Source organism: Anabrus simplex, chromosome 1 (assembly GCF_040414725.1).
Source record: "Anabrus simplex isolate iqAnaSimp1 chromosome 1, ASM4041472v1, whole genome shotgun sequence".
NCBI classification, from domain to species: domain Eukaryota; kingdom Metazoa; phylum Arthropoda; class Insecta; order Orthoptera; family Tettigoniidae; genus Anabrus; species Anabrus simplex.
In genome coordinates this window covers 697,502,749-698,079,464 of record NC_090265.1, presented here as the reverse complement: position 1 = coordinate 698,079,464, position 576,716 = coordinate 697,502,749, and the positions used below count along the sequence as shown (strand labels likewise).

The window sequence follows — 576,716 nt, the reverse complement described above, 5'->3', positions numbered from 1 at the left end:
CATCTGGTTAAGCTAGAAAAACTGTTGAGCAATCTTTCAAAATTTGGGTTCCACATCAACCTAAAGAAATCACGCTTCTGCCAGTCTGAAATATTATTTTTAGGCCATATTATTGATGGAAAAGGTATAAGGCCGAACCCTATAAAAATTGAAGCTATTAGCAAATTTCCGAGGCCGATACGTGTCAAACAAGTACGGCAGTTCCTAGGCATGGCCAACCTCTTTGCGAGCCATTGTCCCAACTATACACAAACGGTAGCTCCACTTCAAGATCTATTAAAAAAAGGCAACAGGTGGAAATGGAACGAAGAGTGTGACCTCGCATTTACTAAGACCAAAGAGATGCTGTTGAATTACATTAAGCTAGGATATCCTGATTTTGGAAAACCCTTTATAATACAAACGGATGCATCTGGAATCGGAATTGGGGCTGTGTTATTCCAGGAAGACGGAGAGAAGCCGAAAAATAAAACTTACCTAGCCTTCGTTAGTCGGAAATTACGAAATCACGAAAAGCATTATTCAGTAACCGAAATAGAAATGTTATCCATAGTATTTGCATTGAAATATTGGCAGAAAATCATCTACGGATTTCCGATCATCATTAGAACAGATCATAAAGCTTTAACCTTCATGCTAAAGGCTACTATGGCATCAGAACGAGTATTTCGATGGACAATGTTTGTGCAACAATTCAACATTCAATTGGAACATTGTTCTGGGAAGAGTAATTTACTGGCCGACTGTCTGAGCCGTAATCCAAATGAGGAAGTACTGGAAATCAACCAACTTGAACTAGTTCCTGAGGATCACGAGTTCTTAAGAAAACTCAGATATATACGGCAAACTCAAAAAAGAGACAATGACTTAAGACCTATCATTGATTTCCTAGAGGGTAAAATTAAACCTAGAGATCCTGGATACCGTAGGATAAAAAGAAGAGCATCCCGATACCAGTATTCAGATAACATTCTATTTAAATTTGTGGATCCGGAAAACTCGAAATTGAGAATTGTTGTACCTTCGAAATTATTTGAACCTTTGATTTGGCATGCACATCGAATTACGGGACATGGCGGTATCGATAAAACATTGGCTACCATCCAAGAAAAATTTATATGGGACAAACAAAGATCAATAGTGAGGAACATAGTTCGAACCTGTGACACATGCCAGAGGGTAAAGCCGAGCTCACATTTATTGCAACATAATCCTATTCCAATCATACCTTCTGAGCCTAAACAGCTGTACGCAATGGATTTGTTCGGTCCCGTTCCTACATCAAAGAGAGGTAATCGGCATGTTGTCGTCACCATTGACGTATTCTCAAAATATGTGACTTTATATCCAATTCAAAAGGCCAACTCAAAATCTGTCATTAGACGAATCACCCGTAATTTAATTCCGCATATGGGCAAGCCTAAAGCACTTCTCACTGACCACGGATCGCAGTTCACATCTGCTGAATTTCGTGAAGCCATGGAACAACTGGGGATTAAACACATATTAAACTCGATCCGACATCCATCTAGTAACCCGGCAGAGAGAGTGATGCAAGAATTATCTAAATTCTGCAGGATATTTTGTGGAAATGCACACTGGCTTTGGATTGATGTTCTACCCATTATGATGGAATGTTTAAACAATACAGTACACGAAGCTACGTCACAGATTCCTGTTACTCTTCACTTCGACCGACAACCGCATCGACCTTGGGACGATATTGTCCAATGCCCCGGTAATCTGAAGCCTACGCTGGAAGAAAACATTCGGAAAGCCGCCACTTCATTGCGCGAACAAGCTGAGCGTAGACAACGCAGAGTGAAGGATAAGAAGTTTTGCCGACCCCTCAAACTCAATGAGTATGTTCTTTTGAAAAAGCCAGCTACGTCAGAAACAACCAGCAAATATTACGCCAAATTTGCACCACTTTTTATAGGTCCTTATAAAATTATAAAAGTTTATGGGAATAACGCGTACAGAATCCAGAGTCTAGATAAAAATTATGAAGGTATTCATAACGCCCAGAATTTAAAAAGTTATTATTCTTCTAAACCTGTAGATGGTCATCATATCAATCTCATAATAGAAGAAGAAACACCGCCAGATACAGATGAAGATCCAACCTACCACCATGTTTCGACCCAAGTGAATCTACAAGATGAGATTTGTGAAGAATGCCGTGAATTACAAGAGAAGGTAATGGATCAACTTCGACGGCTTGGTGCTGCACTCGAGGCAGACAACGCGAGGCTTCGTGCTGGAACAAAACCCTAAATAGAAGTGACACATGATTACCACCTAAATTTTCAGGGAACATGTTAATTGGAGATTTCCTGTAATAATGATTCCATCTTCAGATCAAATCATTATTTAACCAAGGGAGAAATATGTCCCCTTCAAAAGTGGTAATATTTTATTAGAAAGGAAATGATTTATTTCATCAGCGTGTTGGGACATTATTTTAATCTACAAGAGGGTGAGATTCTGTATTTCGTGCCAGGGCGAGCCAGTCACTTCGCGAACAGGTTTTCCCGACCTACAGAGAACACGAGGGAGCAGCCTGGAATTCCTGTTATGTGGCCTTCAGACACATGTGTGCGTACCACGTGACCCGGCGAGCAAGCAGATCTCAATCGATCAATAAATGGAAAGTCAAGTGACGTAAAACTGGAGCAGCCAATAAAAGTGACAACCTTCACTGCAATTCAACAAATCCACCAATTAGAAGTAATTAAGAGACACACCTATGTCTTACGACAGGAAATTAGTGGTAATTCCAGAGGAAAATTTGGTAGAGGGTTTTATACTTCTGAACGCTAAATTTTAGCATTACTCTGACTGCGGCAACCGAAGAGATTGGACGTCGTTTGCTTCATCGGAAGACTTTACATTGGAGAAGGCATCGAGGACTGTATAAACAGCAATTCAGACACTCGACAAATTCACTACGATTAATTTAGGGTTATTCTAAGATAAGTGTCTTCAGCCAAACTATAAAGCATCGAGAGTGAGTCCTGGGCTATTTCTAAGACTTTTTGTTAGTTTCAGCTTTCTACAAGAACTTGAAAGAAGAAAGGTCCTGAGTTCGAGTTTACTGCAAGATGGATATCCAGTTCTACGAAGAATACTGCAAGTTCCTGTACATCGTCAACGCCTCCATGAGTCACTAAACATGTAAGGCATCGGACTTGGGCGAAACTTCGTTCGACGGAAGGTGATGTGACCACGTGCTAGGTCATCAGCCACAATCCAGTTCACACCAGTCACATGAGTATTCTTTAAGAATTCAATTGCTTTCTATCTTTGTAAATAATTGTAAACGCAGCCTTACTTATTCCTTTGGATTTCTATTAGTTTTGCAGTAGTTTGATTTTTCATTCTTCTTTCATTGGTGAGAGGTAGTTAGAACCTTGGAATGAGTGTGTGTTTGCTCTATTAGTTAGAAATGTGTGTGAATCATCGAGAGAGACCTTAACTGTCCTAAGAATTTAGAAGACAGGAGAGATAAAAATTAAATGAACCCCGCGTTAATTTTGATTAGTTTTGAAATAATTTGGAAATTATTTGAAACAAATTAGGACAGTGTTCTAGTGTTTTTTCTTCGTGTAGAATTTCATTCTACGATTGTACAACATGTTTATGGGTTCGAATTTATTTAGAGTCATCCGAATAACTTCACACGACAACTTTACGAATGAGATTACGCACGGTCAGGGATAATAATAATAATAATAATAATGAGTAAAAATAATTAAAGCTAATTACGGGCTAAAATGATTTAATAAGGTCATGAGTTTAATGCTAGTTATTTTTGGAGAGTATTATCGTGTGCTCACTTTATGTAAAGTAAGCCTGGGACATGGCAAATTCTCCTGACGGAGTATCGACGAGTTATAGGTATATTTCTGCGCTATGAATTTGAATATGACTTGCAGATGGGCATTATATTTTGAGTAATAATTTATGCACCCATTAGAGTCAATTTTGGGAAGAGATGTGTCACTGGACATGATTTCTTCGAGCTTCAGTGCAGAATAATTGAGAGCCACGACATTATGATGAATAAATATAAATGCCGCAACTCATGTACCGTAAGCGCGTATCCTATTATTTTGACCTGTGTTATAATTATTCTACTCGCTAAATTAGGATGATTTCTGTTTAAAATACTCCTTGAACATCGTTGTATAGTTAATTTCTTTGTATAAGTGATAACCTTAATTCTATCACATTCTGAATTGATACCTGGGATGTGTGTGATAGTGTCATCTAGAGAATGATTTCCCTAATTCACAGTAAAATCCTAAAATTAATAATAATGGGTTAGTGTTCGTGTAAATAATGTTATAATAATGCCGTGTAACCCTGTGTGAATGTGTGATGTGAGATTTGATCCTAATCTGTGTTTTTTTTTAATATTTCATGTACGATTTTGTGAAGGTAATTTTCATTATGTGCGTCAAAGTTTTGACCGACTTGTATTATTTCGCGTGTCCGTAATTGGATCAATTTTGAATCTTTAGAAGATTTTATCGTAATTTAAGATAGATTAGGGCCTAATTTACTAACTCAAAGTGGATAAGAGAAGGCAACGTCCGTGGACTGATGTCACGAGATTTAATTGTTAGATATTGTACAGTCACTTTCTGCATAAAATTGAGCCAAAGTTAGAATGATAGATGTTCAAGTAAAATTTATTAAAAGAATTTTATTCAGTCAATAATTATATAAATGATATAATTGTGGAAAGGAAAGTCTAGGGAAGACTTGCTAATCATAAATTAATGAATTAAATAATTTTTAATAATTTAAATAAGGAGAAGAAAATAATCATTTTCTTGGAAAATAATTAAAACCCAGAGGGAAGATTTTAATTTTAATTATCATAGGAGAAGGATATCAGATATTATTTTGTTTTCAGTCAATTTTTCAGTAAGTTAATGATTTTTATATTTATTATTGCAGAAAAGAACAATCATTGAAAATTTATTTGAGCGAGATCCCTCACGAATGAAAGCACGAGGAGAAGATGTTATTCAAGAATTCAACCCAGATTTTGTTAATTTACTTGTTTTCTTTAAAAGAGTGTTAGTTTAATAAATGTGAAAACCTAATTTAGTCTCCTTTCATTTGTCGCTAGTCCTTTATCTATCCCTGCCTTTAAAAATTTTCTGCGCAGCCGATAGCGAACGGTCCACGACTGAGACCCTCGCTCTCCGGCGAGCTGAGCCCGGCATGAAGGGGGCAGTACCTACGTTAGTTTACTAATAATTCCAACACTTGGTTAGGTAAGATGAGCCACATTTAGACTTATTTTTTCTTCCTTTCGTTCTTTTCATTTAATATTTTACATTCTTTAAACTTCATTAATATTTCCTACATTTTTCTAATCTTATTTTTCTTTCTTCATATTTGTATTAGGTGATAGTTATAATTCATTCCAGCATTTTAATACAAAGAATATAAAATATTTAACTTAATTCATATATTCATGTCCCTTTTCCCTTTCATTTTCAAATGCCATTAATCTCCATGGATGCCTTCAATATTTTTTACATTGTGTTCTTTATACACAACTATGTAGAATTTCCTTTCCACTGGAATGACATATTTGTTCAACTCACATCTTAATTAGGCAATACCTTGCATATATGCTCAATTCTATATCTCATCAAGATTATGAATGATTCTAAAGTGTATCTATGCTTCACAGTGATAAGAAGAATGTCATAAGACTTCTTCTAGTCTACCACAACAACACTATGCATATATACCCATTTCCACATCTCATCAAGAGTGAATTTTGAATATTGTATCCACGTTCTTGAACACTACGAAGAATATTATAAGACTTCATCTCGTATATTACTACAGGTAAGCGAACTAATTTCTTACAACAAATTTGTTTTCAGCAAATACTGTAAACAAATTTTCATAGTGTCAAAATTCTATGTTTTGAGACCATCTTTAAAACATCCTTATTTCAAATACTTTGTTCTACACGCGATATGGCTGAAGATGACCTTTAAATAGGTTGAAACTAGTCCCATAAAATGTTTTCTTAGTAAACACTATTTAATTTCTATTCAAAAGGTGGAATAACTCACTAATTATTTTTAACTGCTTTAATCAAAGTTTAATAAGAGCCATAAAATGAAATACATTTCTCTAAATTAATTACTTCCACGTTCATAATATTAACCGCTCTTAGCAGGTTTCGCCGTAACATGTTCCGAGGCCGATAATTACCATCACTCATTTTAGACTACTGTCATGATATAGACGCCAATCCCAAAGGCATTTTAAAGCTACTGCCAACAATTATTCAGGCCGCCCGTTACATGGGAAACATACGCCCTTGCAGCTTCTCCTAACATGGGTAACAAACGCTGCTGATTAAAACTCTACTAATAGTATTCCCTGAGTACTGGGCTACTCTTCCGCAACCTCCACCATTCCGAAGTCCATCTTCTCTGCTGTAGATTCCATTGAGGTCTTCGTTCTTAACCCTGAGCTGGGACCCTTACCAGATGCTACACGCTGGCCAGTGTGCTCTGGAACTCACGTAGGCAGGGGCGCGCCTCCCTGGGCATACCTGCTACCTGCTCTTATATTAAACGTAATTAGCAAAGAACTAGAATCAAAGACAAGGATTTTTGCAGATGATATTATACTGTTCCTTGAGTTACAGAATAGTGAACGATTGCAAAGAGAAATTAAATAATTGTGAGATGGTCAACAGACAATATTATGATGGTATATAGTGTGGAAATAGGTTACAATAACCAAGAAATGCTGCAAAATCAAAGAAAATGCTGTCAAAATATTAAGAAATAAGGAAATAGCAATAATGCAAAAAAGATATATTTGTAATCGTAGTGCCATGAACAGAGTTTGTATAGTTAATAATATTTTATTTATTGCTTTTTATATTTTATGGCCCTCATTGGACTACTTTAGACAATTATGCTTACTTTCTTACTTGGTCGATCGTCTTCGACCTTGCAGTGTCGAGGTTTTCCAGAGGGTCCTCCAGCGTGTTCCGTCTCGGGCCAAATCCTTCACTTTCCTCCATTCCCCACTCGTGGCTTGCACAGCTGCCTTTACATCTTCTTCCCACATTCTTCTGGGTTTGCCGCGCGATCTAGCTCCTTGCATTCTGGCGTCCAAGGCTTGTTGAGCCATTCTCTTAACCTCCATTCTTTGGACATGTCCAAACCATCGTAGTTGGCTCTGTTCAATTTCTTCGAGAACAGGTGAGACGTCAAGACTGGTCCTGATGGTCGGATTTCTGATTCTGTCCCTTCTCGTTTTCCCTTCAATATTGCGGGGAAATCGCAAATCTGATGCCTGAATTCTACTCCAGCGTTTGCTGGTCATTGCCCAGGTTTCACAGCCATAGAGCAAAGTTGGCAGGTATATCACCTTGTACGCACGGAGTTTCGTGGATTTAGACACAGAAGGGTTGTTAAGAAAATTTCTCTTGAGTGCATTGAAGAGCCGCCCAGAGGCTTGGGATCGAGCTATAATTTCTCCATCTATTCTTCCATCTTCCTGCAATGTGGCTCCAAGGTAATTAAAATGGGTGGTTTGTTCCAATATTGTACCCTCATTCAGTGCAATCTGCTGTGAGGTAGGCTGCCGTGACTTCATCATGGTCTGAGTTTTTCTTGCATTGATTTTCATGCCCCTCTATTTCAAGCTCTTCTGCCCAGATTAACAAGTTCTTTGGTAGATTCCTTTCCAAGTCTCCCAGCAGTAATATTAGACAATTACACAATGGATTTTTCAATTTTCTCTCAGCCCAATACGTGTTTATTCTCTCGGATCTGTCAATAGAGCTGTCAATGGAGAGATGATGTGAAATGTTATTTGTAGAAGAATAACGTTGAAAGAGGTTTTAAGAGTGGGGAAATCCGTAGAATGAAGGTAAAGTTGGAAATCGAGAGGACACATTGGGATGAAGAATAAACAGGATAATGTTTGATAAATTTGCAACCTTAAAAAATCGTTGAAGAAAAGACTAAGTAAACAACTGATAGGGAATCCATCATCATTTTTATTTTTATTTATAAAGATTATTTTGCTACAAATTGTCTGTAGTACAACATATATTCCATTTTGACACATTTTCTGCTTTAAGACTAACCCAAATGTGTAACAACAATATTGAAGGTTCCCTCTGCCACTCTATTCTTTTTTGCGCGGACTACTCATTGGATCAGGCATCTGTGACAGTACCTCCACCACTTGAAGCTTCCATGTAGACTTAACGTCTGATGGCTTGCCAGACGACTGTTAGACCATAGTCGTCAGGTTCGCCACCTTTGAATTACAGTGATCCAGTACTTTAGAACAGATAAAGGTGGATGTAGCAAAATCAAACCACTCATCCTCTGCATTCTTTTGTATGAGTGTCTGTAAAATGCTTTGTCTACTTTCAGATGTAACTATCATCCCCACTTACGACATAGGTACTCTCTGTTAATGGGTTCCTGAATTCAAGACCGAGTTATCTCCTTACGCCAGTAGACGTAAGATTTACCTTTAGGTACGCAAGAAGAGTTCTTCAACATATTACCTGGAATCTAAACATGACAACTGTTCATGAATGGAAATGTCCTATACCAGCAATCACTTTAAGGAAATGTCCATAGTTTCATCTATGAACCTTGCATACATGCTATTCACCATGCTAATTAGATATAATTTCTATCAAAAACTAATGCCCTCCAGTATGCCAAAAGACACTCCTTCACCCAAAATTGAAAATATGTTATTTAAATGTCTCATTTAAATAAAGAAACTTGTTAAGTTTTGCAACAGAATAGTTTTTGTGTCTACTGTGAATGAACAGATGTTCACTCCGGTTCACTTGGTACCACAGTGTTGCTATAGCTCATTCCACGTTAATAAAACGGTATTGCTCTTATGGACCTACAAGGAATGAACACACCCCCCTCTTGGACACTCGTAATTCATCGTGATTAAGGGATATTATGCTGTACTTTGTTATGTATTATGAAAGGATGAGCCATTTTTGCCCTGAGTTATTTAAATAACTACATACCATTTGCTTTTTCACAAATACATTCGTAGGGAGGAAGCACAATTACGATAACAGCCATCGCTTCGTTTCCTTCGTTCATTCCCCCTCTACGGACACCATGACCTTGGCGTTGCTGTGGGGACTTGTGTGCTTTTGATCCCGAGGGCGGTGCCATCTCAGGGTTACTCCTGCTGGATTGGCCTCGGTGTAAGGCCAGACTATCAAGGTGTCCGCCGAGTTTCTGTGCTCTTTACTTTTCAGTACTATTTCTACCCTTCTATTCTCAACTTCTTAAATTTAATTCCTCTTCCTGTCTAGCCAACCTCTCTGCCTCGGGTAGAGTAGACGATAAGAATAGTTAGAATAGGTAGCATAGGTTAGTGTGTAGGTTTTATCCTCGCCCAATTGCGAGTTTCGGGTCGTGGCGAGGTGATGCACGGCTACTGGGAGAGTAGTTCTTAGCGGCCCACCCCAATCACAAGTTTCGGGTCATGGCGAGGTGATGCATGGCTACTGGGAGAGTAGTTCCTAGCGACCCACCTCCAGATACCGGGCGCCATCTGGAGTATATAGCCTAGCCTTCGGTACGTCAGGGCTCTGCCGAAGGTCGACTTTTTACGTCTCGGGTACTCGTGGAACTATGGATGGTTTTTGAGTTTGGTTTTGATTCTTCGAAGGCTGCAGGCCTTAAAACTGCGTCCTATAATTGTTCAGTTAGGAAACGTAAACGTTTCAATCGTTTTGACCTGTCTAGTAAGGAAGTTTACTGAAGAGCGTCTGCCACGATTTCTGGCTGCGACCAGAGTCGATGGACAGAGCTTTCTTCAAGAGAACGCGTTCCTGATAAGCAATGCTGTGGAAGGTCTTGTTGGTGAAGTAGATGAAATGAGGAAATTGCGGGATGGTAGCGTACTCATTAAGACTAGTACGCTCGTGCAGAGTAAAATGTTGTTGGAAGCCACATTTTTCGGACCAGTGCCAGTTAAGATTGAGAGCCACAAGTCCCTTAACTCCTGCAAAGGAGTTATCTTTCATAGGGACTTGATTAAGGCCTCCGATGATGACCTTATCCGGAGGCTTGCTCGCAGAGGTGTGTCCGACGTTAAACGTCTTAAGAGGCGTGTCGGTGATAACCTCTACGACACGGGGGCTTTCATCTTAACTTTCGATCTTGAAAAATTGCCCGAACGTATTAAGGTATCCATGTATACACTCACTGTTATACCATATTTTCCTTCTCCTATGAGGTGCTACAACTGTAAGGGTTTTGGCCACACCTCCCCAAGCTGCCAGGGATCAGCAATATGCGGGGCATGTGGAAAAGCGGCGCATGCCGGTGCGGAGTGCACTCCACCACCAGTGAGTGTTAACTGCACTGGGGAGCACGCCCCTCGATCCAAGGAATGCCCTACATTTAAACAGGAGGAAAAGATCCAGAAGATTAAGACACTGGAAAAACTTTCTTATCCAGAGGCACGGAAGAAGTATAAATCAATAGCTCCTCAGGAATTCTCCGTCCCCTTTGCAGAGAAAGCTGCTAGTGTACGCATAAATCCCGTAAGTTTTGTACCCTCTGTCCCACCATCAACTCTGCAAACATCAAGTACTCAGCAAGTAAAAGTCAAACCACAGGTTAAACAGACAGCAAGTACGTCATTGCCGAAGACGTCCGGGAAAAATTCTTCCCAGACACATTCGGCTGGGAAGTCCTCCCTCACAAGTGCGGTGGAAAAGACTTCCATAACAAAGGCTGGAAAATCATCTTCCAGCCATCCTTCAACTGGTCCGAAATAGGAGGAGAAAGGGAAGCCTAAATGCTCCCCTACACGTTTGGAGAAGAAACCTTCTCCAACGAGACTGGGGATCCCAAGATCTCCAAAAAAGCCTGGCAAGTCATCTGCCAGTCCTCCGAAGTGTTCGAAAACGGTGGGTAAGAGCGAGAGGCTCCGACGCCCTCTTGTTCGATCTCTTTCTGGAGAACCTAGTTCTCCCAGGAAGAAGGCCCACTGTCCCCGATCAATGAGATCACCGTCCGCGGAGTGTCCGGTCACCGCGCCTCCTCCTTCTGAGGAGACGATGGAGACTGAACCACTCATTATCGTGGATGATGACGACAATACCGAAAAGAACGGCGGAAAATGATAGGTAGTTGACAAAGAGAAGGGCAAGCAATTGTCCTAATATCGCAACGCTACCAATCCACACAATGACACTATTGCAGTGGAACTGCAGTAGTTATCACAGTCGCCTAGCTGAGTTACGTCAATTGATATCCGTCTATGCGGTCTCCATAGTTTGTCTACAGGAATCTCGTTTGAGACCTGGACACGACACGACTATGAGAAGATATCGTCTTTATTCCATAGACGGGGTAGCTGTGGATGGCGCGGCAACTGGGGCGTTTGTACCCAAGTTCGCTCCGACATCTTCAGCGAAGAAGAACATCTCCGTACTCAGCTAGATGCAGTTGCAGTTCGCAGTCCGTTGCCAGTAATGACAACGGTTTGCAACGTGTACATGTGCTATTTCTAACCTTGAAATCCATGCACTACAAGATTTGATCACACAGCTGCCTCCTCCTTTCCTCTTGCTGGTAGGCGTGAACGCCCGTAATATACTATGGGGTTCTACCAGGGGCGAATATAGAATATATTTGGGGGGGGGGCAAGATTAATGTAAGGTTAGGTTAAGTAAATTTAAGAGGTCAGACGATTTCAAACACTTTAGAAAGGAAAAAGGAAACATTGATTTGGGCTGATTCATACATACATACAGACATGCATACAGTATACCAATGGTTACAAAACGAAGTCCAAGTTTCTTGGTACACTTGCAAACTTATCGAGAACTTCTTCGTCACTAACTATAATGACTGTGTGCATAGAGAGTATAGCAAGCCGGTTAAGCCTACTTTAAGATGTGCTGTTCCTTAAGTAAGTCTTCAGTCTCCTTAGGCTAGAGGAAGTTCTTTCTACGGTTGCGACAGAAACAGGAAGAACTGCGTGTAATTTGAGAAGGGTATAAATGTTGGGGAAGAAAGTCTTGTCACATTTTTCTAGAGAACTTACAGTCGTTTTAGGAAGTTTTGAAGGATTTTCCTGACTCCACTTTTCTTTCTACAACATAAACTCACTTTGCACAATCTCTTTATGTGACAGATCTTCTTCGTAGAAACTAACAGCAGCCTCCAGTGAACCGAAATCTGTTATGATGCACAATAGTGGAAGGATGTTTTGTAAGGATGCAACTGTTTCCTTGTGAGATTCAAAGCGTTCTTTCAGTGAGTTAAAAAATCGTCCAGGTATGGCACAAACAGCTACTCGATAGTATTCTTCTTCTGTGGTGTAAGGGACGTTTCTACGCGCTGTTTGAAGGCGGCAAATTCTTGGAATCTCTTCTTTAATGTCAATTTTGACAGCGAATGACTTTACTTGATTATACAAGGCTTTAAATGAGTCATCAGCATTTGCCCTCTCCTTTGATAGAAGGTGTAAGACACTCGTGACGTTAATCACGGCCTGTTTGTTTTTTTGTTTTGAAACTGCTTGGATAAGTTATACGTGGTTTATAGCACCCAGCTCAAAACAAAAAGATTAACAAGAAATACAAATTGACTAATAGCACTCCTTACAGTGTGAGCCTTAGATGCTGAATCACTTAATTCCTCTTCTATATTGCAAAGGGAGAGAAAGATAGGCTCCAAAATGTCTTTAAATAAAATTACTGAGTCGTGCCTTTCTGCCCATCGGGTTTCACATAGTGAAATAGGTTTCTTTTTCTTTTGTTCTGGACAGCATTCAGAAATCATTGATTTCAAAATTTCGGTTCTTTTGGCTGACATATGAAAGAATCCACAGACGTCTTTTATGACACCCATACAGTTTCTGATAGAAGGTATTTTGCTCGCATCTGACAAACATAAATTTAGAGTGTGTGAAGAACAATGTGTATACAGGGCCAGCGGTAGGTCTTCTCTGATGAAAGCTTGAACTCCTCTGAATTGCCCGCTCATCGTGGCAGCACCATCGTACCCTTGGCCTCTCATTTTGTTTAGGTCAAGCCCTAATGCGCTCGAAGTAGCGACATCACAAGAAGCAGTTCTACCAACGCAGCCAACTTGTGTACATCGTCTTTCCACACTGGTCATTAATTGGTCTTTAAGAATATTATCTCCACTGTTGGCTCGGTATCCCAACAAAGATCGATAATTTCCATCATTTTGTTCCGGTTCTTCAAGGCTTATTCGTCCAGAGTCACGATGACCCCTGAAAGCTATTTGCTGCCTCCCGCAAAGTCGTACTGTTTGTATTATAGGGATTAGCCGTTTTTTATTATTCTCAATATCCTGTCTTCTTTGGGCATTTACTTGATTGATGGCACTTTCAGACATTTTCTTAACTACATTTTTTGTATTTTCAGCGATCAAAACATATTTCTTGTGATAGGATAAGTTTTCATGTTTGCTAAACATTTCCCTGGCTTTTTTTAAGAATGGTAAAAGCCTGAGTGACCAACGCCCCTGCTACTTGTTGATTTCCTTTCCCTACATTTTCGGTATGGGAAAATAACACGCAGTACTTGCAAAAACATCCAGATTTTTCCTCTGAATAAGCTAACCACGTAAATTCTTCTAGCCACTTTATTTGAAAAGATCTAGTATGATTTGAACTAGTAATGGAGGGAAATTTGTATCCAAACATTTTCTAACATTTTTTTTTTTAGTTTGTGAAAGACTGAACGGAATTGTTTTGACAATAGTTTCAAATATCATAGATATTTTTCCTTACTTGGTTAGGCCTACTATCCTCCATAACCGGAACTACATTAATTGAGCTCGAAGTAGCGACATCACAAGAAGCAGTCCTCAGCATTGTGACCGTCGCGCCCATTTGCACTTTGTCCATTCGTAACACTACCGACTTCAGGACTATCGCCAACAGGCTTATTGACACATTATTTTCTTTTTCTTTTGGCGAACACGTTTTGAATGGAAGCTTGCCTCTTCATTACGATTGTGGTTCACTTACGGCCAACTTCAGTATACTGATAAAGTACATAAACATTAACACTTCAAACAGCCCCATACTTAAGTACAACAGATGTCGAACAAACGTAAACAACAACCAATGATTGCCACACCCCTGGCGCCCGGTTGTTGTGCTGGCCTCTGGAGGCGACTGGTGTAGTTCAGTTGTCCGTGCAAGCGCAGAGAGCCGGGCGGGAGCGGGAGTTTCCGGTGTTCAGTGATCACTGCCACGAATTTCACACCACATTCACCCCACTCCCCCCACTTACCCGGAAAAGTAGGCGATGCCTTCGCGCATGATTAATTAAAATACTTCAGATTACGGTATTTATTTTTTCTTTATATTCATTATTTCTGGGGGGGGGGGGAGGGCCCCCTGGCCACTCCCTTATATACAACCCTGGGTTCCCGTCTTCTTGTACTAGAGGGAAGATGCTTGAGCGAATGATCAACCTCTTAGATCTTTGCGTGCTTAATACAGGGGAACCGCCACATTTCAACAGCGTACATGGCACATTCTCACACCTGGATGTCACTTTGTGTAGCCGTGCGCTAGTTTCCGTGCTACGGTGGCAAGTACACAACGACCTCTGTGAAAGTGACCACTTCTCGATAATTCTGTCTCTCTTGAATCAAAGACAGTCCGAAGTGCCCAAGCGCTGGTTACTTCGGCGGACAAACTGGCCAGAATTTACGAAACGCGCAGAGATGGCTGATGATATGCTGGAGTCTGTTGACGACCACGTTTCCTCCATTACTACTGGAATTTTGGCTGTTGCGGAGGAAACAATTCCTTCCTCATCCTGTGTTAGCCGCCGGAAACAGGTCCCATGGTGGACGGATGAAATTGCAGCAGCCATACGTGATGTCCGACGGGCTTTTGAGCATTTACGTCGGAATTCAACGATGGTCAAACATATCACTTTTAAGCTTCTGCGCGCGAAGGCCCGTTTTTTGATTCGAGAAAGTAAGAAAGCTACGTGGGAAAAGTATGTGTCATCCATCACGGCACATACTCCGTCATCACAAGTGTGGAAAAAACTCCGCCGTATTGTCGGAGTACAGAATGTGCCCTCAGTACCCGGAATCTCCATTAATGGAGATATAGTTACGACTCATTCAGTCATAGCCGAACACATAGCGACACATTTCGCAGATACGTCCAGCTCTAGGAGATACGACTCTGCATTTCTTCCAATTAAGCGCGAAGCAGAGGCATACCATCTCTCTTTTGCCTCTAGTGCTTAACATCCCTACAACGTGCCCTTCACGGAGTGGGAGTTGCGGAGTGCACTCGCGCTATGCAGAGGTACGGCTCCTAGACCTGACAAAATCCATAAAGCATTTGAGTGACAGATGTCTCAAGGATATCCCCACCCTATTCAACAGAATATGGAGTGAGGGATTGTTTCCATCTAAATGGCGCGAGGGAATTGTTATACCAATACCCAAGCCAGGTAAAGATCCAAAATTTCTGGATAGTTATAAGCCAATATGCCTTACGAATGGCCTCTGTAAGCTATTTGAAAGGATAGTGAACCGGCGTCTTATGTGGGCCATGGAAAAGGAGGGACTCTTGTCTAACTACCAGTGTGGTTTTCGCTCTCATCGGTCTGCCACTGACCATCTGGTCAGGCTAGAGAGCGCTATTTAAGAGGCCTTTCACCGCAAGGAACACCAAGTCGCCGTATTTTTTGACCTGGAGAAAGCTTACGACACTACCTGGCGATATGGGATTCTCTCCACACTACACCAGTGGGGATTTCGGGGAAATTTGCCTACGTTTATTGAGAACTTCATGTCCCTCCGTCCCTTTCGAGTCCGAGTAGAGAAAGCATTTTCGCAATATTTCGTTCAGGAAAATGGAGTAACTCAGGGATATGTACTGAGTGTCACGCTGTTCGCAATCGCCATCAACGGCATAGTTGACGCTGCTGGGCCCGCAGTCGTTCCATCGCTGTATGTAGACAACTTAGCTCTACATTACAGCTCCGGAAGGGTGGCGTTTGCTGAGAGACAGCTACAGCAGGCTATTGACCGAGTCGACAGATGGGCCCTGCAACATGGTTGTCGATTTTCAGCAGCGAAAACCTCAGTTGTGCACTTCTGTCGACGTCGGCCTGTGCATCCCGAACCAGAGCTCCGCTTGCGAAACAGTGTCTTACCAGTGGTTCACCTGCAGATTCCTGGGTCCCTATTTTGATAAGAGACTTACGTGGCAGCCCCACATCCGTCAGTTGAAGGTTGCCTGCATGAGGAGACTTAACAAGCTTAAGTTTCTCAGCGGCACTTCGTGGGGGCTAACCGTGCGGTACTGCTACGATTTTACACGGTTACGGTCCTCTCCCGGATTGACTATGGAAGTGCGGCGTATGGCTCAGCATCAAAATCTACGCTGAGCCTTTTAGACAGTATTCACCACAGTGGAGTAAGGCTGGCAACGGGTGCTTTCCGTACTAGCCGCATTCCCAGCCTACTTACTGAAGCGGGAGTTCCACCTTTACGAATAAGGAGGCAGCAGTTACTCCTCACGTACGCTGCCAAAATTCGTAAAATGCCGCTACATCCAAGCTATCAATGCATCTATCGTACCCAATACCACCAGCGGTGCAAAGACCGGCCGAATGCCACACGGCCGTTTGGGTTTCGAATTGATAGCTTGTGTCATGAATTGAATATTGATATCGGTGGTTGCCTTGAACGAACTCTTAGCGAGGTACCTCCGTGGTTGGTTCCGCGACCGGATATACGTCTAGATTTGCTCCGTGGACCCAAGGTGAACACGGATTACTCCGTTTATCGGAGGTATTTTCAGGACTTCGTTCACCAATATCCGGCTACGCGACATATCTGCACGGATGATTCTAAAATCGGAGATATTGTTGGTTGCTCTTCCGTCACTGGTGGTATGAGTAGGAAGATCTCGCTCCCTAAAGTATGTAGCGTGTATACTGCAGAGCTTTACGCCACCTTAGAGGCTCTGCAGTTCGCACTGCGTGACGAAAGTAGCCACTTTCTTATGTGTACCGATTCGTTAAGCTCTCTGCAGTCTATTGAAACCTGTTTCTCGCAACACCCACTGGTACAACGGATACATGACCTTCTAGCCAGGCTAAGGTATGCTGGTACCAGAATCACTTTCGCGTGGCTTCCGAACCACGTTGGGATTGCGGAAAACGAACTTGCGGATGAAACTGCAAAGGAAACTGTACTTTCTCCCCCAGTCTATGTAACTGCTAAGGATATTTGTTCTCAGCTACGTCGAACCATCTTGGCGTCCTGGGAATTGGAGTGGCTAGCTATCCGAACTCCCAACAAACTGAGAGCAATTAAGAAGACAACTACCGTGTGGCGGTCCTCTTTCCGACATTCACGGAGAGAGGCCATAGTATTGTGTAGGCTGAGGATAGGTCATTTACGATCTACGCACTCTTATCTCCTAAAGAGGGAAGACCCCCCAGTGTGTTCTTGTGGTGCCGACTTCACCGTGGCCCACATCCTCACAGAGTGCGCCGATCTCTCTGGCCTAAGACGGAGCCTCGGCCTGCAGGAAACACTCGAACGCATACTAGCCGATGACGTGACTACTGCTGATCTCGTCATCCGCTTTATGTGCTACAGTCGACTTATCAAAGGCATATAAATTACAAGTGTTCTGTTACTCAGGGAATATACGTTCCCTTTTGATTCGTTAGTAATATTTTCGGCCTAATTCTATAATTGTTTTGTGTTTTATTTTGTACTGAGTTTCCAAATTACTTTGTTGAATAAATAATTTTATTTTGTATTTTAAATTTCTTTTCCATAATTTGTTCAGAGTGGATGATTACCTCGTTGTACTTCCTCTTAAAACAAAAATCACCACCACAATGGCGGTAACAGCCATCGCTTCGTTTCCTTCCTTCATTTAATGTTGCTTTTGTACAAGCATCGTGTAGTCCCCTCACTCTTTGAAACGCCGGCAGCTTACTTCTGTAGTTAAGTCATCAGCAGTATTTGCTTGTTGCGTGTGCATTTTTAAGCTTTAAGCAGTGTGTAATTGTCTTGTACTGAGTGAGAGTTATGCGATAAACCTACTTGTCCGATTTCTTTTTTAACATTAATACTGTGATTTCGTTTGTAAATAAGTCGTGTACAGTATTTATTTGTTGGGTATCCCTTTTAGCCTCCATATCAGTGTAGAGGCCTACTTGCATTGTGTTGAGTAAGTGTTATGTGATTTCTTTGTCTTAACATTAATACAGTGATTTATTTGCGTTATGGCTGAGAACGTTACAATACGACAGCACAGTAGTACCCCATTTGCCTGGAGAAATTTATTAAATGCATTTAAATGCATCCCTCGTCCCTTGAGCCCATAAAATTTATTTGTCTACTAGCTGTAGTACCCGGCGTTGCCCGGATAGTTTCTGAATATTTACCCTTAAGATTTGCATTACCAGTTAGTTATGTGTGATGTGAATTTTTATAGAATTCCTTTTTGACTTGCAGATTGATATGTTATGGTCTATTATGTAGTTTTAAATTATTTAGATGTGTTTGATTTCAAGTTTTAGATTATTTAGTTTTCGAGTAAAACTTCGTCCTTATGGAAGCTCGAATCGACTGGGAAGTATTTGATCATGTCAAAAATTAATAAGTGATAACTATATGTATTTAGCCGTCGCACTATAGATACGATGTACACGATTTCAACTGTCAATGAGACTGTCCCCCTCCCGCCCTCCACCACTAAGAGATATAAAATCTGGATTGTCACCATTCATCTCAATGACCCAGAAAACTGTAGAGTCGACACTGTTTACGATTATTTTTATATCTCACTCCCCCTCACCCACACCCCAAAGGGGGCTGAGCAAGAATTTTAAAAAATTCGGAGTGTCAGTAATTATTTCAGCTACCACGAAAACTATGGATTCGATAAAATTCTAGATTATTTTTATACCACCCCCTAGCCCCCTGCCCATAAGGGTGCTAGGGGTGTCTTACCCTCACGCGGTTTGTCTCCTGATACTAACTGATAAGTGTACCAAGTTTGGTGAAATTGCTCCAGTGGTTTAGGAGGAGATGTGTCATTTATACACCCACACCCACACACCGACGCACACACATACATCAATTTTTTATATAGTAAGAAGAAGAAGGTAACATTTTTATACGTAGTTTTTCGATTAATTTTATATCTGACCCCCTTCGCTCCCCACTTGGACTTGCAAAAAATCCGGAGTAATACTATTCATCTCAGAGACCCTGAAATCTATGGATTGGAAACTGTTTTTAATTATTTCCATATCTCACCCCCCCTTTGCTCCCCACCTAAAAGGGGGCTGGACTTTAAAAAATTCTAGAGTATTACTTTTCAACTCAGCGACCCCGAAAACTATGAATTCGACACTAATCTCCATTATTATTGTAACTACCCTCCCCCCCTTGACCCACTCCCTTAAAGGCGCTAGGGATGGATTACCCCCACAGTGATCGTCTCCCGATAGTAAGTAATACGTGTACCAAGTTTGGTTGAAATTGCTCCAGTGGTTTAGGAGGAGATGTGTCATTTACACACACTTCCATTTCTATATATAGTAAGATTTTTATACTCGTATTTCACCCCCTTTCCATCCCCGCCCAAAGGAGTCCTATGAGTGCCTTACACAACAGTAAATTTTTTCCAGATATTAAGTCTTATTTGTACCAATTTTGGTTGGCAGCTATGCCCAATTCTATATACATAATCTCACTGCTCTAGAATCCTGGAGCTGACGTTGCCATGGTTACGGCAGTTCATTTCTTTATCCGATTCCTAGAGCAGGGGTAGTGTGGTGCCAGTATCTCCGTAACGGTTGGTTTTAGGGCCTTAAAACATGGTTTTCGGGCCCGTAGGGCTTACTGAGTTTTGTTCTTTGCGTCAAGAGGATTAAATTGAGCTTTGTCTCGTCCTTATACGACAAATTCGATATTTTGCCTATATTAGCCTATTATTTTTATATTTTTCCTAAAGACCCGTCTTTTCAAAGATTTTAAAATGATATGCATATCGAAACCTTCCCCGGGGTAAGTATACTCTAAACATGAAGTTTGGTTGAGATCTATCCAGCCGTTTCGACGTGATGGTGGAACAAACAAACAAACAAACAGACACGAACAACTTTATTTATAAGATTTTCTCCCCCATTTTGCCTTACACTTCAATGCTGAGGTATTTATGTGCCTTAATTTTCCTCTGAGTCTGTAAAAATTCCAAAATTGCCCCTGTATATCTCCCGGCCCCTTCAGTTCATAACAATAATTTGCAGCTTTGTTTCTTTCGCTTAAATACTGAATTTCACAAATGTATGTGCCGCCGTGCTGATGTTGAGCAGAGCAACCCTGTTGTCATAAGGGCAGTACTGTTTTCTTAACATGGAATGACCTATAAGAAATGCTCAAAATTTAATGTTTCAAATCCGGACCTTTGCCTGGGATTTTTGGTGCAGACAGATAAAAGGCTTGATGTTGATTATTTCCTGTATATATATACAGACAATATATTATTCAAATAGAGAGCAAGTTAGTCATGTTTACCAGTGGCAGCTTGTATACCAAGTCACCAACTAAGTACAAAAGAAATAATGAGGTCCTTTTCCCCACAAGAACAATTTCTATTAAATTAAATTTCAAGAAAATGTACGCATATGTTTTAGTGCCCGCCATTTGAATGATCGCACAAACTGACCTGTATTCTGGCGGCGCTTGTCTGAGTGTGTGAGTCGGACCTCACAGGCACCGTTTGCGAACTTAGGACACTGTACAAAATACTGTTTGGCTTGAGCCTGTACGTGGTGTTCCATGCTGAAGGAGTGCCAGTGTCTGTGTGACGCAACACTTCAAAATCATCCACCAAAGTGCAGCATGAAACAAGCACAAGTAAAAACTGCTTTACATTTCAGGTGGTGAGGGTGGTGGCGGTGGTGGTGATTTATGTTTTAAGAGGAAGTACAACTAGGCAAGAGTACTCTATGTAACACTAATCAGAGGGAAATAATGGAAGGAATCCGACACTTCGAAAAATGAAGATATCGGCTAAAGGAAGACAAGCGCCATGAAGGACGCGAAAATGAAAAACTCCCTAGCCATGGCAAATCTAATAGCGTTGAGGTCTTTAAAGTGGTGGTGGTAGTGATTATTGTTTTAAGAGGAAGTACAACTAGGCAACCATCCTCTAAATAACACTAATCAGAGAGAAAAATGGAAGGGGTCCAACACTTCGAAAAATGAAAGTATCGGCCAAAGGAAGATAAGGGCCACGAAGGATGTGAACATGAAAGACACCCTAGGCCTCCATACGTAATACCGTCGGGGTCGTAAAAGAACAAGAGATGACCAAGGGAGGTCTTATAGGATAGATGAAAGTGAGCAGACTGGCACAAGTGGAAGCAATGCCAGGACTCAGCTCAAGCCCCGGTGGTCGCCAAACCACGCTCCACAGTTCAGAGACCTTGAGGCCCCTTTTAGTCGCCTCTTACGACGGGCAGGGGATACCATGTGTGTTATTCTACCACCCACACAAAGCGTGGCTGTGGTGGTGATTATTGTTTTAAGGGGAAGTACAACAGGGCAACCATCCTCTATATAACACTAATAAGAGAGAAAAATGGAAGGGGTCCGACACTTCGAAAAATGAAGGTATCGGCTAAAGGAAGACAAGGGCCACGAAGGGTGTGAAAAAGAAAGGCTATCTACGCCTCCATACGTAATACCGTCGGGCTCACAATAGAACAAGAGTTGACCAAGGGAGGTCTTATATGATAGATGAAAGTGAGCAGCCTGGCACAAGTAAGTGGAAGCAATGCCAGGATTCAGCTGAGGGCCCCGTGGTTGCCAACCCACGCTCCAAAGTTCAGAGCCCCTGAGGCCCCTTTTAGTCGCCTCTTGCGACAGGCAGGGGATACCGTGGGTGTTATTCTACTGCTCCCATCCACAGGGGACAACTTATCTCCCGCGCTCTTTCTTTCTCAATATCCAAATGAACCAATCACTTCTTCTTTATTAATTCTGTCATTTCGAACCTGCGCTTTGAGGTCTCCCATGACTGTCACTTCCACGTCGATGGTTACTTTCTCGAGTATCTCCAAGAATTCCTCTACATTTTCCTCACTCTTACCAGTTTGGGGTGCCTAATCTTTGATGAAATCCTTCACTCCTTTTTCCGTCCTCAGTTGTATACGGTACTGATTATTCTATCTCTAACTAACGTAGTCTATTCTATCCACATTTTCGTCCAGGATTTTGTTGAAAGTTAAGAATTTTTTTGGTCCGTATTGAACTGATATTAAGTTACAATTAAATTGAAAAGATATTATGGTCCCGCCTATTCAATACCATAACACTCAGTAATGTGAGGTTACATCACAAGTCGATCAAAAATGGTACCGGTTTCGACACCAGATATGGGTTATCATCTGCCAGTCGTTCAATAGGTAAAAGATAAAAGCAATGCACAGATGAATAACAAGTAACGTAGAAGATATAAAGATATTTCAAGACGAAAGTTCGTGTGGAGCTATATAACACTTGAGTACAAAACACTAGGTTTAAAATGTCTATAGAATCTTGATGTGAAGATGAATAAATAGCTCTATGTTAAATCTTATAACCGTACGTTTGACATATTAAGATGTAAGTAGCTACTTGTCTTGTTATGAATAAAAGAATGTGCAGTATTAGAAAAATTGAGAATCACAGTTGACAAACGATGGTATATTTAAGATAAATACTTGAGTAGTTCCTGGGGTAGCGAAGAGATCAATTTGAAGGTCATATTGTTCTGCACCATGGTTGATTTTAATTCCTAGCTCGAATGCGGAAATGTAAAGACATAATGAGAGTAATAAAAGCCAATTTAGGTAAGGGAAGGATTTTAAAGGCAATGCATCGATCTCAAAGATATATAACTGATATTGCACAGCGTGATACAGTGAGGGGCTAAATTTGGAATTGTGTAAGAGAGCAAAAAGGAATAGAGAAGAAAAGGAGAGGGAGAGGAGAAGGTGGGAAAGAGGGAAAGGAGGAAAGGTGAGTGAATTCAAGGTGGGGCACGTGGGATAGGTAATAAGCTAAAAGGCGTGGGTGGATACTACGAAAGACGTGGAAAATCGAATTTGAGTTTAAAGATTTAACACTTTTAAAAATAAAGAGAAAAATATAAAATAATATTTGGATTCTCAGAAATGTGGCTTAAATTGAAATTAGGATTAAAATACTGGTCAAGATGAAAGTAAGGGGGCCTTTGTTTGTTATTTCAAGTAATTGCATGACCTGTTCTATTTTGGTAAAATTATGTTTAGAACCATGTATATTCTGTCGTACTAAAGATTATCTATTGTATTTTAAAGCGTTAACATGTTCTGAATATCTGATAGTAAAATTACGCTCTGTCTGTCCAACATACGACGAACTGCAGTTGATGCTTTTAAATCTGAAAACCCTGGATTTAGAAAAAACATTCGAATTTTCACGAAGGTAGAGTGATTTAAGATATCTACATTCCTGTTGTTGGTTCTAAAAGTTAGTTTTACGTTGTGCATTTTGTTAACAGTCACTCCTACTCTATTCTTTGCCTCACCTCCTCCACTCCAGTACCGGGTGTACCCTCTTATCATCCTCTACACTCCCTTTCCCATACACTTGAACTCACTCACTCTCATCATTGCAACATTCTTTTCTCCATAAAATAAATGAACTCCTCTGATTTTCCGTCATAATAACAATATTTTTTCACTTCTTTTTACGATTCTTCCATTTTCCTTTTCCTTTCCTTATCGTAACTCTTTTTTCTCGCTCCCCTGCGGAAGTTATATTAAGCATTCTTTGTTTTTCACCATAATTTAATTTTACGTTTCGCTAATTCCTTTCTTTTCCATTCTCAAAATTCCACCTTTCAATTCATTTCTTTATTGCTTTCAGTTTTAGTCATCTTTGTCTTGTTTCCATCTCATAATTTTATTTTTACACGATTTAATTTTATTTCCCTCTCGAATTCTTTCCGCTTTCCTTATAATCTATATTTTTTGCATGCCTTTTGCTTCCAAGTACCGACATTAGTTTACTAATAAGTCCAACACTTTGTTACGTAAGATGAGCCACATTTAGACTTATTTTTTCTTCCTTTCATTCATTTAATATTTTACATTCCTTAAACTTCATTAACACTCCCATATTTTTCTAATTTAATTTTTCCTTTTTTATATCTATATTAGGTGATAATTATAATTCATTCCACCATTTTAATACAAAGAATATAAAATATTTAACTTAATTCATATCTTCAAGTGCCTTATCACTTTCATTTTCAAATGTCATTAATCTCCACGGATACCTTCAATATTTTTCACATTGTGTTCTTTATACACAACTATATAGAATTTTCTTTCTACTGCAATAACATATTTCTTCAACTCACATCTTACTTAGGCAATACTTTGCATAGACGCTCAATTCTATATCTCATCAAGACTATGAATGATTCTAAAGTGTATCTATGCTTCACAGTGATAAGAAGAATATCATAAGACTTCTTCTACTCTACCAGAACAACACTATGCATATATGCCCATTTCCAAATATCATCAAGAGTGAATTTTGAATATTGTATCCACATTCTTGAATACTACGAAGAATATTATAAGACTTCTTCTAGTAAATTACTACAGGTAAGTGAAATAATTTCTTACAACAAATGTGTTTAAAGGAAATTCTATAAACAATTTTTCATAGTTTCAAAATTCTATGTTTTAAGACCAACTTTAAAACATCCTTATTTCAAATACTTTGTTCTACAGGCGATATGGCTGAAGATGACCTTTAAATAGGTTGAAACTAGTCCCATAAAATGTTTAGTTAGCATACACTTCTTAATTTCTATTGAAAAGGTGGAATAACTCACTCATTATTTTTATCTGTTTTAATCAAAATTCAACAGGAGCCATAAAATGAAATTCATTTCTCGAAATTAAATACTCCCACGTTCATAATATTAACCGTTCTTAGCAGGCTTTGCCATAACCTGTTCCGAGGCTGATAATTACCATCACTCATTTTAGGCTACTGTTATGATATAGTCGCCAATCCCAAAGGCATTTTAGAGCTACTGTCAGCAATTATTCAGGCCGCCCGTTACATGGGGAACATACGCCCTTGCAGCTTCTCCTAACATGGGTAACAAACGCTGCTGATTAAAACTCTACTCATAGTATTCCCGAAGTACTGGGCTACTCTTCCGCAACCTCCACCATTCCAAAGGCCATCTTCTCTGCTGTAGATTCCATTGAGGACTTCGTTCGTAACCCTGAGCTGGGACACTTACCGGATGCTACACTCTGGTCAGTGTGCTCTGGGACTCACATAGGCAGGGGCGCGACTCCCTGGGCATTGTTGCCTCCAAAGAGGTTCCATACCTGCTATCTCTTCTTATATTAAACGTTATGAGCAAACAACTAGAATCAAAGACAAGGAATTTTGCAGATGATGTTATACTGTTCCCTGAGTTACACAATAGTTAGCGATTGCAAAGAGAGCTAACAATATTGTGAGATAGACAACAGACAATATTATGATGGTATATACTGTAGTGTGAAAATAGGTTACAATGACCAAAAAAGCTCCAAGATCAAAGAATATGCAGTCAAAATATTAAAAAACAAGGAAATAGCAATAATGCAAAATAAAAATGATATATTTGTAATCGTGGTGCCACGAACAGCGTTTGTATAGTAAATAATAATTTATTTATTGTTTGTTTTATATTTTATGGCCCTCATTGGACTACTTTAGACAATTAAGCTCACTTACTTACTTAGTCGGTCGTCTTCGACCTTGCGGTGTCGAGGTTTTCCAGCAGATTCTGTCGCTGGCCAAATCCTTCACTTTCCTCGATTCCCCACTCGTGGCTTCCACAGCTGCCTTTACATCTTCCCACATTCTTCTGGGATTGCTGCGCGGTCTAGCTCGTTGCATTCTGGCGTCCAAGGCTTGTTGAGCCATTCTCTTATCCTCCATTCTTTGGACATGTCCAAACCATCGTAGTTGGCTCTGTTCAATTTCTTCGAGAACAAGTGAGACGCCAAGACTGGTTCTGATGGTCGGATTCCTGATTCTGTCCCGTCTCTTTTCCCTTCAATTTTGCGGAGAAATCGCATTTCTGATGCCTGAATTCTTCTCCATTTTTTGCTGGTCAGTGCCCAGGTTTCACAGCCATAGAGCAAGGTTGGCAGATATATCATCTTGTACACACGGAGTTTCGTGGATTTAGACACAGAAGGGTTGTTAAGAAAATATCTCTTTAGTGCATTAAAGAGCCGCCCGGAGGTTAGGGATAGAGCTATAATTTCTCCATCTATTCTGCCATCTTCCTGCAATGCGGCTCCAAGGTATTTAAAATGGGTGGTTTGTTCCAATATTGTACCGTAATTCAGTGTAATGTGCTGTGAGGTAGGCTGCCGTGACTTCATCATGGTCTGAGTTTTTCTTGCATTGATTTTCATGCCCCTCTTTTCAAGCTCTTCTTCCCAGATTAACAAGTACCTTTGTAGATTCTTTCCGAATCTCCCAGCACCAATATTAGACAATTATACAACGGATTTTTTAATTTTCTCCCAGCCCAGCCCAGTAGGTCTTTATTCTCTCGGATCTTGATTCCCTCTCCTCGTCTGAAATCACTCTCCCCATGGTTTGTTTGCTGATCTTGGTCCGTAGTCTGGTGTCTATGTTTTTGAGTGTCTTGATACTGTGGGTCTTGTTTTTTCAATACTCTACTGTGAATTGTAAGTAATAATAGTAATAATAATAATAATAATAATAATAATAACAATAACAAAAATGTGTTTGGTTCGACTAACTAAATGCCAGGTGTTTCCTCTCTCTTTCAATTACTGTGTTGATGGGGTGAAAGTACCTCAGAGGGATCGCTGTGAGTACTTTGGTATTAAGATAAGGAAAGAACTTAAATGGGCTGTAAATGATCGTTACAATTATCTCCATATGTTTATGAGAGTATTTTGGGGTTATAGCAAAGTTATAAAGGAAAGGGCATATAAGTCTCCGGTAAGAACCAACTAGAGAGTGCATCCATTGTAGGGAACTGACACCAAGATTTCTTAATACAAGAACTAGAAAAGATTTGATGGAAAGCAGCACGACCTGTTCTGGTTGATCACTAAATAACCGCAATTTTAAGAAATGTTGCAAACATGTCAACACTTCTAAGTAAGGAAAGGAGCTGCTAAACTAAGCTGTCAATGGAGAGACGGTGTGAAATGTTATTTGTAGAAGAATAAACTTGAAAGGGGTTTTAAAAGTGGGGAAATCCATAGTATGAAGGTAAAGTCGGAAATCGAGAGGATAAATTGGGATGAAGAATAAACAGGATAAGGTTTGATGAATTTCCAACTTCTTAAAAAATCGTTTAAGTAAAGACTAAGTAAACAACTGATAGAGAATCCATCACCTGGGTGACATCATTTTTATTGTTATTTAGAAAGATTATTTTGCAACATTTTGCTTTTAGTACAACATATGTTCCATTTTGACACATTTTCTGCTTTAAGACTAGCCAAATGTGTAACACCAATGTTGAAGGTTCCCTCTCCCACTCTATTCTTTTTTCCGCTGAATACTAATTGAATCAGGCATCTGTGACAGTACTTTCACCACTTGACAGATTCGATGTAGACTTAACCTATCATGGCTTGCCAGATGACTGTTTGACCACCCCTGGATTACAGTGCTCCAGTACTTTAGAACAGATAAAGCTGGATATAGCAAGTCTAACCACTCATTCTCTGCATTCTTTTGTATGAGTGTCTGTAAAATGCTTTGTCTACTTTCAGAGGTAACTATCATCCCCACTTACGACATGGATACTCTCTGTTACTGGGTTCCTGAATACAAGACCGAGTTATCTCCTTATGCCAGTCGACGTAAGATTTACCTCCAGGTTCGCAAGAAGAGTTCTTCAACATATCACCTGGAATTCTAAAGATGACAACTGTTCATGAAACGAAATATCCTATACCAGCAATCGCTTTAAGGAAATGTCCATAGTTTCATCTATGAACCTTGCATACATGCTATTCACCATGTTAATTAGATGTAATTTCTATCATAAAAACTAATGGCCTCCAGTATGCCAAAAGACACACCTTCACCCAAAATTGAAAATATGTTATTTAAATGTCTCATTTAAATAAAGAAACTTGTTAAGTGTTGCAACAGAATAGTTTGTTTTGTGTCTACCCAATGAACAGATGTGAACTCAGGTTCACTTGGTACCACAATGTTGCTATAGCTCATTCCACGTTAATAAAGCAGTATTGCTCTTGTGGACCTACAAGGAGTGAACACACCCCCTCTTGGACACCCGTAATCCATCGTGATTAAGAGATATTATGCTTTACTTTGTTATGTATTATGAAAGTCAGACAAAAAGGATGAGGAAGTTTTGCCCTGAGTTATTAAAATATCTACATAACATTTGCTTTTTCATAAATACATCCGTAGGGAGAAGCACAATGGCGGTAACAGCCATCGCTTCGTTTCCTTCCTTCATTCTATGTTGCTTTGGTACAAGCATCGTGTAGTCCCTCACTCTCTGAACCGCGGGCAGCTCACTTCTGTAGTTAAGTCATGAGCAGTGTTTATTTGTTGCGTGTGTATTTTTAGGCTTTAATCAGTGTGTAATTGTCTTGTATTGAGTGAGAGTTATGCGATAAACCTACTTGTCCGATTTCTTTTTTTAACATTAATACTGTGATTTATTTTGTAAAGAAGTCGTGTACAGTATTCATTTGTTGGGTGTCCCTTTTAGCCTTCATATCTGTGCAGAGGCCTCCTTGTATTGTGTTGAGTGAGTGTTATGTGATTAGCCTATATGTGTGGTTTCTTTCTCCTAATATTAATAAAGTGATTTATTTGCGATATGGCTGAGAGCGTTATGATACGACAGCACAGTAGCCCCGTTGCCTGGAGAAATTTATTAAATGCAATTAAATGCATCCCTCTTCCCTTGATCCCATAAAATTTATTTGTATATTTTCTCCCCCATTTTGCCTTACACTTCATTGCTGAGGTATGTTTTGTGCCTTAGTTTTCCTCTGGGTCTGTAAGAAACAAAAAATAGCCCCTGTAAATTCCCCGGGCCCTTTAGTTCTTAAAAATAAATTTCAGCTTATTTCCTTCCGCTTAAATACTGAATTTCACAAATGTATGTGATACTGTTGAGCAGAGCAGTTCTGTTGTCATAGGAGCAGTACTGTTTTCTTAACATAGAATGACCTATACGAAATGCTCAAAACTTAATATTTCAAATCTGGACCCTTGACTGGGGATTTTGGTGCAGACAGATTAAAGGCTTGATGTTGATTGTTTCCTGTATTTATAGACATTATTCAATTAGAGGGTAAGTTAGTCATATTTACCAGTGGAAGCTTGTATATCAAATCACCAACAATGTAAAAAAGAATTAATATGAGACCCTTTTCCTCACAAGAACAATTTCTATTAAATTAAATTTTAAGAAAATGTATGCATACGTTTTTCGAGGCTTCAATTTGAATGACCGCACAAACTGAGCTGTATTCTGGCGGCGCTTGTCTGAGTGTGTGAGTCACACCTCACAGGCACCGTTTGCGAACAAAGGACGCTGTACAAAATAGTTTGGCTTGAGCCTGTACGTGGTGTTCCATGCTGAAGGAGTGCCAGTGTCTGCGTGACGCAACACTTCAAAATCATCCACTAGAGTGCAGCATGAAACAAGCACAAGTAAAACCTTTTTTACATTTCAGGTGGTGGGGGTGGTGGTGGTAGTGATTATTGTTTGAAGATGAAGTACAACTAGGCAACCGTCCCCTATATAACACTAATAATAATTGTATGGCCTCAGCTACCGTGTGCAGACATTTCAATTTGACGCCATCTGGCTGTCTGCTCGTCAATTTCGACGTTCCGTTTTACTCTAAGCCCCCACTAGATGGCAGACCGAGTAAACCGAAACTCGCTTGGGCGTCTATGGCTGAGATTTTTAATGAATTTTGTCGGGTAAACACCAAATGTGTCACCAGAGATCTTTTACATGCCGACATCGTACGACATGGAGTGTCGAATGGACCTTTTTTCCGCCCTTCAAAAATCCGACTACCTCTGCCGGGTTTGAACCCGCTATCTTAGGATCCGGAGGCCAACACTCTACCGCTGATCCACAGAGGCAGCTTATATAACACTAATCAGAGGGAAACAATGGAAGGGATCCAACACTTAGAAAAATAAAGGTATCGGCCAAAGGAAGATAAGGGCCACGAAGGACATGCAAATGAAAGACACCCTAGGCCTCCATACGTAATACCGTTGGGGTCGGAAAACAACAAGAGTTGACCAAGAGGGGTCGGATAGGATAGAAGAAAGTGAGGAATCTGGCACAAGTCAGTGGAAGCAACGCCAGGACCCAGCTTAGGCCCCGTGGTCGCCAACAACGCTCCAAAGTTCAGAGCCTCTTGAGCCAGAGTACTTGAGGCCCCTTTTAGTTGCCTCTTACGGCAGGCATGGAATACCATGAGTGTTATTCTACCGCCCCCACCCACAGGGGAAGGGAGGTGTAGGTTAAAACCTCCGTACTAACGTATTGTATCTGAGGCAGGGAGGGTGGCCAGACAGGAAGAGAAATGAAATTTAAGAAGGTGAGAATAGAAGGGTAAAAATATTGATGATGAATAAAGAGCACAGACAACACTCAGGCAACTCGGGGGACACCCAAACGATATAAAGCCACATGATTTTCACCAACCGGAATCTGGATGTGCTGAGCAAGGGGCCTAAAAAATAATTGGGGTTATCCTTCTAACCATGATAATTTAATTCCCATCATAACTGAATCGGAATTAGCCATTAATAAATTACCCCTAAACATACAAGAAAAGGTCCGATATGATGTCAAACGCAAACTATCTTCTATACTTAATCAACAATATACCATTAAACCTAACACAGAATACATACCGGTAGCTAAAGTCCATAAACTAATGAAAAACGTCGAACACAATGACTTAATAGTAACGAAAGCCGACAAAGAGAACGATACCATAATCATGGACAAAAGTTACTATATCCATAAAGCACAAACGTTTTTAACATAGAACAACTTCATAACCTCTAAAAAAAATGCAACTAATAAAATACAAAGAGACTTAATACCCATAAATAAGAACGTTTCCTTTTTGTTCAATGACCTTGATAAATCCAAAATGATTATCATGAATCCGAAGCTTCCCACAGCAAAAGTGCCATCCAAGATCCATAAGACCCATTATCAATTTCAGAAATAGTTCGACCTATGAGGTATCTTGGTTCATTTACAAATTCCTCAAATCACAATATTGTTTTCAAGCCAATACATGAGTAAAGAATTCCATAGAATTTTGCAATAAAATTTTACACTTTAATTTATCCAAACACCACACTCTTCATTCATTTGATATTACTAACATGTATGCTAATGTGCCCGTTAACAACACCATACAATTGATCAAGAACAATCTTTCCAAATTCAGCAAATTAAGTGTAGGCGAAATAGGTGAATTTATTCGGATTCTGAAGTTTACAAGGAGTAACAATTTCTTCACTTTCAATAATGTCATTAACCAACAAATAGGTCTTCCCTTGGGATCACCAGCTTCAAGGATCCTTACAGATATTTACACTGATCATTTAGAACATTCTGACATCATTGGTGAGATTAACGGCATTCAAAACTGGGCACACTTTTTAGATGACACGTTTGTAATTTTAGACTCCCGTGTTACTAACAGAAACCCAGTACATGAATGCCTTAACTCCACTGACCCCCATGTAAAATTCACCAGAGAGTCGGAAAACAATAAAGCCCTCAATTACCTGGACTTAACCATTATGCGCAATTGCAACAACATTTTATCCTTTAATATATACAGGAAACCCACCCACACCATCAATACCATCCAACAAATTTCTGTGCACCCAGACATACATAAGAATTCAGCTTACAATAGCATGTTACTTACTCAAAGCATTAACTGTTCCTTTATTTCGCACGAATTAAAAAAAGAAATTAGTACTATTTACAATATTGCAGAACACAACGGTTTCAGCAGAATCATCAATAGTTATAAGAGCAGACCCAAGACTGCCCTAGAGAATGATTCCACTCCTAAAGGAAAGTTTTCCATATTCACTTTCAATAATAGCAGCATTTACCAAATTTCTAATATTTAAAAAGAAACATAGTGTTTAGAAACTCCCACACCAACTCCAAACTAATTTTGAATCCACACGCTGTTAACAATAACAATAATACCATTAATAATAAATATTTGAACTCCGGAGTTTACAAATTAGACTCTCAATCCTGTAATTGCTGATATGCAGGTCAAACAGGCTGCAATTTTGTCATAAGATACACCGAACATCGCAACGCTCTCAAATATAACAGTTTTTCACCTATGAGTGAACATCATAAAGCATCCAGCCACGAATACACATCAATAGATAAAGTTCTTAAGACCTTGTATTATGAGAAAGAAGGCTCCTTACTCAACATTCTCGAGAGCATTCGCATCGATCTAGACCAGTTTATGAACGCCTCTCTTAATTTAAATGAAATTAACGAAAAAAGGAACATTTTACTCGAAACGTGAATTCCTTATATATATATTCAGAAATTCCATAATAAAAACAAACCCCGCCTCCATCTCTCCAGCTTACCACCACTCCCCCTCCACGCTCCTACCCTCTCCCACTAGCCCAGCACCCAAATTCGCCCTCCGCTCCTCCCATTATCGCAAACACACCTTAGCAAACAATAGATTTTATCGTACGAAGGAGACAGTTAACTTTGAGAAGGCCAGGCCGGTTCGAGTGGACAACAGTAGGAGAGCATGGGGGCGTTCTAAAACATGGCGTCAGTATTTTTCTGCTGAGTCATCATCCGAAGTCAATGACGCAGGTCAAAGGTCATTGACACCGGTCACGTGATCATTATGTCACGGCAACGTAGTCTTGTTTGTAAACAAAGCCACGTGCTTTTAACAGCTGTCATCTTCACGGAGCCTAACCTTACTTTATGGACAAGAGAACGTCGCTAACCTCACTGCTGCCATCTTAACCCCGTAGAGAGCACAGAATTTAAACAGCCGACAGGATGACAGCTCCTTCCTTGTCAGGTCGTAACCACGTGCACTTGTTGAACAAGTGAACGTTGCTAACCTCACTGCTGTCATCTTGACAGGGCCTAACCTCAATGCTGCCACCTTAACGACGTGGGGGGCGGAATTTAAATATCGACGTGCTTTTAACAGCAGCTATCTTGACAGGACCTAACCACGTGCACTTCTTGAACAAGTGAACGCAGCTAACTTCACTGCTGCCATCTTGACATGGAATTTGAAAAAGTGGGCAAGGCAAGGCTAACCTCACAGACAGGACAGCTGAGGCGCGCAAGGCTGTAAGACTAAACTCAGAGAATCTTTATGCTTTTTTGAATTCGGGGAGAGGGTAGAGAGGTAGTCCTCTTTTCCCAGCTTCCCTTACCAAAAATAGGGGATGGCTGAGTGAGAGATGTGCTCTCTCTCTCTCTCTATCTCTCTCCCCCTCCCTCCCTCCCTAGGGGTCCACCGCCATAGCGATGAGTCCTGTACAAGAAATATTGGTTTTTCGTCCCACCAACAGCCCCTCTGTGGATGCGGACGGTAGAATAACATCCACGGCACACCTGCTTGTCGTAAGAGGCGACTAAAAGAGGACCCCAGGAGCTCTGAAATCTGGAGAGTGCGTTAGCGGCCACGGGGCCCTTAGCTGAGTCCTGATATTGCTTCCACTTCCTTGTGCTGGGCTCATCACTTTCATCTATCTTATCCGAACTCTCTAGGTCAAAACTTGCTCTTTGCCGACCCCGACGGTATTACGTATTGTACCTGTCCAAGGCTTCAGTACATAAATAAATTGTCGTGGCACATGAATATGATATTAGAATGGAGCACCTTTGAGAAGTGCTTCGAACTCAACCCGGCGTCGAAGTCCCATCTTCCCTACTTGAGTAACATCCTAGCTGAGCCGCAGAGCATTACGGGTCAATGGTGCCTGCGCCGGGCAAATATTATTATCTCTATAATAGGGGAGTGGTGGTGGTGATTATTGTTTTAAGAGGAAGTACAACTAGTCAACCATCCTCTATATAACACTAATCAGAAGGAAAAATTGAAGGGATCCGACACTTTGGAAAATGAAGATATCGGCCGAAGGAAGACAAGGGTCACGAAGGGCGTGAATATGAAAGAATCCCTAGGCCTCGAGTGCTCTAATACCGTCGGGGTCGGAAAAGAACAAGAGTTGGCCACGATAGATCGGATTGAATGGATGAAAGTGAGCAGCCTCGCACAAGTAAGTGGAAGCACTGCCAGGAGTCTGCTAAGGGCCCGGTGGTCGCCAACCCACGCTCCAAAATTCTGAGCCCCTGGGGCCGATAGTGGGGGAAAATGAATGAGAAGAATGATGCTATCTTTTTGTGAACACAAGTTTACTAGACTAAGGAAACACATATTAATATATGCACGGATATGCCATTTCACTTTAAGTTACAAAAACATATATTCAAATTTATCCCGAATGTTTTAAATGTTCGTAAGTCTATTCTTTCAACTGCATTTTACACTCAGTAACCTTTAAATCTCGAGAAGGCGTCCCCTCTCTGGTTATTTAATTATTAAATAAACACTTTCACACTACGCATTACATCACTGTACACAGGTATCTTTAAATATTGACAAACGACGTTAACACATTTCAAATAACCAGTTACTATATCCGAGCTGAGGTAAACAATTACGTTATATTGAGTACACTTTCGAACACGTGAAGGTCATATCACGTCATATACCTAGCAAGCTAATTTAATTATCTACGAATCTACGGTATCATACAAGGTGCTTGTTTCATCGGGATTTTACCGACAAATAAGACGACATGACTTAAACAACGTTGTCTCCTGTGAGCAACACACATAGTGACACAACATCCAATACATCCCATAACATAATATTTTTAGCACTCCTTATAAGAAAAGACAAGGAATAGATACACTTCACGTTCACAAGATGAATCACAGATGGCGCAGTCCATCTGTAGTTGGCAACAGTGAGCATTAGGCTCTCAACGTCTCCTAAGAATGAACCCAAGGTCTTCTGGCACATGGCGTATATTTTACTTAAAATTCCCTACATGGTTTAAATAATTATGAAAGGAAAATGGTGGGATTCTTCCTCTAATGAACACTGGAACATATGCGACGGCAGTAATATCTAAGTTGTGGCATGTGAACGTTGTATCGAGAAGAGAATAAGCTAGCTGTCAGCAATCTGTCCCCAATACGGTGGAACGAACTTGGCCCAGGCTCACCCTCGTCGGGGGCAAACAATCACGGATCAGCTTACAGCCGTCCTTGCTTTCACTATTTGGGGATAACCGAACACCTCGGTTCCTCTTAGTATTCATACTCTCACGGCCAATCATTTGATCTCTTTATTTCCCCGGCTACTATCCGCAGTAATATCGCACGTCGGCTCTAATCTAGCCTTAATCATCACATTTATAACGCGGTATGCCACTTCGAACTTATCAATTACACACGGGGGAAAATTCACATCTCATTTCTCAGTTCAACCTTAGTACAACAGCCTGCATAATAAGCTTCGCCTTCCCTCTCGGTACCACGAACACGTGCTTCCCTGTCACTCGGGACAAAATTATACCATTCACTCACGAGCTAAATAACACACAAATATTATCCAAATGTCATAATTTCATCCGTTGTCCAGTAGTCTTAAATTATAGGTAGGAGGACTTTCCTATCTCATATGTGAAGTGCACAAATACACAAATTGAGAATCCTTTGACAAGTCATATTAATTTATGAAACGGTGATTATTAGAGTCATTTAATGAATATTTAAAATCATTTTACTTTATAGCACTTCACATTTAACTCACTCTAAGGCCTTAAAATTACGTCATGCACTCCAAAAACCATTGTTAAAGATGGAAATAAAAATGATTATCACAAACCATGAAGAAAATGTCCCATAAAAACCCTTTAAATAAAATACTATCATCCCTCTGAAACAGCATATTAACAATCTATGTTCTGAACTATTTACATGCATAATTACTGGTTTAATATTTAAATGGTGATACTATCTTCATGCTAAGGAAATATTAAAAAGTACACAACACTTCTGCATCATGAAACAGCTCCTCAGGTGGGTACAAGCATGGATTTACACAGACATCATGATGGCTTCAGCGGCGTGGAGTGTCCGGTTCAGCTGCTGGTGAGTCGCCTGCATGGAGACTGGATTCTCGTTCGACGATCTGGAAATTCTCCGCCGTACACGATGAATATCAGGCAAATGGCTTGATGTCTCGTTCAACACGACATCCTCGGTGGTTCAATTATGCAAATGGGAAGAATTAATTTAGGGTGAATGTGTTAGTCTGTATTATATGCACTGAAGAAAACGGAAATTGCAACACCCAGAAGGAGAGGCCCTACATTGCTGCAATTGAACATGTAGGACGACTGTTTGGTTGTGATTCGATGATTACACGTTCACGTCCCTCTGACCGCAAGTATGGACAACAATCAATACAGGATATGCCCAGCACGAGCTGCAATACATTGATGAATTCGTAGAGGCATAGAGTCAATAAGGCCCTGGATCGCTTCCTGAGGAATTGGGGCCCATGCTTGCTGCACTGAACGGGTCAGTTGCTCCAGAGTTGTGGATGGCTGAGGACGGTTGTCCAGTTGTCGACCCATCATGTCCCACACATGCTCAATAGGACTGAGGTCCGGGGATCTGGCGGGTCCTCCTAAGGTTGTGATGTTGTGGAGAGCTTCTCTGGAGATGAGTGCAATGTGAAGCCGGGCATTGTCCTGCTGAAATATCCCATTAGAAATGTTCGCCATCATAGGGACAACCACTGGTTTGAGTACCCTATCAACGTACTGTCGAGCAGTCATAGTACCCTCAACAAGCACTAATTGTGATTTCACATTAAAGCCAATAGCTCTCCAGACCATAATGCTTGGTGTTGGCCCAGTGTGCCTCTCGACAATAAGATCTGGGCGGCCCCTCTCCCCGGTACGTCGGCGCACACGATTCCGGCGATCACTGCGGGCAAGACAGAAGCGCGATTCATCACTAAAGACGACCCTATGCCATTCGTCGACCCACGTCGATCTTTCTCGACACCAGGCCAGCCTTACACGTCGCTGTTGTGGGGTAAATTGAACACCTTCTGCAGGGACACGGGCTCGTAAGCCAGCTGCACACAGGCGATTACCAACTGTTTGTTGTGTAACTTGGGGTGCCACAGCTACTCGAATTTGCGCTGCTGTTGCATGGGGTTCCACCCGGGCCATCCGAATAATGCGGCGATCCACTCTCACAGTTGTCTGTCGCGCTGGGCCTCTGCCAGGTCTACGAGTGTGGGTACCTTCATTTGACCACTGCTGCCATACACGTTGTACCGTAGACGCCTGTCGGACAACACGTGCAGCGACAGTCCTTAGCGATTATCCAGCCTCACACAGCCCAATTATCCGAGCCCTCTCAAACGGCGACCGTTGTTGATAGCGTGCCCTTCTCTGTCGTCGAGGCATGTTTGACGGGGAAAACTTCACTACACAGATTGCAAGTAAACTGCGCTACACCAGAGTCCGTATACTGGAGTTGATTCCTCCGCGACCAATCACGTGGGGAGACCTGTAGCACAATCCAATGGGTCTGAAACTTTGATCGTTTACATACCTACATGGCATCGTTCCATATCTTGAAAATCTACATGGTGTTGCAATTTCCATTTTCTCAAGTGTATTTTAAATCACTTGGATTCGAACGACTCATTACTTCGAGTGTTCTAATCTAGCAATGGAATTGTCCAGTCGCCCGTTACTACTCTATTGGGTTTGCCTATCTCCTTCATTCACATCAGCTTTAGGCCCTGAAGGTACACTTGTTCATCTGGTTAACGTCACTGGATATACACTGCCGATTCTTTCAGCATTTTACGTGTTATTAACGGTAAGTTGACCTACTTTACTGCACTAGACATAGGTAAGACGAAATGTTCACTGCATTTTGGGACTACTTTGCAGACGCTGCCCATTTACGATACCAACAATAAGCCATCCTCTCTCTTCTCTGCTAGGGGCTTTACGTTGTACCGACACAGATAGGTCTTATGGCGACGATGGGATAGGAAAGGCCTAGGAATTGGAAGGAAGCGGCCGTGGCCTTAATTAAGGTACAGCCCCAGCATTTGCCTGTTACGAAAATGGGAAACCACGGAAAACCATTTTCAGGGCTGCCGATAGCGGGATTCGAACCTACTACCTCTCGGATGCAAGCTCACAGCCGCGCGCCTCTACGCGCATGGCCAACTCGCCCGGTAATAAGCCATCCATTATATTGATACACAGTTAGTAATTCCTAAACCACTCCCTCACCGTATTTGTGTGCGCACTTGGTTAGACAATATTCATAATTTATGGTAATTAACCAGCACTCGTTTCCGTCATTTACGTGGTTAACGCACAACCTCCTATCACACAGACAACTATCCACACAATTTCGTGCCGTTTTGTGAATTCTCTAGCGATAAAACTTTAGGAGCATTGTAGATGCAACTCACTTCCTTATACTGTGATCGATTTCACAGGAAACCACAAATATTCCTCATATCACCGTGCTACACTGTTCACAATTAAATTTTCAACTTTAACAAAGACCTCAGTCAACTGTTGTAACGCGCACAGATAGCAAGTGGACGTGATCACAGAGAATAAAAAGTAGAATGAGTGTCTGTCTCGGGGCTCTTTCATATATAGGCTAGCAGCCCTGGTATAAAGAGTGAGGGTAAAACACGCCACTTTGCGGAACTTTGCTCCGCTAATCCGCGGCCCTCGACATTGATTGAGGTATCAGATTAAAGCTTATGTGCTCCCATTTTCACTGATCGAATTTCATTACGATCGCATCGTGTGTTTTGTGTAATCTTGAAAGCGTCGTCTGGCATTTTTCAGTAAGCGGTGCTAATGGTGGTGGTGGTGATTATTGTTTTAAGAAGAATTACAACTAGGCAACCTTCCTCTACATAACACTAATCAGAGGGGAAAATGGAAGGGATCCGACACTTCGAAAAAAAGATATCGGCCAAAGTAAGACAAGGGCCACGAAGGGCATGAAAATGAAGGAGTCCCTAAGCCTCCAAGTTATAGACCCATATATCTATTAAATGTTACATACAAGCTTTTAGAAAGACTGATCCTCAATAGAATATCTCCTGCAATTGAACACCTTATTCCTCTTCAGCAAGCTGGTTTCCGGCATGGTCGAGACTGCGGTGTTCAGGTTCTCGCTTTGATTTCCTTCGTTGAAGCAGGATTCGAGAGGGAAATGAAAATCTATCTGTGTTCCTTGATCTCACAGCAGCTTATGACACGGTTTGGAAAGAAGACCATCTCCTGAAACTCATCAGGACTATACCATGTCTTAAAATTTTCACCGTGATTAAAAATATGCTCAGTAAAAGATTTTCCATATTCATACAGAACATGTCCATTGCAGATTCCATAAACTTAATAATGGCTTGCCACAGGGATCAGTCTTGTCTCCCATTCTCTTCAACTTATATATCCCTGATCTCCCAGAAACCATATCTCGCAAGTTAATCTATGCAGATGATATCAACCTCACCATACAAACAACAGACTTCAATGAGGCAGAAGACATTGTATCCCACAACCTTGAAAAGATGGGGGATAATTTAAAGAAATGGCACCTGAAACCTAGTCCACTAAAGACAGAGGTAGCTGCGTTCCACCTAAATAACAGGCTGGCAAACTGTCAACCTACGATCAGGTTCGGAAACCACACACTGCAGTGTAATACCAACCCAAAGTATCTTGGTGTAACTTTAGATACGTCCTTAACCTATCGACGCCATCTTGAGAAACTGGCTGCTAAGCTTAAAAGCCGTAACATCTTGCTGGTTAGACTAGCTGGAACTTCATGGGGCGAAGATGCATGCGTACTACGAACAACTGCTCTAGCAATAGTATATTCATCAGCTGAATATTGTTCCTCTGTATGGCTCAATAGCTCCCACACTAGCCTGATTGATGTCCAACTGCACCACACAATGAGAATTATATCTGGTACATTGCGCTCTACTCCTATTCAATGGTTACCATTACTGAGCAACATTCAGCCTCCTCACATCAGACGGCAAAGCCCCATTGTTAGACTGTGGACCAGGATAGCGAAGAATAGTTACCTCCCAGTACATCAGGATACAGATGAAAATGCCATAAGGAGACTCAAGTCACGGAAACCTGCTTGGAAGACAGTAACGGAATTAGTTAATTCACATTTCAAGCCTGATGAAGTATGGAAACGTGAATGGTCTCAATAACACCCTCATGGCATTGTCAGCATCGGGGATCCAACTACAAAGTTGCCTGGGTTCAATCTTCCTCGCACCACCTGGACCACATTCAACAAGATACGTTGTGGAGTAGGAAGAAGCGCTTCTGTCGTGCATCACTGGGGCTGGAAAGACTCTCCAGCTTGTGACCGTGGTGCTGAAGTGCAAACCATCCTGTATATTCTGAAGGACTGCCCTCTGCGAGCTTTTGCTGGTTCCATTAAGGACATTCACCGAGTGACCCCTAAGGCACTCTCCTGGCTGGAAAAGCTGGACATTCGTCTCTAAGAGACTGAAAGATCCCCAAATTAACCTTTTTAATGTGGAGTTTGTATACACTGACTGACAGAGGAAATGCAACACCAAGAAGGAGTGGTCAGAACTTTATGCCAATTGCAGGGTAGACTGACGTCACTGAGGTATGCTCATGATGTGAAATGCGCCGCTGTGCTGCGCACGTAGCGAACGATAGATGGGACACGGCGTTGGCGAATGGCCCACTTCGTACCGTGATTTCTCAGCCGACAGTCATTGTAGAACGTGTTGTCGTGTGCCACAGGACACGTGTATAGCTAAGAATGCCAGGCCGCCGTCAACGGAGGCATTTCCAGCAGACAGACGACTTTACGAGGGGTATGGTGATCGGGCTGAGAAGGGCAGGTTGGTCGCTTCGTCAAATCGCAGCCGATACCCATAGGGATGTGTCCACGGTGCAGCGCCTGTGGCGAAGATGGTTGGCGCAGGGACATGTGGCACGTGCGAGGGGTTCAGGCGCAGCCCGAGTGACGTCAGCACGCGAGGATCGGCGCATCCGCCGCCAAGCGGTGGCAGCCCCGCACGCCACGTCAACCGCCATTCTTCAGCATGTGCAAGACACCCTGGCTGTTCCAATATCGACCAGAACAATTTCCCGTCGATTGGTTGAAGGAGGCCTGCACTCCCGGCGTCCGCTCAGAAGACTACCATTGACTCCATAGCATAGACGTGCACGCCTGGCATGGTGCCGGGCTAGAGCGACTTGGATGAGGGAATTGTATTTATTAATGAACAAAACAGGCGTTCAGCCCCGAATACATGTTCACAATAATAATAAATAAATAACTAATAAGATTAATAATCGTAGTCCAACCTAAGCCACCCCTCTCCACCATATACAAAATAACATAAAATGAAATGAACAATAACGCCCCGGTTTTATACCAGAACCAACTCCCTCTACATCAGTTCACAACAGCCTGGTCAATGTTTACATTCTACTGCTGGTGTTACAACTTCCTGCTTGTTATCACTCACACGTACGCAACCTTCTTGCTTCAGCGTTTTCATCACCTCTATTGTTCCCTGACCTACTCCAGAATAAGCTACAACAGCAACCTTACCAGATTGCATTCAAAACCAGCCATATTCCGTCATTGCATTCCAATCCATCATACCACAGCTTTTACCAATCCGCGTTAACATTGCTTCATTTCATTTCATTCCGCCATAACACTCCATAATAAAATTTACCTCTCCATCTCCCAACAGTTTCGGCAATGAATAACAAATACCAATCACGCATATACCAACACCTCTCCAACCTCATATTTCTTCCTCCACTCCATAGAAACAAACCAAAATTTACAAAATGATAGTAAACTCACCTCTCTCCAGCTCCAAAAATTAAATACTCATACCAGACACAAATACAATAATACCACCTCCCAACTCCCACGAAATCAGCCGTAACACCAACTCCACATTATATACCCGATATAACACTTATCCAACACCACATTTACCACCACTCCTCCAACTCCAAATATCAACAATCTGCCATCCACCATCCTATACCACCACTTCTCCAACACCACATATCAACCCTATAACATATCATAACTTATATGCCACTTCTCCATCACAACATTTCAGCCTCCACAAATAAATACCATAATAATAATAATAATAATAATAATAATAATAATAATAATAATAATAATAATAAACCACTCAGATCACCAAAAAAAGGAAAAGAAGAGAAAATTATCGTATCCCCTGGGCATGTCATAAGGCTCGTTTGGACACTCCGGAAACGTGAAACCCCTAAAGTAGAGCCACCACAGCAGTCATCCTCAGAGCCTCGTGCCATGCCCTTCATTCCGTAGAATCAACACCCCAGAATCAATAGAGTAAAACTAGAAAAGAGAATCGTAGTAATAATAATAATGAAAGTAATAATAATAGTAATAATAATAATCCATGTATAAGAGTATTATTCGTAACAGTCATTTGCTGTAGCAGTCCCTTACTCAATATTCAAGCATGCTCATCAAGTGTCCTTATTTCGTTCTGCGCTTTCGTCACTTTATTGTTACTGACCTACACCTAATCAATACTGCAAACAACACAAATACCAATCACGCATATACCAACACCTCTCCAACCTCATATTTCTTCCTCCTCTCCATACAAACAAACCAAAATTTACAAAATGATAATAAACTCACCTCTCTCCAACTTCAAAATTTAAATACTCATAGCAGACACCAATACTACCACCTCCCAACTCCCACGAAATTAGCCGTAAATAAACCATCTCAATACCAAACCATACATCACCTAATCATAAATACTAAGCCTTCAATACTTCCAACACCACATTTCAGCAATAAATAAACCATCTCAATACCAAACCATACATCACCTAATCCTAAATACTAAGCCTTCAATACTTCCAACACCACATTTCATCAATACAACACCAGCTCCACATTATATACCACCTCTACTTATATCACCACTTCTCCCACACCACATTCCAACGATATAACACTTATCCAACACCACATTTACCACCACTCCTCCAACTCCAAATATCAACAATCTGCCATCCACCATCTTATACCACCACTTCTCCAACACCACATTTCAACCCTATAACATATCATAACTTATATACCACTTCTCCATCACAACATTTCAGCCTCCACACCCTTAATTACTTACTTACTCGCTATATTATTGTTTTTTGCTTCTTGTTACAATACCCTCATTACTTTTCATAGCTCTCCACATGTCTGTATAGCTTCTATTTCTCCCTCCGCTCCGACTCTGATTCTGCTCGAAGCTCTCACGGGTTAACTCTAACCTTACTTTTTTACCCTGGTCTTGCCTTACTACACCACTACACTCCGCTCTCTCAGCTTCTTGTTGCTCACTCTCCTTGCCCCCCTCACCCATTTGTTCTTCAGCCTCTCCCCTGCACTGTCCGCCCACAGCTCTTTCCTTGCCGTTGTTCATACTTCCACTTAGCACCTCGCTCTGCCTCTCTTGACACTTTTCAGTACTACTTCCGATAATTACACTTCTAACCTCGTTATCTTTCACTTGCCTATTATCTTCCACTCGATTGTCTTCCCCATTATTCACTACACTTCTCTTAGCCTCCTCATCTTGTTTCATCCTCCGTTCTAGATCCATCAGTCTATTCACCGACCATATTCTCCTCCAGTTGTTGCCTGTCACCACTAATTCCTGTCCTCTGATGACTGCATTCAACCCCTGCTGCCTAGCTCGTATCATGTGTTTTTTCAGGGTTCTTTCATTCCTCCACGTTTCAGTTCCCATGTCCCTCCTTATCCATATTTTTTCCCTTTGCACGTTACCTGCATTACGCAACACTGTGTCAGCATCAATGTAGAAAATAATTGCACTTTGATAGGCCTATTACCTCTAAATCTTCCCACTCTTGTCACATCATCAATGTCCACTTCACTGAAATTTATTTTCATTTTACCCTGAATTATGTCCACTACTTTATAAATTATACTCGTCTTATCTTCCTTCTTCCCCTCTTGCACTCCATATATAAATAAGCATTTATTTCTGCGACTTCGGGTGTTAGCAACTACGTCGGCTTTCAGTTTCGACATCTCCTCTTCCAATCTCCCTATCTCCTCTCTTAATGCTGTAACTTCTGCACCATTTCTTCTCACCTGTGAAGCTGTGTCTTCTACCTTTTCTTGAAACCACCCCTTCATTTTTTCAAACTCCCTCGTTTGTTCCTTGATCATGTTTTTGATTTGTTCGAAGGGACATGTCTCTGCTACCACCTCTTTTACGATTTTTCTGATTGTTTCCATGTCCTCCCAGCTCATATTTCCCCTGGAAGTCGGACCTGGGTTGAGTTCTACTCCCCCGATCCAAAGCAATATCAAAATCACCGCTGCAGAAAGCATAAAGTATCCTATTTTATCCAGTTCTATTCTATATCCTCTTGTCCTCACTTCTTCTTTCTTCCTTCTTCCCTCCCAACCACCTATACTCGCCCTGTACTGTTCTACACCAATCATTGCCTGTAAGCACCTCGCTGACTTCCAACACTCCGCACTTACACTACCTTCTCCCACTCCAGGGACCCTCCACTCCGTACGTCTGCACTCGCCGGTGGCTCTAGGTGGACTGGGATGAGGGAATTGCGGAACGTCGTGTTCTCCGATGAGTCACGCTTCTGTTCTGTCAGTGATAGTCACCGCAGACGAGTGTGGCGTCGGCGTGGAGAAAGGTCAAATACGGCAGTAAATGTGGAGCGCCCTACCGCTAGACAACGCGGCATCATGGTTTGGGGCGCTATTGCGTATGATTCCACGTCACCTCTAGTGCGTATTCAAGGCACGTTAAATGCCCACCGCTACGTGCAGCATGTGCTGCAGCCGGTGGCACTCCCGTACCTTCACGGGCTGCCCAATGCTCTGTTTCAGCAGGATAATGCCCGCCCACACACTGCTCACACTGCTCGCATCTCCCAACAGGCTCTACGAGGTGTACAGATGCTTCCGTGGCCAGCGTACTCTCCGGATCTCTCACCAATCGAACACGTGTGAGGTCTCATTGGACGCCGTTTGCAAACTCTGCCCCAGCCTCGTACGGACGACCAACTGTGGCAAATGGTTAACAGAGAATGGAGAACCATCCCTCAGGACACCATCCGCACTCTTATTGACTCTGTACCTCGACGTGTGTCTGCGTGCATCGCCGCTCGCGGTGGTCCTACATCCTACTGAGTCGATGCCGTGCGCATTGTGTAACCTGCATATCGGTTTGAAATAAACATCAATTATTCGTCCGTGCCGTCTCTGTTTTTTCAACAACTTTCATCCCTTTCGAACCACTCCTTCTTGGTGTTGCATTTGCTCTGTCAGTCAGTGGAGAAAACAGAGACGGCACGGACGAATAATTGATGTTTATTTCAAACCGATATGCAGGTTACACAATGCGCACGGCATCGATTCAGTAGGATTTAGGACCACCGCGAGCGGCGATGCACGCAGAAACACGTCGAGATACAGAGTCAATAAGAGTGCGGATGGTGTCCTGAGGGATGGTTCTCCATTCTCTGTCAACCATTTGCCACAGTTGGTCGTCCGTACGAGGCTGGGGCAGAGTTTGCAAACGGCGTCCAATGAGATCCCACACGTGTTCGATTGGTGAGAGATCCGGAGAGTACGCTGGCCACGGAAGCATCTGTACACCTCGTAGAGCCTGTTGGGAGATGCGAGCAGTGTGAGCAGTGTGTGGGCGGACATTATCCTGCTAAAACAGAGCATTGGGCAGCCCGTGAAGGTACGGGAGTGCCACCGGCTGCAGCACATGCTGCACGTAGCGGTGGGCATTTAACGTGCCTTGAATACGCACTAGAGGTGACGTGGAATCATACGCAATAGCGCCCCAAACCATGATGCCGCGTTGTCTAGCGGTAGGGCGCTCCACAGTTACTGCCGGATTTGACCTTTCTGCACGCCGACGCCACACTCGTCTGCGGTGACTATCACTGACAGAACAGAAGCGTGACTCATCGGAGAACACGACGTTCCGCCATTCCCTCATCCAAGTCGCTCTAGCCCGGCACCATGCCAGGCGTGCACGTCTATGCTGTGGAATCAATGGTAGTCTTCTGAGCGGACGCCGGGAGTGCAGGCCTCCTTCAACCAATCGATGGGAAATTGTTCTGGTCGATATTGGAACAGCCAGGGTGTCTTACACATGCTGAAGAATGGCGGTTGACGTGGCGTGCGGGGCTGCCACCGCTTGGCGGCGGATGCGCCGATCCTCGCGTGCTGACGTCACTCGGGCTGCGCCTGGACCCCTCGCACGTGCCACATGTCCCTGCGCCAACCATCTTCGCCACAGGCGCTGCACCGTGGACACATCCCTATGGGTATCGGCTGCGATTTGACGAAGCGACCAACCTGCCCTTCTCAGCCCGATCACCATACCCCTCGTAAAGTCGTCTGTCTGCTGGAAATGCCTCCGTTGACGGCGGCCTGGCATTCTTAGCTATACACGTGTCCTGTGGCACACGACAACACGTTCTACAATGACTGTCGGCTGAGAAATCACGGTACGAAGTGAGCCATTCGCCAACGCCGTGTCCCATTTATCGTTCGCTACGTGCGCAGCACAGCGGCGCATTTCACATCATGAGCATACCTCAGTGACGTCAGTCTACCCTGCAATTGGCATAAAGTTCTGACCACTCCTTCTTGGTGTTGCATTTGCTCTGTCAGTCAGTGTATATATATTTAAATATAGACTGTATGTATATAAATTCAATTTTTGTGTGTGTGTGTCTGTTAAGAACTTGTATACAGTCGATTATCAACTGTAGCATCATACGCTAAATAATAAATAAACCTAGACTCATTGTCACGTGAAGCGTGCATCGTCTGATCATTGTCACACAAGAGAGAGAACATTTTCAATTGCAGGCGCTTGTACTCGCTTTCTCCACTAATTACATGCAATGAGCCTTCGGTTGCGCGAGCCAGCAGAGAGTCATTCGTGTCCCGGAACGGGTGAAAAGTGCCAATTTGGACATTATTTGTCGTAGAATCCGCGTAAACCGGCATATTTCATCTTCTGGGTATCATGACACGCTCTTGGTGATGCTGTGAACGGTCACATCCCTCCCCCGCTTAAAACAAGAAAAATCACGAGCAGGGATTTTTCTTACCAATCACATGGTTTCATAAGGTTATACATGAGCATTGCGAAGGCTAGCGTTTTCCTGCCGCAATGTGTATCTTGACACGAGGACAGGCAAGTATTCTTGTGTCATGGTACTCTTCTTCTTCTGGCTCGTCCTTGCTGCCATCTGCATCAGGATGATCTCCTTCCAATTTCACACAATTTATTTCATCTATGCTTTCATCCAATTCCGGTTCATCTGCGATGTCGGCTTCCTCGTAGCTTCATCATCATCATCTTCTTCTTCTTCTTCTTCTTCTTCTTCTTCTTCTTCTTCTGCTTTAGGTGGTCCTCACTCAAATTGATCTTAGGTGGTTCTCCATCATCTGGAACGTTTAGATCTTCCGCTGGTAACTGCCCTGGCACATGATAGACTTTCAAGTTCGATGCATTGTAGATAGCTTCAGTGGTTCCATCCACACACTGCACTTTGTAAGCATTGTTTTCTAAATTTTGGATGATTCTATATGGCCCAATGTACAGTTCTGCAAATTTATGATAAAACTTTCATGGGGGATCCGATATTGCTGGACGCGTGACCAACACGAGTTCTCCCACACGTAGAGGTCGGTGAAATCGTTTACGTCGTTATCGCGTAGTCGCTTTTCTGCCTGTTTCTTCAGAGATTCCAAGGTGTCTCTTACTCTCAAGTCCGCTGGAAGTCCTGGATCCTCTTGAATGGTACGACGCCTTTCCACGGCCTTTCTCGATGTTCATGGAAATGAACCACGCTGGGGATCTGTCCGGTTGATCCATGTACTACAAAATTGATGCATTCCATGATAATCGGAATGACATTAACCCATCTCCAATGCTGTCTTCGATTATAAATCCTACAACATTTACCGATTTCCCGCATGATTCTTTCCGACGGGTTCGATTCTGGATGTCGGATCGAACTCATAAGATGTTGAATCCCCATTTGCTCCATGTCTCTACGAAAAGCGGCTGACATGAACTGTGATCCATGATCGGTCAGTAATTTATCTGGTATGCGCATCTTGGTGATGATCTTATTATTGATCTGATTAACCACAGTACAGGTTTTTGCTCTTTGCACCGGACGTAGCATGACGTAATTGGTGACCACGTCCATGTACACCAAGATGAACTGCAACTCTCTGGTCGCCTTGGGAAGCGGCCCATAGAAATCCATTGAAAATAGCTCCCACGCCTTTTCGGGAATCAGCGGCTTTGGTGGCTGTTTAAGCAGATATGAGTTAGGTTATTTTACGCTGATATGTGTCACAAGTCATGAAGAAGGTACGCGTCATCCGCCTCATTCGAGCCCATGTAAAGGTCTCCTTGAGCGCAGCCATGTGCTTGTCAACTAGTGGTAGTGGTGATTATGGTTTTAAGAGGAAGTACAACTAGGCAACCATCCGCTATATAAAACCAATCAGAGGGAAAAAGGAAGGGATCCGACACTTCGAAAAATGAAGGTATCGGCCATAGAAAGAGAAGGACCACTAAGGGCGTGAAAATGAAAGACTCCCTAGGCCTTGGGAACATAATACAGTCAGGGTCAGAAAAGAGCAAGAGTTAACCAAGGTAGGTCGGATAGGATAGATGAAAATTAGGAGCCTGGCACAAGTAAGTGGAAGCAATGCTAGGACTCAACTAAGGGCCCCGTGGTCGCCAAACCATGCTCCAAAGTTCAGAGACACTGGGGCCCCTATTAGTTGCCTCTTACGACAGGCAGGGGATATTGCGGGTGTTATTCTACCTCCCTCACCCACAGGGAATTGACCAAGGGAGGTCAAATAGGATAGATGAAAGTGAGGAGCCTGGCACAAGTAAGTGGAAGCAATGCCAGGACTCAGTTAAGGGCCCCGTGGTCACCAATCTACGCTCCGAAGTTCAGAGTCCCTGGGGCCCCTTTTAGTCGCCTCTTACGACAGACAGGAGATATCGTGGGTGTTATTCTACCACCCCACCCACAGGGGGTATTTCATGAAGATTTACCCTGAGATGATAACGAGCAACCGGAGTATTTTCGTTTGTGTCTTACCTGGACGCAGGATGGACGCATAGAAAAATATTTTCCGTCCCAGCGTGGGGCAAATATAGAAAAGCGCGTACGGAAAGAAGAAATGTTGATACTCCAATGTGGCACTCGAAGAGAAAGGCACCGCGGATTTTTTTAAAAAGAGAAATATACCATGAGACCTGAAGAGAGAGATACTGCCAGACTTAAAAATATTTGACGACAGACATGATACTTGAAGTGAAGAAACTGAGCCTGATAAAATTATTTGATAACCCAGAGTGGAGTTTGAAGAGATAGATACTATTGAAGAATTGGAATGATGGATACGAGATTCACAAGAGAACGAAGGCAAAACGTAGTCGAGGATATTATTAGTTTTCTTGAGAATAGAATGAAATATTTTTCTTTAAAAACATTTAAAAATATGATAGAAATAGACATTGATATTATATTATTTAATTAGTATGTAAGTGGATAATGACTGAACTATATGAGGATAAATATTTTCCAATAATTATCTTGAGATGAGCTAACAGCAAAGGAATATAAATGGTTTTCAAGCCGGAGTTGGTTGGTCTGGTATGGTCGTATTCATTTCTAGGAAGGCCCGTACAGCTATAATTTGAAACAGAAGGTCATATCTATGTGTTAGTATATAAGTGTTGAACTTAAGTAGAATTAAGGAATTGGAGGTTTTATAATATTTTGTTGTACGTATTACATGTGCAATTAGAATTCTCAGTGAAATTAATATAGAATAGGATAGGAAATTAGAAAAACTAGATAGAATTTTAGACGAAAACGTGGCGAACCAAGCTAGAGCTCAATCCCGAAAGGAACAGGAGGAAGAATCAAAGAGGATAGATGAGAGGTTTAGGAATAATTAGGAAGAGATAAAGAAAATAAGAGAGGAAGAGAAAGGAATGTAAGAGATTCTTCAAGAATTGAAGGAAGATCGAGGAAGACAACCAGAATGGTTCCAGGAATTTATTAGGAAACAAGAAGAAGAGAGAAAGAGATGAAAGAAGAACAAGGTGAAAAGGAGAGAAAACGAGAATAAGAGAGAAAAGGAAGAACGAGAAGAAAAGGAGAGAAAACAAGTAGAGACGAATAGAGAAAAGGAAGTAAAAGAGAAAAGACGAGCGGAAAAGAAATGAGCAGAAGAACAAAAGGAGCTGAAACGAGAAGAAAAAGATCAAGAAAAACAACAGAAATTGTTGCATGAACTGAGAGAGGAAAGAGAAAAAGAGAGATAAAAGATCGAGAGAAGTTGTTGCAAGAAATAGACAGAAAGTAAGAAGAGGAGCGGCAGGATATGGAGAGAAAACAGGAGGAATTTCAGCAGAAGCAACAGGAGCAAATAGAAGGAATGAAAGAGGAGCAGAAAAAGATGATGGAGGACGAAGATAGGAAAATTCGATCAGAAATATCGGGAATGAAGAGTTATATAGAAAATACACGAACAGAGATAACTGAAATGATGGAAAATAAGAACAAGGAAGTATATGAAGAAGTAAACAGAATAAGAGAAGACCTAACGGAGAATCGAAACGTCATCCAAACCCTAATAGGGGAGGAAATCAGGAAATTAACAAGCGACATGGAAGGATTGAAAATCTCAACAGAGATGGGAGCAGTACCAGGAGGAGTTGATTAAATTAAATGGAGGAATAGAAAACACGAACCGGATAATGGAAATAAACTTTGTTGTAGCCAGAGACCAAATAGCTGACAGGATTGGTATATTAAAAGAAGAATTGGAGCACGATAGGAATCAAACCAAGATAAAATGGGGAAAACAAAGGAAGGATTAAAGCAGCTTAGGAAGAAAATGCAAGAAATGCGAACAGGGAAACAAATGACAAGATCCGTTGTATCAAACTACAATGAGGAACACAAAGCAATTGAACTACAAATCATCTAAAGAAAAACTACATCAACATAAACCGCTGATTCAAATCGGCAGAGTAATGACCTAACGTTTGGAAGTAACCATAATGGTAGTCCAGCAATAATAAATGTAATTAAAACTTTCGACGATGGACTCAAACACTTCGATAACACTGCGACGCTATCACCTAAACAATTTCTTAGGGAAATGGAGGAGCATTTTCGTGAGAACAGGGTCCCGGAAGGTAAGGAATTACGCATAATAGAGAAGCACTTGGACTCAAACCCAAACATCTGGTACCAGGCTTTCAAATGCTGTTTCCAGGACTACGAAGTATTTAAGACTGCATTCCTCTGAATATTTTGGAATATTGAGACACAACAACAGATGAGATTGGAATTATTTGCTAGGAAATACAGCTTCGACAGGCCAAACGCGGTTTAGCGACTACTTCGCTTATCGTTTCCATCGATTCCAGGACTTGGACACAGCGCCGAGTGAACTTGAGGCCATGAAAACTGTTCAGAAAAAAATTCCACCCGAGGTGCAGAGATCGCTAGCGGCCGCAAATTTAGAAATTGCGGTGTATATGGAAAATATCTTGAGGCAGCTAGACATGACATCAGCGTACCAGCAAATAGGAATCTACGAACTGCGATCCTAGAGGAGCAGTCAACAATATAACCCCAGAGAATTTGAATAGCTACGAAAATAAGAAACCCGAGAATAAATCGTCAAATTTAGGAAAAGGAAGGGAAAGGGAGCTTGAAAAATGTAATTGCCAATGGAATGGAAACTCGAGCGGAAGATATGGCCACAATAAGAGATACGTTCCGTACCGGAGAGCAAATCTAAGATACAGAGGAAATAGGAGCAGGCAATATTATCATACCAGGCCACGATATGATCACAGACAGGGACAAAATGATTACGATCGATATTATGACAATAGAAAATAAATACAGAAATTGCAAGAAACGACGAGAAATAAAGAAAATGGGAAAATGCAATTCGACACAAAGACATAAATGGAGATATTGGAGGCGCTGAAAATTTAGAATTGCAACAATGTAAACGTAGAAGAACGGAAGACAACAGATTGAGTCCAGAAACCCCAGAATTTACTGTAAGCTCAGAGGCGTCTGAGAGAAAAGACGCCAATTGCAAATTGAGTAATAAAGAAACTTTATATAATGACAGAAAACAAAATTTACAGTTGGGTCATAGCGCAAGTTCACTACTGGGATATTCAACCGGATGAGCTGATTGAGGACCATACTACGGATTTGAGAAAACATAAATATAGTCTACCGGTGATAATAGTGACAATAGCAGGAATAAAATGCATTGCATAGTAGATTCGGAAGCAAGTATAAGCGTAATGTCACATGCCCTGTTCCAAGACGTAAAGAAGAAAATATACTTACCAACGATACCTGTATCAGGAGTCAAGATAAGAGGGATAAAACCTGACAGGAAAGTGGTGGTGGTGATTATTGTTTTAAGAGGAAGTACAACTAGGCAACCATCCTCTATATAACACTATTCCGAGAGAAAAATGGAAGGATTCAGACACTTCGAAAATGAAGATATCGGCCAAAGGAAGACAAGGACCAGGAAGGGAGTGAAAATGAAAGACTCCCTAGCCCTCGCAAACCTAATAGCGTCGGGGTCGGAAAAGAACAAGAGTTGACAAAGGGAGGCCGGGTAGGATAGATGAAAGTGAGCACCCTGGAACAAGTAAGTGGAAGCAATGTCAGGACTCAGCTGAGGGCCTCGCGGTCGTCAACCGACGCTCCAAAGTTCAGAGCTTTTGGCCCGTCTTAGTCGCCTCTTACGACAGGCAGGGAATACCGTGGATGTTATTCTACTGCCCCAACCCACAGGGGGAGGAATTAATCCAGATAATTGAGAGAATAGTCACCATAGAAGAGGAGGAAGAAGAAATCCCAGAGATCTGGAGAAGTATTTCAGAGGCAGCAATATCGTCAGCAGAGAAAAGAAAGTTGTATGAAATTTTGAAGAAACATGCGCAGGTATTCAGGAACAAACCAGGGCAAATACTCAACTTTAAATATAAGTTATTGGTTAATAACGGGATGCCTTACAGAGGGAAAATATATGATATACCTGAAAAATATTCCCAGGATGTAAAGAAAATCATAGAAATGCTAGCTGATGGATACATTAGTGATCGTAAAGCAAAGCAACGGTAGTCTGATGGTTTGTTTCAATGCCAGGAAACTAAACGAAAAGCTTATACCGGAGTATGATCAGTTACCGAGGATAATAGACATAGTAAAGGTATTTAGGAACATGCAATACTTTTCCGGTATGGATTTCACCTCATCCTTTCATCACATAGTCCTGGAAGAGAAATCAAGATTACTGACAGGCTTCATGTTTAACAACCAGACATACGCATACTGTCGATTACGATTTGGCCTGAAGAATAGCTGTGCAGTGCTAATGAGAGCCCTATACAGGAACCTAACTGCTGAAGTAAATGAATATGTAAATTGCTATGTCAATGATCTGGTATTTGGGAGCCAAACATTTGAGAATCACTGTAAAAGCTAAAGAAACTGCTAAACAACCTGTAGAAGGCTGGATTCAAGATCACTCTAGCAAAATCAAAATTCTGTCAAGCTCAAGTGTTATTCGTTGAACAAATAATAGATGATCGTGGGATAAAGCCAAACCCAGTAAAAATTAAAGCCATATGCGAATTTCCACGTACCACAAGAGTAAAACAGATCAGGCAATTTCTGGGAATTACACAATTCACTTCCGATCACTGTGAAGGATAAACGGAGATAGCTGCACCACTACAAGAACTGTTAAAAGTGAGCAATAAATGGAAATGAGAAAACTGAGCAGGTATTCATAAAAATGAAAGAGCTAATGAAAGAGAGCATCAAATTGGGATACCCAGATTATGAGAAAGAATTTATTATCCAAGCGGATGCGTCGAACATTGGTGTAGAAGCATGTTTGTACCAGGGAGAAAAAGATGACAGGCAGCGAACATATCTAGCTTTCTCAAGTAGGAAGTTACGAAAGCATGAGAGGCACAACACAACTACTGACTTGAAACTGTTAACATTGTACATGCACTGCAACACAGTGGAGAAGAATAATCTATGGATAACCCGTGACTATAAGAACTGATCATAAAGCACTCACATTCGGGTTAAAAGCAGTAATGGTAAGCGAAAATGTGACGAGAAGGATGCCTTTCACTCAACAATTCTAACTAAAGATTGAACATTGTAAAAGTAATAATAATAAACTAGCTGATGCAATGAGTCGGAATCCTTCAGGCCAGGAAGATAATATCTTGCAAATAGAATTGGACCAACTAGACGATGAACTATTCAGGAAATTGGAAAATCTGGTAGAAATACAGAGATCGGATAGTAATTAAAAATTAATCATTGATAAATTAATAGATGAAACCGAATCCTCTATAAGGCACAAATATGTGCTGGTAAATGGCCTACTAACTAAGTACATTGACAACACCAATGAAAGGAAACGAATCCTAGTACCACAAGAGATGCAACGGAACCTGACATGGCATACCCATAAGATCACGGGTCATGCAGGCATTGATAAGGTAATACGCAATATTCTGGAGAAATTCAAATGGGCAGGATTGAGAAAACTGGTTAGAAACACCACCAAAACATAAGATATATGCCAGAGAGTGAAGCAGTGGTGATAGTGATTTTCGTTTTAAGAGCAAGTACAACGACGTAATCATCCCCTCTGAACAAATTAGTGGAAAAGAAATTTAAAATATAAATCAAAATTATTTAATCAACAAAGGAATTTGGAAAAGCAGTACAAAATATAAAAATAATTATAGAATAAGGCCGAAAAATAACTAACGAATCAAAAGGGAATGTACGTTCCCTGAGTACCAGTACACTTGTAATTTATATACACTTGATATGTCCACTGACGCACATAAAGCGGATAACAAGATCAGCAGCAGTCACGTCATCGGCTCGTATGCGTTCGAGAGTTTCCTGCAGGCCGAGGCTCCATCTTAGGCCAGAGAGATCCGCGCACTCTGTGAGGATGTTGGCCACGGTGAAGTCAGCACCACAAGAACACACTGGGGGGTCTTCCCTCTTTAGGAGATAAGAGTGCGTAGATCGTAAATGACCTATCTTCAGCCTACACAATACTATGGCCTCTCTCCGTGAAGGCTGGAAAGAGGACCGCCACACGGTAGTCGTCTCCTTAACTGGTGTCAGCTTATTCGAAGTTCGTATTGCTAGCCATTCCGATTCCCAGGACGCCAAGATGGTTCACCGAATCTGAGAACAAATATCCTCACCAGGTAAATTGAGAGGTCTTGGAGGTAAACGTACAGCTTCCTTTGCAGCTTCATCCGCAAATTCGTTTCCTGCAATTCCAACGTGGCTTGGAAGCCATGCGATAGTGATTCTGGTGCCAGAATCCCTTAACCTGGCTAGAAGGTCATGTATCTGCTGTACCAGTGTGTGTTGCGAGAAACAGGATTCAATAGACTGCAGAGAGCTTAACGAATCGGTACACATAAGAAAGTGGCTTCTTTCGTCACGCAGTGCAAACTGCAGAGCGTATAAGATGCCGTAAAGCTCAGCAGTATACACGCTACATACTTTAGGGAGCGAGATCTTCGTGCTTGTATCATTAATGCCGAAAGAGCAACCAACATTATCTCCGGTTTTAGAACCATCCGTGAAGATAAGTCTCGCAGATGGATATTGGTGAACGAAGTCCTGGAAATACACTGACTGACAGAGCAAATGCAACACCAAGAAGGAGTGGTTCGAAAGGGATGAAAGTTGGGGAAAAAACAGAGACGGCATGGACGAATAATTGATATTTATTTCAAACCGATATGCAGGTTACACAATGCGCATGGCATCGACTCAGTAGGATGTAGGACCACCGCGAGCGGCGATGCACGCAGAAACACGTCGAGGTACAGAGTCAATTAGAGTGCGGATGGTGTCCTGAGGGATGGTTCTCTATTCTCTGTCAACCATTTGCCACAGTTGGTCGTTCGTACGAGGCTGGGGAAGAGTTTGCAAACGGCGTCCAATGAGATCCCACACGTGTTCGATTGGTGAGAGATCCGGAGAGTACGCTGGCCACGGAAGCATCTGTACACCTCGTAGAGCCTGTTGGGAGATGCGAGCAGTGTGTGGGCGGGCATTATCCTGCTGAAACACAGAATTGGGCAGCCCCTGATGGTACGAGAGTGCAACCGGCCGCAGCACATGCTGCACGTAGCGGTGAGCATTTAACGTGCCTTGAATACGCACTAGAGGTGACGTGGAATCATACGCAATAGCGCCCCAAACCATGATGCAGCGTTGTCTAGCGGTAGGGCGCTCCACAGTTACTGCCGGATTTGACCTTTCTCCACGCCGACGCCACACTCGTCTGCGGTGACTATCACTGACAGAACAGAAGCGTGACTCATCGGAGAACACGACGTGCCGCCATTCCCTCATCCAAGTCGCTCTAGCCCGGCACCATGCCAGGCGTGCACGTCTATGCTGTGGAGTCAATGGTAGTCTTCTGAGCGGACGCCGGGAGTGCAGGCTTCCTTCAACCAATCGACGGGAAATTGTTCTGGTCGATATTAGAACAGCCAGGGTGTCTTGCACATGCTGAAGAATGGCGGTTGACGTGGCGTGCGGGGCTGCCACCGCTTGGCGGTGGATGCGCCGATCCTCGCGTGCTGACGTCACTCGGGCTGCGCCTGGACCCCTCGCACGTGCCACATGTCCCTGCGCCAACCATCTTCGCCACAGGCGCTGCACCGTGGACACATCCCTATGGGTATCGGCTGCGATTTGACGAAGCGACCAACCTGCCCTTCTAAGCCCGATCACCATACCCCTCGTAAAGTCGTCTGTCTGCTGGAAATGCCTCCGTTGACGGTGGCATGGCATTCTTAGCTATACACGTGTCCTGTGGCACACGACAACATGTTCTACAATGACTGTCGGCTGAGAAATCACGGTACGAAGTGGGCCATTCGCCAACGCCGTGTCCCATTTATTGTTCGCTACGTGCGCAGCACAGCGGCGCATTTCACATCATGAGCATACCTCAGTGACGTCAGTCTACCCTGCAATTGGCATAAAGTTCTGACCACTCCTTCTTGGTGTTGCATTTGCTCTGTCAGTCAGTGTACTTCGGATAAATGGAGGAATCCGTGTTCACCTTAGGTCCACGGAGCAGATCTAGAAGTACATCCGATCGCGGAATCAAATTCGGAAGTAGCTCGCTAAGAGTTTGTTCAAGACAATCACCGATATCGATATTCAAATCATGACACAAGCTATCAATTCGAAACCCAACCTTCCGTGTTGCATTCGGCCGGCCTTGACACCTCTAGTGGTATTGGTTACGATAGATGCATTGATAGCTTGCATATCGGTGGTGGTGGTGGTGGTGATTATTGTTTTAAGAGGAAGTACGCAACCACCCTCTATATAACACTAATCAGAGGGAAAAGTGGAAGGGATGCGACACTTCGAAAAATGAATATATCGGTCAAAGAAAGGAAAGGGCCACGAAGGGAGTGAAAATGGAGGACTCCCTAGCACTCGCAAACCTAAGAGCGTCGGGATCGGAAAAGAACAATAGTTGACTAAGTGAGGACAGGTAGGATAGATGAATGCGAGGAGCATGGCACAAGTAAGTGGAAGCAATGCCAGGACCCAGCTGAGGACCTCGAGGTAGCCAAACCACGCTCCAAAGTTCAGAGTAGTTGTTGTTTAAGGAGAAAGTACAACTAGGCAACCATACTCTATATTACACTAATCAGAGGGAAAAAGTGGAAGAGATCCGATACTTCGAAAAATGAAGGTATCGGCCAAAGGAAAACAAGGGCCACGAAGGGCGTGGAAAAAAAGACTCCCTATCCCTCGCAAACCTAATAACGTCGGGGTCGGAAAAGGATAAGAGTTAACCAAGGGAGGTCGGACAGTATAGATAAAAGTGAGGAGCCGGGCACAAGAAAGTGGAATCAATGCCAGGAATCAGATAACGGCCCCGTGGTCGCCAACTCACGCTCCAAAGTACAGAGCACCTGGGGTCAGATTTAGTCGCCTGTAACGAAATGCAGGGGATGCCGTGGGTGTTATTTACCGCCCCCACCCTCCCAAAAGGATGCTGTAGCGACATTTCACGAATTTGGCAGCGTTCGTTAGAAGCAACTGCTGCCTCCTTATCCGTAAAGGTGGAACTCCCGCTTCGGCGAGTAGGCTTGGAATGGGGCTAGTACGGAAAGCACCCGTTGCCAGCCTTACTCCACTATGGTGAATACTATCTAAAAGGCTCAGCGTAGAATTTGATGCTGAGCAATAAGCCGCACTTCCATAGTCAATCCGGGAGAGGACCGTAGCCGTGTAAAATCGCAGCAGTACCGCACGGTCAGCCCCCACGAAGTGCCGCTGAGAAACTTAAGCATGTTAAGTCTCTTCATGTAGGCAACCTTCAACTGACGGATGTGGGGCTGCCACGTAAGTCTCTTATCAAGATAGGGACCCAGGAATCTGCAGGTGTCAACCACTGGTAAGACACTGTTTCGCAAGCGGAGCTCTGGTTCGGGATGTACAGGCCGACGTCGACAGAAGTGTACAACTGATATTTTCGCTGCTGAAAATCGAAAACCATACTGAAGGGCCCATCTCTGGACTCGGTTAACATGTTGCTGTAGTTGTCTCTCAGCAAACGCCACCCTTGCGGAGTTGTAATGTAGAGCTAAGTTGTCTACATACAGCGATGGAACGACTGCGGGCCCAGCAGCGGCAACTATGCCGTTAATGGCGATTGCGAACAGCGTGACGCTCAGTACCGATCCCTGAGGTACTCCATTTTCCTGAACGTAATATTGAGAAAATGCATTCCCTACTCGGACTCGAAGGAGACGGACTGACGTGAAGTTCTCAACAAACGTTGGCAAATTTCCCCGAAATCCCCACTGGTGTAGTGTGGAGAGATTCCCGTATCGCCAGGTAGTGTCGTAAGCTTTCTCCAGGTCAAAAATACGGCGACTAGGTGTTCCTTCCGGGGAAAGTTCCCCTGAATGACGCTCTCCAGTCTGACTAGATGATCAGCGGAAGACCGATGAGAGTGAAAACCACACTGGTAGTTAGACAAGTGACCCCCTTTTCCATGGCCAACACAAGACGCCGGTTAACCGTTCTTTCAAATAACTTACAAAGGCGATTTTAAGGCATATTGGTGTACAACCATCCAAAACATTTGGATCTTTTCCTGGCATGGGGATTGGTATCACAATTCTCTCACGCCATTGAGATGGAAACACTCCCTCACTCCATATTCTGTTGAATAGGGTGAGGATATCCTTGAGACATCAGTCACTCAAAAGTTTTAAAATGTGATTATGGATTTTTTCCGCTCCAGTAGCCGTATCTCTGCATAGCGCGAGTGCACTCCGCAACTTCCACTCCGTGAAAGGCACGTTGAAGGGATGCGAGACACTAGAGGCAAAATAGAGATGGTATGCCTCTGCTTCGCGCTTAATTGGAAGAAATGCAGTCATACCTCCTAGAGCTGGACGTATCTGCGAAATGTGACGCGATGAGGTCTGCAATGACTGAATGTATCGTAACTATATCTAATGTAATGGAGATTCCGGGTACTGAGGGCACATTCTGTACTCCGATTATACGGCGGAGGTTTGTCCACACTTGTGATGACGGATTATATGCCGTGCTGGATGACACATACTTTCCCCACGTAGCTTTCTTACTTCCCCGAATAAAAAACGGGTATGCGCGCGCAGACGCTTAAATGTGATATGATTGGCCATCGTAGGATTCCGACGATAATGCTTAAAAGCCCGTCGACGATCACGTATGGCTGCTGCAATTTCATCCGTCCACCATGGGACCTTTTTTGGTGACGAATACCAGACGAGGAAAGAATATGCTTCCTCTGCAGCAGCGAAAATTCCAATAGTAATGGAAAAAACGTGGTCGAAAACAGACTCCAGCATACCATCAGACATCACAGCGCGTTTCGTAAATTCTGGCCAATTTGCCCGCCGAAGTAACCAGCGCTTGGGTACTTCGATCTGTCTTTGAATCAAGAGAGATTCAATTATCGGGAAGTGGTCACTATCACAGAGGTCGTCGTGTACTTGCCACCGTAGCAGGGGAAACGGCGCACGGCTCCACAAAGTGACATCTGGGTGTGAAAATGTGCCATGTGCGCTGCAGGTATGTCCCTGTATTAAGCACGCTAAGATCAAACAGGTTGATCCTTCGCTCGAGCATCCTTCCCCTAGCACAGGAAGACGGAGAACCCCAGAGTATATTACGGGCTTTCACGTCTCCCAGCATGAGGAAAGGAAGAGGAAACTGAGTGATCAGATCTTGTAGTGCACGGATTTCAAGGTCGTAATCCGGTGGAATGTACACGTTGAAACCGTTGTCATTACTGGCAACGGAGTGCGAACTGCAACTGCATCTAGCTGAGGTGGTGGTGGTGGTGGTGGCCTTCATTATTGTTTTAAGAGGAAGTACATCTAGGCACCCATCCTCTATATAACACTAATCAGAGGGAAAATGGAGGGGATCCGACGCCTCGAGAAATGAAGTTATCTGCCAAAGAAAGGCAAGCACCACGAGGGGCGTGAAAATGAAAGACTCCCTAGCCCCTGGAAACCTGATAGCATCGGGGTCGGGAAAGTACAAGAGTTGAGCAAGGGAGGTCGGATAGGATAGATGAAAGCGAGGAGTCTGGCACAAGTAAGTGGAAGCAATGTCAATATTCAGCTGAGGTCCCTATGGTCACCAACCGACGCTCAAAAGTTCACATCCTCTGGGGCCCCTTTTAGTCGCCTTTTAGGACAGGCAAGGGATACCGTGGGTGTTATTCCACCACCCCCACCCACAGGGGGAGCATCAAGCTGAGTACGGAGCGGTACTTCTTCGCTGATGATGTCAGAGGAAACAGGGGTACAAAGGCCCCCAGTTGCCGCGCCATCCAAACCTACTCTCTGTTTGGAATAAAGACGATAACCTCTCATAGTCGTGTCGTGTCCAGGTCCTGTAGACAGACTATGGAGGCCGCGTAAACGGATATCAATTGACGTAAATCAGCCAGGCGACAGTGATAACTACTGCAGTTCCACTGCAATAGTGCCATTGTGGGGATAGGTAAGCCTCGAATTCAGAGCAATTTCTTGCCCTTCGTGAGTTCTTTACCTGCCAGATTCCGTCGTCTTTGTCGGAATCTATTTTGTCACGATCACCATCCACGACAATGAGTGTTTCAGTCGCTATTGCCTCCTCAGAAGAAGTCGGCGCGTTGATTGGACCCTCCGCGGACGGTTATCTTATTGCTCGGGAACAGTGGGCCTCCTTCATGGGAGAAAGTGATCGAACAAGAGGGCATCAGGGCCTCCGTTCTTGCCCACCGTTTCTGTATTTTTCGGAGGAGAGCAGGCAGATGGCTTGCCGGATTTCTTCGGGTATCCTGTGACCCCCGATGTAGTTGGAGGAGGCTTCTTGTCCAAATTTTTAAGGGAGCTCTGTGGCTTCATTTTCTCCTCCTTTGTAAGCTGTGCACTGGAAAGAGGGTTGGACATTCCAGCCCTATTTGGGGAAGTCTTCCCCCCGCCCTCATGGGGGAGGACTTCGCAGCCGAGCGTTCGTGGGAAACAGCCTTCCCAAGAAACGTCGGCAATAGCACACTTTTCGGTCCATGTCCTGTTAAACCTCCAGTTTCTTTGGCGATTATCTTTTGTTGCTGGCTTTGACTTATTGATGCGTTTTCAATACTATTGTTCTGTACAAAACTCTGTGGAGTGATTCGCATGTTTGCGGCCTTTTCAGCGAAGGAGATGGAGAACTCCGGACGAGCCATTGTCTTGAACTTCCTCCGGGCGTCTGGATAAGATAGCTTTTCCAGAGTTTTGTTCTCCTGGATCTTTTCCCCTGCTTGAATGTAAGGCACTCCTTGGAGATTGGAGCATGCACACCCGGGCAGTTCACGTACACAGGTGGTGGTGTGCAGTCAACAGCAGCATGCTCGCACTTCCCACACATTTTGCAGGTCGTCGAACCTGTACATCGCAATGAGGTGTGGTCAAACTTTTGACAGTTATAGCATCTCATTGGTGCCGTAATATATGGACGAACAGTCAGACGATACATTTCCACGCTTGTCTGTTCAGGTACGGTACGGTCAAAGGTAAGTTTGAAAGCACCCGCATCGAGTAGCTTATCACCCACACGCCTCTTCAACCTCTTCACGTCGGTTACACCCCAACGTGCTAGGTATCATCGGAAGACTTAACCAAATCCGTGTGGAATATAACTCCCTTGCGGGAGTTAAGGCTTTCGTGCTTCTCGATTTTCACCTATACCTTTCCGAATAACTTTGCTTTAAGTAGATGTCTTTTAAAGTACGGATCCATCGTGGAGTTTGCGCATCTCGTCAACTTCCCCAACATAAAATTTATTCGATGGAATTGCTGATCATGAAAGGACATTCATGTAGAAAACTCTTACCATCGACCCTGGAAGCAGCCAGGAATAGAGGAAGACGTTCGTCACTTACATAATCCACTGGAACTGGAGTATACCGCTTGTGTTCCTTGTCCATTTTCACGCCGTTTTTTGAAGGGTGCCACCCTTTGAAAAGGAAGGAGTAGAAGGAAGAGGTTCCGTTTTTTTTTGTCAAACGAGTACTCCGGAAATATGAAGTCGACCTTCGGCAGAGCCAAGGAGGTGTACCGAAGGCAAGGCTATATACACCAGAGGGCGCCCGGTATCTGGAGGGGGTCGCTAGGAACTACTCACCCTGTAAACATGCATCACCTCGCCAAAACTTGTGATTCGGGGAGGATACAACCTCCGTACTAACCTATTCTACTGGAGGCAGAGAGGGTGGCGAGACAGGAAGAGGAATGAAATTTAAGAAGGCGAGACTAGAAGGGTAGAAATAGTGATGAAGAATAAAGAGCATGGACAGCTCTTAGGCAACTCGGTGAATACGTTGTTAGTCTGGCCCTACACCGAGGCAAATCCAGCATGTGTAACCCACAGCTGGCACAGCCCTCGGGATCAACAAGCACACAAGCCCCACACCGACGTCAAGGTCATGGTGTCCCTAGAGGGGAAGAGAGTGAAGTACAATAATTATATTAATAGCCATCAAATTATTGCAGTTTTACCGTCAAAATAAAAATAAATGTACGCAATTGATGTTTTCGGTAAGTTACCTACTGCAGGAAAAGAACGGAAATACATAGTGGTCATAATATTTGTCTTCTCAAAATATTTTTCTCTATAGCCAATAGAACGGGCAAATACGGTACAAATTCTGCGATGCCTAATCCATAAAGTGTTACCTGAAATTGGAAAGCCCAGTACAATTTTAACAGACAGGGGAACGAAGTTTACATCCCACCAATTTCGAGAGCAGAGGAGAGACATATGTTCATTGAGACAGGTGGTGGTGGTGGTGGTGAATTTTTGTTTTAAGAGGGAGTACAAGGAGGTAATCTTCCTCTCTGAACATAATTATTAGTGGAAAATGCATTTAAAATCAGTTAAATACAAATTATTTATTCAATAAAAGAATTTAAAACCGCAGTACCAAATAAAACAAAAATAATTTATTTAGGCCGAAAAATTACTAACGAATCAAAAGGGAAAATGCGTTTCCTGAGTAACAGTACACATGTAATTTATATACCCCTGATTAGTCCACTTACGCACATAAAGAGGATGACGAGATCAGAAGTAGTCGCGTCATCGGCTAGTATGCGTTCGAGTGTTTCCTGCATGCCGAGGATCCGTCTTAGGCCAGAGAGATCAGTGCACTCTGGGAGGATGTGGGCCACGGGGTAGTCGGCACCACAAGAACACAGGGGGGTTCTTCCCTCTTTAGGAGATAAGAGTGCGTAGATCGTAAATGACCTATCTTCAGCCTACACAATACTATGGCCTCCCTCCGCGAAGGCCGAAAAGGGGACCGTTACACGGTGTCTTCTTAATTGCTCTCAGATTGCTGGGAGTTCGGATATCTAGTCACTCCGATTCCCAGGACGCCAAGATGGTTCAAAGTACCTGAGAACAAATATCCTTAGCAGGTACATTGACTGGTCATCCACACGTTCGTTTCCCGCAATCCCGACGTGGCTTGGAAGCCACGCTAAAGTGATTATGGTGCCAGCATCACCTAACCTGGCTAGAAGGTCATGAATCAGCTGCACCAGAGGGTGTTGCGAGGAACAGGCTTCAATAGACTGCAGAGAGCTTAACGAGTCGGTACAGTAAGGATGTGGCTTCTTTCATCACGTAGTGCATACTGCAGGGCCTCTAAGAAGGCGTAAAACTCCGCAGAGTACACGCTACATACTTTAGGAAGCGAGACCTTCGTGCTCATATCGGTGACGAAAGAGCAACCAACATTATCTCCGATTTTAGAACCATCCGTGAAGATATGCGTCGCGGCCGGATATTGGTGAACGAAGTCTTGGAAATACCTCGGATAAACGGAGGTATCCTTGTTCAGCTTGGGTCCACGGAGTTGATCTAGACGGATATTCGGCCGCGGAACCAACCACGGAGGTACCTCGCTGAAGGTTTGTTCAAGACAACCACCGATATCCATTTTCAGATCACGACACAAGCTATCAATTCGAAACCGACCTTGCCGTGTGGCTTTCGTCGGTTTTTGTACCTCTGGTGGTATTGGGTGCTAAAGATGCATTGATAGCATGGGTGTAGCTCCATTTCACGAATTTTGGCAGCGTACGTGAGCAGAAACTGCTGCCTCCTTATCCGTAAAGGTGGAACTCCCGCTTCAGCGAGTAGGCTGGGAATAGGGCTAGTACGGAAAGCTCCCGTTGCCAGCCTTACTCCAGTATGGTGAAAACTGCCCAAAAGGCTCAGTGTAGATTTTCATGCTGAGCCATAAGCCGCACTTCATTAGTCAATTCGGGAGAGGACCGTTGCCGTGCAAAATCGTAGCAGCACCGCACTGTCAATCCCCACGAAGTGCCGCTGAGAAACTTAAGGATATTAAGTCTCTTCAAGCAGGCAACTTTCAACTGACGGATGTGGGGCTGCCATGTTAGTCTCTTATCAAAATGCAGTTCCAGGAGTCTGCAGGTGTCTACCACTGGTAAGACACTGTTTCGCAAACGGAGCTCTGGTTCAGGATATACAACCCATCGTCGACAGAATTGTACAACTGAGGTTTTCGCAGCTGAAAATCGAAAACCATATTGTAGGGCCCAGGTGGTGGTGGTGATTATTTCTTTAAGAACAAGGAAAACTAGGCAATCATCCTCTATATACCAGTAATCGGAGAAAAAATGGAAGGGATCCGACACTTCAAAAAATGAAGGTATCGTCCAAAGGAAGACAAGAGCCAAGAAGGGCGTGAAAATGAAAGCTTCCCTATCCCTCCCAAACCTAATAGCGTCGGGGTCGGAAAAGAACATGAGTTGCCAAGAGAGGTCAGATAGGATAGATGAAAGTGAGTACATTGGCACAAGTAAGTGGAAGCAATGCCTAGACTCAGTTGGGCCCGCCGTGGTCGCCTACTCTCGCTCCAAAATTCAGAGACAATGAGGCCCCTTTTGTCGCTTCTTAGGACAGGCAGGGTATACCGTGTGTGTTATTCTACCGCCCCCACCTACAGGGGGAAGACTCAGCTAAGAGCCCCGTGGTCGCTATCTCACGCTTCATAGTTCAGATCCCCTGGGGTGTTGGTAAGAGGAAGTACAACTGGGCGACCATCCTCTATTTTACACTAATCAGAGAAAAAATAGAAGGGTGGTGGTGGTGGCGGTGATGATTGTTTTCAGAGTAAGTACAACAAGGCAAGCATCCTCTATATAACACTAATCATAGAGGGAAAATGGAAGCGATCCGACACTTCGAAAAATGAAGGTATCGGCCAAAGGAAGACAAGGGCCACGAAGGGCACGAAAATGAGAGACTCCCTAGGTCTCGATACCTAACAGCGTCGGGGTCTGAAAAGAAAAAGAGTTGACCAAGGTAGGTCGGATAGGATAGATGAAAGTGAGGAACCTGATACAAGTAAGTGGAAGCAATGCCAGTACTCAGCTAAGGGCCTCGTAGTCGCCAACCAACGCTCCCAAGCAGTAGGGGCGATTATTGGGGGGGGGGGGCGAGGGAGGGCAGTTGCCCCCCACTTTGTGAAGAAAATACTACATCTTATTTCACTTTAGCCAGCTGAAACTATTTGTGCAAATCCTTTTGTCTTATCAGCTGATTTTTTCCTTTTTTTTAATTTTATTAACAACATTATTAACGGAAATACGCACAAAATATCGTTCGTGCCAGATAACCGATTTGTGTAGCGCCACACCAAGTAGTGGACACTTTGCATGTGCTGTAAGGAAGGGTAGCAGGGTATATTTTTTGCGAAGGTCATGATGATTCACCCGCTTGCCACGCGTATACTTCAGTATGCAAGTCTCTTTAGTGTCAGTTCCTTAGTGTGTAGACAAATACTTAAATATGTTAATAGTATAATCGCGCTGAACTTTTATTTCATTGTGATGCATGTGTAATATTGTTTTTATGGTGAAAGTTTTATTGTACAGCACTGAATCAAAATCTCACAAAACTATTGTTACCGCACTTAAATTGGTAAAGAATAAACTGTCAAAGAAGTTGGGTGGGTAAGACACATACGTGCGCGCCACTAGATCAAAAACAAATGTACGTTAAATGTGTTTTATCTCTGAAACCATTTCAAATAGGTCATGTGTCCACATGATTATTTTGTTGCTTCAAATGATCGTTCCTGTCATATCGCTGAATATTGACCATTCCTCTTGAGGCAACTTGTAAAAGTAATTGTTGTAAAATGTACATTGAATGTGGTGTCAAATATTCCTCAGGTTAACATAACGACCTATACTGTTATTTATTAAATGTTTTATTTTCCAGGTTTTTATAGTATATTCTTGACCCTTCGTTAGTTTTGACAGACTGGAAAGCTTTAAGGCTTTATATTAAATGGGTCAAAACTGGAAAGAAAATGACTTCCACTTTAACAAATTATTTTTTGGACTATGGTATAATTTGCTGTTATATACGCTATTATTAAAATATTGAAAACTGGGGTTATTGGCAAGAAGTATCTTTCAGATATTTTTTCATGGCAAGAAGTATCTTTCAGATATTTTTTCATAGAATTTATATTTTAAAAATCAATTTACAAAATCAATCTTAAACTTAAAAATTGGGGATCTTATGTTACGAACTGGAAAATTAATTGTGTGCAAGAATGAAAAATAAGGCTTGTTTACTTGTAACTAAACCTATGAGAATAATTTTCTCACTACTGTCTATATTATGATTTGAAAACACGTAGGGTAAACCATACAGTTATTGGCCACTTAAGGATAACTTGAAGTTTGTTATCCAATAAAATTCATGAATGGCAGTAAATAATTTTTTAAACATATTTTTGGCATAGTTATTTATTTCTAATACAAGAAGGACTACGACTCTTGTGATAAAATAATGTTACAAATTTATACATTAAATTATTTATAAGTTTGTAAAATTGTATAGTTATTGGCCACTTCTGACAGTAATTGTCCACATGTGGTACAGTAATTGGCCACTCCATACTTCTACTGGTGACGTTGTATCTTGGGTTTATTGAACAATCTAGAAACTCCTATATAACAGTGTATCATACTTTTCTTGGAACACAGTCGTAAATTCTACGTTTTACTAGGTTATATAGTTCACCAACTTCATCATCATCACCATGCACACTATTGTCAGTGAAATCTTCAATTTCACTGGCTGATTTCACATTGTAGCAGAAATGGCAAAGGAACCCATCCTCGTCCTCAGCCAGGGGAATATGATTTTTGTGGTTGTTAGGTACACATTTTTCGTGAAATGAACTGCGGCAATCGTCACAACGTATTTCCTTCCCATTTTTGACTTTGCCATAGCAGATGCAACACGATACTTCATTTCCACCTTTCCCAAATAATTTCCTTTTAATTGTGCATCTGTCGTGTTCCTTGCATTCCTTTTCTCCTTTCAGTTCTGCACGTTTCCTTTTTCGTTGTTCTTTCTCTTCCTCTGCGGCAAGTTTAGCAAGGCGCTTCTTCTGAAACATGTCTTGATATTTTTTTGATGTCACAGCAAATGGCTGTCTGTCTGTCTGTCTGTGATCTTCTTTCCATTACGCTTAGGAGTTTCAGGCCAAACAAGAAATTCCTCCATATGGTCTAATCTGGCTGTTTTGATTACTGAGGTAGTCGTGCTGGTTGAACCCTTTTCCTCCTCTCCTGTGTACATTCTCTGCTGGAGATATTGCTAGTTTCTGCTCATATTTGGCTGTTCTGTGAGGCATTATTTGGGGTCACATTGCTAATGATATTTACTGCCCCGTTCCTCTCAGGAGTCCCACTAGTGGATTGGCAATCAATATCCTTCATATTGGATGAGTGGCTGTTACACTGAATCATGCCACTTACTGCGCTGCTTGATTCAGCGCCTGACATTCGCCTGAAGGTTTTCTCTTTCTTGAAATATTTCCATATTCGGAACAAAGAGTGAAAATCTTCGCTGCTTTCTTGCAGAACCGTCCCATCGCTCTTCTTAAATGTTTCAAATTTTTAGCTCCTACAATGCTGAAAAATGTGTCATAATTCATAACTACATTTGAGATATTTTCATCATTGCAGGGAAACTGTCCCTGCTCCTTCGGGACCGCTGTCGCATTAGATTTCCCCAGACATTTGGAGTAATCCACTGCATCATGATTTAAAGGACAAATACCACATACTTCAAAACCTTCCGCCAGGGTTTCAGGTTCGGCAGCAGACTCAATTACCTTCTTCAACAGAGGAGCAAATGACAATTTGTTTAGAACCTCACCTGGATGATTAGAATACCAATCATGCACTGCCTTTCGCCAGCATACTTTCAGGGGCCGAAACACAGCAACATCTGCAGGTTGTAAGATGCGGGTAGCATTTGGATACAGTGCTATTATTTCAATCTGTAAATCACGGCACAAGACACTTAATTGATAAGTAAGGTGTGATTTATGTCCGTCAACAAACAATACTACTGGCAGTTTTATACCTTCAGACACAAGAAAGGGGTGAAACACATTTGCTATATATTCAAAAAATACCTCGGAAGTCATCCACCCACTGTCGCTTCGAGCGATTCCCCATTCCTTGGGAACAGATTCTGAAATCTTTTCAGGAATTCTTTTATATGGATAAACAATCATTGGGCAACATGTTTTCCCACTGGCCGAAAAGGTGAACATAACAGTTATGTTCTCCTTAGAAGGTCCCTCCTGTACCGAATATACATTTTTTGCTCCCTTCTTCACTAACACTCGACCCGTTGAGGGACATATTGGGAAACCTGTTTCATCTCCGTTGAAGACTCTAGATGGGTCTTTCATAGCCTCTTCAAGATTTTACTCTTTAATATACTCCTTTACATCGGAAAACCACTTCCTAATATCACTTTCCGAGACATGTGAACTTGCTGCTGTTGCTGACTCACTTGTTCGCTCTGTTATTTGAGGATGACGACGCAGGAAATCCTATAAACAAGAAAGAGAACTCAATATTTTCAGAAGAATTTACAGTTACATGGATACTAATCAAAAGTTCTACGAATATATTATTACCTTCAGCCAGCCTTCACCTGGGCGGTTGTTCCTGAAAGGGTTCGGCCGTGGATTTAATGTCAAAAAATTCTGTACACTGGAAATTATGTCTTCTCTCTTTCTCGGAAAACCTTCCTTTGCCATTTCGAGAATACACCTAGAAATATTAAATTTCCTTTTCATTGTTAGGAACCATCACAATAATGCAAACTATGTATCTCTCTACTTCATGTTATACATTTTGAATCATATTAGGCTAACCTGACTAAAGTATCCTCTTCTTTCTTTGTGAGAACTGGTGATGGACCAAAAGAATCTTTGTGAGCAGGGTTTTTCAATTTAAATTTTAGACTGGTTCGCGGTAGGCCATATTTTTTCGCCACGGCTCTCAGAGATTTATCAGGATCATTGTGTATTTCCGCTATTGCTGCTTCCATAGCAGCAGGATCGTATTTTGGAAGTTTAGGCATTTTTAAAATTACCTACAATGTACCAATCAAAAATTGTTACAGTAATGGACCACACCCAAAACAGTTATTGGCCAGGTAGCCATTAACTGTATAGGTTGCTTTTATTACAAAAACCAAGGAATATTGATATTCTGATCATATAAGGAGCTTGTCTACCGCATAAAAAGTACGATTTTTATAGACTCCCAAAACACAGCTATTGGCCGGGGTGGCCAATAGCTATGTAATGCAATATTTTCAGTTACAGTTATTGGCCACCCACGTGAATGGTACACACTGCAATGATTCTTATAAATTATCACATTAACTCATTGGTTATTAACTTAACTCACCTCAGTAACCTTGCCTGGAGTGTAGGACAGTATCAAAACACTATCAGAGACATTTCAAATAAGTCCTGACGCTAAAGAAATTCACAATAAATATCACAATATTAAACACTGTGCCAGTTGAGTGCCACCATTTTGAACTCTCGCAGATAATGGAGGGAAAAAGTTCCATGCACATGGAGAATAAAGGATAGGTCTGCCATCTGGTGACAAAAATCAGACTTTAAATGCTACAACTGCCTTGTAATTGAACTTTAAATCAGTATGGGCTAATAACTGTAAGGTGGCCAATTATTATACGGTTTACCCTACAATAATTCAAAATTACTGGAAATAATCTTCTTGCTTTTTTGCCAGATGTGAAGAAGGAACTCCACCTTCCCAATGCTGACATGAGCAGAACTCCTTTAGAGTAAGTATAGATGTTCATTCCATTGACTAGAATTCAAAAAGACGACGATGAACGATGATGAACTTAAAACAATGAGAGGATCCGACCTGCAATAACTCTACCTTTCCAGAAACTAAGTTAAAAGAATGGTATATACTGACCGAGGGACTGCACAAGCCTGAATTGATGATGCTTGTTCTATCTCAAATTCGTTCCTGACACATCCCTGAATATTGAGGCACTCTGTAAAAGCAATCGGTGTAGAATGTACATTGAATGTGGGTCAAATTTTGCTTATTTTAAAGTGAAGGCATATTATGAAATGTTTTATTGTCCAGGTATTTTATAGTATTTTCTTAACCCTTTAGTAGTTTTGACAGACTGGAAAACTTTAAGATTATATGCTAAATGGTTCAAAACTGAAAAGAAAACGTCTTCCACTTTTACAAATCCAGGTCAACGGTCCCTCATAACGGGTACTTATCGCTAGTACATCGTACAGTTTGCATAGTTGCTGGGAGATCTTTAGAAGATAGGTTCAGCAGCCAATGATCCTCACGTTGTGTTACTACTCACGGGTAACGCAAACCCACATACTGTTCCTCACATACTGGTACTGATCACAGGTACCCATACTATCCCGTGGTGTTTCTCACATGGTAGGTACTATTCACATGCAACGCAGACCCATGGTGTCGCTCACATAGTGGCACTAATCACAAGCAATGCTCCTGTGTGTATCAACAGCTGCCGTGTGAAACTTGTGCACACTCAGCTCAACAACATAATGAGGATAATTTCAGGCGTAATTAGATCAACTTCTACCCACTGGCTTCATGTCTTGAGCAACATCATGCCTCCTTAATTCCGTAGAGCACAAGCACTGTTGAAAGAATACTCCAAGGTAAATGAGAACCCTGACTTGTACAACTACTCCAATATTCCTGACCTTCAGAGGAAGGTTTAGACGTCTAGACATCCGCCAGTTTAAGTTCGCTCAGAAGCTCACAGAAGACATTTTTAACCCCTATGCCCAATGGAAGGAAGAATGGATCTCAAAAAACGGGTGAACATCTCTGGCCTTTCTTCCCACTTAATTCGAGGTTTGATCTCCCAAGAAGAACTTGGACCATCCTAAATAGGATTCGATGCGGTCATGGAGTATGTGCGGCGTCCGCGTATAAATGGGGGAAAGATACAATCCCCCAAGTGTGACTGTGGTGCTTCTTTTCTAACCATCGAACACATTGTAAAGGAGTGTAGCAGAAGAGCCTACCCTGGAGATTAGTTTGATTTTCTGGAGGCCAATACAGAGGCTCTAGAATGGATAACAACTTTGGAAATTAAAGTATAATGCATTTGCTTTCCTGTTTCTGTATGTATATGCCATACGATAAATAATAAATAAATTGCTAGTACAGTAGAACCATGATATTTCTCGTGCAGCGGTACTAATCACAAGTAACATAGACTCACGGTGTTCCTCACGTTGTGGTACTACACACAGGTAATGCAGACTTGTGGTGTTTCACACATAATGGCGTCACTCATAGGCAACGCAAACCCATGGTGTTCCTCACATAGTGGTACTAATCACAGAGACCCATACTATACCGTGGTGTTTCTCACATAGTGGGTACTAATCACAGACAACGCAGACCCATGGTGTCGCTCATATAGTAGGACTAATCACAAGCAATGCTCAGACAAGAGTTGTTCCTCAAAACAGACATATAATGTCTAGAACCAGATGCCGAAGCACCCCAGTGAGAATAGCATCTTTTTATCTCCTTGTGGTGTTCTAACCGAACCTGGGAAAAGGGGAGCCTCCGTCATAGTGGCGGATACTATACACAGGTACGGTAAACCCATAGTGATCCACACATAGACTCATGGTATTTCTCGCAAAGGTAATAATCACAAGAAAAGTCAACTCATGGTGTTCCTCACTTGATAGTACTAATCACAGGTAATCTCATGGATCAAAATTCAGCACCCCTTGGTCGCCTCTTTTAGTCACATCTCACGACAGGCAGGGGATACCGTGGGTGTATTATTCGTCTGTGTCCCCCATCCACAGGGTGTAGAGTAAGTATGCATTTGTATGGTTATAAAATAGCGCATTTCCCATTTCAAAAATCATTGCTGTGATGATCTGCAGAAACATTCTTGTTTACTTTCATTGCTCTAGTTAGGAGAAGTTCCTATGCTGCATGGAGGGACTGCACGTTGCACACAAGAGGGGCCACTTTAGCCTAGTGTGTGTATCACAGAGTGTGTACTTGTCTGTAGTGCAGTCTCACCAGCCAACACATTTATGCTGTTAGTGTGTTTATTAACTTGAAGTGTTTCATAGAGGAATATGCCGTCTCCTTAATGCTTTTTGCAAGTTGATTTACGTCGCACCAACAGAGAGAAGTCTTACGGTTGTGGACTAGAGTAATATGCATCACTTGCCGGTGCTTGAAGAATTCATCTGGAGATGTTATTTCTGTAAGAACATTTTCAAAACAGTCCCGTTTAAGGCAATATTATATGTTACATGCGGGAGTAGTATGTTTAAGTCTCAAGTTTAATAAGGTGAGGTGTAGTGAGCAGGGGGTAGTGTGAGAGAGGAAAGGGTGACGTATCAAGGGAGAGGGAGGGGTGGGGACTTGACCCACCCCAAAGAAGTTAGGCTTGAGCATGTCTGCACGGGAAGAAAAAGGAGAGGGAAGGCAGTGCGCTGACAATGGACAAGAGTATGTGTGACGTACATAGCGGAAGTGTATGGCAGGCCACCTGTTGGGTCTGGTTTCAGCCAAGGTGGCATGTCACCCATAGTAGGGAAGGAACACAGTGTCAGCGAGTGTCGGTGAGATGTGATATCAGTTCTCACGTGGCGAGGCTGGTGGCTGGTGTCGACGGATTTGTGGGCGTCTGTTCCATACCAGGCCCGACGCAGCGACCAGTCTAATTTTTTTAGGTGGTAGGTAGGGGTTGGGTTTAGGGTAGTTAGTAGTGTGGTAGCGTCTTGCATGTGTGCTGGCTATTCGCGTACGTGTAGGATTATACTGAGTAGATGTAGAGGTAGTTAATGTAGTTAAGTAATTTTAAGAGAGATGTAGTAGCTATTGTTCGTTTGTTTTCTGTTTCGTTCTGCCTTTATTGCCTGTAAGCCGATGGTCTATACTAGGGTGGGCAATAAAGATATGTATGTATGTATGTATTATGTGTTACATAAGACAGGTGTGCCCTGTTTGACTGTCAAGGAAGATAAATCTTGCAGCTGTGAAGGAATGGATGATGGTTCTAGTTGTCAGCATCATCCTAATTTCATGTAAACCAAAAAATCGTACCTTTTTAAAAAATCGAATAAAGTGATATGTGATTCGCCGCAGAATATGTGTGTCTGTGATTTCTGTGGCAAGGAATTCCCATTTGCATCAAACCTGAAAATCCATATTCTCACTCATACAGGGGAAAAACTACAGGGAGTTTCAAAAAAGGACTTTACAACTTTGACAGCTCATAGTTATTTATTAATTTTACTTACAGAAATGGTTTTGGTGTCATCTTGACTGGCAATAGATCAAGTTGCCTAAACAGGTTGAATGTGACCTCCATCGGTCATGGGGCACACACCCCATCTGAAGTGGATTTCTTGCCAAACTCGCTGCATCATATCAAGCGTGACTCGGTTCAATTTTGATGCAGATTCTACGTCTGAGTTCCGGTAGAAAAGCCGGCAAGGGTGGAACAAACACTGTATCCTTGACGAATCCCCACAATAAAAAGTCAAGAGGTGTCAGGTCTGGTGATCGTGGGGGCCATGCAATTGGTGCACCTCGTCCAATCCACTTACCCGGAAAGCGTACATTCAGGAAATCCCGGACGTCGGAGAGGAAGTGTGGCGGTGCGCCATCTTGCATGAAGTGTATGCTGAGTTCTTGGTCATCAGCATCAATCTGTGGGATTTAAAAGTTTTCCAGCATATCTAAGTACACTATTCTGTTGATAGTTTTCTCACTGAAGAAAAAAGGCCCGTAAACTTTGCTCTTGCTCAATGCACAAAACACGTTCAATTTTGGGCTATCACGTTCATGTTCTAGCACTTTCACTGGATCTTCACTGCCCCAGATCCTACAGTTGTGTCTATTAACTTTACCACTTAAGTGAAAAGTTGCCTCATTGCTAAAGATAATCTTTCCAATGAAATGTTCATCTTCTTCCAACCGATGTAACATGTCCACGTAAAAGTCCTTACGATCAATCTTATCTGTCTTTCAGTTGCTGTGCCATTGTGAACTTGTATGGTTTAAGATGTAACTGTTTCCTCAACACACGCCAAATAGTCGTATGTCGAAGCCCAGCTCTCGAGAAGCACGCTGTGTCGATTTTCGAGGACTGTGCTCAAAACGTTGTCGCACTTGCTCTACGACATCGTCAGACTACGTGGACGACCTGAGGATTTCTTATGGCTTACCGAACATCCATTTTCAATAAAGCACTTATGCCACTCATAAATAGTAGGCCTACTGGGAAGATCTTTAACATACTTTGTACGAAAATTACGTTGCACAGTTGTCACCGACTTCGACTCTTCAAATCAAAACACACAGCGAGCGCGCTCGGGACAGGTGAAGGCAGCCATCTTTGCTGCAACTGCCGCTAACGCTTGGAGTGGCACGATTTTGTACTAGCGTACCACGCGAGTCAAAACTTGATCTATTTTCAGTCAGTTTGACACCAAAACGATGCCTGTAACTGAAATGAATAAATAACTATGAGCTGTCAAATTGTAAAGTCCTTTTTGAAACACTCTGTATATGCATATAGAAAATGTGACAAGGTCTTTCGTCAGGCGTCTGATGTTCGCAGGCATATGCTTACGCATTCTGAGAAGAAACCACATGTTTGCACCTCTGGTCGAATCACAAAATTCATCTGATGACACACACTGGAAATAAACGTATGGTCGAAACATCCTCGTATTCATACTTGTACGCCGAAGAATACAGAAACTACCTAAGCGTAACTCTGCAAAAAAGGTATATCTAGAGACAAATAACTTAAATGTTCTCATTTTCTGACATAATACTGATGCCCTTTAGTCCTGTGGACATGACACCACACGATTTAATTCTGGAGCCTTCTTTTTCTGCTTTGGTGTTTACCCCACAGGCATGGAATCCACTCCTTGGATCAGTTTAAGCCATATTATGCAATTATCCAAATGTAAAAAAGATTGGTGTCCAATTCAAGAGCCCAAAGCAATCTGGGGTAAAGAACGACACGAGCAGCCTGCATAGTAAAGAGGTGGAAACTGTCAGAATCTAAGTGAAATATTATAATACATTGATCAACTAAGCAAATATCTATCATTAGTTAACATTTAAAATAGCAATTTATCATGAATAATAGGTTAAAATGTTGTGATCATATAATATCTGCAGACAAAAACATGTAATGAAAAGTTGAAATGGCCTCATATTCTACACATAGAGAAATGGCACTCTACCACAGAAAAAATCTGTACAGGATAGGATTCGAACATTTAGTTCATTTTCAGAACCCAAAGAGTACCATTTTATTACCAAATCAATGGCAAGGGTGTGAAGAACTAATGCATACCCCTTCCACATTCTGTCAAATTTTGTGACACATGGATTAGAGCATTCATTTATCATTCAACTACAACATATGGCTTTGCATAATCTATTGGATTGATCATGTTGGGAGAACATACCGGGTTTCCACTATTAAACTGACTGTGCTTAGCGTGGTAAAGGACGAGCTGTAGTGATCGTAGGAGTGTGAAATTTGTAGATATGCTAACTAAAAAATGGGCACACAAATCATGCCACAAAATTATGAGTTGAAAGGCTTTTCACCGGGCGAAAATATAACCCAATAAGCAGTCAGAAAGTGCAATTATACGTAGCTTTGATATCAAAACGCTTTCCTGGTGGAACTGCATGTGTTGGTTCTTTGGTTGTTGCAGAAAAATCATTTCATTCAGCTTACCTGACTGGTGTGGTTTCACAAGATCCTTCGTTCCTCGTTCATTTTTCCTTGAGGAGATGTACCCTCGTGGGTCTATGAGGGGTAAAGTGACGTCTGCACGTTATAGGACCTCCTTGTGCAACATGTGATTCCAGCTTTGCAAGAACGCAACTGTGATCACACCGTTATTTTCATCCAAGATGGAGAAAAATTATATATTGCTCGTCACATGAAGGATTTGCTGCAAGAAACTTTCAGTAATGACCATATCATCTCTGGATATATTTCAGATGCATGACCTCAGTATCCCCCGATCTAAAATAATGTGAATTCTGGTTGTGGGGATATTTAAAGGCTTGTGTCTATCAGGGAGATATCTGGTCTCTGTCTTCAACTGATATGCTCCGGGCAACTATCGACCATGTCGTGTTACGGATGCAGCATGTTACTGGGTTCGGAGACCATATTGGACATTTTTTCGTAACCATATATACTAATAAACAATTCAGAACAAATGTTATCAAGTGTTTGATCTTTCTTGCCTTTTCTGTGAACCTACCACTGCTTGCAGCTATATTTTCGCCTGTAGGAAAACTTGGAACTAATCATTTTTGTGACAATTCATGAGCGCATTGCTTAATTAGCATACCTTTGAAATTTCACTTCCACGATCATTACAGCCCGTGCCGAATACCGTCAATTTAATTGTTAATAACATTCTCTGCCTTTGGCGCAAAGATTTGATAGCTTTTCCTGAAAGGGCGGACTCGTTTCTAATCGTCGACAAATAAGGTGACAAGAAAGGCAACAGTGACTCTAAATATTACGAAGGACTGATGGATCTCTGTGTATAGTAATGAAACAATGCTACAAATAAATGTTTCCAACCACACTGTGAATACAAGTCATTCTTTTAAGATTTCCAATTGCAGATATACAATTTATAATTAGAGACCTGTGAGACAAAATTACTGCTTAGAAAAACTTCAGATATTCAATCAGTTACTAAGCTAGTCATTTCATATATTTCACTGAAAGTCATAATTATCATTCATCATTCAGAGATGTCTGTAGCCCATTATATATTGGATGCTTATTACACCATCTGTTAATAAGTCAACACTAAATACATGAAGAAATAATAATAGAAAATAATTAGTATACATCTCTCTTTAAGATGACTGATAGGAATAACCAATCATTTTAGTTGTCAGCATTTTGCAATTTAAGCCAAAATATCAATAACAAAATTGCCCTGTGATATTTGGAATCACCCAACTCTCCATTAGAGTGGAGAAAATGAATAATCTCATCGGTCATGAATATGTAATAGCCATATGAGTAGGTTAGAAGCATAACTCACATGCTCTAACAACATAAATTTTCACAAACGGCAAAAAACGTGTTTTACATGACCCATATGAGGACATCAGTATGTGTAAGAACAATGAATACAAATCATTATGCATTTTTCAGATTATGTATGTTTATTGGGAAATTACAATTATTTACGGTTATATTATGGATCAAGTGAGTTTTGTTAATGATCTACGGAACATGTAAGTTTTGACAAGTCCCACTTTGGGTCGTGAGTGTGTTGATACTGAGCTGTTTGTATGATATTAGTTTTGCGGGAACTACCCTGACTGACAGAGCAAATGCAACACCAAGAAGGAGTGGTCAGAACTTTATGCCAATTGCAGGGTAGACTGACGTCACTGAGGTATGCTCATGATGTGAAATGCGCCGCTGTGCTGCGCACGTAGCGAACGATAAATGGGACACGGCGTTGGCGAATGGCCCACTTCGTACCGTGATTTCTCAGCCGACAGTCATTGTAGAACGTGTTGTAGTGTGCCACAGGACACGTGTATAGCTAAGAATGCCAGGCCGCCGTCAACGGAGGCATTTCCAGCAGACAGACGACTTTACGAGGGGTATGGTGATCGGGCTGAGAAGGGCAGGTTGGTCGCTTCGTCAAATCGCAGCCGATACCCATAGGGATGTGTCCACGGTGCAGCGCCTGTGGCGAAGATGGTTGGCGCAGGGACATGTGACACGTGCAAGGGGTCCAGGCGCAGCCCGAGTGACGTCAGCACGCGAGGATCGGCGCATCCGCCGCCAAGCGGTGGCAGCCCCGCACGCCACGTCAACCGCCATTCTTCAGCATGTGCAAGACACCCTGGCTGTTCCAATATCGACCAGAACAATTTCCCGTCGATTGGTTGAAGGAGGCCTGCACTCCCGGCGTCCACTCAGAAGACTACCATTGACTCCACAGCATAGACGTGCACGCCTGGCATGGTGCCGGGCGAGAGCGACTTGGATGAGTGAATGGCGGCACGTCGTGTTCTCCGATGAGTCACGCTTCTGTTCTGTCAGTGATAGTCACCGCAGACGAGTGTGGCGTCGGCGTGGAGAAAGGTCAAATCCGGCAGTAACTGTGGAGCGCCCTACCGCTAGACAACGCGGCATCATGGTTTGGGGCGCTATTGCGTATGATTCCACGTCACCTCTAGTGCGTATTCAAGGCACGTTAAATGCCCACCGCTACGTGCAGCATGTGCTGCGGCCGGTGGCACTCCCGTACCTTCAGGGGCTGCCCAATGCACTGTTTCAGCAGGATAATACCCGCCCACACACTGCTCGCATCTCCCAACAGGCTCTACGAGGTGTACAGATGCTTCCGTGGCCAGCGTACTCTCCGGATCTCTCACCAATCGAACACGTGTGGGATCTCATTGGACGCCGTTTGCAAACTCTGCCCCAGCCTCGTACGGACGACCAACTGTGGCAAATGGTTGACAGAGAATAGAGAACCATCCCTCAAGACACCATCCGCACTCTTATTGACTCTGTACGTCGACGTGTTTGTGCGTGCATCGCCGCTCGCGGTGGTCCTACATCCTACTGAGTCGATGCCGTGCGCATTGTGTAACCTGCATATCGGTTTGAAATAAACATCAATTATTCGTCCGTGCCGTCTCTGTTTTCCCCCTACTTTCATCCCTTTCGAACCACTCCTTCTTGGTGTTGCATTTGCTCTGTCAGTCAGTGTACTTAAATCGTGTTGCAACTCGATATGTAACACATTTGGTTCCCATTAAAAACCACGTTCTCTTCTACTGCGTGTAATGAAACCGTACAGTGTCATGTACAGCTCATTGACAACATATGTGTCTTTGTTCCCTATTGAAATCATTGCAAAAGTCGCGTCATTTGTAGCATGATGGGCAGAATGGACATTCCCGAGTCTCAAGCGGCGTGTGGCCGGAACGAGACCCGCGAAAGATCGCTTCGAAAACAAGGGAAAGGTGGGGCTGAAGCCAAGCCCCGTGAAAAAGCCCTCCCAACTTGTAGACAGAGTTGAAGATACGACGCGACGCAACGATAGTCTAATACGCCCAGAGGCGTGACTTAGTTTCTCAGGGTTCCACACTAACAGAAGGAACTTCCGGTTTTTATTCAAGTTCCACGGATGCTAATGTCGAATTTTGGAGCGTAAAATTATATGATATTTTGATCCAGACATCGGAAAATTATGGGAAGCACACCAATGAATAGAGCTGAATTTTCAGCGTATCCCAGACTGAAAAATGGAATACTTTATTCAAAGGGCGAAATGAGGTCACTGGATGTCCAGTTGTAATCTATTACTAACACATGTGAATGTAGAGCGTCTCCCAAGCCAAGAATTGCACTCAAAGATGGCTCCTCCCCCAAGCGGACGCAAGTTATATAATTTATGGCGGGAGCCTAATTACGTGAGAACAGCCGATCGCAGTCCGATCACACCTGGCTCAAATAAAAGAGGAAGTAGAGGGTTACAATACACACAATTTAAATGTCTAGAATTCTCGGGACGAACGGAGCTGATTGTCTTAATGAATCGTGAAAGGCCTACACCCCCAGTCTTCCGGCGCGGAGACAATATAAGCCGGACCGGCCCTCGCCGAGGATAATTCATAGAGGGAAGTTGAGAAGGGACAGTATGTTACATTGTGTTCCAGTTTTTACATTCTACCGTCCGCAATCAATTGACCGCTTACAAAGACAAAGTTATTGTGTCCGTCGCGGCCGTGAATTATGAAACTCTTGTGAATTGCAGGTAGGAAGTCGAATAATAGCCAAGGGAGCCTAAGCAAGTGTCTCAGTGCCGCTTGTTAATTAATTAGGCTGCTAGAATAATTTGTGAAGGAGTAGCGGGAGTCGGCTTAGAACAATGCCGGCCTAAATGAGTACGCGGTATTAATAAATTGGCGTTATCCAATCCGCTATTCAGAGTCAAGGTCCTCAAGTCCTATGAGCCACCCGACTCATTCTGTGAATGCGTGCCGCTTGTGATTAGAATGGTCTGCCTGCGTAAGGAAATATCTTATGTAAATTCTGTGTGTGTGTCGCGGTAAACAGAGGAACGTGTGACGAGTTCTGGAGTTGACACCCATTTTGGATTACTTTAAGATTGGAGCAGTGAAAGAGCTAACCAGGATGACGGACAGTTGCAGACCAGGATCGAAGGATAACTCACTCGTATCCAGCGTCGATGTGATGGAGCAGTAAACTCTACCATGGGTTTCTCGTGGAAGGAAAGACGGCCACCAGACAGATGAGTTGATGTCATTTTTAATCTCTTAGCACGATAAAGTATAACCGGGGTCATAGGATATGATTTTTCTTTTGTAATACATAAATGTTTTAAATAATGCATGTCCTAATATGGAAATTTTATTGTTCTTTGTCATGATAACGTAAATTCAAGGGAGCTAACTATCCGGACAACCCATTTATTTCATACTGATTAGCTTTTCGTGAGGAGTAGTTATTATTAATATGAATAATATCCTAGCAAGTATGGGAAACAAGGACAGAAGAGTATTTCAAGTTCCCCTAAGGTGGGGTTGAACAGTAGTGTTGATGAGTAAGGAATACCATGTCGAAAGGTTGTTATTTAATGTCCAATATGGCTATCGCATATCCTGGGGAGCTCACGGGTTAGTTAGACAATGCAAGCTTAGCTGATACGTACAATTAAGGCACGAAGATCAAGAGAGAAGAAGTCCCGACTGAGTTAGGTACAGAACTGTGTCATTTAGGTAAAATGTGAGGGACAATACGCAATTTCCCTTGATTATTGATTATATGGCCAGAATTTGTATGGAATGTTTTTTGTCCGTAACCAGTGTGAGATGCGGAGAAGCCGGAGGCTTTAAGGGATGGTCATAATATATATATATTTGCGATGAGCGAAGAGAAATAATAAGGGTCGAGAGAGGAATCATGAGAGCATGCCCCAAGGAATTCAGATACGCGATATGAGATGTAATGAGGGGGCCGAACGCCCAGAATAGTCTACGATGAGATAATTCGAATGTTATGTTGCCCCACACTCGGCGCTCAACGAGAGGAATGAGAGTGTAGCGAATAAGTGAATATTTCTTGGGAATTCTGCGGTAAGATGAAATAAATGGAATAAACAAATGAAGTGGGCAAGAAATTTCTGTATCCGTGAAAGGGGAACTGGCCGCTAAATTGTGAAGTCAGAAACACCGCGCAGCCATTGAACTGGACCCAGTCGCGCACAATGACTTTCCTTTTCGTTTTTCTCTCACCTAGTAGCAAAGCGGCTGACCATGTTACTGAAGTTAAAGGCTCTGGACCCTGAATTTCACACTGTGTTTTGTTTTTAATGGTTCGGCTAAGAACACTTGTGTAAGTGATAATATCACGATGATTTCGAGGGCAGTTAATAAATAATTATAGATCCCCCAATAACCGATAGTATGAGACCACGGATAGTTTAGGGATTTCCAGACATGTACCTCTCAGTCGGAAGGCGTCCAGTTCAAGCCCAGGTCAGAATTGACCGCCGTGTGCGAGCTTCCATTAAACTTGCGCCGGAGCAGAAGAAATTGATAACCATGTTTTTCTTTCAGGAATGGCCCCATTTATACATGAAGTGTGCATAATGATTGTGTTTAGTGTTTAGTGTGTATTTCTTTGAGTTCAAACAGAACCGAAGTCCAACGTTGTTCGTCTTGGTGCCAGATTAGGGAGTCCGGTGAGTCGAGCTCAGTGCTGTGTGTTCCTTTGTGTATTATGTAAATATTTTTCTAATATGTCAATTATGTAGCGTAGGGACCGGTTAATTACGTGACAAAAATAGAATGTATTATGTAAGAGGACATTTTCTCATATTGCACGGTGTGATCGACAGAAGAATACAATTAACGACAAAGGTACGAAATTAATGAGGGAAAGATAGACGATATTAGTTGCCAGACCTCAATTATACTTTTTGCTAAATGAACGCTCTCAGGCGAGTCAATTTGAAGTGTTTATTTATTTCCGTTTTCCTCCCGTATGCGGATAATTAATTGTGTACGGTTGTTTTCTTTTATGTCACCATTCAGAATAAATTAAACTTCGTAACCACATTACATGATTCTTGTCATTTCTAGCAGTGCTAAGCAGTATCCAGTAGACAGTTGAACCCAGAGATCCTACTTTCACATTATATAATGCTCGATCCTAAGTATTTTTTCCTTCTTACGAACGTAACCACCCCCAAGTGCTCCAGTTGCCGAGGCCAACACAGAAAGTAGGAGGGGAGTGGTTCGAAGCTCGTGTAGGCAATCCGGGCCGCTCTTCATTAGAGTATACTCCGTGGTTATTTACTAGGTTACGCTGAGGCATTATTATGCGTAGGTCTTCCATTTGAAGCCCGTAAGGGTACAATATTTAGTTACGTTCTGATGTTAATCTTGCCAAATACCAATTGATATTCTTTTATGGACTTTGCTTGTGTTCGTTTACAAAATATACTATGCATTTTGGAATACCATTTGCAATATCACAAAAGAAATTTCTACCATGCACATTTCTTCAATTTAATGATCAAAGAAATTTACAAATTTTCCATTCATGAGAACTAATTATTGGTCTCAATGAAAAGTAGAATAATCAGGAAAATAATACAAACTTGTTAAGCATTCCTTGAGAAGAAAGTAAGTTTCAATTACCAAAATAACATGATGATGATGATGACGATGTTTAAAGGGGCCTAACGTCTAAGGACATCGGCCTCTAATGGTACGAGATAGACACATGAGATCATGATTAAAATTTTAAAATGTAACCACTGACTAGAGTTTAAAACAAATGGTGACGAAAAATGATTATGAGATTAAAACAATCAGTGGATCTAAATCGCAATGCCTTATTTTCTAATGAAATTATAGAAAAATATAGGTGACAGTGGAATAAGGCATTGACTGAAAGTACAGAGGTATATATAATATATAATTCAAGTTAGAAGAAAAATAACACATTAAAATACGTATACACTAACTAAAACAGAGGCAATGGGATAAAAGCGCAGTTAAAGAAATACACTAAGCCAAAGGACAATATTACACACTATAAAAAAGACTACTATCCCTCGTAAGACGGATGACGAGGTCTGCTGGCTGCTCGTCATCTCGCGGGATGAGGGTGATGGTACTCGGGAGTTTTAGACTCTGGCGCAGATCAACCAGGTTAACGCACCCCGTAAGGATTTGTACCACGGTAATATGATCGCCACAAGTACACACCGGAGGGGTTTCTCCTTTTAGTAAATAGGAGTGCTTTAATACATCGTGGCCGATCCGAAGACGACACTGCTTCCCTTCGAGAAGCCCCAAGGGAAGTCTTCCACACCTCCGTTGTACCTTTTACCGCTCTCAGCTTATTTGGAAGTGGAATGACCTGCTACTCCATCTCCCAATGGACATAACCAAATAACTCAGCTGAGAGCGAATATCACTTACTGGAACATTGTAAGGCAACGGGGGCAAAGTAAGAGCCTCCATGGCAGCCTTATCTGCTAACTCGTTTCCCTTTACACCCATGTAGCTTGGAAGCCACATAAACGTGATTCGGGTGCCGGCACTGAACACCCGGCCAGCAGGTCCTGGATCCGCTGCACTCGAGGATGCCGAGGAAAACAGGTATCAATAGACTGTAGCGAGCTCAAGGTGTCGGCGCTCATCGGACAGTGGTTACCGCAGAGCTTTACAGATAGCATAGAGCTTTGCTGTATACACACTACAGGTTTCCGGGAGAGCAAAACGAAACCAATCGTTATCGGCAACGAATGCACAGCCCTCGAACCATCCGTGTAAACGACGACTGAACACGGATAACGGCCAACAACGGACAGGAAGAGCCTCCGATATATCGAAGGGTCCGTGTTTTCCTTCGGGTCAGTGTGCAGATCCAGGATTATTTCAGGTCGTCGCATTATCCACGGAGGTACTCCACTTGGTTTTTCTGAGAAGGCAGAGAACAGAAGGTACGTCAAACAATCCGTGACTGCTAGCCAAGCGTATTCCAACCGAACGTGTTGCTCGAGGTTAAGCAGCGTACAGCCGACGGTTTCCATTGTGGAATACGCAAGAATAGCTTGGGTGAAGTGACATCTGTCGTAAATTTACAGCATAGGACAGAAGCATTTGCTGGCGCCTCAGGTGAAAAGGCGGCACACCAGATTCAGCAAGCAGGCTAGCAATGGGGCTTGCACGAAAAGCTCCAGTTGCCAAACTAACACCGCTGTGGTGGATGCTTTTCAGTTTCCCAAGGACGCTTTGCCTTGCTGATCCAAAAGTTGACTGCCATAGTCTAACCGAGGGAGCACCGTGCGGTCAGCCCCCCCCCCAATTAGTACTGGTAGGAACTTCAAAATATTCAACTTCTTAGTGCATTGCACTTTTAACTGCCGCATATGTGGCTCGCACGATAATTTGCTATCGAAAAGGAGACCAAGGAATCGGTGTCAACTACGGGAAGAGCGACATTTCCTAAACAATGCTCAGATGCGAGTGAAGATTGCACTTTCGGCAAAAGTGCATAAGAGGTCTTTGCGTTTGAAAACCGCAAGCCATGTTCTGAAGTCCACTGTTCCACTCTCATAAGAGCTTGATGTAATTGTCGCTCTGCGACTGCCATATTATGAGAGCTATAAAGCAGAGCAAAATCGTCCACATATAGCGACGGTATTACTGCTGAACCAGCAGCAGCGACAAAATCCGTTTACGGCAATCGCGAACAGAGTGACACTAAGAACCGATCCCCGCGGGATTCCACTTTCTTGAACGTGGTATTGCGAATATGTCCTCCCTACTCGGATACGGAATAATTGGAGGGACAAAAAATTCGCAATAAATACCAGTAAGTCACTTTGCAATCTCCACTGATGCAGGACTGTAAGGATACCATATCGCCATGTGGTTTCAGAGGCCTTTTCTAAGTCAAAGAAGACAGCCACCAAATGCTGTTTGCGAAGAAATGCATCCTGGATAGAATTCTCCACGCGTACCAACTGGTCAGTGGTCGAGCGAGCGGCTCGAAAACCGCATTGCTACTCAGACAAAAGTCCTTGTTTCTCCAGACACCATACAAGTGGGCGATGTAGCATACTCTCAAATACTATCAGAAACAGTTAGTAAGACAAATAGGCCTGTAACTTCCTGCATACTTAGGATCTTTGTCAGTCTTGAGGACAGGAATTACTATGCCCTCTCGCCACTGAGACGGAAATTCATCCTCTAACCAGATTCGGTTGAAAACACGAAGGAGATATAATAGATTATCCTCACTAAGGTGTTTCAACATATGGTTATAGACATTGTCTGGTCCAGGAGTTGCGTCGTTGCAAAGCGCCAACGCGCTGCGGAGTTCTTACTTCGAAAATGACACGTTATAGTCCTCTGAAACTTGAGTGGCAAAACTAAGGTGATGACGTTCTGCCTCCAGCTTCAGAGCGAGGAAATCACGATGGTAATTCCCTGAGCCAGACATATCCGCGAAATGACTGGCTAGATGGTTAGCAATCGAGAGTGGTTCAGTGACGATATTGCCTGCCATAGAAATTCCCGGTACAGAAGATGATACTTGGATACCCGAAATACGTCGAAGTTTAGTCCACATGAAGGTTATGTGACGTCATAGACGACACATATCTATCCCACGAAGCTTTCTTACTTTGTCGAATAAGAACTCGCGCCTTAGCGCGGAGTTTATTATAAGTTACCCAGTTAGCCAGAGTAGGCTGCCTACGATTTAGTTATGAGTACGACGGCGTTCTTTAATAGCTATTGCAATTTCTTCGTTTTACCAAGGAACGAGTTTTCGGCGAGGAGTGCCTGAAAAGGATGGAATGGACTCCTCAGCAGCAGCAAGAATAACTTGTGCTGATTCCCGATACTGCCAGAAATTTAAGAATGGCAGGAGGGCTGTTATGTTGTTGAAATGGTACATGCAGCTCACCTCCATTGGGGGTGTGCCTGAAAAAAGCTGCATCACCTCGGGATGAGCACACGAGTTTACTTTTTTACTTTTTACTTGTGTTATGCAAGTTATTTCTCCGTCTACGGTTCGCCTGGTCACATCGTTAAAGACAACTAGTGATGTGAACTTTGGCCAATCAGCATGTTTAAGAATCCATCGAGCAGGAGCCTCGACGGATTTTTGTTTCGACAAAGTAAGAATAATGGGAAAATAGTTACTTTCACAGAGATCATCGTGTGTATTCCACCGAAACAGCGGAACCAGCGCTCGGCTGTATAGACTTGCATCTATGCGAGAGTATGTGCCGTAACGTACACTGAAATGCGTTGGTTCACCTGTGTTCAAAATACATAAATCCAGCTCTGTTACTGTTTCTAACACTCTTTCCCTGGGGCAAGGCGTCTCAGAGCCCCATATGGGGTGATGGGCGTTAAAATCACGCAATAAGAGGAAGGGGGGTGGAAGCTGATCTATAAGATCAGTGACATCATTTATGTTAAGAGGCTGGCCTGGTGGAAAATAAACATTACCCACTGTAGCTACGACAGGCAGCGGTACCCGCACCGCAACTGCTTCCAGTGGGGTTCTTAGAGGAACCTCTTCACTATAGGTATCAGAACGAACAAAAATGCCACGCAATCGGATGTCCAGTGAGCATATCGTTCTGTCGAGATTAGTCTGAAATTTCTCAGTACCTATGATGACCTGGTCTGAAGTTTGTCTCCTGAATTCAGACTCTACTCGCCACGAACTCACTAATGAGCTGGCGCAGCGCAGCAAGATGCCTATCACAACCGTTACAATACCACTCTAATAGTGACATACTATGGACTAAAAGAGAGAGTGTTAGGTAATGAGCGACAAAATGCTCTTAAACCTAAACAATATCAACATCAGCAGATGTAGATGACAGCTCAACGACCATCCCATATTTTGTCCTGGGAGCGCGCAGATTTTGGAGCAGGCGTACTTGCTGGCGCTGATTCATACACTCCAGATGGAGGGCATGATTTCCCCTTCACAGGATAAGTGCGGGAGCGCTCGGTAAGGGCGTTCCTCTTCTCCGTTTTCTTTTCATGTTTAGATGGGCTGGTAGATAATTTCCCAGCCCTGGTCGACGATACCGCCTCTGCCGGATTGGAAACGGTTTCTTTCGCCGACCTCTTGAGGGAAGGAAATGTTGTCTTCTTCCTCTGCTGAGCAGGCATAAGAGTCCCAGCCGGCACTGTCTTGTTTCTGGTCGAAGGTGGGGTGGTCTCCCCGCTTCGAGCTTTTTATTATTTGCGGCTTTGCTCGCGGGGAACCTGGGAGACTCTGAGCTATCATGCTGTAGTCTAGTGTACTGGCAAGTATATTCGTGCAATTAAACTTACGGCGCGCTTCCTGGTAGGAGAGACTATCCATGGTCTTGATATCCTGGATCTTCTTCTCACTCAGATGAATGAAAACCTACAACCTGTTTTCCAGTCATTGACCGGGTCAGGGGTGTAATGAATGAAGCAGATATAGGCTAATAGTACGATGGGGTCGCCACTCCCAAAGTGATTTATTAATGACTGATAGATGCTATGAAATGAGAATGGAGAGTGTTTCTGGAATGAAAGATGACAGGGAAAACCGGAGTACCCGGATAAAAACCTGTCCCGCCTCCGCTTTGTCCAGCACAAATCTCACTTGGAGCGACCGGGATTTGAACCACGGAATCCAGCGGTGAGAGACCGACGCGCTGCCGTCTGAGCCACGGAGGCTCTTCTCACTCAGATATGTCGGACAATTCCGATCTCTAAGAGAATATAGACCATGGCAGTTAGTGCACCTGTAGGGAGTCGTGCACTCCTCCGTGCCGTGAGTTGCTCTTCCACATGTACCACACACTGACTGATTCGAACAACGAGATACCATATGTCCGAATCTCTGGCATTGATAGCATCGCAAAGGAGGCGAGATTTACGGCCTCACATCGCAACGATAAGTTGTTACTTTGACATTGTCTGATAACACTGACAACTTGAAGGAGGAAATGAAGGCACCAGTGGCAACGTCTTTACCGTTGACTTTTCACGTAATGCACGGGACGTGTGTCATGCCACGGTTCTTCATGTCTTCCATCAACTCCTCGTCAGTGTTCAATATAAGGTCACTGTTGAAGACGACTCCGTGAACCAGATTCAAGGATTTGTGCTCCTCCACTTTGACGGGGATTTCCCCAAAGTGGTCACACTTAAGCAACTGATTGGTTTGTAGTGCTGGGCGAGTCTTCAAAAGCAGACTACCGTTGCGCATTTTCTTGAGATCCTCAAGTTCGCCGTAGGCGCCTGCAATGTGCCTACTACAAAGTATCGATTTTACCAGTTTAAAATCGTGCTCGTTGGTTCTGGTAGCAACCAGAAATAGTAAAGCTGGATCCCATTCTTTGACGCTGCACATGTCCGCAGGGGTTTGAACCCCTCAAGGAGTCAAAAGTTAAAGACTTCGGTGGGGAACCACCTTGGGCACATCGAAGACGTTTTGAAGCCATGCACGAAATCATCCTCCCCGAATGCCACCCACTCCGATCGGGGTCTATATAGCCGAACCAAGCAGCCAATGCAATACCTACCTGGTCGGAGCCGGTATTGCCCGGGGTCCGATGTTGGACGATGCTTAATACGGGATGACTGAGGCAATGAGCACTAGGACTCCCTTCCTTCAATCACCCGCAATAGCATGCTCCCCATTCTGTGTACAGAGCACAAACTATAGAGAAAGATAAACACAATTAATAATAATACGTGCTTCTGGCATTCGACTGTGTTGTCAGGCGGAGACTACTGTACGGGTACATGACGCTCCCACCCGCAAGATCCCTGGGTGGTCACAAGCGGGCTTTCGGACGTATTCGCACATGTAAGAGGCCCACCTCCGAGTAGCACGCACATCAAAAAATTCTAATCGGTCTACAACTAACCCTCAAAAAACAATAAAAAGTAAAGAGGGGCGATGGCCACATGACCCTTTTAGTCACCTCTTACGAAAGGCAGGAGATACCGTGGGTGTATTCTTCGTCTGATTCCCCCAACCACAGGGATTCAAAAAGAAAATAAGATACTAAAATAACACTGAAGATTTGAAGGAGATAAACTCCTAAAACTGAAAATAATTTTACGCTTCTTCGTTATATCACAACAATCCTCTTGCATCATGCCGCACATACACTCATGATCAGTTGGATCCAATGTATTCTCATCAATTACATGCTTATAAAATTTGAAATCTTCAAATTCTCTCCAGTCTTCACCATGATAATCTCCAAAGAGATTGAATTCTTTGGTTGAGTTCGGGATACAATAAGTACATTTACTCCAGATTTAAACACAGATCTAAACAATCCAAGGTCATTTCTGTACGTTTGCTCACCACACAAAATCATTTTATTTCCTACTACGCGCTTTGTGTAAATGCGCTTACATTTAGAAACTGAAAACGGCCATGATCCGGGATTTCGTAATGCATTTTTCACACAATTCTTGAAGTCGGCAACAGTGGAGCCTTGTCCACCAATTTCAATGTTGACTGACTAGAAATTATCTCATGCACTTGTTCAGGCTGTAGTATTACTTCCATTTTCTTCATTTTCCTTTCTATATTTCCAAACACACGGTCTAGAGTAATGCAACTCTGACCGCTGATTGGAAAGATCATTTCAATTCCATTTATATTTGGGGGAGACTTTATGGAAAGCCGAAAAATACACTTCGCAACCAAAGTAGAATTCTTATTTTGTGCAGCACGCCCCTCACATACCAAACGAATTTGTTTGTAATGGGACATGTCTAGGGAGTTTAATGTATCAAACACAAGTGAGGTTATAGTGTTTGAATCCAACAATAAGAAGTGACATTTGAACAGTTTAACTGACCTTTAACAATGGTAACATCTGGACATAAATTTGTGTGCTATAGTAGCATGACTGGTCTGGAATCTTGGGCAATGGAATATTTTTCTGACAATCAAATGAATCAACATTTCAATATCTTTGTCCTTCAGGGTCCTAAAAATGCCACATACCTACTTTAACTTGTGAACCCTTTTTTATCAGTAATTAATTGAGTTTCCCTGTTAGGGTCTCTCTCGTGTTATGACTTTTCAGCTAGGCTTAAGCATGTAGAACACACATTGGTCCTAGATGTACCAAAGTCTGTTTTATTTTGTGTTAAAGATGTACCTGAAGTAAGATAGCTTTACAAGTGTGTTTTCGGGCTTGGAAGAATAAATTTTCCATAACATTTTGCTGTTCATATTTGCAGGAAGATACCGTCGTTCTGTTCTTCGTCTACAGTAATGTGTCTCTACACACTTCAGACCGTTGATAATGAAATGAAATGTCGTATGGCTTTTAGTGCCGGGATATCCCAGAAAGGGTTCGGCTCGCCAGGTGCAGGTCTTTCTATTTGACACCCGTAGGTGACCTGCGCGTCGTGATGACGATGAAATGATGATGAAGACAACACATACACCCAGCCCCCGTGCCATTGGAATTAACCAATTAAGGTTAAAATCCCCGACCCGGCCGGGAATCGAACCCGGGACCCTCTGAACCGAAGGCCAGTACGCTGACCGTTCAGCCAACGAGTCGGACACCGTTGATAAAATTCAGGTCACAATATTTCTTGGTTTCATACTCTGCCGCCCACCTGAAGCCGCCTCTCTGGTCTTGTATAAGACCTTGCTGATGAAGCTATTTAGTAATATTATTTACTCTAAATCGTGAAACTCCCAATTCATTTATAAAGGTGGACATGCAAACCGGAACTTAATTTTTCTTTGTACTTGGTACAAAATACTTAGTTGTTCTAAAAAGTTGGGACTTTTCTTTTTTACTTTGTCTTTTCGAGGTCGACATCTTGGTGACGTTGCGAAATGTCCACATACTTCAATATGAATTGATTCTAACAATCTCTTTCTGATGTTTTTATAAAACAAATCATGAAAAGTTTTTAATATCTTTTGTAGAAAGTGAGCAGCAATTATATGCTCCTTCGCGGTGTTGACATGCTGGATACTGGGACAGCACTGAAAGTTTGTACCTACAATGATAGAACAAACGACACTGTGATGTTCGGTTTACTTTTCAAAAATGGACTTAAAATATTGAATTTATGATTCCTGTGTTAAGTTCCAACGAAAGGGTCCTATACATTCTTACGCGGAGGAACAAATCAAGCCAATAACAAGAACCAGTTTAATTTGCAAACAATGAAGAAAACAGAATATTCTAACCTCATTCGTTTGGCTTCCTGCCTTCTCCAGATTTCTGGAGGCTGTGAACGTTTTCTTGCCCTTCCTCTTTCTCTAACGGGTGAAACGTTTCCATCAATGACTTGTGACTCAAATTAGTTTTATTCGAACCACTATATTAAATGATATTCACCAAAATAACTGAACAGAACAGAAAACACATTACACTGGCATTAATATTTACTACTATACAAGAAAATGGCACCCGGTGAGCTAATCGCTGATTGGTCAAGATAAGGTACGGGATAAAACTCACAGAATCCCGCGGATCATAAGACTTGAAACTAACCATGAAGTGTAACACCTGTTTTCTCAAGAATCTTGTGCCAAATGTGAAAAACTGTTTCGTTAATTATGTTCTATGTATAAAGCTATATGAGAATATGTCATCTCAATATTCATTATTTTATAGCATGTGTATTTTTACTGTAACCTACTCATATTTGTTAAGAAGGAAATCATATTTTCCAGTGTCGACTTATTAAAATAAAAACTTTCCAGTCTGTCAGACACACAACAATTACAAATGCAAATTAAAACACTATAAGCATACCTGTAAAATCACATATTATATACAAAGAATGGCATGTTTCATTCTACAAGAACATCCTCAGATTCTATCAAATCACTTAAATTATGTGCATGTATGTACAGTATAGTTTACGTAGTGTAAACTTGTCAATGATATGGAGTTAGGTGGTAATCTGAACCATATGTGAGCAAAAACTGATTGTATGGGAAACGACCAACACCTTATAATGAAACATTTTGTACTTACCTACACTGCCGAATAAAGTCTGTTGCCACCGCTCATTATAACAGATCTGTGATTCTGGGAGAGGAGCGGTTTTGAGCTTAGCTAACAGTTCCTCAGAGAGGGGCAGATGTAGGGGAGGGGCGCGTGTAATGAAGTGGATCTTTCCTATTGGTTGAAGGAGAGCAGGTTGAAACTTTCATCCTAAAGCCAGCAACTGGGGCGATGGGGTATTAGGGGCGGAGCGCTCATTCTAGTCATCATCACTGGCGCGGCAGCCCTTTGTGGGCCTTGGCCTTCTGAAGAGGTTTTCCCCATTCTTTCCTCTTAAGTACCGAGCTCCTCCAATTCTTGATTCCAATTACTTTTACATCCTCTCTCACCCCTTCTTCCCACCTTAACTTTGGTCTGCCAACTTTTCTGATTCCTTCTGGCACTGCATTAAATATCTTCTTTATCATTCTGTCATTAGCACGCAGCACATGTCCTGCCCACTCCAACCTTCTGATCTTTATACAGTTAACAATGTTTGGTTCCTTACATAAATTATTATACAATTCATGATTGTATCTTCTTCTCCAGACACCATTTTCATCCACTGGCCCAAAACGTTTGCTCAGAATCCTTCTTTTAAATATACCGAGTTGTCTTTCATCATATTTTGAGAGTATCCAGGTCTCAGCACCATATGTTAATACAGGCTTTACTAAAACTTTATACATCAGGACTTTAGTTTTCCTGAACAGCAGCTTAGACTTCAGATGTTTTCTGATGCCATGATAGCACTTGTTAGCAGACAGTATACGTTTTTGGATTTCAGAACTAACATTGTTCTTGGAATTAACTTAAGATGTAAGGTAGGTAAAGCTATGCACAACTTCAGACTTATACGAGCCAATTTCTATGAATGTAGATTCACTAGGGTAGTCTTTCTTGGTTACGGGCATGTACTTATTTCTTCTTTCATTAATCTGTAGATTCATCTTTCTTGCTGCTTTTTCGAGGCTTGTGAAGCTTCTTTCAATGATCTTGGTGTTCTTGCAATTAAATCAATATCATTTGCATATGCCAAGATTTGAACTGATTTATATAAGATGGTTCCCCTTGTGTTGATACTCGCACCTCTAACAACTTTCTCCAAATCTATATTGAACAAAAGGCATGATAATGAATCTCCTTGCCTAACTCCGTTCTTGGTCGTTACGGCACTTGATAACATATTCTGGATCTTAATTTGATTCCTAGTATTTTCCATGGTGGCTTTCACAAGGGCGATCAATTTCTTAGGGATCTCAAACTCTTCCATTGCTACACAGAGATTACTTCTATCAATGCTGCCTTAGGCCGATCTGAAGTCAATACAGAGATGGTGTGTATCAATTCCAAATTCTTTACATTTTTCAAGTATCTGGCGAATTGTGAAGATCTGATCAATAGTAGATCTTCCTTGGCGAAATCCGCATTGATAGTCACCAACCGCATTTTCCACGTAAGCCACCAATCTGCTAAAGAGAATATTGGAAAATATATTATAAGCAATGGATAATAAGCAGATACGTCTATAGTTAGATCACATCATGATATCACCTTTCTTATGTATCGGGCAGATGATACCTACGTTCCATTCATCAGGGATAGTTTCAGCTACCCATATCTTGGCCACTAGCATGTGAAAGTGTTTAACAAATTCTTTACCAGCATTTTTCACAAGCTCTGATTGTATTAAATCCATTCCTGGGGCTTTGTTGTTCTTTAACTTCTTAATGCAAAGCTCAATTTCCTCGATAGTAGGTATCGGTACTTCTAAGTCTGATTATCTCGTATTTACAGGAGGTAAGGTTACTTGGTTGTCACCTGGACTTTAATTCAACAGTTCATCAAAATATTGGACCCATCTTTCTAGTATTGCTTCCTCACTGCCCAGTATTATGCCCTCTCTACACACACTTGTTCTAGGCTGGAAATCCTTACGACTTTTATTTAACTTCTGATAGAAAGCTCTCACATCATTCATCCCTTTCAACCGTTCCATTTCTTCTAATTCTTTCCCCTTATACTGTCTCTTTTTCTTCTTGTGCAATCTCTTTCCTTCTCTTCTGGAAGTTACATACTCTTACACGGCTTTTCGGGTGTGTTTCTCTGTTGCATTCTCTTGTATGCTTCATTTTTTAAGGTTGTTGCTCGTGCACACTCTTCATCAAACAAACTGTTGTGCCAAACTTTCTCTTCCCTTCCTAAAACTTCATTTGCAGTTTTTAATAGTGCGTCTTTAAGATTCTTCCAGATGTCATCAAAACTCTTACTATTAGGCAAATCGGTCAGGTCTTTACTAAGCAAGCTAGCATATTTGAGAGCAGTTTTGGGCTCCTTCAGCCGAGCACTTTTGAACTTTCTTGCATTGGATCCATGTACCTTTCTTGCATTAGATATTCGGCTTCTAATAGTTGCTACCACAAGTAGTGGTCAGAGTCAATATTGGCCCCCTTCTAACATACATCAAGTTAGATAAGTGTCTTGCATATATTAGGAGGTGGTCAATTTGGTTAAAAGTACTTCCATCCGGAGACTTCCACGTCATTTTATGTATGTCCTTGTGATTAAATTTGTACTTCCCACTACCATATTTCCTGAGGATGCAAAATGTATAAGCCTGATTCCATTATCATTAGAAATACCATGCAAGCTATCTTTTGCAATATAAGGTGTGTATTCGTCTTTCTTTCCTATCTTCGCATTCAAATCCCCGAAGATTATTTTACAGTCTGCTCTTGAGCACTCATTATAAATTTCATCCAATTCATCGTAAAATGAATCTTTATCTTCGTTATTCTTCTCTTCAGTTGGAGCATGTGTACAGATAAGACTGTAATTGAAGAACTTCCCTCTAATTCTAAGTCTGCAAGATCTATGAGATTTTGCCCGAAAATCCATGATAAGATGTTTAATCTGCTTATTGACAATAAAACCAGCACCAAAGATGTGGTCCTTCATGTTGCAGCTATAGAATACCATGTGATTTTTTCTTTGTATCACTCCTTCACCAATCCATCTCACTTCTTGAATAACAGTACTATCTAGTCGATACTCATCCAGCTGATCGAGCAACTTTCTTACGTTTCCAGCTTGGTAAAGAGTTAAAACATTCCACGAACCAATTCTCAAGTCCTTTACACGTTTGCGAGGTCGTCGGAAAAAGGTCGGGCCGACTATTTCTTCTTCAGATTTTGTAACGAGAGTTTTTTACAGATTGGGTTGTCAGCCCAACTCCAACCCCCAGTAATCCTGGAGGGCCAATGTTTTCTTTCGGGGTTGTCTCCTTTAGCTGGTGGGTCCCCATTTTGACGCGTCAGGAACTCGCTTTTTCGCACTTACATGACTTAGCCGTGTACACGCAGTGTACCCGTTGCCCAGGGCCACGGCGTGGACATGCATATATCGGACTTGGTAGGAATAAATAACACTTGCTGTGCTTTATTAGTATACTTCCACCAGCAAGAAGTGAACCCACAGGACCACATACTACCCCATCGACCTCCATATCCTTCTAGTAGTAATGTATTATATATTGTGAATAAATGCAGTTTAAGATGTGGGCTTAAATCACTTAAAATAAAAATCTTGAACATTGGCAAATCAATCATATCCAATAGGAAATGTTTAGAATTGAATCTCGTTCCTAAGTACATACCCATTAAAAGCTAAACCCACAACAACATCAGCTAAAATCTCAACATCCCAGTTACAGTTATTACGGATCTGAAACAAAATTAAATTTGGGTACATAAAAAAAGAAGCAATTAGCAAACAAATTCTAGATATCCATCTGAACCTTAGCAACTTCTGGAACCACACTCAATGGACGTCATACTCAACATTTTACAAGCCTATATTAAAAAAAGAAGCAATCAGGAAGCAGAAACCCATCGAAAATAAAATACGTAGCATAATCAATTTAAACATACATACATTATCATTATAGACTGTTGTGCCTTTCAGCCTTCAGTCTGCAAGCCTCTGTGAATTTATTAAACGTCCACAATCCTCGATTGGCAGCTAGTGTTGTGGCCTCATTTAGTTCTATACCTCTTATCCTCAAATCATTAGAAACCGAGTCTAACCATCGTCGTCTTGGTCTACCTCTACTTCTCTTACCCTCCATAACATAGTCCATTATTTTCCTAGGTAATCTAACCTCCTCCCTTCGCCTCACATGACCCCACTACCGAAGCCGGTTTATGCGTACAGCTTCATCCATTGAGTTCATTCCTAAATTAGCCTTTATCCCTCATTCCGAGTACCATCCTGCCATTGTTCCCACCTGTTTGTATCAGCAATCATTCTTGCTACTTTCATGTCTGTTACTTCTAACTTATGAATAAGATATCCTGAGTCCACCCAGCTTTCGCTCCCGTAAAGCAAAGTTGGTCTGAAAACAGACCGATGTAAAGATAGTTTCGTCTGGGAGCTGACTTCCTTCTTACAGAATACTGATGATCGCAACTGCGAGCTCACTGCATTAGCTTTACGACACCTTGATTCAATCTCACTTACTATATTACCATCCTGGGAGAACACACAACCTAAATACTTGAAATTATCGACCTGTTCTAGCTTTGTATCACCAATCTGACATTCAATTCTGTTGAATTTCTTACCTACTGATATCAATTTAGTCTTCGAGAGGCTAATTTTCATACCATACTCATTACACCTATTTTCAAGTTCCAAAATACTAGACTGCAGGCTTTCGGCACAATCTGCCATCAAGACCAAGTCGTCAACATAGGCCAGACTGCTTATTACATTTCCACCTAATTGAATCACTACCTGCCATTTTATACCTTTCAGCAGATGATCCATGTAAACCACGAACAGCAAAGGTGAAATATTACAGCCTTGTCTAACCCCTGTAAGTACCCTGAACCAAGAACTCATTCTACCATCAATTCTCACTGAAGCCCAATTGTCAACATAAATACCTTTGATTGATTTTAATAATCTACCTTTAATTCCATAGTACCCCAGTATGGCGAACATCTTTTCCCTCGGTACCCTGTCATATGCTTTCTCTAGATCTACGAAACATAAAACCAACTGCCTATTCCTCTCGTAGCATTTTTCAATTACCTGGCGCATACTGAAGATCTGATCCTGACAGCCTCTCTGTGGTCTGAAACCACACTAGGTTTTATCCAACTTCCTCTCAACGACTGATCGCACCCTCCCTTCCAAGATGCCAGTGAATACTTTGCCTGGTATACTAATCAATGAGATACCTCGATAGTTGTTGCAATCCTTCCTGTTCCCTTGCTTATAGATAGGTGCAATTACTGCTTTTGTCCAATCTGAAGGTACCTTACCAACACTCCATGCTAATTTTACTACTCTGTGAAGCCATTTCATCCCTGCCTTCCCACTATACTTCACCATTTCAGGTCTAATTTCATCTATTCTTGCTGCTTTATGACAATGGAGTTTCTTTACCATCCTTTCTACTTCCTCAAGCATAATTTCACCAACATCATTTTCCTCCTCCCCATGAGCTTGGCTGTTCGCACCACCACCACCAGGATGATTTCCTTTTACATTTAGAAGATGTTCAAAATATTCCCTCCACCTCTCCAGTGATTCCCTGGGATCTATTATGAGTTCACCTGAATTACTCAAAACACTGTTCATTTCCTTTTTTCCTCCCTTCCTAAGATTCTTTATTACTGTCCAGAAAGGTTTCCCTGCTGCTTGACCTAGCCTTTCCAGGTTGTTACCAAAATCTTCCCATGACTTCTTTTTGGATTCAAAAACTAGCACAGAAGTCTAGCAGGCGCGCGGCTGTGAGCTTCCATCCGGGAGATAGTAGGTTCGAATCCCACTATCGGCAGCCCTGAAGATGGTTCTCCGTGGTTTCCCATTTTCACACCAGGCAAATGCTGGGGCTGTACCTTAATTAAGGCAACAGCCGCTTCCTTCCAAGTCCTAGGTCTTTCCTATCCTATCGTCGCCATAAGACCTGTCTGTGTCGGTGCGACGTAAAGCCGCTAGCAAAAAAAAAAAAACCTATTTGATTCGCTCTGTTTCTTTCTGCCTCGGCCCTTGTTTGGAGCCATTTCTGATAAGCCTTCTTTTTACGTTTACAAGCTGCTCTCACTTCATCATTCCACCAAGATGTTCGCCTTTTCCCATCTTTACACACAGTTGTTCCTAGACATTCCCTTGCTGTTTCTACTACAGCATCCCTGTATGCCACCCATTCACTTTCTATATCCTGAACCTGCTTACTGTCTACTGTTTGAAACTTCTCACTAATCATATCCACGTACTTCTGTCTAATTTCCTCGTCCTGGGGATTTTCTACCAATATTCGTTTGCAGACAGATTTCACTTTCTCTACCCTAGGCCTAGAGATACTTAGTTCACTACAGATCAGATAGTGGTCTGTATCACCGAAAAATCCGCGGAAAACTCGTACATTCCTGACAGTTTTCCTGAATTCGAAGTCTGTTAAGATATAATCTATTATGGATCTGGTACCCCTAGCCTCCCATGTGTAGCGGTGAATAGCCTTATGCTTGAAGAATATATTCGTAACAGCTAACCCCATACTAGCACAGAAGTCTAGCAAACGCTTCCCATTCCCATTAGCTTCCATATCTTCCCCACATTTACCAATCACCCTTTCGTATCCTTCAGTTCTATTCCCAACTCTCGCATTGAAATCGTCCATTAGTACTATTCTATCCTTGCTGTTGACCCTGACCACGATGTCACTCAATGCTTCATAAAACTTGTCAACTTCATCCTCATCTGCACCTTCACATGGTGAATACACGGACACAATTCTAGTCCTAATTCCTCCAAATGACAAATCTACCCACATCATTCGCTCATTTACGTGCCTAACCGAAACTATGTTGCGTGCAATGGTATTCCTGATAAAGAGCCCTACCCCAGACACTGCCCTTCCCTTTCTAGCACCCGTCAAGTACACTTTATAATCTCCTATCTCTTCCTCGTTATCTCCCCTTATCCGAATATCACTTACTCCTAGCACATCCAGATGCATCCTCTTTGCTGACTCAGCCAGTTCTATTTGCTTTCTTCTATAAGCCCCATTAATGTTAATAGCTCCCCATCGAATTCCATTTCGTTCGCCAAGTTGTTTCCAAGGAGTCTCCCGCCTGTCAAATGGGAGTGGGACTCCGTTACTCTCATAGGTCCGAGGCTTGCTTAAAATGTTCTGAGCTCGGTAAATTCATGAAGCAGGATGCTACCCTACTTACACATAGTCCACGTGAGGATCTCTCCTCTAACGGGTTATGGACCACCGGTGAATTGTATAGTCTTAGCCCCCCGAGCACAAGGAGGGCCACGACTCAGAATATGTCCGAGATGCCCACTCCCATTCCATAGCAACTGGTATCCCGACTCTCAGGACCACTTACTAGGCCACTCAGCCGTTGCCCATGGTTCGCGAACTAGGACGTGACTACAGTAACCCACAAACATGAACCAGTTTAATTTTTTTTAATACCATCAACGACATACTCGCTAATTTTCACCCTAGATTAGTTAACAGATCTGTCACTACATTTCCAAAGAATGAAATAAACCTGCCAGGAAAGTCATAACGAAAAAAACACAAAACATCTAATCAGTGATGTTGAAATTGCTTGCCAAAAATCTCCACTCCACAAAGAGAAATAATTAAGAAAGTAGCCACCAACGAAGCCCTAAAGATAATCAAACTAGAAAATTTCTCCAAACAACCAAATTTATTGTGTCACTCAATACTCGGAATTAAAAACAATTAAGAACAAAATAAAGGACAACCTCATCGTCAAAAAAGCGGATAAAGGGAACAAGACAGTTGTAATGAAAAAAGACGTGTAGACAGAAAAAGTTACAGAATTAATCAATAACACTGGGATTCAGGAACTACAAAGCGATACTACAAATAAATTTCAAAACGCAATTTCACAAAACAAGAAAAAGGAAACATTACCATCAACAACCCCGAACTCCCCACGCTTAGAGGCCTCCCCAAAATACACAAAAGCACGTGTCCCATTAGACCTATAGTACATTTTAAAGATGTACCAAGTTACAAATTAAACAAGCATCTCAACCAGACTCTAAAAGAGAAAATCACAATTGAAGAAGATAGGTCAATCAGAAACAGCCTAGAACTAACCAAAGTACTCAATAACCTGAAAATAACAGAGAGCACACGAATGATATCCCTTGAGATCACGAACATGAACACCAATATACCAATATAAGATCCATTAGAATTATGGAAAACCTATTCAAAGAAAAACATGTCTCTACAAGAAACCAGGGAAGTTATTAGCCTTCTTAGAACAACGTTAAACCAAAATTGCTTTGCGTTCAATGACAAAATCTATTGTCAAAACAAAGGGTTAGCCATGGGCTCAACATTGTCAGGTATAACAGGAAAAGTCTTCTTAACTTCGAAAACACCTTCTTAAGAATTGCAATGGAATATTAAACTGGAGCAGGGTCTCTTTGCTACTGACTTTACGTCACACCGACGCAGATAGGTCTCATGGCAACGATGGGATAGCAAAGGCCTAGGAGTTGGAAGGAAGCGTTCATGGCCTTAATCAAGGTACAGCCCCAGCATTTGCCTGGTGGGAAAAAAGGAAACAACGGAAAATCATCTTCAGGGCTTCCGACAGTGGGATTCAAACCCACTATCTTCCGGATTCAAGTTCACAGTCGTACGCCCCTAACCGCACGGCCAACTCGCCTGGTGGAGCAGGTTTGTAGATGATGTGATCTGCGTATATGATAATGAAGTCAGTAATGCACACCAGTTATTAAACACATTCAATTATTTACTCAAGTCCATCAGGTTCACAGTGGAACCAGAAAGTGACAAGAAAATAAACTCCTTATACATCACAATCAGTAGGAATGGTGACAACTTGTCTTACAAAGTGTACAGGAAGCCACTCAGGCGTCACATATAAATGATGAGTCAAACAACCCCCACACGAACAAAATAGCAGGTCTCAACACTATGATACACAGAGCTATTTCCTTACCTATGAGTACAAACAGATTTCAATGAAGAGATACAAATAATTAAACAAATAGCGAAAGAAAACAACCACTCTCCGAGCACAGAAGATAAACTATTAAATAAACATAAGAAAAATGTCCAGAAAACAACCACTCATAACAGGGAAAAGTACATAGTTATCAACTACGACAACAAGAACACATATAAAGTAGTTAATATTTTCAAAAATCAAGGTCTAATAGTTGCTTTTAGAACGAAAAGCACACTACAGATACACATCAGCAAGTGCAACCTAAACAAAGAAAACCCTCTTGCCAAGTCAGGAGTGTATGAACTCAAATGCTAAGAACCTAACTGCAAAGCCACATACATAAGCCAAATAAAAAGTAATTTCCAAACAAGATACAAAGAATACAAAAACGCGATCAGATATACTGTAATCGGCATTCAGGCTTCGGCAAGCACATAAACGACAGTTCACACCATTTCACAGACATCAACACGGATCCAAAAATCTTACACTTCGAAAATAACAGTAAATCATTGAATATTAAGGAAGCCATCGAAATGTATATCCCGGGAAAAGATAACGAAAACAACCTGAACCAACATACCTTTTTAACAGTGGCGTATGCTGGGAGTAAGACATGGGCTACTACTAGACTTCGGTTACCACTTTGCGTTGGTTGGTTTAGTGAACGTCAAGCCTTCAGCGTTTTGAGCTGCAGCCAGTAAGCCAACGGAGAAGCCTGCTAAGCTGCTTCACAAGCTACTGCCCTGGCCTCTGCTACTGATCAGTGGAGATGGTAGCCTAAAGTTTAGTAAATGGAAGTCCGGCTTTGTTTCGTTCAGTTTTCAGAATCAACCCCCTCATACTCTTAATTCCCCTGGCTTGGGGACTGGGTGCTTATGACGTCTTCGCTATTTATTTTAACCCCATTAGGTCAACACCAAGCCTATACACGTGCCATGCCCCATTATTATTATTATTATTATTATTATTATTATTATTATTATTATTATTAGAATTTTACAACGGTCGTACCCATCGTTCTCTGGTTAATTAACTTCCTCGGGAGAACAGTGGTGGTGTCCAACCCATGAACACCGGCTCGATTCCAACCAACAAAAGAAAACACTAAACCTGAAAGATGGCATTTCATTTTAGCAGATCTACCAATAAAAATAAAACGATATTGCTCCTATCACAGCAGCACTAGAGTTTCTTCCTATAATGATGTAGAAGTAAACGGGCGTGATATAGCCGCACTCTCTTATCTTTATCATTAAGTCAGAAGTATGAGGTGAGGAAGCATGTACGATGAATAACGCATGCCTGATAGCAGTGGAGATCTGACGGACCGAAGCCTAGCACACCTATCCTCCGCTGGTCCCCACTCCTATCCGACATACAGCAGCGAGCTGCGTGAGGCGAGAGTCTGAGCTGCAATATCAGTCGACAATGCCTTGCTCACAGAAATATGTGGGACGTTCTTTCTCACTGCTTTCAAGTATTGCAAATGGAACAATGTTTCAGATGCTTATATTATAATGTGCTTTAGACTTCCATCATTATCAGTTGAAGTTTGGACTTCACTGACAGCCTTGGTAGCCCTCAGTATATGCCACTGCTTTTTTTTAAAATTCCCCCTATTCACCTCAATTAATTAACATTTGGACAACATTTACACTTATACATTAGTGCTTAATGAATCCCATAGGAGGTAATCTCTGACTTAAAGGTCTGGAATGTGGGTTAGGATATTCCTATCTCTAGTAAATGCACCTGACTTACGTACTGTCCTTGCAGGCTCAGGAAGATCTTTTATAGATTCTCGAATATCACTAAAGAAACTCATAGGAACACACCTAAAATATTGTAATAATAATAATAATCTTAAATATAAAAAATAATAAAATAAATGTTTCATGTAGTCAGAACATGAGTTAACATTAAAAATAACATCTAATAGGTATACTCAATTTCAATAACTAATTTACTAAACCCACATCATAAACTTACACTTATTCATAATGCATTATTACTAGAAGATAGTTTCACAATGCTCTGCCCCTAATACCCCATCCTTCTCTTTCTCCAGGTTACAGTTGCTAGCTTTAGGATGGAGGTATCAATCTGCTCTCCTCCAACCAATAAGAAAGATCCACATCATTACACATGCCCCCCTACCTCTGCCCCTCCCCGAGGAACTGTTAGCTAAGCTCAAAACTACTCCTCTCCCAGGATCACAGATCTGTTACAGTGACAGAAGACAATATATGTTTCATCGGCAGTGTAGAGAAGTAAAAAATATTTAATTATTTATTGAAATTAAACACAATGTGTACATATGTGTTAAAGGTTACAATTTATCATTATTTCCTTTTCTTTTGATACATCATTTGGTTTTTTTACCACTCCTTGGCAAGTGTGCTGATGCATTGTGTTTGTTCAGTACAGTTCATCAGGTGGTACCTAGGACAGGTCATTCTGCAGAGACAGCAGATATATTCTTTATTTGGGGCGTGAAATCTGGTGGTTAGGCATACTTTCCTGTGGAATCTGTGGACACCGAAGCGTGTGTATATGTGGCGTAGTTTGGCTTCTTCCATTCATTGTTCTTCATTACGTCCGCTTTGTAGAAACCTCCAGGTGTCTGCTGAGCTTTCTGTCTTCTTTCTTCAAGGACGGCAGTCGATGCGGCGGTGTCTGGTAGCCCGAATGTTCGTTTGATGTCTTCCAAAAAGAATGTTTTGTCTGCCATTATGTACGCCATTCGATTCTCTGTAAATTTTGAGATCTGTAGGATTCGTTTCAAGTACCTGGCCCTAATATTTTACATTCTTTTCATGTTTGCAACAGTTAGTTTGTGCCATATTAATTGTATCCCGTATGCAACTCCCGAGGCCACTGTAAGCATGAATAGTGCCATTGCAGTGCTAACTCACATGTTCTGCGGCTTAGTACGTGAAGTATGAAGGTTGAGCCTGTGGTCTGCAGTGTGATACCCAGGTATTTAAATGACACGATCCCAAGTTGTTAATTTCCGTTACAGAAGACGTCATGTGTTGCCAGTTTTCCTCCCCCTCTAAATTTCATAACTTTTGTCTTAGCACTGTTGATAGCGAGTTTCTTTCCGCCCATGCTCTGAGGTTACTGAATGCAGTCTGTATATGCGTGGGATCCCTCCATATCAGCGCCATGTCTGCGTACATTATTAGCTTGACCTTTTCGGTCCCCAATTCATTTATGATGTCCGATGTCATCGGGTTAAATAGCATAGGGCTCATTGGGTCTCCTTTCATCTTGTCTGCGTTACGGCGGGCGTGGTGGAGGTTCCATCTAGATTTCCACCTGTTTTGCATTAAGTATGGCCTTTATTAACTCCCCTTCATTATGTAAGTCGGGCAGTGCTTTCTCAGGTTTTTGTATGAGCATTCGTCTGTCAATGCTGTCAAATGCTTTTGTGTAGTCAATGAAAATGGTGTACAGTGGTCTGGTTGGTTGTGTTAGTGCGCTGTCTATTTCAACTATGATTTCTTCAATGGCCTGTAAGGTCAATTTGGCTTCCATGAACTTATATTGGCTTGATGGTATAGCTCTTGATATTCTTGGTCGTATATGATGTAGTATGATCTTTGAGAAGAGCTTGAAGATATTACACGACAGTGCTATCCTCCTAAATGAACTGGGGTCATCTTTGCTGCCTTTTCCTTTGTATAGCATGATAACTTTTTCCTAGGCATTGTTTTTCTTTTCATGCATTCATTGAATAGCAGGTGCAGTGGATCTACGATGTCTATCACTTTTGTTCACAACGAACAATATATATAATCATACGGTGTTAGTCGTTTCCCACACAATCATATTTTGCTCACATATGGTCCATATTATAACCTAACTCTGTACCATTGACAAGTTTCACTGTGTACTGTAAAATATTCTGTACAATATGCACATAATTTTAGTGATTTGATAGAATCTGAGGATGATCTTTAGAACGAAACATATAATGTGTAATTTTTACAGGTATGCTTATAGAGTATTAATTTGCATTTGAAACTGTTGCATGTGACAGACTGGAAATTTTTCGTTACAAACTCAAATTTGAATAGCATCTAGTGATGGACACACCTGATTTTGAAAAGTAGGATAATTCTACTAAGAACTCGATTCATCTGACATACCACTAATACTTTAACACATTTGTATAATTTCTGGAAAGAGGTTAGTTTTAAATAACAAGTCTATTACATTTTGTGCACAAAGATCTTGTACTATACTGTAGTGTAAGTTTAGATAAAAACAAGGTATTCAATTCGGAGAATCTGCATGTATTACCATATGCTTCAGTACTTCGGATTTTCGGGAAAAGCCAAGACCACATATATCACATGCATATGATTTCTCTTTCATATGTATGAGGGAGTGTCTCGTGAGGTCTGAGGAACGTGAAAAGGCTTTGGGACAAAACTGACAGGAAAATGGCTTGTCGGCAGAATGCACTACCATATGCTTACGAAGTAGTAATGGTTGAGAGAACCCTTTACCGCATGTCGTACATATAAATGACTTCTCATCGCTGTGAGATAACATGTGATACTTAAGCTGGGAAGGTTTAGCATAAGCTTTCCCACAAGTTGAGCAAACATGTGGTTTCTCTCCTGTATGAGAAAGCATATGAAATTGAAGATCAGAGGAATGGCTGTATGATTTTCCACAAGTTTTGCATTTGCACGGCTTCTCGCCAGTTTGACTAAACGTATGAACCTTCACAGAGGAATGCCTGCAAAATTTCTTGTCGCATATTGAGCAATTATATTCCCTTTCCTGAATGTGTGTTATCATGTGTGCGCGAAGACTTGCGCCCATATGGAACGACTTCCCACAAATAGTACAATCGTGAGCTTTCTTATTATTGTGCTTCACCATATGTCTTTGCAGATTATCTTTGAGAGCGAAAGTCCGTCCACATAATGTACATTCATACGGTTTCTGTGATGAATGTTGGGATAAGATGTGCTTTCTTAAAGTAGCTCTCTGTGCAAATGCTTTATCACAAGACGTGCAATCATGAGCCTTTACTTTGGTATGCACTACTACGTGGCCTTGGAGATGACTAGGATGTGTAAAGCCTTTCCCACAATATGAGCACACATAAGGCTTTTCCCCTTTGTGCGACAACATATGGGTCTTGCAACCGGTACTAGAAACGAATCTCTTCTCACAGTATTTACATTTAAAAGGTTTGATATTTGTGTGACTCCTCATATGTACTTTCAAATTCGATGCTCTGTTGAAAGCTTTCTGGCATACCGGACACTTGAAGCACTTCTCCCCGGTATGTATTAAAGCATGTTGTCGAAGATTGGATAACAGAGCAAAATCTTTTCCGCAAATAGTGCATATGTGTTGCTGTTTCCCATCAGTCAGCGGCGTGACGCAATCTGATGACGACGACCCACATTGCAACTTATGGTCCTTCAGAAGGGATGCTGTTGAAAAAAACAGACCACATGTGTCACAAGCACACGGATCCGTGATATCACAGGTGTCTTCACCCAACACACTTTCACATGTCTCGTGAATGTTAGTCAAGGTAGAAAACGCCCATCGTTGCATACTGTAGAAGATAAATCATACAGCTTTAACATGGACTAACTTGAAATACAAATGTCACTGTTTTAAGATCTCATGAAATTTTACCAGAAACATTTAAACTTAGTTGTATTACTTAAGCAACTTCCAACATATTCATAGTTCATAATTGTCACAAGTATAAGTTAACACCAAATGTTGGTTTTATTCAACACACAAACTGTAGGTTCTACAGATACAGAAACAACTAAACAATTTATTCAAGCTATATGTTCATTGTACCTTGACATAGAATCAAACATGATACTAATAAATCGAATTAACTATTATGCTCATTATATTCTCCCAGAGTTAAATTTTACACATTGTCCTGTAAGTACCGTGGGGAATTCACTACTCTGCCAGGCTGCGGAGTACGTAGTTTCAGTCCAATTTTGTCTCTCTTCTTTCGCTGCCCTTGTTAAAATGGGCATCATCACTTTCCAACATGTCTGAACTTCAAGCTGGCTTAGGAGGAGTCGTATCCTGGTTGACATTATTTTTTACATCTTCCACTTGAATTCTACCTCAGTCCTTTTAAAACAAATTCTGTTCCTTCAGAGCAAGGTGTCAATTAGGAACAGTTATCCCTCTTCCATCAGATGTTCAAACATAACAATAATTTGGGTTTGCTTTTAAAAGTTGAATCTCCTCAACTATTATTCTCGTGAATACAGGGCCACATGTCGTTAGCCATGTTGGAAGGATGACCCAATCATGTATCTAGTATGAGTAAACATAACGTTCATGAGGTGGCGTGTAGTAGCTATGCATAAATGAGACCTTATACTGTTCAAATTTCATGGAGAACAGTCCCCCATTGCACAACCGAAAGTTCTCAAGATTTTAAGGTGAGTTTTACAGCTTTCCAGATTGTCCCATTATACCTCTCAACTTGGCCATTTCCTTGAGAGTGGTATGCATAATATGTGTAGTAGCTACTCCTTGTGAACAAAGGTACTGCTTAATTGCTGCAATACAACTGCAGAACCTCAATCAGAATGGATAAATGATGATATCCCAACAGAGACAACAGGGTGGATAATTTGCTTATGACTGTCGAAGCTGAAGCATCACTGCAAGGGAATGCAAATGGAATCTTGAATACTCATTGATAATCGAGAGCAAGCATCGATTACAAGTTTTTGATGGTCCCTTGAAATCTATATTCTGATGTTTGAAAGTTGATGTTGCTTCAATGAGTCTGTCTCCTTTTTTATAGAATCGAGCTTTAATTTCTGCACACACTGGGCATGATGCCATGATAATCGAAAGATTATGGGAAATTGCAACAGCAAATGAAGTGTGCCATTTGCCTTACACCTTGATGGCAGAGCAAATGATGAATCTGATAAAAGGTAGGAATTCTAGCAGATGAACAGATTCTGGACAATGTATCTGCTGCACTATTATTTTTTCCAGGACAATATGAAATATCAAATTTGAAACACGATAATTCCACCCTCCAATATTCAATCCTCTCATTTTTCATTTTTCCATGCTTGCAGTTAAACATGAATGATAATTATTTTTCATAAGTTAACAGTAAAAATGGAAGTCTCATGATAATGCCTCCCTTTGCATAGTGATTCATCTATAGGATATGGCTCTTTTTCTACAGTGAAATGCTGACATTCACTTCCAGAGAGAGTTCTAGAGAAGAATGCCACTGGTCTTCTAGTCTGAGATTAGGTTGCAGCTATGGCAAAATCTGAAATGTCAGTCTCAAGCAAAAATGGAACTTCCTTCACAACAGCAGTCAGAACTGATTTTGCAACATCAGATTTTATCTCCTTGCATGCAGTGCACATATCAGTAGGAATAGGAAATATTCTACACTGCACTAAGGGCCATATTTTATCAGAAAATCTATACACCCATTTAACATAATGAGAGAAAATTCCTACAGCTCTCTTTACTGACTGCTGGTCCCTAGAAAAAGGTAGATCCAGTAATGGGTGAATTCGATCACGGTCAGGTTGAACTGTTTTGTTAGTAATGTTATATCCTAGGAGGTTGATGGCTTTGATAGAGAATTTACATTTACTATCACTGAGGGCAAGGCAATATTTCTTAACTGCTTCAAAAAACTTCAAGTTCTTATTGTGATCCAATCAGGTTGTACAACAGACTGTAACATCCAAATAAGCAAGTACACACAATTGAGTTTTTCATCCTTGATTATGGAATTAATCACTCTCTGAAATCAAGCCATGCTATTTGTAATAGAAAACAGGATTTGTAGAAACTGACAGCGCTGCCTACAGGCATCAAATTCAGTATAAGTTCACTCATTTTCGATAATAGGTATTTGATGATATGCATGTTTTAGCTCAATAGTGCTGCAATATTCATATTTAGCTGCTTCTGATGGTACTATACTTTCAATACTAGAAAGAGGGTTTGCATCAAGTTGTGTAAACCTCCTGATAGTTTGTGATAATCGACAACCATGCACTTCTTGTGATTAGCATTTGACATAAGAACAATCTGCACCCTCGAAGAAGACGTGGTCTTTTGAATTATACCCTCAATCAAAAGTCCAAAGATTTTAGGTTCTATAAATATGTTGCCTTCTTGAGAATGTTTAAGAGGACTTAATAGTGATAAGATGGCAATCCTGATTGAGACTAGAATATAATGAAAGGTAGTAGAGAAATTGTAGCAAATCCACAGGTCCTCCAAAAGCAACTTCGATTGAAGAATGTAGTTTGAGTATAGCATGCTCCAATATTATATTAGCACACAGGTCATCCATGATTAGATGATGCTGATGCTTGTTGTTTAAAGGGGCCTAACATCGAAGGTCATCGGCCCCTCATCCATGATTAATAGCATGTCAGAGTAAATATGATTGCCAAGAACTATAGCAGCAAAACAGCTACCTCTTACAAAAGAAATAAGAGCTGACAATGCCACTGATATCTGTGGATTTGCAGGCATTCTTTCAAATTTATTTCTGTTTACAAAGGAGCTGTCAATGAAGCTAATGGTACTTCCTGTATCAATGAGGGCCGTAATCTGTACTCCATTAACAGTAATTAGTAAGACTGATTTATTTAGAGAAGCCAGTGCAGCCCCACAGAGAGTATGACTAGAACTAACACAGATATGGTTAATACTACTTTCACATGTAGCAGCCATTACAGTATCATAAGAGCCCTTAGGCTTTTAACTTGGAAGTGTAAGTTGGCGACACTGGGGCCCTTAGCTGAGTTCTGGCATTGCTTCGACTTACTTGTACCAGGATCTTCGCTTTAATCTAAGCTTTTTGAACTCCTTTGGTCAACTCCGTTTCTTTCCCGACCCGGAGGTATTACAGCACTCGAGGCATAGGGAGTCTTTCATTTTTATGCCCTTCATAGCTCTTGTTTTTCTTTGCCCAATAACTTCATTTTTTGAAGTGTTGGGTCCCTTCCATTTTTTCCCTCCGTTTAATGTAAATTGAGGATGGTTGCCTACACGAACTTCCTCTTAAAATAAAAATCACCACCAGCACCATTTCACAAACTTTCCTTTTATACTGACATACTTCAGTGTATTGTCCTCTTATATTACAATTGTTACAAACAGCATTTAAAGCAAGACAATTACTTCTCATGTGACAGTCAAAACTGCGGAAGCTTTTGTTTGCTATTTGATTTACGTCACACTGACACAGACAGGCTTCATGGCGACGATGGGACAGGAAAGGCCTAAGAATGGGAAGGAAGCGGCTGTGGTCTTAATTAAGGTACAGCCCCAGCATCTGTCTGGTGTGAAAATGGGAAACCACAGAAAACCATCATCAGGGCTGTTAACAGTGGAATTCAAAACCACTATCTCCCGGATGCGAGCTCACAGCTGCGCGCCCCTAACTGCACAGCCAAATCGCCTGGTAAAAAACTGAAGAAGAAATATTTATCTCGTCTTTGCGTGATGGCTAACATACTATTATCAGTAAGTGACTTATCAAATTTCCTGCCTGTCCCTCGTGTATTGTCCAAAGCTGCAATGGCTGGCAATGAGTAGCTGTTTCCATATCCCTCAGATTGTCTGAAGGCCATCTCCAAGGCCCGTACTTGAGAAAAAGCTTCATCTAATTTTAATGTAATACTTTCTACAAGTCATCATCTTATTTAAGAGGATAATAATCTGGTGATAAATGCATCGCAACTGTATACATTTGTTCTCATCTGCTGATACTGCTGTAAAATTACCATCTTTTCCCAGTAGTTTTAATACTTGCAAATATTCATCTACAGATTAGTTTTGCTGTTGTGGACTTGTAGCTAGGCAGTGTCTAGAATAAATATCATTCTTCAGTTTTACAAACAGCTTCCAGGCCCGCACTAGCTGTAGTATAGCTGTCACAATCACTAATACAAAAATAAACATTTAAGAGAGATATGGTTTAATAACAGTGGAAGCTTTCTATCTTCCATTAGTTGTTCCCCAAATTAGCTGTCAAAAAATCAGTTCAAATTTTCTTCCAGTAAGTCCATACCTGTGAAGAGGATTATGATGCGGGGTCCAAATCTAATCATTCTGGATGCAAAAATTTCTCCACATTCCTTTCTTTTATACATCAGGCCTTGTTGTTGTTGTTTGAATCATCAGTCCATAGACTGGTTTGATGCAGCCCTCCATGCCACCTTATCCTGTGCTAACCTTTTCATTTCTACGTAACTATTGCATCCTACATCTGCTCTAATCTGCTTGTCATATACCTTGGTCTACCCCTACCGTTCTTACCACCTACACTTCCTTCAAAAACTAACTGAACAAGTCCTGGGTGTCTTAAGATGTGTCCTATCATTCTATCTCTCCTTCTCGTCAAATTTAGCCAAATCAATTTCCTCTCGCCAATTCGATTCAGTATCTCTTCATTCGTGATTTGATCTATCCATCTCACCTTCAGCATTCTTCTGTAACACCACATTTCAAAAGCTTCTATTCTCCTTCTTTCTGAGCTAGTTATCGTCCATGTCACACTTCCATACAATGCCACGCTCCACACGAAAGTCATCAAAAATATCTTTCTAATTCCTATATCAATGTTTGAAGTGAGCAAATTTCTTTTCTTAAGAAAGCTCTTCCTTGCTTGTGCGAGTCTGCATTTTATGTCCTCCTTACTTCTGCCATTGTTAGTTATTTTACTACCCAAGAAACAATATTCATCTACTTCCCTTAAGACTTCATTTCCTAATCTAATATTTCCTGCATCATCTGCCTTTGTTCGACTGCACTCCATTACTTTTGTTTTGGACTTCTTTTATTTTCATCTTGTACTTCTTACCCAAGACTTCATCCATACCATTCAGCAACTTCTCGAGATCTACTACAGTCTCAGATAAAATAACAATATCATTGGCAAATTTCAAGGTTTTGATTTCCTCTCCTTGGACTGTGATTCCCTTTCCAAATTTCTCCTTGATTTTCTTTACTGCCTGTTCTATGTACACATTGAAAAGGAGGGGGGACAAACAGCAGCCTTGCCTCACTCCTTCCTGGATTGCTGCTACTTTTTCAAAGCCCTTTTTTATACAGAGTGTAGATAATTCTCCGTTCTCAGTATCTGATCCCAATCATCTTCAGAATCTTAAATAGCTTGGTCCAATCAACATTATCGAATGCCTTTTCTAGATCTACGAATGCCATGTATGTGGGCTTGTCCTTCTTGATTCGATCCTCTAAGATCAGACCTAAAGCCAGGATTGCTTCACGTGTTCCTACATTTCTTCTGAAGCCTAACTGATCTTCTCCCATCTCAGCTTCAACTTGTTTTTCCATTCTTCTGTAAATAATACGTGTTAAAATTTTGCAGGCATGAGATACTAAACTAATGGTGCGGTAGTTTTCACACCTGTCAGCACCAGCTTCCTTGGGAATAGGTATAACAACATTCTGCCGAAAATCGGATGGGACTTCTCCTGTCTCATACATCTTACACACTAAATGGAATAACATTGCCATGCTGGTTTCTCCTAAGGCAGACGGTAATTCAGAGGGAATGTCATCAATTCCAGGTGCCTTATTCCTATTTAGGTCACTCACAGCTCGATCAAACTCTGACCTCAAAATTGGGTCTACCATTTCATCAGCATCAACAGCCTCTTCATGTTCCAGAACCAAATTATCTACATCTTTACCTTGATACACCTGCTGGATATGCTCCTGCCATCTTTCTGCTTTGTCTTCTTTCCCTAGAAGTGGCTTTCCATCTGACCACTTAATATTCACACACCTAGATTTCCTTTCTCCAAAGGTTTCCTTGATTTTCCTATATGCAGCATCTACCTTTCCCAGGACCATACAACCTTCGACATCCTTGCACTTCTCCTTCACCCATTCTTCCTTAGCTACCTTGCACTTTCTATCCATTTGATTCTTTAATTGCCTGTATTCTTTTCTGCCCTCTTCATTTCAAGCTTTCTTGTATTTTCGTCATTCATCAATCAGGTCTAGTATCTCCTGAGTTATTAGCTCGTAAAATGTTTTTCATTTTGCTACAACTTCATAACATATGTTGAATGAACAGTAATAACACCAAATATTGGTTTTATTTAAACATATAAACAGCTAAACAATCATGATACTAATAAACTGATTTTACTATTATGCTCATTACAATGGGCAACTAAAGTAGCAAGTCGCAGCACATGAATGGACATTAATTTTCTCATGATACTGTGATTTAGGGAAAGGATGTAAGGAAGGTAATCACATAAATGGGACTGTAAATAAAGGGTATAGACCTCTGCATATGGTTATGAGGGTAATTAGCGATTGTAGTAAGGATGCAAAGAAAAGGGCATCTAAATCTCTGGTAAGACCCCAACTAGAGTATGGTTCCAGTGTATGGGACCTTTACCAGGATTTCTTGATTCAGAACTGGAAAAAATCCAAAGAAAAGCAGCTCAATTTCTTCTGGGTGATTTCCGACAAAAGAGTAGCGTTACAGAAATGCTGCACAGTTTGGGTTGGGAACACCTGGTAAAAAGGAGAAGAGCTGCTGGAGTAAGTGGTATGTTAAAGATGTTGATTCCCATAGAGTAACTGAGATATTTGTTCCGAATGAGTAAATTTATAATATCAGTATAGTTGGTCCGTTATTGGACATTATAAATTTTCCAGCCAACTCATTCCTGGTTGCCAGTGTTTCGCCCCAGTGTGCCAAGTTGGGCTCATCACTTGCTAAATAGCACACCCACCAAGACGCATGGCTAGTGCATACCGTGGAGGCCTGTGTAGGCTACTTGGAGCCACCGGCAGTGCCAATGCACTATGAGAGACTTTGTCTCATTTTCAAAAATTGATGCCTGCCTGACCATCAGATGATAAGGATGTTGATATTAATAGGGAACCTGAAATATCTGTTCTGAATGAGTAAATTTATAATGCCAATATAGTTGGTCCATTATTGGACAGTATAATTTTCCAGCTAACTCATTCCTGGTTGCCAGTATTTTGCCCCAGTGTGCTAAGTTGGGCTCATCAGTTGCTAAATAGCACACCCACCACGATGCATGGCTAGTGCATACCATGGAGGCCAGTGTAGTCTACTTGGAGCCACCGGCAGTGCCAATGCACTATGAGAGACTTTGTCTCATTTTCAAAAATTGATGCCTGCCTGACCACCAGATGAGAAAGATGTTGATTTCCACAGGGAACCTGAAATATCTGTTCTGAATGAGTAAATTTATAATACCAATATAGTTGGTCCGTTATTGGACAGTATAAATTTTCCAGCTAACACATTCCTGGTTGCCAGCATTTCGCCCCAGTGTGCTAAGTTCGGCTCATCAGTTGCTAAATAGCACACACACCAAGACGCATGGCTAGTGCATCCCGTGGAGGCCACCGCATAGGCTACTTGGAGCCACCAGCAGTGCCAATGCGCTATGAGAGACTTTGTCTCATTTTCAAAAATTTATGCTTGCCTGGCCATCAGATGATAAAGATGTTGTTTCCCCTAGGGCACCTGAAATATTTGTTCAGAGTGAAAATGTGGGCAGGAAAAGGTTAAACCAACTATATTTAGAGGGGTGTTAAACTTATAGCTTAATTCTAGAATACACTGAAGAAGCCACTTTTTGTACTTACTCATTAGGTATACTGCAAGTATTATCCTCGTGACAAAGAGATTCTTCATCCACATCCTACAAAGAAAGAAGGGTTCAATTAATTTTCAACCACATTACTCTAACATCTGTGTTCAGCTAGCAGCAAGATGATTATCTTATTATTATTATTATTTGCTTTACGTTGCACTGACACAGATAGGTCTTATGGCGACAATGGGATAGGAAAGGCCTAGGAGTGGGAAGGAAGCAGCCGCGGCCTTAATTAAGGTACAGCCCCAGCATTTGCCTGGTGTTAAAATGGGAAACTACTGAAAACCATCTTCAGGGCTGCCGACAGTGGGGTTCGAACCCACTATCTCCCGGATGCAATCTCACAGCTGCGCGTCCCTAACCGCATGGCCAACTCGCCTAGTAACTAGATGATTCTACAAATGTGATGCTTTCTAGGAAGCCATACCCTATGGTGGAAAAATCTTTTCTGGACATTTGATATTTCGATAGTATATAATGACTGTTTTCTTGAAAACCAGTAGTCTCTACTTTGAAATTTGAGCATTTGTGATAAGTTCAAAGTTTAAACAGAATTCTTTATTATGTGAGCATAATTTATAATGAGGGACTTCTTGAAGACTTTCCAGTGTGCAGTTGCAGGTGCTGTTAAGACCAATGTAATATGATCAAAATATAAAGGTGGGTGTTAATACTACTGAAATATAGTCAAAATATAGTAACAAATGCTACAGAAATTGAAAAATGAGAATTTCCGACTAGATCACTTCCTCCTCTTCCTTTAAAATTATGCAGCATGACTTAAGGCATGGTTTCCTCATGGGTGTCGCATGTATAATTGATGACTGACAGATTAGAATATAATGGTGCAAGAAAATGGGCCTTCCCTGTACATAAGTCTATGAAAGTCTACATAGAGCTAGGTGGAGATGAAGGTATCCTCAGCAATAAGTTGGGAAGACTGTTTAGGTCTTAGCCCCCAGGATTGAAACTATGCGGGAGGGGCAGTGGAATACATCCACAGTATCCTCTGCCAGTCGTAAGAGGTGAGAAAAAGGGAGGGCTATGGCCTCTGAACTTGGCAGCAAGGTTTAGCTAGTTCTACTGCACTGTTTCTACGTACTTGTATGAGCGTTTCAACTTTCATATTCTTATCCAAGCAGTCAACTCTTGTTCTCTCCTGACCCTGATGGTATTAGGTCTGCAAGGCCTAGGGAGTATTTCATTTTCACATCCTTTGTTGCCTCACCTTCCCCTTGATGATACCTTCATTCTCCAAAGGGTCAGGGCTCTGGTTGGTGTTAAGAGAGGATGGTTGCCCTGCAGTACAACACGATAGTGTTGAGTGACATCTAACAAACGTTATGCAGCAGCTATCTGCTGCTGTGGAGTGACATGTCTGACACGCATTCTGCCACATCCGTACTGTTGTTCCATCTTGTGAGTTTCCTTTGAACTATGTCCAAGTTCTCTTCACAGCTGTCTAGACAATGCTTCATTCTTTTGTTTCATATATCTATCGATCCATATTAACAACTTTTCAGCTCATTATCGATGTGTAAAATTAACTGACTACAGTATTCGCTCATGTACTTTTCCGACAATGGCATCGGTAAACAAGAATAATTTTTCAAATTATGCTATCCAAGGCGTATTAGACGAGTGTTTTAGTGATTATGAAGATAGTAATTATAATTTTAGCTAGAATTCTGGTGACAGTAATGTTGATGCTGCCAAATTAGGCCCTGATGAAAGTGAAATAATACAGAAGAGACTGTTGTTTCTGACTATTCATGCTGGATGTGGTATAGTGGTGAGTGTAATTTTTATTAGGAAGACATGGATAATCACATAAGACAAATATTGTGTAAGATCTATGGACTCCAAGGTTTAGCTCTAAATGTTGCGCAACAAGTATAGGCTATCAAACATTTTTTCACTTGAAATCGTCCAGTTGATTGAAATGGAAACAAATCGCTACGCTGAGCAGTACATAAAGTCCTAAGTAATGGAATTTCCATTTTAATAATAATAATGTTATTTGTTTTACGTCCCACTAACTACTTTTATGGTTTTCAGAGATGCCGAGGTGCCAGAATTTTGTACCACAGAAGTTCTTTTACGTGCCAGTAAATCTACCAACACGAGGCTGTCATATTTGAGCACCTTCAAATACCACCGGACTGAGCCAGGATTGAACCTGCCAAGTTGGGGTCAGAAGGCCAGCGTCTCAACCGTCTGAGCCACTCAGCCCGGCAAATTTCCATTTTGATCTAGGGTAAGGGAACTGATTCCAGTCACTGAAAATGAGATATATATTACCTTGGCCCTCATCACGCTGATAAGAATAATGCAGAAACCAACTTTAAACTTTTCAAAAAATTGTACCATTTAATGCCCTTATGTTGATGTGTTATATCCCTAATGATACTAATAATAATAATAATAATAATAATAATAATAATTGCTTTAAGTCCCACTAACTAATTTTACGTTTTGTTTGGAGGCGCTGAGGTGCTGAAATTAAACCCCGCAGGAGTTCTTTTATGTGCCAGTGAATCTACTGACATGAGGCTGACGTATTTCAACACCTTCAAATATCACCGAACTAAGCCAGGCCTGAACCTGCCAAGTTGGGGTCAGAAGGCCAGCACCGCAATCGTCTGAGCCACTCAGCCCAGCTTGTCATATCTCTAGAAAAATTTGAATTCATGTGCAAATTTCCTCACTTCAATGACGAGACAAAACACACTAAACATGTAGGGGCCAAAAAGCTAATTGGTTGAAAATCAACAGAGATATGATATTATAAATCAGTTTGGTGCATAGGAATGTTTGCCTTCAAATGCTCATTGGAAGCTCCTCCTGCATCCATTGAAGGCTAGATTTTTAAATGCACCTTTAAGGAGGGTTAAAACATACAATCACAACCAGCCAGTAATGACTTGTTAACTGTTTCTGGTGTAGCCCAGGGCCAAGTACTCCTAGAAATGGAAGTCTCATTTATAAATTTGTTGACATTCTTCCTAGGAGTCTACATGAGCATTAGACAAGGAAGAATTTGCCAACTCCTTTATTTGGACTATGTTACTGTATAGGTGTGAAAGCTGGAGAGTACTATACAGCGTAGTAAATAAGTTACAGGATTGTCAGCAACTGCAAAATGACCTTGACTATTACACTACCTACCTTTTTTTGGATCAGTCGAAACTGGCTAAAACTGCCAGGAGCTGAATCCGAGCCTCTTAGGCTAATGAATAAAGTGTAAAAGGCATGTCCCCAAAACAGAGAGGCAATACCGAGGAGCAGAGGTCAATTCAAATGAATTAAGTTTATTAACATAAAAGCAAAGGGAAACAGTCTGAAGATTAGCATAAAAACAAATTAATGGGGATACAGGGAGTCAAATACTCACATGATGTGTAATGATACTCCAACAATAGTAAAAATCACTTGATTTAACAGTCTATTTTCTTTGTATCTGATCCAAAGTATTTCTTTCATATCTTTCTTTCATTTACTATCTCGAGGTGAAAGTAACAGCCTTCACACAATAAGAACCAACAGCTCCCCAGAACATCAAGGTTTTATAAAAGTATGGCTTCTGACAATCCCCATAGAGATTACAACCTAATAAATCAAAGACACCGGTGAATCAAGACTGGCAGAAAAGTAAACAAATATGGAATACAGGAGGGTAAGAAAGGAGTTGCTATAGTTACAGAAACATATAAATATGAGTTAAAAAGCAAGTAAAATGAGAGCAAAATCCTGAAATATACACATTAATCATCTGAGGAAACCAGAAACAATAGCAAGATAAAATAACAATGACAAAAAACAAATATTCATAAGACACTGAAAAGTAACACAGGTCCAATAACCACTCCACACCCACACACATTCAGAGACTAAACATGCAAAGCAGAGGGTATAAAAATATAATAGCAAGACACGTTACAATAAAAATCGTAACAGGATGACATGATTCAGTCAACGGCTCAAGAGCTTGACCTGAGTGCACAGATCAGAAACCTGGGTCACCGCAAAGAGGCTTGCCCCGCCCAGCCTAAACACATAACGTAAATAACTTGCATGCCGTATAACACATATTAATATTGCACATCTAGGCGAACATGAATCATAGAGTATCAGCGTTAAACCACAAAGCAGAACATAAGATTGAGCCAAAATGTCGAAGATACAGAGAATTAAAAGGTCTCCAATCAAAACAACAAGCAAACTCATCACACACACACAAAATAATTGGATCGGTGTCACCTTTCACTCTATTGCGGGAATGAGTACATACAAGCAGACATGAAAAGAAAGGAAGGACAGTGAAATAAGTCTGCAGCAAAATTATAAAGAAAAATACATTAAACAAGGGATCTCTCAGTAAACAAACTAGCATAACTATGGCAAGGCAAGAAAGGATAAGTAGAATAAATACCTCAAAATTGAAATAGCCGTATTCATGAATCTAAACATAGAGAACCATCTAAAATAACGTTTAAATCTTTTATAATACCATTTGTACGAGATGAAAGCCATCTCGCAGGTCAACGTTTCTATCTTTTCTCCAAACTTATTATTGTCAGACGACCAGAGATAACTTGAATCAAAGGTAAGCTAGAAAGAAATGCGTAGGCAATTCTCTGTTACATGAGGTGCCATCTGTCTAATCGGGGTGAACTATACGTAAAGTCTGGCATAGAGAATACTGAGCAGCCATAAAGGACTGACCCACAATATTGTAAAGAATGTGATATCTGTAAAATACAAAAGTAAGATATGAAGGTAATGAGGTGCAGCACACAATGTTGCAAGATGAACAGCAGACAATTTTGTGATGATAAAAGGATGAAAAGTAGTACAAGTCCTCTCAGTTTTAATTACAAAGTCAATGGGGTGAAAGTACCTTATGGGGATCACTCTAAGTACTTAGGCATTAATATAAGGAAAGATTTTCTTTGGAGTAATCATATTAAAGGGGCTATAAATTACACATCTCTTAACCTCTTCAGTGGCACAACAAATAAATTGTCAGGCATTGCGCGCTTGTGCATAATGTGACCGCCTGAGAAATTTGTATTTAGTTTCAGAGTTTATTTCATGATTGTCCAATATTTTCTTGGGTACTGTAATATCTATGGAAAATGTTTTGTAGCATTCTCAACAGATGGCAGGAGCGTGTTTAGCAGTATTCAAGAAATCTTTGGCCTCAGATATGCCCTATCTCCTCTATTTATATACAATCCCTGACCAGTTGATGAGGTAAACAAATGGCAAGCGTAAAACGAAACAGATGTCTCAGAATAAAATAAGGGACTACACTGCAGATGAATCTCTAAATGATATTAGTATTTCTGCTAGCAGTGATGGTGATTTGAATAACTCATTGAATGATGACCTTGTTGGTATTACTAGTGAAAATGATGAGGTATTTGTTGGAGACAATGGTAATGGTTGAAGATGTAGAGCATAAATTCGTGTGTGTGTGTGTGTGGGGGGGGGGGAATGTTAGTCTAGAAATACAGCACAATCTAATACAATTCCATTTAGTGGAAATCCTAGTATAAGTGTTGAATTATTACCAGACGTGAGTGGTGTTGACTGTTTCAAACTATTTCTAATGGATAATGGTATTAGTTTGGCAGTGATGGAAACCAATTATTCTTATGCTAAAAACTGTGTTGAAAACCTTCTAAATAAATCTCTGCAAAGAAAGGCATGGTTTTGTAAAGAAACCAACTTTTGAGAATTCATCAGTTTATTGCATTAATTTTGTTGATGGGAATAATTCAAAAGCCAGAGAAAAATATTTACAAGATAGTACTCACAAAATATCAATAAAACACCACAAGAAAGGTAAAAAAGTAAAGTCAGCTTTTAATAACCATTAAAGATTATATGAATACATTAGCATCATTTTCCCTTAATAACTGCCAGTATATCCATGATTCCTACAAACATATAATTTCCTCTGAGTAATTAGGGGTTGTAGTAAGGATGTAAAGGAGACAGACTAAGTCCCCTGTAAGATCCAAATCAGAGTACGGTTCCAGTATATGGGACTCAAACCAGGATTATTTAATAGAAGAAATGGAAAAGATCCAGAGAGAAGCAGCAATATTGTGATAGTGTTAAGAAAATGAAGCAAACCTTTGGATGGGAAGACTTGACAGTATGGAGACAAGTGCGATGTTCAGAGCTGTCAGTGGAGAGACAAATAGGCATGAATAGAGCTTTGAAAGGTAGGAAAGATCATAGCATGAAGATAAAGTTGGAATTCAAGAGAACAAACAGGGGCAAATATTCATTTTTTGTGTTATTTTTGTTGATGGAAACAATTCAAAAGCTTTTTATATCACTAATTCACAATCATCATTAACCTTTTTGATGCCAGGCTGAATGTAGTGGTTGCACTAAGAATGCCAAGACAATTTTAATGAAAATGCACATCCTAAGGAAAAATATTCTCCTACTTACATTTTTGGTGGTAAATCCATGTGTTTTTTTTCATAGCACATTGCATTGGAGTTTCATTTTCTTCATTTAAAAATATACAAATATTTTAATTCATCTTTGAAACAAAGGAATTTCAAAAATCAACCAACTTTTTGCATTTATAGTGTAATTTTATCATGGGTATGATAGCTTTATGAGAATATTCAGCTAATATCAAATAAAAAACCTATGTTTTACACAATTCTTGGTAGTACTTTTTGAGAATTACGAATTTTTACAAAATTATGCATGTGCAGGTTAAATACACAGTGACCTCTTCTTTTCATCAAACACTTGTCAGTCAATAAATTATTCTTGAATGAGTCACTTAATGTTAAAACAATGTGTATTTAAATCATTTTTCATATACATATCCATCCTTACACTCATCATCATCATCATCATTAACATCATTTCACAATATCCAACTGCAGCCGGGTAGGGACAAATATGGTTCATTTCCACCTTCTTTGGTTTTTCCACTACTCCTCCTCCCACTGTGTCCCAGTCCAGGTTTCTTTCTCTAATACTGTGTTGGATTGTGTCCTTCCATCTCAATCGTGGTCGTCCGCAGCCCCTCCTTCCTTGCATTCACATAACTTTTTTTAGCATTCTTTCATCACTCAGCTTTATGTGCCCAAACCATCTTAGTCGGCTTTTCTCTATTCTATCATTATTTTTTTCCACTCCAGTTTCTTCCCACGTTTTCTCATTCCTTATTTTGCCTCTTTTACTCCCCTACTCAAGAATTTTTGCTACCTGTTTTCGACTGTCACCCTTCTTTGTCATTGTCCAAATTTCTGCTCCGTACATTGTTATGGGTATGTAATACATCTTCTACATAGTTTTCTTTGCCTCCATTAGCACATCTTTGTCCCATAACATGTTTCTTACACTATGATAGAAACACCATCCAGCATGAATCCTCTTACCTGTTTCAACATCCAGTCAAGCATTCTCCATTAATTCATTAATTAATTCCCCAGGTATATGAACGTCTCCACTACTTCCAGGGGCTTGTCTGCAAGTCTAATCTGACGTTTCCCTTCTTTATCCCCTCTAGTCATAACAAGAGTTTTACTCTTTTCTACACTTACTTTCAATCCACATTCTTCTTCTAACGGGCGAGTTGGCCATGCGGCTGTGAGCTTGCATCCAGGAGATAGTAGGTTTGAACCCCACTGTCAGCAGCCCCGAAGTTGGTTTTCAGTGGTTTCCTATTTTCACACCAGGCAAAAGCTGGGGCTGTAACTTAATTACAGCCACAGCCACTTCCTTCCCATTCCTAGGCCTTTCCTATCCCATCATCACCATAAGACCTATCTGTGTTGGTGCGATGTAAAGCAAATAGTAAAAAAAAATAAAAATATCCATATTCTTCGATCTTGCCATTCACCACATCCAACTGTTCTTGATCATTCATTTCCTCTTCTCTTCAAATCACAATATCATCTGCAAATAACAACATGTTCATTTATCTTCCTCCATATGCTGATTTTGCTGTTCTCATGATGTCATCCATTACTATTGTAAACAGGATTGGCGATATAACACTTCCCTGTCTCAACCCACTAGTGATTTTGAACCACCCTGACCTGCCAACTTGTGTTTCAACACAACTACAACATGCCTTCTACAATGCCCTGATCATTTTTAATAATCTTCGTCTAATTACTTTCTGCACCAGACTGTTCCAAACTTTAGTCCTGGGGACACTGTCATAATTAAATATTAAATTAAATAAGTTTCATAATGAAAGATCCATATTGAACTGTTATTACAACAGAGTAGATTAATGTATTATTTGGGTCCACCTTTCCAATACAAAATATAAAGAGTTTAAATTACATAAATGATTAGGGACTAGTTTCGACCTAGTACTAGGTCATCGTCAACCTGAAGCAAAATTAAAACACAAATACCGAAGAAATTAAACAATGTAAAGACACGTAAGGTCTCACAAAAGTACATACCATGTGAGACATTGTGCAGCACTATGTTAAAAAATAACTCTCTGAGAGAGATTCATAAAAATCCAGTGCGCACTAAAAAGATATTATAGGTAGGAATTCTTGAGTTGCTGGATAAGGAGATTAAAATATGCTGGTTCCTTTAAGATGCAGGTATCCAACTGAAGAACCACTGAGCCGAAGTTAGGTCGTTAATTTACGAATAAAGTCCAGTGCACTGTAAAGCATTAAAAAAATCCAGTGCGCACTAAAAGGATGTTATAGAAAAGAATTCTTGAGTTGCTAGATAAGGGGATTAGAATATGCTGGCTCCTTTAAGATGCAGGTATCCAATTGAAGAACCACAGAGCTGAAGTCACATAATTTATTTACGATTAAAGACCAGTGCGCTGTACAGCATTAAAATGTTGATAGGGATGGAAATTTTTCAGTTGTGGGTTAAGGAATTCAACATATGCTGGCTTCTTAAATTTGCTGCTGTATATTCGAAGAACAACTGAGATGAAGTTACATCGTTTTTTAAGATATTCATAGACGTAAAAACACATGGATGCTGGAAAGGCTCTTCAGTTTTTGGAACTTGAAGGAAGGTAATTGTTGTGCGTAGAGGCTTAAGAATCCAGAGATGCGCTACATTGTGTAAAAAAAAAAAAGAGATCCATAAAAAAGTCCAGTGCGCCGTATAAAAGCAACAAGTTGTAAAAGTAATCCTTAAGTTGTTGGTCATGGAAATCGAAAAAGGTTGGTTTTCAAGCGATGCTGCTGTTCATTCAAAGATCAATTGAAATTACAGTACCGTAACATTGTCATATGCCTTTGCAATGTCAATGATTGTCATCACCATATCATTCCCATATTCCCATTGCTTTTCCATTAGTTGTCTCATAATGAAAATGGGCTCCTTACACTATTGGAAGTAAATAAACAAAGAAGATAACAAGGAAGTGACACGAAGGGGCAGAGTGCAGGACTACCACGCACAAAACATACAATGCGTCGAAAGAAAGCTTTTATAAAACTTCACTGATATCGATATCACATGTTATCAATATTTTTAGCGAGTGAAAGCTTCGATCTATCCGGTGGTATTACTTATGCTGCCATCGTGCAGCAGGAATTGATGATGATGATGATGATGATTGTTGTTTTAAGGGGCCTAACATCGAATCGGCCCCTAACAGCAGCAGGAATTGAAGATACAGGCGAGAGGAAAATGTGGCCGACAGATCAGCCCCCGACAGTTTTAGCAGCAGCTCACATGGCTGATATATTGGCCACCTGGCACTGCAGATTTGGATGTTAAGGAAAAGTCATATCTCTTTCCTGAGGTCATTTTACCTGAAATCTAAAAAATAACTATGAATGATGGATCCCTGACCACATTCAAAGCAACTTTTTGTTGCATACAAATGAATATTTTTGCCATTTTTATTGCTTTGGTCATACTTTGCTCATTTTAGTGATATAAGGTCATAGTAGGTCATACTTTGCTCATTTTAGTGATATAGGGTCATAGTAGGTCATACTTTGCTCATTTTAGTGATATAAGGTCATAGTAGGTCATATTTTGAGTATTTTTCTTTAAACTAAGGCGTCACTTTTAACAAGGTAAGTAGAAGTTACCTGCACCGAGTTTCTTATAAAGGATTTCAAACACAGTAAATGTATTTTTCTTTCTTTTCCCAAAACAGACAGGCAGCAGGTTTAAAAAACATGGTTCCAAAAAAAAAAAAAAAAGTAGGTGCTGTACGAATGTACGCTGACAGATACTAAAAAGGATGCTTATACTTTTGTCTTTTGTTCCCTTTTAGGAAAACAGAATGAGAACTGCACCTCAGGGATGATACTGAATAAATGTATAAAATTTCAATGTATCTGATGTTGCTCTGTCAGGGTGTATGATTAAATGTGTCTGCTGTATTATCGGTAATCACTTTTTGGCACATTTAATGTTAGTAATAATCTAATACTTGGGTACCTAACCCTAAAATGCTTAAGTCATATTTTACCTCTTTTGGGTCATATTTAGTTAGTTTTGGGGGCATTTTTGCTTGCATATTTCTTTAGGTTATAAATTTCCAAACCCTAATCATCATGTTTCTCATCATCGTCCAAGTTAATAACAATGTCAGTAGAAATTTCCTGCTCCTTTGTAACTAAAAGTAGTACACTCAACTCTCGATTAACCGGGATAATGTAGCGTTAAGGCTTCCCGGATAACTAAAATCATGGTTAACTCTCAAGTAGTTAAAAATAGAACAGGCGTACTGAAAGTACAGTTAAAATTATAATAAATTATATTACTGTATTGTTCTTTATTAACTTACCCAATATGTTGCAGTAAATGTAGCGCTTAGCACAATTAACAAATGGAAAAATGAACAGCACTTTTTGTTGAAACTAATAAGGCAAAGAAAAATATTCAGACTACCTAACTTTACTGGTTCTGAAAATAGTCAGTCATGGTTTTCTGCTTTTGTACTGAGGAACACTTTTTCTTTATTTTGCTTCTCAAGTTTCTCAAAACAAGTTTTTCAGCGACGAGAGCATCATCCTGGAAATATTATCCCAACCTTTTGTAATTCTGTATTACTGCAACTATAATACTGATGAAATTATAGTGATTTTGATATCATGGTTAAGCCGCAATGTGATTGATCCGATTACGGTAAATCGAGAGTTGAGTGTATGCGATACCACAAACATGGAATGTACATGCCGTCTGCTGATCAACAGGACTGTTTGGAATCTCGAACGTTTTCAGTTCCTTTCTAAAGGAACCTTTTAAATTCTTGATTCCATTAACCACAAAATTCCTATTAGCAGATGGGTTTACAGCCTTATTAAAGCCCACTAGGTTGTCATATGCAGCATTCTTGATCATGTATTGCTTATCTCATTTTGCATAGGGAAAGATTTTATATTTAACACAGTTAAAAAGTCTGGATTTTGAACAAACTCCAAATATGCATTACAAGTACTTAATCCTGAGTTAAAAGTGTACAGGTTCTTGCGTTGTCCAATTGCGAGCAAGAAAGTGTACATGTAAAGGACCCTATTCTTAGTAAGAAGAGGAAGATGAACTCTTTGCTGTAATACTGGCCATAAAGCTGAGGATTTTATTGTAGTGGCCAACTGAGATGTATAATGTATGAAAATCATCACTTCACAATTGCATATAATAAATGGCATTGAATGTTGAGGGAACAAGGTAGATTGGCAACAACGATGAGATGAAACTCAACCATAGTAATACATCTTATACAAACAAGATCTTTACAAATAACATTTTCCTTCGGACTTTACAAGTGAAATAAGATACAAATCCACACGCAATCTGTTTATAATATCCTCATCGTGGCGGAAAATGAAAGTTTTATCTGATTTATTCAATCTGGTGACTGTCATTGTTATTTTCTACTGAACTATCCCCAGCACATCATCACTATCTATCAACAGTTTATCTGCCCATAAAGAGGACAATTCTGAATCTGAATCTGCCAATGTATTGCTTTACTAATGCTATTCCACACGCACATGGTTGCTCACTAATGCAGTACTATCAGCCAGATTGCACACCCAACGCAAATGGAAGGTTAACAGGCAGGAGGAGCCAAAGACGTAGATGTTAGGCCCCTTTAAACAACAAGCATCATCATCATCAACAACAGGCAGGAGATAAAAATACATACAGGGCTAATACTTGCCGCTTTGACATCAATAATATTCTCAATACATGTTCGGAAGATGCATAAGAGTGTATCTATATAAATAAAGTTGTAGGGCATCTGCTTTCTGTAATTGTGTTAGTTTTGCCAATTTTTCAGATATTTATCCCTTTTAGGTCAACTCAAGACTACCAGTGGATTTTAGGTATCGTGCCTGTTCATCTGTCCCACTATCATGGGAAATGTGTATGTGATTTCAAAATCACTTAACAGTCTGGGGGTTTATACGAAAACCAGAACAGAATTTTTCAATTTTCTCTTATACTATTGATTTTCTATAAAATCTGTAGACTATATGTGAAACATCCCTTCATTTTAACTCTCTTGGTGCCAGGCGGTAGTGAGAGCATCCACCCTTTAAATTGCCAGAGCCGATCTGGTCGGCCGTTAACAATCCAGTCGGAAGTTGCCAGAGCCGATTACATCGGCCGGCTTAAAATTCTGTGATATACGTAATTTTGAGGCAACCTATAGTGAAGTGCATACTTTTGTTACAACCTGTAGTAAAGGGGCTACACGTCATTGTGTGCCTGGCCTTGCTTTGGCAGTTCTAAGAGGGTGTTATACCTTTCACAAGAGTCGTTTCCTGTGTTTACAAATACCGCCAACTGGTCAGTAAGAGATTGCTCCTTGCAGTGAGTGGTTTTGTGACAGGAAAATGGCATATTATTCACGTGATAATTTTTCAACAGGTATTGCTGACAATTAATTAATGCAGTACTTAGAACAGTGCGAAGTTAACGCTGATGATTTATCGGATAGCGATAGGGAATTTAGTTCAGAGAGTAGTGACGAAATTATACCGGACACGTCCGCGGAATCACCGCAGCTAAAGGAGAGACTTTTAATTGTGTCTAACAGCACTAAAGCTGCTCTGAATATGGTGGTAGATGAAACTAGTGATAACGAATATGATGATGATGATGTCTCTGGAGAACATTTTGTGGAAATTTGTCCCAATGAACCCGACAACATTCCTCAACCTCCTGTCTCCTTCAAGAAAGTTCTTGGACCTAAACATGCCCTACCGTCTGATTCTCCGCCCATATCACACTTCTATTTACTTTTCACTTACTCTCTGCTAAACTTTATAGTCACATATAGTCCTCTATCATTACCTAAATGCCGGACTCCGCGGGCGAAGTGTAGCGTGCCTGCCTCTCACCCGGAGGTCATGGGTTCGATTCCCGCCAGGTCAAGAATTTTCGCCTGGTCCTGAGGGTTGGTTCGAGGTTCACTCAATCTAAGTGACCCTAAGTGATTGCAATTGAGGAGATATCTGAGGGTACGGGACCCCAGTCTGGAAAACCAAGAATAATTACTGAGAGGATCTGTCTCGCTGACCATGATTCACCTCGTAAAGTGCAGGTACCGAACTGAGCAGCGGTCGCTTAGTAGTTCAAAGCAAATTACGGCTTTAGTGCCATACATTTCTTAATTTCGTAAATTTTGTTGTATTGTAAAATTATTTTTCTAATATATACTACAACAGAAAACGAGAAACTACTTTTTCTGAAAACAAAAAACTATAATATCAACCACTATTTTTTACTTATTTAATAATTCAGAATTATTTTAATACTGTGTTGTCCACACGTAGAAAATTTGTTGTCAGTATCTGCCAAACATCGATACATACACGCGAATTTTATCGGTGAGTAAAATTGTCTTGTTTTTATTAGTGACGTACGTTTGAATTTTATTTTTTACATTTTTATTTTTCTCGTTCAAATTAGTTATTCTATAGAATTGTATTTAGAAATGCATTATACATAATTACGTATATTCTTTTGTATCGTAAATTATTTTTTCAAAGTAGATATTGAGAGAGAAAGTGCTAAAATATTTTTCTCTTCCTAAAAAAAAAGTTTTCGACAACTATAAATCAACAATAAAACGTTTTTGACTCTTTATATCACTCCAAACCAGTTTCTTATTCTGCGTAGTCGATATGTAGAAAATTTCATGCCGGTATTTGCTATACACCGGTAGATATACGCGAATTTTAAAATGCATGTATTTCCACTGAAAACGGCCTGGCACTTTACAGTAGTAGAGTGGAGGCGGAGCTCTGGCCTCTTCCAGCTGATGGGGAGCGGCCGACTAGATCGGCTCTTGGCTCCAAGAGGGTTAAACAATTTTCGTCATGGACACAATTTCGCTTACTCTACAAATGATAGAGAAAATTAATATTTTTCTGCAGGTTTTATGCTCTCCATTGAGTGACCGACACCCATGCAGACCAAACCTACCGGTTACCATGGTAGTGTCCCTGGCAACTTGCCAGTAGGGAAGTAATGTAATGCCAATTTCATAATTATTCCTGTAAACTCATGAATGTTCGTTGGGTACAATGTGAGGGAGATGTCAAGCTGCCAATCTGCGGGATAGTTGTGAAATGCCATCGGAGATTATAATTGTCTTCAAATAGCACTAATGGCTGCTGATACAATTCAACAGTACTGTGACTGCAGTCCATTATTTCAGACTGTAAAGTGATTTATGGCATTTGCTACAATCTTGACTGGATTTCTCTTCTTCTTCTTCTTCTTCTTCTTCTTCTTCTTCTTCTTCTTCTTCTTCTTCTTCTTCTTCTTCTTCTTCTTCTTCTTTCACTCTCTGCTTTAATTTCTTGCCTCTTTAGGCTTAAGTAATAATACCATAAGACATGTTCTTATCTGTTTACCTAAGGAACCCTGTGCCTAAATTATTCCTCTGTTACCGCTTTCTTAAATCTGTAACTCAAATCATCAAAATTTAGTGAGGTACCATTTTTAAATACCTCCACTTGGTATTTAACATATTTGTCCTATCCAGCTGTCCTCAGTTATTATACCATTTTCAATTTAGGTCGAGTTTAATTGTATTATTTTCTTCCTTAATTTCTCCATATGTATGCGAGTGCTAATACAGAAACCTGGACACTCTTTGCTTTGAGGAACCATTCCAAGCTGTTCAAATGTGTAAATTTTTCGCCCCAAAAAATATATAAATATGGAGGCAATTTTAATGATGGTACAGATCTTCATTTCGAGTTAGTTGATTTTTAACGGTAAGTCATATCACAAAACGCTAGCCCAATCGTCACTCCATTTGGAGAGATCTACAACTTTGGTCCCATGACATTTTGTTGTATCTCGATCCCTTGTATGTTAGACAGAGCTGCATTTCTACATTATAATGAAATCTCTCTAACTCGACTGTGACTGCCATTAGGAAAAGGGGCCTGTCTTTATTTTTTTTTAAACTCTGGATCTCGACTGTGAATGGCAGTAGGCAAGTGAGCCTGCCATTATAGAAGAAACCCCTGAACTTGATTGTGAATGGCAGTAGGAAACATGGCCTGCCATTATAATCAAAACTACCCAATCCGTGCCTTAAATCGGAAACAACTTACTGAACCCTTGAACTTACCATTCCATCGTTGGTCGTCCACGGCTGCTACAGTAGAACAATATAGAACTCTTAAATCATGGGTCGTTGCGGGAATAAATTCGGTCACGATCTTAACCAAACGATGGGGTTCAGAAGAGAGCCTAACTACTTGAAATGAGGAGCAAATAGGTGCTTACTAACTTTTATTAAAATCGAAATGACACGACAACATTGTTATTTTAATATAAATCCTTGAGAGAAAAAAAAATTATAAATTATTTATTATTGAATGTTTCAAACGCAGTCACATTGCATAGCGTTGATTTATTTCTCACAATATCGAATAGTTGCTTCGGTGAAATTAGTACATTAGTGGACAGCGAAACTGAAAAACTGAAAAAGGAAAGACCTGAAAACCGGGCACCTATTACTCCAAACGAGAACTGAGAATTAATCCACACGATCCATGGAAAATCTGACTTTCAACAAGTAGAACGCCTGATTTCCTCTCAATTAAGGTTATCCACCAGTCGAATACCCTTTACGGATACGGAACACCTGCCGAATGGACCCTTAATCGAACCAAATTGACTATCAGTTGCTTTGGATAGGTTGCGAAATATTATGGGAAAGCATGGTGTTCACTACAAGTTAACAGCATCATTCACAATTGAAATAAAATTCCACCATGTATTTGTCATTCATGACACCCTTAAGTGATAACGTAATCCCGATGCTAAATGTGCATCACCCAAACAGCTGTTCGGAAGGAACCAACAACAACATGATCCGCGAGGATCTTACGTTACGTCCTTCTAAAGGAACAAAACTGCGAAATGCAGGAAACACTTATTCATCACGCATTTAGAAGAAATGCCAAACACTGAAGTTAATTAAAAAGTGGTAAATCACTTGAAAAGTATTATTACCAAACCAATTTTCAGGTTAGAAATGGTTATGTTACGCTTAATGAAATTACCAGTCCACATTGAAAAAATATTACAACTTTAAGGAATTCTTTCCTTAAAAAAAAAACAATGACTACCTTTACAGATCCGTCTACTTATTGTCTGTCCCAACACACTACCTATAAAATGATTACTTAATCAAATTCAACTATGAATAAAATGAAAGTACGACAAAGATTGAAAATTAAAATAATATTACCGGCTGACAAATCGAACCCGCATTCGCAACTCAAGTCTAACACTAACACACTGAGTGTCAATATGCACACTATCAAAACGAAACGGACGTCAGAACGACAAAACAATTAAGTCCGTAAAATAAAATAACATATCGAAGTCATTAAAACTCAACACGCATGGAGAATTACAGTAAAAATATTTAATCTCCATCAGGTCGATATCCAATATTTGGGCAACCCTCATTCACCGATAGCGGCCCCGTTATCTCAAGGAACACCCTTCTGCTGTTGGAGCTACGCACTAGTTGGCCTCATAATTGTCGATCTAACCCTCTTCATATTTCATATTTTACTGTAGAGGCTACCTTCGCCCAAGTCACTTCGCAAAACAAAGGAAACATCTAATCTGAGACTTGAGTATGTACAGCTGACATCCCAGACCTATCGTCGGGCTCATTTAAAAACTGTACATCCTAACACTAATCTCTATGTACACGACACCTTCCAAATTCTATCGTCGGGCGTGAACTAGGACATCTCATCATCAGTAACTCCAAGGATAACATGTGACGTCCTAAATCTATTGTCGGGCGTCAAAATGGATCAGACTACGTATCCCCTAGCATATCAGGCGAACTAACAATTTCAAACCAACTCTGACATTTCAATACACATGGGACCGCGTCTCTTACTATTAAACGAATGCAAGTCGAAAAATGCAGTAAGTCTCCATCTCGTTACAATACGTGAACTCGAAAATAAATATACGTGACGAACAGTTCTCCAACTCAAACACAACCTCAGCCTGTGCAATGAAGTTTTTAGGGAAGCAATGATAACTCCCAACACACGTCTACCATTTAGTGGATGCATTCAAAATAATAATCATCACTACCGCATTAGAAACTCTCAAATCGCCTACCGTCAATTCCAAATATTTATATCAATGACATATCCAGTGAAACGAAATTCAATACAACACCAACCATGTATTCGAAATGCTCTTTTATCCTTGAGGTCGCATTATCTTAATATTCATACGGGCTTTATGTAACTAGTCACTTGACTCTTACTACCAAGATTTTTAACCTTTTACCAGAGTCGTTTTCACTTGGGATCTTACTAGAAATCTACGATGCCTCACACAGTAGTCGTCTCAAATTTCGGATTGGTAGTGGAATACTCTACAGCCTGTCACAATACAGTCTGTTTCACAAATACTTCCTCGGCAAACATAGCCTGTCTCAAACTCATTCTCCTCGCCTTATCCCAGCGGTATCACTTAAAATCCAGGCTTCATTTCATCTTCAATATTCCTATCCCTCTCATCTCCACATATATAAATTCTTCGCTCTCAACCCATTTTTCTTATATTTCCACGACCCCTTTCATTTTTCATTCCTCTAGTAAAAACAACAACCATTATGAAATACACCTCTTTATTTGACTATTACTACGACTTTCGGACCTCGAGAATCCAAGAACACACCGCGACTTTCCGTATCACTGATATACACGATGTCCCAAAATTTTTACTTCCCATGAATAAATATAACTCTATCGAATTTCACTGAAATATTCTAAGTGCCTGTGATCCTTGTAAAATATACAGGTTAAATCCACTTTTAACATAGAGAAATTTCTTTATCCCACGGTAGACATTATTATTATTATTATTATTATTATTATTATTATTATTATTATTATTATCGACAAACATTTCTGAATTCAACTGATATTTGAAATTAAGACACTCGCTACGACTATTTTACAATTATAGCTTTCCTAAATTTTCTCGCTTTGGACAATATCTCATAGAACATTAACACCAGATTTAAACGTCGCATTTTTACAGTTTCTTGAAGTTAAATTTTCAAACTAAAATTTTCACACGCGGACCAAAATTATAACACTTTTCGCCTGATAATTACAAATATCAACCTGACAATTATCTTGAAAAGTATGTTGAGACAGAACAAAAAAATCTAACTACAACATAATACAAATATAGACAGACCTGCAAAATGGCGCCATCCTCAGTATTCTGGCTACACTGTCGCCAGATGACCTCGTGCCTTTAGCCGTACATTTGCACAAATAACATCATCATTTCCAACATATCACTCTTACAAACACTGCCTTTTTCACACGATATTAAATTACGAGACAAATCACGCACCTTCCTCGTTATAATGTGTACCACGAACCTCCCTCGTTCTGCAGTTCTGCAGTCAACTGCTACTGTCTGCTTTATCCCAGAGTTGTCTCTCTCTGTCACCCACAAACACACCAGGTGTTCAACAGATAACGAAATCAAACTACTCTGACTAGCTTCCCAATTCTCTTACCACTTTCAAGCGCACATAAGGTGATGCAGTAACATTTGCTGTGTACTTTAACAGACGCCTATACTTTCACAATTTGTCGGCAATAGTTCAGAAATTTTCTGTCACCTTCCCTTTCTAACCGACTGGGTGGACCTCAGCCACGAACATGTACTAAGTCGTTTGTAGATCAATCTGGTACAATTTTCTGCTGACGACGGGCGTAAGCTACCGCCGCTTCAAAAACCACATCGACACTGAAAAATATGCAATGGGGGGTTCCTCTTATAGTCTATAGGAGGGACGCTACACACACACTACTAAGCTTGATTGCGTAATCTGCTAATTTCGCGTCCAACAGACCGATTTTTATGAGACTTGTCCCAGACTTCCGGACAGACTTGTAATTATTTTAGATGTTAATCTCATAATTTTACCACACTCACAACAGGTGAAATAAATTATTTCTGCCCGGACGTTTCGCGTGTTTTCTTCATCCCTTGACCTTGGCACGTGGAGCTAGTTCACTGATCTGACGCTGACTTGTACTTGGGCTTAACTGCATTTATAATTTACCCTGGGGGCTCTGTCTTCATGTAGGGTTTAAGAATAATTTAGATGATTTATTTCTTTATTTACTGTATTGCCAAAATCCCTCGTTACGCAGAATTCCGTGAATTTAAAGAATTATCGGGCACTCGAAGTCCACCGAGGTGTCACGGTATTTCACGAGCCTGCCGCGGGTGAGATCCTTCCCACGCGACATCGAGGCTCTTAGGAGCGCAACATGGCTGCCCTCAAAAATAAAAGTAGCTTGTTGGTTTGAAATAAATATTGAAAAGAAAAAAAAAATTCTCATCGTGGAATTATGGGTTCAGTATAGCGTCCTCTCAATGGTGTTTCTTGGACAACGCTAAGAGAAATGCAATTAGATATAATCTTAACTCACTGCATGTACAGTAATTTATGTAGAAATCTATGTACAAGGTAGAATACCGTAGCGAAGCACGGGTACATTTGCTAGTGAATCATAAAGTGGCACTTTGATAACAACACTGGTGTGGGCAGTATTGGGAAAATGCCAATTTGATTAAGTCGACTTCCCCAGTGAATATTAAATCAAAGGGAATCGGAAAAATAATTGTTGAAGATAAATAGTTCATGTATAGTGAACTCTGAGAAAAACACAGTTATCCTTTTTCCCCCACAAATAATCAGAAATTACTTTCAAGCTATGTCCTTGGGGAGTTAAATTAAAACTTACCTTTCCTTCACCATCAAGCAATTCTTGTTTAACTTCTGGAGCAATCATGGCTGAAACATCTGGCTCCACTTTTGCAACAGCATTCAGATCAGTCCCCTAAAACATAAGATATATTACATTATCATTTTCTAGCAAATATAGATTTGAGGGAGCTTATATTTAAGAAGCTTAACATCAAAGCCATACAAAGGTTGGTAATCCCATTGCTTTGCCCTCAGAAGCACCTAAGTTCCGCGGTCACCTTAAGATGAAACAAAGATTGCAGGATGTATTAAGACAGATGTACAGGAATGATATATATTGTTTGTTCTAATGAAGAAGTGAAAAGAGAAACATATACACACAATGGTGCCAAGGATTGATACTTTTTATATTGCACCTGCTCAGCTATGTCGGTGTCATTCAATTCAGCTACGTAATATACCGAGTCTCTCATATAAACCCAGAGCGAACGCATGGTGTTTGTAATCTGCACTACGGCAGCTGTAGTAAGGGAGGCATGTGCAAACAACTTACATGTGTTTGATGTGCCAAGCCAATCTGAATCTCAGCTGTTAACATGGTGAGACAGTTATCATTGCAACAATGTATTTTCAAATGTAAAAGTTCTGATTTCATCTTAATGGTCGTGTGAACAGTCATAACTCTCGCTATTAGTGTGCAGAAAATCCTAATGGTGTTTATGAAGTCCCTCATTATGATAGGAAGATTGGTGTTTGGTGTGCTGTTAATGCAAGATGAATAAGTGGGCCTATTTTCTTCAAGATAACAGTAAATGTAGAGAGGTATCAAGATGACACTTTGATGACATTCTTTCATCAGTTAACAGAAGAAGAAAAATCGTGTGGGTGGTTTCAATAAGATTCAGCCCCTGCTCATACAACAGAAGATTCCCCACTTACAACCTCGGAAGTGTTTGCAGACAGAGTGATCAGTGCTGGTCTATATCCCCCTCGTTCTCCAGATCTACCAGGGTGTGATTTTAACTTGTGGAGCAAACTGAAAGTAAAAGTGTCAAAACAATCCTCACACATTGGAAGAACTGAAAGAAAATGTTACGAATGAAATCATAAACATTACAGTGGCAAAACTCACTCGCATCAGAATGTGGTCGGATACATTGCCCGTATAACATAGGAAGCACGACACTTCCAGCATCTTTAATAAGGTAAGATTTCATATAAGAATGTATACACGCTTAACGAAGGGTGGCCGCGTGCAACATAAGTTCAGTTGAGGCAGCTCCCATTATGCAGAGTACAAACACCGTGCGTTCGGTGTTAGTTTATATGAAACCCCATACATATGAATTTCAGCAAAATAAGGAGAAATATTCTCTTTCTTCCTAAACTCTCCAATTTTACATTTCATCATACAGCACAACCCCTATTTAATGTTTTTTCAAGGACGTGATAATTTTAACCATAAATAGGGGTTTACCTTAAACTGAGGTTTCAGTAGAAAGCTAGAAAGCACACCTTTTCCTGTATTTACATAAATAGTACTATCATACATTATTTACATAGTGACAGCACTAAAACAAGGAAATATCTACACTACACACTGTACGGTATGTGCTGAAGATTACTCTTGTTTTAAACTGCCCCTGCTGCCTAAACAAAAGACCTGTACTGCACTAAAACTAGCTCTAGCTTTGGCTCAATTTGTTATAAATAAATAAATAAATAAATAAATAAATGAATGAATAATTAAATTTAATCAAGGAATAAATGCTTGGGTAAGCCCTAACAAATTTATTCCTTTGCACTATCATCAGATAACCAACCAATGCTATATGCTCAACCCAAGTGTATAATTGCTGAAGGCACTTATATAAGGAAATGTGGTTACTAGATGATGGGTCATTATTTCAGACATGCATCTTCATTGTATACTGTTACACCTTTTAGCATTCAGTCTGCAAGCTTCTGCGAATTAATTAAGTGCTTTCATAATTCTGTATTTGTAACCAGATCTGTAGTTTCTTTTACACTGACCGGCAAAATTAATGGATCACTTGAATTTTCAAATAAAAAAGCGTGTTAAATTGTGAAACATTTGTTTTATCACTTACACTGATTATTTTCATGAAAAAAATCTCTAAATAAGGGTAGCAAAAACAGACAGATGGCATTACTTACATAATTCTGTCATGAAAATGATCAATATAAATAATGAAGAGTTAGGTGAACACCAGGGAGGCTTCAGACCTTGGAGAAGCTGCTCTGAACAAATAATAACTTTGAAGCGTCATGGCATATTACAGACGAAACAAGCCCCTTTCAATAACGTTTATAGATTTCAAGGAAGCTCACGAATCCATCCACAGACCATCATTATTAAAAATTTTAAGACATTTCGGACTTCACCCAAAGCTAATCAAGTAGATTAAACTTACTCTAACTAATACAATTTCTAAACTTAAGTTCCGAGGAGAACTTTCTGAACCATTCTTGGTAAGAACTGGTTTAGAAAGGGTGATGGATTGTCATCTCTTCTTTTTAACTATGCACTAGAGTACGTTATGAGGGAATGGTACAAGAACAACTTGAAAAAATTGGAAGCCAGAAGGATAACACATTTAAACTGTCTAGGATTTGCTGATAATCTAGCTCTTCTGGCCAATGATATTCAGGAAACAAAAGAACAAATAAAATCTATCAAAATACTGGTTTGAAAGCTTCATTTGAAAAAGAAAAACAGAAATTATACTAACTCAACTTCCGCTTGCAAACAAAATTAAGCTGAGAGACCAAGAAATAAAAAGTGCAGAAAAATTTTAATATTTAGGTGAAATAATCAAATACCTGGGGAGTGAATTAATGGAGAATGCCCGACTGGATGCTGAAATTAGTAAGAGGATTCAAGCTGGAAGCTGTTTCTATCATAGTGTAAGAAACATGTTATGGGACAAAGATGTGCTAATGGAAGCAAAGGAAACTATGTACAAGATGTATTACGTACCCATAACTACTTATGGGGCAGAAACTTGGACAATGACAAAGAAGGATGAGAATCGAATACAGGCAGCCGAAATGTTCTTGAGGAGTACGTTACAGAAGAGTAGAAGAGACAAAATAAGGAATGAGAAAATCCGGGAAGAAATTGGAGTGGAAAAAAATGAATGATAGAATTGAGAAGAGCCCACTAAGATGGTTTGGGCACATAAAGTGAATAAGCGATGAAAGAATGCCAAAAAAAAAAGTGATGGAAATGCAAATGCAAGGAAGGAAAGGCCGTGGTCGACCACAAATGAGATGGACGGACACAATCCAATGCAGTATTTTAGGAAGAAACCTGGACTGGGACACAGTGTTGGAGGAGGAGTGGTGGAAAGAATGAAGAAAGTGGACAGGAACCATATTTGCCCCTACCCGGCTACAGCTGGATAAAGGGAAATGATGATGATGACGATGATGAATCACATACAACCTGAAGAGAAACCAGCATGGCAAAATAGAATAGATAAGCTGGTTACAGCACAGTATGTTACGAAGAATACATATAATAAAAAGTGTCTCTCAGTAGCAACCCAATTGAAACACTATAAAACAGTCACCCAGCCACAAATTACATATACATGTGAAACATTATTCAAAACCACAAACACAGTTGCAACAGATAGAGTATTCTAGTTAGGAAGGAGAATAGTGAGAACCTGTTCAAAAAAAAAATTATCAAGTAAAAGGAGCCTGGATACTAGCTTCCAATGAGACAGTTTATAAAGAAATAGAACCTGTGACTAGCACAATGAAAAGAAACAAATATCACTCTTGGGGCATCTAATATGGTCACCAGAAAACAGAATCTTTAGAAAAATAATAGAAATAATAGAAACATATTGAAAGATAAACACACTAGACTACAGACAAATATCTTTTTTTTTTTTTTTTGCTAGGGGCTTTACGTCGCGCCGACACAGATAGGTCTTATGGCAACGATGGGATAGGAAAGGCCTAGGAGTTGGAAGGAAGCGGCCGTGGCCTTAATTAAGGTACAGCCCCAGCATTTGCCTGGTGTGAAAATGGGAAACCACGGAAAACCATTTTCAGGGCTGCCGATAGTGGGATTCGAACCTACTATCTCCCGGATGCAAGCTCACAGCCGCGCGCCTCTACGCGCACGGCCAACTCAGACAAATATCAACAAGCAGAGAATAGCAAGAGTGATTCCAGAAGCAGAAAGAAAATTCCATTCAGAAAGGATAAAACAGTACTGGGCTGACAAAAAGAAGAAAAATCTCCATAAACCTGACTAAGTAGTCCAATGTTGGCTAAAAATTTCAAATAATAAAACAGATGTTTCACAATTTAACATGCTATTTTTTTTAGAAAATTTAAGTGATCCATTAATTTTGCCAATTAGTGTAGTCGTATACCTCTTAAAACTTTGTCTCCCTCTATGTCTCTTAGTTGGTTAAGAAATTGTTTTCAACGTCATTAAGGAATATGTTCATTATTATTCCAGATAATGGTGAACCCATGGTTGACCCTTCCTTTTGATAGATTTTTTGTCGGTGAATGCAAAACCACTTCGGTTTAAGGTTATTCTTATAATGCTCTACTGTACATGATTTTCCATAAAAGCCGGAAAAGATACAAAACTCGCACAAAACACATTAAAATTGGTATGAAACAGCAATCGGTTTGTTTATACATTTTTGTGGATGTTTTCCAAGCAGCGCCTTACTCATTAGCACATATTTTCTAATTCCAATAGTCTGAACAGACATATTCAGCTTCATTCTTAAAAAATGTAATAGCATCACTCCAGAGGCTTGTGGCAAACATTTCCATTTTCTTACTTGAAATAGCATCACCTAACCTAGGTTTACCATGCACATGCTATGAAAACATATTACATGCGAACAGCCTTTCTGAAATTTAACAAGATGCAAAAGTACATAACCTAACCTCTGAAAATAGTTATACACACCAGTGTATTTTGAGGAGAAGTATCACTTTCTTATTTCATTTCAGTAGTATTAAAATTTCTAAGGAATTAACAACTGGTGTCACTGCACTTATTGCAAAAACATGTTCTCCCTATGTTTGTTTACACCACTCGGAGATGTGAGAACTCTGGCTTGCTCATGCATAGCAAGGAATGGATACACAAAATGATTGATCACATTCAATATAAACGCTGGAGTAGGGTATGAATACTGGTAATGGATAAAAACCATCACGCCCGAATTTGCCCGTAATATTGGATGAATCAGTAAAAAGGTTCTCACTGTAACCAAAGAATACTGTACAGATTAGTATAGGAATTTTCAAAAGGCATAATAACATTGTTATTAAAACGGGGGGTTCTCTTCTACTGTATTACAGCGGCCATGGTCGGGTGAGTATCCGAGTCCGATATCTCACTTTAGTAATACCAATGTAGTTGGTCCGTTATTGGACATCATCAAATATTCCAGCTAACTCATTCCTGGTTGCTAGCGTTTCATCCCAGTGCGCTAAATTGGGCTCATCAGTTGGTAAATAGCACACCTACCAAGATGTATGGATAGTGCATACCATGGAGGCCACTACATACGCTATTTGGAGCCACCGGCAGTGCCAATGCACTATGAGGGACAAATATTACAGATTCTCTACGGGAATCAATATCTATATCATCTATATAATGTTCAATAACTGACCAACTACATTGGTATTATAAATTTACTCATTCGGGACAAATATATCAGGTTCCCTATGGGAATCAACATCTATATCGTCCGATGGCCAGGCAGGCAATAATTTTTGGAAATAAGACAAAGTCTTTCATAGTGTATTGGCACGGTCGGTGGCTCCAAGTAGCCTATGCAGTGGCCTCCACGGTATGCACTAGCCATGCGTCTTGGTAGGTGTGCTATTTACCAACTAATGAGCCCAATTTAACACACTGGGGTAAAACACTGGCAACCAGGAATAAGTTAGCTGGAAAATTTATAATGTCCAATAACGGACCAACTACATTGGTATTATAAATTTACTCATTCGGGACAAATATTTCAGGCTCTCTATGAGAATCAGCATCTATATCACCTTACTTAAGCCATAAGTGCCTGTGCTCTAAATTTCTCTTCTGCCCTGGATCATCCTTAGCAAGCTTATGATGTCTTTTTCATAGCTTCTTAATGTCCAATAACCAAAATGAATAAAAATAAAGGTTTGAGAATTCTAACATTTCCTTAACGCTAAATGCAGGTTTTGCCCTATTGTGAATAACATTAAATCATATATAAAATTGCGTTGCTCGTATGGAATAATTTTCGGAACTTGAAAGTTCTTTCGTTAAACGCGGGTTTACACTAAATCGAGGTCACACAAAATCGAGATTGAGGTGTAATTAGAACTAAAGTAGACGGTCTTCTTTGAAACACATGATCTTCAGTACAAGCATCCATCTCAAGATGCTAAATATTAATTGTGATGGATATTAAGATATGTTCAATTTTGTAAATATTTATCTGGCACCATAAATAAGTCACCTGCTGGTACTGATATGAATCCCTCAAGACAAAACATTGAAAGCTCATTGAATGTGCAGGAATTCAACCTTTCAGCCTTGAGCATAGGAGATCAGATCTTAACCAGTTAAGAGACACACCAAGACATTTCTGTAAAATGAAATGATCTAAATTCTGAGAATGAGCTCAAATCTAGCTTCATAAATTACTTGACAGGAGTATATACAGTTAAAATACAATCACAAAGAAATACAAGGAATAACTTACATTTTCTATATTTCCATCAGATGTTTCTTCTTTGATGTTTGGGAGAATAATAGTTTCTATTTGGTCTTCAACCTCCATATTCTCATTAAATTCAACAGAAAGCATGTCCTAGGAAGAAAAAATGAAATTAGATGTGCTGATGTACACCGTTGAAGTCACAAAGAAAGAATTAACTCTTTCCATAGAAGCTTATAAAAAGTCTATTTCTCTTAATTTTCTTGACATACCCATCGAGTTATTGTAGATAAATGAGGTAATCCACGTAATCAATGCAATATAAAATTAGTGCTTCAATTTATTTTAATCATGTTCCCATCAAGTTCAAAATTTGAAGGTCATTATGGAATTAATTGCTACAATTTCTTTCCTATCAAATATGCAGCATCAGCTTTCTGATACAGGGTGCAGAATGCCTACCTTTTACCTAGAGGTACTGGGTTCAGTTCCCAGCTATTCCAGGTATTTTAGATCTGAACTGAGGACTGACTACAACAGGGTTCACTCAGCCACATGAGACCATCTGAGAGGTTAGCAGACTCGGTTAAGAAAGCCAAGCAATGCCCCTGAGGATGTCATGCTGACAACATGGCAAGATGATCATTGACTAACCAGATAGCTTGCAGAATTTTTCCAATTTGCTTTATGTCGCAACGACATGGATGATGGGATAGGAAAGGGTTAGGAGTGGGAAGGAAGCGGCCATGGCCTTAAGTAAGGTACAGCCCCATCATTTGCCCGATGTTAAAGTGAGAAACCATGGAAAACCAACGTCAGCGCTGATGGCAATGGGGTTTGAACCCACAATCTCCTGAACACAAGCTGCCAGGCACTCGCTCGGGTAGTTTACAGATAGTGGAGTGTCATATGGCCAGCGTGACGACACCTTCAACCACACTGCTTGACTTTCACAGCCAGAGTTACAGCCTCCCATATCACATAGCTTCTCAATTGGCCTCATATGGCTGAGTGAATCCTATTCCAGTATTCATTCCAGACCTAAAATCACTGGACTGGCTGTGAATTAAACCCAGGGCTTCATGGTAAAGGGCATGCTACCCGTACACAATAGCATTACTGTCTGATGCACAATAAACAATAGTTTAGACTCCACTATCAACATATATTAAGGTTTAAAGAGCTACCATACATTAAATAAAGTTTCACCTCTGGTTACAAGATACATTATCAACTACGGAATGTTATCTGTAATCTAGTCTGTATGTGTGGATATGTATAGTACTTATATCTGAGCTATACTGTAGTTTAAGTGCAATATGTTCAATTAAGACATTCAGTGTATATGAAACTATGTATTTAACATCACTGATTGTTTTCATAATCTAGTGTATTTCCCTCAAATATTTTCTAAAACTTCCTTCCATTTTTGTTTGTATTACAGTATGTGTTTTATGGTTTCTTTGTTTTGTTAAATCTGTAATTATTTAATACAATGTAATATACACCTTATGTCATTGGAGCTGAAGCTCTGTTGAAGGTATAAGTAAATAAATAAATAAATAATTGTTCTCCACACGGATAATAATGTTACAGGTTTCATGTCCCACTACATACTTCCATGGTTTTTAGAGATGCCAAGCTGACAGAATACTGTCCCACAGGAGATGTTTTAAATGCAATTATATCTACCAAAATGTGGCTGACATATCTGACCACCTTCAATTAAAATCACTGGACTGAGCTGGGATCAAACCTGCCAACTTGGTCTCAGAAAGCCAGTGCTTCTACTGTTTGAGCCACTCACCTGACCCTCTCCACAAGGGATGTTACATTTAATTTAGACTATATTGCTATCATTGAGAGAAATTAAAACATGGGAGCTTTGGTGAGAACTGGAAACTACCAAATTGTCTTTCTTGCTCTTTCCTTGTATTCCTTACTTACTCTTGGTGCTGCAGTTCTTCTACAGTGACCACCAAGTAAGAGTTTACTGCGAACTCAAGAAGGGCATGCATCGGAAAGGTAAACTTATTTCAAGAATGCTCATTTTTTGGATTATCAGTGGTTTTTAATTTCTTGTGCATGTTCTCTCCTTCGTTAGCCTGAATAACTGGGAGTTTAGTGTACTTAAAATAAATGAAGAATTACAACAGGTGCTACTCACACTAGGTGGTTCCTCAGACCACTCCGGTTCGATCTTGATATTCAATATCTTATCCATTGTTCTTTATAAACAGCTACACATGTAACACTATAAAAAAACAATTTATTAACAGAGAATGGTACTACATTTCTCACCATAAAAAAACAATTTATTAATAGAGAATGGTAGCACATTTTTCACCACATGAAGTACAGATTTTTATGTAGTTAAAAACCTTTGAGTGCTTCTACTGTTTGAGCCACTCACCTGACCCTCTCCACAAGGGATGTTACTTTTAATTTAGAATATATTGCTATCATTTGACTGGGTGGCCCACCAAAAGAACACAGAGGAAAAAAGTCATATTTATTAGTAGTGACCACCTGTTTTTCTTATATTCTGCCAGTCAATACTTTGTGAAAATTCATTTAAAATTCATCATCTCACATGTCTCACTACCTTTAACATCTTCAGGACTTAAGTCAATGTAACAAATTGTATAATATAATTTCAATTTAAACCGGAGTAATTAACTACCAATATAAACAATAAAGATACTTAACAATGTCCAAATACAAAAATAAATTCAGAAAAATATATACAGTTAAAGATAGTGAAAGACCTGACCAGCAGAATAGATGTCTCTTCATAATCCCAACCTAAAAATGGTATACAGTCTTCAATGGAAAATGTGTAATGCTGTGTAGAATTTATAATATTCATTTTTATAGGCTGATTGGTCCATATTGACAAAATACAATAATCTATGTTATATGGGTCAGTCTAATCAGTACTTATTTGCGACAACAAATAGTCACCTACATTTTATTTAGTTCATTACCATAAAACAGGTAACTTCGGCCACTTTCTTGTATATTTTTAAAATTAAAATGCGAAATATTCCCTCGAATTTTCTGAAAAATATAAGTTCTGCCATGTTTGTTCTTCATTTTTAAATATAAACATAATTATTATTATTCAGTAATGAATTATTATCAAAATAGTGGCCGGAGTTACCCCATGCTTTGGGGTAACTTTAGCCGCCATATGAATAATACAAGAAATGAAGTTTTCTTCGATGTAGTGTTACTTCAGCCACCGTGAAGGTATTTAGAAACCTGCAGAACACACATTATCATCAATCACAAACAAATTAAAATGATTTACAATGAAACAGATGTATAGTGGTCAAATTCACATTTCCCCAAAGAAGAAACTATTTAGACATGATACTGTATAGGCTTCTGGGCTTATGCCATGTCAAGAAAATAAGGTGAAATTCGTTATGTTTCACAGAGAACTGTGCTCTGCGTCATCAGAAGAATATCTCGACTGTCCACGAGAAAGGCTTCTCGAACAATGACTTTTTGAAATCTAGACTTTATAATAGAAGTGGAAATGGTACGTTCATTGTCACCAGATGGCTCCTCGGATATGGCAGAGCACTAGTGTTCGAAGCGGAAGCTAACCGAACCATCAGAATCAGTCTAAGGGGTAACATAACATGTGTATGTAACATATGACATTGACAGGTGTATGACATTGACACAGGCCTGGAATGAAACATCTGGCGGTGAGTTACGTACGAATTTGGAAAACACTAAGACGAAATAACAATAATGAAGGGACAGGGATAGGGAACTACCTACGTAAATCCTTAATGGCTGGCAACCAGGTATTACTTAATTGATATACAGTGTCCCTGTTGAAATTGTTAGCATTTCTACGTATTTCCACAGCTTCCTGTATAATCCTGGACCTGTAGCGTCTAGTGTGGGTAAGAGCTCATGCATCTTGGAACACGACATCATGACCCGATGATAGAGCATGTTCAGCTATTGCCGATTTTTCTGGCTGGTTGAGACGAATATTATGTTCGTGTTCCTTGATACAAGTACCAATAGACCGGCATGTTTAGCCAATGTATACCTTACCGCAAGTACAGGGAATTTCGTATACCCCAGGATGTAAAAGTGGGGACAATTTGTCCTTGGTTTTACTCAGACTGTGAGCAATTTTAGTGGCAGTGCCAAACACGGTTTTTATATTGTGTTTGCGGAGGACCTTGCCAGTTCAATCTGTGGTGTTGTGAATGTAAGGCAAGTAGGCAATTCCCTTCACTTCTTCCTTCTGTGAGTTTTGCTTGGTCATTTCTCTGGGATGCAGGGCTCTATGAATCTACAAACTGCTGTAACCATTGCCCCATAAAGTGACTTTGAGCATGTCCATCTCCACCTGGATATTTGATGGCTCACAAATTCGTCTCGCCATCTTGCCAAGTGTCGTGAGAATGCCTTGTTTTTGTGCTGGATGGTCGTGAGAATCTGCATGAAGATAGGGATTTGTGTAGGTAGGCTTATTGTTACAGAGTTATCCATGGAAGTCAGAGGTGAAAGAAGGTGCGGGCTGGAATGGGTTTAACTACAAGTTCGAAAGATGAATTAAAATTTCAACAAAGGTTATATTTTCAAAACTTAACAATAGTGGCATAGAATTTTCAGCGTACAACAAATAACAACCAGTTAAATCAGGTACACAATCAAGAAGTCCAAAATTAGAGAAAAATTTAACCAGTTTCCACTAGGGGAAATAACAAAGAAAATCAGGTACAATACAACTTTACAAAATTCTGGGCTATGAGCCCCAAAGTCTGAGCTCTCAGCTCACAACCACAAATTACCAAAGGGCAGAAAACCCCTTCATTACAAGGAGCTCTTGCTCCCGCTTAGTAATGTCAGGCCTCCTAGAGGCACCTTCCAAAATACCAGAAAGAGCTGACCTGCTCTCAATTTTACAAGCCTATCAAAGGCCTTAACAAACTTCACTTCTATCTGCCCTCAAGGCACACAAGGAAACAGGGGTATTTAATACCCAGCCTACAGGGCCTTTGCATGAAGAAAACAAAACCTCAGGTTAAGTTACTGGCCCAAAGTACAAAAGGACTGGAGGCGTGAACTAAAACTCCTAAATACACATTTTAAAACCTAAGTGGCTCTAGGCCGATACACAGGGGCTAATCCCAAGCTAGGGAGGTGACTCGTATGAGAAAACTTTAATACATTAAGAGAAGAAACGGTTATGAAAACGCAGTCCCCTCAATTTCAAAATGAAGGGGAGCTCGAGAGGGTAAAGCACTCTCTATCCCCGCTTTACAGTAAAAGAGATTTGTAGTTTTTACATAGACTGAAACGGAATTTTAAAGAGATGGGTTATATATTAACGGTTTCGAACCCTCCCGGAGAGTTAGACTGCTGAGCTAGCAAGAAAGAAAGATGTTAAAAAGCCATTACCTTATTGAAGAACTGCTGTCTGAAGAACGAGGCGCTTCCTGCCCCCTGCTACATATTCACACACTGAGTTAGAAGTTATACGAGTGGCCAGGAGACAAGAAAATCAGTAGTTTTTATACCCTCGTGGAAAATTCGAGACCTTTCAGGAATGAGTAGACACACCCACTCAATTTTTATTGGTAGACAAGAATTACACATGGAAATTTGAAGAAGAAAGCTATGATTGGAGGAAAATTAATTACAGAAATTACTGATTGACTAAATTCAAAGCAGGCACAAAGAAAGGATTAATGTTGCCAACCCACAAACCACAAAAGAAAATTTAGTAAAGAGAAAACATATGAATACAACATTTCTCCAAGAAGGTTCATTCCTTTACACTAGAGTGTGTTATCATAGATTTTTGGTGGAGACATCTGTTAGAGAATGTCCACACTTCTTGATCAATGAAAAAAAAAAGCAAATCAAAAACACTCAGTGACATCTTCTGATAAACCATAGAGTTAGTTCAGTGTTTAAAGTTCCGGGTTTCTCCAGTAGAGAAGTTTCAATTGGCGCAAGATTTGAACTTGTGTCGTAGAGGTGTACCGCCTGGTACACTTATGATAGACAGTATGTCCTAAGGAGCCGTCCGGTTTCTTTCTTACTAGAACATCCAAGAAAGGAAGGTATCCGTCCGACTCCATCTCCATAGTGAATTTAATTGAGGGATGTTGCCGATTTAGGTGGTTCAGAAATAGATGAAGTTTCTCAGGACCTTCTGTCCAGACCACAAATGCATCATCACCTATTATATGATGGAGGTAAGTACTGACAAGGTGGACCCATACACCACAGTTTATTAATGTTGTGTAATCATTATCCAAAGATGAATTTATGTATCTAAAAATTTTGCTAAAATATTCTAAATTCAAAATGCAGAGGAGCATGGGACACCAAAATTTCAACTGGACCAAGGTAGATGGCACTCGTAGTGCTACAAACTTATCAGCATTGACATAGATTACTACTTCTGAACATCAAGATACGGGATTGAGATAGTACCAGTTGTTTGCAAATGTGATAAGCCATTTAGAGACGGTATCACTTATGGAACATACCTATACATGGGTAGTGGACCCACATGTTCAAATGAAAATTTTTATTATTTGGTCTTCTCACCTGTTCCCTTCTGTGAAGTTTTAATTCTAGGAAAATCTATAACAGCAATAATAGCAATCTGCCTTCCTTAGAGCTGAAAATAACTGGTTCTCCCCACCCTTCACTTGTTGTCATGCTGTTCTAGGTAGGTTCATTTCACCTTCGGGCAGCATCATTCAGGTTGGAACACCTGCAAGAGAAGTGGTCTTTTGTTAAGTTTTTAATAATAATGTTATTGACTTTACATGCCACTAATTTTATGGTTTATGGAGACGATGAGGTGCCGGAATTTAGTCCCACGTAAGATTTTACAAACCAGCCTTAAATTCGTAGATTTACTGGCACATAAAAGAACTTCAGTGTGACTAAATTCCGGCACACCGGTGTCTCCGAAAACTGTAAAAGTAGTTAGTGGGACATAAAGTCAATAGCATTATTGTATACACACAACTGCCGCTTGTGAAAAAAATTGTGGGAAAGCAGGACAACACCATCCAAATAAGTAGCCCACAGCACAGTCATACCTTAATAAAATAATGATACATAAACATAATTCATATTAATGTAAATAAATATTTATGTAAGGCCTAAAAACTGGCTTCATAATGTACGGGCCGTACTGTAGCTCCAGACACATCACCCAAAAAGGTGGACAGCTAGGTCTGTCCGACTCGCACAATGCAAGCACACATCGTTGTCATGCGATACAATTTTTCTTTTTAGTTAAGAAATATTCACAAATGTTGCATTAATATAACAGGTGAAAACATTAACACTGCAATCTTCCAAAATATGGTAAATAAGGCTGCCATAATTTAGGAGAAGTACGAGGGGTGTTCAATGGGTAACACAACACCTTTTTTTCTCTGCCAATTTTGAATTTTGAAAAATTTGAATTTTATTTAGGACATCTCTGAATATTCCTACTTTGTCTGGTAGAGTCTCACTAATTTCTGATATGTGGCAGTGCTAAAACTAGCCTTGAAACTGGCATCTGTAACGGAGGTGCGTACCAAACAGAGAGCAGTTATTAAGTATCTTTTGGCGGAAAACCAGGGCATCACAGATATTCATAGGCGCTTGCAGAATGTCTGCGGAGACCTGACAGTCGACAAAAGCATGGTAATACCATAATACCATCATCAAAAGCATGGTGAGTCATTGGGCAAGGCGTGTTTCATCATCAAAACAAGGTTAAGCAAACCTGTCTGATCTCCTGCGGCAATCCATGGAGTGGAACCACACCAACTCTCCCATGAAGAAAAAACCATACCCCCAGCTGGTGAAGTCATGGCTATGGTCTTCTGGGAATCTGAAGGGGTTATTCTGTTCGTTGTTCTCCCTCGTGGTGAAACAATCAACTCTGAAGTGTATTGTGCTACTCTAAGGAAATTGAAGAAGCGACTTCAGCACATTCATAGCTACAAAAATGCAAATGAACTTCTCCTCCTCCATGACAACGCAAGTCCTCACACAAAACTGTGCACCTGACAGGAGCTCACTCTACTTCGGTGGCCTGTTTTTCCTCATCCACCCTATAGCCAGGATCTCATGCCTTTTGACTTCCATCTGGTGGGCCTAATGAAGGATGCACTCTATGGGAAGCACTACGTCTATGATGGGGAAGTTATTGATGCAGCACAACATTGGCTCAGACATCGACCAGTTGAGGAAAACCATGCAGGATACAGGCCCTCACATTAGTGACATAAGGCAATAGCAATGAGCAGAGATTATGTTGAAAAATTGTCCGGCCCCGTGGTATAGGGGCAACGCGTCTGCTTGTCACCTGGTGGTCCCGAGTTCGATTCCCGGCTGGGTCAGGGGTTTTTAATTGTAAATTATTAATATCCCTGGCCTGGGGACTGGATGTCGGTGTCGTCCTTAAATGTTCCTTTCCTCACATTCAACACTTTACACTTCTGCCATTTACATAATAGATGCAGGTTCCTCACATACGGTGCAAGTAGGGGCAAAAGATCTTCCTAGGCTGAGGCTCCAAACAAATGGTAAAAAAATAAAAGTTGAAAATTGAGGCATTGTAGCAAAAAGATTGGGGAATAACATGGTGTATTTGAATCCTCAATAAAACAAACTTGCTTTTAGAAAAAACTGTGTTGCATTATATTTTAAACTCCCTTCGTACATTTAAAATGTGATAAAAACAGTCAAAGCATAACGATTATCTTACTTATCAAAGCACCCAACATATCATATTATGCATTAATAAAATCATGGAGACAACAAACGTACAAAAAATAAAATGTATAATAATATAACGCATTACCTCCATACCTTCAAATGTCCATAAATATGGCCTGATTTTTTTTCTTGAAACTTCCAGCACTATCCTTCCAAGATTGTTTTGAGGCACTTTCTTCGGTACAAACATTTGTATGAATTTTACTGTAGTCATTTAGGAATATGTTCACCCAAGCAGTAACACACCAGCCAGCAATATATGCTAATGTTTTCCGACATTCACATACAACTTGAAAAGTTCCTGAAAATGCCTCACTGCTGAGCATTCTACAACTTTTGGGGAAGTCAATGAGAACATCATTCCAGCTTTAGAGCCAAGAGCAAAAGGAATACACATATTGAACACTTTCCTGATCCATGTTTCTAATAAGCTCAGCATATTTCTCTCTCAAAAGAATCGCGTTCTCAGGATGCTTCACATTAAAGATCATTCACCACTTCCTGATCATTTGTAACCACTCTTTCGTACCCTCTGTATTCTGGATAGTGGACACTGCAGTCATAGTTTTATCATCAAAAAGCACTACAGCTTAATCAATACTGCGCTGCACTGCTTCCAGTACCAGATGTTTAAGCACAGTTTTTGAGTCATCAGAATACAAAAAAACTATCAGAAACAAGAACTTCAAAAATTGTATGTACCTTAATTAAAAATTCAACTGAGAAACTAGATGGATACTTTAACCCTCCAAGATTTAAATGGTTTAAATAACTCACTTTAGTGAGTAAATCACAAATTAAGTCTGAAGCTGTAATTAAAGATGCCTCTGAGAGATGCTTTAAAGCTAACATAGCCAGCAAGAGATACTGTTTCTAAAGTAGAGGATTCCATCTCATTTTCCTCTTTCATTGATGACATAGTCATATTCAGCAGGCAAAAGTAATTCATTGGATAAGTCCTGGTTTGAAGCTGCATTAGTGTTTTTGATCATCTCAGAAACATTTAAAATTGTTTGCCTAAACTTCAACCTCAGTAAGTTTGTAACTTTTATATTTCTCTTAAAATTCTATTATCTGCTAAACTCAAACAACATTGTTGCAGCCACTTACCTGCCTATAATTTCAAAATCTTTGTTCCAAATCATCAGTTTGAAAAGTTCCTTACATGACATAATGCAACTTCAGATCATCAGAAGGTATTTACATAATTTGAGCATGGTCTCAGTGGAATGTAATAAAGCTGAAAGTTAACATTTTGTCACTCAAAATTATCTGGATAGCATACTTGATAGGAAAGTCCTGAGACATGCTTTACAAGATGAATTTTCTGGTCTTCATAAATTCTTCTGAAATCCTGAAATTTACACAACTGGATTGTGTTAACATCACTGATGGGTAGATGAAAGTACTGGCCTTTTTGTTTAACCAACTGATTCTTAAATTCTTCAACAGATGAACTGTATCAGAGTCACAGGGGTTAATGATAAATGGATGAATCACACTATCACTACTTAACAGTATGTAACACTTAAACTTCAGCATTGTCTGCAATAACAGCAACGACCTCACAGCCTGCTTCATGAAGTGTGTGTAGAACATTCATTACTAACTGACAGAGAAAATCAGCATCCACATTATTTACTGGCAGTAAAGCTAAAACATCTTTCTGTTTTGACAAAATAGATTTATCATAATCATAAATGCCTTAACAGTGGTTGCATTTGTCAGGTCCAATTAATTCCTTGCCACGCTGACAATTTTGTTGCCTTTGAATGTAATTTTTGGTTTAACATATATTTCATCTAACAACAGACATACAAGTTTTTAATGGACTTCCAGGGCATCACATTTTACTTTCAGATACTTCTTAAGTAATCCATTAATATTAGTACTACTGCTAGATAAAGTGAATGTTTTGAGATAAGAGGGATGTCGCAACACAATAATTTCCCAATTCCTAAGAAATTTCTAAGCTGCAGGAAAAAAGTAAAGTATCAACAGAATATCTAGTATGATTGGAAATTAAAAATTCAAGCTGTTCACTAATGAAATCCAGAACAGTTTTCATTTTGATTTCCAGACAAACATCAATACACAATTTAAGAACCTGGATATGTCTAATTCTATCCTTAATTGTAACATCTTTACTTTACAGGGTGCAAATTTAGAGAAAGAGTTACATAAAAACTCTGGGCCTAAAGTATGTGAAAACTGCCCTACCTCAATATTTATAAACTCAACAATAATTATAACTTTTAACCCTTTATCAATAATGAGAGTTCTTTCAAAGGATAGACATTCATTGAAATCTATATTCATAAAATACAATTTCTCTTTTTTTACCTTTGACTTCCAATCTAAATGATTATACTTAGATTCCTTCTTTAAAATCTTATCTAAATTCAAAATTTCTTCATTCTCAAAATTTTTCTTCTTTTCTCTGGATCTTAATGATGCACATGATTTTCTGCAGTAAGATAATTTGGTAAGTTTGGAAATACTGATTGTATGGCATCACTTGTCAGTACCAATTTCTTGTGTGGTACCATCAATTCAGTACCTAAGCAAAAGCATTTACCCATTTGCTGTTGTCCACAACATGATTTATACCAGCAACAGTTTAATTTTTCAGTGTTATAATAATGCCACAATCATTTAACAAAGGTTAGGATTTACAAACTCCATTCAGTTCTAGATTTTTAGCTGTGTTTTAATCTTACTTAGCATCAGGGAGGGTAATAAGGCAGCTCATTCTCAATATTCTGTACCCAAGAAACATCACAAATTCAGGCTCAGTTAATGACATTTTAATTACTTGTAGGTGTGTTCTGTATCACATAAAACTCACTGCTGTAAATCTGTACAACAACAAGAAACACAAAAGCAGGACTCATCATCGGCATGGGTTGCTCTGATTTCTCTTGCAATTTGGTCTTCAAGAAAATGAATAATTACGCATACTCCTGTATTCCTAGAAATTGTTAAATTTTCCCTCTGTATTTTCCAATTCCCATAAATGAATTATTTCCTCATCCAAAGGATGTGTTAGTTAGATTTGCATCCTGGCACACAACTTCTTGGCATAGTGACAATTAGCCATTTTCACACACACTTTGAATCACATCACATTGTATTTGCACAAAACAGTCCTATACGGTAAATATGCAATTAATATACTTAACTAGGAGCAATATATCCTTTGAATTGATTCAGCTCTTCACGAGGAGAAACACACCTAACCTAAATGATATTGCCTATTTCAATTACAACTATGGGAATCCTGATGAGCTGAATATGATAATTTAGAAAGAAAAAAAAAGGCATTTAAAATACTTAAAAATAAATAACTGACTGTCAACAACCCCATTCACAGAAAGCTTCCAATCACTTCACATTACAGTAACAAATGCAATTATTTGCCCTAATCGATCGACTGAATGCCTTGGCGCGCTACGTACAGTACGGCCTGTTACATTACAAAGGCAGTGCTTAAAGTTATCGAAGACATAATTTCGAGAATAATTCGGACGATAAGTCATTCTCCAACGTGAACACAAACCCAAAGTTATCGAAGACATAATTTCGAGAATAATTCGGACGATAAGTCATTCTCCAACGTGAACACAAACCCAAACGATCATTTTTAACCCAGTTTGCTCCAAAGGACGAACTGCTATAGTAAACAGTCTTGAAGTTATGAAGATGATGATCTTTTAAAGTAAGATAATCCAGTGACTGGACGTAGCGTTTGGTGAAGTCCAAAAACGAGCGAAGGAAAGAATACTGCAAGGTAGTGGCTTGGACACCCTTGGCAATCCAGTTACTGTCAAATAAAATAGAGAGTTTGAATATCGTACACTTTGACAGCAAAACTAGGACCGCCCCCTCACTCTTCCATCAAGTGTGTGATCACCAATAACCGAATTTATACTAAACGTCTGGACTGAATTGTATCGTAATTTAATATACGTTATGTGAAGATTGCCCATGCTTGGAATACATTGCACTACCGGTAACTTAATTCTTGTTAACACTGATGTCATGGTAATATTAGAGTTTTGTTGTCCCGGTGACGGAAGGGAACATCGTCTTGCAAGTACTTTGTTTGTAAAATTGAATACTGCGATTTATTCGAAATGTCGGCCGAATGTCCGACTCGTTGGCTGAATGGTCAGTGTAGCGGCCTTCGGTTCAGAGGGTCCCGGGTTCGATTCCCGGCCGGGTCGGGGATTGTAATCGCTTCTGATTAATTCTAATGGCTCGGGGACTGGGTGTATATGTCCGTCCCAGTCAATACATCCCTCCATATAGGGTTGCCGTCAGGAAGGGCATCCGGCCGTAAAATAGGGCCAATTTCACATGTGCGACGCAGTTCGTACCCGCGACCCCACAAGTGTGGGAATAAGTGGCAGGGAAAAGAAGATTCGAAATGTCGGCCGAATGTAACGATACATGAACATGGAAGTGAAGTTTAAGAAAGCGGAGATTGTTATTAGTGGAATACTGTGTAGAAGGGATACTGACTGGAGGGTGATTGGGGATTTAAATGAGACTATGCAGTGGGTATGTGGGAAACTGGGAGTGAAATTTCTAGATCCTAATGGGTGGGTAGGAGGTAGGGATCTGCGCTCAGATGGCCTTCATTTAAACCGCAGTGGTACGTATAAGTTAGGAAATTTGTTTGGAAGGGTAATAGGGAGGTACATTCAGGGAAACGGGATGGCCTAGGGAGCGGTGATAAGGGAACAGGGAACTGGAAATCAAGTAGGGATGACATAAAATTGTTAGTGTTGAACTGTAGAAGTATTGTAAGGAAAGGAATAGAATTAAGTAATTTAATAGATATATATTTACCAGATATTGTAATAGGAGTTGAATCATGGCTGAGAAATGATATAATGGATGCAGAAATTTTCTCACGGCACTGGAGTGTGCATCGTAGAGATAGGATAGGAAGGGTGGGAGGGGGAGTGTTCATTCTGGCGAAAGAAGAATTTGTAAGCTACGAAAAAGTTCAAGATGAGACACATGAAATTCTAGGTGTAAGGCTCATTTCTAAAGATAATAGGCAACTTGATATATTTGGAGTGTACAGATCGGGAAAGGGTAGCACTGACGCGGATTCGGAATTATTTGATAGGATAGTCAGCTATGTGGGAAACGACATGGAAAGAAATGTGATTGTTGCGGGAGATCTGAATTTGCCAGATGTCAATTGGGAAGGAAATGCGAACAACAGGAAGCATGACCAACAAATGGCAAACAAGTTAATATGGGAAGGACAGCTGATTCAGAAAGTGATGTAACCAACCAGAGGGAGAAATATCCTGGATGTCGTGCTGATAAAACCAGATGAGCTCTATAGGGAAACTGAAGTAATAGATGGTATTAGTGATCATGAAGCTTTTTTTGTGGTAGTTAAAAATAAATGTGATAGAAAGGAAGGTCTTAAAAGTAGTACTGTTAGGCAGTACCATATGGCTGATACGGTAAAGCAGGCATGAGGCAGTTTCTAAAAAGTTCTTAATTATGATCGGTGGAAAACGGTAAATAAAAATGTAAACAGGCTCTGGGATGGGTTTAAAGAAATTGTTGAGGAATGCCAAAACAGGTTTGTACCATTAAGGGTGGTAAGGAATGGTAAAGACCCACCTTATTATAATAGAGAAATAAAGAGACTTAAGAAGGAGGTGCAGACTGGAAAGAAATAGAGTTAGAAATGGCTGTGGATAGGAGAAATTGAAGGAACTTACTAGAAAATTGAATCTAGCAAAGAAGGCAGCTAAGGATAACATGATGGCAAGCATAATTGACAGTCATACGAATTTTAGTGAAAAATGGAAGGGTATGTATAGGTATTTTAAGGCAGAAACAGGTTCCAAGAAGGACATTCCAGGAATAATTAATGAACAAGGGGAGTGTGTTTGTGAGGATCTTCAAACGCAGAAGTATTCAGTCAGCAGTATGTAAAGATTGTTGGTTACAAGGAAAATGTCGAGACAGAGGAGGAGACTAAGGCCAAGGAAGTAATAAAATTTACATATGATAACAATGACATTTACAATAAGATACAAAAGTTGAAAACTAGAAAAGCGGCTGGAATTGATCAGATTTCTGGGGATATACTAAAGACAATGGGTTGGGATATAGTACCATATCTGAAGTACTTATTTGATTATTGTTTGGTCGGAGGAGCTATACCAGATGAATGGAGAGTTGCTATCGTAGCCCCTGTGTATAAAGGAAGGGGTGATAGACATAAAGCTGAAAATTACAGGCCAGTAAGTTTGACATGCATTGTATGTAAGCTTTGGGAAGGCATTCTTTCTGATTATATTAGACATGTTTGCGGAATTAATGACTGGTTCGATAGAAGGCAGTTCGGTTTTAGGAAAGGTTATTCCACTGAAGCTCAACTTGTAGGATTCCATCAAGATATAGCAGATATCTTGGATTCTGGAGGTCAAATGGACTGTATCGCGATTGTCCTGTCTAAAGCATTTGATAGGGTGGATCATGGGAGACTACTGGCAAAAATGGGGCCAATTGAACTAGATAAAAGAGTGACTGAATGGGTTGCTATATTTCTAGAAAATAGATCTCAGAGAATTAGCGTAGGTGAAGCTTTATCTGACCCTGTAATAATTAAGAGGGGAATTCCTCAAGGCAGTATTATCGGACCTTTATGTTTTCTTATATATATAAATGATATGAGTAAAGGAGTGGAATCGGAGGTAAGGCTCCTTGCGGATTATGTTATTCTCTATAGAGTGATAAATAAGTTACAAGATTGTGAGCAACTGCAGCGTGACCTCGAAAATGTTGTGAGATGGACAGCAGGCAATGGTATGTTGATAAACGGGGTTAAAAGTCAGGTTGTGAGTTTCACAAATAGGAAAAGTCCTCTCAGTTTTAATTACTGCGTTGATGGGGTGAAAGTTCCTTTTGGGGATCATTGTAAGTATCTAGGTGTTAATATAAGGAAAGATCTTCATTGGGGTAATCACATAAATGGGATTGTAAATAAAGGGTACAGATATCTGCACATGGTTATGAGGGTGTTTAGGGGTTGTAGTAAGGATGTAAAGGAGAGGGCATATAAGTCTCTGGTAAGACCCCAACTAGAGTATGGTTCCAGTGTATGGGACCCTCACCAGGATTACCTGATTCAAGAACTGGAAAAAATCAAAAGAAAAGCAGCTCGATTTGTTCTGGGTGATTTGCGACATAAGAGTAGCGTTACAAAAATGTTGCAATGTTTGGGTTGGGAAGAATTGAGAGAAAGAAGAAGAGCTGCTCGACTAAGTGGTATGTTCCGAGCTGTCAGCGGAGAGTTGGCGTGGAATGACATTAGTAGACGAATAAGTTTGAATGGCGTTTATAAAAATAGGAAAGATCACAATATGAAGATAAAGTTGGAATTCAAGAGGACAAACTGGGGCAAATATTCATTTATAGGAAGGGGAGTTAGGGATTGGAATAAATTACCAAGGGAGACGTTCAATAAATTTCCAATTTCTTTGAAATCATTTAGGAAAGGGCTAGGAAAGCAACAGATAGGGAATCTGCCACCTGGGCGACTGCCCTAAATGCAGATCAGTATTGATTGATTGATTGATTGATTGATTGATTGATTGATTGATTGATTGATTGATTGATTGATTGATTGATTATTTAAACTTCTACACGAACATGCTGTAAGTAAACAACAACGATGAGATGATCGCCTATCAAGGAATAGGTTTTGCTACAACTAACACTTAACTCAGCCATTTTCACTGACGTAAATTACACGACAATTTTTCGTTAAACTACCTCGTTGCATCATAAATCTCACCTGGCAAACGGCGATGAACATACCGAAACTTAATGGTGTTGTGAACTTACTGGAAATGACATTGAAAATCCTTCCCAGATGAATCGATAAAACACTCGGAGTGGCGAGCACAGTAACTATGCATGGAAACAGACATTTTTTGTGGGGGGAAGGGGGGGAAGGAAGCAGCCGTGGCATTAATTAAGATACCGTACAGCCCCAGCATTTGCCTGGTGTGAAAATGCGAAACCACGGAAAATCATCTTCAGGGCTGCCGACAGTGGGGTCAGAACCCACTCTTTCCCGGATGAAAGCTCACAGCCGCGCCCCCTAACCGCACGGCCAACTCGCCCGGTACAGACATTATTCGTTATACTCCCGTTGTAATTCACGTTTCTTTTGTTATTCGGAATGTTTTATTTCCGATATTATGGCGACTACTACAACTGGCCTACTCTTATTACCTTTATGAAGCCTATAAGTTAGTAGCTTTGCCTAATATGTGATAGGCGTTATGAGTGGATACAGTTAAATATACACTTAAGAAAATGGAAATAGCAACACCATTAAGGCATTGGTCGTTTGTGTTAATTTTCAAGGTATGGAACGATGCCCCATGTATGTATGTAAACGATCAAAGTTTCAGACCCATTGGATTGTGCTACAGGTCTCCCCACGTGATTGGTCGCGGAGGAATCAACTCCAGTATACGGACTCTGGTGTAGCGTAGTTGACTTGCAGTCTGTACAGTGAAGTGTTCCCCGTCAAACATGCCTCGACGACAGAGAAGAGCACGCTATCAACAACTGTCGCCGTTTGAGAGGGCTCGGATAATTGGGCTGTGTGAGGCTGGATTATCGCTAAGGACTGTCGCTGCCGTGTTGGCCGACAGGCATCTACGGTACAACGTGTATGGCAGCAGTGGTCAAATGAAGGTACCCACACTCGTAGACCTGGCACAGGCCCAGCGCGACAGACAACTGTGAGAGTGGATCGCCGCATTATTCGGATGGCCCGGGTGGAACTCCATGCAACAGTAGCGCAAATTCGAGCAGCTGTGGTACCCCACGTTACACAACAAACAGTTGGTAATCGCCGGCGTGCAGCTGGCTTACGAGCCCGTGTCCCTGCAGAAGGTGTTCCATTGACCCCACAGCAGCGACGAGTAAGGGTGGCCTGGTGTCGAGAAAGATCGACGTGGGTCGACGAATGGCATAGGGTCGTCTTTAGTGATGAATCGCGCTTCTGTCTTGCCCGCAGTGATCGCCGGAATCGTGTGCACCGACGTTCCGGGTAGAGGGGCCGCCGAGATCTTATTGTCGAGAGGCACACAGAGCCAACACCAAGCATAATGGTCTGGGGAGCTTTTGGCTTTAATGTGAAACGACAATTAGTGCTTGTTGAGGGTACTATGACTGCTCGACAGTACGTTGATAGGGTACTCAATCCAGTGGTTCTCCCTATAATGGCGAACATTGCTAATGGGATGTTTCAGCAGGACAATGCCCGGGTTCACACTGCACGCATCTCCAGAGAAGCTCTCCACGACATCACAACCTTAGAACGGCCCGTCAGATCCCCGGACCTCAGTCCTATTGACCATGTGTGTGACATGATGGATCGACAACTGGCCAACCGTCCTCAGCCACCCACAACTCTGGAACAACTGACCCGTGCAGTGCAGCAAGCATGGGCCACAATTCCTCAGGGCCTTATTGACTCCATGCCTCGACGAATTCATCAATGTATTACAGCTCGTGGTGGGCACATCCTGTATTGATTGTTGTCCAAACTTGCGGTCACAGGGACACGAAAGTGTAATCATCGAAGCACAACCGAACACTCGTCCTGCACGTTTAATTGCAGCAATGTACCACCACTCCTTCTGCGTGTTGTAATTTCCATTTTCTTCAGTGTAATTTCCTAATCATCATGATTTGTAGTTGTGTTATATTGTTTCAAAAGATAAACAATAAAAAATACGGTACATCGGAGCATGAGTACATTACAAGCGTTATTGTAGATTAGGGGGCCCCAATTTATAAATGGTGTAACCTACGCATTTATCGCAGGCATTTCGCATATGCACCTCCGCATGTGCATGCGTTGCTTTTCATAATGAAGTTATTTTGCCAAATGATTCGTAGTTGAGGCTCGGGTAGAGTGCAGTCGCAATGAAAATAAGGAACACAGTTTATTGACCACGCACAAACCCTGTATTTGATATACGCGATCTGTAAGTTTTATCTGTCAGAAGGAAAATGATAAACGCACTCTAATAAAAGTGGAAGATTGATGGTGCTGCCATCTAGAGGATGTGGAGTGATATCTGTACCGAGAGGTACACCTCAACGCCACACATTCAAAATAAGCGCCTTAATGAACTCCTCTATCGAACAAAAGTGGAAGCTACTACAACAGGAACTTAGAACTTTAATCAGAGACGCCACCACTGAAAAATTAAGTACGGTAATTGTTTAGCTGTAAAGTTTCCTAAACTGAGCGAATTTCTCCTTGTTTTGTTTGCCATTCATCAAAAAGTTTGGACATTCTTCCATAGATGACTCTACCAAAAAACTATGATCATGCACCCTGGTGCGAGGTGCAAGAAGTTATAATTTAAAGAAGTTTTGTATTTCTAGGTTTTTGTAACTGACTGATGTTCATTTATTTTTGGGTTGGCAATATTTCCTTTTTCTTTCCGCCAGTTTTGAATTTGGCCAATGAAAAATTTCTGTAATTAATTTTCAACCTATCACAGGCTTCTTGTTCGATTCTGAGTGTAACTTTGAGAGTAACCAATTAAATTGAGAGGGTGTGGCTGGTTTAGTCTTGAATGATCCCGAACCTTCCCCGAGGGTTTATAAACTGCGGCTTTTCTCGTTTCTTGGCCAATTGATCGTCGTCTATCTGAGTGTGTGTGTTAAGCAAGGAGGCGAGTGGCCTCTTTCGGCGGCAACCGGAACATCTATAAGGTAATGGCCACATAACTTTATTCTTTCTTGCTACCTCCGCAGTTTAATCCGAGGGAAAGGTCCGAACCTTTAGTTATGTAACCTACTTTTCTAAAATATAACTTTCTTCCGGCTAATGTAAAAACTTCATAAAATCTTTAACTGTAAACTGTAGAGAGTGAAGTATCCTCTCGAGCTCCCCTTCATCTTGGTTTGGAGTGACTACGTTTTTTAACTGTTTTTCCTTCTGTAATGTGTTAAAGTAATTTCTAGGCGAGTCACTTCAGTAGTTTGGGAATAGCCCCTGTTTCATCGGCCGAGAGCCCTATAGGTTTTAATATTTCATTGTCTGGAGCGCAGTGTACGCCTCCTTTTAGTTTGTGCTTCGGGCCGTTTACATAACCTGTTATTCTTATTTAACTTATTTAACTAGATACCCCTGTTTCAGTTTGTAAGTTGGGCATGGAATGCCACGGAGTGTTAAAATTGTGTGTAATGTTGCCTTAAGCGGGTGGTTAATATTGGATGAACGTTGGAGAGCCTGTTAGCTCTGTTTTCAAGTTTTGATTATTGTAAAGAGTGCCTCTGAAAAGCCAGGTATTGTATTTAGGGAGCAAGTGCTCTTGATTTAAGAGATTTCTGCCCCTGACTTAATGGTTCCTAATTTTTAACTTAAATGATGTAAACTGGATCCGGTATATCTGACATTGTAAAAGAGGGGCTTGAAGCCCAAAACTGTTAAAGCTCTGAATCTTGGATTTTTCTAGTCTTGTACCTGATATTCTGTTATTTGTTGCCCTGTTGCTTTTTGAAGAAATATAACCTTCAGTTGAAATTTTAAATTAAGTTTGATATTGTAGTTAGACCCATTCAAGCCCGCACCTTCTTTAACCTCTTTCTGCTCCAACGTAACAATGTTAATATCTGAAGCCTTTCTATCATGGTACAGTAATTTTCGGATGTTAATTACATCATTGCACATTTGATATGGCATTGTATGGAAGTGAAACATGGACGGTAACTAGCTCAGAAAGAAAGAATAAAATATTTTGAAATGTGGTGTTACAGAAGAATGTTGATGGTGAGATGGGCAGAATCACAAATTAAGAGATACCGTACTGAATCTAATTGGCGAGAGGAGAAAAAATTGGCGAAATTTGACCAGAAGAAGAAATAGAATGATAAGATATCTTAGTACATCCAGGGGTTGTTCAGTTAGTTTCTGAGGTAGGGGTAGACCATGGTATGAATATAACAAAACCAGGCGATTTGGCCGTGCGGTTCGGGGTGCACAGCATCCGGGAGATAGTGGGTTCGAACCCCACTGTCGGCAGCCCTGAAGATGGTTTTCCTTGGCTTCCCACGTTCTCACCAGCCAAATGCTGGAGCTGTACCTTAATTTCCATCCCACTCCTAGGCCTTTCCTATCTCATCATCACCGTAAGACTTATCTGTGTCGGTGTGACATAAAGCAAATTGTAAAAATAAGAAAAACACACGAATATAACAAAGAGAATATAGTAGATATAAGATTTATTAGTTACGTAGAAATGAAAAGATGAACACACGATATGGTGGCGTGGAGAGCTGCATTTATATACAGTCTATGGACAGATGACCCAGACATCATTTATTTTATTATAAGGGACTTCATATGACAGAAATGGATCTGATTATAATTTATAAACTGTAATTTCAGATCACAAACTATCGGAGTGGAAATAAATACCACTATTCATTTGACAGTCGTAAAACCAACAGATTACTTGTTTTCTTTTACTATGCTGATTTTCATCGAATAGGAAGAAGTTGTAAATTCCGTTTCTTTAACTGAATGTTCAGCTTAGTGGTTTTAGATTCAGAGGATAGTAAGTTCGATTCCCAACCGTGTCGGGATCTTAACTTAGATTGATTAATTTTGCTAGCTTGGGGCTGGCTGTTTGTGCTCCTCTTACCACAAGTGTTTATTTAGATACATCACACTACAAACTATCACTGACACGTGAATTCACCAGTCTAGCCTAAGCGCTCGACAAGCGAGGACCTGTTGAGTAGACGGTCCCGGTATTGAGAGAGGGGTGTGCCGGAGCGGAGTGTAAGAAAGAAACGATGAGTTTAAAGAAGATGATTGGTGTTGAACAGTACAGGGCAGTAATAAGAAGGTGGCTGGAGGGAAAGAAGAAAAAAGAAGTGAAATTATGAGTTAGTAGAATGATATTGGGAATGAAGGGAGGGATGATGCTGACATCGGCTGTGATTATAGTAACACCAGAGATCGGAAGAGTTGAATTGAACACAGGGCCGAACTCCGGCGGAAGCATGAGTTGGGAAGTCATGGAGCTAATCAGAAGAGTTGTAAAAGAGGTGCTTGAAGAGGTGTGCTTACAATTTATAAAGTGGTGGACCTAATTCCGGGGAAAATGAAAATTAATTTTCGTGAGGTATACATAGATGATATGGCGAGAATAGAGAAAGTAAAAGGAAATAGGCCGATTAAAGTGCAACTGTTTTCCACATTGATGGCCGATATAGTGATAGGAAATGCGGGTAATATACAGAGGGAAAAATATGGATCAAGAATGCTAAAATTCTTAACAAGCATATGATTCAGGCTAGACACCAACGTTTGAGTGTTTCTATCAGGGGACAGGAACTAGTAGTGACAAATGGCTGCTGGAAAAGTATTTGGACTGTGACCAAATTACTGGACCTAGAGGAAATGATGACATAGGAGGTTTTGTTTCTTGCAAGTTGCTTTACGTCGCACCGATACAAATAGGAATACTGGATGCTGGCCGCACTTAAGCGACTGCAGCTGTCGAGCTCGGTGCAGGAGGAAGATAAGGAGATGAGTATGGGGAAGAGATTTGAAGAAAGACAAGTTATACACAGCAATGTTGGAGGAAGACAGGAAGTTGAATGAAGAAAGACAGAGAGTGGAGCTTAGTGAAAGTGTGATCGTGAATAGTGAAAAGGGAAGGGCCGTGGACAAGGGGGTGAGAATAGGAAGATTGAGGGATACAGCTACCGGCACAGCAAGTGAAGAGGAAAGTCACATAAGTGAATGCAGTGAAGTAATGGATGTGCAGAGTGAAAAGGAGGTACCAGGCATGGAACTAAACTGTGTTATAGCAGAGGAAACAAGATGGGCTTAGGAAGGAACAAGAGCTTAAGGGAACTGTGGGGGATAAAAAATATGATGAAGATATTGTAACAAGAAGCAAAAACTCTAATAACTTTAGTAAGTAAATGTAGTTAATATGTTGTAGAGGAGAGATTATAGTGAATTTGATGGTGTGATTATAGTGGATATGATGACATTGTTGGTGAAGTGGGCTCTAGAGGTGTGTTTATCGTCAGAGATAGTATGAGAATGAGGTGGAGCTGATGGTTTATGGAGGTAGGTGTTTGTATTTTGAGTAAGCTGTATCTGGTATGTAAGTGATCGGTGGTTTATGGTGAAAGTAGGATGAGGTGATGATGGAATTGTTGGTGAAATCTGTTCTGGAGGTGTGCTTATGGTTAGAGAGAGAATGACAATGAGGTGGAATTGGTGGTTTGAGTTATTTGTTGTTGAAAAAGAGGTCAGTGAGAAGTAAATGAAGAAGAGTTTGGAGTGGTGATTGTGTTTATTTTAATGAGTTGGTAATGGCAAAATTTAATGTGGAGAATGGCTTGATGGAGGGAGTGTGTTTTGTAGGAGTGGTCATAGTGGATATGATGAAATTGTTGGTGCTGGAGGTGTATATTATTGAGTCAGTAAATGTATGTAGAGATTATGTTAGTGATATAACGTTATCTGTATGGAGGGAATCCGTTAAAATGTTTAAGTGTGGGGATGGGGAAGTGGTGGAATACGGAATGGCAGAATTTAAGTGCTTGATAAGTGGTGCTTGTTTATAGGAAGTGTGACTGTGTTTATTTTAATTTGTTACTGGCAAAATTTAATGACGTGAATGGCTGGGTATTTAGATGAGATTAAGCATGGTGAAATATGATGAGTTGTAACAGAGAGTAGTACACAGTATAATGATTAAATTGTAACGTGAGCAGAATGAGGTGCACATAAGCGGCAAGACTCAGGTAGCAAGAGTGGGTCAAGTAGTAGGAATGAAATGTGCAGAGGTGTGTATAACTAGACAGGGGGGACAAGAAGGTCGTTGACATTGGACATGCCCTGCAGGGACGGAAGATTACTACTGTGGTGACCCTCACCTTGGGGGCCACGTTTCCGAAGAATCCGATGAACCTCATGGCATGTCCAAGGTGAATCGAGTTTCGTTTTCTTTGATTATTATTATTATTATTATTATTATTATTATTATTATTGTTGTCATTTTGTTTTGTTTATTTACTCTTTTTTGACCGTTTATGCCCATTGCATGCCAAGGTCTATAGATCACTAATAAGGGTTGATCATGGCCATATGGCAGTGCATAGGGCGAATGATTGCCTTTTATTGTCTGTTTATTATATTTGGCTGTTTTTTTGTATGTCGTTTAGGCTATGCCAAATTTGAACCATGTATTGGGCGGAAACCTGTGAGGTTCAGTAAATAAATAAATAAATACATAAATAAATAAATAAATAAATAAATAAATAAATAAATAAATAAATAAATAAATAAATAAATAAATAAAAAATATTATGTGAATATATTCCTTTTTGGCAACAGAAATATATGCACTGTTTACATCTGAAAGAAGAAACGAATAAACAAATTCCAAACCCCATGACTTAACAGCCCTGTCTTTAAACTACTCATTGAGTGCAACGTTGGGCCTCTGTGACATCTGAATGCCCCACATGCCTACCGGTTGTATGAGTTTAGCTGCAATACGACCAACCAGTTTTATGCAGTCCCACAATGCGGCCTCTGTAAAATGCTGTCAATTGGTGGATAGGCTATCTAACGCGTCTGTGAGGCATCGCGGATGCTTCTTACTTTACGTATTCCTGTCTGAACGCCTTGCTTAACTATCTGACTGACAGCAGTTAACTGGTTCTTTTCCTTCTGGAAAATTTATGGACTCTTGACATGTTGCCCAGTCACTAATCGTGTTGTATAGCAATATAATAAACATTATAACACTTTTCACTTGTTTCAAAGAAAGGACTGAAATTCATTTATATACCGAAATATGGTAGGGGGCCTATCGAAATTAGCGAAGAAGGACAAGTATTGTCTACACAGATGAAAATATTATCTACTACTTGGGAAAATGTATGAAGTCGTGATGTATTTCTCTGTCATATAACCCATTGTAAAATATCATCCTCCTGAGGGCCATAATGCACTCACAGTACTAAGACAGGTAACCGTATACCGAGATACCATCCAAGAGAGACGTAGAAACACATCACTATCGGAAGCAGGAGCGTATAACCTTCAAAGAAACAAATGCAGTACTAATGCTTTCAAAACTAAGCGAGAGTCATCAAGAAAACGATTGATTATCTTAATGATAACAGGGGTGGAGTCAAGTATTATACAAACACTGGTTGGGAAAGGGGTGTTTATATGTGCTAACCGTGCAAAAAATAGTCTCCGTGCAGAAGAATAAATAGGACATTGAAAAAATAAATGGTTAATGTCTCCATCTTGATCTCTACATATAAAGCGCGGTAGGGTGAAATCGATATTTGTATTGTGGGGTAAGAGTATGATTAAAGCGTAAACGTATTATATTGGTAATGTGTCGTCTAGTACATGAACCTGTGTATACCAAAGCTTAATAGGTATTTGAGGTTGTTGATAATAACATTTTCCTTTATCTCTGGCAGAGTTACACCATTCCTTCTGCAAAGTATGGTTGGCTGCTTCTTTGATAAGGTTATACTATTTCGGAGGGGGGTATGGCTACTGTAAAGGGAGCTGTCTGAAGTTGGGCCGCGTGTTTCGATGCAGAATCCGCTTGTTCATTGCCTATGATTCCGGAATGTCCGGGGATCCATACTATAGTTAAAGAAACTCCAGATTGTTCAAGTTGATAAATGAGATGTTTGACATTGTACAAGTACCAATTAAAAGATGGTTTGCAAGAAGTTAGGGATTGTAACACGCTTAATGGATCGGTATATATGGTTTCTTTAGGAAAAGAATGGTTTTTAATATAAATTAATGCTTGACGGATAGCAAATGATTCGGCTGGATAAATGGAGAAAGTTTAACGTAAGTGGTAATGCTCAGTAACAAGGGTGCTGGAAACAAAAAATGCAGCTCCGACTCCCTGTTTAGTTTTGCACCTATCGGTGTAAATGTCAATTCCACAGTCCGTAAGAGGTCATTTGAGTTTTATATACCTGGGCTTAATATTTTGCGACGAATGATGTCCTCGGAAATTCGCCGCAGGGGTATGATAATGTAAGGATTATAATGAAGACTTTCGAAGGAAAAGTAATGCATAGGCAACGTAGGGGTTCTCAATAAGGAATAGCGATATATATGTAATTCCTTCTATGCAAAATATAGGGCTGGCACTTGCGCGTTCCTAGGAGGTCTTGAATTTTAATATTCATGTAAAGGTTGTAATTTTGGAATGAGTGGTGAATTCAAAAGTACAGGTTTCTTTAAGGAGGTATTTTTTCTAACAGTTGACGTCGAATAAAAAGTGGATGTTCACCGGATTCTACTAGTAATGCGTTGGTGGGTGTAGATCGGAGGGCTCCTAAGCAAATAAGTATAGCTTGGCACTGTATAGTATCAAGGTGTCGTAAAGTAGAGATGGGTGCAGTGTCAATTATGGATGCACTATAGTCCAAATATGACTTTATTGTTGCTTGATATAATGAAAGAACTGTGGTAGGATTGATCCCCAATCACGTCGTGTGACTGTTTTCAGTATTTTTATATACTCGTTAGCTTTTTGGCGTAAATTATATGTAGCCTCCAGTTGAGTTTATGGTCGATGATAATCCCTAGGTAGGTGTGATGGGCGTGGACAGGGATTTCATTCTCGCCAAACATGGTAAGGGAGCAGTCATAGTTGCGTTTTTGTGTAAAAAGCATCGCCGCACTTTTCGTAATTGAAAGTTTTAGACCATGTTGGTTGAGCCAGATTAAGACACTACTCATTACTCTACATCAGGGCCTCTCAAACGCCCAAAATCTCACGCGGGCAAACTGAGGCGCAGAGGTCCTGTGCACAGTGCTTCTGTCCCATTCGGCTCGGCTCGGACCAGCGCGTCGTCTCGGGCAACTCGGCTAAGCTCATCTCAACTCGGCTTGGATTTGGAGCGCTACGGAGCAAGTGGGGAAGAGGGAGACAGGCAGAGCGAGCGAGACAGGCGTGGGGAAAGAGAGCGACAGGACTATTGCTCCAAATCGAAGAGTGGGGGTCTGCACTCTGGGCCAACCAAGCGAAGTCGTCTTTTGCACCGTGCACCGCGCAATGCACTGGTGTATGCACCCTGAGAGGCCCTGAATTAGATAATTGGTTTTTACACGCATCTATACTAGGATGAGAAAAATATAAAACAAAATCATCCGCATAAACTAGTAGTTTGGCAGATTGTAAGATAAGCTGCTCAAGGTCGCTTATATAAAGAGCAAACAGAAGCCCTCTTATATCCCCCCGAGGGAGTCCATGTGATGACTGGCGACTGGGAATCTGATATTTGGGGAATTTAATTGTTAGCTTATGATATGTATATAATTGTTTCAAAATAAATGTGAATTTAAGAGGAAGACCTTTTAAAGCAATTTTTCCCAAAGGAGGTGGAGGGGGACGGAGTCATAAGCTCCTTGTATGTCTAAAAATATTGCAATAGTACTGTGTTTGCCATGTCTGGCTAATAGGATATCAACAATAAGAGTGTTTATTGGGTACTGTGTACTTTTTCCTTTCAAAAAGGCGTATTGGGTTTTAGGGAGCAGATTATAATGGTCTAAAGCCCAAACGAACCGTTGCAGAAGAATTTTTAAGAAGGTCTTACGGATACACGCACTAAGGCAATTCCACGATAACTGGCTGGGTTAGATGTTATTTTGTGGGGTTTTAAACGGGTAATAACAAGAATTCATTCCACGAGGGGGGGGGTGTTGGTAGTTAGTAATATAGTATTATAGAAGGTGAGAAGAACGTGTTTAGCTTGATCGGGCAATAAGCGCAGCATGTTATACGTAATATAATCCGGTCCAGGTGTAGAATTGGAGGCATTTGTTAGGGTCAATTCTAATTCTCGTATATTGATAGGTTTTAGTAATGTTGAATATTGAGGGTGTGGGGAAATTTCAGGGAAGACTGAGGGGGCGGTGTAATCGGGAGTTTAAGAAGTAAGGAAGGCGAATAGAATTGAGCTAGGGATTGGTTTTGGTACTGAATGTTGCGATGCTCGCGTGAGAGCGCGGATTGCATTACACAGGTGAATGGATGGGATATGGGTAGAAAGGGACGTGATAAACTCTCTCCAAGCTTTTCTGCGTTTAGAGTGGAAAATTTGTTTTCAATACACAATATGATGTTAAAGTTTTAAATAATTGGAAATAGTTAAATCTTTATGATATATTCTAAATAGCACTCTACGCTTTTGTATCAGCTGATGACACTCTCTGTCCCACCAATAGATACATTATGAGAGGCGAGTCGGAGAGTGTGTAACCGATTCGTAAGGATGGAACGTATTAGTGTAATCGTTCAGCATTGTAATTAAAGTTGAATACCTTAATTGTTGATCATTTAATTCGCTAAGTTGTGTAATGAGATAGGTGTTGTATGTTTGGGGACCAAAGTTACGGAATGTTGGGATGTTTCTCTCTCGTATTGGGTCACAAATGAGAGAAATAGGTTTTCCTATACCGTATATGATAATAATGGAAAAATGGTCGCTAGTAAAAGTATCGGTTAAAGTGTTTTATGTGATAATGGGAGCCATAAAGGTACGACAGAGCGTTAGATCAACCGCACTTGGAGGGGAGCCGGGAGAAGATAGCCGTGCGGGGGAACTATCGAGATCATGCTGGTGGGAGGCTGTTAGGAGGTGAGTGCACGTAGAGGTGTCTATAATACTTCCCCACAGCGTATGATGGCTGTTGAGGTCACCGAGGATAATAACATGCGACAAATTTTCAAATTGGGAATAAAACTGAGACCATTGTGGTTCGGAAAAAAATGTCTGGGGGACAATAGATGTTAATAAGGTGTAAGTTCTTGTGCGTTATTCCTATAGCAGAAGTATTGGGGATGATATAGGAGATAGATAGTATTTGATAAGGGAGGGTAAGGTGGATAAATATTGCTACACCTCCGAAACCTTGACCATCATGACGTTCAATGTGATATCCTGAGGTATGAAAATTGATGTGGGGTGAAAACCAGGTTTCTTGTATTGCGAGAATTGCCGGGGAGGTTTCTTGAATAATCAATTGCAATTCATACATTTTATGAAGGGCGTTCCTAGCGTTCCATTGTGTGGTATTGGATATATAAACCTATGATATGGGATATACGGTCTCTTAGTTGATAAATGACGGAGGATATCTGTGGTTGATCCCCCAATATTTGTAAAGGAGTAACAGTGTTTGTTGTATTGGTTTTTGTAGGAAGTCTTTGTGGCGCCTGACGGGATGCTCCGACTGGGGTAAAGGAACACGAGGGGGCATGTCGCATGCCGTGGACGTAGAAGGTTGGGGTTGGGGCGAGGTGCAGGGGTAAATGGAGTAACTACTGGTTGTGTTGGCGGTACAGTCTGCTATCGAAGGAGAGTCAGGTAACCTGCCCTATCATACCCTGGAGGAGGAGTGGGTCTGGGAATTTTAAGTGCGATTTGTGTGATCATACGCTTTCGAGGATTTTCAATAGGGAGTGGAGTGGGTTAGCGTTAAAATGGGGGAAATCGTTGTGGATGCTGTTCAGGATGGTAGGATGGTTGAGAAGTTTTAGATTTGGCCTCGGGAAATGTAATATTTTCAGTACTCATTATCTCCTTGATGAGTTGTTGATGTTTATGTTCAGGACCTTCAGAGTAGCCGGTCGAATGCGGCCCTTTACAGCGTGCACATAGACGAAAGTTTTCGGTACACTGATTGGTGGCATGTTGTAAAGAACAGATTCCACATCTATATACTTGTGCTTTACAGTTTATATCCGTGTGCCCATACCTCTGAAATTTCTTACATATTATAGGAGCAAATATAAAGGGTTCAACGTTCAAATATACCTGAAATAAGGAAACCTGCTGGGGCAGAAACAACTTTTACAGATCCTGTACGTATGTATTCGATACTATCATTTTGAACCACTTTCCTGTTAAGCCGTTGTATGGATTTTACCGGAGCAATAGATTTCAAGTTTTTAAGAATTTAAACATACTTCGAAGTCTTATCAACGCCTCGCATAATGCCAACACGAAGAACATTTGAACTAGGAATAGATGCCTTAACTTTAAGGGTAGTAAGTAGAGGATTGCGTAGAAAGGCATTTGCTTGTGCCACATAGTTAAACGTTACCTGCAACCGATTACATCCCTTTGTTGATATGGAGTTGATGTAAATGTCCCTATCAAGTAACATGCGCCCTAAAGCCATAGGGTGCATCTGACCGATATTTTTGTTACTGTCGGATTCAACAAATACAATAAATGGGCCATAATGTGAGGCCGGATAGTATTCTTGATCAACTATGTGTGGAGCTTGTTGACGATCGTTTTCTCCCTGATTAATTGGTGGATGCACTTGTTCGTTATCTCCCTCACTGACTGGTGGTTCCACTTGTTGGGAATTCTCGGAGGGAGGATTCACTATTGCGTCTTCCACCACATTCACTATTTCTTCATGACTCACAAGTAAGGGTAAAGTAACGGGCGGGTTAGTCCCTCTGCTGGAGGCCGCCATCACACACACGTAGAACGACCAAGATATATATGTTACAAAACACGCACCGGTTATCACTACGTAGAGCACACTCAACACCGTATTCGCACTAGACAACTTACTTGCAGCGTTGTTCAGTAGGAACTCGAGTTCGTTGATAACAACTTATCAACAACAGGACGGTGCCATCACGAATGCACTCTGGTGGGCATTCTACACATTGCAGATCCGTGTAAATCTAATCATTTACTCACACATCAATGGTCTGCATGTATACCGAAATGGGATAATATTGGACCACTCCTTCTGTGTGCTTAACTTCTTTTTGTCAGGCAGTGTATATTCACAACCAAAATATTTAACTCTAAGTGCGTCAGTTCCCCGACATATCTCTGAATAGATGAGCCGCTTCCGTTATTCCTTCAAAAAGTAAACAACTATCTTCGTTATGTTTCTCTCTCTGAACGTTATTTTTATACATCACCATTAGCCACCACACCACACCTCTTAGTTCTCTATTTGAAAGCTTGTCTTTTCTTATTGACATAGCTTGAATGATTTCGCAGAATTCCGATAATGTTATTTTAGTATTACATTCTGCCATAATCATCTGCTTAATATCTTTCACTCTAATCGTTACTTTATTGCTGAATTTCTTGTCTGTGTTCTCAATCTCTTTACCCCATTTGTCTCCGATTCCAATTCTGTTTAGCATCCTTTTCACTTTCATTAGCCAATAGTCATCATTTAAGTGTTTCATGGTGTTGGTATGCTAAATTCAGTATTTCCCTTCCGTCTCCCCCTTATTAATCTTAACCATTATTTTACTACTTTTCTATCTATATCACACACAGTCTTTTTAACTCTATTTGCTGTACATTATTGACGACCTATTATTATATTAAATAATTCATTACTTGTAACTTCTAATTCTCTTCTGTCTACTTCAATACCCCACATTTCTGCTCCATACAATGCTCTTGATATCATAAGCGCATTAAGAATATTTTTATGTAACTTGTTTTCAGTGTTTGACATTTTCCTTCTTAAGGACCTTGTGCTTGATAAAGCGGCCAACCCTTTCATTTTAGCTCGTCTTACTTGCTCATTACACATCCCATTCGATGTTATTATCATTTCTAAATATTATATTTTATTGACAACTTATATTTCTACACCTTCTAACCACCAGCGGCTTTCTTCATTCTTCAAATTTATTTACCAATGCTTTTAGAAAACAGCACTAATTGAAGATTTAATTCACCACTGTTGACAGACTGAAGAAACCAATTGCAATAATGTTTCCTAGCGGATGAAACTTTTGGGCTTAAACTTTGTGGGTCGGTTGCAGACACGATGACTAGTTTTAAGCCTTAGACAACATCTACCTGAACAACGTCGAAGTCCAGCACGATCTTCGATTTATAAAACAATGTTCAGACGGTGTTTAGCTAGACATCGTTTAAAGTTTCAATTTTGGTTCGAAAATTGAAATAGAAGTATCTTCCATGCAACTCTTTGCTTGTCGCAACCAATGAAATTCGTCAGGGCGTGCGCTAGTCAACTCAAATATGGCTAAATAAGCCAGGGGCTAAGCATGAGAATGACTTGCCCACGGGTAAAAATGTCGCTCTCGGTGTAACTTTATCTTACTATCAGTGCAATTGGACTAGAAAAAAGTGTGACAGAATGGGTGGCTATATTTCTAGAAAATAGAACTCAGAGAATTAGAGTAGGCGGAGCTTTATCTGACCCTGTAATAATTAAGAGGGGAATTCCTCAAGGCGGTATTATTGGACCTTTATGTTTTCTTATGTATATCAATGATATGTGTAAAGAAGTGCAATCGGAGATAAGACTGTTTGCAGATGATGTTATTCTGTACAGAGTAATAAATAAGTTACAAGATTGTGAGCGGCTGCAGGGTGACCTCGATAGTGTTGTGAGATGGACGGTGGACAATGGTATGATGATAAACGGGGTTAAAAGTCAGGTTGTGAGTTTCACAAATAGGAAAAGTCCTCTCAGTTTTAATTACTGAGTTTATGGGGTGTGTTACAGAATTATCCGTGGAAGTCAGAGGTGAAAGAAGGTGCGGGCTGGAATGGGTCTAACTACAAGTTCGAAAGATGAATTAAAATTTCAACAAACGTTGTATTTTCAAAACTTAACAATGGTGACATATAATTTAAAGCGTACAACAAATAACAACCAGTTAAATCAGGTGCAAGGCAACTTTACAAATTCTGGGCTACGAGCCCCAAAGTCTGAGCTCACAGCTCACACCCACAAATTACCAAAGGGCAGAAAACCCCTTCATTACATGGAGCTCTTGCTCCCGCTTAGTAATACCAAGCCTCCTAGAGGCACCTTCCAAAATACCAGAAAGAGCTGGCCTGCTCTCAATTTTACAAGCCTATCAAAGGCCACAACAAACTTTACTTCTAACTGCCCTCAAGGCACACAAAGAAACAGGGGTATTTAATACCCAACCTACAGGACCTTCGCATGAAGAAAACAAACATCAGGTTAAGTTACTGGCCCAAAGTACAGAAAGGACTGGAAGCGTGAGCTTACACTCCTAAATACACATTTTAAAACCTAAGTGGCTCTAGGCCGATACACAGGGGCTAATCCCGAGCTAGGGAGGTGACTCGTATGAGAAAACTTTAACACATTAAGGAAGAGAAGAAACGGTTACGAAAACGTAGTCACCTCAATTTCAAATGAAGGGGAGCTCGAGAGGGTAAAGCACTCTCTATCCCCGAATTAAATTTCAAGAAAACAGAAGTTTACCAGGAAAAGGGGTTTACATGTTTAATAGTTTACATATGATGGTTTCGAACCCTCCCCGAGAGTTAAACTGCTGAGCTAGGACGAAATAAAGATGTTAAAAGGCCATTACCTTGTTGGAGATCTGTTGCCCCCTACTACATATCCACGCACTAAGCTAGTTGTTACTGAAGTGGCCCGGAGACAAGAAAATCAGCAGTTTTTATACCCTCGTGGAAAGTTCGAGACCTTTCATGAATGATAAAAACCCGCCCTCAAACTTTTATTGGCTACAGTACACAGTTACATACAAAATTGTAGAAGAAAGCCTCAATTGGCCGAAAATTAATTACAGAAATTCCTGATTGGCTACATTAAAAACAGGCGGAAAGAAAGGATTAATATTACCAACCCACAAATGACAGAACAAAATTTAGTAAAGAGAAATCTTATGAATACCAAATTTCTCCAAGAAGGTTCATTCCTTCACACCAGAGCGCATTATCATAGTTTTTGGTCGAGACATCTGTTAGAGAATGTCCACACTTCTAGATCAATAAAAAACAAAAGCAAATCAAAAACACACAGTGACATCTTCTGATAACCAGTAGAGTTAGTTCTGTTTTTAAAGTTCAGAGCTTCTCCTGTAGAGAAATTTCAATTGGCGCAAGATTTGAACTTGCGTCGTAGAGGTGTACCGCCCGGTACAGACCCCCCCCCCAAAAGTCCTTCCAAGGGGTGACACAGAAGATATTTTTTTTTCCAAAACAAAGTCCAAGTTTGTGGCTGATTGGTTGAAGAAGAATTTAGCAGAGAAAATACAATTTTTCAGTAGTCGGAGGTCTCTTAATTTGTTGGATATTGATGGGTGGGACTAGTTTAAATCCAGTTTTAGAATTTCTTTGTTGTTGTAGAATTGCGAAACAAAACATTAATTCACGGAAGTAAAATTTTTCTAAGTCCACCAAAGGTTGATTTGAAGCAATTATTAATTGCAGAAATAAAGTGTCCATGTAACTATTGAAATACATTAGCTGCCGATTAATTTTGACGGCAAGACCTGCCGCCGCTGCTTGTGTCCAGCGGAGCCCACTCGGACCCCTCAAGTACCCTGAGATACACCTCTCCCGCTACTATGAGAGGAGTAGTAGTGGTGAAGCACGCCGCAGATACGAAGTTTGTTTACAGTCCTCGAGTAGCTTGCGGGTGGTGCGCCGCTCATCAGCCTTAGCCGGAAGGAGGGCTCCGGCTCGCCGTACACTGGTTGACCTCACTGGAGTGGAGTGGGCCCGTACCCCACCTCAGTGGCGGTACGGCGCCGCACGGCTGCGGGGGCACTGAAACAGTAAGATCTCGGCGGCAGAATTTGTGATGGACCATAATGGTTTTAGGGTACAGCCTTTGTTGTGAGGCTGAGGGGCCAGCGGCGTGGAAACTTTATTTAATTTGCCACTGGTGTGGATTAGCAGGACACGAGAGCGTGGTAAAGGCCGAATTGACAGGACAGCAGAATAACTATGGGGATGGTTTTACAAGGCAAATGAACAAACACAGAGCAGAAGGCCTTAAAAATAAAAAACCCAAAAAATATAACCTTTGGGGTTCTTACAAAATGTTAAAGATCCAATGAGCAAGTAATTTACACAGGTTTCACCTGAGACAGGTGAACCCTAAAGATTCTCTCGGTGGCTGGATTGCTCATTAACAATGTGACGGGCGTAAGAAAATCCAAGACGGTGCACGGCCCATAAAATCTGGGGGCAAGCTTGCTCGCGGGAACAAAATTCTTTACCATAACTTGGTCTCCTACTTTCAAATTGGTGGGCCTCCGTCCACGATCATATCTTTCCCTAACCTTTTCATGAGAAATTTTAAGGTTGGCCTTAGCTTTCTTCCAAAGATCTTTAATATTATCTGGTTCTATTGTCTCAGGTAGAATATCACTAAGAGACCATAGGTTAGAGAGCGGCGTGTTGGGTACAAACTTAAACATCAAAGAAGCTGGAGTGAACTTATGGGATTCATGAACCGCCGAATTCAAAGCTAAAGCTAACCAATGCAGGGATGTTCCCATCTGGAGTGATCGTCGTGATGATAGGCAATCAGAGCCGACCTCAGATTACGATTGACCAGTTCAGCCAGAGATGTTTGAGGATAGTATGCAGAAGTTGTTACATGTGAGATAGATAGATCAAAACAGAATTTACGAAAGAGATTAGAGGTAAAGACTTTAGTATTATCAGACACAATATATTGGCACGGACCAAAAGAAGCAAAGATATAATTTAAACAAGAAATGGTGGACAGAGCGGTAGCCAGCTTAGTCGGAAATAACCATGAGAATCTAGTGAAGCCATCTACACACACAAGGATGAACTTGTTGGCATTCCCCTTTGACTGGGGGAAGGGTCCTACGTAGTCGATGTAAAGACGTTCCATGGGGCGCGACGCTTGATGAGAAGACAAGAGCCCTTGCTTAGTGGACATTGTGGGTTTACTAAGCCAACAAGATTTACAAGCTTTTACTAATTCACGAATTTCGCCGTCCATACCTTCCCAGATGAACATTTCTCGGATCTTTTCTCGAGTTTTAAAGATGCCTAAATGCCCCCCTAATGGGGTCTCATGATAGTACTTGAAGATCATAGGCACAAGAACAGCTGGAACCGCAACTTCCATCTTCTTATCATGCCCCGACGGGCAACATAAAACACCATTCCTCAATACATAAGGGACGACATGTTCCCCAGAAGAAAGGGTTTCAATGATAGGGGCCGGTGTCGGATGTTCAGGCTGATATTTTTCAAGATCCCTAAACAACAGGGGAGCATCCGTTAGTACGGCATTTACGCCAGCAGGTATGAACTCGGGAAGTGAAGAACAGTCTTCCTGTTCAAGGGGCTCTACATCATTAGAAAACATACGACTTAGTCCGTCAGCCATAATATTTTCAATACCTCTAATATGCCTAACGTCAAATTGGAAGGCAGAAATTCGGATGGCCCACCGGGCTATACGACCAGTACGACGCGGCCTAGCTAAGACCCGACTTAAGACTTGGTTATACGTTTCCAAGTCGAACTTGACATGTTCCATATAGAGGCGGAACTTTTCTAGAGCAAACAAGACTGCTAAACCTTCAAGTTCATAGATGGAATACTTGGCTTCTTGAGTCGAAAGAGTCCTAGAAGCATAGGCGATGGGTCGCCTCCCTAGTTCAGTCTCTTAAAGAAGGACAGCAGCTACTGCCGACGACGACGCGTCGGTTTGTACGATGAATTTCTAAGAGAAATGCGGCATAGCAAGAACAGGGGCATGACAAAGCGCTAATTTCAGGTCTTCAAAAGCGGCTTGATGAGAAGGCCCCCACTCAAATTTGATGCCTTTCCTACGAAGAAGGTTCAAGGGGCACCGCTCTATTAGCGAAGTTAGGAATAAATTTCCTGAAGAAATTCACCATGCCTCTGAACATGGCGATACCTTTGATGTCCTTGGGAGGTTTGAAATCACGGATGGCCTATGTTATAGGATGGTCTACAGCGACACTATCGGGCGACACAATATGCCCTAGAAATGACATGGAAGGCTTAGCGAAGGCAACCTTGGACAACTTCACCGTTAACCCTGCCTTACGAAGGCGAGTCAGGACCTCTTTCATATGATCTAGATGTTCTTCAAAGGTCTCAGAAAATATGACGACATCATCAAGATAATGGTATAAATACTCAAATTTGATGTCGGAGAAGACCCTATCTAGCAGTCTCGTAAGCACGGCTGCTCCCGTGGGGAGCCCAAAAGGCACGCGGTTGTATTCGTACAGGTTCCAATCAGTGGCAAATGCTGTCAGATGTTTAGATTGTTCAGCCAGAGGAATCTGGTTATAAGCCTGATTGAGGTCTAAGATGGTGAAGAACTTAGCTTTACGAAACCATGAAAAACAAGAATGAAGGTCGGGAAGGGGCACAGATTGTAACACCACCTTCCGACTGAGAGCCCTGTAATCAATCACAGGCCTGAAGCCACCTTGGGGTTTCGGAACAAGGAAAATATGCGATGAATACGCCGACTTAGAGGGCCGAATTATACCATACTTCAACATCTATGATTTATTTCAAAGCCTTCATTTTTGGTGGAGATAGCCTATAAGGTGGAAATCGGACTGGAATCGAATCCGTAACCTCAATCTTGTATTCTATAAGGCCAGTAACACCAATAGTGTCAGAAAAAACTTCTGGAAACGACTGACACAACTTACGAATACTATCAGCCTGCTCCTCAGGTAGATGTCTAAGGTCTAACAACATCTCATCCTGGGTAGGCGAAACAGATGAACATGATACAGACCTACATGATAACAAGGAGATTTTGAAATTACTGACAAATTTGAAAGTGCACGACTTGCTCTGAATGTCGAGCACTAGACCGGTGTGCGACATGAAATCGGCTCCCAATATAATGGGGCAAGACAAGTGCTTAGCCACCAACAGTTTAACTTTCCAAGTAAATTTACAAATACGAATTTTGGCATACAGGAAACCTAAAATTTCTAATGGAGAGGAGTTTGCTGAAACGCATTGAACCAAAGATGAACAATAATCCGGAAGTTTACACACAGATTTTAATTTGGAATACCATTCGGCCGAAATAATGGAACACACACTGCCAGAATCTAAAAGAGCAATTACCGGCTCATTATTCAATTCAATTTTGAGAAATGGGACCGGAGCGGGAGTATCCGCCGCAATCCTAAGACATTCTTTGGGACCCTCGGAAGATAAATTAGAGGACTGAGTTTTCCCTGAGATTTCGGGAGGTTTACTTGGGGCTGAGCCTGAGAAAGAAGAGTTATCCGACTCAGCCGAAGCCACTAGTTACTTATGATTGTTGGTGGAAGTTGTACCCGAAGTTGAGCAGAAGGGAGTGCTATTCGAATTCGGGCAATTTTTGGCAATATGGGAGAAAGCGCCGCATTTAAAGCGGCCTTGAGATGACCTGCTCCATTCCTTGTCCCGCTAGATTTAGTTGATGGACACTTGTTTCGAAGATGGTCAGGCGATCCTTTAGCAAACTTGATTTGCTAACCCGGCGGAGCCACACAGTTTGGTCTGCCACTGCTAAGCAGAGTCCTGGAAGGGCGTGCCATTCCAGCTGATGAGTCCAAATGGCACGTCTGGACGAAACTCTACATAATGCACACGGCCTAACCACCCAAAAGCTGGTTCTATTGCTGTGATTATAAGATCATAATATATCTTACATGTGTCTCGGCCATGGCCATCCATCAACGGTTGCTAATTTCAGGTGACTGCCAGCCATCAGACATAGCCTGCACGGTTGCTAGGTAACAGTGTCTAGCCATGCATCCATACTTTACATCTCGGCTTGAATAACTGTTGAATAACTGCAGTCATTTGAAAAGGGTCGCATTATTGGCCTGCGGGAAGCTGTATGAACGTATCAACGGATTGCTGCACATGTTGGTCTCAGTGTACCGGTGGTATGCCGCTACTTTCAGCAGTGGTCTGTGGAACATTCTCTCACCCGTAGATCAGGCTCCGGACGTCCGCGTAGTACAGATGCACGTCAAGATGGACGCATTATGTGAACAACGGTGGCCAACCTGAACATACTCCAGGAACGAAATCCGGTCACAAGTTACACCTGTTGTGTAACCAAGGACCTTTGGGAACCGTCTGCTTGCGGCAGGATTACGATCATGTGTGCCTCTAGCCAGGCTACGACACCGCCAAGCACAGCTACTCTGGTGTCGTGAAGGATTTGACTGGAGAGTGGAATGGTGCTCTGTTGTCTTCAGTGACGAGAGTACGTTCTGTCTGTATGCAAGTGATGGACGTACACGCGTACGGCGTAGACCTGGTGAGTGGCCTATTCCAGAGTGCATTCGCCCACGACGCCCAGGTCCCACCTCAGGCTTCATGGTGTGGGTGCATCAGTTACAACTCTCTTTCACAGTTGGTGTTTCTGCAGAGTAACGTGACCAGTGCCCACTACATTGCACAGGTTCTTATCTCCGTGCTACTGCCATTTTTCAACAGGAAGGCAATGTGCTTTCTCAGCAGGACAATGTAGTTGCCGCGATGCAACGTGCCCTACGTGGTGTACAACAACTACCCTGGCCAGCAAGATCACTGGATCTCTCGCCATTTGACACCTATGGAACAGATGAAGCGGGATCTTACGCGTTTTTCCGAGCATGCAAGAACCATTACCGAATTGTTTCAGAATGTGCAAGATGCTTGGGACAATATATCGCAGGAAACCATTCGACACATTTATGATCGTTTGCATGCATAAATACACGCCTGCATTGCCTCCAGAAGTCGTTACACTGCGTATTGGTGCGGCTGTTTGGGAACCGTTTACTGTGACATGTGTGTTTCATATGGCCTGAATTTGTTATCATATACTCCTGCTTTGATCAACTACTGTACCTGTCACATCGCTTGTGAATAAAATGACCTTGTCCTTGAGGATGTTGCATGCTTTTCCTCCGGCAGTGTAGTTTACACTTCCGTCACACATTTTGTTACCTGACACTAATTTCCGTTACACAAATTTTTGGATGCCCCCCAGCAGTACGGCATACTTATGTCAAAGCACAGACGTTTAAAACTGCTCCGAATTCAAATCTACCCCCTTCTGCCCTACATCTTAATGGTACACTGATCCATTACACTACTCACCTTAGTGTGATCCTCGATCGAACACTGTCCTGCAGAAAATCTGGCACCATTCTTTAAAATACATGACAGCAATAAATGACGGTAAGCATGTTTGCACTCTTGGACTTTATTAAAAAATAAATCACATTACATAGATAAGTATGGTACATGTCATAGAAAGATATAACATAAAGCTATGTAGCTAATATAAATGGATATATAAAGTCATTATACACACATAACCTGTGGAAGATGTACACTGATGGCTATGGGAGATGTGACATTTATCAGTACATATTTGATACTTATTTGATTTTCTTTTTGCTACAGATGTTGTAAGGGCATCCCAAGAATGCATTTCAAAGTTTTCAAACTTCCACCCCTGAAAGTAAACATTTACACACAAGGTCAGCGTTGCCGACATCTGAGTATTCCCTCTGATTCTGAAGGTTTTTTATTGATGTCAGAGGAGAGAAAATAGGGTCGTGGGCAGGATATATGTACAGGTTTATTTCCTCGATGTTTCCTCGCAATTTTATATAGTTTGTTGTTATACTTAGGGTTAATGTTTCGAGTGTACAATAGTATTTCCTTTTTCGACTCTCCGTTTGAGACAAATTTCAAATGAGTCGAACATCCAGCGTACTAAAACTCCACGAGGAAGACTGAAAGAATAAACAAAGGCAAAAGGGTCAAAGTTAAAGTACACAGTTAAACAGATAAACAACTGAAGATAAAACGATACGTTTGGAGAAATATTGATTTAGTAAAGCCACAGGAAAGAGAGAGTAATTATTCTAAATTCGCAGACCTCCACGTCTAGCATAATAACATCAGAAGACGCGGAGTAAATAAGATAGGCTACGTTAATCATTTTTATTTTGCTAGTTGTTTTACGTCGCACCGACACAGATAGGTTTTACGGCGACGATGGGGCAGGAAAGGGCTAGGAGTGGGAAGGAAGCTAGGGGCTTTACGTCGCACCGACACAGATAGGTCTTATGGCGACGATGGGATAGGAAAGACCTAGGAGTTGGAAGGAAGCGGCCGTGGCCTTAATTAAGGTACAGCCCCAGCATTTGCCTGGTGTGAAAATGGGAAACCACGGAAAACCATCTTCAGGGCTGCCGATAGTGGGATTCGAACCTACTATCTCCCGGATGCAAGCTCACAGGGGAAGGAAGCGGCCGTGGCCTTAATTAAGGTACAGCCCCAGCATTTGCCTGGTGTGAAAATGGGAAACCACGGAAAACCATTTTCAGGGCTGCCGACAGTGGGGTTCGAACCTACTATGTCCCGAATACTGGATACTGGCCGCACTTAAGCGACTGCAGCTATCGAGCTCGGTCGTTAATCATATGGGACAAGGCTAGAAAAGTGATTTTGCTTGACGAAGACTTCCGATAGTGCCTGTTACACTGTAGCAGAACAGCTGTTTTCCAGTCAAGTTCTAAATATTCTACTTTATGGCTGAATTAAAATTTAACTCTTTTGATACCAGGCTGTAAAGTAGTTATTGCGCTAAGAATGCCAAGATAATATTAATGAAAATTCACACACTAAGGAAAAAAGATACTCCTACTTACAGTTTTGGAGGTAAATCCATGTTCTTTCTTTTCGTATCACACATATGAATAGTGAACACGTGGATGTGACTATAAATGTAATAGAGTTTCATTTTCTTCATTTAAAAGTGTACAATTATTTTTGAAAACTTACATTTCAGCCTTTGACATAATTTGTACATTTATAGTGTACTTTTATCATGGGTATGATACCTTTGTGATAATCGTCAACTAATTTTGAATATAATACTAAGGTGTTACGCAATTCCTGATATTACTTTTTGAGATTTACGAATTTTAACAAAATTATGCGCACGCAGTTTAAATACACAGTAAACTTTTCCTTACTTCCAACACTCGTCTGTTGATAAATTATTCTCTAATTAATCACTTAATGTTACAACATGGCGAATTTTTATCATCTTTCATATACTTAACCATCTTTACACTGTTGGAGGTAAATAAACAAACGTATAAACAAGCGAAATAACAAGCAAGTGACACGAAGCGGCAGAGTCCAGGGCTACCACGCAAGAAATTTACAATGTGTCGAATGAAAGCTTTTATAAACTTCATTGACATCGATATCGCATATTATCGTTATTTTCAGAGAGGAAAAACTTCAGTCTTTCCGGCGGTATTACTTATGCCGCCATCGTGCAGCAGGAATTGAAGATATAGAACAGCATTTTAGCAGCATCTCGCATGGCGGATAGATCGGCCTCCTGGCACTATGAGAGTTAACTTACTTCACTGAAGTGATTCTAAACCTCGGAAATGGAGAACTAGGCCAAATGGCACTTACGAGATTCAACAAAACAGGATTTCGGAAAAATTCTACGAGATTTACTTAGTTCTTCTTTTCATCCAAGTGGGAGAGTACAATGTTTTTCCATAGAAGCAATTTTTCCCCCAGAAAACGGACAAGTTAACATCATTAACCGATATGTTCTAAATAGTTTGATAAATAATCAATAATAAAATCCACAGTGCGCGTTGATGTTAATGAACTTAATGATGCAGGTTTGTGCAATGAACGAGATTGAATCTACGGAAGCTAGACTAAAATATCGTTCATGCAGAAATCCAGATGGATTCATCTTCAGGAAGAAAGTGTTTTGTCCACATGTGAATTCGCGTATATCATTCGGTCTTGAATGGAGACAATTTCCTGTAAATTTAGCCTGATGTGTCACACTGAATAAACCACCAGGACAAATTTTAAAGTTAGGATGAATCTCTCCACTCCGGTGTTTTGGAAGTTGTATGTAGCTTTTCTTAAGAGTCAAGAGTCATAGACATCAAAGTACAAGTCCGACCTACTACTTCACTCAATATAGTTCGTAAGGACATACTAGAATACCAGTTTCGATTCCTTTCAAATGCTGCATAAAACCTGGAAAGTGTAACTTTTATTCATAGAATATTTTGTTAGTCCATTTAGAATTTCCAATTGCTTTATAGATAGTAGTATCGACTGTCAAGGACAGGCTTACGTACTAGTGTATACCAATTGTCTCATGAGAATGGTCAATATTCAGGGATATGGCAGGAACCATCAATTGAAGAAAAAGAACTTCATATGGACGTAAGCCCTATTCCGAATGGTTTCCTAGATAGAACACATTTAATGTAAATTTGTTTTCTTGGATTAGTGGTTCGCACGTATTTATCTTACCCAGCCAACCTCTTTGACGTTTTATTCTAGCACAACTTACCTCGTTGCTTTCAACCTCTTTGCTCTGGATGTCTTTCTGCCATTAACCTTGCCCGTTGAACGTACAGTTGTCCATGGTGTGTTGCGAGTGAAGTAGTGGGAGGGGTTGAGGGTGTACCAGAGAGAAGCATCTCTTAACTTTGTACATGCACTGACTAAAATGCCATACATCTACACTAATGAAGAATATGCAGATATTGTATGATTATGGCTTCTGCGATGGTAGTGTGCCTGCTGCTGTCGAGGAATGCCGTCGGCTGTTTCTGACACGTCGAATTTCTGATCATGGAGTGTTTTCCAGAGTTTTCAGCATATTGCATGAAAAAGGTATTCTTCCAATTCTCATTTTTCTTTGGAACGTGTAGTTGATCAACTTTTTTTTTTTTTTTTTTTTTTTTTGCTAGTTGCTTTACGTCGCATCGACACAGATAGGTCTTATGGCGACGATGGGACTGGAAAAGCCTAGAAATGGGAAGGAAGCGGCCGTGGCCTTAATTAAGGTACAGCCCCAGCATTTGCCTGGTGTGAAAATGGGAAACTACGGAAAAACATCTTCAGGGCTAACGACAGTGGGATTCGAATCCATTATCTCCCGGATGCGAACTCACAACTGCGCGCTCATAACCGCACGGCCAACTCGCCCGGTGTTCCTATTTCAGAACGCCAAACAGGTTGGATGAGTAAGACACATATGTGTGGGCCAGTAGCCCCAAAACAAATTTACAGTACATTAAATGTGCTCTATCATGGGAACCATTCGGAGTAGGGCATATGTTCATATAGAGGTTCTTTTTTGCTATTTCATTTACGTCACACCGACACAGAAGGTCTTTTTTGCTATTTGTTTTACGTCGCAACGACACAGATACGTTTTATGGCGACGATGGGATAGGAAAGGCCCAGGAAGTGGAAGGAAGCGGCCGTGGCCTTAATTAAGGTACAGCCCCGGCATTTGCCTGGTGTGAAAATGGGAAACCACGGAAAACCATCTTCAGGGTTGCCGACAGTGGGGCTCGAACCCACGATCTCCCAATTACTGGATACTGGCCGCACTTAAGCGACTGCAGCTATCGAGCTCGGTACAGATAAGTATTATGGCGACCATGGGATAGGAAAGGCCTAGGAATGGGAAGGGATGCGGCTGTGGCGTTCAGTGAAGTACAGCCCCAACATTTGCCTGGTGTGAAAATGGGAAACCACGGAAAACCATTTTCAGGGCTGCCAATAGTGGGGTTCGAACCCACTATCTCCCGGATGCGAGCTCACAGCTGCGCGCTCCTAACCGCACGGCCAACTAGCCAGGTTTGTATAACGAGTTTCTTGCTTCAAACGATCGTTTCTGAATATTGATCAGGACCATTCTTCATGCGACATCCTGTATATGTACAATTTGTTTTATGCCAGATAGGTCTTGTGGCAAAGACTGGGAGTAGGAAGGAAGCGACCGTTGCCTTCATTACGGTACAGCCTGGTGTGAAAGTGGGAAACCACAGAAAACCATATTCAGGACTGCCGGCAATGACGAACAGATAACTTACACAGTGAGAAAAGGGAATTCAAAAGATCTGCCTCTTTCAGCAAGAAACCTGACGAATTGCTGTGTATCATTGTTCTTCTTTTGTCCATTGTTGTCTTAGCTGTTTTATTTTTGGCATTGAAAGATCTGAAAACATTTTTTTCAATATTGCATTTATTTCTGATATCCATTTTAACCTAAGGAAAAACTTCGAAAACAATAATACCACAGAATACAGGAAATGTTGATACTGATAACCTTGTTTTCAACATGAACGACGGGAGAAAACATTCACACAACATTCAGTTTATCAGTGTTTTGATATGACAGTTGGCAGCCCTGTACTGGCATAAATAATTCTCTGTTAGCAGCAGCTCATGTTATACAAGAAGCGTAACAGGCAGTATTTATGTAGGCCGATGACAAGTGGCAGTTGTAGACCCTGTGACTCTGTTGTAGTAATGTAAATAGGCAGTTGGTAGCACTGTTTCATTTGGAAGCACTTCAGATGGATGTTGGCGCGTCGTACCAGGGAGGCATCCACCGGATGTGATGGTCTGTTCGACGCCCTGCAGCCTTAGACCGTGGGATGTCCAGCAGGTTGCTACGAGGTACGTCGAACTTACGTCTCTGGTTCCCGTTGGCCTCCTCCTGCAGCACCACGAAGGCGTGGTTATCGAGCGCGTTACGACGTGAAGGGGACACCGACCCTGCAACAAGTAACACTCTATCAAATTCAAACTAGTATCAACAGGTTTCAGCAGTTATCCACTCTAAACTAAATTTTTGGTATGTGCGCTACAATGGCCAGGACATTGTTAGAGGTGGGGAAGTTCTGAATTAATTGTATTAACTGCATTAAAACTGTTATTTATTTAGCGTTTGGCAATATAAAGATATACAGGATGAACCGAAATTCGCGCACTCGGGCGTTGCTGCACGACTCCTCACATGCCAGCAGTAAAAAAGTGTCTCTCACAAAAGTTCGTCCTGCGAGTATATCCAGCAGAAAAAGGACGTTGAAGAGTGGCAATCTTGCAACACTGTAACCACATGTAGGGTAACTATCTCTGTCAGCACATACAAGTCGTGCAGTACAGTTGGTGCAGTGGATAGAGTGTTGGGTTAGCATGTAGAAGGTCGAGGGGTTGATCCTGGGTTGAGGCGTATGTTTTTTTCGTAAATGTAGTCCAGGTGGTATGGTATCTGGTATCTTAATCGTCAACAGCAAATAAATTCACGCCCATGACGTGGAAAGGGCGTCTTTCAAAGCTGACCAATGAAACGATTGTTCGTCCATTTCTAGGATCGTAGTATGTAAGTGCAAATACTTTCTAGAGCACCCGCTGTAATCGCTATTGACGATTAAGATGCCAGATACCATACCACCTGGACTACATTTACGAAAAAAAAACATGCGCCCTAACCCAAGATCGAACCCTCGACCTCTTGCAGGCTAACCTCAACTGCACAATACGACTAATATGTGCTGACAGAGGTAGTTACCTGACATGTGGTTACATTGTTGCCATGTTGCCACTCTTCAACGTCCTTTTTCTGCCGGATATACTCGCAGGACGAACTTTGATGATGCTTGTTGTTTTAAGGGGCCTAACATCGAAGGTCATCGACCCAGGACGAACTTTTGTGAGATACATTTTTTTTATTGCTGGGATGTGAGGAGTCGCGCTGCGACGCCCGAATGCGCGAATTTCGGTTCACCGTGTATATTAGTTAACCACATGTTGTAGTTTGGGTAATCTTTCCACAGACTGGTTTGATACAACCCTCCAAGCCACCCTATCCTGTGCTAACATTTTCATTTCTACGTAACTACTATATCCTACATCCAGTAACGGTGATTAGGGCGGCCGAGGGGGCGCAGTCGGCCCCCACTTTGTCAGAAAATATTAACACTTTTATTCCGTTTTAGCCGGTTGATACTAGGAATTACAAGAATTATTATAAAGAAAGCAATTTGTACAATCCCTGTTGTCTTATCAGCTAATTCTGTCCATTATTTCTTTAACCCTACACTACATAGTGTAGCGTTTTCGCTACATAATATTCTTCTTCTTGTAGTCCAGTAATATGCTAAAAGATGGCAAACCTAGCTATGTACATAATATCTTTCAAATATGTACTTCCAGAAATTATGCTACAGGGGGCTAAGGGCAATGATTTTCTCCATCTATGTGCTATGTTATCTTAGCCTCAGGCAGTTGGGCATTTGTCATGGGGGCTGTACATGCATGAGTAGCATTGAAATATAATTCTAGGTGATTCGCTGACGATTGAAGTTTAACAAAAATACTGCACTATCCACAATATACTTATCTCTTAGCATAATTGTCTAATAATGTTTAATTTACAATATTTGTTACTAAAAAGTCATGAAATATGGTTGTAGAGTTTTTGCTACATCATGCAGCTAAGGCATTTATTTTCAGATGCATGTTTGAAGGTTACGGGCAGCAATGACTTGAAGTACTTATTGATAGTGTTCTATTTAATGATTATTTCAATAATGCTGCAAGATTTAAGTCCTAATAATAATAATAATAATAATAATAATAATAATAATAATAATAATAATAATAATAATAATAATAATCGTATATATTGTAATTTATATTGCGTTTTCTCAACATGGATTTGTTTACCTTTATCAAATATATTCGTAATTCCTTTTGACATAAATGTCATATCTGGGGATCATCTGAAAATATGCGTTACGGAAGGTAGTTTGACAAAAGTGTAACCCTAGCAACTCTGCAGGCTGTGATGTAAAGTGTGGATGGATGGCCAGACATTGTTACCTAGCAACCGTGCAGGCTGTGATGTAAATTATGAATGGATGGCCAAGCAGTGTTACCCAGCAACCATGCAATCTCTGTTTTATGGCTGATGGTCATCTGAAATTAGCAGCCGTAAATGGATGGCCATGACCGAGCAGCACTGCGTTTGAAAAAGAATGCAGATTTTTCAAAGGCTATCACATCAGTTGAACTGCGGATATGACCTACGCATTTGAGCAAGCTATTATTTTCCAATTCCTTCAATGTAATAAATCTCTTTTAATTGTTTAAAAATAATTTTATTAGTTTTCTATGTTATTATAAGTAATAAACAATAATTCTGCTCATATACTGTACTGGGTAACATTTGTACATTAGTAGCCTTCAATGCATGATGTAGCGTTTTTGCACATTCCTGAATTTTTCCCTTTTTGCCCACCAGTATGATCAAATACATCAAAAATATGTTGTCAGTGTGATGTTACATATGTAATCTCCCTCTAGTAATATTTTCACTTCAGAGTTGTGGGTGTAAATAAATTCATGCAGTGTAGGGTTAATTATTAACAAAATTACTGGCGGAAATACGCACAAAATGTCGTTCGTCGCGGACAACCGATTTATATAGCGCCAGAGTAAGTAGAGGAGTGGTGTGCTGTGCTGTGCTGTGAGGAAGGGTAACGGGGGTATTTTCCCCCGCAAAGTTAGGGACTCTGACGTATGATTCACCCGCTTAACGCGCGCATTCGTCTGTCTGGCAGTCTCTTTAGTGTCTGTTAGTTTCTTAGTGTGTAGTGAAATATTAAATGATTTTAATTGTATAATTACGCCCTACTTCTATTTAATTGTAACACATGTACAATATTGTTCCTTTGGCGAAAGTTTTATTGTACACTATTCAATCAAAATCTGAACAAACTATTTCTTCCGCACTTAAGTTGGTAAATTATGAACCGTTACCTCTCTGTCAAAATTCGCTTAGAGAGCACCAAAATCTTACCATTTTGTAGCTGTTTTCTTTTTATGTACACCCCCTCCCCCATCTTCCGCTTTGTCCCACAAACCCTGCTGTTTGTTGTCTATACCTTCTTTTTTTTTAACGCGGCACTTTTAATTCCCAATCGCCGCAACTACCAACATCTGCTCTAATCTGTTTGTCGTATTCATACCTTGGTCTAACCCTACCGTTCATGCCACCTACACTTCCCTTAAAAACCAACTGCACAAGTCCTGAGTGTCTCAAGATGTGTCCTAACATTCTGTACCTTATTCTGATCAATGTTCGCCATATCGTTCTCCTGTCACCAGTTCGAGTCAGTATCTCTTCATTCATGATTCAATTTATCCATCTCACCTTCAACATTATTCTGTGACACCACATTCTTCTATTCTCTTTCTTTCTGAGCTAGTTATCGTCCATCTGTCACTTCCGTACTGTACCATGCTCCAGACGAAAGTCTTCAGTAACGAAATTCTAATCTCTGTTTCAATGTTCGAAGTGAACAAACTTCTTTTCTTAAGAAAGACCTTCTTTGCTTGTGCTAGTCTGCATTTTATGCCCTCCTTGCTTCTGCCATTGTTCCTTATTTTACTACCCAAGTAACAATATTCATCAACTTCCTTTAAGGCTTCATTTCCTAATCTAAAATTTCCTGCATGACCTGACTTCGACTGTACTAATTTGTTTCTTATGGATTTATTTATTTTCATCTTGTTCCCCTTCTCCAATACTGCGTGCATACCATTCAGCAATTTCTTCAGATATTCTGCAGACTCATAAATAACAATATCGTCACAAATCTCAAAGTTTTGAATTCCTCTTCTTGGATTGTGATTCCCTTTCCAAATTCTTCATTGATTTCCTTTGCTGCCTGCTAACATTGAAAAGGAGAGTGGACAAACTGCAGCCTTGTCTCACTCCTTTCTGGACTGCTGCTTCTTTCTCTAAACTCTCGATTCTTATCAGTGCAGGCTGATATTTGCACACATTGCATATAATTCTTCTTTCTCTATATTAGATCCCGATCACCTTCAGAATCTCAAATAGCTTTGTCCAGTCAACATTATAGAATGCCTTAATAGGAGAAATACACACAATCTGATCAAAAATACACGGACATTCCCATACATTAGTAAATGACAACAGATGACGCATCGTACCGTATAAAAAGTACACAAAGAGATCGGGTTGGCTTAGTGACCTTTAACGTGGGTTAATCATTGGTTAGCACAGAAGCAAGAAATCTGTAAGGAACATTTTTTACCTTACGGATGTATCCACATGGACTGTCAGTTGTAGTCTCATCCTTGACTTTGACAATATAAAATTGGCTGAGGTATGAGCGATACTAGTAATGCCATTCTTTATGCGGCCAGTCCCTGCTATGAATGGTGTGAAAATGTTGCTCATAGGATCGGTTGGTGCGAGCATTTCTGTGGGCTTGGCAGACTGATTAGAAACTTCTGGATTGGTGAGGAAACTAACGAAAAACTAGCCATTTCCCTATAGTGCGTTTTTAGTGATGTCTAAGCCATCTATGACAGCTGATGGTGGAGTTATTGAGGATCCAACCAGTCCTCGGGCTGAATACCCAACATACGTCAATAATTCTCTTGTACAATGATTCTCGGCGTGTAAGAACACCCGTGTATATATGAAGTTTGCATGGGTACAAATATCGTACAATAGAAAAGTACATCGACACTAAAATCTACGATCCCTCTACTCCATGACATGATTAAAAGTAGTTAAAAAATTTGCCAACAAATAGCACAAGAAGCTACAAACGATACCTGTGCGTAAAACGGAGATCTCCGGGGCTCGTCAACAACCGCTGGCCGCAGTACTACGGAGATCTCCGGGGTCCGTCAACAACCGCTGGCCGCAGTACTACGGAGATCTCCGGGGCTCGTCAACAACCGCTGGCCGCAGTACTACGGAGATCTCCGGGGCTCGTCAACAACCGCTGGCCGCAGTACTACGGAGATCTCCGGGGTCCGTCAACAACCGCTGGCCGCAGTACTACGGAGATCTCCGGGGCTCGTCAACAACCGCTGGCCGCAGTACTACGGAGATCTCCGGGGTCCGTCAACAACCGCTGGCCGCAGTACTACGGAGATCTCCGGGGCCCGTCAACAACCGCTGGCCGCAGTACTACGGAGATCTCCGGGGTCCGTCAACAACCGCTGGTCGCAGTACTACGGAGATCTCCGGGGTCCGTCAACAACCGCTGGTCGCAGTACTACGGAGATCTCCGGGGCTCGTCAACAACCGCTGGCCGCAGTACTACGGAGATCTCCGGGACTCGTTAACAACCGCTGGCCGCAGTACTACGGAGATCTCCGGGGTCCGTCAACAACCGCTGGCCGCAGTACTACGGAGATCTCCGGGGCTCGTCAACAACCGCTGGTCGCAGTACTACGGAGATCTCCGGGGTCCGTCAACAACCGCTCGCCGCAGTACTACGAAGATCTCCGGGGCTCGTCAACAACCGCTGGCCGCAGTACTACGGAGATCTCCAGGGTCCGTCAACAACCGCTGGTCGCAGTACTACGGAGATCTCCGGGGCTCGTTAACAACCGCTGGTCGCAGTACTACGGAGATCTGCGGGGCCGGTCGTCAATGTGTTAAGTGGCTGTCATCACTAACTGAGACTAAACACGATACCTTAGCACTGTTAACACTGTTGCATTCAGCGCCTGTGACAGGTTATGGCGAAAACACTCACGGGGTGGGCGGTTGCAGAGTGGGTCTCGGCCCACAAGTGACCACGGCTGGACTGTGGTCCGACAGCCCTGAACTCCGACCGGCCAACCGAGGAGAGGAGGGGTTCTACGTCTCTACCGTGGCTATACGCCTCTGTATTCAGGCTGGTCGCCACCATCGGCTGTCCTGAGAATAATGGTTTTCCGTGGTTTCTCATTGTCCTCCACTAAGACAAATTCTGAAACAGTTCCCAGTATAGGCCACGGCCGCCAACCCCTCACCTTCTCCGCACATCCCGTTCTCCGATACAAATCTCCTGGCCTGAGAGACGGCGTCACCATCTAGGAGGCCCGCCTCTCACCTTCAGGGGAGCAATGAAAACATTTAAGTAATAACCACGCACGGCGCCGATAGATCGGCTCTGGCGTATTTGTATTGACGGGTTATGCTCATTTGTGTGGCTGCTGGATGGCAACGTGATGGTAACTTAAAACATTACTTTTCATCTTACTCAACAGATAGATCCACTAGTCCTACGAATTTTTTTTTTATTTTCGACAAATTAATCTTTTGACCGTAAATGTTCATGTTGTGGTGGCTCGAAGTTTGTGTTTGGCTTACGAATACGATAATTTGATTTTGTGTGTGTGTGTGTGTGTGTGTTCGCTGTATTTACTGAAACATCATTTTTAAATACTTTCATCACTCCTTTTCTGTATGTGCTTGCATCACCGTTTATCTCAATGCTCGAGACAAGTTAGATATGCTCGAATTTTAACATATTTTTTACAAATTGCTTTACGTCGCACCGGCACAGATAGGTCTTATGGCGACGGTGGGTTAGGAAAGGGATAGGAGTGGAAAGGGCGCGACCGTGGCCTTTATTAAGTTACATCCCCAGCATTTATTTGCCTGGTATGAAAATGGGAATCCACCGAAAACCATCTTCAGGGCTGCCGATAGTGGAGTTGGAACCCATGATCTCCTGACTGCAAGCTCACAGCTGCGTAATCCTAACCGCACGGCCAACTCGTTCAGTTGCTCGAATATTCTAATGATTTAGACAGTAATAGTGTCTTTGTGACGAAAGTGATTCCCATTATGAAGGAAATTGTGACTGTACATCTAACGATTTCCGCACACTCATTCCAGACCACTGTACGCCAGGCTGTGAGGAAGATGACGTCGATGAAAGTGAGGTGTTCAGTGAATATCTTTGTGTGATACTTCATAAATGAATTGTAACGCTACCATCAGGATTAAATGTTGTATCTTTGAGGTTCAAAAGTTATTTACCTTCTTCTTCTCTCTAATCCCAAATTTGGTGGGTGACATGCATGTCCTAAGCGTTCCCTTTCTTTGGCCAGCAGCTTCAACTGCAATAGCTGTGCTTGTCTTTAATTTTGTCGAGAAATTGCGCTCTGGGCCTTTCTTTGGTCCTTCTACCTTCCATTTTCTCTTCAGACACGGTGGTGCACCAGTCAGAATGACGAAGCAAGTGACAAACGAAGCTGTTTCTTCTTTTGTTCACGGTTTCAACCAAGGTACGTGTCTCATTTACTCTTTTGAGAACGTTCCCGTTCGTGACTCTGATATTCTTAATAGTCGACGGCAGCGCCACATCTCAAAGGCCGTGAGTTTTTATTTATTTTCTTTAGCGTATAATGCATACAAGACAATATCAAATACATTTACACAGATGTACAATTTACAGCGTACAGAATTCAGGGGAAATAATGTGTGAAATTTCTGTCATTGAAAACCATTTTTATTTTGGAAGATCATTCTTAATTCTTTTCTTTCTTTCTTAATCCGTTTACCCTACAGGGTTGGTTTTCCCTCGGACTCAGCAAGGGGTCCCACCTCTACCACCTCAAGGGCAGTGTTCTGCAGCGCCAGACTTGGGTCGGGGGATACAACTGGTCAGGAAGCTGCCTCTGTGGATCAGCGGTAGAGTGTCGGCCTCCGGATCCCAAGATAGCGGGTTCAAACCCGGCAGAGGTGGTCGGATATTTGAAGGGCGGAAAAAAGTCCATTCGACACTTCATGTCGTACGATGTCGGCATGTAAAAGATCTCTGGTGACACATTTGGTGTTTACCCGACAAAATTCATTAAATCTCAGCCATAGACGCCCAAGAGAGTTTCGGTTTACTCGGTCTGCCACCTAGTGGGGGCCTAGAGTAAAACGGAACGTCGAAATTGACGAGCAGACAGCCAGATGGCGTCAAATTTGAAATGTCTGCACACGGTAGCTGAGGCCACGCGATTATTATTATTACTGGTCATATGACCAGTACCTCGCCGAAGCGGCCTCACCTGCCTTGTGGGGGATGAGACGATTCGAAAGGATAGACAAGAAAGATGGAAGGAAGCGGCCGTGGTCTTAACACAATGCTGTCCGCTCACGTATCAATACGTGTTTCCAAGCACGGCGCTCTGTAGCCGATCACGTATAAATACGTGTTTGTGCAAGTCTGCCTTCTGATGCCATCTAACGGTTATTGAGGAAATATTTGCAGATTATCGTTGATGTGCCTAAATGGTAGAAAAACTATGCTTCTTTTAGTACTGGTTTTGCCCGTTTTAGTGCGTCAGTTGCATTTGTTTTTGCCTTCGAATATCTTCCGTGTATCCATCAATGCTAGTAAACAAAAATGGCAGCCCCGGTAAACAAAAACACTGGACTGACTCCTGGTGATATTATACATGAATTATACGCTGATAATTTGTCATATGTTTCCCGTCATTGTGAGGAGAGTGAAGTTGAATTGTCTAATGATAATTCTAGTGCTAGTGTCATGCATTTATGTGGAAGTGATGCGTTGAATGACACGTTTATTGCACCATGTGAGCAATGACCTGATGCTTCAGATAGCAAAGATGGTCTAGATGAAAGTACTGTTGATAATATTCTCCCTATTTCTGGTAGTGAGTGGCCTAACAGGATATTATACTGTTTTTGGAGTCTTTCTCGTGGACGCCTGGCGTTAAAATTTCGCCGAGTGAACCTGAAAATATCGGTAGTGATGTCAAGTTGTTCATTTGTAATGATTTGTTGGCATATATGGTGGAGGAATCAAACAGATATCAATACCAGAATGAACCGAAATATAAAATCTCACCTAAAACTTTAAAGTGGACAGATATAACTGTGAATGAACCTGAAATTATTAAATTATGATACCCTGCAATAACTCCACGTCTCTGCCAAAACCTTCCGGCCACAGTGGCCAGTTATACGTCGGATGGGCCGGACAGCAATGTGTTAAGTTAGGTACCATCCTGGCATTTGCCTGGAGGAGAAGTGGGAAACCATGAAAAACCACTCCGAGGATGACTGAGGTAGTAATCGAACCCTCCTCAACTCAGTTGACCTCCCGAGGGTGAGCGGACCCCGTTCCAGCCCTCGTACCACTTTTCAAATTTCGTGGCAGAGCCGGGAATGGAACCCGGGCCTCGGGGGGTGGCAGCCAATCACACTAACTACTACACCACAGAGGCGGACTATTTTTGAAAATGATTTTCAAATTTTAATATCGTGCAATAATACACCCAAGAAGTTTGAACTAGCGGAGAGAAACTTTCTGAAGAATGTGGTGGGACCCCAAAGAACAGCGAAAGGTTTGTATAGAAAAAAAAGGAAACGAAGGATTATATCTCGAGATGGAAAAGATCTCAGATAATATCCGCAAGAGGAGAGCCATGCTCTTCGGACATACCTACGAAATGAACCCTGGAAGTGTTGTGTATTAAGAGAGTTATTTAACACACGAAATAAAATTATATTAAAGGAGAATTGCAGTGATACAGTATTGCGAAATGTGTGCCACTTGCACATTAAACTCGAAGTCCAGCTTCTGCTGAAGGAAAAGTCTTTCCATAGAACGGACGGTTTTTTCACATAAACAGATTACTACAACACTTGAGATATATACAATATTTACACGTTGCCAGTACACAAACTAAATGAAGACTCGCTGAGGGAGAAAAGTTGCATAGCAACTGACTTGCAAAATCGAAGTGCTCATTAAAGAGCTGAAGATTTGAGAATGTAAACTTTGGAGAGACGTCAGTGAGTCTAGAGGTGGAAACCTCACGAGATTGCTTCAGTCCACCTGTTCAGTAAGCTGCATATACAGTAGTGTCGTGCATTGTTCGAACTTGAGACGGGTAACCAAGACAGAACATCATGTGCCTAGCCGCATATGCAACCAGTATCACGCTTGAGTGGAGCCTGTAAGCTAAAATGCCCGAGTTTGCTCCAATTCGTTCGACAGGTCATGTTCGGAGCGAAGCTTGCTGACTAGGGAGGATGGCCTTGCTTGCTTTACTGACGTTGCAAGCAATGTGGTATTTTCAGATATAGGGAATCCCTTGTTTACATTCGGAGGTATAAAAGGGCGAAGGAATGGTTGAGTTACCCGTTAGTTTTGAGCTGAAGTTCACCATGCCACGTCTATCGACGGACAGCGTCATGGCTAAAATTCAAAGCAGTGAATATAAACTAATCAAGAGAGATGGGATCAGTTCTGATATTTGGAAGAAGTTCCTGCTTGTGGTCATTGCAGATAGTCAGCAGACAGGGTATGTTTCCTGTGAAATGTGCAATGCACTGTTAACATATCAATCTGGTACAACTCATTTAAAAAACACGTTTGCAAATTTAATGCTGGCTTTTCTCGCCAAGTATTGCCCGGCACTACAAAGCAAACAATAACTAACGTGTGTGATTTCATGTGTGCCAAAGATTTACGACCGTCTAACACTGTTGCCGGAGAAAGCTTTAAAGAATTAGGGCAAGAACTGATTAATATCGGTGCTAATTTTGGAAAAGTAGATATTGTTGATGTGTTACCGCATCCTTCCACCATCAGCAGAAACGTCCAAGCAAAGGTAGATGAAATACGAAGCGAAATAATGCCGCTGATTATTTCTGCCATGCACGACAAATGTTGCTCGGCTACTGTTGATATGTGGACTGACCAATACAACCAAACCCATTATCTGACGCTGACTACGCAGCATATAGACAGAGAGTGGAAGCTGATCAGTAATGTGCATTTTACTACAAAATTTCCAAATACAAAGAAAACAAGTGCAAGTATAATTGAGGAAGTTCACGAAAGAATGTCCGAGTTAAACATTCCTCAGTGTGATTATGAAGACATGTTTTTTGTAACAGATCAGGGTTCAAACATAAATAAAGCTTTCGAAGAACATAGACGTCTGCCTTGTGCTGCTCACTGCATAAATACAGCACTTTCGCACGTTTTCGATGAAACGAGATTTCTTGTGGAAGATGCCCCAGTAAGTAAGTAATATGTTTTATTTACCCTGGCAAAGTTAGGGATGTACTCCCTTTCCTACACTTAACCAGTCTTAACCTAGAACACTTAATAATAACTACTGATGACAATAATATGATAATATGGACAATAGTAACAGTAATACCATTAACAAAAGTAACCACACTTAAAAAAAAATCATATCATCTATATAATATAAATCGTACGTAAAGTGCAGAATATAATTATGAATAATGAGTACTAAGAGTATAATTATGAATAATGAGTACTAAGAATATAACTATGAATAATGAGTAATAAGAAACACAATAAACGCCGCAAAGGCAGTAGTGAGGTACCTAAAAAAAGCGGTCATGCTGCCCAGCTTCAAACGACGGTACAGCAATAAGTAATGACGAGGTGGAATAGTCTCTATACAATGTTGCAGTCAGTTTTTAAACAGTATGATCAAATTGTTGCGCTGTTGCGAAATCATAATGCCTTCCAAAAGTTAGATGGCTTCAGTTATGAGGTTGCAGAAGAGATGGTAGCTTTCCTTAAACCATTCAAAGAAGCAACCTATGATCTTGAACATGACACAGCACCAACAATTCACTTAGTACTCTTGTGGTTCCATAAACTGCGGCAGCACTGCTCAGTCAGTGAAACAGACAGTGAGGTATTTGTTAATGATTTACTTCTTCATTTTCTGTCACTTAAGTAATTTGCACATAGCCATTACATTAATATTATGTTGAGCCTTGATTTTGCTTTCAGGAAATCCGTAAAATAAAAATCAGAGCTCACAAGCTATTACGTGATAAGGTACAGGTCTCAACTGTACACAAAATAGCCACATTTCTATGGCCTCCGTTTCGCCACCTGAAAATGTTAGAAGAAGATGAAAGGAAGGACGTAATGGATGAAGTAAGGCGTATCTGTATAACATCCGATATATCAGGTTCGTAATAAAATTTGCTGTGTTTAATTACTTGAGTGATTGTATTATAACGTCCATCAAACATCTCGTTAAGTTTCGTTATTTCTAATTTTATATTTCACTCTATATATCCTTCACCTCGCACTGTCCGTGCATCGACCAGCCTACAAGAGCCTCCGAAGAAAAAGAACAAATTCAGTGAATGGATAAGCGACAGCTCAGCTGCTGGCGACGAAGTAGGGATGTACTGCAATATGAATGCTGGTGAAGATGATGACGACCTACTGCGATGGTGGAAGGAACACGAAACCAGTCTGCCTACTCTGTCAGTAATTGCCAGACGTACGTTGTGCATCCCAGCGACCAGTGCAAGTAGCGAAATAAACTTTAGTAAAGCTGGAATGCTTATAACGAGTCGTAGGAGTCAACTAGACCCAGACCAAGTCAATGACTTGTTATTAATTCACAACAATCAGAAGAATAAGTAATCAGTTTGCAATTAATTCCCAGTTAGGAGCTAGAGTTTGTGCACTAGCCATAGGAAACCTTGAACAAAGAGGACTTTTTAAACTACTTTTGAAGTTTATATTCAACTTAATGTGTTAACGTGAACAGTTGATATAAAATGTCTTTGGTATGGTTAGTAGTGAAATATATACCTTATGCATTAATAATTTGTATTTATTTTTCGTACAAAAGCAGGAAAGTATGCTAGCAGAAGGAATATACGTGGCAGCACGTGAAATTCATTAACCATTTCTCCGACAGGAGCGATATTTAATACAATATTTTCCAGTATTGCTTACCTATATATACGAAGCCGTCCGAGTTCAGTATAATTATAGCATCACAGTCTAAAAATACGAGTTTAGCTATTGACAGTTACATGCCCATGTCCACCATTGAGGGAAAAGCGAATGTTTCGATAGATAAAGGTGCGCGAGACAAACAGCAGAGTACGGCTAAACAAGAACGAGGGGGAGCGAGCACTCCACCTGTGCCTAACAAAGCACGTGAAGGAGCGAGTATGAAGGGGCAAGTTCGAACGAACATAGCTCGCCTCGCCTGTGAGAAGCGAGGTTCGGACATAGCCACACTCGCCAAATATGAACCGAGCATAGAGCGTGTTTTGCACGACACTAATATACAGATCATAATCTGCCCTTCTGAAGTAACGTGTAGCTAGCCGTTGGACGACTGGCTGCTTTCTCTTTTTTGGGGGTGATGGTGGGGGGGGGGGAACCCGCTCCCCCCGCGTGGCAATCAGCTCAATCTACATTGCCTCCGACATGCTATTAGCTTCTAGGAAGAAAGAGATAGCATGCGAGAGCTGGAAAGGTACTGCAGTAGTACCTACCTGTTTGCACGTCAGACGCGTTACCAGGCTAGATTTGTGTTGCTGAAGGGGTGTTAAGGCGTGGTATTAAGGGTCAGGGAAAAACTACATAGTCGGAAAGAGCCTACATGTAAAAGCTGACTGCTTTCTCTTCTGGCCCACTCGCTTATATAGGGTCTCGAGCGGGGACGTGGAGTGTCAGCTGGTCGCCTGGCCAGCTCTACCGGTGAAAACTAAATACAAAACGCTCTGGACGCGGGATTCGAATGTCAGCACCACAGCAAATAAAAAAATTGAGACCAGTAGAACTACGGTGCGCTGGAATCAGCAGGAGGAGGACCTGTAAGAAATGGTAATGCAAAGGACGGAAAATCAGCAACAGGGTTGCTTATAAGTCGAGGAAAAGGACACCAAAAGGTTTGAGCAAAAAGTTAGATCTCGTGCCCAAGCATCGTGGACAGAAGAAAGGAGGAGGTGTAGAGTGAAATGATCAATGACAACTGGTGGAGGATAAAAGCCCAGAAACAGATGAAGCTGAATTCGAATTAACGTGGTCGATAGTCGTCCAAAATAAAAGAAGAAAGAGCACGTCCAAGGTGCAGTGGAACCTCTATATCTCTAATCACGTCGGGAGCTAAATTTTATTTCGTGTTATCGAAATTTCGAGATATAGAGATTATCATTTCGGAACATATATAGCGCATAATTGAATCATATGCATCTACGGGCTTATACTGAATATATTATTTTAACAGTATTTAAAAATATACAAACTCTATTTTACGGCATCATTTTAATTATAATCCTTATTATAGTAACTCTCTAGGAGACAGGATACAGTAGTGAAATAAGAAACATACCTCCGTTAATACCTTTTGGAAAAATCCGTTAGTCTCTTCTGTTTGTTACTGTTAACCTTTTCTCCCTTCACGTTGAAACTTCTCATCAATACCACACAGCCGAGATTCGTAAATGGAGCTTGTAATCCTCGAATTTGGGGGTTTCTTTCGTACTTGACCGGTAATTAATTTACACCCGAGAAACAGCGAGGCATCGCCGATTTTCCGATCCCTATAAATTTTAGTTTTCCTGTTCCCGTCATAAGTTTCCAGCATCACTTTAACCCTTTGTTTACTTGTTAACTGTTCGTCATAAACCACAAATGCCGTATTGCACATTTAATGTTGCGCAATATTCGAGTTACAGTGTATTCTTTGCTTCAAGGGAGGAAATATTTGCTTCAAGAAATCGAGAAATTCGTGTAACCGAATTTCGAGTAATAGAGAAATATTTACACGTGAAGAATAGGACAAACGGCCGGGAAATTTAAGTTACTTCGAGATACTGAAAATTAGAGAAATGGAGCTTCGAGATATCGAGGTTCGACTGTATATTCATTTCTGAAATGCTCATTCATTTATTATTGCATTTTCTTTTATTTTAACGTGTATTAAACTGTTTACTCGATGAGTCAATCATATTTGGTTCCCAGAAATTATACTATTCCACTGGTGACATTATATTCAATCGTAATTCCGTTCAGTAAGAAAGTGAAGAACCTAGGTATGATCCTGACTGAAACTCTTGACTGGTCTGCACACATAAGAAATACATGTACAAAGGTGTACACGACGCTACGCCCTCTAAAACAACATAAGGACATTTTGATACAAGACGTAAAGATACATTTTCTCCAAACTTTGATACTATTGTGAAATTGTCGTCGTTGATGTGACCCGTGAATAACCTACAAAACTTCAACGAGCATTGAACTTGGCTTTTAATTTGAGTTATGATGCTCACATAACCCCCAGCTACACAGCTCTTTCCTGGCTTAAACTCGAAAGGCGACGGAAGTTTCACATTTATCGAATTTGAAGAAAAGTGTACCCAAATACGTTTCTTCAAAATATCATTTATCATCCTCATTCCATAATTCCCATCAACCACGCTTCAATGTATAATAGATCCTTCGTTATGGCTGGGTTACGACATTCGAATTCACTTACAGCTGCTGTCAGGAACTCTGAGTCAATATCAAATTTTAAAACTGCATGTAGAGGCTACCTGTTGAATACCGCTGATTATGTCGTGTGACTGGTGACGTATGACAGGTTGTGTGTAGTGTCCATGTTATTAAGTACTAATAGGTTAGAATGGAAACTTACTTAATCCAGTAACAAGTATACCCTACACTGTACAAAGGTTATGCTATGAAATTTGCATAGATTTTAGGGATACAGCCTATAGAACTCCTTGAATTTATGCTACTCTTCCTACACTGTGGTACAACGGGTTGCATGACACTTCCTACAAACCAGATTACATTCTAACCTATTACCACCTACAAATCCGAGGTATAGTGATTATAGTAGGTAGGCTACTAACATTGCTATTTTACTGTACAGTTGAAGAATTCCGTTGTTCTTATAATTAATATTAGGTCATAATTATATTTTTATTGTTATAGCGTGAATTTACATAATACTTGTAACTCATGTACTGTTTAGGGCCGTGCCTTTATTTCCATTACTTTATTATATATTGTGTTTTGTTTATGCATTGCTTACTGTATATTTTCAGTTCTTATGTAACTTTTTCATTATGACCTTTTCTCATTCTGTTTTACTTTTATGTTTCGGATTTCTTATTATCTTATTTTTAATTTCTTGAGGTTGGCTTTCATTCTTTACATGTTCTCGACATGTGTTAATTAGCTTAGTTATCTTTAATTTTATAATAGAATAGTACATTTCTTTTTATGTGTATCATCTTGTAATTTACATGGTTAAGTGTAAGAGAGGGCCACGAGCTCTAACTTTACCACTGCTAAAATCAATCAATCAATCAATCAATCAATCAATCAATCAATCAATCAATCAATCAATCAATCAATCAATCAATCAATCAATCAATCAATCAATCAATCAATCAATCAATCAATCAATCAATCAATCAATCAATCAATCAATCAATCAATCAATCAATCAATCAATCAATCAATCAATCAATCAATCAATCAATCAATCAATCAATCAATCAATCAATCAATCAATCAATCAATCAATCAATCAATCCGTGTGTCCATAGTTAAACCTCGATCTCTTGGTGAAAATTACAGCTTTGCGTCTGCTAAAGGAAGCTCTACAGGGGCACTTGAAGGGATATCTGTGTTTTATTTTGCGAACATTTCCAGGAATTATGGATATTGTAGGATAAGTTGGATGTCATTAGAAGTATTGAAGAGGTAAGAAGGTACCTCATCCTCCACTGATGAAGCTACTGATTCTGCTGAGAAATGGATCTTCATCATGACTGAAGTGTTTTTTTTTGACCAAAATGTCGAATTTCAATTTTAACCGTACAAGTCCCCCATTTTTTCCTCCTTAAAATCCCGTTAACACTTTTTACCTAAAAATTGCAAATGCTCGATTTAAAGGGTAGCAGTACGGCGTATATAAATCAATCATACGTCCATTTCTCTCACATGGTCAAACAATATTGACTTCAAGGTTCTTTCGGACTACAATTTCAATAACGCCGCTGGAATATATTTACCTTGTGGTAAGAATACGCTTTGCATAAGAGTAGACAGAAGTCTGAGGGAGTAATTTACAGTCCATAGCAGTTTTAAATCAAGTATGTTTCTCAAAACGTTCAGATGCATTTTACTACCTTAAATATATTCATTTCATTGCCATGTATAAAATGTTCCTTGCGACAAAGTCTCATCAGATTCACTTGAAATTTTCTGATAAAATAACAAATAGTTATGCATTTTATTAGCATTCGAATATTATCTTCATATTATTGTTCCTAAAGTAGCACCAAACTAGAGTTTTGCATATGATATGAAAAGTAAAGATTTGTAGAACTTTCTGAAAAACCCAGAGTTATTGTTATATATGTGATTATTTTTGACAACTCTGTCAAATTACATAAGCCAAATATAATTAAAACTAGCAAGATACCCGTGCTTCGCTACGGTATTATACTGAAATTTATAATTGAATGCTTATTGTTTTATATATAATCCGCCGAAATTCGCGATGTGACTCGTTTTCTGAGAGAATCCGCCAAAATTCGCGATCTGACTCGTTTTCTAATAGATTACGGCAGGTTTCCTGCCAGTTTTCAATCTTTCCTTCCAGCAATCGATTTCGTACTTCCCGGGCTAGGTTGGGTCCCTAAATCTTTGTCATCTTTTCCTATAAGCATTTTTAATATGGATCAAATCCTTCAGGAGATCCGGCGTGGTGTCGTCTTGGGTGCCTTGGCGATACTGAACCCGCGGCCGAACTGAATTCTTAGTCATTACCCGTCCAGGACCCGTTTCCAGCGCGGTCCGCACATTTGACGACGGTTCAGAACATTATTATTATTATTATTATTATTATTATTATTATTATTATTATTATTAGATGTTCTGAACCACACAGCAAGATGCAAGACCGCTACTTCGCGGTAAATTACACCTGCTGTCATTGTTTCCAGTCATTCGACAGGGTCAGGAATGGAATGAATAAAGCCCCATCTAGCGGCGACAATAGGAATTATGCCGGCTGCCGAAGTACTCCTCTGGGGCAATGATCGATGAATGACAAATGAAATGAAATATTGAACAGTGTTGCTGGAATGAATGATGACAGGGAAAACCGAAGTATCCGGAGAAAAACCTGTCCCGCATCCGTTTTGTCCAGCACGAATGCCACATGGAATGACCGGGATTTGAACCACGGAACCCAGCTGTGAGAGGCCGGCGCGCTGCCGCCTGAGGAACGGAGGCTCCTTATAAGTACATTATGAACAGTAAAATCAATTGTTCTCACCTCCTTTTACACCCCATCGCCGTTAAGTTTATTTACCCGCCCCCCACAAAAGTTTAAAAGAAGGCGTGTTTCTTTATGTTTAAAGGAGATTCCAAACACCAATGTTCACATCTATTACCTTCAGTTTTGAGATATAAGTATCCCCTTTCACACTCCTACCCCCCCCCCCCCAAGTGAATTTTCCGGCAAAAAATACTTGTTTCTTTAATAGTAAAGTATCTTCTAAATACCAATTATCACGACTATAACTTCTTCAGTTCTTGATTTATGTGACCTCATGAAAGGAATTCAACTCCTTTTCACTCCCTCCCCCAAAATGGTTCCCCCCCAAAACGCGTTTTTCCTTGTTTGTAAAGGAGATCCAAATACTAATTTTCACGTCTGTAACAACTTTAATTTTTATTAGATGTATGTATTCTCATACAATTAAGTCAATTAATTTTTTAATTCCTTCACCCCCGCCCCCTTCATTGGATTTTCTGAGAATACGTGTTTCTTTACTTTTAAAGCAGATTCCAAATATCAAATTTCACGTCTGTAAGATCTTCATTCTTGAGATATCAGTAGCCTAATTAAAAGAATTCTACACCATTTTCAGTCACTTTTACCCCCCCTTCCACCCAAGTGGTATTTCCGAAAACTAAAAATTCACGTCTCTTTATTTTTAATAGAGATAAAAATACCATTTTTCACTTCTGTAGCTTGTTAAGTTTTTTGGAGATATACTGTAGAAATTCTCATTTTGAAATTTCACCCCTTTTTAGTTCCCCTTAAGTGGAGTTTTCAAAAACAAATCATCTATGTTTCTTTACATTTACAGGAGATTCCAAATATCACTTTTTACGTATGTAACATTCTACGTTTCTCAGATATTCTGTAGATGTAGTCTTTCAAAAAATTCACCCCAATTTGTCACTCCCGTTCAACCGCCATTAATTGGATTTTCCAAAAACAAAAAGTACGTGTTTCTTTATTTTTAAAGGAGATCCCATATACAAATTTTCAGTTCTGTAATATCTTCAGTTTCTGAGATATATGTATCCTCATTAAAGGCATTCAACCTATTATTCACCCTTTTAAACCCATCATATTGGGATCTACAGAAAACAAAAAAATACGTTTTCCTTCATTTTAAGGGAGATTCTAAATACCAATTTTTACATCTGTAAACTTTTAAAGTTTTAAGATGTAGACACACTTATTTTAAAAATTCACCCCCCTTTTCACCCCCATTATTTGGATTTTCCCAAAACGGAAAAATACCTGCTTCTTTAGTTTTAAAGTAGATCCCAAATACCAATTTTCAGGTCTGTAATATCTCCAGGTTCTGAAATATAAGTAGCCTCATTAAAGGCATTCAACCTTTTTTTCACCCTTTTCCACCCTTCCTATTGGGATTTTCCGAAAACAAAAAAATACATGTTTCTTTATTTTTAAAGGAGATTCTAAATACCAATTTTTACATCTATAAACTTTAAAAGTTTCGAGATATAGATACACTCATTTTAAAAATTCGCCCCCTTTTCACCCCCCCATTAATTGGATTTTCCGAAACTAAAAAAATACGTGTTTCTTTATTTTTAAAGGAGATCCCAAACACCAGTTTTCAGGTCTGTAATATCTTCAGGTTCTGAAATATAAGTAGCTACATTAAAGGCATTCAACCCGTTTTTCACCCTTTTCCACCATTCCTATTGGGATTTTCCGAAAACAAAAAAATACGTGTTTCTTTATTTTTAAAGGAGATTCTAAATACCAATTTTTACATCTATAAGCTTTAAAAGTTTGAAGATATAGATACACTCATTTTAAAATTTCACCCCCTTTTCAGCCCCACCATGAATTGTATTTTCCAAAAACAAAAAATACATGTTTCTTTATTTTTAAAGGAGATCCCAAACACCAATTTTCAGGTCTGTAATATCTTCAGTTTATGAGATATAAGTATTCTCTTTAAAGGCATTCAACCCATTTTTCACCTCTTTTCACCCCTCCTATTGGGAATTTCCGAAAACAAAGAAAGACGTGCTTCTTTATTTTTAATGAACATTCTTAATACCAATTTTTACATCTGTAAAGTTTAAAAGTTTTGAGATATAGATGCACTCATTTCAAAATTTTACCCCCCTTTTCACCCTCCCATTAATTGGATTTTCCAAAAACCAAAAAATACGTGCTTCTTAATTTTTAAAAGCGAACAAAAGTTCCAATTTTCAGGTCTGTAATGTCTGCGGTTTCTGAGATATAAGTACCGGTATCCTGATTAAAAGGCATTCAACCCCTTTTTCACCCTCTTTCACCCAACCTATTGGGATTTTCTGAAAATAAAAAAATACGGGTTTCCTTATTTTTAAAGAAGATTCTAAATACCAATTTTCACATCTGTAAACTTTTAAAGTTTTGAGATATAGATACACTCATTTTATAATTTCACACCCCCTTTTTACCCCCTTAGCGACGGAATATCCAAAAATCCTCTCTTAGCGAGCACCTACATCTTAATATGAATATATCCTCAAAATTTCATTCATTTATGTCCAGTAGTTTCGGCTCGGCGATGATGAATCAGTCAGTCAGTCAGGACCAGTTACTTTATATATATATATAGATTGTGTCTCAATGGTTATTTTCCATTCAAGACATAAACAATAACAATTATTTGTTAATCACTTCGCAAAAATCAACTGATCAATTTTTCTGTGGTGCTCTATGTTATTAATGCTTGTGTTTTAAATTTGGTTTTATGATAAGTGGAAAATTGTAGATGTCCCCCATTTCAGTCATGACTGCCCTTAACTTCTCTCCGTCTATGCTTCCATGCGATGTACAACGCCTGAAAAAAAAGGAAAGCACCCAGAATGAGTGGTCCAATATTATCCAATTTCGGTATACATCTGTACCATTGATGTGTGAGTAAATGATTCGATTTACAAGGATCTGCAATGTGTAGAACGCCCACTAAAGCGCATTCTTCATGGAACCGTCCTGTTGTTGATAAGTTGTTACCAGTCAACTGCTGTGAGACGGGCAGAGAGGACTACATACAGTACGAAGCACTCGCGATGCCTCGCAGATGCGTTAGACAGCTTATTTACCAAGTGACAACATTTTATATAGGCTGCATTGTAGGACTGCATAAGGCTGGTTGGTCGTATCATGCTATTACCAGACATGTGGGTCATTCAGATGTCACAGAGGCCCGATGTTGGACTCAGTGGGTGCATGAGGGCACCCAATCACATCGTGCAGGTTCGGGTCGAGCAGTAAATACCACCTTGAGGAAAGACCGTCGTATGCTGCGCCAAGCATTGCAGGATCCCATAACTTCGGCACCAGCCATCCGTGAACATGTACTGGAGACTGTACAACATACTATGAGTTCCCGCACAGTGTCCCGACGACTCGCATCCGCAGGATTGGGGTCCTACCGCCCCATGCGTTGGTTGCCATTGACACCGGAAACCCAATGCCTGTGTTTGGAGTGGTGCATTGCCCGGGAGGCATGGACAGAGGACGACTGGCGTCGCATCATGTTCAGTGATGAGTCACGCTTCTCCATAACTTCTGATGACCATCGCGTGCGGGGTTGGTGGCGTCGAGGGCAGAGGGCAGATCCTGACCATATTGTGGACATACACACAGGCGTAATCCCTGGAATCGCGGTGAGAGGAGCCATAGGATATGCGTTCAAGTCACCACTGATAGTGTTACGGCAGACTTTGACGGCACAGCGATATGTCACAGACATTCTGCGTCCGTACGTCCTATCCGTTATGACACAGCACTCTGGGACAGTATGCCAACAAGATAATGCACGTCCACACACAGCACGTGAGTCTATGAACTGACTACAGCGTGGCCAGCAAGGTTCCTGTACCTCTCCATCATAGAACTCGTGCGGGAAGACATTGGAAGGGGGCTCCATCCCAGTACCAACTTGCGTTGTCTGAAGGGACTCAGGAGAGGATCCTAAGGCTGTTTTACACCGTTACGAACCACATAAGTGTATGCATTGAGGCCAGAGAGAGAGAGAGGGGGGGGGGAGGGTGCGACACCCTACCAACCTGATGACAACATTCCGACTGTAACTGCCAACGACCCATATCGTAATCAGTTCAGTAAAGGCACATGGTCTTGCAGCATATGTAGTTTCATTCACTTTAAACCACTCCTTCTGGGTGCTTATCGATTTTTGCCGTGCAGTGTACGAACGGTACCCTAAAATAACCGGAACAACATTGCCGTGGGCGAAGCTTGTGAGTACGCATTTCCGACGCTAGGCATGTATAGTGCATCTCATTGCCAATTCAGTGCCACCTGTGTTGTCGACCTTGCTTGTTCTGTTCATCTGCAGTGATTGTTTTCACTAGCGCTGTTTTGTTCCTGTTTCGTTTTTTAACATATTCCCCAGGTCAGAGCGTTAATGAAACCTTTTATTTGGAAGTTTTAATAAGAAGATTGCTCAAGAGTGTTCGTAAAAAGACCCAATTTGTGGCAGACAGGAGACGGATTCTTCCACCACGACAACGCACCTGCACACACAGGTATCTCTGTTAGACAGTTATTGGTTAAAAATGGCATGGTTCCGCTGCCCGTGCGACTTTTTCTTACTTCCACGTATAAAAAGGGGCATGAAAGGACACGGATTTGACAACATTGAAGTGGTCAAGAAAAAACGAGGGAGGAGGTGTCGGCTATTTCTAAAGATGACTACAAAAATATTTAGAACAGTGGAAGCACCGATGGGACTACTGTATTAGTTGTAATGGAGTTTATTTTGAAGGGGATAAGGTTGTTTTGTAAAAAAATTGAAACTGTATAACGTTTAAAAAAATTCCGTTTTTTGGATACCCCCTCATAAACTCATTACTGGAATGTAACGTATTACAATTTCATTTCACGAAGAAAATTACAGCAAAAATTACATTTCGTGAAAAATAACGATTACAAGTAAAATTACTAATTATTCGTTGGAAGTGTTCCGATTTCTTTTACTCAGTATCTTATCAACTCTGATTTTAATCATTGATATAACTTTATAAAAACATTAATGGCTATAGACCAGGTGATTAGGCAGTAATGGATTAGAATGCTAACATACTGAAGCAAGTAACAAATACATTCTAGCCCGCACAATGGTTCTGCTGTAAGCTATGCATAAACATTAGGGGTTGCAGACTATTAGAAACCCTAGGAAGAGTTATGTTACTCTCACGACATTACAGAATAAGCCGAATTAACATGCATTCGAACCGGTTAAACAGCCTGGATCTTTCTTTTTTTTCTTGCTATTTACTTTACGTCTCACCGACACAGATAGGTCTTATGGCGACGATGGGATAGAGAAGCCCGACGAGTGGGAAGAAAGCGGCCGTGGCCTTAATTAAGGTACAGCCCCAGCATTTACCTGGTGTGAAAATGGGAAACCACGGAGAACCATCTTAAGGGCTGTCGACAGTGGGATTCGAACCCACTATCTCCCGGATGCAAGCTCATAGTTGCGCGACTCTAACCGCAAGGACAACTCCAGCCTGGATCTGTGGACTATCGCAGTTATGAAGAAATTAGGCATATACCAGGTGCATGCATAAGATTTTTCCGGTTTTTTATGGTAAAGAAAACATTTAATTTTCAAAAGTCATCCCCGTACAGGCCATGGGGTGGAAGGTAAAGATTTCCACTATCCGTAACCTCAGCACTTGGTGGGGTAGAGTGGTTAGCTCTACGTCGGGTTGCCTTTGCCCCCAGGAATTAACCTGGTACTAATTTTTGTTGTAGGCTGAGTGAACCTCAGGGTCATATGCACATCCGAAAGTGGAAATCTCGTTTCTTAAATTTTACGACTTCCTGACGGGAAGCGAATCCACGTCCTGTCGGGTGAACCGAACACGCCTTTACTGCCTCGACCAGGCAGACCCTTCATTTTCAAGGGAAATTCAGTTTTTTGTTTATTCAAAATATTGGCCATCGGCTTCTACTGACTTATCTTTCAGGCAAGTTATGAATACCATGCCGGAAGAACTGCTTGCAAACCATTCATCGAACCATTTTTCAACTTCCTCGAAATTGCTGAAGGGCTGCTCTGCGAGCGCGTGGCCCATTGATGCGAAGAGGAGATAGTCAGATGGCGCCACGTCGGGGCAGTACGGCGGGTGCGGAAATATGTCCCATCCTAGCGATTTCAAGGCGTCTTTTAATGGTTTTGCTGTGTGAGACGGTGCATTGTCGTGTAACAAAATCGCTTTGCCATGTCTTCTGGCCCATTCCGGTCGTCTTTCGATCAATGCCTGATTTAAATTAATCATTTGTTGGCGATAGCGTTGTGCACTAACGGTTTAGCCTGAAATTGCTCGTCTTCGCACTTTTGTGGTCTATCAGACGCACACTGTCTTTCACATTGTAATTACCATGTTTAAATTGTCGAAACCATGTCTCACATGTTCTAATCGATGGAGCGTGTTCATCATATGTTTCTACCAGCAAACGATGACTTTCCACAACCTTTTCCTTTGATTAAATAAGAAAAGCAATGCGTGCCGCAAATGTTATTTTCCAGCACAAACGTCGACTTGATCACTGAACGATACAACACAGACGCTAGTGTTTGGCGGACACAACTTGTGTGTGTTGCTAGGTTAATGTCAATCGAACAAACTGGCGGGGATGTGTCAAATTCATACGCTGCGTACTGTTCGCTGGTGCCATCTCTTAGTGAAAGCGGAAAAGACTTATGCATACCTGGTGTATTGACTGGGGAAAGAAATTAGCTTGTCCAAAATTCAAGACGGTTGACTGATAAATTTAAAAAAAATACGTTTATCTGATTATACAACTGAAGAACTGCCATTGGTAAAGAAGTTTAAATATCTGGGTTAATACGTACAAATTAATGGAGGTCTGGAGGCTGAAATACAACACAGGGTAAATAATGGATGGATGAATTGGAAGCAATTGAGTGGAGTACTGTGTGATAAAAAGGTGAGTTGCAGGATGAAAGGAAAACTCTGCAAATCTGTGGTAAGACCTGCGATGCTTCATAGTGCAGAAACTTGGCCGATCACCAAAGCCCAAGAGAGAAAAATGGAAGTGGCAGAAATGATAATGTTCAGATGGATGAGTGGAGTTATAAGAAAGGATAGAGTAAGGAATGATTACATCAGAGGATCAGTGAAAGTGGGACCCATAGGAAAGAAGGTTCAAGAAAGTAGGCTAAGATGGTACGGACATGTGCAGAGAAGAGGGGAGGACTACGTGGGGAAAAGAATTGGAAACCTGGAAATTGAAGGGTCAAGGAAGAGAGGAAGACCAAAAATGAGATGGAAAGGCAAGGTAGAAGGGGATCTAAGAGAAAAAGTTTGGAAGAAGGAAGAAGCAATGGGGAGACATTCACGGAAGAGAAGAATCCACCAAAGCAACGCTGAGCCTACGTGATGTGGGAAAATACTGAGATAAAGAAGAACGATAAGATTAGTCTGATTATACAACTATTTGAAACAGCTAAAGACGGAATGGAGAAATTGTATGTTAGTTGTAAATTGAAGCCGGCTTGTGGCTACTGGAACAGTTGTGTGACATTCTGCTAACAGCCGGCGTCACCATGACCTAGGAATACTATACTCACTGCGAGATGGAGACGGCGAACGGGACGCTGACGTCGTGTAGACACGGCGGTTGCCATTGTCATCCACATCCGTGACCTGCATCCGGAAGTTGGGCGACGGATCCCTGTGCCAAGCGAGCTCCTTGCTGCACTGCGACACGCTGCGGGGAAAATATCTGTGTAACAGACAGTGAAAGACAACAGGGGAATGGTACTGCTAACACTTAAATATATATTAAGGAAGGAAGGGCAATGGGAAATTCAGTGCGCTAGGGCATTTTCTGCGCATTATTATCCCACCCTGTGCTATTCTGAGAATGGGTTTCTATGGTTTGCCATTTTCACTTCCAGGCAAATGCTGGGACAGTTTCCGTTCAAAGACCACAGTGGATTTATTTCACTTTCTTACTCAATTTCATTTAAAATTATCCTTTTCATCTTCTTTAGCTCCTCAATTAGGGGAGGGAAATACTGAATTTAGCATACAAACAACAAATGGAAAAAAAAGGATGATTAATGGCTAACGAAAGTGAAAAGGATGTTCGACAGAATAGGAATGGGAAGCTACTGGGGTAAAGAGATCAGTATAAAGATAAAGAATTTAGTAAGAAATTAATGGTCAGAGTGAAGGATATTGAGAAACAGACGATTATGGCAGAATGAGAAACTAAAAGGACACTGCTGGAATTTTTTAAAATCATACGAAATATAACAATAAGGAGAGAAAGGCTTCCTAACAGAGAATTGAGAGGAATTGTGTGGTGGCTTATGGGATTTTATAAAAATAAGGGCCAGAGAGAGACAGAGAGAGAGAGAGAGAGAAAAATAACGGATATCAATGTATATTCTGTGGAGAAGAAATGGAGAAGCACATGTGTTAAGTTTGTAGGAAAACCGAAGGATTGAGAGTAAAATATCTGAAAAATGGATATAAAACACAAATAGAAAGAGGGAGAGAATTTTATACAATTGCTAAAACATTAAATAAAGACTCGATTACACCTAGAATGAATAGCAATTTTTTATATTTTAAAAATTATATAAAAAAAGGAAAATAAAAGCGTCAAAACAAATACAAACGAGAGTAATGAAGGATAAGGAGGATACGAACCCTGCATATCCTGGAATAATGAAGGGTATAATTACTAGTAGGTTAACAATTAATATAAAATGTAGTAATATATAAATTGTTGTATGGTGGTGTCATTATCTTCTATTCATAATTCAGACGTCAAGTAAGGCATGTAGTTAATGATAGGATACTTGTGTCTTGTGACACAAAAGTAAGTATTAAATAACCTAAGAAAATATAGATATTGTTCTAGAATATAGCCTTGTAAACGTCTAGGACGAAATAAATTTTATTTAATGTAGTAATAATCTAATAATTATAAGAGGAAAATGTAATGCATGCTTTTTTTGCTATTTGTTTAACGTCGCACCGACACAGATAGGTCTTATGGCAACGATGGGATAAAAAAGGCCTAGGAATGGGAAGAAAGTGGCCGTGGCCTTATTTAAGGTACAGCCCCAGCATTTGCCTGGTGTGAAAATGGGAAAGCACAGAAAACAATCTTCAGGGCTGCCGACAGTGGGAATGCATGTTTCAAATGTTAATGAATTGCAATAAAAGAGTGCTCTCTTCCTAGTCTCAGATGATCCGGAACTAGGGGATGGGATTACTCTATACTATTCTACTTTCTCAATTGAGATTGGCGACACGAAGTGCATCCAGCCATAGAAATATGCCATACAAATTCCACTAACCTCATCCCCTAGCTCGTATCGGCACTAAGAGAGTAGACATACACACTGCTCATTTAATGGTCTACTGTGAGAGAAGGCATTAATTTGGCAGCAGTAACCAGTTAGGGTAATAGAGGCGGCCTGGAGTGACAACAGCGGAGGGTATGTTGTAGATACAGTCGAACCTCGATATCTCAAACCTCCATTACCCGAATTTTCACTATCTCGAAGTGACTTCAATTTCCCGGCTGATTTTCTTATTTTTCACGTGTATTTGTTTCTGTATTATTCGAAATTCGGTTACACGAATTTCTTGATTTCTCGAAGCAAACGTTTCCCCCCTTGAAGCAAAAAAATACTCTGTAACTCGAATCTTGTACAAAATTGACTGCGCAATACAGAATTTATAGTTTGTGAGGAACAGTTAACAGGGTTACAGTGATGCTGGGAGATAATATGACGGGAACCGAAAAACTAAAATTTCTAGTGACCGGAAAATCGGCGAAGCCTCGCTGTTTCTCGGGTGTGAATTGATTACCGCTCACACACGAAAGCAACCCCGGAAGTCGTGGATGACAAGCTCCATTTACGAATCTTGGCTGTGAGGTTTCTAACCTATATACAGAGTCAGCCATATATCAATGACAGTGTTTCTCACAGAAATAAACAGAAGGCTAATAGTAAACACCCCGAAGAGACCAACGATTTTTTTCCGAATGTGTTAACGGAGGTATGTTTCTTATTTCAATACTGAATGTACTGTATTCTATTTTCTAAAACGTGTCTATAATAAGGGTCATAATTAAAGCGATGCCGTAAAATACGATTTTGTAAGTATATTTTTAAATACTGTATTTAGTATAAGTCCGTAGATACATATGATTCAATTATGCGCTATATACGTTCAAAAACCGTATTCTCTATATCTCAAAATTTCGGTAACTTGAAATAAAATTTAGCTCCTGAGGTGATCCGAGAAGATCGACACCTCATCCGAATGGCATTGCAGGACAGATCTGTGTCCTCCTCGGCTCTGGCGCAACAGTAGAACAGTGTAACACATCGTTCACTATCAGGAGTGACAGTCCGTCGCCTTTCATTACGGTCTGGGTTACCGGTGCTTCATAAACTTTTCCGCCTACTTTTGACTAATGTGCGTAAACATGCTAGACTGCGATTGTGTATGGAACGACGTCACAGGGGACAGGGATGGCGGCAGATAATGTTTTTCAGACGAATCCAGATTCTGTTTGTTTGAAAATGTTGGCCGCATTTTGGTTCGCCGCAGACAGGGGGAGAGGCATCACATTGACTGCATTCGCACAAGACATACAGCGCCAACTCAACGCCTTATGATGTCAAGTGCTATTGGGTACAGCCACAAATCACAGCTGGTGCTCGTCCAGGACACTGTGACAGTTTGACCTACGTGAATGACATCCTACGACCCGTACCCATACCCTTTCTGTACAACACCCCAGACGCCATATTTCAGCAGGACAATGCGCGACCACGTGTTGCTGCACGAACACGTGCCTTCTTGTTGTCGTAGGATGTCAGACTGTTTCCCTGGCCCGCCCGATCACCGGACTTTTAGCGAATCGAAAATGTCGGGGGGTATGGTGAAACGACGGGTGCGGTGCTGTGACCCAATGCAAACCACCAAAGATGAACTGTGGAGCCAGGTGAATGCAGCATGGTTGGCTATACCCCCAGGACGCAAATCGCGCCTTTTACGCGTCGAACCGATCACGCATGGAAAAAGTCAGTGCCCAGTACCTACTAGGCAACAGGACACCTGCTGGACGTATTAGATGCTAAGAGAAAATATCTACGTACAAACGCAGCCCATCATGGCATACGCCTTAGACATTATCCATATATCTTAAAAAGTTCTCTGCCTGGTAAAAATATTCTCCTTCGAGACTAACCTATGAGCTGACAAGACAACTGTGATAAGGCGCTTGTTTTTGCAAGTTTGTCTTTCCCCTGAACTTAGGCAACACCATTTCCTCTTTACTTCTGTGTCACATAGAATAGCTCACTTGGACAAAGTTAGAGAAATGTAATGTCCTTCTACGGCACAATACCAAGCTTTACATCAAGAACTGCAGGATAAAAGAAGGTAATATAAGGATAGAGTTTTACCAAACAGACAACATAATGACGTCCGAATGGATGAATTCTGACTACAAATTGCGGCATACCATAACGCGCTCGTTATTACATGTTCGCAAAACCGTTGAAAAGGGCAGACAAAACAATATGACTACGTCAGGCATATCAGGACGAGTTATCTGACCTATTCATAAAGAATGCTGCGGAGCAACACGGGTTCTCTAGTACTACTAATAATAAACAAAAGGTTTGAGGACGTTTTTGACTCGTTATGCCGTAACGAGAGACGAAACATAGGTATCGCATATTACGCCCGAATCGAAGCAACAGAGCATATCAAGAACTCTTGGTTATCGGAGAAGGCGGCAAGTTTCTATGAAGAGGGTGTTCAAAACTTAGTTGGAAGGTATGATAAGTGTTTAAACAAACTTGGCGACTATGTTGAAAAATAGAGCAAAATATGTAGTATCTGCAAATAAATGTGATGTTTGAAAATCGTCTTTCGTTGCGTAGTTTTTTAAACGGCTCTTACTTAAAAACACGCCTCGTACTTATATTTATGGGGGTCTTTCTTTTCTCAATCCCTTGCGTCTTGTTTTGTTCAGTCTTTCCTAAATTTACATTTGCCTTTTTTTTTTTGAGTAATTTGTATTGTTGGACATCTATTTAGAATGAGGTTAGCTGTTGTCTTCTAGGAAGAGAAATTATGCAAAAGACTAAGGATTAGAGTGAACGATATTGAGAAGCAGATGTCTCTGGCAGAATGTAATATTAAAAGGTCATTATCGGAATTATTTGAAATTATCGAACAATTTTAAATATAGAAAGAAAAGCTTCCAAACACAGAAGTAAGTGGTATGGTGGCTTTTGCGATTATGTAAGAATAAGGGTTAGAAGGAGGAACATGATGAAAACCATTGTATATTTTGTGGAGAAATAATGGAAGAGGCGCATCTGTTGAGAGTTTGTATGGAGAAAGATGCAATCAGAGTAGAATATTTAGGTGGGGAATACAAAACAAAATTAGAAGGAATTTTATTCAATTGTTAAATTATTAAAGCTATATGCATGCCATGCAACATTAGTACAAGGGGTCACCATTTGTATCGCAGTCGTCTATGCGGAATGACTGTCGTTCGTTTCCTTCTCATGGATGAATTGATAGAGTGGTGCACAAGGCTGCCACCCTCTCCACTTAGGAACCAAGAAAAATACAAAATTACTTCTATCACCTTTTCTCTTGCTGTGCGGAGAGAATGCGCTGCGATTATGGATTGAAGCATATTGAAGGGAGTGTGGGAGAGATTAGTCTAGGACAACAGCAGCGCATTCTACGTGGGCTAGTAGTGAAAAGCTGAATTTACGAAGCCATTACCGTGGATTGGTTACGTGCGTCTAATGACAAAATATCCCATTGTTCTGGCTAGGCAGTGCCTCTCGGTCGAGACTGCAGTGCATTCCATGTCACACAAGTCCCCGCCGGTAACAGTTCATTGATGATTGTTTACTGTACACATGCCATTTATTTGTACTTTTATTCTCTGGGGGTTGGCAAACAGAATGCAATTCTCATCATTCCTGGAGATGACGACACAATGCATTTTACGTTATCCAATAGCAATGCTAGTAGCTACTTAAGCAATGGAGAATGCCGTACTTCAGCAGGACAATGTACTTTCCGCTAAACATTTTCGACTATTTCATGCAATCATGATGACGCTTGGGGATTATCGTGACTTCGCCATGGTAAAACAATACAATGTACAGCAAAAGCTTGTTTCAGCTGAACTGAATTCTAGAAGATTCTTTAAGTGCTAGTATTTTAAGTGTTTCACCTGGTCTTCTGTGAAGTGCGTTCTTCAAATTGGAAGAAAAGTGAGAACTTACACAAGACATGTGATTGCGATGAGTATTTAACATCAAAATCTGTACTTGTCTTGCACTGAATTTTTGCTTCATAAATTGTATCTATAATTCATGTCTTGTCTTAACTTTTATTGATTTTGACTGATGATTCTCTCTAGCAAGATCGAAACTAGTTTCATCAAATATATGTAAGTTTTTTAAGGTTACAATAAATAGTATTGAGTCTCCGTGGCTTAGGCGGCAGCATGTCGGCCTCTCAGCACTGGGTTCCGTGGTACAAATCCCGGTCACTCCAAGTGAGATTAGTGCTGGACAAATTGGAGGTGGGTCAGGTTTTTCTCCGGGTACTCCGGTTTTCCCTGTCATCTTTCATTCCAGCACCTCTCTCCAACATCATTTCATTTAATCTGTCAGTCATTAATTATTGCCCCAGAGAAGTGCGACAGGCTTCGACAGTCGGCATAATTCCAATCCTCGCCGCTAGATTGGGGCTTCATTCATTCCATCCCTGACCCGGTCACTGACTGGAAAACAGGTTGTAGGTTTTCATTCAATAAATAGTATTGAATAGGTAGAAACCTTTAGCTTTCATTTTACATTATATTGCTCTTCGATACGGGGTAATATGAAATGTGTTACCGGAATTTCTGGAATTTCATCAGCGGGGATATTAGAAAGCTCCCCATAAAAATAAAATCAGTGCAGTGGAGTTGAGCAGCAGGTAGTTATGGCTGACGTTGGAGTTGGTTTTTGTGGCTTGTGGAATACTGTGTATGTGTATACTACCGTGGAGTATTCAATATTGTGTGTACTGCCATGGAGTACTGAGTATGCAGGAGATATTTAATTACTCAACGCTTTAATATTAGCACCGTGAGCTGGATAAGGATTCCAAGAGCCGAACTTCCCTCAGTCAAGACAAGGCAATCATTCAACAATTTAGAACCGTGAAGGGAACACAGTATTCTCAAAACGACGACAGTCCTATCACGCGATCAACAACATACAGACCTTACAACCACTTGGAAGGAGACTAAACATCAACGAACAGAAAAAAAGGTGTGTTGGCTATGCTGGATTTTTGTATGTAAAATAGCATTTGCTTCATCGTGAAATATCAGCTTGAAACATACACGCCAGCTGACAAACTCATTAGACAGTGACTTTTCACAACGCATTTTATCGCCTGAATCATAATTATCGTACATTTTGTGTTAAACTGATAAATGGATTACTTCCTGATTTTACATTATTTATTTTCACTAACATCTGCTTCAGAATGTTGGAAAATCTATTTTATTCTTCTCCTGTAATATTCACTTCTTATGAATTACTACCTGTCCCTTATCAGTGCCTGATTTCTTTATTATTATAAGACTATTTTCGTTAATCTTTATTTATGTTATGTATTTGTATGCCTTTATTTATTTATCTACTAGCTGAATTACCTTGCGTTGCCCGGATTGTTTTGGGCTGTTTACCTTTAAGATTTGTTTTATCAGTTACTTATACGGAAAGTGAATTTTTATTGAATTAATTATGTAGATGTTGATTTATATTTTACAATCTATAGTGTGGTTTTAGAGTTAGTTAGATGTGTTTGATTTCATGTTTTCGATTATTTAATTTCCGAGTAAAACTTTGTACATAATAAGTGGTAACTATATGTATTTATCTGTCGCGCTATAGATAATTATGATGTACACGATTCCAACTGTCATTGAGACTGTCACCAATCATCTTTTGGACCCCAAAGGCATTGGATTCAACACTAATATCGGTCATTTTAGACTGTTTACATTTAAGCCCCTTCTAGACCCCCGAACGTATAGGCCCTACTTAAACGGTATCCAGAGCGCCACAATGCGTCTCAGAGACACATAAACAATGGATTCGACATTATTATCGATTATTTTCCATTATTTTTACATGGTATCACCTCCCTTCCCATTCTCCACCCCCAGCAGGGTTGGGGTGTTTCCTCTCCATAGTATGTTTTTTTTCTAGATGGTACGTCATATGCGTACCAAGTTTCGTTGAGGGCTATTCTGGATCATACTCACCTATAACCATAATCCGGTTATTTTTACATAAATATTTTTTACATTCATCTACACCCCTTCTCAACCTCCATACTGATTGAGATTGAAATACGACTTAACCATCCAGAGTGATACTCTTCAACTCAGAAACCTCGTAAACAATGTGTTCGACGTTAATATGCCATTTTCATTTATTTTTATATTTCACCCCCTTCCCTAGGAGGGCTAGGCGTGCTTTACCCCAACAGTACTTCCTTCAGATAGTAATTGATATGTGTACCAATTTTGTATTAGGGCTATGCTGGAAGATACACACAAACATCCATAATTTCGGTCATTTCGGACATTTTCTTTTACACCCCATCTCATCTCAATGCCGATGGACTGTACATTAATATTTGTCGTTGTCTATTATTTTTATATTTCACCCTTCTTTCTTATTTGTTTATAATTCACCCTCTCCCCTTGGGATTCTAGAACTATCTTACCCCATTGCAATTTCTTCCAGATAGTAAGTCATATGTGTACCAGGTAAGATTGAGAGGTATGCTAGAACATACACACATACGTTCTTAAACACAGTTACTTTGGACATTTTCTTTTCTTACTCCTTCTCACCCCACTATCGAATGGGACTAAACTATCTTCAACGGCATCCAGAGTGTCACAGTTCATCTCAGCGACCCCGAAAACTATCGATTAGACACAAATATCGGTCGTTTTCGGGTTATTTTTACACTTCACTCCTACTCTAGGCGAGGTGTCTTTTACCCCCAAGGTATTTTTTCCAGACAGTAAGTCATACTTGTATCAATTTTGGTTGAGACCTATGCTGGAATATGCACATTAACATCCATAATGTCGGTCATTTAGACATTTTATTTTTCACCCTTTACCACCCCCTGTGCCAAAGGGTGCTGAACATGGACATTAAACATCCGGAGTATCACTATTCCATCACTTCCATTTTTATACCTCACATCTCCTAAAAGTGCTGAGGGTGTCTTATTCTCACGCACTTACTCTCCTAATAGTAACTCATATGTGTACCAAGTTTGTCAGAAATAGCTACAGTAGTCCTGAAAACCATGGTTCGAGAGTAATATCGGTCGCTTATAGTTATATTTATATTTCACCCTCATCGCTGGGGGTTCTAGGCGTGTCTTGCCCCAACGGTATATTTCACAGGTAGTAAGTAATATTTGTACCAAATTTAGTTGACAGCTATACTGGAAATACATCCATAATCTCGATCATTTTGGTCAGTTTACTTTTTTACCCTTTTCAATTTCTATGCCAAAACGAGCTGACCTTGGACTAGGGCTCGGATTCGTATGCACTAAAAACTCCCAAAATATGCACTAAAATAAAACAAAATACTCTTACCAAATATATTATTATTTAATTTTAACTCAGTGTTAAATTGACAAACATGTTTCATTCCTAGCAAAATTATGCATGGCAGTAGGTTTTCAAGAGTTTTTCAGTGTTTTCAAGAGTCAATGACTTCTGTTGTCGGACAGAACAGGCTGAAAATAATCGTTCTACGTCGACGGACGAAACTGAACAATACTTGGACACTGGCGTTGACTGCTCGGAACATTCTTCCGGCAAAGACTTATTCCACTTATGTAGTTGATTATGGATTGCATTTTCTTCTGTCCTAGGTTTGAGTCCTACACCACACTGAGTTTCCTTTTTTAACTTTCTTTCTCAGTGTCACCATGGACACCATTTAAAGAACTGACGGTGTTTTGAATTAACTAATGGAATCCGTCTAGGAGTGCACCACGAGTTTCTAAGCCCTTAATCGCCTTCGAAATTGACGAATAATGCACATGGAAGAAACTGATATATTTTTATACAGTTTCAGATTCAAATGCCCACTTTGCTTCACGAACACACGCAGTCTGACTATCATCAATATCTTTAACTACATCTTTCACTTGGTTAAAGTTCTCCTGGTAAAACTATACTGCGGATAATCAAGTTCCCCATCTTGTGAGAACAGGCTCTGGCGGAAGAGAAACCTGACGCAGATGAGTTTTATACAACTGTACACGAGCCGGTGCTTTTAAGGAACAGTTTATTTTTTCCCACTTGAAATTCCTTTGTTGACAGATGGAAAGAGATGCAATACGATGCAATCCATGGGACAAACATGTGACAAGGATGAGATTTGGAAAAATTACTCGAAGAGACTGACCAGTTTTCAACATATACGAAGCTGCATCTGTGACTAAAAGGCGCACATTGTAACAATCACTCTCCGAATCACTAGGCCACAGAAGTCGCAGGGAATCGTTAAGAAATCATGCAACTGTAGCGTGGTTGGTTTTTTATAACACTTTGCAGGCAAGTAAATGAGGTTCGCCCGGTTCTTCCGGACATAATTTACCCAGTATGAAGATGCAATGTATCGACCATATAAATCGGTTGTTTCATCTACCGATATCAAGACACAGTTCCCTCCAATACCAGATCGTATCGAAGCAACGACAGAAGCGTGTAGTGAAAGTAAATAGTTCTTCCTAAGGGTAGATTCGTCTGGTATCCTTTGTTTGGCTCATTAATTTTCAAGAAACGAGCGTAGATATGGATTATTATATTTATACAGTGGAATGTGTTGCTGCATACAAAAGCTTTACAAATATCTGCGGAGAATGTACTAACTTTACAGCGTTGGTTAAAAGTAGCTGTTTTGTGTTCCTACTCTGCTCTTTTGATCTGAGATGTGAAGTTGTTTTCGAATGCTATTAAATTTGAAACATTTTGTCATATTTTATACTCTTGTTGCACATTGACAGTATATTAGATCACCGTCACTTGTATAATCACTATTGCTTGATGTCCGCTGTTTAATTAAAGAAAACCTAGAGCTCTTATCTTTAAGCATTTTTACAGTTTAATCTGTCAAACACTGCAATAGACGAAGAGCAAGGTAACAGATAAACACACTTGTTTAAGCAAACCTTGGTAGGGTACTGTAAGGAGAATGGAATGTCAGAAAGAAGGAAATAGCTGTTGTGAAATGGATCATTATTCATCTACCTGCTTGTATTGCGACACTGAAAGCCCTTTCCTTGATGAGGGGAAAGCTTCTCGTGTTGCCAAGGGATGTACAGTATGTAGAATTTATTAGGTCTTTCACTTCATTCAGAAATCTTAAACAATCAATCACACATACGAGAAAAAAATACCTGTACTGTATATGCACTAACGTACAAAATATGCATTTGCATAAGCGCACATTCATTTTTAAAATATCCGGGCCCTACCTTGGACTTAAAAAAAAACGGAGTGTCGGTATTAACCCCAGTGATCCCTAAAACTTTAGTTTTGACACTATTTTCAATTATTTTTATATCTCACTTGCCTCTCAACCCAAAGGGTGTTGAACTTGAACTTTAAAAATAATCCGATGTGTCATTATTCATCTCAGGGACTCCGAAAACTATGGATTGGAGAGCATTTTCTATTATTTTTAAAACTAACTCCCGCTCACCCCCACCGCAAAGGGGGCTGAATTCAGACTTATAAAAATTCCGGAGTGTCACTATTCATCTCAGGGACCCCGAAAACTATGAATTCGACATTATTTTCGATTATTTTTACATACCACTCCTCCTTCGCCCCCCGACCCAAACAGGGATGAACTTGGACTTTAAAAATATCCGGAGTGTCACTATTCATGTCAAAGACCCCGAAAACTATGGATTCGATATTATTTTCTATTATTTTAATACCTAATCCCACTGGGTGAGTTGGCCGTGCGGTTAGGGGCGCGCAGCTGTGAGCCCGCATCCGGGAGATAGTGGATTCGTATCCCACTGTCGGCAGCCCTGAAGATGGTTTTCCGTGGTTTCCCATTTTCACACTAGGCAAATGCTGGGGCTGCACCTTAATTAAGGCCACGGCCGCTTCTTTCCCATTCCTGGGCCTTTCCTGTCCCATCGTCGCCAGAAGACCTATCTGTGTCGGTACGACCTAATGCAAATAGCAATAAAAATACCTAATCCCCCATGACTTCGTATATAAAGATACATTGATTCATTCCTGAATTTAATCACCGTCAACAACAAACATAGAAGAGATAGAAATACATATTATTACGTGCCATCCCTCCGACTATTCTTCACCTTGTTTTTCGCGTGTCCTTTGAAAAGCGTAACCGGAATGTTTTCATTCCGGCTGGACACCAAAAATTCTGGAATTTCACCACCGGAGATATAAAAAAGGCTCGCTGCGAAAAGAAAATCAGTGTCGTGGACTTACACAGCAGGTAGTACCAGCTGTCAGGGGAGTTGGCTTGTGTGGCGGGTCGAGTACTGAGTGCTTTGTGTACTACCGTGGAGTGCCGAGTATAGTGTGTACTGCGTTTGTGTGTACTAATTGGGTCATCCACTATCAAACTCCATCGATAAACATTGTTTAATTCGTAACACTATTGAAAGTGACGAGTTTCGCCATCATTTCTTCTATCTTGTACAGACCAGAGGCGGATCCTTACTTCCACGCCTTGTTACAAAGCACTGATAAGAGACCAATCGGACTCTTACTTATGGAGCACATTGTGTTTCTGTCAGTAAGAATGTCAGAGCAAGGAATAATCTACCATGCATAATAACGGTGTCAAGTTGGGGACACATCCAGCAACTGTACGAACTACGGCCCTGGCACTTTTTTCTCTAAGGTAGAGGGCCTATATATAGCCCCCTTAGCAGATTCGGACTTGTAGAAATTCAGGAATATTATGAACAATACTAGAAATTGGTATATATACTACTGAGTATATTGTCCATTTACGGGCAAGTTACAATGAAATTTTTATAACGTAAGGTAGTCAGTATTCGACAGATACATAAACACTACAAAAACTAAACTACCAAAAATGTGTTCGCAATCTCGTCCCCCACCAAATTTATGAAAAGTACTAATAATTTAGTCCGCCTCTGTTGTGTAGTGGTTAGCGTGATTAGCTGCCACCCCCGGAGGTTCGGGTTCGATTCCCGGCTCTGCCACGAAATTTGAAAAGTGGTACGATGGCTGGAACGGGGTCCACTCAGCCTCGGGAGGTAAACTGAGTAGAGGTGGGTTCGATTCCCACCTCAGCCATCCTGGAAGTGGTTTTCCGTGGTTTCCCACTTCTCCTCCAGGCGAATACCGGGATGGTACCTAACTTAAGGTCACGGCCGCTTCCTTCCCTCTTCCTTGTCTATCCCTTCCAGTCTTCCCATCGCCCACCAAGGCCCCTGTTCAGCATAGCAGGTGAGGCCGCCTGGGCGAGGCGCTGGTCATCCTTCCCAGTTGTATCTCTCCACCTAGAGTCTGAAGCTCCAGGACACTGCTCTTGAGGCGGTAGAGGTGGGATCCCTCGCTGAGTCAGAGGGAAAAACCGACCGTGGATGGTAAACAGATTAAGAATGAAAAGAAGAAGAAGACAAATAATTTAATTTTTTCAATTCTAACCTGACCAAACACATTCCCTATAATGAATTACTGGAAGACCTTTTATGAAAAATGTTTCCTTTGTATTCTTTTTAACGCACTCTTTCAGCGTTGATCTGGGATGTTAACCGCTTTACTTGCACTTTTATAACCCGTTATCTTGTCCTTCACTACCTTAACAGCCTTTTTATAGCCTCCTTATCCCATTGCTTACGTTTTACCAACTTAAAATAATATTAAACATAAATAAAATGAATGGGGACGAAATTACGGACATTCCCTGATTTATTATAATGGGCGCTACAGTAAATCACGCCAACCACCTCACTGTAGCGATTACATGCCAGGAACTACACCACACGACTGAATACTATTTCATACACATATCAGTGCTCGCTCTAGCAATAACAGACTCTTAATTTGAATGCTGCACTGACTGAGCTCAGCATGAAAAATGAATCCTCCTTGTACACGGAAACTAAGCGTGGTGCACACAACCAACTCTCACAACAAGACAGTGGGATGAGGCTACGCTTGTGCGCGCCGCTAAACATTAGGTACCAAACGTGCAAACACGAAATCCATAGCTAGACGAAATTAGTTGCGGGGACGTAATTTGGCCCTCATGCCTTACAGCTCAATATGCTTGTCTTGTGCGTGTCAACTCTGTCTTTTCCGGGAAAGTGGACATTACTTTGAACGACACGTGCTATGCAGTTTCTGGCTGCCTCATATCAATAAACATCTCGAAATGCTATACCACGCTTGTTGCAATCCGACGCCAAGTAGTAGGTGAAACTGAGAACCTCAAACAAGAGGTGAACAACCGTTATACTTTTTATGATAATAAAGAAGTAAAACATGCCTCAGATCAGCGAGGAGTTTCACTAATAACACCAGGCTAGCACCAGCCATACCAAGTGTTCTCAGGAATCAATACTGTCAGTAACAGTCCACACTATCCGACTGGAATCGGCCAACAGAAGGAACTCCCGTACATACTTCGCAACCTTGTCCTGTCTGGAAGACCCCGAATAGGATAAGAACTGGAATGCGTAGAGCCAAGGCTACGCTCACAAGATGGGGTTATGCACAGGTAGTCGATTACGACTGGTGTGCAATTCAAGATCCTGAGCATCTATTCCGATACCCAAACTGCCCTGTGGAAAGCTAACTTGAAGACTTCATTACAGTCAGTGATAAAGCTACTGTGGCTGCTTCATACTGGAGCGCTTTCAACATTTGATGATGCTTGTATAGGATCATCATCATCGCTGACAAGAGTTCACTTATTTTGGATTATAAGGGGCAGTCAAATGAAAACCATTCACCCACTACAACGTGGCCATGAAATGGTTGCATTGAAAAGTAAATTACCACATTAATATATATATCCCACTGGGAGACGAGACGGTCAATTCCAGTTTTGAAGAAAGAGGGAGGTCGCTGACAGATCCACAACCGCTCCCACTGTTGCACTTCCTCGTCCGAATGAAACTGACGTCCACGAATGTCTTTCTTCCTCTGTGATTTCTCGGATAAGGCCATCAATCCGTCCTATCATATCAGGGGTAATGGCTCGATAGGCCTGTCTTGGGAGCTCATCATATTGCGGTGATATGCGTCCTTCTCTGAATCTCATATGCTACCCGTGCACACTCATCATGGACATGCAGTGTTCGCCATACTCAGTAGACATGCGACGATGGGTTTCACGTACTCCAGCACTCTGTCTCTCTCGTGGTTATCCCACGTCCGTTTAGTGATTCGATCTGTTGTGCCGCCATTCATGAACAGCATTCCCGGGGGTGTTTTCCAACAGGATCAGGCACGCCCCCCTGTCGCTGTTGTAACCCAACGTGCTCTACAGAGTGTCGACATGTTGCCTTGTCCTGCTCGATCCCTCGATCTTTCCCCAGTCGAGCACGTATGGGACATCATTGAACGACAACCACAGCGTCATCACTGTATTGATCGATCAAGTGTAACAGGCATCGAACTCCATCCCACAGTCCGGCTCCATGGCCGTCCTGACCTTAGGTCACAGGGGTCCCGGGTTCGATTTCCGCCGGAGTTGGGAATTTTAACCATAATTAGTTAATTTCGCTGGCACGAGGGCTGGGTTTATGTATCGTCTTCCTCATCATGCCATCCTCATCACGAAACGCATTTCGCCTGCGGGAGTCATATCAAAAGCTCTGCATCTGGCGAGCCGAACATGTCTTCGGACACTCCCGGCACTAAAAGCCATACGTCATTTCATTTTCCATCCCACAACTTGACATCAGGCACCTGTACGACACAATGCATGCACATTTACATGCCTGCATTCAACAGTCAGGCCATTATACCGGTTATTAATGGACCAGCATATCACATTTGCGATGGCTTTTATCGCGCTGATATAACCTGTATTCTTGTACCTTTAATCAATTAAATATGTTACCTCGACAAATATATTGCAGAGTTTCCGTATTCTACATTCCTTTTGATGGTGTTTGGATATTTCTTCCGCCAGTGATTATTAAATCCCACAATAGGTCGCCCGGGAGCGGAGGAATTTAATATATTAATGGTCAGAGATCCAGCATCACCGGCATACGTAGTAATCAAAAACTCAACAGATGGCAGTAAACGACACCAACTTACAGGTCTGGCTGCAAGGGAAATCCACGAAAGGGGTTACTTTATCTCCCTGCTAGCTTTTTACAAGCTGTGATAGGCTATTGTGTTCCGACGAGCGTGCGCCGCGAGTATTGGACTAGCTTTTTGCGATTTATATAGCTTTTTTCGATATGGTTAGTAAGAAGGGAGTCAGTGAGCAATACATTGCTTCGATTTTGGACTCTACGGATGTAGATGAAAGTGATGTTTGATCTCCCTTTGCACTATATCTGCTACGCTTCACCTCCTCATTCTACATCTTAGAACTCCTATCTAAACTTCGGCCACTCCTTAAAACGCATCTCCCTACCCAGAGAGACCCGTATCATTTCTCCTTCATCAACACGCATCTTCGATCACCCACCTTACCCATATCACACTTCACACTGTTCTCTTCACTGCTCCTGGCCCGAGAGAGGGCGTAACCCTCTAGGGAAGAAGATGTTTGATTTGAAGAGTCCGAAGACTGAAACTTAAGTAGTGAGTCTTCTGCGTGCAAGAGCGACTCAAGTTCCCTGGAGAACGAAACAGCTGACGAAAGCACTGACGTGCGTAACTTGGACCCAGCACCTTGAAGTACCATTATGATATATAACATTAATCAAGGGCTAGTTTTACGATCACATTTTGACATTGTGACCGAGCCTACGGGGCACTTTTCACTATTTTTTACACCGAAATGTTTACACATTTCGCCAGGAAACATTGATTCAGGGAAATAAATGGAAACAACGGGCAACACGTCTAATTAGAATATGTATAATCAAAGACTGGTCATCTCCAACACTATCTGATTTAAGGGATTTGAATAGTGTAAAACTTATTTGTTGAATGACTCTAACATAGCGTCGCGAATAATTTCTATAATGTCCTACGCACCTCTGCGATGGAGTACATCCAATGTTCAAGGTATGTAAATAATATTACATGCGTAAGCATGTTTATGGCTAGTGTTCGATAATTCTAGATGAGTTCTAATTTGCCATATTTTCTGTCTGCGTTCAGACATAAAACGCTTCCACCCGCGTAGGGTAAAGGCTGTGTCAAACAAGAAGCGGACTCGGTACACTGCGTTGTCACATCATCCTGGTCAAACAGAAGGCGGCCTACCGCAGTGGACCAGACTAGTTCGCAACGGACTGGCGGACAGTTGTAAATTTTCACAGAGTTCGCGCGGCCAACACTGAACAATGTCTCCAGAAGATACAGAAAAATTCATTTATCTAGTGCGTGATCATGAACATCTGTACGACAAACGGCACGTCGATTACAAAAGATGACAAGTTGTCTCATGATTCTAATGTCATCATCCCTGCACGTCGATTACAAAGATGACAAGTTGTCTCATGGTTCTAATGTCATCATCCCTAGGTCGCCCCTTTCAGTGGCCCCTTACGACAGGCAGGAGATACCGTGGGTGTATTATTCGTCTGCGTCCCCCACCCACAGGGGTTGCTGACCATTCGATTAAAACAAAAAAAATGATAACACCAGTTCGAGAAAGAAAAAAATGAGTCGGTATGCACTTGATCCGACTGCTTTCACACTGGTTCGACCTGACTTGTCCGCATTCTATTTGACTATTCCAGTCTGTGGCGGCCTGCGATCATGTCACCCGCGCGGACAGTCCGCTTCCTGTTTGACAGAGCCTTATTAAAGGTAGCACTGATATTTTGGATTAGAAGCCCTAATAATCTTATATGTATAAAGCGGAATGTCTGTCTGTTTATCCGTCCGTCCGTTCCGCATACAAATCCATCCCTTCAACCAATCTCAACCAAATTTTGTATGCTTACCCCATCTGCAAGAAATGTGAATAGCCCCTCCCCATTGCATATACTTGGGCCCTTTGGCTCATTAACATAGGCTAATATAGGCGAAATATTGATTTTGTCATACAAGGACGAGACAAAGCTCATTTTAAGCTTCATAATGCGAATAAAAAACTCAGTGAGGCCCTACGTGCCCCGAAAGGTATGTTTTATGGGCCTAAAATCAACCTTTATGGAGATACTTGCATCACACTACCCAGCTGCAGGAACTGGATGAAGAAATGAGCAGCCGTATCCATGGCAACGTCACCTCAAGAATTTCACAATAGAATGCAGGCCTGCTGTTGGAAGTAGGCACGTGTATAAATGTAGGCAAGGCCAAGGAGAGATCCTACTACACTTATGACTCTCTGAATAAAAGCACTCTAAGGGTAAGCCACCCCTAGGGGTGGAGGTGGGGAGGCGTGACATATAAAATAATCGAAAATCGTGTCGAATCCGTAGACTTCGGAGTCGCTGATATGAACACTGACATTCTGCATGTCGTTTACGTCCAAGTTCAGCCTCCATCGGTATGGGGTTGAGAAGGGGTGAAAAAGGGAAATATCCAAAATAACCCAAAAGAGTATAGATACGAATTACTTTCTCGAGGAGACACTGGAGGGGTAGGCATGCCTAGCAAACCTAGGAGAGATAATTTGAAACGACCAAAATTATCATCGAATCCACAGTTTCTGTGGTCTCTGGGATACATTGTGACACTCAGGATGCCGTTTAAGTACCAATTCAACTGCGAAGGCATGGTGAGAAGTGGTGATGAATAAAATGTGCAAACTGACCGAGATTAGTTTAATTACCGAGAAACTGAATTATCTATAATTAAAACTTGAAATTAAGCACATAACGTGCCGATGACCTAGCTGTTGGGCCCCTTTCAACAACAGGCATATCGAACACATAACAATAACTTCTAAACTACAAACGTCAACGTCACAATAACGAAATCTACAAAAAATCATTTCACACATAATTCACAGGTAATAAAATACCTAAAAGTAAACAATTAATTAAGTGCCCAGCTAGCGCCGTGTAATATGGCTATAATAATTATAAATCTAGTGTAATTAGAGAATTACCTGCGCGTGCGTGGACGAGGTCCTATGAGGTCAAAGGTAACGACCTTCTCCGGTCGTTCCCTCTCTAATACTTGGAAGGCTTTGTACACCTCTGTGTTGCCCTTGGAGGATCTACGTTTGTGCTGCAGGATGGAGTGAGGCTTGATCGCAGCCTGTATCTCTGTCTCTTTGATGCCACTCTTTCTTCTAGACGTCTGCTGTTGTGGTCGTTTGGGAACTGCCTCCGGATCCAACATGGAAGACTTGTATTCAGGTTCAGGCGGCACGTTGTCTTGAGAGGTTTCATCCCCCTCGGGAGCATCCTGTGGAAGTACACTGTCTTCTGAACCACCTGGGAGACCATTAACACCCTCATTACCACCGCTATCCCCACCACCACCACCACCACCACCACCTAAACTCGCACCTATACTGTCCTGAGGCCTCTTATGTGACGAAGCCTTCTTTTGCCTTCGCCTGGGAGAATCTCTAAATGTTTCTCCAAATACAGGGAATAATGTGACATCGTTATCCGCGTGAACTGCCATCGCGTTAATATTTGACCTAGCCGTTGGAGGAAACTCGACAAAATTAGCATTTTTCTCAGTCATTTTCTCAAAATCTCCTTCCATTTTTAAGTTTGTTTCTTGTTTTTTTAACTTCGGTCGTTCCCGCGGGAAGTTCACAAAAGAGTCCTTATATTCTGGTTTACTTTCTATATTTCCCTCTAACCTCAGATTGGTGGAAGGTCTTTGTACGTCTGGTCGTCGGATATGGGAAGATAAATCCATAAACTGGGAGCGTATTTCAGTATTTTTTTCAAATTCACCCTCAGGTTTTAAGTTACTGGCTGGTCTCTTCACAATGGGGCGTTCTCTTGGGTAATCTACACATATACTTTTGTATTCCGGAATGTATTCTACTTCGCCTTCTAAATGTAAATTGGTCAGTCTCTTCAGGAGTTCTGGCCGCTTTACTGGTCCATATTCAACGTACTTGGAGTTACTTTCAGTTCTTGTCTCGATTTCTCCTTCTAACCTGAGATTTGTTGGCCTCCTCCGTGACTCTGCTCTCTTCGGGGAAGGGAATGCCACGTATTTATCTCTCTTTTCGGTCGTGGTCGCCATCTCTCCTTCCATTCTCAAATTGGCACGTTGTCTCATGATCGGTGTCCGATTTGGGGAAACGTATCCGACGTACTTTTCCCTCTTCTCTGTCATCGTATCCATTTCGCCCTCCATCTTGAGAGTGGTGGGTCTTCGAGTCAGTTCCGCCCTCCTTGCTCCCTCATAGGCGATGAACTTTGCGCGCAGTTCGGACTGAGTGACCAGCATATCTCCTTCATACTTGAGGGTAGTTGGCTTGCGTGCCAGTGGAGGTCTCTGCTTTGCCGGAGAGAACTCCACATAGTGAGAGGACTTCTCCGTCGTTGTTTCCATGGGAACGTCTTTAGATGGACCGAGGATTGTTCGCGGCCTGCGGTTTGTGGCAGGTCGTTGCCTTGGAAACTCGACGAAGGATTCACTGTATTCCGCTTTCAAGAACACTTCTGTACCAAAATTGACTGCATCTCCTGGAGGTCGCACTCGACGCCGATGTACTCTGATGTTCTCCTTATCGTGGAAAGGGTATGAGAGAAAGCGACGTCTGTACTCTGACTTGATGAACTTGAGAGAACCCTGTTCAGGGTGCAGGTTGTCTCTGGGCCGTAGGTGACTTGGAGGACGTCGACGGCGATAGTGGATTAGTTCATCGACCGTTACACCCGGAGGGAAGCCTGTGGAGCCCGCTCTGTGCCCAGAACGACCACGTAACTCGGGCTCGGAGTTCGACTTGTACTCCAGGCGAGGAGGAGCCAAGGTGGTTGCTCTGTAACAGAAACATTGATGTTAGGTTCATCGTGATTACCTATTTTATTTATTTAGTCAAAGATTCCCCTGAGCTGAAGCTCGAGTTGGGAATAATATAAATTAGTTGCAAAACATGACAAGAATTTTAAAATAGAGATAAATATATATATATATAGATATAGATATATACATATATAGGTATAATTTTAACTAATCTATATATACCTATATAAAATAAGAGTTTTGTGTGTACATTGTTCAGAATTTAAAAAGAATTGTATTTCTGTATCGGTCGTGTCCATACTAACAAGGAAATGCACTTTATAATTTTCCCTAATTTCTGTCTGTCTGTCTACTATCTCTCTGTATGTATGTATGTACGCGCATCACGAGAACACGGATGAAGAGCATTTAATAAAAATCGGTATGTAAAGACGGAGAATAATTCGCTACAATATAGGCCATAATTAATTTAATTCACGCTGAGTGAAATGGTGGTTTAGGGGAAGGCCTAACATTTAATTCTCAAATATTTATGTTATTAGTGGTCCTATCGATAAATACTACATAACTAAAGTTACATGGTATTCAGTTTTCAATAATTTATGTCTTATACATTTTAATCACCGGCTATGATAACAGAAATATTCATGAATTTGTATTTTTCTTGCTAAGTCCATATCAGCGCCGAGTCACGAGAAAATGAGTAAAGAGATTTTAATGAAAATCAGTATGTAAAGTCGGGGAATAAGAAACTACACTCTACGCTATAAATAATTTTATAAGATGTCCTAATATCATAGAGTCGGAAGAAAACTAAATCTGAGGGCCTACAATATCGCAAGATCATAAAATTGATCAACAATAACATTACATTGATCACTGTTTGTTGTCTGCTTTGTGCCTTCTGTTGCACTAATCTCCGATAGATGGGATTACTGCCGCGTACCGAGTGTAACATCCTGCCTGAATATTGGTGGGAGTAACTCGGGAGTAGGATCTCTCTCTTCTTTAGTATGCCATTTCTTTCCTCTGGTTCGTAAATTTTCTGATACTCCTGGTACGTAACACACTGGTTCATCATAACAATCCAGTTATTAATTCCCTACTCTGAGGAACTGATTAGAATGAGCAGTGTGCATATTTAACGGAATAGTGGCAGAGGAGAGTTCGCGTCTGTCTGCAGCCTGGTCATACCAGCACTGGAACTTTGGACTGTTAGATCGGTAGCGTAGTACTTTTCGTTTAAAGAGAGGAAATGAGCGGTTTTTAAATTTGATTGAGTATTTTATATAACATTGTTTTAAATTGCTACAATCCAACTGACGTCGTAATGATCTATGTTGACTTCATTTGGGAAAACCACAAAGACAATCTTTCCGAGAATTCCATAGCAAAGCACAGGTACATCAGTTAGTACCAAAATAAGTACATGAATGTCGAACGCACACATTTTTGCAAATCATACGTACGAGATCAAAATTGTATAATCAAGTAGGGAAAGTCCTCACTGAATTATGGTCACCAGATCTGCAGGATAGGAATATAAGGAAAATTTTTCACACAAGGGATTTGAGGAAGAGGAGAAGAAACCAACACGACGTACTTGGTCGGAGGAACAGAAATCACAGCAGTCGATGAAAATGAAGAACTGTTGGGCAAGGAGGAAAGGTCAACAAATGTTGATTCCGCGTGGTCCCAAGTGACCCTTTCGCGCAGAGGGGAAAAGAAGAATACATGAAGTACTTAATTGAGACATATTAAAAATTGGATTATATGGCCTTAAATATTACAGCTTACATTTCTTACGGTACATATAAGACATCTTAACTAAAACTGCAGAAATCGCTATGAATAAATTTGTCGCAAATGTCCCTTTTTTAGTAACTTGTTAAACAGTAACATAATTTTGGCTACCTTTAAGTAATGATGGATTTCAGTGAAATGCTTATGTTGCTCCATATAATGTGATTAAGGTATTAGTTACTCTAAGAGTACATTCTTGTGGTTTTGACATAAAAATGTGTTATAGCTGGGGTGATCCAAAAATTTGTGTAACGTGGTGCGACAAAATGTGTATGAAGTGTAACCATAGCAACCGTGTAGGCAGTGAGGTAATAAGACAATGTTACCTAGCAACCGTGCAGGCTGTGTTTTATGGCTGGTGGCCATCTGAAATTAGCAGCCATTGATGGATTTATATTTATGTTCATTTAATTTTCACGAAAGGAAATGTGGTTTCTTTTCTGCGAAGAATATTTCGCATTTTAGGGGTAGTTAGGTCTACAAAATGTACAGTGGTTAAACATTTTCTAAATCTTGTAGGTCTAATGATTAATTCAGTTATTATTTACTCGCCAATTTAATGCTAACTCCAATATAAATGAATGCTTAGTGACGTATTTTTTTCTCTGGGAACCTTTTTATGTCCCTACTACAGCTGGTAAATTATTTAATATTCTTCTTGTAGGAGGAATGAGAGAACGATACAAATATTAAAGTCAATACAATATTTCAATATACAGGTACATATGGATTAACTGAACGTTTATGAAAGTTGTAATGAAGAAAAATATAACATTTTACGTTGGGAACTGTAGTATAGTTTCAGTTTTAATTTAGAAAAAGAGGTCTTAATGTTATCGCGTAAATTTACAGAGTTATTTTCAATTCAGTAAAATACATAGAAAATTTAATCAGAGAAGTGTCATTTTGAAATTTACCATACTAAGTCCGCGGTCTCATAAATTAACAGTTCAAGTTTAGAATCTTCAATAATAAAAAAATATAAACACTGTATATAAAACTCTACATTATTAGAAATGGAAAAAATAAAAGAATTATATACCGTACATTAAAAAATTCCGAATGAATTCATATTAAGTATCTTAAGGTGGTCATATAAGGTGTTTAGAAAGCCCATGAAATAATTCCAAGGCATGGAAGAAGAGGATGGGCATGCACTTCCGTTTAGTTAGTAGGAAGCTCCTGGGGAGGTAACCTGCGCAATCATATTTTCTATAATTTTATCCCTATTCCTGCGGTCTCTTACGAGATGATTCATATCACTCCAATTAAGAAAATTTAAATTTTTCCGCAAATAAAGCAGATATTTCCTGAAATACATTATTTTAAAAGTATACATGGGTCCATTTTCAAAATGTTCAACGTGCAACAATTGGCTGGTTTATTATTTTGGAACTTAGTCATGAAGGTTGGAGAAATGAAAGGAATGAATTACAGCATGAATTCTATTTCAAACACATTCTCATATTTATGTGGTATTGCATCTGAAAAATAATTCTTTCCATGCTTTAATACAAAATGTTTCTTCCAGGTGCCACCTATACTTCAAATGGATACAGCAAATCATGAATGCTGTATGAATCTATCCGTGCGTGCAAATTTTCAATGAAATCCCAGTAAAACTGTTGCGTAAGGACAATCACTTGTGGAAAAATGTTACTTTCGGGTCATTTACACTGAAAGGTCGTTATTAGTATTCATTTCTCTAGCAGAAATAATATTACTGAAGAATATCTTCAAAATAGTATAATTATAAGATCCGCCTTGTCGATAAACGTTCTGTTGATGAACCTTATTTATTCATCGTACATGTTTCTAGAACAATACATATTCTCTTCATCAACGATCATATGCATCGATTTCAATTGTCTACGCATAGTTTAAAACAGAGGTTTTATATAATTACAACAATTTTATTTTCCTTTTCTTAGCCTAATTATAAAGAACTATTTCATCACATCAATTAATTAACAATTTGTTTTGATGGCACAAGAAAATACGTTACGTTCTTGCATAATTCGAGAATATATGGACACCTATAAGGAAACATGTTCAGATCCAAACTAGCTTTACAATAGACGACCTGGAAGTCAAGATTACAGAGCCCCAATGGACTCCGCGGCGTACTGACAATATTTTGCTAGAACAACTATTGAATAGAGAGCCAACAACATCCTATGTCTAGACTGGCAACGCCGATATGGCTGTAGACTACTCCAAAAGGCCCTGCTGATATCTGATCGAAAGAAATCACAAAAAAGGAAATGTAAACCTTGGTTTGAAGGAGAATGTTATATCCATAGAAAGTCTACTCTAGATAAACTCCACAGATGGAGAACATTTAACTCCGAAAGGAATCTGGCAAAATACACCGAAGAGAGAAAGAAATATAAAATTCTACTCAGAGAGAAGCTCAAAACAAAGAACTTGAAGTTACACAAGCAGCTGGAAGCGCTCCTTACAAGATATTGAAACTTGGGTAAACCAAAGTAAGATCTCAGATACCCATGGAAGTATGGGAAGAACACTTCTCCAAGATATTCTAGAGAGCAAAAATGGCCGAAGAACACACTACCTACAATTGAGGATACAAACCCACGAATCTCCGTCGAAGAAGTATGGCACGCCTTCCAGGGGTGTAGATAACACAAAGTCTCAAGACCCGACAACCTCTCTAACGAAGTTCTGAAGCATTCACTACTGCAAACCGTCGCACTTTGGACTGCGATTTTCAATGCATGTATCAAACAAGGAAAGATACCTATGAAGTGGAGAGAAACTCTTGTCAAGGTACTATAGAAGGCAAAAGGATCTAAGGAGGAACCGAATGCCTACCGTGGAATTGCCCTCGAATGTGCATCTTTTAAATAACTCACTAAGATTTTGCTTAACCGCCTTATACCACAAGTCATGCCGTCCATGCCCGAGAACAGTATGGGTTCATAGCTGGATGGTCCACAATTCAGGCAATCAAAAGGGCACTCACAGCTGCGGTTAAAATAATCTTCGATATAAAAGAAATTAGAAACTCTCTCTAGGAACAGCTTTGTCCATCAAAACGCAACAAACACAGCAGGAGGACATCTATACGCTGCCTTTGTAGATTATGCCAAAGCATTCGACGGAGTCACAAGAACCATATAGATGAGTAAACTCTCTGAGGTCTTAGTAGAAGGAAATCCCTTTCTAGAACTAATAGGGAATATATTGAGCTTCAACATGTTAAGTGTCAGTGATTGAGGGGAACAATCTGAACTTTTTACTCAAACTACGGCGTTCTGAAAAGAAATCCCTTGAGCCCAATGCTGTTTAATCTCCTGACTCATGACGTTATCAACGATGTTGCCTCGGAAGAGATCACAATGATACAATATGCGGATGATATGATCGTATTGTCAAAACAGCAAACCAGATTTACAGGGAGGATTGAACAGGTTGTATATGTGGTCACAAAAGAGTGGATTAGAAATTAACAAATCAAATCAAAGATTATGAAATTTAGGCGTGGAGGAAACATATCAAAAACAGATCTTCTCTACTGCAGCAATGGTCGCCTGGAACTGGTAAACTCCTATAAGTATTTGGGATTAACCTTACAAGTAACAGGAAAAACCTTCAGCAATCATATAGAAGAAGGATGTACAGCTGCGGTTAAAATAATCTTCGATATAAAAAAATTAGAAACTCTCCCTACGAACAGCTTTGTCCATCTTTTAGATTGAGATAGGACCAATTTTCTGCTACGCAATCAGTAAGATATGGCTCTACCTCACGCCTGCAGACTTAAAGAGAATGGAGGCAGTTAAAGCAACATACTTGAAATGGGCTCTTACTCTCTCGAGAACAACGTTAACACGACTAGTGTACCGAACGGCTGCCACTGACTTCTAGTACAGATCAGCAGCCTAGAAAATACAGCCGCATATGAAGCTCACATCAGAGGCAGGGACAAGAAGGCTGGGCGCATGGATCAGCACTTCTACTTAACGCCTACCCTTAATTCAAGAGACTGGAAGCAGCCTAACTTTATAATGCAGCACGTTTTCACCAGGACCGCTGCCAACGGCTTCCACTACAGGATCTGTGGCCAAAGAAGATTTCACCAGTTATCGCCACGGTGCTTCTGCACTCTCTGTGATCAGTATCAGTTACTATTCTGTGCAGCAAGGATTATTTCACTGGAGTACTGTGCACAGGTAATAACTGTGTGTATTTGTTCACAGTGTGTTTAATAAATTCTTAATAATAATTCGGGAATATTTGTAGGTGGGTCATCTGTCTTGAAATCCGATTTTTTCATTATGTCCCTTACGGAGACATCTAGGGCGTGAGATCCGCAATGCAGGGAATGTAGTCTGACGAGGGTTTTTATCAGCGCAACCGGAATTCACTGCGACGGCTGGTTGATGCGTGTATCAATGATAATCGAGAGCATTTTGAACATTTCTTGTAAGACGGAGCTTGATGTGGTATGCTGGTACGTTCTTACGTTCTGTTCATGTGTTTTTCCTATGATTGGCTACAGTCAAGAAGTTCTTGGACTGGCACCTACAATTCAGGCAACACAGTACAGTCAAGACGTGTTTGGACTGGCGCCTACAGCGTACGTAACACAGTGTACAGCTGTGTTCTACAGCCAAGAAGTTCTTGGACTAGCGCCTACAGCGTAGGCAACACAATGTACAGCTATGTACTACAGTCAATAAGTTCTTGGACTGGCGTCTTCAGCGTAGGCAACGTAATATAAAGCTATGTACTGCAGTCAAGAAGTTCTTGGACTGGCGTCTTCAGCGTAGGCAACACAATGTAAAGCTATGTACTACAGTCCAGAAGTTCTTGGACTGGCGTCTACAGTGCATGCAACTCAGTGTACACCTATGCACTACAGTCACTATGCTCGTCGACTGGCGCTAACAGTTCAAGGAATGCATAGTCTTTTGATCTGCCTTTTCGGGAGTATTTCCTCGTCGTGGTGATCCGGGCGATTTTTACTTCACCATCATAAACGTTTCGGCAACATATTGGCCTAATTTTTGGCAGGAATTGAAATTTTCCTGTTGCTCAAACTACGACATTCTCAAGTTCCGCTGCTCACATTCAACTACCCTTCACAACAGGAGACCGTAGTTCTGCTCATCCTGTATGCACTCAAACGCCTCTTGCTGGGACTAGCGAAGAACTGTCACGGTAACACCCTGTGGTAGAAACTCTCCGCTGTAGTGCACTACAGCGACACGAGGCGGCCAGTCCACGATCTTATTGCCCTTCTATGTAAGTAGCGTTGTAGAAAACGAGTTCTAACATGGAAATAAAGTGTTTCAGTACTCATGTCCATAAAACATATTTCATTTTCCTACGTTTGAGGAATATGCCCTGAAATTTTGGACGTGACTTATTGTTACACTCAGTATGTATCATACAATTGAAAATAACTGCATGATGGCTAAAAACAAGTTTATGTACCAAATGTATTCTAACCGAGTTATATTTTAATTTCATGATTAGTACTAACAACAGGACGAGTAATGTGATATTTATGCAGCAGTAAATGAGGTCGTCACGCCAACTAGCCACCACCAGGTTCGATTGACGTCACTGCTAACGACGTACCGTCCACATTCACAATGTTCCTAAATGACGAAGGATTCCATCACTCAGGCACACCTAATGCGCAGGTGATCACAAAGTCAGTGTACACACAGGTCGTCAAGGCGACACCAACAGCTTTTTGGGTCTAGAAATGTCATTTTTCATAATTTTATGTTGAAAACATTCCTTAGCACTCAAACTAGGGGTCACCATACTACGTCAAAACTTAACATTAACCAAGTTCCTTAATTGTGCCGAACGTTGAAGAGATAAATGGTCTGGAAAGGTTTCAGATTGTGAGTCTTCGATAACTCAATCAAACTTAAAACAAATTCGAAAATCATTTTTGGCCTAAATGCAGTTGCGGAGGAACAGCCTAAAATCGCTTGTTTTTTATTCGTTGCCTTTTTGATTCAAATCCTAGCCAATGCAATTTATTTACATAATTATTTCTGTAATGTGTTCCTTGGTTCAATACCCTCAGTTAATTTTTAATTTTTTGAAAAATGACACCGGGCTTAAATGAAACTCTTCATTAACTCACAGTAGCGTTCGTAGTGGCGCTTAAGTGAAACTCTGCATTGACTCACATTAGCGGTCGTAGGTGTGCTTAAGTGAAACCACGGCCGACTGGATCTCTCGCTGCGCTCTTTACCGGCCTTGACAATCGGGTCCACGCTCTGTAATCGGACCAGTTTTATAGCTCGACACGTGGCGCTGGCGGCCTAATTTTTTGCTGTAGAAATGCATACACCTCTATGGAAGAGATATTGACTTTGATTGCCGATTTATCGTAATTTGCAGGTATGGAGAATGTTACATTTGTTAATACTGTTAAAATGATTATCCTTAAAGGCCACCTTCGTTGATATTTGCCAAACTAACGCCGTGAAATGAAACTGCGTAGAGATTGAGTAGTCCGATTGACGTTCCTAAACTGTGAGGAATGATAGTAATTCTTTATTTTCCATAGCACTTAGATACATAGCAGAACTTACTACAATACTTTTGTCTTCTGATGTTAATATTGAGATTAAAAGTCATTGTTCAATTGGAGTTTTAAAATTCTTCATGTACTGCTGTCTGGAAGGTGGTGTGGTGAAAAAATAAAAGTGTAATTTTTCTGCTTAAATATTCGGTGTATGGTAATATAAATATTTTGACTCAAACACGTTTAAATTTTAATTTCAATATAATATAATTTCATTAATTTCAGATTACACTTCGTTCATACCTTGCACTAGAATTTTCAATAAAAATGCAGTGAAAGACAAGTATTTTGAGTGAATACTTGGCAAACTATTCATTGCAAAGGTTACACTTAGCTTCATACGTTGGCCTTACTGTCACAACAGTAATGATTGCTACTTGTCAGTGTTTACGTGTTAAATTTCAGATTATCTTGGAAAAGTGTGTTGTGTTGCAGTCAGGTGGCAAATATGACTCCACCTAAAAATTATTCATTGAAAGAAAAATCATGGGTAATAAATACCCGAAAATAGAAACGGAAATCTAAAGATGAAAGTGCTAATTCAAAGGTGGTTCTAAGAAGCTATAATACATACATAGGTGCTTCATTCATCCTTGTGCTCGTAATGGCATTTCTGCTTTAGACATATTTCCACTTTATGCCAGTTATTCTACAGTGAAAGAGACATTTGATAATGAATTTGTAAGTAAATCTCATCAGCATCAGAATTCATCAGATTACTTCTTCATAGATTTCAACGTAGTGTTCGCAGCATTCTTTCAGCTTGTTAGCTGTAGTGGGAGGCAATAAATGATTTCTAAAAAACGCAAAAACTTAGAAGTGATTTCCTGAAATGAAGGCTACAGACAACAGAAAAAGCAGGGACGAAGTTATCGCGGGAAATTTCTTTGAGCCACTCCTTAGTTTTGTCCTGGTCTACAGGGAATTCTTGGAATGGTAGTTTTCCTTTGCTCCTTCTCCTGTTCGAAGTACAGAAAGGCTGACAGTAATACATGTTCTAATATTTACGAACACAGTTAAAGGAAACTAATCACTACAGTACACAATGAAAAATAAAGGAAGAATTCGCGCATAAATTAGAATTCCTATTTAGGACGAAATTACGGTGAGAAATCACTTTGAGCCGCTCATTATATTCGTCCTTGTTTGCAGAAAATTTCTGTTCGAAGTACAAAAAGGCGGACAACAATATCACATATTCCAAGATTTCTAAGCACAATTTTAAAAATCAAATCACCACACTACACAATAAGAATAAACTAGTGCATGACTATTAACTCTCAATAAAAAGCCAATAAACACCTCATTTCAAACACATTACTAACACTTACAACAGAAAAACTATATTTAAAAAAACTGGAAATTAGGTGATTTGTGGTATAGAGCTTCCTATCCGTAACTTAGAAATCAGCGCTCCAGCGGCATTATGGTGAAACTTTCCAATTACAGCTTTATGCTGGGCTGCATAAGCGATTGTCAAGGCCGGTATAACGACCGCAGCGGGGGATCCAGTCGTCTTTGGCGAAACCGTTACTTACGTAATTATTACAAGGCTGGGTAATACACGGCCTCGCTCGTATCTTTTTGCCGCTTGGTGCACCCTTCTTAGTCATAAAATTGCGCGGGCGAAGTAATCATTCAAATATTCACGAGCATGTCAAAACGTACTTTTATACTTTGAGAGCTTTCTTATGCTAGTGGGGGTGATTATAATTTAGTGACTGAAATTAATGACCGTATTTACGTAATGGGACCATCGGATAATCCTCAAAAATCATGGTCTACTGTAGTGTTCCTTACTGTAAATCAAAAACCTCAAGAGGATGGCTAAATGGCTTTTGGCAATTTCTCGTCATGGAAATAAACCGGAATCTCTGTGGAAACCTAGTGTGCATTCCACTGTTTACAGTAGGCATTTTAAGGACTCAGATTAGAGGAGAGTTAGGAATTACTTCTTTATTACGAGTTCGTCTGCTATCAGAGAAGAAATCTTTAAAACAGGATAATGAAAATGTTGCTTCTCTCATCATAGATGAGATAGATGAGACAGAACTTTAAATCCTACATTCTATCGTCATTAAATCTGTATTTCAAGATTTTCCCGGACACTAACAAACAATAAGATGCAGGAACAGTGAAGAAGACCAAAAATATTATTACCACTTTAAAAGAAAGAATGCATCAACACAAAAATGAAAAAAAAAACATGGACTTGAGAGTCAACTAAATAAAATTTCAGAACTAACTGAACAAGGTAATTTGAAAGCAAATTTCTTGATTGAGCAGATTAAAGCTTTTTGTAAAGGGAAGTGTAAAATCGGAGGGAATACTATAAAGGTCTGCATATTACTGTCCAACAGATCATCCATAGGCTACAGGTTCCTAAGTTCTCTTAACATTTTGCACCTAGCACATCAAAAACGTCTTTGGTACGAGTTCGTCTGATTGCAGAAAATACAGTAAATCTTTACAGCACGATAATAAAACGGTTGCTTCTCTCATCATAGATGAGAGAGCAATAAAATCAAGGCTGGTCAATGAAAGGAATTTCGATAAGCTTCTTGGAGTGACTAATGTACTGTAGAGAGAGATCCTGTCGGTGTCGAAGACAAGCCTTCTAATAAAATGCTCTGCACTCTGTTCATAGGCCTTTCCACACATTACAGGATTCCTGTGTCATATTATTTTACACACAGCAGACTTTTGAACAGAAAAGTGTTTAAGCTAAGTTAAGCTGGGCAGTGATGTGAGATTCAAATAGTGACTCTGAACTGGAGACGAATTACAAAGACTATTTTTTAGTATGACCTTTTACGTGTGTATACACTGACTATACATTTCACAAACGCTTTAAAACACCGTTGCAAATATGTACAAATCTGTGTTGACTGTGATACCGTACTGCGACGGCTGAAAACCTCAAAGTGCTGATGTAAACAAGTTTCCGAAAAGAGATGTTAACATCAAATTGACGAATCATTTGCGCTATCTGGTCTCTCCGTAAGTATCATAATTAGCTATACATTAGCGAATTTTCGCAAGCACTTGTTACAAGATCCATGCTGGACATCAGAAGACATTCAAAACTTGTGTCTAAGGAAGGTGATCCTAGCGGGAGAACTGAAAACTACATGGGGTGACCCCAGCTCTCATTGCTCATTTACCAGTCTTGTATAATAACGTATGCAATGGATGAAACAATGCATTGACTCACATTAGCGCTCGTACTAGTAAAAAAAGGCAAACTGCTAATCTAATCGACCGGACAAGGATGGTTAAGAAAAGGATTGTATTTTTTAGGAATAAATAAATAATATATTCTCATACTTTATTACAATTTATTTACCTAAAATTCGTAGCTCATATCCTTAGAACGTTTTCATCATACTGTTGCTTGCCCGAAGGGCTAGAAATGTGGGTTTTATTCTTTCTGTGAGTTTCAGACCAGGCGGACGTGATATGCATAGTTTCATAACTGCTGGTTATCCACCTGTACGGTCGATCCTCGGTTGGAATTGTTAACCGAAATGACTCCTTGTGGCAGAAAGGGCATACGTCCTCTCTCCCTTGTGGGTGGGGTGGTAGAATACATATACTATATCCCCCGCTTGTTGTAGAAGCCTAATGAGAACAGACCCGGGGGCTTTCATTATGCGAGCGTGGGTTGGTGACCAGTGGGTCCCATAGCTTAGCCTGGCATTACTTCCACTTGTGTCAGGCTCTTCCCTTTAGTCTTTCCTATTCGATCTACATTGATAAACTCTTATTATTTTCCTATACCTACGGTATTACGATTACTAATCTTGCGATGTCTTTCATTTTCACCACCCTTCCTGGCTTTTCCTTCTTTTACAATACCTTACATTTTCGTCTATGATTAGTGTTAATAAAGGATGGTTTGTCCAGTTTTACTTCCTCTTAAAACAATAACCACAATCTTCACCACCATTATCCTTCACGCCAGATCACTCTGCGCACCTCGGTTGAGTTTGCCATAAACTCTTCATTGATGCTCGCTGTATTATTAAGGATGATTTGAATTTCTACTGATCAAGAGACCCAAACTTTTGTAAAACCCGTCGAGAAGTGCCCTGTGTCAAAAATTTGTCTCGACCGTGCCTGACTTTCAGATGGCCCCAGACACATCATCAATAACTTTAGCAGATGATCGCTCTGAACATAACTCAAGTGAGATACATGACACAGTCCATGGTAACGTTACGTGTTCTCTCCGTGTGACAGGTGTTAGAGCAGACGCGCACGCGATGTGGGAATTTTCCTGAATCTCTCTCTCTCCGGTCTATCAACCTTAACCTCAATTATGGAGCACTTCGATCTATGACCTTGACACGTCTCTGAACGCTTATCGCAGCCAAGAAGATGAAGAATACCCCACACGAGACATGTAATTAGCGCTGGCTGAAGGATCGCTACAAACAAAAAGCATCTCGTTTTGTTTGGGTAACCATCGACGAAAATATAACCTCCTTCACTAGAAGAACATATTGTCAGCTCATGATATTTCTTGTTTAAGTTTTCGCCGTATCTCAAACCAGACTTAATGTTTATGTATACAGATTGTTGTATGTTGCGACGGGTTACTTTTTGTACGATTGAATTGTCACTTTGTGAAACTTGTTTGTTAAGGAGGAAGCCATATTTTCCAGGGTCGACTTAGTTAATGTAACTGTAAGGCTTTTTAGCGTGTCGAGAACACTAAATATAACACACATAACAATATAACGTATCTGTTTGTTTAATAGTGTGTAATTTTAATAGCGTATTTTACATGTATGTCTGTTTCATAGTGTGTGTTTTGTAGTAGTGTGTACTTTATACAGGTATGTTCGTTTCATAGTGTGTGTTTTAATACTGTGTGTTTTTAATACTATGTATTTTTAATAGTGTGTATTTTAATAATATGTTTTTAATACTATGCATATAGCCGAGCCGCGGGTGCAACCATATCGGATGGGTATCTGTTGAGAGACCAGGCTAACGAATGGTTCATCGAAAGGGGGGTAGCAGCCTTTCGGTAGTTGCAAGGGCGACAGTCTAGATGATTGACTGATACGGCCTCGTAATAATACTCAACATGGCTTAGCTGTGTTGATACTGCTACAGGCTGAAAGCAACGGGAAACTACAGCCGTAACTACCTCCGGAAGACATGCAGCTCTCTCTGTATGAATGATGTACTGATGATGGCTTCCTCCCGGGTAAAATATTCCGGAGGTAAACTAGTCCCCCGTTCGGATCTCCGGGTGGGGACTACACGAGAGTGGGCGATCATCAGGAAGATGGATACTGACATTCTGCGAGTCGGAGCGTGGAATGTTAGAAGTTTGAATCGTTGTGGTAGGTTGGAGAATCTGAAAAGGGAGATGGATATGCTAAAGTTAGATGTAGTTGGCATAAGTGAAGTACGTTGGCAGGAAGAACAAGATTTTTGGTCAGGCGACTACCGAATTATCAACACAAAATCAAACAGGGGAAATGCAGGAGTTGGTTTAATAATGAATAAGAAAATAGGGCAGCAGGTAAGCTACTACGACCAGCATAGTGAAAGAATTATTGTCGTCAAGATAGACACCAAACCAATGCCCACCACAATAGTGCAGGTCTATATGCCTACTAGTTCAGCGGAAGATGAAATCGAAAGAGTATATGAGGAGATAGAAGATTTAATACAATATGTAAAAGGTGACGAGAATCTAATTGTGATGGGAGACTGGAATACAGTGGTAGGCCAAGGAAGAGAAGGTAGTACAGTAGGAGAATTTGGAGTGGGACAAAGGAACGAAAGAGGAAGTCGGCTGATTGAAATCTGCACTGATCATAATTTAGTCCTTGCCAATACTTGGTTCAAACATCACAAACGGCGGCTGTATACGTGGACGAGACCTGGAGACACTGGAAGGTATCAAATAGACTTCATTATGATTAGACAGAGATTCAGAAACCAGGTGTTGGATTGCAAAACTTTCCCAGGAGCAGACGTGGACTCTGACCACAACTTGTTGGTCATGAAATGCCATCTGAAGTTGAAGAAATTGAAGAAAGGAAAGAATGCAAAAAGATGGGATCTAGACAAGTTGAAAGAAAAGAGTGTGAGGGATTGTTTCAAGAAACATGTTGCACAAGGACTAAATGAAAAGGCTGAAGGAAACACTATAGAGGAGGAGTGGAGAGTCACGAGAAATGAAGTAAGTAGGGCTGCTGAAGAAATGTTAGGAAGGAAGAAAAGATCAACTAAGAATCAGTGGATAACTCAGGAGATACTAGAACTGATTGATGAACGACGAAAATATAAGAATGCTAGAAATGAAGAGGGCAGAAAAGAATATAGGCGATTAAAGAATCAAGTGGATAGAAAGTGCAAGGTAGCTAAGGAAGAATGGCTGAAGGGGAAGTGAAAGGATGTCGAAGGCTGTATGGTCCTGGGAAGGTAGATGCTGCATACAGGGAAATCAAGGAAACCTTTGGAGAAACGAAATCTAGGTGTATGAATATTAAGAGCTCAGATGGAAAGCCACTTCTAGCGAAAAAAGACAAAGCAGAAAGATGGCAGGAGCATATCCAGCAGTTGTATCAAGGTAAAGATGTAGATAATTTGGTTCTGGAACATGAAGAGGTTGTTGATGCTGATAAAATGGGAGACCCAATTTTGAGGTCAGAGTTTGACAGAGCTGTAAGTGACCTAAATAGGAACAAGGCACCTGGAATTGATGACATTCCCTCTGAATTACTGAATGCCTTAGGAGAGACCAGCATGGCAAGGTTATTTCATTTAGTGTGTAAGATGTATGAGAGAGGAGAAGTCCCATCCGATTTTCGGCAGAATGTTGTTATACCTATTCCCAAGAAAGCCGGTGCTGACAGGTGTGAAAACTACCGTACCATTAGTTTAGTATCTCATGCCTGCAAAATTTTAACATGTATTATTTACAGAAGAATGGAGAAACAAGTTGAAGCTGAGTTGGGAGAAGATCAGTTTGGCTTCAGAAGAAACGTAGGAACACGTGAAGCAATCCTGACTTTACGTCTGATCTTAGAGGATCGAATCAAGAAGGACAAGCCCCCGTACATGGCATTCGTAGATCTAGAAAAGGCATTCGATAATGTTGATTGGACCAAGCTATTTATGATTCTGAAGATGATAGAGATCAGATACCGAGAACGAAGAATTATCTACAATCTGTATAAAAATTAGTCTGCGGTGATAAGAATCGAGGGCTTTGAAAAAGGAGCAGCAATCCAGAAAGGCGTGAGGCAAGGCTGCAGTTTGTCTCCTCTCCTTTTCAATGTTTACATAGAACAGGCAGTAAAGGAAATCAAAGAGAAATTTGGAAAGGGAATCACAGTCCAAGGAGAGGAGATCAAAATCTTGAGATTTGCCGATGATATTGTTATTTTATATGAGACTGCAGAAGATCTGGAGATGTTGCTAAATGGTATGGATGAAGTCTTGGGTAAGGAGTACAAGATGAAAATAAATAAGTCCAAAACAAAAGTAATGGAGTGCAGTCGAACGAAGGCAGGTGATGTAGGAAATATTAGATTAGGAAATGAAGTCTTAAAAGAAGTAGATGAATATTGTTCCTTGGGTAGTAAAATAACTAACGATGGCAGAAGTAAGGAGGACATAAAATGCAGACTAGCACAAGCAAGGAAGAGCTTTCTTAAGAAACGAAATTTGCTCACTTCAAACATTGATATCGGAATTAGAAAAATGTTTTTGAAGACCTTCGTGTGGAGCGTGGCATTGTAGGGAAGTGAAACATGGACGATAACTGTCTCAGAAAGAAAGAGAATAGAAGCTTTTGAAATGATGTGGTATTACAGAAGAATGCTGAAGGTGAGATGGATAGATCGAATCACGAATGAAGAGATACTGAATCGAATTGGTGAGAGGAGATCGATTTGGCTAAATTTGAGGAGAAGAAGAGATAGAATGATAGGACACATATTAAGACACCCAGGACTTGTTCAGTTGGTTTTTGAAAGAAGTGTAGGTGGTAAGAACGGTAGGGGTAGACCAAGGTATCAATATGACAAGCAGATTAGAGCAGATGCAGGATGCAACAGTAACGTAGAAATGAAAAGGTTAACACAGGATACGGTGGCATGGAGAGGTGCATCAAACCAGTCTATGGACTGATGACTCAAACAACAACAACTGTGTACTTTTTAATAATTTATATTTTTTAATGCTGTGTATACTGCGTATTTTCAATAGTGTGTGTTTTAATAATGTGTATTTCTTTAATACTGTGAATTTGTTAATTCTGTATATTTCTAATAGTGTGCATTTTTTAATGCTGTGTATTTTAAACGGTGTTCATTTTATAATACTTCGTATTTTAATAGTGTGTATTTTTATTCTGTGTATTTTTAAGAGTATGTATTTTTAATACTATGTATCTTAGTACTGTGTATTTTAATAGTATTTGGTAATACTGTGTAGTATATAATACCGCGTATTTTAATACTTTTTGTTTTTAATAGTTTTTTAATACTTTGTATGTTTTAATAATCGGTATTTTTAATTCTGTGATTTTTAATATTGTGTAAATTTTAATACTGTGTATTTTGAATAGCGTGTATATTTTAACACTGTGCATTTTTAATAGTGTGTTTATTTAACAGTGTGTATTTTGATAGTGTGTATTTTTTAACAGTGCGTAGTTTTACATGTATGTTATAGTGTTATATGGGTTATAATTAGTTCTTTCGACAGACTGAAGAACCTAAAAATTACATTACGTAAATTTTGTTCATTTTTCAAGAGAGCTAAAATTATTTATCTTAATTTTAATTATAATTTTATTATAATTGAAAGGAGAGTTTCTACGAACCCCTTGAGACTCTGGCTGAAAATGGGGGTGTGATGCGAATATATGAACCCAACAAGAGAGTTCACTTAGCCTCTGACACCTCAATTTTCCAATTCTCCAGGTTGACCAACCCAGCGGAAGGTTGGGTTTTCAACCCCAGCGGGAAAGTAGGTCAGTGTGCCAACAGGGTAGGAGGACAGTGGAAGGCAACGGGAAACTACACCTGTAATTTTCCCAAGAAAATCCCCGGGCTTTGCTCAATTCGAAAAATTCCGGAGTTTTAAGTTCTCCAGTCGGATTTCCGGGGGGAAATAGATGAAGAGAAGCCTCAAGAAATGTGCGATGCTGCAAAGAACAGTATTGTTGGAATGTAAGATTCATGTATCAAGGAAAGCTAGACATAGTCAAACGAGAGATGAAGAGACTGGATATCGATATATTGGGAATAAGAGAAGTGAGGACTGGTATTGGTGAATTTACTATAGATGACTACATGGTCTACTATTCTGGGCAGGACCACCAAAGGAAAAATGGAGTTGCCCTCATAGTTAGCAACAGGGTGCGCAACACTATAATGGGGTGAAATTTTAAAACTGATAGAATGATGACGGTACGTTTTCAAGACCAGCCTCTTAACATCACAATCATACAAATTTACGCTCCAACCACCAAAGCTGAAGAGGAAGATATTGACCAGTTCTATGAAGACTTACGAGAATCGCTACAGTTAACACCGAAGAAGAACGCCCCCTTCATTATTGGCGACTGGTATGCCAAAGTAGGAAATCAAACTCTAGATGGAGTAACTGGAAAATTTTGCCTTGACACAACAAATGAAGCTGTACATAGACTCTTAGAATTCCATCAAGACAACTCACTGGTCATTAGTGGCGCAGTGTTTTAATTGCCCAAACGACATCTATACACCTGGACTTCGCCAGATGGTCAGTGTAAGAATAAGATTGACTACATAATTTGTAGTCAGAGGTGGAGGAGCGCTGTTCAGTCATCGAATACAAGGGGCCTTGTGCTGCTTGTGGATCAGATCACGAGCTCTTAATTTCCAAATTCCGGCTCGAATTAAAAAGGATAGACAAATCTAAAACATCAAGCAGATATGACCTGAATAGCATACCTCTTGAATATACGGCAGAAGTTAGAAACAGATTTAATGGATTAGATTTAAGAGATAGAATTCGAGAAGAGCTATAGTCAGAAGTGCGCTGTGCTGTTAAGGAGACAGTGGAAAAACATATTCCTAAGAAAAAAAAGAAGGCGGCCAAATGGTTATCGTGTGAAGCACTACGAATAGCACAAATGAAATGGCGTATGGCTTTTATTACCGGGAGTGTCCGAGGACAAGTTCGGTTCACCAGATGCAGGTCTTTTTATTAGACTCCCGTAGGCGACCTGCGCGTCGTGATGAGGATGAAATGACGATGAAGACGACACACACACCGAGCCCCGTGCCAGCGAAATTAATCAATTAAGGTTAAAAATTCCGGCCCTGCCGGGAATCGAACTCGGGACCCCTGTGAGCAAAGGCCAGCACGCTAACCATTTAGCCATGGAGCCGGACAAAAATAGCAGAAGAAAGAAGGAATGCAAAAATCAAAGGGGAAAGATCGAAGGTATCTAAATTAAATGCAAACTTTCATAAACTATGTAGAAGAGATAAGAATGTCTTTTTGAATGAACAGTGCAAGGTAGTTGAGGAATATAACAGACTGGGTGAGACGAAGGATCTTTACATGAGAATTGGAGACATCAGAGAAAGATTAAGGCAAACATTGGAATTATAAAAGATAAAAATGGAAAAGACCTTTCAGAAGCAGATGAGATTAACGAAAGGTGGAGGGAATATGTAGACGATTTGCATAGGAAAGATCTCAATACCCCTGATGATGAAGTCAGTGTTGTCAGAGCCAGAACCAGATATCTTAGAAAGTGAGGGCAAGTAGGCCATAGAAAATATTGCAAACAATAAGGCAAGTGGTTATGTTGGAATCTCAGCAGAACTGTTCAAAATCAGTGCTACATTCAATATGTCAGCAAATATGAATAACCCAGCAGTGGCCAAAAGATTGGAAAACTCGGTGTTAATCCCAATTACAGAGAAGGGAAGTCCTAAAGAATGTTCAAACTACCGAACAATCGCACTTACATCGCATACTAGAAAAGTTATGCTCAAGATCCTACCAAATAGGCTTCGGCAGTATGTAGATCGAGAACTACCTAAAGAACAAGCCGGTATCCGTAAAGGCAGAGGAACTAGGGATCAAATTGCTAATATTCGCTGGATTATGGAGAAATCCAGAGAACTCCAAAAAGACCTATACCTGTGCTTTATTGACTATTGAAAAGCTTTTGTATGTGTTGACCACAATAAACTGTGGCAAGTACTCAAGACTATGGGAGTACCAGATCATCTTATTTGCCTTATGAGGAACCTCCACTCTGATCAGAAAGCTGCGGTGAGAACCCTATATGGAAGAAATGAATGTGTCAAGATTGAGAAAGGTGAACGTCAAGGCTGCATATTGTCACCTGATTTATTCAACTTATATGCAGAGTATGTGAAGAGGAATGCCAAATTAGCTGAACCAGAAACTGGAGCTAAAATTGCTGGAAGAAACATAAATAACCTTAGATATGCTGATGATATCGCCCTGATGGGAAAAATGAAGAAGAACTAAAGTATCTCCTAATGAAGGTGAAAGAAGAAAGTGCAAATGCTGGACTAAGGTAGAATGTCAAGAAAACAAAGATTATGGCAACTTAGCCTATCACCTCCTGGCATATAAACGGTGAAACAATGGGGGTTGTTCCTAGTTTCATCTGCTTAGGCTCCAAAATAACTGCTGATGGCGACTGCAGCCATGAAACTAAACGACGCTCGCTCATTCGGAGGAAGGCAATGGCCACCCTTGACAACATTTTCAAGAGTAGAGACGTAATTTTAAGAACGAAAATTCGTATAGTGAAGGCTACGTTCTTCCAAGTAGCAACGTACGGGAGTTAGACCTGGACAGTAAGAAAGACTGAAAATCGAAGAATAGGCGCATTTGAATTATGGTGTTGGAGAAAACTCCTTAGAGTTCCGTGGACTGCAAAGAGATCTAATAAGTCCATATTACAGGAAATCAACCCAGGCTGTTCATTGGAAGGTCAAATACTCAGACAAAAACTAAAGTACTTCGGTCATATTATGAGAAACAATGATTCACTGGAGAAAACCTTAATGCTGGGGAAGACTGATGGTAAAAGGAGAAGAGGGCGACAACAGATGAAGTGGATTGATGGTATCAAGGAAGCCACGGTTTTCAATTTAGAAAGACTTCGGAAAACAGTATACGAAAGAAATAAATGGCGCACTTTTGTCTATGGTGTCACGGAGAGTCGGAAGCGACTAAACGACTAACAACAAAGACTTCATTTCACGTACCCCGATATGTGAAAGGAGAGATAATTAAGAATGACGCAGCATTTCGGGTTTAAACAATATTTAATATTTATGACTTTATTGCTTACACAAATTAAATTGAATAGGTTCTTTCAGAAACGACACATATGTCTTTTTTGAGGGTATTGCCTCAATATTGCCTATTACCAAATTCGGATAATAGAATCCTAGGCCGATCTTTTTACGAAGAAAAGAAATATGCGCAATGTTTATAAGCATGAAAGAACTCTATTTGAAAAGTCCATTTGTTTCAGAAACGGCACATGTGATGGACATGTGTTTTACCTGCAGTAAGGGAAATTTTCGGCTACCATTTGCAGCAATGAGCTTATTTAAGTAAAAGAGTTGCTGTTCTCAGGTGTTGAATTAATTGGTTTTTATTTCCTTTGAATATTGAAAACATAATGTAGTTGATTTATAGCTGCGTTTATGTGAAGTGTTTCAACCAAATATTAAATTAATTATAACGAATGGAAGTGACAGTAGTGAAGAAATACAACTAGTGCCTAAAAGAATAAAAGGTGTTGTTAATGAGGATAAGTATAAGAGAGATGTTATTAGGAAAGAAAGTCTGAATAGTGATGCTTACCTATCTTACAGTGGTAAACAAGTTTCGGCAAAAATTCAAACTTTTCATAATTGCAAGTGTGTGGTTCGATGCTTTACTAACGTAACTGAAGAAGATAAAAAGGAAGTATGTGACTATTTTTATTTGCTAGAAATTAATAATGTTCAAGACACATGTTCTACAAACACTCATTGAAAATACGGAGGCTAAGAGGAGGCCCAAGTGAGGAGGTATGCCTGAATCCAGAAATTGGAGGCCCAGATCCAGAGGACGCATTGCAAGTAGAAATGCAAGTCCCCCTTAGGGGAGCATGATTTAGCTGAATAAGAACAAGGAATTGGTTTGGCATCTCAAGTACCGGTACATGCATTAAAGAGGTTTGAAAAAAGGCTTTCGTGACTTTTTTCGGTGTTACTGCAAGTCGAGTCCGTTGAATCTGTAACGTACTGTGTGCCATGCACGACATTTCGCTGCGGAAATGTTAAATAGATATTTTAATTCTTGTTGCCACAATGGTTTTGGTTTATTTTCCACAATCTGAAACAAACGACGTATTTAAAGGTTTGATGCTACATTTCGTGAGCCATATAAGGTAGTATTTCAGATTTGCTGCCCTACTAAGAATTGCCGAGCATTATATAGCTGGTTTTATGTGATAGACTCAAAGTTTGCAAAACATAATTCATTGTAAACATTCTATAGCCAAGATTTAAAAATTCTTTCACAATGGAAGTGTACGTTGAAAGGAAAAAAATGGTCTTCCGGAGTTCAGTATATTATTTTCATTGCAGCTATTACTGTGGCAGGCCACTTGTATTTATATATTTTACAAAGAGGTACTTAGGTCCTGGCAGTCTTGCCTAAGCCACGGACGAAGGAGGTCGCAGTGAGCTGTGGGTCCCGGGAGGGGAGTGGTGTTCGAGAGTGTGGAGTGTTGGAAGGTCGCCGAGAAGTGGGCCGACAATGATTGGTATAGAGCAGTACAGAGTGACGATAGGAAGATGGCAGAGGAAAATGAAGAAAGAAGAAAAGAAGCCAGGTGGGTGTAAAATGGATATGGAGAGGAAAGGAGAACTATTGTTATCGGCAGCAGTGATTATAATTTTACTATGTATTGGGGGGTCGAGTTGAACCCAGGCCCGTCATCTAGTAGAAATGAGGAAAGGGAAAATATGGACGCAATCAAAAGAGCTGTAAGAGAGGTGTTGACAGAAGTTTGTCCTTTCGGGCAAATAAAAGAGATGATTGAAGAACAAACCAGTAAGATTGAAAAAATGGAAGTATGGATAAGAGAAAAAACGGACGACATGGCTGCACAGGCGAGAAATAATACCGAGGAAGTGGTAGCATTAAGGGAAAAAGTAGGACGACTTGAAGAGGAGAATTGCAAGCTGAAAGCAGAAGTGGAAGCAAATACTTTATACAGAAGGAAGAAGTGCTTGTTTATTTATGGAGTGCCTGAGGAGTCGAGAGAAGGCAAAGTACTTACAACTTATAAAGTAGTGGATCTAATACAGGGGAAAATGAAAATAAATTTTAGTGAAGTAGATATTGACGATGTGCAGAGAGTGGGGAGAACTAGAGGCAACAGGCCTATAAAGCTACAATTGTTTTCAACGTTGATGGCGGATGTTGTGTTAACAAATGCGGGAAACGTACAGAGGGAGAAAATATGGATAAAGAGAGACGTGGGAAGTGACGCGATCAGAAACGAGAGGATACTCAGAAAACACAAGATACTGGCTGTAAAACAGGGGCTGAAGGCAACTATTAGAGGTCAAAATCTAGTGGTGTCAGACAGAAGCTGGAAGAGGATCTGGTCTGTGGATAGATTGATGGATTTAGAATTGAAGTTAAAACAAGATGAGGAAAAGGAGAGTAGTGCAATAAACTGTAGGCAAGTGAGGCGAAATACAAATAACAGTGTGCTGAGGATGGACGTAGGGATGAAGTCAAAGCAGGCCGAAGAAAAAGAGAGTAGTGCAGCGATTAGTGGAGATGATAGGCAAAATACCAGAAGTAACAGTGTACCGTGTGAAGAGAGGCAGGGAGAAGTGCCAAGTGCTAAAGTGACCAATAACAGTGTTCGGAGTGAAGAAGTGCTGGTAGAGAGGCGAAGTGAGAATATGGCTATTTGCAGTGAAGAGGGAAGTAAAGGAAGTGTATGCAGTGAAGTAAGGGAAGTGCAAGGTAAAAAGGTAACGGCAAAGTTAAACTTGGGGAGCCTCGACCAGAGTAGGGCCAGATACAGGAACAGAGATCTGACAGAAATGTGGGGTACAAGTGGATATGAGAGGGGGGTAGTTACTAGAAGTAAAAAACAGTAGTAGGTAGTTTGGTTACTGAAAGTAGAGATGAGAAGCGAGAATGGTTGGTAAGGTTTGGACATTGGTATATAGAGTACTTGTGTAGGGTAAGAAAAGTTGGCTGGGTAGTTAAATTTAGTTATTATTGATGTAGCATTTGTGTAGGGTATGAGGATTATTCAATGCTGAGAAGTAGTGATATTTTGTCTGTTTTGGTTTAGATTACATTGTAGGAGACGTAAGTGCTGAATATGTATTGTTGTAATATATAAATCTATTTGTGGCGAAATTGTGGAGACGGAGGGGTGTATGAGGTATTTATTGCTAAAATGTGGAAAGGGAGAAATGATAGTAGAGGTATGTCTTTTAATTATAGTGTATTTCAGAGAAGTAGTGCATAGGGACCTATATGTATATGTGAGAGTGGAATAGGTATTATGGGGTATTCATTGTTAAAATGTGGAGAGAGTAGAAGTATGTCTGTTAATTAGATTGTAATTAGAGAAGTAGTGCATAGCGGTCTATGTGTATGTGTGAGAGTAAGCAAATTGTGGTTTTGCGGTCCTGAAGTGGATCAAGCATGGTTAAGCAAGAATAAGTTGCGACAGGTGAGGTGTAAGGTAAACATAGGCATGGTTGGCCTGAGCACACCTAAGCAGAGTAGGTCAAGCAGAAAAACAATGGCGGTGTGGGAATGTGCTGAGTAAACAAGGACAGTTGGTGGAAGGTGTAGTCTTGCTCCGGGATCGCATATGTGATATTTTAAGTTTATTATTTACTGTAAGTAAGGCAAACGGTTCATAGAGGGAATCTACCGTTGGCCAGTTGATTATTAATATTATTATTATTATTACTTTATTATTATGATTATTGCCATTATTTTATTATTATTATTATTATTATTATTGACATCACTATTATTATTTTATATGTGGATAGGGGGTATTTTATAATTAGTTATTTATTTATTTATTCATCTAATTATTTATTTGACGTGATAGTGTAGGGTGGCTTCGGAATTGAGTATTTTTTTAGGAGGGAAGTATGGACGTGCCATGGGGAAAAAAGGATGGCTGCCGTGGTGACCTATATTTGAAGGCACGTTTCCGGAGCATCTGATGGACTCCATGGCGCGCCCAAAGGAGTGCAGGATGGCATGTGGTTTTCTCTCCCTAGTCATGTATAAAGACGGAGTGGGGGTGGGCCCATTCCAAATGAAGAAGGGGTGGGAGGGGCCCACGCAGATTAGAGTTAAGAAGATAAGATGGGAATAGAGGAATAGGAGAAGGGAGCGGCGCCAGTTAAGTGGATGGGCCGCATTGGATTGGTGAGAGGGAATCACATTGTCATCTGTGAGGATTATGGGGGTCCATAGTTAGACCCCAGGGAGAGGGCCGGCCATGTCATCGACGGGAGGGTGGCCTTTCTCTCACCAAGGGTGATGACATGGCCGGATAGTAGTAGTAGTTAGTTAGTATTATGCTCTATTGTGAACATGTATTGGGGCTAATCGCCTGTGTTGTTCATAAATAAATGCCATAATAAATGCCATACTTAGGTCCTGGAGGTAGTTCGGGCACGTCTAATTTTAGACAGAGGTGAGTGAAAAAGGTCCACTGACTTTCAGTGACTTTAGTGCCCTCAGTAGCCATGAATTTACCCGAGCCACAGTTCTCACTTTAGGCAGATGGAAAAATGTACCTTTGCTCAGTATAGCGGGGAGGAACATTTAATGGAATCAACTCCCAAAGATTCGTAACAGGACGAAGAGATAAAAACACCCAGAACTTTGCAGCTAACCCGTTTCAAGAACATTATTTGGACTCGTTCCAAGCTTTGTGTTAAATACTGCTGAGAAGATAGCCTCACCTAGCAACAGGAGAACGATTTTCAGCGAAGTTTCATTTCTGAAAGCAAAGTCATTTAAACCCTTTCCTAGAAATATTGTCTAAACGTTTCTTAAAAGAAAGACCGAAACTGTTTGAAAGTTTGATACCAAGGTCTTTTATTAGGGGTGGCCAAAAGAAAACCGAACACGCGCCATAAGACGTATTCCGCCCGAAAAGTGGCAACACTGTTTTTAAGTATCGATATTACCATCGCTGTGACGGGAGCACTGCATAGTGACAACCTATAGGTGCACGTAGTTGTTGGGTTATGTCTTTGTTGGTGCGCGGGTTGGTCTAGTGTGTTCGCCCAGCTGTAGAAATGGTGGCAAGCAAAGATGAGCAGAGATGTTTGGTTCGTTTTCTGGTGGCTGAGGCTTTTCAATTCACTGCCTCTTATATTTCGGACAGACAGACGGATGTTTAGTTTTATATAATGTAGAGATGATGTCAAATAAATGTGATCGCTGTTCGGAAATATTTAGTCCGCCACTAGCCAAGAGGGTAATCCATTATGGAATGATTTTTCTTCAGAGGGCTCATACTCAATCACTTTTCTTACACCCTCTAATGCTTTTCTTGTAATAGGTGTTCTGGTAGATATCCATCACTAAAATGATTGCTTCACGCTTTTTTCTTAGTTGAAAGATAGCTGTACTGATTAATGCATAGTTTATACCGTACATTATTTTATTTCCGCATCGGATGATTGGCTCTAGATTCAGGTACCAAATCCCATGAAAAACAAAAAAATACAGAATTAGACTCACTTGGTTTCACTTCTTCTTCTTCTTGCCATGCCGTCTTCTATGGGAGTTTGGCGATCTTCATGGCTAGTCTTTAAGCCTGCAACATGGAAAAGAGGCATCGTGTTTATCTCGAACCATTCCCTCAGGTTCTTCAGTCAGGAAATTGTTCTGCAGCCTTGTATCCCTCCTCCTAAAATCTTCCCCTACGTCACCAACTGTAGAATCCTGTACTTTTCATTCCACATCACGTGTCCAATATATTCAAGTTTTCTATTTCTAGTACTTCCATCTTTTTATTTAGTCTCAGTATTCCGCACTCTTTCAGTCTTCGAGGTACGTAACATCCACCGGTAGAGCCAAATTTCAAAGGCTTCCTGCTTTTTGCACAGTGCCTGGATCTGAGTTCACTCTTTCATTCCATACAATAATGTGGGAATTACCAGGTGTGGTGAGTGTTGTTTTCTTTCAGTGTTGCACAATTTCCAATAATTTTAAACTTTTTCTTTTCTTTTGGCCGACAATGGACCATGTTAATTCGAATTCAGCTTCATCCTTCCACTCTGCAATCTCCTTCTTAAAATATGTTAAATTCTTTGGTCGTTCGATGTATTAATGCTTCCTAATGTACCAATAAATGCTGCGTGCTTCAAATGGAAAAATAAGTTCACCACACCTGGGACATACCATTGTTTTCTTGCTGTTTCTCCGTATGCAACGGTAGCAAATTATGGTGTATTTTTTCCTTTTTGTACTTTGGCCTTGGGAATGATATTCCTTGGTGAAAAGATGACGATGCCATTTTTAATCATCGTCTTTCTTAGCTTTCGCTGGCTGATGTAATTTACAGCCTAATATCTATTCCATGGCCAAAACTGCTCACCTCCGCAGTATTTTGATGACGTTCTTCAACGCAGGGTTTGATGAGTTGAACAGCCAGTTCTCGTAAATGAAATTTTTAAAACCCCGTAAGGCAAGAATTGTGAATTTTTGGGAAAATAAGAATAAATGAAATTTAAATACATTGGGATTGCCATGGAGGTATGTAACATGCTTTTATAAATATTACAATTATTGCTAGTCTGCTTCAAAAGTTCATGACTTACAGGATTTTAAAAAGTATTGAAATTTTTTTAACATAACACAGCTCATGCTTCTTACAATAATATAGTGAATTACTATATTCATCTTGAAAATGATTCACATGTCAGTTAGTAAAAAAAAACTGCCAAAAACTTACGAAAATTGTGTTTTTATGAAAGTACACACCGTAGAAATTATTTTGAAATGAACATCCTTTTAACCAATCTCTCTGTGAGTGATATCCCACTCATACACTGTTTTCCAGAATCTTTGAATTTCCCCTTTATTCGGTACTTATCCTTCCATTTTTTTTAAATCCTCCATTTTCTATATAGTAATTGGAAGATTCTGTTTGCATGCTCTTTTTTCTGGCATCACAGTGGCACTGGGAGTACTGTTAAGAAGCCTGTGGTTGTGGCTTACAAAACCATCAATATACTGGCTAGTATTATAACAAAGTGCATACTAGAATACATAAAACTGTTATACTGTGACACCTGAAGTATTACTTTCCTGTCTAGTGGCACCCTGTTTGCATGGAATGCAATGGCCAGGACAGAGTTCTTGAACAGTGGAGGCCACCAGGATTTGCACTCATCAAGAGTTACGTTGAGAAACCCCACAAATCAATTATTTAGAGAGTTTCAAAACCAGATCGAAACTTCCCAGTGTCCTCGCATTCATTCTATTCATCATAATTACGGGATTTATACATAGAATGATGCATCTGTGTTGCAGATTTAATTTTCTCTCATGACATTACAATGACGAAATGAGTCACTCTTAAGGGGTTTTAAAAATAACCAATTCAAACAAAGTATTCGCTTATTAGGCTTTTATTTGCTCCAACCAAACCAAACCCCATGGCACTACAGCACTTGAAGGGCCTTGGCCTACCAAGCGACCGCTTCACAGCCCGAAGGCCTGCAGATTACGAGGTGTCGTGTGGTCAACAGAACGAATCCTTTCCGCCGTTATTATTGGCTTTCTAGACTGGGGACGCTATCTCACCGTCAGATTGCTCCTTAATTGTAATCACGCAGGATCTGTGGACCTCAAACCAGCCCTGAGATCCAGATAAAAATCCCTGACCTGGCCGGGAATCGAACCCGGGGTCTCCGGGTGAGAGGCAGGCACGCTACCCCTTCACCACGGGCCGGCTCTTTAATTTGCTCCAGTTTGGAGAATTCAGCAAAAATAATGTGAAACCATTCAATGCCGCAACGTTTACAAGTGTGTAAAAATATTCTTGTGGCCGTCTTTGAGTGCCCCTTTGAGTGGAATATTTCCACACCATCTTATCCACGGTGTCCACTCCAACTATTGTCTCACTGTAACACACAGACTACCAACCGGGCTGCGGGGTGGGGGAGGGTCTTCTATGCGCCCATAAACAGGTCAGTAGCTTCCACTAGAATATTGTTGTTGTTGTTGTTGTTGTTAGGGTCATCAGTCCATAGACTGATTTGGTGCAGCCCTCCTTACCACTTTATCGTGTGCTAACCTTTTTGTTTCTACTCATCTACTACATACTACATCTACTCTAATCTGTTTGTCATATTCCTGCCTTTTTCATCATCTATATGTCCCTCAAAAATCAGCTGAATAAGTCCTGGGTGTCTTAAGATGTGCCCTAACGTTATGTCCCTTCTTCTGGTCACATTTCGCCAGACGTGCTTCTCTCGTCAATTCTATTCATTAATTCTTCATTCGTGATTCGATCTACCCATCTCACCTTCGTCATTCTTCTGTAACACCACATTTCAAAAGCATCTATCCTCTTTCTTTCTCAGCTAGTTATCGTCCATAGTTCGCTTCCATACAATGCCAAGCTCCAGATAGAACTCTTCAAACACGTCTTTCTAATTCCTATAGCAATGTTCGAATTTCTTTTCTTAAGGTGGACCTTCCTTGCTTGTGCTAGTCTGCATTTTATGTCCTCCTTACTTCTGCCAATCGTTAGTTATTCTACTATCCAAGTAACAATATTCATCTATTTCGACTTCGTTTCCTAATCTAATATTTCGTGCATCATCTGACTTCGTTCGACTGCACTCCATTACCATTATTTTTGATTTATTTATTTTCATCTTATTTGTTTTCTCCAAGACTGTATTAGTAATATTCAGCAATTTTTCCAGACAGTCTGCAGACTCAGATAGAATAACGATATCGTGGGCAAATCTCGGAGTTTCAGTTTCCTCTCCTTGGGTTGTAATTCCTTTTCCGACTTCCTCTTGGATATCCCTCCTCGCCTGTTCTATGTAAACATTGAAAAGGAGAGGAGAAGAACTGCAGTTTTGCCAAGTTCTTTTCTGCTTTTTTTATCCTTCGATAGTTATAACTGCAGACTGATTTTTGTGCAGATTATAGAATTAAAACTTTAAACAAGTAATTATTAGGTAAGCGGATTCAAAAGAAATAATAGCTTTCCCTATAGTGAACGTAGAAATAAATGCCATGACTAAACCGTAAGTAATTAAAGAGGTGGGCAGAAACCGCACCAAATCTCTGTTGGTATTGCTATGGTTAATTCAGTATGAAAATCCTTAGAGTAATCGAGAATCGAACAGATATTGTACACCTGCATCAGAGGGACGCAGATACATATTCCCGAAATGAATGTGCTGTATTGCTTTACTGAAGCACTTAACGAACTCTTACCATGCTTCGTGGTAACCAACTGGCAATAAAATATGTCTAGGAAATGTGATTTTTAATGGCGTAATTAAGCTGCCGAGATCTCACCATTTTGAAGTCAGACCTCATTACGGTACCCTCTAAGTCTTAATAAGGAACAGAGAAACGAACCAGTCTTAGATTCTGCTTTGGCAAATAACGTTGAAATGACTAAGAATTAACTTGAACTTTTCGTTAAGGTTGTGATACCTATCCTAGGCAGTTTTGTTGATTTCACTTAAGAAGACAATCATTCTCCACTGAAAAGCAGATATAATATATAATACGAAACTAAATTTTGATTTAAATCATGAACAATTCGTACATTTTTCATTTAGCAGAACAAAATCCACAGCCGTAGTCCTTCAGGCAAGCAAAACAATCTTGAAAACATCCTCGAGATATGAGCTATGAATTTTAGGTAAATACAATACAGTAAAGTATGAGAATATATATTATTTATTCCTAAAAGTACAATCCTTTTCATAATCATCGTTATTCGATCGATTAGATTAACTGTTTGCCTTTTTCTACCACTACGAACGCTAATGTGAGTCAATGCAGAGTTTCACTTAAGCCCATTTGGTGCTGACATTTTTAAAAAAATTGAAAAGTGCCTGAGGGTATTGAACGAAGCATCACATTACAGTAACAATTATGTAAATAAGTTAATTTGGCTAGGATTTGAATCAAACAGAAAACGAGTAATGAGACAAGCGGTTTTAGGCTGCATTTTCGGAACTACATTTAAGTCGGAAGCGATTTTCGAAATTTGTATTTTTTAGTTTGATAGATCCATCCAGTACTCATAATTTCAAAATATTCAGATCCCTTCAGCCGTTGGGCAAAATTGAGGACATTGCTAAATATTACGTTGTTTTGTAGTGGCCGAGGCGGTAAAGGCGTGCTCGGTTCGCCCGGAAGGACGTGGGTTCGAATCCCCGTCAGGAAGTCGTAAAATTTAAGAAACGAGATTTCAACTTCCGGAGGTGCATATAGCCCTGAGGTTCACTCAGCCTACACCAAAAATGAGTACCAGGTTAATTCATGGGGGCAAAGGCGGCCGGGCGTAGAGCTAATCACTCTACCCCATCACGTGCCGAGGTTAACAATGGTGGAAGCCTTTACCTTCCACTCCTCCAAGGGCCTTCATGGCCTGTACGGAGGTGACTTTGCTTTCTTTTTGTAGTGGATCCCTACTTTGCCTGCTAAGAATTGTTTTCAACATTAAGAATATATCGTCGCTGTGAGAGCAATACCTTGTATTCCACAATGCTCTTCCTATCAGTGATTTTCCCTTAAGATTGGTCACGCCTCCCAGCCACATATGGATATGCAGTCCATCAGAAGACTGTTCGTTGTGTTCATTTTCCTGTGCTAATGTAGAAAGGAAAATTAACCTTACAGTAACGTAATGTAGCAACATATCGTCTTTGTCGGGACAAAACCTCCTATGTGATAATATTTTGGAGATATACTGACCCGCAGCACACACATTACGAAGAGCGAGAATGCCTTGACAATGTTCACTCAAAATTGCGCCTTAGATGACAGAACTTACCGGCCAAACTTCTATGCTAAAATATTTCACATAGGAGGTTTTGTCCCGGCAGCGACGATATATTTTTATGTAGTACTTACGCACTCCTACAGTATGATGCATTAAAGGTTCATTTTCCTTGGTATATTAGCACAGGAAAATGAACACAACGTACCTTGTTCTGATGGATTGCATATCGATGCCTGGCTGGGAGGCCTGACCAGTCTTAAAGGGGATAATAGGCAGGAAGAACATTGTGGTATGTGAGGCATTGCTCGCGCATTGACGATATGTAAAATTGTCCACTGCATTGAATCATGGATATTTTTTTGGCATAGAAGACAACAGAACTACAACAGATTTTTTGGTTCCCCTCTTAGTGGCCTTCTACAACATGCAGGTGTACATATATTATATCGTCGTTGCCGAGGCTAAACCTTCTATGTGAAATAATTTAGCTTAGAACTTTGGACGGTAAGGTTCTGTCATCTAAGGTGCAATATTGTGTGAATGTTGTCAGGGCATTCTCGCTCTTCATGATGTATGTGCTGCGGGTCAGTATATCTCCAAAATATTATCACATAGGAGGTTTTGTCCAGGCAACGACGATATCTTTTCACTCCACCGATAGGGGAGATAAAAGAGTTGCGATAAATCGAAAAAAATATTTAGCAACATGATCTACCTCCAGCAATATCGCAGCTGATCCAGCACACAATATTCTCATGACATGTCACACCTACCAAGATCTCCATCCAACAAAATGGTCGCAGATTTGACTCACAATTTTATGGCCATAAATATTTGCAAGATACATATTATGAGAATAATTTATTCTGTTGCCTTCGGTGACGTTACGGTGTGTAAGGGGCTCTGCTGTGAGCGAGAGGAAACGCCAGTCAAGTACAGTGGAAATTCATTTAAAACACAGCGCCATTTGTACCTACTGTGTATAGAAGGCAGTGTTCTGGCATACGGTAATAGCGTGATGAAGAAGATGACGAAGACTTTGTACAGACAGATCACGAACACTAGTTGCCTGGCTACCGCACTGTTGGTTCTGTGACCACGCAACATTGTCAACAATAAACTGTTGGTGCTAATTAAGGTAGACGCCAGCCCAAAAGCTTACCCATGTTAAAATTACATATCTTAGAATTCTCTGTTATGTTACTCCATTATGACACGATAATGTTTAGTGTTGGGGAAAGTGAAAATCAAACGTAACTGGCAAAATTACAGTTATTAGTGAACTTCTCTATAGGTTAAGGGCAGATATCAGTACATAGGCAGTGCTTCACCACAACTCTAATAATTCAGGAAGTTTGAACTATAGCGGTTTTTGACTTCATGGGAATGAACTCTATCCTTATCCAGTGATGTTGCGTTATTTTGAACATGTTTAGAAAAATTTTGTGTGTACTTCGGTCTCATAATATTTTGATATTTTTAAAAATATAGGCTGAGAAAGCAAAAGAAGATATGACAATGAGATTTTTATTTTGTTTCAGAACATATACAAGTTAAATTTCATATATGGAATTTTCTATAGGTTTTTCTGTACATCAGTTATGATTTTTCATACATTTACATTACTAAATTCTCTTATTTATGTGTAGTTAAAAATAATGAAAACGAAAAAATGTTTTAAAATACTGGGATTTGCTCACATGGAAGTGAAGTATGATTATAGCTGAGTTAGTGTGATAAATTTCAGATAAAGATACAACATAATTTTGGAGCAAAGTGCACCAATAATTCAATTTTTCAATTTTTGTGAAATTACGAATAAAGTTTTTAAGTGTTTCACTTGGCATTTAGAAGCCTCCATATGAAAAATGACGATAATTAGCATCTAAATTATGACCTAAAAAGAAGTTCAATATCAATTAGCCTAAATACAGTATTTATCGAACTATTATTTACATTCTTACTATGAATTAGACTAAATAATTCCCGCGACAGCTTTGACCTACAAGCATTAGGAGTAGAATAATGTTCATATTCTTCGTTACCATCACCTCTGCGGGAACATATTCTTGTTTTCTGGATGGTGTATTATGTATTCTTGATCACTTTGCCTTCCTAAACACTGTCGGAGATCTACACATTGTTATACATCTTAACAAAACTCAGTATAAGAAATAAATTCACTGTAAAACTCAATACACTAGAGCAGTTTTCAAATTCATCAATTGAAACATAGTAAACACAAGTATCTGCCTTCTATATATACAGTACTGTCATCTGCATGTACAATGAGGAAGGGTAAACACTATTTTAAAACATTTCATGCAAAATTATAATGAATCAAGTGGAATGTGATTTATGGAGCACTAGTGTATGCCATTACCGTACAAAAGGTGTGTGTCTCTCTCCACTGCTAACCCATATTTATTTGTTTCAATGCACTTTCCACTAAGATATAATTACGAAATTTTTAATTGTATTATTTGGGAAATGCAGCTTCCAATAAATTGGATTGTTATGATTTTTTAACTGATATCGCCCCTTAACGACCGGCACCTCAAATGGCTGTCTAGAAGCGAGTGGGATGGGAAGTGGAGGAAGCAGAGTGGCCAGTTTTTTTCTTCAGTGAAGTGTTTATTTGTTTCGAGAAAACTAACACAGTATGTAAAAAGAAGACAAGATATCGCAACACCGCGCGTCATCCCACGCGGAGTTGACAAGATCCTGTCATCCAGCATTCTCAGGGTTTCGTTGGAGCTCTCACTAGTGCGGCTTGAGTCATGGAATACGTAGTAGAGTCATTACGTTCGTGGATTGGCCGCCTAGTGTCACTGTGGTGCACTAGAGGGGACAATTCGCTCCACAGGGTGTTGTAGTGTCAGTTCTTCGCTTGTCCCAGCAAGAGACAGTTGCGTGCATACCATATAATCAGAACTACGGTCTTTGTTTTGAAGGGTAGTTGAATGTCAGCGGCGGAACTTGAGAATATCGTAGTTTGAGCAACGGGGAAAAAAAAACTTAGGCAAATCCGTTAGCGAAACGTTTGTGATGATGAAGTTGAAATCGAACCGATCACCATGACGGGAAAAAAGTCGCGAAAAAGTAGGTAAAAAAAAACTCTGCGGTCCTTGAAATCTTAGCGCCAGTCCACGAACATATTGGCGCAATACAGAGGTGTATACTGTGCTGCCTACACTGTAGGCGCCAACCCAAGAACTTAGACTCTGCTGTAGTACATGGGTGTATGCCGTGTTGCCTTCACTCTAGGCGCCAGTTCAGGAACTTATTGACTGTAACTTACTGAAGCTGTAATTGGCATGGTGCAAGGCAAGGGACATCGAAGCGACATCGCATGTTAGTCACCCGTTAGAGAACCATAGTAATACCTGACAAGCATTTAAAAGTTACAGTTGCAAATAACAATTTGAAGAAGTAGTCAGTAAAATTACAATTGCAATTACTTCACAGTCTTCGGGAAATTACCGATAGTTTTTCATATGAAGGTGAAACTTCTGAAATATTTTATTTCATGTCGTATTTTTTAGCTTCCAAACAAACTTTGCATTTCAAACTCATATTCCCATTATGTTGAGGACCAACTAACACTAAATATCTACTCAAATCGGGGAGAGGAAATTCATTAACCCTTTCGTCGTGAGATACTTATTCTGGTTCTATTATCGACCATGTGCGAATCACGAAGTTGTGGTACATACTTATCTAAATCTCATACACAAAAATATACGAGTAATCTATAACGTATTCTTAGATTTGTAGCCTTTTTGTGACGCCTTGCAAGTGTTGGGGTCATTAGTCGATAGACTTGTTCGATGCAGTCTTCATTCCACCCTGTCCTATGCTAACCTGTTCATTTGTACATAACTACTACATCCCACATCCGATCTGTTGTTCATATTTCTACCTTGGTCCACCCCTTTCCTTTTTACCGCCTACACCTCGCTCAAAACATAGCTGAACAAGTCCTCACATTTTCCGAAGTGACAAATTACAGCCTGCTACATTTGTTCACAGAAGGCACGACAGAGGGGAGAAAGCTTATCCTGGGCGGGGAACCACGGACAGCAGTTCGATACCCATTATATGGCAACTCTGATATGTGGAGCATAAAATAAGAAGACCTATCCCCTTCCACTCTCCCCGGCACTTACTTCTCGTTCGCCAGGAGTTAAAGTTATTAGAGGTTTTTGTGGTCTACAGAGGCTGAAGGCAGAGTTGTCATCAATCATTGCTTTACTGGAAATCCATCATGTCGCTTTCAAGTTTGACGTTAATTGAAATCTCTAGAGAAGAAACCTTGGGATGGAATTTGAGGGAGATTGTTACCACACCAAGAGCCATCAATCTTGGTCATTTGTGAATAAAATAGTAGTTTTCCGTCTCACACAGTAAACCTGTAAAACACACCGATAACTGTTATTGTTTTAGTAGAGATGCTTACCGACAAGCTACAATATAATTATACTTATTAGTCCGACTCCATGGATAGATGGCTAGCACGCTAGATATTGGGGTCTTGGTTCGATTCCTGGACCGGTCGGCGTTTTCAACTTTCATTGGTAAATCCCTAAGGCTCGGGAGTTGGGTCTTTGTGCCTTTTTCAGCATTAGAATTCACTTTAGCTATGGCCCATTCCTCACAGACGCGCAACTTGTCTATACGGCGTCGACGTTTCGGAGGGCGTAACCATGGCAACCATTGTGCGTCATCTGTGCATACTTGGACAGGATAAATATCCTTGCTTATATGCTTCCTCGTCTAGCAGAGGAACTTGGTTAATATTTAAAAAATTATATTATTGCCTCTAGCCTCCGTGGCTCAAGTGGCAGTGCATCTTCCTCTCACTGCTGGATTACGTGCTTTAAATATTGGTCACTCCATGTGAGATTTGTGCTGGACAATTGGGACGTGTTTATCTCGGGTACTTCGGTTTTCCCCGTCAGCTTTCATTCTACAACACTCTCCAATATAACTTCATTTCATCTGTCAGTCATTAATAGTTGTCCCAGAGGAGTGCGACAGGCTTCGGAACAATTCCTGTCCTCGCTGCTAGATGGGGGATTCATTTATTCCATTCCTGATCCAATCGAACGACTGGAAACAGGCTGTGGATTTTCTTTCTTGCCTTGTTTTACTACATTTTCTGCAAGGACGTAGCCTCACGACTTAGTAAATTGTAGATATTATTTTAGTAACTACATCTACTCTGAAACTCAAAGAGCAACAAGTTTAAGGTGACTAGGAGACCCATGGCTGCTCCTTAGCATTCGTTATAAATAGGTCAGCTAATGTGTCTTGACATGGAATTGCTCCATGTGCTGCCCAGGTACCTTTTAAGTCTACTTCTAGGATTTGTATTACCTGTCACTCATTTGTGAAGTGAATTTTCGTAGATTTATTTATTGTGGCGTCGATTGATATTTTTCGAACTATTTTGTAGCTTTGAAGTTATTTTTGTGTAATCTTAATACGTAGACTTTCACGACCACTAAATGACATTATGATAATTATTTGGGGATCGTCCAGGATCGTCTTCAGAGCAACAACAAAGCAAAATGGCTACGGTCTCTCCATAGTAAACAGACTCAAGATAGAGAGACCCTGTTAGAAATGTAGTTCATTCCAGGGCCTCCAGAGTCACGGAGAAAGATGTTGACGAGTTAACTATGGAGGGTAGCCATGATCTACTCAGTATATAGCCGTCACCTCTGTTAAATAATTATAATAATTATTATTATAATGTTATTTGTGTGTGTTTAATTTAAAGTTTTCATTTTATATTATTTTGGTTCGCGTAGAACTTCGTCCTTGTGGCAGCCCAGATTGTCTGGGAAGTAGCTGATCCTTTCAAATAAATAATACAAATTATTTATATCTGTATGTATTTACCGGTCGCTCTATAGATATGATGTTCAGGATTTCAACTCTCTTATCCCTTATAGATCTAAAACAAAACTAACATTTTGCAGTAACTTTGTGATTTATTGTTGTTACACCATGTAAATGACATAATATCTCGTTTTGATGATTACTTTACACAATTTTATAGAAAATATGCCCTCACAATTATGAGTATGCTGGAAAATATACCCACACTTGTGAGGGTGCATCAATATCTTCTTTTCCATATATGGATAGTAACTAACGGGTATGAAATTTAGTGAAGCGTTTAGAGTCACTATTCAAACACAAATAGACATTGCACTTCTGGCATCTCACTAATGATCGACTTGAACAACCCTTGAGCCGGCAGCACAGTGGGGATTTCAACTTGTCAACTGCAGGCCAGTAGTTGTACCCATCCAATCATTTACCGATACTGGGCATTGCTGCTGGTCAATTAACTATAGGTGATGGTGAGTATTTTGGATCAGATTTACTCATGGATTTAACAAATTTATGTTCTTTAGCTGTATAGATTATTAATGCGATCATTTTAGATCATAATTCAACAACATACCTGAAAAAATATCGTCTATATTTCAAACAAAACGAAATCTGCTGTGATGCGGCGCAAAATAATAGACAAGTGCTCTCCGCTATTATCAAAACCCGTGCTACCACTCTCGGAAATTTATCCAGGAGTTCACTGCTCCTTGAATCGTAAGATGCTCACAATCATGCGAAATCGTCGCCAACATTAAAATACTACATCTCTGGTACTAGCATGCGTTTGAATCCTCATAAACGTGAGTGCCAGGTCTATAAGGGATAGGGACTGTCACCAATCAGCCTAGCGAACGCGAAAACTATGGATTCATCACTGATATAGGTCTTTTCCGATTATATTTACATGTCATTCCCTAGCCATCTGCACCCCTAGCTATGCCAGGGGTTCCTTACCTCACAGTATCTTTCTCCAGATAGTTTTAAGTCATATGTGTGCGAAGTTTGGTTGAAATTGCATTTTGTGTATTGTTGCCTGTCATTTCTAATCGTTTGACTTCGCCGGCATCTTCACAATATTGCTCCTTAACTGCGTGCAACCCGCGAAGTACAGAATGAATTGCGGGCTAGCTTAGCTCTCGCCTGCAATTATTGGAGTGATCACTTAGTGACTTGATTTTAGGATTACTCAAAGTTGACTGAAAATAGCTGACTTTTAACATATAGAATAGATTTAAATATTGTTAAAGTGAAGGACGTGAGTGCCGAGGAGCCAGTGGAAGGTGACGATGCGGGCGTAGCTGCCAGCGAGCAAAACACTGTTGCCCGCTAATTGTTGAGTCTCGCTATAAGGAAGCCCCATGCAAAAAGATCAATAACTGAAAAAACAGTAGTTGAATAAAAAAAGTGGAAGGACAAAACTGTTAATATAATGATGAGTGTAAGATGTGGTTAGGGCAGTAAAAACGAACATAGATGAGGAGTCACAAGAGTTAAGTAAGTTAAGTAAGAAAAGAAAGCCGTACAAAGATTTGTTGAGTAAAAAAAAAAAAAAAAAAAAAAAAAAAGGAATTGGCAGGCCAGAGTGGTACAGTTGTTAAACTGATATTGCAAAGAAAACGAAATTACCAGGCGAGTTGGCCGTGCGGTTAGGAGCGCGCAGCTGTGAGCTTGCATCCGGGAGATAGTGGGTTCGAACCCCACTGTCAGCAGCCCTGAAGATGGTTTTCCGTGGTTTCCCATTTTCACACCAGGCAAATGCTGGGGCTGTACCTTAATTAAGGCCACGGCCGCTTCCTTCCCATTCCTAGGCCTTTCCTGTCCCATCGTCGCCATAAGGCCTATCTGTGTCGGTGCGACGTAAAACAAAATAGCAAAAAAAAAAGAAAAAGAAAACGAAATTAAGTATGGAATAGAATAAATAAAACTTGTGAAGCGAACAAACAACGATGGATACTTAGGGCAGTATCGCTCATTCTGTGCTTTTCATCAGTGTGTGCGCTTCAGCCACCCACGCCACAGGCCGTGAAGATGGTGATGGTGGTAGTGATTATTGTTTTAAGATGAAATACAACTAGGCAACCATCCTCTTATTATCACTACTCAGGGAGAAAAATGAAAGATGTCCGACACTCCGAAAAATGAAGATATCGGTCAAAGGAAAAGAAAGGCCACGAAGGGCGTGAAAATGAATACCTAGGCCTCGCAAGCCTAATAACGTCGGGTTAGGAAAAGAACAAGAGTTGATCAGAGGAGGTCAGGTAGCATAGATTAAAGTTAGGAACCCGGGAGAAGTAAGTAGAACCTATATGCCAGGACTCGGCTGAGGAACGCGTGGTCGCCAAACCGCGCTCCCAAGTTCAGGCCAACGAACGGTGAACATAAATATTTCTTTATTCATATTTGCAGTGGAATGAAATCGAGGCGATTTTCAATATGACTTACGATGTAAGAAATCAGTTATTTCTCTTCATTCTTCGATTTATCGGAACTTTTTTTCTCCCCTCTGGGTGGAGTCAAAGAATGCATTATCTGTACCCTCTACATGTCGTAAGAGGCTACTAAAAGGGGAGCAACCTAAAGAATCCCTACTTGCTCTTTCGTATTCTAAGTCCTGGAACTATTCATTTATTAGCTGGATACAACGAAGATTTATAATCTCAAATTTGTTTTTTTACTGCACGCAGTGTTAACATTTTCACCGAAATGTGTTACGGAAGTGACGCAACATTAATCACGTTACTCGTTATCGTAGGCCTTGGTCGCCAAAGATGCTGCGGCTGCAAGTGAAGTTCCTTCGATGTAGAGTTGCAGTTCTCCTTGAAATAATATTGAGTTTCATTTATTGAAAGTCATGTTCATGATCCTCAGCTTTTCGCAAAGAGATACGTTCATTTTTGTTTTTTAGAAGAAGGGGTATGATTTAGAAACATTACAAACATAATAAGGAGTAAGGTGATGACTTGTGGTTGCTTGAATTAAAGTGATCTGATAAACTCGGCAGCAATCCAATCATGTTTATCGGTAATGACGATAGTTAGATTATTTTTTTGAACACGTACACTGAGTGGCTAAAATTTACAGGAAGGGGTGTCCCATGTGTCCCATGTGTCCCATGTGTCGTGTGTAATCCCTGAGCGTTGCGGTTAGCTGCGGCGTAGCTAAGCAGTCTGTCACAGACACCAGTGTCATGAAAATGGCAACACATCGCGAGTTAACAGACTTTGAACCAGGGATTATCATCGGCGCACTGTGCATGGTTCATAGCGTTGCGGAGATTACAAGCTAATTGGGGTTTCTGAGGTCAACAGTGTCGAGGGTGGATCGTCATTATCGCAGAGAGAATTTTACCACCCACGTAAACTGCCGCACGGCAAGACCATAAGGGTTTAAGGAACGGACTACACGTCGCCTCCTCAGAACCATCCTGAGCGCTCGACGGGCTACTGTGACTCAGATCACCGACCAGTTGGATATTGGGAGCAAGGAACCCATTTCTAACAGGACTGTAAGGAGGCAACTGCACCGCATAGGCTTCATCAGCCGACGACCAAGTCGTGTCCCTTTTCTGACTCCTCGGCACAGAGCTCAACGACTTGCATGGGCCCGCGAACTTCGGCAATGGACCATGGAACAGTAGCGGCGTGTGGTATGGTTCGATGAATCTCGGTTTCAATTGTATTGAGCCGATGGGCGCTTGAGAGTGTAACGTATGCCCCATGCAGCTATTGATCCTGCTTGTCCACAAGATTGTGTCCAGTCGGGAGGTGGCTCACTTCTGGCCTTGGCAGCGTTCTCACTGTTGCAATTAGGTCCCACTGTCCGACTGCGGGGAGCGCTGACAGGTGCACGTTATGTGGACATTCTTTCAGACCATCTGCGTCCCTTTCTGGCCCTAGAATGCCCTGATGGAAATGCCATCTGTCAGCAGGACAATGTGCTATGTCTCCGCTGTGTGGTGGCACGCAGGTGGTTAGAGGAACACACCAGTGAAGTTACTACCATGGATTGGCCCTCCAGATCCCCCCATCTTAATCTAATCGAGAATTTTTGGGGGTGTTTGTTTTGTTTCCTTTGCTTTCCAACAACGTTTGTAAGAAGTATTGAATAAACGCTTCTGAAAATTAGTTTCAAGTAAATTATAATCTAAATAATTATTTTGTGGAAAATAAACTTTTGATAAATATCAGTTGTACTGTATTGTATTTGTTCTTTTAAATGTTATATTCCCTCTGCCTCTGTGGTGTAGTGGTAAGTGTGATTAGCTGCCACCCCCGGAAGCCCGAGTTTGATTCCCGGCTCCGCCCAGAAATTTGAAAAGTGGTACGAGGAGTGGAACGGGATCCACTCGCCCTCGGGTGGTCAACTGAGTAGAGAAGGGTTCGATTCCTACCTCAGTCTCGTCCAGGCAAATGCCGGGATGGTACCTAACTGAAGGTTATGGCCACTTCCCTCCCTCTTCCTTGTATATCCTTTCCAGTCTTCCCATCCTCAAAAGACCCTGTTCAGTATAGCAGGTGAGGTACTGGGCCTCCTCCCCAGTTATATCCCCGACCCAATATCTCACGATCCAGAACACTGTCCTTCAGGCGGTAGAGGTAGGATTCTTGGCTTAATCAGAGGCAAAAACAGTCCCTGGAGGGTAAATGAGTTAAAAAGAAAAGAAATGTATATTATATTCCACAAAAAATTGAAAAATAATATGTATATAAAATAGAAATCAACACGTTTCGCTGACATTTATTTATACTTCAGGCAGACGTGGTGGCGAAGGAGATTTGATGGGTGGAGTCGGTATGCGAGAGTTATTTCACGGGTGCGCTAGTATATAATAGTGGAACGTTATCTAGCAATGAATTGTAGAAGATTTAGTGTGTAGTGTGTTCGAGATCCGCTAGATATCGTATCATATCACATTGTATACAATGTTTTGTTATGATTTGCTTCGAAAACGAGCCCACGACTTGTCGGATGCACACGCTAGGAAGAACCACTACTGTAAACACGTTTCGATGTGTGTTTCTCTGTGAGTTCATCACTGACTACAGTATATTCACAAAGTTGCCGGGGTGTGTGCCAGTGAGCTGATCGATGTTTCTGGCCGTACCACGTACTGTGGCCCCGATATTTTTGCGCACTGGAGCAGGCCACCAACCACACGCACATTCTCCACCTATATCAAGGTTTTTTAACCCTTTCAATGAATCATGACTGTTGTTGTTTGGGTTATCAGTCCATAGACAGGAGTGATGCAGCTTTCCATGCCACCCTATCATGTTCTAACGTTTTCATTACTATGTAACTACTCTAATCTGCTTGCCATATTGATGTCTTGGTATACCTCTACCGTTATTACCGCCTACGCTACCCTCAAAAGTAACTGAACAATTCATGTTTTTTTTTTTTAAAGAAGCTTCCTATCATTTAATCTCTTCCTCTGGTCACATTTCGCAAAATCGTTCTCCTCTCATTCAGTATATCGTCATTTGTGATTCGATCTACCCATGTCAACTTCAGAATTCTTCTGTAACACCACATTTCAAATGTTTCCATTCTCCTTTCTCTGAGCTAGTTGGCGTCCATGTTTGACTTCGGTAAATTCCATGTTCCAGACGAAAGTCTTCAAAAGAATATTTCTAATGACACACGAGTACATGACAACAAAAAATTTCAAATTGACCACTAGAGGTTTACTTGCCTCTTCTTGACATGTACAATGTTTGACGCTCGCAGAGTACATGCATTAAAATTACATACTGCATGGACCATAAATCTTATTTTTTTATGTTCTGTTTGAGTAATTCTTTTCCAATTATAATCCTCTTAATTCATTGAATTATTTTACACGTTAGATAATTAGTTTACATTTCACCTATCCGGCCTCCTTGGCTAAATCGTCAGTGTACAAGCCTTCAGTTCAAAAAGCTCCGAGTTCAATTCCCAGGTGGGTCAGATATTTTAAACTGCGTATAATTTATTTTCTTTGAGGGGGTAGAGGTGTTTGAGTTCGACGTAGTACATATATTATTTGACATACAACGTATCACATTTACAAAACATTATAGAAACACGCCAAATTGAATATATCAGTCCACATACAGTTGGTACCAGAACGGGCATCAGGTCATAAAAGTGGGCTCATTCCATGTAAAGTGCCAAATCAACGTAACCTGGAAAAGACCAAGAAGTAAATTGCATACCTCATTAAACAGATGTAAACTTTTCCCAAACATTTTAAACCTTAGATTGCCCATTTCTTTAAAACCACTGGTAGGGCAGATGAAATTGATAGGTTGATTCTAGCTCACTTCGGTGATATCGGAAGATGCTCAAAATATGATGGTCTCTTATAGATAGATTTATCAGCACATAAAAAGGAATCCTCCATCCGACTCATTGGCTGAATGATTAGTGTTCAGGCTGATCAGAGGGTCCCGGGTTCGATTATCGGCCGGGTAGGGAATTTTAATAGCGTATGATTAATTCTTCTGGCCCGGGGACTGGGTGTTTGTGTTTGTCCCATACTTTCCTCTTCATATTCAGACAGCACTTTACACTAACAACAACCACAGATACACAAAATATTGATTACATCCGTTCATATAAGGTTGGCGTCAGGAAGGGTATCCGACCGTAAAACAGGGACAAATCCACATTTGCGACACAGTTCGCTCCCGCGACCCCACAGATGTGGGGAAAAACGGTAGTAGAATAAGAATAAGAACTCTTCCGGAACAAAATTAAAACCGTAGAAATAGTTAATGAAGCATAAAATAATAATAATAATAATTATTATTATTATTATCATTTGTGCAACAATTGTTCAAAGGGGATATACTTCGTGATACAGACGTCTTTTAAGCACCAATTTACAGGTGATGAAGATCATTTTTATTGCTAGTTGCTTTACGTCGCACCGACACAGATAAGTCTTATGGCGACGATGGGACAGGAAAGGCTTTGGAATGGGAAGGAATCAGCCGTGCCCTTGATTGAGGTACTGCCCCAGCATTTGCCTGGTGTGAAAATGGGAAACCACGGAAAACCATTTTCAGAGCTTCCGACAGTGGGGTTCGAACCCACTATCTCCCGGATTCGAGCTCACAGCTGCGCGCTTCTAACCGTGCAGCCAAATCGCCCGGTAATTAGCGACCCTCATCTTTATCGATTTTCTCAAACGACTATTTATATAATTTATGAGAAAAGTGGTCATTTGAACGCGGGACCAAACTTTGTACTTCAAAAGATGGTTTCTTCTTCGAATTATTAATCCGTCTACCCTCCACGGTTGGTTTTCCCGCGGACTCAGCGAGGGATCAGACCTATACCGGCTCAACGGCAGTGTCGTGGTGGGTGACACTTTGGTTTAGGGATACAACAGGAACGGAGGACCAGTGCCTTGCATAGGCGGTCTCGTCTTCTATGCTGAACAGGGTCCTTGGGGGTGGGGGATGCGAAGATTGGGATGGATAGGCAAGGCAGAGGGAAAAAAGCGACCGTGGCCTTAAATTAAGTACCATCCCGGCATTTGCCTGCACGAGAAGTGGGAAACCACGGAGAACCACTTTGAGGATGGCTGAGGTTGGAATCGAAACCGCTTCTCCTCAGTTGACCTACCGAAGCTGAGTTGACCCTGTTCCAGCCCTCATACCACTTTTCAAATTTTGTGGTAGAGCGGGGAATCGAACCCGGGCCTCCGGGGGTGGCAGCTAATCACACTAACCACTACACCACAGAGGTGGAGTTTATTATTCCTTACTTTGAATCACTGCCAACCTGCTACCCGGTGATTTATATCTCTGTTAACCGCTGACAATTCCAAGCTATGGCCGTTTATGAAACCACCTGCACATAGGCAACACGGCTGTGAGAACATACAATATAAGTTCACTTTTCTACGTAGTCCCCACGAGACAGTAAACATTTCTCGGAAGTTTTCGATTCCGGATACGTAGAAATCTCCTCCAGCGCTCTGTAACCACCTGGAGACAGCTGCCTTCACCTCCTCATCGTTTCGGAATCGTCGTCCACCGAGATCCTTTTTCAGCTTACCGAAGACATAATAATCGTATGGCGCTACGCCTGGACAGTGTGGAGGAGGTTGCCATACCTCCCACTTGAATCTCTGCAGCAGTTCGGACGTTCGGCGGGCCATTGAGGTGTTGCGTTTTTGTGCAAAAGAACACGAGCGCTCAATATTCACCGCTGTTTTCAATTCCTTCCGCAACCGGTTCAACGTTTGACAATACGAAGCCGAGTTGATTTTCGTGCCTTTCGACATAAATTACACGTACACCACACCCTCCATATCAAAGAACACTGTCGACATTACCTTTCCTGCTGAAGGTTGGACCTTGGCCTTCCTTTGTGGTGATTATGTGGCGTGAACCCATTCCATCGACCTTCTCTTTGTTTCGGGGGTGAGGTGATGGAACCACGTTTCATCTCCCGTAGTGATTTGTCGCAAAAACTTGTTGCCCTCCACAGAATAACGTTGCAAAAATGCCAGTGACGATTGGAAACGTTGACTTTTGTGAACATCGGTGGGCAGACGTGAGACCCATCTTTGAAACAGTTTACGAAATCCAAGGTGTTGGTGAACGATATAGAACACACTGCCATACGAAATGTTCCGCATGCTGGCAATTTCCAGCGCTATGCGTCGATTTTCTCTAATGATCCCATCCACACGGTCAACATTTGCAACGGTACTGGATGTTGTGGGCCTGCCTTCGCGATATTCTTCCGTGAGATCCGTGCGTCCGCATCAAATTGCTTACACCACTTCACAATATCTGGACGAGAAATTGCACGCTCGCCATACACAGCAGTGATTTCACAATGAATGTCCGTGTAATTGAGCCATTTAATCCTCAGAAATCTGATCGTCACACGCACCTCCAATTTGTAGTGAACATCCAGTTGACGCGCCATTGAGCCTAGCCCGGTCTGCACACACAACACGACGGTAGGCCACAACAATCTATCTATCGGACGTGACACAGTTCCTATAGCTTGCTCCTAATTGGCCACGGTCACGACACACAACACACTCTCGCGAGGAGCTAGTGTAACTTACTTTTCGATTAGCCCTCGTATTTCAGGAACTAATAGTATATGTAAGACTTCTTGAACAAATGGAAGAAGATTCAGATAGTGAGGCATTAAGTAAAGCTGTTGCCTTAGGCGCGGCTTTGAGAAAAAGTGAATTTATCATTGGTTTGGAAACAGCTGCATTGTCTTACCTTGGCACCGAAATAGGTATCCTGAGGAATACTTCAGGAAGGTAGTAGGCTATTCTTGACATGTTTCGACCCCTTAATAAGGATTTGTGATCATGTTAACAGAGTGACCCATTTGGAAGGGGTTATTCCAAATAATTTATCTAAGTTTTTAGTAGACGAAATTATTCAAGTAGCAGAGATCTATGAAGCTGAATTAAGAGCTGAAATATCACTATAGAAAGATAATTAGACAATATCTCAACCAGAAGGAAATAAAAGGCCATAAATGTGCATTACTAGCTCTGTGTAGTGAAGACTCCTTTCTCAATATTAGACCTGCAAACATTTGTCACTTTGCCAGTCATCACAGCCTTTACAGGGAGAAGGTTCTCGGCCCTGCGTAAGCCAAAACCTACAAGTACAATGGGAGAGAAATGGCCTTGTATTAGCAAACAACCATAAGAAAAGGACAATAAATGTTGAAGATCTCTTAACTCAAATCCTGGATATTTCTAATTGATCAAATGTTGATTGATGTGAACTGCTAATGCGTAACTGTACATAGTAAAAGTTAATGTACTTCAAATAGTATTTAATGGAATTTTGTGGTGAAATGAATTACAATAAATTGAGCCTCCTTGGCTCAGGCGGCAGCGCGCCGGCTTCTCACCGCTGGGTTCCGTGGTTCCAATTCAGGTCACTCCATGTGAGATTTGTGCTGGACAAAGCGGAGGCGGGACAGGCTTTTCTCCGGGTACTCCGATTTCCCGTGTCATCTTTCACTCCAGCAACACTCTCCAATGTCATTTCATTTGTCAAGCATTAATCATTGACCCAGAGGAGTGCGACAGGCTTCGGCAGCCGGAACAATTCCTAACCTCGCCGCTAGATTGGGCTTCATTCATTCCATTCCTGACCCGGTCAAACGACTGGAAACAGGCTGCGGATTTTCATAAATATGAATAAATTAATGTAACTAGCGTTTACTATACCTACTGTAGCAAAATTTGTAAAATGTCAAAATTACTTGTTTTTGCTTTGTGTTGTGGTATTTTTTAAGTTAGCCCTTCCGTTTAGGGAATCCTGGATCCGCCTCTGATCTGCCTGTAAAATAAATAAAGTTTATGCGTTCGATCAGTTCTTAACATATTTTTTGGAGATCAAGCGTAGACTTCTTCTTGAGCCACCTTCTACCGATGTTTGGTGAGCGTCATAGCTATATGCACTGTCAAGAGTGCTGCAGGCGAAAGTTCTCCTGTATCCTTCTGATATCAACCATCCGCCCCAGGATCATTAGTCATATTCGTCGTCGGCCATGTCTTCGATATTTTGTATCTTCCCTTGTATCACCAATTGTAAGATCTTGTACTTTTCGCAAAGTGTCCGAAATATTCAAGCTTTCGTTCTTTTACATAGTGCACCCTTCGGGTCAGGGTGACCACAGTTATTTTCCCAACTAGTCAGATAAACGTCTCAGGGTATCCATGTTTCCAGAAAAATGGTTAATTTTTCTATAATTCCGTTTAACGTGCGTCCAAAGAGAAATAACGACACCCTACGCAGTTCAAAATTCCGTAATTCAACGCCCAATTGTGAACTCCGCATACGTATACTTCAATCAACATTTCCTAAGACATATCCGCTCATCAGGTACCTTATTCACTAAATACAACTACAGTCTATCACTACAAATGAGAACTCATTCGATTATATAAGACATAATCAAGAAACATATTTATCAAATTACTGAGAATCGCGAAAGAAATGGTTAAATGTCAAAAATAGTTCGTGAACTTCCAATCATTAACCTAATAAACAAGTATTTTAACTCCTGAATCAATTATTTTAAGTCAGCGCTGGCTTATTTCTAATCTAAATTTGTATATCACAACACTCTGGGTTGAGTATTCCTGAAATAAATTCACATTCTGTTTCATCTTCCTATCAAAACTTAAGTCTGGTCATTTATGTACACAAATATATCATAATCTTCTGACCACAGTCAAAGTTCAGTATTTCAACAAATAATTCTATCACTTAAGGTGTTAACTATTCACCATCATCAAAAATGTTACCTTTACAGTATTCATATTATTGTAGGAATGATCTGAATTTCAATAAAAGTGTCCTGAGTTCTAATATCAGTGATCTGAATTATATTAAAAACTATCTGAGTTCGTTGGTGCTGAATAAAGTGAAGAAAATGAGAAATCGAATGACGTACTAAGTTTCTTGGTCCGATTGCCATTTAAAATACGGCTCCTAGCTTAATATTCGCTCTTATAGTATTTCAAATTAAAACATCGATGATATCCTACGTAAATCTCATATTATTTCCCTATTCTAGCTAGATAATTTCTTATGTAACGTATTCCAGCTCAATATGCACACAGTCAATAAGCATTTATCATATATACACTGACTGACAGAGCAAATGCAACACCAAGAAGGAGTGGTCAGAACTTTATGCCAATTGCAGGGTAGACTGACGTCACTGAGGTATGCTCATGATGTGAAATGCGCCGCTGTGCTGCGCACGTAGCAATCGATAAATGGGACACGGCGTTGGCGAATGGCCCACTTCGTACCGTGATTTCTCAGCCGACAGTCATTGTAGAACGTGTTGTCGTGTGCCACAGGACACGTGTATAGCTAAGAATGCCAGGCCGCCGTCAACGGAGGCATTTCCAACAGACAGACGACTTTACGAGGGCTATGGTGATCGGGCTGAGAAGGGCAGGTTGGTTGCTTCGTCAAATCGCAGCCGATACCCATAGGGATGTGTCCACGGTGCAGCGCCTGTGGCGAAGATGGTTGGCGCAGGGACATGTGGCACGTGCGAGGGGTCCAGGCGCAGCCCGAGTGACGTCAGCACGCGAGGATCGGCGCATCCGCCGCCAAGCGGTGGCAGCCCCGCACGCCACGTCAACCGCCATTCTCCATTCTTCAGCATGTGCAAGACACCCTGGCTGTTCCAATATCGACCAGAACAATTTCCCGTCGATTGGTTGAAGGAGGCCTGCACTCCCGGCGTCCGCTCAGAAGACTACCATTGACTCCACAGCATAGACGTGCACGCCTGGCATGGTGCCGGGCTAGAGCGACTTGGATGAGGGAATGGCGGAACGTCGTGTTCTCCGATGAGTCACGCTTCTGTTATGTCAGTGATAGTCACCGCAGACGAGTGTGGCGTCGGCGTGGAGAAAGGTCAAATCCGGCAGTAACTGTGGAGCGCCCTACCGCTAGACAACGCGGCATCATGGTTTGGGGCGCTATTGGGTATGATTCCACGTCACCTCTAGTGCGTATTCAAGGCACGTTAAATGCCCACCGCTACGTGCAGCATGTGCTGCGGCCGGTGGCACTCCCGTACCTTCAGGGGCTGCCCAATGCTCTGTTTCAGCAGGATAATGCCCGCCCACACACTGCTCGCATCTCCCAACAGGCTCTACGAGGTGTACAGATGCTTCCGTGGCCAGCGTACTCTCCGGATCTCTCACCAATCGAACACGTGTGGGATCTCATTGGACGCCGTTTGCAAACTCTGCCCCAGCCTCGTACGGACGACCAACTGTGGCAAATGGTTGACAGAGAATGGAGAACCATCCCTCAGGACACCATCCGCACTCTTATTGACTCTGTACCTCGACGTGTTTCTGCGTGCATCGCCGCTCGCGGTGGTCCTACATCCTACTGAGTCGATGCCGTGCGCATTGTGTAACCTGCATATCGGTTTGAAATAAACATCAATTATTCATCCGTGCCGTCTCTGTTTTTTCCCCAACTTTCATCCCTTTCGAACCACTCCTCCTTGGTGTTGCATTGTCACTGTCAGTCAGTGTATATGTGCAAGTGCCTTCATTACGATATCTCAATATTATATTATCATACTGGTTACATACTAGTTTCATCTTCCATGCAATCAACATTCATTCAGAATACGACATAATCGTGCACAAATCTACCCATCACCAGTTGTTACTACTGCCAAACCACTTTCAAACTTCATCTAAATATATATATAATTTTACTATCCATACCTTGCTATAGTTCTTTCCTGGGGCATATTTCCTTTCCGTAGTTGCTTTACTTGTGCCCTTATATCGCACATTATTTATATCATATGCGTCTCATTTCTTATTAATCTGCGCAATATTTCACTTAAAACATCACATACACCTCCATTATTTCATCTATAACCTTCATTTCAACCTACATTTAACTTATTCAACATCTACAATTAACGCGTTTAACCTCCAATATTCATTAAATATAACGAGACGTGACATTCTTTTAGCGCAGAATTCATTTCTTACAACACGATTTATCGTACAATTCAACACATAACCCCAAATACGGTATCTACTCTTCCAATATAATCATTCAGCAAAGAGTATGGTAACTTAAATTAAACAATTCAAAACATGCGTCCCTCTATGACGTAATCTGGGTTCGGATGGTACTATATCATTCATGGATCTTTTTAGCTAACCGGGATTCTTTGCAAATATCTGTTACACTATGTCACTTTTAAAATCGTATTCTCACTCCTCTGGTTAAGATAATATAGTAAATACGTAACCACTATATCACGAGATATCGTCTTCACACTAACTTAATATATGTTAATACCATCTAAAATATTTCACACTGCACTTCCTTATATTAATTGCACACTTAATTATTTCACGCTTAGGCTATTCAGTTCTATTGCATATACTGGTAATACTTTACATAAGAAATTATAATACTTATTACTATTACTTAGCTCGCCATTCAATATCTCGGGCCTTAGTTGCTCTTCTTCAACTGCTCCACGATCTGGTCACAGGCCTTGGATCGACAACTGGACGGATCCCTTATCTCTGGTAGCTCGGGTTGAGTGACCTCCTCCTCTCGGGTCGGGTGGTTTTAACTGCCAGGACGACATCTCTCTCCAGGTTGGTCTATGCCGATTTAGAAAGCCATCATTTCCTCAGGAATACTGTACATAATATACATCAATTCTGAAACATATGTATTCATCATGGTTCTGTGAAGTCTTAGTATTTAACGTTGATAACTGTATATATATATTTGCTAGCCTTCCTCTGCAGAAATATTTCTTATTCCTTGAGGACAGTAGAAGATTATTTGCTTCGTCTACTCGTATATTCAAAGTTAGCTTATTTTCCTTTGTGAAGTATATTTTTTTCAATGATCGCCTCTTTATTTACGATATCGTTGTTATTATTTTCTCCTGTTGTAGTTCAATCTCCAGCTCTCGCGTCTCGGTCAACCTTTTGCTTCAAGAAGATTAGCGTATAAGTATCCGGACGAACTTTTCCGAATTTCCGGGGTTTATATCCTCCTTACTGTATTTCAGGGTTTAGCACTTCGTTTCCTTCAATATTACCGTCGTCTCAACTTAAAATTCTCGTTAGAAACTATCAATCTTGCTTATTCTTCAGAGCGATGTTCAGCACGTCTTGTCGTTACGATGTCAATTTTTTAAGTAAGTTTTTATAATAATCCGTTCGATCCTTCTTATTTTTTTTAAAACAATCCAATCGATTCTACTCTGTTGTACATTGTCTTCATAGTGGTAGGTTTTAAATCAGTCATGGCCTTCTAACATACATAAATATCGATACTCTGCTGCACATTCCTTTGCCTTGGCTGGTCTCTACCTTCCGTAGGCGCCATTTTGGAATACGTCCAGTAAATGCATCGGGTACAATAGCCTATCCATTATCTTGATATTGCTCACAATATTCACCTTCTGTGGGCAGGGGCGGTAGAATAACAGCCAAGGTATTCGCTGCCTACCGTAAGACCCGATTAAAACTAGTACCAGGGGCTCTTAACTCGGGAGCGTGGGTTGGTGCCCACGGGACAATCAGCTGAGCCCGTGCTTTGTTTCCACTAAAGATTTGAACTTGTAGAAATTCAGGAATATTATGAACAAGGCTAGAAATTAACATATATATTACTGAACTGTTATAACATAAGGTAGTCAATATTTGACAAGAAACCTAAACACTACAAAAACCAAACTACCAAAAATTTGTTCGTAATTTCTTCCCCTACCGAAAATTTATGAAAAGTACAATTCATTTCAATATATTTTTCCTTTCTAACCTTACCAAACACTTCCGCTATAATGAATTACTTGAAGGCCATTTATGAAAAAAGTTTTTCTTAGTATTCTTTTTAACATAGTCTTTCAGCGTTGCTCGTGGGATGTTAAACGCTTTACTTGCACTGCATTAATAGCCTTTTTCATACCCTTCTTATCCCACTGCTTGCGTTTACCCATCTGAAAATAAAAATAACAAACAAAATAAAGGGGGACGAAATTACGATCATTCCCTGATTTATTATAATGGCTGCTACAGTAACTGACGCCAACCACCTCACTGTAGCGATTCCACGCCAGGAACAACACCACACGACTAAAACAGTCCAGTATTTCATACATATACCAGTGCTCACTCTAGGAATAACAGGCTCCTAATTTGAATGCTACACTGACTCAGGTCAGCATGAAAAATGAATTCTCCTTGTACACGGAGACTAAACTTGGTGCACACAACCAATTTTTACAAGACAACGCGATGAGCCTACATGCGAGCGGCTAAACATTAGGTACCATTTGTGCAAACTGTAACTCGCTAGGGGGACAAAATTAGGTGCGGGGACGGACTTCCCCCCACCCCAGTCTACCTTACTTGTGCCTGTCTTCTCACTTTCATCTATCCGGTCCGACCTACCTCGGTCAATTCTCGTTCTTTGCCGGCCCCGGCGGCATTAGGTTTCCGAATCCTAGGGAGTCTCTCATTTTCACGGCCTTCGAGGCACTTGTCATTCTTTCTCCGATACCTTCATTTTTCGAAGTATAGCACCCCATTCCATTTTTCCCCGTGGTCAATATTATTAGGGGATGACTGCCCAGTTGTGCTTCCTCATAAGACAACAATCACAACTACCACCTCACAATATTCATAACATCCGCCGGTAAACACACATTTCGAAAGCTTCCTGACCTGATTTGAAGTCTACCATTCTATTCCATACAACAGTGTGGTGAAACACGCATCTCACCATTCAAATGCTAATATCCAGGTGTAAGTTACAGTTACCCAGTGGGTTCTAACTAATCCCATGGCACTACAGGTCTAAAGGGCCTTGGCCTACCAAGCGACCGCTGCTCAGCCCGAAGGCCCGCAGATTAAGAGGCGTCTTTCGGTCAGCACGACAAATTCTCTCGGCCGTTATTCATAGCTTTCTAAACCGGGGCCGCTATTTCACCGTCAGATAGCTCCTTAATTGTAATCACTTAGGATGAGTGGACATTGAACCTGCCCTCGGATCCAGGTAAATATCCCTATCTTGGCCAGGAATAGAACCCAGGACCTCCAAGGAAGAAGCAGGCATGCTTCCCCTATACCACGGGTGCGGCGCCAGTGGGTTCTTCATTTTAAAAATATCTCTAGCATTCTCAATTCAGATCTTCGTCTCGTGGTTATATTCCCCACTTTTCATTCTAAAAGTACAGACTGCCAGAAGCTTAGTCAAGGGCTTGTAAATTCGAATGCTTTACGGAACTATGTAATATGTCTGGTATAGCGATAGAACCGACAAAGAGAGAACAGTAAATGAGTTCATTCACTTTAGAATACAGCATTGCACAGCGTTTGCTGAGGTAAGCGGCTTTGTGAAAGTTTGTGTGCGAGGGGATTTTTGAGAGGAAATGTTAATGCAAAGTAAAATTAGCTCGTCATGCAATGTACTGTGGTCTAATGGAGAATTAACTCTGCAGCAGCTGCTAGAGTTACAATTATTTGTTCATTTTATAATGCATCGAGTCATAGCTGGACAGTTAACTGCTCGTGCTCAGTTCGAAAATGGCTTAGAGGTACGAGAGTTGGGAAATAAGTCATGGCAACTGTATTATTTCGCACGAATGGGGAGTTTGAGGGGCTTAGGAATTTATGAATAATGCCGAATAGGTTTGCCAGGTGTAGGCTAATAAGTCGAGGAAGCTGTCAGTCATGTAATCCTTGTGTTACATAATGTTTGTTCTCGGAGAGTACAGTAGCCTTTACTGTAAACCCTTAAAGTAGCCCCCGAGACTGTCCACCACATGTTTGCTGGCGCCATCTCTTAGTGAAACCGGAAAAGACTTATGCATACGCCTGTTGTTTGAAGGTGTTCAAATACGTCAGCCTTGTATCGGTAGATTAACTGGCACATTATAAAGAACGCCTGTGGAAAAAAATTCAGACACATCGGTGCCCCGAAAGTCGTAAAAGTACAATAATTGTAGGAAAGAGAAACCATTATTATTACGCGAAAAACAACTTTGTGATCGACTGCCTTGCTTTCGCAGAGGATCTGTCAATATTGAGTGGTGACATAAAAACAGCCACCCCTGAGATAAACACACTGAAAAAGATGAGAAAATAGGACTGTAGGTCTCTTTCGGAAAGACGAATTAATAACAAACTCCAAAAGCGGACCTAATCATATCAATACAACATTAAAAGAGTGAACGAATGTATCTGGGAGAGATCATGCAACGAAATGGACTCCACATACAAGTAAAAAAAAATGAGAGCTAAGAAAATGGAATTGACGTACGAGCTGATCGAAGACGTTTACAAGAGGAAATCTCTATCTATCAATGCAAAAATCAGACATTGCAACACGGTAGTCAAACTAGAGTGTCTATATGCAGCAGAATACTTGATGATGAATATGAAAAACGAACTCGATATCAGAAAGAAAGAAAGTATTGAGAATTTTTTATGTTGCACATAAAAACGAAATTATGTTCATTAAGAGAACTAATGAAGAAATATATAGAAAGGCTGAGAGAATAATACGCCTATATACAGTGAAAAAACCAGATTGATGTTTTACGGACGCTTAGTAAGGATGGATGACAATAGCCTCACCAACAGCCCAAAGACAAAATTCACCTGGAAACTGGATATACGTAAAAATATGGAAGTAGCCAACATTTTGAGAGGCATACATACAAAACAGACTAAGATTGAGACAACAACCCACAATGCGAAATGGTTCACAGAAGTCTACGAATAGAAAGAACATCCGAAATGAGAAGAGGAAAGGACTAGCAAATGAAAAGATGAAGGTGGAGGAGGAAGAGGAAAGTTAAAATAGTTTTAACGTGGTCCTTAGGTGGCCAATACCAAATAATAATAATAATAATAATAATCATAATAATAATAATAATAATAATAATAATAGATGCGTTATGTGTGATCATGCAGTCAGTTCTAGCAAGCTCATAGATATCTCTAATCAACCTTACATTTCTACAAATTTTGCTTTGAGAAATGAAATCAGTAAACCAATATAGCCATTGAGTCAATGAAGATGGGGGATATACATAATTTCACGACCTAACTTCACTGTCATATTATTGTCCGCCACCAGAGCTCTCAGCTCTATTTATAGAAGGGCTCAGTGGGCGATCAATAACTGAAATTCATCTCCAATAATTTAGGTTTACTATTTCCAGAGACGCTCCCAGATAATAATAATGACATCCATGCTTGTATAGAAAGACATACTATACCGTTTGCTGACTTCTCCCCGGAATTACGGGGATTTAAAATATATTGTTTTGTTCCTTTATCTCCGAGACTTTTGTATAAGGAATTTTAAAATATTTATATCCGTATTTATCATCTGCTTTAAACTATCAAAACAATAATGAAGTGGCCATATATTCCATCCATGACTGGGGGTTAAAAACTAGCTATTTTAATTTTAAAACATGGTATTGTCATATATCACCCTGTCCTGAACAGCTGGCGTGGTTATATTTGGCGGAGAGAAGAGACCTTCACCCGGTTTCGCTTGTCCACAACGTCCTCCGTTCAGACACACCAAGTTATCTGAGAACGGACCTTAAATACTTGTCATCCCCAAACAGTATACATACAAGATCAGAAACCACTTCCACCGAGCTCGATAGCTGCAGTCGCTTAAGTGTGCCCAGTATCCAGTAATCGGGAGATAGTGGGTTCGAACCTCACTGTCCGCAGCCCTGCAGATAGTTTTCCGTGGTTTCCCATTTCCACACCAGGCAAATGCTGGGGCTGTACCTTAATTAAGGCCACGGCTGCTTCCTTCCCATTCCTAGGCCTTTCCTATCCCATCGTCGCCGTAAGACATATCTGAGTCGGTGCGACTTAAAGTAAATAGCAAAAAAAGAAAAGTAACCTCTTCCCTGCTGAACTTCCCAATTTACCGCACGACAGGTTACGGCAACCATACCTGCAAATGTACGGTCCTGGAATTCACTTCCGGCTGAAATTAGAGGCATACATAGACTTAAGAAATTAGTATTTAATTTTTTTATAATAACTCTAAGAAGTTAATCTTTTGTTAGTAACTATTATTTAAATTTAATTTCATGATTAATTATATGTATTTAGCAATCGTAAGACTCTATAGTTTGTAAAATGTAGCAAATATAAGATGGTTCGGCATAACAGGAGGCTTCATAGCCTGAAACACGCCATAGAAAATAAGTCAATGTATAGATAAATTTTATAAAAATCTTAGTTTCCTTGTTGAATTTTACTGTAAACAATAAATTTTACTTTTAGTTTTTTTTAATTTTGTAATAATAATTATCGAGAACTCTTCTCGGGGCCTGTAGTCATTACATCATGTCTCGTAATAAAATATTAGTAACTGGGCGAGTTGGCCGTGCGCGTTGAGGCGCGCGGCTGTGAGCTTGCATCCGGGAGATAGTAGGTTCGAATCCCACTATCGGCAGCCCTCAATATGGTTTCCCATTTCCACACCAGGCAAATGCTGGGGCTGTGCCATAATTAAGGCCACGGCCGCTTCCTTCCAACTCCTAGGCCTTTCCTATCCCATCGTCCCCATAAGACCAATCTGTGTCGGAGCGACGTAAAGCCCCTAGAAAAAGAAATATTAGTAAAGATCTGACTACCGAGCTCGATAGCTGCAGTCGATTAAGTGCGGCCAGTATCCAGTATTTGGGAGATAGTAGGTTTGAGCCTCACTGTCGGCAGCCCTGAAGATGGTTTAACGTGGTTTCCCATTTTCACACCAGGCAAATGCTGGGGCTGTACTTTAATTGAGGCCACGGCCGCTTCCTTACCACTCCTAGCCCTTTCCTATCCCATCGTCGCCGTAAGACCTATCTGTGTCGGTGCGACGTAAAGCAACTTGCCAAAAGATCTGACTGCAAATAAACGCGAGAGACTGTAAGGAACAACATCTACATATACTAGGCGCCTCGCGATCACCGTACTTTCCACTTATAAATGTCCCGCATGCACAAATGAAGAACAAACTAATTTTCACAGGGGCACCACTGCTAGAAGGCAGGTTACGTCAGACTCTGAAGGGATAACAACCGGACGGTCATTCGGAACACGTTACTCAGCACTACCCGTCTAATGCAAGCCCTTGCATTAGTAAACCTCGTTTACGACCGTATAATACCAGGCTGGTGTATGGTACAGCAGCACCACATACGCTATCTGGGTATCGGCAATGACTAGTGTGTTTAGCAACAACGAATGCACAGACATCATTTTAATCTTTGGTGAAGCTGGTCGGAATGCAGACGAAGCTCCAAACGGACGTCCGCCTTCTACACACGTATTTCGCTGAACAGTATTCGTTTTTGTTTCATACAAACAACTCTTTCGTAGAGTGGATAAATGAATAAATGACCCGCATTCACAACATGTGCAGTAAAATGACTGCTATTTGTTTCACAACTTGCAAAACAGCACGCTTTAGCGCTCCTTCGGAAACAAGTGAGTACGCATACCGTGTATCACTATTGCACAAGGGACAATAATTATTGTAAGTAGAAAGTACGGCGTTCGCGTAAAGAAAAAAAGGTTTGAGGGGTCCGCTGTCTGTAATTTCGTCGATTTTTGTCATTTTTAAAAGATATTTATCCTTTTTAGGTTAACTCAAGGCGTGGGTGCGCTGCCACCTGAGCCAAGAAAGTTCTTCCACGCAGAATTGGATGACGGTAACTCCAGATAGAACTCCAGCCCAAGATCTAATCATTGTTAAAATAATTTTCAATCTATTTTTTTTTTGCTAGGGGCTTTACGTCGCACCGACACAGATAGGTCTTATGGAGACGTTGGGATAGGAAAGGCCTAGGAGATGGAAGGAAGCGGCTGTGACCTTAATTAAGGTACAGCCCCAGCATTTGCCTGGTGTGAAAATGGGAAACCACGGAAAACCATTTTCAGGGCTGCCGATAGTGGGATTCGAACCTACTATCTCCCGGATGCAAGCTCACAGCCGCGCGCCTCTACGCACACGGCCAACTCGCCCGGTAATTTTCTGTCTAATGATGATGATGTTAATGATGATTGTTATTTAAAGGAGTCTAACAGCTAGGTCATCAGCACCTAATGGTACAAGGTGTAACAATATGAATCTATAATTAAAATTTCTGAATGTATCCACAGATTAGAATCTCGAACTAATGATGTTGAAAAGTGATTATGAATCCAAACCAATGAGTGGATCCAATTCACAATGCCTCATTTACTGAGATGATGATTATTGAACAAAGGGGTTCAAAATCCAGGTCACCGACCCCTCATAATGGTTTTAACCGCTAGGAAAGCAGACGAATGATGTTCATCATTTAGTGGTACTACTCACAAGTTACCCAGACCCATTGTGTTTTCCTTATAACGGTACTACTCACAGGTTACCCAGACCCATTGTGTTTTCCTTATAACGGTACTACTCACCGGTTACACAGACCCATGTTGTTCCTCTCATAGTGGTATTAATCACAGGCAACGCACAAACCCGTGGTGTTCCTCACAGAGTGATACTAATCACAGGCAACGCTCAAACCCGTGGTGTTCCTCACATAGTGGTACTAATCACAGGCAACACACAAACCCACGATGTTCCTCACATAGTGGTACTAATCACAGGTAGCACCAAACCCGTGGTGTTCCTCACAGAGTGATACTAATCACAGGCAACGCACAAACCCGTGGTGTTCCTCTCATAGTGGTATTGATCACAGGCAACGCACAAACCCGTGGTGTTCCTCACAGAGTGATACTAATCACAGGCAACACACAAACCTACGATGTTCCTCACATAGTGGTACTAATCACAGGCAACGCTCAAACCCGTGGTGTTCCTCACATAGTGGTACTAATCACAGGCAACACACAAACCCGTGGTGTTCCTCACGTAGTGGTACCACTCACAGGCAACACACAAACCCACGATGTTCCTCACATAGTGGTACTAATCACAGGCAACACCAAACCCGTGGTGTTCCTCACAGAGTGATACTAATCACAGGCAACGCACAAACCCGTGGTGTTCCTCTCATAGTGGTATTAATCACAGGCAACGCACAAACCCGTGGTGTTCCTCACAGAGTGATACTAATCACAGGCAACACACAAACCCACGATGTTCCTCACATAGTGGTACTAATCACAGGCAACACCAAACCCGTGGTGTTCCTCACACACTGGTACTAATTTCAGGCAACGCTGACCTATAGTGTCCCTCACGTGATGATACTGATCACAGGTAATCTCATGGTTCCATCCCTTGGTCTTCACTTTTAGTCGCCTTCTGAGGTAGGCGGGGAATAACGTGGGTGTATTCTTCGTCTGCGTTTCCCACCTACGGGGGTTTTCCTACCTCTTGTATCACCCCTAGAAGGCAGATTATCTCGTACATTGTGAAACACCATATAGGGACATTATATACTAAAAATGACGGGTGACCGAAACCATGCTTAATGAAAGGAAGTGATCAGATAGCCTTACGTCTTTCCAGAAGGATATCAGAGTAAACTTCTCCATGGAAGAAGACAGTATTTAGAAGAGTATTTCATTACTGTGTAGGGTGACTGTCGTCTGACGTGGACAGCGAGCTCCTACCTCGTATTATAAAGTAAGACAAGGTTATCAAATTTTCAACTCGTGCGTGCCGGACCATATAAAAGCATTTCCCGCATACATGAATAATAATAGTTCGCTATCTCGATTGTGGCTACAAGATGTTCTTCAAGGACTGTTCACTCGCTCAATGTCTGCTTCTCACTTTCTCCTATAGTGCGCTCTCGTTATGCATGTACTATTAACTTATGTATAACCGTCCCAGCTACCTCCATTGAAGAACGTATCCGGTTTCTAGCACACTAACACTATAAAATGACGCCACCCTTGACCAAAGCCACCTGAAGCAGAGAGAGTGACGAAATTGGGTGCAGTATGTCCTCACTAACTTTTGCTTCAAACTTATGCACCATATCACCTGTGAAGACACCGTACGAGTTGGCCATGAGGTTGCATTCGGGAGACAGTGGTTTCGAATCACACCGTCGGCAGCCCTGAAGATGGTTTTCCGTGGTTTGCTATTTTCACACCAGAAAAATCCTGGGTCTGTACCTTAATTAAGACCAGGGCCGCTTCTTTCCCATCCTTCTGTCACCGCAGACCTTCGGTGTGTTAATGCAACCCTAAACAAGTAGCCAAATGCCTGTGACGACCGACGGTCTGTCGAACCGCGAGACGTCATGCACAAGTTGACGGCCTTCGTTGAACATTTGAGCCCATTTACTCACCATTCCATCCCTCATAGCCTCTCACTTTTGGCGACTAATGGCAGGTGGTTTTATATTTTGTGCAATCAAGAAACGGATCACGGATTGTATTTCATAGTCCGTGGGTTGATCTATCGTCTTGAACATTTCAAAAATTCAGTACAAGACGACCACCCTGCGTGAATGTCTCCAACCTTGCATGTGGCGAGTCAACAGATGAAGAAAGCCAGTGCACGTTCTTAACATCGCAACCTCTGCACCGGAAACATGTCCAATAAACGGTGCTTACTAGAAAAAGTAAGACCGGGCGAGTTGGCCGTACGATTAGGAGCGCGCAGCTGTGAGCTTGCATCCGGGAGATAGTGGGTTCGAACCCCACTGCCGGCAGCCCTGAAGATGGTTTTCCGTGGTTTTACATTTTCACACCAGGCAAATGCTGGGGATGTACCTTAATTAAGGCCACGGCCGCTTTCTTCTCATTCCTAGGCCTTTCCTATCCCATCGTTGCCATATGACCTATCTGTGTCGGTGCGACGTAAAACAAATAGCAAAAGAAAGAATAAAAGACTTTTTCCTTTGCGAAATCCAAATCATCATAATTATGTCTCTCGGTCATGTTCATCTATCAACGGCTGCTAATTTCAGATGGCCACAAACCATAAGACATAGCCTACATGGTTGCTAGGTAACATTGTCTGACCATCCATCCACACCTTACATCACTACCTGCACGGTTGCCATTGTTTCAATTCCATGATAGATTTTGTCGCGTTGGATGACCCCAGCCATAAAAAAAATATTTATGTCAAACCGCCCCTCATGTGATACAGAGTTAGTTTTCCTTACAAAGATTTGGGTCTAATTTGGTTTACATTCGAGAAGAATTCAGATCTTTATTATATGTTAAAGAGCATATCGTCTTCTAAAAGAACAAGCTGGTTTCCGTAGACAGCGCAGCACTGTTGATCTAATAAATACGCTAAGAATAATTCTAGAGCAAAGTAATGAATGACAAGCCACATTGTACTTGACATTTATGGACTTTGAAAGAGCATTTGATTCAGGAAATAGGACCGTAATGTGGAAGATCTTCATGAAATATGGAGTACAGTCTAGCTCTTGAATCTCATGAAAGCAATGTAAGAAATGAAATGAAATGAAATGTAGTATGGCTTTTAGTGCCGGGATATCCCAGGATGGGTTCGGCTCGCCAGGTGCAGGTCTTTCTATTTGACGCCCGTAGTTGACCTGCGCGTCGTGATGAGGATGAAATGATGATGAATACAATACATATACCCAGTCCCCGTGCCATTGGAATTAACCAATTAAGGTTAAAATCCCCGATCCGGCCGGGAATCGAACCCGGGACTCTCTGAACCCAAGGCCATTACGCTGACCGTTCAGCCAACGAGTCGGACAGCAATGTATGAAAGGTATAGATGCCAAGTAGTACATGAGGGAAAGCTCACAGATTATGTCAATGTCACTAGTGGAGTTCTCCAGGGATGCATTCTTTCACCAACAATCTTTTTAGTGGTGCTCGATTATGTCATGAGAAAAGTTTTGGGTAGGAGGAAAAGAGGAATATAAGGGAGAATGGGGGAAAGACTGGAAGATTTAGAATTTGCAGATGATATTTTTATTTTGTATTCAAGAATTAATGATATTAAACACAGGTAAGAAGGATTACAGAAGGAAGCAGAGGCTGCAAGACTCAATATAAATGTTGTTAAGACCAAGGAAATTAAAGTAAATTCTAAAATTGATGAAAGATTGTCTGCGGCAGGAAAAGAGATTGAAGAGGTTAAAACATTTACCTGCTAGTGAAGTGTAGTGACAAGAGAAGGAGGGATGGAAGGGGATGTGAGAGCCAGAATAAGAGAAGCAAATGGAGCCTTCATGCAGCTGTATACAGTGTGGAAGAACAAAAACATATCAAGGAAGACGAAAATAAAAATGTTTTAATACAAATTTTAAATCAGTTCTTCTATATGCTTGTGAAACTTGGAAGGTTACACGAACTCTCACTAATCTCTTGAAGACATTTATAAACCGTTGATTACGACGCATCATAAACTTCAGACGGCCTGAAATTATATCCAGTGACGAGCTATGGAGAACAACGAACCAAGTTCCAGTCACAGTGGAAATCAAGAGGAAGAAATGGAAATGGATAGGTCATACTTTGAGAAAGCCAGCGGGATCTTTAGCACGCACTGTATTGGAATGGAATCCTCAGGGGCATGGATGAGATATTGTCCTAGGAAGACCTGAAAGAGGACTGTTGAGGAGGAGGCTCTTGAAGTAGGGAAGACTTGGAAGGAAGTTAAAGCGTTGGCAAGTCGACGACCACAATAGAGACGTTTCACGGATGCCCTATGTTCCAGTAGAAATAAGAGGAATTAAGTCAAGTAAGTTAAGTCAAAGAGAACATCATTCTTTGGTCATCTCTTGAGAACACCCCAAGACAGGTTAATACGCAGATTTGGAGAAGATTTGGAAACAAAGCAACAACCTGTCTGGTTAAAAGAAAGAAATAAAGACATGAAAGAATTAGACATAACATTGGCGGATTTAAAGAATAAATCAAACAAAGTAAATACATTGAAGAACAATAAAATACCGGGCGAGTTGGCCGTGCGTGTAGAGGCGCGCGGCTGTGAGCTAGCATCCGGGAGATAGTAGGTTCGAATCCCACTATCGGCAGCCCTGAAAATGGTTTTCCGTGGTTTCCCATTTTCACACCAGGCAAATGCTGGGGCTGTACCTTAATTAAGGCCACGGCCGCTTCCTTCCAACTCCTAGGCCTTTCCTATCCCATCGTCGCCATAAGACCTATCTGTGTCGGTGCGACGTAAAGCCCCTAGCAAGAAAAAAAGAACAATAAAATTAGATTCCTACCAAAAATTGATAAAAGAGAAAAACTTAGAAGGGTATTTTCAGAAGAAGAGCGAAAATGAAGATCAGACAGAATGAAGAAATACCGGAAGAAGAGAAAGGAAAACTATAAAACATCATAAAAGACCGGGCAGAAATTGACTTCAGTGGTCCAATGCGGCTAAAATGCGCAATTATAATATTAATAATTGAACGTTTCTTCTTCAATTACCATCCAGTGTTAATCTTACATGTATGCGATTTCTGGTAGGAAATGCATTATTATTATGTGAAAACTACAAATACTATTGCTTTCATATTTATGCCTCAAATTAATAACCTATATATTCAGAGTCATAACATACATTCGAATAAACTCTGTGGAAAAAAGCATCCATTCGGAGTTCCCTCACTCGCACCTTTCATGACATATTACGATACTTTTATTCTCTATGTCCCTCTCCTGCCTGCTCGACTCGTTGACGCGAATCCAAACTCGAGTTGATACATGCATACGCAACATTCCAGCGATATACACTGACTGACAGAGCAAATGCAACACCAAGAAGGAGTGGTCAGAACTTTATGCCAATTGCAGGGTAGACTGACGTCACTGAGGTATGATCATGATGTGAAATACGCCGCTGTGCTGCGCACGTAGCGAACGATAAATGGGACACGGCGTTGGCGAATGGCCCACTTCGTACCGTGATTTCTCAGCCGACAGTCATTGTAGAACGTGTTGTCGTGTGCCACAGGACACGTGTATAGCTAAGAATGCCAGGCCGCCGTCAACGGAGGCATTTCCAGCAGACAGACGACTTTACGAGGGGTATGGTGATCGGGCTGAGAAGGGCAGGTTGGTCGCTTCGTCAAATCGCAGCCGATACCCATAGGGATGTGTCCACGGTGCAGCGCCTGTGGCGAAGATGGTTGGCGCAGGGACATGTGGCACGTGCGAGGGGTCCAGGCGCAGCCCGAGTGACGTCAGCACGCGAGGATCGGCGCATCCGCCGCCAAGCGGTGGCAGCCCCGCACGCCACGTCAACCGCCATTCTTCAGCATGTGCAAGACACCCTGGCTGTTCCAATATCGACCAGAACAATTTCCCGTCGATTGGTTGAAGGAGGCCTGCACTCCAGGCGTCCGCTCAAAAGACTACCATTGACTCCACAGCATAGACGTGCACGCCTGGCATGGTGCCGGGCTAGAGCGACTTGGATGAGGGAATGGCGGAACGTCGTGTTCTCCGATGAGTCACGCTTCTGTTCTGTCAGTGATAGTCACCGCAGACGAGTGTGGCGTCGGCGTGGAGAAAGGTCAAATCCGGCAGTAACTGTGGAGCGCCCTACCGCTAGACAACGCGGCATCATGGTTTGGGGCGCTATTGCGTATGATTCCACGTCACCTCTAGTGCGTATTCAAGGCACGTTAAATGCCCACCGCTACGTGCAGCATGTGCTGCGGCCGGTGGCACTCCCGTACCTTCAGGGGCTGCCCAATGCTCTGTTTCATCAGGATAATGCCCGCCCACACACTGCTCGCATCTCCCAACAGGCTCTACGAGGTGTACAGATGCTTCCGTGGCCAGCGTACTCTCCGGATCTCTCACCAATCGAACACGTGTGGGATCTCATTGGACGCCGTTTGCAAACTCTGCCCCAGCCTCGTACGGACGACCAATTGTGGTAAATGGTTGACAGAGAATGGAGAACCATCCCTCAGGACACCATCCGCACTCTTATTGACTCTGTACCTCGACGTGTTTCTGCGTGCATCGCCGCTCGCGGTGGTCCTACATCCTACTGAGTCGATGCCGTGCGCATTGTGTAACCTGCATATCAGTTTGAAATAAACATCAATTATTCGTCCGTGCCGTCTCTGTTTTCTCCCCAACTTTCATCCCTTTCGAACCACTCCTTCTTGGTGTTGCATTTGCTCTGTCAGTCAGTGTATAAGCTCATGGGGAATTCAATGGGGCGACGGTTTAATACGTGGAGGGCAATTTGAGCCGTTCCTGTAAAAAGTTTCATGTGGTATACAGCTAGGTTCCATTCCTGTGTGTTTCCCATGATTACTGTACGATGTACAGTTGGAGAAAATGAGTTCTAACATGGGAATAAAACGCTTCTGGGCCCATGGCCGTTTATATAATAAGAGCTTTGTCTGAATATTGTTCAGAATTTAAAAATAATGGTATTTATGTATCGTGGTGCACCTTTTAATTTTTCTTCATCTCTGTCCTTCTATCTGTATGTCTATATGTATGTATTACGTGCTGAGGGGAAATGAATGAAAATCGGTATCTAAAATCGGAGAATGATGCGTTACAATGTAGACTATAAATAATTTTATTTACGCCGAGTGAATTGCCAGGCATTTCTGAAGGAGGTGAACTTGTTTGACATAGTTACAAATAAAAGTGCATATAAAGAAAAGTAGCACACATAATAGCATAAAAATTTCAAGTTAACTTCATCAGTAATGTTTAAAATGAGCTAAATGCGATTTCTAGACATTACTTCTTGAATATGCGAGTAGCAAACATGTTTGTTGTCCAATACACTTCTACTTTAGGCTTTATTATGATACCGGTCATCATCTAGTGTCCTAAAAATTTATCGTCTCATCCAGAGTAACAAGCCTCCAATTATCATGAAAATGAAAATACACAGCCTGTTTCATTTGACTGGTTCAGGAATGGAATGAATAAATCCCCGATCTAGCGGCGAGGATAGGAATTGTTCCGGTTGCCTAGTCTGTCGCTCTGCTCTGGGACAATGATTAATGAATGAAAGATGGAATGATATTGGAGAGTGATGCTGGAATGAACTATGACAGGGAAAACAGGAGTACCTGGAGAAAAACGTGTCCCATCTCCGGCTTGTCCAGCACAAATCTCACACAGGGGTGACCGGGATTTGAACCCCTGAACCCAGCGATAAGAGGCCAGTGCGCTGCTACTTGAGTCACGGAGGCTCCCTCCAATTATCATACATGCAGTAATTAGTAAATGGTCTTGTTACTGTGTTCAAAATATTGTTCCGCGTGTCGGTTAGTTTATGTTACGAGAAATGACAGATATGCCAGCCGGCGTGAAAACAACATGAAGTATGCCACGCAAGATTCATCACTAGGTAATTTACTCATACCTGCGTTCTTCGAATACTTGGGCATGTGTCCAGGTTATTCGGTGTCTGACCAGTCATCTGAATCAACACCAGATACATCCTGAGAACATAAGTCGTTAACTATTGCTTGGACCTACCTCATCAGGTTAAGCACTCGCGACTTCATCGGATGAATCGCTATCACTTTCCTTCTCACAAGGAACTAAAAGATTTCTTGACTCAGCACAAATTTCTGCTCACACATCACGTATATCGCTTTCCTGCAAATAAATTGCACTTTTGTACGATTTAAAAGAGCGCGAAGACACTAACTGAGAACAAACACGCGGTTACTCAACAAGTGAAGATAGCACGTGTTCGGAAGTTACTTTACTAAGGACTGTGGTTCGCATGTTTGTCGATCGATACATTGATTCTTCATTTTGAAACACTGGGCGAATTGGCCGTGCGGTTAGGGGCACGCGGCAGTGAGCTTGCATCCGGGAGATAATGGGTTCGAATCCCACTGCCGGCAGCCCTGAAGGTGGTTTCCCATTTTCACACCAGGCAAATAATGGGGCTATACCTTAATTAAGGCCACGGCCGCTTCCTTCCAACTCCTAGGCCTTTCGTATTCCATCGTCGTCAAAAGACCTATCTGTCGGTGCGACGCGACGTAAAGCTACTAAGAAAAACAAGCCGTCTTGAATCTGTGAAAGACTGCATTTGGGTGACATCTGTGGGAGCTACAATCAACTATTCGAACATATACACATAGGCTAAATGTCAATCGGCGTGCTTGGCGCTGAATGAGTTAAGGAAAGGCCAAAAATTTAATTCTCAAATACGTATGGGATTAGTGGTCCTTTTGGTAAATAGCGCATAACCAAAGTGATTGCAACATTTCCGATCATTTATGTCTGAGACATTTTTACCGTATCGGCTATACTAGAGATATTGTCCGGCTCCATGGCTAAATGGTTAGCGTGTTGGACTTTGGTCACAGGGGCCCGGGGTTCAATTCCAGGCAGGGTCGGGAATTTTAACTATCATGGGTTAATTTCCCTGGCACGAGGGCTGGGTGTATGTGTTGTCTTCATCATCATTTCAACCTCATCACGACACCCAGGTCGCCTAAGGGAGTCAAATAAGACTTGTACCTGGCGAGCCGAATCCGTCCTGGGATCTCCCGGCACTAAAAGCCATACGACCTTTCATTTCATAGAGATATTCATGAATTTGGATCTTTGTTGCTAAGTCCAAATCAGTGGCGAACCACGGGGAAAAAGGTGAGCAGAATTCAATGAAAATTGGTATGTAAAGTCAGGGAATAAGGACATACAGTCTAGGGTATAAATAATTTTGTTCATGGTATTTTACGGGAAGGCGCCTAAAATTTCAATTTATTGATCCTGCCGAAAGGTTCTACATAACAAAAGTTATAGAGAAGAAAAATTCCGATTATTTGTCTTATGCAGTTTTACCATACCGACTATGATAATAGAATTGATGAATTTAGTCTTTTGTTGCGGAATCTATAGCAACGCTGAGCATTGCTAACATAGGAATATTGTTTGATCGTGTTAACTGGTGATAGTTTTTGTCATGGTTGTCTCAAGGTGTAAAACCATGTGGTCAGTGATGAGGAAAGCAGATGATAATAATAAATGAGAAGAAATCGTAAAGGAACGATCGCATGAAGAATAAGACAAGAGGGAGTGATGAAAGAAGGACTCCCTTTACATTAGATGCTATGATATCCCAGAGTCGTAAAAAAACTAAATGTGAAGGCCTACAATATGGAAAGCTCATAAAACTGATCATTAATAACATTACAATGATCATTGTTGTGATGTGATTTGTCTCTTCTGCTGCCACTCATCTCCGATAGATGGGATTACTGCTGCGTCCCGAGTAAAACAGTATGCCTGACTGTTGGTGGAAAGTAGCTGGGGAGTTAGATAGCCACACATGCTATATGATTGACCCGTAAACGACGGGTACTGCAGCAAGTGTAACATATTTTCTTCGGGAGCAATGATCCCTGAACGTTATGTCATACTTTATTATCACACGCTGTTTAACAGCTGACATTTAAAAAATTTGATGAAACAATGATAATCAACATTCAGCTATCATCAGCTAGTAAACAATGTTGTTGATGTTTTATAGCGGATCCAGTAAAATATGTGTATGTAATTTGCAAAGGAATTTGGTCATTAACGTGTTATAAAGCGTTCCACCAGTCGAAAGCACTTCAACAGCTTAATAACTTCTGCGGCTGGCAATAGAGGTTCTGCCGTAATATTTATTATCATGGCCCTCTGTCGACGCCAAAGCCTAAGTTACGATGCACGTTTGACAAATGGCTCGTCCCACCACGACCAGATTGGAACGCTTTATGAGCGCGGAAAATTAACTTTTCAGCACAATCTCTCTCTGTGACGTCACTATGTCACGAAACACTGCAGGAGGCTTTGCAACGATTTGTACTGTTTTCATGGTTAGGGCCATGGGAAGTTAATGTGGACTACTATAGCTATAGATGTGTCATGGTCTTGTGATGTATGGGTTGATCCCCCTGTGGTTCCGGCGGTAAAATGACACACACGGCATCTCCAGCTTGTCGTAAGAGGCGAATACAAGGGGTCCCAGGGGCTCTTAAATTGCGAGTGTGGGTTGGCGACCACGGGGCCCTCAACTGAATCCTGCCATTGCTTCTACGTTCTTGTGCCAGGCTCCTCACTTTCATCTATCCTATCCAACCTCCCTTGGTCAACTCTTGTTATTTACAGACCCCGATGGTATTAAAGCACTAGAGGCCTAGGGAGTCTTTCATTTTCATGCCCTTCGTGGCTCTTGTATTTCTTTGGCCGATACCTTCATATTTCGAAGTGACGGATCCGTTCCATTTCTTCTCTCTGATTAGTGTTATGTAGAGGATGGTTGCCTAGTTGTATTTCTTCTTAAAGCAATAATCACCACCACCATTGTGTGCATTGACTAGAATTAAACAGAGGGATTGTCTTATCTTGAAACTTTTAGAGATTTTTCCCATCTTTCACGAACCATTCAAAATGGTCTATACTACCTCAGAGCTGTTTATTTGTGTTAGATTCTATGTTACTCTATACAACATACCACACTACAAACCAACGCAGAAACACGCAGTAGTACTTACATCCCTCCACATAGGGTTGGCGTCTGGAAGGGCATCCGGCCGTAAAACAGGGCCAAATCCATGTGTGCGATACAGTTCCCAGCAGTGATCCTAGAAGTGTTGGAAGAGCGGGAGAAGAAGAAGAATTCCTTGGATCGGTTTGACATAAATATATCTTATGTTTGTTGGTCACCCGAAAATTTGTGTAACGTGATGCTAGAGAATATTCCCCTGGGGGTGGGAGGCGGTGGAATAACTTCCACGGTATCCCCTGCGTTTCGTAAGAGGCCAGTGAAAAAGGGTTACCGGGGGTTCTTAACTTGGGAGCGTGAATAGGCGACCACGAGGCTCTTAGTTGAGTCCTGGCATTGCTTCCACTTACTTGTTCCAGGCTCCTCACTTTTATCTACCCTATCCGAACTTCCTTGGTCAACTCTAATATTTTCCTACCTCGACGCTGTTAGAGCATTCGAGGCCTAGGGAGTCTTTCAATTTCATGCTCTTTGTGGCTCTTTTATTTCTTTGGCTGATACCTTCATTTTTCTTTCTGATTGGTGTTGTCATATTCAAAAAGACGCACAGAGAAGATGTTGTCAATTGTGTACACTGTGTTATTTACAAATTATATACACTTTATACATACACATTAATGAACCGGCGTTTTGAATGAACACTTGACTGCTACATTAGCAGGTCAACGAAATACCAACATAAAAAATCCCAACATGAGTTCACATACAGAATTGGACTAGCGACTTTTACTAACAAGTCAACTCTACCGCCCAAGACTGTCTCTTTATATAACTTGCCTGGACTGGCTTCTAGAAAAGTATGGCACAACATGTTTTCTCGTATCTTCTGGAGTCTCCAATAACTTATGTACAAATGGATAGAATATTCTGTAAAACTGTAGTGACAAAGATGCGTTGTTCGGGACTATTACCCTGTGTTGCACAACTTTACATTGGATTTATACATTATAGCCTATGATATACTATCAGTTCCGTCTAGAAAGCCAAGAATAACGGCCGAGAGGATTCGTCATGCTGACCACACGACACGTCGTAATCTGCAGGATGTCGGGCTGAGCAGCGGTCGCTTGGTAGGCCAAGGCCTTTCGAGAGCTGTAGTGCCATGGGGTTTCGTTTGGTTTGGTTTATACTATTAGTTACGTGTTCTTACATTAAATAAGGTCGCATTAATATACACTGACTGACAGAGCAAATGCAACACCAAGAAGGAGTGGTTCGAAAGGGATGAAAGTTGGGGAAAAAACAGAGACGGCACAGACGAATAATTGATGTTTATTTCAAACCGATATGCAGGTTACACAATGCGCACGGCATCGACTCAGTAGGATGTAGGACCACCGCGAGCGGCGATGCACGCAGAAACACGTCGAGGTACAGAGTCAATAAGAGTGCGGATGGTGTCCTGAGGGATGGTTCTCCATTCTCTGTCAACCATTTGCCACAGTTGGTCGTCCGTACGAGGCTGGGGCAGAGTTTGCAAACGGCGTCCAATGAGATCCCACACGTGTTCGATTGGTGAGAGATCCGGAGAGTACGCTGGCCACGGAAGCATCTGTACACCTCGTAGAGCCTGTTGGGAGATGCGAGCAGTGTGTGGGCGGGCATTATACTGCTGAAACAGAGCATTGGGCAGCCCCTGAAGGTACGGGAGTGCCACCGGCCGCAGCACATGCTGCACGTAGCGGTGGGCATTTAACGTGCCTTGAATACGCACTAGAGGTGACGTGGAATCATACGCAATAGCGCCCCAAACCATGATGCCGCGTTGTCTAGCGGTAGGGCGCTCCACAGTTACTGCCGGATTTGACCTTTCTCCACGCCGACGCCACACTCGTCTGCGGTGACTATCACTGACAGAACAGAAGCGTGACTCATCGGAGAACACGACGTTCCGCCATTCCCTCATCCAAGTCGCTCTAGCCCGGCACCATGCCAGGCGTGCACGTCTATGCTGTGGAGTCAATGGTAGTCTTCTGAGCGGACGCCGGGAGTGCAGGCCTCCTTCAACCAAACGACGGGAAATTGTTCTGGTCGATATTGGAACAGCCAGGGTGTCTTGCACGTGCTGAAGAATGGCGGTTGACGTGGCGTGCGGGGCTGCCACCGCTTGGCGGCGGATGCGCCGATCCTCGCGTGCTGACGTCACTCGGGCTGCGCCTGGACCCCTCGCACGTGCCACATGTCCCTGCGCCAACCATCTTCGCCACAGGCGCTGCACCGTGGACACATCCCTATGGGTATCGGCTGCGATTTGACGAAGCGACCAACCTGCCCTTCTCAGCCCGATCACCATACCCCTCGTAAAGTCGTCTGTCTGCTGGAAATGCCTCCGTTGACGGCGGCCTGGCATTCTTAGCTATACACGTGTCCTGTGGCACACGACAACACGTTCTACAATGACTGTCGGCTGAGAAATCACGGTACGAAGTGGGCCATTCGCCAACGCCGTGTCCCATTTATCGTTCGCTACGTGCGCAGCACAGCGGCGCATTTCACATCATGAGCATACCTCAGTGACGTCAGTCTACCCTGCAATTGGCATAAAGTTCTGACCACTCCTTCTTGGTGTTGCATTTGCTCTGTCAGTCAGTGTACGTACAGAAGACGTATCGTGATATAAACTCACATGTTTTGCTACACATGACAGATTATACAACACACTAATCATAAATGATACGACTACGATTTATACCAAATGAAGTCCGTACATAGCTACATAAATAATAATAATAATAATAATAATAATAATAATAATAATAATAATAATAATAATAATGTATTCAATTAGTTTTCAAGTCCATGTTACATCCAATGATTCTACACATTTATACACACGCTTTCTGCACACAATTTGAGGTACCAGGACCGTCTCCATCTGGTCCATCATTTTTTGCAAGTCCTCCATCCACAACTCGTTATCCAAGTTGCCTCATCTGAAGTCGATTAGCACACTCTCACACGTTCTTTTTAGTACGGTGGTCTGTAGGTAGTCCTGTACCTGTTTGTTCACTTCCAATAATTTGTCCATGTGCTTCTTGAACAAGTTGGTAACAAGCCCGTCCCACGTTATTACCACAGGGACCATCGTCACCTGGGCTCCATTATACATAAGTGAGAGTTTGTTGGCCAGCATCTCGTACTTTCTTCCTTAAGTGGTTTCAGTCTGTTTCAGGATATTTTTGTTTGTGATTCCAACTTCAATAATAATAATAATAATAATAATAATAATAATAATAATAATAATAATAATAATAATAATAATAATAATAATAAAAATAATAATAATAATAAAAGACCTACTAATCGAGCTCGATATTTTCACTATTTACCTATGGGTTTAGAGAATTGTTTCCAAGATATATTAGTCCATTTCACTTACATCAGTGTTATGTAGAGGATGGTTGCCTAGTTGTACTTCATCTTAAAACAATAATCACCACCACCGCGATGAAATATGTGACGGAAGTGATATCACATTAGTCATTCCCGTAGGCCTTGGTCGCCAAAGTTGCTGCCGCTACAAGTTAACTTCCTTTAACGCAGAGTTGCATTTCTCCTTCAAATAACATTGAGTTTCATTTACTGAAAGACGTATTCATGAACATTAGCTTTTCGCAAAAGGAAACGTTTCTTCTTGAGTCACAAGAACCAAATTGTAGGATAAACAAACAAAAATGTGTTTTATTCCACAAGTGAGAAGCTTGTTTCCAAAAGGTACAAAATCCAAAAATTCTAAATTGAGAAGATGATAAAAAAGCATACGTTGGTAGGAGCCTTGATAATGTGAAAAAAAATTAACCCGATTAAACGGCCCAAATCCTTGTCAAACACAGCGTTAAAATCATATTTGATGTAAATAAATAGTGATTCCTACGGGAGGAATTGGCCCGAACATAACGTATCCATGCCGCCATGCGCATGACCAGCGAAGCAAAACAATTTGTTTAATTCCTATCGTTGTGTTCGATGATATCCTTAGATACTATTTAACTAATCTGAGACGTCACAGTAAATAACTTAATTTTGATCGTTGTATATTTAAATCCAGTCAGTGTCCTGATGACTGTAGTTAAATATATGACTCCAAAATGGAAGCATTTGGAGTTACAGTGCCAGAAATATACGAAGTCCATTACATTTCCTTGATTTTTTAAATTGAAAAATTTTAATTGACATATTTTGTATATTAATCAATTTATTCTATCTGAACATAACAAACATAAAAAGCAATGAATTTTCAGATGAAATGTTTGCGCTCTGAGCGTTTTTCCTTTCTCCTGTAAAATGTTACTTCTAGATCTGGTCGCTTTTGGAAGTAAGCTTCACAAGAGGTTACGAGTGAATCATCCTCGTCTTAGCGTTTGTTCCGCAATGGAGCAGGGTCTGTTGTTTTGCAAGTCAATCTCCATTTGGTTCTAATAAGCGCATCATTTGGAACAACATCGACATAGCCCAAGTCTCCTTGAAGGCGATCAAGCCAGCGTTTCTTGGGCCTACCACGTGGCCTATGTGAAGTGCCATCTGTACAACAGCTGTACCTTGTCTACGCATTACGTGGTCATACCACCGAAGTGGGGTCTCACGCATCTTGTCTACGATCGGGGCAACTCCAAAGATTTTCCCGTTGGTGACATGATCTAGCCGGGTGAGTCCAAATGACCAGCGAAGCATGCGCATTTTCAGGACATGAAATGCTTGTTCGTGCTTGACTGCTGCTGGCCAGCATTCACGGAAATACAAGTGACTGGACGAACAACAGTCCTGTAAACCTTGAACTTCAACTGCATTGGTATCCGACGATCGCAGAGAACACCAATAGTTCGCCGCTACTTCATCCAGGGGCCTGTTCCACGAACGAACTTTGCAACTTTTCAACTTTGCACTTTTCACTTCTTGCAAAGTGCAAAGTCTTTCTGTTCCACCATGAACTAGGCTGTACTTTTCAATTTCTTCGCAAAGTGAAAAGTCTTTGCGAATGAGTGATCCGATCGAGTTTATTCCATGAGCAAACTGTATAGGCCTAATACTCTATGATTTTAATGCTTTACTTTTCGCGGCGAACTTGGCGTTTTTTTTTTTTTTTTTTTTGCTAGGGGCTTTACGTCGCACCGACACAGATAGGTCTTATGGCAACGATGGGATAGGAAAGGCCTAGGAGTTGGAAGGAAGCGGCCGTGGCCTTAATTAAGGTACAGCCCCAGCATTTGCCTGGTGTGAAAATGGGAAACCACGGAAAACCATCTTCAGGGCTGCCGATAGTGGGATTCGAACCTACTATCTCCCGGATGCAAGCTCACAGCCGCGCGCCTCTACGCGCACGGCCAACTCGCCCGGTCGAACTTGGCGGTATAATTGTCGTACCGTTAAAGTTTTTATCATGGGAAAGCAAGTTATTATAAGAAGCTGGCTGTGGTGGAAGTTGTCAAGGAGAAACGTGACATCCTTTTTTGACATCCTTAAAGATAACCTCTCAAATGATGACACACGTCAATGTTAACGAGAGTACCGTCAACACGTATACACACAGAAAGACATTCACCCTTCATTAGAAATCCCGTCACTATATTAAGTGGATTATCAGGCCAACGTACTATTAGGAAATATTACATTTACTATAACATCTACGACTTTGGTAACAGTTCTGCACCATTTACTAAAATATGTAAACATAAGAATTTGTTCTTTTTCGGAAAGGAATTTACTTCTTTATGTTTCAATAAATGACCGATCATTTCAAGAATATAGTCAGCCTCTGTTGGGATAATACGAAATCACTCGCGATATTACGTCGAAGTGAGGTTATGAAAATTAATCCTGTCTTTGTACGTTCTATTATTGGATTCTTCATCACTGTCCTCATTTGATGCTAACAAAAGCTCACGTCGTAACGTGTTTATATCACTAAACCAAATTCTACGCCGAGAAACTAATGTTCATACTTGTTAATTAACATATCATCTCTTTGCAAGATTTATGAAAACTTTTCACTTCATTTCTTTGCACTTTGCATTTCTGTACCAATAGAGGAACATAACAGGCTTGAAAAGTGAAAAGATTTCTAACTTTTCACTTTTCACTTTGCAAGCTAAATCTGAAAAGCAATGGTGGAACAACATCTGAACTGAAAAGTGCAAAGTGCAAAGTGAAAAGTTGCAAAGTTCGTCGTGGAAGAGGCCCCAGGCCGCATTTACTCGAGCACGGGCGTCTGGAATAGTGTCACACTCAGCGAACTCTCCCACATACACTCATGATGAATGGGATGTCTAATTAATCATTTTCACAGGAGTATTAATGCCTGCAGCTATGATACGTCAGAATATGAGGAGATAACCACCTGGTGGCCGCTCGCTGTATGTTCCTCAGCTCTACCCGTGTAATGCGCCCCCTTGCGTAAGCAAGTCTCATTTTCGAACCTATAGTAGTAGGCTGTAGTGCTACAACGGTGCTGTCAGCATATCGACAATGCAGGTGTCTTCAGCAGATACGAGCAAACAGGCTTAAGGTTAATCTAAGGAGAATGTGGTCGGAGTGCAGCTGAAACTCTTGCAGACGGTTTACGCAAGAGTTTCTAAATACCTGCCTGCCTTCTATACACGTATTTCACCGAACATAGTTGCAATTCAGAGCTAATTGATCGTTCAAGGTAGAGCTGGATGTCTATACATGTGTAAATCAATGAGTTATTAAACTTTATATTCTGTATCTTTGGTGCATTTAAAATCGCACCCTGTTTCAGAACGTTTGTAGTAAAATAACTGATATTTTCTTCACATCCGAAATACAGAACGTTGTGTCACAACTTCGCAAACCAGCGATTAGGCACCCGTTCTTCACTAGTGCATGTAGGATACAACAAGTAGAATGCATGAGGCCGGAGGACCAACTGGTATATTTTTCCTATCATGTCAGTTTGATCATCTGTCCTTCTCCTTGACTGAATCGTTAGGGTAATTTCTTCCGATTTAGAGGACAACGGGTTCGATTTCCGGCTTGGTTCGGTATTTTAACTTTGGTTAATCCCTCTAACTCAGGGACTGGTTATTTCCATTCTCCTTAATACACATCTTATAAAACACATCCCACTATCAACCACCTCGGAAACACACACTAGTGAATACATCCCTCCACATAGGCTTTGCGTCAGGAAAGGCGTCCGGCTGTAAAGTTGTGTTAATTCCATATGAAGTGTCGACCCCAGGAAATTAAGATGAGTGCCAGAAGAAGAGAGTATGATAAAATCCAAACAGCGTGTGGCCTCCATAGGTGCCTGGTGCATGTCTTTCGAGTAGACACTCTTTAAGTAACATGCGCGTCAGTGAGAATGGCACAAACACCCACTCCCCGAGCGGAAGAATTGATCAGTGCAAGTTATTACCCCACCGAATTAGCCATGGAGCCGGACATGATATCCATTGTTTAATGTTATAATTTTTTCCTAACGTATATTGAAAATCACAGACTGATGCCGTTTCAAAAAATTACAAGTTTGTTTGTTTGATTGTTTGTTTGTTTGTTTGTTTGTTTGTTTGTTTGTTTGTTTGTTTGTTTGTTTGTTTGTTTGTTTGTTTGTTTGTTTGCTTTAATTTGCTTTGTGTCGCACTCACACAGATAGGTCTTATCGCGACGATGGGATAGGAACGGGCTAGGGGTTGGAAGGAAGCGGCCGTGGCCTTACTTAAGGTACAGCCGCAGCTTGGTGTGAAAATGGGCAACCACGGAAAACCACACTCAGGGTTGCAGGCAGTGGAGTTAGAACCGCACGGCCAACTCACTCGATGTCAGAAAGTGCTTCCGGCCCCATCTTCATTTCACAAATCTTCTTCTTCTTCTTCTTCTTCTTCTTCTTCTTCTTCTTCGAGTGAGAATTGTGTCATGAATGTTTAGCCGTACTTGATTGTTACACAGTCCGTAGGTAAGGAGTTTCGATATAAAATCGCAGTATGTGGCAACATTCGAGATATTATTATAGTTTTATTATTCTTATTCTTATTCTTATTCTTATTCTTATTCTTATTCTTATTCTTATTCTTATTCTTATTCTTATTCTTATTCTTATTCTTATTCTTATTCTTATTCTTATTCTTATTCTTATTCTTATTCTTATTCTTATTCTTATTCTTATTCTTATTCTTATTCTTATTCTTATTATTGCGATTTTACGGCCGCATTGGACCACTGGAGTTAATTTCTGTCCGGTCTTCTATGATGTTTTATGGTTTTTCCTTTTTCTTCTTCCAGTATTTCTTCATTCTATCTGATCTTCGTTGCCATTCTTCTTCTGAAAATACCCTTTTAGTTGTTTCTCTCTTATCAATTTCTGGTAGGAATCTAATTTTACTAGTCTTCAAGTTATTTACTTTGTTTGATGTTTAAATCCTCCAGTGTTATGTCTAATTCTTTCATGTCTTCTTTTATTTATTTTATCCAGACAGGTTGCTGTTTTTATTTCCAGAGCTTCTCCAAAATTCTGCATATTAACCTGTCTTGAGATATTCTCAACAGATGACCACAGAATAATATTGTATTCTTTCTTATGAAATCCGTTATTTATATATGTTATATAATATTTCTCTCTAGTGTTGAAAACAGTGATGCGTCTCCTTGAGGGATGTAGCGCTACGAATTACGGTCCAGAAAATTGCACAGTGGGCAATGAAATATGTAATCGGCGAGTCATTCAGGGGACAAAGGACTAATCTCATTTCTTCTTTAAGCCAGGATTACAAATAAAATCTCTGTGCTGATATAAATTATAATCTAAAGCGAAGACACAAATGGCAGGATCTAAACTTTTATAGCTGCTCGGAGCGAACAATTGCAAAAAATTCATTCTTTTATAGAACAGAAGTGGGCAGGGATTTTATATACCTGTACAGACCCTTCGACCGACAGGAGAGATTACTCTCGGTTGAATGTGGGCGGAAGTAATCGAACACAGTTCTAGAAACTGAGATCGTATTTTCCTCACGGTGTGCTGTAGTACGATCTGTAGTAAAATAGCACTGGCTGCAGTCCAAATGGACGAGCTAATTCATTACGGTGAAGTACACGTCTGCCACTCCACTTTTTAAATAAAATTATTGAGGAAGAAATAAAGGAGAACATTAGTCACTCTAAACGTAATAGGAAACCTTTTTGTCGAGACAGCGAACACTAGAGGTAATAGGAAAGAGAAACGATGACAATAAAATAACCCCCGAACAAGTGGAGAGGACGATATATAAACTACGGTGTCATAAATCAGCAGGAATAATGTAAATAATCGTGAAAATTTACCTATTAGAAAAATAATGCAGCAGGTCTGTACATCCGTTTTATGTCCCCATTCTGAGAATTCTCTTTGTGGTATCATTCTGTAGACTTGTTTGATGCAGCCTTCCATGCCACCCTATCCTGTGATAACCTTTTCATTACTACTTAACTACTACATCCTATTCCTACTTCTGATTATCACATTCATACCTTGGTCTGCTACTACCGTTCTTATCGCCTATACTCACCTCAAAAACCAACTGAACAAATCCTGGGTGTCTTAAGGTGTGTCCCGTCATTCTGTCTGTTATTCTTATCAATCTTCGCCAAATCGTCCTATTCTCACAAATTAGTTTCAGTATATCATCACTCGTGATTCGATCTACTCATCTCACCTTCAGCATTTTTTTCTGTAACACAACATTTAAAACACTTCTATTATCTTTCTTTCTGAGCGAGTTATCATCCATGCTTCACTTCCATACAATGTCATGCTCCAGACGAAAGTCTTCAATAACATTACTAATATACCAACGTTCGAAGTGAGCCTTCGATGCTGTTACTAGTCTGCATTTTATGTCCTCCTTAATTACACCATCGTTAGTTATTCATCTACTTCTTTCAGGACTTCATTTCATATCCTAATATGTCCTGTGTCACTTGATTTCGATTGCACTCCATCACTTTTGTTGTGGATTTCTGTATTTTCAAGACTTAGTTCATAACATTCAGTGATTTCACCAGATCATCCTAACACTCAAACAAAATACAGTAGCAATATCATCGGCAAATGTCACAGTTATGATTTCCTCTCGTTGGATTGTGATTCCGTTTTGATTTCCATTAGCGCCTGTTATGTAAAACATGAAACGGAGAGGGGACAAACTGCAGCCCTGCCTCACACCCTTCTGGATTGCTGCTTCTTTCCCATAGCTCCAGATCCTCATCACTGCAGACTGATATTTGTACAGATTGTAGATAATTGTCTTTCTCGGTATCCCAGCCCTATCACCTTCAGAGTTACAAATAGCTTGTATTCTTTTCGGCATTAACGTTTTAAGGCGATTATTTCTACAGTTAGGGTTAAGTGCATTAGGACTTACATTTTTCGGAGTTTTCATACATCCAGGTGATAGAAATATTCTTGCAGTTGATAAACTTAGAACAGTACAGTAAGACTTGTGTTTTCGCCAGTGTTAAATGCCTTCAAGTGATTAAAATAGTTCTGCAGTTAGCAAATTTGGAACAGTGTAGTAAGACTTGTACTGTCTTAGGTGTCAAACGCTTTAAGGTGATTGAAATATTTCTCCGTAACAGTGTCATCGGACTAGTATTTTCTTGAGTGAAGAAATTTTTTCAAATGGTCGAAACATTTCTGCAGATTACAGACTTAGAACAGTGCATTTGGAATTTGAATATTAGGAAGGACATAACGTGTGAGTAAATCTAGAACTGTTAGTGAACAAAATTAATTTCCATTATAAAAGTATTAGCCAGCATTATTATTCATGACAGTGCCTGTGAACGAGACTAACTTCACAAGCATAGTATTTAGTTTCTTTTCTGACAAATTAAAGTGATTGCTCTCGGTGTTAAATAATCGCCAAGTAGTAGGAATCTATTCTTCTAAAACTTACTTACATACATACATACATACATACATACATACATACATACATACATACATACATACATACATACATACATACATACACACATTATCATTATAGACTGTTATGCTTTTCAGCGTTCAGTCTGCAAGCCTCTGTGAATTTACTAAACGTCGCCACAATCCTCGATTTGCAACTAGTGTTGTGGCCTCATTTAGTTCTATACCTCTTATCCTTAAATCGTAACAAGTGTTCGAAATGTTGACCATTTTACTGTATTCATTTACAGCAACTTTTCACCATTACGGAGAACGTGGCATGCATATTAACACGACCGTACTTTCCCCGTAACTTAGCGAAAATCAGCGTAATCCTCATAGGAATACATCGCGAGGAATTTACTAAGTGATGTGATGTGAACTGGTAGGTGTGGATTATTATTTGTGTGCGTTGGACTCGGGAGATTGTGGATTCGAACACCATGCTGTCCGTACAGAAAGCAGATTTTCTTGGATTCCCATTTTCACCGCCAGGATGAAGCCGGGACGGTATCTTAATCAAAGACCGAGGCCGGTATCCTTCCCAATCCTTCCCCCACCCATCGTTAGGAGAAAGGCGCCTAATCATAGAGCAACCAATAGCAAACAGATATTGATTACTATTATTGTACCCCCGCTAAACGGGTTCACCTCTACCGTGCAAAAAATTTCACTCCTACTTGATTCGACCCACTACGCTGCCGATGTTCGCACACGTTGTGCTCCATGAAATCAGCATGCATGATGCTTGCTAGAGGTTTAGTACTTCAGCATGGCCGTTCCACCTCGAAAGTTAATATCCGTATCAAAATCTTCAATGATGGTTTACAGTGTTCATTTAACTTCCTTATGTTACAGAGCACGTGGCATAACCTATTAATTCGATCGTACTACGGGTACCTGTGTTATTTCAAGGCGCAATCAATCACATGTCTGCAGAATGGTCCTTAGTATTTGGCACGGAATTGTGTATAGTAGTCTTTCTTTGCTTGGTCCATGTATCAGTTTACAGAGATAACACACAGGTAGGGGAGAGCCTTTTTTGACCATAACGAGATATGTCACGTTATTTGGTATTCATAAAACTAAATTACATAAGGACCTTTAGGTTATACGCGTTATTCTCGTTGTCCATCTCCGAAAAATAAGGGGCTGGTGAACCACCCGGTATAATGAAACATAAAGGTCCAATTATATTGCCCTGATCGTACAGGATCAGATAACACTTCACCTACTCTAAGGCTCCAAGTCATATCCTTTTTCATGTTGATGTGCAGCAACTGCTGTATTTTCATGCTTATGTAGCCAAAGGTCCACCAAGTGTTGTTGAAATTTTGCGCTTATATTTCGTAGAAACTAGAGGAAGTCATCATCATCATCATCATTATCTGTTTACCCTCCAGGTTCGGCTTTTCCCTCAGACTCAGCGAGGGATCCCACCTCTACCGCCTCAAGGGCAGTGTCCCGGAGCTTCAGACTCTTGGTCAGGGGATACAACTGGGGAGAATGACCAATACCTCGCCCAGGCGGCCTCGCCTGCTATGCTGAACAGGGGCCTTGTGGAAGGGTGGGAAGATTGGAAGGGATAGGCAAGGAAGAGGGAAAGAAGCGGCCGTGGCCATAAGTTAGGTACCATCCCGGCATTCGCCTGGAGGAGAAGTAGGAAACCACGGAAAACCACTTCTAGGATGGCTGAGGTGGGAATCGAACCCACCTCTACTCATTTGACCTCCCGAGGCTCAGTGGACCCCGTTCCAGCCCTCATACCACTTTTCAAATTTCGTGGTAGAGCCGGGAATCAAACCCGGGCCTCCGGGGGTGGCAGCTAATCACACTAACCACTACACCACAGAGGCGGACACTAGAGGAAGTACTAAGAAAAAATTGTTGACCGTACTTAGGGATACCGGGCAAGTTGGCCTTGCGGTGAGGGGCGCGGGGCTGTGAGCTCGCATCCGGGGATAGTGGGTTCGAATCCCACTGTAGGCAGCCCTGAAGATGGTTTTCTGTGGTTTTCCATTTTCACACCAGGCAAATGCTGGGTCTGTACCTTGATTAAGGCCACGGCCGCTTCCTTCCAACTCCTAGGCCTTTCCTATCCTATCGTCGCCATTACACTGGTGCGACATAAAGCCACTAGCAAGAAAAGTACTTAGGTATGATGAAAATATTAGGCCTACCGATATTGAAAGACATTTAAAAATCTGCAATACACACACTTTGCAATTATTTCCATATTATGTAGAAGAAATTGTCAGACCTTATCTTGGCGAAGATTTCTAGATGACGCTGTTCGTGTGACGTTAAGTGGAAGCTGCTTCTCTCACTGGGAGCACATCTCCATCGAGTATCGACAGTCTGTTAACTCTTTACTCGAGCTCCCAGTCCACGTATTGATTTCTCATACCCTTGGCGTGGAGAGCTCTACTTCTTCGGCTGCATCACTGACCTCGGTCTATGACGTGACCTCCATTCAGCCACCATGTGCTCTCTGCTTTTTAGACAATGTCTACGGTGAAACAATGTCTAAGAATAGCTGCCGCATTGCAAAGACGGAACACTTATACACTGTCTAAAAGGGATATTCAACGGGCCATGTTTAAACACTGCCGAGAACAATGTTTAACCTCAAATTTGAGCAGTTAATCACAATCAGATTTATGTTACATGAAATGTTGAGACGATTCCGGGTAGAAATGTTAGTCCTACGGCTTCCTCTGTGTCATCTACTGCGAAATCGGAGCAATTCATTTGAAATGTACGGGGAGGTACAATTTAAAAATCCGATTTCGCTTTTCAAGGGATAGTATAAGGGACTGGTTTCTTGAGCTTGACACAAGGGACAGTCCAGTAACTGTCAACTTTACTACAGTTCTTGGCACCCGATATATTTTATTATGGTTCGGATAATTTCCCTGGAATTATAGGTCACATCGACTGAATCCGTACCAGAATAACTTGTCCCAGTCGTCAGAGGGCTGCCACATACATCAACTGAAAGGGAATCAGTCATATTATATTTACTGCCAACACACGTGATAGTGAGAGTAGAAATTAGGTTGTATTTGTTTCTTTTCTTTTCCTACGTATAATCGTTGCGTTAATTGAGATATGTTTTCGGCAGCTATGAGATAGGAAAAGGCAAGGAATGGGAAGGAAGAGCCGTGGCCATAACAACAGTCCCAGTATTTGCGTGGGGGGAAAATGGGGAAACTACGAAAAAACAATCTTGAGGTCTGAGATGGTGCGTTTCGAACCTATAATCTCCAGAATGCAAGCTACATCCATACAGCTCGTACAACTCATTCGGTTACACAGTACTATAGTTTCATCTTCCCTTCGTTGATGCTTCATGGATTAGTGTCACTGTAACAACACTGTAATCAGAGCTACACTTCCTCGTATGGTGGCGTGTCGATAATATTGTGAAATTTCATTTCCACCGAAAGCGATATTCTTATGTGTCATGCTCATGTTTAGCCATATTTGACCAGCTGACTACGCGTTTAGCGTGTGCATCGACGTATTTCGTTGGTTGCGAGAAGCAAAAACTTGCATGGAGGATACTTCTATTTATGTTTTCGAATCAATATTGAAACTTCAATCGACGTCTAGCTAAACACCTGCTAAATAATGTTTATATAATGGAATATCGTACGTAACTTTGTTTAGGTGGACGTTATCTAAGGCTTAAAATTAATCATCATTTCTTCAGTTGGCCCCCCTTTTGCAACAGACTTCATCGGCAAGGCAAGGATATGCAAATCATCAGTATGAGTGAGTGAAGTAAGAGTCTCATAGCCCTCCTTTCTTGGAGCGTTTAATTTTACATTGAGTACTTCAAGAAAAGTTTAGAGGGCGTGATTTACTCAGTGGATTAGTCCTGGCTTCCCACCCGGAAGGCTTAGGTGCGAATATCGCTCGATCCCGGCCCAAGATTTTCATCCCAAAAGTCTCGTGGTGTCAGGAAGGGCATCTGGTCGTATACTCCCGGCCAAAACTAGAAAGAGCATGGGTTGCTCCAGTGACCCCAGAAATAACTGGGATAAGCTGAATAGAGAGTTTAAGAAAAACATACTTTCGATAAATTTACAATGGAAGAAAGCCCTGTATTCGTATGAAGTTTTGATTCAGAATTATTATCATTTTTATTATTATTTATTCATCAAAGCGTTAAGGTTGCCAAACTGGCAAGAAATATCATACAATACAAATTAATCAACGTAAGTACAATTTAGAAAGAAATAAATTTACAATAAATCTAATGGTATTGTAAATATAAATAAGACTGAAAAACAAGAAAGGAAAATTCTCAGAAAAATCGAAGGACCAAAATGCGAAAATGCAATTTTGATGAAGAAGAAATCACATGAAATCAATCAAGTTACAGAAAAAATCACGGATGCCATCAGGAAACGGTGAACACAATTTTATGGTGACTTATATTGAGTAGATAATAACAGGCTCACACAGAAAATTTAAACTTAGCCTTATCAATGAACAATTCACAATAACTGGCTAAAAGAAATCAGAGAAGACCTAAGTGAAATTTATATTAAGGAGACAAACCATTCAAGATAGAATAAAATTCGGAACTTTAATTCAGAAACACAAATTTTCTGTAAAGCTCACCCGGCTAAATACAAGATGGAATGAACAACGTAAAAAGAAACACAGCGAGAGAATGAAGAGGTATTGTGAAAAGAGAAATAATAAAGTGCTAGTAAGTTCAAATACGCACCTTATTTGGGCATAAATTTGACCCTACTACTACAGTCAGTAAGATCGTGGACTGGTGCCTGCAGTGTAGGCAACACGGCGTACACACGTGTACTACAGTCAATAAATTCGTTGACCGGCGCCTACAGTATTGGCAACACGGCGTACAAATTTGTACTACAATCAACAAGTTTGTGGACTGGTGCCTACAGTGTAGGCAAATCATCATCATCATCATCATTTATCGTTTTCATTCCCCCCCAAGGGCGGGTCGGGCCCCTTAGATCGTAACGCGATCGCTCGGGCCAAGAGAGGTGAAGATAACTTAGAGATGGGATATATGAAAAAGGTGGGTAACCGATTTGACAGATTGAAGGAGGAAGGGCTACGCTGCTGGTAATGAGGTAATGAAAAAGGATGGGCATTAGGCGTGAAGCGTTAAGGAAGATGGAAAAAGTGAAGATTTACACAAGAGTGGCGGTTTGGAAGTCGCTGGGAAGGGTGAGGTGGTGAAGTGTTGAGACGATGTGGTAGAGGACGATTGTGAAGTATCTAGGATGTTCAAGTGTCGGCGGTGGGGGGAAAGAGGTATTCAGATGGTGAGAAGATGGGCGGACGGAGTGTGTAGATTGAAAGGAAGGATGATCTGGCCGGGGGTAACGATGTAGTGTAGCTATGGGATATCTAGAGCGGGGAGGAGAACGAGAAGGCTCGACTTCATGAAGACGGCCGTAGAGGGTTGCACCGTTGGCTATGCGTTGGTCGACGGCTGCTGCAGTATATAGTTGAAGACTCACTAAGTGCGTGGGGCCATAGGCGTTGAAAATGCGGGATGCCTTCCGGACTGGAATGGCGTGAAGACAAAGGTGACGTTGAATTTCTGTTGCTGGAAGAAGAGGGTCGACGCCCCGAACGACACAGCTGTAGACAGCAGTAGTGGATGAGGTTGGCGGCGGTGATGACAGTTGGCTGGCAGCAGCTGCTGGTGCGGTTGTAGACGGTGCTGTTGATGTTGCATCAGTTGGTGGTCTGAGTTGCTGTGAGTCGGACCGTTGAACAATGTGTTGAATTGGAGGAGGAAACGTCATGATAGGGAATGGATGAGACGGAATGGTAGTGGTGATAGGAACGGTAGAGACGGCGGAAACAAAGACAGTAGTGGTGATAGGTGCGGTGGTAGTGGTAGTGGTAGCTGGGACGATGGAAGAAGAAGACGATGGCAACGGCGGTGTACCAGTTGTAGACAGAGCAGGCGCTGGGTCCATCAGCAGGGCGGGAAGACGTGAAGTGTATATGTAGTCCGGTCTAGAGAAGTGCAGTGGTGATGCCATTTTCGAAGAGACCAGGTTGGAGTGGATCGAGGACATAAGTGAATATAGCCGACTTCCAATTGTGTCAGCCTTTGTGCTTTGGGCTCGGCGAGGTGCGAGTTATAGATGAGGCGTCACCCCGGCCGAAACAAATACAGAATCGATGTGTCTTTAGTAGGCAAACAGTGCACACCTATGCATGTTCATGAACTGGCGCTAACAGTTCAAGCGTCACATAGCCTTTTGACCTCGATTTTGGCGACTTTTTCCCGTAGTGGTGATCAGGACGCTTTCGGCTTCATAATCTCAAACGTTTCGCTAGAGGATTTGCCTAATTTTTGGCAGAACTTGCAATTTACTTGTTGCTCAAACTGGAACATTCTCAAGTTCCACCACTCATATTTAAGTACCCTTCACAACAGAGACCGCAGGGCTGCTTATGCTGTATGCACGCAACTGCCTCTTGCTGGAACTACCGAAGAACTGTCACGGCAACATCATGTAGTGTACCATAGCGACACTAAACGGCCAGTCCACAAACGTAAAGACTCTTCTACGTAGAAGGAGCGAGATAAAATAAAATACTTTCGAGGATTTAATTAAAAGTGTAGTGCATAGAGCCGATGTCTCAAGTTCGATATCGAAGCTATGCCCCAGCTCACAATGGTCTCATTCAGCACATCATAGCGTCGAAAACAGGTGACGAGTGGTTAAAGAATGGTGCCCCTCTCAATCAGTATGGGCGCTATGACCTCAGTGTCCTCAAGGTTGTACTTATTGAGGTAATACGGATTGATTGCTGAATATACCCTTTTTCTTAATCATCGACTTCACTGGACTGTTACGCAAGCGATTCAAATCTGATTGTCTGATCGGGAATAAAACATTTTTTGCTTCCGGGTTTGATGACGATCATGTCGATTCGTCTTGTTCCTCCGTCAACTGCGAGGCCATGGACCTCTTCATGTACTAGGTACTCTTTTCGACGTAGCGTTTTGGCCAAGGATGGCCGAATGTGATGGTATCTGTTGTTTCGTATCTTAAGACGTGTACCAAAGTGTTAATCTCCTTGCGTCGTCTGCAGTGGTTACTGTCCTTGGATCCGCCTGCTTTGGCGCTACAGGGGTTACATTAGCTATCATTTTAAGAACATTTTTTCCACTTAGTACCTGTGAGGCCGTCCTGTTTTATTGACCACCGATTGGCTGGAGCAAACCCTTAAGATAGACATAATCCTTTACCTTTCTGGTTTAATAGGCACCGTTTTCTATATTCCTGATACCTGAGAGGGTTTCATGGTGTGCAACAGACCACCACGTGTCTGCAATTTAGCAGCAGTTTCGGCTTCGAGATTGCTGGCTGCTGCAATTTTCTTATCGACAGCTTTGCGGAGGATGTTACAGCTATTGATCTGTTGCAGAGCTGCTTCCCAACTTGTTCGATAAAAGACCTAGACAGTTATATGCTATGATAGAATAGATCTTTGCATTTGGGTATCGGCTGGAGCTGATAAAATTTTCTTACGTGTAATCCTAATAATTTTGTCGGTATCATCTAGAAATCGTTGGGGTTTCTTTCCGATAGGGTGGGATAATCCTTTTCAGGATGTAGCCAAGGAGAATTTGCCAGGATATTTTATTCTTCTTGCAGTAATGCAATACATTTCTTATGATAAAATACAATAGTTCGCCTCTGTGGTGTAGTGGTTAGTGTGATTAGCTGCTACCCCCGTAGGCCCGGGTTTGATTCCCGGCTCTGCCACGAAATTTGAAAAGTGTTACGAGGGCTGGAAAGGGGTCCACTCAGCCTAGGGATGTCAAATGAGTAGAGGTGTGTTCGATTACCATCTCACCCATCGTGGAAGTGGTTTTACATGGGTTCCCACTTCTCCTGCAGGCAAATTCCGGGATTGTACCTAACTTAAGGCCACGGCCGCTTCCTTCCCTCTTCCTTGTCTATCCCTTCCAATATTCCCATCCGCCCACAAGGCCCCTGTTCAGCATATAAGGTAAGGCCGCCTGGGAGAGGTACTGGTCATTTTCTCCAGATGTATCCCCCGATCCAGAGTCTGATGCTCCAGAACACTGCCCTTGAGGCGGTAGAGGTGGGAGCCTTCTCTGAGTCCAACGGGGGGGGGGGGAGAAATCAACCCTGGAGGGTAAGCAGATTAAGAAGAAGAAAAAATACAATAGCGTCAGCAAACTCCCATATATTTAATGCAGTCGGATCCTGAATTGGCCCTTAATACTTTATCCGTCTGATATGAATAAGTTCCCAGTGCTGATGTGTCCTTTATTGATAACGATAGCTGTTAATTGATTTGCGTCCATCTTCAACCATTATTCCTGAAATATCTCAATTGTTAAGTTAATAACTTCAAGAGCTGATCGTTTATTTCTTCCAGTTATTGCAGAATCATCAGCAAAGCCCAGGATTATTAGTGGAGTTAAACCATTGCCCAGAGTGTATCTATATTCATTAGGTACATTGTATTCACTCAGTTCCTTAAACATTCCAGTAGTGATATTACATACGAAAGGTGACACCGTGGATCCTTGCACTACATCACGATGAAAAAATGATAGGTTTATTCCTTCTCAAACTGACATGAAGTTTACCGAAGCTAAGGGCTTGGTATGACTCTTTGTTCAAAAAATGTATTTCTTGTGCTTCTTATTCTCCTAAAAATTCATCCAGAATATATTTTACTTAAATGATCTTCATAACCTTCACATTTGTTCATGCTTTTTTGCGTTAGTGGCTTGTGGGTGCGTAAGTGGACAATTTATCCACATATATTTCACAGCAATTCACCTCCTGAGCGTCCAAAATTTAAACACCTAATATCCAAAACGCAGTGAAATAAGCAAACAAAACACAGGAGTATGATGAAAATTATACCCAAAACAAACTACAAGGTTTATCGAAATATTTGCAACAAACGTCAGTGACTGATTCCTGCCAAAACAAGGAACGTTCATCAATAACATTATTATTAATTCAGTTGTTTTACGGCTTGAGACTAGCAGTTATTTTGTAATTGATATCAGATTGAAAATGCCCTTGCAATGACTCCATTCACTCCATTGTTTCGCGGTTTCATTTTTCAGTACTGTAGTCACTAGACCTCGGAGTTTTAAACAGTTATACAGTACCTTAGAATGTAAACTATCTTGTTCATTAAGAAATGGCGTCCAGCCCGCTCTTCCGTCATATATCCATAGTAACATAAATTGTAGGGTTTCTGACGGGCCGTACCCCTAAAGTTTATGCAAGACACAAAACATAACCGTTGTGCAGGTAGACTGTACTTGTTACGCGCTTTACTAAGTTTGCATTCTAACCTATTACTGCCGAAGAACAAAAGAACACGTGAAAGATCATATTGATCTCATTTGTTCATTCTATTTAATTCAGTGAGTAAATATTTGGTTTAATTTCCAACCGAAACACAGTTTTCAGAAACCACCCGTTTTATCAGAGTTATCCGAGATAGTCTAGGTCCATATTAACTCGGATAATCGAGAATCTGCTGCAAGAGCATGTTGGTTTCAGAAACATGCATTTTTCTTTCATAAGAGTCCAAAGGTGTATCTTGAAAAGACGAGTGTTTGGTTCTGAAAAATCGAACTAAACATTAATGGCTTCATACATTCGGCAGATAAGACTTGAAAGAAAACAAAACACTGCGGACTACCAAACTGTCAAATGAATCCACATTGAAATAACTGTCATTATACTACATTTTCTTTTTTTTTTTACTGACTCCCAGCTCTGGAATGCTTTGCAAATAAAATAGTCTCATTTGATAGTGTGTCGGTTTATCAAGGTTCCCTGTTATTCGAGCGCGATCAAAGAAAGGAAAGTAACGATCGCGATTTCATCAGCGTCAAAGATTTCAATTATTGCTGGCCTCCTAACCTCAAATTGGTGGGCTCTCCTGGCTCACTCCGGTGGTATATTTTATTTGAGCGAAGCTGCTCAATTTTTGTCATAAATTTGTCCATTTTAGGACCCGTGCTGTTCCGCACCATTCGTTATATATCGGTCTGATAACTGGTCTTGATGTGCAGGTAGTAGTCATATTGCTTTGCTTGCCGTTTTCAATGGTTTTATAAACATTTGACAAGAAGCGCGTTATGGTATGCTGCAGTTTGTAGTCAGAAATCATCCATTCTGATGTCATCAAGTCGTCTGTTTGGCGAAATATCTATCCATATATTTGATTTTTAACCTGAAGTTATTGATGTAAATCTTGGTATTGTGTCATAGAAGGCAATGTTATCTTTAATCACAGTTCTATACAGAACGCTTGTCTTGTGAGCTTATAGGTTAGTCTCGAAGGGGCTTTTCTTGCCAGGCAGACAACATTTTTAAGATACATGGTCTTCACTCTTTCTGGTGTAGCGAGATTATCCTTCGATATGTGTTACCAGGTAATGTCTAAGCCGTAAGTCATGATAGGGTCTCTTTTTACGTAGACTTTTTGTCTTAACAACATGTAAGTTATAAGGAACGTTCTGCCATCTGTTGAAAATATTTGGAGGCTGGGAAAGGTTAGAGAACTAAAGAGTATCTAGCAAAGAATAGTATTCTTCCGTGATCAGAGGAAGTGTATACTCTTTGGCTTGACAGGTAATAATCAATCATGCCCGCTAGCAATAACATTGCTAAGGATGAAAATCACATATATCAGAATATTAATGAAAGTGTTAGTCGCTTAGCAACCCGCTAAATATAGAACGTATTGCGGGTTAGGCTAAGCCTTCGCCTGCAATTATTGGAGTTATCATTTAAACATTTGATTTTATGATTACTCAGAATTCGCTGATATTAGACACCTGTCAATGTCTCATGATTCACTGTCAGGTAATTCCGGAGAGAATAAAACAAAAATGAAGCAAATTGGTCCAGTAGAACGTACGGACGGATTTGCCAAAGCAGTTTTTAGTAAACTCTTTTAATATATACAGTAGACGATTAATATTATTTCTCTGTTAGGGTCTCCTAGGAACCACGTAACAGTTTCAATGCTTCATCCTTTGTTGTTCCTTATTTCTCCTATACTCCTTCATCTGATCACTATGGTTCCCTGTCCTCTTCTCGGACCATTCTGAAACTGTTATCTTTCCCTTCTGACCTTAGAATCTTTCCATGTTTAACACTTTATTTCCAAATACCTCTCCCTTGGTTGCTTCTTGTTCTTCTCCTTTATTGTTTCTTTCCAAATATTTCTTGACTTCATGGCTCCAGCTTGTTGTTTTCGTCCTGTTCCAAAGATATCTGAAGATCTGTTTGGTTAACCTGTTGTCATCCATTATGTATAAATGTCCAAGAAATATAAATCGCCTCTTCCGTATTGTTTCTGTTATGCTTTCCATGTTCCCATATATTACATCATTACTTCCTGATTTTCAAAATTCTCTCATTTTACCTGACCGCGTACTTTTCGTATAATTCTTCTTAACAGTACTTCTAACGTATTCACCATATAATTCAGTACACACATTCAGTCGCGTACAGGCTTTCCGGTTTGACTACTGTGTTGTAGTGGTGCATTTTGAGGTTTTTAGGAAAACAGTTTTGGGTGTAGATGTTCCTGGTTATATCGCATGCGCTTCCCATCTTGTGTATCCTTCCTTCTACAGCGGATTTTTCCAAATACTTTTCTTGAATTGTCCTTAATTGGGCACAACGTTCCTCCGTCCTTGCAGTACTGGTTGTCATATTGCGTTTAGCAGCAAAATGTTTGTTCACCAACGTTCTAAAGCTAGGCCTGTCCCATATAATTCCACCTGTTATGCTGATTTTTTTAAAGATCTTCTTCAATTTCGATTATCCAGTTATTCTTTACTTTTAACGAGGCGGCATAATGAAATATAATTTCAGTAAGTCATTCATTGTCCATTTTTTGAATATGGTTATAACAATTCAATTGCCTTTTACTAATAGTCTAATATTTTCTCAGGATGCTGGCAAAACCCAGGAGACCCCCTCTTCATCCACACTCCTTCTATACATACTGGGCCAAAGATTTACCCAAATATTTTCCTTTCATTTTCTTAAATTTTTAGTTAGTGACCTGCCTAAAATTATCAAGTTTTCTGATGTGTATAATGCTTCCAGCTTAATTATCGTTTTAAATTAGTGTTCCAAGATATTGATATTTTGTACCTGTTCCGTGCGATTCTATAGGCTTTTTGTAATTTAGAAATTCTCTCCTTATTTGCTTCACAATTTAATCAACGTGGTTGAATGACTTCCCATAAATATTTGAAATTATTTACCTGAGGGATTTTGCCAAACTTAGTTAATATAGGTTGTTTGTGTAAGTATCGACGAGATCCTTCCATATACCGGGTCTCCTCGTATGAGATTTTGAGTCTAATTTTAAATGCAATTGCATGAATTTTTTTCCAGCGACTGAGTTTCTTCTTGCCTATTGTTGGATAGAATCACCAAAATCATCTGGAAAGTCCAAGCATTTTATATGATTTTTATCTTTAAATAGCTTGCCGACATTAATCCATTTTGTTTCTTTATTATTACTATTATTATTATTATTATTATTATTATTATTATTATTATTATTATTATTATTATTATTATTATTATTATTATTATTATTATTATTATTATACATCTTCAATATAGACCGTTATGCCTTTCAGTGTTCAGTCTGCAAGCGTATATTTGTAACTAGTTCTGTAGCCTCGTTTAGTTCTATACCTCTTGTCTTTAAATCGTTAGAAATTGAGTCTAATTATCGTCATTTTGGCCTCCCTCTACTTCTCTTACCCACCATAGCAGAGTTCGTTATTTTCCTAGGTAACCTATTCTCCTCCATTCGCCTTACATGACCCCACCACCGGTGCCGGTTTATGCGTACAGATTCATCCATCGAGTTCATTTCTAACTTAGCCTTTATATCCTCATTCCCAGTACCTCCTGTCATTGTTCCCGCATGTCTGTACCAGCAATCATTCTCGTTAATTTCATGTCTGTTACTTCTAACTTATGAATAAGATGACCGGAGTCCATCCAGATTTAACTCACGTACAGCAAAATTTTGTCTGAAAACAGACTGAAGTAAAGATAGTTTCGTCGGGAGTTGATTTCCTTCTTTCCGAACACTGTTGATTGCAACTGCGAGTTCACTGCATAAGCTTTACTACACCTTGATTCAATCTCACTTACTATACTGCTATTATGGGAAAATAAACATGGATCTACCTGTTCCAACTTTGTATTCCCAGCCTGACATTCATTTCTCTTAGATTTCTTACCTGCTGACATCGTCTTAGTCTTGGAGAGGCTACTTTTCCTATCAGACTCATCGACCCTATGTTATAGTTCCAAGATATTAGAAATCAGGCTTTCAATACAGTCTCTCATTAAGACCAAGTCGTCCTCATAGGCCAAACTGCTTACTACATTTCTACCTGACTGAATACCTCCATGTAAACCACGAACAACAAACGTGAAAGACTACAGCCTTGTCTAACCCTAATCAGTATCTTGAAAAATTCTACTGTCAATTCTCACTGCAGCCTAATTGTCAACATGAATGCCTTTGATTGATTTTAATAATCTGCCCTTAATTACACAGTCCCTCCGTACGGCGAACACCTTTTCTCTCGGTAATCTGTCAAATGATTTCTTTATTATTATTATTATTATTATTATTATTATTATTATTATTATTATTATTATTATTATTATTATTATTATTATTATTATTATTATTATTATTATTATTTGGAAAAATTCGGAGCCTCACGGAGTACTATTTTTACCGTTTGAGGGTAATGGGGCTAAAAAGTTTAAGAAGCCCTGCGTTATCCACGAAGGAGCCTGTGTTGCATATAATGGCAGTTCAGAACTACCACCTCAGTTGTACATTTCCCGATACCATACCACAAGATGTAATTTAATACCGCAATGGAATACTGCAGGAGTTAATTTTCCGGAACTCGTGCATTAGTAATAACGGTATTGCCCTCCTCATCTCCTGCGCCGGCGGACATGGCATTTCGCTAGTGTAACGAAGTGTGAGCCAGAAGACATCGATTTAGTTCCTCCTCAGCTCCATCAATGTGAACTCTCTCTGTGCTATCTCTTCCCTACCATTAACTTAGGCACAATAATGCAATTGTTCGTAGTAAACGTAGCATTAAGGGGGTTCCTCTTACCACTTCCCATTTATCTTCTATATCAGTGGTTTCCAAAGTGTGGTGCGCGTACCACTATGGGCACGCGAGTTTGTCTCAAATTGATCGTAGCTTCCGTTTTCGCTGAGCAGTTCAGAGAAAAGTTGAGCATTCTCAGTTTCAGTAAAACCTTTTTTCATTTAATGTTTTTTCTACCGATACACAGAGTCCCCTTTCTGCACTCCTTTTTCTTCTTTATCTCAGCCTTTTCCCACATCAGCGTTGCTTTGGTGGGTCATTCTCTTCCATAAATATCTATCCAATGCTTCTTCCTTCCTCCAAACTTTTTCTCTTAGATCCCCTTCTACCTGGTATTTTCATCTCATTTTTTGTTTTCCTCTCTTTCTTGACCCTTCAATTTCCAGGTTTCCAATTCTTATCCTCACGTAGTCCTCCCCTCTTCTCTGCGCGTGTCCATACCATCTTAGCGTACTTTCTTGAACCTCCTTTCGTATGGGTCCCACTTTCACTGTTCCTCTGATGTAATCGTGTAAACATTCTCATTTCTGTCACTTCCATCTTCTCTCTTGGGCTTTGGTGATCGGCCAAGTTTCTGCACTATATGGCATCGCAGGTCTCACCACAGATTTACAGAGCTTTCCTTTCATCCTGAAACTCACCTTCTTATCACACAGTATCCACTCAATTGCTTCCAATTCATCCATCCATTATTTACCCTGTGTTGTATTTCAGCCAAGCCGCGGGTTCGATTCCCAGCCAGGACAAGAATTTTTACCTGGACCTGAGGGCTGGTTCGAGGTCCACTCAGCCTACGTGATTAGAATTGAGGAGCTATCTGACGGTGAGATAGCGGACCCGGTATAGAAAGCCAAGATTAACGGCCGAGAGGATTCGTCGTGCTGACCACACGACACCTCGTAATCTGCAGGCCTTCTGGCTGAGCAGCGGTCGCTTGGTAGGCCAAGGCCCTTCACGGGCTGTAGTACCATGGGGTTTGGTTTGGTTTGGTTTGGTTTGTATTTCAGCCTCCAGACCTCCATCACTTTGTACGTATGAACCCAGATATTCGTTCTAAAATACGTGTCAGTTTGCATCTACCATTGACTAGGTATGTAAAAATCCTTACTTATGCAGCATTGCTTTTTTTTAATTTTTTTGTTTCGAAATCCACATATTCACTTCAATTTTTTCAGTAGCTGCGTGTATAGTACAATAGTAACTGTTGCAATAATAATACTCATACATATATCGTAGTTATGCAATGGAATCTTCGTAATTCCACTCACGAGAAAAACACGTTTCTCCATCTATTTTGTGAAGACTTACCGCTTTGCCTGAGAAGGGAACAGAAGACTCCAATGGTCGAATAATTGGTCTATCGTTAAGCACTGAAAATACCAGGAACTGTTCTCCGTCCATTGCTGACTGCTGGTTTTTGGGCTTCTTCTGTAAACTTTACTCCGAAGGAGTTACAAGGTTTTATTTGCCCAGGTACGATATTTTACACAATACATTATTGTTATTATTAGAGAACAGGGTGATGTAACAGCTTGGCTGCTTGGCTAACATACCGGTGACCAACGTTTGATTCCTGGTGTCAGGGACGACATGCGACCTTCAGTACCCGAATAAAGACGATCATGGTTATAATTAATCATTTGTTATTTCTGGTATAATCACAATATACCCGTACTTCGGGGGAATTCGATTGTATTTTGGGGGTACGTCCACAAAAAATCTTTGAATACCACTCCTTTAAAACAATATTTCTCAACCTTTTTTAGGGAACCCTAGTAATTTTTTAACAATACGTTGAATTCAAATACTTCGAATGAAATTTTACAGTGTTCTATTTCAATCAATCAATCAATCAATCAATCAATCAATCAATCAATCAATCAATCAATCAATCAATCAATCAATCAATCAATCAATCAATCAATCAATCAATCAATCAATCAATCAATCATATTTATTTAGGACTGTCGCCTAGGTGGCAGATTCCCTATCGGTTGTTTACCTAGCCTTTTCTTAAACGTTTTCAAAGAATTTGGAAATATATCCAACATTTCCCTTGATAATTCAGTCCAATCCCGTATTCCTCGTCCTATAAATGAATATTTGACCCAGTTTTGTCATCTCGAAGTCCAACTTTATCATCGTATTATGATCTTTCCTACTTTTAAAATCTTTTCGCTTACTAATGTCGTTCCCCTCCACCTCACCACTGATAGTTCAAAACATATCACATAGTCAAGCATCTCGTCTCCTTACTCTCAGTACTCTCAGAGTGTTGATTTCTCCTTCTTGGATTGTGATTCCCTTTTATAATTCTAGTTTGATTTCCTTTCCTGCCTGTTCCACTCTAAAGGAGAGAGTAAAAAATGCAGTCTTGCCTCACTCCTTTCTGGATTGCTGCTTTATATATAGCCTTCGATACTTATTACCGATTTTCTCTTTCTAATCCCGATCAACTTCAGAATCTCAAATAGCTTGGTCCAATCAACATTATGGAACGCCTTTCCTAGATTTGCAAATGCTATGTACTGGGGTTTGTCCTTTTTAAATCAATTCTCAAAGATTAGACGTAAAATCCGGATTGGTTCACGTGTTCCTTCATTTCTGCTGATACGAAATTTTTGAACAGAAATTACTTAATACACTTAATAGAAAGGAATTTACTTTCATTTTACAACTTATACACGCCATTGGAAAGTGGAAAGGGAATTGCAATCCAAGAAGAGGGAATCAAAACTCAGAATTTTTTTGATGATATTACGTTTTTGTCTGAGTCTGGAGAAGATCTGTAGAAATTGCTGAGTGGTATGGACACTGTCTTAGAGAAGTACATGATGAAAAGAGAAAATAATGGGTTGCAGATGAACGAAGTCAAGTGATGTAGATTAGGAAATGAAGTCTTAAAGTAAGTAGATTAATACTTTTACTTGGGGAGTACAATAAGTATCCGCATCTGTGGTGTAGTGGTTCTATACCCGGCTCTTCCACGAAATTTGACAATTGGTACGAGGGCTGAAACGGGGTCATCTCGGCCTCGGGAGATCACCTGAATAGAAAGGGTTCGATTCCCATTTCAGCCATCTTCGAAGTGGTTTTCCGAGGTTTCACACTTCTTCTCTAGAGAAATGCCGGGATGGTACCTACTGTAACTTGAGACCATAGCAGCTTCCTTCCCACTTCCTTGCCTATCCCTTCGAATCATTCCCTCTCGCATAAAGCTCCTGTTCAGCACAGGAGGTGAAGCCACCTAGGGAATATATTGGTCCTCCTCTCCATTTGTATCTCCAATCGAATGTCTCACCCTCCAGGACACTGCCCTTGAAGTGGTAGAGGTGGGATCCATCGCTGAGTCGAAGGGGAAAACCAACCCTGGAGGGTAAACAGATTAAGAAAGGAAGAATAAACAGAATAACTAATTAGGCAGAAGTAAGGAGGGCATAAAATACGGACTAGCACATGCAAGGAAGGTCGTTCTTAAGAAAAGAAATGTGCTCAATTCGAATATTGATATAGGAATTAGAAAGATATTTTTTGAAGTGTGGCATTATATGGTAGTGAAATAAGGGCAATAATTAGCACAGAAATAATGAGAATAGAAGGGTTTGAAATGTGGTGTTACAGAAGAATGCTGAAGGTTAGATGGATAGATCAAATCAGGAACGAAGAGATAGTGAATCGAATTGGTGAAAGGAGAACGGCTTGGCTAAATTTGACCAAAAGAAGAGTTAGAATGCTAGGACACATCTTGAGACACCCAGAACTTATTCAGTTATTTTTTGAGGGAAGTGTAGGAGGTAAGAACGGTAGAGGTAGACCTAGGTATGAGTATGGAAAGCAGATCCGAGAAGTTGTAGCATGCCGTAGTTACGCAGAAATGAAAATATTAGCACAGGGTAGGGTGGTATGGAGAGCTGCATCAATACAGTCTATGAACTGATGACCCAAAAAACAACAACAATAATAATAACATGCTAACTAACACAGGCAGCATTTTTATATGTAGAAGAAAGCATTTCAGTGCGACAGTGAAGGCCCGGAGTGCAGAGTACAATACTGATGAGAGGAGAAAATGTGTTCGGGTTATCGGCAAGAAAAACAATAGCATCAGCGAATTATTGAATCTCACAATCCTAGCCAGCATTTACACATGAACATATATATTTGCAATGTCTCGAGTGCGTTCCGTCATTAATTTTAAAGCGCAAATAGTACCTAAAGATCATACTACTCTCAATGTACAGCAATAGGTGAAGACGTGCTTCAAACAAGGCGCAAAATTTTATGGTTATACGAGGTCTGTGATTTAACACTTACATAACATTATGTTCTTGGCCTTTTCTAGATGGAAACTTTCAAGGCCCATCATTTTTTTAATCGTTTATACCATGCCGTGAATTTATGCGACATTAAAAGGAAAAACATCTGCCGAATTTCGAAAGGTATATACCAGGTGGCCCTCCAACCCTGAACGTCCTACGAATAGGTGACTTCTGTGCACTAATGATGAGTGGGATGCCTACTTGTTAGGAGCGTTACAAGGTGCTACACTCATGTTCATAAAAGCCAGAACAACTTGAAAGGCTAGAGATAGGTTCATATTCACAGGACATGTGCATTTGTATACTGTGAAGAAATGACTAGCATTTGAACAATGTCGACCCTCAGGTTCATGGTCCATATCGTTATCTTGGCGCACCACCACTGAGGGGAAAAATGTGCCTAAGGCTCTATTTGTCGCTATATACTGAAAGTAATGGATCAGTGTTACATGCGCAGACGTGTAGAATGCCTCGCAGACGTGTGCGAGAACCATGCCGTCAAATGAGTGAGTTTCAAATAGGGCGCATTATCGGCATGAGAGAATGTGATGCACCCATCCGGGATTTTGCTGCTCGTGAGGGACGAATTGTGTCGGCAATGCAACGGATGTGTAAAGGATGGTTCACAGAAGGCTGTAGAACACGACGAGATGGGTCTGGTCACACCACCCAGACCACCCGCCCAAGAAGATTGACACCTGATTTGAATGGCATTGCTGGACAGATCTGTGTCTTCCTTGGCTCTAGCGCAACAGTGGAACAGTGTAACACATCGTACACTATCAGGAGTGACAGTCCATCTCCGTTTATTTCGGGCTGGGTTACCGGCGCGTCGTCCACCTCTCCGTCTACCTTTGACTGATGTGCATGCACATGCTAGACTGCAATGGTGTATAGAACGGCATCACTGGGGACAGGAATAGCAGCAGATAGTGTTTTCGAACGAATCCAGGTTCTGTTTGTTTGAAAATGATATCTGCCTTTAGGCTCGCCGCAGACAGGGGCAGAGGCATCACATTGAATGCATTCACACAAGACAAACAGCACCAGCTCAAGGCCTTATGGTGTGGGGTGCTATTGGGTATAACCATAAATCACAGTTGGTGCGTGTCCAGGGCACTGTGACCAGTCGGACCTACATGAATGACATCCTGCGATCTGTAGCCATACCCTTTCCGCAAGACACCCCAGACGCCATATTTCAGCAGGACAATGTGCAACCACATGTTGCTGCACGAACACGTGCCTTCTTCTTGTCACACAATGTCAGACTGTTGCCCTGGCCGGCCCGACCACAGGAGTTGTCGCCAGTCGAATATATGTGGGATATGGCGAAACGACCGGTGCGTCGCTGTAACCCAATGCAAACACCAAAGATGAACTGCGGGGCCAGGTGAGTACAGCATGAATGGCTATACCACAGGACGCGACTCGCGCCTTATATGCGTCGATCCCATAACGCATGGAACAAGTTATCAGTGCCCATGGAAGACCCAGTGTCTCTAGGCAGCAGGACACATTCTGAACATAGGTGACTGAATTGGGAATCGTTTCTTTAGAACATACTAATGAACATGTCCTGTGAATATTAACTTCCTATCTCTAGTTTTCAAGGTGTTCTGTTGCTTATGAACATGACTGTATATTTTAGATATGAAACAAATAGCAGTCATTTAACTACAAACGTTATGTAATAGGGTGCAATTTTAAATACGTCAAAGATGACGAAAAGAACATTTAATAACTCATTGATTTACATACATACACTGTGGCATAAAGTTGCTTACATGCGGTATATGCCTTGAACGATGCAATAGCTCTTAATTGTATCCCTGTTCAGCAAAATACGTATATAGAATGCAGCCAGCTATTTGGAAACTCCTGCGCATAACGTCCGCGAGCTTCAGCTGCATTCCCACCAGATTCTCCATATGTTACAATGCCTGTGTATTCGTCGTTACTGAACACTCCAACTATTGTCAACTGTAGTGTTGCTATAACGAAGACCAAGCTACTAGGTTTACTACCACAAGGGGACGCGCTTAGAAACAGACAGCCAGAGGACGTCCAATTTTTATCTTTTCGTATTTTGACACAGCCCGCCTGCAGGCTGTATTACCCCTGTGGAAATCAGTTACTAGGCATCCCATTCATCACTTGTGCGTGTGGGACACTTATAAGTAGAAACGGGTCTAGCGGGCCACCTGGTATATATCACCCACAATGTAGGTTGAGTATTCTTTAAGTTTTAATAATGGACTTTATTTACTTGTGAACTTACTCCATATTTTCCGTTTTATATGGCGTAGTCTTACATTCACTTGGAAGTAACCCTCAGTTTTCTCTCCTCAGCTATTTTCTCCCTCACTTATTTAAACATTCATATATTCTTCTTTTATTCGTGGCTGTTTGCCTTGCAAGTGTTTATTTCCTCGTCATTTGCATAACGTCTTGTGCTTGATATACATACATTACAGCCTCAGGGTAGGAAAAGTTCGTTCTTGTCTCGAGTGGAAAATAGTTCATTGATCTCAAAACTGAACAAGTAATACATCGTAAGTTAGAGCTAAGGATAAAACCAACATTTCCCTCTGGTTGTGGGGCATGGACATAATAACTACGAGCTTACCAACACTTCGTTTACAATGTAATTGAAGGGTTTTGGCAATATAGACCTAACTCCACTTAAGTACATATCCAAGGAGGAGCATTTGTTTGAATAACTCCTAGGTTTGAAAAAATTTTAAATGACAACTTTTTATTTTATTATATGTCGTTCGTCTTTATACTTTCCTTTCAGTTAACATTATCCATATTAACACGCGAGGTGTCGGGTCACGGTCTTTAAGACCAGGCGCATACATTTCGTATTATTTAGGAATAGTTTCCCGCTTAACGCTTCCTCCTTTCTTGTACGCATGTTTACGTTCGCTGCTCTCCCTTTCATCACCAGTCAGTCACTGGAAAGCACTATCTGTAAGCCTGGTCGTTTTCACCATGCGCGACTCCTGGCTTTCGCCATCTGCGGTCATTGTTGTCGGCATAGAAGTGTTTTGTATGTTTCATGGACATATTCTTCTTCAATAATTCAATATGTTTAGCTAAAAAACGTGGTATTTAGTTTCTTGTGCATGCTTTTCTATTCATAATACAATGTGTTTATCTACAAAAACTAGTATTTCTTTTTCAATGATATAATTTTCTTTGATAATACAATGTGTTTTGGTAAAAAAAACTGGTATTTTGTTTCATTGGTATTATTTTCCTTAATAATACGCTGTGTTTTGTTACAAAACTGGTATTTTGTTACATGGATATATTTTTCTTTAATAATACAATGTGTTTTTCTACCGAAACTAGTATTTTGTTTTATTTATTTATTTATTTATTTATTTATTTATTTATTTATTTATTTATTTATTTATTTATTTATTTATTTATTTATTTATTTATTTATTTATTTATTTATTTATTTATTTATTATGCCTTTGTTGGTGGCGAAGTTAGGGCTCTTGGCCCTCTCTTACACTTAACCACTGTAGTGATGCATCATTGAGAGCAGAGTTTAAGTACATAATATTATATAGTAAATAATAACCTACACAAAAATACATTACACATTTCTAACTCACATTCATTCTATCTTCCAGTCATACAACTTAGTCAGCTGCATTCAGCAGGTAGTCTCGGCAAGCAGTCTTAAATTTAAGTAATGAGGTGGAATTTCTGACACTGACAGGCAGGGAATTCCAAAGTCTAGAACCTGCCACAACAAAGGAATTGTTGTACATAGAGGATCGGTGAACAGGAATAGAAAGCGGGTATTACTGCTGTGAAAGGAGGAAAAATACTTAAGCTGGGATGAAATGTATAGTGGTCTGTCTTCAGAGAGCAGTCTGTATCTCTGTATCAGTATGTGATACGTTCGTCGTTTGTCAGGTTTCACTCATGATATAGTGTGATAGTATGGGGTGACATGTGTATCATAACTCAGACTGTATATAAATCTAAGGCAACAATTAAGCGCTTGCTGAAGTTTCGAAGTCTGCTCTTTTGTTGCGTCTACCAGAATGACGTCACAGTAGTCGAGGACGGGAAACACTAGCATTTGTATGAGAATGACTCTCACATTACAAGGTAAAATATAGGTGTTTCTTTTAACTGAATGAAGTATAGAAAATATTTTTACACACATTCTTAATATATTCAGACCAATTTAAAGTTTCGTTCATTGTCACTCCAAGAATTCTCACAGTTTGGCTGAATGGAATAACTCTACCATTCAGTATAACTGGAGGAATAGTTTGGTATCTTAGTGTGGCCAACAATTTTTGAGAGCCAATAATGATTGCTTGTGTCTTGGAGGGGTTAAGAAGGAGGGAATTTTTCAAGGAGTAAGCATTAAGTCGCTGAAGGTCAGCATTGATGCCTGTTATGGCATGAGGCAAATCAGACGTCTTACAGTGACAGTAAATTTGTAAGTCGTCCGCATAAAGATGGTAGCTACAATTCTTCAAATTAGATGAAATATCGTTTATGTACAAGATAAAGAGCAATGGGCTAAAAACACTACCCTGCGGCATGCCTTCCTTCCTGGTTAGCCAGTGAGAGTTTTGATCAAGGGTTATAATTCGTTGCGTGCGATTTTTGAGGTACGATGAAAAGAAATTAATAGTTCGTTGATCGAAGTAGTAAGATTGTATCTTGTTTAATATAGTCTGGATGTTTATAGTGTCAAATGCGCTACTGAAATCGAGGAGAGTAAGTATTGTCACCAGTCTTTGGTCCATTGCGTGTCGTATGTCATCAGTCACTTTGAGCAGGGCAGTTGCTGTGCTGTGTCCGTTCTGGTAGCCAGATTGCAATGGGTCTAGGAGAGAATGGTTGTTTAAGTATTCCAACATATGCTCATGAACCAGACGCTCGAGTTTTGGAAATCGCTGGTAAGATAGAAATTAGTCTGTACTCGGATGGTAGGGAAGGATCAGGTTTCTTAGGCACAGGGATAACATTAGCTAGTTTCCATAGTGAAGGAAAGGTTCCGTTTTTAAGCCAGTAGTTGAAAATGTGGGTAATAATTGGTAAAACAGTACCAATAATGTTGCGTAAGAAAGTTATGGGGATATCATCCACTCCTCTGTCTTTTGATTTAATAGAATATAATACATTTTTATCTTTATTAGCAGTAACAGGGTGGAATGTAAAATGTTGTTGGTCAGGTAAAGGGTTAATAACGGAGTTGGGTACTGAGTTTGGGGAATTTAGTACATTAGGTGGTGTTCTTTCTTCGGTAAAAAAACTCATTTAACTTATCGAATGGTATGTCTGGCACATAAGGTTGTTGCCGAGGTTTCCCTATGCCTAAAGAACGAAGCGTATTCCAAGCACTGCTAGAATTCATGTTTGCAGTCATGTTTTGCAAGTAAGTAAATTTACGGTTTGTAACGAGCTGTTTAACTCTATTTCTAAGGACCCGATAATTCTCGAAGTCATTTTGGTCACGAGTTCATTTAAAGCGTCGGTAAAGTGCATCGCGGTGGGCCATCATGTTTTCAATTTCATTATTTAGCAAGGGACAAGATGGGCGAGTAACTTTTATCTGTCGCTTAGGGGCGTGTTTATCGTATAGAGTGATTACAATGGAGTTGAACTTGTTTACTTTCGCATCTACATTATATCGTCCAATAGGAGTATGTCATTCCAGGGTAGATTGTAAGCGTCATGTCTTAACTCGTCCATATCCATGCCTTTTGTGTTTCTGGAAATAATATACTTAGGTTTATATTTTGGCATTCGGAGGGAGTAGGATAGGTAGATAAGGTCATGAGTGGAGATGGGTGGGACTGGAATCTGGCCGTGAGTTATACCTTTGTTTGGGTTATTTGTCACAATGTGGTCAATGAGCGTGTGTGTTTCGTAGTTTTCTGTGTAAGTGTGATTAGTAGTCTCTAAACGGAGGATGGTCATATCACAGGAAGAAAACATGTCAATAAATTGTTTAGTTTCGTGCGTTTTAGTAAGTAGGTTAATGTTGACGTCACCTATGGCAATAATATGCTCGTAACTAGGCAGTATGTCAAGTAAGCGAAATTCGAATTCAGTCATATTTGTTATTTTGGGCGGCTTGTATACAATAACTATAAGGAGTTTCTGTTGGTTAACAATGACTTCATGGTTATATTGTTTTATTAAAACTATATGATTTGCTAAAAACTGGTATTTCGTTTCGTGGATGTATTTCTCCTTAATAATACATTGTGTTTCCTACAAAAACGAGTATTTTGTTTCATGGATATGATTTTCTTTAATAATAAAATGTGTATTGCTGAAAAACTGATCAGATTCATGGATATGATGTTCTTTAATAATGTAAAGTGTTTTGCATTAAAAGTGGTATTTTGCCCCACGGATATATTTTTCTTTAATAATACAATGTGTTTTGTATTCAAAACTGGTAGTTTATTCATGGATATAATTTTCGTTCATAATACAATGTTTTATTACAAAACTGGTATTTTGTTCCATGTATACGTTTTCTTCAATAATACAATGTGTTTTGCATTAAAAACTGGTATTTTGTTTCATGGATATGATTTTCTTTAACAATACAATGTGTTTTGCTACAAAAACTGGTATTTTGTTTCATGGATATGATTTCTTTTAATAACACGAAGTGTTTTGTATTAAAACTGGTTTTTTGTTTCATGGATATAATTTTATTTAATAATTCAGGATTGTGTTTTGCTACAAAAGTTGTATTATATACTTCCCGATTAAATGGACAGTGCGCGACCTATCACGCAACTCTTTTGACTCGTCACCTCGCGGGTTAACACAAACATAAGAAGGACCTGATTTACTCCTTCCCTGCGCCAAATCGCCACTATACACAGGGTGTTTGCTAGTTGCTTTACGTCGCACCGACACAGACAGGTCTTACGGCGGCGATGGGACAGGGAAGGGCTAGGAGTGGGAAGGAAGCGGCCGTCGTTTTAATTAAGGTACAGCCCTAGCATTTGCCCGGTGCGAAAACGTGAAACCACGGAAGACCATCTTCAGGGTTGCCGACAGTGGGGTTCGAACCTACTATCTCCCGAATACTCGATACTGGCCGCACTTAAGCGACTGCAGCTATCGAGCTCGGTACACAATAAATATTCTTAGTTTTCTGATGTGATAAAGGATATTTTGTTGAGTAGTGGTTAGTGTGATTAGCTGCTATCCCCGGAGGTCCGGGTTCGATTCCTGGCTCTGCCAGGAAATTTGAAAAGTGGTACGTGGACAGGAACTGGGTCGACTGCGCAGATGGGGGTTCAATTCGCACCTCAACCATCCTCGAAGTGGTTCTCCGTGGTTTCCCACTTCTTCTCCAGGAAAATGCTGGGTTGGTACCTAGCTTACGGCCATTTACGTTCTCATCCTTGCCTATCGCTCTCAAACTTCCCATAACCCCACATGGCCCCTGTTCAGGATATCATGTGAGCCAGTCTGGACGAGTTACTGGTCCTCCTCCCCAGTTGTATCCCTGACCAAACATTGCACGCTCCAGGACACTGCCCTTGAGGCGGTAGACGTGGGATCCCTCACTCAGACCGAGCGAGAAACCAACCCTGAGGTAAAACGGACTAAAAATGAAAGAAAGAAAGAAAGAAAGAAAGAAAGAAAGAAGGCATAAAAATAAAATATCTTAATAGTTATTTGTCCAAAAATGGTTCGTTTATAAAAGACAAAGGTCATTGGTTATAATATGGCCGGTATAAAATATCACTTTCCTCATTTCTGGTATTAGATAAAAGAAGGATTCATTGCACGATCTCAGCAAGTGAAATTTTTCCCAAATATCTGAGCACAGAAGGTGTCTTCCTGAATTCGTTTCCTTGATACTTTCCTTACTTTTATAAATTTCCCCATTCACCCAATTAGACCTCGTGTTTCTCCTGTTACTGTGTATTCACAGAAAAGAAATGAAATAACTTTCCAAGTTGAGATTCGTATTTCCTTCACTCAAGTATAGCTCGAAAACGAAGCATTTCTGTACATTACTTTATTAAGAAACATAGACACATATCCATTATAGACTGTTATGCCTTTCTGCGTACAGTCTGTGAGCCTCTGTCAATTTACAAAACGTCTCCATAATCCTCTTTTTTAAACAGTTCTGTCAATTCGTTTAGTCCTTAAATCCTTAAATCTTTAAATCCTTAGAAACTGAGTCTAACCATCGATTCCTTGTTTACCTCTACTTCCCTTACTCTCCATGATCGAGTCCACTATTCTTCTACGTAACCTGTCCTCCGCTATTCCCCTCAAATGACTCCACTAACTTAGCCGTTTTATGATTACAGTTTCATATATCGGGTTCATTCCTAAAGTAACATCATCTCCTCATTCCGAGTACCCTCCTGCCACAGTTATCACCTGTTTTTACCAGCAATAAATGTCGCTGCTCTCATGCTTGTTACATCTAACATGAATAATATATTAAGAGTCCACCCAACTTTCACTCACACACAGCATAGTTCGTCTGAAGAGAGATCTGACTTCTTTCTTACAGAATACTGTTGATCGAAATTGCGAGCTCACTTCATTAGCTTTACTGCACCTTGATTCAATCCCACTTACTGTACTACCATCTGGGAGAACACACATCTTAAATACTTGAAGTGGTCTAAACTTTTTATTCCCAATCTGACGTTCATTTCTCTTATGTTTCTTGCCTACTGCCGTCGCTTTAGTATTGGAGAGGCCAATGTATACACCATACTCATTGAACATTTTTTAAAGTTCCAGGATATTAGGCTGCAGGCTTTCAATACGGTCTTCCATTAAGACCAAGTCATCGGTATAGGTCAGACTGCTTACTACATTTCCGCCTAACTGAATCCCTCCATGTAAACTATGAATAAGAAAGGTGAAAGATTACAGCCTTGTCTAAACCGTGTAAGTACCTTGAACCAAGAACTCATTCTAATATAAAATCTGACTGCAACCAAGTTGTCAACAAAAATGCCTTTGATTGATTTCAATAATATAACATGAATCCCATACTCCCCCTGTGCGGTTAACGTCTTTTCCCGTGGTACTCTGTCACATGCCTTCTCTAGATCTCCGAAATATGAATTTTCCTATTCTGTTCCTCTCGTAGCAATTACGCGACTTATACTGAAAATAATAATAGTGATGATCATAATAATAATAATAATCATAATAATATTCTTAACTCCGTCTCTATGGTGTAGTTATTAGTGTGATTAGCTGCTATCGCCGGAGGCCTGGCTTCGATTCCCGGCTCTGCCACGAAATTTGAAAAGTGGTACGAGGACGGTAACGGAGTACACAGCCTCGGGAGGTCAACAAAGAAGAGAGGGTTCCATTCCCACCTCAGCCACCCTCGAAGTGGTTTTCCATAGTCTCCCATTTCTTCTCCAGGCAAATACTAGAATGGTACCTAACTTAAGGCTACGGAAGCTTCCTTTCTTCTTCCTTGCATATCACTTCGAATCATCCCGTCATCTACAAGGCCCCTGTTCAGCATAACAGGCGAGGCCGCTTGGGTGAGTTATTAGTTCTCCTATCCAGTTACATCCCCGACCTAGTATCTCATGCTCCAGAATACTACCCTTGAGACATTAGAGGTGGGATCCCTCGCCGAGTCCGAGGGATAAACCACCCCTGGATGGTAAATGGATTTCATTTTTAAAATACTCCTCCTCCTCCCCCTACAACAACAACAACTACTACTACTACTACTACTACTACTACTACTAATAATAATAATAATAATAATTAAACGGTGAATGGCCTCTGGAGAAGCCTAGTGCAGGTATTTCGAGTTGACACCTATGGATGACCTGCGAGTCTGTGAGAATGGGACCCTACCCATGATGATCTCTAAGGCTTAAGGCAACACGTACACCCAGTCCCCAAGCAATCGAAATTAAACCAATTAAAGTTAAAATCTCTGACCCTACCGGGAATCGTACTCAGGACCCGTTATAATAATAATAATAATAATAATAATAATAATAATAATAATAATAATAATAATAATAATAATAATAATATGTTTTTAAATTTGCTTTACGTCGCACCAACACAGATAGGTTTTATGGCGATGATGGGATACGAAAGGGCTAGGAGTAGGAAGGAAGCGACCGTGGCCTTAATTGAGTTACAGCCCCAAACGTTTGCATGTTGTGAGAATGGAAAACCACGGAAAATCCTCTTCAGAGCTGCCGACATTGCGGTTCGAACCTAATATCTCCAGAATCCAAGCTAATCGCGCAGCCAACTCGCTCGGCAATGATCGCTGTGGATCCAATAGGTAGAGGAAGATCTGGAAGAACTTAATATTGTTATTGTCATCATAATTAACAGAAGCAACTACCGTTCAACTGTCAAACACAGACTCTTCCTAACATCCCTTACAAAAACTAACCAAAATGAGACCAAGAAATTGTCCGAGCAACTCAAAATAGAGTTCAGGCAGAGAAATGTTTTTATTGGACCTACAGAAAAGAGTGAAGAACCAAGAAGAAAGTAGCAGCCAGACCCACCTTTAAGAACGCCACAAGCAGGAACAACAACAATAGCACAGGTAAAGCACAAGCACCGTGGTCCTCAGGGTGGCCCACATGAACTGAAATGGTAATCATAAGATCAAGATCATGTGAGCATGGGGTGAAATCTCTGATCTTGTTAGAGATATCATGACATCACAAGGTACTGAATTATACGTTCCTTGCGTGTTCCACAGAGAGCAGACGAGAACTATTAATTAAGTGGATAAATGACGCACGGAGTGTTAGTTTATGAAAGAGCTGAGAAATTTCACGAATGACTAGATCAGACAAGAGATTTATCACTATGTCGCACCTCGCTAGGTCGATTAATAACGACAGTACAACAGTAGTGTCACTAACATTTTTCTTTCTTGACCTTTCGCCAGCTACCTGGGGTTAGGCCCCGTTTTCGTGCCTAAGTCTCTTTCGACCTCCTAGAATCTCTTATCTGAATATTTAAATCTACTGTCCAGTATTTTGAAGATCTGCTTTGTTAGCCACTTGATGAGTATTATATTTTACTTTATAATGCATTGCAACTTTTGTTGAACTTAAGGGAAGTACTAAAGGCCTATCCTGGATTTATATGCCGGTTTCTGTGGAACTATCCAAGGTAATAAATGAAATGTTTGTTAGGACATTAAAAAAAATGCTATTTGTTCGGGGCGTCGACCTCGAAAGATCTTTCGCCCCTACTTGCACCATATGATATGAACCTGCGCGTAGTTTTAATTGCGGAAGTGTAAAGTGTAGAATGTGAGGAAAGGAACGTTAAAACACCCAGTCCCCAGGAAAGGGGTATTAATCATTTACAATTGAAAAACCCTGACCCGGCCAGGAATCGAACCCGGGGGCGCCCGGTAACACAGGGACGCGTTGCCCCCTACAGCGCAGGGATGGACTTTATTAGGACATATTCGTATCTAATACACTTATTGATCTATTTTCTCGGTTCTACATTTGTAAGAAATCAAGATATGGAGTTTCAAAATCAAGTTCTTACATTTTCAAATGTATTTCTTTAAATAAATATTTACGTTCGAACTCTCTACCATTATAGATCTGTTTAAAAACAATACTGCTGTTAATGAGGTGTACAGATTTCAGAGCTCTCTCTACCTTGGGTAGTTTCTGAGAAGAAGGGAAACATTTACAAAAAAATATAGTTTCTCTGTAATCAATTGTCAAATATGAATTTTCCATCACATAGGATGTTGTCTAACATCAACGACGTATTTTTTATTGATAGTTTTACACATTCTCTTTGAGGACGCCCTATTTTTTTTTTTTGTATAAGCCGGCCCTCATCATGCTGATTACGCATCTGGTCCGATGATGGCGTCGTGGAAGTAAATTTGCACAATAACATGCTGTCGGTTTTAAAGCACACCATACTACTTGATCTCCTGATAATGTAGAGGCATTTCCTTGTCAGTCGTGAGGGATATCAGTTTTGTGACGGTTAACATACCTGATCAGTAGACCTTGGAGATTTAAGTGCTAACATTGTTATTTTCGGTGCCTAAAATACGCTATAAATATGAACAAATTGTTCTAAAAGTATAATTTAGACAGCCTCAATTTTACGTAGTTTAACAAGTCAAATAAAATACCATCCTTTGGTTAAATTCATGATAATTCCTTAGGTGGAAATATAAAACATGCTCACCCCTTTGCTGCAAAGATCACAGAACCTTACTTTACCATCCCATGTGAAATGGGGAAACTCCTGTAACCACTGTTTAATTACCAACGACTTGGAAGCTGCAACTTTCGGCATAATGCTCGCACTGAACAAACAGAACAGCGACATGTTCCCAGAGAATGAAATAAAGTGTTTTGTTTCTAGCAGAACAATGGGCACTGTCTAACGTCTCGTTACTCAGAAACTACGGCCGTGTTTAAAGCGGGAGGTTTTTAAGGCCTTGTGGGGAGTGTGCGGCTTACAGCTTTTAAATTTTTTTGAAAAGTATTTCAATAATACACTGTTCTAGGTACTGAAAACAAGTCGGTAAATATTTCAGTTTTCCGGAATAAATTAAAAGAATTTTAATTGGATTTAGAAAAGGAATGATAGGAATATAGCTAAATATAGGCTCTAGCGTCAATTTAGGCACGAGAAGACCACCGTTCGTGACCTTATAAATGCAATCCTTAAGTTCTCTTTTCAGGACCAAAACAGGTTTTTGCCTTCAGATCAGATGAGACCACCATGCAATATTCCCAAATGTTTCTTTACACTGCACACTCCTCTTGTGGGTGGGGCGGTAGAATAACATCTTCGGTATCCCTTGCCTGTCATAACAGGCAATTGAAAGTAAGACCAGAGGCTCTAAACTTTGCAGTACCGAGCTCGATAGCTGCAGGCGCTTAAGTGCAGCCAGTATCCAGTATTCGGGAGATAGTAGGTTCGAACCCCACTGTCGGCATCCCTGAAAATTGTTTTCCGTGGTTTCCCATTTTCACACCAGGCAAATGCTGGGGCTGTACCTTAATTAAGGCCACGGCCGCTTCCTTCCCACTCCTAGCCCCTTCCTGTCCCATCGTCGCCGTAAGACCTATCTGTGTCGGTGCGACGTAAAACAACTAGCAAAAAAAAAAACTTTGCAGCGCGGTTTGGGCTACCACGGTTTCCATACGTGAGTCTGGCATTTATCCCACTTACTTCAGTCAGGATCTTCGCTTTCATCCTTTCTCCCTTGGTCAACTCTCGTTCTGTGCGGCTCAATGGCTAAATGATTAGCGTGCCTTTGGCCCAAAGGGTCCCAAGTTCGATTCCCAGCAGAATCGGGGATTTTAACCTTCATTGGTTAATTCAATGGCTCGCAGCCTGTGTGTGTGTGCGTATGTGTATGCCTTTTTCAGCATTAGATTACATCATAGACGCGCAGGTCACCTATACGGCATCAACACGAAAGACCTGCAGCAGGCCTGTTCGGAGGCCTCACGCTATTATATTATTATTATTATTATTATTATTATTATTATTATTATTATTATTATTATTATTATTATTATTATTCAACCGCCTATACCTACAGAGTTACTTTATTGACACCCTGTACTTTGTATCAAATTATATGTGCATTATGTAATTTTTTTTAGCCGGGCTGAGTGGCTCAGACGGTTGAGGCGCTGGCCTTCTGACCCCAACTTGGCAGGTTCGATCCTGGCTCAGTCCGGTGGTATTTGAAGGTGCTCAAATACGTCAGCCTCGTATCGGTAGATTTACTGGCACGTAAAAGAACTCCTGCGGGACTAAATTCCGGCACCTCGACGTCTCCGAAAACCGTAAAAGAGTAGTTAGTGGGACGTAAAACAAATAACATTATTATTATTATTTTAATATTTTATAGTCTTACATCTTGGCTGAATTGTTCGAGTTGAGACCTTCGGTTCTGAGTGTCCGAGATTCGATTCCCAACCCGATGGGAGATTTTACATTAATTCTTCTGGCTGGGGAATTGGGTGTTTGTGTATGTCTTAATCCATTTCTTTTCATATTTACTCAATAAAACACTGTACCAATCACCACAGAAACACCCAACAGTGATTAATCCCTCCACATGGGGTTGGCTTCAGGAAGGCCATCCGGCAGCAAAACACGAACAAATTCTCATGTGCGGCACAGTTCACGCCCGTCACCCCACAGATGTGGGAAAAGTAATAGAAGAAGAGGAATATGCAATATTTTAACAGTCCAGTGTTGAACAGGAAAATTCCCTTTTGGGATCTAAGTTATATTTATAAAAGATAAGTTAATACGACCTCCCTATGAAGACCGAGTAATTCACTATTTTAAAACGGCCCTGGACATAAAAATCTATTTGTCATCGTAGACTACGGACAAGATTTACTGACGTGATAAAAAGCATTTAAGATGTGTGGATCTACCGGACTAGATGAAGGTTCCAAGAAGCAGCGCTAAGCTTGCCTGTTATTCTTATAACCGATTCTTTAATATTTATAGCTGTTTATCTCACCGTCTGCAGACTGACATGAATAAGTCGGAGCCACAAGTACTTACAGTGTCTTTATAAAGCATTGCGTCCGATGGACGAGCTCCTGCGTCATGAAATATGTAGAGATCCCGCAAAGAGATGTTGTGGAGGAGGCATTTGTGAATTCATCACGCAAAGTGCTTACAGCCGAGGACTTTACCTATCACGAAATTACCTCTCATTCCTATTAATATTGTCATCTTCCTCTGTTCAGATTTGCGGACGACACGATCGTCAGGCTTATGTACTTACTGGATCAGTTAATGTTGTTTGAATTCATTGACTCATTCAGTCACTCCTAAAAGTGAGATTAAACAATGTTCTGGAGTAATACAGAAATTCCCAGCGAGACGTGGAAATAAATAGAGGATAAACAGTATATGAAACAAAGTAAAAACAAAGACAAAATTCAAAACCAAGAAAGATAAAAATACGCAAAATATGCAAATAATAGAAAAGGCGGACGAAATATACGAAAGTTACTCAAGATTTTTTTTTTTTTGCTAGGGGCTTTACGTCGCACCGACACAGATAGGTCTTATGGCGACGATGGGATAGGAAAGGCCTAGGAGTGGGAAGAAAGCGGCCGTGGCCTTAATTAAGGTACAGCCCCAGCATTTGCCTGGTGTGAAAATGGGAAACCACGGAAAACCATTTTCAGGGCTGCCGATAGTGGGATTCGAACCTACTATCTCCCGGATGCAAGCTCACAGCCGCGCGCCTCTACACTTACTCAAGATTAAATATGCTAAAACTTGTCATATAATAGGCAAACTGTTGTATATTAAGAACAACAGAAATTCAAAATTTACGAAGGAGCAAATATACTGTAAAAGATAAAAGTAAAAATGAATGAAAAATACAGTAGTAATAACAGTCAGTAAGGACAGAACGAGTTTAAAAGCACACAATAAGAAGATAGGATACATTACACTTATCAGACGCAGCTAAAATGCATATACGATACAAAATTCCCAAAGAACAGGGAATATTTCAAAATAGAGAAGTTGTACCAGAAGTTTAAAAATGTGCAAAATACTATGTACTAAAAACACAAAACTCACAAAGCTTACCAAGGTAACAATAAATAAATGCAATATGGAAAGATACAAAATGTGCAAATTACATCAATATTCCCTCACACATAATATAAGAAATAAAGGAATAAAATTTAGAGTAAAAAGATATGGATGATAGTAATAATAACAACAACGTGGAAGGATGGATTGAATTGCAAAACATAGCAACAATTGAGGAAGAATCAGTACAAAATACGTCACATGGAAAGATAAAAAGATACAATATACTATACGATATTCAAACTGTGCTAAATATACAAATATACAGATGACGAAGCGGGCATGCAATGTCGATGGAGGAATTTCTCTCTAACGATAAAACCGCGCTCAGGACGTCTGTAGTGGCAGACATGGAAAGAATAAAGGAGTTACTTGCAAGACGTAATCGATGGATGAGAAGGCGGTAGAATTTGCCGGACTGAACATTTAAAGAAATTTAAAGAAATTTGGTTACCTGAATCTGTGCGATAGATGAGCTCCATGCAGCGAGTTTCCATATCCAATTCATTATTGCGGCACAGTCACAAGGATAATTTTCTGAAAAGGCCGGCGTGAGGCGATGAAAATTGGATAGTATATGATAATATTTTAAAAGATAAATCGCCGTGCAAGAAAGGTGAGCGTCCTTTACTAGTTCCGAAATTAGGGAGGTTATGTTGTGCATTTCGTAGGACTGAAAATGAACGCTGAACTTTCAATTCCTTCCCAATGTGGTCATTAATTCCGGTAAGTACTGTTCACAGTTGGAGCACGGCAGGAGGTGAACATTCAATAGAAAATATCTGAATTGGCAAAAACCGAACAACTCATCTTCAATCACGACGACGCAAGACCACATACGCCAGTGGTAACCCGTCAGCTGTTACGGAATTTCGACATAGATGTTTAACACCGGACGTTGCCCCTCCGATGAATACCTACCCAGATCCCTGCAGGTACCGAACAAGTGGCTACGCCGTTTAGGTCACGTAGCACTCAGCTTACATTCGGAAGATAGTGAGTTAGAATCCCATTGTTGATAGCACTGAAGATGATTTCATGTGGTTTCTCACACCAGGAAAATGTTGGGATTGGACATTAACTAAGGACACGATCGTCTCCTTTGCACTTTTAACCCTTTCCGATCCTATCGCTGCCATATATCCTATCTGTGTCGGTGCGACGTAAGTCAAATTGTAAACCTCCTTACTTCCTTTACAAGCCAACATAGTGGAATGGAGAGTACGGTGTGGAATTTTATACCCCCTTCAAAAATGTGACTAGCTCTGCCGGATATAAACATAAGATCGTGGGGTCCGGAGAGAAGCACACTACCACTGAACCACACTGGTCATGTAATAATCAAAAGAAAAGGCAACGTTATATTTTTCAGCGCCTGTAGATTTGCTGATTATTGTCTAGGACCGACAGATTTACTTGGAATCCAAACTATTTGGAGGGGAATTTATTTTAAAAATCTGACTTGTGTTGGTCGGGATTTTAATTGTGGCCGCATTTGTCAGTAGCTAGTGAGAATACCTCTCAAACATCACGACCCACACAATAATAATCAGAGACCCTCTAGTGAGATAGAGATCGTAATTGAAGGGTGTAATGTGCTTCGTGCAACTACTAGATGGTATCTGATGACCATTACGTGCTCACAAAGCCACCTTCCTGCTCCGTGTCAACACCTCTCTATGTTCTATCATAAAAATAACAAGTAATCGTAATTCCGCTGCACGCTTGGCCCAAAAGAATTGCCCACACCGGGCCACTTATGATATCGGCAATCACATCTGGTTTTTAAAGGTTTAGTATCTCTCAAAATGGAAATCATTCATTGTTTATACAGGGTGTATCTAGATATTTGTAAATAATGTTTGCTTGATTCCTACGATCAGATAAATTAATGTGCCTCTATGAATATTGTATAATCTACAATGAGTTGTTATTGAGTTACTTGTGACGGAGTTCTAGGATGTACATTAGATAGATTGACGCGCGTGGAAGAGAGGATGACACTAAAAAGGTATGGGGCAGAGTAACTGGAGAAAGGTAAGGTAAGGGTGTATTCTGCCCGAAGGCAGGTCCGAACCTCTGCAGAGGTGTGCCTGAGGCGGAGTTACGTGGGTGGCCAGTTACTTTCCGCTCCTCCATTTCCTAAACCCCCACCAACAGTGCGTGGCAACCCGTCCAAATCTTGACCACGCCTAATGTGGCTTAACTTCAGAGATCTCACGGGATCCGTTGTTTCAACACGGGTACAGCCGTTGGCACAGGAGAAAGAAGAAATAAAAATTCTGACAAAGATACTGGAACTAAAAAGAGGAAGTAAAAGATGACAATGAAGATCAAGGGACGAACTATAACGAAAGATGAGGACGATCTCAGAAGAAATAAGACTCAAAAGAACAAGATTTGTCCACCTCTGTGTTGTAGTGATTTGTGTGATTAGCTGCCACGACCAGAGGCCCGGCTCTGTCACGAAATTTGAAAAGTGGTACGAGGGCTGGAACGGGGTCCACTCAGCCTCGGAAGGTCAAATGAGTAGAGGGGGTTTCGATTCCCTCCTCAGCCATCCACGAAGTGTTTTTCCGTGGTTTCTTACTTTTCCTCCAGGAAAATTCCGGGATGGTACCTAACTTAAGGCCACGGCCTCTTCCTTCCCTCCTCCTAGCCTATCCCCTCCAATCTTACCGTCTCCCCACAAGGCCCCTGTTCAGCATAGCAGGTGAGGCCGCCTGGGCGAGGTACTGTTCATTCTCCCCAGTTTTGTCCCCCGACCCAAAGTCTCACGCTCCAGGACACTACCCTTGAGGCGGTAGAGGTGAAATCTCTCACTGAGTCCGAGGGATAAACCAAACCTGGAGGGTAAACAGATTAAGAAGAACAAGATTTGCTGGACATGAGATCAGGATGCACATGGAGTATAGGAGACAAGAGGTAGGATGAGAGGAAAGACGATAAGGAAGTGAGTTGTTTGGACTGTGATGAGGATCAAGGTGGAAGGGACAGAGAACTGGAGAAGTAAATACATGGTATGCACCAACCAATATGCTAGAGCTCAATGGCAGAGTAAGATACAGGTACGCTGTTCCAGGTTTGATATCGTTAACCAGAGTAGCGTGTAACACACCACCGATGTATCCCCACTGATAAACGTTCAGGGGATTAAGGCCAAGAGACTCTGCAGGCCAATGCACTGGACATCGACGCCAGACGCACTGTAATTGGAAGGTGTTTCCAAAACGAGGCGCACAAGTAATCTGACGTGCTCTAGAGCCCTATCATGTAAGAGGTAATCCTAAACGTCAAGTTTCATGTTATAACTTACAGTAGTAATCAACCTCAAAATTAGAATTGATTAATTATTTATCAAAATAGGTTGTTTATTTGCCTCTATAATCTTATTAAGAAATTCTATTGAGGGTATTTGTATGAATGCTTCGGGAGTTATCGTTGCTTTATTGACAATTCTGGAATGGATTAAATATCGCACAACGAAAAGGAGTGAGCTAACAAGCAGGTGGTAGGTAAGACACAGTGATTTAAGTACCAGGAGGTATACAATCGAAACATTCTACAAGTAAATCTTTTGAGACCTATTACTAAAAATGCATTATTGTTCCCATACAAAGCCATGGTGGGTCTATAGCATGAGGTATAATTGAAGGAAGAGGTGTAAGAACCGATCCAATCCACTTATTTCGTGGGGAATATTCTATAATAATAATAATAATAATAATAATAATAATAATAATAATAATAATAATAATAATAATAATAATAATAGCCGGGATGTTTAGATATTTATAAGTTAGAACGCAAACTTACTGAAGCGAGAAACATGTATACTCTAGCCTGTACTACGGTTCTGCTATGAGATTTGCATGAACACAAGGGGCCCGGCCTGTAACAACCGCTAGACTTTATGTTACTCTCGCAGTTACCCTTTGCTAGTCTCTATATTTCCGCTTATATCACTACCAACAAAACAAACATGCTATAAAATCGGTAGTATAATACAACGATTCACATTTCAAAATTCGATCTTTGTAGTTACTAGCAAATTACTTATTACTAGTTTTTAGCAGTCGAGCACCGCAGTACGAAACGTAATTTACTACTTTCTAACCAATTTTAAGCCGAATGAAAACTATTGAATATTTTCTTTCGATAATCACGCTTCACTATTGGTAGTTTTACCGATAGTTCAAGACATTCGGTATTCCCATCACTAGTTTGTATTCTTACGTGTTACTGTTCAAAATTTCCGAGTTCTGATAATAATAATAATAATAATAATAATAATAATAATAATAATAATAATAATAATAATAATAATAATAATAATAATAATAATAATATTCTTTCCATACCACTCCAGCATAGGATAGAAAGCACATTGATCAACAGCTAGGAGAATACCAAGCCGGCTTGAGAAAACGACGATCATATGCAGAACAGATTTTACCATCAAGACCTTAATCAAAGCGAAGACATCAGCAGTAGACAAGAAAGTGATCATGACATTTGTTGACTTCAGAAAAGCATACGACTCCATAGGCCGAAAAACATCAATAGAAGTGCTTGAAAATTTGGAATAGATAATAAGACTGCAACACTTAATCAACAAACACTAATAAACAGCCGATCACTGATTAAATTTTGGTAGAACTATCAGAACCCTTTGATATAAGAACAGGTTAAGAGAAGCAGTTGGTCTCTCTCCAATCTTGCTCAGTTGTGTTTTAGAGAAAGTTATCAGGGAAAAGTGAAAAGAAATGAATCAGCTCCACTTTTCAAATGGAATTAGATTAGGTCACAAAAGAATCGGGCTTAAATTATGAATGCCTTGCGTGCGCTGTTGATGAAGTTTATTTTCGCAGAAAACCTACAACTTTCAACTAAGCAGGGAAACAGCAGAAAATACAGGATTGCAAATATATTTTGAAAAGTCCGTGTATATTAATATAAATACCACAGATCCATTCTGGACAATGAAGACCCAGTATTGTGACATCAAAAGGGATAAGAAATGCAAGTACCTTGGTGAGATTCTGACTCCACGCACCAAGGGAATGGCAGCAATCGAAGAACGGGCGAGGAAGATGGATATGACATTTATTCGATGTCAGAACACTTACAAATCGAAATCACTCTCCTATCGCGCCAAATTCAGGCATTACAGTACTGTAGAAAGAAAGAAAGAGAGAAAGAAAGAAAGTTACTCAGAAAAATTCTTGGACCCACGAAACTAGCAGATAAATTTACTTCCCGCTTAACACCAAACAAACAACTAGACTACGGAGAAGCAAATATCACAACCACAATAAAGAACATGAGATTGGCTTTCTGTGGACATATTAAAAGGATGGGACCAGAAGGTCTCCCCAACAGGATTTTGAGTTTCTAGGAAAACAGGAATACTCAAGTCGCATGGATGGAAAAAGTTCATCCGGATCAAGGCAGAAGACATGCAAAACGGACAAGACTTCAGAAGAAAGGTTGCGGAGGTGAAGGATCTGTCCGACGAGAAAACTAGAAATTACAGAGCATTCTCCGCAGAAGAACGAGCATAAGTAAGCTAACGGATGAAGCAGGTAATGGCGAAAGTGGAAAGAGAGAACTCGAGAGAATGGTGGGAGTTGTATAATCATAACCCATTGGTAATTGAGACGAAACTAATAATAACAATAGTCCATCTGTGTGGTGTAGTGGTTAGTGTGGTGTAGTGGTTAGGCCTGGATTCGATTTCCTGCTCTGCCACGAAATTTGAAAAGTGGTACGAGAACTGGAACGGGGCACACTCAGCCTCGGGAGGTCAACTGAGTAGAACGGGGTTCGATTTCCACGTCAGCCATCCTCGAATTGGATTTTCGATGTTTCACACTTCTTATCCAGGCGAATGCCGGGATTGTACGTAACTTTAAGGCACGGACGCTTCCTTCCCTCTTCCTTGTCTATCCCATCCAATTTTCACATCCCTCGTCCCCAGTTGTATCCCCAACCTAAAATCTCACGCTCCAGGACACTGCCCTTGAGGCAGTAGAGGTGGGATCCCTTACTGGTGCGAGTGAAAAACAACCCTGAACGGTAAACATATTAAGAAAGAAATAATAATATTACACACGCCAGAAACACGTGCCATTGTGTGCTGTTGGTGTTTCTGTTTAATTCACAGCAAATAGCTGAGCTATATCAGACAGGTCGTGTTCACTTCCGCGTACCGTTCTCGTTAATTAAGGGAGCGAGGAAGCAAGGAATGCTCTCATCTCTTTAGCGAATTGATTTATTAGCATTCCTCGCAGGCTTCTCGCCTCTTCTCTTGGTACAGCCAGATTCTGATGGATTAATCTGCGAAGCGCTGCCGAGACTGTGCAGTGAGTTCGGCTGTTAGCTTCGAAGTGCAGGAAAGTTGGAAACATAAGAGGGCTGGAACGTTAGTAGTTGCAATACTATCGTTACTTTTGTGGGAAAGAGTGAGGACGCTTCTATTGGCAGCACACGTAGAGAACACTAGTGCAGGCTCTACAGACGAACGAGTACGAAACCGTCAATTTATGCTGTTACATAGAACAGCTCTAAAGTGACGTTTTCAAACGTGGAACGACGAGTACGCAGTAGAACATCGTGTTCTTCCTGCATTTCGCAGGGAATGGTCCCGTTGTCTTGCACGACAATGCCCTGCTCCTGTAAGGGAATTGTTAGCACGGTCTTGGAGTATCCTCCCTGTTCACCGGATATGGGTCTCTGTTTCCCCGTCTAAAGAAATCGCTCCGAGCGAAGCGTTTCCTCACACGAGCCGTCTAATTCAAGAGGTAGAGCGCTCTGTCGTGGACATTAACTCCTAAAGACCCAAAGCCAAATTTACACATGTTAATTTTTAATATTGAAAACATTTGTCGACAGACAAAGTAGGGCTCCCCTACCACGAACGTAAAATTAAGCAATTTCCTAAATCGTGCTAAAAGTTGAAGGGCTAAAGGTTCTGAATAGGTTTCAAATTGTGAGACTTTTCAACGCTTTCAAACTAAAGAAAAAACAGTTCCAGGAAAACAGCCGAAAATCGCTTGTTTCTTTACTCGTTTTCTTTTATATTCAAATCCTAGCCAAATTAAGTTATTTACATAATTCTTTCTGTAATGTGTCCCTTTGTCCAATACCCTCAAAAAGTTTTCTTTTATTTTTTTTTAAAATGTGCACACCGAATGTAGTTATAAGGGCTTAAGTGAAACTCTGCATTGATTCACATTAGCGCTCGTAGTGGTAGAAAAATACAAAATGGTAATCTAATCGACTGGATAACGATGATTAAGAAAAGGGCTGTTATATTTAGGAATAAATAAACAATATATTCTCATATTTTATTATACTTTATTAACCTAAAATTGGTAGCTCATATTCCTAGGATGCTTGAAGAAATGCCTGTGGATTTATTTATGTTTAATGGGCGTTTATTGGACAAAACTGTAACGAAGGAAATGGATGACAAACGTTTTGCCCAGGTCCTTCTTGGCGTTGGGGGACAGAGTTAGACCTTAAATATTGCTTGTTTTGCGTTTAGTTTGTTGTTAAGGGTCAGAATAAGACGCACCTGTAGAACAAAGAATTTCGGAAAAATATTTTTGGGATCTATATTTTTTCTTGTTTGATATACCATTTGTATGTTTTGTTGGGACTATACAGAGTTTCGACATATACACGGTGCTGCCACCTATACATTTTAACACCAAAATCATACAAATATGGAGCGTTGAATGTATCAAATATGTTACAACAGGTCGCGACAAATTATTATTTTTATTACATTTTGTTTTAAGTCGCTCCGACTCAGGTAGGTGATGTCGCGATGAAGCGATAGGAAAGGTCTAGTAATGGGAAGGAAGCGACTGTGCTTTTAATTAAAGTATCGAGTGTTATAAAATGGGAAGCCACGAGAAATCATCTTGAGGACTGCTCTCTGTGGGGTTCGAACCCACTATCTCACAAATGCAAGCTACAGTCACTTGCTCGGCCACCACAAGATACATTCACTGTCCTAGCTAAAAATAATAAAACATCTAATGCATCATGTATGATATATTTGATCGCGAAGGGTTCCACCCTATTCACCGGACATGGTTTCATGTATATGCCTATGCGCATGTTGCCATTACGTCTTTCCATTCCTGGTACATACCAGCTTTGAAGTGCGATAAAACTCTTAGAAGTTTACTCAGTGTACGGCTTACATATGAACCGCGTTCTTATAGGGCGAAGTGGCACACAAGAACGAGATCGGAACGTAGAAATCAAGTTCAGATTCCTCATAACAACAAATGTGTTCCTGGAGTTATTTATTTGTTTATTTACTGTATCACATTACATATAGATACAGTAGTAAAATATAATATTTAAAATTTGAATTATTTACAGGTTCAAGTTATTTACACAGTCAACTCAAAAATGTGAGAACAGGAAAAAAGTCTCTAGGGTTTCCCTGGTAGGCGGTGAGAGGACACTGCTACACAATGTGCAGAACTGTTTGCTTCTCAGCACCACAACTGCACGCTGCCGAATTAAGTATACCCCATTTATGGAGGGAGTCGGCAAATCTACCATGGCCAGTGCGAATCCTGTTGATGGCTGTCCAGGTCTTCCGTGGAAGATCAAAACCCTCTGGGTTTTTTTTCAGCCATGGTAGGGTCTGATATTCTGATGGAGCACAAGATATCCATACTTTCTACCAGGCCTGAAGCAGATTAAAGTTGGCGTCTGCCAGGTTTCTGGCTGTTCTAACTGGTTGATATCTAAATTTTAGCCTCTTGATAAGAGCATCATTTATGTCACCATGGATTACAACTGACTATTGTTAGTTATTTTCTTATATTCTCGTAGGAGAGCATTTTTCCGACGGAGGTGAGGTGGTGGCATATGGGATAGAAGAGGTAGCCGGGAAGTGGGTGTAGATCTAATTGTCCCTGATATGATACGCATAGTGTGATTCACCTGAGTGTCGATTAATTTGGTGTGACTGCTGTTCAGCCATATCTATGAGCAGTATTCTGCAGCAGAGTACACAATGCTAAGAGCAGAAGACCGTAGAGTAGATGCTAGTGATCCCCAGGCTAAAAATATCTTATGTACAACCGAGAACTTGGATACGAAAGTCTTTGGCGTGTTGTAAAGTGTATCGGGTTTACGCTATATTGTCAAAGGCGGTACACTAAAGACTGGATTGATTAACCGATTTTAGTCTTTTGAAATGTAGATGCAACACGTAATATCGAGGAAACAATGAGTAGACCACGATAAAACCGAGGTGGTTATACGAAGTATTAATCTTCATAAAACTCAGTAAATCAGCCCATTTCGTTCACATCTTCCGAAATGACAAATAGACTGAATAGAATATACCCATGTCCTAGTTTCCGGATCACCTGTAATTGAGGAGAGCGCCATTTATTGAAATCCAAATAGTTCTTGATACATGCATTTCATTTTCATTATTGCATTTAATTTCTCTATTATTACACCAATTAAATTTAATAAGTAGGGCCCGGATGTTCATGACCTAAAATGTTATTAATATGTAAGAATTTATGATCTATTAAAATATGACGATGAATATGCCTTCAGAAATTTTTGGTAAGATTTTCGAAATTTTCAAAATCTTGCCGCTGTTTAAATTAACATTATATTGAAAACATACTTTTAAAATCTATTACATTCAATAATAGTAAATAATTAATAATATAAAGTATTATCAATGCATTTTGAATTTATTTAATTACTCAATCCAGAGACAACTCTGGACTCTGCAAAAAGTGAAATAGATGTCATACGTATTACTATTACCATTACTATAACAAATGACTTTTATTTTAATGTTTTCATGTAATCGGGAGATAGTAGGTTCGAACCCCACTGTCGGCAGCCCTGAAGATGGTTTTCCGTGATTTCCCATTTTCACACCAGGCAAATGCTGGGGATGTACCATAATTAAGGCTACGACCGCTTCCTTCCCAGTCCTAGCCCTTTCCTGTCCCATCGTCGCAATAAGATATATCTGTGTCGGTGTGACGTAAAGCAAATAGTAAAAAAAAAATGTTTTCATACACGAACGATCTTTTATTTTCACCCAACTTTGACCTGTAAGGTGAAAAAGACCGCTCTACATCGCAGGATGTTATTGAGGCATATTTGAAATACGTCAAATCAGTAGAGTTCAAATGAGGCTCACCTTTTTTCACTTTCTATTCATCATCTGTCTCCTTCTATAAAGCACCCCTCCTAATTCACATAAACATGTATTTCTAAGAAAGATCATTGTAAGAAATTACAGACAACAATTAGGAGATGTGAAATATTCGTCTTTCTTTTTTCTTTTTTCTTTTTTCTTTTTTTTTTTTGCAATCTGCTTTACGTCGCATCGACACATATATGTCTTATGGCGACGATGGGAAAGGTAAGGGCGAGGAGTGGGAAGGAAGCGTCCGTGGCCTTAATTAAGGTACAGCTCCAGCATTTGCCTGGTGTGAAAATGTGAAACCACGGGAAAAAATCCTCAGGGCTGCCGACAGTGGAGTTCGAACCAATTATCTCCCGAATACTGGATATTGGCCGCACTTAAGCGACTGCAGCTATCTAGCTCGGTAATCCGTCTTTCAGACGACTGCATGCAGGTATGCGAAAATGGATTAAGAATTATAAAAATATGACATAAATACGAAAACTCGCGGGGAAATATTAGTATAATTTGAAAAATTACCGAAAAATAGCAAAAACGTTAATAAATCCAAAATATGACTTTATATGAACCGTGGAAATTGCATAATTTTAGTCACCGTTGATAAAAATATGCTTAACTTGTATTTTCCACGGACATAATATAAAGAAAAAATATGACATGCCATAGACATTCGGGCCCTTGTAATAAGTGTTTGCGCTCATCTGACAAATTATCATTTTTTTCCGGAGTTCGCAGCAGGGGATTTCATTGCCATTCACAAATCGGCAACATACAAACAACGTTAAGTCGGAGGAGTTGCCGCATGTTGCAGGGGCTGAATTTTAACCTGGAATTCAATTTACTGTAATGCTGCATGAGGGCTCTATTCATTTCTCAGGATACAAACAGCTCTCCCAACGTAAGACTCTTTTTACCTAATGGTATATTCCTCTTACTGATTTATATAGTCTGACACAAACATGTATTATACGTGTGCAATCCACGCTTTGTTTAATAAATTTACAATTGTATGGAATTCTTTCTCTCTTTGTATTTTTGCTTTATATTTACGACCCAGATATTTGACGCTAATTGAGACTGCCTCCTTACATACTCTCAATAGATGTACCTCTTTCATTGTCTCTCCACAGAACAAGTATGCCAATCTGATTAGTCTAGTATCAAGCATAAGACGAAACACTGGTTTAAAGAGAAAACTCCTGAAATGCCTTGTATGTAAAACAGAGAGAAATGACAGTTACAGCCTTTTACAACCGATCATAGAAGATTAAAATGGATGTGGGTAGGTAAGTTTATCCTGGGCGCAGAACCACTGGCAGTGATTCGATGTGAACTCTGATATGGAAAACACAAAATCCAAATTACCCCACGTTGGGCGCTAACCTTCCATGAGATAATAAAAACAGAATAAGTGGATACACGGTGAGTTGCTGCTGTCACAAGTAACCTGCATTTTCTGATGTTAGAGCCATATCTGAGCCTAGCACTGGTTCACATTCATTATAAGCTTATCGCTTCCATCTTTCCTATCTAACCTCCCGTCCAACACTTGCTCTCTTCCAACCCAAAAGATACACCATTTTCTAGGTGTAAAGAGTGTTATGCCTCTTATGGTCTTCCCCTTTGTTTTTTCGATATATTCTAGAGACCTGCACGTGTAAATAAAAAAAAGATCTGCTAATTATCACCGGATTTTTCGTGGCAGTGCGAGTATGTAATCGTAAATTCAATATCGCAGTATCACGTGCTTAAAAATATATGGCCCACGAGTAATTTTTCTGCGAGCTGAGATATTGCAATTTAACTACTTTTGAAGCCACCGCATTCTAGCGAGAAAACAAGTTGAGTTACAAGTTTGTCCGATAATTCATCTGGTCGCAGTAGGGGCTTTCATTGTGATTCTCCAAACGGCTACACGCAACAACGTTAAGTCGGAGAAGTTGCCGAAAGTTGCAGGGGCTGCAGATTAAGCAGGTATTCAACTTGCTTTAACACTGGATGAAGGCTCTATGCATTGCTCAGGATGCAAACAACTCATGCACACGAACAGTTCATTTTAGCTCATTTTATAACGTAAAACAACCACTTATTCCAGTTATTTACAACATCGAGAGCAAGGTGTGAACGAACTTCGTTGATGTGTAACGGCTCCATGTTGACACAGAGGTTAAACAAAGAAAGGGGAAAGAGATTAGATGGTATTGTATTTGCTCGTTGTCATGGAGACTTCATAAAATTAGGTTGTTCATTGATTAAAAGAATATGGAGTCAGTTCTAAAATATTTGTGGTGTAGAATTCAAAAAATGATATAGTAATACTGGTGACACTCATGTGATCATTGGAGGTACAGTTTAATCTGGTGATTTATGAGACTGTGAGTGTGAATTCAACAATTCCAGCTTGTGCACCACATAACTTCACATTCGTGTAAATGATGTCTCAAAATAAAGAGAACTACAACAATAAAGTAATTAGAAAGATACGAAAGAAGTTAGCAAGATGAGTGTGAAAATACCTCCGTTTTGTTTAGAACATCCACATGTTTGGTTTCGCAAAGTTGAGGCGTAGTTCAAGTTTAGCAGAATTAAAGGAGAATGCCCGATGTTTTATTATTTAGTTTCTCAGCTTGAACGTATACATGAGGCTGTCATTTTAGATATATTCGATTCAGAAGAGGAAAACATATACACACTCGCCAAACAAAGACTTTTTTTGCTATTTGCTTTACGTCGCATCGACACAGATGCGTCTTATGGCAACGATGAGATAGGAACGGCCTAGGAATGGAAAGGGAGCGGCCGTGGCCTTCATTAAGGTACAGACCCAGAATTTGCCTGGTGTGAGAATGGGAAACCAAGGAATACTATCTTCAGGGCTGCCGACAGTGGGGTTCTAACCCACTATATCCCGGAGGCAAGCACACAGCTGCGCGCCCCTAAACGCAGGGCGAACTCGCCCGGTAATTTTAGGGTTAAATCGTGAGTGATGATATGCAACTTAAAAGATTTCTTGCGGGGCTTGGATTGGGTGTATGCGACTGAGTCAGCGCTTACGAAAAATGCAGTTGTTAGCATCAACTGATCCTTCAACCAAATTACTTCGGAAATTATGGCTTGGTAAATTTTTTGAGTGAATAAGAAATATTTTACTCGTTTCAGATGAATGTCTCGATGAATTAGCCATCATAGCAGACAAAATCACGGACAATTCAATCCAGCACGATGTTTATGGTGTTAGCAAATCTGACAATACTAATCACACGCTCAAAAGAAAAAAGCTCGTAACCACTACCTAAGAAGTTAGTTGCCAAAGTACAATCTCTTGAACTACAGCTGGCGTCTGTTTTCCAAAGATCTCGCAGTTACAACCGTGAAAGTAGCCAGTCATGTCGCAATCGTAGCTCCAGTCGTAGCCAACAAAGATACGATCTAGAAGGTAAATTCAGCTATTTTCATTACCGTTTTGGGAAAAGATGTCAGCCCGAAAAGTGTGAGCAACATTGTGTCTGGAAGAATTCGGAAAACTCCAGGGTGTAGCAGAACCAGCGGCAAAATTCTCTTCAGAAAATCGATTTTGTGTTAAATTCCCATTATTTTATATGGCAATTGATGCATATCTTCATGAAACTAGAAAGACATCTTCTTACATATGATTCCCGTGCTAATAAACATACTACTTAATAAATAATATCAGCTCGTACTTTTACTGGACTTTAATTACCTTCAACGAAAAATTCGTTTGTAGTACTGATTTTCAATTGTCCTTAACGATGTCGATTATTAATCGTATGATTATAGATTACCAATACGTAGTACAGTACACATTGTTATAATAGTCAAACTGGTATTATCATCAGCAACTCGCACGATGGTGTATTTTTTATCCCATTATCTAATACCCAAACGTCGGATATCATCTCTGTTTAACGTTAAGACGTGGTGATTGCGTAGTTGCACCAGATACTCTGCAACAGACTGGATGTTCTACCGGGTTCATTGTGCTGGACGAAATGGCTGCACGCAACGACGTAAAGTTGGAGAAAATACCGAATGCTGCAGGGGCTGCAGATCAACCTGGAATTCTATTTTTTCTAACGGCACGTAACGGCTCAATGCATTGCCGAGGAAACGAACAGCCTTTGCGCGCGCGAGCATTCAGTCCAATCAATTAGATATCATTGGAAGAGCCACGTTATTCGAATGACGAACTTCTCAATGTGCTGGTTATATTTGGAGAATGCCATCGCAATAAATGAAAAGCAGTTGCATTTTATGCACAGCAATATTCAGACGGTCAATATCTAGATCGCAGTACGTTCCGGACTGTAGACAAGGGACTACGCTACCATGTGGAACTCGCCTACTGGGAATAGGGTAAAGGGATCCAGATAAAGTGAATGCGGTAAGAATGGCTGTCAGTGCAGATACTCTTAAAAGTTCTAGAGCCGTGGCACACACATTGCAAATCAAGAATTATTAGACTTAATCCATAATGGCATTCATTAAAACGACACACAACTCAGCAGTTGAGCCGGATGGTTATGCCCGTCCTGAAGTTTTCTGTGCGTGGATCGCTGAACAGTTGAGTAGTAAACACCATAGAATACAAGTTGCGTTTTAAATTCAATGTCATAAATTTACATTGTGTAGTTTCTCGAATTGTTTTGGTTTACGAGCTTACTCCCCTATGATCGCCCCTTGGACGTTTCATGGGGCTATTTGTGGGATGAAACTTATGAAACTTTATCTGCAAAAAGGGCTCATCCTTAACAGAACTTTGTGTGGCAGCAGAATCATCTATCACAGCTGCAATAGTCACAGGTGTACGAGAGAGTAAAATAAGTAGAGTGACATCGTGAGCGGAGCAGAGAAGATGCGAATAATAGTTGTGATAAAACGTGCAACAATATCAATTTTTACAAGTTGCTTTACGTCGCATCGACACAGATAGGTCTTATAGCGACGATGGGATAGTAAAGGGCTAGGAGTGGGAAGGAATCAGCCGTGGCCTTAATTAAGGTACAGACCCAGAATTTGCCTGGGTAAAATTAGAAACTACGGAAAACCATCTTCAGGGCTGCCGAAAGTGGGGTCCGAACACACTAACTCCCGAATACTGGATACTGACCGCACTTAAGCGACTGCAGCTATTGAGCTCGGTTGCAACAATATTTATATACGTAGTAGAGTGATTAAGTTCGTGGACTGGCCGTCTAATGACTCTGTGGTGCAATACAGCTCAGAGCTTGCACCACAGGATCTTGTCGTGACAGTTCTTCGCTAGTCTCAGCAAGAGGCAGTTGCATGCATATAGTGTAAGCAGAAGTACGGTCTATCTTGTGAAGGGTACTTGAATGTTATAATGTTGCCAAAAATTGCGCTAATCCGGTAACGAAACGGTTAAGATTATGAAGCAGAAATCGTCCATATCATCAAGACGGGGAAAAGTCGCGAAAAGGTAGGTCAAAAGACTATGTGATCCTTGAACTGTTAGCGCCAGTACACGAACATACCGCATTTAGTACACAGCTGTACACCGTGTTGCCTATACTGTAGGCACCAGTCCACGAGCTCATTGACTGCAGGAGAAAATTGTGACTTTCCTTTTCCTTTCCATAGGAAATCCAACATACTGCGGAGTATGTATCTGGAGCGTCTGACACATCGCCTTAAGAGGAATGTAATCGATTGGGGGTAAAAAATAAACGAAATTCGAAAATCATATTTTTTGAATTAATGACAATTCCGTGGAGCTACAAAGTAAAAGTTTCTAACCTTATAGCTCCACTAGAAATATTTCTGCATTTATAAGGCCATAATTTTTGTAACAACTATAAGTTGTCTTAGAAGAGATCGTGGACACAAATTCCAAATTCTGAAAATTATATTTTTTGATCGAATGATGTTTTCTTTACATTGAGTGAAAATTTCAATCTTTTAATCACCGGGACGTATTCAACAAAGCTAACTTGTGTTTGTTGGTTCATTAATAGGATTTACGACATAGATACAGATTCTTATGAAACTACAAGTGATTGTAAATGATGAGTTGGTAAATGTTTTAGTGAAGAATTGTTTATTTATTCAGAGACGCATAGATGTTAAGGGACATTAATATTTTCCTTTTTACAAGTGTTTAAAACACCAACGAAATTTTTGTGTTTGCATAGATTTTCATTATTCTTCATAATTATTTATTTTAAGTCTACAACATCTCGGTGTGATACCACCGCTAATTATACTATAATATGCATCGACTTTGAACATTTGTCCAAGATTGTAGTGTCATCACTCATCACAACGGATCGGAGGATCATGTCCTAAAAACTTTATAAATATGTATGAATGTATGCCCTAAAATGTACTTAAATATGCAACAAAATATGCATCTTAAATTTTAACTTATTCCCATTAAAAAAATTATCTGTAACTTACGTAGTTATTCTACGGATTTTGACGTGCCAGCCTCATCATTGGGGATTCTTCACTATATCAGTTAACAACTAGAGAGTTAGGAATGCTTTCCACGGTCCATAGTCGTCTGTTGTCTCTCAGAAAAGCTACGTAGCGCGAAAAACTCCGTTCTACATCGCACGAAATGACAGGGGCATTCACAAATGCTGGTAAAACAATTTGTGAAATAGAGGTATTCAAAGTCTAGCTCATTTCCTATCCAAGCAGTACTGAATTTTTATTGTGGTTGAACAATAACTCAAAACAGTTTGGTTTAGTGTAAAAGATTGGCAAACTGATTCCGAAGTGAGTATGGGGAAGCAGCGGGATTGCATGATAGACACATGGAAATCAGGTTCATGATTCCCTACTCGCTATCCTGCTGTTCTCTGCTGAAGAATATTTCCCAGTTATTCATACTGTGTCATCATTCATATGCCTTGTACCCACATAACATGTTAAACATTAGTAGAAAATGCCAATGCACGCACATTATATAAACATAATAAAAATCAAAATACCTTTTTAACATGCTATTTTAGGGCATATAACCCAAAATATTTTGGATGCATCTATTAAGAAAGACAAAAATATGAATTTGTATGCACAATCAATTGAATTCCCCATAGAGGAAAGTACCAAATTTTACATGGTATATTAGAGTTATAAATGAACAAATCAGAACATACATTACCTACACACATGAAAGATTACTGAAGATGTGATGAATGTATGTGTGAAAATGAGAATAACAACACTCTCTTTTGAAGATAGAGTACAGAGGTTTAGCCAGTTCATTATTGCGTGAGTATAAATGGCATTCTAGAGTAAATCTTGCTCATCCAAAAACAGAACAGTCAAATAGAAGATGATGCACACTTTGAGATCATCCACAAAAGCAAGAGTAACCATCTACAGTCTAAATCTTAAATCGCTCAAAGTATGACTTAAATTTACCGTGGCTAGATAGGAACTATGTAAGCAGAACGTTCGGTATAAATTTTTTACACTGGATTCGATACTGGATTTCAGGAAAAAATAATTCCCTCGTAACGGCTCCTTTCGAAGTAGTACTCCAGACATCATTCCACTGAGAAGTAGTATATTCTTTAACCTTCCTCTTCAAGAAACATATTGGAGCTTTGTTGTATGAAACTTCCAACGTAGATTTTGCAGCTTGTTTTGCTTTGAAAACTGCCTTTTCATTTCTGGTAGACCCTGTGTATTGGAAATGAAAATGCACAATTAAGGTGGTCAAATTCTCTTCAGATATTAGTGGTTTTCATAAATAATTTACCAACATATTCATACAATGGTGGGGTAAAAATGTATGCAAATGCATGAACCTCCGATCTCTAATCATCACTTTGGCAGCTGAGATGACTGTACTTTATTATTACTATTATTATTATTATTATTATTATTATTATTATTATTATTATTATTATTATTATTATTATTATTATTATTATTATTATTAAAATTTGCTTTACATCGCACCGACACAGATAGGTGTTATGGCTTATGGCGATGATGGGGTAGGAAGGGGCTAGAAGTGGAATGGAAGCGGCCGTGGCCTTATTTATGGTGCATCCCCAGCATTTTCCTGGTGTGAAAATGGGAAATCATGGAAAATCATATTCAGGACTGCGGACTGTGGGGTTCTAACCCATTATCTTCCGAAAGCAAGATCACACTATTTTTTGTGAACATTATATTTTTTACTTACAAAGTTTCAGTTCTCTCTCAAATTGTGATTTCTGTGAGTTTTTTACATTCATCAATGTGTTATCTCTGTTACTTCACACTTAAACTGCCTATACTCTAAAAGAAAAGTGACGACAATGGGAGGGTTGCTCTCCCAAGGACCCATGGTTAAAATTACCGGCCGGAAGAGCTCCCCATATCGCAGAGATAAGAAAATTACTAGGTTAGCTCATCTACTGGACACGGCGTGACCCCCAACAAGTAGGTCATGGCCTTGCATGTGGTGAATGGAGGAGGCGGCACCGCACTATCGACCACCACAGACCAGATCACGTGACTCGTTCATTGAGTCTCAAGAAATAAGAAAAATGCAGTACAATTGTAAACAAAACTCCATCACTGGTATAGCTCAAGGTTAGTGTGAAGTGTTCTAACATCCTGCAAATTTTGAGTGTAGGTCACTACGACAGCGCTGTACTACTAACGTTGTAAGACATGGTAAGCTCATTTATTGACGAATGCAGCATCTACCAGACGAATGGAAGTCTACAGATGACAATAAGGAGCGTAAGGTACTGTGCAATGTATTAATAATGCGGAGTAGGTTTACCACGTGTAGGATATAAAGCAAAGAATCTGTCAGCCATGAAATCACTGTGATTCATAATGTTTATTTTACAGTAAATTTTACGGTAAACTCTCAGAGTAGTCTTCTAGATGTTCACAGCACGTTGCTCACAATGTGGAAAACGCGGGATACCAGTCGGATCACCATGTGTGAATTTTATATTCTCATGTTTCACAGCGTTGGAAATATCCTCTCGTCCCCCAAACCGTCTCCCACGCAATGGTTCTTTCACTTTGGGAATAGGATCAAAATGGCACGGAGACAAGTCCGGTAAGCATGGCGGATATTCCAGTACTTCCCACTCTGTTATTGCTTCGTCATATCGATTCGATTCTGCATGAAGTCTGACTCACTACTGCAGTCCCATCGCCCTGTGTGTGGTACCTGTCAAATACACCACCATGTGTCCAAGTAGGTACTATGAGTGTCATGCTTCCCAGGACGAGCAGTATGTTGGCCGACAGTATAGGATACGAGATGGTAAACAATTTCTAATCGCTATTTGCGACCCACAAGCTTGTACTTAATTCCAACCCTCTCTGCAGGGAAGGCATATGACGCTCTTGGTGGCGATTTGTCCACCGGATGGGGACGTTATGTCTTGAGCAGATCATTTCGTGTTAGTCTATAGGAGTAGGCTACATCCTGACACCTAGATCCACCGTCTCCCTGTCTCATCACCACCATCGCCGTCATCGCCATCATCAACAACATCATCCCGCAACCACACGCAACGCAGGTCACCCATGGGAGTCAAGTAAAAAGACCTCTACCAGGCGAGCCAAAAATGTCCTCGGGCACTAATGACCCTAAAAGCCAAACGCTAAATGAATCATACTAATATTTAATTTATTTATTCGTAGTTTGCCTCGACCCATGAAGGATCACATAAAGCAAATTACGATTTGTTATTGTTACTTTTATTTTTATTCCAGAATTCTTTCATCATGTCGCTGTATTTAGCTCGGCGTTCGTTAGTCAATTTTCTCCTAGGTCTGCTGGGCTTATCTTCTGAAGCAACTTCCCATGTGTAGTTCTTATGTCTGAAAGTTTTGCGGTCTTCGATATCCGTAGGTGCTATTAAGATCAGTTTGGACTTGTTTGATACAAACCTTTGTCGTCTTTAATGTTTGTGGGTACATCAATAATTTCTTTGTTAATCTGTTGTCATCTAGCCTCATAATGTGTCCATAAAATTTCAATCGTCGTTTACGGAAATCAGTTTCAATACTTGAGTATGTTTCTGTGATCTTGTGCGATTCTAGACGATATCCTTCATCTGTACGTTTTGGGCCAAGGAGTTTTCGGATGATTTTCCTTTCAGCTTTCTTGATATTTTCGAGATCCTCTTTATAATTGAGGTTTAAGCTCTCACTGACATGGAGTGTTTCAGCTTTGACGACCGTCGTGTAATGTCGAATTTTTGTGTTATTGCCAATGCATTTATTGTTGTAGATGTTCGCGCTTTTCCCATATGCTTTCCGCATTTTGATTTCGTGATTTTGTGCTATTCTTTCTGTACCTGTAGGTTCAATGATTTCACCTAAATATTTGAAATGATTAACTTTGTTTATTATGCCGTATTTTGTTACCAACGTTTGTGCATCAATGCGTTTTGCAGCATTGAATGCAATTTTTGTGAAGGAGATTTGTAAACCAACTTTCCCAGCAGATTCATTGAGGACTTCAATCTGGTGAACTGCCATCTGCTCATCTCCAGAGAGGATTGCAAAATCATCAGCGAAGACTAAGCAAGTAACGTTGATATTGTTCAGTCTCCTTCCTAACAGGGCGGGATTCCAGATGTTGCGACTTTTCAATTCTTTTTTCCTGTTGTTTGATGACCTTATCAATAGCTATGTTGAATAACAACGGAGAAAGTCCGTCACCCTGCCGGACACCGGTTTCAATGTGAAAAGGTTGAGAGATCTCTCCAATGAATTTGACCTTAGAAATTATAACTCTGAGAGGTTTTTGGATGAGTCGTCTTGTCTTCGGATCGAAATTGTTTTCTTCAAGTACATTAAAAAGAGATCGTTGATCAATGGAGTCATAAGCCTTCCGGAAGTCAACAAATGTACAGATGGTAGAGAGGTTTCGCGTGGCTCGAAGTTTCAAGGTGGATTTCAGATTGAAGATTTGTTTGACGGCTGATCTCTTTGATCTGAAGCCATCTTGGTATTCACCGATGTGGGGTTCGAGTTGTTCTTGCGTACGTTGTAAAAAGCAGGCGTAGAGGATTTTATAACCGATGGGCAAGATAGAAATTCCTCTGTAGATATTTACACCAGATGTATCTCCTTCTTTTTTTCGGAATCCACGAACCTACTACGCTGGCGTAGCAGGGGAAGAGGTGATACTCCCACGTGGCGCGTTCCAGGTGGCGGATAGTGGGGTCCTAACCGGCTTGCCCGCGGACTTGAGGGAAATAAAATACCTCTCGCGGACCAAACACACTACCCCTTGCGGGTGGGGGACGCACATGTAGAATACACCCGCGGTATCCCCTGCCTGTCGTAAGAGGCGACTAAAAGGGGCGACCAAGGGATGCTGGTATTAGAACCATGAAACTACTATTGATTAGTACCGTCACACGTGGAACACCATGAGTCGGCTTTACTTACGAGTAGTACCACTATATTTGGTACACAATAGGTTTGTGATTAGTAGTAGCAGAGAGTGGTTCCCCTGTGGGTTTCCAGTACCCATGATTAGTACCATTGTGAGAAACACCACAGGTCTGGGCGTTGCCTGTGATTAGTACCCACTATGTGAGGAACACCACGGGGTCCGTGGGACCGGCACCCGTGCCTAGTACACCTAGGTGAGGAAACTCATCGGTTTGCGTTGGCTATGAGTGGCGCCGTTGTGTGAGAAACACCATAGGTCTGCGTTACCTGTACGAAGTACAATACTTGTGAGTAGTACCATCTTGTGTGGAACACCGTTAGTCTTCGCTACTTTTGATTAGTACCCCAACATGCCAAATACCATGGTTCTACTTTACTAGGGATAAGTACCATTTGAGGGGCCTTAGACCTGGAGTTTGAACCCCTTTAGACATCAAGCATACTAGATTCAAGATTTCGCTTTATAAGTGGTCCCTTGGTCAGTAATACTACTATATTTGATCCTTTTTTTAGTTGGATCCACTGTTTTTTTTTTTTGTTTCATGTCCATCCATTCATTCTACACGACATTTTCTTTATTTCGGTCAGTGAATGATTTTGAAGTTTTTGTTGTAATTCCCTTTCGTACCATTAGGGGCCGATGACCTCGATGTTAGGACCCTTTAAACAACAAGCATCATCATCATCATTTTTGTGGAACGGGTGGATGAGTGCTCATTTCCATTCGCCAAATATCTTGAATGATCTGTGTGAGTTCCTCTAGTGATCGCAGTCCTAAATTTTTCAATAGTTCTTCTATTATTATTATTATTATTATTATTATTATTATTATTATTATTATTATTATTATTATTATTATTATTATTATTATTAGTTAGGGCCACTATGGACCACCAGATCTCAGCTGTTTGTTTCCATCCTTTCGGAGTGTGCTTTCATCGATGCATCAGAACTTACATGCTTCAGTCGAGTTGGCATTTCTTCTTGATGAACCTGTCTAAGTTTGTGTTTGAATGATGCTCGGAGTTGAATTTCTGTTTCTGAGAATCCACACTTTAAATGCTCCTTATCGATCTCCACCAACCAAGGAGGAATCGTTTTGATACTTCTGAAGTAGGATGACAAATGTTTACATATTCCTTCAGGTGGCAATCAGAACAGGTAAGCGTAAAATGCTATCCTTCTTTTCCAGATTACGCTTGATATCTTTTTCGGTATGGGTGTATATTTCTAAGTTCCTCCAAAGTCTGTAAACACCATGTTTGAGTTTGGGACCAAGAATTTTTCGGATAATCCTCCTTTCCTTAATTGGCAGTTTTCAAGCAGGCTATGTGTTTGAAGCGTTAAACAGTCTGCAGCATACAGTGGAACCTTGGATTGCGAGCATAATTCGTTCCGGCAACATCCAAATCCCTCGTATATCAAAGCAAATTTTCCCATAAGGAACTATTGAAACTCGGATGATTCGTCCACAACACAAAAACATGTATTCGCAAAACATTTCTGAAACAAAATATAACGTAAAACAATTAAACTGCACTTTACCTTGCAATAGAATCATTGTTGGTGTGAGGGAGACGAGAGATGACATGAGAAGAGTTACTGTGTAGCACGAATTTCACTAACGGAATCACTGCTATCTGTTGGCTCACTGGAAGTGTTTTCTTTTCGTGCAACTTTAACGAGAAACCTGTCCAATGACTGTTGCTTTTGCCTCTTTTTGAGGATTTCACGAAAATGTGACATTGCATTGTCATTGAACAGATTCATCCACTGTAATCATCTCCTTCTTCCGACCGAATTCCTTTTTAGCCTTCTTTTCGTTCATAGGGCCCATCCTTTGCAGAACAGTTATATCACAGATGACAGAAACAAAACATGTACACTCGTACGGTGTTGACTATGCGAGCGAGGCACGCCAACTGAAGTCCAGCGCGGGAAATGATTACACATACTTTCCCAGGAAAGGGAGTGGCAGCGGGAGGATAAAACAAAGGCACAGGGGAGGTGGAAACGTACGTACACGTGATGCTCGTATTGCGAAACCTCACTCGCTTATCAAGTTACAATTTATTTAAAATATTTGCTCGTCTTGCAAAACACTCGTAGACCAAGTTACTCGCAATCCGAGGTTCCACTGTATAATGCTTCAGGTCTAATTAGAGTTTGATCATGTCTAATTTTTGCTTTTCGAGAGATTGACTTATTATTATTATTATTATTATTATTATTATTATTATTATTATTATTATTATTATTATTATTATTAACAAATATTACGCATGTTACGAGAGGAATTGAGCTGGGATAACGTTTAAATATACATTTTGCCAAAGGGCGCTCGGTTGTTGCTTAACTACAAGGATGATTTCAAACGTTTCCTTTCAGAAACTCCAGATGAACAGAGCTCTGAAACAAATGTGTTAACAAATGTAACTTTCACTTCAGTGCACGTATTATTACTAAGTTTCATAAAAGTCAGGCGCGAACAAGCCGCGGAGTACCATTGCTGGACTAATATGACAGGATCATCGAACAAGCATCAGTGTCTTGCAGTTCCGAGAGCATCGAGACAATCATTATTATCAGTTGAGTCCAGATTTATATTCAGTCACGTGTTATAATGCCAACAAGTAACAAGTACAGTCGAGCTTGCGCAACAGTTAAGCTATGAGTTTTGCATAAAAATTTAAATTTACGTAAGTTCCTTGATTCCCCGGTACGCGCCATTCGCTTGTTAGACATAAAACACTATGTATCTCTTTTATGGTTTAATTTTACAGGAAAAAAGCTCAGGACAATGCTTATTTAATAAAATGTTATTTACAAATATCTCTGTTCTATACCTGTGTTAGAAATAAATACAGGATTATGAGCAACTGTAAAAGGATATCGATAATGATGCGAGATGAAAAGTCAGTTTTTAATTTTTTTATTACGGTTGTTTTTAGTCGCTATAACTCCAAGGTCTTATCACGACTCTCACATATAATAACAGGGTAATAGTAAAAATAACATAGTAATTACAAGGAAAATATAAGGAAAATATAAATAAGTATAATGCAATTAGATTTTTGAGTGCAAGCCAGTGTCCTTGACGAAGTTGATGACTTGATGACTCGGTGGTGGAGATGCTAGTTTCACTTCCATTTCCTCAGGTATATTGTGGTATTAGCGCCAAAGGTGATACACGTGACATTCTGAGATGATGTGCTTGACATTGAGAGAAAAGTTACATTTACTGCAGGTGGGAGGTTATTATTTTTCTAGGAGATAGTTGTGGGTGATCTTGGTGTGTCCTATCCTTAGTCGGGATATTAAGACTTGTTCATGTCTGGTGAGGTTTTGGAGATGATATGTTATCATAGATATCATTTTAATTGTTTGGAGGTTGCTAGTGGAAGTTTTAAGCCAGTTCATTTTTCATTGTTCGTAGAGTTTGATTTTGATATAAGGGACGATATCAGAATGTGGAGTTGCAATTTTAGGGTCGTTGATTGGAAGAATAATAGCCTCCTTTGCTGCTTGATCAGCTGATTCGTTGCCTGGCATTCCTCTGTGAGATGGTGCCCGCATTAAAGTAACATATTTCCCACAATCTTGATCTTGTGGTCCAAAAAGTCAGGTTGTACTGTTAGTTTCACTAAGGGGAAAAATCCTCTCAGTTTTAATTCCTGTGTTGATGATGTGATACTACCTCATGGGAATACTGTAAGTACCTAGGTGTAGAAATAGGGAATAGTCTTCATTGATTCACTGGTGTGAACATTAACGAGGTAGTAAAGAAACGTTGCAGATTTCGGTATGTGGTTATGAGTGTATATGGGGGTTGTAGTAGAAATGTAAAGAAGAGGGCGTGTAAGTGTCGGATAAGACACCCTTTAGAGTATGGTTCCAGTGTAGGGGACCCTCACCAGGATTACTTGGTACGAGAACTGGAAAAGTCCAAAAGACAGCAGCACCACTTTGACTAGGTGATTTCCGACGCAAGATCAGCGTTACGAAAATGTTGCAAACTTTGAGCTGGGAGGATTTGGAAATAAAGAATTTAGATGCTCGACTAAGCGGTATGTTCCAAGCTGTCAGTGGAGAGATGACGTGGAATAACATTAGTAGAAGGTTACGTTTGAGTCTAGCTTTTAAATGTTGGAAAGATGGAGATAAAATTGGAATTCGAGAGGGTAAATTGGGGCAAATATTAATTTATAGGAAGAGGAACTAGGGATTGGAATAATTTATCAAGAGAAATGTTCGATAAATTTCCAACTTCTTTGAAATAAGTTAAGAAAAGACTAAGGAAACAGTAGACAGGGAACCTGTCACGTGGGTGACAGCTCTAAATGCAGATCAATGATAATGATGCTGGTAAAAAAAGGGGGGGACTTACGAATGCCGGTCGTGTGAAGGTTTGTCCAAGAGCCGATAACTAACACAATGGTGAGTTGCTATGAAAATCATCCTGGTAAAACTGGAGGCTGTATACATCTGTCTGACCGAGCTCGATAGCTGCAGTCGCTTAAGTGCGGCCAGTATCCAGTATTCGGCAGACAGTAGATTCGAACCCGACTGTCGGCAGCCCTGAAAATGGTTTTCCGTGGTTTCCCATTTTCACACCACGCAAATGCTGGGGCTGTACCTTAATTAAGGCCACGGCAGCTTCCTTTCCACTCCTAGCCCTTTCCTGTCCCATCGTCGCCGTAAGACCTATCTGTGTCGGTGCGACGTAAAACAACTAGCAAAAAAATCTGTCTGAATATTAATACTTCGTTTTTATACCAAAAGGAAGGGACCAAACGAAGTACAGCAATAAATCAAACAATGTGGCGTTGTGAAGGGACACAGAGAGCCAGGAAAGGAGTGTCCTACGTCATGACACGATAAGCCGCTGACAGCGGGATATCCACCAACGTTCCTCACCATCTAAAGCGGGCCATACACGCTGAGATACGTATCAAGTATTGATGGGAATATCGTGTGTTTTAAAATATCGGTAAGCTACCGATTGTGAAGCGTGACTACTGAATTTTTCATTCGGTTTGAAATCGGTTATCAAGATATGCGGTACTGCGGTAGTACTAGTAACTAGTAATAAGTCATTTGCTAGTATCTACCGAAATATGGATTGTTATTTTATAGCCTACTACCTATTTTATAGTGTATTTATTTTGTTGGCACTGATATAAGCGAAATAAGACCAGTACGAAACGTTACACTATTTTCGAGTGAAGTGATTGGAAACTGAAATACGTTGGTCTATAAAATAAGATACAATGTCCCTACTAAAGTAATTGTGGTCATTATCTTTCATTTTAAATGTATGCATTTTTCTGTCCCTAAGCACAAGTTAATGAATGTAAGATCTTCTGTTCGTAAAATAACACCCCCTTAGGTAGTTTCGGAGGAAGGTTAGGTTTACAACTTATTTTAATGACACGGCAAAAGACCTAGAGGCAGACTTCGAAGGAGATGGATGGAACAAGTAAATATGATCTAGAACATAGAGGAGTGGATTAGGACTAAGTACAGGAAAAAGAATGGTACCTGAATCGACTGAAGTAGCGAGCGCTCATACACCGCACCTGGGAAACTGGAGACGGTTAACTCATGATGATGATGATGATTAGAAGAAGTAAATTGGGTATCTATTCATAAAATATTCTTCGCATGTAATCTGCGAGACAGGGTATATGAGTGCTGCCTAGCGGATATTGGTAGAAGTAGTACGGTCCAGTTTTGGACTTGCTCTTGTCATGGCCGCTAATAGAACGTAGGCAACGGCTACTCACGACAGAAGTGGTACCATGAGACAGTCTCTCGATACATAACTCAGCTTAGGGAGAAACTTGACGAACGGACAGAAAATGTTTTCAGGCACATGCTAAGTAATAATCCCATCAACGATGGGTACAGGATCTAGACTTGTACTTCACGTGGTGTCCATGTTCCTGTGCGACAGGAGGATGCGTCAGCATTGACCTATTGTCTACCAGAATCTCTCACCTCCAGACACGCTCTCCATTCTTATCAGATGCTCCACTTCCACGATCTTGGTACTGCGAGGGAACATCACTTACACACTGTACTCTCTACAATATACTACAGAGAATTTGCTCAGTTATCATAAGAGAACCTCGAGTGGCTGTGATCTCATCATATCGTTTAGCAGTTCTTTCAATACACACACGGTATACGATTGTGTTGTTGTTGTTGTTTGAGTCATCAATCCATGGACTGATTTGATTCGCCTCTCTATGCCACCCTATTCTGTGCTAACCTTTTCATTTCTACCTAACTACCGGATCCTGCATCTACTCTACTATTTGTCGAATTCATATCTCGGTTTACTCCTACCGTTTTCACCGCCTACACTTCCACCATGAACAAGATTTTGTGTGTCTTAAGCTGTGTCCTATAATTCTGACTCTTCCTCTGATCAAAATTCGCCAAATCGGTCTTCTCTCACCAATTCGATTCAGTATCTCATCATCCGTGATTCGATCTACCTAACCGACATTCTGTATTCTTCTGTAACACCAGATTTCAAAATCTTCTATTCTTTTTCTTTCCGAGCTCGTTATCGACCATGTTTTGCTCCCACACAATACATATACTCTAATCTGGTTGTCATATTGATACCTTGGTCTTTTCATTCTGCGTTTACCATCTACACTTCCCTCAAGAACCAACTGAACAAGCCCTGGTGGTCTTAGGATGTGTCCTATCATTCTATCTCTTCTACTGCTCAAATTTCCCCAAATGAATCTCCTCTCATCAATTCGATTCAGTATCTCTTCATTCGTGATACGATTTGCCCATCTCACAGCATTCTTCTATAACACCACATTTCAAAAGCTTCTATTCTCTTTATTTCTGAGCTAGTTATTGTCCATGTTTCACTTACATACAATGCCACGCTCCAGATGAAAGTCTTCAAAAACGTCTTTCAAATTCTTATACCAATATTCAAAGTGAGTATATTTTCTTGTTTAAGAAAGGCTTTGCTTGCGTGTGCTAGTCTGCATTTGATGTCCTTCTTACTTCTACCATCGTTAGTTACTTTACTAGCCAAGTAACAAAATTCACTTTAAATCTTCATTTCCTAATCTAATATTCCCTGCATCACCAGACTGCGCTCCATTACCTTTGTTTTGGAGTTATTTTCATCTTGTACTCCTTCACCAAAATTGTGTCAATACCATTTCCAAATTCCTCCAGATCTTCTGCAGACTCAGATAAAATAACAATATAATCGGCAAATCATTGAGTTATGATTTCTCCTCCTAGAATTCTGATTCTGTTTCCAAATTCCTCTTCGATTTCCTTTATCGCCTATTTTATGTAAGCATTGAAGAGGACAAAACTTCAGCCTTGCCTCACTACTTTCTGTATTGCTGCTGCTTTTTCACGACATTCGATTCTTGTCACTACAGACTAATTTTTGTACTGATAGTAGATAATTCTGCTCCCTCTAATCCCGATCATCTTGGTCCAATCATCATTTTCCAATGCCTTTTCTAGAAATACCAATGACATGTACTGTACTATACCCGGAACACGGCTCTAAATCAAAGTCCCCGATGTATGCGGAGTTATGCTACCCGCCGAACACGCTTCCACTGCGAACATGTCAGCTGTGAGCAGCGGGGAAGTGAGACGTCACAACTGGATAACTTGGCCAAGGTTGTATTACGTCAGACGGAATGTTCCATCCTTTTCCATCGTTAATTTCTTTTATCTGGATTAATGATGTGAAGAAATGAACCATATCACCGTATAGCCAATTTTTTTATAATCCTGGTTCCCAAGTTTCAAGGAGATCAGAAACTATTGAAGATATTAGCAATTATAGTTCCCAGGGGATACTGAATAAATACGCAGGTATTTCGCTTGTCAAGCCAGTTTACCTTGTGCCACAGTCGAGGCCGGTCGGTCGGCTGTTGGTCATTCTGCTGCCGTGATGTCGGTCGCCAGTTCGACTCTCCGATGGAAGTTTAAGTTCGCGTACTATTGAACTCTGATTCTACAACGATCTACAAGACTTAGAAGTATTACGGTATCGTCTGCGTATGATAATAGAAGTTGTGTATGAGTTGAGACGTGAACAGTTAAGGTGTTTAACTATTTACAGGAACAGTGTAATTCGAACTTATATTTTACGATACTACGCTACCAAGTACTTAAACGTAATTTGATGTTTAATTACAAGAGCTGATAGGATTTGAATGATAGTGTTTAAACTTCACAAAGTGATTTAACATTGAATGCTGAAATTTGATAAAAACCTTGTCGTTAGTGAAACTTCAAAACTGTACTTAATTTTGTATTTAACGCTAACAAGTGATAAACCTGTGATAATAGCGAGACGTAATTCAGTATTTCAAACTGTAAAGGTGATTGAATTTTGTGACAGTGTTACTCTACCAAGGTGTTAGAACATTTCGACAAACTATACGTTTATGTTACAAGTTATTGACATAAGTGGTTGAATTTAACAGTGCTATCGAACTTAAGATTTATTTTCCAAGTGACCGTATTCACGATAGAACATAGCCTTAGAACTGCGGTTAAATAAACTGATACAGTAAACATTTCTTAATTATGCAGATAGGACTGGTGTTGAACCCAGGACGGTTCTTGAAAGGACAGTGTTTTCTTTATTTAATCGTGAACGGGACTAAATTCATCCCAGAACAAATTCTTTGGTTTCATTTATTTCTAGAATTAATTCGAACTTGAACTGTGTAAAGTTTGGAAGTGGAATATTTTATTTTCTACGTCATTATTCAGCCGAAGTTCTCATATTTAACTTTGATAAAGTGATTTATTTATTTTCCGTGGCTGATAACTCACAGATGTAATTTTGAGTTCATTTCAAACCATCAGCAATACCTGTGTTCATTAGTGAAATCCCACTGTGAAGACAATTGAGTGCAGACCACTAATAACTATTATCTCATTTGTGCAGGCCAGTTACTTTGGATCTATTTCATGCCCAGTGCCACGTTACAACCGTGACTACGAATGCTCCTAGACCATCCAGACCTCCGAGATATTCGAGACCTTCCAGATATTCAAGATCGGATCGGAAGATGGTGGCACCTTAAGCAGACATTGTGACCCGCAATGTATCAGGGCCAATTCCGCCCCAAGGAGAAGTATTCATTATAACTGCTGTGCTTAGGTGATGTTGAAATCTGACTTTATTTCATGAATAAACTTTTTTTAAATAATTAGTTGTCCATTATACTTATCTGACTTCCCTCTCCTCTGTAACAATTCAGATAGTGACCGGTCACCCCTGGGTCGAGTCTTGTGTTCAGCTAGCCATCAAAACAAACTTTTACGGTTACAGTACATAGGCTTGTAATTTCCAAATTCGATCCTCTACGATCATACTAAGATCAGGATCGCTTTCCATGTAAGCTGTACGATGTATTAAACTGGAAAAATTGTGAGATATTCAAATGTAAATGAATGAAATCGAAATGGATTTCAGACATTGCAAGTCATATACAATTACAATTTTTAGGCTTTTCGTTATTTTATTTATCTTAATTACTTGCTTCTCCTGGAGACTTTCAATTTTATTAACGGACGTGGTAAGCTACGTCTGTCTTTTCGCCAGTAGAAATACTGAATTTAAAACATGTCATACATTCCACTATCTCTTTGTACAAGAAATGAAAACTCTGTGTTCATTCCATAGTTAAAAAGAAATTTCGGCAATATTCTTCAAGCCTTCAACCAGTACAATACCACGGGACCAAGGACGAGTGCCTAGTGAGGCCGGTATCGCTTGACCTGCAGTAAATGTGTACAGGATGCAGGAGTGAGAAGCTACTGTTCTAGACATAAAGTGCTTAGATTTCTCGATTTTGAACGAACGAGTATTATTGAGTTTAAAAAATATATATTTACCTTACCTGTCCTTCCAAATTCGAAATCGATATTTACAATATGAAAATCGAAAACCGGGACATTTTGCATTAGGACTAATGGCCATCGAGTTGAACCAAATAATGCGCATCATTGAAAGGTGCATCCGACCTACGAATACTCTTTGGCTTTCCACTTAAATCACAAACCACCTCCGTCCCTACGATGATCACTGTAATTGCTTGACTTGTGGGAGGATATAGAAAACAGCCCGCATCTCCCTATCAATTTTGACACAGCAGATTTCCCAGCTAAACGCCTGGAAAACAGACACACTTCTAGGCCAACTGCAATGAATCTACAACGCAACTCTTTCAATGCATCAGACGCCTGGAAGGAGCAATGGCAACAGTAGTTCCTGTTACCCTATCATCACATCATAAAGAATCCCAGATAGAATTCTCTTTCCCAGGACGACAGTGGAAGACGCTGAACACAGTTAGGACTGGTCAAGGTAGATGTGGAGCTATCTTGTTCGAATGGAGGCTGAAGACTGCACCATAATTTGACTGCGTCATTACAGAGGCTCTATGGAGGATTTACACTGTGTCCCAGGCAAAGCTATTCTCTGATTCTCCAACACTGATGTGGAGCTTTAGTTGTGAAGTTGAGATGGTTTTTATACATACTGCATAATATACAATATTCTATATTATAGTATTTATCATACGCTAAATAAATAATTTAGCATTGGCGGACTAACGTTGTACTTGAATCTACTCGGTACGTAGAAGCTGTATTCCCATTTTATCTCATGTTTTTTCTTTATTATTACTATTTTCGATACTATCTGCTACACTTGTATTTTGAGTGTTGTACATTGAAGGAGTAACGGGGGAGACAGCAAAGGAGACTGAGCACAGGTTAAGAGTAACAGAACGTAATTCTTGGTCATTTTCTGGAGAATAGTAATAGACGGTCGGATATCGCTTCATGCGCTCTCAGGTTTGAAATCAAAAGGTACATATCTTAGGTTATCCTCAGTTCTGACAATCAGTGATGGATGTATTAAGATAAGCGATATAAAAAGGTTTCAATTCAAAGTAAATTTTATTCGAAACATTCCTAAAATAAGCTGATTGTTTTCAAAAAGCGATTAGAATCCTCTTGTTAGCACCCCTTCCTACTCTGAATAGCCTATTGTGGAATACTTTTGTATCTAAGTTAACACACTTGAGAAGTTTCAGTTCAAAAGGTGCTATTTCTGCTTCAATGGTTTTGGTATTTCGCCAACATACATTACAGTAATACCAATATAATGGTCCGTTATTGGACATTATAAATTTTCCAGCTAACTCATTCTTGGTTGCCTGCGTTTTGCCCTCGTGTGCTAAGTTGGGCTCGTCAGTTGGGACTTAGCACACTTAAATTTAAGTTCCCTATGGGAATCATCTATATCATCTGTTGGCCAGGCAGGCATCAATGCTTGGAAATGAGACATAGCTCTCATAGTGCATTGGCACTGGTGGTGGCTTCAGGTAGCCTATGCAGTGGCCTCCACGGTATGCACTAGCCTTGCGTCTTGGGAGGTGTGCTAAGTCCCAACTGACGAGCCCAACTTAGCACACGAGGGAGAAACGCAGGCAACCAAGAAAGAGTTAGCTGGAAAATTTATAATGTCCAATAACGGACCATTATATTGGTATTATAAATTTACTCATTCAGGAAAAATATTTTAAGTTTCCTATGGGAATCAACATCTATATCATACATTACAGTAGTTGAATATTATCGAATGCCATAAGTAATCTAGATAATTAAGATATAATTCCTTAAAAGTAGTACCATATCCGACCATGGGTACGTTCCATCAGCCTTTTATTACACGTTTCCTTGCAGTCTTCCACAACTTTCTTAGGATGGAAATAGTGCCTTTTGAACACACTCCTCAAATAATTGTAAAATACGTAGGTCGAGTCATAAGTCATAGAATCTATTTTTTTTTCTCGCGAACAGGAGACAACACGGAAAATCTAAGATATGCATTTGTGAAACGTACGTTATGTACTTGCGTATGATGCCACTAGATGGTGTATGTAAACAACAGTGTGGGTCTAAGCATGCCCCCCAAGTTCTGTGTATGCGTGAGAGCGTCACAAAATGGATGTCAACAGCAGGAGAAACGATCGTGTATTAAAATAGCAGTTCTCCGGGGCAAAAATGCACGCCAATGCCATACAGAGCTGCGGGAATCATTAGGTGTGCATGCCATGCCCTATAGAGCAGTGGCGAGGTGCGAGGAGACGTTCAAACAGGGTAGAGTATCAACTGCCGAATGGTATTCAGCGCTTGCCCCACCGCTGGAAACGCACAGTGGAAATCTTGGGTGATTATTTTGAAGGTCGTTAACCAGTGTAGACCTGTCCTTTGTACGTAGTCTTGCGTATTTGCTGTCTATACCATAATAAAACAATGTTTACCAATGGCCTATGTTTTGTTACTTTCCTCCGAGAATCTCCCAAAGTCAGCATTTGCCTTCAGGCAGTATGCATAAGTACATGCTCTATATTTCCAAATGCATATCTTAAATTGTCCATGTTGTCTCCTGTTCGCGAGAAAAAAATTAGTTTCCATGACGTATGACTCGACCCTCGCACATAGTCAGTTTTATAAAAGTATCTACGTGGCACTCGAAAATACTGGGTACCACATAATTCTCTCAATATTTATCTTATTATTTCTTTTCCAAAACAGACATATGAAAATAAATAATCGGTCCTCCAATGAGGGTGACTATTTGGATACGGAATGCAGTTACAATTTCAATGAAGTTTAAAAATATCAAAAAGTTGAAATTTAATCCTTAATGCGGTTATTTTTTCCAGGGTTAGTGGGGGAGGAATGTTAATCACGTTCTCAGGTTTAGATGGAAGTGAATTATTTATAGAGAGTCCCTTAGTAATTGTAATACTGTTTCTTCTATTTTGCAGAATGGAATTTTCAAATTTTGTAGGAAGATTGATGCTTGACTAGGGAGAATGCCTCTTGCTCCGAATAGCGAGCCTCTGACAATCCACTGATCAATAGGTATTTCATACTTTGTTCACAGGTAAGGCAAGCACGGAACATGAATAGCTTGCTTTTCTAGGTGCACATTCCGAGCTTGATTTAGGTCTCATTCAAAGCGAATGGTGGGATCTAAGACCATTGCTTTAATGTCCTTTTTGTTAATGGTTATGATGTCAGCCCTCAGTATTATTTTATAAACTTATTGATAACAAAATGTATGATAGTGGATTAGGTAGCAAATTATTATACTGCTAGAAAACCTGCAGGAAAATTCAGAAACTTTTTTTTACCACGAGCAAATACAGATAGACACATAAAATCTCCTCTTTATAGGTCATGTTAATAAAATAATATGTTATAACCTCTTGGAAATTATGTATTTCATGATAAATTAGATCAACTTAACGCATCGTTCAGTGCACTAAGAAATATTCTGAATTAATTTTAGGCTTATAGCTGTGATTTTGCTTATTCACTTTCATTATATTATTGTTTATTACTTAGTTTTTCTTATTTTCTCTTTGTCCTTTAAGTTCCATTCCATTATTTTAATATTATCGTGCGTGAGGAATTTTCTCTTTCCAATATAATAATTGTACAATTAATATTACATAATTAATTATTTACTAAACAACGTTACGAAATTACTGTATTTATTTAATATGATATCTGGATACATGTGTTATTTTCGTTTCTGAATGATAGTGGCTTTGTTGTATGAATTGTATGTTTCCCTTCTGGTTTTATTTTATTTATTTTTCCTTATATGTTCAATATTTCATTTGTAGTATTTGTATATCGAATGTGTCACTGAATGAGTGAATAATGTAACTGGGCTTACCGCCTGTATATTCACGTCAAATAAAGAAAGAATATATAATCCTTTTCCAGGGATCTGTGGGAAATGTAAACACCTGTACGTGCAATGTGACTCTTCTTTGTCAATATGCACGTTTTTAAATTTCAGGGTGATAGATGAGACATGGTGAATCTACTGAATGATATAGAGGAGCAGCATTTTATCGACCGTGTTAGAGCGAATGCGCATCGTGAGGCAATGGAAACTGGTGCATCATTTATTAATCTAAAGTGGATCGCTAAAATATTGCAAAGGGGAGATTAGAGAGTTACACAAAACTGAAAAAAAAATGGCTAGGATGACTCAAAAACATAATTTGGACTGTCACAGGAGAGCAAAGACCTTACCGCGAACAGCAGTCGGGAAAACGAAGCAATGAAGATGTTGCAAAGGAAATCTTACGGAAGGTGAAAAATGTTACACCATGTGAAAGAGTGAGGTGATATCGAGAACAAGCAGAACTATCTCGTGGAGACAAAAGCCCATTCGTAGAAGGAATATCCAGCCTTCGGAGGCCACAACCCGTTCTACAACAGTGATAAGATAGCTGTCTATACGCTGGAATGGCTAGGGGTAAGTTCGGCAATATGTCACTCCTCGCCGTTAAGTGTATATGCATACCTTCCAGGCGTTCAATATGGCAATATGAGCGGAACTTTCTCCACACCAGATAAAACACTTGCACCTAATTCCTCAACCCATGGAAAGCATATTAAATATTGAAGACCGTTTGTGGTCTTGCGATTACGTCGGCAACTATTTCCTCCATGACAAACCTTTAAGACGAATTCAACGCAACAGTTCTCATGAGACAGTGGCGACTGCTGAATGATCAGATCCATTCCCAGACATAAACGCTGCTGAACACTCTGGAGCTAATTTAAAGGCTGCGGTTGACCCAAGAACGAAATTCCAATAGATATCCACAACACACGTTGCGAACACACGATACCAGTGTTTTACACGACATGCAAGAGAACACACATTTTGTCTGGACTCTTCTACGCTGTTATCGGGAAAGACTTTCTGCTGTTCGTGAATCTAGGGCTGAAAACACCATCATAATACAATATATATACGTTGTTATATTAAGCAGAGTAGGGCTCCATGGCTAAGTAGTTAACACGCGGGGTCCCGAGTTCGTTTCCCGGCCGTATCGGGGATTATACCTTAATAGGTTAATTCGTCTGGCTTGCTCGTGATGTCTTCGGTATTATTTATCATCTTAGGTAGGGCCCCATCGTCACAGATATGCAGGTCACCTGTAGGCCGTCTACTAGAGAAAGACCTGCACGAGGCCTCGCCGGAGGCCATACGCTATTACTATCATCATATTAACCGGAGAACATATCGTGCATTTCTTCCTTCCTCAACCATGTGAAATTAACATGTGGCACCCAATACATAGGCCTGCATAAAGACAGACAAAGATTATGCTAGTGGTTTCTATACATGAGATGGAAATTTTTGTAGTCAAACATAATTGATTGTTCGACCATTTTCATCATGTTTAGACACAACATATATTTTATTTACATATATTATTATTAGCCCCAGCAGCTCATAACTTGGCAGCGTGGGTTAGAGACTACGGGGCCCTCATTGAGTCCTGGCTTCCACTTACTTTTGTCAGGCTCTTCAATTTCGTCTATCCTATCTGATCTCCCTTGGTAAACTCTTGTTCTTTTCCGAAACTTGTTTTTATTTGGCCGCTACTTTCATTTTTTAAAGAGACGTACCCCTTAAATTTTTTCGCTTTGTTTAGCGTTGCACTCTCTCTTAAAATAATAATCAACACCACCATTATTATTAATAATATTATTACCGAGCTCGATAGCTGCAGTCGCTTAAGTGCGGCAAGTATCCAGTATTCGGGAGATAGTAGGTTCGAACCGCACTGTCGGCAGCCCTGAAAATGGTTTTCGGTGGTTTCGCATTTTCACACCAGGAAAATGCTGGGGCTGTACCGTAATTAAGGCCACAGCCGCTTCCTTCCCACTCTTAGGCATTTCCTATCCCATCGTCACCATAAGACCTATCTGTGTCGGTGCGACGTATAGCAAATAGCAAGTAGCAAAGTGTGGCAGTTCGGGATGGAGTCGAGCGGCATGGTTTGACAATCAAGAATAAATTGAATCAACAGACTGACAAAAAGTATGGTTTTATTACTATATTCCTATCACGGAGTTGAAGATATTCAATGAAGGACTGTACCTGTTCATTAATGTATAAAATGTTTGTGTGAAAATATTTCAAATATTCACAATGTATAACTGAATTCATTTCCTTGTAAATAACTTTCAATCAATCCAGATAATTTTATCTAAAAAGAAATGACAGGAAATGTTTAAATTTAATGTACAAACCATATAATGTAAAAGTGCAAGTCGTGAAGTGATAGTTTGCTCTGGAAATATTCCAAGGCATAGAAATTTCCGATGCAAAAGTAGAACCAAAACTCCGTGCATGTTTCAAAATGTTATGTACACGTGCGTACTGTTGACTGCTGGAGCCGGATTGAATGAAACATCTAAGAGAAACATTTGTATATAAATTCCGCGCATATTGTGCCATTGTTGTGAACTCGCGATTTTTCTGAAAACAGGGCATTATTTGACAAAGATACTACATCATTGATAACGATGCTTAGTGTCCATTGATAAAATGTTACTCGAGCATCGAAATCACGTCCAGTGGAGCTGCTGGTGTAAATGTATATGGTACGGGTGAAGTGTATTGATATGTAATATTCGCATAACAGACGATTGGCTGATATTTGCTCGTCCTGCCAGTGGCCCAGTTGACCGCAATCGACCTTTAAGGTATCGAAACGTATTGGTAGTCGATAGCCTTCTCTCAGCAAACCAAACTCGAACGGGTCTGCCTTGTTTCGTGATAAATTACCAACATATAAACGTACTCGTCTCTGGAAAGTTAATGAATAAGTGCTGTTATGTGACCTGGTAGAGGTGGATAAACACTATGTCCCCATTAAAACGAGGCACGATCTATCATTCAAAAAGATGCGTAAGATTGTATACGAACCAGTAATCTAAGGATTCTCAGACACCGCAGGTCGCCAGCACATTATTGACTCTTGCACAGATGCAACAAACATGATATTTGCTAGAAGTGCAGTACTGAAGTTCGGCCCTTCCAATTCGAAAATTAATATCCGTGCCAGTCTTTCCAATAATGGTTCGTTAAACTTTCCACCATAACACATCACGTGACATAGCCTATTAGTCCATCATAATACGGGAACACGCGTTATTTCGGGGAGCAACAAATCACATGTTCGTACAGTTGACCGTAGGACTCGGTGGGAAAATTGTGCGTAGTCGTTTTTTTCCTTTGGTAGTTTTGCTCACAGAAGACTACCGACTGCCAATACGTTTCGAAACCATGAACGATGACTGCGGCCATTTTTGGAATATATATCCATGGGGAGTACGTATTTTTGAACGGAGAATTCACTTCTCCTTTAGCAGTTTAGCTATCACTATTTTCTAACACGGCGGGACCACGCAGCTGGGCTGTCGCTGCTAAGCAGAGTCATGGAGGGGCGTGCCAATCCAATTGATGAGCTCACATGGCACGTTTGGCCGAAACTCTGCAAACGCATACGGCCTAGACACCCGAAATCTGGTTCCATTCCCGAGATTATAGTACAGCACTCTATAAATACATGCAATTTTATGAATTCAATGTAATGAATAATTGTTACACTATTATGCATATCACCATAGCTCAACAGCTGCCGCACTGTCCTGTGCTATAAATGAAGTCTTTACACGAAAATATACTGTTTAAACACTAGTAAACATTTACAGTATTCACACACAATTTACCACATGTAACAATACACTAATTACATTAGTCACTTAACAAAGTGATGTTTGTTTAGTTTTAGCCGGGCTGAGTGGCTCAGACGGTTAAGGCGCTGGCCTTCTAACCCCAACTTGGCAGGTTCGATCCTGGCTCAGTCCGGTGGTATTTGAAGGTGCTCAAATACGACAGCCCCGTGTCGGTAGATTTACTGGCACGTTAAAGAACTCCTGCGGGACTAAATTCCGGCACCTCGGCGTTTCCTAAGACCTTAAAAAGTAGTTAGTGGGACGTAAAGCAAATGATATTATTATATTATTGTTTAGTTTTACATGATAGACAAAATCTTCAGTTTCATTTAACGCTTGAAACGCGTCATCATAACATTTGACTGAGTTTCAACACATCTTCCTAAGCTTCCTACCATTTTGAAAGCTTCAGGCGTGGTCGGTACAGGCTCTTCTATGACGTTATGACTGCTCCCTTAGTCGTCATTGAATGGATTGTAATTTTATAGCACTTCTGGCAGAATCTCTTCTCCTGTCAGATCTCCACATATTACAACTTCAGTATTAACACGTCGTAACTGACATCAGTCACTACTTCTTGCCATCGTTCAGGTTCCACGTGCGTTCGAACCCCACTGTCGGCAGCCCTGAAAATGGTTTTCCGTGGTTTCCCATTTTCACGCCAGGCAAATGCTGGGGCTGTACCTTAATTAAGGCCACGGCCGCTTCCTTCCCACTCCTAGCCCTTTCCTATCCCATCGTCGCCGTAAGACATATCTGTGTCGGTGCGACTTAACAAAACTAGCAAAAAGAGGTTCCACGTGCATTTATAGTTCTTCTGGAACAATTTATGCATTAGTTTCCTCATTTTTTTGAAATCAAGGTTGAAGACTTCGGGATGGGGGGAACGGTAATATTTCCGGTGGCCAAGTGCGGATACCCTTCAGACAAGCGATGGGCAAGCCCATGCCGATCCTACACTCATTGACAGTCGCAGAGATAACAATAGTGACTACCTGACCATAACTAGGAAGCTACAATAAAAATAGAGAATTCTTGGGATTTATTTGAAGGCTTCATTTCGTGGAACCGTTACAAAAGTAGCTTCCGACAAAATCCTGACTTCGAATTATATAAATTTATCCTTCGAAAATTCGAGTTAAATACGAGTTTTTGCTTTGATGAGAATAGGAATTTCAAGTGGAATAAACCTTTATTCTAATTGTCCAATTTCCGAATTAACCAGCCTCCCCTGTACAGTAAATTTCCGGGCGTGTTGGCCGTGCGGTTAGGGGTGCGCAGTTATGAGCTTGCATCCGGAGATAGTGGGTTAGAGCTCCACTTTTTGCAGCTCTGAAGATTGTTTTCCGCGGTTCTCCATTTTCACACCAGGCAAATGCTGAGGTTGCACCTTAATTAAGGCCACTTCCGCTTCCGTCCCACTCATAGGTCCTATCCCGTCGGCGCTATAAAACCTAGCGGTGTCGGTCCGACGTACAACACATTGTAAGAAAAGAAGTAAATTAATTATTCCGCTAATAAATTTAGGATAGAGAGCAATTTTTCTTCACTTCGCTACTTAATTACCAAGACCGATACTGGAGCTAAAGAACTGGCGTACACAAAGATATTCATAATTGATTGAAGTTACAGTTCATATGGGTTCATAACATCACCAGTTCATAATCACTGACAATTGTACGCTACGTAAATAATATCGTATCTACATATATTGCCCATGAAATAAAGTGATTTGATAGAAAATGAGGATGCTATTGTAGAAAGAAATATACCAATCTCTGTTTTATAGTGTGTATTCTTTACAGCTATGTTATAGTGTAATGTATTTTGTATTATGTTTTGAACTAGTATTTTGGAAAGACTGAAAAGCTTTTAAGATACATTACACTCCGAGATATACCTAGCAATTTCAATTGAGAGCTTGTCTTTATCTGAAATGCATTTTTCCTGACGTCGTAAATTAAGAACACTTGATATTGGCATTTATTACGAAAATTCTAATTTGCACCAGTTTACACATGTACATAAGTATACTTTGAATTTTTGTATTCTATTTCATTGTTTCTTCAAGAAATATTTACAGTTGATCGTTAAACTGTGAATGATTTTGAAAAATAAACAGTAACCTATATTTTCCTTTTTTTCTTTGCTATTTGCTTTACGTCGCACCGAGACAGATATGTCTTATGGCGATGATGGGATAGGAAAGGCCTAGGAATGAGAAGGAAGCGGCCGTGGCCTTAATTAAGGTACAGCCCCAGCATTTGCCTCGTGTGAAAATGGGAAACCACGGAAAAACATCTTCAGAGCTGCCGACAGTGAGATTCGAACCTACTATCTTCCGATTACTGAATACTGGCCGCCCTTAAGCGACTGCAGCTATCGAGCTCGGTATAACCTATATTTATCCACGGTGTAAGTTATTATCATATTTCCTTATGCAACATTAAAATTCTATGATATTAGTAGTAGGAATTATGAAGTTGCTTAATAACATCTAGCTGAGGAATGTTCTTCGAATAAAAGAGCAAAAAATGTATACCAATTTTATACTTTCTTCAAAACGTTCGTTAACCTACAACGATATAATAACATAGGAGTTTAAATATATGTTCACAGAAGACCTACTGTACGAAATAGACAATGAGCAGCCTAAAGTTCGCGTATCTTTATTTGAAATTTGGAAATACATTTATTTGATCACCGTCATATAGGTTCTTAATTGTAATCACGCAGGCTGAGTGGACCTCGGACAGGCTCTCATTTTCAGGTAATAATCGTTGACCTTGCCGGGGATTAAAGCCTGAACTTTCAAGTAAGGAGCAGGTGCTGTATCCATAGAGAGCAGAGCATACGAATACCATTACTGCTAATTTAAAATAGCTTCAGAAAATTCTGTGTTAATTAAATTATTAAGCTATACTCACAGCCCATTGGATAGATTTCTGCTGAACAACTGACAGAATGTCCTCACTCAGTAAATGATCACAGACTTGTACACAGGCGGTCACATGGCGGGTGTTGTTGTTCCCCGGCCCGTCAGACACACACTGGCCAAGCCGGGCTGCAGTTTATTCCTGGCCACTCTGTCCTCGTCCTCGATTCCCTCACAGCTGGGCGGACCGACATTACCACCCCCTTTATACAATATGGATCTCGAATTCATTAATTCTATGTATCCTTATCTGAAAGACGCTCAAGGTACCTTATTAGGTGGATCACATTTAATAACGTCAAATAGCTGCTATTTTAAGATCTAAATTTGCTTAGGTCATGCATATTATTTTCAGTAGAATATGATCTACTGCCTGTATTCATTTAGAAAATGCAGCAAGAAAGATGCACCTGGAAATAAATGTACCTCATAGGGACTGCGGTAAGGTCCTAGGTGTTAATATAAGGAAAGATCTTCACTGAATTTTACATTCATGTTTTCACACCCCGTAATGTTATACATACCAGTAAGCTTTTGGAATTTTGACGTGTGAATAAAACAAGGTGAAATTATTTACGTTGGGAAGAAAACATTGCTTCGCTTCTTCAGAAGAAAATCTCGGCTGTTCGTGAGCAAGAGTTCTCCAAGACTGAAGGTTCGAATTTAAGAATGTTTTACCGTTGATTTATATTAAGTGGCGCGATCATTCTCACTGTACGTTAGCTTTCCAAATGAGAGATGATGACACCACCTAAGCTCCAGATGTTTCTTGTTACACCGTGTGTGTTGCAAAGTAACAGCAAGGTCATCAGAAAAATTAGGGATTAATGCGGTGCGGAAATAGAAATAAAAATAATAGCATAAAATAAAGTGCAAGGAAAAAAGATTGAAAAAAATAAAAAAAGGATACCCCTTGACCAACGAAGTAGACAAAGATCTTGCAGAGCTTAATATTAATCAAGCCACCTTAAATGACAGGAATGCATACTGTTTAATGGTCACAACGAAACCTTTCCTAACATCCCTTACATCAGCTAGCCACGAATGAGCTGGGAATTGGTCAGAGGAGCGCAGGAAAGAATTCAGCGAGAAAATGAAGGAATACTGGGCCAACAGGAAGGCTCAAGAGGCCGCTAAGAACACAATCCAGTACGCCGAAAGGGGCGGACGACGACAAAACCACAGCTAGAACACAAACACCGTGGTCCGCAGATGGTCTAAACGCAAAAAATTCAAGCATCACGGAGAATGGATTAGTTGGAATGCTGAGGAATTCAAAACAACAGAATCCAGGAGAAATAAACTTGAACTGGCCTTCCAAGTAGCAAAAGATATATACAAAAAGAAATCCATTTCATGCGGGTCCAAAATAAAAATAATATTATCATACAGTGACGAAGAGTAGAAAAGATTTAAATAGCGAAGAGATCAACGAAGATTTGCTTCAACTATTCTAGAAAAGCTGCAATGGTGCATCAGTTACAGGACTAATTTGTTCACAATATTCTCTCATTAAGTTGGGTTACAGGCTTGCATTCTCAGTTTGACTAGTAATTTAACAGACACCATTATAAATTATATTATAATGTATTTCCCTGAACTGGAACCATGGTCAGCAGTATTACATAACAGAGCACCTTCAAAAACTGACTGATTCGGAAATGTATATCTGTTTAACTGTCTGGAAGCACTTTAATTAATTCTTACCGGGTGACATTTTTTATTCAAGCCTCTAAACAAATCTTCAGCAACTGTACTAAAATGGGGATATTAATATAATTTCTCATTCATATTTCATATCATATGATTATGACAGCCTGAATCAACAACTTTAGACATTCGTGTCTGTATAGAAATTATTTGATTAAAAATCGGAATGTTTATGTCTGTCGTAATGATCAGCCATCTTCACGCTGATGGGACTGCATTTTAATTAAGGTCACGGCCACTTTCCTTCCTGTCCTAATATTATTCTATCCCATCGTCAACAACAAAGAAAAAGAATATCTCAGATAGTGAGAATTTGAACCACTTGCAAAAGACAAAAAAGGTACACTGGAAGTGAGCGAATTCCGCCTGCCTCAGCTAAACTAATACACTCGTTGAGCGATTTCCTTCCCAGGTAACCTAACATCGCCTAACCTAAACTAACATCACCTAATCAAACCTAATCTAACCTAACCTAATTTCGCTCAGTTCGAGTGTTTGGGTTCAACTAAGGCAAGTAGGATTCGCTCAGTTCAATGGCCGCCGGCAGAAATATTATTTTGATCTTGATATTCGCATATAATTTTAATAAGGCACTGTAGCAGAAATTGATGGGCGTATGGAAACTTTGACAGAAATCGCGGATCTACAAGGGTACAAATAATTAATTTTTTCAGCAACGAAATTCGATCAAGAACACGTACTGCATATATTAATTATCATGCACTTGGTATTACACCGTGCACAGAGATGCTCTCGCTTGGATTTGAGGTAAATTCAAATGGTGTGCACGAAATGCGGGCCGCGTATATTGCCTCGTTTCTCATTAGCCACTTCACGGTCGTTAGCGATATTGCGAATGTTATTACTGCGCTTGCTGCTACAAGTATGTTTACTCGTACTCTGGAAAGCAAAGGCAACTCTTTCCACTGCTCAGTTTGTCTCTCTAACACCCAGAACCACCTAATAACCGTCTCTACATTCTACTGTACTGTATAGTTAATAATCCTGACGATATCCCCACAACACATCAGAATAGGTCACGCTCTGACCGTAATAAATGCAGCCACAGCACTATGTCCACGTAGGCCAGCCATTTGACTCTACAGTGCGCAGTTTCAGATATGAGCAGATACTTACCTACAATGTTTCTGGAAGTTCTTCAGAAAATAAACAAAATCTCTATATACAGGGTTATTCACCTAACATGTTACTCGCAAATAACTTCTAAACGATTAAAGATATCGGCATTCTGTTTTCATATTCGTAAATGGTACCCATTGACTTGTGAAACAACGTGCCACTTAGTATCATGGGGGTGATTAATAACCGAGATATTGATACTAACTCCATGTTTTTAAATGGAACGTCACAAATTTATAAAGCTGGACTAAAAGTACACCTGCGTGCAAGTTCATATATGTAAGTATTTTCAAAATCGGACAAGTAATTTTTGATATATAAATAAGAACACCATGCGCGGTTTTGCATGCCGCATCAGACGGCGTGAAGTCGGGCAAGCACATATTGAGGCGCAAGCAGTTTCCTGGGAGTGAGTTCAGCCACAGAATGGATACCAGGCATGTAAACACCTCGTACACAAGTGATGGGTTTGTAAAGCGTGTATGACAAGCGAAGTCGTGACAGGACACGGAGGGTTGATGTGTTTAAAAGGAATAAAGTAAGTATTTTGCCTTGAAAAGAACATAACGAAAGCTATAATCGTTACTGGTTTTAGTGTACAGTATATACTACAGTATCAGTTGAGAAATAAGCATAACACAAAATACCGCAAGAGCTCCTTCCATAAAAGCAAATGAATAATGCCCGAGATAGATTTCATTGGAAATGATCCTAAGGGCGTCAGTGTAATTGTTATGAGGCGGGCATTTTGTATGTAGAGACCGTGTTGGCAACGAGTTCAGTACTTTATGTGGCAAAGCCATTCGTGGCCAATCGTTGATTGACTGGAGGCTGAATTATCACAACAATAAAGATACGAGGTGGGTGATGTTTGAATACGTGCGTCTCAGTAAAAAATGAAATGGCATATGGCTTTTAGTGTCGGGAGTGTCCGAGGACAAGTTCGGCTCGCCAGGTGCAGGTCATTTGATATGATTTGACTCCCGTAGGTGACCTGCGCATCGTGATAGGATGAAATGATGATGAAGACGACACATACATCCAGACGCCGTGCCAGCGAAATTAACCAATTATGCTTAAAATTCCCGACCCTTCCGGGAATCGAACCCGGGATACCTGTGACCAAAGGCCAGCATGCTAACCATTTAGTCATGGAGCCGGACTGCGTATCAGTTATCCGCATACACATTGTGTCTATTTAATTATGTGTTCGAAATATTGACCATCAACGGCAATGCACATTTGCAGTCGTGTCGCGAGGGATGATGTCACAGACCGAAGAGTTTCCCTCGATATTGCAGCACATGTTGCGATGATATGTCGCTTGAGATCCTGTGGTGGAGCTTACGCGTAGACTATGACCGTGCACGTACCCCTGAGGAAAAAGTGCAGTGGTGTCAAATCAGGTGACCGTGCTGGCCACCTGTTGGGGCCTCCACGTCCGATCAATCGACCGGGCAATATCTCTTTTAAGACTTGCCGGGCCACAAGCGAATAGTGGGCAGAAGAACCGTCGTGCTGGAACCACATATCCTGTCGTATGTTAAGGGGTACGTTTTCCGGAGAACTAGGCGGACAAGACCTTCCCCTCCTACGTCCTCTAATAGCAGCTACACTACCTTATCTTACTATTTCCATTTGTTTGTTTCGTGTGTCATTCACACTGCGATTGCGCGACAAAATCCACATTTTCAAACACTAAGTCTACTCCAGAACAGTAATGCTTATACGGTCGCTTTTTTAGTAATGCATCTTATTGTTCGGGTTCCTCTCCAGACGTATGTGATTAAGACACTTGAAAGGGGTACAGAGAATAGTTGTTGTTATTTCATTTCCGGGGCTTGGACATCGTGGTCGTGTAGCCCCATGTGCTTGGGTGTGTGTGTGTGTGTGTGTGTGTGTGTGTGTGTGTGTGTACTGTATGTGTGTTAGAATGTGTCTGATAACCTGTGTTATTGTGGTGTCTGTAGTATTTGTATTTGCAATTCAGGTGAGGAATTGGGACAGAGACGGCCGTTGTAGTAAGTAAGGAACCATCCCGATATTTGCCTGGAGTAGCGGTGGGAAACCACAGATACATTTCCGGGATAAGTGAGATGGGTACCGAACCCACCTCTTCGCCGTTTTGCCTCACGGAGCCAAGTGTACCCCGTTGCAGCCCTCCACCAGAATTAAATGGCTTATCAGAGCCGGGAATTTAACCCGGACCACCGCGGCGGCAGCTACGAATGCTAGCCGCTACACGTGGTTAAAAAATTCGACAGACTGTTCTGCATTTGGGAGAGCGCAGGTTCCAGTCCTGCCTCGCCCAACATGAAAGTGATTTGCATGGAGTCCCATGTTGAACACCAGGCAAATACCGGATAGGTATCTTTGGGATAGGCCACGACCGACGTCCTATCCAAATCCTTCCCATTCCCATCCGTGGGGAAAGACGCTAAACTGAGCGCAGCCTATTACACATGGATGTCAAAACGAAACGAAACAAAACGAAACAAAACAAATATATTAATCTCCCTTCCCCGTTGTGCGTTTGCCAGTCATACAATAACTTTGCACATCGAGGGTATGTTACGGTATGAATCAATCAATCAATCAATCAATCAATCAATCAATCAATCAATCAATCCTGATATGCATTTAGGGCAGTCACCCAGGTGGCAGATTCCCCGTCTGATGTTTTCCTAGCCTCGGTACATCACATTATGTTTACAATACATGCCTGGTATCCGTTCTGAGGCTAAACTCACTCCCAGAAAGCTGCTTGCGCGTCAGTATGTCCTTGCCGGACTGCACGCCGTCTAACGCGGCATGTGAAACCGCGCGAGCTGTTCTTATTTACCTCTCAAAAAGTACTTGTCCGATTCTGAAAATACTTACACATTTGAACTTGTACGCAGTTGAACTTTTAGGGCAGCTGTATCAATTTGTGACTTTCCATTTAAAAATATTGAGTTAGTATCAATATCTCGGTTATTAATCACTCCACGAGACTAAGTAGCACGTTATTTTACAAGACCCTGATTACCATTTAAGAATTTGAAAACAGAATGCCGATATCTTTAACGGTTTAGAAGTTATTTCCGTATAACATGTTAGGTGAAAAACCCTGTATAAAATAACATGTCTTGACTGACTGCCTGACTGACTGACTCATCATCGCCGAGCCAAAACTACTGGACAGATACTGCAGGTCTTATGGCGACGATGGGTTAGGAAAGGGCTAGAAGTGGGAAGAAAGCGGCCGTGGCCTTAATTAAGGTACAGCCCCAACATTTGCCTGGTGTGAAAGTGGGAAACCATGAAAAACTATCTTCCGGGCTGCCGACAGTGTGATTCGAACCCACTATCTCCCGCATGAAAGCTCACAACTGTGTGCCGCTAACCGCACGGCCAACTCGACCTGTAAATGAAATTTTGGGGATACGTTTATGTTAAAGTGTAGGTGCTCAATAAGGAAGGAATTTTAGATATTCCATTACTAAGGGGGGTAATAAAAGAGGGGTGAATTTTTAAAATGAATCTACTTATATCTCAAAATCGTAACAGTTTAAAAATGTGAAAATTGGTCCTTGGAACCTGGTTTAAAATTAAAGAAACGTGCAATTTTTTTTTTGTTTTGTTTTCGGAAAGGGCCGATGACCTTCGATGTTAGGTCCCTTAAAGCAATAAGCATAAGTGTTTTCGGACAATCAACTTAAGTGAGCACAAATAAGTGAAAAAGTGGTTGAATCGTTGTTATGACGGTACATGTGTTCGTATTCTACGAGGTGTGGCTTGAGACGTTACGCACTCAGAGGTCACTCCCAACACCATCTTCTCGGGAACTGATCAAGATGTTTCTATGGCCAAACATTATGGCTATACTGGATTCTCCTAAACATGGAAAACAATACGTATGGCATTTAAGTGCTTGATCAGCGCTGACAACTCCACAGCAATGGATATCTAAACACCCTTGCGTCTCTGGTGATCATAATATTTAATGACAGGTTATATATACTTTGGTTATTGAGGATTGAGTTCTTCAGGGAGTCCTTTCTTGGCATTTAGAGATGGGATTTTGGCTGTATATAGAACTATCAGAATTGTTTAATTAGTGACGTATTTTGGTATCTTGGGAAATTATTATTATTATTATTATTATTATTATTATTATTATTATTATTATTATTATTATTATTATTATTATTATTATTACATCATATGGCAAATAAAATCTGCAGATATTTAAAATGTCATGGTTTTATAAGGGTAGAAAAGATGGTCATAATAGGAAGGAGTATTTTTATACCACATGGGAGTTCATAAAAAGAAACGAAAAGACTGATCTACTTAGCACGTTTTCCCCTGTGAATAACTTATAGACTTGTAATGTATTTTTGGCAATATAGAATAGCACACAGCACCACAACCCATTCGGATACTGATCATGATCAGACTCGCATGAATACGGATATTTCATGTAACTCAGTGTTTCCAAACTTCTAAAACAATGGAGTTGCATGCAACCATTGAAACTCTTCAGTAGCCGGCGACTGTTATGAGTTTTCAGTGCTTTTAATATACCGTTTTACTGGAACACGCAGTTTGGTTTTAGATAAGAATATACTAGAAAGAGGGCACGGAGGGCTCTAAACTCGCAGAAAATCGGGGCAACTTGAGAAAGAAAATAGAAGGCAATACAGCTCTTTTAGAAGCAAGAAATGAAATTCTTTCCTATTAACAAAGTATTAAAAAAAACATTCAGTTTCCGTTTTCCCTTGAATGGTTTCCTCCAATCATTCGAATGGCTAGTAGTTTTTTTGAAAAACTATTGACAGTTATTTTCGTGTACAGGAAGCGTTCATTTTATTTATTTACTTTCTTCTTACAAAATGCACTCCTTTGTTCCTTTAAGATATTTTACTATGGTGTTATGAGAACATCCTAATTTTATTTGTTACAACCCACCTGTAATTATTCCTCTTTTTTGGATTTTGAATAATATTCTTAATTTATATGTCTCTTAATGTAAGCATTGTCTTTTATTTTTATACGTCATTCTATACCATTTAATTTATCTCCCATTGCCCATAATTATATTAAGAAAGAGCATGGTATGAATTCAAGTAAAAGAGTATGTCTTTACATGAAACACGATTAGCCTTATTAATTTCTTAGTGAACCTTCCTTCATCTTAATTTTTTGCGTAAAAAATTGATATCCGCGAGTATTTTACTGCAAAAATATAACAATTCTTCATTTGGTAGTGATTGCAAGTATAATAGTGTAGACTAATTTAATAGGTCCTACGTTTTCGAAAATAAGGGACATTATTTCTTACAAAGTTTGGGCGTGATGCCATTTGACTGTAAGATCATGGCCGAGACCACTAACACTTGAGCCAGCTTTCTCACGAAAGTATTAGAAAGAAATAGGAGAATTTGACCCCTCAATGAATTGACATACGAGACCGTGTGGTTCCTCCCTTCATTCGGTTCTCTACCGCATATTAAAGGTCGAGACAGGGCGGGGTGTTGGCAGGCGGGGAAGCGAATACTTTCCCCTCTGTGGGTGATTGGTTCATGTTAGATTTCTCGAAATTTGCTGTCTCTATCTCCCCTCGCTCTTCAGGTGTGTCCATGTGATATGCTTCCACATGAACCTGACGAATGAAAGAGAAGGTGTAAGCTGGTACTGGGCGGTTTTGAGGGCTCTATTGATTTCCTTGCCTGAAGTGAATATTTCTGCCCGGATATTTAAATGATGACGAGTGTACACTGAAGCATGGAGTTTACACGTTTGACGTGCATACACGAGTGAACATACAGTACACATTGTCTGATAAATAGAGCCCGCATATTCGGGCGTTAATAGGTTAAAATACAAACTTACTAAAACGTATAACAAGTATACTCTAGAATGCACTACAATTATGCTATGATATGCTGTCATTTCTTGATGGATACAGTACTTTTGCATCCATCTCTTGGCACAGGCCAGAGTAAAGTGTAGCTTCCACCGAAGTCCCAGTCAACATCCATGGCTGTGACAATATGGAAGTTGCTGGGGTATGGGTAGTGCTGAGTAATGACATTCAGAGCATGACCAGTGCATCTGAGTGTTATGAAAGGTGCTGTTCATAGGGTCAGTCGTGCTGCAATAGTACTTTCTGACCCAGTGAGGAAAGCAATGGCAAACTACCTCACTCCTCATCTTGCCTAGTACGCCTCATTTTGGTGCTGCCATTGGTTTTTGGGTTTTCCTCATAACCGCATAACCTTTGGTGGTGCTATTTGAGGATCCAACCAGCCTCTGGGCTGATGACCTAACAGACAGACATATGTATAAACATTAGGGGTGCGGGAATTAAAAACCCTAGGAATTATGTTACTCTTGTTATATATCGCAAGACCGGGTAGGCGACACTTCCTATGAACAAAATTTTCCGAGACTGCACGAGAGTTGAGCTATGAGATTTGCATAAACATTAGGGGTATTCCTTATTAAGAACCCTAGAAATTACGGACATTACGGAAGACCGGGCTAGACACCACTTCCTAAGAGCGAATATTGTTTGCATTCTGACTTATTACTGAAAAAACATTTCGGCTCTATTGAAAACATAATTAGAAACCACATTATTTCTTCTATGCACACTGTACGTAAGATGTTGCCATCCATTGGATATAACGGCACGTAATGAGGCACCCAGTTTGAACAAGGAAATGTCGTTGCTTGCACCTTCGCACATCTACGGAACGCGATATGCCGTTGTCTATACATTAACTTATAACATTATATGCCATAGGCTACATATATTTTGTCAAATACAAGATGCACGTAAATGGACAGCTATACACAAGTTAAATAATCCTTCTTACCTTCCAATCTCTTTATGTCGTCTGAAATTGAGAATATGATTTAAATCTGTGTCTCGATATAAAACGATATGGTCATTGATATATTTTGATAAATTCTAAAAGCCCTTCATAACTGACTTATTTCATGAAGAATATAAACTTCCTGATGCAAGAAGGATGCAGCCCCCCCCCCTCTCCCCAGTACTAGCAGAGGCACAGTATCCTAGGGACTTATTGACTGGTTCATACATACAAGTTTATATTCAGTTTGCTGATAATAGGTTGAAGTTCTATGACCTTTCAATGGCTCTAAATGACAACAATTGCTACAAATTGCCCTAAAGTCTGCTTGTCATTTTTTAACACAATCAACTTCAGCACGTTTAAGATCGAAGGGAGAAAGCATAACTTTCACTAGCTCAAATTTAGTAAATTCCGATTTTTTGTGTTTCAGCAACAACAAATACTACTTGAGCAAAATTATTTTTCATGCTTAACATTTGCGTGTTTACAACAAAATATACATTTGGTCAATTTACGAGATTTTGGTACTTTCACACAAATTTATGTGATTCTTCCCCACACTCTTAACTGGAAATATACTAATAAATTTTCAGGTACACAGTGCTATTATAAATGTTCATACAAACTCATTATATATTATTCTTATTCTCATAGAAGCAAATGGAAACAAAAAATTGAACATTTTCAGTCACACTTTTTTATTAGAAGTAAGATTTTTGACTTAAAGTGTTCTGTTTGCAAACCCAGGATATATTCATTCGCTTTGATGAAATTGTACCGGCAGGTACACCTCAACCCCGTGCACATAAATGAAGCACCTTTAAGAACGCTATCTAGCACATAATGTTTGCTGCAACTATTTCAAGAAATTCGGACTTTTCTCTATAGATGTCTCTATTAAAAACTGATGTCATGCACTCTGATATAAAGTTGAACTACTAAAAATTTAAAGAAATTTTGTATTTATAGGTTTTATTAACTGAATCAATTCTACTTTATTTTTGATATTTCAAAGTTTGCAACACTTGTAACCCATCCCGCCAGCTGTGGAGTCTGGCCAATAAAAAATTTTGAGTATTTAATTTTCAGCCAATCACATGCTTCTTGTAACTTTTGGATTGTCCAACAAAAAGTAGAGGGTGTGTCTGGACTTATTCCAGAGCCTTCTCGAACCTTCCTCTCGAGTATAAAAGCTGACGCCTGTTCGAGCTAACTTGTCTTATTGCTTGTCTGGTTAGTGTGTGTGTGTGTTAAGAGGGGAGGCTGAAGCCTCATCCATCGGCAAGCAGAACATCAGCTAAGGTAATCGACACCACTTTCCTAACTTTGTACGTATCTCTGTCAGCTAATTTGAGTGGAAGGATTCCAGTCTTTAATAATGGAACTGTAAAATTCCGAAAATGTAAATTTTTCTTTCTTCTCATGTAAAAGTTCAACTAGACTATAGCACTTTAACTAAAAGCCGGAGATAGAGAGTGCGTTACCCTCTTGGAGGTGACTACGAATTTGTAACTGTTTTCACTATTGTAACTTATCTTACCAATATAGTCACCTCAGTAGTTTAGGATTAGCCTCTGTACTGTCGGGCCACAAGTCCAAGTAGGGTTTTAATCTGTAATTTCAAATCTTAAGGAGAGTAAGTATCCGCCTCCAGAACATTTTTGAGATTTGGGCCTGTAACTTCAATCTGTACTTTTTCACGAAGGGCCGATAGAATGGGCACTCGATACTGTAACCGTTCACCATCATGCCATGGACATGTTAGGAGGTCTGGCTAATTATATATGCCGTTTTCCGCAACATCCTGTGACATATAATGCAGTAGTTAGCATTCTGTATGCCGAACCGGGGTATGATCTGCGACACGCCAGTCCGGAGGGAGGAGTTTCCTACGCTGTAACAAGAAGAGGACAGTGCAGTATTGCTAAACCTTGAAATCGCGCTCACACTCGGTGCGAGTGGGAAGAGATGATGACGCTACGCACGGAGATGGAGGTTGTTGGAGACTGGGCCGAATTAAGGTGTGTTAACCTTTGAAAAATAAATGCCCACTATAAATTTAACACCGTATTCATTAGTACCACTTCACCATAATTTACTAAAAAGAGGAAGAAGAAGAATAACTCTGTATGAAATAATTTTTCTAAATTTATAAGTCAGGTCTCATTCGAACCAATGTATTTTATTCAAACTGTCAATGCATATAAATACAATACTTTAATAATGGATCAGTAATGACGCCTATAATACAGTAGTACGCAGATCAAAAGTGACTCCTGAAATCTGACAACATGTGGAAAAAAGTGGGAGATATTGCATGATGAAACATGACGCGTGATTTTCCAAAAGGACGCTTTGGAGATTATGAATGACCTACTGATCTCTTTGGTTTCACATATGTTCAGTAGAAAGTAGAGGTCATAAGCTTTAATTCAATTGTTATCACGTCGTTCAAAGACTCCGATTACCGGACCGTTATTTTCAGCAGGGACATAATTCATCTCCCCCCCTGACCATTTTGTCCGGAGGCTATAAGTATAGCTAGGACCCAGATACTGTACCTCATTCTTATCCGTGTAGCTGCAGTGGTAACACGTTACCTCATTGTCGCCTGTGTAGTTGCAGCCCAACACATTAGAAGTGGACCTGGATATCAGTGACTTGGATATCAGTGTACAAAGTGTTATGCCATTGAAGAAACACATCAATGTGATGTAAATACTTTTACGGAATAAGCCGTGTGGTACAAGTTAATGTACATAATTGCCGAATAGAAACCTTATTTTGGCATTTTAACATTTCAGTTGTTAAAGACAGTCAGTTATGACTTATGGTGCAATCACCAACGAAGGGCAAACGCTTCAGGTTATGTGGCATGGTGAGACAGTTAATTAATATATACAAGTGTTAATTATCACCGGTCCTGAGCATTTAAGAGCGAGTGACATTAAGCAAAAAAATTAAATAACTGTTCTTGACAAAATTAATGTTCGCATCCTCCAGGGACATTCGTTGTGATAGTCTGTGTGACGGTCAGGGAAATGAACAGTGATATTTACAAACTTATCACTACTTGCGTTAATCTATTTCAACTTAAAAGTGGATCTTGTTACAAGTAGGCCCCCTTTTGAAAGTGCATAAACAGTATTTAATAACTCATTCTCCATTTTTCTGTATGTTCGTGAGTGGTCGTCGAACCCAAGATTCGGAGCCTACAAGAGTCGCGCCTGAGTGCCTGCGATCAGCTTTACAGGGAACGTCCAGAAATTCAACTGAGAAGACAACAGTTCGATTCATGGATCGTCGTATGAAGAGGAATCGAGGACTACCAGGAACAAGAATATTCATCATGGTCGTGTAAAGATCTAAGAGGTACCCCAGATGACAGCAAACCTTACTCACCATTGTTAAGTACATGCTTTTATATACCTTAAACACGAGAGATGCATGCTAGTAATAATTTTATTTTGTAAATATTATAATGTCATAATTAAACAATATTAGATAATCATTGGAGTTGATCTAAATCGAGGTATAATTAATTTACAATTATATATGAAAATGTGAGAAGAATTAAATAGCCTGAAAGAATGGAGTCTTCTCTGTGAATTAAATGAACGGATTGAGATACGATGGTATGATATGAGAGGGCGAAGCAGTAACATGTTATGTTGTTGGAGTGGTAAGGAATAATAAATAATTATAGCTGTTGTGAGAAATTGAATTGGGCTGAATATATAGACAAATAATGAATAATAAGAAATAATGGCTTTCAAGTGAGTGCATACTTGACAATAGGCCGAGATAATATGTAAGGAAAATGAAAGAAGGAGTGAAGGACGATTTATGGTGTCCGCAGCCCAGGGCTGGTTACACAGCTGTTATCGTGATTGACAAGTATATGGCCGGTCGACTGTAGGCCGAGCGAACCTTTGCAGTTTCTAGCAAAGCGATGTTAACGGGCCAAGCTCTTTTCATTCACCAAAGTAGTCTCAATCCCATTCTAATTATACGTTGCGAGTAACACGGATAATTTTCTGATTTTGTGAAGGATAGATCCCTGCTCATGCTTAGACATTAAATTAGCCTCTGATTGGAGTTCAAAATTTTTTACCTTGGAGGCCGAAGCCTGCGGGTTCGAACGATGCTGGAGCGAAGAATTAACCAGATATTATGGCTTGGTTAAGCCATATCTTCAAGATGTGTTGTGTAAATATATTTGATATTTTATATGTATGTTTCTGTGTGTTTTATTATTTCCCAAAGTGTTCTATGGTGATGGGTTCGATTCCAGCTTTGGCTGATTTTCTTTGAATATATAATTTGTTAGGTAAACCCAGGATACGCACATATATGTTCAGCGTGTATGTTCATCGTAAGTGTTCAATGTAAATATACATTTGTCGTGGTCAAATGGATCACATGTTTGATACTCGGCGATGCAATCTCGTGTGTATAACAGATGTGCTTATATTGTGTTATAATTTTTCTTCTTCTCTTTCCAAATCATGACCAGTGAAACAGAATATACTATTTAATATCCATTTATGAAGAGAGTTTAATAAGTAAAGGATACCATTCAATATCCATTTTTATAAATAAATAAATAAACTCGTATATCAGTGTGTGTTAATCGAGTGAATTGATATACGTCAAGAATTAATTATGCCAGGACAGTTTCAAGAAAAGAAGGCATACAATGTATATAATTGTGTCAGTTTAATTGTTTCTTTTTGCTTATATGTTCAAATAGAACATTATTTGTGTGGTTCACATCAGTATAATAAAAACATTTAGAATATATACTTGAACGGACATTCTTCTCATTTAACGATATTAGCATATTCCTCTCATATTATAGAATCTTACTTTAATTATTTTAGATAGTGCCTATTTTATTTCTTTATCGAACATTCCATTACCCGTATTGCTCTCCGAATTCAGCCGATGATGCTATGAAAGTAGGGAGGAGAGACTTCAAGCCTGGTAAGTGACTTCTGGCGGTTCTCATCCAAATGTTCCATCTGTACATCTGTTTGTAAAACCAAATTAAGTAATATTGCCCTAATTATACCCAGGGTAAGCCTCATTTTGTTGTCCAACTAATGGGGCCAGTTTCATTTTGTCGCCCGATGTGCTCAGGGCTGGTTCATACTTAGTTTTGGTGCGACGACATATGCCCTAACGGTTACAATACCCCTGTATTATTTCTTCTATGTAAACTTAAAAACAACTGATACGGTGTTGTTAAATGTAGGTTGTGCCTAGGGAGGCCAGAAAGTGTAAATTTTATTGAGCAAAGACGATCTAATCACAAATGTAAAAGTTAAAGGCTGTTACGGTTTGGGAGCGCAGTCTCCTTGGTACAATTATAGAGCATAGAGGCTTTTTCTTGTTATGTAAAAGATATTTGTGTAAATATTGAATGGTGCCTCTGGAAGGACATTACTTGTAACCTTTGGAGCAAATGGTGCTCGTGAAAATTGTGTGATTTAAATTGGGAGATTCGTCTCCTTGAGTATCAAACTAAACGCAATGTAGTGACGTAGGGACTTTTGTAAATTGGGAGCTTGAAGCTGAAATTTTGTAACTAACCTTACTGGGTTTTTCTGCTTTTTCCTACTTTGTACCACACTAGCTCTGTACTTGGAATATTGTTCTTTCGCCTAGCGAATAGTTTTGTTAAAATTTAATATCTGAAAAGAAATATAACCATTTTAAAGTTTTAATTAATGTTTGACTGTCGTAGATAGACCCATTCAAGCCAGCCCCTTCTTTCACTTCTCTGTTCCACGCAAACCCGGTAACAATGATCATATATTTTAAAATCCCACGATTAACCTGTGAATCATTACATATTAATTGTATGTAGTTAAATGGATTTTCCACCATAAATACTACAATTCATTGAATATTTCTAGAATGATGTAATATAAAGACTTACTGGACAACATTATTTAGATTCTTTAAGATATTTCTTCGGAAATCTTCAGATATTCATAAAAGTCACGCTAATTTTTGCACTACTAATTATTTTTAAGCGTTGTGTCGAAGGAAATGGCAACATATTCAGAAACATAAAGTTAACAACGCGTTGTATTTCATATATATTTGATGTTACAAATATATGGTAGAGTGGACCTAGTAAATTACGGACATGTACTGTACGAGCATAGAGTACAAGTAAGTAACATTCCTGATGACATGTAGGGGTATTACAAATATATGATGGATTGGCGCGTAGTAAATGACATACATGTATACGAAAAACATAATTGATTCAGTAAAAGGACAGTATAAGTATTGAATAAAATATAGTATTTGTAGCATATAGTATTTAGTTTAAAAGTTAAATATGCAAGTATACGGAAAGAAAGCGATAATTACTAGGTTCTAAACATCTGAAATTAGATATAATTCAGAAATAATCTTATGAACGGTAATGAATATAATATAAGTTGCAAAGTATTCTGAAGAAGTAGTATGTGTAGTTGTTTACCAGAAAAATCAGAATTTTACTGAACAGTAAGTTATCTAAATGTGAACCTTCTAAATTAGAGGACAAGCTATTTCTCTGAGAAAAGACACAATCACGATGCACTTTGTACACCCACACAGAGCGCGGGAGTATCCCCACCCACATAAAGGTCAATGCCTTGTTAAGGCAGAGCACGGACTGCACGGCATGACCACTTAAATTTAAATCCCAATCAATGCGCTCCTTCACGTGAGAGACCGCCTCAGGGGCAAGGTCTGGGACCTCTTTATTATTCCGAGATTACAGTGCCTTGTGATTTAACGCTTCCTAAAATTGCAAAGTGTCTTTCCTTCGCTTAGAATGTTCCGTGTCTAATATCTAATAGTGATTTCAGAGAAGGCTAACCTTAGGCAAGGCGGTAATATGATAGCGTTGTGTGCCACGTTATATTACAGTTCGACAACTCGAGGGAAAGATCTACACTCTTTGATGTTAGATGTGATGACATTGCAAGGGAATGTTTTTTTCAAAGACAGGATCTTATGAGCAAGTTGAGAGTGAGATACTGAAACGACAAAAAGTTCTCAGTTTACACACTGAGCCTTTACATGTGTCTCCTTGTGTATTATAAGAAATGTAGGTTGAGTGCCTAGCAGATGCGTATATAACCTACATAACTGGAAAAGTAATTTTACCAGTACACTTCAAATCGATTCTTTGAAACTTTGCTTTTTGTTTGTTTGTTTGTTTGTTTGTTTGTTTGTTTGTTTGTTTGTTTGTTTGTTTGTTTGTTTGTTTGTTTGTTTGTTTGTTTGTTTGCTTGTTGCCGATCGCGGGAAAATGACTCAACAGAATTTCTCGGTACCGTATATGAGTTCAGAGAAAACTGGTTTGTGTACTAGGCTATATGTCATTTCATTACTATACAGAGATGGATCAATATTAAAGGAAGCCAAAATTTAAATATGTCATATTTGTCATTTAGTAGTAGTTGTGTCAAAAAAAACTGCACTTAATATAAATTGTTTGAAATATAATTTCCGATCTTTTAAGATTCATTGGTGTTTTACCGTGTGAAATAATAGCGGATCGTTACGTTTTTTCACAAACTTACCAACAGACAGTCAGCCAAGCTGTTATTTTTGCCCATATCATTTAAAATAAACAAGTTGGAAACGTGTAGAAGCTTAGGCAGTGAAATGCAATGACTCAGAAGTATGATATGAAAGACGAGAGAAGAAAGAGTGAGGAACGATGATGTGAGAAAGGAGTTCGAAATGGAAAACCTAAATGAGAGAACTGATAGGAGTAATCGTAGATTGTTTGGGTACGTAAAGAGGATGGAGAAGAAAAGGTTACCGAAACAGATGGTGGAGATGAAGATTGAGGAAGAGAGGCTGAGACCAAGAACAAGGTGGATCGATTCAATAAAGAGGAGTGCAAGAAGAAGAACCCTGGAGTGGGAAAAAATGATGCAATGGAAGGAGAGATCAAAGAGATCAAGGTGGAGAAGTGCCATTAATGCTCCGACGCGGCAGGAGATGGATAAGGAGAAAGGAGGAGGATGATGGCAGGGTACACCAGATCGTGGATGAGCAATCTATGGCATAGTTATAATTAGTTTTTTCATCAGAGATCTTTTATATGCCATTATCGTACGATATTGAGTGTCCACTTATCAAACATCCGACTACCGGTCCACAGAGCGAGCTACTGTATCTATATATATAAAATCCCAATTATGTCTGTCATTCACGGTAATACTGTTGAAACAAGAATGTTTCAAGAACTGAAATTGGTACCGGTTATAGACTGTGATAATTGTAACAGATGATCATGAAGTAGACACCATCATGCGAAGGTTAGACCGGCAAAGCAGAAAATATATTCTTGAAATCAACAATATAACGGCCAAAGTGATGATTATAGCTCGTTTTAATAACAACAGACCTGTCAGAACAAGAATTACTCATTATGAGGTTGTCAGTCGCTTCGAGTATCTGGAATCTATTGTCACAAATACCGGAGACTGTGAACCTGACATCCATAAGCGCATTGTGATTGCGAGGAATTCAAGAGCAAAACTTACTCGCATCTGGAAGGACACCTCCATCACTTCCAAGACAAAGGTCACCCTCATTCGAACTCTGATCTTACCTATCGCGACCTATGAAGCACAAACTTGGACAATGAAGATGGCGGATCACCGCAGGATTGATGCTCTAGGAATTTGGTGCTATAGGAGATTACTGAGAATACCATGGTCAGCACACCGTACTAATGAATTGATCCTGCAACAGCTCGGGATCAGGAAAAGACTGTCCACCCTTATCAACCAAAAATAACTCAGCTATTTTGGTCATATTACCAGAAGACAGGATGCAAAGGATATATTTATCATAGAGGGAAAAGTCGACGGATATGCACCGTTACGATGGATCGACCAGGATGAGCTTATAGCAAGCAAGTCACCGTGCCCAAAGCAGAGACTCCTGCAGGCAGATCACCAAAAGGCTTGTCTCGTGATGCTATTACACCTGTACACAGGGTTGGACTCAAAGAGAAGAAATAAGATTAATATGTCTTCTTTACAAGAAAAATACGATGATCCTCTCATGACCACGACGTTTATACTTCTTAAAAGAAAAAATGTTTCTATCAGCGAAGTTATTATTATTATCCCATCGCCATGATGACGTAAGTACACAACTGTACCTATCGGTATGAGTTCGAACTGCTTCTATAAACGGTATACTAAGAGTGAAGAAAGAAAACGCCGAAAATGACAAATATGAAAGGTGAATATGTGTGTATGTTTCAGCATACTCTCAACCAAACTACATACACATAATAAACTTAATATCTGGAAAAATTACTCTTGGAGCAAGAACTAGCAACCCCTAAAGGAAGGGGTGAAATGTAAAAACCCGAAAAATGACCGATATTCGTGGCGAGATCATAGTCTTTGGGGTAGATGAGATGAACCGCGACCCTCTGGATGCATTCTGAGCCAAAGTTCATTCTCATTCGGGATAGGGGTTAGAAGAGTTGAGAGGAATGTCCAAAATGACCGAGATCACGGATGTACGTGTGCATATTCCAGCGTAGCACTCAACCAAACATGAAACTCATATGAAATACCGTTTGGGAAAGAAAAGTTTATTGTAAAACACCCCTACATGTAGGGGTTTAAAGGGAGTGAAATATTAAAATAATATAAAAATACCAATACGAAAAGTGAACACGATATATGTTAATAAATATAGTTTTTCTTTAACATTTAATTAAATGGTTTAGAAAAATCCAACATGTTTCAATTAATAAACGCGGGCGAAGCCACGGGCACCTGCTAGTTTATTATAAACAGCAAGATATATTTTTCAAAACGGTTAAACATTTCTTATAACACCATGGGCAGCTAAATTTAGTACAACGAAAACTGTTTACTGCTGAACGAATATTTCCACAAAGGCTTGATATCAGTCTTTCATGTGGGCTGGGAGACCTGGGGAGCACAGCAGAATTGCATACACAGCAGGGGATATTCCACAGTGTCCTACTAAGTACAGTACAATGACATAGCTTCAAAGATCATATTATTATTATTTAGCACAACACTGAGCCCAAATAATGAGCGCGATTCAACTTATGTAGCAGACAAATTTGCTTTCTTCTCTTCGCATAATCTCTTCGTCCTCTCGCTATGATTTTTTATCCATCCATGCAGTTGTGGTTCACATCTTAGTCTTTTCAGAAAAATGATATTTGTTCACCATCGTTCTAACGCGAGGCCTGTCCCATATAATTTCCTCTGTTATGCTGATTTCTTGAAGGTGTTTTTCAGTTTCGATTATCCCATTATTCTTGACTTTTAGTTTATTTATTTATCTGAGTCCGAAATCACCACAATGTATTTATAACTACTCTATTTACACTTTGTTTTTTCAGTATTCAACTGCCGAGATGGCATATCAATTGGCTTCCAGCAAATCCTTCATACTACATGGTTTAGGCAGATTTCTACAGATGAGAAGGTGTCCATGATCTTGATTTTCACCACGCTCACACAAATTATGATCACCGTACCCCCATATTATTCAAATTGGTTTTGCATCGTGTCATTCCAGATCTTAATCTGTCAAGCGTCTTCCAATATCCATACTGAAGATGATGTCCTGGAGCTGGATAATCTTTCACTTCCCATTATCCTACAGGTGACTTCCTTCTCCAGAGTTCTTTTCGCAGAGATTCGGCTGATGTTGGAATTGACGTTTTCGTTTGTAAGAAGCTCTTCCTCCATAATTTCAATCTTGATAGGTGGGGGTGAAGTCCAAACATTGAGTGTCTAGGATCTATTTCTTCCGGCTTCTTCTTCTCAATCTCTGCTGAAACTTGTCTCCCAACATCTGGAGATGTTACTCCCATAAGTGGAAAGCTTATTAACAGGAGTTGGTCGTAAGCAGCCTATAACAATGTGACCTGTCTCGTGGACGGCAACATCCACTTGGTTTGTATGAGCGGAATTCCTCCAGACTAGAGAGCATACTCTGCAGCAGAGAAACACAGGGCAAGGGCACATGTACGGAGGAAGTTAGGTTGTGCTCCCAATGATGTGTTTGTGAGTTTTGCGAATGAAAGTATTCCTGCTGCATACCTTCTGTTTGGTATGTATACAGTGTTGTTTATAAGTTAGGTCACGGTCAAACTTTACCTCTAGATATTTGGTTTGATCACAATGGTTCAATTTGTTCCCTTTACAAGTTACGTTCAACTCCTTTCTTGCTTCTTTGTTGCGCAGATGGAATGCACATACCTGAGTTTTCTCGGGATTCGGTTTCAGGTGATTCTTCTCATAGTAGACAGCTATTTCATCAAGAGCAGATGTCAGTTTTAATTCTACTTCTTCAAATGCCATTCTTTGAGCAGAACAGCTGTGTAATCTGCGTAGATGAAAGCACTAGTTCCGGTGTTAATTGGCTGATTGTTGGTATAGATGTTAATTATTGGAGCCAAAACACTTCCTTGTGGGAGGTCTTTCTTTTGACATCTCCACCGGCTTTTCTTGTCCTTCAGAGTGACAAAAATATCTTTTCTGAAGCAGGCATTGAATAAACTGTGTTAGTCGATAGTCTATGGTTGGTTAATATAGCTTCCTTGTCATTCTCTTATGATTCACTGAAGCAGCCGTGCCATCAATAAAAGCAACTTATGTTGTTCGTTGTAATATGTTTTAAGCCAGAAGATCCCAAGGATTGTCTGTCTGCCAATGTTGTTGCTTTCTTAGCACCACCCAGGGGTCATGTGTAGGGCACTTTGAGGCTAAACCTACGGATTAAACCTATGGATTACTCTTGACAGAACTCTGTCCTTCAATAAACATCTTCAGGAAACGGCAGCAAAGTTACGGTCAAGGAACAACATCTTACAGAAGATGTGTGGTACTACCTGGGGATCACTAGAATCTACCCTAGGATCTTCAGATCTTGGTCTTGTGTACTCTATTGCAGAATACTGCTCATCGATATGGCTGAACAGCAGTCACACCAAATTAATTGACACTCAGCTGAATCACACTATGCGTATGATATCAGGGACAATTAGATCTACTCGCACTTTCTGGCTACCTGTTCTGTCCCATATTCCACCACATCACCTCCGTCGGGAAAATGCTCCCTTACGAGATTATAAGAAAATAACTAACAACAGTCAGTTTCCAATCCATGGTGACATGAATGATGCTTTTATTAACAGGCTAAACTCTAGACACCCACCAGTTAGAACAGCCAGAAACCTAGCGGACGCTAACTTTAATCTGTTTCAGGCCTGGAAGCAGTGCTACATGAGAATATCACAATCTACCATGGCTGAAAAACAAACCAGAGGGTTTTGATTTTCCACGGAAGACCTGGACAGCCATAAAAAGCATTCGCACTGGCCATGGCAGATGTGCCTACTCCCTCCATAAATGAGGAACACTTAATTCAGCAGCGTGCAGTTGTGGTGCTGAGAACCAAACAGTTTGGCACATTGTGGAGCGGTGCCCTTTCACCGCCCACCAGGGAAATCCTAGAGACTTTTTTTCTGCTCTCACCTTTGTGTGTTGACTATGTTAGTAACTTGAACCTGTAAATACTTCAAACTGTAAATATTATGTATTACTACTGTACTTATACATAATGTAATGTGTTAGCCATACGCTAAATATATGAATTTTGTTTCCTCTCATATCCATTCCCGATATAGAGGGTTATTGGGATACACGGAAGATGCCTCCACGAAGATTGTAAAGACAATCGGGCGTACCCTGGGCAAAATTGAGGAATCTTCAGCCGCTGATTCTTACACCACCGAAACACTAACTTATTGACTTTTAATGAAGAGATATAATTAAATATCTTATTAGTAAGTATTTCATTTTACATTCTTTAAATATGATCATGAAATTAAATAGTATTTTCCTAGTATTGTCTTCTATTTTCTCCGACTAATGCAAGAGAGGCCAGAAAATATATTGTGACAAACTCTAAGGATAAATAACTTAGGTATACTATTGAGATTGAAGTCGATCTCTCCCCTGTCTTGAACTTACTAGCATGGTGGAATCTATTATTATTATTATTATTATTATTATTATTATTATTATTATTATTATTATTATTATTATTATTATTATTTATTGGAGTGGATGAAATCATCAAATTACATTCCGGGGTAATGGGTTCGAACTCCACTATCGGCAGCCCTGAAGATCGTTTTAAGTGGGTTCCCATTTTCACACTGGGTAGGCCTAAATGCTTGCGGGCTGTACCATCATAAATGCCACGGCCGTTTCCTTCCTACTCTTATCCCTCTCCTATACCTTTGTCACTATAGGTCATATCTGTGTCAGTACTACGTAAAGAAACTTGTAAAGGAAATTATCAAATAAACCGTAACAAACACTCGCTCAAAAGTTAAATTCATGATAGAACTCTCAATGGAATTAGAAATTAAAACTGATGTTAGGGGAATGAACTGTGACCAGTTTCTCTTCAACTGTATGTTAGAGAATGTTATCTACGAATGGGAAACTGATCTTTTCAGGAAAGGTTTACAGAACCAAGCACACATCGGAAGATCAGGATTAACTGTCTTCCTTTCACAGATGGCCTAGCCATCGTGTATAGGATCACAAGCAGAGTTGTACAACAGATAAATCTATTAAGGGAACAGACTGATAAAGCAGCTCTCCTTATTTACTTTGAAAAAATAAAAACCACTTAAGAATAGAGCATGAAAGGACTGAAAATGTCGACTGTTTCAAATATCTCGGTGAGATTGTCCAGATAAAAGCTAGTGACTGAGAATCCAACGACAGCATGCGATAGAAGACTGTTGCTGACTTCCTAAGAATAACCAGCCTGTACAAGTAAAAGAACCATCTCAAGACAAGCTAAGCTGAAACATTACAACATAAGAACGAAGTATCCTTATGCAAGTAAAAGGCTCCGAACAACTGGAAAGGCTGGGCTTAGAGAAGCGTAGAGGTTTGAGATAAGATCCGCCGATAGATAAGGGGTCTGAAGATGCTAGCTGGACAATATAGGTTAAGAGGAAGCAAAGAAATATGTCAGAAAAAGGAACGCCTGATGGGAGTCAATAAAAAAACAAGACTGAAGTTGTATGGATAGCTGACAATACAGGTCTTCAAAATACTGTTACAATCAATAAACCTACCGTCGAGGTCAGAAATGGCTTTGGCAGGGTTGATTTCACGAAGGAGGATATCTCAGATCGGGCATGATGCAGATTAGTGATTAACAACTTCATAAAGAATTGAAGCAGAATAGAGGATGGACGGAGGAAGGAAGAAAGGTTGCTTGAGAAAGAATAGCGATTATTTAACTTACTGCAATATTAATATTTTAAAAAAGCGTCTAAAATCGCATAATTTGTTTAAAGTCGGCTCAAAAATTATTATTATTATTATTATTATTATTATTATTATTATTATTATTATTATTATTATTATTATTATTATTATTATTATTATTATTATTATTAACGAGATTTAAAAAATCTTTGATCACATAACAAACAATTTCATGACAACAAGATATTAGAAGAAATTATAACAAAACCCGAAATTTCATGATGACGAAAGAAGATACAGGAAATATATACATTGAATATTACTAAACAAATAATAACAATTTCCATCAACTACGGTGACTTGGTCTTCCTCTTTTGTCAATTAGTGAGAAGCTGGTTGGTCAACCTGGCGTGAGTAGACGTGTCCATAAAATGCTAGACGACTCTTCCTGGCCACGTCTGTGAACTTTTCATAGTATCTGTAGAGCCCTTGGTTAGATCAACTTCTGTATTCGTTCCCTTCCTTAACAGGTCGGTATATATTCCTCAATACTGTACTCTCCTGAATTTCGAGCTTGTTTGTGAGTTCCTTCCTGATGAATATTAGACAGGGCAGATGACTGGTAGTGGTTCATTTTAGTGTTACGGAAGAGACACTTCTTAATGTCTTGGTCAGTTGGAATGCCAGTTTTAGCTGAACTCGACTTGAAAATGTCGAGATAATCGTTTCCAGCTATTCTCCCAGTTACTTAAACCTGTTGGTTTTCCTGATCCTTCCCTGCCCCAGGTGTAGTGTACTCGTACAAGGAGATTCACTCATATTCGTGATGTATTATGTACACATGTATACACAGTATATTTCCACATCACAATAAATTTTGCTTTAGTTTTATACCCTCTGAGTATTCGACGATCTGATATAAACCCCTACGTTATCTGCGTTGTGAATTTTAATATCCACAATGGGAGAACGGTTCATCTGATATTAACTCTGATAACAGTGCCATTTAAAAACTACAGTGGAATGTTAAAGTTGATATACATTGATCATGGATTTACGTCACTGAACTTCGCTTGCTACACAACGAGTTCTAGTTGGAACATATTCCTGTAAAGGAAATGACTTAGCTGCAAACCAACTGTGCCCCGAAAGCTGTAGTGAACAATATCAGACACAAAGTCAAGGGTGAGATTCAGGAGTGCATTATCAGGGGAGATTGAGGTCAAGAACGGAGTCAAACAGGGAGACGGGCTATCACCGATGTTACTAAACATAGCTCTGGATGAAGTTACCAGACATTGAAGGAGAACAAATGATAAGATATTGATAAACAAGACACGTGTGGGGAACAAGAAGGGTAAAATGGCGTAATGCCCAGTGGTGTAGCCAGGATCGACAGATGGAGGGGGGTGTAGTTACAAAATGAAGGTAGAACATTATGAGGGTGTTTGTGACTGTGTGGTGCGCTCATGCATGAGTTTCATTATAAGGACACTGATACGAGTGGATTATATTGATATTCAGATTGCAGTACACTACACAATCTTACATTAAAAACACAACAAGTAGAACACGATTAACGTGAATAGTTTCACAACGAATGAAATATTCAGATTACAACCTAAAATCCAGGCTTCTTATAAAATAGATTCAAGAGATCTTCTGGTTTTACAATTGGGCTTCTCGTCCACTGGAAGCGAAAACATGTGAACTGCGAGTTCGGACGAATCTGTGCGAAGTTAGTTCGTCCGAAATCGTGCGTATGGCATCGTTCTTTGGTTGCGGTTTGGGCCGAGCTATTAGTAGATATATGCGTGAAATAATGGCGCTTCCTGAAGATTTGTGTGATCTTTATGCATTAGATACACATTTGCTACCGACAAGAGCTCAAAAGAGGAGACGGGAATGGTTAAGTTATATTTCATCGAAAAGACAAATGTTTGGTGAATTTTCACGCATGCAGGCTGATCTGGAAAAGGACCAGAGATAGTACTTAGTTTATTTTCGCATGAAATGTTAAACATTTCGATACATATTACAAAAAGTACAATATCAGTTAAAGAAGTACACTAACTTTCGATAAACTGTTTCACCTGAAAAACGTCTAGCTGTAACTTTGAGGTATGCAAAGTTCATTCTGAAATGGGAAGCTGGAGCATTTCTGCCCTTCTGTTTATTTTTGCAATTTGAACATTCATTTCATTATTCCCAACCAGGCGAAGGAAATCGTATCTTATCCACGAGTGTGTTTTGTGACAGCGAGAGGTAATAGAAATAGCGGAAAAGATTCCCTTTCATCAGTGCAATAAAGCTTGTTTCGAGCGGCCACAGCATTCGGTAGTACGTGTGGAATTTCCTTACCTCTTTCTCGGAACTTCCCGTATCATTGGCAGTTGACCCACTGTATACGAAGTCCAGGACTACATCCAATTCCTTCAAGCGGCCTGTGAGCTCTATACTGTATTGCTCTATCAAACATCATGAGTTTGGACGTACTGAGTTTGAGCTCCTGTCCATAATACCATTATAGTTGTTAAAATAGTGCAAATAATACAAATTTGCCAGTCTAAAATCTAATATCTTCAATATGATAGTCATGTAATGTGAAGATTTTCTTTCGAAAGGTGTAACATGGTCATCATATTTGCATATTTACTTTGTGACTGAAACTCATTTTAAGTTCAGGGAAATAGACACTTCTGGACTCGAGACGTTTCTCAAACAAACAATTCAGTTAAAACCGAGGGCTCGGATGGGAGTCCAACTCTGGGCCCCTTGAACAGAAAGGCCATTGTGGAGTCAAGAAGACGGATGTTCTTTCGATAGTAAAAAATCGTTAAAAGATAGCTTACCATTGTGTTGAGCACAACGAAGTGTGCGGGGTATAAGAGAAACGACACTTTAAAGGGATTGCGTCTCTTTGTGAAGAGCATACAACAGCACACGTTGGCCAGGAACTGTGTCGAGGTAGACAATGGTCTGATGTTTGACAGCGCACCCCTTTTATCGGCTTTGTAACATATCAGCTCATGACTTAATGGTGTGATGTTATTGATAGCTTCAAGATGTGCCCTGGTTTCTAACACGGAAAGCTATATTTAAACATTCAAAAAGCTCCTGGTTTCTCTTTGTACGGGTATATTCAAAAGAATAGCAAGGATGCAAGGCACTGATAAATGGTTCGGTGCGGTGTTTGACTTCACTTCAACGCACAGCTGAATAGAGTTGACACCCTGAATTTTCAAGGATGTAAGAACAGGCGTCTGCCTATGTGGAGTAGTGATTAGTGTGATTAGCTGCCACCCCCGAAGGAGTGGGTTTGATTCCGGCTCTTCCACGAAATTTAAAAAGTGGTATGAGGGCTGGAACGGGGTGCACATAGCCTCGGAAGGTCAAGTGAGTAGGGGAGTTGTGATTCCCATCTTAGCCATTCTCGAAGAGGTTTTCCGTGGTTTCCAATTTCTACTCCAGGCAAATGCTCGGACGTTACCTAACGTAAGGTCACGGCCACTTCCTTACTCTTCCCTGTGTATCCCTTCCAATCTTCCCATTCCCCCTCCCCCCCCCACGAGGCCCCTGTTCAGGGTAGCAGGTGAGACCACCTGGGCGAGGTGCTGGAACTCCCCCAGTTGTATCCCAGGAGAAATATTTTCACACCCCAAGACACAGCCCTTTTTAGGTGGCTGAGTCTGAGGTAAGAATCTATCCTGAACGATAAACGGACTAAGAAAGAAAGAAAGAAAGAAAGAAGGAAAGAAGAACAGGCCTTCAATCTACACGAACTTTTAACTGCAACTAAGAGGCGATAAAATTTCACCCGTGAGCGCATGACACAAGAGAGGTGGTAACGATTATAGAAAAGTGTAAAACGAAATTCCTTAGCCACCCAATACGTGATAACAAATTCCTCACGTCCATGTTGGAAGGAAAAGGTTTGTGGAAGAAAGAAACTAGAAGACCGAGGAACATGTATCTGGATTCCGTGATGGACGAACCGAATTTCAACAGATATGCTGACTTGAAACGCTCAAGAGAGTAGAGACAAATGTGGTGGCAGCGACTAGGATATTAATGAATGAGTGGAATCCAACTTTTTGGCTGTAGCTGGAGGCTTCCTTGGCCAAATTATGTAAGACGTGCATTTTTGCAAACTACAATAGTGTCAAGGAATTGGGAAATATTGTTGTTGTATTTTTTAAATATTGGATCCGTAAAAAAAACACGTTGAAACTACTTATCCCAATAGCTGTCAGCATGCCTGAGTGGCAAAGATGTGGGAACTGTACTTCTCAGTAACCAAACAGTTGTATACTCCCAAACCAGGACGAATAAAACGAATATGTGCATCAGTGGCCCTTTCTGGGCCAAAAGTTCAGGCGTTGTTATAGATGAAATTAATGGATTAAATACACTCATGTTCATAAAAACTAGAACACCTTGAAAGACTAGGGTTAGGAAGTCCATATTCACAGGACATGTTCATTGGTATGTTCTGCAGAAATGGTAAACATTTGAACCATGCCGGCCCTCACGTTCAAGGTCTACATCGATATCTCGGCGCACCACCACCGACTAGTAAAATGTGCCCGAGGATCTCGTTGTCGCTATAAACCAGGTGTAATGGATTCGTGTGACTTGAGCAGACGTGCAGCATGCCTCGCAGACGTATGCGAGAACCGTACCGTCAAATGAGTGAGTTTGAAAGAGGGCGCATTAGTGGCATGAGAGAACGTGATGCATTCATCCAGGAAATTTCTGCTCGTGTGAAACGAAGTGTGTCGGCAGTGCAACGTGTTTGAACAGAATGGTTCACAGAAGGCCGTAGAACACGACGAGATGGGTCTGGTCGCACTATCCAGACCCCCTACCCCGAGAAGATCGACACCTCAACCGAATGGAAATGCAGGACAGATCTACGTCTCCCTCGGCTTTGACGCAATACTTGAACAGTGAAACACATCGTACACTATAAGGAGTGACAGTCCGTTGCCGTTTATTACGGTCTGGGTTACCGGCTCGTCGTCCATTTCTCCGCCTACTTTTGACTAATGTGCACAAACATGCTTGAGTGCAATGGTGTTTGGAACGGCGTCACTGGGGACAGGAATGGCAGTAGATAGTGTTTTCGGACGAATCCAGCTTCTGTTTGTTTGAAAATGATGTCCGCATTTTGATTCGCCGCCGACAGGGGAGAGGCGTCTCATAGACTTCATTTGCACAAGACATACAGCGCCAACTTATGGTGTGGGGTGCTATTGGATACAACCACAAATCACAGTTGGTGCGTGTTCAGAGCACTGTGACCAGTTAGACTTACGTGAATGATATCCAGCGACCCGTAGCCATACCCTTTCTGCTCGACACCGCAGACACCATATTTCAGCAGGACAATGCGCGACTGCGTGTTGCTGCACTAACAGGTGCTTTCTTGTTGTCACAGGATGTCAGACTGTTTCCCTGGCCCGCCCGATCACCGGACTTGTCGCCAATTAAAAATATGTACGATACGGTGAAACGACAAATGCGGCGCTGTGACCCAATGCCAACCACCAAAGATGAACTGAGGAGCCAGGCGAATGCAGCATGGATGGCTATACTCCAGCACACCATTCGTGCCTTATATGCGGAGATGCGATCACTCATGGAACAAATTATCAGTGAACATGGAGGACCCAGTGCCTACTAGGCAACAGGACACATGCTGAACCTAGGTGACTGAAATGCTAATTGTTTCTGCAGAACATAATAATAAACATGTCCTCTGAATATGAACTTCCTATCTCTAGTCTTTCAAGGTGTTCTATTTTTATGAGCATGAGTGTAGATGCCTGCACATTTTGTTTCCCCTCCCCGCCTCCCACACACTTTATTTTACCAGGTTATTTATATCACGAAATTAATTAATGTAAGAGAAAGACATCAAGATACAAGAGGAAGTCTGCAGAGAATTAGAATTTTCTTTCAAAGGTGAAAAACGTACTTTGGCCATTTCAGTCACTTACCAATTTAAAATTTTTATATACTGTAATAATATAATATTGCAAAAATAAAGTACAAGAAATTAGCCGCCCACCGTCTACAGCCCTGAAAATGGCAGAGCACGGTCGGCCACCGTAACCACTTCTTTTTTCACTATAGGAAAGTGATGAAAAACTTGTGTTTAATAATTGGTTTATTGTGCTGTCACAAAACATTTAAAAATCCGGCTTGACAAAATCAAAAATCAAAACTAAGCGTAGGTAACTGAAACAATGCTTTTGTCACGCTTAGCAAGCACGAGAGCATGTGGAGTGAAAACATATGCGTGCATGCGGGATTCCAGGGAGGGAAGCTGTCGAGTCGTTGGTTCCTGCCGGCGCTGAGAGTAGCTTCAGTATGTGGAGCGGAACAACGAAAAATAACAAAAGAAACGCACGCTATAATGTAACGTTACATTTAAACAAATAAAATAAAATAATGTATTATTCTTTCGATTTTATTTGGTCGTTGACACACAAGTTACACTTTCTGAGAAAATGCCACAGATGCATTTTTATTTGATTTATTTATTAATGACTTTCTGCACCTGGTGGGGCTCAGGCTATGAAGCCTGCTATGGAGCCCCACCATACAATTATACACCTGCATAAACATAATATATTTAGCAGTAACTCTATATAGAAAGTAAATTTAATATAATTTAAAGTAAACGTAAAATGTAATTTAAGTGAAATTTAAATTCTCATAAATGTAATTTTAAAATTATTAAATTAATGTACAGTGTTTATAATTATTAAAAGTAAATCTAGAAAAATTTAATTTATAATTTTACTAACCTTACATTTACATTTTATTTATTTAATAATCTAGCATTTGAGGGTGCTTTTTAGAGTAACTGATTTCAATGTAGATAAAATTTTCTAGCACATTCTTCTGAATGGCTTTAAGTTACTTATTTCCCTAATTTAAACCAGGATATAATTCCAGGAACGTATGGTCTCTGGTACAAATGACTTGTTATACGTACTGCTGTGACGAGTGGGGATGGACAGGAGGGGTCGTGTTGATCACCTTGGGGGCGCTCTACCTGAGGTAGAGAGGTAGTTGAAATCTATTCTGAGGTAATTTGGTTTACCTGTTCGCAGTATTTTTTGCAGAAGAGAAGCAGCATGGTACTTACGTCTATCACATAATCTTAACCAGGACAGCTGACGGAGTAATGGGCTGATGTGGGAATGGAGCGGAACATTTAGAATGAATCGAATGCAGGAATTATGCGCCTGATGAAGTTTATAACCAAATGAACAACTTATGTTATTGTAGACTACATTCGCATAATCTAATAGTGATAGTATTAGTCCTTGAACGAGCAGTTTCGTAGTTTTGACTGGTAGAAGGTTCCTCATTTTTTACAGTGACTGTAATGAAGGGAATACACGTTGAAAATATTTTGTTACGTGCCCTGACCAACTTAAAAACTTATCAAAAATTATTCCAAGCTTCTTAACGGAGTCTTCTAGTGTTATAGGTGTTTCATTGGTCTTGGTAACCGGTATATCGATGGCACTCGCTTTGTTAGATCCTATTATGATGGCTTGCGATTTTAATGGGTTTACCTTCAGGAAATGGTTGCTGGTCCATTCCTTAATGTTAAACAGGTCTTCGTTCAATTTCATGGTTGCTTCTTGTATGCCATTCGGCTTTGTATGAATATACAATTGAATGTCGTCTGCGTATAAGTGATATTTCCAGTTCGTCAGTTGTTCTGATAGATCATACATGTATAGGGAGAACAGAAGGGGTGATAACATCCAATCCTGTGCTACCCCCATCTTAGTATATCTCCATATAGACATATTATCTCCCCCTGACACACATTATTTACGTCCACTGAGATAGGAACGTACCCAGCATAATGCATTATTAGAAAGTGTTCATTATATACATTCACTATACGCTACCAAGAAGCCAAACAAATTTACACTGAATACAGCTCTAACCAACATTTCCGGTAGAATAGGGCTGTAGCATGTTATAAATCTCATTCCGTATTGACGGTTATCACTTTACAAGCAAAAGTCTTTTATGATCCTCCTTTTCAATACAAAACAACCACCTATATTAGACGGGACGATATCTGTACATGTTTCGGCCTATTTAAAGACCATCTTAAGTAGAAGCTGAAATATTAAATTAATGTAAACAAATCAAAACACTAATAATTTGTGTGGAATTAAAATAAAACGATCATGATTAACATATTAAAAACATGTTGAGGTAGAAAAATACTCTCGTCTAAAAACTCGTTTGGTTGACATAAAACTTGCTAATCCTTTCAAAAAGTAAAACACTGTGTTGTGCAGCTTAGTGAGAACGTCAATAAAGGGAATAATAAGTGTGCATCATCTCCTTAATTTTCTCATATTCTTTTTCCAGGGCCACTTCACCCGGTTTTTTCATCTTGACACCATACTTTTCAGCTTCCTCCGGTCTTAGTGAACTTTCCTTCGAATACTGATACCTCAGCACTGTAAATTGCTTTAAACCAAATGATCCACCACAACCAATAAAAGAAAAGGTACACCATAACGGAAAAAATATTCGTTCATAATCGTGATGTTACTGCCATCACAAGATCACTTTTTTAAGTGAAAAAAGAATAGGACTGCGGAAAACTCCGATATTTTATCAGATGAAACGTGTTCCACTGATAGGCCTACAGACAAAAAAGAAAGAGTTTATATACAAACTGAAGGGTGGCCTGTATATGTATAACTTAAGTACAGTTGTGTTCTAACCTGTCTGTAACATTCAGAGCAACATCAGTAATCACAGAATATCGAACAGAGTAACGTTCTAGCCAGCAAGGCCTACAAATCAGCCGGGCCGTGGTCTTAAAGGGAACCTGCAAAGACATCGCAAGCAAAAAGAAATTCAACCGAATATTATTCCGCAAAGAAAATGTTATATCATGATGTTTTTGCCGAAAGGGTGGAACAAATCATTTGCACAATTCGTAAGTAGAAGGATTATATCTGTTGGTTTGCTTCTAACTCCAATTATTATTATTATTATTATTATTATTATTATTATTATTATTATTATTATTATTATCTTATTACACAAATATCGTGGAACGCAGAGTTATAAGAAGATTATGTGGCGAATGGGGGGAGACAGAAAAGATCGGATCATAATTTAAAACATTCAAATTTGAAATTTTATTTATTTCGTTTTTTTTACTATAAACTTTGGTAAACAATAACAAAAATTCAGGAGCTCATTGGTTCAAATGGCAGGAATGATCAAATTTCATGTACACAAGAAGTTGTAGAATGAGCTCGTAGCTCCAAAGTTACATTATTCAAAAGAGCACCATTGCTCCATTCAATTGGTACTCCAGGAGACTGCGTTCCAAAACTTATTACAATCTAGCCTCACCAATGCACAATTTTCTAATTCAAAAATTTTACATTATATAACACCAAAACAGTTCTTACTGTCTTATCCGCTCGACAGTTTGATTTAAACCTTACAATGAAGACTTAGAAATTAACCAAGGACAATAAGTGCCCGTACTAAATGGCCTTCGTGGTTAACAGAAAATGTTTTAAGACATCGGCCATAAACAAAATGATAGGAGGAGAAACACTTGCCCTCCTTTTGAAATATCCTTGCAACACTTTTAGTTCTATGTTGGGTTTTGGCCTTAAGTCACTGAGGCTAAGCCTATACTACAGAACGTGATTAGAAGGAGAAAAATATTAAGTTCCGAAAGAAGAGATTATCTTAAAGTTTTAAAAAATCATAGTCACCCCAAGTACCAAACTGAATGGGAATTAAAGACGGTGAACTCTCTCTACTCCCTCATTTACATTTTGCCCAACAGGGATTTGAATAAAGTCCTAAGACTTGCTTGAGAATTTACATTTAAAAGATGATGAACTTTATAAATTAACATTAAGAAATAAGTTTGAAACCTTCCCCTCAAGTCAGCTATTAGAAATTATCACATATTTAAAAGATATCTTCCATTACCTTGAGCTGGTGGGCCTTCCGACGGCGGGCAAGGATTACTCCTGCCTCCACTAGGTACGCACTCTAAACCTCTTGACTGGAGCGATGGAAAGGACAACATGGCCCAAAAGCTCCCAGCTTTTATAGCCGAGAGGAAGGTTTGAGAATTCTCTAGGCCGAAGGACTAGCTAATTGATTGGCTAATCGAATTAATATCCAATTTTTCTGATTGGTTAATAATTTCATGAAGAAGGAAGAGATAGCAATGCAAGTAACCTTAGAACACAAAAAACAATATACGAACATCTCAGTTTAGAAAACGTATAAATACAAAAATTATTTTCAACTTTAATTGTCCATCCTCCCACCAGAGGGGAACATAAGTCGACAGTAGAGACATCTGAAGATAAAGTTGGAAATTTCTTCTAAAACATAGTTCAAGGTTCACACTGCAGATCGTCTTCTAAAAGGCGCTCAGTGTAAATGTACGGAGCATGTGTACCCCCTGTACAATTATTATTATTATTATTATTATTATTATTATTATTATTATTATTATTATTATTATTATTATTATTATTATTATTATTAGAGGACCTGTGCTGCTCCTAAACATTTGTTATAAATAAGTCAGATAACGTATCTGCATATGAAATTGCTCCATGCGCTACCCGGGTATTTTTGAATGTCCACTTTTAGGATTTGTATTACGTAGGATACATTAGGACATCCGAAATTCATTACGATGGTGGGCTGGTGAATTTATTAATGCTAACGGAGGGCATTTCTAACATTAAATGTAAGAATATCATAGGCTATGCTGGTACGTTCTGTTCCTGTTTGTTTTTCACTAATTCACCCTGAGAAAGAGTGAAGGGTGTAGCTGTTTATTGAGCTCATAATTCCAACGAGGGAACAAGAGATAGGATGAAGTAAACTGCTGACAAGTACAAGTAACAACTACCGGTATCACAATCACGACCTCACAGTCGTTGAGTTTTTGGAGGTCTGTGTTAATGAAAGCTGGGCTGACTCGTTCAGATGGTATAGAGCGCTCGCCAAGCGAGATGTTCGATAAATATCCAACTTTTCTGAAATCGTTTAAGAAAAGGCTACATAAATAATGGAGGGCCACACTGCAAAAAGTATGATGGCCACTAAAACAAAATTTTCGCCAAGAGCAAATTTAAGGTTTGAACAACTGGTATAAAATCATACAATGTTAAAAAAAATTGAGTTCTACATGGAAATAACTGAGGGTAAAGTCAACGACAGTCCTGAAACTCCCAAAATACCTTCGGTTAAAAAATTGATGATTCAGATAAAGTACAAATCAAGTCTTTTACTCACCTAGATCAGAAATTTACAGAGGATGGAATGTGCACAACTGAATTCAAAGATCTTATTGCTCAGGCGAAACAGCTTCTATGTAAGAGGAGATTAATGTGTACACACATGCACAGAAATGGTGTCCCGATATAAACAAAGCATGGCGTCCTCCCACCTCCTCGTTTAACGCATTGCTGCAGGTAGACAGTCTGCTACCAGATTGTTGTGATTGAAATGGGCAGAGTGGTGGATGTGTAGGAATACACACACCGTGCCTTCAGCACTACCCTTTCACTCTTTCCCCTCCTTTTCACTATTAGATGGGCTTGAACACTATCCACCACTCCCTACCCTCCATTTCAGTACGGGAGTGGCCTTGATCACTACCTACCACTCTCTCCCCTCCTTTTCAGTACTGGAGTGGCCTACAACACTACCCCTTCACTCACTAGCCCTCCTTTTCAGTACTGGATTGGGGCAGTGCTGATTGTTTAAGTTGGGCCACCAGTTCTGTGTATGCGTTTACCGTTCAACTTGGTCTTTCTCTCCGAATGAGAATGCGCCATTGCAGTTTAATGCGAACTGTGACAGAAAGCTTTATTGAAAGAAAACATCCTCGAGGGAGACCTAGAAATACCTTCCTAAAACAAATTCTAATGTATATCCAGACGCATAATTATGATTCAGTGAAGGAAGCGGCAAATGACAAGATAATCTGGAAATGTTTTATGAAACTGATCAGTCGGGACACCATTTGAGTGCATGCGTGTACCGATCAACTTAGTCTTTCCCTCCGAATGAGAATGCTACATACGTTTAAATTAATTAACATTAAATAACACACCGATGGAATAAGTCGGTAATGCAATTACCTGTAATAACAGATCCCTTTCAGAAATCAAGAAAAATAATGGAAGCAAAACAAGCCTTCCAAAATAAGGAAAACTTATTGAAGACCCGAAAATCATTTCTCAAGACTTTTGTTTGGAGTGTGCTATTGTATGGATGCAAAACCTGGACGTTAGGGAAACAGGAAGGAACAAAACCTGAGGCTGCTGAAATGTGGTTTTGGTGAAGAATTACAAAAATACGTTGGACAGATAAAAAACATATGACTTTGTTTTAAATAACGTGAAAAGAGGATCGATGTTTACTAAATACGATAAGCAAGAGGAAAACGAAGTTCCTTGGACACGTACTGAGACATGACTCTTCTCCAGACCATCAATGAAGGTAAAGTACTGGGAAAGAGACCCAGGGGACGATCAAGGATGTCATACATCAGGAACTCCGTCAGTGAACTGGCACGTGGTTCATATAGCAACATGAAGAGGCTAAAGGAAGATCGTCAGATGTGGCTACAGCGACAAGATATTGCATTCAGTAAATGATGATGATGATCATGATGATGGTTGATCAGTCTTAGGACTGTAAACTGATGATGATGGAAATAAAGAGTTCCCGGATCCACGTCCATATGATATAATATTTTTCCACGTGTGAGGAATGTGTGCTGAAAATTTGACCATTCCTTATTGTTACATGCTGTATCTAAGTGATGTTCTAATGTTGAAAACATTCCTTAGCAGGCAAAGTAGGGATTCACATATTGCGAAAAACGTAACATTAAGCAATTTCCTTAACTGTGACGAAAGCTGAAGGGTGAAAAGGCCTGTAAAGGTTTAAAATTCTCAGTCTTGGATAGCTCTATGAAACATTTTAAAAACATGAAAACTAACGGCCTAAATGCTGTTCTACTTGTTTCTTTACTCGTCTTCCTTTTTATTCAAATCCTAGCCAAATTAACTTATTTACATAATTCTTTGTGTAAAGTGTATCTTGGTTCAATACCCTAAAGAGTTTTTCATTGAAAAATGTCCACACCGAATGTAGTTATAAGGGCTTAAGTGAAAATCTGCACTGACTCACATTAGCCCTTGTAGTGGTAAACAAACGCAAATTTCTAATCTAACCGACCGGATAACGATGATTATGAGGATTACACAGTTTACGAATAAATAAGGAATATATATTGTCATACTTAGTTTCATATTATTTACCTAAAATTCGTAGCTCATATTCCTAGGATGTTTTCAACATGGTGTTGCTTACCTGAAGGGCTAGAACTGTCGATTTTGCAACACCATCTTTGAAACAGCTGTGCACTATGAATGATTATATTTCAGCTGGCAGGGAATTCCTCGGCTGGATATTAGCGGGGATGAGTAGATCCCTGTAACTAACCATAAGGTGAGCTGGGTAACTTACCAGCAATTTGGCTAGCTACAATGTTAGGTGATTTTTTCTGGAGGACATTACTGAAGGACTGCTCTCAAGTAACCTGGGGCTTTACTGCAAAGCATGACTGACACGGTGCACACATTTCTTCTCTCCTCTGAATTTACTGTATATTCTGTTTTGTACGGTCACAATAGAACAATGGAGACACTCGGAATATTAGCTCACAAATGCACAGGCTTAGAATTATCGGAGGAGGAATTTATGGTATGATTATTATTGCCCAAGCGTGGACCATCTCACTCCAATAACCCGGGATCAATGAAGATTAATCTCAGGTATTAGTTCCTAAAGGGACGCTCTACTGAAAATTAATATTGCCTCACAGCAACCTGTTAACGCTCATTGCTTCAAGTGGTGGCTTACCTACCATCTCCAATTGTGCGAGCTGGATTCCACTGGGCGCTCTTATTAATTTTGTCCAGGGGCACAGCCAATGCACTTGACATGACCGATTACAATAAAAATTAGTACGATCGTCGATTAAGACATCACAACATAACGGCAGGGTTCCTGTTGTTTCACAGGCTGGCTACAGATCGACAAAATGTGTTATTCTGGACCAAAATCAGGCACTATCCTCGGTCATCCTAATAATATTCATATAGTTGATGATATTGTTATTGTATAAAAATTCAAATATTCAGTGACTACTTTAAATTATCAGTTGTAGTACTCCAGTGACTTCTTTATTTAAAATATTTTCGGTTACCATCGTCTAAAGTTTTTAAATGCAGGATCCTTGAGGTAATTCACGGTCTGTGAACGGATATCTTTAGAATATAGAATAGCTAAAGTACCTGTTCTTTGCCTGGATTTATGAGCAAGGATTAACGTGGTTAAATTGAGATGTCCCGTAAGTACATGTGTGTGTCTTAGAACACGTTCTTGTAAGCGATATTCTCATAGGGTACATACATATTATAACCATTCAATAACGTCGAGGTCGAGCGTAAAGGATTCATTGAAAGTTATAAAATAGACAGATTAAAGAGTACGGCACAGAAGTACCTGAATCGCCGAAATACGGCCAGCTTATATGTTCCATCACGTATAAAAACCGATACAACTCGCATACGTATGGGATCCTACGGAATAAAAGTGGAAAAATCAAGCTCAGAACCCCGTGGTATACAAAAATTGAGTTAAGAATAATTCGGATACAAGCGGACATCGGTAATGAAAACTATGTCAACAGCTGTGAAGAGAAAAAGGTCATACATAACATTTAGTCCTGGAAACGTCAAAGCGGAGGCCATGGAATGACTTAAAATCATGCACGGCTAACCATCAAGAAGGCGTGTGGGAAGTGACGTATCATATCTGTTGGAAGAGTAAATAAATGGTAGAATGTTTTCCTTTGCGAAGTTCTGCGAGTGAAGAGAGTGACTGTAACGTCAAAGTTCCTCAAATGTCAGAAACAGGTGTAATGGAGATCATAAGATGGTAGTTCTATGAGTCATGAAATGCGAACCGATTATTGTTGTAAGATAATTAAAGTGGAATTTTGTTTTTTCGTTGTCATTGTATAAAGGAAAAGCAGATAGTAGGTTGACATTGGAAATAGCTCTAGTTCATACCAAAACTGAGGAGATTTATAGGATATTAAGAGAACATACCGCTTAAATACGATTAATAATTGAATATACGACACCGATATATTGCAGGGAAGTGTTAGTAACTGAAAGTGTGGATATAAAAATCTAATTAAACTCTGTCTAACAAATTTTGCACGAGTTTCAGGATTGGAAGCCAGCAAGATCACTGTCTATTATGATCCAGAATACCAATAACATGGAGATGTACGCCTAAAAGCTAACTGGATCCCTGATGGATCCGAGCTCTGCTGGAATGACCGGAATAACGTAAAACAGATGTCTAGAAAGCTGATAACCTGACGGATGGGAAGAACGTCTGTGTCTTCAACGAGAAGTACCCCTACATTGTCTTTCCTTGTTCTATTTGTAGCAGCTTAATGTAGAGCTAGATTTTGTCATCACATTCAGGTGACTTTAAGAAACGACTTGAATAACCTAACGGGCTGGTTGTTCTTATTTTGTGAAGTGTTGGCCTGGCCGTCTATGAGACAGGATTTCAGCTTACCGTCAGCATTTGATAGGGTTAGGCGTTTATAATTCATTCGTTGCTCTTACGCTAGTGAACTAATTGTGGAAGTTAATCGCGGTAAGATAATGTAAGTTCTATGAATGCGTGTGTGTAATATTATTAATGTTGTGATCCTCTTACATGACTTGTTCCGCAGAACGTTGGTGAAGTGTTTATTCAGTAGGAATTCTGTGATATTCATATGCGTGGAATTAAGGCTCTTCGATGCCTATGCTTGTTTATTAGAGTGTTAATGTTGATGTGGTGCGCATTTTTGATGAAGTGTGGCGAGCGTAGAGTCGTCAGATATTATGATTTGATGCGGTAGTGATAGTAGACGAGATTTATTGAATTGCATGCTACAGTGGTATGTTTAATCTTTGAGATGGTCAATGAGTTAGGGTAATGTTGTTGAATGAAATGTTCGCCGCATATTTTGAGTATTGAATAGACAAGAGATTTATGTAATGCTAGAATTTGAAGGTATTTCGGAGAATTTAGTGTCGAGCGCATAGGATTTGTCATGATATATATTATGGTACAGCATTAAAATAATGAATAGACGTGCGGATGAATAGATAGGATCTTCAGTAATTAATACACCCGAATAGTAGATACGTGTATTTTAGGATCAAAGTTACCTGATATCGTGTGTTGCATTCGACGTATTGCTTTGTGTAGTTGTTTGAGCATTAGAATTATTTTCAGCAGACATGGAGAGGAAGCTGATGCATCGCAGACCTTCCAACATTGTATTATTTGATTATGTCAGTAGTTATCAAATGTTATTTTCAGGTACGGCAATGCTGAGTATCCAGACGAGAATAACGACACCGTGATATTTATTTATGGAATTATTTGTGTCTTGGTTGATTAATAGATATGATTCTGTGTCATGTTAGAGAAATGGCCGTTAAGGGAATTCAAGTTGTTCATTAGCTAGGTAGGTGTTTGAATGACGACATAGATAGAAGAGGGAAAGCAAGTTACGGGTAAAAGTGATTTTTTAAGACGAATGAACAAATAAGCAGGAGAAGTGGAAGATAGATGATAGATGTTTCTTGTGTGATTTTTTCTATCTTCAGAATGGAAGTATCTGAAAGGCAGTTACTATTTATTTTAATATTTGAATCTAATGTTAAATAATGCCTCAAGGATACATTTTAGAGCCAACAGAGTGTGATAGGACTTACATAATGATAACTCTCCGTGATGTTGCTTATTCAGATTATTATTATTATTATTATTATTATTATTATTATTATTATTATTATTATTATTATTATTATTATTATTATTATTATATTTTCCCTAGGATTATTTCATTAAATTTAATATTCTTCCAAACTGTTATTGTGGTTATCATTTCTTGAATGAGATTTAAGAGCCTAGATATAATTAGGCAGGATGTTGAGTCATTAGGTTTTTGTTATCATTTTGATGAGATGTGACCGGTACTCGTCGAAGGGCCATGCCCTTGAGTGGATTTTCACGCGAACCGCTGAATTCTAGCCGAGGCCCAACAGAGGATAATTATCATTCTCCAAACCGTAGGCGTCAACGAACGGTCACAACATTTAGATTATACCCCCCCGATACTCGAGAGCACGCCATATAAAGCTGAAGCACTGGTTCCCTAGATAATTTACAGGGAAAGGATTTTAATTTTCAGCTCCTAATAAGTTAGAATGCAAACGTATTTATCCAAATCTAATGTCTTGTAACCGCACAACAGATCTGCAGTGAGATTCACATAAATATTAGCGATCTGAACTATCTAAACCCCTAAAATGTATGCAACTCATATACACGACTGTAGAATGGCTGGATAACACTTGCGCCTGTCACAGGTAAGCGAGGGAGCATTGGCGTTCGGTTGTGATTACGAAGCTCTCCTCCACTACTCAGTGAAGTGTTGATTGGTTTACATTATTTAAAATAAAACTCTAAATCGCAACACAATATTCTGACCTTTTTCAAGACATTCCGGCTTGATTTATACTGCGCTCGACATAAACAGTCAGTGTTATTTTCTTTTATTTATTCATTCAAAGAAAACGGACACGTTAGAATTTTTATGTTACAAACTACAAAAGTGCAGGGTTTAAGCATACAACCTACGGTTTAGAATTCCTTGGATGGGAATGACAATATTTTTATTAAACAAGTAAAATTCCTGTTATTTATTAGGCAAAGAGTAATCTAATTACATAGTGAGACTTTCCCTGTTGACTGCATTTCGAAAATAGTACGTAAAATTTAACAGGGAATCGGTGATAATAGCTAGCCCCTAAATGAATAGAGGGAGTTTTATTACGAGTGAGGACATAGGTATTTACTACAAATAGATATACAGTATGCCTTCAAATCCCGGTAAGCATGATTGGATTGTTGGTGAGTTTATCAGATAATTTAAACCCAAACAACTACAAGCCACAGCTTATCCACCTTAACTCCGTATTATATTAGAACTTTTCCTAAACCACCTCTTAAGAAGTAATAGTGAAAACTGTAATTGATTACATACATTATAAAAATATTTGAGGTTCTAGGCCTAACTCTTTATTGTATCCGTTCAAAATACATAGACTGCAATGAACGTGAATAACTTATTTCTTACAACATAAATTGAAAAGGACGTGGATCTCTGCCCTCTTTCATTATTTTCTGCCTCCGTTTCAAACTCGGGTATCGCCGCAGTGATCGAGAGTGACTGGGAGAACTTCGCCCAACCTTCACGTCACTGGCTGAACAGCATACGCTCATCGCCTGCCAGCTCGCCCGCTTACAGTGCTGGCCGCCCGCGGGACGGAATGCCCAGCGTGAGCACCTCTGATCTAACCTATCAGTTAGTAAATATTCTTTCCCTAGTAATGACCAAAATGAAATGTGAATTATAAATCCACAAAATATGAATCCTAAACCTACACAATAGTAACCTCTTCGCTGCTGAATTCTCTGACAGGCTGGTACAACTCCAGTGCTGGATTTTTTCAGCCAACAACCTCATCAAATATTATCGCCAAACTTAAACATACAATACAAGCATTAAATACAGAATAATATTTTGAAACGGTATTTTAAGGCACCAGTTTGTTCCTACAGTGTTGGAGATAGTTCATGTTTGGGATCCAGGCTTCGATTCCACATGCGGTGGCGAAAATGTTGTCTATTAAGAAGATGCTTAGAAATTTTAATTTGCATTATGGGCTATTCCTACTATATTTACTCACAATATCAAACCATTACAAACGATTAACAACATAAATATTCAAATAAACGCACAATATTGATAAACGTAGGGCAAAACTGGTCATAAACTTAATATCAACTGTCTGTTTATAAAATCTGTTTGCTTCGTCCGCGACCCTCGCCGGCGTCTCTTCTTTCACAAATACCCCAAAATAATCCGTTTCAGGGCATTTAAGGCTCGAATCATGATCATGTGCCTTTAGCGTAAACTAGTCGCCCAACTACGTGGGCATGCCTAAGTCAGTGTCATTTCTTCCTCTTTCTGGCAGCAAATCATCACCTCTATCAACATTACTATCACTCCCTATCACTTCACTGATATCCTCAATATCAACACCGTCACTGTTGAAATCTACATCAGACTCAATCTACTGAAGATTTCCTCCGGACTCATCTTACGTTCGTTCGTGGCAGTCATCGTTCAAACACGATGTTTACAACTGTGACAAAAAACAACGATTTCCTGCTGAACTATTAGCGCAAAAAGTATAAACAACTTAGTTTAAAGTGTGACAAATAGATGACAGAAGCACGTAACACAGTCATAAGGCAGAATGAGCAATTTCGACCGCAGCACTGGCAGAGCAAAGTACGCTCGGGTACACTCGATCGAAGCAATGAAAATGCTGAAAAGATAAAAATACGGAATGTACCTATAACAATATGACTACGATGATGACAGAAATGGCTGAATAAACAAACCAGAGCCCACAGCAGTTCTCAAGGATGGCAAGTACGCCGAACATTTCCAACAATACAACTGTAGCCCCCAAACTTTTTCCATAGAACGGCGTGCTCATTCTTCAGCTGGATTTTTAACAAATGAACAACGACTTAATCGCTTAGCTTATTCATCAGTGATGGAGAACACAGCCAAAATCATCAAAAAGGGTGGATTTTATCGAAAACCGTTAGAGATACGAAGAAAATTCACATGACGTTTCTTGTAGAAAATTACGATCACATTATGCATATTATTTTTCTCTAAGGCTAACAGTTCACCCCCTGTTATTTTAGCTAATGTAGTGCAAAAATTTCCAAAATTTGGGAGATACCCTCGTAAAATCCACCACTAGATCGGAACTGTGAAGTATATCAAAATCAAAAGTACGCGTTGCATTATTTTGGGTTTCAAGTTATATCCTATCCAAATTTCAGATCAGTGAGTTCAGTAGTTTTCGAGCCTATCTGCAACAAATAAACAGACAGACCCCTATCTCGTTTTTATTAATAATATAGATGTTATACAATTATCTACTTCATTTCACTTGTAAGAGATTTTTTATAATTTGTCTTTATATCGCACCGACACAGATGGGTCTTATAGCGACGATGGAATGAGAAAAATCTAGGAGTTAGTTAGTTATTTAGTTAATTAATTATTTAGTCAGTTAAATATCTTCATTGGTGTAGTTGAGGCCGTTAGGCCTTCTATTATACTAAGCCAATTAATGTACTTAGAATCAAAGTAAACACTGCCGTAATTAATAACAAATATAGCACAGTTAAATACAATCGAAATGTTTTATAACATAAGAAATTCCACCCCAGTTAGATATACATACTTACAACAACAACAACAACAACAACAACAACAACAACAACAATAATAATAATGATAATAATAATAATAATAATAATATATAATAACATGTGGCTATTTCTAGCCGAGTGCAGCCCTTGTGGGACAGACCCTCTGATGAGGGTGGGCGGCATCTGCCATATGTAGGTAACTGCGTGTTATTGTGGTGGAGGATAGTGCTATGTGTGGTGTCTGAGTTACAGGGATGTTGGGGATAGCACAAACACCCAAATCGCGGGCCATTGAAATTAACCAATGAAGGTTAAATTCCCCGATCCGGCCGGGAATCGAACCCTGGACCCTCTGAAACGAAGGGCAGTACGCTGACCATTCAGGCAACTAGTTGGACAAACTCGTGTCCTCATTCCGAGGTGGCGCAGTTCTTTTCAGGCACACCCCCAGTGGAGGTGAGCTGCCTGTACCATTTCAACCACATAGAGCCTCCTGCCATTCTTAAATGTCTGGCAGAACCGAGAATCAAACCCGGGCCCCAAAGACGGCAGATAATCACGCTAACTGTTACGTTACGCAGGCGGGAATAATAATAATAATAATAATAATAATAATAATAATAATAATAATAATAATAATAATAATAATAATTAGTGATATTAATGTACTAACACGATCAGTGAAAGTCTCGGGCTGCACAGTTCACTCGTATCCTGCTGTACCTGAGGCTCTTTTAAATGACGCTGTAGTTGGTATTCCTCTGACGTCATCCGATAAACGGTTCCGTTCTCGTGCGGCAAACACAGAGAATGAGCTGTGATATGCGGCAGTTCGATGGTGAAGAATGACGAACGGGTTTGATCTTTGAGTCCTTGTGTGTCTGTCATGAACATTTCAGAAGTAAGGAAATGGCCGTGGCCTTAATAAGGTACAGCCCCAGCATTTTCCTGGTGTGAACATGGGAAACCACGGAAATCCACCTTCAGAGATGCAGACAGTGGGATTCGAACACACTATCTCCCGCATGCGAGCTCAGAGATGTGCTCCCTAAACCGCACGGCCAACTCAGCCGATCCTTCTGATTTCTCCAGCAGAGATCTTTGTGATGCAACAACAATGACAGACGGTGTCAAGATTTTTGATTAGCCTTATATAATCGGGTATCTTAGACGGAATCGAACGCGGTGCCTCCGGGTAAGAGGCAGGCACGCTACACCTACACTGCGTGGCCAGCGCTTCCTGAAGAAAAACATCTACAAATATTTAGAAACGATTTTGTTTTTGTCCAGAGCTGCAAATCATTAATTCGCTAACAGTGACTATTAAAGTATTCTACTAATATTTTCAGAAGTATTTGGACTTTTGTGAAGAATGTAATAATCATTAATATCTACGATGTTATTCTTCGGATAGTAAAAAATTTATATATTAACATGGGAGATGAGAAATTATGTTTTGCACAGCTTGTATAGTTTTTCGGTACAGCTAATATAGAAGGGGAAATTTGAGACTTTAGCATGTCTATGCCACTGCATATTAATAAATTGAGCCCATATGTTTAGGCAGTAATAAGCTAGAATGCAAACTAATTAGGCAAGTAGGAAGTGTTGCCTAACCTCCTTCTTCCGTTCTGTAGCGAGGGTAACATAACCTCTAGGAGTTATAATACAGGCTGGACCCTAACATTTATGCAAATCTCATAGAAGTACTGTTGTCCGGGCTAGCATATACTAGTTACTCTCTCCAGTAAGCTTGTACTCTTACCTCTAAATGCCTAAAGATCTAGGCTCGAATACTAAAATAACATATAGCCTGCTACACAATGTGTCTCTGGCTGTACTTAAATAACGAGCTTCGAGATGTTGTGGTAATAGACACAAAATGAAATAAAAACTTCGGAATATAAGTGACTAAAATGAGATAAGTGGGAAGTGTCAGGTAACATTCTGAAGTGTGCAGACAATATAATGACGTATATAAAGACTGACCTGATGGGATTAAATTTGAAATTTTAACAATGCATTTATAGAATAATATTTAAATATAACGTGCAATGTATGGTACTCACGATTTAATCCCTGCCCGGCCCCGGTTGCTTCTAAACAGTGTGGTGGTCTACAAGACATGTCATCGTCTGAGCCTACGATAGGAAGGCAGAGTAAACCAGGGCGCATGCGCTCCATAGCTCAGCCACAATAGTGAAACAGACAATGTTAATTATGAGCCACCTCAAGCCGCCTAGGAGTTCGTTGCAGTTCATACCAACCTCTCAAGAATCTAATTTATGATCTTGTAGAATGAAATCCACTCACTCTCCCCACAGCTGGTGCGGTAGATTTGGGTTTAAAATTACTATCAAAAGATCTTCTGTTTTGTTTCTTCAGTATGGGTTAAATGGCATCTCAAGTTTTTTAACACATTTTTATTTTTATTTACGATTATTAATTATGAAATACACTCCAGAAAATGCACTTGCTCAGCGTCCCTACGAAACACACAACATAACATTTGATGTGTCCTGTGTTATTAAAAAATGCTGTACAATCACCAATCACAATCATCAATCACTACTGATCTGCATTTAGGGCGGTCGCCCAGGTGACAGATTCCTTACCTGTTGTTTTCCTAGACTTTCTTTGAATTATTTCAAAGAAATTGGATATGTATTGAACATCTCCCTTGGTAAGTTATTCCAATCCCTAATTCCCCTTCCTATAAACGAATATTTGTCCCAATTTGTCCTCTTGAATTCCAACTCCACTCAAATTCCACTCAAACTTATTCGTCTACTGCTGTCATTCTACGCCATCTCTCCACTGACAGCTCGAAACACACCACTTAGTAAAGCAGCTTCTTTCTCCCAAGTCTTCCCAGCCCAAACTTTGCAACATTGTAACGCTACTCTTTTTCGGAAATCACCCAGAACAAATCGAGCTGCTTTTCTTTGGATTTTTTCCAGTTATTGAATCAAGTAATCCTGGTGAGGGTCGTACACACTGGAACCATACGCTATTTAGGGTGTTACCAGAGAATTGTATGCCCTCTCCTTTACATCCTTTCTATAACCCCTAAGCAGCCTCATAACCATGTGCGGGGATCTGTAGCCTTTATTTACAATCCCATTTATGTGATTACCCCAATGAAGTTCCTTCCTTATATTAACACTTAGGGACTTACAGTGATCTCCAGTGTATCCTCAGTATAAGTTATGAAGTAATATAAATTGATAAGAAGTGATCAAACGAAGTAAAAGTTATATATATCACTAAAAGTGAAGCCCTTCCCATGTAATGATACTCTATTGTGGTTACAGATTGTGCATAATCTCAACGGTGCAATTTTAACATTTTACACCACTCATTTGCTGTCTTGTTCGTTTTTGACGGGGAGACATATCACCAATTCATCTTCTCCATCTTTCACATCGGAGATCGTCACTTTCATTATTGATATTTCTGATCACCCCTTCACCTTCTAGAAGACGTAGAATATCTCCGTCTTCTAGTGGAATATTTTGCCTTGAATTTCCAGGTTTTCAGAAATCTCAAGACCATTACAATTTAAAAAAATAACACAACCTAAACAAGTTTCAGTAGGAAGACGAAATTAAGGAACGAACGGAGTGAGATATGTACTTTTTGCAGTCTTTCTTTCTTTCTTTCTTTCTTTCTTTCTTTCTTTCTTTCTTTCTTTCTTTCTTTCTTACTTAATCCGCTTACCCTCCAGGGTTGGTTTTTCTCTCGGACTCAGCGAGGGATCCCACCTCTACCACCTCAAGGGCAGTTTCCTGAAGCGTGAGACGTTGTGTAGGGGGATACAACTGGGGAGAGTGACCAGTAGTTCGCCCAGGCGGCCTCACCTTCTATGCTGAACAGGAGCCTTGGTGGGGGATGAGAAGATTAGAAGGGATAGACAAGGAAGAGGGAAGGAAGCGGCTGTGGCCTCAAGTTAGGTATCATCCCTACATTTGCCTGAAGGAGAAGTGGGAAACCACGTAAAAGCCACTTCTAAGATGACTGAGGTGGAAATCGAACCCACTTCTACTCAATTTTCCTCCCGAGGCTGAGTGAACCCCGTTCGAACCCTCGTACCACTTTTAAAATTTCGTGGCAGAGCCGGGAATCGAACCCGGGCCTCCGGGGCTGGCAGCTAATCGCACTAACCCTACGTCACAGAGGCGGACCCAACGCAATAATGAATGAAAATCCACAGTCTGTTTCCAGTCATTCGACCGGGTCAGAAATGGAATGAATGAAGCCCCATCTAGCGGCAATGATAAGAAATGTGCCAGCTGCCGAAGCCTGTCGCACTCCTCTGGGGAAATGATAAATGACTGACAGATGATATGAAATGTTAATGGAGAGGGTTGCGCGAATGAAAGATGATGAAAGTACCCGGAGAAAAATCTGTCCCGCCTCCGCTGTGTCCAGCACAAATCTCACATGGAGTGGCAGGGATTTGAAACACGGTATCCAGCGGTGAGAGGCCGGAGCCAACGCAATAATAATACATAGGTTAAGAAAAAGAATTTTTAAACGAATTACTTTTGAAAAAATATTTAACTGTTGTTCCTTAAGGCAGTACTTTTTTGTGTTCAAAACCGAAAGTGTAAAATAAATATAGGATATGGTGTAAGGCAGATTAAGCATATTAGCCTCTCCAGAAATGCAACTTTGAACACATCTAATCTAAATTTATGTGACTATTTATAGTCGGGTTAATGACGTATGAGTAAGTAAGTAAGTAAGTAAGTAAGTAAGTAAGTAAGTAAGTAAGTAAGTAAGTAAGTAAGTAAGTAAGTAAGTAAGTAAGTAAGTAAGTAAGTAAGTAAGTAAGTAATATGTTTTATTTATCCGGGCAAAGTTAGGGATGTACTCCCTTTCTTACACTTAACCACCCTCCGATGAGGGTGGGTAGTATCTGCCGTGTATAGAATACTGCGTGTTTTTGTGTGCAGTGTATGAGTTGTAGGAATGCTGGGGACATCCTAAGCAACCAGTTCCCGAGCGAAGGGGGTAACAGTTTATGACTGAAATAACTTGACCTGGAGCAGGAATTAGAACTCAGGATCCCATGAACCAGTCAGCCATAGATCTGGGAGCGTATTTACGTACATCGTGCATATGTAACTTTGTTTTTCAATTATGTGAATGAAGAAGAAATAGATTTTTCTCTAAAATACGAGCTGTGTTCGTGTGTGAATACGACTCTCGTATCCCTGTACTTCACCCTGCTGTGCTGTAGTCTGCATAATATAATAAAACTCACTACCTTTCATCCTTATAAATTGTTATGTAGCTGTGGTATTCAGCACTTTCACAATATCTGTACGCGGAAACAGGCACGTGTTGCTGAATAAGGCCGTGTTCACTAGGAACAGTGGGCTAAGAAATGTCGATTACAATATTATTATTATTATCAGATTAACTGGCCAAATTGATGTTTGGCCAGTTAATCTGCTATGTTATAGGAGTAAACCGTACAGCCAGTATCTCCACGCCGAGTGTTGGGAGGCGGTAAAGAGCCTGACCCACTATAAGGACCAACGGCTAAGGGAAGAAGAGTCCTTATAGAAGGGAAATGGGCCCTCAGTAGAGGAGATGCCACTGAAACCCCATATCAACTGCAGCATCTGTACTCCATGTTAGGAGCGGCCTACAAGTTTCGGCTGGCAGTAGCTCTAAAATGCCTTTGGGAGTGGCGAACACATCGTAATAAAAGCCCATATGATGACAAGTGTACTGAAGCCTCGGAAAATGCTAGGGCGTTCCCCACAAGCGACATGCAAGTCTTGCAATGCTGGGAGAAATGTGAGAAATGGGCGGCCAGCAAACCAAATACATGAAGATAGCGACCTTCAGTGTAGTGACACTAACAGGGAAAGTGGAAGAAATTGTAGATTTTATGGTTGACAAAGATGTAGCATTGCTGGGAATCAGTGATACCAAATGGAAAGGAAAATGTGAGAGGAAACTAAAGAAAGGATACGTCTTATACTATAGTGGAGGAAAAGAAGCCAAAAATGGTGTAGGTCTCATAATTAGAAAAAGACCTAAAGGAATACCTAGAATTGGTGGCAAACATAAATGACAGGTTGATTAAGGTCGGATAGAGACCTGAAACTGTTGTTACAGATATAATTCAAGGGTATGCTCCACAAATAGGAAATACAGGTACGGATCTAGAGGAATACCTTGAATATCTGGAAGACCATATACAGGACAAACAAGTTGTGATCATAGGAGACATGAATGCCCAATTAGGTCAGGAAAGAAAAGGTGAAGGTATTGTAGGTACATTTGGATATGGGAAGAGAAACAGGGCTGGAGATATTTTGGTAGACTTTTGTAGAAGAAATGGTAACACATGGTTTCGAAAGAAAAACAGAAGATAACAAGATATAGTTGGGATAACAAAATTAAAACTCTGATAGATTAAATTTTGGTCGAGAAAGGTAACAGGAAAATGTTGGTCGATATAACAGCCCTCCCAAATTAATCTTTCGAAGGAGATCACAGAGTTGTGATAGCTATGTTAAAGATGGGAAAGATACAAAAGATTGCTTAAATTATGCAGAGAAAGCTAAGGGAGTGGAAATTTCAAGATAAGGAAATAAATGAAGAATTACAGACACACACCGAAACAAGTATACCTAAGGAAGACATCGGAATGGTCGAATAAGAATGGGCATACTTTAAAACAGTCATGATGGAGTGTACAGAAAAGACCTGTGGAAGAGTATCAGGAAAGGAAAAGGATCAAGAAACGCCCTGACGGAATTACAGGGTAAAATATATAGTTAAAAGGAAGAGACAAGCTTGGAAAAGATAGCTGAGAATTAGAACAACAGAATTCAAAAGAGAATACAGGCACTGCAAATGCTCCAAGGTGCCTGAAGAAGAGAAAAAGAAATGCTGACCAAACTTCACTGAATCTCTGCAAGAAGATACAACCGGAAACAAAAAGATCTTATTCCAGTGGGTTAAAAAGAAGAAAAACCCAGGTTAGGGTGCTAACTTCATTAAAAATGAACAGGAGGAAGTGATGACAGAGAAGCAGAATATTTTGTATAGGTGGAGAAAATACTTTGAACAGCTTTACAAAGTGCAAAATACCTCGGTACGAGGAGAAATCGAACAATCAAATTTAGTGCAGATGGAAGATAAGGAAAACGGAGTGTCCATGGCAGAGAGTGAGCGGGCCACTAAAAGAATGAAACGAGGCAAGACAGCTGGAAGTGACGAGGTCACCATAGAAATGATAAGAGCAGCAGGCGCATTTGGTCTACAGTGGTTGTATAGACTCTTCAGACTGATATGGAGAGAAAAGTATGTTCCAAAAGAGTGGACGAAAGGGATCATTCTACCAATTTTCAAGAAAGGAGACAGGAAGCAATGTGAAAATTACAGAGGAGTGACACTGATACTTCATACAGCTAAGAACCTTGAAAGAATCTTGAATAGACGAATAAGAGACAGAGTAGAGGAAAAATTGGCAGAACACCAGAATGGATTCAGAGGAGGCAGGTCCACATTTGACCCAATATTTACATTGCGTCAAATGATGAAAAGGTATTAGAAATATGGAAAGGACATGGTAGTGACGTTTATAGATATTGAAAAGGCACATGACAGTGTCACAAGGAATTTGGCATGGAAAACATTGACAGAGGCACAGGCTAGTAATGAAACAATACAGATGGTAATAGCATTGTATCAAAATTGGGAAAGCTGTGCTAGAAGCAAAGTAGGTCAAGCTGAATGGTTCAGAGTTGAGACAGGCTTAAAACAGGGAAGTGTATTGTCTCCCTTACTCTTCATTATCATCATGGATAGAATTCTACATAGTGTCAAGGAGAAGATGATGAATTTTGGTATTTATAGAGAAGCACCTTTCTTATATATGTTATATATTCTTCTTATTTTATACGATGAGACCTGCTATGGACCACGTGTCAATTTCAATTCATCCTTCCTTGTAGTTTCCTCTTCCTTCATCATCGTATATGCTTTGTTCTCCTCTCCTCATACCACTTACAACCGAGTTTCCTTTCCATTCTATCTTGGAATCGTTCCATTCTTAAAACTCCCTTTTTTTTTATCCCTCCTTAGTTAGTTTCTTCCATTTTTACTAAATCATTTTTGACTTCCTGTACTCAGATTGTACTTGACTTTTGCTTCCAAAGGTACTTTAATATCCGTTTTTCAATCTGTTATGATCCATTCTACAGATATGTCCTAAAGTGGCAATCTCTTTTTCCTTATTATATCTTTATGCTTTCTATGTTCTGGTATATTTCCTTATTACTTTCTTATCCCCATTGTTCTTTTGTTTTAATGAAACCTAAGATTTGTCTCATGATTCTTCTTTTTAGCACTTCCGGTTTATCTGAACTATATTTTTAATAATTATAAGAACAATTATTATTATTATTATTATTATTATTATTATTATTATTATTATTATTATTATTATTATTATTATTATTATTATTATTATTATTATTATTATTATTATTATTATTCACAAACACAATGTAATTGGGAGACGTACTCATGACAATGCCTGCTTACAGTATAATAGAAACAAAAAAATAAACAAATACAAAAAATTGACTAAATTTATGTAAAATTTAGAAATTTCATGATAACGAATAAGGAATGGTAAAAACACAAATGCATTAATACAAGACAAGAAACAAAAATGCATTCCAATTAAAATTAATTTACGATAAGTTTAATATAATAATTTAAAGTAAATAGCAATTCATACAAAATGTACAGAAAGAAGAATAACAGCCCCCCCCCCCATGTAGCGAAGCAAACTTACATTCACAGATAACTTAAATATTTCAGTATCTACGAATTTCAGTAGATTGAATGGTACAATGACTGAATATTACCTTAACATTTTAAATACAACCCTAGCACAGAGAAATACACCTACAGGATATTGGAATCTTTTCACCAAGCAACTTATATGTTTGTGAATAGGCTCTGAGACTCCTACAGATAACACAATCCAATTTTAAAGCGAACGTTTACCACAGTCTTCCTGTTATCTTAATTGAATTGTCGGTCCAGCTCTTGTAGCGGGGATTTTCAGATCAACTACTCATCTCCCCCGAAGATGGCTTTTCGTATAAGCGTTGCACATGGCACATAATAATCTTTTCCTTCCAGCCTTCAGCGTCTTCCATTTCTAGTTTCTTTTCCCTTCCTGCCACTCTACTTTTAGCTTAAAATCATCAAATACTAATTATGCAGCTTTTCGTAACACTATCAATAGTTCATTCATGAGCGCAGTCTGGCACAGGTCCATTACGGCTGTCCCACATTCCAGTTACTTCTACATCTTTAAAGAAATACGCTGAATACGCGTGTGTGGGTAGGTGGGTCGTCTTGAAAGGGGAGTGCAGGATGGATCAATACGAGAGAGACGTGGACCTCACTTGTTGCAGAGGATTCCACCGGGTCTCATTTTGCTCGGGATATGTCCTTAACACCTTTACCACAGGAGCTAGCCAGAGTGGAAGTAAGATCAAACACTAATAATACTGAAACTCCATATTATCATCTGAACAGTGTGTTAGGCAACTATGAAATACACACTTGTTTTTAGGGGAGTCGTCTAGTCTGGAACAAACATTCGAAGTGCTTGGGGGTTACCCGTGACAGAATACTGTCCCATAAACAGCACCTAATAAAGAGTACAGCTAAGCTACAATGGCGTGGCGTAGGAATCTCATACTACTTCGAAACTCACATAGTCGAGGAGAGTATGAAGTTGATTCGAGCGTTCTTCTGAAGTATTCTTAGGAAAAACATCATTTTAAAGTAGACTTACGTTCCTTGACAACAGATATACGGAAATAAAACATTTAAGACGCTTTTAGTGATTGGGTAGATCGCGCATATTACCAGTGGCGACTCCTGACTTCTGATTTAGGGGATGTAACCGAAAAAAAATTGGAAACATCAACGCAAACAGACCGTCATTCCAAACACAATTTTCAAGATAAAACAACAAAGAGGACCAAGAGGAAATTTTATTTAAAATCTCACATCCACCAATCCAATGGTCTGTTTCATAAATATTTCTGTTAAAATGACGAACACACGACTTGAGTTTCGTAGTTACATTGAGAGTTGGACGCGGTTGTCCTTCATTTATAATTCTACTTTTCTCCTTAAAAGAAAGCATACTAAATGTTTCTCTTAATAATCGATTACACAATGGTTAGAAAAATTCAATTCGGATTGCGCGGTAGAAATGCGTGACCTTGGCGCTCCTACACCCATACCTGATGAACTACTCTCTGATCGGTGTGATGTAATTTCAAAATCACATCATTCCCGCATTTTCTTTGTTTGATACACTACAAGCACACGATACTAAATTATTTATAATGCTACAACACACATTTGCCATATATCATCATTTATAGCACAAGAAAAGAACCGCTCACAAGCAAGAACTCCAGTATTTTACGAAATAACAAATAAAGCCCGGCCAAGCGCGATAACTCACAGGATCCCAGCTTGCACCGCCCTCTTGACGGGTGCGGCTGTTCGTTCCGCATTCAAACCCCACGGAAGAGATTAAAAACCAACAAGGGTTTAATTCTCGTGCTGCCACCGCTGGAGTACTTTGGCAATGATTAGTAAGTCACTAATCAGCCAAGCTCGTTATTTCCATCTCTAAGTATCGATAACTGTGTGTTTGAACGGTATATAAATGACTTGCATGAAAATATGAGCCATGAATATTTATTTTTAATTGAAAATTGAAGGGATGTAACACGTCAATCGCATGTATGGGAAATTCGCCACTGTACTGTATATCACCGACAGTATTTAACTTACGATTATTTTTAATGTCTCAATTGACAGATACATGAGGAGGCTACCTGTTGCAAAGAAATGAAATTCTGAACGTAGTTTTCATGAAATACTGCTTCAAAGTAAGACAACATTTTTGCTAAAAATGTGACGTCACACGTATACTCTGTGATAAGGTGGCGCTGTGTTGACTCGAGGTTAGCTGTCATTGTGAATACATTATGGTCGGTTATATAGAGTAACAAATTTAATAATGGAAAAGAAAGGTTTTATTAGGATTCGGCAAAAACGTGCAAGTCTCGTATTTATAATAACTAAGTCTAGGAAAGACTCGAAACACTGCGGCCGTTACAATAGCGCCAGGGTATCGCCCATAATTTCCCAAATGCAATAGAAATCTTTCTTTCTTTCTTTCTTTCTTTCTTTCTTTCTTTCTTTCTTTCTTTCTTTCTTTCTTTCTTTCTTAATCTGTTTACTCTACAGGATTGATTCATTCCTCGGACTCAGCGATGGATCCCAACTCATCAGGCTCAAGCACAGTGTCCTGGAGGGTGAGATTTTGGGGTAGGGAATACATCTGTGGAGGAGAACCAGTACGTCGCACAGGTGGCCTCACCTACTATTTTGAACAGCGGCCGTGTGTGGAGGATGGGAAGATTGGAAGGAATAAACAATGAAGAGGAAAGGAAGCGGCCGTGGCATTAAGTTAGGTACCATCCCGGCATTTGCTTGGAGGAGAAGTGGGAAACCACGAAAAACCACTTCCAGGATGGCTGAGGAGGGAATCTAACCCACCTCTACTCATTTGAGCTCCCGAGACTGAGTGAAGCCCGTTCCAGCCCTCGTACCACTTTTCAAATTTCGTGGCAGCGCTGGGAATCGAACCAGGGCCTCCGGGGGTTGCAAATAATCACGCTAACCACTACACCACAGAGGCGGACGTGTAGAATTACACGAAGAATAATAGAATTATAAGGATAGAAATAGTAAATGTGGAAAAAATACCGAAAAGTACTGTATCTGAAGAACTGCCAGAACTTGTGTTGCGTCTGCTTTTGCTTCAATGCAATTCATCGATCTCTTTCACAGTTTCATTCTATTTTTCTATTGGCTTTGTTAAATATCTCGATAAATGATAAGTTTATTCTCGTGTTGCCATAACGCCCTAGATAAATAATGAATGCAACATGATTTTTTAAATTTTCGTGACTCGCGGGTAGAATACGGAAACTATCCATAATCTTGATACCATCTTTAGTCCAGGCGGTTTTCTTTATTTGAGGAAAGTAAACACGGCCAGCAGCAAAAAAGACTATCATTTTTCACTATCGCACAGCCACGGTGAGTCTGTATACTGCGATGCAAAAAAAAATGTCTTACGAAACCTTCATGTGATTTACGTTTCAAGTTGGTCTACCACTGGAAATAATATTATTATTCACACTAAATGTAATTGAGATGCAAAGAAACGGTTTAAAAGGCTCTTTGTAACACAATCACATAAGAATACTTCCCCAACCAGTTTAGAAGCCATGCCTGGAGAGTGTAGAGAAAGGAAGAAAAACACCGTTTGCCTTCGCGTCTAACTGGCAAATAATGCGGGACACCAAGCGCGACACACTCCCACCATGGCACTGAAAGACACTGACACCCAGCCTGGGCGGGTTTGCCGTTGACGCTCTGCAGGCAACATGTGGGGTAAATCAAAAACCTGTGTGTATGTACTATGTATCAGTTCAACTCTTCACCGCTAGATGCCAATCATATACTTGCTGGATTTAGATTGTTGATAGAAATTACAAAATACATAATTAGGGATATACGTAATTTCTGTTTTTCTGTACGTTTCCGGCTGCTAAGGTGATAAGAAAATTCAATATCCTTCAAAAACTGTGTGGTTAAAAATGGGGATTCTCTAACTCCAACATACGTTTATCAGCCATTGGTGTTATGTATAGTCTCGTCACTAGAAGCAGAGAGATTTTTGACCCACAGATGGCCACGGCTGCTCCATGGTCCGACAGCTCTACACTCTGACCGGCTCACCTAGCAGAGGACGGGTAGCTACGGCTCTACCATGGCTCTAAGCCTCTGTATTCGGGAGACGGGAAGGGGCTGGTCCACACCGTTGGCTGTGCTGGGAATGGATTTCCGTGGTTTTCAATTCTCCGGCACTAAGGCGAATAGCGGGACTGTTTCCAGTATAGACCACTGCCACCAACTCTCTCAGCGGAGGAATGCAAACAATTAGTATGTATAGTGCATTTATTATATCAACATATCCCTGAGGTTTTGAAAGTAGTGTGAGGAGAACGGTTCACCCCTATAGTTGCTGCTCGTATATTGTGCCAGTTAACTTCTTGTTGATGAGAACAAAATAGTATCATTAATTTGTGTAATTAACATAGCGATCGGTAGTCGCAGCCTTTGTGACGGAGACACGAATAAGCAGTGCATAAGCTGCATAGTGGAGCAACTGCAAACGCATGCGCTACAGTGGAGACCAGTATAAGGGAACTGAATAACTTGTGAAGCGATTCTGTACTGAAGAATGTTTCATGGACCAACATTATGAGAATTTCGACACCAAGGAGGGAACGCGCGATTGAAACGAACATTATACGACAGATTAGGTACACGGCAATACACAAATGATTAAATTTATACAACTCCAAATGACTTTTCAGCTAGAGTATTCACTATTTTGTTTAGCTTCCACGTCCTGTAAACAGAGCCCCTAAACGTGCTACCATGTAATCAAAGAGGTTCAGGATATGTTCCTGGAGAATCTCCCTCCACGCTGTTTGTATACAAGTCAAAAAATGATCGACACTGGTTATTGGAGAACCGTGAAGAACAAGTTACCGACCAACCATATTCAAGACATATTCGGTAGATCGCACGTCAGGCGAACGTGATGGCCAGTGAAGCAGTGTTACCCACCGTTCCTCGAAGAAAGCTAGGACATTCTTCGCCACTTGTGGTTGGGCATTGTCCTACTGAAATGTGGCACTATCCGGCCTCGCGGTGTAGGGGGGCAACGGGTCCGCCTGTCACCCAGCACCCCCAGGTTCGATTCCAGGCCGGGTCAAGGGATTTTAACTGTAAATGATTAATAATCCCTGGCCTGGGGACTTTGTGTTTGTGTCGTCCTTAACGTTCCTTTCCTCACATTCAACACTTTACACTCCCGCCATTTACAAAATACACGCGGGTTCCTCACATATGGTGCAAGCAGGGACAAAGGATCTTTCTAGGTTGACGCTCTGAACAAATAGCATTAAAAATATGGCACTTGCTTCTATTTTTTACAATTTACTTTAATATCGCACCGACATAGATAAGTTTTATGGCGACAATTGCATAGGAAAGGGCTAGGAAGTGGCCGTGGCCTTAGTTAACTTACAGCTCCAGCATTTGCTTTGTGTGAAAATTGGGAACCACGGAAAACCATCTTCAGGGTTGCCAAAAGTAGGGTTCGAACCATCTATTTCCCGCATGCAAGCTCACAGCTGTGCGCCCCTATCCGCGCCGCCAACTCACGCGTTAACCTATCAGAGTGGGGTTACCGGCTCTTAATCCTCTCTCATGTATCGGTTGCTGTTCACATTTCCCTCAATACGCAGGAAACGAGATCGCTTGTTGTACCCAAACCATCACACTTGGGGTTTGTCCACTGTGCCGCTCATCAATGCAGATTGCCAGATTGTGGTCACCACATTAGCGTCGAACACGTATGCGGCAATCCCTGTAGGACAGTTTGAAGTGGGACTAGTCCTAAAACACTTCATTTAGCCACTCAGCATGCTAGTGTTGGCGCTCACGTGTCCAATGCAGTTTGAGCCTTTTGTGGTTTTTGGACGATGGAAGCCGATGCAAAAGCATATGTGCAACCAATTCAGTCTGCAGCAGGTATAGTTGAATCGTCAATATAGACAGGTTCAAGTGCGTAGCAGTGCTCCAGCGTCAAACCACTGTTAACGAAGCTGTGCGGTCCCCTATAGCCATGCGGGCAAGATGGTGGTCATCCTTATTCCGTGGCCCAGTACCTCTCGTTGCTGCGTACGCTGCTTCCATACACGCATCTCTGCCGTAGCAGCATGCCCTGCACGAGCAGAAATTTTAAGGTATAACGAACCAATTTCCCGGAGATCGATTACTCTGCCCCGTTCGAACACATTCACGTGACTTTACTGCGCCCTTTAATGTCAACAAGCTAAAATACTGACACTACTTACACTAGAATGGAAAGACAAGTTGAAACTGAGTTGGGAGAAGACCAATTTGACTTCAGAAGAAATGTAGCAACACGTTAAGCAATTCTCATCTTACGTCTGATTTTAGAATATCGAATTAAAAAGGACAAGCCTACATACAGGGCATTCGTAGATATTGAAAAGGGATTTGATAATGTTGATTGATCCAAGCTATTTGAGATTCTGAAGGCGATCGACATCAAAGACCTAGAACGAAGAATTATCTACAATCTGTATAAAAAACAGTCTGCAGTGATAAGAATCGAGGGCTTTGAAAAAGAAGCAGCAATCTAGAAAAGAGTGAGACAAGGTTGAAGTTTGTACCTCTCCTTTTCAATGTTTATATACAACAGGTAGTAAAGGAAATCGAAGAGGAATTTGGAAAGGGAATCACAACGCAAGGAGAGGAAATCAAAACCCTGAGATTTGCCGATGATATTGTTATTTTATCTGAGACTGCAGAAGATCAGGAGAAATTGCTGAGTGGTACGGACAGAGTCTTTGGAAAGGAGTACAAGATGAACATCAATAAGTCCAAAACAAAAGTAATGGAGTGCAGTCGAACGAAGTAAGGTGACGCTGGAAATATTAGATTAGCAAATGAAGTCTTAAAGGAAGTAGATGAATATTTTTACTTGGGTAGTAAAATAACTAATGATGGCAGAAGTAAGGAGGACGTAAAATGCAGACGAGCACAAGCAAGGAAGTCCTTTTTTAAGAAAAGAATTTTCTCATTTTGAACATGGATATAGGAACTAGAAAGATATTTTTGAAAAATTTCGTCAGGACCGTGGCATTGTATGGACGCGAAACATGGACGACAACAAGCTCAGAAAGAAAGAGGTTAGATGCTTTTGAAATGTGGTATACAGAAGAAAGCTGAAGGTGAAATGGGTAGATCGAATCACTAATGAATAGAGACTGAATGGAATGGGTGAGAGGAGATCGATTTGGGCTAAATTTGACCAGAAGAAGAGCTAGAATGATAGGACACATCCTAAGACACCCAGGACTTGTGCAGTTGGTTTCTGAGGGAAGTGTAGGAGGTAAGAACGGTAGGGGTAGTGAATATGACAAGCAGATTAGAGCAGATGTAGGATGCTGCAGTTACGTAGAAATGAAAAGATTAGCTCAGGATAGGGTGGCGTCAAGAGCTGCATTCAAACCAGTCTATGGACTGATGACTCAAACAACAATAACACTTTCACGTTTCTACATTGTCTGACAGCTCTTCACTGACAACACTAAGCATAAAACTAACCTTGTTGGTCAGAGAGGAAGTGTCCCTGATTGACCTACGTGTACTCAATCTGTCTACAGTCCTAATCACTTACTGCTGACACAGTGTTCTTCGCCTACGCGGAGTTTGGACTCATTCGGGCGATTCTTTCACGGTGTTTTAATTTTCACAAACGTCAATGTATTAATGGGGGACATAGTAGTTTTGAAAAACCAGCGACTTCTTTGACATTCATATCGTATGCGGCAGAATAACGGCAATAAAATATTATTTAACTGCGTTGGTACTGTATGTGTACCACCTTGTTGTTCGCAATATTTCTAAAGATGTTGATGGACATGTTGATGAACAAAAGCTGCTGGTACGGCACGAAAAAATAACTTTATCTTCAACAATATTTGTAGGTGAGTAATCTATACTGAAAACACACCTTGCGACATCGACAAACTCCTTGACAGATCCAATGAGCAACCCCACGTTAAGATTTTGGCCTTTCAAAATTACCTCGGTTCTTTGGAGTCACGAATAGAAGTCCCCAGTGTCATATGTAGGCGTCATATTTCTAACAACTCGAGTTAGCCGAGGTCGGCTTTGGAGTGTATCCAAGAGAAGCCTGTTCTAGTCTTGACACATCAATGAAAGGAAAACGATATTATCCATAAAATATACTTAAATTTAATCTCTTATACATAATTAATTACTATCCTCTACTTAGATGTTCACGTTACCTTTTTGCCATTCTGTAAACAATACACAGTAGAGAATTAATGATCAACGTTGTTTTGTCAAAAAAGTCACGCAACAATCATACATAAAACCTTACATAAGCTTGAATGCTTATTACTGAATTGCAGGTACGGTCTTTCATGATCACCAAAATCTTCTAAGTCTACGAGGAAGTTAACTGCGCTGCAACCGACAAAATTAATCGTAGAGTTAAAATCCTGGCAATCAATAACGAAACGAGGTTATTGAAGCGAAAGTTCAATTTGAAATTGATATATATCAGTCATTGCTAGTGGACGAAGGAAAGAAAATTGTATTCATTAGCCCAGGCTAATTATTTCAAACACATGTACAGTCTTAAAAAAATTACCGTTATACAGATTCTGGTGGACTCATAGCGAACCATCTCCAAATTCCTTTGTGAATACCTTACCTGCTTTTGTGTCATTAAATAAGTAGTTGGTACCTGAGGGCTTCCTTCAGATTTTAAGAAATCGTTTGTGTACTTCACATTAATAGAGTGTCCAAACCACATTGTGAGAATTTTCTCCATAACCTCAATCTTGCACTTTAACGAGGATTTCCTTTTTTGTGTGTGGTGTGTTTTGTCGTAATGTCAATCTAAAACCTGGAGAGTGATTAAATTAAATTTTCACTTCTCCACATTAAAGAAAATATCAGCACTTCTTATAAACCACTTCGTAAAACAAAAACTGAGCACAAACTTAGCAGTGTTAATGTGAGCGCACGTTTCCCCACATCGCTCTGTGGCATCCTCGTTTATTAATGTCGGAGCGTCAGGCGACAGCGGAACGAACTCAGTCAATAGAATAAATGCATGAAGCTGGTGATGGGATTTCAAAAGTCATTCAAACACGCTGCTGCTGGGAATTGGAGTTCAAATTTAGAACAAATCACGTCGGGTGAAATACAAGAGCCGCCTGAATATTATCAACCATCTCAACATTTAGAGAAAAGATAACACTTCAGTTAACTACGCAGAAAGGTAAATAATCCTGCTTCAGTAGAGAATTAATCATCCGTCCTTTCTCCAATGGATCTTCTTATTTTTACATTTTACCACCTCTGGTTTCAGCTTACGTTCTGTTCCATTTTATCCCATCCGTTACTTGATCTGCCAATATTCTCTAAAATAATGAAATATTTAGACTAAAGAATTAGTTATTTTCAAATCCAAATTCCGTACGTCAAATGAAAAGAAGTATGATAACAATAATGTGAATAACATAGTTATGTTTATTTTATTCAAAATGAAATAACATTACGAAAAAAGAAAAGAGAAAGTTACACATATTATGATTGTCTTTTTCCATTGGTGCACTGAAGCATACTTCGAGTACAGATCGATGTATCACTCCATATCTGAGCACGGGATAGTCATAAGGCTTCCTTGATAACTAACCTAGGACTGACCGGTCTGGCATTAAATTTTAAAATGGTTAATTTTTGAATGCCCCATCTTACACAGTGCCGGCCCCGAGGTGTAGGGGTAGCGTACCTGCCTCTTACCCGGAGGCGCCGGGTTCAATTCCCGGCCAGGTCAGGGATTGTTACCTGGACCTGAGGGCCGGTTCGAGGTCCACTCAGCCTACGTGGTTAGAATTGAGGAGCTATCTGACGGTGAGATAGCGGCCCCGGTCTAGAAAGCCAAGAATAACGGCCGAGAGGATTCGTCGCGCTGACCACGCGACACCTCGCAATCTTCAGGCTTTCGGGCTGAGCAGCGGTCGCTTAGTAGGCCAAGGCCCTTCAAGGGCTGTAGTACCATGGGGTTTCGTTTTGGGTTTTCATCTTACACAGTTGTAATGCCTGAAGCATCCTAACTGATTATTCTTTCCTGACCGAGCGTGCTGACCGTGCGGTTGGGGACGCGCAGCTATGAGCGTGTATCCGGGAGATAGAGTGTTCGAACATCGCTGTCGGCAGTCCTGAAGATGATTCTGCGTGGTTTCCCATTGTTCCACGCTAAGTAAATGCTGGGGCTGCCCCTTCATTAAGACAACGGCTAGCTTCTTCCCACTCCTAGCCCTTCCCTGCCCTATCGACCCCATAAGATCTATCTGTGTCGGTGCAACGTAAAGCAAATTGTAAAAAGAAATATTCTTTCCTGACATTACTCCCAGTTATCAGAGCTCGGCACCGATGTGAATGAATCCCTTTCTAACGGCTGGATGTTCCTCCTAACACCAACCCCATGGGGAGAGTTTATGTACCTTATGTGTTTTATGCTAGTGTGATATGTTGAGTGTTAACATGATCACGAATACCCAAGCCATGTGCTCAGGGCGAGAATAGAACCCGGAATCTTATAAAACGAAGGCCACTACACCCATCATTCAGCCAAGGAGCCTTACTAAACATTTACATCTGTTCTTCACATTTTTTCACTAAACCAGAATGTAGTGATCTTCCTGATTTGAATATGGTCGATAATTTTATTTTAATTGAAGTAGATTTTGATTGAAACAAATATTACTTAAGAGTGCCCAATTTCGACAGCGTGAAAATGTGTGCTACATAGTGGTTCAGTGGCCAGTTCTTGTTGTTTTAAATCCTCAGTGAACATTTATATATACTCCGCGTTATATTTCAAGAGAATTTTCTCTAGGTACTGTACATATTATATTAGCAAAAGCGAAAACCAAACCCCATGGCTCAACAGCCTGAAGGGCCGTGGCGTACCAAACGGTCGCTGCTCACCCCGAAGGTCTGCAGATTACGAGGTGTCGTGTGGTCAGCATGATGAACACTCTCGGCCGTTATTCTTGGCTTTCGAGAACGGGGAAGCTATCTCACCGAGAGATAGCTCTTTAATTGTAATCACGTAGTCTGAGTGGACCTTGAACCGGCCCTCAGATACAGGTAGAAATCTGTAACCCGGCCGGGAAACGAACTTGGGGCCTCCGGGTAAGATTCGGGCTTGCTACCTCTACCCCGCAAGGCCGGCACACGTTATATCAAATGTATGAAATAAATTTGCCATCAAAATAAAGAATTATGTGTTCTCTTACAATTACGCAGTGAATTACAAACCAAACACTCCTCTGTTGGCAGCCACGTTGTTATGGCAATGTTGCCGATGTAAATAATGAAGCTGTGTATATAAATGAATGGAATATATGAGAATGTACGATGAAAAGGAACACTTTCGGCATCCTTATTAACGTTCGAGTAAGAACATCTTATAAAACGGAATAAAAATATTTGTGCCGTTTATGCAGAAGTTGCAGTGACGAGTTGGGCATGACAAAAGTGGTTTTCACGAATTCGATCGGAAAATTTCAATCTAAAAGGCAGACCGACTGTGTACAGGACGGTCTGTGGTGCCAGACGTGGGTAGAATACATTTCCAGAATAATTGGAATATATCATTGATAACATGGTGGCATACTGTATGAAATAAAAGTTTTTTTCACCAGCATATTAGTATTGTGAGCTGGTCGGGTAGCTCGGAGGGTAGGGCGCTGACAGTCCGGCGGTACTTGAAGGCTCTCAAATACGTCATCCTTTAGTCGGTATATTTACTGGCATGTAAATGAACTCTCGCGGGACGAAATTCAGGCAACATGGCGTTTCCAAAATCCATTAAATTTGTAGATAGTGGGACTTAAAATAATTAATGGCAATGTCCTCTCTCTGGCGTGGATGAACCTGTGTGTTAGGCTATATCACGTTTACATCCCATTTCTGAAGGTGATCGGCAACTGCTCTGTCGTACCTGTGTTGCGGGTGGCAGCTCTCACAGGCGTTATTACTGGTTAATGCGTAGCAAAGAAGCGAAGTTATTGAGTAGATCCCAGATTTTTAGTCAGTAATAGATTAGACTGTAAACAAATTTAGTTAATATGAAGTGTTGCATGGCCCACTCTTCCGTAATGTAGTAAGAGTAACATAAATTCTAGCGATTCCGATGGGCCGTACCCCTAATATTTACACAAAACTCATACCATAACCGTTGTGTAGGTTAGTATATGCTTGTTACTCGCTTGAGTGAATTTGTATTACTGCCTAAAATTACCGGCCGTAGTTACAACAAACCCCAACGTATGTTAAGGTTACTATACGATGCTAATGAGTTTCTTACACATTTCCCTTGTTTCTGGGTACGAACCCACACTTTCACTACAGCACAAATCATGTTTTCCTTGGTAGTGCAGCCTATTTTCCTCATCCATTTCTCGATAATTTCCCAAATATTTTCTATAGGGTTAATGTCCGGTGAATTACCAGGCTAGACCGAACACTGCAAAATATTTTTCAACATAAAGTCTTTGATCTTTTTGATTCGCGGCAAAGGCGCTGTTCAGCTGTAAAATCACTTGTTCGACATTCAGTCCTCAGCCAATCACTTCCGTTCTGGGACAGCTTTTCTCTCCAAGACTGGAATGTGTTTGTCGCTCTTCATCATTCCATCAACAGGAACCAAACATTTAGGGCCCGTGAATGTGAAATAGCCACAAAGCATATTTTTTGGAGGAGACTTTACTGTCTGTTTGATGTGCATATGCGAGACTCTCATTATTGCTTTCACTTACATGTGAGATGTTATAACCTAGCACTTACAAATGAGGTTTTTCACTGAATACCACCCTTCGCCACTGCTTTTGTGTGCATTTCTGATATTTTTGCCCATTGCAATATCTATTTCTTCATGGGGCACGTTAACAGCTGTTTTCTGACAGGTCTTCGAGCTTTCCTTCCAGCTTCTAAAAGACGCCTATTCACTATTGAAGCATCAGTTCTTAACCTTGCACGCTCCAAAAACTTTTTTTTAAACATCGAAACTATACTTTTCAGGATTAATTTTGCTTGTTCTGATGATATAGGCATCATCTCTCCGCGAGGTTCTCCATTTTCGGCCATGTCACTCTATGCTTTGAGGTGAAATTGACCCAGTCTCATTTTTCCTTCTAATTATATCAAAAACAGCGCCCAAACTTACATTTCCTTCAGCTGATATTTTAGTCTGATTCATACCACTAAATTTGAGGAGGGTTATAATGAGGGTCCGGATGTTATGACATGTCATATTTTTTTCTTTATATTCCTTCCATGCAAAATACAACATAAGCATGATTTTATCGACGGTGACCAATAATATGTAATATTCACGGATCATATAAAGTGAGATTTTGGCTTCTTTAACGTTTTTGTCATTCATTTTCCGGTAATTTGTCATATTATGGTCATATTTCCCCGCGAAGTTTCATATTTTTTCATATTTTTGGCTTTTTATTCCTTTTTCGCATACCTGCTTGCAGTCGTCTCAAAGACGGATTTTTCACATCTCCTAATTTTCATCTGTAATTTGTTTACAATTAACTTTTTTTAACTATTTATTTATGTCAATTAGGAGGGTAAGCTGTATAGAAAGAAACATATGCGTAGAAAGCGAGAGAAAGGTGAGCCTTAATTGAACTGGTATGATTCGATGTATTTAAAATATGCCCCAGTAACATCCTGCGGTGTTGAGCGGTCTTTTCCCCGTTACAAGTCAGTGTTTCGTGGAAATAGAACGTTCCTGTTTGAAAAGTTCAAAACATATGTAATTTGCTACTGCAATTGTTTCTGATCGCCCATAAAAATATGACATTTATTTCATTCTACGCAGAGTCGAGAGTTGCCTCTGGATTGAGTAATTAAATCAATTAAAAATAAAACCATAAAAATAATACTATTTCTTATTTATTATTATTGTACGTGCGAAATTTTAATAGTATATTTTCAATATAATGTTAATTCAAACAGCGAGAAGATTTTGAATATTTCGAAAATGTTACCAAAATATTTTGAAGTCATATTTATTCTCATATTTTAATACTTTTTATGTCATAAATGCTTACGTATTTCTAATATTTTTCGGTCATAAACATGTGAGCCCTAGTTATAATCTTAATTCTCTTCTTTGGTGTGATATCCATTATGACTGATTAAAATAATACACTCACTGAATGTAGTCTCAGACAGCTACAAACACATGCCAAATATGAACTTACAAACACAAACAATAAGAGCATTAACTTCAGAGCTATTTCAAAAATTGCTATCCATACTGTTGTTAACAATTGGCAGGAAACTCGTGTTACCTCGTTGTTACTTACAAAACTAAATTTACCTGCTTGTTCACACTAAAGTGCACAAGACTGAAGTTGATAACGAGAAAAGGCTGTAAAAAATTTTCAGATTATCCCAACTATTTCTAGGATCACAGGAGCCAGCCAAGCTCATTATGGTTTTGGTTAATAGTTTAAGGCACCTGGCGAGCCGAACCCCTCCTGGGATCTCCCTGCACTAAAAGCCATACGCCATTTCATTTCTCTTCATTTCAATTATTCAAATTTGTTGGTTACATACTTATTCCGCGGATATCGTCAAATATCGACGGCAGTGTACTGGTGTCACTTAATTGCCTGCTTCCCGTACGTCAAAGGGACAATGTGGAACTCCTAACTTGTTTTATAGTTCATAGCAATTGAAGCAAAAAACATTATCACGGAGGGATACAGAACTATGGTTACAGATGATGAGAGTGCCAGTTGAAATGTTCCTACAAGACTATGTTCGAAACAACACCAACTAACGGATTGTGGTCGATATGCGGTTTTAATCAGTTACCTATTTTCATCTTCTTTGTTTTAACCATCTGCCGGTCTAGAGAGCCAAGGGTAATGGCCGAGATGCTTCGTCATGCTGACCACATGACACCTTATAATATGCAGGTCACTGGGCTGAGTAGTGGTCGTTTGGTAGGTTTTGTTTTGTTTTAAAAATTTAGAGAAAAGTTGTATTGTTAAGGTATCCAGCTGCTTGGCTGAATAGATCGTGTACTGTTCTTCGGCTAAATGGGTCCACTGTTCAATTCCCGGCCGGCCGGTGGATTTTAACTTCGTATAGTTAATTCCTCTGGCTCGGGACTATGTATTTGTGTTCGTCTTAATACGTTTGCACACAACATAGCAGGGTTGGAAACAAGAAGAGCGTCTGACCGCAAAACTACGTCAAATTGACACAAGTACCTAGCATTATAAACTGGATTAATAATAATAATAATAATAATAATAATAATAATAATAATAATAATAATAATAATAATAATAATAAAAATAATAATGTAGCCCTGTTATTGGTTTTATGTGCCAGTAAATCTACTGACACGCGGCTGACGTATTTGTGCACTGCCAAAATTCACCGGATCGAGCCTGCCAAGTTGGGGTCTGAAGGCCAGCGCCTCAACCGTCTGAGCCACTCGACCCGGCAGAAGTAGAAGGAGAATAGGTTGTATTGTTGTATTATTGTTGCTCTATTGGCCACCCAACGCGTTAGAAATTATTTACTGCCAAGAGCAGTTTACTCTATCCGATAGGAGTGAAACTGCGCAACCTTTGAACATTTGCAAGGGCACTTGGAACTGAAAACGGGGCAAAGGCTAAATATCATAACTTCCGAAGTAATTAACGCATTTTAATGCATATTTTCTTTAAATTATCCTCCATTCTAGTGCCTAATTTATTTTTATTATTTTGCTTCGTCTTTATGAATTTCCTTATTTTGGAAATGACGTTTGTCTTTCATGCATTCCTCGTAAGAAATTAAACACTCCCCCTGGCACTATAGCCCTGATGAGTTTTCAGTGAAGGGTGTGAAAATTATAGTAAATTTAACTACAACTTAGGAAACACCACAATATTCTTTTTAAACGCAAACCAAACCCCATTGCACAACAGTCACTAAGAGGCATGGCCTACCAAGTGATCACTGGGCAAAGTGAGAGCCTGCAGATTACAAGGTGGCGCGTGGTCAGCTGTGATGGTGGTGTTGGTGGTAATTCTTTTTTAAGAGCAAGTACAATCCTTCATTAACACTAATCAGAGGGTAAAATAAAGTGTTCCTGCACTTCGACAAATGATTGTAAGGGACAACGAAGGGCCAGGAAGGGCGTGGAAATGAAAGACTCTCTAGGCACCGCAACCTAATACGTTCGAGGTCGCAAAAGAACAAGTCAGTCAGACGAACACAAAATTTAGGAGCCTAACACAAGTAACTGGAAGTGATGCCAGACTCAAGTAGAGGGACTATATTTGCAAACCTATGCTTCCAGTTCGAGTGCCCCTGGTCCCTATTTTAGTCACCTGTAATTACAGGCAAGGGGGTACCATATTCTACCATCTGCAACGTCCTATTTCCCTTCACTAGGGTGAGTGGACATCGAGCCCACTCTCAAATTCAGATAACAATCTCTAATCCAAACGGGTATCGAACCCTGATCTACCGCGTATAAGGTAGGTTTGCTACCCGTAGATCTTTATGCTCTCATTATAAGCATTTATTCATTTACGCCTCTCATATCTTTTCATTTTAATTTTTACAAATTGTTTTACGTCACATCAACACAAACAGGAACATGAAAGGGCTAGAAATAGAAAGGAAGCAGCTGTGACCTTTGCCTGGTGTGAAATGGGAATCCACAGTAAGCTATGTTCAGAGCTACGGACAGAGGGGTTCGAACCCACTATATCCCGGATGCAAACTAACAGCAGAGCGCCCCTAACCCCAGGGCCAGCTCGTCCGTTGAAAGTTAAATGAAATGTAGTATTAGTTGATGCACGAAAATATAATTCCTGCATTTAACAAATAAATACAGTCAAGTCAGCGTGTTGATTACGGAAAAATTTATGATGATTTGTCTGACCTGGTAAGCTTTTTCTCTTGCTAGCATAATAAAAATGCATTACAACTGCAGTGTGCTGTCTGAAGTTCGCTGCACGTCTGGTCACAGAACAAAAAGTAGCACGTTTGGTCGAGGGTGAACTGAATATAGGCAACCGCTCACACACTAGTGTATATAGAGCGTGCAGACGGTATGCATAAAGGGGATCTCAAGTTTACACATCCCACGGAATAAATATACAGTCTAGACCTAAAATAAAGAAAGTAAAGCAATTGTTCCAGTCTTCAACCTGTTAAAAGAGGCCTCTTTTCCAGTTTTATGAGAATGTATAGGAGTACAATTGTCCAACATGAAGCCACTCTCGGCTCGTCTTCTTTGTTCCTTTGTCATTATGACTAGAGATTCACAAGGCAATGTCCCGCAGCCTCTCTTCACCCCGCTGCTGTGCAGAAACAAAGCGGAGTTCTGGCCACCAAAATGTCCTCACAGTGACGCACGTCCAAAGGTCAAAGGTCATCTTGCTGCTCCATCAATAGAGCTCCTGTAGTGCTGTAGAGCTGACCAGGAGTTATGTTTATAATAATATGACATCGAGCCTCTTTTGAGGGAGTTATTATTATTAACTTGACAACATGCGATGAGCCCCCATAACTCAGGACAATAAGAATTATATATATAATGTGCTTAATTCTGTCTGCAATTCACAGTGATATTGAGAAAACAAGAAGTTTTCACTAGCTAAACTTGGTACCAGTTATAGATTTCTGTGGGTTATTTACAAGAAAAATACAAAGAAGCTCTCACGATCATACTTTTGTAAATTTTAAAAGAATAATTGGTTTCTGTCAGTGAAGTTATTGTCTCACCTCCATGATGATGTTAGTAGGGAAACATGAGATAATTAGATCATTTTCATATAAATACCAAACAGTAATTAATGATATTTCTGCATTCCCACGCATTATAGAGTGTTTCTCAATTTGTGTAAAGAGTTTTTTTCTAATTACTCTATCATTTTTTTTCCTACATATGGCATTTATATGATAATGTTCTAATTATCCCATGCTCTAATTACCCCGGGTTCCCCAACACAGTTACATATTCCTGCAAGGTTTGGAACTACGTACATCCTGACCTCTGTTGCCTTCCAACTGCTACCGGATATTGGTTATACTTCGTAACAATAGTACAACTTAAAACAGCATTCCGTTTAGTGAAAGGGCTATCCTTCAGTAAAATAAATAGATCATTGTTTCCATTCTGGGGTATGAAAACACATTATCTCCATCGATAAGCACTAAACCGATCATTCTGTCTGTGGCCGTGGTCATTAAGGTGTAAAATATACGCTGTTACACCGTGGCTATCCGGTTCGAATTCCATTGGTTTACAATTACGTCGGTGTGAGATAAAGCAAAATTTAATAAAATAGTATTATCAAAGCATTTATTGACACCCTAAATTCCATCATTACCGTCATTGAAAACTGGAACAGATTTTCGAAATCATTAGTTCGCACTAATTTTTAGAAACAGCTGTATTTTTATGTTGGTTGCTTTACCATAAAGTATAGATACATATAGCGAGGTGCTTGGTTTTCAGTTCAGAGATTCATTGTATGAGACCCAATGATTTATTTTAATGGCAACATTTTAGCATTTGGAATTTTCAGTATTATGTTAAGCACCTTTATCTCTCAAACTGCTGAATAGAAAATGTATAATTTTTAATGAAGCAAAATAGCAGCAAGGATTTTGTCACTTCTTCACTTAGACTAATTGAGGGGAAGAGGCTATTATAGGAGGTCAACAGATTGTATCCATGCCCAATAGGGGAATGAAAAATGTGATCTTTGCTCTGCGACAGTACAAAGAGCTGCAAACTGTCTACGACATGCATATCATCTTATCTGACCTATTTATCACGAACACTGCGGAGTAGCACAGGTACACTAATTATACTTTAAATTAAAACTTGCAGATAGGTTCTTACCATTTGCGTGTATCTTATAAGTAATTGTAAGTTAGTACATAATGTAGGTAATCCAGTAATCGGGAGATTGTGGATTCGAACCCCACTGTCGGCAGCCCTGAAGATGGTTTTCCGTGGTATCCCATTTTCACACCAGGCAAATGCTGGGGCTGTACCTTAATTAAGGCCACGGCCGCTTCCTTCCCATTCCAAGGCCTTTCCTATCCCATCGTCGCTATAAGACATATCTGTGTCGGTGCGACGTAAAGCAAATAGCAAAACAAAAAAACAAGAAAAATAAGCATTCTATATCCTCTCTCTCTCCAGTCGTTCCACTCATGACTGAGTATCGTGACCCAAGGACTTTGTTGTTTCTTTTATAAGCTGATACCATTCTGTACGTACTTACGTTTTCCGGACAGTAACTCTCCATGGTACGCCCATGATCTCTCTTACTTGATCAACCCATCTTTTTGCGACCCGTCCTCGTGTCCTTGTGCCAGAAACTTTTCCTTGGACAATTAATGTTTCCAGGTTGTCATCCTCTCTTCTCATAATGTGACCAAATAATTGCAGGATTCTCTGGTACACAACTTGGCATAAACTTTTTTGTATTCCAATTTCCCGGATGACAGAATCATTTGTTCGCCTGGCTGTCAACGGTATTCGCAACATCCTTCTCCAGCACCACATTTCAAAGGCGTTGATTCTGTTCCTGTCTTTAGCTTTTATGGTCCAAGTTTCGCATCCATACAGGAAGATCGAGAACACAAGCGAATGGACTAATCTTTTTTCGTATTCATAGATATTGCTCTATCTTGCCAGATCTTCTTTAATTTTGCCATAGCTGTACGTCCTAGAATGATGCAACGTTTGATTTCTTTTTCGCACCTACTTTTATCCTCGATTATTTAAGCAAGATAAGGAAACTGCAGACCCATTTCATTGCCAGCCTTTGTATTTTTCAACACCTATTTCCTGTGTCGCTTCTTAAATTTTCCAGTTAACGCTGAAGGGCATGACGGTATTGCGGGGTATGTTGGGTCAGTATACGATGTAAAATAGTGAAGTTTCTGTCGTACGTTTAAACGTAAAAATGCGAGTTCGGATAACGCTGGGAAGATATAAGTGAACGATCCTGCCTGTATCTGTTTCTGACGGTTAATCTTAAGAACCACTGGATGGATTTTGCTGCGGTTTCAGCATTATATTAAGCATTTTCAGAGAAAGGTTTATGTTTATAAGAATTCATATATAACCAATGAAACCCGAGCAGTAATTATTTTAGTGAAGCAAGCCGAAGAAAAAGCGTCCGTTCGTGCTCACTTTTTTAGCTTACGCTGACTAAACAGTGAGAGATACATCTATACTATACGGGTGAGAATTTATCAGAATAATAAGTTCTAAAAATGGTGGTAGTCTGTCACTATTCTAACGACCGGAGTTTTTTTTTTTTTGAGAGTTTCGTAGACTTACTTATTAAAAATAAAAAATACAAATATTATGTGGATAACAAATGTTATTCAGTAGAATGTGGTACACTTGGCATATGGGAGATAACTCAGTGTAGTATGGCTCTATGATATGAGAAATAAGATACATAATATTACGAGTAAAGGTAAAATCAATAAATGAATTGCCTTTCCATTATTAAATTTCTTATTCTGTACAAGCGACAACGATGTACTCAGAACGGCAGTTAAACTCCAACTGAGTGCGCGAGTCAACACAGCGCCATCTTATAACAGAGTATGCGTGTGACGTCACATATTTAGCACAAATTTTGCCTTACTTTGAAGCGTTATTTCATGAAAACTGCGTTTAAGATTTTCAATTTGTTTTCCAACAGGTAGTCTCCTCTTTTATCATTTTTTTTATTAAGATAATTTAGAGTCACTTTAACCCTAAGGTCTTATCGTGACTTCTAACTGTAGAATTTACATTAAATTACAGTAGGGTGAAGAATGAAAAAAATATAAAAGTGGTATTTTAAACTGAACAGTTAAATTTTTGAATACAGACCAGTGTCTTTGAAAAACTTGATAATTTGTTTGCACATTGAAGGAGATGAGTGTGTCCCCTTAATATCCTTAGGTACACCGTGGTACTGGCGCCATTTGTCATACAGTGAAGTCTGTTATGATGTGCTTCACAGTCAACACACTATTGCATGTTGTACAGATGGGAGGCAGTTTCTTCTCAAGGAGGTAGCTGTGACTTATCTTGGAGTGGCCAATCCGTATTCTAGTTATTAAGACTTGATCTTGCCTGTGAAGGTTGTGAAGATAGTGTTGTACTGTAGATTCCGTTGTTACTTCGTGGAGTTTGCTGTTCGAAGTTTGAAGCCATTTTATCTTCCACTGTTGGTATGATTTTGTTTTAGCATAGGCAATAATGTCAGTGTGAGGGGTGGCTATTGTTAGATCGCCTAGCGGGAGGTAAGTAGCGTCCTTAGCTGCTTGATCAGCAGATTCATTGCCTTGAATACCTCTATGAGAGGGTATCCACACAAAGATGACTGGTTTGCCTTCTTTCATGATGTTGTTAAACAACAGTTGTATTTCTTGTACAAGGCTGTGTTTCGATGATGGACTTTCTATTGCGTTTAATGCACTTTTTGAATCAGAAAAAATGATGGTGTTATTACAGGTGCTAGTTTTCAAAATATATAGCATAGCCTGCTTTATTGCGTACAGATCATTATAGAAAACTGTATAGTAGTCAGGCAATCGGTATAGCATGGTACGTTCAGGATATATAATCCCACATCCATTTCTTTCCTCACATTTTGATCCATCAGTATAGATTGCAGTGTGCCTTGGGTATTTATTAGAAATTTCAAGAAATAATTGATGGTAGTGAGATCTGTCAGTTTCATCTTTGACACTGTAATTTATTTCAAAGTTAATTTTTGGAAGGGTAATAGTCCATGGTGGGACATTAAGAGAGTTGTCTGTGAGGAGTATTGGAGGGATATTTAAATTTAGTTCTTCAAGAAACTTGGCTATTCTGACATTGAAAGGCTGTGGTTGTGATCCTGATTTAATGAGTGTACCTTGATGCTTGTTAGGAAAAGCATACAACTTAATTCTTGATTCACTCATAGTTGCTACCTTGAGCGCGTAAGTCAAACTTAGTTGTCTACGTCTAATTGTGAGTGGTGGTTCATTTGCTTCTATTTGAATGCTGGCTACTGGACTGGTACGGAAGGCTCCTAGAGCAATTCGAAGAGCTGAGGACTGGATGGAATCAAGGATTTTGAGTGAAGACATTCTTGCGGAATTGTATACAATGCTGCCATAGTCTAATTTAGCCCTAATAATGGCTTTGTACGTGTTCATTAGCACTTGGTAGTCTGCCCCCCAGTTCTTTGCTGCCAGGATCTTCATTATGTTCAGCCTTCGCAAGCAGTCATCTTTACGGTTTTTCAGGTGAGGTATCCAACTTAACGTAGTGTCAAATAAAACTCCTAAGATTTTCATAGTTGTTACTGTTTCAATTTTGTGATTGTCCATGTACAGCCCAGGGTCTTGTACAGTATGTTTACATTTGGAGAAGAGTATGCATTTGGTTTTAGTTTTGGAAAACTTGAACCCTGTAACTTTAGCCCATTTTTGGATATTATCAATTGATTCTTGAAGTAACTGTTGAGTAGTTAATTTATTTATTCCTGCACTTAGTATAGTCAAATCATCGGCAAAAAGGCAAGCCTTTACTGGTAGGTGAATGTTGGAGACAATGCCATTTATTGCAACGAGGAATAATGTGACACTGATGACTGATCCTTGGGGAACTCCATTGTCAATGGTTAGTTCATGTGAAAGAGTTCCATTTGTCCTGACTTGAATTCGGCTATTTTTAAGGAAATTATAAATGAAGTGAAGCATGTTTCCTGAAATATTATGTTTCATCAGTGTTTCAATTAGATAGTCTTTCCACACCATGTCATATGCCTTCTCAATGTCTAAACTAACAGCTATGAGGTGCTGATTATTTAGGAAAGCTTCTCGGATTTCTGATTCTAAACATATCAGAGTATCTGTTGTTGAACGTGCTTGACGAAAACCATTTTGTGCATCACTAAAAAAGTGTATATGTTCCAAATACCAGCGTAATCTCTTGTTAACAATTTTCTCCAGTAGCTTACACATTGTATTTGTCAAGACGATGGGACGATAATTATCTGGGATCAAAATGTCATTTTCTGGTTTGAGTATAGGCACTACAATAGCACAACGCCATTGATCTGGAAATAGTTTGGAACTCCATATGTAGTTGAAAATAGCAAGTAGATAATTGAGTGCACTATGTGGAAGCTGTTTTAAAAATTCATATGGAATGGTGTCTGGGCCAGGACTAGATCTGCCGCATTTGTTGAGTTCTGTAACCATTTCTTGTAACTGTAAAGTATCATTATAAGCATAGTTTGGTGTAGGGACAGTTTCACTTAAGTCTATTGGATCTCGAGTTGTTTTCATGCGAAGATATTCAGGTTCATAATTGTTATCGCTAGAGATTTTTGAAAATGATTTAGCCAGTTGATCAGCTATTTGTTGAGGTTCATTTACAATTGACCCAGCGACTCGATCTCTTAGAGAGGTAATACAGAATTTATTGTATTTGCCACTTATTCTTTGGATTTTATTCCACATAACTTTTTGTGAAGTTTGGCAGGTTAAGGAGGAGATGAATGTTAACCAGGAGGTTTTCTTACTTTATTTTATTTTATTTCGTGCTATTGCTCGGTGTTTTTGAAAATTGATTTTATTTTCAGGCGTAGGATTTCTTTTGTATAGGTAGTAAGCACGGTTTTTATTTTTGGTAGCCTCTTTACAGGAGTCATTCCACCAGGGAACCGTTTTCTTGAAGGGCATAGGAGCTGTTTTTGGGATGCTCTGGTCAGCAGATTTAATTATTACTTCAGTGAAGTCTTGAACAATATCATTGATGTGCTTAGAAGGAAATTTATTTGTTGGAGTTAGATCATTTAAATAGTTATTTACAATCTTTCTAAATGATTGCCAATTTGCCTTATTTAAATTCCATTTACAGTATTGGAGTTTTGATGTGTTGTCTGAAGAACTTTGATCATCATTAATTATGATGGGGAAGTGGTCACTTCCTTGTAGAGTTGAATAAATGGACCAGTTAAATAGTGCAGCTATGTCTGGCGTACATATAGTTAATCTATGCTACTGTATGTTCCGTGTGCTATATCAAAACCAGTTGGAGCAGTTGAGTTCAATAATACTAGAGTAAATTCATCTAGTATCTTCTCTATTTCTTTCCCCCTTGCATCAGTATTTCGACTACCCCATAAACTGTTGTGGCTATTAAAATCACCCATCAAGATGAAGGGTTTGGGGAGTTGGTGTATTAGGTTTCTTAAATCATCAGCGTGAGATGTACTATTCGTAGGAAAATAAACATTACATACACATATAGCTTGTGGAAGGTATAATAAAACTGCGACTGCTTCTAAATCAGTAGTTAAAGGAACCTCTTGATGGTGTAAATTATTTTTAACATAGGTGGCTACGCCTCCACTTGCATGATTTGGATTAATTCGGTTTTTATAATGTACGTTGAACTGTCTTAAATGGGAAACAAAGTTGTCTCTAAAGTTAGTTTCTTGTAGACAGACAACTGAAGGCTGATGTTTATTTAGTAGAAGTTGTAAATACTCTCGCTGTGATCGAAAACTCTTGAGGTTCCATTGAAGTAATGATATAGTCATAAGAATGACAAACAAGTGTAGAGGGAATTTTATCATTATTATGTGAGGGAAGTAGAGTCATCGCTGGAGTAATCTGGAACTAAACTGTTAATTGTATTTGTATTTATTAATGAACATAACAGGCGTTCAGCCCCGAATACATGTTCACAATAATAATAAATAAATAAATAAAAATTAATAAACTTAGACCAACCTAAGCCACCACTCTCCCCCATATACAAAATAAAATAAAATGAAATGAACAATAAAACAAAAAAGGACCTAACTCCACGGTTCTATACCAGAACCAACTCCATCTACGCCAGTTAACAACAGCCTGGTCCATGTTTACATTCTACTGCTGGTGTTGCAACTTTCTGCTTGTTATCACTCACACGTACCCACTCATCACGCAACCTTCATGCTTCAGCATTTTCATCACCTCTATTGTTCCCTGACCTACTCCAAAATAAGCTACAACAGCGACATTACAATATTGCATACCAAACCAGCCATAACACTAACATTGCTTTCAATCTTTCAGATTCCACCTCCTATAGTAAAAGGCTAATAATAACAACAGTATTCCGTCATTGCATTCCAATCCATCATACCACAACTTTTACCAATCCGCGTTAACATTGCTTCCTTTCATTTCATTCCGCCATAACACTCCATAATAAAATTACCTCTCCATCTCCAAAAATTTCGGCAATGAATAACAAATACCAATCATGCATATACCAACACCTCTCCAACATCATATTTCTTCATCCTCTCCATACAAACAAACCAAAATTTACAAATTTACAAAATAAAATCACCTCTCTCCAGCTCCAAAAATTAAATACTCATACCAGACACCAATACAATAATACCACCTCCCAACTCCCACAAAATCAGCCGTAAATAAACCATCTCAATACCAAACCATACATCACCTAATCATAAATACTAAGCCTTCAATACTTCCAACACCACATTTCAGCAATACAACACCAACTCCACATCATATACCACCTCTACTTATATCACCACTTCTCCCTCACCACATTCCAACGATATAACACTTTTCCAACACCACATTTACCACCACTCCTCCAACTCCAAATATCAACAATAAATATACCACTCCTCCATCACCACATTTCAGCCTTCACAAATACAACACCAACTCCACCTCTTATACCACCTCTACTTCTTCTACCATCACACTCACCTTCTGCCATCCGCCATCTTATACCACCACTTCTCCAACACCACATTTCAACCCTATAACATATCATAACTTATACATCACTTCTCCATCACAACATTTCAGCCCCCACAAATAAATAACACATAATCATAAATACCAAGCCCTCAATATTTTCCCACACCATATTTACCACCACTCCTCCATGGTCCACTTGTACCCCACATTTCTCTCAGATCTCTGTCCCTGTGACTGGCCCTACTCTGGTCGAAACTCAACAAGCTTAACCTTGCCGTTACCTTTTTACCCTGCTCTTCCCTTACTTCACTGACACTTCCCTTACTTCTCTCTTCCCTGCAAATAGTCACATTCTCACTTGTCCTTTCTACCCGCACTTCCTCACTCCGAACACTGCTATTGGTCACTTTATCACTTGACACCTCTCCCAGCCTCTCTTCACACGGTACACTGTTACTTCTTGTATTTTGCCTATCCTCTCCACTAATCGCTGCACTACTCCCTTTTTCTTCAGCCCGCTTTGACTTCATCTCTAAGTCCATCCTCAGCACACTGTTATTTGTATTTCTCCTCACTTGCCTACAGTTTATTGCACTACTTTCCTTTTCTCCCTCTTGTTTTAACTTCGATTCTAAATCCATCAATCTATCCACAGACCAGATTCTCTTCCAGTTTCTGTCTGACACCACTAGATTTTGACCTCTGATAGTTGCCCTCAGCCCCTGTTTTACAGCCAGTATCTTGTGTTTTCTGAGTAGCCTCTCATTTCTGATCGCGTCACTTCCCACGTCTCTCCTTATCCATATTTTATCCCTCTGGACATTTCCCGCATTTGCTAACACAATATCCGCCATCAACGTTGAAAACAATTGAACCTTTATAGGCCTATTGCCTCTAGTTCTCCCCACTCTCTGCACATCGTCAATATCCACTTCACTAAAATTTATTTTCATTTTTCCCTGTATTAGGTCCACTACTTTATAAGTTGTAATTACTTTGGCTTCACTCGTCTCCTCAGGCAATCCATAAATAAATAAGCACTTCTTCCTTCTATATAAAATATTCGCTTCCACTTCTACTTTCAGCTTTAAATTCTCCTCTTCAAGTCGCCCTACTTTTTTCCCTTAATGCTACCACTTCCTCGGTGTTATTTCTCACCTGTGCTGCTATGCCGTCCGTTTTTCCTCTTATCCATACTTCCATTTCTTCAATCTTACTGGTCTGTTCTTCAATCATCTCTTTTATCTGCCCGAAAGGGCAAACTTCTGTCAACACCTCTCGTACAGCTCTTTTGATTGCGTCCATATTTTCCCTTTCCTCATTTCTACTAGATGACGGGCCTGGGCTCAACTCGACTCCCCCAATACATAGTAAAATTATAATCACTGCTGCCGATAACAATAGTTCTCCTTTCCTCTCCATATCCATTTTACACCCACCTGGCTTCTTTTCTTCTTTCTTCATTTACCTCTGCCATCTTCCTATCGTCGCTCTGAACTGCTCTATACCAATCATTGTCGGCCCACTTCTCGGCGACCTTCCAGCACTCCACACTCTCGAACTCCACTCCCCCTCCCGGGACTCACCGCACAATGCGACCTCCTTTGTCGGTGGCTTAGGCAAGACTGAAACTGTTAATTGCTTCACCTCGGTTTTCACTGCTAGCCTTAAGCAGTTTCTTGGCTATTCGAGTACTCCTGTTCTTAATGGATTTTTCAGTGTACTATGGATATAGTTTTTGAAGGGCTTGGGCTAAACCCTCTAGATCTTGGGTGTAATTGGAAGCTATTGCTGCAATGTCATTAACTCCAATACTGTTTTCAAAAAAGGATTGGAGTTGTAAGTAATTGAGGGGAAAGGACTGAGGGTTGGCTTCTAGAACTTGCTTAATTGGCTTAAGCATATCGCTAATGGTTGTGCTTTCTTTTTCTGTCTTTGGTTTCTTGTAAGTTTGTTTTGTCTTGTGTTTCCCTGTCTATTCACTTGTCTTAGGTTCAGTTGTTAGTGGAGGTTCCTTAAAATCAAGGTCTTTTCTGCCTGTAGTTTCACTGCTAGATAGTGATATTGGTCTCTTTGATCCAGCAAGATGAACACATGAGGGGTTTTGAGGGCATTCCAAATGAGAGGTTAGAGTCGTTTCGCCTGAGGGTAAAGGCCCACAGTTTTGATTTTGAGAACACTGACGAGATGTAGATGTAGCAGTTGTCTGAACAGTAGTTTGTGAGGGAGTACAGGTAATATTTTCTTGACAGTTTGTTTCAATATTTTGTGTTTCTTCTACTACTTGGGGAAATTCTGTTAGATTGATCTTGCCACGAGAATGACTGTTTTGATTTAATGAGGAGCGTTCATTTATTATTTCATCATTATCAGGACAGTTTCTAGCTAAGTGCCCCTCAGTTTTACAAAGAAAGCAGGTGGGTGTGTCAGAGGATAAATAAATCCAGTAATTGGTACCCTCATGTTCGATTTGGAGTGAGTCTGGATGTTTGTTAAAGTCTTCATTTTGAATATAAATCTGTCTCCGAAAACTAAGAATGTGAGAAAATCCGGGGATTGTTAAGCCTGCTCTAATAGGTGATATCTTTGACATTGGTTTAATGCCGAGTTTGAGAAATTCTTCTTCAATAACAATATTAGGAATCACAGGGCAAACATTGGATAGAATAACTCGTTTTTTTTTAGTTAGGAGAGGTCTTATTTCCAAGGAGACATTATTTATGAGAATCTTAGGATGTTTTGAAATTAATTCTTCAACACACTTTTGACTTGCAAGGAAGATACATATTCTTCCATTAGATATCCGTGAGACAAATCGGATGTTACTAGGGCTAGTGACTTTTCCAATTGCTAGTATATAATCTCGGATACTAATACCATCGCAAGATTCAATAACAATAGCTTGATCTTTGGTAGGGTAGGATTGCATTGCTGCAAAGTAACTTAACCTTGGGTTGTTAGGAGATTGATTAAGTGTGTTAGGAACAGTAATAGAGGTTTTCATGAGGTTACCGGGTTCACCGGTACGGGTGGGAATTATGCTTTCTTTATTCTGTCCATTCGTGAGGTTACTTGAGACTTGCTGATTTTCATTATTTAGATTCATTGAGTTAGAAAAAACTTGCCGACCTCCATCAACAGAGGCGGCCATTATCGGTTAGCTAACAAGATGAGGTTATAGGTATGAGATTGATCCTTTAATGAACACTAATCTCCACAACGCAGATTTAAAACCACACTCACTACAAAAGTACTTAGCAGCTTCACTCTGGTGCTTCAGACGGTAAATTTTAGCTTAGAATGACCGATTATTCAATAGTTCCAAGCGACAATATTACACGCGAACATCATGTAAGTCACAGCCATCTTGACTCGCTCTTTTATCTGTCAGTTGCGACATTAAACATAATCGTAAGTTAAATACTATCGGCGATATACGCGTTCTATCCAAATATAAAAAGTGTCTTAATTTTTCTCTTTCCATGCACCCACAGTTAAGGAACGTTCAAATGTCCGCGTTAGCGTATATATCTCTTCAACACATAACCCAATGTAATTGCTTATATGTTACAACTTGCAGTAAAAAGAACCCCCTTTTTACATTAATCACTTAATCCTTAGCAAAATAAATTGTGTTCGCCTCTCAAGTAACTACTGTAGATTAGAATGTCGTTTACGGAATGTAATATTCATGTATAATTCTGGAGATATTGTCGTTTCAATTCTTCTGCGCATTCTCCACTCTGAAACATGGGAATGTAAATGAGCGAGTGAGTAGATTGCAACAAAGCGGGAGAGTCCTTCACCCACACAGCGGACGGCTTTGGCCAGCAGCTAACACTCTTAACAATCGATTTAATAGTTCAGAGAGGTATGGATGTGTTGGGAAATCCAGTATTATAATTTGTTTCACCTAGCTTTTTTATGTTGTTCTTAGCAGACAAAGTAGGGAACCCCATACAGAGAAAAATTAACAAATAAGCCATTTCCTCAATTTTATCCGAAATTTTAATGGCTAAAGGGCCCAGAAAAGTTTGAAATTGTGAGTCTTGGATATATCTATTAAATTAAAATAACACATTTCGAAAATTACTTCCGGCCTAAATGCAGCTCCGGAAAAACACCTTAAGATCGTTTCTTTCCTCGTTTTATTTCTTATTCCAATCCTAGCCAAATTAACTTATTAACATATTATTTAATGTATTCCTTGATTCATTAGCCTCAGACGTTTTCTGATTCCTTGAAGAAATGTCCACTCCGAATGTAGTTATAAGGACTTAAGTGAAACAATACATTGACTCACATTAGCGCTCGTAGTGGTAGAAAAAAATGCAAACTTCTAATCTAATCGACCGGATAACGATGATTAAGATAACGGTTGTAATTGTAGGAATTAATAAAGAATATATTCTCATACTTTATTATCATTATTTACATAAACTTCGCAGTTCATATCTGTAGGATGTTTTCAACATAGAGTTGCTTGTCTGAAGGACTAGAACTGTGGAATTTTTGTGTTACCTTCTGTGAACATTTTGGTCCACAGCCCGTTTGGAGGTTACGTGACATTTTGATGCGCTTCAGCTTTAATTTGTGCATTCTGTGAACATATAGCTTCAAAGGCTATACAGTCGATGGTGTTTTCGCCCATCGCTTGACAGTGGGAATAACGCTGGGAACATAGGAGTGAATAGTGGTACAACAAGGATAAAACTAAGACATGCATTATGTGCTAGTAAATTTTTTTCGGAAGGTGATGTGCTTAGGACGTTGTAAATAACGTCATGGTAATGATAACGGAAAGGATTTTTAGGCGCGAATATGTTAAAATGCAATCACATTTAACTAAGGCGCAAATGTTTTCTACCCGCACAGCAGTTCTGCATTGAGATTTACATAAATATTAGTGATCTGAAGTATCAGTATTAACTGAAGTAACTGTAGAGCGATTGGATTATACTTGGACCTTGTTCAAATACGTTTTAATTCTAGCCTATTCGTGCCTAAGAACCATTCCCTAATAATCATAGATGGTCATTGTAAGACTTTATACATACAATTGAATTTCTTTACCCAAAATGGTAATAATTTTCTGAGTTCTAAGTAGAAACTTCAGCTAGAAGGTACACCTACATATGTTTACCATACAGGAGGATTCTATTGAGAAATGAACGAGCGTCCCTTTTTCTAACGCATTCTGTATTTGTTAAACAGCCCTGAGAAGAGCATGGCGTTGTAAGGATATTCAACTTACTTGCGGGAACCTCAATATCATTAGGAGGTAAGACAGATGACCGTGCTGTAGTTGAATTGCCACCATTAGAACTGGTAATGAGTTCAAGTCGACCTGCACAGAAAAGTAATCAGCGTAGTGAAGGTATTGCCTACACTATTTCACCTCTTAAGTAGTTCATCCAAATGGAAGCTGTATTTCGCTCGCTGATCACTCGCGAGGGAGAGCACAAAAATACAGTCACTTTGTTCTACTCAGTTGAGAGTCAGTGACCCGCGAATGCAGAGATACGAGCTATTGTATGTCAAACACATGATTCCAGCCGCTGTATAACGATTACAATATCTTGCTTCATTTTTTTAATGTGTTAAAAATTAATGCTTACTTTAACGTAACAAAACATTGACCATCTACAGAGTGGTCTTTTTTTGCTAGTTGTTTTACGTTGCACAGACACAGATAGGTCTTACGGCGACGATGGGACAGGAAAGGGCTAGGAGTGGGAAGGAAGCGGCCGTGGCCTTAATTAAGGTACAGCCCCCGCATTTGCCTGGTGTGAAAATGGGAAACCACGGGAAACCATTTTCAGAACTGCCGACAGTGGGGTTCGAACCTACTATCTCCCGAATACTGGATACTGGCCGCACTTAAGCGACTGCAGCTATCGAGTCTACAGAGTGTATCAACAGTTAATACTTATTCTAGGGACGGCACAAGAGGCAGATTTGTTAATTTGTATCGATTCCGTTAAATGAAACTTAACACATTTTCAGTCTGTCGAACACAAGTTCAGTATAAAATATAACATTATAACATACCTGTAAAAAGTATATACTATTAAACAAAGAATGACGTTCTTCGTTCTACAAGAACATCCTCAGATTGCATCAAATCACTTTGAATCATGCTTATATAGTACAATACAGGGTGTTTGAAAAATGACTCCCTAGTTTTAATGTGTCCTGGAATCTGTATAATGTGACATACATTATTCTAGTTTGTGGTGTGTGATTCATCAACACTCCAGTTTGACTCCCTTGCAGTTGGCAGGTCTGCTTGACCTTGAGACGGCGCCAGTACTGTTTGTTTCGTCTGTTCCATCAGTTTAGTCCAGGCGTGCGTGCAGTTCAGTGCAGAACAGAGGAAACAAAGAGCACTGGCGCCGTCTCAAGGTCAAGCAGACCTCCAACTGCAAGGGAGTCAAACTGGAGTGTTGATGAATCACACACCACAAACTAGAATAGTGTATGCCACTTTGTATAGATTCTAGGACACATTAAAACTAGGGAGGTCTTTTTCAAACACTCTGTATTGTTTAAGTTGCGTAAACTTCTCAATGATAGAGAATTTGGAGATAATATGGGCAAGCATTAAAAATAATTATAGTATTAGTATTTAACCATCACATATTACATTATTTAAATGTTTCTGTACTCACGTACGCTGCCGAAGTGTAGTCAGTTGTCTTTAAACACTGTCGCGGACTGTAGTAATGGAGGGGTCAGTGGAAAGTTTTTTTTGGGCATTTCACACTGCTTCGTAGAAAGGGGATGGGAAGTACAGGAGGAGCGAGGAAAGCGTTGTGGATCCTGCCTTCTGTCTATTGGAAAGGAGAGAGAGGTTTATTTGTTCTTCCGTGTTATAATGTATTTTATGTATTATGGAATAAATGTACGCTAACAATTTCGGTTAAATAAAGTACGGAATTGAATTAGAACGTATCTTGTAAGATGTTATATTTAGTGATAAATGATCATCTGAAAGGTCATCTCGAGTTTTAAAACACGGTGCGTAAATACAGAGAATTTACTATGGATAAGAATAACTAACCCAAATTCCAGACCTTTAAATCAAAGATTACCTGCTGTGGGTTTAATTAAGCGCTATCTCAAAGAGTGAAAATGTTATCTAAGTGTAAATTAAGTAGGGCGAAAGTGGGGAGGGGGACATTTTATAGGTTTATGATAATTTCTGCTGGCTTGTCTAACTTTAGCTTTATAAAATTACTTTTTCTGTCCACTCTGCCTCGTGTGGAGGAGTTGGGAAGTAGGTGAGTTGGGGGAAGTGTTTCTAGCCATGGTTTTTGTCTGTTGGAGAGGGGAGTGGTTTTTGGCTTCTTCATTTAAATGATTTAAATGATGTGATAGGATCTGAGAATGTTGTTATAGAACGAAACTTGTCATTCATTGTCTAATAGTGTATATATTTTACAGGTATGTTCTTATTGAACTTGCGTGTTTTTGAGAGACTGAAAACCCTTTAAGTTGCAAATAAGAGATTGAAATAGATGTTTTTCTGGTAAATAATACGTAGTCTATGGTGATCTTGAGGAAGTACATTTTTTAATAGCGAAAGAATAGTGAAATCAATTGAGAAGTTTCCAAGTTTAGCGTCCACATCCAAATAACTTCAAAAAGGTTTTCTCTTTATGACATCGTTATGAATAAAACCTCGTCCGTTTTCTTCCCCTACTTTATTTCATAATGACCCTATAAATCCACCGATACAAATAGAGGGGGTGGAATACAAGTGAACCGGGTACATGAGCGTTAGAGGGTTGGTTATACTGATAAATAATTTGAAAAACATAATTCGATATCTGTCGCTGTTGTCATCTTCTCAGGTGCTGAAGTTCGCTAATGAAATCATTGTCCGGGCGAATTCAAATGAGGTTTGTCGAGACAGTTTTGCTAAATTAGCTCGTGGTTTATGAACGGCTTGAGACAATCAAGCGAAGAAATGACCTTCGCCATGCGGGGAATTTAAGCACGAACCTCCATACTGACAGGATCGCGTTTGTGTTTGTGTTGCATGCACATTTTTCAGAATGTTTCACAAGTTGGTCTTAAGTCAGGTGCAGATTTATCAACACCGCCCCGCAAATCGCATTGCCTAATTTCAACAGCTGATAAAAGAACAACAGCGCGAGATAAGGACTTTTTCAAATTGTTTGGACCAGGTTATTTGAGATTCTGAAGTTGATCAGGATCACATACCGGGAACGAAGAATTATTTACAATCTGTATAAAAATCAGCCTGCTGTTATAATAATCGAGGTCTTTGAAAAAGAAGCAGCAATCCAGAAAGGAGTGAGGAAAGGTTGCTCTCTGCCACCCTCTCCTTTTCAATGTTTATATAGAACAGATGGTAAAGCGCATCAAAGAGGAATATGGAAAGGGAATGATAGTCCAAGGTTAGAAAATCAAAACTCTGAAATGTACTGATGATATTGCCATTTTGTCTCAGACTGCAGAAGATCTGGAGAAATTGCTGAATGGTATCAGCACATGAGTACAAGATGAAAATATTATAATTCGAAAACAAAAGTAATGGATTACAGCCGAACGAAGGCAGGTGATACAGGAAATATTAGATTAGGAAATGAAGTATTAAAGGAAGTAAGTGAATATTGTTACTTGGGTGGTAAAATAACTAATTATTCAAGAAGTAAGGAGGACATAAAATGCAGACCAGCTCAAGCAAGGAAGGCCTTTCTTAAGAAAATAAATTTGCCCACGTTGAACATTGATAAGGGAAATAGAAAGATAATTTTTGAAGACTTTCCTCTGCAGCGGAAGTGAAATATGGACAATAAGTAGCTAAGAAAGAATGAGAATAGAAGCTTTTGAAATGTGGTGTTACAGAAGAATGCTGGAGGTGAGATCGGTATATCGAATTACGAATGAAGAGATGGTGAATCGAATTGGTGAGAGGAGATCGATTTGTCTACATTTGACGAGAAAAATGACAGAACACATCTTAAGGTAGCCACGACTTGTTCTGTTGGATTTTGAGGGAAGTGTGAACTGTAGGGATAGACCAAGGTATGAATATGACAAGCAGCTTAGAGCAGAAGTACGATGCAGCAGTTACGTAGAAATGAAAATGGTTAGCACGGGATAGGGTGATATTGAATACGATAACACTGGCACAACTAGATGAAAATAAAATACAACCCCAATATTACATCGCATTGGATGCTTCGTATACTTTGAGAAAACCAGACTCAGGCACTGAATTCAATATATTAAAATTATTTACAATTATCTATAACAGGGATGGGGGCTGACTGGCAGAGACGGTAAAGGCGTTCTTGGTTAACCCGGAAGAACATGGGTTCGATTCCCCGTCAGGAAGTCGAAAAATTTAAGTAACGAGATCTTCACTTCCGGAAGTGTACATGGACCTGAGGTTCACTCAGCCTACGCCAAAACTGAGTACCATGTTAATTTCTGGTGACAAAGGTGGCCCGGCGTAGGGCTAATCACTCTACCCCATCAAGTGCCGAGGTTACGGGTAGTGGAAGCCTTGAACTTCCGCCCTTCCAAGGGCCTTCATGGCCTGTACGGAGATGATAATGCTTTGCTTTTTTTATAACAGCGATGGCCAACCTTTACAGACTACCGTGACTATTAAGGTCCTGTTTATTACTTTTTACTTCTAGTGTGCCGTCGGTTATTTTTCATTACAATCATCATGAAACCCTTCAATTTACTTAATTTAGTTACTAGATTGCATTACATATGAATCCATTGAATTGAATGTTCCATGATTTTGTTTTGCAAAACGTGACTGAAAATTGATTTTTTTAATAGGTACACTTTAATAATAAGGTATATTTAACCTAATAACAATCGCTTAAAATATGGCCACAGAATGAATTGAGATATACTTATTTATTAAAGCGTAATGTAAGTATATGCCATGTTACTAGATTTTCGTCCGACTCGTTGGCTGAATTGTCAGTGTACTGGCCTTCGTTTCGGAGGGTCACGGGTTCGATTCCCTGTCCGGTGGGGGATTTTAACCTTCATTGGTTAATTCCTAGGGCTCGAGGACTGGGTGTCTGTGCTGTCCCAAACATCCCTGCAACTCACACACCACACATCACACTATCCTCCACCATAATAACACGCAGTTACCTACACATGGCTGATGGCGTCCACCCTGATCGGAGGGCCTGCCTTACAAGGGCTGCACTCAGCCAGTAATAGCCACACGAAATTATTATTATTATTATTATTATTATTATTATTATTATTATCATTACTAGATTTTCGACCTATTTATTACATGTTAAAATATGTTAGTATGTTGTCTGACATGCCACAAAATCTCTGTTCGCCTGTCATAGGTTTGCTGTCGCTGACCTGTAATATCTCGGACCTCAGAAAAATATTTCTTTGCACTGGCAAGTCATTTACGCCTACCGAAGGCCAGTACGCTGACCATTTAGCCAACGAGTCCGACTGTTAAAGGAAATGATGAGGCTAATGTGAAAAATACCCAAGTGATGCGAGAAAATGGAAAGTTAGAAAAAAAATCACATATTGAACATTTTACCGGAGCAAAATATATATATTTACTCACTTCGGGTATTGATATAGGAATTAGAATAATGTGTTCGAAAACTTTCGTCTGGAGCGTAGCATTGTATGAAAGTGAAACATGGACAATAATTAGCTCAGAAAGAAAGAGAATAGAAGCTCTTGAAATGTGGTGTTACGGAAGAATGCTGAAGGTGAGATGGATATATCGAATCAGGAATGAAGGGATACTGAATCAAATTGTGAGAGGAGATCGATTTAGCTAAATTTGAAGAGATAGGTAGGCCTAAATAATTGATGATACATATATTGCAGGCCAGTGTTACACTTCCAGTATGAATATAAATGCATCATCCCTATGATGCAACTCATTTAGAATGTCACCAATCTGCCTGGAATACTGTTGTGAGATTACAAGTAGAGTGGTCACCAACTCCCTCTCGAGACGCTGTGTAAAATTAATAATCCGACCTCAAAGCGTGCGGGTTTCTGTCTGCCTTGCTGTGCCTGGAGTAGACAAAACCGCATGACATGTAACATAGGGCTGGTATTGTGGGTGCGGTGCGGTTCAATTGATATTGAAGTACTTTGTGCTTTCCCCCGGAAACAGTCGCTGTCCTAGGAGCCTAAGTCTCGCTGAGCAGCACGTGAGTATGCAGTAGAAGGAAGGTCAACCACCAATAATGAATTTTGCATCCAATTACATGCGACGGTTCAAAACCACAATTACAAATAATAATAATCATGTAATTGTTTCTACGTCCCACTAACTACCATTCGACGATTTTCGGAGAAGCCGAGGTACCGGAAGTTTGACGTGCAGGAGTTCTTTCCGTGCCCGTAAATCTATCGACACGAGACCGACGTACTTCAGCACCTTCAAATAACACCGGACTGAGCCAGGATCGAACCTGGCAAGATGGGGTCAGAAGACCAGCGGCCGGACAGTCTGAGCCACTCATCCGGGCACCACAATTACAGATTAAGAGGAAGTCAATACTGAAACCCTTAATAATGATTATGATGTGCTAACACTTGCTGACGAGGAGGACTGTGTTCCTCGGGTAATATCTTGTCTCTGAAGTGGTGGTGGTGGTGGTGGTGGTGGTGATTATTGTTTTAAGAGGAATAACAACTAAGTAACCATTATCTATCAACGCTAATCGGAAGGAAAATCTCTATGACTAAGTGGTTAGCGTGCTGGCCTTTGGTCGCAGGGTTCGATTCCCGAAAGGGTCGGAAATTTTCACCAACATTGGTTAATTCCTCTGGCACGGGGAGTGGGTGTATGTGTTGTCTTCATCATCATTTCATTCTCATCATTACATGCAGGTCGCCTACGGGAGTCAAATCAAAATAACTGCACCTGATGAGCCTAACATGTTCCCGGACACTCCCGGCACTAAAAGCCATACGCCATTTCAATTGTTTAGAAAGAAAATGGAAGATATCCGACAATTTAAGGGTTGTAGTAAAGATGTAAAGGAGATGGTGTATAAGTCTCTAGTAAGACCCCATTTAGAGTATGGTTCCAGTGTATGGGGCCCTCACCAGGATTACTTGACAGGAGAATTTGGAAAGGATACAAAGTAAAGCGGCACTAGGGCCTAATTGTTCGGGGTGATTTCCGACAAAAAGATGGTGTTACGAAAATGCTCGACACTTTGGTCATACTTTGAGGTAAGGAGACGATATTCTCGACTAAGTGGTATGTTCTGAGCTGTCAGAGGAGAGATGGCGTGGAATGACATTAATAGACGAATAACCTTGAGTAGGAGAGATCATAATAAACTGGAATTCAAGAGGACAAATTGAAGCAAATATTCACTTATAGGACGAGAAGAAAGGGAGTGGAATAATTTTTCAAGGAAAATTTTCAATACATTTCCGGGTTGTTTGAAAATGTTTAAGAAGGGGCAAGGTAAACAACTGATAGGGAATCTGCCACCTGGTTGATAGCTCTAAATGTGGATCATTGCCGATTGATTGAAGACTTAGAAAATGAAGGTATTGACCAAAGAGAGAAAACAGCAACGGAGGGTGTGAAAGTGAAAGACTCCCTAGCCCTCGAATGCCTACAAGCATCGGAGTCGGAAAGAACAAGAGTTGATTAAGGGAGGTCGGATAGAATAGATGAAAGCGAGGAGTGTAGCACAACTAAGTGGAAACAATAGCAAAACTCAGCTAAGTGCCCCGTTGTCATCAACGCATAATGCTATTTTAAGGGCTCCTGGGTCCCCTTTAAGTCGTTTTTAGGACAGGCAGGGGATACCATGGATGAATTCTACCGTTCGCGCAAACAGGGGGAGGTTGCTGCCAAAATCTGGACCGTATAAGAAGACTGAATAAATTCGAAGGTGCCTCTGTTGGTATCATGTCCTCAAGTTTTGACATAGAATACTTAGCTCGTGATAGGCATTTTATAAATAAAGTACGTATTTAGCATGGGTTTGAAATGTTTCCCACATTGGGGCTGTAGGTGTGATCCGGCTGGGCTTCCAGAATACGCGAATACGTTCGGTTACCTGAACTTAAAGCCGTTCCTGATGATCGTTCTGACGGTTGCCATTACTGATTTAGGATATTTTGGAATTTTGACAAGACGTTCTATCCTCCCGATGGCACTTCCCAGTAAATTTGAAGACACTTGTTGTCGATATACGGTGATATTTTGCAAATTAATTCTTTTTCACACTTTGTTTTTTTTAAGAGATAATTTCAAATACTCACTTATTTCATTCGTTCACCGTATACTTGTAGAACGCTCTAGGACGAATCAACGGCACCCCACACGACATGTCGCCACGAAGAAAAACACTGTTAGCCGTGCAGCACGGCGACCTTAGTACCTCAATATGGAGGCACTATTGCATCGTCTGAAGACGTCATTCCTCGGACAGACTCTTGTTACTGGGTACAATGATCTTCCCTCTTTACATTGAGATATTAAACACTGCCATCTTACGTCTTGTCTAGGAATTAGCTCGCCGAGCTGAGTGGCTCAGACGGTTGAGGCGCTGTTTTCCTGGTAGGTTCGATCCTGGCTCAGTCCGGTGGTATTTGAAGGTACTCAAATACGTCAGCCTCGTGTCTGTAGATTTACTGTCACGTAAAAGAACTCCTGTGGGACTAAATTCCAGCACCTCGGCGTCTCCTAGAACCGTAAAAGTAGGTAGTGCGACGTAAAGCCAATGACATTATTATTTATTATCAAACTTCCATGTTTTTTCACAGCTCACCGGAGCAACTACTGTTCCGAAACTACGGGGTGGCCGAAATCAACGTGAACTAGGTATATGATCATTACAGGGTTGGTCATACTGATAAATAATTTTTTTAAAATATTTCGATATCTTGCACCGCTCTCTTTATACCACCTGCTGAAGTTAGCCAATCAGATCATTTGGCGATTGAATTCAAATAGCCTTTGTACTATCTTCACCTGGCTAGATGGGCTTGACAGCCATACCGAGAAATCAACATTTAAAGGAGGGGGGATAAAAAAATGGGGATTATCGATAATCCACAAAAACAAAAAAAACAAATACAGTACATGTTTTATAATATATTAACATAAGTTGTACAGTAATACCTATTTTCAATTGTACAAAAACTTATAAGAACACTTTTCTTACATTTACGACTGTTTTATGCTCTAAAATAATGTGTGAGCTCTTTCTGGTTTACATTTGTATAGTGTTTGCTCACAGAACGATCATGAAGACGTTTTACTAACATCAGTTCTGCCGGTGTGGTTACAGTCTGGGATTATAAATAGGGCACCAGTTTGTCCAGCTGCATTGTTGCATCTCCATGAGTCATTGTTTCTTCTGATGGAGCGTTGGTTTAATTTTCGAATTGACCATCACTCTTATCATTACCTGCCGAGGAACAAGAGGCAATAGTTTATTCATCTGCCATTATTCCGTAGTCTTAATTACAGTCATTTATCAACCAGTCATTTATGTCGTTCACATCTACGTCCAAGCATCCGAGAACGCGTGCAAATGTGTCAGGGAACTCAGAAGAGTCCACGGTTTCCCCATTCTCAATTCCAGGCGAATGCCGGGACTGTATCTTTGATAGACCACGGCCGTCTTACTCCCAATTCCTGTCCTTAACTATCCTTATCGGAAAATACAAAACACAAAGACAAAGTCACCTCCGTACAGGTCACGAAGGCCCTTGGAGGGATGCAAAGTAAAGGCTTCCACCATTGTTAAACGCGGCACGTGATGGGGTAGATTGGTTAGCTCTACCCCAGCCGCCTTTGCCCCCAGGAATTAATCTGGTACTCATTTTTGGCGTAGGCTGACTGAACCCCAGGGCCACATGCACCCCCGGAAATGGAAATCTCGTTTCTTAAATTTGACGACTTCCTGACGGGGATTCGAACCCACGTCCTTCCGGGCGAACCGAGCACGCCTCTACAGCCTCGGCCATGCAGCCCCTTGGCGGAAAAATACATTCAAGAAGAATCAACCTCGTAAAAGAAATACTGTACAAGTATAAATAAATTTTTATTATTTTCGATCCGGATAAACTGGAGATCCGGATGAATGAGGGCCGGATAATCAAGGTTCTTGTGTAGTAACAAAAGTTTTGCACTTTAATAAAGAGGAAAGTTCATCTTAAACACAAACACATCGTGGGTTTCAACTGATGTCACCTGTCAGCTTGGAGCTCTGTATTTGCTCGCGAAATGTTTTCCTTCGATTGTTGCTCTCAAGGCGTCACGTGCAGATCTAGCAACACCGCGTCAAAAAGCCCGCGAAACATTCTGATTGGCTAACTTCAACAGCTGATAAAATGACAATGGTGAGAGACATCGAATTATTTCATTACAATTACGTACCCGTGTGACCAACCCTCTAACGCTCGTATACCGTACTCAGGTATTTTTTTTTCAAGTTTATTTACGTCGCACCGACACAGATAGGTCTTATGGCGACGATGGGATAGGAAAGGGTTAGAAGTGGGAAGGAAGCAAAGTAATCAAAGTACAGCTTGGTGTGAAAATGGGAAACCACGCAAAACCATCCTCAGGACTGCCGACAGTGGGGTTCGAACCGACTATCTCCCGAATACTGGATACTGGCAGCACTTAAGCGACTGCAGCTATCGAGCTCGGTACTCAGGTTGTTGCCGACCATCCTGTATACACATACTCTCCTAGTCATGCTAAGATCCCATCATCAGTGTACAGGAAGTGAAAGCAAGGACATGAATAATAAATGGCATTACCTCGTCAACACAAGAGAGTAACGAAACGAGTGACATTTCCTGGGTCGACCACCGCAGTCGATATCTCGTTCAGTGACCGTCAGATGAATCCTCAGCTGAAGTGGCGGAGTTTGCCCAACAGATCATATCTGTATGACAATGTGAACAGCTCCTTACTTCCTCATAGCATAAATACTTAAGGGGAGAACTTACTGAAATTTTAATCCGATTTACACGAAATTTGGGAGTTGATCTACCCTGTAAATGCCAAACTTCGCGTTTGCGATGCCATGGACTTGGATGCCACAGTATCAAGATTGTAAGGGCAACGCGTTGTGCAGGCACTGATTCTATTATTTATAATATTACTGGATTTATTGATGACTCTAGGAAAGGAGAATAAGTAATGAAATGTTCAAAATAACTTAAGTCGATATTATATTAACTCAAGGATAGTTCTATCATTTTGTGTTGAAGGTTGGCATGAGAGAATAATGCCGGCCCCGCGGTGTAGACATTGAGTGCCTGATTCTCACCTGGAGACCACTGGATAGATTCCCGGCCAGGGAATGATTTTTACCTAAATCTGGGGTCTGGTTCGAGGTTCACTCAGCCTACGTGATTACAGTTGAGGAGCTATCTGACGGTGAGATAGCGGCTCCTGTTTAGACAACCAAGAAAAACGCCCGACAGTATTCGTCCTGCTGACCACGCGTCATCTCGTAATCTGCAGGCCTTCGGGCTGAGCACCGGTCGCTTCGTAGGCCAAGGTCCTTTGGGGCTGTTGCGTCATGCGGTTTGGTTGCGTAAAAGTATAATCTATTACTATTAAGACACTGTGGTGGTTACAAGAATAAGTCGCTTTTAAATTTTTTCAGATTTATTTCGTTTCCGAATAATAATAATTTCGTGTGGCTATTTCTAACCAGTTGCATCCCTTGTAAGGCAGACCCTCCGAGGAGGGTGGGCGGTATCTGCCATGTGTAGGTAACTATGTCTTAATATAGTGGAGGATAGTGTTATGTGCGGTGTGTATATTGCAGTGATTTTGGGGACAGCACAAACACCCAGCCCTCGGGCCACTGGAATTAACCAATGAAGGTAATACTTCGACCCGGCTGGAAATCGAACCCGAGACCCTCTGAACCGAAGGCCAGTACGCTGACCATTCAGGCTACGAGTTGGGCGTTTCCGAATAATTATTTAATAAAATAATATAAAATTTAAAATAACTATCCACGACTATACAATCAAATATGTTAAAATTAATTTTCCAGGCTTTGAAAGTTATATCGCACGTATCGTTCTGTTTCTATGAGTTTCGACTTGACAGTTAGCCGGAAATCAGACATTGGTGCCAAATTGTTACTAGAACAATCGGCTGATTCACGACACACAACACAAGACGGAATGTATATACTCGAATATAAGTCCAGAATAAATTATTCTTTGTAGCAACATGCGTAACTCACATAAGATTAACAATAACACATTTAGGATAAGGTATTAAGATAAACAATGGATCAATTCTCGAACAGATAAAACTCGAGAAAATGAAATAAAATTTCTATTCACCATCTAGAAGAGCTCGCGTTGCTAATGGATTAATTTTCTCCTCATGAAGAAAAAACCCTACAAAGGGAATACACTCCTCATTTCTGAGTCACTATCGGCATTGTCATCGTCTGTTTAGGTTTCACTCTCGCTTGACCGTAACGAGATACTTTTTTTTATCCCAAGCTTCACTTACCTCGGATTGTGTCACACAACCTTGCTCCAGATTTCCGCATTTACACGGCCTACGGCTTCGCAAAGAAATCTTTCAACTTCCGAAGCTGTGAAAAGTCCGTTATTCGCAGACACATATTCCTTCACTTGGGCCCGGATCACTTCCATGGCGTTAAAATGGCAATGGTATGGAGGAAGATGAACTACGTTATACCCATGCCTCCTGGCTATTTCATCTACCACATAAACTGGGTACTAGAGTCCGACTCGTTGGCTGAACGGTCAGCGTACTGGCCTTCGGTTCAGAGAGTACCGGGTTCGATTCCCGGCCGGGTCAGGGATTTTAACCATAATTAGTTAATTCCAATGGCACAGGGGCCGGATGTACTTGTTGTCATCCTCATCACGACGCACAGGTCGCCTACGGTCGTCATATCAAAAGACCTGCACCTGGCGAGCCGAACCCGTCCTGGGATATCCCGACACTAAAAGCCATACGACATTTCATTTTTCATTTCACTAGGTACTAGAGATTGCTTTGTTTCAGAAGATGCATTAGATCCCCACCCCCCAATTCCTCATGTCATTGCGAACCGAAATATTGTGCTCCTTCCACCACTAAATCAACTCTTTATTTCTAGCCGCCATTGTTGATGTTTTGTCGAGAATGACCGAGTGAACTCGACAAAGATCGTGGAAAGAACTGAGCACAATACAACACACAGCACGTGGTTATAGTGATGAGCACTATCGTATGTGGGCTATCAAAATATTTGATAGTTTTATAGTATCGAAATATTCGATTGTTGTAAACAGTATTCGAATGTTTAATTCGCTTTTCAAAGCGAATACAGCTGTTTATTGCCCCTCCCCTTCACTCAAAACTTCCCAAGTGAATAAAGTTACGATTTCTACCGACTGGTAGTCTATTCAGCTTGTATCAAACCGGAAGAATTTCCTCCTTATTCCCCGCCCCCTCTCCTTCGACCAATCCAAACCCAAACACATGATTTCTGTGAAGAAACGGAGGGATTAAAGAGCGAATTGAAATGAATTATTAATAATAACACTGCACATAAACCAATTTAAATTTATTACAAATCAAAACAATGAGCAAATTTTGATAAAACCGGCCTGAAGGAAATAGAGCAATATTATTGTACTTCAAAGTGGGTACCGGTACCGTTAGATACACTTAAACATGTATGTTTTACTTCCAAATATAGACCAATATATGATTACTCTGTGCTATGTACAGGCACGTATAGTTATAGATATTACTTCCAAATATATGTAATTACTGTGTGAAAGGTAAGGACTCACGGGGGTAGGTGTTTGGTTCAGGTGCAATATTATTTTGTACTTTTTCATTTTCCATGTACCAAGCTCAAAAGCTGCATGAAAATTTGTGTTGTATGAGACATGATTTGTTCACCATTCGATTTTCACAGAATTCGTGGTTTTATCAGGGATACTAACCCACTTCCTAGATCCTCCGTTGGTCAGGTGGCAGCGTGCCGGCCTCTCGCCGCTGGGTTCCGTGGTTCAAATCCCGGTCACTCCATGAGAGATTTGTGCTGGACAAAGCGGAGGCGAGACAGGTTTTTCTCCGGGTACTCCAGTTTTCCGTGTCATCTTTCATTCCAGCAACACTCTCCAATAACATTTCATTTCATTAATGATTCATTAATCATTGCCCCAGAGGAGTGCGACAGTCTTCGGCAGCCGGCACAATTCCTATCCTCGCCGCTAGAATGGGGCTTCATACATTCCATTCCTGACCCGGTCAAATGACTGTAAACAGGCTGTGGTTTGTCATTTTCATACTAACCCACTCCTTATATGACCCATCTAAAAATGTAGGCCCTACAACACACAGAATGGTGTCCTAACCTAGAAACTTACTATTTACAGCCTTCTTGTAAGAATTTTAGGTTATGATGGATCTAAAATTAAACGTAATAATACAGCTAAAATGATCTACATTTACATTATTACGGGAAATGTCTTATGTCTTTTTAAAACTAATTTTTCATTTAAGAGTTAAGTATGAATATATTACTATATTTTGCTGTATATTATAGATATATAATTTAAACTTCACCTAAATGTAATGTGCTCAATGGGTTTATTTCATTGTTTACTCGATCACGATAGACATTTTCTTATGACTTCAAGAATAAGTAAAGTGAATGAAAACAATCCAATGAACATTCGGTAGTTGTCTTGTAGAATCAAATCGTAATCGATTGTTAAAAGCATTCGATAGTGCCCACCACTACGTGGTTATAGTACACAACAGATCGACAACACTGGTAACCGGAACTGGAGTCCAACGCACTCTTAGCCTCCGCCCGAAGACAGCGCTCAAATATCAAGCCGAAACTCATAAGAACTGAACTATAGTGAATAGTTCCGTATTTTGACACTCTTCCTCCCGAACAGCAAAGAGTTTCTTTAAGGAGAGTGGGAAAGCCCTATCTTGACAATGTTAGTTTGACAGAAAAGATCTACCAATATCGCACGAACTATTAATGGTAAAGTTTTGTAATGTTTACAACTGGTACTTACAACCTTCCCCTAGGTGCTGAATCAGAATGAAGTGTATTGTGTGAACAGCTCTTCATTTATTGATTTATTCTTTAATGTTATTTTAGCAAAAAGCTGACACTAAACATTGCTCTAAATTAGAAACCAATCACAGGAAATGCTTTTATCTAGTTCACAAGCTGCATTCAGATATACAGTAAAATAGCTCTCTGCTAAAATGGACCCTTTAGCTTGTCTACTTCATGAGATAATGGGTCAAACATTTACCCATGTCAGCACCTAAAAACAGCCTGGTCCATAGTCAGCATTATCTTGGTGTTTGTTTGACGGTGCCGGCAACTTCTTCACACGTAATTCTGGAACAGATTAGTGAAAACCACAGCCTGCTAGATCAAACGGTTACAAAAATAGGTAATTTAAAAGAGAAGCATGTCGGAAGTTGGAAAATATTCTAAAAATTGTTTTAAATGTTTACAGGTATCATAAATTATACACCATTTCATTCGGCAGAGTCGAAATAATTTCATGAAACAACATTTGGAAAAAGTCTTTTTTTAATTGCTTTCCAAAAACCCTTAATTGACTCATAATGAGCATAATAGTGAGGGTAATGTTGCAATATTCCTAAGTAAAGCTCCAGAATAAAGTTAGATTGTTATCGTATCAACAAAGCCAGCAGTTACAGTATTCCATATTTGTCACTCGGTTGTAAAGTCTGTTTCAGGTGTCCTGTTTGGGATCTACCTATTTATTACTGAAACCTGTACCCGAAATATTTTGAACGTGCCCTATGCCTGACGATTTTCCAGACCTATGAGCAGAGTTGGAAAACAGAAAGTCTCTAGCAGTGACACCCAGTGCTGGTCAGGTGATTTGAAAAACCTGGTGAAAAGTGCAAATGATGATTATCCCTCATTGCTGTGCTGGCAACTGTTGTGAATTACACATACAAATAACAATAGTAAATATTAGTGCTCCTTCACCTTCATTTTGTTCATTTCCACAGTTTAAGGGGTAGCGCTATAAGCCTCATTAATTCACATCTATTTTCATTTTCATACCTTTATTTATTTATATATATCGCTCCAAACTTACTCCCATTTATATAGATAGGAAGACGTATGGGCGCGTTTATAAATGGAGGCATTCATTTCGAAATTTACTGCTGCTAAACGGTACGTCATATCGACTAACGGCTTGCGGCTCTAGACGCCACTTTTAGTGTTCTACATGACCGCTCCTATGATTTTTTATCGTGTCTCTTATGTTTACGCGTTAAATTGAATTAGAAACGTTGAACACAGTGAAGTTTGTGTACATTTTTTGCATTATCCTGTATTTTCGCATTCTTACGTAGCGTCTGGAATCATAATATTTGGGTGAGATATGGCCACCGGTCGTACCAATTGTGTGCCGAATTTGATGATCCTATCTTTCCGATAAATGTGTACAACTATGAAATAAATTTGCAAATATTGCCAAATTTACCTAAAATCCAGAAATGCAGCTCCATCTAACGTATAATGGATCGTTATACGACAAAAAGTCTTAGGACCAGTGTTGTAGATCTCGCCATGCTGAGTTCGATTTTGCCATCCGTTTTGTGATGGAGCCGATGGTGGTGGTGGTGATTATTGTTTTAAGAGGAAGTACAACTAGGCAACCATCCTCTATATAACACTAATCAGAGGGAAAAATGGAAAGGATCCGACACTTCGAAAAATGAAGATGTCGGACAAACGAAGACAAGGGCCACGAAGGCCGTGAAAATGAAAGACTCCCTAGCCTTCGCAAACCTAATAGCGTCGCGGTAGGAAAAGAACAAGAGTTGACCAAGGGAGGTCGGATAGGATAGATGAAAGTGAGGAGCCTGGCACAAGTAAGTGGAAGCTATGTCAGGACTCAGCTGAGGGCCCCGTGGTCGCCAACCCACGCTCCAAAGTTCAGAGCCCCTGGGGCCCCTTTTAGTCGCCTCTTACGACAGGCAGGGGTTACCGTGGGTGATATTCTATCGCCCCCACCCACAGGGGGGATGGAGCCGATGACCTTCGATGTTAGGTCCCTTTAAACAACAAGCATCATCATCAACGTTTTGTGATGCGACTTACCGTTCAGCCACTAAGTACCTAGAAACGAAGCTCAGCACCGTCATTACAATTGCCTCCATATTTCGATATTTTTGGGGGATAAAAAGTGAAATTTTTTATATCTTGAAATATTTCCGTCTGTTACAGGATAAATATTATAATTTGGCCAAATTTCAACTTTCTAGCTCGTCTGCAGATTTTGGTGTCATTCTGATCTGGGTGAGGGGAGTAAAAGTAAGGACTTGACATCCGGAACCTGTACGACACAATGCATGCACATTTGAATGCCTTCAACAGTCAGGCGATTACGCTGGTTATTAATGGGCCAGCATGACATATTTGCAATGGCTTTTCTCGCGAGGATATTAACTTGTAGTCTTGTAGTTTTAATCAATTAAATGTTACCTCGACAAATATATTGCTAAAATTTCCGTATTCTACATTACATATTTCATGGTGTTTGGATATTTTATTCCGCCAGTGTAGTTTAATCGATAACGCGTTTGAGAATCCGGGCTTCATCTTCAGCTGGTGAAATTACGACATTGACTCTACTTGGTACACAATTATTTTCAGAGACTATTGAACTATTTCATTTAAGAGTGGGGGCTTAACCCGTCTTGTGGCCATGCTCGGTAAGGTGTCAATTCTATATGGTTCACACCGCGGTTGAGTCCGTTTGGTCGAAAAAATTGTCACCATCAGAATGTTGACCGGCAGGGTGTCAAATGCATTGATTAAATTCCAAACCTCTCTTCGGTGTTCATTTGGTGTGAGGGCATATGAGGCTGGTGATGGTGATTCGCCCGTCAGATGGCCAAGTTTAGCCTTGATCAGACCCTTTGGTGCTTTTCTAGAGGAGTAGGCTATGTACCGGCGCCGGGTTTCACCCTCTTCCTTCCTAGTATCATATATCGCGTCATTCATTTCATCTCATTAACTCCTCTGATGAGGTTTATTTATTTTATTTATTTATTTATTTATTTATTTATTTATTTATTTATTTATTTATTTATTTATTTCTGACGTACATTTGTGGCGAAGTTAGGGCTCACGGCCCTCTCTTAAACTTAACCACTTTAAAAAATAAAATTTAAAAACGAAAAAAGGTAAAATACAGTAATTCTACAAAGAATTAATACTACGGACAGATAAACTAAGATTAAGTTAGAAATCTGTACGGCAATGACCGTGACAACAGTAATATTAAGAGGAAACATTATTATTATTATTATTATTATTATTATTATTATTATTATTATTATTATTATTATTATTATTATTACATAAATAATATTAACAACAATAATATTGATTGAAGTGTATAATAGACGAAAAAAGATATTCACACAACATTCACACAAAGACTCACACAACTTAGATGATCTCAGGAAAAACTTTCGGCAGATAGATTTGAATTTTTGAGAGGAAGTAACGTGCCGAATGTCCATTGGGAGTGTATTCCAGAGTCTCGATCCAGTACCTAAAAAGGAATGATTGTACGAATTCGTTCGCTTTAGTGAAATTTCTAGTAAGGAACCAGAACGAGTAGGTACTAATTTCATGGAATGAGGTTGACGTCAGGAAGGGCATCCGATCATAAAATCTCGTTACGAAGATTGACCTCACGTCATACTCCACCCTGTAGAAAAACGGAACAAGAGTTGTACATACATTTAAGAGAAGGGATATGCGTTCTGTTTTCTCTCTCTTCAAAATCAAAGGAACATAAATGTAGTACTTCTCCTTTCTACGATCCAAAGTATAGCCTCCAGGACCACGCGCCAGAATTAAGGCTCTAGAAATGCCCACGTCAGTTAATAGAACATTCCCATCAGTCAATAGCGGTAAATCACAGTGCTGAACTGCAGTGCGGCATTGAGCTCTTGGCTAATAATTACCTGCCCCATCATTGCCAGATATCACGTCACCACAATTACAGAACTTGCGGAATTCCCTCAAACAAGGCAAATTATTTCCAAGCACATAGTCTATTCCAGAACGGATGAGCAAATCAGGGTGGACTAGATATGAGGTCTTGTATGTCAAGGATGCGACAAAGTGATGACAAGAACGATAGACCCTCTTCATAAATAAAAGGGAAAGTGAGATATTTTTAATCAAAACCAGAATGGGTATTAGACTGATGAGCAATTATATTTATTTATTAATTACTTAAAAATTTATTGGATTATTTATTTATTTATTTTTTATTTATTTATTTATTTATTTATTTATTTATTTATTTATTTATTTATTTTATTTATTTATTTATTTATTTATTTATTTATTTATTTATTTATTTATTTATTTATTTATTTATTTATTTATTTATTTATTTATTTATTTATTTATTTATTTTATTTATTTTCTACCCTTTCGACGGTAAGATAAATCAACATTGGTTACTTTTGTTTCCATCTTTCTTCGTTTCCAAAATTCCTTCATTTTTGAGAATGTTGTTCCTTTTCGTCTTGAGCCCATTTTCTTTCACTTCTTTCTCTCCTGAAATCCTGTCTTTTGTGTTACTTCTCTGAAACGTGCCAACGGCTGTAGCCGTGTTGGAACACCGGATCCCGTCAGATCTCCGAAGTTAAGCAACATTGGGGCGTGGTAAAGAAGTGGATGGGTTGCCAAGCGCTGTTGGTGGGCTTAAGGGAACGGAGGAGCGGAAAGGAACTGGCCACCCTACCGTACGTAAACTCCGGCTCAGGCTCACCTCTGCGGAGGTTCGGACCTGCCTTCGGGCAGAATACACCCTTACCTTACCTCTGAAACGTGTTCTCTTTTCTATCGTATCTATTATAATTCCAGCGTTTTTCATATCATTTTCAATTTCAATGAACCACGTTGGCTTATATTTGTAACAGTTCAATAAGTTGAAGATTTGTTTAGTAAGTCTATTGTTATTCATTCAATAAATGTGTCCAAAAACTGGAGTCATCTTTCCTTATTACAATTGTCAGTTTTCAGCTTTTAAATGTAGTTCTCTGTTTGATTCTAGTCTAAATTCGGCATTTCTCCTTCTTATAGGACCCAGTATTTTTCTTAAAATTCTTCTTTCAAATTTTTCTAATTTTCAAGATCCCCAATTGTTGTAAATTTAAGATTTTCTGCTGCATATAAAATGTCTGGCCAGCCACTGTTTGATAATGCCTTAATTTCAAGTTTCAGGATAGAGATTTCTTATTGTATATGTACTTTGTCATATGAAACATCATTTCCATTTAGTTTACTCTTATATCAATAGCTACCTCTTCTTTTGTGTTGTTTTTATCCATTCTCCCAGGTACTCACAGCAATCTGTCCGAGATATTATGTTATTTTTTATTGTGTTATTTTATTATTGTGTTAATAATGATGTTTGTAATGAACTTTGTTTTTTCCAAATGATATTTGCAATCCTATTTTGGCCACTTGTTTCTGTAATTCTCGTATTTGTTCTTGAGCATTATTTATTTATTTATTTATTTATTTATTTATTTATTTATTTATTTATTTATTTATTTATTTATTTATTTATTTATTTATTTAATGATGAACATAACAGGCTTTCGCCCAGTTACACAACTAAACATTAATTGAATAATCATTATACACTAAAGGTAAGCCTTGTCGTTGCCACCAATCTCCTCAACAATTCAACTGTTCCCTTCACTTCCGTGTAGTCCTTACATGCCATGAAGTTTTCCACGTCCTCGAAGTAGGTCTTCCTTGATCTTCCTCTTCCTTTATTTCGTAGCATTTTTCCTCCAAAGACGTTTACTAAGTAGTATATGACTTCCAAGTTTTAACTGCTTTCTTTCCATATCCCTTATCAGTCTCCGTTGCTCATTGATTTCTTTTACAACATCTCGACTGGTCTGTTTCTTGAGTCCAGCATGTACTTGACATTTTACTCCATATCCATATTTCAGTTGATCCCAATGAACCTCTTCTCTTTGCTCTAATAGACCAGCTCTCACAACCATAAAGACGTACACTCTAGACAAAAGATTTTAAAACCTCACAATTCTAGCCCTTCAGGCAAGCAACTCAATGTTGAAAATGTCCTAAGAATATGAGCTGCAAATAAGTGAAATGACAATTTATTCGTCCGCTTCTGTGGTGTAGTGGTTAGTGTGATTAGCTGCCACCCCCAGAGGCCCGGGTTCGATTCCCGGCTCTGCCACGAAATTTGAAAGGTGGTACGAGGGCTGGAACGGGGTCCACTCAGCCTCGGGAGGTCAACTGAGTAGAGGGTGGTGCCATTCCCTCCTCAGCCATCCTCGAAGTGGTTTTGCGTGGTTTCCCACTTCTCTTCCAGGCAAATGCCGGGATGGTACCTAACGTAAGGCCACGGCCGCTTCGTTCCCTCTTAATTGTCTATCCCTTCCAAACATCCCATCCCCCACAAGGCCCTGTTCAGCATAGCAGGTGAGGCCGCCTGGGCGAGGTACTGGTCATCCTACCCAGTTTCATCCTCAGACCCAGAGTCTGAAGCTCCAGGACACTGCCCTTGAGGCGGTAGAGGTGGGATCCCTCGCTGAGTCCGAGGGAAAACCAACCCTGGAGGGAAAACAGATTACGAACGAACGAACAATTTATTCTTTATTTATTCCTAGAAATTACAATCCTTTTCTTAATCATCGTTATGCGGTCGATTAGATTAGCAGTTTGCATTTTTCTACCAATACGAGCGCTAAAGTGAGTTAATGCAGAGTTTCACTTAAGCCCTTATAACTACATTCGGTGTCGACATTTTTCGAAAGTAAAAAAAAAAGCCTGAGGGTATTGAACCAAGAATCACACTACAGAAAGAATTGGTTTAGGATTTGAATCGAAAAGAAAAGGAGAAAGCGATTTAAGGCTGGTTTGGGCGAACTGCATTTAGACCGGATGTGATTTTCGAAATCTGTTCTTCTAGTTTGATAGAGCTATCCAAGACTCGTAATGTGAAACAGTTCCGGGCCCTTTAGCCCTTCAACCTTTGAGGAATTTGCTTAATTTTACGTTTTTGTAGTATGGGGGCCACTACTTTGTCTTCAAAGCAATATTTTCAACATAAAAAGAGGCTTTCTTGTTTCTAAACTTAAATGGATATTTGTTAAAATACTTATTTTATTTTTAAACACCTGTTTCTTAAGAGCTATTCTTCTTTTAATTTTCTTGGTGCATCTATTGACTTCAGTTATAATGCTTAATAAGTAACAGGAATGTGACACTTGTTCTACTTTGGAATTTCCTATTATTATATTTGTATTAACTCCCCTGCCATCTTTCCTCATAACTAAAATGATGGCTTTCTTGCTATTGACATTGAGATTGTAATGTTTCAATGTACCACATAGAACATTCTTTTTCTTTCTTTCTTAATCTGTTTACCCTCCAGGGTTGGTTTTTCGCTCGGACTCAACGAGGGATCTCACGTCTACCGCCTCAAGGGCAGTGTCCTGGAGCGTGAGACTTTTGCACGGGGATACAACTGGGAGGGGGGGGGGATGGGAAGATTGCAAGCGATAGACAAGGAAGGACCAGTGGCCTTAAGTTAGGTACCATCCCGGAATTCGCCTGGACGAGAAGTGCAAAACCACGGAAAACCACTTCGAGGATGGCTGAGGTGAGAATCGAAGCTACCTCCACTCAGTTGACCTCCCGAGGCTGAGTGGACCACGTTCCAGCTCTCGTACCACTTTACAAATTTCGTGGCAGAGCGGTAATCGAACCCGCGCCTCCGGGGGTGGCAGCTAATCACACTAACCACTACACCACAGAGGCGGACTTAGAACATTCAACATTATATTTAATTCCTTCTCAGAGTCTGCTACTATCAAAATGTCATCTGAAAATCTAATACTGTGGAACTACCCAATTAAAATCTGAGGATTCCATACAAGAGAAGTTGGTAATGCAATAAAAATACACAGTTAGTGCAATAAATTATTTTTGTCAGTGCTGCATAACACAAAATAACACATTTAGTTCTTCTTCTTCTTAATCTGCTTACCCTCCAGAGTTGGTTTTTCCCTCGGACTCAGCGAGGGATCCCACCTCTACCACCTCAAGGGCAGTGTATTGGAGCTTCAGACTCCGGGTGGGGATACAACTGGAGAGGATGACCAGTTCCTCTTCCAGGCGGCCTCACCTGCTATGCTGAACAGATGCCTTGGTGGGGGGTGGGAAGATTAGAAGGGACACACAACGAAGAAGGAAGGAAGTGGCCGTGGCCTTAAGTTAGGTACCATCCCGGCATTTGCCTAGAGGAGAATTGGGGAAACCACAAAAAAACACTTCCAGGATGGCTGAGGTGGGAATCGAACCCACCTCTACTCAGTTGACCTCCCGAGGCTGAGTAGACCCCATTCCAGCCCTCGTAATACTTTTCAAATTTCGTGGCAGAGCCGAGAATCGAACCCGGATTCCGAGGGTGGCGGCTAATCACACTAACCACTACACTACAGAGGTGGACACACATTTAGTTATTAAATTATACAAATACCGGGCGAGTTGGCCGTGCGGTCAGGAGCGCGCGGCTGTGAGCTTGCATGCGGGAGATAGTGGGTTCGAATCCCAATATCGGCAGCCCTGAACATTGTTTTCCGTGGTTTCAATTTTCACACCAGACAAATGCTGGGGCTGTACCTTAATTAAGGCCACGGCCGCTTCCTTCCAACTTCTAGGCCTTTCCTATTCCATCGTCGCCATATGGCCTATCTGTGTCGGTGCGACGTAAAGCCACTAGCGAAACAGTATATATATAAACAGTCTTAGCAGAGAGTATAAAATAAACATGACGCAGTACGCAAACTAATATTCTAAGAAGAGAAATAGAACGTTTAACATATAGGTAATTAGAAACTGTTGATCAAATAGAAGATAAGAAATTGAACAATAGAATGTAGATATAAGAAAGAAAAGAACGACTAGAAGAATTAAATCAGACAGGTACTCAAAACGGAGATTATCTTAAACAGTGTAAGGTTTGCCGTAAAGTATCGCATGCCAATTCAAAGTTGATTTGATTCATAGAACAGATATCCACACTGCATGTATTCACCTGCCCCTTATTTTTTCGGAGGTAGGTAACCCGAATGACGCGTATATCAGTCACCCCAAAAATATTAGTACCTGTTTCTTTATGGCCTTAGTACAACCATACCGTTTGTATAATGCTGGCGAATATGATAGAAGTCATTAGCGGCAGTATTATTTCTTTTACTTCTTATCCTTTATCTGTTTACCTTCCAGGGTTGGTTTTTCCCTCGGACTCAGCGAGGAATCCCACACCTACCGCCTCAAGGGCAGTGTCGGAGGTCATCCTACCCAGTTGTATCCCCCGACCCAGAGTCTGAAGCTCCATGACACTGCCCTTGAGATGGTAGAGGTGGGATCCCTCGCTGAGTGCGAGGGAAAAAGCGACCATGGAAAGTAAACAGATAAAGAAGTATAATAATAATAATAATAATAATAATAATAATAATAATAATAATAATAATAAGACGAAGTAGAAGAATGGTATGGGAGAGCCTTTTCGACAAGAAGGAGAAATTTAAAGTTATTTGATGTTCATAAAACTAAATAATTAGAATCTTTAGGTTAAACGCTTTATTTAGATTGCTTGTCTCCGAAAAATAAGGTACTTGTGAACCACCCGGTTGGTTCATCCACAAGCTTGGTGTTAGTAGTATCTCTGGCATCAGAATACTAAAAGCGGCCGATCACTTCGCGTTTGATAGAGGGGAAATTGTTATGTCACGGAGCCTTCTTACCAGCATCTGTAAAACATCCAACTTATAAATCATTTTTCACACCGGACTCTGCATGAAAATAGTGAGTTCTCACCCTCAACTTATTCGTCTCCTACAGAGAGAGATGAATGAGCGATTCGGGGCATGTAATCGTTAGCTTGCATTGATTCCTTCATCAACGCTGGTGACCCTGGGGACGGTTTTCCATGGTTAGTGGAAATATGAATTAACTATTCTGTTCCCGTTCCTCACCGCCGCCGCGCTGAGTGGCTCAAGTGGTTGAGGCGCTGGCCTTCTAACCCCAACTTGGCAGGTTCGATCCTAGCTCAGTCCTGTAATATTTAAAGGTGCTCAAGTACGTCAGCCTCGTATCCGTAAGTTAACTCACACGGGACAAAATTCCAGCACTTTGGCGCCTCGGAAAAGTTAGTGGGACGTAAAAAACAATGACATTAGTATTATCCTCACCGTAAGTGGTTATTGGTCAACATTTCCCCTCCACCCTGTAGTGTGAAAGTGTTCATCCACTCGAACACATGTTCTTTCAGGCGGAAGTACGAAAGGCCTCTAAAACCACTCACGGTGAAGTACTCCACCAGCTGTTAAGTTCTCTCATTGAATCTGCCCGCTCCATCGATTAAACCGTAGCCAATTCATAACAAAGTAACTTCCTGGTTTAACGCTCCGCAACATTTACTGGAGTTATCAATAAACCAGACAGCTGCCTGTCAGTGGAGAAGTGTTAGCTCTAGTCCAGAAATAGAAGATTATGTAGATAAACTGTAAATGTCTTACTTATTTATGTGGGGGCCGATGACCTTCCATGTTACGCCCCTTTAAACAACAAGCATCATCATAAACTTATTTATGTTCTCCATTAGTTTATCAAACGATGTAGTGATTACAGGCGGATAAGTTTAATTGGAAATACCGATTATGAAGAAATATATAGGAAAACATCGGCGAAACTTTCCTTGTGTTTAGAAACGTTCTTGGTATTATCCAAGTTTTAGTACAAAAATGCCCCGACCAACAAAAAACTGTTTTTACTTACTTCTATGATTATCAAAACGCTTTTGAATTCATTAGACCAGATTCGCTGTTTTGTGTTTGTTGCTTGGATTCCTTGTTCTTGTTTGATTGGTTTTTTGTTGGTTGATTTGTTTGTTTTCATTTATATTTTGTTTGCGAGTGCTGGCTTAGTTTGTCTTACTGATGTGTGTTTGTGTAGTGGGCTTGACACTAAAGATGTGAACATCAACACAAAGCTGCATTGAAACCAAGCAGTTGATCTTAAAAATTAGACTACTTTGTCGAACATAATATGAGAGAAAAGGCTGTATTTTCTCTCCAATCCTTTCTAATTGATGCTACGAAGGTATCTAATAGCCGTTTATGAGGTTGCTAAAAGAATCAAGATTCAGGGAAGTGAATAAATACCACCTCATGTGCATATGCAGGATATTTGCTGACAATTCATAATATCTTCATTCTTTTCGAAAAATACCAGTTAAATAAGCAAGAAGTTTGACTTTAAAATAGACATTCAAAACTCAAAATTCATGGAAACCAGTAAGTAGAAATCACCAAAGCTATTCTCACCCTGGATAGAAGTACCTTTATAAAGATGTCACGTTTCATTCATCTAGGACACTGGCTCACAACAATGGGGTCTCTCTCATAGTTATTAATCCGAGTACTGGTTTGTAACAATTCTCCATGGATGTTTCGTTTTAGCTTCCCCTTCTAGCCAAGTGCAGCCTTTGTAAGACAGACCTTCCGATGAGGGTGGGCGGTATCTGCCATGTGTAGGTAACTTCGTGTTATTGTGGTAGAGGATAGTGTTATGTGTTGTGTGTGCGTTGCAGGGTTGTTGGGAACAGCACAATCAACCAGTCCCTGAGCCAAGGGAATTAACCATTTAAGGTTAAAATCTCTAAACCGGCCGGGAATCCAATCCGGGACCTTCTGGACTAAAGGCCAGCACGCTAACCATTTGGCCATGGAGCAAATGTGTGGAACTGATTCTTTACTACATGGTAGCTACGAAAAATCGCTTTCAATCTCTACTGTTAACAATTCAAAATTTAGTAAGTTCAATTGTTCTTGAGATATATTTCCTGGAAGTACTAGGAGTGGATTTTGTGACAGCTAGGTAGCTCACTTCACAGTCGTGGTGTAGAAACGACGAAAAAGTGTATGTATCGAGTTATACGATTAGGGGGTACGGATAAAACTGGGTCGGTTTTTGAGCACGTTCCGATATTGTGATCGGGTGACAACCAGTTAAACTGAGAATGAATGTAAAGTGGGAAGGATATAGAGAAAATACGGTGAAGGAGGCATACGGCATGAAGGTTACGGTGTTGTTTTAATCCTAACTACATAGGCTAACATCGTAGGCTGGCGTGATACGATCGTAGTACCGAAGGCGACTCATGTAGCGCACTCAAGCGTTTTGAGTACGTTGTAATTTGTCGACAAGAGTGGCAGTTAGGTCATTGTAAACCATATCACAATAGTCAAAATGCGAAAATACTAACGTACAGACAAGCCGCTCTTTCTACTTCGGATTAGGTATACAAAATTCTGAAGTGGATTCAGTTCAATGTTTGCTTATTTTTCTCTACGTCTTCATTTTTCTCAGTTTTTGTTTATATCTACATGTTTTTATTTGTTTGTTTATGTGTAAGTTTCTCTGTCTGTTTGTCTGTTACTATTTTCTCTGTTTATCTGTCGTTTAATTGTCTGTGATGTGTACTTCAGTTTGTTTGTTTGTTCCTCTGCCTATTTGTCTGTTGTTTCCATGTCTCCTTGTTTGTTTTTGTTTGTTTATTTGTCTGTCTGCTTGTTCGTTTATCTGTCCGTTTATTTGTTAGCTAGCCTGTTTATTTGACTATTTTCTAGTTTGTGTGTCTGTCTTTTCCCCGTTATTTCTTTATATGTTTGTTTACGTGTCTTTATTTTTGTTTGTCTTTCTGTTTGCTCAACCGTTCGTTCCTGTGTCTAATTGTGTTTGTTTCTTTATCTTCACTTTTATATGGCTGTTTTTACTTGTCTGTTTTCCTGTCTTATTGCTTATTTGTCTGGCTATTTGTTTATCTATTTGTCAATATGTCTGTTTTTCTGTCTCTTTGTTTTTGCTGGTTTTTGTGACTTATTTTTGTCTGTTTGTCTGTTTTTCGTCTATTTGTTCTTGCTTGCTTGCTTGCTTGCTTGTTTGTTTGTATATTTGTCTGTCTATTTGTTTGATTTTCTGACTGTTTACTCTTCTATTTGTTTCTTTGTTTGTTTATTTATTCATCTGTCTGTATTTTTGTCCATCTGGCTGTTTGTTGTTTTTTTTAGTTATTTTGCTGTCTTCTCTCTCTGTTTGTTTGTTATATCACAGGGAAACGGCTAAGCAGATTTCCTTGAAACTTACTACTTAAGTTCAGAGAAAACCGGGTTGTGCATTAGGCTATATATTATGCGATTAGTATACAGTGACTGCGATATTGAAGGGGTTCAAAGGAGGATATATCAAATTTCTCCGTTAATATTAGCTGTATCGAAAATCAGTGCACGATAAATATTGTGAAAAATATAATTTCCAGTATTTTTTGTTTCTTATATTTCTACTATGTGAGGAATAATAACGGAGATGTTCCCGAGAATTAAATGTTTCCAAAAGTAGAAAATACAGCGCTGGAGGACCACCTGGTATAATGTGATGACCTACATTCTAAGTCCCCGAGCTTATTGACAATTTTTTATGCTGACACTCATATGGCTAGTTTGCGTACTCCTGCACTTACACCAAACTAACCCGTCAATTACGGTTACTCAAGAGCCAGTGTCCTATATCACTAACTTGTGTCGCAAGTGAATTTATGACAGAACAGTTATGTCTGGAAACCATTTCCTACCAATTTCCTCCGTCCTATAAATAAGCTTCGTAGAATAAGCACAAAATTACATTCTCCTGACAGAAGTGCTATCGGCTCGCCTGTCCTCAAGACGTCAGCAGTCTATTTTAATGCCAGCCCAATGATAGTCTATGCCGAAGCAGGAGAAGTGCAAGGCCTAGCAAGTTGCTTTGTTGGCTCCACACAGTGAAAGCATACAGGCTGAAATAGGAGTGCGTTAGTACGTCGTGTGAACATACACTCCTATAGTATGGTCCAGTTTGCTTAACACATCAGCGTAGGAAAATTATCATAGTAAAAATTGACGACTGCATATCCATACGAGAAGCTTATTTACGAAAGGTGCCAAATTCAAAAGTAGAATGTTACAGGAAAGAGAAAAGATCCTCAGAGTGAAAATTTCAATTTAAAGTCAATGTTATCACTTTTATTATGATCATTTAGAAAAATGCATTATTATACAAAGTATTTCTGTTAAAACGTTTGGAGTTTAAGAATTATTCAATGAAAGAGAATGGAGTTCGTACATTTTTGACACTATAACTCCAAATAGTTTCATCTGAAAGTCATCAATTTCACTGCTATCTTCAGTACTGACTGTATTCAAATATACATTGATAAAATTTTAAGTTATTTACATATTAGTTAAATAATATTCAATGATAAAAACATTTGCAGACGATGAAATTAAATTATGGTTTCTTTCAGGGAACTTCTGTTTTGAAATATTAAATATCATCGAACACAACCATGCAAATTAAGTGAAGTGTTCTCTTGTTGTTGGTACACCGGAAATGACTTCTCATTGGTTGTGTGGATGTGTTACGTTTTGACCTCTTTTTCACCATGGGATCTGGCACTTATTGACATCAAACGAGATTTTCATCGTTGGCAAAGACAACATAAAATGCAGAGTAGCACAGGCCATGAAGGCCTTTCTTAGGAATAGAAATTTGCTTACTTCGAACACTGATAAAAGAATTAGAAATATGTTTTCGAAGATTTTCGTCTAGAGCGTGGCATTGTATTAAAGTGAAACATGAACGATAAGTAGCTCAGAAAGAAAGATATAAGCTCTTAACATGTAGTGTTACAGAAGAATGCTGAAGATCATTGAATCTAATTGATGAGAGGAGGTCGATTTGGCTAAATTTGATGAGAAGGAGAGACATAATGGTAGGACATATTTCATGACACCCAGGACTTGTTCATTTTGTTTTCTAGGGACGGTAGAAATGATAGAGGAAAGCCAAGGTATGAATATGACAAGCAGATTAGAGTAGATATAGGGCGTAGTATACACGCAGAAATGAAAATGTTACCAAAGGATAGGGTGGCATGGATAACTGCATCAAACCAGTCTATGGACTGATGTCTCAAACAACAACACGACATGGTTCTAATCCGTTTTGACGATTTATTTTTCTTTCATATAATGGAGCTTCCTACCAGCGTACGTTTACTATGAGCATCTCAAATTTGAAAATTTGGATTTGATATCTTTCTGAAATATCCTTCTCATATGTTGCTGGGAGACGTGACCAGTCTTATGGAAAATAATGGATAGGAAAAGCATTCTCAGATACGCGGTATTGTTTCTTAAGCAAATGTGTGTTTTTAATTACTCTACCCGTTACAACTGTAACCACCGTGGTGCAACAGCCCCGAAGAGCCATGGCCTACGAAGCGACCGCTGCTCAGCCTGAAGGCCTGCAGATTACGATGTGTCATGTGGATTCTTGGCATTCTAGACCGGGGCCACCATCTCATCGTCAGATAGCTCTTCAATTATTATCACGTAGTCTGAGTGGAACTAGAACTAGTCCAGAGATGCAGGTAAAAAGTCTCTAACCTGGCCGGGAATCGAACCCGTGGAATCCGAGTAAAATTTAGGTATGCTACCCCTACACCGCGGGGCCGGCCTTTATTATTGTATCTGTACGCTAAATAAATAAACACATAAATAAACAATTTATTTTATACACGGGAAATACTGTCGGGCATGAAACAACGTATCAGCACTTAATTTATTTGGAAAGAGCATTTTATAAGCGATCATGGAGTCTAGAGGAGATAAATGATGCTGCCATCAGCGCAGTGATCTCTCAAACATTTGGGGAACGAAGCAAAAATTGAACACTGAATAGAGCTGTGTGTTTTAATCGCTTGAATATTAATATTTATATCTCTTTCAAATATTACAACAATAATGTATTACAACGCATTAGCAGTCTATACATTGTATTCATCTCGCACTTTTAATGTTAAAAACATTTCTTGGCAGAAAATGTACAAAAAAACCGTAAAATTAAGCAATTCCATCAACTGTGCCGAACATTGAAGAGCAGTTAAAGCGCCCAGAAAGGTTTCAAATTATGAGAACTGAATACCTCTATCAAACCTTAAAAAAAAATCACTTTCGGCCTAAATGCATTTCCGGGAAAACGGCCAAAAATGTCTTGTTTCCTTACTCGTTTCCTTCTGGATTCAAACTCTGGCCGAATTAACTTATTTACATAATTATTTCTATAATGTGTTCCTTGGTTCAATACCACCATGCGTTCTTCACGTTTTAAAAAATGTCCGCATGGAATATAAAGTGAAACTCTGCATTGCTCACATTAGCGCTCGTGGTGGTAGAAAAAGGGCAAACTGCTAATCTAATCGACCGGATAACGATGCTTGAGAAAAGGTTTGTAATTTTTAGGAATAAATAAAGAAGATATTCTCATACTTTATTATATTTTATTTACTTACGATTCGTATCTCATATTCCTAGGATGTTTTCAATATTGAGTTGCTTGCCTGAGGGGCTAGAACTGTGGATTTTTTCACCTCTCTGTGCGAACTCGAAAAATTATTAATGGTTCTGTATTAAATATTCATGACACATCTGCAAATTCACGACCAGTGACAATATGCACAGCTGCCTAAGTGGATCAGTGGTGAGAAGTGTCGACATCTGGATCTTAATATAACGGGTTCAAACCTCCGATTTCTGAAGAGCGGAAAAAATTATATGTACTCTCCCTGTTGTACGTTATCGTTATGTAAAAAAATCTCTGGCGACACATTTGGTGTTTACTCGACAATATTCATTAAGACTCAGCCATAGATGCCCAAGAGAGATTCTGTTTACTCTGCCATCCAGGAGGCTTAGAGTATAATGGAATGTCGAAATTAAAATATCTGCACATGGTAGCTGAGGCCATACGATTATTATTATTATTATTATTATTATTATTATTATTATTATTATTATTATTATTATTATTATTATTATTATTATTATTATTATTATTCCGAAAGCGTTTCCATCATGCATAGTGTGTTACCTCACTTTAAGATAAATATACTAAAGCAGGAAGCAGATGAAGCAGGACTCCAAATTTTCCTTCAAAATTCCAAATGTGTGGCCGATATTAAAACATCCCCTCATCACATGAGCACAGAGCAGGGTAAGGTAGAAAGATTTGACTGCTTCAAGTACCTCGGAGAAATCGTACAGCTCAAAACTAGCGAGAGAGAAGACAATTAGCCAGGCGAGAGAAGATGGACGCTGCTTTTGTAGGACACATGCTCTATACAAGAAGAAAGCCATCTTAAGACGAGCTAAGCTAAGACACTAAAATACAGTAATCAAAACAGAGTGTCTGCATGCTAGTGAATGCCTCCGGATGACAGAAATGTCAGAATTAAGAGAAGCCCATACATTTGAGAGGAAGGTCCTCCGCAAGATAATGGGTCCAAAAATCGTGGATTGCCAGTTTAGCTTACGAGGAAGGGGAGAAATATACCAAGGAAGTTTGATTAAGTTAATGAAGAAAAGAAGACTCAAATTTTATGGGCATCTGTTTAGAATGGGCGAGAAGAGGATGACAAAACAGATTTTTAAAACACTTGTCAGTAGATCTAATGTTTCCGACAGATGGTTCAGGGAGATAAGAAATGTTGTTGAGAAATCTGAATTTAATCGCGAAGACATCCTAAACCAAACAAAATATAGATCAGTGATCGACAGCTTCATAGGCTTCCATGACGAAAAGAAACTGAACAGGGGATGGACAGAAGAAAGAAGACAGGGAAAGAATGCGAAGCTTTTGGACTGCAAAGAAGGCTTCCAGTAATGTGCGATTGTTGCTTAACGTCGTCTCAAATGGCCGCCAACGAATATTCTCCTTCTTCTTATTATTATTATTATTATTAGTATTATGAAAAAATGAAATGGCGTATGGTTTTTAGTGACGGGAGTGTCCGAAGACATGTTTGGCTCGCCAGGTGCAGGTCTTTTGATTGACTCCCGTAGGCGACCTGAGCGTAGTGATGAGGATGAAATGATGATGAAGACGACACATACACCCAGTCCCCGTGCCAGTGAAATTAACCATTGATGGTTAAAATTCCAGACCCTACCGGCAATCGAACCCGGGACCCCTGTGACCAAAGACCAGCACGCTAACCATTTAGCCATGGAGCCGGACATTATTATTATTATTATTATTATTATTATTATTATTATTATTATTATTATTATTATTATTATTATTATTATTATTACTCACATAAATTGCACTAAAAGTCACTTCCATCTCTATCGTACTTACTGAAATATGATTGATATGATAGAAAGGGCCTCTCTTTTACCACTAAGAAAGAAGGGATAGATGTACGTCCATCTATCTCACTCTCAGCTACATAGAGATATCGAAGGTCACATAAATTAATAAATTAATGAAAAGACGTATTTTGATTAAAAAGTGTAACAGCGAGGGATTAGAAAGGCACAGAAAAGAACGGCCTTCTAAATTCCTTCATTAACGTATTTCAGCGCACGTTTAACTTTGTTTAAAACACGGAGACCTAGTACGAAACTATTTAACTTTGTAATTAACACTCGAGGAGCTGCACGCGAGCGATGCAAGTTTCTTATAAAGTCTCCTCAAGTTTATTTACTGATGCAGAGAACAGCCCGAGGCACTTAAACAATAAGAAGGCAAATGTAATACGAATAAAATAAGTTATTCAGTACGTCACAACAAGAGCAACAAAGTGTAGACAGTTCTAGAGGATGCTTGTGTTCATCATCATTCCAAGAACTTATAAACTGAATTTAACGTAAGTACAATATTTTAAGTAAACACCAACTAGGCCTACTTTGGAACAAAGTGTTCATTATTATCAATAGAACTTTTGAATCTCAAAAGCTTTTAGCGAGCGTAATTTCCTATGATACTGAAATATATATTTTACCATCAATAACGAAGTCGTGGTGTTCGGTAAAACTGCCCGTTTTGCCACTGAGGTCGATTCTCTGAAAAGAACATCTACGAGGGATGATCAAAACTAAGGTTACAAGGCCGATATTCTCTTATATAAAAATTAGTAGTGTGCAGCAATTCTAATACATGCGGTTGGCAACTGTGCAGACTTTTTGCGACCCACCACCACCTAAAGCGCTAGGTGTGCATAAACGCAAATGAATCGGTTAGTTTAAAAACCCAGTAAGTCACATTTTTTGACAATTTTGTTTTATGTGACAAATGAATGTTGAAGGGTAGATACATAATTTTGTATAGAACCCCCGCAAGTCTGCTGTATACAATGGTCGTGAAGGGATAGTCAATATTTGGTTTGGTTTTAAAACTCCGTAAGTCACCGACTTGCGGGGTTTCTCAAGGTAACAGTGTTACAGTGTGCTGTCAGCATGAGCTGTTGGTAACACGAATTTCACTAATCGTTGGAAGCACATTGGTTTGCGTTTGTTATAGAAGCGTTTCTGATTGTTGTATCCGCATATCTTCTTCAGACGATAATGTTAGGGTAAAAAAAAAGGAATTAAAATACGTATTTATATCCCTCCCATGGCGCAACAGCCCCGAAGGGCCGTGGCCTACCAAGCAACCGCTTCTCAGCCCCAAGGCCTGCAGATTACGAGGTGTCGTGTGGAAAGCACGACGAATCCTCTCGGCCGTTATTCTTGGCTTTCTAGACCTGGGCCGCCATCTCACCGTCAGATGGCTCCTCAATTGTAATCACGTAGGCTGAGTGGACCTCGAACCAGCCCTCAGATGCAGGTAAGAATCCCTGACCTGGCCGAGAATCGAATCAGGAGTCTCCGGGTAAGAAGCAGGCACACTACCCCTACACCGTGGGGCCGGCACGTATTTATATCAGTGTAACAAAATACAAACAGTAAGAGCGAAACAAACTTCATATGCTGGCTACAATAACAAAGAAGTGTATCCATGAAATACTAATGCACCTTGCAGGTAGTTTGTTATTTAACCTAATATTTGCTTAATTGAAAATATCCAGCTGTTCTAATTTGTCTTCTGGAATAATGTATATAACTAGAGCACCACTGACGAGGAGTGAATGGGGAATTCTCATTTTCATTTAAGAAGCATGTTCCATGTGTCACTACGACTGTAATAAAATATTTTTGTACAAGTTGGGCGGAATATGTTGGTACTGTAAATGTTTATAGCATTTTATGTATGAATAAAACAGATATACACATCAGTAAATCATATGGGTATGAATTTTGGTTTTTCTTTTAGTTAATAATGTAGGGTTACTCACTTGGTTTTAAAATCCCGTAAGTCACAGAGTTTTAAACTGATCTATAGGAAAAGTTAATAGATAATGAAATTCATATCCTACTTCCATGTCTTTCTGTAAGTATTAATCTTCAGAGACAATAGAAGTTTACAAATAGTTTCTGTTTTTTTTTCAGACAGTTTTATTCTGTTTTCCCACAAGTTTACATTTCGTGACTTATGGGGTTTCAAACATAATCGATTCAAATGGCGACTCGATTGGAAAACTGGTCTCGCGAAGAAATCTGTTCAGTTATTTGATTTCTGTGGACGAAACATGTAACCGCTGTTGAAATTCACCGACACGAGTAAAGGTTTACCGATACACTGTAATGTCTCATCAGAATGGTGCCGAAAGCTTGCGGCCGATAGAGAAAAATGTCACCGATGAGGATTGCAGTGGTCGATCCAGCACTGCATCAACAGATATGAATACAGCTCGCGTGGAGGAACTGATTCAGGACAACAGGAGAATCACGTTGCTCATATGACGGTAGAATTTGTAATGTCGTTCGGAATCCTTCGTCGCATTTTTCGCGATATGCTGCAGTACCAGAAAGTGTGTTCCCGATGGGCTCCATGATATCTGTCCACCCAACATAAGGAGAAGCTCATGGAGGTAAATCTGCAACTTTTGCAAAGTTTCTCCACGGAAGGGAACAGATTTCTTCATCGCATTGTGATAGGTGACGAAACATGGATCCACCACTCCACCCCCAGCAGTAAGCGGTCATCAGTGGAGTGAAAACATACCTCCTCTCCAAAGGCAAAGAAGTTTGAGGTGACGGTATCTAGCGGGAAGGGGATGGCCACAATGTTCTGGGCAACGCGGGTGTCATACTCGTGGTGTTTTTGGAAAGACGGCACACACTGACTGCTGGCAGGTACTGTGAGATCTTGTCACGATTGCGTGAAGCAATCAGGAGGAAACGGCCAAGACACCTTACCGAGGCTGTCATCTTCCTTCACGACAACGCGCGACCTCATACAGCCAAGCAGACCACCACGCTGTTGAAGCAGTTCCGATGGGACATCATCGACCACCCTCCCCACAGACAGGATCTTGCTCGAAGTGACTTTCAACTCTTTCCTCACTTGAAGGAGCACCTAGGAGGCCGGCTATTCGCTTCAGACGAGGAGGTACAACACTTTGTGGCATCGTAAATGAACACGCAAGGACAGGATTTTTACCAGGAAGGAATATTCGAACTCATCCTACGAAGCAACATGTGCCTAAATCGATATGGAGACTATGTCGAAAAATAACTTAATATATGTACTATCAGTTGGCTGTAGTGGTTGTGTGAAATATAAATGTATAGCCTTTATAACCTTACTTTTTGACCACCCTTCGTACGAACCATGCATCCCGTACCACAGTAACACAACATCAAACGTTCAGACAGATGGTCTCTAATAGGCTTATTATTCAGTTGCAGAGGCAGTGCGACCAAGTAGGCCTACACATGAAGTCTCATTACCATATGTTAGAGAACATAATAATATCATAAAAGACTCACTCAGCATCCTAAATCACTATCTCTATGATACATATGTCACGGCATTTTACAGATTCTGACTTGTGCTCTTATCGACCGAGTTGCCCGTGCGGTTAGAGGCGTGCAATTGTTTATATTCTGAAGACTGTGGGTACGAACCCCACTGTTGGAAGGCATGAAGAGGGTTTTCCGTTCTTTCCCATTTCACACCATACAAATGCTGCGGCTGTATCTTAATTAAGGCCACGGCCGCTTCTTTCCCACTCCTAGACCTCTTCGATCCCATCGTCAACATAACACCTCTATCTGTGTCAATGTGACTTAAAGCACTTTGTAAAAAAATATTCCGGGCCTAGTTCTGACCTGAAAACCTGTGCAACCTAGGTTTTTTAAATCTAAACATCACTCTGTTGTATATCTTTGGTTCCTGCATTCCTATTTCTTCTAGATCCCTTTGTATCTCATCGATACTGAGTGCTTTGGTTCTCTTGTTCACACAAAACTGTATTATTTGCAGTGTTAACTTCCCGTGGTCCGTTCTCAGGATGTGTTCTAAGAACATGCTCCTTCTTTTCCGAATAATCGCAGAGATTTTCTCTATCTTGATATACAGTTCTTAGTTCGCTCTTCTTTAAACTGACCGTCCTCTGTTCTTCGCGGTCGCAATATCTTCCTGAGAATCTTTCGTCCCATCAGTTATAATCTCTAAATTACTCCTGTTCTTACTAGGTTAAGAGTTTCTGTTCTATATAAGGCTTTAGGGCGTATGGCTGCCTGGTAATGTCTCAATTTTCATTAATCGAAAAATTCTTCTAATTGTAGACGTTCATAGTTAGTTTGTATGCTAAATTTATTTTGTTTAATTGATCTCCCGTTGCTTCTTCTTCTTCTCTCAGCCCAGTTTATACCCATTCTCCTTGTTATTCAAATCTCTCCACCTTTGTAAACATAGACTGTGTGCAAGTCTTCTCTCCTTCCAACCTACTTCTTTTTTCTTCAAGATATCCATTAGCTTGCTCCATTGTGTGCTATCGAAAGCGTTCTCTAATTCAATAAAGACAACATACTAACCATGGTTGCTGTTGTTTTGCAAGATGCTTTACGTCGCATCGACACAGATAGGTCTTATGGCGACGATGGGATAGGAAAGGGCTAGGAGTGGGAAAGAAGCGTCCGTGGCCTTAATTAAGGTACAGCCCCAGCATTTTCCTGGTGTGAAAATGGGAAACCACGGAAAACCGTCTTCAGGGCTGCCGACAGTGGGGTTCGAACCGACTATCTCCCGAATACTGGATACTGGCCGCATTTAAGCGACTGCAGCTATCGAGCTCGGTGCCGTTGTTTTTGAAACAGCCTGTGCATGGCCGTATTGTAAACATTGCTGTACAATACTGAAATTTAGAGCATTTCTTAGCAATCAACTTGTGGCATTGCTGAGGCAGTGTATTATAAAATTAGAATTTGAGGTCAGTTCTTAATAGGTCTACATTATATTAGTGTTTTTATGCTGTGCTGAGGACACGACTGTATGCAAAACAGCACGCCAGGCGCTCGCTTGTTGGTAACACACTTCCCTTTGAGTCATATATGCGGGAGAAGTTGATTCTAATTACAAGTCTCGAAAGAACTTTACGTCTCTATGTTGAAGGTGAACTGAGAATTGTGTTCAGAAATATAATTTATCTTCTGACGTAACCTGTTCCAATGGGACTTTGGAATATCAAGCGACCGTTGCTCAGCCAGAAGGCCTGCAGATTACCATGTGACACGTGGTCAGTACAAATCATCATCTAGGCCGTTATTCTTGTATTTCTATACCGGAGTCGCTATCTTACCGTCAGATAACTCCTCCATTGTAATCACGTAGGTTGAATGGACCTCGAACCACCTCAAATATCCAAGTAAATGCCCCTGATCTGGTCTAAAATCGAACCCCGTACCTCCTTGTAAGAGGCAGGCATGCTACCTTACACACGGAGTTCGGGTAATAATAATAATAATAATAATAATAATAATAATAATAATAATAATAATAGTAATAATTGAGGAGGTTGATCATAAATTCCCGAACACTTACGGGAATTTTGTTCCGAATGAGGGATTTCAGTGGTGGCAGATGGCCTAGGTCGTACCAAATCGAGTCTAGAGATCCGTAGGAACTTGTAGAAATGAGCAACTGCATCCGCATTATGGTTTAACAATACTGTTTAAGAATGGTCATTTACAAAACAGGTCTAGGAGCTCAGAAGGCTACCCGCTGCTCAGTTTCTAAGGAGACATGGTAGACATCCCTCAATGCAAACGTTCCAGGTGGCGAGAAGACTACCCGCTATACACTTCATGAAGGGGCTCTATAGGCAACCCGTTATGCAATAAATGCAGGTGCCCAGTTGGCAACATTCCACGCAAGGTCTGGTGCAAGTTGAAACATAGCCTAGAACGAAACGGATTGACTGCAGAGACATTAAAAATAACATCACCGATATGGTGATAACAGTTTAGGAAAAATTAGAAATGTAATAAACATTATTGTGCTGACGGAGTAGAGTCGAAAATATACAATGTACAATGATTACCGATACAAATATAATTCCCCCTGGAACGAGAAAATAATTCCGTCCTTGTACTGATTCAGTATAAAATTCGTCCCGATTTACCGATATTCTCGTTAACGTTAACTCTCTTAATTACGATTGCTTTTTTCAGGCGACTGGGATGTGCTTTCCTCCCGATATTACGACAATCCAAGGACTAACGTACTTAAGAACGTCTGTTACTACCATGCTGCCATTGCGTAATCATAGCAAGCACGAGTGTTTATATAATGAGACAGATGGCAGTGCGGTTAGGATCGCGCGGCTGTTAGTTTGCTTTCGGGAGATAGTGGGTTCGAACCCCACTGTCGGCAGTCCTGAAGATGGTTTTCCGTGGTTTCCAATTTTCACAGCTGGGGCTGTACCTTAATTAAGGCCACGGCCACTTCAGTCACACTCATAGCCTTTCCCTATCCCATCGTCACCATGTGTGTCGGTGCGACGTAAATCAAATTGTAAAAAAACAAAGATTGTTTATAGCTGTGTACTTTACTGAGGAGTTAATTTTTTTAGTAAATCTGCAAACTCAGCAGTTGCGGAATTCCAGGAAGATGTAGTAAGTGTGCATACCAGATGTATTTAAACGGAAGTTCTGTAGCTAACATACAGTTTCCTCCTTTATTTCGTTTTGACACATTGTCGTATAATCCACAGTCTATTGTAACTGCAGCAATGAATCTCGACGCAATTAGGTCTTTCAGTGTTTGTTTGTCTTTGAAGAGAATTGTGAAATAATCTGCCATTTCAGATTTATTTAACTACGATAGTTTAGAGCACTGGACAATACACTTCACAGTGACGGATTGTAAGGCTGGCAATTGAAGGAACGGACGAATAGACAGTATTGCCATCGTTCTTCGGAAGATGGTTGAAAATAATAATTTATCCAACATTACTCTTAGAGATTTCAAGCTCTCTAGAAAAGAAAATCAAACGCTGCAGTGTAGGAATAGCATGCCGTCCTCTTGCCCGGAGGCCCCTAATTTGATTCTCGGCCAGGTCAAGTATGTTTACTTAGATCTGAGGGCTGGTTCGAAGTATGATGACAGGTCCGGTCTACAAATCCAAGAGGATTCATCGTGCTGTCTACGCAAAACCTCGCAATCTGCAGGCCTTCGGGATGAGTAGCGGTCGATTGGCAGGCCAAGGCCATTTGGTGTCGGTTGCGGAAAGAAATAATAAACTATTATTATTATTATTATTATTATTATTATTATTATTATTTTTATTATTATTATTATTATTATTATTATTATTATTATTATTATTATTATTATTATTATTATTATTATATGGTACGAGTTAAAAATGTGACTGAGACAGATCAGTGAAAGCAAGAAATGTGGCCTATCCTGTAGCAGAAGTTTTTAAAATAATTCTATGCGTCACCAGGGACAACTGGAGTGCTTCAGAAGACGGCTAGTGGGTTCTCCCCTTTAAATTTAAATAATGTTCAAAGCAGCACTCGGGATATCCGAACTGCGTGTAAAAATCAATACAGTTTACATCAACCCGTTCTGATATGCAGATGACGCAATATTTGTGAGTCTTAGCAAAGGTTTCTAAACCTGATCAATGTGGGGATTAACGAAGTCCATGTTCTGCAGCCATCAAGCACATCGAGAGTTATAACATCCGCAAACGGTCAGCCTGTTGCAGGTATCTGTACCTGGGATGGATTGTTTGGGAAAACCTGGATCCTGGCGACAGTTAGCAAGATGAAATGATTACTTGAGACTCAAGATACATCGAAGTATTGTTAGGTATTATTGCTGACGAGGACTCTTATATGACGTAGAGGCAGGGTGTCTAAAACTTTCCTGTATAAAATGGTGTAAAGCTTTCGAGATGTGGGTCCATAGACGAATGATTCGTACTTCATGGACCAAAAACCATTCAAAACCTGAAGTACTATGAAGAACAAGAAATGGGTGAGAGTTATTAAAATTAATAAAATGTCGGGAACGGGAATTTAAATTTTGGAAAGAAAACGTTGTAAATACAGGAGAAAGCGCAGTAATGAGCTATACTAGCATATGGAGAACATAACGAATATGATTTGAAAGGGGAGGATTATATTCTATGGGGTCTGGCTGAGTGGCTCAGGTGGTTGAGGCGCTCGCCTTCTGAGTCCAACATAGCAGGTTCGAACCTGGCTCAGACCGGTGGTATTTGAACGTGCTCAAATACGTCAAACTCGTGTCGGCAGATTTACTGGCACGTAAAAGAACTCCTGAGGAAATAAATTCCGGCACATCGGCGCCTCCGAAAGCCGTAAAAGTGGATAGCGGGACTTAAAGCCGGTAAAATTATTATTAATTACATTGTATGTAATTAATATCTTTCGTAGATCTAGAGAAAGCATATGGCAGGGGGCCGAGGGAAGAGATGTTCGCCATAATAGGGGACTATGGGATTAAGGGTGGATAATTAAAATCAATTGGACTGCAGTGAGAATTTATGGTAGAATTAGTTCTTGGTTCAAGTTACTTACAGCGGTTTGACATGGCTGTAGTATTTCACCTTTGTTGTTCGTAGTTTATACGGATCATATGCTGAAAGGTATAAAATGGCAGGGAGGAATTCAGGTAGGTGGAAATGTAGTAAGCCGTTTGGCCTATGTTGACGACTTGGTCTTAATGGCAGATTGTGCCGAAAGCCTGCAGTATAATATCTTGGAACTTGAAAATAGGTGCAATAAGTACGGTATGAAAATTAACCTTATGAAGACTTAAATTGATATCAGTAAATAAGAAATCCCAGAGAACTGTATGTCCGATTGGTGATACAAAGCTGGAACAGTTAGATAATTTCAAGTATTTAGAGTGTGTGTTCTCCCAGGGTGATAAAATGGTATGAGTGATTGAATCAAGGTGCAGTAAAGCTAATGCAGTGAGCTCGCAGTTGCGATCAACAATATTCTGTAAGAAGGAAGTCAGCTCCCGGACGAAACTATCTTTACGTCGGTCTGTTCCCAGACCAAGTTTGCTTCATGGGAATAAAATCTGGGTGGACTCAAGATATCTTAAACAGAAGTTACAAGTAACAGACATTAAAGTAGTGAGAACAGGTGGGAACAATGGCAGGAGTGCATTCGGAATGAGGAGATAAAAGCTAAGTTAGGAATGAATTCTATGGATGAAGCTGTACGAAAAACTCGGCTTCGGTGGGGGGTCATGTGAGGCGAATGGAGGAGGATAGGTTACCTAGGAGAATAATGGACTCTGTTATGGAGGGTAAGAGAAGTAGAGGGAGTCCAAGACGACGAAGGTTAGGCTCAGTTTCTAAGAATTTAAAGTTAAGGGGTATAGAAATGGGACCGCAGCACTAGTTGAAAATAGAGGATTGTGGCGACGCTTAGTAATTTCACAGAGGCTTGCAGACTGAACGCTGAAAGGCATAACGGTCTATAGTGTTGATGTATGTATGTACATTCTATGGGCGCTTAATACGAATAACCCCGGGGAGATACTTAGTTTCTAAACAAGAAAACAAAGAGGGTTTGGATCACCGAGGTGAGAACATCAGGAAACATAGCCCACTCCTTTGGTGTACAAGGTTACTAGGAGAAACGCAAGCCGAATACATCGCACTCGAGCATTTTCTCCGCCACATGGAAAAAGCCTAGAAACGAGGATATGTCTGTGTATTTAGAAGACAAAGTGAGTAAATGTTTTTGGTTGCTCCCCTTTTAGTAGACTCTTACGACATACATGGGGGAGGGGTACAGATATTCCACTCACAGGGAAGATAAAGACTTCTGATAAATCCTAAGAAAAATGAGTGTATCCACAAAGCAATGGCAAGTCTCATGTCACAGAATGGCGCTAGGAATATCGGGGCCCCCGGCAATAATTGAAAATGGGCCCTTCCTTTCCTGATAAGGAGAGTTACAAGTTTATTTCGTGGTACAAGGTTGTATATTATTACAATGAACAACAACGACAATAAGAAGAAGAAGAAGAAGAAGAAGAAGTTACAAAATTTAGTTTTCATATCCGAAGGAATTAAAATAATACACGTATGTGGTACGAACACACACACACACACACAAATGCATATTCCTGTTATAGTAACCAAAACACGCTGATCGTCACAATATTAAGAATTATATCATTCTTAGGACGAGATAATTTACATCTCAACCGCCCATCGTAGGCCTGTTTAGCTCCACTGACTGTCGAGAGTGTTAAACAGGCTCGAAATTTCAGTATTTAGAGTTTAGGTATGGAGTATATATTTGTTATCGCATATTTCCTGACTAATGGGTTCTCAGGACTGGTTAATTACTTCAAAAGTCTTGTTGATTTTTGCGAGTGGCAGCAAGGGATAGTTATTATTGGAACAGGTTGGAAAACTCACATTCTTTCAGATATAACTACCGTACTCGTATTGACGAAAGACGCTCTGCACTACGACGGCCTAAGTTTGGAATAACCCTCTGTAATACAAATAATACTGTGTTGTGTGCTGTAGCTTTATTAATATGTAAAACTACTCTTCAGCTTCTGAAGTAAGAAGCAGTCATGGGCCCCTCACAAGACATGCCCCGCCCCGCGGAGTCTGCAGGGTCCTTAACGCCGCCACTCCGTCATGTGTTGTCAGAAACCTACTCTTCAGGACCACCGCATCTTTACCGCTATCTCACAGTACCGAAACTACTTTACGAGTTCTGAGAAAATGAAGAGATTATGAAAAAATATGAATTGTCTGTAGTAATCTCGGTAGGTGCTGTCTGGTCGAGTCGGTAAAGGTGTGCTCGTTCACCCGAAAGAACATGGTTCCGATTTCCGGTCAGGAAGGAGTTAAATTTTAAGGAACGAGTTTTCCACTTCCGGAAGTGCATTTGGCCTTGGTGCTCACTTAGCCTACACCAAAAATGAGTACCAAGTTAATTCTTGGAAGCAAAGGTGACCGGACGTAGAGCTAACCACTCTTCCCCATCAAGTGGCGAGGTTACGGATAGTGGAAGCCTCTACCTTCCACCCCTCCAAGGACCTTCATGGCCTATGCGGAGATGATTTCGTAATCTCGGTTCCTTGGCTGAACTGCCAAAGTATTATCCTTCAATTCAGAGGGTCCCGGGTTCGATTCCCAGCCGGTACTAGGAATTTAACCAAGTCTGGTCAGTTTCACTAACTCTGGGACTGGGTATTTCGGGATCTTCTTGATACAATCTTCTTTAGTAACCACCATATAAACACGCATCAATAAATATATCCATCCATATACGGCAACTCTGGCGTCAGCAATGGCAACCCATCACAAAACTAGGCTTAATCCACTTTAATGACGACCCCAGATAACGTGAGAAAGAGCAGGGTATAAGAAGTAGAAGGAGAATTGATCGCGTGTTTTAAATCTGGAAGCAACTTATTTTTAAATATAAAAGTTCAGGATCAAAATTTCAGATTCTTAGGACGTTTTCAAAAATTAGAAACATTTCTCAAGAGCATTTTCTTATGGACAGTTATTAGTTGGTATATTCATCGTATTTCACTGTTATACGTACCTGTTATCTGTAGCTATGTCTAGAAAACCAAGAATAACGACTGAGAGGATTCCTGGTGCTGACCATACGGCACTTCACAATCTTCAGGCTTTCCGCCTGAGCAGCGGTCGCTTGGTAGGCCATGGCCCTTCGGGGCGTTTGTGCCATGGGGTTTGATTTTTATCATTATAATTATTGTTATTATTTCTGTAAATAGTATATAGTAAAAATTAGTTTATTGCCGTCTGTTTTAATGGGGAAAATACCCCAGTTATTGATGCTAATAAATAAGTAAACAAATAATAAATAAAATTTATATATTTTTTCCACAAATTTACAGCTATAAGCAAATAAATAAGTAAATAAATTAATGGTGAACTCGTCAAGAAAAAAATATAATAATTCGATCATTACGTGGAGATGTAGCTCTTTGGAGACCATTGCATGACTTGTTATTAATAAACTTCTACTTGTTTAATGCGATTAAAAACATGTATTATTCACCCTCCACTTATGTGTTTTCCCTAGTGAACCTGCTGCACATTATGACCCCGCGAAGATTCGACATTTTAGTCTGACGCGTTCTTTCATCGAAATGAACTTAACGGGAGCAGGTCGCCAAAAATCTCGGAGAAAAAGACAACTCCTGTTTGTGGCCGAATTTTCGGATTAATTTTATAGAGAATTTGTACGGAATATATTTTTTTTGGAAATGTGTGAATTTAATTTTTGAACTGCATAACTGCAACCGATGTTTAGGAGTTATTTACGAGTTGTTTGAGAGATAAAGCACCAAATTGTGGAATTTGCCTATACTCTCTGACTAGAACAGACACAAAGGAACAGGTCGAGTATACCGTCATGTCCACAGTTTGCCAGCTGCTGTTATGGAAGAAGTAAGATTGATTTTTAAAGACTTGTCTCATCCAGCTCTCTTAGAGCTCATTGAAAGCGTTAATAATGTAATATGGAACCGTGTTCCGAAAGATGTAAGCCTACTTGTCGGTATTAAAAATCTTCACTTTGGTACTTATGATGCTATAGCTGCCTACAATAAAAGACATCTAGTGAAATGTAAAACTCTGAGGAAACTGGACATCGGACCGGGAAATAGTGCTGTGTTAGCATTTCGGAAGACTGAGATGGAAGAGTTTCGAGATACAAAAAAATAGAGTTTGATAGGGAGTTAGAGGAGGCCGATGGGAACAAGAGGAGAAGTGCCAAGATAAAAGTAGCAGATGACATGAAGAAGTATCATACGGATCAAGAATGCACTAAAAATGTAACTGTTTCTTTGAACTTAATTTCCCCAGAAGGTTTTCTTTTAATTCAGTGCTTGTTTATTCAGAAACTATTAGTGACAGAGGCAGGAAACTTTTATCACTTATTATTATTATAACGGCCAGGTATATTTTAACACGGACTTCTTTAACATTCAACATTTATAAATTACATATCAAAAATAGTGAAAAATGTGCAACATTGCTGTTAAAAAATATTGTCGTAAGAGAACGATATAATCCAAAACCATTGTGTTAAAATAATGCCTACCGGGCGAGTTGGCCGTGCGCGTAGAGGCGCGCGGCTGTGAGCTTGCATCCGGGAGATAGTAGGTTCGAATCCCACTATCGGCAGCCCTGAAAATGGTTTTCCGTGGTTTCCCATTTTCACACCAGGCAAATGCTGGGGCTGTACCTTAAATAAGGCCACGGCCGCTTCCTTCCAACTCCTAAGCCTTTCCTATCCCATCGTCGCCATAAGACCTATCTGTGTCGGTGCGACGTAAAGCCAATAGCAAAAAAAAAAATATGCCTAGCTTACTTTCATGGTTTCATAAATTACTTTCTCTGTGCTATATTTCAATTACCATTAGAAATACCCACTAGAACAAAGCTGATTACGACAGCTCACTCGCTGACATCATGGTCAATGTGAGAAAGGCAAGGGAGAGTAGCCCATATCAGCGAAACCTTTGAGGTATATAAAGACCCGATTAGGATTTTTTGATTTGTTTGTCTTAGAGATAGGTTAATATAATTCCATAGCTGCCCAAATATATCTGGGAGGTAATTTTCGCATAAATATTACTTGCCTAAAATGGCAATGTTTCGGAATGGATTTCAGGAATTCAGAAATTTGCAATTTGACGGAAGTGTTCAGAGAATGAAGTCAATGAATTTCTGGAGAAGACATCTGGAGTAGGCATTTCAAGTGTTGGCTTGAAATTATGTTACTTTACTGTGAATAACATAAGAATTCTATCCTGACACACATCATTACAACGTTTGAGAATCCTAATATTTGGGAATGATCAGTAGAGTTCAAAGGTCACCTGTGGCGCCTTATCGTAGTGGTCCCGTGCAGTGAGAACAATCTAAATCACTGACTACAGACACTGCTCATGCGAACGGAAGATAAGAGTTAACAGAACGAGAAGAAGCGAGTGCGACATCACTAACCTAGGACTGTGCTATTGCTGGTAGCGTACGCACCCGAGCAATGGCTCCTCGGCGTGGACGCTGGTCGAGGCCATGGTGTTGCCGCGCACACAATCATCAGCTGACTGACGTGCACCGGCGAGGCGCGCAGCGTCATGCTCAGGGCAGGGCATCACGCTCAGTGCGGGGCGCCAATCCCTCTCAAGGTCGCTGCTACGAGTGATCAATTACGTACGAGAGTGGCGCCCTTTAATCATCTCCTTTTGTGTGCGTCGCCGCAAACTTAGGTCTTCTGTTAGGACTGGCTTTAAGCTCCACAGACGATGAGCCTGATAAAAGTGCAATAGCGACAATTTTATTCAGTGTAAAATGTATTGAACCGTCGCCGGCTTCTTTCTCGCTGCAGTACCTTGAGATACATGTGCAATATGCTGAGCCCCCCTTAGTTTTCGTCACTATACCTTGGATTTTAGACTAAATGTCGATGTTTGCTCTTAAGTACTTTTTGACACTACACTTAGGATTTTTTACTAAACTAGTAAATGTACCCGCGCTTCGCTACGGTATTTCTACCATATATACGGATTTATACGTAAATTACTGTATGCGCAGTGAATAAGATATATTAAATTGCATGTCCCTTAGGGCTATCCGAGAAACAAAACAGGGAGGACGCCATACGTTTTTTCCCATATAAGGTGGGCATTGGGGAAGTTTTGATGAAAATGACAGGCAACATTTCCTTCTGCCATTCAAAATTGAGTTCGAGAGTAGGTCTTGTAACGGCAGGCCCTCTTGCCAAATGTCATTCACAATAGAGATGAAGAGTTTTCATATTAAATAAAGGCCCCTATTCCTAATGACAATCATAATCGAGATGGAGAGATGTGATTATAATCCAGAAATCCAGCGCTACCTATAGTATAAGGAGTCGAGATACGACGAAAAATCATAGGCCTAAAGTTTAAGACATCTAAAAATTGAGCGGTGTTTGTGTAATCTGTTCTGTGATACTACTTAGCGTTTAGCCAGCAGTTGCCCTGAAACTAAGATCTGCAAACGTCATTAAAATTGCCTCCATATTTTGATATTTTCCTGGACCAGCTTGGAATTTTTCCTGAAAGGATAAAGTATACAGGTTTCGGGATTAGCACTCGCATACATACGGAGTAATGGAAGAAGATAATACAGTTAAGAAGGTTGAAAATAATAGAAAATAGGATTATAACTGAGGACATCCGGGTAGGATAAATATGAAAATACCAAGTGCATGAATTGGAATATGAAATGTCCCTCACTAAACTGTGAATATATGAGTTGTGGATATAATAAGGTGGTAACAAGCGCAGGGATTTTTAGCTAAACAGATAAGAAGATATGCTGTTATTACTTAAGACTAAAGAGACAAGGAAGAGGCAAGACATTAAAGCGGAAAACAGAAGTAGAAGAGAAATACAATCAAAATTATAGCAAATGCCAGAAAACACCTTACGGTGTGAAATAATTGGCTACACTCTGCGGTGCTGTTCAAATATTAACAGCGCCCCTTAGTGCTATTCGAGGAGGATTGTAACCTCCAACGGTATGCCGCAAATATCCCGCAGAATGGCAGCACGACGTCTGTCTCACTTTCTACCCAAGGAACAACTACGAGTTTACAGGATTGATGACAAAAATGGCATTCTTTACTTCCCTGGTGGTGAGTAACCATAGTAACCATGGTAACCGGTAGGATCGTTGTGAGTCTGTCGGTCACTCAATGCAGAGCATGAAATAGTAGTTATCTCCGTCATTTGAACAGTAAGCAAAATAACGTACTTAACAAAAGTTGTTTGAAATGAAGGCACGTTTTACATATAGACCATGGAATTTACAGTTCAGAAATAGTAAAAGAGAAAATGGAAGAAAACTGTTCCTATAAACCCCTGTCTGTTCAGAGAATTTTAAATAATATGCATATCAGAACCTTCCCCGGGATTAGTATACTCTGCATATGAAGTTTTGGTCAAGATCTATCCAGCCCTTTTGCCATGATGTTGGAACGAACAGACAAAGATACACGAAAAATAAAAACCACTGATACGGTATTGAGTTAACCTTGGCTAAACAAACGAAATTACAGACAGTGGACCCCCTACAACTTTATTTAGGCCTATATACAGTAGATGGTGATATTTTCTCGTAATTTTCGTCAGTATACTTAGGATTTTACACTCTACCTTGAAATGTAGACTAAATGTCTACATTTTCTCTTAGTTTTCGCCACTATACTTATGATTTTAGACTAAAAGCCTATATTTTCTCTCAGTTTTCATCACTGTACTTTGGATTTTAAACTAAATACTTTGAATTTTAGACTAAATGCCAATATTTTCTCTAGAACTAAACTAAATCTAGTTAAATACCTTCAAATTTTGCATAACTCCTTATTTTATTTTTATTTTGTTAGAATTTGCTTTACATAGCGCCGACACAGTTATATTTCATAGTGACGATGGGTTAGGAGTTTAATTAAGGGATATCCCAGCATTTGCCTGTGTGAAAATTCGAAAGCACAGAATACCATCTTCAGGGCTACCGACAGTGGGGTTTGAATTCAATAACTCCTGAATGAAAGCTGACAGGATTTCACGCGGCCATTCGCTCGGTCATAACACCTTATACGATGGCAGCTCAATATTTAGCCAGCCTACATATTAGATTTTATTGGCTACAGATTACGCAAAATAGCGCATCTGTAGGCATGAATCAAGATACTGAATGTTTAGTGACAATAGTAATGAGATTTACAAGATTGTGACGAATTGCTAGCGGAATATGAAGATGAAGTTCTCTAAGGATTTGGCCAAAATCCATTTAAGGTATATTGTTAGAAGTGCACTTTCTTGACTGCAATAGTTTTTAATCTCCTTCGTATGACTGAATTGTTGACCTTTTCTTACGTGTGTATTATCGTCCAATATTCATTCAACATCAAAAGTCACAAATAAGTTGATCTGATGAATAATTCATATTTTACTGAAATATTTCGTTGGCTTTGCAATGATCAATTCTATGCTCTTACTTAATTCATTTTTGCGTAAAGTGCTTCCGATATTTTTTTAATTCACCCTCAGGCAAACAATAAGGCACTAAAGGCGAATCAACGTTAATACATTCCTGAAATGGGATTCGAACCGTTTGCGTATTCAGCCTCTAACATAACAAAGGCAGCTATGCTAATCAACTGGAATCGTGTATGGGGGAATATCTCCAATGGGATACTTCCAGGCACAGCAAAAGAAAGTTGGTGTAAAGTACTCCATGACATTATACCGTCAATCATCAGACTTCATCAAATTTATATGATGGAGACAGATTTGTGCAACTTCTGTCAAGATAAAGACAAAATCCATCACAGACTTACACCTTGTTGGAAGATGCGAACGACATGGAATAAAATTAAACAGATGCTGCAGTGCATCATCGGACATTAGAACATATATCTTGCACCTGCATGGGTGATCCACCCTACATTTAGTTTGCAACCATCGCAACTGAACAGTACTGTCGTGTTACTGTTAGGTTGTTATGTCCACTGTGTGCTGAAATCTTCTGAGCCTTACATGAACTCGAAAGAATGTCCGAGATAAGTGACTACATTTTAATGTGCATTCAGTGTCCGAAAAGGAAGAGGTGGTTGGGAGAATATGCAGAGTAATAAGTACGCATAAGTCTTTTCCGGTTTCACTAAGAGATGGTGCCAGCGTACAGTACGCAGCGTATGATTTTGACACATTTGTTCGTCTGACATTAACCTACCAACACACATAAGTTGAGTCCGACAAACACTATCGTCTGTGTTGTATCACTCAATGATCATGTCGACGTTTGTGCATGTAAAAGAACATTTGCGGTACGCTTTGATTTCCTTATTTAAGTAAAAAAGTTGTGGAAAGTCATCGTTTGCTGGTAGAAACATATGGTGAACACGCTTCATCGATTAGAACATCTGCACCATGGTTTCGACAATTTAAACGTGGTGAATTCAGTGTGAAAGACAGCGCCGCTCCGGTAGACCACAAAAGTGCGAAGTGAATTATGAACTCTTGAAGCCCAGCGAAACCGTCAATGAACAACGCTATAGCTAACAGATGATTGATTTACGTCACTCATTGATTGAAAGACGACCGGAATTGGCCAGAAGACATGGCAAAGTGATTTTGTTACACGAAAATGCGCCGTCTCACACAGCAAAACCAGTGAAAGACACCTTGAAATCGCTTGGATGAGACTTCATTCCGCACCCACCGTACTGCCCTGATCTGGCGCCGTCTGACTATCACCTCTTCGCATCAGTGGGGCACGCACTCGCAGAGCAGCACTTCAGCAGTTTCGAGGAACTTGGAAAATTGCTCGACGAACGGTTTGCCGCAAAAGGACAAGCGATTTTCTGGCATGCTATCCATAACTTACCTGAAAGATGAGTGAAGTGTGTGGAAGCCGATGACCAATATTTTCAATAAACAAAAATGAATTACCCTTGAAAATTACGTGTTTTCTTTACCACAAAAACCGGCAAAAACTTAAGCATACACCTGGTAGTGTTCTGTAAGTGTGAGGTGTTGGCAGTGCCAAGGATAAATTATTGTGATTGGCTTTAAGGTGAACATTATAAAATAAATTTTTCTATAACTTGACAAGTGTAATCAAGTGATCATTAAATTCTACAACAAGGTTTAATGGGTAGAAATCACATTATTCTTACTTCATAGAGATTTATGTTATTGCCACAATCACCCCTATAAAAATAATGTGTTCATCTGCGCCATTCCGAGACCAAATCTCGCAGCGTCCAAGAAAAATCCACAGCAAGTGTCGGTGAACAACTCAGGGATTATATCAAATATATTTTACGTAAATTCGATTGAGAGTTATTCAATACAACGCTTCCATTCACGTCAGACAAGTTTTACGGAAGTTTCTACTTAAAATCGACGGCAGAATCAGCAAGTACTTATCAGCTATGTTATCATATTATTTCATATCCTAATATTGTAATCTATAAATGATAATAAATGATAACAATGAATTAAATTTTAATAGCTATTATTAATTTATTCAAAAATATAGATTTCGATGGATAAACTAAATCTAAGGCTCAAATATTCATCACTATTTACAGTAATATTTCTCCTAAAACCCTGGTCTAATATCGTTTTCTTAATGTTAATTATCATAGTCCTCAATAAAAATAATATTAGCTTCTCTCTAAGCTTCTGATTTTATAAATAAGTATCCAATTCATCTCACATAAATCTTCGTAGATTAGAATCCTTTAAATAAAATTACCCTGTCTTGACACAAATTGCTTCTCACATCTCCTAGACCTAGGTTTCTTATTAAAGAACTGAACATTGAAGAGCTTGTCATGTCAAAAGTAAATTATTTCAATGCAATGTTTGAAAAGTTTAAAAATATCTCATAACAAAACATAAAATATTAGATTTTTAAATGGACTGAGAACGATTATTGTATTTTTTTATCTTTCATCATAGTCTTTACTTAAGTATTGTTAAGTTATACATACACAGAATAAGGTCAGTTTCAAATATGTAGCTTCCAATGGCTACCTCCCATATTATATTTAGGAAAAAATATAACTAATCATAAACAATTATATTCTAAATATCTTCCCTGAAAATACGTGAAATGATCCTAAATAGATTCAATAGATTTGTTGTCAGGTTGTAATTATGTCTTACCACTACATAAAATTCAACCATTTAACTGAAAGTTGATAAGGAATACCATGGATGAAATTTCTAATTCCTCACTAGTCATAGACTGTCATAAAGAAGATACTAAGATCGTATATCCTATTAACATCCTGTTATTTTAGCTTAAATCAGTTTAAACCATCTGCGTATTATGTAATTCTCTTCGAAATTACCATATGAATGTAAATTATGGATTATAGGAATTATTTCTGATGAACAATATCTTTCATTTGCTCGTAAGTTTATTACCAATTTGCCACTTATTACGTAATATGGATTATTCCATATTTAAACATCATTACTACCATTAAATCTAACCTTGATCCATATTTGCGTTACTTAACCATCCATTATTTAACCTTATATGAAAATCCTTCCTTACATGTGTATATATTTATAATTCAATAACTACTTTCTCTTATACAACATTATTCCATAATCTCATTTTCCCTTTCTCATATTTTTTCATATATTTATACTGCATCACATGCCAGTATTACTCATTTGACTCTACGTAACGCACATATCAATTCATTTCATAACTACTTAAAATAACACTTCATGGATCAACAACTAATCATATGCATAGCAAATGCAACTCACCTATCCATCTATCTTCACATTTAAACTTGGCAATAAGTCGTCAATATTTACGAACTCGGTAACCTAAGACTTGATATAAACATGTATCATACTTCATTTTCATCAAAAAAACCCTTTGACATATTTTAATGAAAATCAACTGAAATATCGCTAACTTAACACTTCACTGACATATATTCACTCTCCTACCATAGGATGTACTTAAATCTTACGGAAGACTACCTATAACCTTCCTTAATGCATCACTATTGAATCACTCGCGTCGAAACTAGATGTTGTTAAACACTTCACGAAGAATATCAATCAACAACTATGTTCAACAAAGAAATACATAATCTTAAAATAAACTGTGAAACTTATCTTATTCTGTGTCTGTCTGCTGCCGAGGACGATCTTTCTTCTGCTACATCGCTCTGTGGGCAGGTTTTCACATGTTCAACGGCTCAGTCATCTGGGAATCTCGGTAAGTGAGCTCGTCTCTGCGGGTGATATCGGCTGGAGTCCATCAGTCGCCAATCTCATGCTTGATTTAGCAAGCCATTACTCGATCTCGTACGCATGCATGAAAATCACATTCAAAGATAATATTAATCTTCCACTTGGTTGCAAAGCCTTCTTGTACTACTATTTTGCTTTCTAATGACAAATGTGACTTCAATATGTATGCTATATACAGATCACCAATATGTCTGTGGTAGCTTATGATCGTCTAATTCAATGGTAGTTTATTTTAAATGCTAGCGTTTTTAATTGTGTTTCCCAAAGAAACCTTCGCTTTTCTTCCATGCAATCTCAAGGTGAATCCTATTGTTTTTATATCTGCTTCATCTTATTTCGTTTCGAACTTCGTAAATACGATATGTACGGAAATAACTTCTCGTAATATCTTTGGATTTTACCGGCAAATTTTATATTTTGACTTTTTATTTACAAATTTTCTACTTTGCCATTAACATGACAAGAAAAGTTAGCTCTCGAGCTAGAAATACAATCTAGAATAATCATATAACAATTCTACAAGCTGATCTTGAAGCTCCTAATTACAAATTTTACCTGAGCACTAATGCTCCTTTAAATCAAAAGTCAAGGAGACGGATCTCCCAATTTCTTTTACATCAACAGTAAGAGCAACTTTGCTCTATCAATTTACACTTAGGAATCTATTTTCTAAAATGGACACTTTCCAGGCCTATCAGAGGCACAACCTATATTTAACAAAATTAAACACTATTCGCTGTCTTATACGCTCAACAATCTGATATCTTTACCATGAAATAAATGAAATGGAGTTAAACAGGGGTAATAAGTACCCATTGTGCATGGCCTTTGGTCGAAACAAAAGGTTAAATTACTGGCCCAAAAAGCAAAATGGTAAGGAGGCGATCACTTGCGCTCCTTAAAATTTACATTATATGCATAAAACCCTATTTGGGCTTATGGCCTACAGAGGCCATGTAAGTTACAGAAATTACAAGATACAAAATGTTACAAAATTATACTCACCTCAAAGTTAAGTTCAAATGAATACGAGAGGGTACCTCACTCTCTATTCCCTGATTTCGGTTAAGTTCTTTCGGTTTGTTAGAAATTGACATTTAAAGTCTGAGATTTACATTTTAGTAAATAAAGTTACATTACCAAAGATTTTAAACCTTCCCCATGGAGCTAGCTTTGAAAGGCTCTCAGATACTAAACTGGAGCTGCCATTACCTTGAGCTGGTGGACCTTCCGAAGATAGATTAGGCAGCCCTCTGCCTCCGTTACGAACACACATTAGACTGTAGATTGGAGCGGTCACAAAGATAACATGGCCCGAAAAAGTGCCAGCTTTTATAGCAGGGGGGAAGGTTCCAGAAAACTCTGGACCAAGGACCCGACACACTCCCAATCCTCATTGGATAATCAAATAAATACCAGAAAGTTTTGATTGGCCGAAAAATAAATCTACAAAATTTTTCATTGGCCAATATCTTAATTTGGTGGGAAGAGATAGACGTTTTGTAAACTTTAGCACGCCGAAAACAAATTATAAACAATTCGGTTTAGGTATCATTAACATACGAAATTACTCTTCAGTTTTAATAGTTCATCTTCACACCAGAGGGCACAACATATGTTTGTAGTAGCGACATCTGATGAGAAATGTTCAAATTTTTGTACTAGTTGTTTCAAGCTTAATATTTCAGATGGCATTCTCCAAGGCGCTTGATTTAAATGCGCCGGGCGGGTGTACCTCCGGTATCATTATTGTTTGTTGTTTTGTAAATATATTGTTTTGTAAATATATCTTAAAGTGCCCTGAAGAGGTACGAGAAGATTTCAGTTTGTAAACATACATTTGTAATCCTATCATTTTTCTATGTAACAAGATTATTGTAAATGAAAAATTTTAAAAATTTCAAGAAAGATGATATATGCACTAATAATACCGATATTCTGATTACGGACTTGCTTTCTAACAATATAAGCGAGATTATGCCTGTAAAAATTTAAATGGCGTATGGCTTTTAGCGCCGGGAGTGTCCGAGGATATGTTCGGCTCGCTAAGTGCAGGACGTTTGATTTGACTCCCATAGGTGACCTGCGCGTCGTGATGAGGATGAAATTGATGATGAAGACGACACATACACCCAGCCACCGTGCCAGGGAAATTAACCAATGATGGTCAAAATCCCCGACCCTGCCGGGAATCGAACCCGAGTCCCCTGTGACCAAAATCCAGCACGCTAACCATTTAGCCATGGAGCCAGACATTATGCCTGTGAGAGGCAATAACAGGCGTTGTGCTCACTGTAGCTCGCTGTAAAGCGACCTCTGTTTGTAGGGCTTCGTATGCAGATGATTGATTGATTGATTGATTGATTGATTGATTGATTGATTGATTGATTGATTGATTGATTGATTGATTGATTGATTGATTGATTGATTGATTGATTGATTGATTGATTGATTGATTGATCGATTGATTGATTGATTGATTGATTGATTGATTGATTGATTGATTGATTGATTGATTGATTGATTGATTGATTGATTGATTGATTGATTGATTGATTGATTGATTGATTGATTGATTGATTGATTGATTGATTGAGATTGCATTTTTGTGATGCTCCAACAATGAAAATTCTATCTTTAACCTTGTTGTATAGCAAATAATAAATAAATAAAACCTAATGCTCTGTCTTATTTACTGACACGTAAATGAACTCCTGCGGGCCAAAATTCCGGCACCTCGGCCTCTCCGAAACCCGTCAAAAGATAGTTAGTGGGACGTAAAAACAATAACATTATTATCAAATATGTCTTATCGCTGGGGGTCATCCGAAAATTTGTGTAACGTGACGCGACAAAATGTATGACGGAAGTGTAACCATAACAACCGTGCAGGCTGTGAAGTGAAGTATGGATGAATGGTCAGACAATGTTACCTAGCAACCGAGCAGACTATGTCTTATGGCTAGTTGCCATCTGAAACTAGCAGCCATCGATGGATGGCCATGAGCGGAAGACATATTTATGATCATTATATGATCGCAAAGTGGTCCTTTCTATAATCCACTTAATAAAATATTCCCAATCCACTTACACATCACATTTGGACCCAAACAAGAAGAAAACAGTTTTATGATTAAGAAAAATTTCTTGCCCTGGAAAGGCATATAGTAGGAACGTTTGGCAGCAGTTCATTGGAGCCTAAAATACCTACTTTAACCCTTAAACAGCCGCAGCAAAATATTTTCTTCCTCTTCTATTGGAGATAATTGAGCTCTAGTATAGTTGCTTCTTTATCTTTCCTAGTAGGCTACAATGCAATTTTTTATTCTTGCACTGCCTGTTTCACAATATATGCTGCTTTATTGGGAAGGAGCATTGTTGTGAAGTAGAATCCCGCGCTCATTTCGTAGCTCATGAATCAGTGACGATAGTTCTGATCGCCATCCACGAAACTCTGTCAACAAGCATAGGGTCTCTAATATGATTATCATAAGATTCCTTTTAATTCACACAAATGCAGTATCCTGCAATACAAAACACTCGAAAGAAATAAAAAGTAATGTGCCAATGAAGAAATTCAGTTCAGTTAATTTTTTTCTAAACACAATAAGTATGATAAATTTCTTGATATTTGAAAAGATACGAAAATCACAAAGGAAGTATACCAGCTCAGGTCAGAGAAACTAGCGCTTTGTCAAGATTTAAGGTCGCCTGCCGAGACTACCTGCTGAGGACAGCTGACTGAATGGTTGAAGTATGAATGTGTGCGTGAAAATTAGTCAGTTTCAAGAGTTCATAATATTAATTAGTTTTAATATTGATTTAGTAATTTATTTAAATTCATTTTAATTCTATTAATTTCTTTTAGTTTGAACTATTTTAAGTATTTTATTTAATATTTTGAGTAGAATGCGGTTAAGTGTAAGAAAGGGCCTCGAGCCCTAACTTCGCCACTGTAAATAAATAAATAAATAAATAAATAAATAAATAAATAAATAAATAAATAAATAAATAAATAAATAAATAAATAAATAAATAAATAAAATCGGTCAAGGCTTTGATAAGCAAACCGGATAAAAAATTGGTCACCCCTGGATGAATCATAAAAAGCATCATTTAATACCGTGTAACATCGCCTTTGGACCTGATAACTACCTGGATTCGGTTAGGAAGTGAGTCCAAAAGATTGTGCAGTTACATCGCATCCAGGTTAAGTCTTTCGCTGAGAATTCGGTTGTGCAATTCCACCAAATTGCGGGGATACTAATGTCACCGTTCTACACGCTGTTCATTATGTCCCACAGATTTTCAATGGCGTTCAAGTCAGGTGAATTTGTAGGCCATTCGAGATATAATGGGATGGGGGAATGTTCATAATACCAGTCCCATATGCGTCCAGGCCGATGAAATTTGCTGTTGTCATTTTGAAAATTCGGGGTATCAATAGCATACTCATCACGCAGATGTTGACTGAAGTGCACCGCCTGATCATCAAGAATGTTTAAATAAACTTGCTGGTCCATGTTAATGGTGACCTCAGTGAGCTTACCCCATCCATGATATGAAAATAAAACCGAAAACTCACAGACCCACCTCCGGGTTGAACCTGACCTTGCACACATCGAGGATGAAATGTTTCGTTTGGCTTTCCCTTGAATTTTTTCCAGTTCTCGTATCAAGTAGTCCTGGTGAGGGTCCCATACACTGGAGCCAATCTCTAACTGCGGTCTTACCAGAGACTTACACACTCTCTCCATTACATCTATACTACACCCCTAAATACTTTCATAACCATGTGTAGAGATCTGTAACCTTTCATAACTATTTCGTTAATATAATTTCCCAAAAGAAGATCATTCCTTATATTAACACCTAGGTACTTACATTGTTCCCCATGAACACAATAAATAAAACTGAGAGGACTTCTCCTCTTTGGTAAAACTTCAGACTTGACTTTCCATCCTTTTTACATTCATACCATTGTCTGTGTCCATCTCACTGCATTATCTAGGTCACCCTGCAGTCACACACAATCCTGCGACTCATTTACTCCTCTATAGAGTATATCATCATCCGCAAATAGTGATTCCAGTTCTTTACTCATATCATTTATACAATCAGAAAACATAATGGTCCAATAGTAGTCCCCTGCGGGACCACGCTCTAAATCATTACAGGATCAGATAGCTCTTCACCTACTCTAATTCTCTGGGTTCTTTTTTCCTGAAATGTAGCCACTCATTCAACCACAAATTTGTCTAGTCCAACCGCCGTCACTTTTGTCAGTAATCTTCCATGATCTACCCTATCAACAGCTTTGGATAAGTCAATAGCCATTCAGTCCATTTGACCTCCTGAATCTAAAATAATTGCTATATCTTGCTGGAATCCTATAAGTTGAGGTTCACTGGAATATCCTTTCCTAAACCCGAACCGCCTTCTATAAAACCAGTTAGTAATTTCGCAAACGTGTCTAATATAATCAGAAAGGATGCTTTCCCAGAGCTAACAAACTTCACACGTCAAGCTGACTGGCCAGTAATTTTCCGCTTTATGTTTGTGAACCTGTGTCTGTCTCTTTGTTTGTTTGTTTGTTTGTTTGTTTGTTTGTTTGTTTGTTTGTTTGTTTGTTTGTTTGTTTGTTTGTTTGTTTGTTTGTTTGTTTGTTTGTTTGTCTGTCTGTTTGTCTGTTTGTTTCTTGCATCATCACGGGTAAACGGCAATATAGATCTCGACCAAACTTCATATTTATAGTCTACTCATTCAGCAGCAGGTTTAGGTATGCGGGACCACTGAAAGAACTTCTTCTTTTTATTCTTAATCCTAGTAGTTACCGCTGGTGCAGGGTTCGCTTTTTTGTCATTGAACGCCATTTTGTTCGGTCTCCTGTGTCGAAAGGATTGTAGGCCGCCATTTATTGTGTCTTGACGATGCTGGTCCGGTCGTCCTCTGGGACGTAGACCTTCAACATCAGAATGGAGGACAGATTTGGCAACAGTACTAGGCGCAGAACGCAGAGAATTGCCATACAATCGGAGCCGTCTTCTCATTTTATCCACAATTGGAGGGACAACCATTTGCTCTCGAACTATGCCATTCCTGGCGTGGTCAATAAGGGAGATACCCATACCATTTGTATGCGTAAGTTTTTGCCGGTTTTTGTGGTAAAGGAAACAAGTAATTTTCAAGGGAAATTCATTTTGTGTTTATTCAAAACATTGGACATTTGCTTCTACACACTTCACCCACCCTTCAGGTATGTTACGAATACTATGCCAGAAACACTACTTGTCCTTTCCGCCATTCGTCGAGCCATTTTCCAACTTCCTCGAAATTGCTGAGGTGCTGCTCTGCGAGCGTATTGCCCGTTGATGCGAAGAGGTGATAGTCAGATGTCGCTAGGTCGGGGCAGCACAGTGGGTGCGTAAGGAGGCCCCTTCCAAGCGATTTCAAGGTGTCTTTCACTGGTTATGCTGTGTGAGATGGCGCACTGACGTGTAACAAAATCACATTGCCATATCTTCTGGTCACTCGGGTCGTCTTTTGATCAATGCGTGCTTAAATTAATCATTTGTTGGCGATAGCGTTGTGCATTAACGCTTTTGTCGGCCTCAGGAGTTCCTAATACAACATACCGCTCTTGTCGTACCAATGACTTTCACATTGAAATCACAATCAACCAATCAATCAATCAATCAAATAATCAATACTGATATGCATTTAGGGCAGTCGCCCAGGTGGCAGATTCCCCATCTGTTGTTTTCCTAGTCGTTTCTTAAATTTTTTCAAAGAAATTGTAAATTTATTGAACATCTCCCTTGGTAAGTTATTCCAATCCCTAACTCCCCTTCCTATAAAAGAATATTTGCCCCAATTTGTCCTCTTGAATTCCAATTTTATCTTCATATTGTGATCTTTCCTATTTTAAAAGACGCCACTCAAACTTATCCGTCTACTAGTGTCATTCCACGCTATTTCTCCACTGACAGCTCGAAATATATCACTTAGTCGAGCAGCTCTTCTCCTTTCTCCCAAGTCTTCCCAGCCCAAATTTTGCAACATTTTAGTAACGCTACTCTTTTGTCGGAAATCACCCAGAACAAATCGAGCTGCATTTCTTTGGTTTCTTTCCAGTTCTTGAATCGAGTAATCCTGGTGAGGGTCCCTTACACTAGAACTATACACTAGTTGGGGTCTTACCAGGGACTTATATGCCCTCTCCTTTACATCCTTACTACAACTCCTAAACACCCTCATAACCATGTGCAGAGATCTGTACCCTTTATTTACGATCCCATTTATGTGATTACCCTACTGGAGATCTTTCCTTATATTAACACCTAGATACTTACAATGATCCCCAAAACGAACTTTCACCCCATCAACGCAGTAATTAAAACTGAGAGGACTTTTCCTGTTTGTGAAACTCACAACCTGACTTTTAACCCCGCTTATCATCATACCATTGCCTACTGTCAATCGCACAACATTATCGAGGTCATTTTGCAGTTGCTCATAAACTGATTTATTACCTATACTGAATGACATCATCCGCAAAAAGCCTTACCTCTGATTCCACTTCTTTACTCATTTCAATCATATTATGAGAAAATATAAAGGTACTGCCTTGAGGAATTCCCCTCTTAATTATTACAGGGTCAGATAAAGCTTCACCTACTCTAATTCTCTGAGATCTATTTTCTAGAAATATAGCAACCCATTCAGTCACTCTTTTGTCTAGTCAAATTGCACTCATTTTTGCCAGTAGGCTCCTAAGATCCACCCTATCAAATACTTAGACAGGTATTCGCGATACAGTATATTTGACCTCCTGAATCCAGGATATCTGCTATATCTTGCTGGAATCCTACAAGCTGAGCTTCAGTGGAATAACCTTTCCTAAAACCGAACTGCCTTCTATCGAAGCAGTTATTCATTTCGCAAACAAGTATAATATAATCAGATAGACTGCCTTCCCTAAGCTTAATTACAAGGCATGGAAAACATACTGGCCTGCAAATTTCAGCTTCATGTCTATCACCCTTTCTTTTATACACAGGGGCTATTATATCAACTCTCTATTCATTTGGTATAGCTCCTTCAACCAAACAATAATCAGAAAAGTTCTTCAGATATGGTACTATATATCCCAACACATTGTCTTTGGCATATCCCCAGGAATCTTATCAATTCCAGCCGCTTTTCTAGTTTTGAACATTTTTATGCTATTGTTAATGTCATCATTATGTAAATTTTAATATTTCTTTAGCATTAGTCACCTCCTCTATCTGAACATTATCCTTGTAACCAAAAATCTTTACATACTGCTGACTGAATACTTCTGCCTTTCGAAGATCCTCACATACACACTCTCCTTGTTCATTAATTATTCCTAGAATATCCTTCTTGGAACCTGCTTCTTCCTTAAAGTACCTGTATATAACCTTTCATTTTTAACTAAAATGTGTATAACTGCCAATTATGCTTCCCATCATGTTATCCTAAACTGCCTTCTTTGGTAGATTCAATTTCCTAGTAAGGTCCTTCAATTTCTCCTTATTTGCACAGCTAATTCTAACTCTATTTCTTTCCAGTCTGCACCTCCTTCTTAGTCTCTTTATTTATCCATTACAATAAGATGGGTCTTTACCCCTCCTTACCACCTTTAAAAGTATAAACCTGTTTTCACCTTCCTCAACAGTTGCTTTAAACCCATTCCAGAGTCTGTTTCCATTTTTATTTACCTTTTCTCCACCGGTCACAGTTACTTTTTAAAAACTGCCTCGTGCCTGTTCATCAGTCATGTGGTACTGCCAAATAGTCCTACTTTTAAGACCTTCTTTTCTATCACATTTATTTTAACTACGACAAAAACAACTTCATGATCAATAATACCATCTATTACTTCCGTTTCTCTATAGAGCTCATCTGGTTTTACCATCACCATGTCCAGAATACTTTTCCCTCTAGTTGGTTCCATCACTTCCTGAATCAGCTGTCCTTCCCATATTAGCTTATTTGCTATTTGTTGGTCATGCTACCTGTCATTCTCATTTCCTTCCCTTGACATTTGGAAAATTCAGGTCTCTCGCTACAATCATATTCCTTTCCATGTCGTTTCCCACATAGCTGATTACCTTATCAATCGATTCTTAATCTGTGTTAGCGCTACCCTTTCCCGATATGTACACTCCAAAGACATCAAGTTGCCTATTATCTTCAGAAATGAGCCTTACACCCAGAATTTCATGTTTCTCATTTTTAACATGTTCGTAGCTTTTAAATTCTTCTTTCACCAGAATGAATACACCCTTTCCCAACATTCCTATCCTATCTCTACGATACACACTCCAGTTCCGTGAGAAAATTTCTGCATCCATTATATAATTTCTCAGCCATGATTCAACTCATATTACAATATCTGGTAAGTGTATAACTATTAAGTTATTTAATTCTATTCCTTTTTTATAATACTTCTACAGTTCAACACTAACATTTTTATGTCATCCCTACTTAACTTCCAGATCTCTGTACCATTATCACTGTTCCCTAGACCACCCCGTTTCCCTGAATGTAACTCCCTAATACCCTTTCAAACAAATTTCCTAACTTATACGTACCACTGCAGTTTAAGTGAAGTCATCTGAGCGCAGAATCCTATCTCCTACCCACCCATTAGGATCTAGAAATTACCCTCCCAGTTTCCAATATACCCACTCCATAGCCTCATTTAAATCCCCAATCACCCTCCAGTCCTACATTGTATCCCACTGATAACAATCTCCGCTTCCTTAAACTTCACCCGTGCTGCATTTACCAGATCCCACACATCCCCAAACATGTTGGTACTTACACCAGCTTGCTTTACGTTGTTGGTACCAACGTGAAACACTACCACCTTCTCCTTCCCCTACCGAGCTCGATAGCTGCAGTCGCTTAATTGCGGCCAGTATCCAGTATTCGGGAGATAGTAGGTTCGAACCCCACTGTCGGCAGCCCTGAAAATGGTTTTCCGTGGTTTCCCATTTTCACACCAGGCAAATGCTGGGGCTGTACCTTAATTAAGGCCACGGCCGCTTCCTTCCCACTCCTAGCCATTCCCTGTCCCATCGTCGCCATAAGACCTATCTGTGTCGGTGCGACGTAAAAGCAACTAGCATCATCTCCTTCCCCTCCTCTTTTTCTTCTACTTTCCCCAATATCTGCCTCAACCTAATTCCTGGATAACACTCTACCCTGTTTCCCTTTCCTCCACACACTTTCCCCACATGTCTAGCGATGAAATCCCTCATGACCAGAGCCTCAACCCTACCCACCTCATTTGATCCCCTCCCCTCCTGGTCAGCTCTATCTTTCCTGATAGCTGCAGAAACTACTTCCTTCTTCTCCATCCCATGATCCTGTTCCACCTGTCGTTTCCTACCCTCTACTCTACATTTCCTTTTCTTATATTTTCCCTTCCTCCTACTTCCACACATCTCAGCAACAGTTCCCTGTTCCTCATGTTCCCTCTGTTGTTCAACCTGGAGTGACTCGTGCCGATTTTTACAGACTCCTGTCCTGAATTCTGATCTTGAATAGAGCCCTTAGCCTGCAATCTCTTTCCCCTTAGAACATTAGACCACCTTTCTTCTACATTTCCCCCCTTTCCTTCCCATCCCTCTTTTAAACCTACCGTAACCTGTACATTGTTTGAGGGAGGACTACCTTCCTTCCTCTCTTCTGTGAGAATCCAAATTATCTCCCTCAAACTCCATAACTCCTCCCTCATACCCCTCAATGCCTCGCCATACTCACAGTTCCTACACTTGCACTCCATATCCATTCTTTACAGAAAAAATGAAAAGTAAGGAGAAATAAAATAACTTGTTATGTGCAAAAAAAGAACGGAAAGAAATATTGTCTAAGATAGTACTCAAAGATCACAGGACAATAAGGTAATTAATACACTACTACACTACAGTACTACTCAGTCGTACTCTATTTTTATCCTACAACACGCAGCCAACATCGTCCTATTATTTTAACCATCGGTTTACAAGTTCCATTAATTACAACAAAACAGAAACCCAGATGGAACTTCAAGAAAGCCCAATGGATGAAATATTCTCATGAGGTTGATTCTCATCTTCGTTGGATTCCACCTAAACTAGAGAATTATAAACGCTTTGTTGGAACAATTATTGGAGCAGTTAAACGTAACATACCTCGTGGGTTTGGAAGGAACTTCATTCCTTGCTCGAACGAGGAGACTGAAGAGCTCGCTAGAGCATACGAAGTAAACGGAGATCCTGCCTTGGGCATGCAGATTCTACAATCCTTGAACACCCAAAGAAGAGATCACTGGCATAGCACAACACAAGGTCTTGATTTTACTCACTCCAGTCACAAAGGTTGGTCACTTATTAGAAAATTTGGAGCAGCAACACCATTGCCGATTTCCAGAACTGAAGTTAATCCATCTTCCATCGCACAAAACATTAAAAAGAGGTCAGAAGATGTTCCGATAGATGTCTGCCAATACAAAATTGTACAAGAGAGTCTTAAAGCAATCAATGATCAGCTGGATGATAATCCATTGTATTCCTCTCCTTTTACGAGTGCTGAACTCAATCAAGCAATTCGATCTTTGAAATCTGGAAAAGCAGCTGGTTTGGATGGTATATTCCCAGAATTTATAAATCACCTAAGAAGTAATGGCAGGAAGTGTCTCAGGAATTTCTTCTCAGATATCCTCGCCAAAGGACAAACACCACCAGAGTTCAAATTTGCAAAAATCATCGCAATCCTTAAACCTGGAAAACCAGCAGACGACCCAGCAAACTACCGCCCCATTTCACTCCTCAGCGCTTGCTATAGAATTCTGGAACGCCTAATTTACAACAGAATATATTGCACATTAGACAGCAGAATACCACCAGAACAGGCTGGATTCAGGGAAAAACGAAGCTGTTGTGAGCAAGTCTTTGCTTTAACATCTCTTATAGAATCAGGTTTCCAAAGAGGATTGAAAACATCCTCGGCTTTCATCGACTTAACTGCTCCGTATGATACAGTGTGGATTCATGGATTAAGGTTGAAGATAAAACAAGCACTACCGTGTAGAAGACTCACTGCCCTGTTATCTACCATGTTAAGGAATCGTATTCCAGAGTGTGTTTAGGTGACAAGATGAACAAGTCGTACACCATAAGGAATGGCCTCTCTCAAGGATCTGTCTTAGCCCCATTGTTCTTCAACCTATATACAAGTGATGTACCAGAAACAATATCCCGTAAGTTCTGCTATGCTGATGACTCTGCCATAGCAATTCAAACTAACCATCTTGAAGAAGGAGAAGAAATCCTGACACAGGATCTACAAAAACTAGAAAACTATTTCAGACAATGGAGGCTTTGCCCAAACCCGTCCAAAATGGAGTTAGATCAGTTCCAGACTTTGTTGATGTTGAAAGGCCCTGGCTGCTTAATAATGTTATCATCCAGGAAGCCTATTTGGGATCATCTAATTTGATTTGACAAGATGATGAGAAATCTCTCCACCCTTCCTTTCAGACTTTGTTGATGTTGAAAGGCCCTGGCTGCTTAATAATGTTATCATCCAAAATAGGCTTCCTGGATTTCTGACGCATGGTTGGTTGATTACGCAGCACTGAGTGAATGGAAGGTGTTTAAAGTCAGGACAGATGTATGTTTTCCAAGTTTGGGCAGCAGCTTGTTGTCTTCTCAGTTGTGGAGGAGGATCTACGAAGAGCTACGTGGTGCCAACTAAACCGCGTACGAACTGGTCATGGTAGGGGCAAAGCAACGCTGCACAAATGGGGATGGCTAGATTCACTTGCTTGCGACTGCGGAGCTCAAGAACAGACGATGAACCACATCATTCGGGAGTGTCCACAGCGTAGCTTCACAGGTGTTTGGGAAAGAGTTCATGAATGCATCAACTCCAGCGCTTTCCTGGCTGAAGAGCCTTGATATTCATTTTTAACTCACTGCGTACATATTTGTGTTAAATAATGTAGATCATTTGTTCTATACGAAATATATATCACACCCTAACAGGATAAAAATTGCTGTTAATGACTGAATACCGAAAGGAAAACACAAGAATTACACAGTTCTATACTGCAGTTAAGCCTAACCTAATTACAACAACAGAATTCTAGTAAGAGATTTTCTATGGATACCTCTACTATACTACACAAAAATTTACAATAATAAAATAAGCTCGCTAGTTGTAATAAGATATTACTCGTATACTACTGTACAGTAAACTACAATAATTTTAAACTACCCTCAGACGTATCCTAATTACAATACCAGTACCGTATGTCACTACTAAGTACAAACAGAAATGAAAATTGCAAGTACTACTGTACTCAAAGATTACCAAAAAAGCCAAATGCTCAGACATATTATTATTAGTACTATGCTCTAATAGATACATACAAAAGATACACACACAAAGATGCACACGAATATAGCAGGCAAGATACGGTACTATCTAAATATACCGTTCTGCACAACAATTCTCAAATGAAATGTGGTTATATCATTTTTACCGCTGGTGGATTACTATTATTTCCCTACTACGTGGGACAGGGAATAAAAGTGTCCTTAAATGCTGAAAAATAATAGGTTGTGTACAATAATTTCTGTCAAAAATACGCCGGGGTCCTGAACTGCAATATTTTTGGGATATAGGAATTTGATTATTAACTTTTACTCGATGAATAAACGAAGGTGCAAAGTACAAAGTATGACGGAATAAAGTAATCAGCTGATTTTTTTTATTTACACAACTACCATGCGCATGTAGCCTACTCTTTGATCTCGTCGGAATGCAGCAACAATCGTCAACAATCCAAAAACTGTTAAGTACCGTAATTATCATGTGAAATTACCGTATATTCTTTTTAAATCGAAGTTTACAGGCGTATCATGTTTTTAATTTTTAAAATTATTACCCTCGTGATAGTTTGAACGGTTATCTATACGAAAAGTTGCGACGGAAGTTACAACTCCTTATGATAATCTGCCTTTTTAAGTTTTATACCAACGAACCTAAAGATATTTAAACAATTTCTTTATAAGTTAATATTATTACTTAACGTATTTCCTAAACCTAAATTCGAAACAAGGTACACCTAGCTAGCCTACTTAACCTAGAAAACGTTATCTACTGAACACCAACTGAATTACTTGTTATTAAATTCAAATAAATAACACTATTCCCAATTTATACCAACAAGCACTAAACACCAATATAATAACACTAAATAGATCACACACACAATTTTTTTTAACAATTTCAATAGGTTTTAACTACTTTATCACTTCAATAATGCAAGAGCTCTCCCAACAGCCAACCGTTCACAAGCGCATCCAACAATGGATACCACGTTTAAATCGTCGAAAATATGTTTCACATGTTCTTTCTGATCGATGGAGCGTGTTCACCATATGTTTCTACCACCAAACAATGACTTTCCAGAGCATTTTCCTTTTGATTCAATAAGAGAAGCAATGCGTGCCGCAAATGTTATTTTTCAGGCACAAACTTCGACAAGATCACTGAGCGATACAACACAGACGCTAGTGTTTGGCGGACTCAACTTGTGTGTGTTGGTTAACGTCAGACGAACATAATGACTTATGTGTCGAAATCATACGCTGCGTACTGTTCGCTGGCGCCATCACTTAGTGAAACCGGAAAAGACTTATGCGTACACTGGTAGGCCAACGGAGCATTCTCATTACCATGGCATGTAGTCGGCTTTCACAAATTTTGGCCGTACTGCTGTATGATATACCGGGGATTTATACTGTATAAAATTCATAAGGGACTTATCCACATTTTTTGTCTCTTACACTATTCATTATTCCTCGAACAGACTATATATTTAGAGTCTTCTCATCCAGGAGCAGGTTTCGATATGCACATCATTTAAAAATCACTGAACAGTATGGGGGTTTCTAGGAAGACCAAATGAGTTTATTTTTCAATTTTCTGCTACACTGGATTATATGTAAAATACATGCAGGAACATGCCAAGAGTAAACACCACGCGCAATTCTATCCTTAGGTCACACGGTCACGTGTTCTTCCGTCTACGACATTTAAAAGAACACGTATTTATGAAGTTACTTTCCTTTAAAGCGCGCTATTTTTGGCTTTTATGCTTTACGCTCATTTTCCGTATGTTGGAAGAAACTTGACAACCTTCGAATGGTCACATTTTAGTTGCGGGTTTCCTATCTCAGTTTTTTTAATGTTTTCTAAGCTTTACTTCTTATTATTCTCCTGCACAATACCCTCTCTTTCAGCTGCGATTGGACGAAGAGGAGGGCGGGGATGTTACGGTGAAATCCGCTGATAAAGGTCACAAAGATTTTAAGACCGGGCACTTCGGCTCCCTGTAAAAGGAACAGTTTTATTAACTTTCTTTAGAGCAGTCCAGTAGGTCGAAGGAAACTTTCTTTCATTCCAGAAAGTTTTGACCGCCTTTCTCCAATGAAGGAAAGCTGTGTCATGACAGAAGTTTTATGAAAGTAGAAACACAAATAATGTCAGAAGAAATACAGGGTGTATTGGAACTATACCGACAAAAATATCAGGGATGCTCTTCCTGTTATGATAAAAATGATGGTGCAATCGGATTGACGGAGAAAACTTTTCTTTTCAAGAAATTGAGGTTACTTTCTTACGTCAGGGTGTGTGATTCAAATTGATGAACTTTCCATGTTTCCCATGCCAGAGAGTCAGTCGCTGCCGTGCTTCAGCGAAGAGAAGGCGAGGGAGGGGAAGTGGGGTGTATGATGGAGACAGAGATAATGCTCTGCGCGTTTGTACAAGTTTCCTCGTTCGACTCGCACAGGATTATCCTTGTCTCTTACAGGCAATATCTACTGTTCGTTTATTAAACAGACGTAAGTGCACACTCTGTAATTACGACACACTTGCACTAAATAGTTTCCCCTCTCGTCTGTTGGACATAGTACAATTATTTATTATTTAACATGCTCGAGGATGCAAAGTTGCCGCCCCACGTTTGTGTATTCCTTCACATTGTAAATAGAATGAAATACTGAACGAAGAAAACAATACGTCCCACGGTTTGGTTACATTAGATCCCTGCCCACCCCCCCACACGTCCTACTTCGATGCACAGTCCACAGCGGTGTAGTACTGACATTTGGACTTTGCTCAGGACGTGTGATGTGTTGTGAACAACCTGGAAAGCTGCCTGTATTCTTGATACAATTTCATATTCTCTTTCTGCGGAGTTCGCATAGAAGTTAATTTGTGTAGAACAAACTCTGCACTGCCTCCTGTGGCTGGGAAGCGACTATCTGAAACGAACGATGAAGTTGTGCATTCGCACTGATCATTACCTCCGTCTTCCCCTTTCCACTTATCCCCCGTACCCTTCCCGTCCCTTCCCATCTCTTCTCTCCTCTGACACACAGCAACAGGCAGCGGCTGGCTCTCTGGCATAGCAAACACGGCGAGTTCGTCAATTTCAATCGCCCTCCTTTCTTAGTAACCTCATTTTCTCGAAAAGGAAAATTTTCTTCGCCAATCACATTGCACCATCATTCTTAATATAAAACGTAAAGCATCCGTGATTTTTCTTGTCGCTCGGATACACTCTGTATAAACCGAAATGAGAAATGTTCGTGCAGTATTTGTTTTCACATCTTTAGAGTGAACCACGCCAGTGATACCAATGTAGGACTTTTTCCACTAGACCTAGTGGATTCGAGATGTTATGGAGGGGAATTTAAAAATTATAGTGTTCATGAATGCATGTAGTGCTTATTACAACTTCTTCTGGCGCCATAGAATCATTCATTTCCATTTATGATAAAGAAATTCAGCGGTTTCTTTTCGCGCTTTCCGGCTTTCCATGACATTGTGTTGGCCGGGTTGAACCAAACTCATGGCGACTGTTCACTGTAGTGTGCGGTTATAGTGCTTCTTGCTGTTCGATACGTCTGTGAATATTCGACTGTTGTTTGTGGTCGGTGGTTGCAGAGTGGATGTCGGCTGTTCCGTGGTCCGACAGCTCTGCACATCTCTCCAGTCAACTGAACAGACGAGAGATGACCAAGATCCTACCATGGCTCTACGCCACTGTATTCGGCAGACGGAGGGGGGCTTGTCCCTACCGTCAACTGGCATGAGTGATTTTCCATTCTCCTGCACTAAGGCGAATGGCGGCACAGTTCCTAGTATAGGCCACGGCCACCAACGCCCTCACTTTCTCCGAACATCTCCTTCACCGTAACAAATCTCGTGGCCTGAGAGACGGCGTTACCGTCTAGGAGGCCCGCCATCCCCTTGAGGCACGGAATGTAAACATTTTGGCAGTAGTACTACTATTTGTCAGTGTTATATCAGTTATAGTAAGTGAAATCACAGGTGAGATGTTTACAAATTAAAATTCCAGATTACAAGGACTGATAAATTACAAAAGAATTAGGTCCATCACGACAAGGACTTCATATAACTCAGGTCTTTAAGGACAAAAAAAGAACATTAACTTAAACAAAAATGTGTACGAAATATGGAAATGGATGTATCATTATCAACTGACATCGTCTTCTTCTTCCTTGCTATTCTCCCAATAATCTGTGGTCGACTTTCTTGGTCACTCTCTTCCAATACTGTCTGTCTTTGACCCCATCCTTTCGACTGCTTGTGCGACATAATCATCAGGTCATCTTTGAAGATGCCTGTAACACATCCTTTACTTTTCTTGAACCTTTCCTTCAAAGAGAGTTACCCTTAGAGTCTGGCAGACAACATCAGTTTGTATTTTATGTAGTCACGTTACCGCACACACGCATGTCTGCGACATGGACTTTCTGCTCATCTGTTCTTTTCATAGTTCAATATTCAGCTGGGCGCACATATTGCCTCTAAGATACAGAGGCAGTTTCCTCTCGCACAAAACTCCTGTTGCTGCTCGCAACTTTGACCATCCATATATTATCTGGTTGGTATCATCCCTCTTAATATCTCCATCAGCCTGCATTACAGATCCAAGATAAGAGGAGATGCTGGTTTGAATGACTTTATTATGATTAATATTTTGTTATTGTTATTTTTGTAGGTTATAACGAGCAGCAGGAAGAAATAGGAACCCGTATGAACGAAGCTTCGCCACAGATCTTCCGAACATGCGCAAGGTGAGGATGGAATTGACTGTGTACTGCACAGAAAGCTATTGCTGGACCTCAGCCTCGAATGTTGATGGTGACATCCGATCATGGGTGTGGAGGATCGATTATTTTTATTTTGCTTCTTCTCGACTTCTGCTGACGTTCCTTATATTGATACGTGAACGCCCTGTGGTAGCCCCATTGGTACTTCCAGGAAGAGACTAGTGACTCAGACGACCTGAGATCTCCTAGCCGGCTTGTAGGGTAGGGAAGGCCTTTTCGTGTATTGTTCTCGTCGGCCGCCTTACCTGTGAGATTCTTTGAGATTCAACGGGAATGTTCCGCCCCTGGCCACCTCGCGAATGTTCTGGTTCACATCACCCGAGCTATAAAAAGGGAGGTTAGCAGCATGCAGTCAATCAGAGAAGTGCTCCGTGGTAGAGCTATAGTCAGTGTTGGTGCTGGACTCGGAGTCAGTGTTGGACTTCGTGGTAGAGTCAGTGTGAGACTCAGTGTTTTGTGGTTCTGCGCTAGTGTCCCACCGAGGTCTTAACGAGGAGCCCTTGTTGGGTGTCGGAGAGTCCAGTGAGTGGGTGGGCTGGAGACGACGGAACGAAAGGCTGTATACTACCTGCGAGTGCTGTGGGTTCGTGTATTTCTGTGGACTGAGGATCGCCGTGAGTCAGCGAGGGAAGCCGATATCGTGAGTGCGAGGATAAATGGACCTGTGTTAATGTTCGCTGTTGTGAGTATCGTCCTGCTGTTGAATACTGTTGAGCGATTTAGTTCTTCGCTGTATATGACTCTGTGCGCGGCTGTGAGCTTGCATCCGGGAGATAGTGGGTTCGAATCCCACTGTCGAAATCCCTGAAGATGGTTTTCCGTAGTTTCCCGTTTTCACACCAGGCAAATGTTGAGGCTATACCTTAATTAAGGCCACGGATGCTTCCTTCCAACTCCTAGGCCTTTCCTATCTCATTGTCGCGATAAGACCTATCTGTGTCGGTGCGACGTAAAGCCACTAGCAAAAGTAAGTGTGACCATTCATGGTCGATTAGAATTGTGTCTGTGTGTGCATTTATTGAAATCAATTAGAGTAATAAAACTGACTGAGTTTTATTCGTAACAACATCTAATTCTGGAAGGTGCTGCGCCCGTCAGATAGTAAATTTTTGGACAGGGGTTTGTCTAAAGCAGCCTTGTACAATAAATACACTATGTTTCATTCAGAGAAACATCAACTTCCTCTGCTTGAGCAGAATTTCGCCAGAGAGATTCAGAATATTTTGCACGGCGAAACACAACTCAAGAGCAGAGGCACGGAACACTCTTGGCTGCCAACCAGTAAATTTGCGGATGTTGTTGTTCCGGGCACAATGTTTTCTGACATTGTAGTGGCCTTGAATAATAGAGTGTAGTCCACGTTTACTCCCAGGTATTTGGAAGTATCACAGTGATACAGGTCTGCAGCTGGCCTCTCCAAAGGCCGTACGGCATTATTATTATTATTATTATTATTATTATTATTATTATTATTATTATTATTATTATTATTATTATTATTATTATTATTATTATTTTGTTTCGTTGTGCCCATTCGTAGAGCGCGTTGAAACTTGTGCATTGGCTCGATGAATTTCGCCTTCCTATTCTTCCGAAATCTTTTCATGAACTCACTGTGTTGCCCCTTTCGTTCTACTGAGCACTTTGTACCAGACCTGCTGCTAGTCTTAGCCACAAATGTGTGTTTATTTACTAAAGTCCTGATATCTTCCCCAATGTTCAATTTATTCCTTTTATTATTATTATCCATCCTAAAAATGTGTCCAAAATGTTTCAAACGTCTCCTCCGCACAGTGTTGATGAAACTATCTGTGTAAGTATAGACGTCTGCAGCTCGCCTTTGGATCCAATTTCCATTTCCTTGTATGGAGCCGAAAATTTTCCTAAGAATTTTACGCTCTTGTTTTCCATTATCTACAATTTTAGAATGACCTCCACGTTAAGGTTTCTGATGGATAAAAATGTTCTTGTAGAATAACACTTTTGTTGTGTTTCAATTTAGCATTACGTGACATTACTCGTTTATTGTGGTGATCCCATGCTATTCTAAATACCTTCTGAAGTTTTAAGTATCTTCCTGTAGTGGCCAAACTTTCTAACCCGAAAAAATAATTATTTCTCCAGTTATTTAAAATTTTTAAATTTTAAATAAGTCCCATAAGCCGTTTCAATTTTATCTTTCTTGAACTTTTGCTGAAAATGCATAATTATACTTAGTTTTTTGGAATGATATCCGAAGGCCTCCCGGTGATGCTATTCTATGAAATGTCTCGATAGCATACCTACTTTCCTCTTTGTTCTTAGCGATAACGACTAGGTTATCTGCGAAAACCAAGCATTTTACTCTCATGTTGTTCCCAGCAGTGCCCGATTTTTTCCTGTGATATCCTTTTCCCACTCTATGATGACTTTATTTTAAAACTAAGTTGATCAGAAGAGGAGACCATCCATCTCCTTGTAAAACACCCATATTTATTAATTTATTTACATATTTACTTATTTATTTATTATCGTCTCGTTTCTATGGCATGGCTCAGGCTATAGAGCCTGCTATTATTCCCACCCATAATACACTGTTTAATTCATGTTAAATTCTACAACAAACTAAAATTACGTAATTTACAGATTACCTGAAAAATTTATCCTCTAGTTCCCACGGTTAATATGTACATGAACAACGTGCATTATCTTCGATATGTTCTTATATGTTTGCGACACAGTCTTTTGAACAGCTGAGTACTAGGGATGTCTTTAATTTCTGCTGGCAGGGAATTCCACACGCTGATAGTAGTGAAGATGAATGAATCACTGTAACTAGTAGTGTGATGGGTGCGAAAATTTAGCAGGGAGTTAGTTAATGACCTTGTTTGGTGATTATTTCTGAATGATAGATACTGAACGTCAGCTCTCAATTAAACCGGTGTTTCGCTCCGTGGAGCACTATGGAGAATAACCGATACTAGGCGAGGGAGCTGGCGCAGGGGCTAATATGCAAGATGGCACCTAAACATTGCTCTTATGAGAATAACCTATACTAGGAAAGGCAGCTGTCACAGGGGCTTATGTGCAAGATGGCCACTATACATCGGTCGTATGGGAATAACCGATACTGGGCGATTGAGCTGGCGCAGATGGTAATGTGCAAGATGGCCGCAAAACATTGGTCTTATGAGAATAACATATACTAAGAAAGGTAGCTGTCACAGGGGCTTATGTGCAAGATGGCCGCTATACATCGATCGTATGGGAATAATCGATACTGGGCGATTGAGCTGGCAGAGAGGATAATGTGCAAGATGACCGCAAAACATTGGTCTTATGGGAGAAACCAATACTAGGCGAGGGAGCATGCGCAGGGGCTAATGTGCAAGATGGCCGCTATACATTTTTCTTATGGGAATAACCGATACTGGGTTGGGGGTCTGTCACAGGAGCTAATGTACAGGATGGCCGCTATCCATCCGTCTTATGGGAATAACCGATACTGGGCGATTGAGCTGGCACAGGTGCTAATATGCAAGATGGCCACTATACATTGGTCTTATGGGAATAGACGGTACTGGGCGAGGGAGCTTGTACAGGCGCTAATGTGCAAGATGGCCACCATACATCAGTCTTAGTGGAATAGCCGATATTGGGCGAGGGAGCTGGTACAGGGGCTAATATGTAATATGGCCGCTATACATCGGTCTTATGGGAATAGCCGATATTGGGCGATTGAGCTGGCACAGATGGTAATGTTCAAGATGGCCGCAAAACATTGGTCTTATGAGAATAACCTATACTAGGAAAGGTACATGTCACAGGGGCTTAAGTGCAAGATGGCCGCTATGCATTGGTCTTACGCGAATAGCCGATACTGGGCGAGAGAGCAGGCACAGGGGCTAATGTGCAAGATGGCCGCTAAACAGTGGTCTTCTGGGAATAGCCGATACTTTATGTTCATTTCCTTCGTAACTCTAATAGTTTTCGAGAAAAATTCAGCTTTCTTGTGTCTTTGGTTGTGGTGACCTTCACTGGTCATTTTGTCGAAACTTCAAAATAACTAGGAACACTTCATTCTCGATAGGGCTAATCGTTTACCCGTTATTTTACTTGATGTAGGGCAAACATAGCCCGAACTTGTGACATACCGCTGTCAAATCCCTCATTAGTTCGAAACGGTGAAACATAACAAAATCAAAAATATCTCTTGCATGACTCAGAACTTCAAACTATATCCTTACCAAATTTCAACTCATTAAGTCCAGTAGTTATCGAGCCAATTTAGAACAAACAAACAGCATGAACTTGCCCTCTCATTTAATCTCGGATGGGCTGATACTGGGTTGATGCAGATATCAATGCTATCGGAGGGTTTCTTTTGATATGCTGGTACGTTCTGTAACTGTGGGTTTTTCATGAATAAGGGTAACCAATGCTGAAATTTCGAACTTCTACTATTTACCACTTATCAAACCAAATTTGAAATACAAGCACATATTAATAAGATATAGCTCCATGCAAAATTGGAGTTGAGTAGTTAATTGGTTTCAAACTTATTGACAAAAATAATAATCTTTATTTTTATATGGTGCATTGAAAATGCTACTTGTAGCACAGTTATAATTTTTTCGTCTATAATTTGTCAGACTTATCAAAAATACTCTTTCAGTCAGATATAAAACTATTGGAGGTTTAATTTTTCCAATTTTTCATGATTCATTCAATTGGCAAAATCCTAGTCTCGTGCTACTTCAGGAGTAACAATATGGAGGTAATATTCAACTGTTAATAAAACGCAGAACTAGTTTTAATTCCTGTGCAGATTCAAACATTTTCTGAAAATTTGAGGTGAATCCTATAATAACTCTGTCGCAAGGAGCACTTCGTGCACTTAGCGCTGAAAATGTTTTAACATAGATAAAAGCAGTTGGATCGGTCGGAGAAAATGGCAATATGTCGAAATATGCTATTTTTACCATTTTCCTTAATTCGAGATTTAAGACTGAGACGAATCGAACGGTGGAGAAAAGCATTATGCAATTGACAACTTACCTCTCAGCGCCGTGCTTCTTTTCATCTTTCTTTTAGTGTGGCAGCAATCTTTCTCCCCTGCATCTTTAAAACAATTCGGATATTTCAGTGGCAATCCAGGAGTTGTACAAGCTTCAATTTTCAAAGATTCTCCTGTGAAACGTACACTCCTTCTAGCGAAACCTAAGTAACAACATTTCCTGCAATGCTGCAAGACAAAGCCTACAGTGGAAAAGTGCCAATACAGACTAAAAATACAGGATATTAAGAAACTAGTTAAATACGTGGAACCTCAGGCACTGAGATTTTATGTCGAACTTTTAAAATGGCCTACTACACAGAGTGCTGAGAATCAAGATAATATAAAAGGGCCTACCTGTCAAACAACCATGTTTTGAATGTTTTCTTGTTGAGTATCATAGGAAGACTTAATTTTTGAAGTAATGATGGTAGGCACAATATGTAGGTTGAAAATATTTGCACCCTTCAGAAACATTACTCTACTTTCTGGCTACGAGAAATTCAGTTCCAATGTTGTTTTGAATCCAAAAACTAAATGACTTTACCTTACGAAAATTGAAGTTCGGAGCTGAAGGAAATTATGTCATTTTTATAAAATATATATTAATATATTTATGATATGATACAGAACTGCATACTGTCACATAAAAAGCTACTGATAATAATCTACAACATTGCACAATGGCCATCATTTTAAAACTATAACGCTTTTCCCCATCTCCTAAAAAGTTGAAAAATGTGGCATAATGCCTTTTAGCTCCCACCGATTCAATTGAAAGTTTTCAGAAACATACTTCATTAAACTTCTCTGGACTATAAATTACTCCCTCAGATGTCTTTCACCTCTTACGCACATCGTAGACCTACTACAAGGTAAATATATTCCAGTGGGATTATTGAAATGGTAGTCTGAAAGAACTTTTAAGCTTTATACTCGTATTGTCTGTCAGCGTGAGATAAAGGGGGTGGGCTTCCTCTATATCCGCCCAACCGCTACCCTTTTAAGTCCGGCATTTAGATCTTTAAAATGGCCTTAGGGAAAAGTGATAACGGGATTTGAAGTGTAAGATTCTGGGGATATTTTAAGGTTAACATTGAAAATCCGACTTTTGTTCAAAAATTTCACACTTGTAGAAAATGAGTTCTAACATGGATTCAGATAAGTGCAAGTCAAGTCCATTACTCACCTAGATCAGAAATTTACAGAGGCTGTAATGTTCACAACTGAAGTTAAATACCTTATTGCTGAGGTGAAAACAGCTTTTATATAAAATAGGAGATTAATGTGTACATGCATGCACAGAAATGGTGTCCCGATATAAGCAAAGCATGGCGTCCTCCTACCTCCTCGCGGATAGACTGTCCGCTGCAAGACTGCTGTAACTGAAATGAGCACAGTTAAGGATGCATAGCAATACACACACTGTGCGTTCAGCACTACCCGTTCACCCTTTTTCCCCTCCTTTTCAGTACTGGAGTGGCGCAGTGTTGATTGTTTATGTCGGAACATCATTTCTGTGCATGCTTGTACCGGTCAACTTAGTATTTCTCTCCGAATGAGAATGCTATATGCTTTTGTATGGACAGTCTCATTGTATGTTCGCGAAAAGTGGATACTAAATAAAAATATCAAGAATCGTCTTGAAGTCTTTGAGATGTGGTACTATGTGACGTCGAGATAGAAGATGTCAAATACCCGAATCCTAGACACTGTAAACCAACGGTGGTCAACCCTTCGCACCATCCATAACAGTCGTCTTGCATGGAAGGATCACACAATGCGCCATTCCAGTTTAATGCGAACTGTGACAGAAGGCTTCATTGAAGGAAAACACCTTGGAGTAAGACCTAGAAATACCTTCCTTAAATAGATTATAATCGACATCCAGGCATAGAATTATGTTTCAGTGAAGAAAGCGGCAAATGACAAGATAATCTGGAAATGTTTTATGCAACTGATCAGTCTTACGATTGTAAAATAATGATCACGGGAATAAAGCTTTTCCGGATCCATGTGCAAATAACATATTTTCTTCTTCTATATGTGAGGAATGTGTCCCGGAAGTCTGGTTGTACTTTTCTGTTACACTCTGTATAGTCTAAATTAAATGACATAATTCTGTCAAAGAAAGTGCAAGATTGAGCCAATCTTGTATCTCTTGCTTACAGCATGTTGTCAATTGCTTGTATCAGCAGATAAACTGACGTCTTTCATGTCATGGAAGTGTTAAGCCAAGTAAAGTATAAAGCAAGGAGTCCTTTGGGGATAATTAATGGTCTGTCATTGTACCTTATCTCGCAGTTTGCTTTGATGTCACTTCTCTTTGTACGTGTCTGTTATTGCTGTCTTGACAGTGAGTTACAGACCTTACGTAAAATAAGTTCTTCTATCGACGCTTAGGTCAGACGAGGTCAGACCAATCTTTAGTGTGAATCGGAGTAGTGTCATAGGACAGCTTTTTTACACGATCTTTACGATGGATCTACCAGACTGTGTATCGTCTACTAGTCCGGCTCAGTGGCTAAAAGGTATCTTGCTAGCCTGTGCTCCAGAGGGTCCTGGGTTCGATTCCAGGCCGTGTCGGTGATTTTAACCTTAACTGGTTAATACCGATGGCTCGGGGGCTGGGAGTGTGTGTGTGTGTGTGTGTGTGTGTGTGTGTGTGTGTGTGTGTGTGTGTGTGTGTGCAGTCTTCATCATTAGAATTCATCATAAGTAGGCCACCATCCTCATAGACGCGCAGGTCAAGTCAAAAGACCTGCACCAGGCCTCTTCGGAGGTCACTCGCCATTAATATATCGTCTACTGTGGCACAGTACGCTGATGACACCATCGTTTACAGAGCTATTGTCAATGAGAACGACGTAAACAGGTTAAATTCAAAACTTGATAATGTGGCTCTGTGGTGCAAAATAAATGGAACGTTTCTAAAGGTAGAGAAATGTAAATATATCCGCTTAACTAGAGCAAGATCACCGTTACAACATCAAATTTCATTGTGTGGTAAAAACCTGATGCCCTTCACATCAATAAAATTGCTTGGCATTCATATTTGCAGCAATTTAATATGGAACAAGCATGTTCAGGAAATAAGGTGCAAAGCATACAGAGTCTTGGGATTCATCCGCAGATCTCTGTTGGGAGCCACAAAGAAAGCAGTTCAGGCGGCCTATTTTGCATTGGAACGGCCAGTACTGTTGTACGGGCTTCCTTCTCGGCAGCTCTCTACAGTAGACTTTTTTTACAAGCTGCTTGACGTCGCACCGACACAGATAGGGCTTATAGCGACGATGGGATAAGAAAGGACTAGGAGTGGGAAGCAAGCGGCCGTGGCTTTAATTAAGGTACAGCCCCATCATTTGCCTCCTGTGAAAATGGGAAGCCACGGAAAACTATCTTTAGGACTGCACACAGTCCGGTTCGAACCCCACTATCTTCCAGATGCAAGCTCACAGCTGCGCGTTCCTACCCACACCGCCAACTCGCCCGGTCATGTACAGTAGAAAATTTGACGAAACTAGCGGGAGTTCAATGCCCAGCTTCTTCTTTGTCTCCTCAACCCCAAGGTTGGTGGAGAGAATGATCTTCTCCCAATGACTGTCGTTCTCGAGCCAAGTGTTTAATTAGCTGGTAGGGACACAATATTTTTATCTTATTTACAATTTATGTTCTTGGTCGAGCTCTTTTCGGTCTCTCTTCCACTTTTCCTTCGATCAGTGAGATGCACCAGGATGAATGACGCGATAGATGACCAACCCAGCTGTTCCGTCGATTTTCAACAGTTGGTAACAATGAGCGTTTCTCTTCCACTCTATTCAAAACTTCATCATTTGTTACCTTACTTGTCCATGGTATTCGTAGGATTCGATGCCAACAGCACATTTCAAAAGTTTTTATTCCTGCCTAATCCCTCTTCAACAGAGTCAAGGTGACTGAGGCATTTAAATACAGCCAGGAGTTGGCCTTGCGGTTAGGAGCGCGCGGCTGTGGTCTTGCATCCGGGAGACAGTGCGTTCGAATCTCACTGTCGGCAGCTCTGAAGGTGGTTTTCCGTGGTTTCCCATTTTCAAACCAGGCAAATGCTGGGGCTGTACCTTAATTAAGGCCACGGCTGCTTCCTTCCAATTCCTAGACCTTTCCTAGCACATCGTCGCCATAAGACCTACCTGTGTCGGTGCGATGGAAAGCCACTAGGAAAAACAATATTGTCTTTATGACATGGCAAGTGAGTACAATACATATACAGCCAGTTCACTGCACCCCCTCCCCCCATAACAGCTCTCTGTAAACAAATAGATACTTCTTTTTTGAAAGAATCCCTCGCAGGTAACATTCTCATCAACCCCCTTTCAACTGCTTACAGCTGAACTGCCGTTCCCTTCAAAGAGATCGAGTGTGTCCATTTTCCCTCCACTTATAAGAACAGCATCATATCAAAGTGTATTCTTTGTTCGTTCTGCTCGGCTATGGAATGAACTTTCACCACAGACAAAAGAATTACCAACTGAAATTATTTTTAAAGAAGTAAAAAGAATGTATACTTCGGGACAAAACATTAGGACCTCGCCTAACACCACCACTCTCCAGCGGCAGCGCTGTGTCTATTAGCAGCTTATAGGATTTACTACGTCTACTGTAGCCAGAGTTGCTAAATCGTCTACCTCATTAGCACCAAAAGAGCCACAGCAAAAGTAGGACAGTTTTATGGGCATTATCTCTCTTTTCGATGTAAACTGAGTTATTTATTTATTATAATGGTGTTATTATATTACTGTTATTAATGCTAAAATCGGGCGAGTTGACCGTGCCGGTAAGGGCCGCTCAGCTGTGAGCTTGCATCCGTAAGATAGTGGGTTTGAACCCCACTGTCGGCAGCCCTAAGGATGGTTCTCCGTGGTTTCCCATTTTCACACCAAGCTGTGCCTTAATTAATGTCACGGCCGCTTCCTTCCTACTCTTAGCCCTTTCCTATCTCATCGTCGCCATAAGACCTCTCTGTGTCGGTGCGACATAAAGCAAATTGTCAAAAAAATGTACAACGATCACTACACTACACTACACTCGACACGAAAACAAGAGTAAAGACTGAAAAAAGTGATTTGGCAACCTCTCCACACCAGACAAGGATCTCTTAAAACTCGTGTTGACTCAGCAGGGTGCGAGGTGTGATTGACAGCTAGCTTCCAGCTCGCTTCCAGGAAGTGAGGTCTTCATGTTTGTTCCCCAAGTATATATACAGTATAACGAAACTATCTTTACATAATATAATTTTCTACTGTGTGAATGTTCAGTATGCATGGGAGGACGGGTGAAAGTTTATGTGGTCCCGAGTGAGTGAGACTGAAAGAACTGGCTTACCTGATGTCTATGTAGGGATTCAAGTGTGTGTCTGTGTCTGCGTGTGTGTATGTGTGTGTAGAATTGCTTGAATGTTGAACAGGACCTGTGAATATTATGTAAATACCGTAACAGTATATAAGCACATTCTGTAGAGTATAACTGTAAATTTTTATATTGCTATTTTAAATGGGGATGGAGGCACTTTCGTGAATGTGGGTCTATAACCTTCCTTCATTCACCATCCCTGAATTGTATCTACAATTGGTGGAAAACAAAATAATCCTTTCCTCGTAACGAGAAGGTGAAATGAAGGGATTAGAAACAAAAGGGGTATAAGTGCCATAAATATACTTCTGAGAAAAGGATCTGAAAAGTTTGGATCATATTGTAAATTCTGATGAATGTTAATTAAAACATTATTAATATAATTTTTTTCTATTGATTGGTGTGCATTTCACTATGAAGTCTCAAGCAATAATTATTATTACCATCAGGATCATCCCCTTTTATGTTCGATCATAGGAGAAATTGGGTGAGGTCCCATGCTTCGAAGATTGTAGGTATCAGCCATAAAGCAGGAATAGCCATGAAGTCGTGAAGATAAATGACTCCCTAGGTCTCGTGAACCTGGCATCGTCGGGGTCTGCAGATAGTAAGAGTTGACCTAGGGCAGCCGGATAGGAAAAGTGAAAGTAAGAATATTGGCGTAAATAAATAACACCAGGTTCATCTAGAGACCTCTTTGTCAATCTATTGCTGACGATTCAAGGAGGACAGATTGCACTTCATACCATTCTTTTTTTAATTTTTTCTCTGCGAAACGTAAATAATTTCACCTTATTTTCATGACACGGCATAAGCCCAACAGCCTATATTACATCTCTTTTTAATTATGTTTAATTATTATTACCCTTGGCAAAATATTTCTTTTTCGTGCAAACCTACAATAACTTGCACACTCTTGCTTTCAAATTAACACTAGCACGATTTTCCCTTCAAAGGACAAGGTTTTGGTTAATGTTCAATATCATCATCATCATCATCGTCCTTACCACTTATCCTGACAATTATGGCACTTCTCCACCTTTCTCTCTCCTTCCACCATTCCTCTTGCATCATTTTGTTCCCGTCCAGGTTTCCTCCTAGTGCACTCCTCTTTACTGATCCATCCACCATGTTCTCGGTATCCCTCTCGCTATCATTCCTTAGAACTCTATTTTGGTATTCTTTCCTCCTCCACCTTTACATGTCCAAACCATCCTAGTTTAAAATAAACTTCAGGAAACTCAATCGTCAAAAATTACCAGTGTTTCGCCCCAATTACTCCTATCAGTTCTCTCATTGAGTTTCTCTTTATTCCTACACCCTTTCTCACATATTCATTTCTCACTCTGTCGTTCCTATCATAGTTCTTAGGTATTTCATTTCTCTGGTTTGAATTCTACTTTCCTCCCCACTTGTCATTGTCCTGGTCCCAGACGCATAAAAAATGAATTATAAAAAACCTTGTTATGTATAACAATGGTCAACAAAAAGAAATGTTTCTGTTGCCGAGGATTTGTCAACGGATTTATAGAATATCGGGGGTACTGATTCCATAAATGTCGGTAGTTCTTCCGGACTGGCTCTAGTTTTTGAGATATGTTCAAATAATAATATTATCAAATTTTTATGTCTCATTAAGTCTTTACATTATTATAAGTAGAACCCGGATGTTTGTGACCTAAAAATGTTAGAAATATGACAATAAATATGACTTAAAAGTTTTTGGTCACATTTTCGAAATCTTAAAAATATTCCCGCTGTTTAAATTAACATTATATTGAAAATATACTTTTAAAATCTAGAAAATTCAATAATAATAAATAAGTAATAATATTAATTATATTATTATATTTTGAATTTATTTAATTACTCAATCCAAATGTAAATCTCGACTCTGCGCAGAATGAAATAAATGTCACATTTTGACGGGCGACCAGAAAGAATAGCAAGTTATATACATTTCAAAGTTTTTAAATAGAAACGATGTTCTATTTTTACATACCGAGCTCGATAACTGCAGTCGCTTAAGTGCGGCCAGTATCCAGTATTTGGGAGATAGTAGGTTCGAACTCCACTGCCGGCAGCCCTGAAGATGGTTTTCCATGGTTTCCCATTTTCACACTAGGCAAATACTGGGGGTGTACCTTAATTAAGACCACGGCCGCTTCCTTCCCAGTTCTAGCCCTTTCCTGTCTCATCGTCGCCATAAGACCTATCTTTGTCGATGCGACGTAAAGTCAATAGCTGTTTTCACGCAACATTGACTTTTAATGGGAAAAATACCGCTCAGCATCGCAGGGTGCTATTGGGGCATATCTGAAATACGCCCAATCATTTAGAGTTCAATTGAGGCTCACAATTCTGTCGCTTTATACGTATCTGTCTCTTCTATACAGCTTACCCTCCTCATAAACATGAATATATATATTTCTAAGAAAGATAATTGTAAGAAATTACAGATAACAATTAGGAGATGTGAAAAACCCGTCTTTGAGACGACCGATAGCAGATATGCGAAAAAGGAATAAGAGGATAAAAATATGAAAAATCACAGGATAATATGACTATAATGTGAAAAATTTCCGGAAAATTACAAAGAACGTTAAAAGAGCCAAAATATGATTTTATATGACCTGTGAAAATTCCATAAGTTTAGTTACCGTAGATAAAATCATGCTTGACTTGTATTTTCTCTGGAAAGAATATAGTATAAGGAAATATCATATGAAATATCATAAACATCCGGGCCATAATTGTGAGTATCTATTTATCCATTACTTGAATATTATCTTGTTCTATTTCATTTTAATTAACTTCGGTTTACTTTTTACTGTTCAGGTCAGTACGAGTTCTTCACGAAGGCATTGCTTGAATGACTTAATGCATTCTGCTACACTTGTGAACATTGCCAGGAGAAACATAGAAAACATATTACAGACTTCGTGAAACAAACATATCTGGCGTATTTTGGAATAAAACTCGCAGACCAGGATAAGTGTTGAGCTCCTCATGTAGTTTGTAAAACATGTGTAGAAAGACTATGTCAGTGGCCAATTGAGGAAGTAAAGATTTGCCTATGATGTGGAGAGAGCCAAATAAATAACCACACTACATGTTAATGTTGTGTTCTGAATGTGAAAGGTCTCATTCATTACAAGAACCGTAAATGAGAATATCCTGATTTGGAATCAGCAAGATGACCTGTGTCACGCAGCGAATATGTTCCCTGCACTTCCTGACCTTCCTGTGTCTGACGTTGAAGATACGCAGGATTTGGGGTGTAGTGCAGGTGTAAGCAGTGACGGTGAATATGAAGGAAGTACTTCAACACTCCTAGAATAAATCAATGATTTAGTACGTACCTAAGTATGTCAAAGCAAGACTGTGAACTTTTTGCATCCATACTAAAAGAAAAGAACTGTGTAAAGCCTGAATCTAAAATAACTCATTTTCCGCACAAGAGGGGCAGGACTTCTTCCATATTTTAGTCAAGATAAAGAATTAGCCCCACCGACACAGATATATCTTATGGCGAGGATGGGATAGGAAAGGCCTGGAAGTGGGAAGGAAGCGGCCGTGGTCTTAATTAATGTGAAAATGGGAAACCACGGAAAACTATCTTCAGGGCTACCGACAGTGAGGCTCGAACCCACTATCTTCCGAATGCAAGATCACAACTGCACGCCCCTAACCGCATGGTCAATCCCAGAAATATTCCATGACGTCATCATTGTTGTTCGCCGCTGTTGTCGAAGAGGACACTACTCCAAGATGATGCATTTCTCTTCCGTCGACCTGCTTTAGTGTATTGTAAATTTCATGGTTAATTGGCGCCAAATATTGTATAATGTTTAGCGTGCTGCCCTTTGGTTACGGGGGTCCTAGTTTCAATTCCCAGCAGGGTAGGGAATTTTAACCTTTATTGGTTAATTTCGTTGGCACAAGGGCTCCGTGTATGTGTCGTCTTCATCCTCATTTCATCCTCATCACGGTGCTGAGGTCGCCTACGGGTGTCACTTCAAAAGACCTGCACCTTTCCTCCGACACTCCCGGCACTAAAAGCCATACAACATTTCATTTAATTCTAGAAGAGATTTTACAGTGTCTGGAGGCATTTCGTACAAATGGGTTAAAGTTAATGCATTGGTTGTTGGGCGCACAACCGTATCATTTTCATGACATAAGTTTAAAACTCCAGATCTTCATTGAACGAGCAATTGTAGTAACGTATGAATGGGTAATCCTTCTATAAACAGATCCATTGAAACTTTGCTGATCCGCACAACGCTATGTTTTAGGGACTCCTTCATTTTCTCAGTTGAATATAAATCTTCACTAGACATTCTGACAACTTGAAACTTTCCGTGTGCCTTTGCAACTGAATACACATAATCCTCAGGTTTACTCCGGTTGGCTTATTGTAGCCAGTTTGGAGGCAAACAGGTATAAGTGTACCTACTTACCTCCCTCTACCGCCAGCAAAATAAGTGAAGCGGTTCTGAAACAACATGCTGGATTGAGAAAAAATGTTCATGATTACTCTAGTCAAGAGGGTATTCTGATATTTCCAGCTCGTAATTATTTAAGTCCATTTACTGTAATTTTGTTAAAAAGTAATTTTGTTAAAAAGTTAACAAAATGGACGTGCAATCAGACAACAATGGTGATCGCAGTGCGAAGTTTTCACCAAAACTGACATAAAACATAGTCAATGGGAGAAAAAGCAGCATAAAAAGAGCATAAGAAAACACACTATTCCCACTTCAGTGCTATTCATTTGTAACCACCAAATGTGATAACTAGTGAGCTTGATTCCTGTGTATCCATATAATCCTCCGATTACCAAGGGGGAAAAGAAAGCACTTTACCCTTTGCGAAAATGATCATAAATGTTTCTCGTAGACATGGTCTTCCATCAACGACTTCTAATTTCAGATGGAAACCAGCCATAAGACATACCTTGTACGGTTGCTAAGTAACATCATCTGATCATCCATCCATACCTTACATCACTGCCTGCACGGTTGCTACAGTTACAATTCCGTCACGCATTTTGTCGCGTTACGTTACACAAATTTTTGGAAGGCCCCAGCCATGAGACATATTTATTCTATGTGAAAAGATGGGTCACAGAGTGACACTAAAGTACCTGATGGAAGAGCACCTTAGTTTCTGTTTAAACCTAGTAACACTCTGTTGATTACAGAGAAATCTGCATTCGTTCAAATTTTATATTTAAAGCAACATTGTTCTCAGAGAATACAGGTTGGAAAAAATATTAAAATATGTTATTCTTCTCTGAATGTATTCATTAGTGTGTACATGGGAGAGCACGCGCGCTGTATGTACATTATGTTATATTTATGGAACAAAAGACTGAGTTAACTCGTACCTTCCAGCCTTACTACGCGGAAAACGTTCAAATTCGTTGCCGTTCTTTTTTTAAATACACGCAAAATATGAATTACTCAACATCATGATAAACATTATTATAAGGGTGTGTCTAGTATTGACATAAAAGTGTGTGTCTTATGCCTGAAGGTTATCTGAAATTAGCGATACAGAATGTGTGACTCCATGTTACATAGCAACGGTGCAGGCTGTGATGTGAAGTACTGATGGATGGCCATGACTGAGACAAATATTATCAATGAGGGGCGTTAGAATACAGATGGTCGATGTGATCTTGCAGGCTGTGATATGAAGTATTGATAGATGGCCATGACTGAGACAAATATTATCAAAGCGGGGCGATAGAACACAGATGGTCGATATGATCTTGCAGGCTGTGATGTGAAGTATTGATGGATATGACTGAGAGACATACATTTTATTATTTTAGCCTAACATTCATTGTTGATTGTTGAACTGCGTGAATCCATCATTGGCTGTAAACGTGTTATTTGCCTTTCAATGCAATTCGGAACAGACCGTGAGAGAGAAAGTTGGTGTGTTGTAATGAAAGGCACTACAACGAGCCTTGAGAGAACGCCTACTGAGGAAAAAGATGGCGTAGATTCGTAGAATTGCAGATATTTTCGATATCGTTAATAAACGTGGTTACTATAATATACCCATCACTCTGGCATGAGATTTCAATGTGAGCATAAATAGCGAAGAGGGCGCCAAATTATTGCAGTTTATGAAATGCACCTTCAACCTCGACATAAATAAGGGCCCAGCTACCACAATTACGCGCAACAAGACCTGTATCGACACCATAATATCGAACGCATGCTTACGACTAAATCCATGTGGTATTTTGTATAATCCTACTCTTAAAACCCTTATACTACGCTCAGAGCTGTCTCGTCCTATTTTTAGAACTCTCGTCTACTCTTAGATCTGTATCATCACTCTCATGCCCCTGTCTAGACACTCGCGCACTCCCGTCCTTGTATCACAAGTACTCTCGGCCTCATTTTCGACACGTACTACTCGCGGCGTTTTACGTCCATCCATTTTCTTCATTAAAGTCATTTTCTGAGCGTTAGGGATTTTTTTTTGTCCAATCTGTGTTTCGTAATACACATGTAATGGATTTAAAATTATTTTTCGCGATGGTACGATGCATATTGGTTATGTGTCTATTTTCTTGTCTGGCCCACCGTGTATTCAAACTTCAGAATTCCAGGGACTTCTATAATTGATGATGGTGTGCTATCTAGCGGTCGACTTGGAATTTAAGCAGCGAGGTAGCTAGTTGTGGTGCTATCTGGGCGCTAGATGTGAAGCTTTCTCTGTTGTAGTCTGTCGACAATGCAGATAGCAGTTGTTCCGATTATTGATTTGTAGTCTGAAGACGGAGGAACCTATTCTCTACTGATTGTGCTTTAAGAAGACTAGTAAATCAAGATGCAAGAAGAGGAGATGGTCGAGAAACTAGACCATGGGTGATGGATTGTCCATCTGGGCGATAGGCCTGAATATTTGGTTATCCTTCTGAATTTTTTAATTGTATATTTGTTTTCTTCGACCTCCTAAGTAAGGTGCATCCATCTTTGTAGTGAACTAAGCGACCAAGGAATGGATTAGATAATTGTGTTAATACGCGGAGATATTTAAATTCGTATGTGAAATTGGGCATGTGTTTTTAAAAGAAATTAACTTCCTAAAACAGGTCTTCATAAAAATCTTGTAACATGATTATATTTGTTTTAGGCTTCAGTGTTGTAATAATCATGTTGGCATTTGTTTACCTTCTTGACTTCAATTAATTTTAGTTTGGTGCACCAAAACAAGTTTTTTTTTTATTATAATATTTTCAAGCGAATGTCGGGCTACTAAAAGAGAATCTGTGGGACTTTAATGTAGGACTTCTAATGACTTCCTCGGTACTTCAAGTGCTTGCTTTGATTTCGGTGCTCGTCATCTGTTACATCTGTGTAACAGAATGCAAACTTACCGTGGCCATGCCGTGTTGACATTGACATTTGAGGATCGTCGTATTTTTGGAAACCATTATTCAGCTGATTTTCGGTGTAGATCCTTGTGCGTGTGGAAAGTTTTTCGTTGAGTTTGATTAATTCATTTGGTTTTAGCTACCGTTCATTGGAGAGTATTTGGGTTATTTATCCTAATTATCGATTTATGGCCATGTTTCGAATAATTTCTTGGTATTAATTGAAGTCATGCCTTTTCTTCGATTTGATTAATTTTAATGCAGGCCTGGAGTGACCGAGAATTTCATTAGGAAAGTTTTCAAGCTTCTTTCAATAATAGTTGTCTTAAGATTTTAAATCTTCTATTGGCCTACGTTTGTTTATTTTCAAAACATTTACTGCATCCTGGCAATTTGAGTCAGTGTTAAAATAATTTATTTTCAATTAATATCCTTAATTAATTTTTCTGAATGGTGTGCACGTTCATTGTGCGGTGGTAATTCATTTGTTATTTTGTTTGAGGTCGAAAATTTTTTTTAATTATTTTCCTAATTAAATTTGGTTTGATCAATTTATTTTGAGTTATTATTTCAGCCAATTAATTAAGTAAGTTATTTTAAGATGATTCGCTAGACCTTTTGTGTCCAGAGCTTCCACAGTGTGCGACGGCCTTTTGTTGGGATAATCGTAAGTAGTCCTTTCTTATTTTATCCCTGGTCGTGCTAACACTCTTGACATTTTCCTTATTTCCCAAAAGCAAATATTTTCCAAAGTATTTTGCTTAACAGATTTCTAAATAGAAAACTTTCCTAAATTTAAATTTTATATACCCAGTTTCAGGTCACAACTTACAAGGACACATTGTGGTTACTAGCTCGAAGGTACGTCATTTTTCACAATGTACTCTTCATATTTTAAAATACGTTGCTGATATCGGAGCTGAGTTAGACTTACAAACTTTATAATTTTCTGACTAATTTCTGGATGATTTATCATGGATTCAGTGCCCGACTGTTCTTTTTTATGAATTTCGTTTAGAAAGATATGACAGCTGCGATATTGGCGGTCTACGACTACTCGAAAGCTATTATGCCCCCTTGAATGAAATGTTTGTTGTACAGATATCCATTAATGTGCAAAATCTTTCCTCTACAACATGAATTTGTAATTCGAACCATTACTTTTTATTTACAAAGCTGACTCTCAGTGGAGATAGCCCCAAAGTACTCGATACACCCACATGATGAAATGGAATGAAATGAAATGGCGAATGGCTTTTAGTGCCTGGAGTGTCCGAGGACATGTTCGGCTCGCTAGGTGCAGGTCTTTTGATCTGACCTCCGTAGGCGACCTGCGCGTCGTGATGAGGATGAAATGGTGATGAAGACAACACATACACCCAGCCCCTGTGTCAGCGACATTAACCAATAATGGTTAAAATTCCCGACCCTGTCTGGAATCGAACCCGGGGACCCTGTGACCAAAGGCCAGCACGCTAAGTAATTTAGCCATGGATCCGAACAGCTACATGATAACAATTAAATTATAATTACAACATTTTAATATAATGCACCCATGGAATTACCGACAAAAGGGTGCAATAATAATAATAGATAAATTTCAAACAACACCCAGAAGTGTGGATTAAATTTGCTCTTTCAGAAACTGACAATTCTTTAGTACTATGGTGATTTATCTCATCTCGTACGGAAGTTGGCATGTGATACTTTTTTCGAAATTCTTATAAGAAACGAGGTATAACACCTCGTGCTCCTATCTATAGACCTATCACATCAACGCATTGGAGCTTATATCTGGATTTGAAATAATTAACGGTAGGTTCATAGCTAGCTTTCTTTTCTTTATCCACCTCCTCAGTTCGTTGAAGACCAAACTCGAATCGGACAGAAGGGCCACTTATTATGCCATGCCTTGATATATTAGATTGCAATATACAGTATATAAACTATTAAATGTACATAGAAACGATAAAAATCAATATAGGCAGTAGAAATAGAGATTCAAACAATTTTTCGAAATTGCAGTAGAAAATAAGGATTTGGTAAATACGGAATGGGAAAAGTATAAAGGAAAATGTAGGGAAATAAAGGGCTTTGGGATTTAAATTTTTGAGAAATTAATTTTGTAAAATAGATAGTGAAAAGGACCTACAACCTTACTACTATTTCACCGTCCACGTGTATCACTTGCCCACAATCTACTGACTTCGGCAATTGCATCTGGTCTTTGAAGCGACTCCGCAACAAGTTACAATCGATCACATTCCCATAAGTCACGGAGGAAGACAAAGCATATTCAACAAGTGAATTCTTCTACAAGAAATTCTGCCATTCAGTGGCTTCATAAATTGTCAACCATGTTTCCAAGTGTTCTAAATGAATCTGGCTTTGAGTAATTTGAATAGAAAATAAATACCGCAGAAAATAAGAAAGAAAGAGAAATCTTAATTTTTGACGTAGTTCTTAACCCTATCAATATCTAGGTATTTTGTCACATGCTTTACCAACGTGGAGCTGAAGAGCTCAATAAGAAATATTTGTTTATTCTCAGTCACAAGTGATGTACAATGTATGGATATTTTATTTTATTAATTGGATCTGATACATCCAAAACTTCATCAAGGTTAATTGATTCTAGTGGTAGTTAAGTTGCTAAAGATTAATTACCTCTTTTTTACATGTAGGCCTACATTAGAACGTTTTTGTTTCCGCCCTGAGAATATAAAATGACTAACCTGCGCAGTAGTATTTTTAAAAAACCCATGGCACTACAGCCCTTGAAGGGTCTTGACCTACTAAGCGACCGCTGCTCAGCCCGAAGGCCTGCAGATTACGAGGTGCCGTGTGGTCAACACGACGAATCCTCTCGGCCGTTATTCTTGGCTTTCTAGACCGGAGCCGCTATCTCACCGTCAGACAGCTCCTCAATTCTAATCACGTAGGCTGAGTGGATCCCGACCTAGTCCTAGTCCTCAGGTCCAGGTAAAAATCCCTGACCTGGCCGGAAATCGAGCCCGGGGCCTCCGGGTAAAAGGCAGGAACATTACCCCTACACCACGGGGCCGGCCGCAGTAGCATTACACTAGGAAAATTGAACCTCAACATAATCATGCACGACCACAATAAAAAATAAAAAATAAATTGAACTTCGAAACTGTGGCGAATATTTAAAACAAATCAAAATCACTTTATTTGCAAATTTGGTGTCTACCTCGGTGGTAAATGATACACAAAAATAAATTATTATCAAGCACTAAATTTTAAATGTTCCAGAAAGGAAGAGAATTTCCTAAAATAGAGTACTATACAATTTACACGAACAATTGTTCTGTTGAACACACGGCTCATCCTAAATAAATTTATATTATTTACAAAATTATACTCATAATATCTTCTCTACTTCCAAACATATTCAACTCATTCTCAGTGTGTAAAATCACTTCAAATCAATTTAAATTTAAATTACGTTATTTCTTGTTTTATTGTTGAAAACATTTCTTAGCAGACAAAAAAGTGTTCCCATACTAAGAAAACCGTAAAATTAAGCTATTTCCTCAATTTTGCCGAAAGTTGAAGGGCTAAAGCGCCCGAAAAGGTTTCAAATTGCGAGTCTTAGATAGTTCTATCAAAAAAATATTCGAAAAATATTCGAAATATTCGAAATATTCGAAATATTCGAAAATCTCTTCCTGCCTAAATTCAGTTCCAGATAAACAGCCTAAAATCGCTTGTTACTTGACTCGTTTTCTTCTTGATTCAAATCCTTACCAAATTAACTTATTTATATAATTATATCTGTAATGTCTTTCTGGGTTCAATACCCTCAGGTGGAATTTTAGTTTTTGGAAAATATATTATACAAAGAATGACATGTTTCGTTCTACAAGAACATCCTCAGATTCTATCAAATCACTTAAGACAAGGGTACATATGTACAGTATTGTTTACGTTGCGTAAACGTACCAGTGATAGAGAGTTAAGTGGCAATATGAACAAGTAATGACAAATAATGAATTTACGATTATTAACATAATGAAAACGTTTCTGAACATTTCTAGACTGCCGATGCTAAGTCCGTTGTCACCAAGCACTATTTCAGGACTGTGGTCATGGGGAGGCAAATGGAAAGTTTGGGCATACCAACTGCTCGCGTGATGAGAGGGGAGGGGAAGCAGGGAAGGAGCGTCTGTACCATTGCTAGTGGCTTTACGTCGCACCGACACAGATAGGTCTTATGGCGACGATGGGATAGGAAAAGCCTAGGAGTTGGAAGGAACCGGCCATGGCCTTAATTATGGTACAGCCCCAGCATTTGCCTGGTGTGAAAATGGGAAACCACGGAAAACCATCTTCAGGGCTACCGACAGTGGGATTCGAACCCACTATCTCCCGGATGCAAGCTCACAGCCGCGCGCTCCTAACCGCACAGCCAACTCGCCCGGTGTGTACCATTGTGGATCCTTCCTATTGGATTATATAATCTAGTATAATACACCGTGGAAAGGGGAGGGGGAAATTGGACAAGCGAGTGGAGTGCTGTGGAACCTTCCTTCTTCACTGGAGAGGGGAGAAAAGTTGATTAACTTTCTTCATTTATAGTACTTTATGTAATATGGATGAATGCAAGTCAATGATTCTAGGTAAATGAAGTTTGGCATTGAAATGGAAGGTATCCAATAGATATTATTATTATCAATGCTAATTTAAAGACTAGGTGTTGTCCAAATAGTATGTGAGTAGACCGGAGAGCGGGGAATTTTTAAGTGTGTATGCTATTTTAGGTTGGTTACGTTAGCTATTTTTGCGATGCAAATTTCTATTGCTTCCTTTATATTCAAAGATTTACTGTTATTTTAGATGTGTAAGATTGTTAGGTCTATGCTGATGTCTGTAAAATGGTGTGAACTGCCATATAGGTGCTCCCCGGCGGCTGAATGCCGATTATATCTGATCGCGTTTTTGTGTTCTTTGTATCTTGTTGGGAAATTATGTTTTGTTTGACCTAAAGATGTGGCATTGCAGTTAGATTCCTGCAACTTGAGTTAATAGACTCCTGACTTTGAGAAAGGGTATTTTTTGTTAAGTTTGCACTTTCTGATGTGTCTCTGTAGTGTGTTGTTCATTCTAAAGGCTACTTTTTAACATTGTTTCTTGAAAATATTAACTACTTTGCATGTGTTCTTGTTAACGTAGTTGCGAGCCCCGTATTTTTCCATGTTATGTCTGGTGGTTTCCCGGGGATTTTTCTTAGGTTTATTTAATAGTTCATGTACTGTGCCCAGAGGGTGGTTATTTTCTTTCGCAATGTGCTTAAGGATTTGTATGTCTTCATTGAAGTCCGCTGTGCTCATTGGTATGGAAATAGCTCTGTGTTATCATTGTATTCAGTCCTGCTATTTTGTGCTTGAATGGGTGGTTTGACTCGTTGTCAATAGTGTACGACGCCTGAATGGGCTTTCTGTATACTTTGTAGGACAGGTTGTCATTATTTCTGCTTATTGTGATGTTCAAATAGTTTATTATCTTGTTAGTTTCTGGCTCCTTTGTAAACCTGATGGATTTGCGTAAAGAATGCATTGTGTTTAATAACTGGTGTGCGTTATTGATATCATTATCATATATGCATATATATTTAGGGTTTCGCTGGTGGCTACGTACTTGAACATTTCTCTTTGTTTAGAGGAAATTTTGTCAAAAGCAATTTCTACGTCAGTGATTATCTGTTTTATGTTGTTTTCATTATTACGTTCCTGACAATTCAATTTGAGTCCCTTCTCTAGCAGATTTACTGTATTTCATTCTTTAAAAAGGCAGTGTCTGATGTGATCTTTAAACCCCTCCAAACTGTATCCGAAGCCGATAACTTTTTTACAGATAATTTAATTTAATGTTGGCCTGTTAAGAAGATGTTTTCGAAGTTATTCAGAGAAATATTTGGTATTATACCCGACAATGGTGAGCCCAAGCCTAACCCTTCTTTTTGACAATATATTTTTCGTTGAATATAAAGCAGTTTTGGTGTTGCGCTATTCTAAGAAGGCTAATAAATTCGGTTTCTTTTAGAAATAAGATTTTAGTTAATTTAAAGGATTTATCTATTTATATGTTGGTATACATGTTAGTGATGTCAAAAGATGCTATACGTGTGATCTCTGTTACTTTAAGTTTATTTAGTTTTTTAATCAGTTCTATGCTGTTTTAATTGATCTGTCTTCTTTAAGTGAGATTTTCTCCTTTAGATTTTTGTTGATTTGTTTGCTTAAATTGTAACTTGTCACATCTTTAAAATTTACTGTTGGTTTAATGGGACACAAGTTTTTGTGTATCCTGGGGAGGGCTCTAAGTGTGGCAAGTTTGAGGTTTTTGATGGTGAGGCTTTCTTTTTCTTGTTTTGTGAGAGTAGAGTCTGCTTCCTTGATAGCTTGTTTGATATCGTTTCCAAATTTATTTGTAGGGTCCAGTTGTAATTCTTGAATTCCGTTCTTCTTGATGAATTCTATTGTTTTTTCCTATGTACTCGTCCTTTTTCATTATGACTATTGTGTTCTCTTTATGCGCTTTTGTGATGATTAGGTTGTCGTTATTAATTCTGTTCTTAACTGTTTTAAATGCCGAGTATTGAGTGGCACAATTGGGTTGTTCGGTAGAATTTTCTTGTGCGATTATATTTAGGGTTTCGTTGGTGGCTGGGTACTTGAACATTTTTCTTTGTTTAGAGGAGATTTTTTCAACAGCAATTTCTACGTCAGTGATTATCTGTTTTGTGTTGTTTTCATTATTACGTTTCTGACAATTCAATTTGAGTCCGTTCTCTAGCAGAATGATTTCATTCTTTGAAAAGGCAGTGTCTGATCTGTTAATAAATCTAGGGTGAAAATCAACGAGTTTTTCATGGTTATTGTTTTCTGGATTTTTCTGTTTATTCATTATGTTACAGATTTTATTTTCAATGCCCTTATGCTTCCTGATTGCTTCTTTCTTAATATAATTGTGTAAAATACTGGAGTATGTTGTCCATTGAGTGTGGTGCCAGAAGTTGCTGAGGTTTAAATGGAAGCGTAGAATTTGTTTGTTTATTTTCTGTTTATTTACGTATGCAAATTTAATTCGTTTCTGATTCATTATAATTGTGATTGGGATTTTGTTATTTTAGGCAACGTTGTTGTGGATGTAGCTTTCATGGGTGTGTACTTAAGACTATTATGTTTATACCTTAAGAATTTACAGACACAATTTGTAGTTTTTAGCTTCCATTTAAAATATAAAGTACCCTACTAAAATACCCTACAAATTTTTCATTATTAAAGCACATCTTTACCTTTTAGGTGGATTTTGGCTTGTACTCATTCATTAATGTTGGAAAAGTACCTAATTAAACAATAGTTAATATTTTGCAACAACTATTGCTTATCCAATCTGAAATTATATTATGGTTAAATTTTGAGATTTTCCGGGCTCTATCTCCCGTTTTATTCTGGGTCTATGAGTTTGAGTATCCTCAATAATTTTCAAAACCTGGCTCCCCTGATTGTAGTATTAATAGACTAAGGCTTATCTGAAAGCGAACTGACTTTATGACTCTCTATAGTGATGAGAAATTTCTATTATGACCCTGCTTCTCTCAATGAAGCTGACTTATTACGAGCATCTCCAAGGAGCTGTTCATTGACTTTGTCAGTATGCAGATTTTATGCTACGGGATGATTTAAAATACTTGTGGGTGGTGATTCGGGTGTGTAAGACTCTGAAGAGGGTTTCTACAGAAACTGCGGGACTGAGGCCACAAAACTCAGATAAGCCCTAATCTATTCCATAAATTCGTAACATAAAAACGTGAGATATACAGAATATCATTATCTTCACGGATGGAACTCATATAGGCCTATGCGTTCAGTGTCCTGGAGGTAATAACGCCGAAAACTTCAGAGTTCGTAAAGGATTCTTGCCGTGAAGGGTTTTGCTCGTTTGGCATTCATAGTCGCCCTCATTAGTTTCCCTTTATGGTAATTAAATCGCAATCATCGCAATGGATCATAATATACCCACCACGGGCTGTCATATTTAGGGGATGTGCTTGTAACTTCTCGTAGCCATCCGCCGGCAACATCGTAAACAATTTAAAACAATCATAAAACAATCAATATTTAATTTCTTCATAACGTATGTATTTGAAGATTCAAGAAATTTCGGATTTGTGAGAGATGCAAAATTATTTTTAATGCTCTGTATGTATATTACTGAAGCAAAGTTCATTTCTCAACGTACCAGCTGTGCTGTCAATCGGCAAGCGTCTCATTCGAGAAATTAAAGATTTCACCTTCAGAGTGATCGAGAAGTATGAGGGAGAAGAGTGCATTTCCTGTACAGATGAGAACGGAGTTAAGTTCTTCTATTATTTATTTGTCTGTTTTCAGCAATTGTAAACACCCAGCTACTTTGTGTACGAGATGGCACTGCCTCCGATAATAAGTTTCTGTGTAGATGAATGGATTTAAATGCTAGTATTCGTTGCTGACAAACGAACAATAAAGAGGTAAATAATGAACGAAAGACAACCATAAAATGAATCCATCAGAAACTGCATTTTGACTGAAAGTATCATGGTATTACAACACCTGCAACCACTTTCTCCGTGGCCGATGACGTTAACGGGCTAAAGATCAGACACGACTTTGGAAGTTCAAACCTGGTTGTGATAGAATTCTCTTGTGGATTTATTTCAATCCTACCTGTACCGTAATAATAGAGATCAATAGTAATCTATATCGAATGCGACGTGCAGAATACATTGTATCGTTGATGTTCAGATCATGTGACATATGTCAGCAGCAGGTGTAGGGGTTGTTCTCAATTGCATTATGAACAGCTCCTTCATTATCATCAGACGTGACTAGCAAACAGTTCCATTCAGAAGGACATCGTCTTTAAACCCCTCCAAAATGTATCCGAAGCCGGTAACTTTTGTACAGATAATCTTTTTTGGTATAAGCTTCTATTTTCTCATGCATGAAGTCTTAATTTTCCGTAGAGTAATATCATAACACGTTCTCATCAACATACACATAGTGATCGTCCATCCAAGAAATATGATGGCTTGAATACGGTGAAATCTCGATGCAACAATACCGGGCGCACCCGACAAAAATATTGTTGTAGAGGATGTTATGATTACATCGAGGATTTAACCGTAATTATTTCTCATTTTGATAGGTGTATGTCTTATAACTGAACTACATTAATTACCACACTAATAGCAACATTTGTAC

General features: G+C 40.2%; 3 protein-coding genes across 3 annotated transcripts; all 3 read right to left on the bottom strand.

Annotated features, from left to right (window-relative positions):
- Positions 1–105,100: 105,100 nt before the first annotated feature.
- LOC136872171 (zinc finger protein 85) lies at positions 105,101–150,177 on the bottom strand. Its single transcript, XM_067146012.2, has 5 exons — positions 150,092–150,177; positions 143,540–143,647; positions 136,810–136,905; positions 116,502–116,557; positions 105,101–108,402 (listed from the first exon to the last, which is right to left on the bottom strand). The coding sequence occupies exons 2-5, from the start codon at positions 143,642–143,644 to the stop codon at positions 107,094–107,096; spliced, it is 1,566 nt and encodes a 521-aa protein (XP_067002113.2). The 5' UTR covers positions 143,645–143,647; positions 150,092–150,177; the 3' UTR covers positions 105,101–107,093.
- Positions 150,178–188,274: 38,097 nt separating this feature from the next.
- On the bottom strand, positions 188,275–214,761 carry LOC136886718 (uncharacterized). Its single transcript, XM_068227354.1, has 2 exons — positions 214,623–214,761; positions 188,275–188,815 (listed from the first exon to the last, which is right to left on the bottom strand). The coding sequence occupies exons 1-2, from the start codon at positions 214,702–214,704 to the stop codon at positions 188,610–188,612; spliced, it is 288 nt and encodes a 95-aa protein (XP_068083455.1). The 5' UTR covers positions 214,705–214,761; the 3' UTR covers positions 188,275–188,609.
- An 18,628-nt stretch (positions 214,762–233,389) lies between these two features.
- On the bottom strand, positions 233,390–524,635 carry LOC137502964 (uncharacterized). Its single transcript, XM_068230233.1, has 2 exons — positions 524,590–524,635; positions 233,390–235,241 (listed from the first exon to the last, which is right to left on the bottom strand). Exons 1-2 carry the CDS (start codon positions 524,628–524,630, stop codon positions 233,390–233,392), a joined length of 1,893 nt encoding a protein of 630 aa, XP_068086334.1. The 5' UTR covers positions 524,631–524,635.
- Positions 524,636–576,716: the final 52,081 nt, after the last annotated feature.

Excerpts from the sequence above, each read along its gene's own strand:
- LOC137502964 (XM_068230233.1), bottom strand. The coding sequence starts at position 524,630 with ATGGCCTCGACCAGCGTCCACGCCGAGGAGCCATTGCTCGG. Across the intron at positions 235,242-524,589 it reads GCCGAGGAGCCATTGCTCGG|AGCAACCACCTTGGCTCCTC; the intron begins GTGCGTACGCTA and ends TTTCTGTTACAG.
- LOC136886718 (XM_068227354.1), bottom strand. The coding sequence starts at position 214,704 with ATGCAGGTCACGGATGTGGATGACAATGGCAACCGCCGTGTCTACACG. Across the intron at positions 188,816-214,622 it reads TTCGCCGTCTCCATCTCGCA|GGTCGGTGTCCCCTTCACGT; the intron begins GTGAGTATAGTA and ends TACTTGTTGCAG.
- LOC136872171 (XM_067146012.2), bottom strand. The coding sequence starts at position 143,644 with ATGCTTTCTGTTGAATTTAATGAGAATATGGAGGTTGAAGACCAAATA. Across the intron at positions 136,906-143,539 it reads CTGATGGAAATATAGAAAAT|GGGACTGATCTGAATGCTGT; the intron begins GTAAGTTATTCC and ends CTTATGTTTTAG. Across the intron at positions 116,558-136,809 it reads TGCTTGATGGTGAAGGAAAG|GATGTGGATGAAGAATCTCT; the intron begins GTAAGTTTTAAT and ends CTTTCTTTGTAG.